This window comes from Acanthochromis polyacanthus, chromosome 16 (assembly GCF_021347895.1).
Source record: "Acanthochromis polyacanthus isolate Apoly-LR-REF ecotype Palm Island chromosome 16, KAUST_Apoly_ChrSc, whole genome shotgun sequence".
In the NCBI taxonomy this organism is placed as follows: Eukaryota; Metazoa; Chordata; class Actinopteri; family Pomacentridae; genus Acanthochromis; species Acanthochromis polyacanthus.
Window position 1 is genome coordinate 322,092 of NC_067128.1, and position 533,468 is coordinate 855,559.

Sequence of the window (533,468 nt, forward strand, 5' to 3'; positions counted from 1 at the left end):
CATAGCTAGCTCACCGAGTGTCTCATGTTCAAACACATATAAGAGAACACATAAAAACATAAAACATATGCAACCACTCTCCACTCGACATCCGGATGGTCATATTTAACACATACTCAAGAAATAAACAAAATAATAACACGAAAGAAACAATTTATGATCCCGTGCTTTGCTCTCTGACCCACCTCATTGATGTCTCTCTGGAACTGACGGCGTGCCCCCAACACCAGCTGCACACCACTGCTCCAGAGAGGGCGCCACTGAGCCAAAAACAATAAACAGAAGCAGATTCCAGCAGTGGAATTATATATCACATGTACACTGTTACATTTGGTCTGGAGACAGTGTCCCTGGGGAAAAGACAGGAGGCAGAGCTGGAGGTAGCAGAACTGAAGATGCTGAGGTTCTCTTTGGGAGTGACCAGGATGGATAGGATCAGGAATGAGTCCATCAGAGGGACAGCACATGTTAGAGGCTTTGGAGATAAAGTCAGAGAGGCCAGACTGAGATGGTTCAGACATGTCCAGAGGAGAGAGAGTGAATATATTGGTAGAAGGATGCTGAGTTTCCCACTGCCAGGCAGGAGGCCTAGAGGAAGACCAAAGAGGAGGTTTATGGATGTGGTTAAAGAGGACATGAAGGTAGTTGGTGTGAGAGAAGAGGATGCAGCAGACAGGGTTAGATGGAGGCAATTGATTCACTGTGGTGACCCCTGAAGGGAAAAGCCGAAAGGAAAAGAGAAGAAGAAGAAGGCCGTGAAAAACACTATAGAGCAGTTTTTGTTGAAAAAAAATTATCATGAATTGTGTCCAAAACAAAAAACGTCATAGTATACTATGTCGAAAACACAGCTGCTACAAAGAGACACACAGCTGCTACAAAGACACACACATAGCTGCTACAAAGACACACACAGCTGCTACAAAGACACACACAGCTGCTACAAAGACACACACATAGCTGCTATTAAGACACACGTAGCTGCTACAAAGAGACACACAACTGCTACGAAGACACACATAGCTGCTACAAAGACACACATAGCTGCTACAAAGAGACACACATAGCTGCTACAAAGACACACACATAGCTGCTACAAAGACACACATAGCTGCTACAAAGACACACACTTAGCTACTACAAAGACACACACATAGCTGCTACAAAGACACACACTTAGCTACTACAAAGACACACACTTAGCTGCTACAAAGACACACACTTAGCTACTACAAAGACACACACATAGCTGCTACAAAGACACACACTTAGCTACTACAAAGACACACACTTAGCTACTACAAAGACACACACTTAGCTACTACAAAGACACACACTTAGCTGCTACAAAGACACACATAGCTGCTACAAAGACACACACTTAGCTACTACAAAGACACACACATAGCTGCTACAAAGACACACACTTAGCTACTACAAAGACACACACTTAGCTACTACAAAGACACACACTTAGCTGCTACAAAGACACACATAGCTGCTACAAAGACACACATAGTTGCTACAAAGACACACAAGATGATCAGAAAGACATTCAGATAGTTCAAGCCATGAAGAACAACAGAGAAACTGAAAAGAGCTGAAACACATGCAAAAAAAGTTTTAAAAAGCAACAGAACACCTCCGAAGAGACACAAAACAAGTAAAGACACAAAAATACATGAAAAATAGTCACAAAGGGACTCAAAACAACATGAAATATGAAACGGACCAATAAAAATGCTGTTTTTTTACAACCCATTGTTCTGTTTTATTGTTGGAAGATCTTTGTTGGTCACCAGAGAAACTAAAGGAACAAATGTTCAGCTTCAGTTCGCTGTTCATCGCCCTCTAGAGGATATGATGGGAGAACATGAGAACAGGTGAACAAGAGAGCATCTAACATGTATCTGTTCAGCAGAACCACAGGACTTAACATGGATGGATGGAAAGATCAGTAGATCTCTGAACCTCTTTATGGGATGTCCAAGTGATCACGACTGTTCCACGAGTTTAACTGCTGGTAACAACAAAGGTTCTCTAAGAGAAACAACGACTTGTTTTAATTAAAGCCAGGATCTCTTTCTGAACCGTTTCAGGATGTTTTTGGGTTGTAGTTGGACGTCAAACCACCTTCATGTCTGAGCAGCTGAAGTCTGAGTATTTATAGTTTACATCATTCACTCAACCTTTTCTCTTTAAGGTTTCTTTTTATTCCATTTCAGAGACATCTTTAATAATGTGTAGGAGTTTATCCACACCAGTAGAAGTTCACTTTAAACCTTCCAGAGGAACTTCTTGAAAAACGTCATCCTCCTGCAGATAAACATGATCACATGATCTGAGCTCATCGTCGGCTTTAAACCTCATCAGCTGATTAGTGCCGCTCCACCGATCGCCACGTACGCTGCTGCTTCTGAAATTTCCCATTTCAATGGAAAAACCGAGTCAGAAAGCTGTTTTTCTTCTTCTCTCTGACCAGGAGACAATACAACTAAATTATTCACCCTCTTACACAACATCTAGAGGTATTGCAGTGAGGGTAAAACGTGCCCTCAGTGCAGTCTGTCAGGATAGATCCCATGTTTGGTCTCATTTCTACGTCTTTCATACTCAGTGCTGAAGTTTTCCCTTGTGGAGCAGATTGTTGTGGAGGTTCAGGCTTCACTTTAAACGATAAAAAACAAGCAGCAGGTGATAAATTAACATGTTTAAATTGAAGGGCAGTGGTGGTGCAACGGTTAAGTCTCTGGACTACTAATCAGAAGGTCAGTGGTTCAAACCCCAATGCGGCCAGTGTTGGGCCCCTGAGCAAGGCCCTTAACCCTTCCTACTGCGGCTGACCCTGTGGTCTGACCCCCCCCACACACACAAATGGGGGATATGTGAAAATCAGAATTTCACCTTGTGGGATTAATAAAGGAAAATAAAAAAACAGCTCCCTCTGCAGCTTAAACCCATCATAGCAGCCAGTCTTTAAGTTCTTTCTTGCATTTTTCACCCAAACATCTGGTTGATATACCACATATGAAAGATCCATCCATCCATTCTCTATACACCGCTTTATCCTCATTAGGGTCGCGGGACATATGAAAGAAAACAGGATTATTTTTACTTCTATGTGCATATATTCTACCTCAGACTGTAGAATAAGCTCATTTAAAACTACAATCCTGAAGTTTATCCCAATAAAAGCCTTCTTTGTCGTGCCATTGGCTTTCTCTGGAGGCTTTCTCTGGTGTTCTGTGTGTGAACCAACGTTCCAACAGGATTTATGGTTCGAAGCATTTTCCAGACAGAAAAGCACAAAACCTCGAGACTTCTACTGTTTGTGTTCCTGTTTTACCACAACTGTTTCATGATGAAATGTTTCTCCAGGACTTCAAAACTGAAAAAAAAACTAATTGTGAAAATGTTCTGGATACTCTGATCCAACATTCAGTATTCCTCTGGATATCCATGACAGTGATGAAATGCTGTTTGTAGCTCGTCGTAATTCATCCAAAAGTTGTTTAAAGAGAGAAGAAAAATGGAAAACAGATCTGCCAGGACTGTCCCAGGATGTTCTGAGAATCAGTGGAGGATTCTGATGTAGAAACTCACAGAGAGGAGTTTCTCTGCTTTAACCTCCCTGTGATCACATCAGGAATTCACAAGAAACAGTAAATTAAACACTGAATCTGTTTCATTTAACCTCATCATACCTTCATGTGATGACGGATAAAAATCCTGACAAACTTCATGGTGGAACCTCTACCTCTTCAAGGTAGTGTCTTCCTTCCTTTCATCTAGCCTCAGCGGCTTGCCATGGCATGATGATGTCATGTTGATACTTTTTGGGTGTGGATGTGTGTGGGTGTGTGAGTCTGTGTATGTGTGGGTGTGTGCATGTGAATGGCTGTCTATATGTAGGGAGGGTGGAGAGTTGGATTTTTATTTTTATTTCTATTTTTAATTGTATTTATTTATTGTCTTCTTTGTTTTTAATTGCTTGTGAAGCACTTTGTGTTGTTCTGCATGAAAAGTGCTATACACATAAATAAAGTTTGAGTTAAGAAGACCAAATGTAGACAAATCAGACTGTTCAATTCAATTCAAATTCAAAATAACTTTATTTTTCCGATAGGAACTTCATTTGTGCCAGAGCATCTGTGTGTAAGTTGTACATACAAAAATAATATACATAATAAACACAAGCAGCATACTATAGATACAAGACGTCCAACATACCAGAGATAGTAGATAAGAAGACTGATAAAAATATAAGATAATAAAAAAACTTACATGTTATCCTTACAAAACATTAAATACTAAATATATATATATAAACATTTAAAAGGTGATAACAAAATAGATAAAGCTATGCAGCTATTTTATAAGCTGTGCAGCTATTTTATGTGTTATCATTACCAAGGAATCAGTTTGTGGTATTATTATTTTAAAGCAAAGTGAACTGAGTGTTTGGAATGTTAAAGCTGCCACTTCTAGAGATGAACCCACCTCTTTAAAACATCTAGTAGAAACGAACCCGCCTCTTTAAAACATCTAGTAGAAACGAACCCGCCTCTTTAAAACATCTAGTAGAAACGAACCCACCTCTTTAAAACATCTAGTAGAGACGAAACCAACCTTTAAACATCTAACAGAGATGAACCCGCCTTCATGTTTTCATAAAATATACACAGAGATGAGTTTTTAGTGGTTTGATCTAAAACCAGGAGTGAGATTAATTTCAAAACTTCAAACAAACATTATTAAACAACTCTTTGTGTTCATGATGCAGAAAGAAATGGATCCAAATGCAGGGAACAGATTTAAAGGTTTACTGCAAAGCTAAGATCCTTGGGAATGAATAAAGAGCAGGAGGTAGAGAGAAGCAGGAGAACAATGATCGAATAAGAACTGAGCAGAGAGAAGAGCTTTGAATGGAGTTAGTGGGCAGATGGTTGGTAGTGGAGGACTTGGTGGGAAACATGGATGAAGATGGGAGTAGATGGCCTGCAGATGGTTGGTGCACCAGAAATCACCAGAACAAAACAAACTAGAAGGTTTTATGGTAATGATGACCAGGTTTGCCAGCAGCATGAACACAGGAATAGATTAGGAACCAGATTTGAAAAGAAAGAGTTAAAACACTGAGATCAACCATGATACCTTCAGTGTAAATTTGGAAAAAATGTCCTTTTCTGCCACTAATTTGCACGTTTTGCTCTTAAAGAGAGTCTTTTCACTCCTTACTTTGCTCAGATTTTAGGTTCAACTTTAGAAGGAACTGAAGTGTTTGTGGTTGTTGAACAATAAACAGATGTTTGTTCCATTTAAGAGGATTTCTTCAAACTTAAAACTGCATGAAAAACTCCTGGAGACACATCAGGAGTTGACTTAACAACCAGGGAAATAAAAAAATGACCAGTCACACAGCTGGAACATGTTCCTGACCCGTCCCACTGAAACATTTCATTGTAGAAACTATGAAGACATCCTTAGCGTGATGGACTTCATCATAAAACAGATGAGCTCATCCAGAGCAGCTCAGCCTGCAGGAAAAAACAAACTGGTTCAGCTCAGACAGAAACTCTGACATAATCACTGAATTCTGGAATTTCTTCTCTAACAGGAACCAAATACAAGAATATTACTGGTTTAAAAGTCTGAATAGTGTGTCTTATAACCAGCAGAATGAATCCTGATCAGCAGCTGGAGGCCAGTGTGGTCTGTTTGGTGGGTTTACTGGAGTCCAGTGTGGTCTGTTTGATGGGTTTACTGGAGGCCAGTGTGGTCTGTTTGGTGGGTTTACTGGAGTCCAGTGTGGTCTGTTTGATGGGTTTACTGGAGGCCAGTGTGGTCTGTTTGATGGGTTTACTGGAGTCCAGTGTGGTCTGTTTGGTGGGTTTACTGGAGTCCAGTGTGGTCTGTTTGGTGGGTTTACTGGAGTCCAGTGTGGTCTGTTTGATGGGTTTACTGGAGGCCAGTGTGGTCTGTTTGGTGGGTTTACTGGAGTCCAGTGTGGTCTGTTTGGTGGGTTTACTGGAGTCCAGTGTGGTCTGTTTGGTGGGTTTATTGTGGACATTTTTTTTTCTCCACCTGATAACAGTCTGACAGTCCTCCACCACCAGCTGCTATATTCAGATCAGTTTTCCTACAGTCTGGATCAGATGATTTACTCCCTACCGATCTGCTGCAGCTTTCAGGAGCTAACTGTTTAATTAGCACCAAGGCTGGTCTCTTATTTTCTGATGAGGTGAATGTAGTTTAATGAGACCAGATGTCCTCCTAATGACTGAACATGTTGCAAACTTCCAAACTCCACTTCTGCTTTATTATAGGTACACTCAACAAAAATCTAAAGGCAACACTTTTGTTTTTGCTCCTATTTTTTATGAGATGAACTCAAAGATCTAAAACTTTTTCCACATACACAATATCACCATTTCTCTCAAATATTGTTCACAAATCTGTCTAAATGTGTGATAGTGAGCACTTCTCCTTTGCTGAGATAATCCATCCCAGCTCACAGGTGTTCCATATCAAGATGCTGATTAGACACCATGATTAGTGCACAGGTGTGCCTTAGACTGCCCACAATAAAAGGACACTCTGAAAGGTGCAGTTTAATCACAGCACAATGCCACAGATGTGGTAAGATTTGAGGGAGCGTGCAATTGGCATGCTGACAGCAGGAATGTCAACCAGAGCTGTTGCTGGTGTGTGGAATGTTCATTTCTCTACCATAAGCCGTCTCCAAAGGCGTTCCAGAGAACTTGGCAGTACATCCAACCAGCCTCACAACCACAGACCACGTGTAACCACACCAGCCCAGGACCTCCATATCCAGCATGTTCACCTCCAAGATGGTCTGAGACCAGCCACTGGGACAGCTGCTGAAACAATCGGTTTGCAGAACCAAAGAGTTTCTGCACAAACTGTCAGAAAGCGTCTCAGAGAAGCTCATCTGCTGCTCGTCGTCCTCATCAGGGTCTCCACCTGACTCCAGTTCGTCGTCGTAACTGACCTGAGTGGGCAAATGCTCACATTGGATGACGTCTGGAACGTTGGAGAGGTGTTCTCTTCATGGATGAATCCCGGTTTGCACTGTTCAGGGCAGATGGCAGACAGCGTGTGTGGCGTCGTGTGGGTGAGCGGTTTTCTGATGTCAGTGTTGTGGATGGAGTGGCCCATGGTGGGGGTGGGGTTATGGTATGGGCAGGCGTCTGTTATGGACCAAGAACACAGGTGCATTTTATTGATGGCATTTTGAATGCACAGAGATACCGTGACCAGATCCTGAGGCCCGTTGTTGTGCCATACATCCAAGAACATCACCTCATGTTGCAGCAGGATAATGCACAGCTCCATGCTGCAAGGATCTGTACACAATTGTTGGAAGCTGAAAACGTCCCAGGCATGAATATTTTTAACATTTGGTGAACTGAGGTGGAATAACCCAACTGTGAATTTACAACAGAATATGATTTAAAAAGTGTTTTTTCCAACTAGTTATACAATGCATACATAAGGCTTCACAACATGCTTGGCTCAGTGCAGCAACAGGATTAACTGGGTGGTTTCTACTTCATTTTATAACTCAATAGATTTCTATTCAGTGGTAAGTCTCTCAACCTGCACTAGCAAAGGTCTGCTGGAGGAGTCTGGCCAATCAACAGAAGCTAAAAGGCGGCATAAAGAGCCAGTAACAGAAAAACAAGGAGTTGAACTGTAAATCATATAAAGATATACCAGTAGATCCCTAAAAAAAAAGCATACACACCCACAGTGTTGCCAGGACATCTCTAGCTTCTGCTGCTTCAGGTCGGAATATTGTGAAGAGGTGTATTTACGTCTAGATAAACCCATATCAGCCACCAAACTGGGTGGATAAACAGGAACATGACAGCAGAAAAACTGAACAAAAATTAAAAAGAAGATCAGTAAAGGAGATTTTTTAAAGAAGTTTCAACCACAGAGCTAACAGCTCCAGAGCTGGCCTCCAGTTGTCCTTGTTCCAGGGTCGTGACATGGAGATGGTGAGAGGTAAGTGAAAGCAGATGAGAGTGTTAGTCATGTTAAAAACGCCCTCGTCTGACACCTCGGCCTGTTCTCCATGCCAGGAAATGAGAGAACGTGTGTTTATGTGTGTGTTCTGGTTAGTAGATTAGATGTTTCCACCTCTGTGTCCATGCAGTGATCAGTGGAGGAAAGGAGGAAACTTCTCTCTTATCAAAGACAGAAATGTGAGATGGAAATATTTTTTCTCCTGGTAAGTCTCTCAGATACTGATGTCTTTTTATTCAAATAATCTTAAAAACAAGACTTTCTTTGCAGACTTTTTGTTTAAAATAACCCAGAAGACCTCACAGAGCCTCCTCCAGAGAGTTCTCTGATGCCTCACTAACTGAAAACAACTGTGGTATTTGGGGTTATTTCCAAGTCAAATAATATGTTATTGAACCTGAGGATTCCTGCCACCAGGGCCAAGAATATTCTGCAGAGATCACTGCTGAATCCGTGCAGGACGAGATCAGTTTAGAACTCAGAGATGTTTATTTATCTTCCAACATCTCTGTTTTCTCCTCAGGCCTCCCTCTGAATTCCTCTGTTCTTCTGTTGATCCCCAGTCTGCATGATGTAAGCATCTCTGATCTGTCCTGTGGGAGAGTTTAATAAGCAAATTATGCTTTGATTTTAGAGCAGTACACATGTAGAGAGTGTTCAGTTGTAGTTTTATAGCATTCAGAGTGTGTAACCGCTTTTTAATCTGAAAAAGAAGGTCTGTTTAAACCACTGTGCAGGACTGCACAGCTTTTTCTTATCTCCTGTCCTGCATCCCACATTTTCAGAAACTTTTTGTAGTTTTCAAAAGTCAACACTACAGGACAGACTTTAATGCAAAAGCAGAAGAAATTGTTATCATGGAGCTCATAACATGTAGGAGGTCACCAGAATCAGCAGGATTCCTCCCTAAGTGGTATTTAGCGATAATTCATCCTATTGTTGAGATATTTCCAACAAAACTGGGGCTGACCAGCCGACTAATCGTCCATACAGTGAGCCAGCACGGCTAAACACCTCATGTACTGTAGATTAAATGCACCTTGTGGCTCCTTAGACTTTTCTTTGGACCCCTTAGGTGCTGTGTTCTAATGCTACATTGTGTTAGCTAATGGTGCTGAAAGGCTCATTGATGATTAGAAAACCCTTGTGCAGTTATGTTAGCACATGGATAAAAGTGGGAGTTTTCATGGTAACGAGATTTTCTGGATGACTCCAAACTGTTGAACAGTAGTGTATAGTAATACTAAATGTAGTAATAAGTGTTTGGTCAGTAATAAATACTGAAAATTGCAGCAAATATATTTTTAGCAAACAATAATCAATGAAATCGGATTTTTTTTAGCAGTATTTAAGTCTAAAATCTATTAAACGGCCCATAAATGAAATGTGGGAGCTATTACAAAAATGTAATTTTAACCTTTTTGCAGACCAAAATAATTAATATTAATTGTGTCTGCTTGAGTTTCAGTCAGTGTCCTGCTATTTTCTTGTAATATTCCTCTTATTACCTCCGCCAGGAGGTTATGTAATCATCGGAGTTTGTCTGTCTGTCTGTTTGTCTGTTAACAGCATAACTCAAAAAGTCATGGACGGATTTTCACCAAATTTTTACAGGATGTCCAGAAGAGCAAAAGTAACAATCAATTAGATTTTGGAGGTGATCTGGATCACCGTCTGGATCCAGGATTTTTTTGAAGGTCTCTGTACAATTGAGAGATGGCCGCTGATTAAAAAACTATTGATTGTATTATTAATCCACTAGTCTATATATGTAACCGGTCCCTGATGGCAGGAAAATTTCCCAAATCAATGAAAATATCTAAAGTCATCCCAATTTTTAAATCTAGTGACAAGCATGTGTTTTCCAATTACAGCCCTATTTCTCTGTTACCCCAGTTTTCTAAAATCCTAGAAAAGATATTTATTAAAAGGTTAAACGGTTTCTTGTCCAAGCACAATACACTCAGCGAGCATCAGTATGGTTTCAGGAAAAGCCGAACTACCTCACTCGCATTGATTGATTTCGTAGAACAGATTGCAAATGCTACAGAGAGAAATGAATATACAGTAGGAATGTTTTTGGATTTGCAAAAAGATTTTGACACCATTGACCACAAATTGTTGTTGTCAAAGTTGGATAGGTATGGTGTCAGAGGACTGGCCCATGACTGGCTAACAAGTTATTTAGAGGAACGGCAACAGTATGTTCATTTCAGTGGTGCAGATTCAAAGATTATGTGTGGGGTGCCACAGGCATCAGTGCTTGGACCTTTGCTTTTTGTTTTGTATATTAATGACTTATGTTTGGTCACAAAATCTTTGAGGTGTGTTCTATTTGCTGACGACACAACTTTATTTTGTAGTGGAGAGTACTTAAAACAACTCCTGGATACAGTGGAGAATGAACTAAAAACAGTTAAAAAATGGTTTGATGCTAAGAAATTATCTCTGCATACTGGAAAAACTAAATGTATCATATTTGGAAACCGGGCATCAAACGAGCACAGAAATATCAAAATTAATGAGGTTGAGATCGACACTGTGACTGAAAATAATTTTTTAGGTGTAATAATTGACAATAAATTATCTTGGAAATCTCACATAAATCACATTAAAACAAAAATGTCAATCTATTGCCATTTTGTACAAGGCACAATATTTCATAAATCAGAATTCATTGAAAACACTAAATTATTCACTCGTAGTCCCATGCATAACGTATTGTGTGGAGGTTTGGGGAAACACACATAAAACAAACACAAATGCTATTTTTTTATTGCAAAAGAAAGCCATCCGAATTATCAGTAAAAAACCTTACTGAGAACCAACTAATCCACGTTTCATTCAGTTAAACATACTAAAATTTAAAGACATAGTAAATCTTAACACACTGCAAATCATGTACAAGGCAAAAAATGGTGAGTTACCACCAAGTATCCAGACATTGTTTAAAGTCAGAGACAGAAGATATAATCTCAGAGGACCCCTTCTGTTTGAAAAGCCAAAAAAACACTGTGTCAGTCAGAGGTGTTAATCTGTGGAATGATTGCTGTGATAATATCAAAACTTGTAATACATTAAGAATGATGAAAAAACTATGTAAGAATGGTATGATAATGAGATATAATATGGAAAGCTAATTACAGACCTGTCCGCTGTGGTAATGAAGCTGATGTGTGCTGAATGTCAGACTGATGGACTGCATGTGGCTGTTTTCTTGCAACAACGGGACTTGGGCTGATGCTTATGGTTTTTTCGCTGCTTATAATCCCATGTAAATCCTGTCGGATGATTTTGTGTGTCAACTGCAGTTTTGTGCTTTGCCGTTAGAATGACCCTGGTAGATGGTCACCCTCTGAGCCCGGCCTGCCTTAGGTTTTTTCCTACAATTTAAAAATGAGGTAGGGAGTTTTTCCTTACCACTGTCGCCGTTGTGCTTGCTCAGAGGGTATGTGCAATGTGAAACCTTAGCATTGTGAAGAGCCCTCAGGCAACTCTTGTGATTTACGCCATATAAACGTATGGAACTAATGTGATAATATTGATTTATGTTATTTGTTTAGTAGGGTAAGAGGGGTAGGGGTAGAAATAAAAAGCTTTTGCTTCTGCCTACACCTTTTCGGTTGTTTATAGTTTTAATGTATGGTTTTGTTTTTTTGTTCTCGATTACTTAAAGAACCAAATAAATTTCTTTCATTCATTTCTTTCATTCATTCATTTAGTAGTTTGGATTCTCGTTTATTAAAAACCCCTTTCCTGATCACACCAGTTTGCCTGTTTGTGTCTGCGCCTGGGTTCTCCAGCTCCCCCCGTAACAATCATGTGTTTTCAAGTAATTCTTATCGATTGTGGAGCAGCAAAAATGTAAAAGTTTCTGCAGAAATTTCTCTATTAGCATCTGCTGCTAAAATAGAATGGCATTCCTTTGTAATTGCACAATGAAATTAAGCAGCAGATCTGTCAGTTTATTGAAAAATCAGATATTGTTCGAAGTACAGTAAAAAATATGCAAATATAAAAATGATGACCAAGTAATAACAGCTCAGTTAGCTTAAGAACTGTAGAAACAGTGGTGTAGCTGATGTTGAACACTGCTAAAGGTTTGGAGGTGAAACATCGTCTGAACAAACACCAAGACTATATGCTGCTGATGGGGGCCTCCGTCCGGGCCTGGTGCTTTCCTGGGGTGTGGTGGGGTGGGTGGGGTCTCGGGGGCGCTGCGGGGTGGGCGCCCTGCGTCCTTGGTGTACTGGCTCCTGGGTGGGCGTGGCGGCTTGCGGCCCTCACTTCCTTGTGGCGCGGCCTGGTCCCCCCTTCGGGGTGGGGTGCCGCATGCAGCTGACCTGTGTTGGGGCTATGGTGTCTGCCGGGGCGCTGCTCTGATCTGCAGCTCCTGGGGAGTTCTTGTGCCGGCTAAGCCAGTTGGTTCGTGTGGGCCCTCCCTGGTCCCTTGCCTCTTGGCTCTGGGGGCCCTTGGTACCGGTGGTCTTGCTACCTGCCTCCCCCACTGCTTTGTCCTCTTGGGCCGGATCCACACCAGACTGCCTCTGATTGTGCACTTCACATTTTTCACACCTCACTGTAAATAGCAACCTTTAGGCACATATAGGGACACAACATTTAGGGCCCCGAGGGCAGGTGGGGGTGGGAACAATGGGCACTGTGGTGGGGCGGGTGGCAGGGCTATACGGCCCTGCCTCCCCCTCATCACCCTCTTGCCTGCCTCCCCTGCTCTCTAATCTTTTTTTTTAATGCACCACACACACTCACCTTGGGGGTAGGTCTGGGTTGGCTGACGCCCCCCCAGCCTCCCCACTTTTAATGCACCACATGACACTCAGAGTTACACTATCACGGTGCTGGGATAATGTTTCCTGTTAGGGATCGGGAGACATATTAATAGGAGAGTAATGGGTGGGTTTCACAGTTATGGCCTCTCTGGTGGGATCTGGCCCCCCGTACGGCTATGGGGCGGCGGGGTGCACCATCATCCGTGTCACTGTGGCTGGGGGTCCCCGGGGCCAGGGGGCCGTGGCCTGTGGGGGTTCTCCTGCGTGTCCGACTGGTCCCAGCTGGTACGGTGGCTCTTGCTGGGCTGCGCGATCTGGATTGGCTGTCCCGGTGGGTGCTGTGGCTGTGGCGCGGGCTGGTTGTGTGTGGTGGCTCTGTCCTGGTGGGGGGGTTGGTTCACGTCGCGGGATGTGGGGGCCTTGGGTGTGCTGTGCTCGCCCGGGGGCTGGTGCGGGTGGGTATGTGGGGTGCCCCCCCATTGGCGTTGCCGGGCCCCACCGCTCTGTCCATTTTTGCCCTCTGGACTAGCATTGGGTCCTGGCTCCGGTTCCCTCTGGCCGGCCTCCGGTGGCGGCCTGCCCAGTGATGGGCTGGTTGCCGTCCCTTCGGTGGGGCGCTCTGCCCCTGTGTCTGGCTTCCTGGCTGCTTGGGGCCGTCGGCCCGCCCTGGGGGTGGGGTGGTGGAGTGCGGGGGTTTGGTGGGGGTTGGGGCGGGCGGGGTTGAGGTTTGGGTGGCGGGTGGGTCCTCTTGCCCCGGGCTGCCTGGGTCGGTTCTGGCGTGCTGGGGGTGTCGGTAGCTGCACCCTCTTGTCTTCGGGGTCCGTGTGGTACGCGGTGGCCCCGGTTGCTCTCTGGGGGCGCTGCCCCGTGGCTCCTGTGGCCTGGGGGGGTGCCCTGTCGGCTTGGCACTGCATTGCTGTGATAGCTGTTCTGGGCTTCGGGGTCTTTCACACTTGCATGTGCATGTTTGCTCAGGTCCCACCAGCTCCTGTTGAGTTCCGCTGTTGAGCAGTGATGGGACCCGCCGGAATGTGCTGAGACTCTCTCCAGAGTCTAATCTCACACTAAACCCTCTCTCCTTTTCTCTAGTATCTTCCTCTAGTATCTTCTGGCCTATTCCACTCTATACTAACATGACACCCACAACTATGGTTTTCAGTACTGTCTGGCTAATTATTCATTTATTTATTTATTGTTTGTTTGGTTTTCTGTTCTCTTGTGTATGTGTTTGCTTGTTTGTCTTATTGATGGGTAATTATTAGTTGGGAATAACACAACACCTGATATTCTTCAGCTGTAATAGCACCGCTTGCTAGTCTCTGTCCCTGTCCGTCCCCTCTCGTCCTGTCCACCCCTTTGTTTCCCCTCACATCACCACTGAGGTGTAGCACTGCCCTCCCTGGCTCTTAAACAGGGAAATGTAATAAAGAGTGTCAGCTTAGCTTTCAGGGAGGACTGGTGATGGTCACATGCATGCACTAAATAATAAGATATTTGGCTGCAAGACTAAAATATGCATTAATCTCATAAAGTGTTGACACCCCTTCCATGGAGTTAAACAATGAGAATAAATGCAGACAAAAAAACAAAACAAAACAAAACACCAAGACTATATAAATAAGTTATAGACTCTCTGTTCCCACCAGAGCAGTTTGATTCCATCAAATCAACTTTAATCCAACTTCAGCCAAATTCAGGAGGCATGTTCTGGATCTTAATGAGGCTTAACGAAGTTTATCCGGGTCCAGAACAGAATCCAGAAAAGAGCCGCTTGAGCTTTTATCATCGTATGTGAATCAGGGCAGTTTAAGTTTTCCACGGCCATCGCTCATTCCTGTCATCAGCAGCAGATGGAGCTTCAGGGTTTTTAAGTTTGTGTTTGTTGGCAGAGCCGAAGGGCACGGCTACGAGATAGGACACCATGGACAGAAGCTGCACATCTGGTTTCAGGACTTTTGGATCACATCGAGAAGGATTTGGGCCCGATGTCAAAACAGTTTATACTGATTCCCAAATGCTTCAGCTATGAGTGGACTGGAGGCTGAGATGTTGGAACCCGGAGCTGAAGAACGCTGGAAAACAAACGGAGTGAGATTGATAGCAGTGGAGGAGAAACATGGAAGCTTCTGGAAGAGGTGGTTGGAGTTCATGAACCATGAAGCTCAACGCTGGTGGAATCAGACTGAGTTGTTTGTGTTCAGTCACAGTAACCATAGAGTCCACTATCCACTAATCTGTCTCTGATTTATAACATCATTAGTCTGATTTATGTGATTCTGGTCACCAGTCCTCTGCCTATTAAAACTTACTAATTAATAAAATCTGGAAACGGCCCCAAGAGAAAGGCAGAGAAAACCCGATGCACATCCTGACAGATTTTAAACAAACCCAAAGCTCAGTCAAGACTTCTGGAGATGCTTCTCCACTCTAAACATTCTGATATGTCTGTAAAGTACAGTCCTCTCTGTGTTTAGTGAATTCTACCTCCATGTTTGGTCATTTATGATGCATTGACTTTAGATTCAGGTTCAGTTCTATGGAGATACACATGCATGTATATTATATAAGTGTGAGTTAGGGTTGGAGCTGTGCTGAGTGTGCAGACGGTAAAACAAAAGCTAGAACTTGGCAGGTGTGTTGTCAGCTTCAGTTTACTGGTTTTCTCCTCATCCAGAGGATATCTGAACATGGCTGGAGAAGTTTTTTTTTAGTCAACCACTGGCTGAAACTCAACCTCCACAGCTGCAAACACTGATCCAGATGCTGGAGACAACAGCTGTAGAGACTCAGAGTTATCTGTGTCCAGTTTAGTGCCTTCTGTCATCGGTTCACTCCAACACCTCAGCCCACAGATTTAGCCAGAGGATTGCAGTAAAAACAGACGATTCATTAAACGGCAGCTCGTTTAGATGGTCGGGAAAGTTATGAGTTCTGTAGCTCATGGTGTAAAAATAACGTCTGGAATGCTGCATTTTATAGAAACTGTCACTGTCGTTTACAGCTTTCACCAGCTGTGTTCATTAGCACTGCTTTTCATCATATTATTTTATTAATAATCCATCCAGAATCACATTAATTACAGTCTGGTCATATTCTGGTGCCTTAAAAAAGGAGATCACATTATTCTGTATATTACACAAGAATCACCAAGCGCTCATTGACTTTGATTGTTTGGTAACAAGAAATGTTCTCACAAAGTCCAGACTTGACTTGGATAGACGTAAAGTTCTGACTTTGTTTCAGATAAAAGCAGCTGCAGACAGATGGAAATTCTATTTTAGGTGCACGTACCGGAATACCCCGACAAATGAAACTTTATTCTGAAACTAAACCTGTCCTCTGAAGAAAAACAACTGTTATTTCAGCTCATGTATTAAATATTCATAAAGCAGCACCCTCTAGTGGTCAGATGAATTATGACGCCGTCATTAAGGAAGCTGGGGTCGATGGAAGGGTCAGAAAACTCTGGGGGCAGTTTGTTGTTGCTGTCGTCTAACTTTATAGTGTCTAATATTGACCAGAGTGGATCCAGGTGAGTTCAGGTGATGGAGTTCTGGTCTGGAGAAGCATGAGAGTGAATCATGGCTACAAGCAAATAAATCAATGACAAAGCCCCCAAAACAGCGACAAACCCGTTTTTTTCCAGCAAAAACACCTGCAGCTCCTGTTAAAAAAAAAAAGAAGTTTTTGTGTGACCTTCATTTCACAGATGGATGTTTTCTGGAGGAGGATCTTCCCTCAGTCTGAGCAGACGGTCAGAAGATTCCTGAGGAAATACCAGAAACACAACAACACAGCAGGGGGTTGGGATGGGATGATATTAAAATGTAGAGCTCAAACGAGACCTGAGCTTTCTCCTTCCTTACTGCAGTTTTATAACTACTCGATTAGTTGTGGAAGAAAGTATGTGAAAAATTGCATTCTGTGTTTCACAAAGCTCAAAATTCTGTCCTTAAATGTCTTATTTTATCCACAACTCAGATATATTGAGTTTATTGCCTCAAAGGAGGAAAAAAAAATAGAAAATATTCAAATTTAGAAAGCTGGAATTGCAGAATTTTATCCTTTTTGCGTTAAAAAATACCTAAATTTATAATTCCATCATCAAAATATTTAACAATCGATTTTTTAGTTTATAGTAAATGGATTAATTGTTAGAGTTGAACTTTTGTCTAATTAATAGCCTCTAATTAGTTCATGTGTTGCTCTACACATTCACTGGTTCACCTGTGAAGTTTAAAACAACCCAATAAAACAGCTCTGCCTGTTTTTACTCTTACAGAGCTTCTGTAGGTTCAGATGTTGTCTTAGAGGTCACAGTTCTGCTTTCTGTCTCTAACTGGAGGTAAACTGGACCATTAGCCGTGTTCCTAATATTTAGTCCATCCGTGAAAAGGTAAAAACACTGAAACAAATGTGATGCAGTTTAAAAAAAGGCAGAATCAAACATGATCATCGCTTAGAAAAAATAAGGTTAGAGGTTGAATTTATGGACAGAACAACTGAACTGTAATGCATTAATTATAACAATAAATGTGATAAATTCATTATTACACTATTGAATTTCCCTTTGGGGATAAAGCTAAGAGTATTATTGCACACCCTGACCATGCACTGAAACACAGGTTTGCGTTGATGCCCTCTGGGAGGCGCTATCTCGCTCCCAGTAGGAAAACGAACCGATACGCCAACTCTTTTATTCCTTCCGCCATCAGGCTTTTAAATGACAGTGACAGTGTTGTTTTCTAGTTTTTAGTATGGATATTGTGCACTTTGTCACTGTCACACTTTATTGCTGGACCCTTCACCTGACCTTTGACAGATCCAAGTCAAATGTATGTAGAATGTGTGTTTAATGTCCTGTCCTGCTGCGACCCATGTCTGCAAACTGAATTGCTCCTAGGGGATAAAGTTATCTGAATCCTGAAAGTCCATCCATTCTCTATACACCGCTTTATCCACACTAAGGCCATGGGGGGTGCTGGAGTCTATCCCAGCTGACTCAGGTGAAGGCAGGGGACACCCTTGACAGGTCGAATAAAGTTATTATATTAAATTGAACTGAACTAGATTCCATAGGTTCTCTAATAAATCCAACCAGTGAGCAAAGTTTAAACCAGCTAAGGACTAATTTATCATGAATTCTTTGGACATCACGTTTTTGTCATTATTTCTCCTTAATGAAATAAAACACACTTGTGAACCTCTCGGCTCCGTTTACTCCAGATAACATTTAACAGCCAAAAACACATTTTACGGTAAAACCCCAAAGACGCCTGGAGGATGACTGCCAGGCAGAGCAGCAGAGTTCTGATTCCATATAAGTTCATCCCAGCTGGATCTGAACTCTCTGAGGGCTGAATGACCTCCAGAGGGGAGGAATGCTGATTCCAGGCTTCTGTTGAGATTAATTATCACTCCATGAATAATTCTGGTGAATTCTGCTCCATTTCTTCATGACTAAGGGGATTAGTTTCTGTTCTAGCAGCTGTCCTGGTCAGTGTACAGACGGTCTGAATCTATCAGGTTGTTTAAAACACTTAAACATGAAAAATAATCAGAAACCTGCCGCTTTTAGACCCTAAAGCTGGTACTAAGCTGTCTGTTCTCCTGCAGCACATTCATGAGTCCAGCTATAAACCGTGAGCTGCTGTTATTTTACAGGCTGCTTTAATAGAAGTCTTTACAATGTGAAAGCTACTGACAGCAGAAAGTTTAAACTGTTCTCTGCTTGTTGCAGAACTGTAGGTCAGTGAAGGTTTTGGTATTTTAACTGCAGGTTGTGTGTTGTTGAGCTGTTCCTCTGGTTATTTCCATTGGCAGGACCTCTTATTGTTCAACATGCCCTAAAATGTGAAATTAGACCTGAAAGCTCCACATGTTTGGAATCAGGTTTAGTCACAGAGCTTCACTTTTATCAAGTCTGACAAGTTTCACATGGAGGTCAGGAGAGGAGGTCCTGCTGAAGATGTTTCTTCAGGGTGTTTACAGCAGAATGAATCTCCTGTTTGCTTTTCTTCTCTTTGTCTTCTCCTTTTCTTCTCTTTTTCTTCCCTTTTTCTTCCCTTTCCTCTCCAGAACTAAACCCACAGCTTCTGCTGTCGTCACACTGGATGTTCTGGAAAAAAACATCCAATCAATCACTGGAAACAAATATGGGAAAAGAGCAACAGGAGGAAAAATTAAAAACAATTTTATGGAGAAATAATGAAAAGCAGCTATTTTAAACCTGCTACCATGAAGCTGACATTCACATGGAGGCAGAGACCTGAAGCTGGACGGCTTTCAGTCAGATCGACCAGGGTTTAGATGTTTACATGAAGCTTTAGAAGGTTCAGGTCTACCAGGGTTTAGATCAGGGGTGCCAAGATCCGTTCCTGGAGGGCCACTATCCTGCATGTTTGAGATGTTTCCCTCTTCCAACACACCTGATTCAAATGATCAGGCTCGTTATCAGGCTTCTGTTGAGCTTGATGATAAGCTGATCATTTGAATCAGGTGTGTCATGAAGAGGTGTTGAAGTCGGTGAGGATGGAGTGACTTTTTACAGCGAGTAGAAGGAAGACGACTAGAAGAGCAGGTCTTTATCCAGCATCCCTAAAATCCATGGAGTCGCTCCATTTCTCTGGAGCGACTCCTATATCTCTCCCCTTAGATCCCTGCTGCTTAATGGGAGAACTGAGCTGCTGGTTGTCCTGTCAGTATTTTGAATCGTGGTCTGAATGGTGTCAGAGTCGTTCTCAAACACATTTGGAGCTCACTGGTCAGTCTGATACGATATTTAGTTTGGATTATATTCATAGTTGGGGTTCGGAGTGTGCAGACCTCTACTAAGGACTTTCTATGACACCGTGGTAGCCTCTGCTTTCCTCTACGCTGTCGTCTGCTGGGCCCCGGGCAGCACAGAGCGGGACATGAAGAGACTGAACAAGCTGACCAAGAGGGCCAGCTCTGTCCTGGGCTGCCCACTGGACTCTGATGGATGTGGGTGAGAGGAGGATGTTGACCAAGCTCTCATCCATCATGGACAACAGCTCCCACCCACTGCACCGGACTGTAGTGGAGCTGAGCAGCTCCTTTAGCACGAGACTCAGACACCCTCAGTGGAAGAAGGAGCGCTACCGCAGGTCCTTCATCCCCACTGCCATCAGACTGTAGAACACTACTGTGTAGTTGTTATTATGTGCAATATTTATTATCTTGTTCTTGCACTTTCGTGACTTTTGCACTCCTCTGTTTTTTGTTTCTAAGAGTCCTGTAACGTTAAATTTCTCCTTTGTGAGATCAATAAAGTCTATCTTATCTTATCTTATTATCTTATCTTATAGTTGAGAAAACTGCCTCATAACTGTCTGTTTAGCCGAACATGATCAGCGTGTGCAGGGCTACTTTCTTCTCGGTGTCGCGTTATTTATCTTTCTATCTACTCTGTCCTCTTGTCTGTCCTTTGCCTCTAAACTGTTTCCTGAACGCTGAGCTTGCTTAGCGGCTACAGTGCAGAGGTTTCATTGGCTGAGTAGCGTCACGTGGGATGCCAGAATTCATATGTAATTATTCTGTGTGTTTCCTGAGCTGATAACCAACGACGTAAACACTGGAATAATAGAAGCGACCCGTGATATTTAAAATGTCATTCCACTTTACTGATTACAGGTCCGGGGGAACCTGTTGACCACCGGCCCACTGGGACAGAGCCCGGTATGACAGATGGCCAGTCCACCCCTGCTAACGTCTGTAAATAATCTGATAATAGGCATTGGTTTATTATCACATCAACATTCTCATATTATCTGTGCAGCAGCATGAAGTTTTTTTTATTCATTGGCTGCAGAAAGCAGACTGTTCAAACTAAAATCACTTCCTTTAAGATGACTCCAGATGAGTCTATCTATGTGTAATTATGAGCCGCTGATGTGAAGGTTTTACTTTTTCAGAACAAGTTGTTCCTGTTCATCTTTAAACAAAGCCTGAGTCATGCCACTGACATTAAGCTTTCAGCAGATTTCTAATTCCCTAAATGTTCCTCTGACTGGGCTCTTTGTTGGTCGATGGTTTCAGCGGGAATCCGTTCAGCTTTGACTCGGTCCTGAGACCACAGAGACTCTTTTCCAAAGCCGCGGTGTTCCAGGAAGTTTTATTAGAAGTCTCACCGAGCCAAACAACCAAAACCTGCTCTGAACCAGCTCCACTCTGAGATTATTCCACTCAGAAACCTCACAGAGACTCATTTTCTCCTGATGACTCTTTCTGTGGTCTACCTTGATGATAATCATCCATTATGGAAGGGTTGTTGATGTTGATGAAGGTTTGGTAAAAGGCTTCTGGCTGGAGGAAGGATTAAATCACGTTGTTCCAGCAGCAGAACCAGAATAAAACTGGCACAGCAGCAAGTTACTGTCCTGTTAGATTTATGAGAGAGGGTCATTATAAAATCACCCAATCACACGACCTCCAGCGACACAAACAACTCGGCTGCCAGGGGGTAAATGTGGACAAAGACGTTTTCCTCTCACATCAGCAGCTAATAAAATCAGGTCCAGGACTGTGAGAATCAGGTTCTTCATCAGGGGAACAGTTTCCAGCAGTCCTTGGATATGTTGACTAACGAGCACTGAAAACTTCTCGACACTTTTTGTTTAACGAGCTGGAAGTCACATTCAGCTGAAGGATCAAGGACGCTCAGAGAGGCAGGGTGGAGTCTTAGCGGTTAAAAATACCCACAGTCCTTATGTTCCTGGTTTCTATGGTTTATCTAACATTCAAACAAACACAAAGAACACTGAGAGTGACGACATGTTTATAACAGAGCTCATGAAATGAATAGTTGACTGGAATTAACAGGGGATGGGATTGTTTCAGCTCTGATTAGGATCACAATACCTGAATTTATGAAATTATACTCTATTATATTTGGTTTAATGATGTTTTATTATAGAACTTAATAACAACATACAGTTCCAGAATATTTGGATTTTATCCCTATTTTAAGGAAAATGTTGTAAGAACATCATTATTTAACAAGAAAGATTCTATTTAGGAATCAGAATCACTTCTGACAGGATTATTGTCAGCAGCTCATCAGTTAATATTAGTTTGAGGAGTCTAAGGATGCAGAACGACTTCTTGCTGCTCTTCTGTTCACAGATTTGGTTTTTATATTCACCAGTTTTCTGTCGGGATCTGGGAACAGCAGCAGAAGAAGTCTGACATGGAGAGAGACTAACGAGTCAGATATGCAAGTTTTAAACAAACTCTGAAGTTTGTCAGACTAAATGAGCCATCATTATATATTATATATATATTATAAATCCATTATCTGGACCATCTGAGAGGTTCAGCTCCAAGATAAATACCACAGAGAGACCAAGTAGAAGGCTTTGGTAGTACAGATGTTGTCAGCAGTCGTACTTACTGCTGCTGTAAAGCTGACTGGCTCTAAGAAGGTGTCAGTGGAAACCTCTTACATGTAAAAATATCATGACAGATTCATGCTTTCCATGTGACCACTGCTGACAGAGCAAACACATGTGGTTCTATTAAAGCCACGCTAGGTCAGTCTGCTGAACACAGATATATATTTTAATATTTCTCTTCAAATTCCAGCAAACTGCCAGTGAAAGACTCTGAGAACAATCCAGTAATAAGGAAACTAATAGTGAAGTAATGTTGTTGAAGTAAAATGTCTTCTTATCATACTACAGTTTTCATTAGAACTCACAGAATAACATCGTTAGCTACAGAATGAGGGATGTTCCCCATAGAACAGCAACATTAGTTTTCACAGCCAACAGTGATCATGCTAGCGGTTAGCTTAGCATTGTAGCAGGACCTGTTTAAACTTTACATACTTACATGCACAACTTTTAAGTGCAATTATAGGTTATTACCAACATTAGAGCTGCACTCATTACAAGATTGACCAATAAACAGGCAAAGTAGTTCAGATTATCCGTTTTATCTTCCGTCTGACCTAAAGTCACCGTGTTCCCACATCTCAGAACTTTAGTTCAAATGCCTTGAAAACTGAATAACTAATTCCAGTTTAATGTTTGATAGTCCTGTTTAGACATGTAGATGCATCATAATTATTCATTAATAATTAATAAAGTTTATCTAAGTTTCAGATCAGTCCAGGTCTGTAGTCGCTGTTGGTGGATTGTAGCGTCGGCTCAGTTTTGGACCGGTGGACTGGTTTGGGTCTTCATGAGGCTAAAGCACTTTTTTTGGATTCTCCAAAGTCTTGTCTAATGTTTTACCCTGCAAACACTAAACACTAATTGCAAGATTTTCACGTTTCTTCTTTATATTAAGTTTATCTCTGTTTTTATTTCATTCTTTACATCTTTCTGTAGTATTCTGCTTTGTCTGATTTAAATAGTTAAATCCAGAGATGCTTATCTTCCTAAATTTTTCCGACAGATGCTCTTTCTGATGAGAATCTACCGAAATAAGCTGAACTTAGTTTGACTTAATGACACTAGATTGAACCATCTCAGCAGACTCCTTTCCCACAAACATCTTCCAAAAAGGGACGCTGCTCCATCTGTGATATTTCAGATTTCTTCATTTTAAGGTCAATAGATTCCCTCGTGACAAAATGTGCATTTTATCTTCATTTTATCTGAAGTGGAAAATTAATGAATAACTGACAATCGAGCTGCAGTACTTGAGAAAAACGTCTCTGTGGGAGTTTAATTCCTGTGAGTAGAGAGTCCCTTAGAATCACAACGTCAAAGTCTTCTCTGGAAACAGAAGCTCACAGATGAAGGCTGAAGGCCTGCTGGTAAAACTTCCACTCTGGGGACTTTCTCCACTCACATATTGTGTCACTTCTACCGTTTTTTATTGCTTACATAAAGACGAGGCCAACTCAAACACTCACTGTCCAGGTCACAGTTAGATAAACATAATGGAAACTTTTCAGATTTCAAGTGAAGTGTGTCATTTCTAATCAGAGTTAAACCCAGACTAATGACGATGGATTACAGGGCGTCCACTCACCGTATATGTGTGTTTAAAGCAGTATCAGATGAGTATATGTTGTTTCATTCTGTAGATCCGGTTGGATTCATTAGATTCTGACGTCAACAGCAGAAGGAGATTCCACACTGATATCATGACGGATATTTCCAGAACAACGCTGAGCTGTGTGGTTATGACTCTCAGACTTTATGACGTTAGTTAATAAAGTCTGAAGAAACCACAGATGTGACCATGATGTTACTCAGAAGATTCACCAGGAGCTTCCTGAAATCACAAGAACACATCAGATTAGGCCTCTTCCATATTCACTTCTATTAAAACAGAAAGAAACTTGATGTGAACCTGGAAAATTATAGTCATCAAATCTAATTTAAAACCAGTGGAATACAGCGGTGCAAAAAGTTCTTGGACACTCCATCCATCTGTGAAATACTGCATTAACAATCACTCTGAGGTCCTACAGTGTAATTTATTTTAGTCCAGTCACAGACAGAATACTAAATAGATCCTAAAAAAGTCATTAAAAACCTAAAACTGACTGGCTCCATAAAAATAAGACATTCTGAGTATTGGGTCATTTTAATAGAATTTACTTTTGTTGTTTTTTCTTGTAAACAATAAATAACAACAAACATTGTATGCATTAGTTTGTGTCTGTCTGATGCACCTTTAGAAACACAAACAAGATTTTTACAAGAATATTTCCTGATATTATTTGAGACTGTGGAAAATTTTAAGGGTGTCTGAAAGCTTTTTTCCATCACTGTACAAAGTTAAGTTATACTACTTAAATCTGATCCAGGGCCATTTTAGATTCATTAAAGAATAATTAATTAATCCTGCTGTAAAACCATTAATTTAACCTGATATTAATTAGGACTATTTATTACATAAATCTGAATCTATAACTGTCAGTTTTTAAGAAGGTTTTGTTTGTTTTAAATCTTTTATTCTTTTTAAAAATTTTCTTCTTTTTGTCACTTTTGTCTTGTTCCTTCTACGTGGACAATAAAACCTAATCAAACCTTCAGATCAAACCTTCTAATCATATTTAATTCCCTATATTTAGTTAAAGAGATCAACCATTTATTAATCACAGTCATAATTCACTTCTGGTTCCTGTTTCAACAGTTTATCTATTTCTATTTCCAGCTGTTGGTACCTTTCTCCTGTTGTACAGTACATTGTTTTTATGTCATTATTGGACCGTAAATAGCTGAAAGTTGACATGATGTAAAGGAACCTGAATTCCCAGTCTCCTCCTCTCTGATTCCTCTGTAGGCTTCCCTTCTCCAGCTCAGTCATAAAGGACAGTTTTAGTTCCCTCATCCAGAGAGGATCTGGAGCTGCATCAAAAATCTGCTCTTTGCTTCGTCTGACTTCATTCCAGAGGTCTGCTAGTGACAGAGCAGCTCGTCAATAAAGTCCAGAAGCTAACAGGAAACTTCTGACTGACTGGTGGATTTACCATCAGCTGAGGTCCTCAAACAGATGAAATAAAGTAAAATATGTATGAAGCTGCTGCAGTACCGCCTGCCTCGTATCTGGATAAGCCTGGAAATAAACCGGAGCATTCAGCTGAAGACTAAGAAATCCTGCAAATCCATTTAATTACTACACATGAAGCAAACCTAAAGATTCTGTTTCTTCTCAGGAAAATAAGAAAATAAAGCCAGAAACCAGGAAGAATTATTTTTTAGAACGCTGACAGAAACTGTGCACAGAAATTCATCAGAACGATCCCAAACCAAGCCTCACCCAGAATGTGAGCTTAAAAAATGCCTCAATGAACAAAAGCTGAAAAGGTTTCCTTACAGATAAATGGAGAAAAAAACTAAACTTACAGTAACTTTAGACACTTTAGGAGTTTATTTATACGAGTGGAAAAAGCAGTACCTTCATCAGGATATCATGCCTGAAATAAAAGTCTATTATTTTGGTCTAAACAGGAGAAAAATGTCTGTTAAATTAAGATGCTGCACCAGTAAATGATAATAATGATAATCACTAGATGAAAGAACAGAATCTAATAAAAACAGACCAGTTCATTTAATATTGTTAGAATTTAGATCCCTTCAGTTTAAATTCACTCTGATAAGAATCCTATCTGCAGTTTTCCATCAGGACTCTGATTATTCTGAGTTTTTTTCATGCTGAGCCATTTTAAGATGAAGACAGTGAGTCTGGTAAAAGAGATTTTTCAGGAACTAAATCTTAGTTTCTGCTTCCTTTTGTGTTTTCAGTTTTACTGGGTCTAAATGACCTCCAGACTGGAAATGTTTCAGCACTTTCAGTTCAAAATGACAACTGAAGTTACATTAAAAAGTCTCCATCATTTAATAGATATCTGTTATTTCCAGTCAGACACTTCAACACCTTTTAATGTAAACTGATCTGAACTGTATGCTGCAGTTTGCTGCTAAGCACTGAAGATAAACGTGATAAAGGTCAGCTCATTGTTCTACACACGTGGACAAAATTGTTGGTACCCCTCAGTTAAAGAAGGAAAAACCCACAATTCTCACTGAAATCACTTGAAACTCACAAAAGTAACAATAAATAAAAATTTATTGAAAATTAAATAATCAAAATCAGCCATCACTTTTGAATTGTTGATTAACATAATTATTTAAAAAACAAACTAATGAAATAGGGCTGGACAAAAATGATGGTACCCATAACTTAATATTTTGTTGCACAACCTTTTGAGGCAATCACTGCAATTAAACGATTTCTGTATTTGTCAATGAGCGTTCTGCAGCTGTCAACAGGTATTTTGGCCCACTCCTCATGAGCAAACAGCTCCAGTTGTCTCAGGTTTGATGGGTGTCTTCTCCAAATGGCATGTTTCAGCTCCTTCCACATATGTTCAATGGGATTCAGATCTGGGCTCATAGAAGGCCACTTTAGAATAGTCCAACGCTTTTCTCTCAGCCATTCTTGGGTGTTTTTGGCTGTGTGTTTTGGATCGTTGTCCTGTTGGAAGACCCATGACCTGCGACTGAGACCAAGCTTTCTGACACTAGGCAGCACATTTCTCTCCAGAATGCCTTGATAGTCTTCAGATTTCATCGTACCTTGCACACTTTCAAGACACCCTGTGCCAGATGCAGCAAAGCAGCCCCAAAACATTACTGAGCCTCCTCCATGTTTCACCGTAGGGACAGTGTTCTTTTCTTCGTATGCTTGGTTTTTGAGTCTATGAACATAGAGTTGATGTGCCTTACCAAAAAGCTCCAGTTTGGTCTCATCTGTCCAAAGGACATTCTCCCAGAAGCTTTGTGGCTTGTCAACATGTATTTTTGCAAATTCCAGTCTCGCTTTTTTATGAGTTTTTTTCAGCAGTGGTGTCCTCCTTGGTCGTCTCCCATGAAGTCCACTTTGGCTCAAACAACGACGAATGGTGCGATCTGACACTGATGTACCTTGGCCTTGGAGTTCACCTTTAATTTCTTTGGAGGTTGCTCTGGGCTCTTTGGATACAATTCCAACGATCCGTCTCTTCAATTTGTCATCAATTTTCCTCTTGCGGCCACGTCCAGGGAGGTTGGCTACTGTCCCGTGGGTCTTGAACTTCTGAATAATATGAGCCACTGTTGTCACAGGAACTTCAAGCTGTTTAGAGATGGTCTTATAGCCTTTACCTTTAAGATGTTTGTCTATCATTTTTTTTCGGATGTCCTGGGACAATTCTCTCCTTCGCTTTCTGTTGTCCATGTTCAGTGTGGTACACACCTTTTCACCAAACAGCAGGGTGACTACTTGTCTCCCTTTAAATAGGCAGACTGACTGATTATGAGTTTGGAAACACCTGTGATGTCAATTAAATGACACACCTGAGTTAATCATGTCACTCTGGTCAAATAGTTTTCAATCTTTTATAGAGGTACCATCATTTTTGTCCAGGCCTGTTTCATTAGTTTGTTTTTTTAAATAATTATGTTAATCAACAATTCAAAAGTAATGACTGTTTTTGATTATTTAATTTTCAATAAATTTTTATTTATTGTTACTTTTGTGAGTTTCAAGTGATTTCAGTGAGAATTGTGGGTTTTTCCTTCTTTAACTGAGGGGTACCAACAATTTTGTCCACGTGTGTACATCTCACTGACACTCAGAGAGAAATTCAACAGAAAACCTCAGATCTTCCAGCTGGAAGCAGAACAGTTTCCAGACAACGTCCTTCTCTGCAGGTTTCCTCTCTGCAGGTTTCCTCTCTGCTGGATCTTTTTGGAAACTCTTTCAATAATAATAAAATAAATTATAAAACCAGACTGACTCAGAGGAGCTCCCATGGAGGTCTGAAAGCACCTTGTGTTCAGTCTGAGCATTTAGGGGAAGCTTTGTGGGAAAACCAGGTCAGACTAAGACTTTATTATGAGAAGCTCGTCTCCTGTCTATCTAAACCCCAGCAGCAGCTTCCATCTGACGCTGATCAGACGCTCAGAGGGAGGCTTTCCAAGGAACTGGATTCCAAACAGCTGATTGGTCTCCAGCTGACCTGTGAGATGATTCCACCCAGCGGGATCACTGACAACATATAGATCTATAAATGCACACAGGATGTGGGAATTCTGGCCCGGATCAGGACCTGTTGCATAAAACTGAACTCTAAATGCTCTGAAGTCATGGAAAATAACATGAATTAGAATTATTAGACCTTCACAGCATCTCCACACACAAACCTCCAGAATCCAAGTTTCCACTGGAGTTTTGTTGTACAGAAAAGCAGAGTTTGTTTGTGCAGATGGACCTGTTTCCTTTCAGTCTCATGTCCTTTCACACATGCACACGCCTCAGCGTGGACCGTGCACAGTCAGGCGTTACACCAACAGCTGTAGAGCTTATTTATGTTAAATATGGAGGGAGGCCACAGCTCGTCCTTGTTTGGATGTTTCAGAAATGTGTTTTTCTATTTTCAATCATCTTAATAAACTGCTGAAGGGTGATAATATCCGACACATGAACCTCATTGTTAGGATCTGAGTTCACTGGACCCTGGAGAAAATATAAGTAAAATATTTATGGTAACAATAGTGAACAATAGTTTATATACACTTAAAGACCATGAATATGATGGAAGCCTGGAGTTTCCAGTGACTCTAAAGGTTCTATGATGGACTCACTGACTCACAATCATGCATTTTAGTTTATTCATAGATTTATTCTGGATCTGACAATCTGCTGGTCAGAAATACTTAGAGTGACTTGGTGCTGCAGAAAGTTATGTTAGTCGATCTTTCTTAACTTCCTGTGAATGATTAGAATTGACTACAGCTGGTGACTCCTCTGAGCCAGTTTAATGAATTAATTACGACTAAGAGGCTCAGCAAAGATTAAAAAAAAAGAAGCAAATCATTGACTTGATCCAGTCAGAAAGTCATTTGGAGCTGTTTTAAAGCAGCTTCAGATCCAGAATCATCCTCAAGGTTCAGGTGTGTTACTGCCACCATCAAGAAGAAAACACAAACTACCACCTCCTGCTGAGAGACCATTGGTCACGATGGTCAAAGTCAACCAGGAACCATCAGAAAGCAGGTCTGGATGGATGAGAAGCTGCTGGAACACAACTGTCAGTGTCCACAGGGTTCTAGAGGATCCATGAAGAAGGAAGTTCTTCCTCTAGAAGCAGAACCTTGAAGCTCCACTGATCACATGGACAAAGAAAAGGTTCTGGAGGAAAGTTCTGTTGTCAGATGGAACAAGAACTGAAGGTGAGGCCTTTAGCACCAAGAACACCAAAGCAACCATCAGACCTGGAGGTGGCAGCATCATGCTCTGTGGAACTTTTGCTTCACACAAAGTAAATGAAATAATAAAGAAGGAGGATTTCCTCCATGTTCTTCAGGAAAACCTAAAACCATCGGCAGAAGGTTTTGTTTTGGACACATGGATGTTCCAACAAGACAAAGAGCCCAAACAGGCATTAAAATGATAACATTTTGGATAAATCAGGCATTAATCAGGAATTAAGGTTCTAGATGGAATTCTGACGTAAACACCATCAGAATCTGAAGAATCAAGTCTGCGTTAGAAAAAAACAACAAATCTAGTTTAACTGAACAATTTCTGTCCAGATGAGCAGCCAGAGATACAACCAGAAGCTTTGAATTTGTCATATTTCCAAAAGATAAATCTGAGAAAGAACCAAACTCTATAATAGTTTTTGGAATAAAGACACGTGTATTTCAGTGATGCAACTGTAAGCTCCAGACTACCGGGATATAAATGGTCTAGTTTCCATAGTGGAGAAACACGTGACAGGAGCTACCAACAGAAACCATTATAGGGTTAAGTCACTAATCTTCCACTCTGATGTTTGCCCAGCAGGCTCCATGAAAACAATCTGCTGTTTAAATGTTATCAAAGGTCTCTGTTGACTTTTTTGTTCCTGAGTTTGGAACAAAAGGTGAACAAGAGCCAGAAGTTTCGTGTTTGTGTTCACGAGCGCACATAGAAGAAGGAAAGTTCTAGGAGCCAAACTGGTGTGAAACGAAGACTTAATGAATGTGTGAGTGCTGGAGGAAGCTGGTACGATCCGACATCCAGGGAGTTTCTTCTTGTTTTTGGGGTCACAGGAAGTTCACAATATTTCTGTCAGTCTGCCAAGAAGGCCTCATCGAGGGGCAGCTTATTTACCAGGAGGAGAGGGAACAGAGAGGGGTGTTCCTGCCCATTCCTCCATACGTCCTTCATACTGGTGGGACTGGGAACAGCCCATAGGAAAGCTGGAAGGAAGCGCTGGTGTTACTGGGCTTCATAAAGACACACTGGGGAGGCTGAGGTTGTGGCACTCAAACACAATAAGACTTTCCTCATAGTCAATCTGTCAAGATCAGCGTTTTTGGGAATCAATACGAAAAAAACAACACGAGCTACTGTTGTGTCTTTTATGGTTTTCAGTCTAAAAGTTTCTCTCAGCAAGTTTCTGTGGAAAATTTATTAGAAAATTCTTATTTACACAAAACACAACGAGAATAATTGGTCACCAAAAGGCAAAAACCGCAACATTAAACTTTACTAAGAACACGAAAAAAGGTCTGATATTTAAACTAATAAACGAGATCAGCTAAGGTCCAGCATGATTGGAGTGGATTCAGGATCAAAGCACTGACTGACTGTGGAACATGGAGGTGAAGTTAGTGCTCTGTTTTTATTCTATTTCTATATAAAACCATGAATGAAAGGATGACTCTAATCCTCACAGCAGTTTGTGAAATGGTCACAAAACATGATCTGTTTTTATTTTCTTTTTGAAACTCTAAACTTCATAATGAATGTTTTTCAGTTGGAAGCGTCTTCTGAGCTGGCTCCATGTGTTTTTTTTTCCATCAGCATGGTGTGATGAAATGATCTTTGTTTGTTTTCATCCATTCAACTGGAGGCAGTTCTTGTTAGAGTGCTTTTTTAATCAAGAATAAATTAAAACTGGTAAATTACTGTTCCACTAAGAACCAGAACCCTAATGTTAAAGCTGCAGTAGGCAGAAATATATATATATATATATAAATATATATATATATATAAACTCCTGCAGATGTTTAATCTCTGATAAACACTTCAGACGTTCAAAGACAAACTAAAAGTTACCTTTTATTTGTGGTTTCACCAGAATTCAGATCTCATTCTCCAGGTAGAAGTCTTTCCTCAAACCCATTCACCGCCTCATCCTGCTCTAAATCTGGACTTTGGTGAAGTTTATGATCATTAAATAGCCCTGAGATTTCCTATGGGCGTTTTCTAGAGACTGAAAAATGAGCCAGCAGCTGCAGAGAAAACCAGGAACCCACAGTGACCTGAAGCCGCCACACTACTACTACTAGTATTACTACTACTATTACTGCTGCTGCTGCTGCTGCTGCTATTACTACTATTACTGCAACAATTACTACTAAGACATGCTGTCGTTGCAGCTGGATGGTGTGGGGTTGTACAGAACGTCTTATTTTAGTGCATGTTGTGTCAGCCAGTATAGCCTTCCTTAACCCTTTCCTTAGGTTAATTCAGGACCAGGTGGAGAAAAAGGCTAAGCTCGCAGAACGTACCGTACGTAAGAGGACTGGTCTTCATAAGGAATCTTCCTTTTCCTGTTTGATGAGGTCTTTGGTTGGTTTTTCCTCCGGACTCTTCTTCAGCCTGGTTTTGTTGAGGTTTCTGACTTCAGAGATGTCAGGTTTGAAGCTCAGGGTTCCTCAGAGATGCAGAACTTCCCCTTTGGACCACTGGAATTAAAATATGCTCAGAGGTTAGTAGGACTTCTTTCTCCAGTGATGCACTTTAACCCTTAAGGTGAACTATTTACGCTCAATGCAGAATCACTGCCTTACCTATTGCTCACGTCTTTGGAGGAGGCCAAACTCCCTGTTTAAACCCATAGTTAGCAGCGTTGCTAACCACTGAACCATCAGTGTTGAATACCAACATCATGCTGTGGATCTGGATCATTCATCTTCCTGCCATCAATGGAAGAAAAAAGCGTGAGAGCATTTTATACAAGACCCCAGGTTTGATTGATGTTCCGTCTGTCTTTCAGCAGTTTTCCATGCAGGAACTATCAGCCCCAACACTTGTTCATGTTGGTATCTCAAGAACCAACCCTGTACAACCTCTTTCAGGGCTGTTTCTGGGGGAGAATAAAGTTCCTACTTTGGGGTAGTTGCATCTAAAACTCAACAGTGATTTGTTATACTCAGGAAAGGCAGTAAGGTTGGACTCTGTTCTAATTCCTTTCTGCTTATAGAGCGATCGTTATGTCCACTGTTTGTTTTGGTGCATTCAGGGCTGGTGTCGCAGCTAAAGCTGTCAGATTCTGCATCGCAATGGAAACAAAAAGCCTTGAAGCTCTAATTAGGGAGTTGTTTTGTGAAAGTTTTGGCCATCTCGTTCCTGCTGTCATACAGAGCTGGCTGCTGCCACCATGCAGGACGAGGGCGTGGTGGATGCTGGGATGGGAGGTAGTCATGATGAAGGTCAGCGACCCTGAGTGGAGGTGAAGTTTCCATGTGGGTGGTGCATCCTTTTATTGGCTGTGTGACACAGGAGAGCCACTCAGGAGACCAGAGGAAACAACAGAGAAACCATGGTGGTATCAAAGTGGGCAGTTGTAGGGTATTATCGTCTGGTGGGGATTCACAGCAGTTCTCCATGAAAACTCACACTTTTATCCATGTGCTAACATAACTGAACAAGGGTTTTCTAACCATCAATGAGCCTTTCAGCACCATTAGCTAACACAATGTAGCATTAGAGCACAGGAGTGATGGTTGCTGGAAATGTTCCTCTGTACCCCTATGGAGATAGTTTAAACATGCAAATACAAACAACCAAGTAAGACACAGGAATGAGGCAGAGCAGTTAATTAAAAAAAATAGAAAAAATGATAAGTTAAATGAATAATTAGCTAGATTAGCAGTAATATCAAACAAAGACACTAGGCAGTAGAACAAGACTGAAGATTAAAAGTTAGAAATTAAAAATCAATAAATTAGAAAATTAAAAAATAAAGATATCACACCAAAGAACCAGGCTGCTAAAAGTAAAAAACAAAACAGAGAGAACATCTAAAATAAACAGGACATAATACAGAATAAAACATTGAAACTAAACAAAGCTAAAAGTAAACCTCACATAAAAGCAAATCTAAAAAAATAGGTTTCAGAAGTGACTGACTCCAGGCTTCTTAAATCCAGATATGATGCTGATATACACAAAAATTTAATTCTTCAAAAACACGATCATTAAGTCCATTTAAACCCTGCCTTTGTTGCATAAAAAGTGTAAGACAGTTTAATCACCTCCTGATTTTACTGCTTTCTGACATGAAACCCAAAAGCAGGAAACTGAGTTCTCAGTGACATGAGCCCATAAATCTACATGATGTCTGAATGCAACTTTCCAGGCCATAAATGAAAACAGACCATAAAACTCAATTTCTCGCTGTGATTTCCTGCTGGAAGGAGTCGATGACAGGACCAGGAGCTTTAGTGAAAACACATTCTTCTATCTGGCTCATCTTCTTCTTCCCTCAGAAACACAGACTGTCCTTATGAGAGACGAGGTTGGATCGGTTCATTAGATTCCAGCAATTAACTGCAGGAATCCACAGAAACAGAGATGAAGTTCTGAGTCATGAACGTCCACCACAGCCGTCTATCAGCCAACAAACATAAGGCAACAAAACATGCACTAATGCTTTTAACTGAAGCAACAGAACATGCACTAAGTCTTCAAGCAGCAGCCATGATTATCCGAGTACAACGTGGTGGAAAACCATTTAAAGATTCCAAAAGCCTCGGCAACAGCAGAGCAGCAGAATATCCTCATTACAGTCATGGTCACAATTGTTTGCAGCCATTACATTTAAATAATAATGTAGAATATCTCCTGAAAAAGTGAATCTAGTGAAAGAGCTTTGGTCTGCAGACAACTCATGTTTGATTCTGAACAGCAAATGATAAAACTACAATTTTAAAAAAGCAATAGGAGGGGAAAAAAGAGAAACTGAACGATCAGCACTGGTACTAGCAGCCTTTAAAACAGTGTGGGAAACCCCCATTTTGACTCAGCTGTGATTAATCAGAAATTAGAATCACCTGGAGATAAACTGTCCGTGCCCACATGACATGGATTAGCCAATAAATGAGGACTTTAATGTTTTAAAAAGCCGCATGTTGTTCCCTGTTCCTTCTAAAGGCCATAAGGCCATCTCCAAGGACCTTAGCATCCCTGTTCCATCAGTGTGTAATGTTATGAAGAAGTCTGCTGAGCATGGAACTGTCAAGAACCTGGCTGGATGTGGAGGGAAGAGGAAAAGTGATGAGAGAAGTCTTTGAAGGTTGGTCTGAACTGTGGAAAAAACATCCAAAGACCTGAAGGCTGACCTGGAAGCATCACGTAGCGCACGCCAAACACTAAAGCAAGCAGGACTTCATGGTGAAGGCAGAGGAAGGAACCACTGAAGAAGAAGGAACCACTGATGAAGAAGGAACCGCTGATGAAGAAGGAACCACTGATGAAGAAGGAACCGCTGATGAAGAAGGAACCGCTGATGAAGAAGGAACCACTGATGAAGAAGGAACCACTGATGAAGAAGGAACCACTGATAAAGAAGGAACCACTGAAGAAGAAGGAACCGCTGAAGAAGAAGGAACCGCTGATGAAGAAGGAACCACTGAAGAAGAAGGAACCGCTGATGAAGAAGGAACCACTGAAGAAGAAGGAACCGCTGAAGAAGAAGGAACCGCTGATGAAGAAGGAACCACTGAAGAAGAAGGAACCGCTGATGAAGAAGGAACCACTGAAGAAGGAACCACTGAAGAAGAAGGAACCGCTGATGAAGAAGGAACCACTGAAGAAGAAGGAATCACTGAAGAAGAAGGAACCGCTGAAGAAGAAGGAACCGCTGATGAAGAAGGAACCACTGAAGAAGAAGGAACCGCTGATGAAGAAGGAACCACTGAAGAAGGAACCACTGAAGAAGAAGGAACCGCTGATGAAGAAGGAACCACTGAAGAAGGAACCACTGAAGAAGAAGGAACCACTGATGAAGAAGGAACCACTGAAGAAGAAGGAACCACTGAAGAAGAAGGAACCACTGATGAAGAAGGAACCGCTGAAGAAGAAGGAACCACTGAAGAAGAAGGAACCGCTGAAGAAGAAGGAACCGCTGATGAAGAAGGAACCACTGAAGAAGAAGGAACCGCTGATGAAGAAGGAACCACTGAAGAAGGAACCACTGAAGAAGAAGGAACCGCTGATGAAGAAGGAACCACTGAAGAAGGAACCACTGAAGAAGAAGGAACCACTGATGAAGAAGGAACCACTGAAGAAGGAACCACTGAAGAAGAAGGAACCGCTGATGAAGAAGGAACCACTGAAGAAGGAACCACTGATGAAGAAGGAACCACTGAAGAAGAAGGAACCACTGAAGAAGAAGGAACCACTGAAGAAGGAACCACTGAAGAAGGAACCACTGAAGAAGAAGGAACCGCTGATGAAGAAGAACCACTGAAGAAGGAACCACTGAAGAAGAAGGAACCGCTGATGAAGAAGGAACCACTGAAGAAGGAACCACTGAAGAAGAAGGAACCACTGATGAAGAAGGAACCACTGAAGAAGGAACCACTGAAGAAGAAGGAACCGCTGATGAAGAAGGAACCACTGAAGAAGGAACCACTGATGAAGAAGGAACCACTGAAGAAGAAGGAACCACTGAAGAAGAAGGAACCCCTGAAGAAGAAGGAACCACTGATGAAGAAGGAACCACTGAAGAAGGAACCACTGAAGAAGAAGGAACCCCTGATGAAGAAGGAACCACTGAAGAAGGAACCACTGAAGAAGAAGGAACCCCTGATGAAGAAGGAACCACTGAAGAAGAAGGAACCACTGAAGAAGAAGGAACCACTGAAGAAGAAGGAACCCCTGAAGAAGAAGGAACCACTGATGAAGAAGGAACCCCTGAAGAAGAAGGAACCACTGAAGAAGAAGGAACCACTGAAGAAGAAGGAACCCCTGAAGAAGAAGGAACCACTGAAGAAGAAGGAACCACTGAAGAAGAAGGAACCCCTGAAGAAGAAGGAACCACTGATGAAGAAGGAACCACTGAAGAAGGAACCACTGAAGAAGAAGGAACCCCTGATGAAGAAGGAACCACTGAAGAAGGAACCACTGAAGAAGGAACCACTGAAGAAGAAGGAACCGCTGATGAAGAAGGAACCACTGAAGAAGGAACCACTGAAGAAGAAGGAACCGCTGATGAAGAAGGAACCACTGAAGAAGAAGGAACCACTGAAGAAGGAACCACTGAAGAAGGAACCACTGAAGAAGAAGGAACCGCTGATGAAGAAGGAACCGCTGAAGAAGGAACCACTGAAGAAGAAGGAACCGCTGATGAAGAAGGAACCACTGAAGAAGAAGGAACCGCTGATGAAGAAGGAACCGCTGAAGAAGGAACCACTGAAGAAGAAGGAACCACTGAAGAAGAAGGAACCACTGAAGAAGAAGGAACCACTGATGAAGAAGGAACCACTGAAGAAGGAACCACTGAAGAAGAAGGAACCGCTGATGAAGAAGGAACCACTGAAGAAGGAACCACTGAAGAAGAAGGAACTGCTGATGAAGAAGGAACCACTGAAGAAGGAACCACTGAAGAAGAAGGAACCGCTGATGAAGAAGGAACCGCTGAAGAAGGAACCACTGATGAAGAAGGAACCACTGAAGAAGAAGGAACCACTGAAGAAGAAGGAACCACTGAAGAAGAAGGAACCCCTGAAGAAGAAGGAACCACTGAAGAAGAAGGAACCACTGAAGAAGAAGGAACCCCTGAAGAAGAAGCGAACCACTGATGAAGAAGGAACCCTGAAGAAGAAGAACCACTGAAGAAGAAGGAACCACTGATGAAGAAGGAACCACTGAAGAAGGAACCACTGAAGAGAAGGAACCGCTGATGAAGAAGAACCGCTGAAGAAGGAACCACTGATGAAGAAGGAACCACTGAAGAAGAAGGAACCCCTGAAGAAGAAGGAACCACTGAAGAAGAAGGAACCCCTGAAGAAGAAGGAACCACTGATGAAGAAGGAACCCCTTGAAGAAGAAGGAACCACTGAAGAAGAAGGAACCACTGAAGAAGAAGGAACCACTGAAGAAGAAGGACCCCTGAAGAGAAGGAACGCTGAAGAAGGAACCACTGAAGAAGAAGGAACCACTGAAGAAGAAGGAACCCCTGAAGAAGAAGGAACCACTGAAGAAGAAGGAACCACTGAAGAAGAAGGAACCGCTGAAGAAGAAGGAACCGCTGATGAAGAAGGAACCACTGAAGAAGGAACCACTGATGAAGAAGGAACCACTGAAGAAGAAGGAACCACTGAAGAAGAAGGAACCGCTGATGAAGAAGAACCACTGAAGAAGGAACCACTGATGAAGAAGGAACCACTGAAGAAGGAACCAACTGAAGAAGAAGGAACCCCTGATGAAGAAGGAACCACTGAAGAAGGAACTACTGAAGAAGGAACCACTGAAGAAGAAGGAACCGCTGATGAAGAAGGAACCACTGAAGAAGGAACCACTGAAGAAGAAGGAACCACTGAGAAGAAGGAACCACTGAAGAAGGAACCACTGAAGAAGAAGGAACCGCTGAAGAAGATAGGAACCACTGAAGAAGAAGGAACCACTGAAGAAGAAGGAACCGCTGAAGAAGAAGGAACCACTGAAGAAGAAGGAACCGCTGATGAAGAAGGAACCACTGAAGAAGGAACCACTGAAGAAGAAGGAACCACTGAAGAAGAAGGAACCACTGAAGAAGAAGGAACCACTGATGAAGAAGGAAACCACTGAAGAGGAAGGAACCGCTGATGAAGAAGGAACCACTGATGAAGAAGGAAACCGCTGATGAAGAAGGAACCACTGATCTTTTTGGACCAACCACGATCCTTCTGGAAAATGTTTTGTGGACAGACGAAACAAAAGTGGAGTTTACAAAATATAAGATGAAAATAATCTGTTTTGTTGCATTACTTTGGACATCCATTAAAAGATTCTGATCAAATGAATTTGGTTCATTTCCATTTATTTCTGAAGATATTTTACCGGTTATGCAAAAAACTGAAAGGATGCTAGTAGTGGTGAGCAGGACTGTTTTTAATGGAAGCTAGAAGGTGTCTCAGAGGTGATTCTTACCTCTCCATAGCTGTTAAATCTTTATGAGCAGCGCATCGTTTCCACCATGAGTGTCCAGCAAACAGAATGCCTTGAAGATTCTCTGGTGTTTTTAGAGACATCATTCTGCAAATATTAAGAGGTTATAGTTAATTAAATGCCTGGGTGTAATAAACCCACAGTGAACTGTCAGTTTCTTTATTCTGTTTTAACTAATTGTTGGTGTCACTCATTGAACCTTCATTAAAAACACAATTTAACTTCTTTATAAGTTCTAAGACATCTATTTAAACTTATTGTTGTCCTTTTGTTACAAAGCTGAGGTCTGGTCAAGTAAAGACAGCTACTTCCAGTAAAATTAAAAATATATATAAAATACATGGACAGAAAAACATAAGCAGACCCAGGCTGAACATGGGAACACCAGCTTTATTAGTAGTATGTCAGTTTTGGTTTATAGTTTCTGAAGGTACGTGACCACTAGATGGATTTTTCCTGCATGCAAACAAGTCACATCTGAAAATCCCCTGCATGGTGGGCGTATACCTGAAGGTTTTTGTGATTTTTCTCAGGTTTTCCATCACTGACTCCATCGTATTTCTATCTGCTGTAGCTAAATCCATCCTTGTTTGTTTCTTCTTTAGCTCACAAACCAAAAATTATAGTTCAGGGATCAACCTGAATCAACCTGAAAGGTTAATCAACCTTCAGTCAGCTTCATAATAGCTGACATTTATTTACATCTTTATTAGATCTTTATTAGACATGTCTATTGGAGTGTTATCTCTGTTTCCATTCAAACAAACTCACTTCTGGCCTCCTATCCTGTCATTTATTACAAACTATTAAAGCGAATTACAGAAACCTTCAGCTTGATTTGTACAGGAAATGGGAGGCCAGATATTTTCATGCACCAGTTTCCTGTTTTCAGTTGGAGACGTCCTTCATAAGCGTTCAGAGCTACACTTCCAAAGAAAATCCATCACTGCCAGGCTTCTGTCCTCACAGCTCGATCTGTTCTAACTATCTGAGTTTGAAATGTGCTGCCAAACGTTAAATGGGATGAGTTTATGATCTGGTTCCTCCTTCTCCTCGTGCTTCATTGTTTCAGACAACAGAAGCTGATCAGGAATGAAAACAAAGACTCTGAACATGGAGGAGCTGGAATATATTTTGCTTGTTTAACCTGGAGGCTTGTGAAATCCCGAGGGGCATTTCCTGCCATTGAGGCGGTGGATCTACCTTTTCCCTCCTCTAAACCTCCACACAGGACATGATTTATGCTGTGGATATTTATCTGAGAGCCTCACATGGTGAAACATAATATCCTCACAGTGAGTTCCTCACAGGTCAGAGAGGGTCGGCGAAGGAAAGCAAGATAAAAAACCACCACCAGCTGAGACGGACCGGTCTGACTAGAGTGTTTCTGACTTTACTAACATCACTGCTCCGTTGCTTCATGTGCTTGAAGATTTCAATAGTTACCTCAGAACATGCTGTGATTTGAAGGGTGGCTGGGGCATTTTCTCTTAAAGCAACCCTTCCTGTTCCTACCTAGTCCTCTATCGTTTCTATTTTTACATGCAGAGCATTTCTGAAACATCTTTATGAGTCTTTCTTAAAGCAGCAAGTAAAAAATGACAAAAGTCTCTGATGTCACAATAATCATAAACCACAGATTGTGACACACAGATGGCAGGAATGAGTTTCTCTCAGTTTGAATGAAATAATTTCCTGTGCGGTAAAACAGATTTCCTATATTTTATTAACAGATTTTACTTTTTAAAGTTTGGCCTCAATGAGTATCGGCAGACAGCAAATTAAAGGAGGAGTCTGTAGAAAGGCTGTTGATGTTTAGGTAGTTAGCATATGTAGCTAGTTAGCATATTTAGCTAGTTAGCATATTTAGCTAGTTAGCATTGGGTACATTCCAATACTCACGTTCTGAACATATTGGAGCTTCTGCAGGATCTTCCTGAGATCCTGATGAGAAGTGTGCTGCAGCAGTCCATCCTGGAGGAGACAAAGGCCGGACAAGTTCCTCTGCATCAGAAAGGGTGAGGGTGGGGCAGAGTTTGGTGATGTTTTAGAGGTGGAAAAACAAAGACAGATGTTTGATGTGGTTGTTAAATGTCAGGATGGTAACTGCTGATGAGAGGAGAATGTGTGGTCTGGAGAAGGTGGTGGTTCTGGAGGAGGACTGGACCAGATGAGGGACAAGAATGGATTCAGTTTTGGAGAAAGTTTGGACTCATCCAGACCTTAGTCTCCTCAAAGCAGGTGATCAGGATGGACAGCGCTGATGAAGTTGGTGATGATGAAGACGGCGGGGGAGCAGATGGGATTAAGGTGTCCTGAGATAAAGCAGTGTGTCATCAATGGAAAGAGATTCCATGCCAGCTGAAGACACGGCTGAGGGGAGAACAACAGGACGAACTCTTGGGTCACCAGGAAGTGTCTGGGACTTAGCTCCTCCCAGAATGACGTACTCGGTCTTCCAGAGAGGTAGGACATAAACCAGTCCAAGGTAGCATCACAAAGTCCTGTGATCAAAGACCAACTGCTCCCTGGCAGGAATTTTAAAGGTCATCTGGTTGTCATCTGGAGGTCTTTGGGTGCCTCCCAAAGTCCGTTCCTCTGGGTGGCCCAGAATAAACTTTGAGTCTATCTGAATAAACTCTACGTAGGATCGCTGGTTCCTGGAGGCGTGTCATGACTGTCGTCTGTTCCTGAAGATACCATCACGTGAGTGTTGAGGTCATGTCTGAATGAACCTCAGCTCTCCTTTCTTTCATACTCATCCAGTGGAGAAAAAAAACTCCTGTTTCCTCTGAGAGCTGGTGGAGACGTGAAGCTTCACGTCAGGCTGGAGGTTAAGAAAACATGTTAGAAAGATCAGCTATGGAGGAGGAGGTGGAGTTTGGAATGTTTTTAACTTTGAACTTTCATTGATGCCATCATAGAAGCTCAAAGTTCTCCAGTTTTGGCGTTTGAGGTTCACTTTTCAGTCAGGATTATTCTGTGAAAGGAAAATGAGGGACAGAAAATGAAGGTCTTTTCATTCTGCATTCATTTGGCATTTCCTACATTACTTTACCTGTTAACTTAATAAATGGCTTTCCTCTGAGACTTCATTAAATTGAGAGTAGCGTCCATGTTGGACACGGTTAGTAAGGTTTAGGGTTAGGGTTTAGGGGAAGGGTTTATGGTTAGGGTTAAGGTCTAGGGTCTAGGGCTTAGGTTAGGTGTTGGGGTTAGGTTTAAGTTCAGGGTTAGGACGTGGTAGAGATGTTTTCATGACTCCGCTGATGTTCAGACCTGAAAGTGAAGCAGTTTCATTTTGTAATCGCTTGAATTCCACTTAAAGGCAGCAGGAAATTCAAAAACTTCAGACTGCAGTGGCTAAAATGTTGTCCATTAAAGACTTAATTCTCCCAGATTTTTCTTTCTATATTGATGTAAATTTTCTCCAACTAAATCTGAGGCTGGACACCAGGATTTTATTTGAAACTTCAAAAAATCACATCTGTTTGTGTCTGTTGCTATTTCCAGGTCAAAGTTAAATAAACTATAAATCTACGGCTTCATTGTAGTGAATTAGAATCACAGTGAGGTTTAGACATTTAAAGGCTCGTTAAACCGTCAGTTCAATGTTTTCTGCACAGAAAATGAGTCAAACCCAGCAGAACTGGAGCCAAGTGAGGCCAAAGAACACATGAACTCATCTCAGCTTTAACGCACAAAACATGAAATGTGAATGAAGTCATCCGAGTTCTTGGACCACTCCCTGAAGTTTCTGTCCTTTACTGAAACCAGAACATTTAAACTATGAGCTCAACTCTACTGCTCCTTTAAGCACATTATCAGCTCTGAAAACGCAGTAGACTGCTGAATCTGATGGCATATTTAGAAGGATCATTTGTAGGTTCTTCTGACTGCAAAACACTTATAGATTCCTTTTTTATCTCCCAGCTGAAGGGTTGACAGTAAATCCTTCTGTTTCAGTAAATCCAATGAGGACTCAGACATTTGAGCACAATCTGCTGGTTAAACAGTAATTATGTTTTCATGAGTTAAAGAAATGATGCAAAAGTATAGAACAGAGTTTAAATGTCTCCGCCTGGACAAAAACACCAGGATCTAATGGGATTTTAGACTCCTTTCCTGTATAATGTGTAGTTTTATCACCTTCTGTCTGTTCTGTCTTTTCCTGAAAACCAGCTGCAGGATGAAGAAGTTGACCTGAACGTTCAGCTGGACGACTAAACGTTTCGCTGGTAGCAGGAAGCTGACGAGACCTTCAGGGTCGATTAGGGCCGAAGGTTGAAAGCAGCGCCGGAGGATCTAATCAGGTTTTTATTAAAGGAAAAGAAGCATAACACAGTGTGTAAATGTGCTGCTACAAGCTCTGCTTTTAAATATTCACTGAACGGACAGCAAGGAAGTTTTAGCAGCAAAATATATTCAGAGATTCAAAGCTAAAAGTTCCATTTTAGAATTCTACACAGCATGCTAATGATGCATTCAGAGCAGGAACAGTTCATCACTGACAGGACGTCCATCTGCAGCTATTTTGGTAATCAAATACTTTTTCAAGTCACTTTCCAGCAATAATTTCAAAAACATGTTTCTCAGAAGTGGTGATGACGTAATTTAACCCTCTGAACCTCAAACCCACCTGTAAGACATGTCAAAAATCACCCCATGTATCAGAGGCAAAAACCGTGAAAACAGAAAAACTGAGTGGACTTGAAACGTGTGTGACATAAATCAGTTTGTCCTCTTGGTCAGCAGTAACAGCTAGCTAAATATCTAGCTTCTACTGCTGAGAAAAAGATCACATTAGCATGGATTAGAGGAGGGTTAGCAACAACACAGAAACATGGAATAAAAATGCTACCATTGATGTGGAAAATTCTGTATCAGTTGCCCAAGTTGAAGAAATAAACCTATTGACAATCACAAGTTGTTTTTGTGTTTTATTTAAAGCTTCAAAGGTACAAAATCCCACAGAGAGCAGAGCAGTCTATGGGATATACAGTGAATTATATCTGCTAATTATAGACTCATTCTTCAGCAGGTCTGCTCAGTGTACATCCACGTCTGCACATGGGAAAAAACCCAACAGTCAAAGTAAAGGCTTCTTCCAAAAGCGGATTTATATATAAACTGTTTCCCAGAAATGCTACGCTGGTTTTAACACCTCAGACAGCAGTCCGTTTAAGACATATGGTCAGACAGGTTCAATCAAAGGTAACACGTCTGTCTTGAACAAACCGTACTTTCCTTTCCTACATTCTCTACCTTATGAGGTTTCTCAAGAGGTCATCAGAGACCCAGAGCAGCTTAACAAGGTCATTAAAAGGCTATAAATATCAAAGGTTTTTGATCACAGGTACTAAGCAACACATGTTCTAATGTTGCACATAATCTGTAGTGCTTTCACATAATTAGTAAGCAATAATGCTTGTAGATCATAAACTTTCCATGTGGAAGTTGAGCCAATCAGTGCCTATTACTGATCAATATGGAGCTGAAAACTGGAATAGAGAAGCTTGATTTTTAACATTCAGAAGCCCAGATGTCCTCCAGTTCTGGAAAATGATCCTAAAGTCTTTAGCTTTAAGTATTTAGTGATTGTTTCTAGATGAGGCGGTTCATTTAAAGCTCTTTAATTTTAAGCTCTAAATGAATTGGTGTGCATCACTTTAATGCTGCTAAACATGGAGCTTTTTGGGTAAAACACTGGCTTCCAGAGAGTAGTGGAGCAGAAATATTCTGATAAGTAGCATCAAATGGAAACACTAAAGTACAAGTGTCTCGACTGGTTAATAAGCTCCGTCACTGACTGGTCTGCAGGGAGGATGCTGCTGACTCCAATCAGGTTTCTGTTCAAATTAAAGTCCAGCCTGGAAAGATCGGATCAGGCACTGATTTAAGAGGGAAATCTTTACGACTCTCCTGGAGCCGACATTAGAGAGGGACGTCACAGAAAACATTTGCTAATTCCTGGTTTGTTGTGTTGGAAGTCCAGAGAAGTGTTTGTTGGATTAAATCCACGCTGGCAGAGAAGCTACCAACGCTGGGCTGATAACTGTGTTTTTACAGCGTGAACACAGAATTCCTGTCCCTCTGTCACATCCCCTCCACCCATTCATCCACCAACCACACCCTCTCATGACGGAAACCAGGAGCCACAGCGTCGATGTTTCACTTTGATGGTTTCTCTGTGTGTCACCGACTGACAGCAGCTTCAGGTTCTAAACTCATCTACAGATTAAACCCTGTGATTGGATCTCTGAGTCACCGAGTGTCAGTGGAATTAATCAATCACACTTTTAGATCAGAACTCCACCTGGAAACGGAGAGTTTCTGGAATGAAATCACGTTTTGTTTCTGCTTCCTGTTGCTATGAGGGAAGTCTGTTCAGCCCTCGTCTTCCTCCTTCAACCTCTGAGGGAAGCCCTGATCCCAGCTCCCGTATTTATTCATTTAACATGATCGCTGATAAATCACACATTGTGTCTGGACCCTCGGACCTGTGGGACCTTCGTCTACCTTCCCGGTTCTTGAGTCATCGTCTCTCCTGGAAGAACTTCTTTTCTTAGACTTCATCGTGTTTCTATTATTAGTAGAAATTAAATTCAACCACAAGATGGAAAAAAGTTAAAGTTCTAAACTCTATCTAAAGCTGAATGATTTCCAGAGACGAGCAGAACAAGCAAAAACCAAAAACACTGATGTTAGAGAATTAAAACTGATGTTATTAATTATTAATGTGCTGCATTATGCAAACAATCAAACACTAATTTAACAAACCAGTAAAAAATTGTAATAATAACAATAAAAAGGTGAGAATCTGGCAGTAAGGGTACCAGGAAAATTATATTAAATGGTTTCATGTTGTAAAGTTCAGAAACTGTAAAAATAATTAAAAATAACTGAAAGCACAGGAAGAAATCCTGCAGGAAAACGGGAAAAGGAAAAAAAATATTTGTAAAAAATATAGATTTTTAATAAGTTTTGGTACATTTATTTATTTATTATATTTTTTGTTAATTTTCTGAAAATGACTTTTACAGCAGATTTTCCTTCATTTTTCTGTGAAAAATAAGAAAAAAGTTTTTAAAACATTTTCTGGCACTTAATCCTGAAAACAGAAAACTGTTGATACGCTTAAATACCTTCTTCTTTTAAAATCAAAATAGAAATAAAACTCTTTCTGTGTTTTACTGGATAATATCTGTAATTTAATAAACGTGTAAATCTGTAAAACAACTGATGATTTTCCAGTTTCTGTATCCTTACTATATTTTTTCTTTTAAATATTAAAATATGTGTCAGATATTATCTCTATTCATTTAAATAAAGTTGCGTCATTTAAGGTGTATAAGAATAAATGAGTATTTATATAAATACACATGTGGGCATCATTTATTATTCTTATTATTTGTAATCTACTTAAAAAGGGAAAATTTGTAAAATACCACTTTAAAAAAAACCTTCAGAACTTTTAAATCTTTAGTGTTTCTCTCAAATAACTGGAGCTTTTTGTGGAATAATCACATATTTTATTGTTTTAAATACAGGAGAAAAAAGTGCAATGTTACTTTTAAATGTTGTGAAATAATAAATGAAGATTTATCGTTTTTATGATTATATTATTTACAGTATTTACCTGTTTCAATAAAATCTAAATTAATCCATTATTCTGTTAATTTTACTGATTATTATCAGTAATTAATTTTTTTAGTCCTAAATATTGTTTTCTTTCAAATGATGGCAGACATGTGCAATATTTAAATTTATATTCACAGTTTTAGATTTTTACAGTTAAAATGTAGATTTATATTTTTCTGTGATTTTAATAGATCATATCAGCATTTTAAATGTTTTAATTGTTAAAAACAAACATCTTAACGGTGTTTATAGATTTTATAAATGAATCAGAACTTTTCTTTTTGGTAAAAGTGGAAACCTGAAGCAGCTCAAAGTGTTTTAAATAAATCCTGTTGTGTTATTTTGTGCCAGATGTCCTCCTCTATATTTTCCTTCCTTCATATTTAGACTTTAATTGACTTTAAGTTTAGACCTAAACCTGAACTCTAATCCTACATTTCTGCTCTCAGTCAATCTAAATTGTCTCCATTTCCTTTTTTCCTGCAGTTATTTTACAATCAGCTGAAAATATTATGGGATGAGAAAAAGTGCTTCACCTGCAGGTTTATTATTTTTACATAATAAACACTAAATGGTTCCATTATGGACGTTTCTGGGAATCCTATTTTTAAAAATACTAAATATTTCAGCCTGCATTTGTCATTTTTATCCTCCTGACATTTACAGTTTATCTGGTGAATCGGGACAGAGGGGTCCTTCACTCCTGGGAGAGGGTTATTATGGAATGTCCTTCATCCTCCTCTTATTAAAAGTTGGTGCGTCCAGTGCGCGTGTCCGTGCGTGTTTGTGATGGGCTCGTTTGAGATAAGCTCTTGGACAGGCTGGGGGTTGAGCAATCAGACCGGGGCTTAAAGCTGAGGCCGGAACTTCCTTCCTCCTCTGGTCCAAAAAAAGAAAAGAAAAAAGGAAAGCTCCAGTTTGAGCTTTTATAAATGGGATCCGTTCTTCTGTTCAGCAGCCAGTCGGCTTCTGCTCGTTAAACTCGCAGCTTTTCACCATCACAGGTTCTAATCTGAAGCCTGTCCAGATGCCTCCAGCAGCTGCAGCTCCTCTCCTCAGCCTACTTCTCCTCTGCGGGCTGAGAGGAGTCCTCCTGTCCCGGATCGGTCGCTGCTCCGGAGGTCTGTGCGTCTTCAGGTCTGTCCTGGACTTTAACGGAGCGGAGACAGAATGCAGGAACTCCCAGGGACAGTTACTGAGCTTCAGCTCTGAGGAACAGCTTCTGGACAGATTTAAGAGCCTCTCCGGGTTCAGCGGGACATTCTGGCTCCGCAGATCCGACAGGAAGAGCGAGGAAGCGGCGGAAGGTTTCCAAACCTGCCCCTCCGTGTCCGTGGGACTGAACGTGTCCGTGGAGTGGAAGTCCTGCACAGACGAGCTGAGCGGGTTTCTGTGTGAGTTTGGAGACGTTTGCAGCCGAACTCAGAGCTCCGGAGGCGGACCGGTGACCTACACCACGTTCGCCGGCTTCCTGGTGACCGAGTCTGAGTCGTTTCCACCGGGAACCACGGCGGAGGAGCGGGAAGGAGGCGGCGGACCTCCGGCCTCCAAACATCTCTGTTTCTCCTCCAGCTGGATAAAAGCTCCGTGGAACTGCGAAGTCCTGGATGGAGGCTGTGAGTTTGGCTGCGACTCTGAAACCAACACCTGCACCTGTCCCGAAGGGCGCATGCTCCAACCCAACCAGGTGAGCTGCACCGAGGACCCGTGCTCGGCTGTGAGGTGGGCTGCCACCAGGTGGGGGGCAGGTATGAGTGTCTGTGCAGGGAGGGCTTCAGGCTGGGGCAGGACGGGAGGAGCTGCGTGGACATCGATGAGTGTAAGGAGAAGGATCCGTGCACGGCTGAAGGACAGGAGTGTGAGAACCTCCAGGGAGGGTCCCAGTGTGTCTGCAGGGAGGACTTTGAATGGGAGGACGGAGGGTGTGTGAACGTGTCCATCTGCAGCCGGTGTGAGCACATGAACTGTCAGAAGATCAGCGGGGTGTACATGTGTGTCTGCAGGAAGGGCTTCAGGGTGTCACCTGAAGATCCCACCAAGTGTGAACCTCACTGCTCAGAGAGAGACTGTCCAGCCAGGTGTGAGAAGAACCCAGAGCAGGAGAAGAAGGAGCAGCAGCAGTGCTTCTGTCCTGAGGGCTACATAGTGGACATCAGGGACGGAACATCCACGTGCACGGACATAAATGAATGTGAATCCCAAGACCTGTGTGAGCATCAGTGTGAGAACCTGTTTGGGAGCTACAGGTGTTTGTGTAACGAAGGCTTCCAGCTGCAGGACGAGTCCAGGTGTGTTCCTCTGGAGGAGCCAGGTGAGGTGGTGGAGGGAGGATCTGGTTCTACTGAGTCCGTCCTCCCAGAACCCAGCAGGCCGGCCGACAGACACACTCTGCCCTCCTACATCAGGACCGGCAGCATCCTGGGCATCACCGTGTTCCTGCTGCTGTGTCTGGGACTGCTCTGCTTCCTGATCCAATACGCTGTCAGAAGATGTGGAAAGTTTGAGCTTTCCCCCCTCAAACGGCCAGACATCAACATCTTCTACCTGCAGCAGGTAACCACGGAGACGTACAAGAGGCTGTCCTTAGACAAGCAGCTCAAAAACGAACAAAGAATTTAATCGGTGTGTCTGATCGCCTTCCAGTCCAAACACTGTTCAGAGGATTCAGACACACAGAGAGGAACTAATTAAAGCTGTAATCAGTCACAAAGCTGCTGTAAAGTCACAGTATTAACGGGGGAAAACTTTCCTTTAATACTATCCTACATAGAACTATTATTAACCTTTCTGTTGTAGAAATGGAAAAAAAACTCAACCAGGCCAATTTTTAAAGTAATATTTAAAAAAAAAGAAGTTCAGCAGTGAAGGTACTAGAAGGTTAATGTGGTCAGTTTCTCCTAAAATACAAACCATCAGATCATTTCAGATGGAACATGCTGGTTTTCATGAATCCTGTTTGTGTATTCGTCCTGCAGCGTGAAGAAAAGGAGTAAAACCTGTTCTCTTTAGTAAACGCTGATTATTTTCTGGATTCCAGTGACTCACTGACGGATGTTTGCTCCTGAAATATTCAGATTTAGGATTTATGATATGAGAGGGAATATTTTCTCATTTTCAAGCTTTTATCTGTCAGGTTTAGCTGCATCATAAAACTCCAAAATTAAAGCCTGATGTCAGAACAAACTGCTCTAAAATCATCTAATAGAAATAAATGTAAATAAATATATATGATAGATAAATGCTTCAGCTGATTACACACTGGTTGTCTTTAAATCCTGTTGGAGTCGTTCACTGGACTCTAAACTGAGACTCTTTAAAGTCTTGGTGGTAAATTTGTGCTATAAACCCACTGAATGGAAGATGAATGACTGTAAACCCACCAGAAGTCATTTAAATACAGACTCCAGGTTAGTTTGTCTTCATGCTTCAGAACATCAGAACGTGTTACTGTGTTCAATAACTGCTGTTAGACATCACTGATCCTGTTTAGTGACTGATGGCTTCACCCTGAATGTAAAACTGCTGCTACTCCACCGTTCTACACCAGGACCTGCTGTGGAGACGCTTTAGACGATGTTCAGCTGCTGTCAATGCAGTGCCTCATTTTATGTTCTAGTGTCATCATTAAATGGTTCATATTCTGATTTTATGTTTTAAAGTCATCATTAAATGGTTCATATTCTGATTTTATGTTTTAAAGTCATCATTAAATGGTTCATATTCTGATTTTGTTTCTGTATTTTTTGTAATTTTGTCACAAATGGAGAGATGTTTGTAAAAAATTATGTTTCTGTGCAGAGTTCAGTGAGAGAATTCATTGTAAAACTGTGTTTAAATGACTTTTTAGTTCCAGTTCTGTTAAGTTTGCACTGAAACTGCAGAGGTCCCCAGAAATATCATTAAACTTGCAATTCTGTTCCTTCTAAGTCATTTAGCTGACTTTATTCACATCTGAGGCTCAGATTTGCAGCAGAATCCATCAGTTTCCTTCATTTTCTGATATTGTTTCATATCTTGTACATCCATCCATCCATCCATTCTCTATACACCGCTTTATCCTCACTAGGGTCATGGGGGGTGCTGGAGTCTATCCCAGCTGACTCGGGTGAAGGCAGGGGACACCCTGGACAGGTCACCAGTCTGTCACAGGGCTACATATACAGACACACAATCACACTCACATTCACACCTACGGACAATTTAGAGTAACCAATTAACCTCAGCATGTTTTTGGACTGTGGGAGGAAGCCGGAGTACCCGGAGAAAACCCACGCATGCACAGGGAGAACATGCAAACTCCATGCAGAAAGATCCCAGGCCGGGATTTGAACCGGGATCTTCTTGCTGCAAGGCGACAGTGCTAACCACTACCCCACTGTGCAGCATATCTCGTACAGTAAAGCTCAATATTTATCTTCATAAATGGTGAAAAACAAGAACACTTTTCTGTAATTCTGCATTTTGTTTTTGTCTCACATTATTTTGTGGGTTTAAAAGCAGAAAATATCTTTAAAAAAAAAAAAGTTAAACTTTTAAACTCTCATGAAGGACTGAGAGGTTTCTGTTGGCTGGATCTGGATCTGGATCTGGGAGGGGCTTCTGCTGAGGAAAAGCCCGCCTGCGTGCGCGCAGCTTTGGTGCGTAGGCGCGTAAAAGCCGTGCGTAATTTGGGGATGTGGTCCTCCGAGCTGAAGAGCGGAGTGGAGGACAGACAGCAGCAGAGAGACTTCCTTCCTCCGGGCTCTAACATGGAGTCAGAGGTTATAAATACGCGCACAAACACGCACGACTGAGAACCCAGACGGACACAGCATGACTCCGTGGCTGCTGCTGGCTCTGGGGGTCTTCCTGGCGGGGGCAGCCGGAGGGCTGAGTCCGGACAGCGGCTACTGCATCGGGAACCAGTGCTTCACGGTGTTCCGGGATCCCAGCAGCTTCAGAACCGCGCGGCAGGAATGCGGAGACCGCAGAGGTCACCTGATGACAGTGCGCTCCTCCGTGTCCCATGATATTCTGGCCCTCCTTCTAGGAAACTTCACCGGGAGGTTCTGGATCGGTTTACACCGACCCACCGGCTGCCCAGAAGAAGCGGCGGCGCTGAGAGGCTTCCAGTGGATCACCGACGACACCGAGAGCGACTTCTCCAACTGGCTGCCCGGTTCCGACAGCAGCTGCTCCTCCGCTCGCTGCGTGTCGGTTTCTCAGGAGAACGACCTGAAATGGATCCAGGATCCGTGCGGGGAGCGCGCGGCCGGGTTCCTGTGTGAGAAGAGCTTTAATGACATGTGCGGAACTCTGGCAGCAGAACCGGGACAGTCCGTGACCTACCGGACCCCGCTGGGGTTCGGAGGAGAGGATCTGCTGTCTCTGCCTCCTGGAAGCACCGCGGTCCGGTTCCCCTCTGAGCAGAAGTTCTTGTGCTTCTCTGAGCGCTGGCTGGAGGCTCCGTGGAACTGTGAGATCATGGAGGGCGGCTGTGAGTTCCGGTGCGCCGAAGACCCGAACCAGGACCCGTCCTGCTACTGCCCGGAGGGTCGGACCCTCAACCCGCACAACAGACTCACCTGTGAGGAGCACGTCGCCGACGACCCGTGCACGGCCCTGCGCTGCCAGCACGTCTGCTACCGGGAGGAAGGCTCGTACGCGTGCACGTGTGACCAGGGCTTCCAGCTGGCCGCGGACGGAAGGTCGTGCGTGGACTTCAACGACTGCAGCGACCAGCGGCAGTGTCCCGGGGACAACTTCATGTGCGTGAACACGCCGGGCGGGTTCCAGTGCGTGTGCGCGGTTGGATACAAGAAGAGCGGCTCGCTGTGCGTGGACGAGGACGAGTGCGTGTCGGCGCCGTGTGAGCACATGTGCACGAACACTCCTGGAAGCTACAGGTGTTCCTGCTATGACGGATACCGGCAGAACCCGCACGAACCCAGCACGTGCACGCGCTACTGCGGACAGGAGGAGTGCGCGGCGGAGTGCGACCCCAACGACCGCTACCAGTGCTTCTGTCCGGAGGGCTACATCTCCGAGGAGAGGGGCACAGACGTGTTCTGCATCGACATGGATGAGTGCTCCTTCTCCTACTGCGACCAGCTCTGCTCCAACACCTTCGGCAGCTACGTGTGCGCGTGCTCCCCCGGATACTCCCTCGTGGATGAGTTCCGGTGCGTAAAGACCGACGATGAGGACTCTGACGGAGGACCGGAGGGTTCCGGGATGACCGCAGCTCCAGACGGACCCACCGACCTCCCGCTGCCGTTCCCGGGTCCCACCAGGCGGCCGTCCGGGGTGTCGGGGGGCGGCCTAGTGGCCATCATAGTCTGCACCGCCGCCTCCACCCTGCTGCTGGTCCTCCTGGGTCACTACTTCTGCAGCCGCAGGGAGAAGATGGAGAACTCTGGAGACCTGAAGGCCTCAGAGGAGGAAGCTCACGGCCTCCATCAGGTGGACAGTAGAGCTTATTAGAGGAGGAAAGTGTAAAAGACACAAAGTTTAAGGACGACACGTGAATGTAGAGACAGAAAAACTCTAGAGATGAAGCCTCTAGACCTCTATAACCCACCAGAAAACAGAAATATTCTACAGAAACCATCTTTAGTTTTTCTCTCTGGAAGCTTTTAAACAACAGATTAAATGAAAAGAACTTTCTTAAAGTGTGCTGGGATCTGAATAAATTATCTAAATGAAATGAAGATGTCTGTTTTCCTGTTTTCTGCTTTAGAGGCCCTCCAGGCCTCCCTCTGCTACACAGACAGTCTGACTGCGCCACCATGTGGACAGAACAACGAACTGCAGGAGGACAGACCGGAACCAGATCCAACGTGAGCTTCAAAACATGATTAATCTCAATAATGAAGCTTCAGAAGGCCATGATCAGGACAATACAGGAATCAATAATTTACCAAACAGAACCACAAATAAAACGTGTCATTCAATACATTAATGCCACAACAACCTGAAACTTCATATTTCTAATGTTAGTGAAACAAATCCAACAAATACACCAAAGTTTACTGAATAAATGAAAGAAAACCACTTGTTGTGCTTCTAACTGTCCCTGTGACTGATTTATTATTACAGAGGAGATTATTATTTATGCCGCATGGATAGAAAACCTGCAGCTTTATGAAAATAAAGCTGCAGGTTGAGATGTTTCATCCGGTCGCTGACTCCTCCTTCAAAGGATCAATCTGAGGAAAAACAGAAATAATTTGGTAGAAAGAAGAACACACACCAATTCATATAATTATTTGAACTGATTTCATATTTTGAAAAATATTGAAGCATTTCGGATATTCTACATTGGAATATATTTATTTCAAACCTTTTTTATATCAGGCTTGGAAAACAGTCGGTGCTAAATGAGGTCAAAGACGAGCTGCGAAGCAACAGACTGAAAGAAATCGTGCAATCAGTGCTTTAAATGAGGAAACGGGAAAAGAGGCAGATTTGTGTTCATGAGGGAAATTGTGACATTAGTGCGTGTTGTCAGACTGGTAGAAAATCAATAAGAGGCCGTCTGACAGCAGGAAGCTTCAACCTTTAGCACAGCAGACCCTGAGGACGTTTCCAGCTGCAGGTAAGATCTCTCCTCTGTCCTCAAACTGTGCATTTAAAGAGCAACTCACTTCATTTTTCGGTTTCTTTAACCCTCGGATGGCCAACATGGACCAGAATTGATCTAAATCCAATAAAACATGAGTTCTGCTTACTCACACTGTTAGAACTGGGTCACTTCAGCTGTAAAGAAAACAAAACAAAAAAAACAACCAAAACAGCTTCATGGTGGAAGAAGTTCTAGAAACTCCTTCCCTACAGCTGATCTATGGTCCTTCCTTTAAAGATCCAGGAGAGATGTGGCAGTGCAACAGTGAATAATAGAGTAGAATCAGATTTAAACCTTTTTAATACACTCTGTTTATTCTAACAGTATTTACATATTACACACACACGTCAGCTGCATTATGAGTTACTGCAGTACTAACTTAAACACTGTGTTTGCTGTTACTTAAAATAAAATGAGCAGATTTATTTCAGACAACATATCCCCCAGTAAGAGTTCAGTGCAACTAAAATCAACTTGTTTGTGCTCTCAGTATTCATCAGGCTTCATTTCATGTCCTTCAAAGGTTTAATGTTGCAGCTTTACGCTGTAGAGCAGGTCAAGGTGTTTGATGCTGTTGATGTTACTGGATGTCCTTCACCCTCTCTGAGCCGTCACTGATAACCAATGAGGCAATCCTCAACCGCTTTAGCTGGACTGAAAGTAGCTGGCATCTTTTTAGAAGGACGACCACTGCAGCTCTGATCAGTGCTACTATGACTCCTTCTAGACCTCCTGATTACTGGTACTATGACTCCTTCTAGACCTCCTGATCAGTGGAACTATGACTCCTTCTAGACCTCCTGATCAGTGGAACTATGACTCCTTCTAGACCTCCTGATCAGTGGTACTATGACTCCTTCTAGACCTCCTGATCAGTGCTACTATGACTCCTTCTAGACCTCCTGATCAGTGGAACTATGACTCCTTCTAGACCTCCTGATCAGTGGAACTATGACTCCTTCTAGACCTCCTGATTAGTGCTACTATGACTCCTTCTAGACCTCCTGATCAGTGGAACTATGACTCCTTCTAGACCTCCTGATTACTGGTACTATGACTCCTTCTAGACCTCCTGATCAGTGGAACTATGACTCCTTCTAGACCTCCTGATTAGTGCTACTATGACTCCTTCTAGACCTCCTGATTAGTGGAACTATGACTCCTTCTAGACCTCCTGATTAGTGGAACTATGACTCCTTCTAGACCTCCTGATTAGTGGAACTATGACTCCTTCTAGACCTCCTGATCAGTGGAACTATGACTCCTTCTAGACCTCCTGATTACTGGTACTATGACTCCTTCTAGACCTCCTGATTAGTGGAACTATGACTCCTTCTAGACCTCCTGATTAGTCGTACTATGACTCCTTCTAGACCTCCTGATCAGTGGTACTATGACTCCTTCTAGACCTCCTGATTAGTGGAACTATGACTCCTTCTAGACCTCCTGATTAGTGGAACTATGACTCCTTCTAGACCTCCTGATTAGTGGAACTATGACTCCTTCTAGACCTCCTGATCAGTGGAACTATGACTCCTTCTAGACCTCCTGATTAGTGGTACTATGACTCCTTCTAGACCTCCTGATCAGTGGAACTATGACTCCTTCTAGACCTCCTGGTTACTTCTGGTTTTTAGCTGCTCACTGATCTTCCTGCCTTTAATGCATCATGTTTAGGTCTCAGTCAGATGTTTCTCTTCCTCTCTTCACTTCTTTTCCATTTGGACCATGATGCAGACAGATTGACCCAGCAGCTGGTTTTAGAACCACAGTGATGGAAGTTTGTTGCACTGAGTTTCTTCTTTGCAGTTGTATTTTTTTAAATAGTCTTTCTAACGTATCTGTTTTTGAATGTCCATAAAACGCAAAATATTTTACTCATCAGCTTAGAAATCCTGCAGTTATTGAGAGGTAGTATAATATTAAATCCTTGGACATTTAAGTCGTCCTACAGGTGAATTCACTTCTATTATACGCTGCACCTCCTTTAAGTTTGTAGACAAACCAACATATTGGCATTTTTTAACAGAAATATGATTCATGACTTTAGAGGGAATGGTCATTTTTGATCGATTTTACATTGAAAAAAACAGAAGAACAGTGTGATGTTTACTGTGGTTTCTTTCAAACCTTACATCTAAAACTATATTTCCTTATATCAGGAGAAGATCATTTCTAGAAGCTCTAATGGTTTGTTGTGGCACGTTATTAAAAAAGAAATGCAGCTCCTGGAACTTGGACCGTGAACTTCTTCACAACTCTACTGTGATTTCAGTAACATTTCAGTAAATAATTCAGCCCTAAAAAGATTTAATATATTAAGGTATAGCTGATGCAACAGATTTAATATTCAGCTTTTACTCCCATTAATCACCTCATCTGACATTTATTTCCTCCAACTTGACTTCTACCTGTGGTCATTTTTTCCATATTTTTAAACTGAGTAATTCAAAGGCCCAGAAGACGTTAACGTGGGTTTTTAGAGACCGAACTAATCAAAATGTCCTCCCATGATTCATCAGCTGTAATCTATGGACCGTCCCTCATCGTTTAACTGTAAAGAAGCCAAACTTAGTCTTGTGCTGTTTACAGGTAATAATAAATGCATCCAGTGTGGCAGCAGCAATGATCTCTGCTATAAGGAACAATTCCAGTTATAAGCTCACAGCAAACAAGTCTGCTTCATAAACGGACCTTTATGATCTGAGCTCATACTGAATGACTGTAACGAACAAACTAACGAACACTGAACCAAAGCAAACAGACGGACAGCTTCATCTTTTTCCACTGAGTGCTCACATCCCTGATATTACTGCTGAGGAACCAGTGGAACAATATTACATCTTCTTGGCTTTTAAAACGTTCTCTTTGTCCTTTTCAGAGGAGGCAGGATGTGGCTGCTGGTCCTACAGCTGCTTGGTGCTGGTTTCTACCTGCAGGTACGTTTATTCTATAAAATCCTCCTTAGAACCAGTTAGTTATACTTTGTTTTACTCGACCCTGACAGATAGAACCTCAGAGGTTAGAAGTAAAGCTTTGGTATTTTGGGAGTTCTTCAGTTTTCAAATGTGTTTATTCAGTTTCTTACTGTGAATCAGACGAGAATATTGGTCCCACTCTCATGTCTGCAGGTAAATATTAATCCGTCATTTTATGCAGCTCTGTCTTTCCCTCTCCACCGTTCTTATCATTAAAGGTAAAACTAAAGAAAAAAATACCAGAAAGCAAATATTTAAGAATGTAAAGATGTTGCCTGATTTGGTTAGCTGAACTAAAGACTAAAAACTAGGAGAAAAACCCAGCAGTAGGGACCAGTAGTGACACTTAGGGTCAAACTTCCTGTAACTTATAATCAAAGGAAATGGATTCACGCTGGGCTTTTTTGTTCTTTATGAAGTAAATGTGCATAAATGTCACTTGGCTATTGTTCAGCTAAAGTGAAAATAAATAGTTTCAAAGAAAAATGACTTCAGGGACCAGTCGTATTCAGATAATTAAGTGAACTATACTAGGGCAGAAACAACAGCTCATCGTTGCTCGAAGACATGAAGGTCAGTCTGGTAAAGTTCAAGAACTTTGAGAGTTTCTTTAAGTTTAAAGGACATAAAATGCTGATGCTAGCTTCCATGGCTTCCACTCCAAGGAAGGAAGACCACGTGTTCAGTAGATTAGAATTCACATCAGTGATTCTCACAGCTCAACCAGCAGATAAAGAAGAACAACAAGGAAATTACATTAGATTTTGGTGAGTTCAAATGTGAGATGTTTGGCTCCTGCTGTGGTATCTGCATGAGGCCTGGTACTGGATGGGATGGACATGTGTGGTTTCCACCATGAAGCACGGAAGAGATCAGATAGTTTTATGGGAGTTTTACTGGAGACACTGGAGGAGATTTAATTGGAATTTAAAGCAACACTCAACCATCATGGCTGCCACACCGTCCCGTCTTTGAGCTAGATTGTGATTTAACAGGACAATGAATCAATAATCTCCAGGGTTGTTTGACTGAGATGCAGAATGACAACGTTCGGCACAAGTCAAAGAACCTAAACTCAACGGAGATGGTTTGGATGAGTTGAAATGCAGAGAGAAGGAAAAATAGCCAATGAGAGCTCAGTATGTTCATTTATATGCCTTCAAGACATTTGATGTTGAACTTAGAAAGCTGGTGGAGTGAATGAAGGGAATCTGCCATCAAAGTAGAAGGTGATTACTGTGAAAAATGTAAAATGTGAAATATGCCTCACATTTAATTACAATTACATAATGCAGTTTCATTCTACACTGTAAAAAACAGTAGAAATAAAAAAGAAAACCCCTGAATGAGAAGCTGTTCCCACTGGACTCCTCAGCAGGAAAACTGATGAACTCTTTGGTGTTTTTTTTTTTTTTTAATTTACAGAATAAATGTAATCTTCTGCCTGCAGGTGGCGACATGCTACCGATCATGCATCCTGAATGGACAGAAGGCTCTCTGCAGTGGACAGTGGTTCTACCGGGTTCCTGCTCTGCCCTCGGACATCACCCACCTCTTTCTGGACCAGAACTACATCAGAGAGCTCAGCAGCGCCTCCCTCAGGGACTTTGCTGAACTGCAACACTTGGATCTGGGCAATCAGAAAGTAAAGCTCATCATAAGGAACGACGCTTTCCTCCAGCAGAGAAACCTGACATACTTGGTCCTAGGGAGTAATACCGGCCTTCAGCTGGACCCAAGAGCATTTGCAGGACTGAACAATTTACAGTCTCTGTTTCTGGATTATTGCGGGTTGACAGATGCCATCCTGGCCGACAGCTTCCTGCAGCCACTTCAGTCCTTAGAAATGCTGGATCTGTTTGGGAATCATATCGTGAGACTCCAGCCGGGTTTGTTCTTTTCAAACCTCACACGGTTCACGAGGCTAAACCTCAAACTGAATCAGATTGAGAAGTTGTGTGAGGGCGATCTCGTTGGTTTTAAGGGGAAATATTTTACATATCTAAATTTAACATCCAACAAATTATTCAAAACACCCAGTGAAGACTGGCTCAGGTGTGGAAACCCTTTTAAAGGGATTGCCTTTAATATCCTGGACTTATCCGACAATGGGATGAACAAACAGCAAATAACACAGTTTTTCAAAGCAATTCGGGGGACTCCGATTGCTCATCTTAAATACTCTGGACACATCGGTCGAGGGTTTTCCCATAACAACATCCCTGATCCAGATAAAAGCACATTTGAAGGCCTCAACAGCAGCACTATTCACACTTTAGATCTGTCTAAAAACTTTATATTTAGTCTACAGAATGCTGTTTTTAGTCCTCTGAAAAATGCAACAATTATTGACATTTCCCAAAACAAAATAAATCAGATTAACCCAAATGCCTTTGATGGGCTTCAGGATCATTTACGAATGCTCAACCTGTCCTTCAACCTCCTGGGAAAAATCTATTCTCATACATTCATAAATCTGACAGAGCTCAGGGTGTTGGATTTGTCTTATAATCACATCGGTGTGTTGGGATACGACGCTTTCAGCAAACTTCCCAGATTACGAGGTTTATTTCTGACAGGAAACTCACTGCGAGACCTGGGTTTTCCTGCGACGCTGCCAAACGTAGAATATCTTACTTTGGGTGATAACAAGTTGAGTTCAGTCTATAATATCGCTAAACTGGGCGGTAGCAGTACCTATGTGGACGTCACAGACAACAGACTAACAGACTTGGAGGATGTTTACATCATTTTAACTCATTTCAAAGGTCTCAAGACATTACTCTTCGGTGGCAACTTCATCAAGTGGTGCACTCTGTCTAAAAACATTACGATGCTTCATAGTAATAGTTTGGAAGTGTTGGATCTTCATGACAGTTCCCTGCAGATCATTTGGGCACAGGGGATGTGCCTCCATCTGTTTGATCATCTAGAGAACCTCCTTGGTCTAAATATCAGCTTTAATTCACTGGTAGCTCTCCCACCAGGGGTTTTCAGTGGCCTCAGCTCCATCATAGACATGGACCTTTCATATAATGCCTTGACCTATCTGCAGACAGATGTTTTTCCAGTCAGCCTGAAACAACTGGACCTCTCCAACAACTTCCTAGTGTCACCAGATCCTATGACTTTCAGGTCTCTCACCTTCCTCAGGCTTTCAGAAAATCGTTTCCACTGTGACTGCAACCTGTACGGCTTCCTGACGTGGCTGAACGTGACGAATGTTACCTTCATAAGCCCTACTGAAGACTTCAGATGTGAGTTTCCAGCTGATGTCCACAACAGTCCTCTTCACAATTATTCACGGATTGTCGAACCGTGTGAACAAGATGACGAAAATGCCGTCAAAGATCTGAAGTTTGCTCTGTTCATCTTTTCTGTCCTCCTCATCACAAGTGTCCTCCTCAGCGGGATCGCTTATGCCCGACTCAGAGGCCACATTTTTATCATCTACAAAAAGATTGTCGGGAAGGTCATCGAGGGCCCAAAACCAACGCCTCCAGAGAATGAGATGCAGTACGACGCCTTCCTCTGCTTCACCAACAGCGACTACAGCTGGGTGGAGGAGGCTTTGCTGAAGAAGCTGGACAACCAGTTTTCAGAGGAGAACATCTTCCGCTGTTGTTTCGAGGCCAGAGACTTCCTGCCAGGTGAAGATCATCTCTCAAACATCAGAGACGCCATCTGGGACAGCAGGAAGACGGTGTGCATCGTCTCCAGGCAGTTCATCAAAGGTACAGTTGGTCTCATTTCCTTTTCTAGTAACGGATGGAGGTGGATGAGATTTTATTTCTTTCAAAAAAAAAGGTTTTTACATTGTAGGAAAAATGCCACTTAGAGTGCGATAAGAAGATCAAAACCATTTCAGCACCAAATGATCTCTGGGTACCTAAACACCTTCCTGTTGGTTTTGATGTTACTCAGTGGTCTGGTTTAACTGATCACCTTACAGTGATTTATCCTAGGACCATCTGACATCGTATTTATAAGTTCTAACAACTTTTCGATTGATTTGATTTTTATCAACTTTTTGAAAAACGATTATTTGGTTCATGTCACTTTTTAAAAGAAAAGACAAAAGTTCAGTTCCTTTGATTCCAGGTCTTTCCCACATTTCTTTCCTCCTACATTAAAAGAAACTCTTTGTACAGTGTGAGCAACAACAACGAATTATACTTCATGCACGGACCATAACTTTTGGGTTGTAGACATCTGAGGAGGTCATCTTGGGCTTTGGAAAGCACTGGTCAACATTTATCCCCATTTTCTGACATTTTACAGACAAACAACTCACAGATTAATTGAAAAAAATAATAAGCAGATTATGTCCGTTTAGATTTTCAGTCATTCACATCATGGTGATTCTAAGAGCTTCAGTAGATAAAACTGGACTTCATGTGCCCACTCATCCTACAGGCTTCTTATGTTCACAGAAATAAAGCATCTTCAAGTCTTTAAGATCCTACAAGACAAGTCCAGTTGGCTTCTACTGAAGTAGATGAATCAAAAATGAAAACAATAGTTGCAGCTCTAGTGGTTAGAAACCACACCAAAACACCAATTTAACACCTAGCCACTGGTTAGCTTAGCTTAACTACAGACTGGAAACAGTAATAAAACAGCTACTTACCATATATAAAGATGGACAAACCCTTCAGTGTCACTCAGAGGGGTCCTGGAGAAAGGTTTTGAAGCCCAGGGTGGTGATGGTTGCATCTGTCTTGAGCTAATCCAAAAATAACCAAAGAGGTGGAGCTGAGAAGGACCATGGACCATCCGAGACGCCAACCTTCTGAGTGGGCACACAATCAATTATAGGAAACTTTAAGCTTTAATACAGTTTTAATGATGAGTTTAAAAACAACTGTCTGTAAAGCTGTTATGAATGGGAAACGTAACTATAGATACTAAAAACCTTATTTACCAGTCTACGAGCATGTCTGCTGTTCAGTTTAACATGGGGGTCTATGAGGGTTGACTCACTTTTGTAACCTGCTCCAAGTGGCCACTCCAGGAACTGCAGTTCTTGGATCTTCTGTGTTGGCTTCATTTTCCATTCTCATTAGCTCGCCTGTCTCTGTCTGGAAACTAGAAAAAAGATTCTTCTCATCTGTTTAACCTTTACTAAACACTATCCCAGAATATTTCTTTCTACCTATCATTTCTCTGATATTGGTTTGCCTTTGGACAGAGCGTTTTTCCTTAATGCTAAGCTAATTCTCTGCTAGCAACATATTCACAGTAAACAAACAACAAACAGGAAACTCATGTCGTCTCCTTACAGGCTTTCTGATCACATTTGAAGCAGATGGAGGGTTGGATTGGACGTTTTGTGGTCCTCCTTTAGAGGAATATTCTTCACAGTATGCTAATGTAGCTCACACCGTGGCCATAATGACCCTCTGATTGTAAAACGAATGAAGTCTTCTCAGAACAATGTGACTCTTTCAGATGGCTGGTGTTTGGAGGCGTTCAGTCTGGCTCAGGGCCGGATGCTGGAGGAGCTGAAGAACATCCTGATCATGGTGGTGGTTGGGAAGGTGTGTAGAAGATTTACTCACTTTACAATCAACAAAAAACAAGCAACAAAGCAGTTATTATTATTATGATATTAATATTATTCCACCTGTAAATCAGTCTATCTAGCAGTCGATCAGCATGTAAGTCCAGTTTTCACTCTGGTTTTAGTTCTAATTTTGGTCTCTTCCAACTCATGAGGGAAGCAAATGGTTCTTTACTCATAAATACTGATTTTTCTGCCTAATGCTAAGAGTAATTTACAGGTTAGAACACCAGAAAAATGAGCCAAAAGATGTTAGAAAGCCTCTAATAGCTGACAAGTGACTTCATTTACATGAGCAGTTCTGTAACTCCTGGTTATTATAAAAATATTCTTTATAGCTGCTTTAAAAAGGAACCAACGTCATAATTTGAAGTCTATGAACTACATGTGAAAACAGAATCGTTGTAGCACCAAAGATCAGCAGATGTTGGGCAGTTCTGGACCTGCTTCTCACCAGTAGGTGTCAGGCTTCATACACATTTAAATGAACTTTCTAACTCAGGGCAGAACAATGGTGCTGTCAGCTTTTACTGAACCAAACATGTTCATGTCTTTACCTTCCATTCTGCGTCATACGTGAGCAGGTCACCCACTACCAGCTGATGAAGGTCAACGCCATCAGAGCGTTTGTGAAGAGGAGGGAGTACCTGGTCTGGCCGGAGGACCCTCAGGACCTGGACTGGTTTTATGAGCGACTCGTCTCACAGATACTCAAAGACATCAAGGTGAAAGAGTTTGTGGAGGACAAGCCTGAGCCTGCAGAGCCGGAGATAGAACTAGGTGTTGAAGACGGGATCGAGCTGGAAGACATGGCAGCGGTCGCCATGTAGACGCTTCCTGTGTTTAAACAACCTGAAATCAGGAGTAAAAGGAAGAGGTTGACTCGTTTAGCAGATGTGAAGATAGTTTTTGAAACAGTGCAGACAAATAACGGTGAAATGGTGAAGAAATGGCATGAAGGGACATTTTATAATCCTTTTTAAATTTAGACAGAATAGCAGCAGTTATTATAATTAGAAAGTGTTGGTCCAGATGATTTGACATTAATTAGAACCTCCTGAGGAACAACAGGTGGAACCTCTTTCATTCAAACATCTAAAACTTCTAAAGCTCTGTGGTGTCATGATGCCAACATCTGCAGAGATCTCTAAGGCCTTCAGAGAAGAAATGTCAGATGCTCGAGTCAAGAAAGTTTTTTAAAATAACTCTTTGAAATAAAATCATCCACAATTTTGTCTTGGACTGACCACCTGAAAGCAGTTTGAGATGCAAAAAGAAATCTCCAAGAAGCCCAGAGCTTTACACAGGGTCTGCAGGTAACCTTCAAACAGTGGAGTTTTTACAATCAGTAGTGATGTGATCTGGGTGGGAGGAGGTCTGGAAAAAGCTTCTGCCGTCAAAAATGAACATTAGAGTCAAACTAGTTCACCAGTGAAACTTCAGGCAAAGAGCCGACCTTCAGGAATAATGCCCTCCAGACACAGATAACTCAAAGATACGTAGATGTTTGGACTCAGGAACAGCAAACGTGTTCCATGCAGAGTTTCAGGAGGAGAATCTTGTATTAACCGTGAAGCATGAAGGTGGAGTTGGTCTGAAGTAGCAGGTCTGATTTAATGAACTGTGCAGCTTGGAGGAAACATGAGGCCACCTGAAGCTGAAGTTCATCCTAAACACACCAGAGGATCCACCAAAAACAAGAAATGTAAAGTTATGGACTGAACATGCCCCATTAAATGCTGGAGGAGGGTTTGAAACAGGAGGAAGTATGCAAGAAAACCCTGAAACATCTAGAACTAAAAAGAATTTCACAAAGACTGTTGGAAATGATGCAAAAGCCCTCCAAGAAGTTATTTCTGCTTCAGCTTCTGATTGTTCTTACTTTCACAGTAGAAAATCACATCTATGGATGTTTTTATTCAGTGAATGATGGCTAAAGTTCATTTTCCTCATGGTTTGAGTATCTCTGCTTCGTCTGTCTGCACAGTTCCACAGATGATCAAATGTTTGCTTTTTTAAACACGCCTAAAAACTCAACACACTTTTCCACCATTCGTAAACAGTTCTTCAGCAGGAGGAAGTTCTCCCAACATGCTGTTTAGGTTCATCTTTTTTGTTAATAAAGGAAAAGGTCTGAACCCCAAAACAAACCCGGCAGGTTTAAACGGTTCTCTTCAAAATAAAAATCACCAGAATGACATTTATCAGAGCCACAAAGTGTAAAAACAGGAGAAAAGATCAGATTTTCAGCTTTGTGGCCTGGTGGTGATGAGACAATCTGTCTGGAAAATGAACCAAGTCTCAGCTTCATAGAAATCCATTTATTTAGCATGTTTCTTTTTAAATGAGCCGTTTGCACCAGATTCTGAAAAGGATTCTAAATCTGTGCTCTCAGATGTAAACTGTGAATCCATTAGTGGCTCAGTCTGGTGGAATAAACTCGGTTGGACTACAGGGATGAACTGCAGGCAGTGTTCACAGGCAGACGGCAGGAGATATGGAACCAAATTCAAATGTAAGCAAACATCTGCGGTACGAAGAGCTTTGTTTCCATTATTAGGAACATCTGTGGGAAGCTGAGGGAAAATTTTGTACATGTCGATTCCATTTTTAAAATGTTTTCTCGTTATTTTTTTGTTGAAATTTAAATGTAGTTTTTCCTTTTCTTATGATAGGCTGTGTTATAATTGTGGATATTTCTGAGTTCTCTCTACTCGCTCTGATAGTTCTGCTTCATTAGAGGTTCAGGATTTTATTTTCCATTTATGTTTGAGATCAAACTGCTGTAATTCTGTTTTGCTGTGTTTGCTTACAGACGTAATCAGATGGAAACGTAACATCCAATGTGAATGTTCAGTCTAAAAGTCACGTTAGATTAAAAAATATAGACCTGTAAAGCACAAGTTTAAAGAGCATGAAGGTTTGCTTCTCATTCTGACCACTTGATGGCGCCCGTTCTGCAGAGATCAGTGAGAACCTACAGAGTAAATCAGGTAGAATCCAGAGATCAGTGAGAACCTACAGAGTAAATCAGGTAGAATCCAGTGATGTCCATATCAGGCTGATGGTTTCTCTTCAGGGCTCTGGTCCTGCTGAATCAGGAATATCATCATGAAGAGATGCTTCCCAGAGATTCCAGCTCCTAAATCAAGACGACACCTGAAACCATGTAGTCGTTTTGTTGATCTGCCCCTTAGGAATAAAAATAGCTAAATGTTTTTTGTTTGTTTTGTTTGTTTGTTTTTGGAAAAAGGACTCAAGAAAAAAGTTGCTTGAAAGAAGTCCAGCTAAATGAAGAACTGATAGTGGGTAGTCTATTAAAGGAAGCAACTTTTACTTCTGCCAAAGATGATTCTTGTTTTCTTTCTCAATTCTTAGTTGTTTTTATTTTTATAAAACAGAATAATAAAGTGAAAGGGAGAGACAAAAACTTAGCACCAGTTTTTAATTTTCTTCTTCATAAAACCCAACATAAATGAGACTTCTTTATCTAATTTTCATTTTGTTTTCATTTCATTAAACTTACACTTTTTTAACTTCTAATTATTCTCCATGTTTTGTTTTTTTTTTGGTTGTTTTGTTTGATTTCTAACTAAAACTGAGCGATTCTTCCCTCTGAGCGGCTGCAGGACGTCAGATCAGACTGAAGGTCGACCGCTTTCCTTTCATTTGAAAACAGGAAGCTCCTGGACAGGAAGTCTTTCTGAGCAGCTGTTGTGAGCATTAGAGCCTCCTGCTGCTGATTCACTGCGGACAGTCCATTAATCTGAGCTCAGCGTTCACATCTGTCACATCTGTCCAGACCGCTTTATTACACTCTGCTCTACAGTTTGTGGGATTTCTTTTCTGTTAACCTCTAAAGTCTTTACCAGCAGGTCGAGAGTTAACGAAAGAGGATTTTTCCAGCTTATATTTTACTGAGCGACTGTTGCTCAGTTTAGAAATCATAAAGTTTATTATGAAGAGCATTTAATGGAGGAATTAAAAAGTTAACCTTTAAATGATCTAAAATCTTCTTCTAAAATATCTGCTCTGGCTTCCAGAATAGATTTTATTTAGAAATCCCAGAATCCATCTGTGATCTGTTCAGAGAATCTAAACCCAGCAGGGCTCTTAGATCCAGGATCAGGTCTAGTCCAGGATCAGGTCTAGTCCAGACTAGAGTCCGGACTGAACATGGAGAAGCAGCATTTAGCTGTTTGGAACAAACTGCCAGTGGAGATTAAACTTTCACTACTTTTAAATCCAGGTTAAAATATTTCTTTTCTCTTTCTGTGCATGAAATCTGTATGATATCTTTTAACTACCTGCTCCTCACTGTAATACTCTGAATGTTTTATGGAAAGCATCTTGGGCATGAAGGTTTTATACACATAAACTGTCCCTGCCTGAATTCAGAATGGATTCTACATCATGGTTTCACAGCTAAATACTTCAATGCTCTAAATTCAGGGGCAGTGAGAGGCCAACATGGAGTACACGTCTTCACCACTGAATTCATGTGTTTCATTTGGATCCATTGTATAAAATCAGAAGTACAGTCAGACATTTCTGAGCTTCCAACTTTCTGTAAACAGTCTGAGGAAGATGATTTTCTGTTTGACTGAGCCTCAGCGTTCAAAGCCAGGTTTTAAATCTCAGTGTTGAACCAAAGAGTCGTGTCGTTCTGACACTTTAAATCCTTCCATGCGTTTTCCAGTAGGATTTCTGAATGGAGCTTAAGGGATCCCACTGAGAAGAGAAATGAAGTTGGGGGGGGAAACTTCAATTCTGTAGCACTGAAACCTCTAGATGCAGTTTTCCACTCTGCTCTTAGGTTTATTACTGGAGATCCCTCCAACACCCACCACTGCATCCTTTACAGTAAGGTTGGATGGTCGTCGCTTTCAGAGAGGCGTGACCTCCACACATATATGTTTATTTACAAAGCTCTTCTTGGGATGCTTCCTCCTTACATCTCCTCAATGTTAGTCTGGTCCTCTGGAGCTCATAACACCTGCTCCAGTGACTGGCTCACTCTCCAAGCTCCAAAAGCCCATTCTGAACTCGGCAGATCTGCCTTCAGTGTCTTTGCACCATCTGCTTGGAATAAACTGCAAAACACCTTAAAAATCAAAGATCTGCTTAGCATCAGACATTTTAAACAACTGTTGCTGGATTTTTTGTGTTCTGAATGTACTTACTTTTCTTGAATTTGATGTACATTTGTAATTTATGTATTTTGATCTTCCTGATGTACTTGTTATCTTTTGAATTGCTCGACATCATCGCAAATGAGGGTTCGCCCTCAATGATTCCCGAGTCTAAATAAAAATAAAATAAAAAAGAAGGCAAAGAAGGAAAACCTGTTTCACTCCCATAAATCTGGAGCAGTCGAGCAGCTCCACCAAAATCTAATTTGAAAAGTGGAAGCAAATGCTTACCTTGTAAACAGCTCTCAACTCCCAGTTATTTCAGGCCTGCAGATTATTCTTAGAACAGACTCCTGCTTCAGAGATTCTCCCGCACAGGGAAACGTAATAAAGCCGGCCCCATGGCCAGAGCTAATATTTGACCTCTGTTTAAGCAAATATAATTACAGGGATGGATCCTCAGAGGAACTCATCTTTAAGAGCAGAAGAAAGACGTCCAGGAGGAACAAGCTGAGCACTGAGCCTGAATAAGAGCTTTCCTTCAACACATCCAGCGGCCCAGTGAGGCGGTTTACTCTGTAATGAGTTTTATGGGGCTTGTTTGTTTGTTTGTTTGGGGGTTGACGGGCGTGGTGGGATGACTTACTGAGCATCCTGGTACTTTTCCTGCCTTTAAGAGGGAATGTTTTCCAGCTAGAGGAGCGTCTGATCTTCACCCGTCCATCTAGCTGCTGTTTTATGAGCAAAGCCTGTGGTGGAAACGAGGATGTCACTTTGAAACGGACAACTTCCAACCACGAGGTGAAATCTGTCTGAGATACAAAATAAAGCTCTTTCTGCTGGGAGGTTATGGATCATCCACGTGTGTTTTGAAGACTTGGAGGAGGTCTGTGAATTTTAGGGACTCTGTTGGGTATCAGGACCGTCATGTGGTCCTCGTACGGTGAGAGCCGTGTTCATATTCTTTGTACACCGTTAGCAGTTGTTGGGACTTCATCGGGTTGTCTTCTGATCGTGATATTCATGGAGGATCTAGAAGTGCGGTGAGGAGTCCAGGATGGAAACCTCTGATGTGGTTCTGTTGGCTTCAGGAAGCTCCTCCTACATCAGGCCAGTTTCAATCGAGTGAATCGACCACGATGAGGATCAACACCTTCGAGCTGAAGGCCACGGTTCTCTGCCTGGAACATGGGCTGCTCTGGGTGGGGTGGAGGTTCTACCTTAGGTTCCGTGGGGTGGAGGCGCTGCTTTAGGTTTCTTGGGGTGGAGGTGTTAACTTTGATTTCTTGAGCTCTTGTTCACAAGTGACAGAAAATCAGAGCATCAGGTGAACAAACAGATTGGTACGACGTCAGCAGTGTTTTTTTGGAGGTGAACTGGGTTGAACTAGATGGAAAAGCTCTTGATTAGAACCCTCACCTCTGTTCATGAGCTCTGGGCAGTGACTGGAAGCATTAGACTGGAAATAAATATTAGATTGGAGATAAATAATCAGTGAAGATGAGTCTGGTCTGTAGGTGGACGGGTTCAGAGGGAGGATGAGGAGCTGGAAGTGGAGTCATTCCTTGGCTTTGATAGGATAACAAACCTAACCCTAGGAGCTAGTTGAGGTGGTTGGGGATCTGATTAGGATGTCTTCTGGGTGTTTTAGAGGTTTACGGACGACTAGGAGGAAACCAGGAAAGGCCTTAGCATCCCCCAGAAGGAGCTGGAAAACGTTCCTGATAGAGCAGCGTCTGGTACGTCCTGCTTAGAGCGCTGCTACTCAAAGATGGACGTAAAGCAGCTCTATGTGTATTAAACATTCCACCAAAGGCTTAAAGACTATTAAACAGCCACCTGTAGACACCTCAGTTCACCTTCATCTCCCAGTGAGAACTCAACTCCAATATGATCCAGAACTTACCGGACTTCTGATTCTGGAGGAAAGAAAAGCAGCAGGAAGACGACTGGAGAATCCTTCTTTTCCCAGATGGCCTCTGGACAAACAGGTGACGGAAAGACGAGAGGCTGGGATGAAGAAGGAAAGATATTATGTCTGAGAAGGCTGTCAGCTGTTAGCAGGCAGCTCAGGGAGGCTCAGTTTGGACTTCCAGCTCTGAAATATTCAGCATCTGTTAGAAACCCACCAACATGCTCTCCAGCTACAGCAGCAGATCCAAACTAAACCTGGAACAACAGAAACATCATGTTTGAAATTTAGATGCTGAAATTCTGAACATTAAGTTATATTTCTCTTCCTGGTTTCCAGTTATTTTAAGATTCATTTTTAGATTTTCTGACTGATCCAGACTCTAACCTTATAACAAACGGGGACATCACATTTCAACAGTTTCTGCCTGATTTGCTGTAATGTTTTGCAGCATAAAACAAGGATATTTATAAAAGTAGAACCATTTTAAAACTATTTTTGATCTACTTGTCTGATATTGACAAGAGGAGAATTAAGTGTGAGCATTTCAGGCTGTTCTGATAATCTCAAAGATACTGCCATTCAAACATCAGATTTCAAAGTCTGACACACTTTCTGCAGGTTTTTTCAAAGTTTTTAAACGTTATTATCTTAGTATTTGATGCATCAATCTGCAATTCCCCAGATACCATTTTTAACATCCGTAGTTTAGGACAAAAAAGTTTAAAGCCGATCTGAGATGATCTGAGATGATTGACCCAGAGGACCTCTGGATCTCAGCCCGCAGCGACTTTTAAAAACTTTACTGGAAACTTCTTTTTACCAAAGGCCTTCTAATTAGTTTACTGTGCTTGTTTTAGTTTTTATAAATTCTACTGTCAGTCATTTTGTTTTTATATTGTCTTCATTAGTTTTTCTGTTTTAGTGTCTCATTTATAGAACACCTGGTTCTAGAAGGTGCTCCATGAAAGAGTCACTTTAACAATATTATTTATTAAGATCAGGTTTTGGCATCCATTACCTCCAGAGGTACAGAAGAAGGCCTCTTTCATTTTCTCACAGCAAACAGATCTGATTTCAAAGAGAAAACACGGAGAACAGTCAGCAGATCTGGTTCCAGCGTTTCTCTGGACTCGGTACAAAAGAGGATCTCATTCTAAATCTGAATTTAACTCGCTGCTGATGGTTGTTTTCTGAGGTCGTTGTGCCTGAATGTCGTCTCCTGTAATTAAAGCCGTCTGCCTCAGCACGCCTGGAATAGAATGAAGTAATATAAAGAACAATTTTGAATCCATCTATTAAATGATTTTATGATTTTTATCTCTGTGAGCGACTCTCAAACTCTGATTCCTGAGCAGAAATGCTGTGGATGGACTTTAGATCCATCCCATAATGTGTAGTAAAATCTGCTGCTTATTCTGGTTTAACCTCAGGCTGTAGCAGACAGTACCACAGGACAAACAGGAGAGGATTTAAGACTGAATGTAAACAACAGCAGGACAAAGCTGTAAAAAAAGGCGTTTTAATCAGATTACATCTTTTATCTGACCTGAACACACAGAGGAGTTAAGCACAAATACAAAAGTGATGCAACAACTCTTTCTGTTCTTCTCAGCTTTAAAATGTGGCATGTTGTTGTTCAGGCTGATGTGATCTGAAGCACACACAGACAAAAACACACCACATGACCACACAGATGTCGGTGCAAACACTTCAGGTAGCAGAAAGTTCATGGAGGCGTTAAAAAAACTCAAATAAAAACATGAGTTTCCCACAATGATGAGCTTTCAGTGTGTTCCAGAAATCAATCTGGTGAAGAACAGAAACTGTAAACAGAGCAGAGTTAGTGGGTCTGAAACATGGAGGCACTTATCATCAAACATCTACCACCTGGTATGGTCTCACAGACTGGATGAGTCTTCAGCTTTCTGTTTTTTTGGACTTCTGTTTGTTCTGGTTCATCAGGTTCTGGTCAGCATAAGCTCTCAGAGGACAGGTTGGAGTTTATTGCGATCGGAGGCACACCGGCTTCACTTTTGGCACATTAAAGTCTGAAGCTGAATTGCACTTGACTTTGAGCGTCCTGTTAAAGCAGTAGAGTTTCTCTGGGGAGGCGGAGGACGACCGCTCTCTGTTCCAGTCCTGTTTGCACTTTTTGACACTTTCCTCCCGTGTGACGGGAAAACTCTGGAGCTTCTCCTGGTTGCCAGGGACTTTGCAGCAAGCATCCGTGGAGGCGAGATTCTCCCCACAGCAGGGCTCGCCGTTCTTCCCTCTCTGAGTTTCTGGACGCTCTGAAGGCTCAGTGTGAGGCTGGGTCGGGCTGCTGAGGTTCTGGCTGTCGTCAGGACCGGAGGAACTCGTTTCATGTGAAAGAACTTCTTCTCCCACAGTTTCATGTCCTGAAGACCCGGTGTCCTGGTTGGAAGCAGGACTAGTGGATCTCTGTTCTCTGATTGGTCCAGGCGGGTTAGCGGCGTGAACACAGTACTTTCTGAGGTGGCAGCTGTGGGCCGGGCCTGGTCGGACTCGGCCCTGAGAGCAGTGGTGGAAGTGAGTGAGGGGACAGTGGACGTAGTGCAGATGACACTCCATGTGGGCGTAAACCGGGTCCAGGTTCTGTTTACTGGGGGTTCCTGAGAGGAGCTGAGGGGTGGGGGGGCAGGACAGGGAGTCCTGGGGGGTCCACTGCTGCAGCAGGTGAGCAGCAGGAGGGTCTCCACAGGTACAGGTAGAGTTCTGGGAGTACTGACACCTGGACGGGGAGCTCAGCGTGGATACCAGGCCGTTCTCCGGGCCGCTTCTGCTCGTCTCGGTGCTTCTATAGTGGATGTGAGGAAACGAGGCGTTGTGGTGAGGAGGGACTCCGTTATACAGCTGAGGACCTTCAGCCTCTCCTCCAGGTTTATCTTCAGCTTTCTGACTGGAGGCCAAAGGCTCCAGCTCGTAGTGCTCCACCTCCCCGCCCCGGCCGTCCAGCTGGTACTTGGCCAGACCGGAGCTCTTGCCCTGGGGCAGGGGGCCGGTGGCGGTGGCCTCGGTGAAGGCCTGGCACTGCAGCTTCCTGGGCAGCGGGATCTGCCCACAGGTGCCCTGCGGCCCCAAGCAGCGGCACATGCACTGGAAGAAGAAGGTGGCGAAGGCCCAGCTGATGCACATGATGAGCATCATGAAGGTGCCCAGCTGGGTGTAGGCCAGCACGGTGGAGGGCATCATCATCGCCCCGGCAACGAAGGTGGTCAGCGCCGCCATGGCGATAGCAGAGCCCATCCGGCTGAGGGAGAAGATCACCTTCCCCTCGCGGTCGGGCTCCGGGGCCAGGCGGTAGGCCACGCCGTAGTGGACGGCGAAGTCCACCGACAGTCCGACCGCCACCGAGATGGTGACGGACTCCAAGACGTTGAGCTCCCAGCCCAGCAGCACCAGAGACCCCACCGTCACAAAGATGGTCCCGGCGATGGACAGGATGGCGTACAGGCTGATGATGACGTTCCAGGTGGTCAGCAGCATGACGGTGAAGGCAACGGCCACCGATAGCGCCATGGCAACCAGGGTGCCGTCTGATAGGCTGTCCTGGAGGTCGTAGAACTCCAGATTACTGATGAACCAGCCGTGGCTGAGGCCTGCTGGGGCGTAGCGGAGCTCCTCTGTGATCCAGGCATCCACCTGGAACAGAAACATCGTCAGGAACAGAAATGATCTGAACCCTCTGAACCCCAGCACGAACCGGTCAGTTTAAAAAACATTTATCACAACTACAAACCAGAGAAACTGATTATTTTGTTCAATTTACTTTTGGACAACAACCATATCTGAGCTTAAAATGGTGATATTTCATCAGAACCACTTTATTCTACTTCTATGTCTGGTTTGAAAAAAATAATCAGTTTGCATCAGTTTCTGTAAAAACTAAACATTCTGTGACCAACAGTCAAAAATTCAGGGATTTTTTGTCTGAACACAGAGTAGATATGAAACAAGTGTAGAAACTAATATAAAATGTAAACAGTAAAATATCTGCAGTACGGAGAGCCACAGATTTCCTTCAGGGTTGTTGACATGTGGACATTTTAAAATGTTGTACTTGTTGATTCCATTCTTATTTCTAAATAACAGCAAGTAATCAAAGAAACAGAACATTAGTCTTTTACTTCTTATGATTTATGCCATTATAACTGTGTATTATATAATATATATTATAACTTTGTATTATATATATACATTATAACTGCCATGCTGCACTAAAGACATTTCTGACTTATTTCTGCTTGTACACACGTGGACAAAATTGTTGGTACCCCTCAGTTAAAGAAGGAAAAACCCACAATTCTCACTGAAATCACTTGAAACTCACAAAAGTAACAATAAATAAAAATTTATTGAAAATTAAATAATCAAAAACAGTCATTACTTTTGAATTGTTGATTAACATAATTATTTAAAAAAACAAACTAATGAAACAGGCCTGGACAAAAATGATGGTACCTCTATAAAAGATTGAAAACTATTTGACCAGAGTGACATGATTAACTCAGGTGTGTCATTTAATTGACATCACAGGTGTTTCCAAACTCATAATCAGTCAGTCTGCCTATTTAAAGGGAGACAAGTAGTCACCCTGCTGTTTGGTGAAAAGGTGTGTACCACACTGAACATGGACAACAGAAAGCGAAGGAGAGAATTGTCCCAGGACATCCGAAAAAAAATGATAGACAAACATCTTAAAGGTAAAGGCTATAAGACCATCTCTAAACAGCTTGAAGTTCCTGTGACAACAGTGGCTCATATTATTCAGAAGTTCAAGACCCACGGGACAGTAGCCAACCTCCCTGGACGTGGCCGCAAGAGGAAAATTGATGACAAATTGAAGAGACGGATCGTTGGAATTGTATCCAAAGAGCCCAGAGCAACCTCCAAAGAAATTAAAGGTGAACTCCAAGGCCAAGGTACATCAGTGTCAGATCGCACCATTCGTCGTTGTTTGAGCCAAAGTGGACTTCATGGGAGACGACCAAGGAGGACACCACTGCTGAAAAAAACTCATAAAAAAGCCAGACTGGAATTTGCAAAAATGCATGTTGACAAGCCACAAAGCTTCTGGGAGAATGTCCTTTGGACAGATGAGACCAAACTGGAGCTTTTTGGTAAGGCACATCAACTCTATGTTCATAGACTCAAAAACCAAGCATACGAAGAAAAGAACACTGTCCCTACGGTGAAACATGGAGGAGGCTCAGTAATGTTTTGGGGCTGCTTTGCTGCATCTGGAACAGGGTGTCTTGAAAGTGTGCAAGGTACGATGAAATCTGAAGACTATCAAGGCATTCTGGAGAGAAATGTGCTGCCTAGTGTCAGAAAGCTTGGTCTCAGTCGCAGGTCATGGGTCTTCCAACAGGACAACGATCCAAAACACACAGCCAAAAACACCCAAGAATGGCTGAGAGAAAAGCGTTGGACTATTCTAAAGTGGCCTTCTATGAGCCCAGATCTGAATCCCATTGAACATATGTGGAAGGAGCTGAAACATGCCATTTGGAGAAGACACCCATCAAACCTGAGACAACTGGAGCTGTTTGCTCATGAGGAGTGGGCCAAAATACCTGTTGACAGCTGCAGAACGCTCATTGACAAATACAGAAATCGTTTAATTGCAGTGATTGCCTCAAAAGGTTGTGCAACAAAATATTAAGTTATGGGTACCATCATTTTTGTCCAGCCCTATTTCATTAGTTTGTTTTTTTAAATAATTATGTTAATCAACAATTCAAAAGTGATGGCTGATTTTGATTATTTAATTTTCAATAAATTTTTATTTATTGTTACTTTTGTGAGTTTCAAGTGATTTCAGTGAGAATTGTGGGTTTTTCCTTCTTTAACTGAGGGGTACCAACAATTTTGTCCACGTGTGTAGCTGTGGTTCTCTTGTTTCCATGGAGATCTTCATAAAGCTGTAAAAAATGAATCCACACTGAGTAGAAATGTAAGAACTGCTTGGAGTTTAGAGGGTTAAAGCAGCACCATAGAATCCTTAGTTCAGATCAACTGTCTGATCCTGAAGTAGAACATCTAATCTAAGATGAAATATTACCTCTCGGTAGAACTGGAACATCTTCTCATAGGCCAGGGTGAAGAGGTAGGTACTCTGGAACTCTAAGACTATGGCTCTGATGGTGTCGTTGATGTCAAACCGAGGTCCGGGCGTCTTGCTGTCCAGATGGTAGTTGGTACTCCGGTCCAGCTCCATGATGGCTCTCTTGATGCACAACTCAAACACATCCTGTTTGTAGGGGAAGGTGGACTGGCTGCAGCAGGGGTAGACGGACGCCTCCTCACAGTCCTGGTTCTCCATCCACTGTTGAAACCAGAGACATTAAAGCTGATTCTGTCTACAGACGCTAAAGGTTAAGGTTTGTTCTGTTCTGTAAACACATGAAGGACTGACCTGCTTGAACGTCTCAATGAAGCAGCTGGTGAAGTCCTGCTCCTCCGACTGGAAGACGAAGCTCTGGTTTCTCAGCTTCTGGCAGAAGTTCAGAATCCACAGCTGAGATGCTGGACTGGCGATGTTGAAGCTGCTGTCTAGCATCAGCTTCCCCTTGTTTTTGGGGTTCAGGGGGTCTCCGTTATCCACAGGGGTCACCCCCCAGATGATGGTGATGGGCATATGGAGGTCCTCACCGTGATGAACCCTCTCAAACATGAAGAGTTTTTTGTACTCTGCATCGTAACGTTCAAAGGGGTGAGAGGATCGAAACACCTGGAACTCTGCCAGTTCCAGGGAAGGAAGCTTCATCTTTGGGTTCACACAAACCACGTATGCCCCACCGACGGTGATGGCCAGGAACCAGAAGAGCCAGAGGTAGCGCAGCTTGATGACGATGCAGGGCAGCACCTTCTCGAAGAAGATCCTGGACGCCTCAGAGACCGTAAACAGGCATTTGTTGGCCTTCTGGCAAAGACCAGCCCAGAACATCTGGGTGCAGTAGCCTGTCTGCTGGTGTGGAGGTTTGGAGCAGGGGAACATGTTGGGAAGGTAACGTTCATGTAGAACCACCACAGCAGGGAGCCACGTCACCATCAGAATGTAGTTGACCAGAATAGCAGTCCCGGCGTAGACTCCGAAGCAGCGGATGGCGGTGATGTTGCTGACGTAGTTGGCATAAAAAGCTGCTGCGGTGGTGAAGCTGGTAACGAACATGGAGAGGGCGGCGTGTTGTAGAGTCACTCCGACCGTCTCTGATAGCTCAGCATGCGGTTTATCAAACTTAGTGTAGTTCCAAACATCACAGAGAACAAAGGCGTCGTCTGCACCAATGCCCACCAGGATGATGAGGGCCGTCAGGTTCATGAAGGGGAAGAATTCAAAGTTGAAAACCATTCTGTACAGAAAGTAGGACACAATGAGCGAGCTGATGATGGCTATTATGGTCATGAGCGTGATGAAGACGGACCGCGTGTAAACACACATGACCAGCAGGACGATCACGATGGCTATGGCCGGGTACACTGTGTCCGTCAGGAGGTAGTCCTGGAAGAGGTCGTGCTTGATGCCAAACTCGATTCCAGCGACTGTGGTGACTCCATCTGAGGAGTTCCAGTTCTCAAAATTGTCCAAGTAAATGTTCATCATGGACTCTCCTTTCTCCGTGGGGGAGAACAGCATACTGTACTTCAGGACAGGTGGAGGAACCTCCAAGCTCTTGGGACTCAGGAAGTCTTTGTCCACCAGGAAGTGGAGGATCTGGTAGACGGCGTTGTACTTGGTGCACTTGCGGGGCACGGTGGCACATTTCAGTTGGTCCTTCCTCCGCAGGGCCATGTCCCAGCAGTCGGGCCCCAGGGTGCCGTTGTGGTAGTACTTAGCACAGGAGCGCAGGATCTTCAGAGTGTGGGACACGTCGCGTTCTGTGATCTTCTGGCAGGACGACCTGTTGGTGAGGACGGCGATGTAGTTACCGAGGGTCCAGCTGGGGCAGCAGGAGGCGTCATTGGTGCGCTGACAAAGACTCCAGTAGTCCCGATGGGAACGGACCTAGAGACAGATCGAGACACTAAATACAGTAAAAGACAGAAGAAACAAAACATTTCTAAGGTGTCAACCCTCTGAACCCACCAGTGGGTCTGAAACGCCTGCTATCTTTAGGAAAAATGAGAGCGTTTTTCAAAACTAGAAATCGTGAAAACAGACAGCTTTGTTGGAATTTCTTTTTTTTAACAGATTTTCACAACACCAGAGTGGAAAAATTTATCAAATCTAATCATAAAAAAATTGATATTTAATCAAAATCCCTTGATCTACTTTATTACTACTATTCTACTTTATTCTTGTCAGAAATAAACAGCTCTGAATTCTGTAAGAACCCAAAAATTCTGCAGATCTTGATGCACCAAAGAAGACGTTAGTGACTCGGCTCACGTAAACCTGTGGACTTTCTGACTGAACTGGGCTGAACTGCAGGCTGTGTAGATAAACAGCGTTAAAACAAATTAAAACAGAAGCAGTAAAACATCTAAAGTACACAGAGCCACCCTTTATTTCCAGGACTGGGAACACCTGTGGCTACCTGGAATAACACTGTACATGTGGATCTCTTTTTCCCCTGAAGATAAACGACCAAAGAGATTCTGACTTCATGACTTTGCTGTTTTGCAGAAGTAAAGACCTTCTCTGTACTTCTAGGCATGGCTGTGCTGTTCTCATAGAGCTCCAGGACTTTATATTACAGTGAAAATGAGTAAAATGTGACAGAAGCAGAAAGTCCTGGTGGTTCAGAAGGTTTACAAACTAACAGCATCTCCGTCAGTCGTGTCAGTGAGCGTTATCTTCTAAACGTACTCTGGTGTTGTCCAGATTGCACATGGACTTGATGGCCTGGATGCTCCACAGGTTCTTCCCTTCAGCTGACATGAACACCAGGCGAGAGTAGCTGTCACCTGCAGGACAGAAAGAGTTTCACTACTTGAGTAGAAAACCATCCTTCCTGGATGAATAAAAGTTAGGAAATAGAAGAACGGTTCTACCATCTGACTGACATCCTGGTTTTAGTCTCAGTTCCATTAAAGCAGAGTTATCATTGATGCTGGGATGCAGATTTTCCACTGAATTCTATTTGTTTGAATTATTAGGAGGTTTGGTGGAGGATTAATTTAACTTCTATCCACCATCTGGTCTGAGTTGGACTAGTGTAGATTCCAGGGTTCTGACTGGTCGGTCGATTGGTTGATCAAAGTTCTTATTGGTCAGACAGTCACCAGTATTCTTTCACACTGAGAAATGCACAACATCAGCAGCCTTTAGGATTAATTTACTCATTTTGGTGGCAGAGGGAAGAGATCTAACCTTTATTCAGTTTACTAGATGTTTTCATAGAGTTGGTTCCAAACTAAACCAACATGTTGAAGAGGTTTTCCATAACTAATCTACAGTTTGAATAGTTGGTACACTTTCAGTCCATCAAGGCATGAACTGCTTTTTCTTTTTACTTTAAATACATACTACAGCTGCCTTCACAAAGTACATCCTGTCTGATACAGTACTAGTACCATTGGGACCCACTACCTCATCATAATACTGCCTTAAGCTTCGACCATCGCAGTCTGTGGTGCTTGTTTAGGATGTGACACTGAGGCAAAACTGTGCACAAGATTGTAAATCAGAAAAGCTGACTTACACTCTATTATAAGACCAGATGTATTTGGACACTGGTGTAGTTTTGGCCCACTATGTCCTGGGACATATTAAACCTTTTATAGCATGAAGGGGTGGATGTACTGTGGTTGACTACAGTCCTGATATTCTCTCTGGTCTGCATTCAGGATCTTACCTGGAACATCACAGAAGAACTCTTTACTGAAGTCCCACTCGGCCTGTCGTTTGTCTCTGTCGTAGTGGTCTTCAGGCCATCTGGGCTCCTGGTGACTGGAAGACAATAAAGATGAACTCTGTGTGAAGGACTTAGTACAGGACTCAGCATAGGAGCGTTCCAAAGCCTGATGTCTACGCGGGTTGTTCAGAGTGATGGGAAGCTGGAGTCTGATTTACTGTTGGTTTATAGCAGCTATAATATGGAACAGTTCAGTCACATATTCATGAATCCTCAGTGACGCTCAGTGAACAGATTTATGCTGCCAAGTGTAACACCAGCAGTAGTACCAATAACACATAGAGAGAAGGTAAAAAAGTGAACTTTCTGGGATTCAGGCTGCTTAAATTTGAACATTTTCCAGTTTCTTTTCTCCTCTGATAATAAATTAGTTATCTTTGAGGATGTCATCAATAAATGACAGTTTTTCAGCTTTAATCCAGAAACTAAACAACAAATTAGTCTAAATATTTATTAGTTGCAGCCCAGTGAGAAACTTTGTTTTCTAAATCTAACAGTTACTGTTGTTGCCATTTAATCATCTCAGTCATGAAAAAGATTGCATTTGATGATTAAATGTCCTTATTCATGGTAATACCATATAAGTGTGGTGTGAAGCTGTTCAGTGATCTTCCATGAAGCTCTGTAGAGGAACCAAGGCCTAACCATCACTGACCTACAAATAAAACATACTCAGACGTGTACCTGATGCTGATGTTTCTGTAGAAAAGCTACGATATTTTCCACCTTTGTCCAGACTGAGTTCTGTTCATGTTGATCCTTCTTGACTTGAGAGACTCTGAGTGTTAATTTGGAGGAATCAGGACTCTACTGAAGAACGTTCCTGATGATCCCAGATGACAAACCGGGTAAACGTATTAAGAGCAGCTCTTCCAGCGTCTGCAGTGACGTTTCTCCCTAAAAAACCAGAATGGGTCTGACTACAGACAGTAAATATAATATGTGTCATTAAATACGCTGATGTTTGAAAGAGTTATTTTTTAGGTTTTCCTGTTTTCATCCAGTAACTGACTGAGGAGCTGAAAGGCTGCTTCTGCATTCAGTTTTACTTTATCAGCTCTGAATATAAAAGCAATCAGCAGTGAAATGCTGCTTCAGTACCGCATTTATTTAGTGTGTTCAGGTTTACAGCACTTTGCCAGATCGTTTGTACAAGTTTCAGACAAATCATTAACATCATTGGTGAAATATTTAACGACCCCTTGAGAAGAAAGTCGAACGTCTGCGTTTTCATCGATCCAGAGAGACAGAATGAAGAAAGGATTCATAAACAGAGGGTTAGGGTTAGAGATGCTGAGTCTGACGCAGCAGGACACAAAACCAAGGAAGCAGATTTAAAGCTGGATAATGAAATAAGCAGCAGTAATAGCTGCTGTTCTCCTAAATCAGATGAACGAGTAGCGGCTGTCATTATTCCAATAGTCATAATAGCAGCTCTGACTGAGGGGGAGGGAGTGTGTTTGTGTTGTATAGTAGGAGTAAATCTAAAGTGGAGGATGGTGTATCAGACGATCCTTGTTTCTCTGTTTTTTTAGATCTAGAAACAGGAAGGAGGAGTAATCAGGCGGCTGTCAGAGTGGCTGACAGACGGACGGGATGAAGCTGGAAGCTGCTGACAGAAGAGGAGGCCTCAGACAACAAACCACAGAAGAACACAGTTACATCTGGGCGGCATGGCTCAGTGGGTAGAGTGGCCGTCTTGTAAGGTTGCCGGTTCGATCCTCGGCCCGTCGTGCTCATGTCGAGGTGTCCCTGAGCAAGACCCCGAACCCCTAATTACTCCTGGTGGGTCGTGGTTAGCACCTTGCATGGCAGCTTCCACCATCAGTGTGTGAATGTGACGTATCATGTAAAGCGCTTTGGATAAAAGCGTTATATAAATACTACCTTTTACCATTTACATCTGAAGACAGACGCATAGAGACAGGAGAAGAAACAAAGACTTCTACAGATCCATTATCTGATCAGGAGAGACGAGACGCAGCGTTTAGAAGATGAAGATTAACGTCATTAAAGAATCCTGAACCAACGGCTCAAAGAAGACAAATATTCTGTCAGGATTCAGGTTTCAGGTCAGAAACCAGCAGGAGTTCAGAAGAAGAAGAAACAGAGCTCTGCTGCTGATCAGTGGACAGGAGGACAGAGAGGAGGACAGACAGGAGGACAGACAGGAGGACGACCCTGAGGACAGACAGGAGGACGACTCTGAGGACAGACAGGAGGACAGACAGGAGGACGACCCTGAGGACAGACAGGAGGACGACCCTGAGGACAGACAGGAGGACAGACACGAGGACAGACAGGAGGACAGACAGGAGGACAGACAGGAGGACGACCCTGAGGACAGACAGGAGGACGACCCTGAGGACAGACAGGAGGACAGACAGGAGGACAGACAGGAGGACGACCCTGAGGACAGACAGGAGGACGACCCTGAGGACAGACAGGAGGACGACCCTGAGGACAGACAGGAGGACGACTCTGAGGACAGACAGGAGGACAGACAGGAGGACAGACAGGAGGACGACCCTGAGGACAAACAGGAGGACAGACAGGAGGACAGACAGGAGGACGACCCTGAGGACAGACAGGAGGACGACCCTGAGGACAGACAGGAGGACAGACAGGAGGACGACCCTGAGGACAGACAGGAGGACAGACAGGAGGACGACCCTGAGGACAGACAGGAGGACAGACAGGAGGACGACTCTGAGGACAGACAGGAGGACGACCCTGAGGACAGACGGGAGGACGACCCTGAGGACAGACAGGAGGACAGACAGGAGGACGACCCTGAGGACAGACAGGAGGACAGACAGGAGGACAGACAGGAGGACGACTCTGAGGACAGACAGGAGGACAGACAGGAGGACGACTCTGAGGACAGACAGGAGGACAGACAGGAGGACAGACAGGAGGACGACCCTGAGGACAGACAGGAGGACGACCCTGAGGACAGACAGGAGGACAGACAGGAGGACAGACAGGAGGACGACCCTGAGGACAGACAGGAGGACGACTCTGAGGACAGACAGGAGGACGACCCTGAGGACAGACAGGAGGACGACCCTGAGGACAGACAGGAGGACGACTCTGAGGACAGACAGGAGGACGACTCTGAGGACAGACAGGAGGACGACTCTGAGGACAGACAGGAGGACGACCCTGAGGACAGACAGGAGGACGACTCTGAGGACAGACAGGAGGACAGACAGGAGGACAGACAGGAGGACGACCCTGAGGACAGACAGGAGGACGACCCTGAGGACAGACAGGAGGACAGACAGGAGGACGACTCTGAGGACAGACAGGAGGACAGACAGGAGGACGACCCTGAGGACAGACAGGAGGACGACCCTGAGGACAGACAGGAGGACAGACAGGAGGACAGACAGGAGGACGACCCTGAGGACAGACAGGAGGACGACTCTGAGGACAGACAGGAGGACGACCCTGAGGACAGACAGGAGGACAGACAGGAGGACGACCCTGAGGACAGACAGGAGGACGACCCTGAGGACAGACAGGAGGACAGACAGGAGGACAGACAGGAGGACGACCCTGAGGACAGACAGGAGGACAGACAGGAGGACGACTCTGAGGACAGACAGGAGGACAGACAGGAGGACGACCCTGAGGACAGACAGGAGGACAGACAGGAGGACAGACAGGAGGACGACCCTGAGGACAGACAGGAGGACGACCCTGAGGACAGACAGGAGGACAGACAGGAGGACAGACAGGAGGACAGACAGGAGGACGACCCTGAGGACAGACAGGAGGACAGACAGGAGGACGACTCTGAGGACAGACAGGAGGACAGACAGGAGGACGACTCTGAGGACAGACAGGAGGACAGACAGGAGGACGACCCTGAGGACAGACAGGAGGACAGACAGGAGGACAGACAGGAGGACGACTCTGAGGACAGACAGGAGGACAGACAGGAGGACGACTCTGAGGACAGACAGGAGGACAGACAGGAGGACAGACAGGAGGACGACCCTGAGGACAGACAGGAGGACGACCCTGAGGACAGACAGGAGGACAGACAGGAGGACAGACAGGAGGACGACCCTGAGGACAGACAGGAGGACGACTCTGAGGACAGACAGGAGGACGACCCTGAGGACAGACAGGAGGACGACCCTGAGGACAGACAGGAGGACGACTCTGAGGACAGACAGGAGGACGACTCTGAGGACAGACAGGAGGACGACTCTGAGGACAGACAGGAGGACGACCCTGAGGACAGACAGGAGGACGACTCTGAGGACAGACAGGAGGACAGACAGGAGGACAGACAGGAGGACGACCCTGAGGACAGACAGGAGGACGACCCTGAGGACAGACAGGAGGACAGACAGGAGGACGACTCTGAGGACAGACAGGAGGACAGACAGGAGGACGACCCTGAGGACAGACAGGAGGACGACCCTGAGGACAGACAGGAGGACAGACAGGAGGACAGACAGGAGGACGACCCTGAGGACAGACAGGAGGACGACTCTGAGGACAGACAGGAGGACGACCCTGAGGACAGACAGGAGGACAGACAGGAGGACGACCCTGAGGACAGACAGGAGGACGACCCTGAGGACAGACAGGAGGACAGACAGGAGGACAGACAGGAGGACGACCCTGAGGACAGACAGGAGGACAGACAGGAGGACGACTCTGAGGACAGACAGGAGGACAGACAGGAGGACGACCCTGAGGACAGACAGACAGGAGGACTGTGAAATGATGGATCTAAATCTTTATTTTAAAGTTTGAACCCCAGAAACTGTCTTTCTGTTCAGACAGCTGACGTGTTTCTGCTCACTGTGACTCGTTCCACAGGTCTTATTTCATATTACGACATTACCACAGGTCTTTCTGGACTACATGTTGGAGACGAACCCCAGAAACATCTACAGGACTCCTACAACCCTTCACTGTCCTCTCTGTGAGATACTGGACACATTTTTTTTGTCTGTAGAGAGATTCTTTGGCCACTCCGAGTCCTCTAGTCAACCACACGATAATCACCACTCTGATATTCTTTATGTTTTCCTTCATTTTGTTCATTTTGTACATAACCTGGATTCTAATTTGTCTTATAAACTCATGGCGCTTTATGTGTGTGAAGTTTTGCTGAGTTTAATCTGTAGTGTGGTTTGTGTTGTTCTGTGACTGCGGATAGTTTAATTATGGCCTGTCAGGAGAGGAAAACTGACCTGGAGCTACCTCTGGTACACTAAAGGTAACATTAATGTTTATTATATGACAATGGAATAAAGCAGATGCTGCTTATTCTGCTTTCAGTCCACTCACATATCATTCAGAAGACTTAAACGGTGCTGAAATATATATATATAGATTAATAATTTTATATATTTTGGGTGATTTGCAGTAGACAAAATGTCTGAAAACCTTCAGTTTTACATTTTAAAATCTGTTTTAACAGCATTTAATGATTCCAACATGTAGTGAATCCCTGCCCTGCCTACCTGCTGAATACCAGCTGGTTTTAAGGTTCTTTAATTAGTTTTTAAAGCTGTTCTCATCTCAGGCCTGTTAGATCCTCACCATGAGTTCTGTTTAATGCTGAGGCTGCTGGGGAAAACACAATCTGACTTTAACTCTTTAATCAAATGTATCTCCTCCATTAACACCTTAATCTGTTTAGATATGTTAAAATGGTCATTTAACCTGACTAGTTGTTCTTCTGTCTTAGTGGAATCCACTTCTTCATTTGATTTCAATGTTTAAAACAAGTCATGACCCCATAAAAGCTGATAAAGAAAAACTCACTTTTAAACCAAAAGTCTTTTTAGCTGCACAGATTAATCCTCACCTTGAATCATTCTCATCTTTTCTGAGGATCTGAGAAGATGTTCATGTAGGAGAACAGATTATTCAGATGAACGTCCACAATTCACTCAGACGTGACGACAGTAAAGTCTGCTGATGGAGAAGTTCTAAACTTAATGTTCAAACAGGTTTTAGTCTGAGCTGAGGATGAATCCAGAGCGGTGTGATATGTGAATGTGAGGACACAGAGAATAATAACTACTGACATGCTTCCTCAGATATCCCCGTGTGTGGTTAGAGTTGGGTTACAGTGTAGAGGTGTGTGTTTTTACTTCTTGGCTTGTTCATCGGCGTATTTGAAGGGGTAGTTGGCCAGGGTGGCTTTGTATCCGGTGTTCTTCACCATGTTGTTCCAGGTGACCAGTCGCTGGCCGATGGCCGTTCCTCTGGGCTCAAAACCCTGAAACAAAAACACAATAAGGAAAACTGATTTCCAAACAGAAGCCCATTTAGGGTGGAATTTCTTTTCTCTGCTCAGGTTGCTGGTTCCACCCAGAATGAATGAAGAAGAAAACCAGGAAATGAGTGAAACATATCAGGATCTCTGTCACCATGAGCTGTTAAGATGATTTCTAATAAAGAAACAGAAGCAAACCTTCAGACCAAACAGAGCTAATGCTGTTCTTTAACCTCCTCTAAGTAAAGAACACAGCCCAAGATAGAAGCTAAACAACAGTCTGAGTGACATTTATAAAACCAGAAACCATTAAAAAAATGGAAAAAAGAAAGAACAGAAGACAAATTTCTTAGATTTTTTATTTTTCAGAAATTTAAACAACCTGAATCGAGATTTTTTAAGACGCCTCAGATGTTACTGATGTCAGAATAAACAGTGATTCTAAACGAGATATTTTAATTTACTTCCACTCTGTACGGTTCCAGTGAATGAACCCTCAGAGTTTGTGTTTAATGTATTTAATCACAGCTAAGTCCCTTATGGCTTCTCATTTCTACAGAATTTGTTTTTGTGTGAGTTTTTAAATAAAACAAGCAGAATAAAGTAATTTGGAGATTTGAATGTTTTTCCTGGCTGTCATGTTGGATTAGTTCAAAGCTAAAAGTGTGATGATTCTTTGTGTTTGTACAGTTTCTGATAAATGCTGCAGTTTGTTTTTTAAAGAGAACCTGCTTTTTAAACCTGCTGGAGGTTTAAAGCTTCAGAACAGCCTCATATATGAATCCTGGTTCCTTTAACAGAGAAAATATCTGCCTCAGAAGTAGAACGCTGATATTTCTGCACATCTTCTGGGTTGAATCCATTCATTCATCTGGTTCCAGACCATCGTCAGTATTCAGTTTGTTTCTCCATCATGGTTCTGAACTCACCAGCAGAGGGTCTGAGAAGTCCGGCAGGTCAGGAACCAGGATGCCAACCAGAGCACAGACCACGATGAGCACCGTGCACACGCCCAGAACCACCACGGGCCAGTCGGCTATCAGCTCAGCATAACTGGAATCACAGAGGCTCTAAGTTAGTAAAAACCCTCAGGAAGAAACTAAAATGGACATTAATATCTGAGGAGGAAGATCACTGATGCCTGATGTCTGCAGTCTATAGAACAGTTTACAGTCTACAGAACAGTCTACAGACTACAGAACAGTCTACAGACAACAGAACAGTTTACAGTCTACAGAACAGTTTACAGTCTACAGAACAGTCTACAGACTACAGAACAGTCTACAGAATACAGAACAGTCTACAGACTACAGAACAGTCTACAGACAACAGAACAGTTTACAGTCTACAGAACAGTTTACAGTCTACAGAACAGTCTACAGACTACAGAACAGTCTACAGAATACAGAACAGTTTACAGTCTACAGACTACAGAACAGTCTACAGACTACAGAACAGTCTACAGAACAGTCTACAGACTACAGAACAGCCTACAGAACAGTCTACAGACTACAGAACAGTCTACAGAATACAGAACAGTTTACAGTCTACAGACTACAGAACAGTCTACAGACTACAGAACAGTCTACAGAACAGTCTACAGACTACAGAACAGCCTACAGAACAGTCTACAGAATACAGAACAGTCTACAGAACAGTCTACATTCTACAGTCTACATTCTACAGAACAGTCTACAGACTACAGAACAGCCTACAGAACAGTCTACAGTCTACAGAACAGTAACGGATTCCTCTGTACGACGGTCTACAGTACAGCAGTTATAATAAACCTTTAAAACACAACAAATAAAAGTTGAATTTATTTGATTACATATTTTACAAAAACTGAAAAAACATCAATACTAGGGGGAATGTTTGATTTGGTTTTGTTTCCTGTCACATCACAGATGATTATTTTGACAGATTTGACTAAATAATTGTGTATTTTTAGTGATTAATTAAAGACAACGTGTCCTTCAAAGCAGCCAGCAGAGTTTAGAGGGTTAATGAAACCTTTAGATAATAATTAATGAAATCTTTAGAAGACTGAAAACCCTCTTTCCTCTGACAAACAGAGTCCTGGATCAGACCGCAGTCAGTGGACAGAAGGAAACTCCATCAATAACTCATGACTCACTGCTGAGGAATGATGGAGCAGAGATGGATGACAGGAATGAAGGAAGGAGGAGAAAGAGGAGGAGGAGGAGGCTGTAATCCAGAACATCAGTGTTTGTTTCAGGTCTTACCTTTTGGGGAACCTGAAGGGCCTCGCTGGGCTGCAGAACAGAAAGAGAGAAATCAGGTTTAGATCTGGAGTCAGAGCAGGAGCCGATCAGAAGCAGGTTTACCGAGACTTTCTGAACAAAGAGGACATATTTCCTCTGTCATCTTTCTCCAGGCCTCACTGAAACATTGAAGCTGTCATGAAGGCTGTCTCAAACGCTTCCAGTGAACGTCTACTAACTCTCTGCTGCTTCTACTGATCCCTCTCTGTGATAGACGGGTCTCAGGTTTATGTTTCTGATAAATCTGAACCTCACAGACAGACAGACGTAAAAACATTCAGAGATCGACTCCTAAAGTCCTGCTGGGCTCAACCTGATCCTGAAGGATTTGGGTCTGAACCTGATCCAGATCTGAAGGATTTCAGACTGAACCCGAATAAAGCTGCAATAAGAGTTCAACAACATTAGAAGATGTTGCCCGGAGGAGGAGGAAGAACAGGAGGAAGAACAGGAGGAAGAACAGGAGGAAGAACAGGAGGAAGAACAGGAGGAAGAACAGGAGGAAGAGGAGGAGTCATGTTGGTCAGAAATCATACTGTAAAAACTGTTTAAAAATTACTAAAATTGATCCAAAATGACTTTAAAATGTCTTCAAACTGTAAAAAATGTCTTTAAAAAGTCTTAATTATTCACAGTTTCAGTTATATAACCTTTGGTGGTCCTCAGTGGTGGATTTGTAGCAGGATCACAATCAGCTGATGTAGTGTTCACTGGTTGTCATGGTTTCAGTGACGCCGTGCTGCTATCTGGCAACGATACAGAAATCTTTAACCAAGCCGTGGATCCAGACTATAAGCTGCATCATTGCCAGAATCTGATCACTTGGTCCTTGTGTCGTTTCTGACCTTCCCTGGAAATTTCATCCAAATCTGTTGGTCTGTTTTTGAGTGATGTTGCAGACAGACAGACAGACAGATAAATACCGATCATCACATAACTAATACCCAGAGTCCTCCTCAGAGGTTAGAAAGGACTTGACTGGATATTCTCAGACAGATTTCTTCCAGAACAGACCTTCATGAAGCTGAATGATCTCTAAGAGCTCCTGACTCAGAGCTAAAACGATCTGAAACCCACATTTTATTCATCATAGATCATTTAAATTTACTCCTCTAGTGGCTGGAAGGATGAGGAAGTGAGTTCTGAGGTCACCATCTCCTGCAGCCAATCAGGTCAGCAGCGGTTTTAGAACGTGGTCAGAGGGTGGAGAGGCCGTCACTGTGTTTCTGCTGTCAAATTGAAACCTGCAGAATGCTCTAATTAGCGGTAATGGGAAGCATCAATGAACTGGAGCTATCAGAGAGGAATTCTGCTCAGCGGGGGTCGACTGTAAGACAGCAGTAAATCCTTTAAAGTTTCACTGGGAGCATTAATATGACAGCCAGATGTCAGCGGAACCAGTTTAGACTACCTACAGGAGTTAGTTCATCAGTTCTACTGCTCTGGAGTTACAGGATTTATGGAAACGTTACTCAACCAAAGGACTTCAAACTATCGTGCACTGCTGTGTATTTGTGCATGTGTTGATCTTTGCATTTCTTTTCTTTATGCAGTTCTTCAGCACATTCAGGCTCAGATGAAAGATCTGAGAAAGATGGCGGCACTCACAGTAGCTACGGCTAACTGCTCTCCCAGCCAGTGCCTGATAGACAGCCTTAGAACCTACAGCCATCACAAACTCCTCCGGATAGGACAGGAGTTTATACAGCGCGTTAGTGCTGAGTTTATCGACTCACACAACATCCCGACAGATATAGCAAGAACTCCCGGGTCTTCGTGGATCACCATGCCCGCGGAGAGGCGGCGTCAAGAGAGAACACAGAAGCGGGGCAGCAGGGCCGGAGTGCTAACGCAGCTACGGAAACAACCACACAAACCACCGCTTCCGAGCATTTTTCTCTCGAATGCACGATCCCTTCTCAACAAAATGGATGAATTGAGACTCCAGGTCGCAGTCAACAACATTGTTAAGGACAGCTGTATCATTTTGATTACAGAATCCTGGCTTAACGCATCAGTACCGGACTCGGCTATTGAGCTAGCCGGCTACATAGCCCATCTGCAGGAGAGGACGGAGGACTCCGGAAAGAGCAGAGGAGGGGGTGTGTGCATGTACATTAACAACAGCTGGTGTACTGACACTGTGGACAGTCACTGCTCCACGGAGCTGGAATATGCGACTGCAGGCTCATGTACCTTCCCTGGGAGCTAACAGCGGTGTTTGTGACTGTTGTTTACATCCCACCCGATGCTAATGCTAGCGCGGCTAATGGACTACTCCACAGCAGCATTAGCAAGCAGCAGAGCAGATACCCCAAAGCAGCACACATCATAGCAGGGGACTTCAATCATGTGGACCTTAAAACAGTGCTCCCCAAGCTTCATCAGCACGTTAAGTGTGCCACCAGAGGAGCTAATACACTGGACAAGGTGTACTCCAACATCAAGCTGGGCTACAAGGCTAAACAGCTAGCACACCTAGGCCAGTCTGACCACATGTCCCTGCTTATGATCCCTGCATACACCTTCCTCCGGAAAACTGCCCCCAGCACCAGAAGGACAATCACAACTTGGCCTGATGGTGCCTCTGAGCAGCTGCAGGACTGCTTTGAAAGGACTAACTGGGACATTTTCGATCACCCTGACCTGGAGGTGTTCACAGACAGTGTTCTGTGCTACATCAAAAACTGCACAGACAATGTCACAGTGGACAAGACCATCCTGGGGTACCCCAACAGGAAGCCCTGGATGACCCAGACGGTCCAGCAGCTGTTTAAAAACAGAAACACCGCCTTCAGGTCTGGTGACAACGATCTGTACAGTGCAGCCAGAGCCAACCTGAAGAAAGGCATCAGAGAGGCCAAGAGGGACTACAGGAGGAGGATTGAGGACCACCTGGAGAGCAACAACAGCAGACAGGTGTGGCAAGGGGTCCAGCACCTCACAAACTACAGGGCCAACATCGGAGCTACTGAGGGAGGAGCCTCACTGGCAGAGGAGCTGAACAGCTTCTTTGCCAGCTTTGAGACAGGATCCCCGGAGGCAGCTACACCACACCCTGCGGTCCAGAGCAGCACCAGCCTCACACTGGAGGAGCACGACATGAGGCACACGCTGCGGATTTACAGCTTCCTGTCGGACCGCAGGCAGAGGGTGAGGGTGGGAGACCACACATCTGGACCATCAGCCTCAGCATCGGCTCCCCCCAGGGCTGCCTGCTGAGCCCTCTGCTCTACACATCGGACTGTACCTCTACGCACCCCAGTAACACCATCATCAAGTTCGCCGACGACACCACAGTTGTGGGGCTCATGTCTGGGGGGGATGAGTCCGCATACAGGGCTGAGGTGGAGCAGCTGACTGGGTGGTGCAGAGACAACAACCTGATCCTCAACACAGTCAAGACCAAGGAGCTCATCATCGACTTTCGGAGGACTAAAACAGAGATTCCACCTCTGATCATCAACGGGGACTGTGTGGAGAGGGTAGAAGACTTCCGCTTTCTCGGAGTCCACTTGGAGAAGGACCTGACCTGGACTGTGAACACCTCCGAGCTACTGAAGAAGGCCCAGCAGAGACTGCACTTCCTGAGGGTGCTCAGGAAGAACAACATCTCCCAGAGACTGCTGGTGTCTTTCTACAGGTTCCCCATGGAGAGCATCCTGGTGTTCTGTCTGTGCGTGTGGTACACCAGCTGTACGGTGGATCAGAGGGCCTCACTGCACAGGATCATCCACACGGCCCAAAACATCACAGACTGCCCTCTCCTCACACTTGAAGAGCTGCACCGCTCCCGTTGCCTCCAAAAGGAAAAATAACCCAGGACCCCTCTCACCCAGGACACCACATGTTTAATCTGTTACCGTCAGGCAGGCGGTACAGGTCAGTCACTGCAAGGACAAACCGGTTCAGAGACAGTTTCTACCCAACAGCAGTAAGGGTCCTGAACAAAGGCTAATAGCCCTACCTCTGTTATATTATAACTACCTCATGTCATTCAATGCACCTAATATGGCAGCTATTGGCAGCTATTTTGCACCTTTTATCGTATTTCTTCACACTGTTTTGCACTGACTGAAGGGCTTTTGCAATTTTGTTGTACTTGTTGCAATGACAAATAAAGTTCTATTCTATTCTATTCTAGTATGGATGAACAGATCACATCTTTTCTGCACCAGAATTACTGCACAAGCATCTTTAACACAGGTCTTTCTATTGCTGTTCATGTTTGTTCTTCAGTGGATGTCAGTGATCAGTATGGGAATTTGGACACGTGGAAACAGCAGATTAAGAATTTTACTGCACTGATAACTTGTCCCTGCCTTCGCCCGAGTCAGCTGGGATAGACTCCAGCACCCCCTGCGACCCTAGAGAGGATAAAGCGGTGTATAGAGAATGGAGGGATGGACGATAACTTGTTTACTGGATAACTTTAGCAACTTTACAAACTTTGTTGGAAAAAAAGAATTGCTAATCGAATCTAAGAAAACCACAGAATGAACATGAATCAATCAACTTGTTTACTGCTACATAAGAGATTAAAGCTTTAGAATCCTTTGAATTGATAAATTAAATATAGATTACAGATTGTTTTTGTTGGTTTTCTACCTTTGGGAAACCTGTGCATGTCTTTAAATATTCCATTATTCCCCTCTGTAATTATTTTGTCCCCTCTCCTTGCAGAGTGACCTCCAGCCTGGTTTAAACTAATGGAAACCACGTTTCCCTGCCGTTCTTAGAACCAGGAACCGAGGGAATATTCAGTATTGTAATGTAATTCTTTTCTCTGAGCGCTGTCTCCATGTATGGCCTGGAAGACTTCAGGATGGAGATATGGCCCAAAATGGAGGAGGCGAGTTATTGGAAATACTTGGAACAGATTCATGAAGCGCTGTCAGGCATATCTATCTGTCTGCTGAAGGTCTGCTTTGAGTTTGGGTCTGCTGCACTCCAATCTGAACTCATTTCAGCCAACTGGATGGATGTGCAGCATACCTGAGGACTTTATGGACGGGACAGTTCAAGAATCCATCAAGCTGACGGCAATAATTCATCCTGATCTCATAAAAGTCAAGCTGGGCTGGCAGCAGGAGATCCATCTCTGTCCCTTTAATCTGCCTGCAGCCCATAAACGAAGCCAAAAGAACCAAAGACACACCACAGTTCTTCACACCTACTGCACAGGAAAATAAAGAAGGGGGTAAAGAAAGCGACAGAGTAGGTGTTGAGGTGTTTGGAGGTTGACTGATGATCTCAGAGGCTCTAAATCCTGCAGGTTGTTAACCACCGTGTCGGGTTTCCTCCACAGCTCTCTGATCAGCTCTACTCCTGAAAACAAACTGAAATCACAGACTTTCTCTCTCCGTCCAGCTTCCTTTCTCCCCATCTCCTCCCTCCTTTATTTTCTTACTAAGCTTTCAGTGTTATTCTATGTACCAGAGGGAGAGTTTCTGGATCACTGGGCTAATTAAAAAGATAAACACAGACGGCCGGCCAATCACTCAGCACCGAGCTGACAGAGGAGGAAACAGAGCAGCAGCAGGAGGCCCAGTTAGCTTAGAGTTAGCTTAGAGTTAGCAGCGAGTTAACAGAGAGTTAGCAGAGAGCTAGCTGAAAGTTAGCAGAGAAATAGCAGAAACTTAGCAGAGAGCTAGCTTAGAGTTAGCAGAGAATTAGCTTAGAGTTGGTTTTACAGCCGACACTCGGAGAAACTTCAGCCCACATGGACATTAGCGATCAGGTGAAGAGCATCAGTGAAACATTTGGACGTCGATCCAAAGCGGTGGTTGTAGAAAACACTGTGAGAAACTCGCAGTATTTCCACTGAATGTTCTAACTTTATGCTAACTTTGCACCTCTTGTTGTGGAGATTCTGGGAGATAACAACGTTCAGCAGTGCTCCTGTTAGCTTTCCAAAGAAAAACAGATTTTTACACGAGTCTGACTAAAGTTAGATATAGAATTTTACTAACTGCAATGACGATCTCCATTCAGGCATACCGGCTGATCTAATGAGCAACATGTTCATCTGGACATTGACTGAAGTTTTTAATCAGATGTTGGAGGCAGAAACCCAACCACATGACCTGGAGGACAACCTAATGGTGGAGGTCCTGAACTCTTTGCTGCTGACTGAGGACTGTGGAAAGGTGGTGGTGCTGAAATGGTGTGGATGGTCTGAAAGAAACACTCAGCTTTTATTGGTCAGTTAGCTGTTCAAATGCAGCTACACTCTGTATTCCCATCAGTCAGTCTCAAAAGCAAAGGTTTAAAATAATTTATGTCCAACCAGTTTTCTTTGAAAGACTACAGTGAACTATAAAGTACCCAATAATAAATCAGTTGTTTGCTAACCTTGAAGAAGAAAAAACTAAACTTTGGCCACCTACGATAGAAAACCCCAGAGAGAAATCTTCAGGAATAATTTTCAATCAGGAAAATTGTAATTATTCCTTCATGTCGGTTGGTATCTGGCTGGTTTCACACAGAGTTAAATGTTGGTTACATTAAAATGTATTCAGAAGAAGTGTTTGAATCTCCCATGAAGTCTAAACCCATCTAAAGCACAAACTTCTTTCTGAGAAATCCAGTGGATTTCTGAAAACCACTGGAACCATTAGAGGCTGGAACTTTTAGAACTGGACCTGGCAGTGAAACGGGTCCAGACTAGCAGACGCTCCATCCAAACCAAACCAGGAGACCAGTTAGGCAGAAAGCAGCACCCTGGGCTGATGAGCAGCTCTGAGAGCATTTATATAAAGACTAGCAGAGAGAGAATAACCACCGATGATGTGACGACTGTAAATATCTTTAAAGGTCCAGTAAATAGCATAAATAACACGCTAATGAATGTCTAAATCACATTTATAGTGTCTTCATGACCTTTATAGTGAGACTTCTGATGGATTTAATGTATTTATTATTATTGAATTTTTTTTAAACAAATTTGATTTATTTCCCTATTTATTCACTTATCCATATATTTCAGTCTATTTACTGTATCTTCTAATTTGAATTATTTTATTACTATTACAAAAATATTTTATTCTCTTCTGTGATTTTAATATCATTTTCTTAATTTTAAAAATAATTTTCTTTTTTGTCTATGAATTTTATCGCTATCACTGAGCTTCATTTAAAACCTGTTACATATAAATAAAGTCTGATTGAATGACTGATTGATTGATTGATTGATTGATAAGTAACTATATGGGGTAAGAACAGTTCAATAAAGCATTATAATGTCTGAATATCAACTGTAATATCTAAACAGAACCTCTCAGAAAGCTGCTGATGTGAGTTTTGTACTAAAGTCTGAAAATGAATCAGAGTGATACAGAGTTCAGCTATAACTCAGAACGTCAGAGAAATATCTAACAATTATTAATAAATATTCCAACACATGTTTAGCTTCAAAAATGTGGTTAGAAAATACGTACGAAAAAACTCAGAGAAAATGCTCTGAGTCACAGAGCAGGGATCCATTGATGCTAACCCTGGATCTGAGGTCCGTTAGCTTCAGCGCTAAACAGTGATTCAAAGGGCTTCAGGTTTCCAACAGGCCTCGAATAAACACTGAACAGGACTCTGCTGTTTAAACACAGTTTAATGGAGGTCAGCTGGGGACTCTGCTCTCATTATCACATGGAGGAAACAAGCCGAGACATGATGAAGGAAAACTAATGATCACAGCAAAGAAAGACAAACGATCACAGGAAAGAAAAGATAATGATCACAGCAAAGAAAAGCTAATCATCACAGGAAAGAAAAGCTAACAATTACAGCAAAGAAAAGCTAACGATCACAGCAAAGAAAAGCTAACGATCACAGCAAAGAAAAGCTAATCATCACAGGAAAGAAAAGCTAACAATTACAGCAAAGAAAAGCTAACGATCACAGCAAAGAAAAGCTAATGATCACAGCAAAGAAAGACCAAAAATCACAGCAAAGAAAAGCTAACGATCACAGCAAAGAAAAGCTAACGATCACAGCAAAGAAAAGCTAATCATCACAGGAAAGAAAAGCTAACAATTACAGCAAAGAAAAGCTAACGATCACAGCAAAGAAAAGCTAACGATCACAGCAAAGAAAAGCTAACGATCACAGCAAAGAAAAGCTAATCATCACAGGAAAGAAAAGCTAACAATTACAGCAAAGAAAAGCTAACGATCACAGCAAAGAAAAGCTAATGATCACAGCAAAGAAAAGCTAACGATCACAGCAAAGAAAAGCTAATCATCACAGGAAAGAAAAGCTAACAATTACAGCAAAGAAAAGCTAATGATCACAGCAAAGAAAGACCAAAAATCACAGCAAAGAAAAGCTAACGATCACAGCAAAGAAAAGCCAACGCTCACAGCAAAAAGCTAGCCATTAGCTGTGCACCTGTATGGAGTTATTTTAAATGTGACTTCCTGGTGTCGTTTTTCCATGAAAACAGAAGCAGATCAGTTTTCTGTTTTAACTGTGCCTCCACTAATGACCTCTCTGCTCCTGAGGAGTCGCAGCACACGCGTGTTCCTGTCTACATGTGTGTTTATGGGATGTTTTGGAGGACTGCAGCCTCTGGAGAGCATGGCCTTTTCTGGCTGCACCTGTCATTCCTCTGGATTCTGGAGGTGAAATACGGCAGATTCCAGACATAGAGGCAGATTTCAGCAGCGTAGCCGACAGTTACCAGCTGTCAGTCAGCCTGACGTCTTCATTAGCTGATCCTCACCTCGTCTTCTCACTTCAACACCCAGAGCTGCACACAGGAAGGCTGGTCTCTACGTAGAGCTGGATTATGTTCATCACGCTTTTCTAAATGGTTTATACGGAGTCTCACAGGATCAAGAAGAGCTAACCATCCACTGGCTGAAAGCTGGTTTCACCTTGCTGACATGTTCATATGGGTGTTTTTATATGCCAGAAGACATATCATGAGCAAAAGAAGCATTCATGGCTTTATGGCTGAGCCTTTCCACTTTCTAACTTAATTCTAAAATACATCTAAATATGTAACTCTGACACACAGATGAGCTTTTAGGGACTTCAACAGCATGAAAAGTAAAACCAGTGGATCTAAAGGCAGCGACAGCAGGAATCTCTGTTCAACATGAATGGATGTATGAGTCCAGAAATCCCTGCTATCCTGACCTTGCAACTGAAAACAAGCCAAGTCCAGGAGAACATGTGTGGTCAGGTTCTCCTAGAAGACCTCCAGAGGTGGAACCAATGGTTTCCACCTGCTGCTGTTTAGTACTAAAAACAAACCAGAAACCAGAGCAACAAACCCACAGTGAAACCATCATCTATCAGGGATCTAAATCAGGCCAAAGGACTACATAAACCACAGCAGACATGTTATCCTCTCCCTAAACAAAGCCTGATCATTTAACACAATGACGACGCTCCTTTTACAAGCCAGATGAGTCATTTAGGTTTGATTTAACTACAGGTTTGTTAAACCAAAAACCTGAACATGAAATAAAAGACGAGGTGCAGGTCCAGGCAGAGGCATTTCTCATTTGAAAGGCTGTTAGCAGATCTCCTTTATACGTTGACATGCAGACAGCAGAGGCATCATTTTATTAAAAATGAATTAAAACATACATAGAGACTGTTGACCAGTTTATACGCTGAAGACCAGAAACAAAAGCTATCATCTATTAAATCTCAACATCACAGTTTCTTTATAAATCTACAACATTACAAACAGAACCATACCTTTCCTCTACCTGGTTCCTCCATCATCTCCTGATCTGATCTAGTTCTGACTCTAAAAACCTCCTGCAGCTCCACTCTGATCATCTCTGATCATCTCATCATTCATCAGCAGACGACGTAGAGAAAGAAAAAGGCAGGATGTCAAGATCTCTTGTTTTTTTTCTGTAAAAGGTTCATTTTTCACTCTACACCTCTTCTCTGCCTCCATTATTAGCTCATTGCACCATCCATCATCCATCCATCATCCATCATCATCCATTATCCATCCATCCATCATCCAGCCATCCTCCATCCATCCATGCATCCTCCATTATCCATCCATCATCCATCCATCCATCCATCCATCCATCCATCATCTATCCATCCATCCTCCATTATCCATCCATCCCCTCCATCCATCCATCATCCATTATCCATCCATCCATCATCATCCATCCATCCACCCATTATCCATCCATCCATCATCCATCCATCCTCATCCATCCATCATCCATCCATCCATCTTCCATCCATCCTCCACCCATCATCCATCCATCCATCCATCATCATCTATCATCCATCCATCCATCATCCATCCATCAATCAATCCATCCATCATCCATCCATCCTCCACCCATCATCCATCCATCCATCCATCATCATCTATCATCCATCCATCCATCATCCATCCATCCATCTTCCATCCATCCTCCACCCATCATCCATCCATCCATCCATCATCATCTATCATCCATCCATCCATCATCCATCCATCAATCAATCCATCCATCAGTCCTCTTATTTACCGGCCTCTACCTGCTGGATGTTTCTGTCCCTTCAGCACTGATTCTGGATCAGATATCTGTAATATCTCAGGTCTGATGGTGATATAAAAACACCGTGTGTCTCATTCCAGCCTCATTAATCAGCTGTAATTTACACAACGAGGCCGTATCTAACAAACAGGTGAAGGGTTTAGTTCAGGCAACTGGACTTATTCTTGTGATCTTGACGACGTTTCGCCTCTCATCCGAGCGGCTTCTTCGTTCTAAAAAACTAGTTTATTTTTAGAACTGAATCTGATCACAAGAATAAGTCCAGTTTCCTGAACTAAACCCTTCACCTTAAGATGACCTAGATGACTGAAAACCTTCACAAATCTAATAAGCAGAACAAAGATGTTATTTCTGCTGAGATGACTTTAGGAAACCTGGAAACACTGAGGCCCCCCGGGGCCAAAGATGATGTCTGAGCCAGAATCCGTCCAAACTCCTCCAGAAACAGACACTGTGTGTGCACGTGCACGTGTGTGTTAGGGATGGGGAGTGTAGGTGAGGGGGGGCTGGAAAATTCCAAGGAAAAGTTCACAAAGTGCAGGAGAGGAAAAAACGGTGGTTGATCAGAAAGCTGGTGTTTATCTGAGGAGGCGTCGCCTGTTAGCTTCAAACAAACATTAATATGAAAGAAGCTGCGTCTGGAATTTATCACAGGATGGAACATACATGGAAGGAACAGCACTGATAGTCCAAATAAAAGCACAACAGCCACGTAAAATATTAATCTGGTAGGAATAAAAAGAAGCATTAGATGGAATGGTAATGAGAAGCAGAGAAAATCTGTGATCGTAATTAGATCAGTAACAGTGTATTTTCCATTAAGAGTGATAATAATCAGCTGCTAACCAGTTAGTTCCCATTCATGATCTAATTACCTCCGCCAAGGAGGTTATGTGACACCCGGCGGTTGTGTGTCTGTCTGTCAAAAACGCCTGGGGAGATTCAGAGGAAATTTTGAGGGGATGTAAAATATGGTAAGAGGAAGAGCTGATTTAATTTTGGTGGAAATCTGGAAAGGATCCTGGATTCTGGTTCACTTTGAATTTTTTAGTATGTTTCAGTATGTGGTCCAAAATATAACAAAAACATCATAGGTTAGTATGTCGTCCAACAAATTGGAACAAAGTGTCCAGATAGCTCAACTGGTTAAGAAGGTGATTCGTAAACAGAACTGTGTCAGAGATGCAGGTTCAATTCCAGCTCATGATCCTTTACTGCATGAGTTTCCTGTTTTCCTCTCTGTGGGAATGTCAATATCCTTGGCGGAGGTCTGCGCTCTCTGAGTGCTTTTCTAGTTGATTAATAAAATACAGGAAGTCCTCCACTTACATCAAAGTTCTGTTCCTACGGTGTGATGTAAGTCAATTATCGCCGTTAATCGGAATTCTGGTGAAAATGTAAACAAATCTGTTCCGTGCATCACGATATCGATCAGTTTACATGTTTATACAACTACAGCAATGACAAACAGTCATTAGCTCCCACTGAAACATAACTAGGTAGGAAAATACCGAAGAAAATGTAAACTGTAAGGCTGACTGATGCTGTGAGCTAAAATGAAATTAGTGAATGTAGAATAATCCAATATGGAGACAAATGTAAACAAGACCGTCTGATAGCGCTGCGTGATGACTGTACATACAATATTCATCCGCTCTGCTCGTCAACTAGTTCCACTGAACAAGTTCCGATGTAGCAATGAAACGCCGTAAGTCGAGGACGTTGTAAACCGAGGACCTCCTGTATAGCGGTCAGTAAGGCAGAAGCAACATAAAAATGTCTTGCAGCTTAGATGTAGTTCCTGGTTGAGCCACCAGGTGGATCTTCTTACTGTTAAATGAAATGGAGTTACAGATGTTCCCTCAGAATTAATAAAGTATCTATCTATCTATCTGTCTATCTAGCTATCATCTAGCCCAGCAGGCCCACCACCTACAGGGCAGGAAGTCAGGGTCGGGTGCTATGTCAACCGGGGAGTAGGCAGGAGTGGGCGCCTCGGCGTGCTGCCCCCTGGTGGCGTAGACTGGTTCTGGGGACGTGGAATGTCACCTCACTGGCAGGGAAGGAACCTGAGCTGGTGCGGGAGGTGGAGTGATACCAGCTAGATATAGTTGGGCTCAGCTCCACGCACAGCAAGGGCTCTGGAACCAGAATCCTGGAGAGGGGTTGGACTCTCTCCTACTCCGGAGTTGCCCAAAGTGACAGGCGCCGGGCGGGTGTGGGGATATTCACAAGCCCCCGGCTGAGCGCCGCTTTGTTGGAGTTCTCCCCGGAGAACGAGAGGGTCGCCTCTCTGCGACTTTGTGTTTGCGGAGGGGAAAACTAACTGTTGTCTGTGTTTATGCACCGAACAGCAGTTCAGAGTATTCGGCCTTCTTGGAGTCTCTGGGTGTTGTCCTGGAAGGGGTACCGCCCAGGGATTCCATAGTTCTCCTGGGAGACTTCAACGCTCATGTGGGCAACGATGGAGAAACCTGGAGGGGGGTGATTGGGAGGAACGGCCTGCCCGATCTGAACCCGAGTGGTGTTTTGTTATTGGACTTCTGTGCTAGTCATGGTTTGGCCATAACAAACACCATGTTCGAGAATAAGGTTGCTCATAAGTGTACTTGGTACCAGAGCACCTTAGGCCAAAGGTCGATGATCGACCTTATAGTCGTATCGTCAGACCTGCAGCCGTATGTTTTGGACACTCGGGTGAAGAGAGGTGCAGAGCTGTCAACTGATCACCACCTGGTGGTGAGTTGGATCCGATGGCGGGGAAGACTGCCGGACAGACCTGGTAAACCCAAACCTGTAGTGCGGGTGAACTGGGAACGTCTGCCGGAGGACCCTGTCCGTAGGGTTTTTTACTGCCACCTCTGGAAGAGTTTCTCCTGCATCCCGGGGGAGGTTGGGGACATGGAGTCTGAGTGGTCCATGTTTAAAGCCTCCATTGCAGAAGCAGCTGCTAGGAGCTGTGGTCTGAAGGTCACTGGTACCTGTCGTGGCGGCAATCCAAGGACCCGCTGGTGGACACCAGTGGTGAGGGAGGCCGTCAGGCTGAAAAAGGAGGCTTTTCGGGCCTGTTTGGCTCGGGGGTCTCCCGAAGCAGCTGACGGGTACCAGCTGGCCAAAAGGGCGGTAGCTGTGGCAGTTGTGGAAGCTAAAACTCGGGTGTGGGAGGAGTTTGGGGAGGCCATGGAGAAGGACTTTCGGACAGCCTCGGGGAAGTTCTGGCAAACCGTTTGACGCCTCAGGAAGGGGAGGCAGGTCTTTGCTCAGGCTGTGTACAGTCGGAGTGGAGAACTGTTGACCCGTACTGGGGATATCGTCGAGCGGTGGAAAGAGCACTTCGAGGAACTCCTGAACCCGGTAAACATGTCCTCTATGGAGGAGGCAGAGCCTGAAGACTCGAGGGGATCTTCGTCCATATCCGTGGCAGAGGTCGCAGAGGTAGTTAAGAAGCTCCTCGGTGGCAAGGCGCCAGGTGTGGACGAGATTCGCCGTGAGATGCTGAAGGCTCTGGACATTGTTGGACTGTCCTGGTTGACACGTCTATACAATGTTGCGTGGGCATCGGGTACAGTGCTTGTGGAGTGGCAAACCAGGGTGGTGGTCCCCATTTTCAAAAAGGGGGACCGGAGAGTGTCTGCCAACTACCGTGGTATTACACTTCTCAGCCTCCCCGGGAAAGTTTACTCTAGGGTGCTGGAAGGGAGGATCCGACCGATAGTCGAACCTCGGATTCAAGAGGAGCAATGCGGATTCCGTCCCGGTCGTGAAATAGCTTACCAGCTCTTTACCCTTGCAGAGCTGCTGAGGGGGTCATGGGAGTATGACCTGCCAGTCCACATGTGTTTTGTGGATCTGGAGAAGGCCTATGACCGTGTCCCTCGAGGGGCTTTGTGGAGGGCACTGCGGGAGTATGGGGTCCCGGGCTCATTGCTACGAGCAGTTCGGTCCCTGTACGACCAAAGTGAGAGCTGTGTCTGCATACTCGGCACTAAGTCAGACACGTTTCCGGTGGGTGTTGGACTCCGCCAGGGCTGCCCCTTGTCTCCAATCCTGTTTGTGGTTTTCATGGACAGGATTTCAGGGCGCAGTCGTGGTGGGGAGGGTTTTCGGTTTGGGAGCCTCAGGATCGCGTCTCTGCTTTTTGCGGATGATGTGGTTTTATTGGCGTCCTCAGACCGTGACCTTCAGCATGCACTGGAGCGGTTTGCAGCCGAGTGTGAAGCGGCAGGGATGTGGATCAGCACCTCCAAGTCCGAGGCCATGGTTCTCTGTTGGAAACCAGTGGATTGCTCCCTCCGGGTTGGGGGGGAGTTGCTTCCCCGAGCAAAGGAGCTTAAGTATCTCGGGATCTTGTTCACGAGTGATGGGAAAATGGAGCGAGAGATGGACAGGCGGATTGGTGCGGCGTCAGCAGTAATGTGGGCGTTGTACCGGTCCGTCGAGGTGAAGAGGGAGCTGAACTGTAAGGCGAAGCTCTCGATTTACCAGTCCATCTACGTTCCAACCCTCACCTATGGTCATGAGCTTTGGGTAGTGACCGAAAGAACAAGATCACGGATACAAGCGTCTGAAATGAGCTTCCTCTGTAGGGTGGCTGGACTCAGCCTTAAAGATAGGGTGAGGAGCTCAGACATCCGGAGGGAGCTCGGAGTAGAGCCGCTGATCCTTCGCATCAAAAGGAGCCAGTTGAGGTGGTTTGGCCATCTAATTCGGATGCCTCCAGGGAGACTTCCTTTGGAGGTTTTCCGAGCACGTCCGCCTGAGAGGAGACCCCGGGGTAGACCCAGAACTCGCTGGAGAGATTATATATCCCGTCTGGCCTGGGAACGCCTCGGGATCCCCCAGGAAGAGCTGGAAAGTGTCGCTGGGGGGAGGGATGTCTGGAACGACCTGCTTCGCCTGCTGCCTCCGCGACCCGGCCCCGTATAAGTGGAAGAAAATGGATGGATGGATGGATCTATCTATCTATCTATCTATTCATCCATCCATCCATGTGTGTCTGCTGCCTGCCTGAAAGAGTTGCATAAAACAAGCGCACCTCCTCACTGTCTAACTGCTAACTAGTGATGAACTCTGTAGCACGAAGTCGGAAAAAGCTGTTCTTTTAGATAATTGTTAGCTGAGGCTAATGCTAACCCAAAGCTAGGCTTTAAAATGCTAACGCAGGTCACAGAGGAACTGTAGCTGCTAATGCTGCTAATTTTCAGGAGCAGAAAGGAATAAACGTCTAAAATCTGTATCAGATACCAAGAATAAATCTGCATTCTGATTTGATTTATTGTCTAGAGTCTGCATCTTTTCCAATCAGTACAGATTAAACTGGATAAACCTGCATTCATAGCTGCAAAACAGTAAAATAAACAGAATGATCATATCTTCTGATAAACTCTGAGTTTAATGAAGATCTAGAACCTCCACCAAGTAGGGCTGAACGATTTATCTAATTTGCGATTTTATCACGATATTACGTCACGCGATTTTGAAATCGCGTGGCTACTCGATTTTGAGCCTTTGTTTGGTTGTTTCGCACCCATTCATTTTAATCATGCCTGTGCATTCATATCCAAGGCCGCTAGGGGCGATAGTGCGCCCGCCCCTGGTATAGCAGGCGGAGTTAGGGAAAGAAGAAGCACACCTTGACGAGAGGCAAGCGGAGGCAAGCAGCAGCTAGCAGCTAACTTATAGCAAACAAACTTTCCCCACAATGCGTGAGGATCAGGAAAGTGAAGACAGCGATGGAAACACTGCACAGACTGTTTCTTTGCAGTCTAAGAGAAAAGGATCGTCCATTATCTGGCAGTATTTTGGATTTAAAAAAGAAGACGACGCACAGTCGGAGGTAATTTACAGAACATGTGGGGCGAAAGTCTTAACATCAAAAGGAAACACTACAAATCTTTTCCAACATCTAAAAAACCACCACAAAACCGTATATGATGGCTGCATGGCAAAAATACCAACAAGACCAAAAGCACCTCAACAAGCTTCACTTAAAGTGATGTTTGAAAATGTTACCCCGTACGAGCGAACATCAAAAAGACACAGAGAAATCACACAGGCAATAGCGGAGTACCTGGCTAAAGACATGCTGCCTTTTAACAGTGTCAGCGGATCTGGATTCATGAAGATGGTCAATGTTTTGGACAAGCGATACAGCATCCCCGCACGTACTTACTTCAGCCAGGTTGCCATCCCTGAACTATATAAAAAGTGCAAGCACGAAGTCATGATGGAGATTCAAGCAGCTGGGTTTTTCGCTGGTACAACAGACTTGTGGACAAGTCGTGCATCTGAGCCGTACCAAAGTCTCACGGTCCATTTCATCACTGAAGATTTTGACATAAAAGCTCGCTGCCTTCAAACTGCCTACTTCCCAGACGACCATACAGGCGAAAATATTGCAGCAAGTCTGAGGGAGGGACTTTCGTGTTGGAATCTACCTGAAGAAAAACTTGTGTGCATCACCACAGACAACGCGTCAAATATGGTGAAGGCTGCGGAGCTGAATGAGTGGACCAGGCTTCAATGCTTCGGACACAGACTCCACCTCGCCATTGGTAAGTTTGTATTTTGTTCACGTGTGGTGGAAAAACAGACAAAAACATCTGACAAACATATTGATAATTCTACATAAATGAATGGGGTCATTTGTTATAACATAAATAACTCGTAAGAAGGGTTTCTTCAGTCGTCATCTGTACTTACAAGTACAGATGACGACTGAAGAAACCCTTTTTACGATGGGTCCTTCCTGTACGACTGAGACCCTTCACAAGCAACATAAACAACTAGTTTCTCATTTACATGGTGGCTTTAAATGTGAAACTATAATCAGAGGTGGGTAGTATTAAGTCACAATTACTCAATTAGATGAACATTTTGAAGTTTGTTCTTATACTTTTTAACTTCTAATTGGATAATGCTAGTATCTGTCCTCGACCTTTTGGAGGATTTCATTGAAAATATTATGATTTTTACTGTATGTTTTTGTTTGCCATATCTAAAATATTATTCAGAATTTTTACCCTCAAAATCAAAGTGACTCATTACTACTATACTTTTTTTTTTTTTTTTAAACACTTTTACTTGAGCTTCTTCTAACATTACTCTACCCACTTCTAAATTTAATGGTGTAAATTAACTGCTGCTTGGCTTAAGCTGTAAAAGATGTGATGGTGACTATCAACTAATTATTTTTTGGCTTTGTTTTTCAGAAAACGCTCTTAAAGAAGTAGATGACAAGGTGTCAAGAGCCACAGGACTGTGTAGGAAGCTTGTAGGGCATTTCTCACACAGCTCTAAAAAGAAAATAGCCTTGGCTGAAGCACAGAGGCAGCTTAACTTACCTGAGCACTGTCTCATTGTGGAATGTCAAACACGATGGGGATCCAAAGAGAAGATGATCCAAAGAGTCCTCGAACAGGCCAAGGCCATATCAAAGGTCTTATCAGGAACACCAGCACGCACTCTCATCCCAACGTGGCAAGACATGGATGTGCTTGAATCTATTCACAAAGCACTACATCCACTATTAGAGTTCACAGATGCTCTATCCGGAGAAGAGTACGTCAGCATCTCCTACCTCAAGCCTGTTCTCCATCACTTGGCCACATCTGTGCTTGCTGACGATGCAGAGGATACTGAGTTAACAAAGTCAATTAAATCCAAAGTCCAGACATACCTTGAAAACAAATACAGCTGCCCTATCACTCAAGAACTTTTGGATGTGGCGTCATTTTTAGACCCTCGTTTCAAAACAAAGTACACCAACACAGACAAGATTCCCATCATTAAAAGCAGACTGAAGACAGAAATGCTGGATATACTAAGACAAGTAAGTCAAAATTGTATGGTTGAATATGATATTATGTTGAAACATGTATAAACTGAAATATTTTGTTATTTTTATCCTTCACTTGATAGGAGAAGAGATCTCGCACCGAAAGTGCCCACGGTCCACAAAGTGCACATTCCAGTGGGGCAAAAGGAAAGAAGTCAATTGGCAGCCTCTTCAAGTCCAGCGCTTCAGCCTCCGATGTGTCCAGTGTCAGTGTTCAGCCCGAAGATGTTGTGGAGGCCGAGTTTTGCAGCTACCTCCTTGCCCCCTTGATTGATGGAGAAGACGATCCACTTAAGTGGTGGAAAGAGTACAAATTTAACTTTCCCCACCTGTCGAAAATGGCCCGCAAGTACTTGTGTATACCTGCCACTAGTGCTGCTTCGGAGCGCCTTTTTAGCACAGGGGGCAACATTGTCACTTGCACACGAGCATCACTTAAACCAGCAAACGTGGACATGTTGGTCTTCTTAGCTAAGAACCTGTGAACAGTAAAACCTGGCGGAGGGTGTTTCGTTCAGTTGCACTTAAGTTTGTTTAGTAGTGTTTCGTACTCAAGTATTTTAATTTAAAGAAATGTTAAAAGGTATTTAATATTTACCTTTAGCAAGCATTTGATTTTGATGCACCTGATATCTTTTCTTTGAATACTTTTATTTATTATTTTTATTTTATCTCTAACTTACAAGCTGAAAAGTTTACTTGAGTTTTGAGAGTTTGTTGCACTATGCACTCTCTGCACTTTGTTTTGTTGACAAAGTCAAATGTTCACAAAGCTTCACATTCAGTGAATTTAATAAAAATGGCTTTGTATAAACAAGATAGTTTTGTTATTATTATGTAGCTTTATATACAACAAAAGGTATTTTTGGTGCAGTTAAAAAAAAAGAAAAATCGAAGAAAAATCGATATCGCAATATTGGTAGCTAAAAATCGCAATTTTGAATTTGGTCAAAATCGTTCAGCCCTACCACCAAGTCTGGAAACATCCTGACTCCAGCAGTTCACTGACTAACTGATTTAAACGTGGTAAAGCTGGTGAGGTTATTTCAGGTTATTTTAAGTTATTTCAGGTCATCTCTGGTTCATGTTTTCCTTCAGCTCATTTAGAGGAACACTAAAGTCTTGTTCCACCACCGCTCATTTTATCTCCAAACCTCCTGAAGCCACGACGACAAACAGCTCCTGTTTATGAAAATGCTGTAAGACTTGGTTCTCTTTGAAGCACAGCATGAACACAGGACGGTTTATTACTATTCAACTCAATATCTTTGATTGTGTAGATGATAAACTGGGACTCATTTATCACACAGCATGTTGTATGTTATAATCTGTAAATGTATAATAAATGTATTATAAATCATCCAAATCTTACTGATAACGACCACTAATTACAGTGCTAATCTAATAGCTGTCAGTTATTTAATTAATTTCAAACTGTTTTGGTTCAGATAAAAAGATTTCTTCAGATTACTAATGTTGAGTGTCGACTAAGCAGGGAAAAGCTGAAATAACACAAGAGCCTTTGTTCATTTCTGTTTTACGTGTGTTTAATGAACATTTAACCTTCACTGCAGATACGGGATTATTTATGATCAGACTCAGATTAAATTAATTTAGCTGTGAATCGGTTTATAAAACAATAACAACACCTCAAAGAACAGTCAGTGTCAGGTCTGATCATTCTGACCTCTGATGTATTTATTTATTCATTATGTCATTTATCAGTCAGTAGCTTCTACAGAATAAAGGACATCTCAGCTGTTAAATACATCAGCTCACTCTTTATACAGTAAGAACACCTAGAAAGCAGGAAAAAGCAGCTGGAGATGGATTTACATTAATATTATTTCTTCAGACTGTGAGCTGATTTTAGTCAGAAACAGGAAACACAGAAGGAAACGATAAAACTCAGACTGTGTACAGACCAAAACTGAATTATGGAGGCAGAGAAATGATGGACGGCATTAAAGTAATAAAAAGGACTAAAATCACTCAGTCGTCCTCAGAGAACTAAAGTGGACTTTATATCTGAAACAATAAAGTTCTTTTTAACAAAACTCACACGTGCACATCTTGGTTTTTGTAGTGAAAATATCCTGGACTAACCCAGCAGCTCACAGAGGGATCAGACATGCAGGATGTCAGGAAATCTGCTCATTAATCACAGTTTCACACTAAAGACAGAGACACAGACATGCAAACCTCTCATCATGGAAGTCAGGCTGATACGGGAATATTCTGTGACTAAAAAACACAAAAATACTTTAAACAGACTAAGACTTTTTAAAAATAACTCTGCAGGTTACTCTGAAGACTTGTGCTGAATCCTGCATCTAGAAAGGATTTTCACTGGATTTAAAACAGCGTAACTGTGGAAATGTTCTTCAGAATAGACCGGCCTCATGTGGACGAGACAACCAACAAAGCTCTACGACATCTCCACCCCAAAGACCTCACAAGCTGTTGATATTCCTGATAATGGACAAACCCTGGTCAGACTGACACCCTCAAACACAGAAAAACAGATCAGTTTGAAACCAACCAGTGGAGGTTTGCAGCGTCTGGCAGAGAGTAAAAAGACAGAGGAGTCCAACAGACAGCAGGAATATCAGAGGTAGGATAAAAAGCTGGACATATCTGTGAAGAACTGCTGATAAATAAAACATCTGGATGCTGTGCAGGCTGCAGATGACAGATAACTGATAAAGAAGTTGCAAAATAACAGGAGATGGAGCGCCGTGCACGGAGAAGATGTCATGTTTTATACAGTTTTTTCCACGTGTCGTAGCAACCAGAGCACCTGCTTCTCTGTAAAACCCAAACCTGCTCCAGAAAATAAACGCTGACCTTTAGGAAGAACAGGGAGTGAGAGGCAGGAATGTTCTCTATCTGACAAGGCATGAATCTGAACCTGACTCTGGCTGCCATAAACAGCAGGAGCTCCAGAGAAAGGAGGTTAAACAGTCGACGTGACCCTGGATGTTTGAGCCTCTGAGCTGTTGCTGTCTATCCAGCTCAGTGCTGCAGGTAGAAGCAGGTCGGATGAACCCGGGCTGCCCTGAAGCTACAGGATGAGTTTTATTCTCTCCTTCCACCGTAAGTGTACATTTAAACATCCCCAGTAAAACCGTGAAGCTGTAGCTGGTCTGAGTGTGGATTTAACTCCAGACAAACACTCAGATTTCAAGCTTCAGGCTCAACAGCAAGTTAATGATTGATTTCCAGAAACAAACTGATTCTGACTAGCTAACATTCAGAGGACCAGCATTATGAACATTTACAGGGTTAGAATCAGGGATGTCTGATAATATCAGCCCAATATTGGCATAAAATCTAATATCAGTCAATACAGTTATCGGCTCATGAAAACCGATAAATAATACCTGGATTTAGTCGACATTTACCAACTCAAAGAGGGAGGGAGAGTATGAACTGTTGTTTGAGACAATTAGAAATAAATATATGGCATAAATATTTTTCCATAACTTAAGCTGAACTAGTTTTCTTATTTTACAGACCATGTTTAAGAATGTTAAGAATGTTAAGAATTCATCAAATGGAGCATCACAATAAAATGAGGCACGATGTGTTAATTCTACCACAGGAGATATGTGGTGTTACCTAGAATCAGTCAAACAGTCCACAGATATCGGTATCTGTTGATATCGGAATCAGAGATTGAGAGGTGGATGATATCGGCATATCAGTTATCGGCAAAATAACCAATATCAGACATCCATAATTAAAATGATACTTTAGAAGGTCTACAAGAAGATGTTTACTTGGTTTGATTTTTAAAAAGCACTAAATGTCTGCTAAATAAACATTTGTAGTCAGACCTAAACACCTCCTATTGCTTCATTCAACGAGGAGCAAGGAGCTATCTGACACATAGTCTGTTTGCTGGGAGTTTGGGATTGAGCTCCAACACAAACATTTTCCATAATTTCTGGACATTGATTGAGAAAATGATCAAAAGATGAATGAACAATGAAAATAATCATTTGTTGCAGAAAGAAGCTAAAACATACTAAAGGGAGAAGCTTTCTTTAACGACAAACTGCTGAAACAAACATTTTAGCGGATAATAAACTCCAAGCAGAGGTCCAACCGTTCAGCCTGAAGCCTTAAAGTTGACAAACATCCCAAAGACGCTCTGTTTCCAATCAGCCTTAAATCACACACAGCATGTGATGTCTGCTAAAAAACATTACAGAGAACATGTTCCTCATGTTCTAACAGACCCAGAGAGAAGAAATAATAACACAACGGATGGATGGATCGGGACTTTTATAAAAACTGCTGAGTTGTGCTTTGACCTTTCCAGAGGCTTCGTACGAGGACAAAGACGTCGGTGGCTTTTGATGGTTCTTAAAATAGAACCGTTAGGAAACGGAGCGGCAGCTAATCTCAGTAAATGGATTAATGTTTGTGAAGCCGAGAACAGGGCAGAAAAATCCCCTGTTGTGAAACGCACATAAAAAGGTCTAGAAGAGCTAAAGTTACGACTTATCAGCGTGATCACAGATGTAATCCTTCAGCTAATCTGGCAGATCACAGCCCAGAGGCAGATCAAACTGATATCTGACACCATCCAGTCTGACTCCATCCTCCAGTTATCCAGGGCTTTAGGGCTGAGCGCTATGCTGGGTTATATGGATGTTTAACTCCAGTAAAACTGGAGACGAGGTCTGAGGGTTTCTGTTGGGGCAAAGCTACACCATCCAGACAGGTATATGATTTCCTCCATTTAATCTCTCCATCTGACACACAAACCCTCAGGAAGGAGGGAGTTTCTGGAAGGAACCCAAACCTGTCATTGGTGAACAACAGGGACCCGTTTGGTAAATAAGAGGCTGAACCTTAGAGACATCTGCTCTCCATTCTGCTGAGGAACCAGAGACGACGGAGGCAGAGAATAGAGTGAGAGAAAAACTGAGAAAGAAGAAAAGTCCAGAAACACAATCTATCCAGCTCTGCTCTGCCCGCCCAGGGTTAATGTGAGTTCTGGTGGCTGTACCCTAACCCAAACCTCATCCACAACGCCTCTGTCTAATGAGAGCAGCCAAACTTCAGTCAGGAAAATTCCATGTCTGAGAAGCAACAAGAAATAAAGTCTCCTGTAAATCAGATTCACCCACAGCGACCTGCCGGCATAAAGAGCAGCTGACAGGAGCAAATAATTACTTCTGCTACAAAATAAAAATAACACATCATCTCCTGCCCTGCGCTGCAGAGACAGTAAATGTAGGATTATGTAAATGAGTCTGTGAGGTACTAAACAGTTCCAGTCTGAATGTGGTGGAAAGCCTGAGGTCTGGACAACCACCGCACTAAATATGGATCAGCGGAGGAAAGACCTGCCAATAAACAAGCTGAAGACCAGCCTCAGCGGGAGGAGGAATGGGCAACACATGTGCAGAAACGCTACATGTGTGCAGAAACGCTACATGTGTGCAGAAACGCTACATGTGTGCAGAAACGCTACATGTGTGCAGAAATGCTACACGTGTGCAGAAACGCTACATGTGTGCAGAAACGCTACATGTGTGCAGAAACGCTACATGTGTGCAGAAATGCTACATGTGTGCAGAAACGCTACATGTGTGCAGAAATGCTACACGTGTGCAGAAATGCTACACGTGTGCAGAAACGCTACATGTGTGCAGAAAAGCTACATGTGTGCAGAAATGCTACACGTGTGCAGAAACGCTACATGTGTGCAGAAATGCTACATGTGTGCAGAAACGCTACACGTGTGCAGAAAAGCTACACGTGTGCAGAAACGCTACATGTGTGCAGAAACGCTACACGTGTGCAGAAACGCTACACGTGTGCAGAAAAGCTACACGTGTGCAGAAATGCTACATGTGTGCAGAAACGCTACACGTGTGCAGAAAAGCTACACGTGTGCAGAAATGCTACACGTGTGCAGAAACGCTACATGTGTGCAGAAACGCTACATGTGTGCAGAAATGCTACATGTGTGCAGAAACGCTCCATGTTCTCCAGAGAACCAGCAGACCGCTAGCCTAGCCGTGCTAGACAACCCACGGCAACGAATTTAATTCTCTGCCAGGGTGGGTCTAGTTACCCTCCATAAGCCTCGAGGCTGGATTCTCCTAAAACTGGCCGGACCAATCACCATGAAGTGTAGAGTCAGAAGGCGGGCGTAACGAAGTGACGACAGAGGCGCGACGATTCTGACAGAAACAACCGGCGCACAATAAACAGTTATCTTTCGACTCGGCTTTGGCCACAGCCCTTAAAGATTTGAAGCGAAAATTCAACTTGAAAGATAAACAAAGGACGGCACTGAAGTGTTTCATTGAGAAGAAAGACGTATTTGGACTTATGCCGACGGGATATGGCAAATCCTTAATATACCAGTTGGCTCCGCTGGTTGGGAAGCTAATGGGACTTAGCCACAATCCGGTAACCTTGCCAGCAAGTTGATTTCTCGCGATATTTGTGAGTTCACAAATCTCTCAAGAAACCATCTTGCCCCGCTCCCGCATTCACTGTTCGTACAGAGCCAAGTTGGCACGGGCCAATCACGCAGCAGTATTCGTGTGTGGGGCGGGATATCCGGGTGTGAAGACGACACCAAGCGCCAGTAGATCAAAACAAACACGGCAACGGAGGACAACGATCGTGTAGATGCTGCTATTAAGTCAGTTTTAGCTGAATCTCCTATCGCTTCTTTGAAGGAAGAACAACGAGAGGCTCTTTGCGCATTTCTGGATGGTAAAGATGTTTGTGCTTTTTTACCTACGGGTTTTGGTCAGAGTTTAATCTACCAATTGGCTCCGCTCGTTGTGAAGATCCCGCGATTGGCTAAAAACAAACCTGTCAGAGGCGGGACATACTGTTGCATTGTCCAATCCGTGCCTCTTTCCTCCGAACGGATTTACATGGAGCGGTCCCAGATTGATATTGTGGAGTACTATCAAGTACTACACAATTATTAATCTGGCTATTGCCAGGTTAACAATCCGGCGCTCTAGGAACTACGTCAGCCTATTCGTTGCGCTGATTGGTTGTATACCTACCCAATTGCTGCAGAGTGATTTGATAGACAACCTTTTAGCCCGCCTCCCTCCCTGTCGAGCGTTCCTAGACCCTTGTGTCTTAAGAGCTGGGTCTAGCCCGGCTAGGCTAGCAGACCGCTACATGTTCTCCATGCTGGGTCCATTTCATTCAGAAGATCTCATCTTCACTTTGGCAGCTTGGATCCCAAGAGTTTGGAGGTAAAGTAAACTGATGAAAAACTGTTCAGAATGAGACTAAAGACGCTCAGATAAGCTCAGCAGTCACCACCAGAACCAACCTCTAAACGCAGGCATCAACCACGGACCAGAAGCTGAGCTGCTGAGGAGTCAGATTCTTAAGAACGGCGACAAAAAGGACTGAAAGGAACATTTCAGTCCTAGTCCTAATAATTTTGTTTAGTTTGTAGGGAAAGTCAATTAAAACATCGAAGCAAAAGTTGTAGAATTGTGATCATTTTAATGGACATGGTAGCTCACTAAATGGACAAACTCTAGTTACTGGTTCTGTTGGTTCCAGGCTCAGACTTGAACCTTTTGACTACAGACTGAAATGCAAACATTACTGACTTTCCTAAATGCTGAAACTAATTTTTAGTCAGATTCTTGGTTTTATTCTAACAGTGAAAGTTAAACTCTATATTACTGTACGACTGTTAAACATTAATCCACAGTTTACATGCGTGTTGCTCAGTAAGTACCATCTGCTACGACTTATTGTAGTTTTTTTGCCTGAACACATCTCCACTCTGTATTACCTGTTCTCATTGTTATTGCTGCTGCTTCACACATAAAACTAATGATCAGAGTGAAATACTTGAGGTGAGACATAACGGGTTCGTTACCTCAGAGGTAGGAGACAGAAATAACAGCAAACTCTGACTTCCCATCCTTAGTTCTACACAACATGTTCTGTCGTGGGCTTCTATTTAGTTAAATGAACTCCATCACTGGTCCCTAACAGCTGGAAACTACTGCATCCCAGACACCTCCATACCTGACAGAGGAACACCTCCATACCTGACATTAGAGGAACATCTCCATACCTGACATTAGAGGAACACCTCCATACCTGACAGAGGAACACCTCCACAGCTGACAGAGGAACACCTCCACAGCTGACAGAGGAACACCTCCATACCTGACATTAGAGGAACACCTCCATACCTGACAGAGGAACACCTCCATACCTGACAGAGGAACACCTCCATACCTGACAGAGGAACACCTCCATACCTGACAGAGGAACACCTCCACAGCTGACAGAGGAACACCTCCATACCTGACATTAGAGGAACACCTCCATACCTGACAGAGGAACACCTCCATACCTGACAGAGGAACACCTCCATACCTGACAGAGGAACACCTCCATACCTGACATTAGAGGAACACCTCCATACCTGACAGAGGAACACCTCCATACCTGACAGAGGAACACCTCCATACCTGACAGAGGAACACCTCCATACCTGACATTAGAGGAACACCTCCATACCTGACATTAGAGGAACACCTCCATACCTGACAGAGGAACACCTCCATACCTGACATTAGAGGAACACCTCCATACCTGACAGAGGAACACCTCCATACCTGACAGAGGAACACCTCCATACCTGACAGAGGAACACCTCCATACCTGACAGAGGAACACCTCCATACCTGACATTAGAGGAACACCTCCATACCTGACAGAGGAACACCTCCACAGCTGACAGAGGAACACCTCCATACCTGACAGAGGAACACCTCCATACCTGACAGAGGAACACCTCCATACCTGACATTAGAGGAACACCTCCATACCTGACATTAGAGGAACACCTCCATACCTGACATTAGAGGAACACCTCCATACCTGACAGAGGAACACCTCCATACCTGACATTAGAGGAACACCTCCATACCTGACAGAGGAACACCTCCATACCTGACAGAGGAACACCTCCATACCTGACAGAGGAACACCTCCATACCTGACAGAGGAACACCTCCATACCTGACATTAGAGGAACACCTCCATACCTGACAGAGGAACACCTCCACAGCTGACAGAGGAACACCTCCATACCTGACAGAGGAACACCTCCATACCTGACATTAGAGGAACACCTCCATACCTGACATTAGAGGAACACCTCCATACCTGACATTAGAGGAACACCTCCATACCTGACAGAGGAACACCTCCATACCTGACATTAGAGGAACACCTCCATACCTGACAGAGGAACACCTCCATACCTGACAGAGGAACACCTCCATACCTGACAGAGGAACACCTCCATACCTGACAGAGGAACACCTCCATACCTGACAGAGGAACACCTCCATACCTGACAGAGGAACACCTCCATACCTGACATTAGAGGAACACCTCCATACCTGACATTAGAGGAACACCTCCATACCTGACATTAGAGGAACACCTCCATACCTGACAGAGGAACACCTCCATACCTGACAGAGGAACACCTCCATACCTGACAGAGGAACACCTCCATACCTGACATTAGAGGAACACCTCCATACCTGACATTAGAGGAACACCTCCATACCTGACATTAGAGGAACACCTCCACAGCTGACAGAGGAACACCTCCATACCTGACAGAGGAACACCTCCACAGCTGACAGAGGAACACCTCCACAGCTGACAGAGGAACACCTCCACAGCTGACAGAGGAACACCTCCATACCTGACATTAGAGGAACACCTCCATACCTGACATTAGAGGAACACCTCCATACCTGACAGAGGAACACCTCCATACCTGACATTAGAGGAACACCTCCATACCTGACAGAGGAACACCTCCATACCTGACAGAGGAACACCTCCATACCTGACAGAGGAACACCTCCATACCTGACATTAGAGGAACATCTCCCTACCTGATGGTGGCTCCATGCGTTTGATTCTGGAGGTCCTGCCAGCGCTGCTGATGGAGGGGGGAGGATGGGTGAGGAGGATGGGGGTAGGAGCAGGCAGAGAGGCAGCAGGGGCAGGATGGAGCTGCCTCCGGGTGGCTGCCTGGTCCTGGTCCTGGTCCTGGTCCTGGTCCTGGGTACAGGGGGCAGTCCGGCTGTCCACAGGGGCAGCAGAGGGGGGAGTGGAAGAGGCAGCGCTGGCAGCAGAGGGGAGGAGAGCAGGAGGAGGGGAGGTGGTGTCTGGTCTTCCTCTGACAGTCTGAGGAGGAGGAGGAGGAGGAAGGCTGGAGGTTCCTCAGGGAGCCGTTCTGTTGGACCACACCACCGTTCTGACTGGGTCTGCTGGTTCTCTGGAGAACATGAGGTCTCTGCTGGGTTTCTGGAGCTCCGTTCTTCTCTGCAGCATCTTCTTCTCCTGCTGTCAGAAGGTCCTGGTCCCCACTGACCGGTCTACTGGTACTAGAAGGTCTGTTTCCATTCAGAGGATGGGGGGATCCTTTACTGAGGGCCAGAGGGTCGGTGCTGGCATCGCTCAGGGCCATGGTCCTCCTCCTCTGCTGGACCTGGACCTGGAGCTGTCACTCCTCTAGAAGGAGAGAGAAGAAGTTCAGGCTTTGTCCCACCAGCAGCTTTCAGAAGAATGTCTGAACAGTCACCAGAATGGCAGCATTTATCAGAAACAGTAAAAACAGAGAATCAGCAGGAAATTAATCTAAAGCTACTTTCATTCTACCATCTCATAAACAAACCGTGTGTCCTACTGAGATTCTGAGGCAGAGAAATAATTCTCCTCTTTTCACCATGAAGCCACCAGAGATGAGCTGAGATCAACCGTCATGTGAATAAACTCAGGAACTGGGTTGAACTGCAGGTTGTGTTTCCACAGAGCAGACTGGACACCAACTCAAACCGTCAGATGTAATACCAATAAAACAGAACATCTGGGGTCTGCACAGTCACCAGTTTTTATTAGATTACTAACACCTGTTCGTTTCTAGGTTCTTACACGTTTGTAAAACGAATAATCTGAAAAGTTCTATTTATTTTTTTTATGATTAATGCCCATAACGTAATTATTCTGCTCTATCCTTCTAGTCATGGTCGTGCTGTTTCCAAAGAGGTGCTGTTAGACCTCAATGATAAATGAACCTACACGGAGTAAAAAATGCGCTGTTTTGGATCATTTTCATCTGTAGATTAATACAGATCTGGTGTATCAGTGAGTATTTACAGTATCTGGGACTAACTAAGAATAAACTACCCATGTTCAGGATAATGAAGAAGCACCAAGTCTTCCATAGAGCTGCAGGACTTTAAGTAAAATGAACCAACAGAGAGTAAAAAAGAATTTCTCGATTATATTTTCTCTCATCTCAGTGTTTCTGGTTTCATATGAAAGGTTCAAATAAAGGAAAATAACATCTTCTATCAATCTATTAAGACCAAACCAGAAGAGACAGACTGAAGGAGAAAAGCCGATATCTAAAAGTAAAATAATCCTTTTTGTTGATTTAACCCATTTAAAACCAAAGTTTAAACCAGTTACAGCAACTTCTGCATCGTCACGGCGACCAGCGGCTCTAAATCCTCATTTATTATTATAAACGGTCGGTAGAATAAAACACACAGTCATTGTGGCTCTGGTGTTTGTGCAGATTACAGAAATGAGAATGAACACATGAACTAAAGAGCTCTGGGAGAAACTAAAGGAAGCATTAACTCCCTCCAACAAACCAGATTACACGTTAATCTTTTAACCAGCACTAGAAAATATGAGCACATTACACCCGTTTTAGCCTCCCCCCACTGGCTCCCCGTGCGTTTTAGGCTTGATTTTAAGGTTCCTTTACTTGTTTTTAAAGCTTTAAATGGTCTGGCCCCTCCCTACCTCTCTGAGCTGCTCCATCCTCTTGTCCCCTCATGAACCCTCAGATCAGCTGATCAGCTGCTTCTGGAGGTTCCACGGTCTAGGTGGAAGCTCAGAGGAGACAGAATCTTCTCTGTTGCTGCTCCCAGATCATGGAATAATCTCCCTTTGCACATCAGAGAGGCTCCCTCACTTTTGTTTTTTAAAACTAAACTTAAGACCTGTTTTTACTCACTGGCTTTTAACACAGCTGCTCTTGTTTTATTGTGCTGCTGTTTTAATGTGTATGTTTTATTTATTGTTTTTAATGTTTTAATTTATTATTTATTGCTTATTGTACAGCACTTTGTTTCAGTGGCTGCTGTTCTAAAAGCGCTTTATAAAGTTGAGTTGAGTTGAGAATGAATCTGGAGCAAATAAGATCTTTAGCTTCCTGTCTGCTGCTGGGAAAGAAGAAAACTGCTGATTTAGAACAAATGAGGATTGATTAGGAGGCTGCTGGGTCCAGATTATTCAGATTCAGTTATATCTGACATAAAGGAGTGATAGAAACATGGTGTTGGAAGTGTTTTACTGTAGATGAGACATCTAAACCTGGTTCATAAACACACGTTCTTTAGTTCCACCCACTGAATGGGGTTTGGTGCAGAAGCTGCAATTCATCAAAAATCTGATCATTTTAAATCATGAATCATTTTACCTTTGTTAAAGGTAAAAATGTAAAATGAATGTTAAAACGCATCACTAGCGTCTGTCGTTTGCCACTTGTTTATGTCATTACTAGGAATAACTCGTTGGTCCCGTAAAAATGAATAAAACTTTGGAATGAGCATGAATAATTTTGGGCTTAAGGTCAAAGAAAATAATGGGAGGAAACTCTTCTAGTTAGCAGAGATGGAAGAAAACATGGGATTTATGTCAGCTTTTAATTTTGCTCAGCTGACTTTATTTCCTCACAGACAGACGACGTTTTTAGGTTAGATGCTGAGCACACGAATGAAAAAAAACAACTCAGATTCATCCAGATACAACAGCCTGGTCTGCTTTTCTGTAGACCGGACAATCTCTTAAACCTCCAAAGTACCGTTCCTCAGAAACTGGGCAGCAGATCTTTTTCCATCCAGAATGAGGCACCGAGTAGGAAAGAGAATAAATCTGGAACGAAATAAGCAGGAAGCTCTCTAAAGATGTTACACATGCAGAAACATTCAACAGAAAGCAGCTTCTGAACGTCTCAGAAGAGGATTTTTGATTCATCAACACATAAAGAAGATCAGTACTCAGATCCACTAAGGCTCTGAATGAATGAAAACTCAATGGAAGCTGGTTTCAAGAGGACAGAATGTGATTTTATGATCTAAACTCTGCAGAAAAGCATCAGCAAGGTTTAAACGTTTTCTACCACGTGGAGAAAACTGATTTTCAGCCGTGGCTGGGAGGAGATAAATCATTCAGTTTGGTAAGAGGCCGAGGAAATGATTCTAGAAATGTAAAGGTTGTCATGAAAACCAGAAGAAAACATCTTCAGACACCTGAACATGAAGCTAAAACACACCAGCATTGGTGGTGATGACTGGCTGTTGAATGATTGGCTGTTGAATGATTGGCTGTTGAATGATTGGCTGTTGATTGATTGGCTGTTGAATGATTGGCTGTTGAATGATTGGCTGGATCCCTGTTGTTCAGCCACATCAAACCGCCTCACATTGATGTGAATTATTGGCAGCGTTCACACGCATCACAAGGCATGAGGCACTCTTTACTAGGAGGCAAAAGAAAAGGTTTCAGCAGGAGAAGAAAAACTCAGACGGTTATGTTCTAAGAAGGTTCCCGTTATGTTCTAAGAAGGTTCCCGTTATGTTCCAAGAAGGTTCCCGTTATGTTCTAAGAAGGTTCCCGTTATGTTCTAAGAAGGTTCCCGCTATGTTCTACAGAAGGTTCCCGTTATGTTCTACAGAAGGTTCCCGTTATGTTCTACAGAAGGTTCCCGTTATGTTCTACAGAAGGTTCCCGTTATGTTCTACAGAAGGTTCCCGTTATGTTCTAAGAAGGTTCCCGTTATGTTCTAAGAAGGTTCCCGCTATGTTCTACAGAAGGTTCCCGTTATGTTCTACAGAAGGTTCCCGTTATGTTCTACAGAAGGTTCCCGCTATGTTCTACAGAAGGTTCTCGTTATGTTCTACAGAAGGTTCCCGTTATGTTCTACAGAAGGTTCCCGTTATGTTCTACAGAAGGTTCCCGTTATGTTCTACAGAAGGTTCCCGCTATGTTCTACAGAAGGTTCCCGTTATGTTCTACAGAAGGTTCCCGTTATGTTCTACAGAAGGTTCCCGTTATGTTCTACAGAAGGTTCCCGTTATGTTCTACAGAAGGTTCCCGTTATGTTCTACAGAAGGTTCCCGTTATGTTCTAAGAAGGTTCCCGTTATGTTCTAAGAAGGTTCCCGCTATGTTCTACAGAAGGTTCCCGTTATGTTCTACAGAAGGTTCCCGTTATGTTCTACAGAAGGTTCCCGCTATGTTCTACAGAAGGTTCTCGTTATGTTCTACAGAAGGTTCCCGTTATGTTCTAAGAAGGTTCTCGTTATGTTCTACAGTTCAGCCGCTGAGCTTCAGCTTAAATTACAAAAACACTCCCAGGAAACCACAACATGAAAATGTGATTCTGTGTTGGTTTTAGCGTAGCGGGGGAGGAAAAATAAAAGATGTGTGCAGTTTAGTGGCATGATATGACTTAATAAGAGTCATGTTTCACAGGTAGAACCGTGGTGCTGGATCTGAACCCAAACCAGAAACCCCATGGAGGAGGAAACCTGACCAGAGCTGGAATAACTAGAAACCCCAGGGTGGAAGAAACCAGAGCTGGAATAACTGGACTACCAGGATTTAGAGACAAACAGGAGGAGAGGGAAACCCAAAGATGCAGAGAAGAAAAACAAGACATAAAACGAGACTTAGTGACAAAATCAGACTTTTCACAGAATGTAAATGATCGGGGTTGGAGTCAATAATCAGAATTATCTGAAAAAAATCTGCCTTCAGCTTCTGAGATGTTCATATTTTGTAGTTTCTATGATGATATCCTGAACATTTTGGGGTTTTGGTGGCTTTCTGGTACTGTTTACAAAGTAAACGATGAAGGAATGATTGTAAAACTGAGCTGCTGATATATTTCACTGGTTCCTACAGCAGATAACAGATCATCTAGAGGTGGAGCTGGTTGATGCTGAGCGGTTCAACATGTTGATGGAGCATCCCAATACAATCCATAAACACTAACTACAAAACTTAGGCTTTCATTTCTGCTCCTTCTTTGTTTGTTGTCATGTTCTTGTCCCTATCAATAAAATAATCTTTTCCAGAAAAGTCTAATGAAGCTTTAAAGTGAACCTAGAGTTTATTGTTTATTAGGATCCCCATTGGCTCCCACAAGTGGTTGCTAGTCTTCCTGGGGTCCACACACAAAAATCAAAATTTTCCAAACATTAAAACATGCATAATAATAATATAAGTATAAGTAGCGTATCTGTCTTCAAATGCTTCTGTCTGACCAACAGTCCAAACCTTTAAGGTGATTTAAACAGAAGCAAACAGCAGACTGTCTTATCTAAAGGTGGAACAGTTCAATCTGTCATTTTAGCCCCAATAAGTGAATAAAACAATCAAGTTTAAATGTTTTATGGAGAACCGGTTCTGAATAACTGATTAATTGTTGAAACAAATAAAATAACTTTGCTGAAGATGCAGCAGCTTTTATTTACTATTTAAACATGACATTAACTGATCTTCGTTAGGAACAGAGTTGCAGGATTCATTAATAAACCACCAGTCATTAACTTATAGAACAGCTGATCCCTGATTAACCAGTCTGAGGAAACGAGTCAAACTTCTGCTTCCAGATTCTGAAAAGTGAACATTTTCTGCTTTCTTTAGTCCTCTACGACTCTGAAGCTGAATATCTGTGGATTGTGGACAAAACAAGACACCTGAAGACATCATCTTTAGCTTCTGGAGGTACTGATGGACATTTTTCACCGTTTAGTTCACCTTCTTACGGTATCATTCCTCTGATTAACCTCCCAAAGGCTGGCCTGCCCTCCATGAGGACTACAGAGTGATAAAGAGTGTCTTAAACATGGAACAGTGTATTTTCACTTCTACACTCAGTGTAGAACTTCTAAACACCACACACTTGAGTTTGCTTCAGTGTAGATTGTGAATAGGTTCCTGTTGATGCATGAAGAATCTGCTATCAGTGATTCCATCTTTAGATAAACCTTGAAGTGAAGGTTGATGACCAGAATGTCTCAGACCTGAACTGATTAGTTTGGTGCTTCAGTAAAAAAATCTCTGTACAGTCAGGGTTAGTACACTCAGCGTCACTGGAGCCGATTATAAACCACTCTGAAGTCTCACAGTCCTCTGAAGAATCTGTTCTGTTAAAGAAGATTTGCATGAAATGGTCTAAAATCCTGATGGAGGAACCTTGAAAAACTTCCTTAACATCACACAGGTTTCTGTTTCACTCCAACTCTGAACTCCGAGAAATATTTCACAGTAAAATGGATGAACCTGCATTTGAAGCGACGCTTTTCCCTCAGACGTTGAGAAGCAGACATGTAGCGCATGCAGCGAATGCAGTGAATGCAGCGAATGCAGCGCATGCAGTGAATGCAGCGAATGCAGCACATGCAGTGAATGCAGCGAATGCAGTCTATGCGCTCTGTGACACCTCAACATGACTGACAGCAGAAACTTGAGGCCGGCAGCCCCTCCAGGTCACTGTGAGGAGAGGAAGAATGAGTGGAGCTCAGAATAGCAGAGTGCTGAGGGAAACCCAGATGAAGCCATCAGTCTGGATCCACAGCTGTCAGGAGCCTGGAAGGCTGAAAGAGGCTGGAAGCAGGAGGCTAACGGAGACTGGATCAGGAAAAAGGAAGACATACTGTTGGACAGTTTTCCTGTCTCTGGGTGACTGTGTTCTTCACCGTAGAGACAGAGTCCAGAATCTTTGATATTAAAGAGGAACCAGAGTGATCTTTTATCACCTCAGAAACATCAGAAAGCTCAGACCCATTTTGAGGTTTCAGGATGCTGAGGTCCTGATTCATGCTTTTATTTTGTCATATTCAGATCACTGTAATGTCCTATTATCACCAAAGAAGAACTTTGGTGTTCTGCAGATGGTTCAGAATCAGCAGCTCCAGTAGATATGATCCTGTCTGCTACCTGTTCAGGTTAGAGCAGACTGTAAGGAGCTGCTGCTAACAGATAAAACTGGAAATGGAGTCTTCCCATCGTGTCCAGTCTGGTGAACCTGGATGTCCCCACTGGTGTCTCTGAGAGTCCCAAAGGTCCGTAGAAGGACGGTTGAGAAGCAAAGCTGCAGACCCTCTGATTTACTGCTACAGATGAGTCTGAAACTGTTTTACTGATGACCTTTTATTGGTTCAGGATGTCTGGATATGTTTGTGGATTTCTGATGTTTTTATTGATTTTATCTCTACGTACAGCACTCAGACTGAAAGCACTTTAGAAATACATTTATCTACCTACGTATCCATCCATCCATCCATCCATCCATCCATCCATCCATCCATCCATCCATGGTTCAGTGCTACATCAGGCTAAAATTCCACCCGGCACCATCTGCTGAAGGAATTTAGCTCCACAACTGACATCCAGGTGAGACATCCAGACCAGACTGAGTTTCTTCAAAATAAAAGCTGACAGCTGGAACAACTGGAGGTAAAGGCTTCAGAAACGTGTCCATCTATTCTCTATCAGCTGGAACGAAGACATGCCAGAAAACCCAAATTCAGCTAAATTAGCATCGAGACAAGTGGAGCCGGTAGCATAAAAAAGAAGGAAGAGAGTTATAGAAGAGCAGCGTACTGAATATAGTGACCTTGGATCCTCACTCCTCCTGTCTAGACAGCAAATGTGATGAAGTTCTTCTTATTATCACTATAAAACCTGCAGCTTTAAGGAATATTTGTGCCAAAGGGGATAAATCTGCACTCAGGTCTGTGGTCAGGACAATCATTTAGCACATTTAACCTTCAAAAAACCACAAAAACTAAAAGAAGACAAACCAAATGTGTGAACAGAGCTGCAGAATTAATCAACTACTGCATTAATCACCAACTATCCTGACAGTCGACTGATCGGTTTGAATGTTTTTATTCTGTAAAGTCTCCAGTTTTTTAAAGTATATTTTCCTCTTTTCTTTCCTCTTCTATGACAGTAAACTGAACATCTTCAGCTTGTGGACTTTTAAGGAAACAGGTTTGATGTTTTTCTCGCCCATTGTCAGGTTTACAACAGAAAAGACGACACTAATAAACTAACCAGCGTACCGAGGAGAGGAAATAAAAGTCCTGGAGGATGAAATAAAGCAACCTTGAATCTGTCTAGACTCTGCAGAAGTGATGAAGTGTCATTTCCACCTCGCCTTCATGGTAAAACCTGCAGCTTTAAGGATTACTGGATCCACGGGGGATAAAGATAGAGTCCAACCCTCAGCTCTAAGGTCAGGAGAATCATTTAACACGTTTAACCTCCAAATATCCAGAAGCAGGAAGATAAAGCAGAGAGAGATGCTTCCTGGTTGATAAGGCAGGTGATGACGAAGCTGCCGTCTTTCATGTGAGTGTATTATTATGGGGTGTGAGAGACGGAGCCCTGAGGCGACAGCAGCATCCTTTAATTAAAGCTAATAGGCAGTAATTACCAGGAATCAGTCAAGAGACCTTAATAACAACACGCTGCTGCTGATCAGAAGAACATCAGCATCTCTTCAGGACACGTTTTCCTCCACATGTTCCTGGTTGTCAGCAGACATTTTGGACAGATTTGACCCCTCCAGGGCACCGTACTCACAGCTGCTGAACACAGCGGCTGGACGGTGGCTGGCGGCTACAGAGGTAAATCAGGTGAACATGACGAGTCGTTTTTATCATTCCATCTGTGCAAAGAGTCAGAACGATCTCTGGGATGACAGCTGAGTGGAGAAAACTAGGAGCTAACGGTAAATAAGGAGAGAAATCCAGCTGTTATTGGAGTAGAAAGGTAAAAATCACAAATGTTTGAGTCTGCATCAGGGAAAGTTACTGAAATGTAACACCAGGATCATCCAGACAGAAATAAAACTATGAAAAGAGCAGAAAGCAGAAGATGGATTTATTTATGTGACCTTTAGTTTAGTTGAGCTGCTTTCTGAGGGTCCATAAATCCTGCTGATAGAAGATGAACATCACCCTAACCCTGTTACACTGAGCTGACATTAGAGCTGAAGGATCAGGACAAACTCACTCCTGATTCCACAATAATAATCAATTAATATCCAATTAATAACAGCCACATCAATAATCAGCTTATAATAATAAATGAATAGCCACTGCATTAATAATCAATCATACTCATTAATAACCATCTTATTAAAACCTCTGGAGGGTAAAAACAAACTAATTCTTCATCTCCTAGTGGATGATTGGAGCTGATCCAGATCAGATCTTTGATTAAAAACAACAGTTTAGATGTTTCTTCCAGAAACCCTGAAGAGAACCAGCTTCCAGATGACCCTCCTGGACCCAGAACCCGAAGGGAACCAGGTCTGGTTCCAGATAACCCTCCTGGACCCAGAACCAGAACAAGCTTCCTCTCCTGATCACACCGAGACTGAGTTTTACGGATTTCCTCTCCAGAGAATCTCCAAATCCCGGACAAAAGCCCCAAACAACCAGAGCTCATAGGATCTACCGTGTTTCTGAGTCTCCTACCGTCTTTCTGAGTCTCCCGTTGCTTCAGGATTACGCTTCGTTCCGTTACCGACAGGGGGATCTAACGGAGGAAAAGTCGCTCCCGGTAAAATAAAGATCCGTTAACGAACAATCCGATCCGAAAAGCAGCAACAAGTCCGGGGCAGAGCGGCTGTTCTCAGGGGAGGGAGTCCTGCCAGAATGACGAACAGCCCGGAGGAGGCAGGAGGAGGTGGGCTGGGACTGAGCCGGGACCCGCTGATAGGACCGGGGAGAGAACCACCAGTTAACCCGCTCACTGCTGGACGGAAACCCCACAAAACCCGGGATTTAACCCGCTCACTGCTGGATGGAGCTGCTGCTGTTAGTTTAGAAGATTTACACAGAAAACGGACGAAAACAAGTGAAAAACACCAGACTGACGGCAATTAAGCACCACTATTTAGGGAGATAGGGAGGATTAGTATATAATTTAAGGCCTTCTGAAGTCCATGGATATATCTGCATACATTTTTATTAAAAGTAAAAAAAAAAAACTAATGTTTTTGTGTTCATTATGATCATGTCTTTACAAGTTCCATCATATTTAGTATGGAAACAATCACTTATTAATAAAAAAAATTACTGGACATCACTAAAATATCAACTAAATTACCGTCTGAATTTAATACCAACCACCTTCTAATGAGCTAAACAATAATAAAATGAGCTGATTCACAAATAGTTTGTTCTTTTATTAAGTTGAGATCATCATAACAGATATTTCTTTTTGGCAATATATCACATTCTATATGGAAAATATTAAATTAAATCCCTTCCCACTAAGTTCCCCGTTCCAGAAACTCCTCTCCAGGAAGTGTGTTAATAGCTTGTTTTCAGTCACGTGATTCTGACACCGCGCGAGATTCAGACGGAGGGCAAGACGTAAACTACAGCAATGGAAGAGATAGAGGAAAGTGTCTACTGCAGCTGTTTAAATGGAATTGCAAAAGAAAGGTACCTGCAAAAAGTCACAAGATATGTTGGATGTGATCCCTACCTTCTCAAGAAGATGGATTTTTTGACAGATTTAAGATATTTGCCTGCTGTTGAGGCAGTTGACATCGCAAATTACTTAGTGTTCCAAACGTCCAAACACAAAACAGCAGATGAAAGTGAATAAAAGTATGGAGTCTTACAACTATTTTGTTAGTGGATGGGTGCACGACCTGGGCTCAAAACTAGTGAACAACGACCTTCGTTTGGTTTTTTACCAGGGTGAGTGTCTATTTTATTATTTATGACTACTTCATGTTTAGCATATGTAAGCATCAGCAGTTAGCAACAGCTATTAAACGCAGTGTGTCTGACGTAACTTAAACAAAACAAAGAAAAAACAAACGTTAGTGCTACATAGGAAAGTACATGATAACTATAAGCGAATAAACACGTTACCTTGGACAAAATGGTCACTGCACACACGGGCATTATCTGACTCTGGTCCTCCAGATCGCAGGCGAAGATTTAATAGCCATTTTTTCCGGCGTTTTTCGGTGAGCTTCTTACAACTTTCCCCTTTATGAATGACTACCTTGGTTACTCGGTAAAAACTCTTGCTTCTTTCCCGGTTGGAACGATTTGAGCAGCCGTAAACGACGCAAAACATCGGTATCTTGGTTACAGACTTGCTTAATACTTCACTTGCTGCTCTCCGTTTGAATTTCGCACCCGCTGCCCAGCACGGAAGTGACGTCAAGTGAAAACAACCTATTCCAGATCACATGACCTGCTCCACATGATGTCATTTCCTCCTGAAGAAAACACTGCCCAGACTCCAAGGCTTTCTGACTTATTTCATATAAAGTAGTCAACAGGTTTACTACAATATCTTTATAAATAACTTTACATTTTACTCTGTTGTATGTATAATATTTAGAAGAATCTTTCTCTAAAATGCCATGTGGTGTTTGGTTACAGGCGGCCATGTTGGTTTTAGGCCTGAAAACAGAAAAAATGTGACTATGATACATGCTGATGACACCAAATGCTATTTACATGAGTACCCACAAAAAATCACCTAAAATTATAAATTTAATTCTACATATATGGAAAGATGGACGTGGCATCAGGAAGTGAAAAGTGACACCAGACCTGCATTCTCTCTAACGGCCTACAGGGGGCAACTCCTCTGGTTCAGATTGTACAAACATCTATGAGAAAAAAGCAGATTTTATCTTTTGATCTGTTCCTTCAGTAAACATTTTGCTGATCAGTTTATGATCTCAGTCGCTAGTTTCAAGTCTTTTGTCACGATGTTCATCCTTTATGTAGAATAGTTAGTTAGGAGCAAAATTATATATTTCCAGACAGTTAAAAAATAATTAGGATTAATCTAATTACAAACAATAAGTACATATAATCAGCCCAGATTATTTAGTTTAAAAATGTGTATTTAGAATATAGCTGCACTGTTTCTGCTGATGTAAAATGATGTAAGTTCCCAGTTAGCCAGCTTTGTTAATGACTTGATGATTTATGCATACAGTAGTTTTTATTTCTTATTATTTACAATGAAAATGGAAGACAAGCATTTTGTCCTCTGTCTGGCTTTTTCTAAAAAAAACAAACAAAACAGCAGCAACAAAAACTTACAGAAATAAGCAGCATGTTGTAGATGCCATGCATTAGTACGGGTTTATTTAATAAAGTAAATTTAACGACCTGCTTTAACTGGAACTTTAAAAAACTAAGATTTTATAGATTCTAAATGCTGTGACTGCATCTGTTAGTATGAGGTGGAAGATTTCCATGTTTGATTCTGAAGCATTCAGAGTACATTACTAGTAAGAAACACTAGAATACACAAATAAACTATAGTTTTATCAGCTTTCATCAGCTTCACTCAGACAGAGAACAGCCTCTAATTATCTGAAATCCCACCACATAATTCCTTAATAAGGTCACACCCACCGTGAACGCATCAGTTTACTTAAATTATAGATTACTGTTGGCTGCTCCTCTGGTTTAATAGCTGCTCTAAAATGTTCTCCTTCCTCTGATTTCACACCAAGGCTGCTAAAGCTGTGAGAATCTGTGGTGGGACTGGAAGACCGTCCAGATCAGTACATCCATCCATCTCTCCATCCATCTCTGATTCAGGTTGAACACCGCTTTAAAGACTCATTCTAAAGGAATCGGTTTAATCTGCTTTCAAAATGCAGAAAAAAAATAAAGGCCTTAATCAGAAAGCAGTTTCTGTGTTCACTGGGTCGACTATTTTTGCAGAAAATGTTCATTAAATGTTAGATTTATCCTCTATACAGTGGAGATCAGTGTGATTTCATTTCCATTGCTCTGGTTGGTGTTTGATATAAGTAGAATAAAAGATGATTTACGTAGAAAGAAAACATGGAGTCATGTGCTTAAAAAGCCACAAACATGCTCAATAAAACGCCTGATATTATTTAAAACAAAACTTAAAGAGATTTTCAGGTTTTGCTCGGCACCATGTAGGAAATCAGATCAGAAATAATGTGTGAATGTCAGAGTTAGGATAATCTGTGGTTCTCTGATTTATGTAGAAGACGCCTCGTCTCTACAAACCCTTCTAGAAACAAACCAGTGATTCTCCTCAGCAGGGGAGGAGGTCCATCAGAGGGAACAGAGGGTCGGACCTGGCTTTAATTTCAGCTGTCCACCAGGATTAGGACACAGTTCATGTAGCAGAGCTGTAATCATCTGCAGTAGGGAGGTTCTGGTTGGCCCTGGGGCCTTTCAGAGCTTCAGACATCCAGCTAGAAATAATAATAACCTGCTGCTAATAAGCTCTGCTCTTTAGACTGTGCTGCTGGAAAGAAAGTGAGCTGGAGTTAGTGTTGCATTAATCTAAAACTATCCTGTTAAAGAGTAGACAGCAGACCAAAGCAGCCTCAGAAACATCTCTGTTGGGTTGTTTTCAGGTTCAGAACCCATTTTAAACCTTTAAACCTGCTGCTGAGGCTCAGATCTGCTCTATGAATCACTAAACAACCCCATGTCCATCCATCCCACCACCGGTCACCTCAGGACAACATCTCCAAAGTAAAAGGCCTTTCAGCGCTGCCTTCTCCAGGTCTTCACCTCCACCAACATCAACATGTAGCTGATATGTGGAGTTAAAAGCATGATGGAAAGCGGTGGCTGGGTTCAGACAGCCCTCATGGAGCTAAAGAAGGAACGACTTCAAAGGCTGCAGTGTACCAGGAAGGACGGAGGCCCCGGAGAAGCAGAACGGCCCCTAGAAGATCGCACACAACTCATCAAAGTGACAGCTTCAGAGAAAAAAGAGCTGCAGAGGGGCTAAGTGGAGGAGAAAACAGAAAGGAGGTTTCTCAACCGTTTAATGCTTCTGGTTTACATGTCAAAAATAATTTTAATATGTCTGAAGAGTTACTTTAAAATCATTTTCCAGGAACTGAGTCAAATGTGGGGTTAGAATAACGACCGTTTCACTGTGGCTCAGAAAAACAGCAAACTGTTGTTTTCCCTCTTTAAGAGAAAGGCTGGAAACCTCAAACAGCTGCACAGAGGAAGAAAACAGGGAAGGGCATTAAGAAAGGCCTTTGTCCTGTTGGTTTAAACATGATCCAGCTCGTCGTGTGATTCTGAGGCACATTAAGGCTGATCTAACCGAGCCTTCAGTCCTAATGTTCAGGAAGGCAGCAGGTAATCCTAGAAGCTCTGCAGCACCTCCACATGTGACAACATCTGGAATACAGGGAGGAGAGAGATGATGAAAGGAAAAATAAGAAGCTAACAGAGTGAAGAAAACAGAATGAAGGTGTGAGTGTAACTGGATGGAAGTATAGGAAACATGCAGCCTCTCAGTGTGAAACCTGAACCTCCATCGCATTCACTGAGGACGGACGCCTCACCTGATTAGCACACTGTAAAAAGCCCAGGACTGAGAATCTCATTCATCTCTCTGCATTTATGATGGCAGTTTACTTCAGTGGATTTCCTTTTAACTTCAGATCTCACTCTGTATCTTTAAACCATGTTTTAGTGCAAACATCAGGTTTAGCGCTGCTTCAGCTTCATGCTTCTGACATCCAGGAAACTTCACATTTTTTTTACTGCATCTCAAGTGCTGTTTTTCTGAAGCACCTTTACAAAAATCTGACAAACATCAGTGGTTTTCTACTTACAAAAGACTTGTAAAGCATAGATCAAATCTGTGCAGTATCAGTTTTTCTTATGTTAGTACAGCAGGTCCTCAGTTTACGGCGTCCTCGACTTACAGCGTTTCATTGTTACATCAGAACTGGTTACATGGAACTAGTTGAGGAGCAGAGCGGATGAATACGTCGTCACACGGCGCTATCAGACGTCTTTGTCTCCATTCTCTGGTTGTACTCCACCTTGGATTGTGCTACATTCTCTAACTTTTTACCTTCATTATGACTCCCAGCATAAGTCAGACTCTTCTGATGCTTTAAGAAAAGGAAAGCGTCTCTATGGAAGTGAAATTAGACAGAATAAAACACTGGGAACAGAAACACCGACCAACATTCGTCATTGTAAAAACAGGTCAACATGTTGTAGCGACCCTCTGATGAATGAGTGAGACTTTATCTGGTTCTCTGCTGGTTTATTAAACCTTCACACAGACTACTGTGGGCCGTAGCCAGAAGAACTAGAAAAACCCATAACTTAGCTCTAGAATAACTAGAAAAACCCATAACTTAGCTCCAGAATAACTAGAAAAACCCCATAACTTAGCTCCAGAAGAACTAGAAAAACCCCATAACTTAGCTCTAGAATAACTAGAAAAACCCATAACTTAGCTCCAGAATAACTAGAAAAACCCCATAACTTAGCTCCAGAAGAACTAGAAAAACCCATAACTTAGCTCCAGAAGAACTAGAAAAACCCCATAACTTAGCTCTAGAATAACTAGAAAAACCCCATAACTTAGCTCTAGAATAACTAGAAAAACCCCATAACTTAGCTCCAGAAGAACTAGAAAAACCCATAACTTAGCTCCAGAATAACTAGAAAAACCCCATAACTTAGCTCCAGAAGAACTAGAAAAACCCCATAACTTAGCTCTAGAATAACTAGAAAAACCCCATAACTTAGCTCTAGAATAACTAGAAAAACCCCATAACTTAGCTCTAGAATAACTAGAAAAACCCCATAACTTAGCTCCAGAATTAGTCGCCGTTCCCAGCTCTCTCTACTGCTGACTCTCAGCCAATCAGAGGTGAGCTAACTAAACATGACACGTTCACTGACATCAGGTAAATCTGGAACTGAACAATAAACGTTAAACCTCCTCAACAACAACATCAGTCTGTTACACCATTCTGTTATCTTCTAGTAAAATGATTCATACATGCATTAAAGTCGTTGGTATTCATGACTTTATGAAGAACTGATGGATATCGTGATGCATGTGACGGCTTTGGTTACATTTTCATGGAGTTCTGACTTATGGAGAAAATCAACTTACATCAATCTGTAGGAACAGAACTCTGATGTAAGTTGAGGATTTTCTGTATTTTTACTGATGGAAGAATCTCTGCTTCACCATTGATTTGTGTCATATTGTTATTTTTCGTATCCTGAGAAATTTCTTTTGCACAATACCTGAATATCCACACATGTAAAGATCAGTACTTGTGTATATTTTTGGTGTATTTATATCTCCTACTGAAGATATTTTGCTGCAGGAACACCGCACCTTTCCCCCTCTGTAGGTTTAACTTCTCTGACTACAGGGTAAACTAGACGAGTCCTCAGTAGAGGGCAGAACCACGCCCTCTGCTGGCGAAAACCCTGTCCTCCCTATACAAATGATGCAATATGTATCAATTTTGATCATCGTACGTATCTCCCTCCCTACTTGATCTGCTGACCTGTAACTCCACAACTGAGCAGGGGACCTTAGACTGATTTTCAGTGCCAAGTTTGATTATCCTGACTTCAGCACTTGCAGAGATATCGGACCGGACATAGCCACATACATACATACATACTTACCCAGCCAGATACCGCACCGAATGCAGTAACCCCGCTGACGTTCGTCAGGCGTGGTTAATAGAAGGAAAGATGCTAAGTACGCTGACAAAATCATGTTTTATGTTTGTGTAAAGTTGGAAAAACTAGAAACTAAAAGATAGCTTTCCTTAAAATCAAGTTATAGAAATGCAAAGAGGACTCAAATGATTTAGCGTATCTACCTGAAACATCACATTAATTGTACCTGTTAACTTAGAATGGATAATTCACCAATTAAAAGACGTTGATCCAACAGCTATCTGGTTTCAGGCACTGATCTACTCATGTTTGTCCAGAAAAATATCCAAAAAGCTGACTAAACCCAAATGAAGCTAACAGCTGATTTACAGCATCCTGCTCTTGTTAAACCCACACATGCTAATTTAGGGCTTTAAGTATGATTTCATTTCTGCCTCTCTGCTATAAACTGTAAAGCTGAATAATTTATTACACATGAAATGCACGAGGAAAGCTGGAGCTAGCGCTCATGAACAACCATATGTCCCACACATGCTTGTTGTCAGGAAAAGCTCTTTGGCAAACTACTGTTCGTTTCTCTGTGATGCTTCCAAGCAGAGAAGCTGCTGTGGCTTTATATATTTATACATATTTAGATAAATATGTGGGTGCACAGCGTCTAACGGATGGTGTTTTCAGATGAAGATGTACGCTGCAGCTTATCTTTCAGCTTCCAGACGTGCATGAAGCCTGAGAAACTACCTGAAAGACTAGTTTATCATACTTCTGTCTGTTTTAGTAGTTTTTGGTCACTGCTGAAAGTCTTTATGTTCAGAGCTTAATCTCGGAGTAGGCAGCAGTTTTCTGGTGTCATCAGGGAAACCTTTCATATTATAATGTAGCTGGTCTGATGAGAGGTCAGCTATAGGAGGATGGATGGAGCTATAGGAGGATGGATGGATCTACAGGAGGATGGATGGATCTACAGGAGGATGGATGGAGCTACAGGAGGATGGATGGAGCTACAGGAGGATGGATGGATCTACAGGAGGATGGATGGATCTACAGGAGGATGGATGGAGCTACAGGAGGATGGATGGAGCTACAGGAGGATGGATGGAGCTATAGGAGGATGGATGGATCTACAGGAGGATGGATGGAGCTATAGGAGGATGGATGGATCTACAGGAGGATGGATGGATCTACAGGAGGATGGATGGAGCTACAGGAGGATGGATGGAGCTACAGGAGGATGGATGAATCTACAGGAGGATGGATGGAGCTACAGGAGGATGGATGGAGCTACAGGAGGATGGATGGAGCTATAGGAGGATGGATGGATCTACAGGAGGATGGATGGAGCTATAGGAGGATGGATGGATCTACAGGAGGATGGATGGAGCTACAGGAGGATGGATGGAGCTACAGGAGGATGGATGGAGCTACAGGAGGATGGATGGATCTACAGGAGGATGGATGGAGCTACAGGAGGATGGATGGAGCTACAGGAGGATGGATGGAGCTACAGGAGGATGGATGGAGCTATAGGAGGATGGATGGAGCTACAGGAGGATGGATGGAGCTACAGGAGGATGGATGGATCTACAGGAGGATGGATGGAGCTACAGGAGGATGGATGGAGCTACAGGAGGATGGATGGAGCTATAGGAGGATGGATGGATCTACAGGAGGATGGATGGAGCTATAGGAGGATGGATGGATCTACAGGAGGATGGATGGATCTACAGGAGGATGGATGGAGCTACAGGAGGATGGATGGAGCTATAGGAGGATGGATGGATCTACAGGAGGATGGATGGAGCTACAGGAAAATGGATGGAGCTACAGGAGGATGGATGGAGCTACAGGAGGATGGATGGATCTACAGGAGGATGGATGGATCTACAGGAGGATGGATGGAGCTACAGGAGGATGGATGGAGCTACAGGAGGATGGATGGAGCTACAGGAGGATGGATGGATCTACAGGAGGATGGATGGAGCTACAGGAGGATGGATGGAGCTACAGGAGGATGGATGGAGCTACAGGAGGATGGATGGATCTACAGGAGGATGGATGGAGCTACAGGAGGATGGATGGAGCTACAGGAGGATGGATGGAGCTACAGGAGGATGGATGGATCTACAGGAGGATGGATGGAGCTACAGGAGGATGGATGGATCTACAGGAGGATGGATGGAGCTACAGGAGGATGGATGGAGCTACAGGAGGATGGATGGATCTACAGGAGGATGGATGGAGCTACAGGAGGATGGATGGAGCTATAGGAGGATGGATGGAGCTATCAGAGGTTGGCAGACCGTCTGAGCTGCACTTCTGGTTCACGTTCTTCCTGGAGGTGTCAACCAGCAGCTCTGAGGTGTGAAGGACGTCACATGTTTGACTTACAAAACCCAAAGGCAGGAAAATTGGATGATCTGTGAGAGTTCAAATGATTTTAATATGCTCTGATTTCAGAAGAGTTGAGGAATATTGTGTTGTCTCTGTTTTATCAGCTTCCAGTCCACACCGAGCTGCTTTGTTGCTTTAGACTTGTAGCAGCTCAACAGAAAGAAATATTCTGATTAGAAGTAAAACCATAAATCCACAATGACTTTATAAATATCTGTGTATGTTAGCTCTGAATGTAAAATCAGGTATAAAAACCGGTCCATGAAGTTTCTGTCGATGATTTCCTTCACAGGAACAGAAGATGAATAGTTTATGTGGTTCAGTTCTGAGTATGTTCTATTCTGGTTCTGTGCATTTAATAGCTGAGGATATTGGACTGTGATTAGCTAAACCTCCCGCTAGCATCACATTTCTGAGCTGGAGAATCAATGCTAAGAACAAGACCATGTTTAGGAATGAGGAACAGAGGCTTGTTGTTCCTTTAAAGCATTAAAATATGCAACTTCTGGCACTAAACTCAGATCTCTAACTCCATCTGTTTTTCCTTCTCATGGTGTCAGGGTTGGGAGAAGTCTTTGTCCTGCTTTTACTCACATTAACCCTTCTTTCTCAGATCCTCTTCACTTCTTTCAAGAGCCTGAGCTGCTTCCCAGTCTAGGAAAAGACACAGCTCAATCAGAAGTCCTGTTTCTGTCGTCCTTCAGAGGGACAGCAGTGGAGAGGACAGAGGTGAGAGTGGTGGGATGCAAACACAACGTTCTTCTGAAGAAGGAAGAAGGAAGAGGCCAAAAGATGAGGAGAAGAGAGACCTCAACTCATCTGAAAAGCCTGGTTTGATGTCGGACACAAAAGAGGACAGAAGGACAGAAAGAAGGAAAGTCTGATGATAAAAGGACAGACTAGAATCCAGTCAAAGGGCTGAGGAGGAGGAATTTAGTGGACAGATGTTTGTGTGCCAGAATTAATGGAGGAGAGTTTCTCTTTGAGGGACCAGACTTAGCGTTTGCTCATCAGGAGGACAGACAGATTTACTCTCAGCTCCCCTACAAACACTAAATATAAGGAAGAGTCTTCCAGCCTCCCAGACAGCAGCAGCAGACACAATGAATGCAAACTACTGCAGGACATCCACTGGAATGAAGAGCAGAAATCAGAGACGCATCCAAGATTTCTGACAAGTCCATGATTATGGAGGCTTTCTGTACGTCTTCATGCTCAGAAAGTTCTACTGGTTTCACAAACGGTGGAAGAAAACAACTGAACTCTATGAACACTGAGATTTTTACTCACGGTGGACTCATTTGGACGGACGGACAGGCAGCACAATAAAAGAGGAATCAAACGTGCTTTGGGAAGTTTAACAAGCTTATAATGCCATAAACAATAAAAAACAAAAACTTAGGAAAGTTGAATTTTACAAAAACTGAAGGAATCTGCAACCAACAAATGAACATGTTCTACATCTTTTATTCTAATGACGATTCTAGAAAAAATGGTCGATACTTTTATTTACTAAATCCTTTATTTATATTTTTCATTTGCTTCCATACTTTGCTCTACACAGCCTGCAGTTCAACCCAGTTCAATTAATTTCATACAAATATTGGTGGTAATTGATTAATCATGGCTTCATGTTGCACTGAGGGGGTTTTATTTAAGTTTTTACATCTACTTGAAGCCAATATTCCATTTTAGACTAATGTTTAAATAGGATTTGTAGAATGAGGTGATTTTGATGAAATGTCACTTTTAAGGTTAAATTTGGTTTATTTAATGACACAGAGTTAACTTATTAGTAATAATTAGTTGTAAAAATGAGCAGGAAACCAAATATCATTTTTCAATTCCTCCAATAATCTCTTTGCTTATTGTTGACATTTAACTGCTAAAAGTGGATTTTGTCCAGTTCTGTAAATGTTTTAATTATTTTTGCATTATTTCCTTAAATAATCACTGGATTGAAAATCAATGATCAGCTTTAATTATAACATGCTATTTGCCATATAAATAATGATAAATAAATAATAATAAATATAAATACACAGCAAGGAGGAACATCATTTAGTTTAGTTCATTTACTTCTGTCCTCTTCACACACGAAGGATTGAAAAGGTCTAAAAAGTACTAAAATATCAAATGAAGACATGGTTTAAGGTCTAAACACTGAAGCACAAAACGTCCGACGGTAAGAATCTGTAGAAGAAACGTCTGACATGGACGTGAAGGAAAGCTGTGATGAAACCTGAAATATCGCATCCGTCTGCCACATTTCTCTGAGGGCCTCATGGGGGAAAAGACAGAAAAATCAGAACATTTTTCTGTGTGGTTGAAAACGTTGGAGGAGGTGTGAGATCACATCCTGCTGCCATGAAGCTCCTGGCTGTCAGAAACCATGAGATAGTGGTGAAGAAGAGGGAGAGTCTGGAGCAAAAGCAGGAGGAACAAAACTTTTTCTGCTTGTACCAGACTGAAGGAGAGTCTAAAGAAGTAGAAGAAAACTCTTTCTGGAGCAGACTGAAGCGTCTCCAGTCAGCTGGATCCAGACCAGGCTGGTGGAGAAACTTCTCCTGGACGTTGAAGCCACTTCAAAGCACCTTCTCCATCACCAGCTCTGAGGTTCTGCGGGTCGTGGAGCTTATCTTTGAAGGCTACGTACGAGCTGATTTCTGCTGTTTAAAACGCGACTGTTTCCCGTGTAGAGTTCAGATCTGATCCAGTTTTCCAGAGAGTTTAGCTCTTATTGGTGTCTGACCACAAGAACAGGATCCAGCCACCACAGAGCATACTTCTGATACTAACGGTCTGCCGGGTTGTTGTTGTTCGTGTCTTATTCAGGACAGACTCAACCACCACAGACACCAGGGGATGAGGATCACAGCTATTATTTCACTTCTGTCACTGAGAGAACCTCCTCTGGTGGACGAGTCCCTCTCAGAAGGTCAAATAAATAATAAAATGTCTGATTCAGGTTGTTGTCCTGCTGTCAGAGCCTCAGAGTCTGTTCCAGGTTTTTAAAACTAAATTTAATGGAAGGATTAGGGTTATCTCAGACATTCAAACTCATCCTGATAGAATTATTTAAACACTGCTAGGAATAAAATATCTGTATTTAAAAGAAACACTATGCACAGTAAAGGTGTGAAAGCTGGTCAGTAATTTACTCTGACTTACTCCTAAAAATATAAAAGTAGAATTATTTAATTGTATTATTTAATTTACATGTTAATTGTAAAAAGTAATAATAACAATAATACGGTTTTACAGATTACTGCTTTAGTAATTCATGAATAAAAGAGATTTTTGATCGTTTAATGGATTTATTTTGTCTTTTTAACAAAGATATTTAGCCAGGAACAGACAGAAAAACCGAGGAAACGTTGATGTCTGAATAAAGACAGAAGTCCTCTTTAGTAACGAGTATCTTAATTCAGAAACAGGTTTCCATACCAGATTTAACCACTTTATATTATACAGCCTCTATAATATATCTAGCGTTTAAAAATATCTTTATATTATGCAGTTAATAGTTTACTTTATGTGTTCCCAATTAGTAGCTTATATCACACACTGATGATTGTTTTTTTATGATTTATTTTTTATATCCGCTTGTTCTACTGACTTCTCTCTACTTCTAGTCCTGGTTGTGCTTCCATAGAGATACAGGACTTTAAATTACAGTAAAAATGAGCCCACAGTGATTAGAAATGTGACGATAAAACTGTTTGAGGTAGAGAGAGTTCAGCTGAACGTCTTTACTGCACAGCCTGCTCTTGATTTTCTGTATTCCTGTTATTAACTAAAAAGATTCAATAGCAGATGTACTGAAACTGGATGAAAAACCAATAAATCATCCGACTGTTCAGTGACACCTGGCCAGTAAAAAGCAGTAATATGTGAGTAACAAACACAGAAATAAAGTTTCTGCCACCGAGTTTGGCTCAGTCTGTCCTGCAATTAGCTGAACGTCACACTTTAGTTTTTATGGCCTCGTCCCTCACAGAGCACAGCGTTCTGCTGGGAGAACATCGACCTGGCACTTCTCCATGGAGGCTGAAACTAAGAGGACAGAGCCAAAGCAAACAGAATGACTTCATCCTGGGTCATCTCTGGAGGACAACAGGACTTCTGGAGGCCTTCAGAGACGCCATCCGATTAAAACCAACCCAGAGGAGCAGCAGGAGGTCTGAGCGGTGATGGATGGAGCTCAGCTGCAGCATGAAGCTCCACAGCATGGACATGAAATAAAACACCAAACACTGGATGTATTTATGCATGACAGCGTGACTGTCTGTCTGTTCTCCCCTATATTCTCTGTTTTACCCCTATCAGCTGACTGATGGGATGTTTAGGTCATAAATCAGCAGCTGGTCTGATTATTAATATGTAGTTTCAGTCAGTGGTAAACAGCCGTAGATGGACTGGTACCAGACCAAACTCCTCTAATCATGGTGCCAGGTGGACCTTCAAGGCTCTTCCATGCCAGCGTTCAGCAGCAGATCACAGGAGATAGGTAGGTAGATACTTTATTAATCCTGAGGGAAATTCAAGGGACTTCAATTTTATGCACAAAAGTTACTTTTTTAATGAGAATCCAATCTTTTTAATTTTTATGGTTGTTGTAAGAGGAAAGCAGGGTTGGACTGTCAACCTCAGGAAGGTGTGTGTGTGTGTGTGTGTGTGTGTGTGTGTGTGTGTGTGTGTGTGTGTGTGTGTGTATGTGTGTACTTGTTTCTGCTATTCCGGTGGGGACTTTGACCTGACTATTTGCTATAAAGGTGGGGACTTGTCTTACAGTGGGGACCTAAAATGAGGTCCCCACGGGTGGCAACACCGTTTTCTTGGCCATATTGTTGTTAATAAAAAATGTAAAAGTGCAAAAACGTTTGTTTAGGGTTAGGCATTAATTTGGTGATGGTTAAGGTTAGGGTTAGGGTAAGGGTTAGGAGTTAGATATGAATGGGAGTCAATGGTAAGTCCCCACCGGTATAGAAAAACAAACATGTGTGTGTGTGTGTGTGTGTGTGTGTGTGTGTTCTTGTACTTGCTACATGGTGAGTACCATTTTCTGCATTTAACTATCAAAGTGAGGACATTTTTACAAAGTGAGGACATTTTGGCCGGTCCTCACTTTGAAACAGCCATGTTTGAGGGTGAAGACTTGTTTTTAGAGAACAGGTATGAATTGAGGTTTGGTTAGGGTTAGGGTAAGGATTAAGTTTAGGCAATCAGTTGTGATGGTTAAGGTTAGGGTAAGGCTCTAGGAAATGCATTACGCCTATGGATGTCCTCACTAAGATAGAAGTACAAACATGTGTGTGTGTGTGTGTGTGTGTGTGTGTGTGTGTGTGTGTGTGTGTGTGTGTGTGTGTGTGTGTGTGTGTGTGTGTGTGTGTGTGTGTGTGTGAGTACCAGCAGAGGTAATAGAGCTGTGGTGGAACCAGCAGCTCTGACACCACTGGTCTCCATGATAAATGTGTGCAGTGACTAATGGACCCTGAAATAATCCCATACATGCACTGCAGCTTCTTTCACGTGCACACACACAGAATGCAGCAGACTGTAAGTGTATGAGCAGCAGGTTTCCTTCTTCCCCAAAATAAACTGTAATCCAGAGCCCTGATTCCACCTTTAAAGATAAAACACCAACAGCTCCTCTTCCTCCAGAACCAAACATCAAAGGGAAGCTGATACAGTACCAGAAGATAAACCGCCTACAGGTGTGTTTGTGTGTACAGGTGTGTGTGACAGGGTGCAGATGTGGGTCTGTACAGGTGTGTGTGACGTCCCTCAGTAACATGAGGGTGTGTTTATCTGCTGCCTGTAGATGCAGACTGACGGCTGTTTGCAGTTTTTCCTTCATCATGTGAGAAAACAGCGTGTTCTTCTTCTGACTAACGGAGCAGCGTTCTGGCAGCGAGAAGCAGAGGAACAGTAATGCCCAAAAAATGAAAATAAGTGGAAAGTTGTCCAGTCTGCTTTCACCAACGTGGACTTTATGAGCTGTCTGTATATGTCCATAAATATTTATAAACAGCTAAAATTGCTATAAAAGCATGAGGGGAAAAAAAACTCCACACCCTGAAAATGACGGGGCCCAGGTCCTGGTCTGGCATTAATCTGAGGGTTATTAAAAATGGGGGAAATTATTAGTGACAGGCTGATGGAATTACATCATGCTCTGGGTCAACGGGCCCCCAGCGGGCCCCCAGTGGGCCGCCACCAGCACAATAACAAGAATAATAATCATATGTGGAGCTGGTCCAGCTCTGGGGAGGCTCAGGTTGGGTGTAGAGTCAAAGTGGAACTGAAATCAGGGGTTTCCAGAGGTTTGAGAGGAAAACAACAGGTCCTGGTTTGGGCTGTAGCTGCCACAGGGCTGTTGGGTAAATCATGGGATGTTTTTATCGGTACTGTAAACCTCCAGAGGATTCTATAGAATTATTCCCTCATTATTGCAGAGACAGATATTTCCAGGAGACTCAGATAAATACATCCTCCAAGTGTCTGTTCCTGGTGATGTTTCCCACATTTAGTTGTATTATTCTGAGACATATGGAAGCTACACTCAGGCAATAATGATGATAACTTCCTTCACCTCTACCTGTAGCTCTTCAACCAAATGGTTTAACGATGGTTTTCATCTGTTTTCGGTCTGATTGATCATTGGTATACCTCTTATCTAAAAACAAGAATCATCAACTATTTTCATATTTGACTAATTTAGAGAAAAACTCTGAGAAAAACATGTATTTTTTTCAATTTCCAGCTCCTTAAATGTGAGAATTATCTAGTTTCTTTATTTTTCTAACTGAATAGCGTTGAGTTTTTGGGCCAATCAAGAGATCTGAAGATGCCATCCTGGACTTTGGGAAACAGATTGCCAGACAAAGATTTTTTTTAATGAGTCACTTCCTCTCCTAACATCTGCTTAGGAATTCAACGTTAAGCAGTTTTCAAAATAAGATTTGTTTTAAAACTAATTCCAGATAAAATAATGTTCTTTAATCCAGCTGTCTCTCTGTAGTTATACTTAACTATCAGTAATAACAGTCAATCTGCAATGAAGAATAAATGTTGAAACGTTCTATGAAAACTTATGATTGGACTTATTCTAAACTTTGGCACCCAGATTTGCATTTTTAGGGCAAATGTACAACACACTGCTTCTAAATATCAGTACTTAGTGACCCTGATCAATAATAATAATATTAATAAAATACAGGAGGTCACTGACTTACGTCAGAGCTCTGTTCCTACAGATCGATGTAAGTTGATCATCAGTTCATAAAGTCATGAATACCAACGACTTTCATGCATGTATGAATCATTTTACTAGAAGATAACAGAACATATTGACCTGTTTTTACAACTTGATCTAATAATGCTGATGATCATCGGTGTTTCTGTTCTGATCATTTTATTAAATCTAATTTCACTTCCATGATATGTTGCCCCTAAGGCAGAATTATCGATGTATTTCTATTTTGAAAAAGCCTTTATTTTGAAGTTGTCTGTGGACAGCTGTCACTTCCTGTCCGCTATTTTGATGTTTAGCTTTACGTACGTGCTTCTCTGACTCTGTAAACTCCAGAGAGGCAGTGTCGTAAATAATTAACTTCATTTTTGTCTGTCCGTCTCATATCGCCATGTGACGACGTATTCATCCGCCCTGATCGTCAACTAGTTCCACATAACCAGTTCTGATGTAACAATGAAACGCCATAAGTCGAGGAAGTCGTAAACCGAGGACTTCCTGTATCTATACTGGCTGACCCCTACTCACATGATCTGCCTTAAAGTTCCCATAAGTCCACTGAGGCTTCATTAAACTTCAAAAACCAAATAAATATGTTTATAATTTGCCCAAACATTTGCATTAAACTGTACACTCCAGAATTAGCGGCCAGTTTAAAAGTAGAACACACCTCAACTGTTAGTGTAAATCTGCAATCAGTGCATTCAGTCCTCAGTCCATAACTGTAAGACTTTACATGTGCTGTAAAAACTCCACACACAAACATAAAACATAAAAACACTGAGTCACACGCTTCCACCAAAGAAAGCCGTAAAACCACTCACTTTAAATCAGGCATCTCATAAAGCCGTCGTTTTCTGGCAGGCTGCAGCTTCATCCCTGCCAACCTTCACCTCCACCAATTCACACCAGATCTGACATATTATTGTTTAGCTGAGGCTCTAAGCCAAAACTAACTTTACTGGGTCAATTAACGGAGAGAAACAGCACGCTAGCTGATCATGATTTGCCTTTGCAGAATGTGCTGATTCCCAGGATGTGGACTGAAGCTAGCTGAGAAACAGGAGTATGTTTGGGGATGGAAGGGCTGATAGACAGCATGTAACACAAAGGAAACACCTGATCCTGATTCTGTCCTGCAGCTTCACATCAGCTTTAAACGTCATTCTGCATCAGTTTACTCTGATCACAGAAGAACCTACAGGCATCCACCTGCCTGAGCTGAAGACAGCATCTCTATGTTCCTGAATGTTCTCATGGATTCACTGAGACACAAACACTTTTTTCTTTCAGCAACATCAGAATTTTATTCTTCTTTGAGCTCCACTGGCCAAAATATTTCAATAGCAGACCATAAGGAATGTTTAACGGCCTAATTATGCTCAGACTGAACATGTGTGGAAGCACCTGCTAATAATCCGTCGGTTAGTCATTCCAGCAGGTGTTTCCTCCATTATAGACTGCAGGAGATGTCCAGCTTCATCTCTGTAAAGCTGCATATTACTGGCCTGGAAACACGTGTAAAGTTAGACAAACTGAAACTACATATCACAGTTTTATGTCATATTTTGGTGCTCTTCTGTTAGTCTGCCTGCATACTCCACTAAACAACAGCGCTACGGTCCATTTATCTTCCATTCAGGCCACTAATGTCACGGCAGAGTGGAGGTGTGATGCAGCGAGCAAAGACTCAGAACCAGAGCTTCTCCTCAACATGTCTGACTGAACAGAGAGGAGGAAAGGTGAGGAGGTTACAGAATGTCATGAATAAGGAGTGAAAAGAGGCACCATGTTTTACACGCGTTTCCATCCACATAGTTAGAAAAATTTGGAGGTGCTCAGCGTGGAAATTTTTCGCTTGAGAAGGACTGTGTGGGGGGCGTGGCTAAAATGATGGGATTCATCCACACGGACACGTCAAGCTACAAACCAGCTTAAAGACCTCTACACACCGTCCCAGACCAGAGATACCAACGCTGAGAGAATGGTGGCGATATCTTCGGTCTTGTCTCTAAATCGGTGGTCCTACGTCTCACTGTGGGACAGGTTCAAGGACGGCCGTTGTCATGATGACCAAAGACAAGCTGCCATAAAATCCTGACTGTCATAAATTCTGACCGTGATCTTCTCACAGTGTGATGCTGCTGGACCTACGACGACTAACCAATAGAAATGCAGGATTAAAGGAAGTACTGATCAATAAACCCAGATAGATGATTTATGACAACAAAACACATCAAAACAAGTCTGTGGGATTTAAACAAAGAAGACAGCCTGGTAGAGCTGTGGCAGCAGAAGCTTTTTAGATGTGTCCTCCAGCTCGGACCACAACCAGACAGAAAAGAACAAAGCATGGAAGGATACAGCTCCCAGGTTAGTGAGCTAACAATAGCATTTAGGATTTCTCTCCAAACACATAAATGTCAGCAGGGCGAGGTTCATGTTTGGCTAATTTCCCTGTGATTGCAGGGCTCATGTTTGGCTAGTTTCCCTGTGATTGCAGGGCTCATGTTTGGCTAGTTTCCCTGTGATTGTAGGGCTCATGTTTGGCTCGTTTCCCTGTGATTGTAGGGCTCATGTTTGGCTAGTTTCCCTGTGATTGCAGGGCTCATGTTTGGCTAGTTTCCCTGTGATTGTAGGGCTCATGTTTGGCTCGTCTCCCTGTGATTGTAGGGCTCATGTTTGGCTAGTTTCCCTGTGATTGTAGGGCTCATGTTTGGCTAGTTTCCCTGTGATTGTAGGGCTCATGTTTGGCTAGTTTCCCTGTGATTGCAGAGCTCATGTTTGGCTCGTCTCCCTGTGATTGTAGGGCTCATGTTTGGCTAGTTTCCCTGTGATTGTAGGGCTCATGTTTGGCTAGTTTCCCTGTGATTGTAGGGTTCATGTTTGGCTAGTTTCCCTGTGATTGCAGAGCTCATGTTTGGCTCGTCTCCCTGTGATTGTAGGGCTCATGTTTGGCTAGTTTCCCTGTGATTGTAGGGTTCATGTTTGGCTAGTTTCCCTGTGATTGCAGAGCTCATGTTTGGCTAGTTTCCCTGTGACTGTAGGGCTCATGTTTGGCTAGTTTCCCTGTGATTGTAGGGCTCATGTTTGGCTAGTTTCCCTGTGATTGTAGGGTTCATGTTTGGCTAGTTTCCCTGTGATTGCAGAGCTCATGTTTGGCTCGTCTCCCTGTGATTGTAGGGCTCATGTTTGGCTCGTTTCCCTGTGATTGTAGGGTTCATGTTTGGCTAGTTTCCCTGTGATTGCAGGGCTCATGTTTGGCTAGTTTCCCTGTGATTGTAGGGCTCATGTTTGGCTCATCTCCCTGTGATTGTAGGGCTCATGTTTGGCTAGTTTCCCTGTGATTGTAGGGTTCATGTTTGCCTAGTTTCCCTGTGATTGTAGGGCTCATGTTTGGCTAGTTTCCCTGTGATTGCAGAGCTCATGTTTGGCTCGTCTCCCTGTGACTGTAGGGCTCATGTTTGGCTAGTTTCCCTGTGATTGTAGGGTTCATGTTTGGCTACTTTCTCTGTGATTGTAGGGTTCATGTGTGGCTAGTTTCCCTGTAATTGTAGGGTTCACGTTTGGTTAGTTTCCATGTGATTGTAGGGCTCATGTTTGGCTAGTTTCCCTGTAATTGTAGGAGCTCCATTTATGCTTCAGTTGTTTACTTTTCATGGATGGACGGTGCACGCTAATGATGTTTTATTCTTCGTTCCTGTTGACTCATGTACATCGTAGGCTGAGATTTAGCTGCATTTTCATCTTTAATCTGCACAGATCAAACTTCACGTCATGCCCAAAGATTATTAGATTCATGTCGTACAGCACAGCAAGCTGGGAACTTAGAGGATTTTTAAAATCACACAATGTGGAGGTTTTAAGACCCACTGGATTTGGTTTTTAAAAATAGAAGTTCCACTGACACTTGATTTAAATAGAAATTTGCTTTTTCTTTGTAAATAAGCTTGTCTTATGCCAACTCATCCTTCCATTTAAAGTGCCAGAACAGAGGACAGCTCCGGCGTCCAGCCACTGATGGAATGTAGTTTTCTGATAATATTCGGAGCCTCCGTCTTAATCCTTCTTCAGCTCCAGCTGACATTGGCCTGCAGGAGCTCCGGTCTGAGTCTTTCTCCTCCCAGCCAGCCATTGTTGTGGAGGCTGATAAATATTTACTCTTCCCAGCTTGGCAGGGAATGAGTGGGAGGGCAGAGGGAGCTTTGTGATGGAGGGGTCGGAGCCAGCAGGGTCCTTCCTTCCCCACCGCCACCTAAAACCCCAATACACGACTAGATCCATCGCCTGAACCTCTGGAGCTGGATGTCTGTGATGTCTGAGTGGGCGTGTGATGGAGAAAAGAGACGCAGACAGTACAGAAGATGACCACAGAGTGGAGAAGGTTCCCCTTTGAGAGCTGTTTACATGAGAGACCACCAGCGGAACTAAAGGACAATAGAGCAAAGAGGATCCACAGCATCAGACAATGAGCACTGAAGAAAAGCAGCTCTGGTGTTATGAATAAACGTCTCTCCACACTTCTTCTCCCACTCACCCACTCCTCCACAAAGAAACCCAAGAGTCATTTTTCAAAGCAGAACAAAACAGGGCTTTCCAGGGGAGCCACATTTAAATGGTCTCTGTCAAAGCAGCAATATTTGTTTAGTTACAGTTCTTTAGAGAGTAGCTGGTGGAAGTCTGTGGGAAATCCAGAGAGAAGAACCAGAGTAAGTCCTCAGCAGTCTGAGCCTCCAGGTCAGAGCTGCAGACACTTCCCTCCATGTGTTTGGATATCTCTTACAGAATAAATAATCCTTCATGTCCACACATACAGAGCATGTAGCGGGTCAGCCGGGCGTCAAAGCAGACGTTCAGGTCAGCTTCCTAAGAGAACGATCAAAGCAGAAGAAACCTCAGAGTGTAGAACAACAAACAGAGCTCAGATTTACATCCATCTGAGGCGCTGCGTCGCTGCCTGTCCTTCATTCATCATTTCCTCACCCGCTGCCTGGTTAGAAGATCTGCTTCCTGTCCTGAAAGATGGATTTAATAAAGTCCTCAGACTGAGGGCTGAATTAAACATGAGATGTAGAACTCCATACATGGATCTACAGCTGAAACAACATCCCCATGATTGATTGATTGATTGATTGATTTCTTTATTTTTGTGTCATGCACAAAAGTGTGCCCAACCTTCATGGGTTTACAAGACACCAATATACCAGCATTGCAGCAGAATACATCCAAAACAACACAGTATTCTGTCACTCAATCCTTGAACAAAATATGTGTGAGGGTATATGGACCACGGACAGAAGACTAAGAGCCCCGTATTTATTATTTATTTACTGAAAAGTTTGCACCTTTCCGTTATCAGTTGAAAGTAAAGAATACTCCCCATAATTTACCAAAGTCAGAATATTGTTTAGTCCCAGCCCCGAGGAGTCATTCCTGGACTTAATTCCATAATTATCTATTATTTACTCAATGCACAATTACAAAATTTTAATAGAAACGGATGAATTTGACAAACTTCTCTCCGTTGTCCTCTTGTATATCCCCAATGATTAGTTTGTTCCATCTTCTTCTCTAAGGTTTAGTTTTGTTTCAGGTTTTACAATAATAGTTTATACCAACACCTTCTGACAAAACTAGCTTATTATCCCCAAAGCAGTCAATGGAAACGAGCCTATTTCACATTTTCTGTTTTCTATTTTGTGCCACAGTTCAAATTTACTGACAGTCCATGGAAACAGCTAGTGAGGCTTTCGTGGATTCTCTGGAGCTAAATGCTAACATACGCATAAGAAATGGACATGTTGATGCTAACATGCTAAAATCACCAGCCGGTTTAATCCTCTGAACAAGAAAATGCATCCAATATTTTACACAAACCACAGAGGCAGTATGACCAGAGGTTAGCTAGTCTCTGAATAAAAACAAACTCATAAATCTTAGAGAACTGTACATGAAGTTGACACCGTATGTAGGAGCCAAATGCCCATATATATATATGTGACCAATAGGTGTCACTGTTGGTTCACAAATCAAGGTGGGAACTCAATATAGGGGGGAACCTTTGTTTGAAGGTTAGTTTGCTAGACGGACGAGCACACGTTTGTTGACCGCTATTGACGGCCTGCTTAATGCAGCTTGATACAAGAGTTTTTATTGTTGACGTGAAGATAAACTGCTGTTTTTTTTGTTTAGCATTTTTGTGAGAAATAAAGGATGATTTTTTATATAACGCCAAGCCTGCCTCCTTCGGTGACCTTTTAACAGTTTTAAGATAAGCAGTGCCAAAGCGCGTCAGCTAACATGTTCCGTCGGCAAAGAAGCAGATCAGGTTGGTAAACGCTGATACAAAAGTCAACAAACCCTGCTCTGGATTACGATTTGATCCGCCTTGAATTGTGGTTAATAGCTCGGAGGCAGTGCTTTGGGAAAAGAGACCGCTGTGTGGAGGGATCGCTCGCTGTACCCCGAACAGGCCTCACGCTATTTAGCCTGTGAGGAGGGAGGCCCAGTTGAGGAGGACGCCGAGGAGCAGGAGGATCTTCTGGAGCAGCTGTTGGAGCCAGTTCACCCCTTCATCTGGATTCATCTGGACTGCTTGGATATATGTGTTTCCTTAAACCTGCAGGCATTTCAATGGCGCCCAACGAAGTAGGCCTACTGTAGCGCTACATGTTTATATGGCCATTCATTTGTGTGCACACGCTTAAAGTCCAATGCATTGGTGGTGACTTTGCAAAAATTCAACGTGTTTAAGGGAAATATCAGCTTTAAAATGGAAACGTACAACGAGGATGTATTCGACGGGGCTGCATCAAACATCGCAGTTAACGTGGATGCAGCGAGCGAACCGGTCGTTAAAACAAAGCGCGTTGTGAAACTAACTCAAAAGGCCCTTTCTGAGAAACTTGAAAGATTACACAATGAGAGAAAATGTAAGCTAAATAAGGCAGCTAAGCTGAGAGAAAATATTCAGGAGCTTTTAAGTAACAAAGGTAATGTGTCTATTGTTCAAATAAGTTTCGATGAATTTAATAATGTGTGTGATGATGCAAAAGGTATTCATTGTGCATTGATTGATATGTTGCCCGATCATGAACGAGAAAAACATGAGGTGTGGTTTAAAGCAAAAATGATATTTAATGATGAATTTATTTCAGAGGTAAATGGGTGGTTACACAATTCTAAAACCTTATCTCCTGTTGATTTTGACGAAGTAAATGATAATAATGTCCGCCCTGAGGACAGTATATCCAACGCCTCTAGCAAGCAAAGCAAAGGTAGCTCATTTAGCTCAATATCTGCAAGAATCAAAGCTGAAGCAGATAGAGCAGCTTTGCTGGCAGAAGTACGAGTGTTAAAGGAAAGACATGCATTGGAGGAGCAAGAACAAAAAATAAAGCAAAAAAAAGAACAACTGGAATTGGAAGCCAAGCTGGCAGCTTCAGAAGCTAAACTTGCTGTTTTTCAAGCCTCAGAAAATCCGTCAAATACAAGAGTTTCAAAGTCAATTGTGGAGATGGAAAATCAAAAAATAACACTTAATCCTACAGCACAGGACTACAAGCCACTAAAGAATACAATGACTCCAGCCCCCTGCTGGCAACCAGAGCCTGAAGCTACAGTTTACAACATTGACTCAATAAAAGGTACAAAGCAAATAGAAATGGGTCAAAAATGTGGTGAGATTAAATTAAATTCAAGATCTAATAAACAACAAGTGGATCAAGGACAAGGAGATATTTTCTCTATTTTGGCCAGACAAAACGAAATAACGGCAGCCCTTGTGCAGCAACAGCGTTTAATGTCTCTGCCTCCCAGAGATATTCCAACTTTCAATGGAGACCCTTTACAATACATGTCATTTAGGAGAGCCTTTGAACAAGGAGTGGAGACCAGGGCATGTAAAAGCGATTGTTTATATTATTTGGAACAGTTTACAGCTGGTCAGCCCAGAGACTTGGTACGTAGCTGTCACCACATGGAACCGGAACGTGGTTATTACAAAGCAATGCAGCTCCTGCAAGAGCATTTTGGAAATGAATATAGAATTGTTACTGCATACATGGAGAAAGCTTTAGCATGGAACCCAATCAAATCTGAAGATGTAAAGGCACTGCAAGCATATACTCTTTTTCTTCGAAGTTGTTGCAACGTATTAGAAGAGTTGAATTATATGACGGAGATGAATATGCCAAGCAACATCAAAGTTATACTTGCAAAAATACCATACAAGCTTCGTGAACGCTGGAGGTCACTTGCTTTTGATATATTTGAAACAACAAACCAAAGAGCCTCCTTTAGTGATTTTGTGGAATTTCTGGAGCGACATGTAAAAATGCTGTCTGACCCACTATTTGGAGATATCCAAGAGACACAATCTATGACATTAACAACAAGGGGCAGCAATACCCGGCTTAGATTACAAACTGGGAATACGGTGCGAAACAATACTTTCGCTACAGCTGTAGCACAGCTACAAAATCCGGATGGTTTGGCTCAAGAAGTTTCAACTGATATGGCATGTGTGATCTGTTCTCAACGTCATCCTGTAGAGGATTGTCCAACAGTTCAAGGAAAGAGTTACAAAGAAAAGATTGAAATTGTACAAGAAAAACGTCTCTGTTTTGGCTGCCTTAAAGCTGGTCATGTAAGGAGAAATTGTGACAGTCGCTTAAGCTGCAAGATATGTGGGTTCCTGCACCACACCCTGTTTCATGTTGAAAGAAGAGGTACACAAAATTTACATCAACAGGAGGGGCTGTCCAACATACAAACCTGTGGTCATACAGGAGCGGGAAAAGATCACTGTTATCTTTCTATACTGCCTGTTCAAATAAAGGCCGAAAGGGGCTCAGAAATAATAAACACTTATGCGCTTCTTGATCCAGGAAGTACTGCAAGCTTTTGCTCCGAAGACCTTATGCGGAGACTTAAAGTCACTGGAAGAAAAACGCAGTTCCTTTTACAAACTATGGGACAAGAGAGAGTGGTACCAGCTTATTCTGTAAAGGGTTTGGAAGTGTCCGGGCTTGATGAAAGCTGTTTCTATCCACTGCCAGAGGTTTTGACACAGAAGCGGATGCCCGTTAACAAAGACTGCATTGTGTCAAACAGAGAATTAGCAAGATGGACATATCTAGCAGCTGTCAATATTCCAAGCATAAAGGCAAATGTGGACTTGCTGATCGGAAGTAATGCACCTAAGGTTTTGGAACCATGGGAGGTGATTAACAGTCAAGGCAATGGTCCTTACGCCATAAGAACGGCTTTAGGTTGGGTAATTAATGGCCCTTTCCAAGGTGATGATTGGGAAGATCAAAGGATCCCTCTAGTCACAGTCAACCGAATCTCTGCCTGTAAGCTGGAACAACTGCTACAGAAGCAATATGAACATGATTTCAACGAACAGACTACAGAAGAGAAGGGGCCATCACGAGAAGATTTAAGATTTATGAGCATCTTGGAGCAATCTGCATTAATTGACAATGGTCATTATAGCTTTAAGTTGCCTTTCAAGAGGGAATCAATCCATCTACCAAATAACTTGTCTGTTGTAAAACAAAGAGCGAAAGGTCTTAAAAGAAAGTTCATCAGGAACAAGCAGTTTTTCATTGAATATTCAGCTAAAATGAATGAGATGATAAATGAAGGCTATGCGGAGCAGATAATAGCTCAGGATGATGAAGTAGACACCGGCCAGATATGGTACATTCCTCATCATGGTGTATATCACCCCAGGAAGAAGTCTTTGAGGATTGTCTTTGATTGTGGAGCAACCTTCAAAGGAACATCTCTAAATCAAAATCTTTTGCAAGGACCAAATCTTACAAGTACCTTATGTGGAGTTCTGTTAAGATTCAGGAAGGAAACTGTAGCCTTCATGGGCGATGTTAAATCCATGTTTCATCAAGTCAAGGTTGAAAAATGCCACAGGGATTTTCTCCGTTTTCTCTGGTGGCCTGGAGGTGACCTTTCAAAGGAAGCATTAGTTTTTCGAATGACGGTCCATCTGTTCGGCGCTGTATCATCTCCGAGTTGTGCTAGTTTTGCACTCAGAAAAACCGCTGATGATAATCAAGACAATTTCCCGGCAGAAGTCATTCAAGTGATGAAGGAGAATTTCTACGTGGATGATTGTTTAATCAGCTTGGCAAATGAAGAGGTTGCTCTTGAAATGGTGAAGCAATTATCCGCATTGTGCCAGCGTGGAGGCTTTTCTTTGACAAAATGGGTCAGTAATAGCGAGTACATGACAAGAATGCTTTCTGAAACAACAGACATGGAAGTTTTGAAAGAGATGGATTTGGATCAGGAAGCGCCTCTTATGAAAAGGGCCTTAGGATTGCAGTGGTGTGTGAAAACGGATACGTTTACCTTTAAAATGGAGATTCCGCAAGGATTGTGTACAAGACGCGGAATGTTGTCAATTTCAAGTTCTGTGTATGATCCTATGGGCTTTCTTGCGCCTGCTGTCCTCCCTTCAAAAATTATGCTTCAAGAATTATGCAGGAGAAACATCGGATGGGATGATTTTGTTCCACAAGATATAAGGCACCAATGGGAATGATGGGTGGAGGGACTGAACTTGCTCTCTGCATTTAAAGTGGACAGATGTGTCAAGCCCAAAGAATTTGGAATTCCTCAACATGCCCAGTTGCACCATTTTTCGGATGCCAGTGAAGTGGGATATGGCACAGTTACTTATCTCCGCCTACAAAGTGCTCGAGGGGATGTGCATGTGAGCTTCCTGATGGGAAAAGCAAGAGTTACTCCAATAAAGGCAGTTACTATTCCTCGATTGGAGTTAACTGCAGCTGTCCTTGCAGTGCGCATGGATTTGATGATTAAGTCTGAAATGAGAATGCAGCTTCAGGAGTCTGTTTTTTGGACCGACAGCACGTCCGTTCTTCGTTATATTAATAACGAAGACAAGCGCTTCCATACGTTTGTGGCTAACAGAGTTTCAGTTATCAGGGATGCTACAGCTTGCTCACAGTGGAGATATGTTGGATCTAGGGAGAATCCAGCTGATGCTGCATCCCGGGGGATGAAAATCACTGAGTTTATTCAGGAGAGAAGATGGATACATGGTCCAGAATTTCTGTTACGGGCTCAAGAAGAATGGCCTGCCAATGTGTTGGATATTGAAGAGATATATGATCCAGAGATTAAAGAGGAAGTTGCTGTACATGCAGTGAACACTGTTAATGGCCTGAATGGTACCAGTCGTCTTTTGACATACTTTTCGGACTGGAGGAGGTTAAAGGTGGCAGTGGCATGGATGTTGAGGCTGAAGCATTTGCTGCTAAATAGAGCTACTGGTGGAAATCAAGGCAGAACTGTGCAGCCACTGTCCGGGGAAGAATTGTGCCAAGCTGAACATGCTATAATTCAGTTCATGCAGCATCAAGAGTTTGCTGAAGAGATTGCCACACTGTTGGCGGGCAAGGCTGTAAAAAAACAGAGCCCAATTTATAAACTGTCTCCATGGTTTGAAGATGGCCTTGTAAGAGTTGGAGGTCGGTTGACAAGAGGATGTCTGCCCGATGAGACTAAATACCCCCTCATTCTCTCCAAACGGCACCATGTGACTTCTCTCATTATTAAGAATATACATCTCCAGCTTGGCCACAGCGGCCGTAACCATACGTTGTCTACTCTACGAAGAAAGTATTGGGTTATTAGTGCAACATCGGCTGTCAGACAAATTATTAAAGACTGTTGCTTCTGTCGTAAATACAATGCCAGGACGAAAGAACAGAGAATGGCAGATTTACCAATGGAAAGAATCCTTCCTGATCATCCTCCATTCACCAACGTGGGAGTGGATTATTTTGGACCCATGGAGATAAAAAGGGGCAGAATAGTGGTCAAACGATATGGAGTAATTTTCACTTGCCTGGCCTGTAGAGCGGTACATCTGGAAGTGGCAAGCTCCTTGGATACGGATTCATGTATAAATACTCTACGACGATTTCTATGCCGGAGAGGCCAAGTTTCTTCTATATTGTCTGATAATGGCACCAATTTTGTTGGCGCCGAAAAGGAGTTGAAGGAAGCCATTTCATCCCTAAATCATTCAAAGATTCAGAAAGCTCTGCAGGAAAGAGGAATAAAGTGGAATTTTAATCCTCCGGCGGCACCTCATCATGGTGGCGTTTGGGAGAGACTTATCCGGATGATAAAGAAGATCCTCAGATCAGTTCTGCAGCAACAAATGTTGGACGAAGACGGTTTAAATACAGTTATGTGTGAAGCCGAGGCTATACTTAACGATCGTCCAATTACTAAGCTTTCTGATGACCCAAACGATCTTGAGGCCTTAACACCGAATCATCTTCTTCTCATGAAAGCAAAGACACCTATGCCTCCAGGGATGTTTGACAAAGGAGATTTATATGTAAAAAGAAGATGGCGCCAAGTACAATATTTGGCTGATCTTTTTTGGAAACGTTGGGTCCGGGAGTACTTGCCATTACTTCAAGAGAGGCAACAGTGGAATGAAAAGAAGAAGAATCTAAAGCCTGGGGATGTCGTTATAATAATGGACCCGTCTGCCCCTCGGTGCTCCTGGCCATTAGGACGAGTATTGAAGGTCTTTGCTGATAAAAATGGACTGGTTCGATCTGTACAAATACAGACAAAAACAAGTATAATTGAGAGGCCAATAACGAAGCTTTGCTTGCTTATTGAAACTCCTTAGTGTTGCTCAGTTTAAATAGAATTGTTCTTTAAAGGTACGAACAATTATGGGGAGGGGATGTAGGAGCCAAATGCCCATATATATATATGTGACCAATAGGTGTCACTGTTGGTTCACAAATCAAGGTGGGAACTCAATATAGGGGGGAACCTTTGTTTGAAGGTTAGTTTGCTAGACGGACGAGCACACGTTTGTTGACCGCTATTGACGGCCTGCTTAATGCAGCTTGATACAAGAGTTTTTATTGTTGACGTGAAGATAAACTGCTGTTTTTTTTGTTTAGCATTTTTGTGAGAAATAAAGGATGATTTTTTATATAACGCCAAGCCTGCCTCCTTCGGTGACCTTTTAACAGTTTTAAGATAAGCAGTGCCAAAGCGCGTCAGCTAACATGTTCCGTCGGCAAAGAAGCAGATCAGGTTGGTAAACGCTGATACACCGTACGTACATTTAGAGCTCATCCACCGTCTGTAGAGCTTAAAGATGGACCTTCTTATCCACACTAATATGAACACTTTGTTAAACAAAGAACTTCTTTTATGTTTAGCTCTTTCCCACTCACATTTAGGTCGCTCAAACAGAGATTTTATTTTTTTAATGGCATCTAAAGTGCAGATTTGGAAAAATTACAGTTTATGTGAAAATGTAAAAAATAAAGTTTGGGAAGTGATTATATCTCACATCTAACTGTTGCTTTGTGTAATAAAATAACACCACCAGTAGACATACAACCAGGTTTGATCACGTGTGGTTAGCATGACCACTAACACTTTACCTAGTTAGCTTCACCAGCCTCCATCCACAGTTTAAACACGACATGACAGAATGCTTTTCTCTGATATTTGACATATTACTACTGTTGTTTTAGTGCTCATGTCTACAAAGATATGTCTGTCCAGAAAAAGATCCATATTAGAATCAACAAGGCCTAAAGACGTGGTCAATCCCAGCCGTCCGTGCACGGTGAACCCTCTGGGAACAACAAACATTGACGTCTGCATCTAAACGTGCATTATATAACTACGATTATACATAACATCTCCGTGCAACAACTTGGCTGGTAGACAACATCTGGTATGAATCCATCTGTACCAGAGACCCTATGACTCCCTTTGCTTCATTAAACTCCAATTCAATAATACTGTATATTTTTCCTGTAATAACCCCAAGAGAGTCCAGTCAGATGGATTATGTGTCACATTTTTCATTTTATTACTTAATGCAGGAAATGCTGAGATATGCTCGTAATACGGATAATTAGAGTCTATCCACTGCTGGTGCCCAAAACCTGCTTTTAGAAGTGAATCTGTGTGTTAGATTTGATGTCTAGAACATTAATAAGGTAGAAATGTTAACACTTTGTAGACTTACACCAGTTTCCAAACTGTGAACTCGTGTTCGTCTAAACATAACAGCAACAGTTTGTTCCAAACATTTGGAAAACCAAGACTGAGATTTTTAAGCATCTGTTATTGATCACCAACAAAGATTTCATTCAGATAGGCCAAAATGTTTCGACATTACCGATATTTCACCGCATTTACCGTCCGTTCATATTACTATGAGGTTTCATTACACAGAGAAAGGCTAATCATAAACCACAGCATGGACGGATTTCAACAAAATCATATTCTGGCCTGAGAGACGCCTCCATCTGAGCTAAAACACTGATGTCATTAGACGACACCTGCGTCTTGTTATCGCGAGGAGTGGTGTTTCCTAATGCCTCTTTAACAATCACATCAAGAAACACAACAGATTATTAAAATCAACAAATCATAAACTTTAATGAAGACATCATCCCGCAGCTCAAGCTTCTAATGAAGTCTGCCAGCGTGAGATTATTGGACACGAGTGCCAGAGGCGTCTTCAGACAGACGTACTGTAGACAAACATCCCAACCCTTCATTAGGCTAATAAAAGATGAGGATAACCTGAGGCCTTGGATGATGGAGCAGCAGTCATTTACAGCTCTACACGATCAAAGTTAGGAAAGGCTGTGTTTTGTGCTGGCGAGGGAGGCACAATGAGTCGGCTGCCAGGCCCAAACGTACAGTCAGCCCAGTAATCAAGGGTTCCCATGCATAGACCGTCAACACAGCTGCTGGTGGAGAGCAGGAGGGTGGACCAGTCTGGTTACTGGCAGACTGCTGGAGTGAGCAAGCTCAGAAACATTAGTAGAAATCACGAAACTCTGCACAAACGCTTCCAACTTCACATCAACCCACCTTCCTCTGGGTCTATGGGGCAATTACATGAATCCATCTGAGACCGGTTTGACGAAAGACTGGTTCTAGAGGGAAGCTGGGATTTATTTTAGTGTGATTCAAGTTACCATGATCCTTTGGAAAGGTCCGAGGTTTCGTGCTGCATTTTATAGAGGAGGAGGTCCGTCACCTGAAATTAGAATGACCACACTCACACGAGAAGAAATGATGGAAAACAGCATGAAACCGTTCAGACCAAGTTAAAGAAGTTCAATCTGATGTTTAACCAACAGCTGGGCACCCAGTGGGCAGGAGAAAAACAGCTAAGCTGAAGTTACAGCCTGAGCTAACAGATGTGGAAGGTCGATACCGAGGTTAAGGTTTTGTTTTTCACTTCACAAGACAAACTGACACTGAATAAACAGGTCACTAAATTCCTCTCTGATCACAAATTAAAAACTCGTCTCTGTGAATCAGATACAGCAGGTCCTCAGTTTACGGCGTCCTCGACTTACAGCGTTTCATCGTTACATCAGAACTGGTTACATGAACTAGTTGATGAGCAGAGCGGATGAATACGTCGTCACACGGCGCTATCAGGCATCTTTGTTTCCATTCTCTGGTTGTACTCCACCTTGGATTGTGCTACATTCTCTAACTTTTTACCTTCATTATGGCTCCCAGCGTAAGACAGACTCTTCTGATGCTGGAAGAAAAGGAAAGCGTCTCCATGGAAGTGAAATTAGACAGAATAAAACGCTGGGAACAGAAACACCGACCAACATGGGTCATTGTAAAAACAGGTCAACATGTTCTGTTATCTTCTAGTAAAATGATTCATACATGCATGAAAGTCGCTGGTATTCATGACTTTATGAAGAACTGATGGATATCGTGATGCATGGAACGGTATGGTTACATTTTCATGGAATTCAAACTTATGGTGAAGATCGATTTACGCAGATCAGTAGGAACAGAAACTCTGACGTAAGTCGAGGACTTTCTGTTTTCACAATTATTTTCATAAAAACAGTCTTTCAGCCTTGCATTGATGCCTGTGTAGAATCTCCCTGCAGCATTAGTTATTTGTATGCTGGAGTGCATTAACCTCCTAAAATCTGACTGAAATAAACCGTTTTACAGGAATGAGTCCAGATATTTACAAAGAAGACCTGAGATTGACTTGGTAGGCTTGATGTGCCTGAAGCTGATGATTATTAGAAATAAATCAATGATGAAAATCAGGGAATAAAGTTGGAAACCTATTGTTGAGTCCTGCCTTAAACCAGAACGTTATCTGGTTATATTCTCACAGGGATTACTTTTACATTGGTTTACCCTGTATCTGAAAACCTGCTCACATTAAACTGTGAACAAAATACACCAGAACATTATATATATGGTATAAAACCTAACAAAGTGGCCGGTGAGTGTCCACCTCAATACCAAAAAAAACACCAATGAGACATGAAATACAATCCAGGAAGTCCAGTTCCATTTACAGATGTCTGGGTTTAAGGTTACCAGACGCCTAAAATCTTCATAGAAATCTACAAGAAACAGCAGGAACCATCTGTGTTCGTGGCTTTACAGGATCACAGCAGCTTCAATCTGCTTCTGCCAAAAACTACCAGAAACTGGTTGAACTAGATATAAAAAAATACATATATTTTTTGAACCAAAGTGGAGTCGAAGCAGTTGTGACTGGGACATAAGCTTAACTACTAATGTCAGTGAAATCTGTTGACTTGTTTACCAACCACCTCCAGTTAGTTCCCTGAGCAGTCGCTGTGTTATTCAGGGTAATTTTGGTTGACTTGATAATGACCACTATTTCCTGAGTAGGAAACGATGACACTGGGCTGGGAGGACTCATGCAGGGCGATGGGAGACGATTCCAGTTTATTTAAAAACTACAGAGTTAAAAGCATGAGCCACGAGCCGCTCAGCACCACATCTCACCAAGAACACAAAGAAACAAACAATTAACGATTATGAATCGCAGATTTCCACTTTAAAGACCAGGCCGCTGTTTACTTCCTCCAGGGCTTTTAGAAAAGCTGTTTTCAAAAGGCTGTGAAGTCAATTAAAGGGAGAATCCAAGCAGCTGGATGGCCAGCGTCCAACGTCCAGCCCAACCAACAACAGGCCTTCCATGTTCCAGAGGATCCACAGCTGCTGCTTTTAGCTGCTCTCCAGATTAAACCACCGTTACACAGTTAGAAATGAAGCCAGGCATCCTGCACAGAGCAGCCTCCAAACATGAGTGGAAGCTGATCAAACAACAAGAAAAGCATCCGTCTGATGCACAGGAGCACAAACAAGCAAACAAGACGCTCTGTGATGGTATATCCATCTATCTATCCATCCAACAACTCGACTGTAAAATGTGACAGCTTCATTAACTATCCACAGTTAGTTTGGACGTTTCAACCGCTAATATGTCAGAGGACCGAGCCACAAGTCCATCTTTTTCCAACTTCAGAGAAAAGAGAAAGTTTGATTCTTTCCAGACCTCTGATTGGTCAGATTCCACGATGTAGTGTGATGTAACGTAGACAGACATTCTCTGATTGGCTGGGTGGAAACCACATGCTTCTAGACCTCACTGAGACACAGAGCAACACCGTATTTAATGTGTAGAAATGACCAGATATGACCGCTGGCCTGGTGAAGAGTTAAGATGATGAGGAGGAAGAGCAGAGTCCAACTAGAACCTGCTGAACAGAGACGCTGAAAACCTCCCAGCAGGTCAGGACAGACCGAGTGTAAGAGTGTGTAAGAGTGTGTGTGTGTGTGTGTGTGTGTGTGTGTGTGGTGATCAGTTGTGCGTGAAGCTGCCTGAGCTCATATTTATGTGTGAACATGAAGTCATTTTGGACACTGGGCTCTCTGAACTGTTGATGCTGTTTTTCTTGGAGGATAATCTGTGAATCACACGCTGCTGGAACCGCAGATCATCTGATCTGTTTGGAGAAGGAAATTACCCTCAATTTACACGTCTGTGTGGTCGGAATTTAATTCAAAAATATCAGACAAGCCTACGTAGAGGGATTTTTCCCCCAGTAGAGGCTGTAAATGTAGCTTAACCCTCCTGTTGTCTTCATTTACAGGCACCAAAAAATATAGTTTCCTTATCTGAAAAGAATTCAAAAATTCAGTAAAAAAAAATCCCCAAATTTCTGAAAATTTGCAAAACCTTCAAGAAGAAAATTCCAATAATTCCTTAAAAGTTTTCTACAAAAGTTTTACTTTAAAAAATCTCCCAAATTTGGCAAGAAAATTCTTGTAAATATTTTTTAAAAATGAGTAAAAATCTTCAAGAAATCTATAAAATATCTAAAGTGATTGTGGTTGATTTTTATGTGAATGTTCTTAAATAACTTTTTTTAATATTTCTTTTTTGTCCGTGGAAAAATGTTCAAAAATTTCTCAAAAATGTTGAAAATGTGGACATAAAAATATATTTTTTCCACATTTTCTTCTTTATCTGTGAGGAGCTGTAGATGAACTCCTTTACCTGTGAGGAGCTGTAGATGAACTCCTTTACCTGTGAGGAGCTGTAGATGAACTCCTTTACCTGTGAGGAGCTGTAGATGAACTCCTTTACCTGTGAGGAGCTGCAGATGAACTCCTTTACCTGTGAGGAGCTGTAGATGAACTCCTTTACCTGTGAGGAGCTGCAGATGAACTCCTTTACCTGTGAGGAGCTGTAGATGAACTCCTTTACCTGTGAGGAGCTGTAGATGAACTCCTTTACCTGTGAGGAGCTGTAGATGAACTCCTTTACCTGTGAGGAGCTGTAGATGAACTCCTTTACCTGTGAGGAGCTGTAGATAAACTCCTTTACCTGTGAGGAGCTGCAGATAAACTCCTTTACCTGTGAGGAGCTGTAGATAAACTCCTTTACCTGTGAGGAGCTGTAGATGAACTCCTTTACCTGTGAGGAGCTGTAGATGAACTCCTTTACCTGTGAGGAGCTGTAGATAAACTCCTTTACCTGTGAGGAGCTGTAGATGAACTCCTTTACCTGTGAGGAGCTGTAGATGAACTCCTTTACCTGTGAGGAGCTGTAGATGAACTCCTTTACCTGTGAGGAGCTGTAGATGAACTCCTTTACCTGTGAGGAGCTGTAGATGAACTCCTTTACCTGGCTCACTGACCCAGCTGGAGGACAAACATCCTCACCTTTTACCAGAGGCTTGTCTGGACTCGTCAGACGGAGGTTTGGGGGAATGGCTGCTCTCCAGATCCGTCCTTCAGTCCCTGCATGTTTTCTTCATTAGCTGCTGTGATTAAGGGACGCTGATGAAAGGCAGCAGAGTTTCCACCAGTCATACCGATGCTTAGCTGTCTGCAGCACTAAACCAGAGGACGAATTTTATGGTGCCATCACCATGAATGCTCTCCAAAGGTTGTTTACGGGATGACGTCAGACGGCAATGTCAAATAAAAGAGCCTGAGAGTTTCTGAGAAACACATGTACTGGGATTGAATGGATGAAATGTGACTCTTTGGGTTCACTTTGACCTACAGCTTTCTACTGCAGGAACTCGAGGAACAAACAACTCTATAACTGGACTTTTCAGGGTTTCTGTTGCCATTGCAATGAATGAGCTTCACCCTCAACATCAGCTCCAAGTGTGTCAAACTTCAGACACCAAAAACCAAACATCTGAACCCAGGTTTACTCGTCCTACCTGTGGGATGACCGTGGACCATGTTCTGCATCTGCTCATGCATTCAGACTCTGGAAGTCCTCAGAAAACAGTAAATCTGTGGAGACACACAAAAACAAGATTCATCAGCTGGGTCAATATATACTTGTAATAGTCGGACGTTTTGTATCATAGTTGACATTTTTGCTGTTTTCAGGCCTAAAACCAACATGGCCGCCCATAACCAAACACCACATGGTATTTTAGAGAAAGATTCTTCTAAATATTATACATACAACAGAGTAAAATTTAAAGTTATTTCTAAAGATACTGTAGTAAACCTGTTGACTGCTTTACATTAAATAAGTCAGAAAGCCTTGGAGTCTTCCAGTGTTTTCTTCAGGAGGAAATGACATCATGTGGAGCAGGTCATGTGATCTGGAATTAACACACTTCCTGGAGAGGAGTTTTTGGAACGGAGAACTTAGTGGAAAGGGATTTAATTTGTTATTTTCCAAATAAAATTCGATATATTGTCAAAAAAGAAATATCTGTCATGATGATCTCAACTTACTAAAAGAACACAATCCAAACTGTTTCTGAATCAGCTCATTTTATTATTGTTTAGCTCATTAGAAGGTGGTTGGTGTTAAATTCAGATGTTATTTAGTTGATATTTTAGTGATATCAGTCTTTTTTTATTAATGATTGTTTCAATAATAAATAATTATTTTTTTTGTAAAGACACGATCATAATGAACATAAAAACATTATTTTTTTTTACTTTTAATAAAAATGTATGCAGATATATCCCATGGATTTCAATATTCCCTCAGTTTTACTTTGACCCATGTGTTTTATTTCAGCATTTACTGGAATCAGAACTATGCCAGACTGAGAGGATTTTATTGGCAGGAGACGGTACATGACAGAGATCACTCCACAGAAAGTAAAGACAATGAGTCTGTTATGTGGTCTATGCATTTCCTTATTTCTGACCATTTCATAAGCAAACGTAGAATAAATTAAACCCAAATTAACAAAACAGGTAGAAAAATAGAAAAGCTCTTTTAGTTCTTCTAATCCTCCTGTTGAGCTGGATGAAACCTATCTGAATAAAACTTCTCCATCTGTGCAGGAGAAACTCTGCAATCATCAGTTCCAGTGGAGTAAAACATCACACAGAAAGGTTGCGTCTGTACCTTAGAACAATCAGTGCTTATTTTCCTTGAAAACCACTGAGAAACCAGCAGGTCAAAGCTTTCCAGCTACAGAACATAACGCCATGGAAGAAAAAGTGTTGAACTGGCAGCGAAGACAGGAGAAAGAGCTTCAGAAACAACAGCAGCAAACATGTTCACTGAATCTGAGAGGTCACTGCTGGGTCCCTTCAGTCCATTAAGAAGGTCTGATGGAGAAGATCACTGACAGATCAACACCACCAACCACAGGTGATGGTCTGATAGGCTGGATCTCCCTGCTAGTCCAGGAGGGGACAGGTAGAGTAAGAACCAGGACTGGAGAACAGAAGTCCATTCAAACCAACATATGGTCCACATCACCATTACTGAGGTGTGTGTCGATGGGCACAGGATGGAGAGTGGTAGCCACAGTTTAAACCTGGACAGATGAGGAGAGGAGCAACGAGCCGGCGTCAGACGGACCTATTTAACCCGGTATAACGACTGAAAGTACAGACATCTGAATTATGCAGACCAGAAACCTAAAAGAAAAAAACATTAACACCCAGACAACATCCTACAGAGGAGAAACCGGCCAAAGCTCTGCCTCTCAGCAAACAGAGAACCCAAAGGTACTGCAAGCTGAAATGGCTTTTTAATGAAAAACATGCTTCCTGCTTTGAGATACAGCTTCATGTTTCCTACAGATCGAGTGTTTACCACACGTCTGTATGTAGGCCTGCAACAACCACAGAAAACTAGCTCTACATTATTTACACACAGACACACATTAATGTTATATTTGACAGGAAACATGAACCCTCGTGTCGTCCTGCAGGTCACACTGACCCGTTTAAAGTTTGAAAATGTGGGGAAAAGTATTTCCACAGTAAACCTTCTGATGTTCACATTTTCAACATTTTTGGGAAATTTGTGAACATTTTTTGGTGGAAGAAAAGAAATGTTACAAAGGTTTGTTTAGAACATTCACAAAAAAAAAAATCAACCAAAATCCAGCGAACTTCTCTGGATTTTGGTTGATTTTTTTGTGAATGTTCTTAAAAAATATATCCGAAGTTTTACTGATATATATGGAATCACTTTCGATGTTTGTAGGATTTTTACTCATTTTTTGAAAATATTTACAAGAATTTTCTTGCCAAATTTGGGGAATTTTTTTTAAAATAAAACTTTTAAGGAATTATTGGAATTTTCTTCCTGAAGGTTTTGTAAATTTTCAGAAATTTGGGGATTTTTTTTTTTTTTTTTGCTGATTTGTTGGATTTTTTTCAGACAAAGAAACAACATTTTTTGTTGCCCTTAAATGAAGGCAACAGGAGGGTTAAAGTGCTTTTTATTCACCAAACCGACTATCCAGACATTCTGTCTGATCAATATCTAGAGAAACAAACCAGTCAGATGTTTTGCATGTTTCATTTCTAAAGTAACTGAATAAAAAGGAAAGAAAGCATCAGCATGTTGGGTAAAAATAGAAAGTGGAAGAGAAAAAACAGCAGGAACGGTTGAGAGTTAAAGACTAGAAGGAGGTCTAGAAGGAGGTCAGAATTATAAGAACACCAGACAGAACACGAGACAAATAATGAAAACCATCTTCAGCAAGGTGTTCAGTAAAATACAACATGCACAAGATTAAATACTTAGGTCAAGTCAAGACAAGTCAAGAGAGTGGTTTTGTTTGGAAAGATACCAGCCTCTAGAGCCTTCCAGTAAAAAGGATTAAGACCGAAAAAGTTTTACAATTAGAAAAGGAACCTAACAAGACCAAACATGTCTGTGTAGTTTATTTATGTGAGATGAAACTCTGCATTAATTACAGAAAATACTGCTTTACTGGACTATAAACCATCATAGAGCCCCAACAGGGTTGACAATAACTGATGGACAAATGTAATAGATGTGATAGGAGAAATATTCTGAAAATATGCTGTAAGAATTATCAGAAGAACACTGAAATCAGGAGCAAAGAAGTTCACACAGGTTCAGTATGAAGTGCTTTGATAGATTTGCTTCTTCACTACAAGTATGGTGTACTGGAGTGGAAAAAGCTCTGGCTTCCATGCTGGGTTGGTCCCAGTTTGACCCTAATTAATTCAACCATCCTGAAGATAATTCCTATCTGCCCAGTTCCCTGTAGGCCTCAGCCTGCATCACACCCCAATTAATCCAATGGCTCGAGTCTCAGTCGCCTCTCATTTCCAAACAAGTCACTCACATTCTGGGGATCCAAGTCCAGGAATCTGCCTCCTGATGCCTTTAAACCCTCTAAACCAGGGGTGTCCAACATGAGGCCCGTGGGCCAAAAGTGGTCCTCCAGAGGGTCCAATCCGGCCCTCAAGGTGTAAAAATTCCAAAGAAGACATTAACTGCAGACTGTAAATTACACTCAACATAAATATAAACGCAACACTTTTGTTTTTGCTCCCATTTTTTGTGAGATGAACTCACATCGTGTGTGGTGTCGTGTGGGTGAGCGGTTTTCTGATGTCAGTGTTGTGGATGGAGTGGTCCATGGTGGGGGTGGGGTTACGGTATGGGCAGGCGTCTGTTATGGACCAAGAACACAGGTGCATTTTATTGATGGCATTCTGAATGCACAGAGATACCGTGACCAGATCCTGAGGTCCATTGTTGTGCTGTACATCCAAGAACATCACCTCCTGTTGCAGCAGGATAATGCACGGCCCCATGCTGCAAGGATCTGTACACAATTGTTGGAAGCTGAAAACGTCCCAGTTCTTGCATGGCCAGCATACTCACCGGACATGTCACCCATTGAGCATGCTTGGGATGCTCTGGATCGGCGAGTACGACAGCGTGGACCAGTTCCCGCCAATATCCAGCAAGTTCGTAGAGACTGAAGAGGAGTGGACCCCCTCCCCCCCCCCAGTAAAACCAAACTGCACCTTTCAGAGTGTCCTTTTATTGTGGGCAGTCTAAGGCACACCTGTGCACTAATCATGGTGTCTAATCAGCATCTTGATATGGCACACCTGTGAGGTGGGATGGATTATCTCAGCAAAGGAGAAGTGCTCACTATCACACATTTAGACAGATTTGTGAACAATATTTGAGAGAAATGGTGATATTGTGTATGTGGAAAAAGTTTTAGATCTTTGAGTTCATCTCATAAAAAATAGGAGCAAAAACAAAAGTGTTGCCTTTAGATTTTTGTTGAGTGTAATAAAACCATAAATTTAAAATCATTTCTCGACCATGACAAGTGGTTTTGGTCAGAAAGTAAAATACTAGATTGTTTATTGTTCTTCTGTCATTTTGCATCTCATTTTTGAAAGATTTTGTCTGCTTTTGTTATTTTTTGACTTGTTGTTTCTGTTTTTTGTCGTGTTGTTTCCTTTTTGTCTTGCTGTATTTTTTATCTTGTCATGTTTTGCTTTATTCATTGTTTGATGCAGGGTTTTTGGCGTTTTGTGTTGTTAGTCTACTTTTTTGTTGTTTTGTTTCTTGATTTATCGTTAATGATCTTGTTTGTGTAATTTTTTTGTCTTGTCTTTGTCATTTATCCATTTTTTGTTTCGTGTCATTTGTCTCATTTTGTGTCTAATTGTTGTCGTTTTGCATCTGACTTTTGTAATATTTTGTCTTGTTTTTGTCATTTTGTTCATAAAGTAAATCCTCCATGGTTCAGTTCCAGGTGACTAAATGTTGTGTTCCTTTGTAGACACTCTGTGATCTGGAAGTTGTAATGTGGAAATGATAAACTGAGGATGAATGTTGATGAAACTGAACTTATTTTTCGTAACTTCAGGTTGTTCGTGATGTTTTGTAAAAAGATAATTCCTTAAATGTGAACATTTCTGCACTAAAACAAAGGAACCATGAGGAGTTGTGGTTATTTACAGGTTATCATGCTGTGGTTTTACTGGAGATCAGACTGGGCTGAATGTGGAACCTGGACTAAGATGAGTTTGACTCTCCTGCTTTTAATGTGCAGGCAGAGATGCTTCTTGCTCCAGTGAAGGAACAGAAACTCTCGGATCTACTCCCCAAATTCCTACCTTTCCACAATTCTGAAAACGTCCCTTTGAGCCGGTGAAGACACAAACAATCTGTTGATTCAGTGGCAGGATCCTTCCCCCTAAGCCGTTATTTGCTTTAGCGGCGATGACACAAGGGGAGGAATTTGAGCAATGCCTGAGTAGCGTAGACTCATTTCCTCTGAGCCAGAGCCATCTCCAGACAGACCAGACTGAGATCTGCTTTATTCCTGCTGTGGTTCCGGCTCGTCCTGCAGACAAACATTCACAGATACCAGCCACTTCCTAACGTTTATTCCCAACAGGCAGAGGACATGTAACGGCAAGAAGCACTCAGACACGGAAACACCTTCAATCAAGCATGAAACCATACTTTCCAGTGAGCTCATCAGACGTAGAAAACAGATGAATGCCCGTCACTCGTCGCTTGTTTTGCCTGAATAATGAGCGCCACCGATCGCTGGCTAACGAGACAAACTCAGCTGAACTTGCTGTGGAGGAAGACACCACCTATCTATGAGCACTCCCTAATCCCTGCTATTTTATGGTTTCAAACATGATTTTGTGTTGAACTTGGCAGTCTGCAGGATTCCAGAGGGCTTACTGTCACATTCTATACAGATGGAAGTCTCTCCCATTGAAAGGGATCAAAGTCGCCTCTTAGCTGCTTTCAAGTAGAAAATGAAAAGTGTGAAAAGCCAGAGCATGCTTTCCTCCTGCGATGGGATCAGTCAGCCTTCAGAATGTTCAATCACAGATCAATGCCAAGAACGATCGAGGATCTCTGCCATTTTATCTCGCTCTGTTCTTCCTTCCTCCTCCTGATGATTTCCACTGGAAGAGTCAAAGATTGGTCATGAATTTACACGTTAGTAAAACGCTATGTGAGTTTAAAGGATGCCTTTTCTTCTAAAGTGCTCCAGAGTCGTGCTGTGAAAGCAGATTATCCATCTCTGCAGTTCATGGATGTCGGCCAACAAGCATCTAGCCGCTGCTGCTGTGTCTTTTTTCAGCTGTTATATGCCGTGGCAGATATGTAAATACCTTCTGAAGTCACACAGGACTTTAGAAAGCAAGAAAAACCATGAAGCCTGTATCAAATGTCATACGGAGATCAACAGGAGAGGATTCAGAGTGAGGAAGATGAAAAGAGGCCGTGGTGACTAAACAAATTAAACGATCACAGGACGGAGGGGGAGGCTGGTTTAAAAGGATGAACAAACTGTAGAATCAAGTCACAACTCGGTTTTAATCCCATTACAATCTGTAAAAGCCTCCAGACTGAACCCACCTAGAAAGACTTGGACCAAAGAGCTGAAGGTAAAAACACAGATGAATAGATGAATATCCACATGCACAGACAAGAACACTTCCAGCCACACCTGTCACCTCAGCCGAACATCTCACCCAGATCTACACAAAGCTGGTCCAGGAGCTTCATAGATCACAAAAAAATCGTTGGAAACTGGACGGTCAACAAGGAAACTGGCTTCATTCATGAATTAATTATTAACTCGCAAATTATTTTCAAAGTTTACTGAACCTAAATCCTTTGTCAGACACCAAATATCACACAGAGGCTCAGAGCAAAGTTCCATCTACTTTGTCCTGACAGAATGACTTTCCTACACAGCCAAACTGTAACCTGCTTTACACTTAGAGGGTCGTACTCGATAAACACATTCAGAATCCACGTATTCTTACCATTTATTTTAATATTTCATTGTCTCAATCATGAATCAGACCAGATGGGAACCCAGGAAATACAGGAGAAGCTTCAGAGTAGGGATATTAAAGATTAATTAATCATCAATCGTTAATAATTTCACCAATTAAGAACATATTAACTGATGAGAAAGCAGACATACACGTTCCTGGTTTCTGCCACCAACCACCTGCAGTGTGTCCTAACTCAGACTGTGATGCTGTTTCCCACCACGTCACACATTTAAACCATTCCAAAAAGAATGCAGGTTCTCTTCAAACAGTCATATGAGAACGTAACGAGGTTGTTCACCTGAAGAGCGCCACAAAGGGAGATGTGTGTCTAGTTTATATTTCTGTTTTCCAGTGAAATGACTGATGGGTAGACGGCAGGAGAAGACCAAACGTTGGCCGTCCAGCTGTTCCTGTGTGCCTTCATCACTGTTTGTGTTCCCAGGAGAGGAGGACAAACCGCTGAGCAGCCTTCTCATTACCAGAGGTCATCCTGATGGAGAACACTGACCTCTGAAGGCAGAGGTTACTGATAAAAGAGGAGATTAGAAAGGAAAGAGGAGAGGAGGTGAGACAGAACAACCCTGCCTCACCTTCATCATCCGTTAGCTCTTCCTGGATTTGTGTCAGAACTTCTCTGACTTCCTCTGGGAACTTCTTAAGGAGTAAAAATAGAAAATAATCAAATTTGAATTAGCCAAATAAGCCCTCCTTTTCATGGCTTTAATGGGAAAGTTTTTGTGGAAGTGTTTGGCAGTAGCCGGGGTGAATCGCTCTCAGATCCCAGCAGCTCATTAGCTCCGACCCGCTGTTGGTTTCACTCAAACCAGACCAAAGACAGGACCGGCTGGGTGGGGGAGGGAGCAGATAGGTTTCCTGGGATCAGCCAGAATCCCAGAAAGACTTCCTGTGTTTTGCGTGGAAAACAAAACAAATTGTTCCGCAGACGATGGTGTGAACACCAGAGTGTTAAAAACAGCAATCCATCAGGAAGGTTCTGTCCAGCAGACATGAGGAGGTGTATGCAGGACGGACTACAACATCTGGATCTTGTAGAACATGCCTCTGGACTTTGTGACAGTCCCAGTCCCTCCTTCCTTTCCCTCCATCCTCTATTCTTTCCTCTCCTTCAGGTTCATGTGAAAACTCCCAATTACCAGAAACCTGAGACGAGCTAACAGCTCGACATGAACTTGGAATATGCAAAACACAGCAGCCCGCAGAGGCCACGCTGAAACGTGATTGAATGCGTCAGCAGGTCGTAAAAGGCCCCTCTAGATCAATGCAATTATGAAAGCTTTAGGTGGAGGACTGGGGAGTGACCGGTGACAGGAGGAGGAGGTGCTGCCAGCATTATGTTCCACCAACACAACCCCCTTTTAAAGCAGCAAGTGGAGAACAAGCGAGGTCTTCCAGCTGCCTTCCATCAGCAGCTCTAATGGAGGAGGGAAAAGAAAGAAAAGAGGTTTGTAACACCTGCAGCAGGGTGCCAGCAGACATCTCCTGGTCCTGGTTCCTCTGGTGATGCCTCCATAAATCCTGTGATTAGCTACAGTAGCAGCCTCAGTGCCACTTAAACCAAACCAGAGGGGAAGTTCTTCTGACCCTGAAGCTTTGGAAAAGTGATTTAGACACAAGAGATGATTAGAACAACAAAGCTAGCTCTGTTTCCTTCACAGGAGGATGAAGGTGTGATCCTGACAGCAGGTTAGCAGGAAGACGCCGTTATTCCAAGGAGTCATGGAGGAATAACTCCCAGTTATTAAGCTATTTAGAGGCCTTCTGCTAACAGTAACTCCATTATGCTTTGGCATTCTGGGAAAACTACACACCAGAACAAGACACAGATGTGAATATAGGAGCTGAGCCAATAGTTTTTTTAATGTGAAAACTGTAGAGTTGGTGGAGTCTGCCTTTACTCTGAAACCAACATCAGCACCTCCACATTTATCAAAGGATCTCCCTCTGGGAATAACGACAGCAGAAGATGGAAAACTGAGTCCCTGTTGTTGTAAATGAGACTCAGAGCGGCAGAGAAGTCCAGGGATGTCGGGGTAAAGACGACGTTAACCTGAGACATAAATGACCCCAAAGACATTAAGTCTACAAATCACAATCAGAGGTCCTAAATAAACCTAAAAGTGCATGCTCATTTATCTAACATTACCTAAGGTTAGATTACACGTGTTTCAGAGGATAAGCCATGTTCATAATGTCCTGTTGTAGGTATTGTTCATGTGAAGATATTAAGATTTTTAGATGTAATGGTCAGAAAGTTCAGCAGCTACAACAAAACCGCAGCTAGAAACGACCTCATCCTCACTAAATTTAATTTATTATGCCAGCAAGTGTATGTACAACAAAAACATCTCTATTTTAAGTTTTAATGGACAACACAGTCCCAAGAGATGTTACAAGATGGAATTTTAAATATATATATATATATAAAGTTTAAAACGTGTTTTATTTAAATCAGTAGAACTTTTAATTGTTTTTTGGATTTAGTGTCTGGAACTACTAACAATCAAACACCTGCTGTTAATCTGCTTGTTTTATTTCCTGTCTATAAATAAATCTACCTAAATAATGGCTCGACTGGAACACAGAAGATAAACTGAATTAACTTCAAACTCCAAATAGTTTTTTTTCCTGTTTCATCAGACATCTTTAGGTTTAGAATCTGAAGGCATCACTTATAAAAAACTTAATGTACAACTTTTTGACATTTCATTAAATCAACAAAAATCTTTATATTTTTACATTCAGAATGAAAACATGATCAGTTTCAATCCTAATACAAACTGAGTCAGTAATAAAGTGCCAGCTTTATTGTGGATTTAACTCTGTTTTAACACATGACCACCACTGTAATCTGGTTTCATCCTGAATGTCAGATACAAAACTTTCACATCTCCTGTGTGATCTTAGATGTGATCTTTCTTGATCTTCCTACAGACTGGAGGTCCATAAACACTCAAAGAACCAGAACACGTTGAGGTAACCTGAAGTCATTCCAAAGAACAAAAACAGGACTGACGTCATTAAAACCTCGACCCTGAACCTCAAATAAACCAAAACACACAACCAAAGAACAGAAAGTGTGTAAAAACTAGAAGGGATTCCAGCACAGCGACTGAACCGTGTGTTTATTACAACAGTGATGATGCAGTGAAGCTTGGAGCTGACCCTGACAGCTGAGGACGTCCCTGGAGAAGGTTCACGTCTAAACTTGGCAGCCAGAGACGATCTGGAGTCCTGAAGGGTGACGCAACACTTGGACATCCTCACCACGACGGTGCGTGTTCATCTGCACATGTATGGACTCTCTGAGCTATCTGGCTTCAGGATCATGCCAACACATTCAGATCAGCCTGATTTATGGAGTGGATCCCAACATGGACCGTCTCTGGACTTTCATATGGTAAGTCAAGAGAAAACAAAGTCACAGAGAGAAAACCAACAATTTCCCACCGAGTTATTCAGTTCAGAAAACTTTACTTGTCCCCTGGGGTTATTTAAAGCTGGTACAAAAAGTTCTGTCCATGTGATGTAAGGAATATACAAGGAGAAAGCACAGGGAACACTGGGGAAGGATGAAGGCTTTGGTTTTTTTCCAGTCCTAAAGTTAAGAAACATGAAGAGTTGTATTTAATGGAAAAGCAAAGATGAACAAAACGTACACAGTGGAGGTTTTATCAGTAGAAATTATAATCTACTGTATTCCATTTATTTCATTTATCAGATTATTTATGTTCCTGTCGACTTTGTAAAGCACTACGTAGGTATTATTATTATTAAAACTGGATGTTCTCTAACCCTACGTGTTTGGCCACGTTACTCACCTCATAAATGGGAGAAATTAATGGGACTTCTGGAACCAGCATATGATCTATTTATCTCTAAGTAGCTTCTCTAGGAGCTGCCAAAACCAGTTTAGAACAATAATTAATTTTAAAATAAAATCTATGGTAAGTCTTCTTCTCATTTGTCATAACAAAATTGCCCGGCTGCTTTTTTGGCTGACATTAGATGTACATGCAGAGATAAACAGCTCATGACTAAAAAAGGATAAATATCTGTGGAGTGTTTGTTGGTTACAAGTCAGAAATCTATAACTAAGAAACAGTTACCACAGGATATTATAACTGCAGCTCGTACATCTTCCTCTACTCAACACATCCATGGACCTCAGAGACCCTGTAGAGGAGGACCAGGACCAGGACCAGGACCAGGACCAGGACCATCAGTAAACATCCCAGAACACAGAAACCAGACCTCTAATCGCAATCTCTACTAGGAGAATTGGCAATTCTACTGAACTGTCATCTCTACTGTGACGTATAAATCCACCTCCATCCTACATGTATGTAAACATGTAATGGTCTGCATGCAGGTGTGTCCTTATAACTACCAAACTGACATGCAGCACAGAGGACATGCTTTCATCAGGTTAAATCCACACGGAATACAAGAAAAATACCTTCAGTAGCAAAGAATAAAACAAGCAGATGTAAAAACAAGATTAAATCATCATTTAATCAACAAAATTATGCAAAAACAGCGGCTGTCGACCTCTAAATCAGCAGAGGAGGAAAAGACAATGTGACAGAAGAAGGAACACACAGGACTGTCTAATCTTATCTGGAGTGTTGGTCAGAATACAGATTTATACATCACTATAGAGGGGATGCAGAAGGACACATAAATGTATCTATCCCTACAGAAGGACACAGAGGAGAGCAGAATATTAAAGTGCTGGTGTTGGCAGCCTTTTAGTCCAATTTATGGATGGATTGAAGCTACGCTAAGGTCTTTGTGAAGCAAAACAAAAGGAAAAGACGGTGCTATCCTCCATCCCTCGGTGCTAAGGTACAACAGGCCCTCCCAGGTCAGAGTCTTGGGTCTGGGCCAGTATTTCTGTCTTTCTCCGTCCCTCAGAGAACCTCCTGGTTAGTGTCGGTCTAATGAACCGTCTCTGAGCTGCTCTAAGGAAAGCAGATGGAACTCTGGGACAATTTACAGCAAACATGGAGAGAAAACGAGGGAAGAGGGCATTTAAGTTGCAAAGGGGAGTATGAAAAGCGCTCTAGAAATGTTCTCCTGGCCGACAAGCCCCAGATTTGCCTTACATTTGCACATTTTTCCAATTTATCTCTTATTGAATTAAGGCTTCAGACTCCTGGACGCCTTTCAGGAGAATACAGCAGAAAGACAGAGAGGGAGACGTGGAAGGAAGGACTGAATCTGAGCCAGGATGATAGGGAATATATAATGTGAGCCGTTTCTCTGCGTAGTGAGGATGATAGGAAATATATAACAGAGATGGTGTTGGAGCTCCACCCGCTCTGAAGCTGCAATCAGTGAAACACTATTAAATCTTCATGTTAGAAAACTGAACTGAAGCCAACAGGAAATGTTTTACTCGGATTGTACATCAGATGCATTCTGTTTCCATGATGTAAACCTTCATTAATGGTTAAATCAGTATTAATACGTTTCTGTCTTTTCTCTCTTTTTTATCCCCCGTTATCAGCTTTCTTGTATCTGTAGGTCTGCTGGGTGTGATTGAGGACGCTGATAGCTGCAATTATTCTTAAACTGGTAAACGTAGCGACACAGATGCAGCTACTGAAGGAAAGACTGGGCAGAAAACCTGTTGAATGTCCCACAGTTCTGGCAGCGATGGACAAAGGCAGAGGAGGAAACAGGTTTGTTCTCCATGTGTGATCATTAAGGTCCAGTTTTCCATCCTTACCGCCTCAGGGCTCATTCTCAGGTATTACTAGTCTCTACGGTGTCCCTTAGAAGCCAAATTTAACTCAGCAAAAGGTTCAGTCATATAATGTGGATATTGTGTGAGAAACTGAGTAATGACAAAACTCTCATAAAGAGCGTCAGCAGGGAGCCGAAAGTTTAACAGTTTAAAGACTAAAACCATCAGAATGTGAGTTCAGTTTTCAGAAACACGACGTCTTATAAGGACACAGGACTCTCTCTGGAACTCAAACATTTCTTTCTTTGAGTATTCGCCAACACGGATGACTTACAGATTAGTCACAAACTCATTTTTTCCTTCACCTGCGCTGGTTTAACATCCTGGTGATGTTCCAGGAGGTGAACTGCTTCTACTGAGGAGAGCTTTAACTGTCAGTAATGACTAAGCCTCATGGTGTAAAGTTTTAGCAGGATCTGGACTGGTTCTGTCTGCAGAAAGTCAACAGAGCAGTGTTCAACTTAAACTACAGGAAGTTATCCTGGTTTATGGGATGGCATGTAAGATAGGATCAAACGCTCTTTTTGAAGGTGCAAAAACCTTGTTATGCTTTAAGTCACATTTCATAAACTGTATTTCATGCTGGTCACAAACCAACGGAGGAACTTTGAAATCTCTAGAATCTTCATAAGAACAGGTCATTAAAACCCTGGAAAAGAAGCGGCATCACCACTGTCTCCTACTGGATAAGCATGGTTGTTAAATTCTGAAAACCTGATCGTGTATGCTGATGCACATTTTCAAGGCTGCTCGTGGTCACGTGCCCTCACCGCTCAAGTTGTTTTTTCGTTGCACCTCTGGAAATACTACCAGGACAACAAGGGCTTCATCTGGACCAGGGGTCAGCAACCTTTAACACTCAAAGAGCCATTTCCACCCGTTTCCCACAGAAAACACCGGGAGCCGCAAAATCCTTTTGGCATTTAAAATGAAGACAACACTGCATATATGGCTTTTTTACCTCTATGCCCTTGTTAATCAGTTGTGATTAATTAATTACAAAGCCTCTAATTAGATAGATTCATTTTTTAATTGTGTCCTTCCACTAATATTTATCTTACTTGGTTAATGTCATTTTTGCTCCTGGACCTCATATGTTACGTAATGTTAGCTGGAAATCAATATTTTGCGAATGTCTATTTAACTTGTAAAATCTATTTATCTTAAGCTAATAACTTTTCTCTGGTAAGTCGCTGCCCTGTTTTCCAAGACGACACTCCTCTGACTCTCTGACCTGCTGCCTGGATGCTGGACGTGAAATCGAGCCGTGTTCTTGTGAGTAACCTTAGTACTCATGAGTACTTTTGACTCAAAGACGTGTCTTTCTTGGAGTGGAGCTTTAATATACAGGCTTGACATTCTTGAGTACAAAACGATGTGAAACTACAGGCGTTTCTTCTCCAGGAGTAAAACAAAAAAGGCATGAAACGTGTGGGAATCTGAAGCTCCGTGTTGTCTCTCTGCATCAACTTTGCGCTCTCATGTCCCAGGGGAAAACCCCTGCAGCACATCTGGTAGAGTTACACGTCAAAATAAGAGCGGTAATTTCACAATAAAACTCTCTACAACCAAGAACAAGAACAATTTATTTTACAAAGTTACAGGGAGCCACAACAGAGGACTGAAAGAGCCGCGGGTTGCTGACCCCTGGTCTAGAAGAAGCCATCTAGCTTCTTCTAGATGGCAGTCACATTCCTCTACCAGAAACTGTCTTTGGACAATCACCCTTCTCCTACAAAACAATAATGGACTGGGATAAGCTCCCCTCTGAACTAAAGACATCAACTGATTTTAAAGACTTGTCTAAAGAAACTAAAACATGGATCCAGAGAAACCAAAACCTGTCAGCAATGATATCCTTGAAATGACTTTTTTTTTTTCACCGTGTAAACGTGAGATTCTCTTTAAAACGTCATGTTTCTATCTTTCCTTGATTCTCTTGCCTGCTCCAGATGGAAACTAGAGTTTAATCTGGTCCAGAGCATCTCTGCATGCTGTTTAATGTTCTTCTGTGCCTGGTCCCTGTCAAATAAACTAATTAAAATAATAATAACACAAATAAGATGGGATAAGAGAACAGGTAAATGCAAGCATTAGCAAAAATAAAAACAAGACAAGGAATGCAAAAGTAGAACAGAGATAAATAATAATAACGACTATGTAGACCTTTTACCTTTACAGATGGATACCTGTACTATCAGGTCAGAACACTTACTGCACTAGGAAAGTTATAAAGAGACTATATTCATGCATTTCTCAAACGTATGGATGAGTAATATTTCACATTTGCAGCTCTTCTGGTCCTCTGTGCCTCCTGTCGGTCATAATGGAACCAGCAGAGACGTCCTCTGTAGATGTCAGGACTGGCTGCTGGTCCATTAATCATCCTTTTTTTTTTTTTTTCCCATTAATCATCCTGATGCCAGCTTTACTACCTGATGCTACTGGACGAGGACCAGCTGTCACCTCCAGGGCACACTGCTACAGGAACATGCTTGGTCTTCTTTGACCAACTGGTGCCACATTTCCAGGGTTTTTCTGAGGTTTCTAGTTAAACATTTCATCAGACGCTCTCTTAGAGGTTATCATTTATGACAGCTGAGTTTTTCTCCCTGAATCCAGGTCCTTTATGGCGTTATAGGAGCGCTCTTCATGTTGATTAAACTAGACAGAATGACGATTTCAGTGACTCAAAAACTGATGACAAATGGACTGAAAACACCAGAACAGCAGCATTAAAGCTAAAAATTAACCTGCAAACACTTTCTGGACACACATTTGTCTAGTCCTCCACTTTTATTCAGCCCAGTATCTTTTCTCTCAGTGACTCTACAGAACTTTTCTGTTCAGTTCAGGTTCTGCTTTAAGTTATTTCTAGTTATATATTGTAGTGTCACTTGTCCACAAACAACTTCAGAATCAGACAAAGATGCAGAAACCAGAATCAGCCTTTAGTCTTAAAATAGATTAAAAAATATTCATTTATGTAAAAAGACAACTCTATTCAATAAGGAAGGAAACGAGGCAATAATAACAGGCAGCCACTGCCAGCTGTTCCACATGTATGCTGCATGATTATGGTCACAGAATGTTTAAACATCTATGACGATGGAAGCCTCTAAGTCAACGTTAAGGAAGTCTGACCTCTCACGGTAAACGAACTCAGCACCGTTCTGGAAACTCCACAATAAAGGAATCCAAGAAACAACAGAGCTCTTCTGAAGCTGTAGAAAATAAAAACACGTCTTCTGTTTGCTGATAGTCGAAAAACAAAGTTAATTTCTACAAACTTTTTGTCCATACAGAAGCGGACTATTAAATGCTTTGACACGGTGTGGAGTGGGACGTCTGTTGATGGATAAATTCAGACACGTGGACATTCATGATCAGAAACCTGCTGAGCCGACGACATTCTCAGTGTAATAATAATAATACTAATAATTAGAGAAGATTAGCACACCAAAACACTAAGACTGTCAACATAAACCTGTTTATTACCTGCATGTAGTTATTAGATAAGCAGACTTAAACATTTAGCCAAAAGCAGCACATAAAAACACCAGACACTGCTCTGGAATCAGCTGGAGGATGATTGTTAAAAAATTAATCATTAATCAAGATTACCTCAGTCTGACTGAGAATATTGATCCAGATTTATATCCCAAAGTCATCTAAACTCTCCGTGCAGCAGTAAAACGTGTCGTTTCTGGAGTTCAGAGAAGCAGAAGTGAACCCTGTCACCCTTGGATTCCTCATGGTATCATCTGAACTGATCCAGCTGGAGAAGAATCCAAGATTACTGAACCTAAAATCAATAACATACTGAATCAGAAAAGTTGTGTTTAACTCGGTTCTTATCAGAGGACAAAAGGATCTAGTCTGTCAAATGATAAAAACTAATTCTTCTGGAGAGCTTAGTGGTGGAATCCATCTTCCATGTGTCCAGCATCAGTCTGCATTTAGAGCAGATCTGATGGAGACGAGGACTTCCAGTCATTCACCACCTTTACCATATCCTCTACGCAGAAACAGGAAGGTTTTAGAAACAGAACGGAGCTATGAGATGGACAACCAGCCTTCTGTTTACTGTGAAAAACCCTCATCTCTAAAGAACTGCAGCTCATTGTTCCTGTCTTATCACTGGTGGTTATCCTCTGTGACAGTACTTTATGTCACTCCTCCTTCTGGTCTTCATCCAAGGTGACATTACGTCGTCTCACTATTCATCCACCAGATCCGGCCCTTTTAATCAGAATCCTACATGACAACATGAAGGACATTACATGAAGCCCAGAAGGTCAACAGAAGACGAGATGAACAGAATACTGCCCTCTAAAGCAGACTGGGTGGTTTATCTGAGTAATGGAGCTGACTTTATCGGGGCTTCAGCATGAAACCAGAAATGTGTCAGCTCTGATCAGACCTTTCATTGGTTGAACTTCTGACATTTAGCAGGTCTGTGTTTCTGGACCATCCATCCTGGAAGATAAAACCAGGGCTTCATTTAAGTAAACATGACTTTCAGACACTTTATTTCACTCTTTTCTATTCTGTCTGCAGTAACTGAGTACAGACTAGAAGCTTCTCTGTGTACAGCCTCCTGGAAGCTTCTACCAAAGTATCTGAGACATTTAGATCATCTACCAACAGTCTGGAAGCAAGGCATTCAGAAACAACCTGCGATATCCTCTCCCCATCTGAACTGCAGAGATCTCTGCATTCATATTAGTCCAGCCACAAGTAAACTGCTGTAAATAGCTTTTAAAACGACGACATTCCAGATGATAACGTTAGAGAGCAGCAAACTGGAGCAGAGAGGTTCAGAAATGATGAGAACATCTAATAACGCTCATAATACAGCCAACAGAGACCTACTTCTACTACTTTAACTCATCCAAACTGCATCAGACAGCAGATTTATTTTTTATTTTTCTGGCAGTTTGACTTCCAATATTATTTTTTTATTGATAAAACAGATTTATTAAATGAGATGGATCACATGGCATCCCATCAAAAGCATGACTGAATGTGTAAAACCTCTGCCTCAGACGTTGAACAGCACAGCGCTGAAAATACAACCTCCATAAACTTTATCTGCTTTAAATTGGGACCATATATGGCTTTTTTTGCAGCTGATTGTGACTAGAACTATAAATGATTATGAATCATAAAGCAAGATGTATGAAGTTTAGATCCTGAGGAGGAGGATTTAGCTGATAAATCAACTGCAGGAGTTTAAAAAATGTGAAATTCTTTGTTTCTTCAAATATATAGAAGATAAATCTGAAGCTTGTTTGGACTCTAACTCTGTTCTCATGTGTCAGAAACCCTCCCTCCCTAAAACAGTGTGATTACTAACTCCTACCTCTGATGTTTAGATGTTCTGTCTGCTTTCAGCCTCACACTCCACCTCCATCCACTAAATGAACAACCTCAGAGGACTTCTACACACCTCATGACTCATCATCTGCCCTCAGCGTTTCCTCAACACGCAAAAAACACATACAAGACGAAGGAAACACAAAACGACAAAAACATGAGACAAGCGACAGACAAGACAAAAAATTACAAAAATGAGACAAGAGAACAATCTAGTATTTTATTTTCTGATCAAACAACTTGTCATGGTCTAGAAATGATTTTAAATTTATAGTTTTACTAATTTACAATCTGCAGTTAATGTCTTCTCTGTAGTTTTTACACTCTGAGGGCCGGATTGGACCCTCTGGAGGACCACTTTTGGACCACGGGCCTCATGTTGGACACCCCTGGTTTAATCAGATCAGACTGTGGAATAAAATCCATCTCAGAGAAAACCCTGAACATAAACGTCAGAATCAAACATGGAGAAGCTTCCATCTGTGGCTGATCTTCCTCCAGACTCAGTCCAGGACGTTCAAAGACATTCCCATGGTCCTGACGTGTCTTCAGGGTCCGTCCACCTGAACCACATCAATTCATCCTCTCTGAGCCCCTTCCTGGTCCTCAGGAAAGCTGTGAAGGTCCTGCTTTGTAGCAAAGCTCCGTCTAAAGACAGATCGTCGTATATTACCGTGATACTCTGACGTCTCTATTCCACCTTTCTGCCTCCAGAATCAAGCAGTGGCACTAATACACAACACCTGTTCCTTCCTGGCATCCGTCAGCAGATCAGATGAACAAACAGTGACAGCTGGAGCAGCGATCTGGAGGAGCTCTAAGATCTGGGCCGTTTCCTGGAGGACTTCTTCCCCTCAGAGCCTCTCCAGGTCACACAGCTGTAATATTTCACATATGCTTTCTGAGGAGCACCAGGCGCTATCGATTTCTCTAATCTGCAGCCCAGGAACTAAAAGGAAAACGGCCTATCAGGCGGCCTGCTTTCAATTAGCAGCTCCAAAAAGAGGCCGAGACAGAACCGATGTGATGGATGGTCTGGAGATGCCCTGATAGGAACCAGGACTCCGTCTGCTGAAGATAAACCGGGTCTGACAGGACTTCAGTCCAGGAACAATCAGGAAGAGGAGGTAAAAAAAAGAGGAGGTGAGGAAGAGGAGGTGAGGAAGAGGAGGTTAAAAAAAAGAGGTGAGGAAGAGGAGGTGAAGAAGAGGAGGTGAAGAGGAGGAGGTGAGGAAGAGGAGGTAAAAAAAAGAGGAGGTGAGGAAGAGGAGGTGAGGAAGAGGAGGTTAAAAAAAGAGGTGAGGAAGAGGAGGTGAAGAAGAGGAGGTGAAGAAGAGGAGGTGAGGAAGAGGAGGTGAGGAAGAGGAGGTAAAAAAAGAGGAGGTGAGGAAGAGGAGGTGAGGAAGAGGAGGTGAAGAGGAGGAGGTGAGGAAGAGGAGGTGAGGAAGAGGAGGTAAAAAAAGAGGAGGTGAGGAAGAGGAGGTTAAAAAAAAGAGGTGAGGAAGAGGAGGTGAAGAAGAGGAGGTGAAGAGGAGGAGGTGAGGAAGAGGAGGTGAGGAAGAGGAGGTAAAAAAAAGAGGAGGTGAGGAAGAGGAGGTTAAAAAAAGAGGTGAGGAAGAGGAGGTGAAGAAGAGGAGGTGAAGAGGAGGAGGTGAGGAAGAGGAGGTAAAAAAAAAGAGGAGGTGAGGAAGAGGAGGTGAAGAAGAGGAGGTGAAGAAGAGGAGGTGAGGAAGAGGAGGTGAAGAAGAGGAGGTGAAGAAGAGGAGGTGAGGAAGAGGAGGTGAGGAAGAGGAGGTAAAAAAAAGAGGAGGTGAGGAAGAGGAGGTGAAGAAGAGGAGGTGAAGAGGAGGAGGTGAGGAAGAGGAGGTGAGGAAGAGGAGGTGAGGAAGAGGAGGTGAAGAGGAGGAGGTGAGGAAGAGGAGGTAAAAAAAAAGAGGAGGTGAGGAAGAGGAGGTGAAGAAGAGGAGGTGAGGAGAGGAGGTGAGGAAGAGGAGGTGAGGAAGAGGAGGTAAAAAAAAGAGGAGGTGAGGAAGAGGAGGTGAGGAAGAGGAGGTGAAGAGGAGGAGGTGAGGAAGAGGAGGTAAAAAAGAGGAGTTGAGGAAGAGGAGGTGAGGAAGAGGAGGTGAAGAAGAGGAGGTGAGGAAGAGGAGGTGAGGAAGAGGAGGTGAAGAAGAGGAGGTGAGGAAGAGGAGGTGAGGAAGAGGAGGTGAAGAAGAGGAGGTGAAGAAGAGGAGGTGAGGAAGAGGAGGTGAGGAAGAGGAGGTGAGGAAGAAGAGGTGAAGAAGAGGAGGTGAGGAAGAGGAGGTGAAGAAGAGGAAGTGAGGAAGAGGAAGTGAGGAAGAGGAAGTGAGGAAGAGGAGGTGAGGAAGAAGAGGTGAAGAAGAGGAGGTGAGGAAGAGGAGGTGAGGAAGAGGAGGTGAAGAAGAGGAGGTGAAGAAGAGGACGTGAGGAAGAGGAGGTGAAGAAGAGGAGGTGAAGAAGAGGAGGTGAGGAAGAGGAGGTAAAAAAGAGGAGGTGAAGAAGAGGAGGTGAGGAAGAGGAGGTAAAAAAGAGGAGGTGAGGAAGAGGAGGTGAGGAAGAGGAGGTGAAGAAGAGGAGGTGAGGAAGAGGAGGTGAAGAAGAGGAGGTGAAGAAGAGGAGGTGAAGAAGAGGAAGTGAGGAAGAGGAGGTGAGGAAGAGGAGGTGAGGAAGAGGAAGTGAGGAAGAGGAGGTGAAGAAGAGGAGGTGAGGAAGAGGAGGTGAAGAAGAGGAGGTGAGGAAGAGGAGGTGAGGAAGAGGAGGTGAAGAAGAGGAGGTGAAAAAGAGGAGGTGAGGAAGAGGAGGTGAGGAAGAGGAGGTGAGGAAGAGGAAGTGAGGAAGAGGAGGTGAGGAAGAGGAGGTGAAGAAGAGGAGGTGAAGAAGAGGAAGTGAGGAAGAGGAAGTGAGGAAGAGGAGGTGAGGAAGAAGAGGTGAAGAAGAGGAGGTGAGGAAGAGGAGGTGAGGAAGAGGAGGTGAAGAAGAGGACGTGAGGAAGAGGAGGTGAGGAAGAGGAGGTGAAGAAGAGGAGGTGAGGAAGAGGAGGTAAAAAAGAGGAGGTGAAGAAGAGGAGGTGAGGAAGAGGAGGTGAGGAAGAGGAGGTAAAAAGAGGAGGTGAAGAAGAGGAGTGAGGAAGAGGAGGTGAGGAAGAGGAGGTGAAGAAGAGGAGGTGAGGAAGAGGAGGTGAAGAAGAGGAGGTGAAGAAGAGGAGGTGAGGAAGAGGAGGTGAAGAAGAGGAGGTGAAGAAGAGGAGGTGAAGAAGAGGAAGTGAGGAAGAGGAGGTGAGGAAGAGGAGGTGAGGAAGAGGAAGTGAGGAAGAGGAGGTGAAGAAGAGGAGGTGAGGAAGAGGAGGTGAAGAAGAGGAGGTGAGGAAGAGGAGGTGAGGAAGAGGAGGTGAGGAAGAGGAGGTGAAAAAGAGGAGGTGAGGAAGAGGAGGTGAGGAAGAGAAGGTGAAGAAGAGGAGGTGAGGAAGAGGAGGTGAGGAAGAGGAGGTGAGGAAGAGGAGGTGAAGAAGAGGAGGTGAGGAAGAGGAGGTGAAGAAGAGGAGGTGGAAGAAGAGGAGGTGAGGAAGAGGAGGTGAGGAAGACGAGGTGAGGAAGAGGAGGTAAAAAAGAGGAGGTGAAGAAGAGGAGGTGAGGAAGAGGAGGTGAGGAAGAGGAGGTAAAGAAGAGGAGGTGAGAAGAGGAGGTGAAGAAGAGGAGGTGAGGAAGAGGAGGTGAGGAAGAGGAGGTGAGGAAGAGGAGGTAAAAAAGAGGAGGTGAGGAAGAGGAGGTGAGGAAGAGGAGGTGAGGAAGAGGAGGTAAAAAGAGGAGGTGAAGAAGAGGAGGTGAAGAAGAGGAGGTGAGGAAGAGGAGGTGAGGAAGAGGAGGTGAGGAAGAGGAGGTGAAGAAGAGGAGGTGAGGAAGAGGAGGTAAAAAGAGGAGGTGAAGAAGAGGAGGTGAAGAAGAGGAGGTGAAGAAGAGGAGGTGAGGAAGAGGAGGTGAAGAAGAGGAGGTGAGGAAGAGGAGGTGAAGAAGAGGAGGTGAGGAAGAGGAGGTGAGGAAGAGGAGGTGAGGAAGAGGAGGTGAGGAAGAGGAGGTAAAAAGAGGAGGTGAGGAAGAGGAGGTGAAGAAGAGGAGGTGAGGAAGAGGAGGTGAGGAAGAGGAGGTGAAGAAGAGGAGGTGAGGAAGAGGAGGTGAGGAAGAGGAGGTGAGGAAGAGGAGGTGAGGAAGAGGAGGTAAAAAGAGGAGGTGAAGAAGAGGAGGTGAAGAAGAGGAGGTGAGGAAGAGGAGGTGAAGAAGAGGAGGTGAGGAAGAGGAGGTGAGGAAGAGGAGGTGAGGAAGAGGAGGTAAAAAAGAGGAGGTGAGGAAGAGGAGGTGAAGAAGAGGAGGTGAGGAAGAGGAGGTGAGGAAGAGGAGGTAAAAAAGAGGAGGTGAGGAAGAGGAGGTGAGGAAAGGAGGTGAGGAAGAGGAGTAAGGAAGAGGAGGTGAGGAAGAGGAGGTGAGAAGGGAGTGAGAAGAGGAGGTGAGGAGAGGAGTGAAGAAGAGGGAGGTGAGGAAGAGGAGGTAAGGAAAGAGAGGTGAGGAAGAGGAGGTGAAGAAGAGGAGGTGAAGAAGAGGAGGTGAGGAAGAGGAGGTGAAGAAGAGGAGGTGAAGAAGAGGAGGTGAGGAAGAGGAGGTGAGGAAGAGGAGGTGAGGAAGAGGAGGTAAAAAAGAGGAGGTGGAGGAAGAGGAGGTGAGGAAGAGGAGGTGAGGAAGAGGAGGTGAAGAAGAGGAGGTGAAGAAGAGGAGGTGAAGAAGAGGAAGTGAGGAAGAGGAGGTGAGGAAGAGGAGGTGAAGAAGAGGAGGTGAAGAAGAGGAGGTGAGGAAGAGGAGGTGAAGAAGAGGAGGTGAGGAAGAGGAGGTTAAAAAGAGGAGGTGAAGAAGAGGAGGTGAGAAGAGGAGGTGAGGAAGAGGAGGTGAGGAAGAGGAGGTGAGGAAGAGGAGGTAAAAAGAGGAGGTGAAGAAGAGGAGGTGAGGAAGAGGAGGTGAAGAAGAGGAGGTGAGGAAGAGGAGGTGAAGAAGAGGAGGTGAGGAAGAGGAGGTGAGGAAAGAGGAGGTGAGGAAGAGGAGGTGAAGAAGAGGAGGTGAGGAAGAGGAGGTAAAAAAGAGGAGGTGAGGAAGAGGAGGTAAAAAGAGGAGGTGAGGAAGAGGAGGTAAAAAAGAGGAGGTGAGGAAGAGGAGGTAAAAAGAGGAGGTGAAGAAGAGGAGGTGAGGAAGAGGAGGTGAGGAAGAGGAGGTGAGGAAGAGGAGGTAAAAAAGAGGAGGTGAGGAAGAGGAGGTGAGGAAGAGGAGGTGAAGAAGAGGAGGTGAGGAAGAGGAGGTGAGGAAGAGGAGGTGATCAAGAGGAGGTGAAGAAGAGGAGGTAAAAAAGAGGAGGTGAGGAAGAGGAGGTGAGGAAGAGGAGGTGAAGAAGAGGAGGTGAGGAAGGAGGTAAAAAGAGGTAAAAAGAGGAGGTGAGGAAGAGGAGGTGAGGAAGAGGAGGTGAAGAAGAGGAGGTGAGGAAGAGGAGGTGAGGAAGAGGAGGTAGAGTCCGTTGGTCCAACAAGTCTTCAGTCCCTCCTTTATGGGTTAATTGTTGGTTTTACCTCGTTAAGGACCTTTGTGTCCAGGCAGCGTTTTTCCAACCAGAAGTGCACAAACCAGTTTTTAATCGCCGAACACTGAACAGCAACGTGTAGATTTTATGAATTTATGAACTTTGGAGGTTTTCTGGGCAAAAAATAAAGACACTGTTTGCATTGCAGGGAAATGAGCTGGATTTTCATTCATCTGTTAAACGTATCAGTGAAGTTTTTATGTTTCCTGGTCGGATCCTCTCGGTGGGTTAACCCTCCTGACGGTCACACTGACCCGTTTAAAGTCTGAAAATGTGGAGGAAAAAAATTCACAGTGAACTTCTGATGTTCACTTTTTCAACATTTTTGGGAAATCTCTGAACATTTTTGGAGAAAAAAGGAAATGTTAAAAATGTTTCTTTAGAACATTAACATAAAAATCAACCTAAATTCAGTGAATTTTACTCTATTTTGGTTATTTTATGTGAATGTTCTTTAAAAAATATTAGAAGTTTTACTGATATCTATGGAATCATTTTAGATATTTTTAGGATTTTTTTTAAAAAGATTTTTACTCATTTTTTTAAAATTATATACAAGAATTTTCTTGCCAAATGTGGAGATTTTTGAAACTAAAACTTTTAAGGGAAACTTTTAAGGAACTATTGGAATTTTCTGTCTGAAGGTTTTGCCAATTTTCAGAAATTTGAGGAATTTTTTGCTTAATTTTTTTATTTGTTTCATACAAGGAAACAATATTTTTTGTTGCCCGTAAATGAGGACAACAGGAGGGTTACACTGCTGAGCCTCTTTAACACCCAGTGTTAATAACATAAAGTATAAATGGTCCTACCAGTCAGTGTGTATTCACAGCTTGGAAGCCAAAAACCAGAATAAATTAATTACTGGGGTTTTATTACAGTCTATCTGCTGTTCCCACAGTGAGAAACTTTGAAATCTGAATCCTGGGTTGGATTTCATCCGTAGAGAAAGCAAAACATTTATCTGACATAAATCCAAACCCACGTCCCTGACAGGCCGATAGCAGAAGGCTTCGTCTCATCAGGACTACGACAACATCTCAGAGATCTCCAGTCAACAGCCGGCCTGTCAGCACCAAGAAGACACAAATCCTCACCGAGTAGCAGCTTGAAGTCTCTACAGACAGACAGATTATTCATGCTGGAGCCTCAGGGGTCCAGAACCTCCAGATCTCCATCCTTCAGCCAACATCAAACACACCAGAGGACAGTTTGAATTATAGACACCAAGTGTGCCGTCCTGCCTCCGGTGGCAGCAGCTCCCAGCCCATTAACGCTGCTCCGAGCCGGCTGGATGAATTACCAGAACAACAACTGCTCATCGGAGGAGGACAGGAGGTCACTGATGTGTTCAGGGAATGTGACGGCTCAATCCTCCAAGAGAACGTTACAGTCGGTTCCACCCAGAACCATCTGAGACTGAAGAGGACCTAAAGCCACCTGTTAGTGCAACAGACTAATAAAACATCCCTAAAGAAGACAGTCTTATTGATCTGATCAGGGTTTGTTTATTCATCTACAGCAGGGGTGTCCACCATGAGGCCCGTGGTCCAAAAGTGGTCCTCCAGAGGGTCCAATCCGGCCCTCAAAGTGGAAAAACTACAGAGAAGACATTAACTGCAGATTGTAAATTAGTAAAACTATAAATTTAAAATCATTTCTAGAGCATGACAAGTTGTTTTAGTCAGAAAGTAAAATACTGGATTGTTCTTTGTTCTTTTGTCATTTTGTGTCTCGTTTTTGTGATATTTTGCTGTTTTTGTCTGACTTGTCTCATGTCTTTATCATTTAGTATTTCCTGTCTTGTTTGAGTTTGTTGTCTTATTTTGTCATTTTATGTTTTGCTTTACTCAATTTTGTCGTTTTGTGTAATTTTTTGTCTCATTTCTGTCACTTTGTAACTTTTTGATCTAATTTTTTGTCTCTTTTTTGTTTTGTTTCATGCCATTTGCCTCATTTTTGTCATATTTTGTCTTGTTTTTTCATTTTTTTGTCCGATTTTTATAGTTTTCCTCATAAATTAAAGTCCTCTGTGGTTCAGCTCCAGGTGACTAAATGTTGTGTTCCTTTGTAGACTCTGATCTGGAAGTTGATAAACTGAGGATGAATGTCAGAATAAATTTCTGTTTGTTCATGATGTTTAGTAAAAGGAAAATTGATTAAATGTGAACATTTTTGCACTAAAACAAAGGAACTATTAGGAGCTATCATTATTTATAGGTTAGTATTCTGTGGTTTTACTGGTCACTGGAGATCAGACTGGGCTGAATGTAGAACCTGGATCAGTTTGACTCTCCTGATCTAGAAGGAATCGATATCAGTTTCTGATGTCTTGAGAGATAAATCTACCGTTTCTTGCCTCTCTCTGAGCTGTTAGCTCACTGTCCTCTACAGCTCATGGAATATCTCCTTCAGCTAAACGCCGGCGCTTACAGTCGGTAAAGATTACGGCATCTTATCACCAGATGGACAAAGAGGATTCATCCAGCTGCTGTGGCTCAGATGACTCATTCTCACCATGAATGCTGGTGTTGTTGGGAGAAGGTGACGGCGGTAAACAAAGAAACCTCTGATAAACATGCAGAAAACAGCAGCTCTGCTGGACTATTCTCTGTTAGTTATCAGCGGTTTGTTTCTGGCAGGAGACACAGGATGGCAAAGAGGAAGACAAACCGAGGCTACGGTGTAACGGACGCTATCAGAAATACTCCCTGATAGCTCAAACGTCACTCTGGATTCAGACACAAAGGCAGCACAACAAAGGCTGATGTAGAAACAGAGAGATCGGCTTACAGAAAGGACAACGCTGTGGAGAAAACCTGCCCAGATGCAGATGGAGGAAAAAACAAGACGACCAGCAGCTGCTGCAGACAGCTGTCCAGACCAGTTGTTCACAGCGATGGGAGTCCAGGACAGAGGATTCAGAGACGCTCAGGACAGAGGAGGGAGGAAAAAGGAAAAACCTCAGAGAGAAAGGAGGTTTCAGAGTGTTGGCTCTCTCTGAGATTACAACTTCTATTTAGACAGATGAGTGCTCTGAAGGTCTTTACTGGTGTGTAGAGAAAGCTACGAATCACAACATTTGGTTTAACAGCATCTGAACAACGTAAACAGAACATGAAACAAACCATCCATCTGAACAACACGATCATTTAAAGACTGAACACAGTCATCATGTGAGGCTTCAGACACAAAAACCGAGTCTCAGTAGCTTCATTTAACACCAAACAAACTTCTAGATCCCAACAAGTGGTTTATAAAGAACACATCATAGAAACCGCTGCAGATAAAACACCTGCAGCACAAAGCAGAGCGTTGGTAAGAACTAGTGTGGGATGCTCAAGATCATCCATCCATCATCCATCAATCCATCATCCATCCATCATCCAATCCATCATCTATCAATCCATCCATCCATCCATCATCCATCCATCCATCATTCATCCATCCATCATCCATCACCATCCATCCATCCATCATCATCCATCATTCATTCATCATCCATCCATCATCCATCATCCATCACTCTTTTATCCATCCATCCATCATTCATCCATCCATCCATCCATCCATCATCCATCATCATCCATCCATCATCCATTCATCATCCATCCATCATCCATCAATCCATCCATCCATCCATCATCCATCATCCATCCATCCATCATTCATCCATCCATCATTCATTCATCATCCATCCATCATCCATTAATCCATCATCCATCCATCCATCATGCATCCATCCATCCTTCATCCATCCATCATCCATCCATCCATCACTCATCCATCCATCCATCATCCATCCATCACTCATTCATCCATCCATCATCCATCAATCCATCCATACATCCATCCATCAATCCATCATCCATCACCCATCCATCCATCCATCATCCATCCATCCTCCATCCATCGTTTAATCCCCATCAGGGTCATGGGTGCTGGAGTCTATCCCAGCTAACTGAAGGTGAAGACAGGGGATACCTGGACAGGTAACAGTCTATAACAGGGCTACACAGAGAGACAAACAATCACACTCACATTCACACCTACAGACAGTTTAGAATCACCAGTTAACCTCAGCATGTTTGGACTGTGGGAGGAGCTGGAGAACCTGGAGAAAAGCCACACATGTACAGGAGAACATGGAGACTCCATGCAGGAAGATCCCTCATGACAACACGCATGTCATAACAATAAAGTGATCAGCGTTTCAGTGTGAGTTTTATGGTGCAAAAAAAGCCTCTCAGACATTAAACATACTGTGACTAAATGTAATATTCATGCATTCAGTTAACATGTATGACTAACATGTTATTTAGAAACTAAACATGGTAAATGGTCTGTATTTATATAGTGCTTTACTATACCTGCAAGGTACCCAAAGCGCTTTACAAGATACGTCACATTTACTCATTCACACACATTCACACACTGATGGTGGAAGCTTCCATGCAAGGCGCTAACCAAGGACCCACCAGGAGCAGTTAGAGGTTAGGGTCATGCTCAGGGACACCTCGACATGAGCACGACAGGGCGGGGATGAACCGGCAACCCTCCGGTTACAAGACGGGCCACTCTACCCACTGAGCCATGCCATGCACATTTTATCTGTTGTTTCACTATTTTGTTGACATTTGGTCTTAATGAAGTCGCTCATCAACCAGCGCCAGTGGTGGAAAAAAGCTCTGGGACACTCACGTATTTATGAAATATCGCACTAAGAATCCTCTGAGGTCTTTGGTGTAATTTATTTTAGTCCAATCACAGCCAGAATACTAACACATTCTAAAAAAGCCAAACTTTTAAACTGATTGGTTCCATAGAAATGAGACATTTTTAGTCTTGGGTCCATTTTGCGAGAACTTAGTTTTGTTAGTTTTTCCTGTAAACAATAAATAATTTAATAAATATAATAATGGCAGCCACGCCTTTAGAAACACAAACAAGATTGTCCACAAATATTTCATGATAATATCTGAGATTGTGTAAATTTTTAGGGTTTCTGAAAACCGTTTTTCCACCGCTGTACATGCTGAAGAAGCTTTCTCCTCCTTAAACATTAAATGACTCTGGACATCCCAGAAACCCTCAGTACATGAAGCACTGATTTACTAACCAGCATCAGACTGACCCTAGTGGCCGATTCTGAGGGAAGCAAGCAACTACATAAGAGCTGAGTATGAAGAAAGAGGAGCAGAAAGTATAGCTTCAGGACATGGAAAGGTTTAATCTGTGAAAACCATCAGTCGAACACAGAGAACACTGACTGCTCTACATTCAAACATAGACGAGTTCTTCCTGCTGACAGACGTGTGTGAGCGTCCTCTGGGGCAGGAGGTGTGTGTTGGCGTGCACTGCATGTTCAGTGGGTGTGTGTGTGTGTGTGGTGATTAGAGGGTTTGTGTGTTTCATATACTTACAGAGATGAGCTGTGGGTTTGTGTTTTCCTGTTTTTGCCAGAGATCAAGCTGGACGCCTCTACGGACTCTGAGAACAGAAAAATCATTCAGAAATCACTTCTTTTCACATCATTAAAACTGACTTTTCACATCCGTTTTCATGTTGGGTCAGCGTTAGGGACAAACAGCAAGAAACCTTTCAAAATAAACAGAATCTAACCCCACAGCAGCCAGAACAACCAGTAAGGCCAGTTTATATCACATTTATGCTTCTTTCTGACTTGGTTCATTCCTCAGTTATTAGCTCCAAAAAACCTGAGCAGAGCGACTGGTAACCCCTCCACTGTCCACTGCTGTTTCTAAGCAATTGGCTGCAGAGCTCCTGGTCACGTTCGTATGTTTCTGAGAAGCTATAAGAAGAAGATTAGTTCACTAAAGAGAACACTTCCACACAAACTAATGACACAGAGCTCAGTAACCAGCCCATATAAACACTGTTTAAACATCTTCCTGCTGCCGCAAACATCTTCCTGCTGCCGCGAACATCTTCTGCTGCCGCGAACATCTTCCTGCTGCCGCGAACATCTTCCTGCTGCCGCGAACATCTTCCTGCTGCCGCGAACATCTTCCTGCTGCCGCGAACATCTTCCTGCTGCCCGCGAACATCTTCCTGCTGCCGCGAACATCTTCCGGCTGCCGCGAACATCTTCCTGCTGCCGCGAACATCTTCCTGCTGCCGCGAACATCTTCCTGCTGCCGCGAACATCTTCCGGCTGCCGCGAACATCTTCCTGCTGCCGCGAACATCTTTCAACATGGGCGGCATGGCTCAGTGGGGTAGAGTGGCTGTCTCGCAACCGAAGGGTTGCCGGTTCGATCCTCGGCCCGTCATGATCATGTCAAGGTGTCCCTGAGCAGACACCTAACCCCTAATTGCTCCTGGTGGGTCGTGGTTAAGCGCCTTGCATGGCAGCTTCCACCATCAGTGTGTGAATGTGACGTATCATGTAAAGCGCTTTGGATAAAGCTCTATATAAATACAACCATTTATCAACGTTCAACCTCTTTCAACTAAAAACATCAGAATCAATTCTCAGTTAAATGTTTATTTTTGCCTAATAAAGCTCATGTTTTTAATGGTTAAATATCATAAATAACATCTTCCATATTACTAAGTGTTTTAACCTTCATGTTCTTCTTTAAAGCGTGGAGAAAAATATTTTCACAGTGAAAATTTCCACATCTTCAGGGAAACTTTGACCATTTTTTGGGGGAAAAAATAAATGTTCCAAAAAAGTTTTAGAACATTCACCCCCCAAAAAAAATCAACAAAATCCAGTGAAATTTTGCTGGAAATTTGGTTGATTTTTTATGTGAATGTTCTTAAAGAAATATTAGAAGTTACAGATATATATGAAATCACTTCAGACATTTTTAGGATTTTTTTTGGAAGATTTTTACTCATTTTTTAAAAATATTTAAAAGAATTTTGTTGCCAAATTTGGGGAATTTTTAAAAATCAAACTTTTTAAGGAAACTTTTAAGGAATTATTGGAATTTTCTTCCTAAAGGTTTTGCAAATTTCTGAAATTTGGGATTTTGCTGAATTTTTGGATTTTTTCAAACAAGGAAACAATTATTTTTTGGAGGGTTACAAGTTACAGGTCAGATCTGCATGAGGGTCAGCCGTGTATGAAGACAGGTACGGTAACTTTTCAGATGCATTTCAAAGTTTCTGGAGCCAGATGTTGATGAGAGAACATCCAGGTGAGAAGGTGTCGTAGTTACAGGTGAGGTTGTTCACACAGAACCAACAGTTTCTCTGCCAGAAGCTTTAAACTAAGCGATGAACGGAATATTTGGCACCAGAAAGTGGATTCAGGAGTTTTCAGTCTGTTAACACATTTCAACAGGAAATAGGCAGTGTCCCATGTAGTTTTCCTAGAACCAGACATGTTTAATCCTCCCGCTGTTTTCGTTTATGAATACCAAAAATATTGTTTCCTTGATTGAAAAAAAAAAATCGGGCAAAAAAATCCCAAATTTATGAAAATTTGGTGAAAGTTTTTAAAGAAACATTTTGAACATTTCTTTTTTCCACCAAAAAATGTTCAAAAATTTCCCAAAAATGTTGAAAATGTGGACATCAGAAGTTTCCCTGTGAACATATTTTTTTTCCCCACATTTTCAAACGGAGAAGGACACCAGGATTATCGAACATGAAGTTCTACCAGAACCAGACCTGTTTAACTAACATGAAGTTCTACCAGAAACCAGACCTGTTTAACTGACATTAAGTTCTACCAGAACCAGACCTGACAGCTTCTAGCTGTGATTACTGAACCAGTAAACACAGAAAACAGCTCCAACTAACCCCCAGCTCTCCTGCTTGTTAAATCCAGAGGGTTGTTGCTGAGTTTGTGCTGTTAGTTTGAGGCTGTTGTGTGTTTTCGTGTCGATCACAGATATCCTGGTGCTTCGGCCTTAAGTCAAACCACAGCTGACCCCATCGAGATAGCTCTTCTGGAGGAAAACCTGAAGATCAGACATCCAAGACCAGCTCCTTCCTCATCCAGAGAGCTCCAAACTCTATAATATGAGCCTGTTTTACCCAAAGAAACACCGCAGAGCTGAGGCTTTAGCCCCTCACCGAGCTAGCTAAGTTCAGCTAGGCTAGCTAACCTAGCTGACCAAACAGCTGGATAAACAACAGCGGCTAGTCTGGTGATTTCTGTCCCGACCAGGATCACTCTCACAGGGGCACTCACCCGGTCTGAAGGGCCGAACACACGGAGAGAACAGGCCGGAGAAGAGAGAAGTATTCCCGGTGTTCCACTTTAGTTTCTGCCGGATGCTGCTATATCCACTATCCGAGCATCAGACCATGTTGGCCGGGCAGCTGCGCACTAAGGTCCCGTTTAGGAGGCTCCTGGAAGAACGGAGGGGACTTGGAAGGGCACTAGGAAGGGCAGTCTCCTTAGCCACTTATATCCTGGTAGTCTTAGTTTTTGTAGTATTTTAATTTCTGCACAGTTTAGTTATCATTCTGCAGTTATATATTGAGACAAAGTTATTTTTATTGTACATTTAAAAAAATATTTGTACAGCCAAAGTGTTATAATATAGAAAATAAAGACTTAAAAAAATTAAACATTAAAACCAATACCTGAAGGTCAAAACCTTCTAAAATTCCTGTATAAAAATCAAAGCTAAGCCCACCTTTAAGAAAAATGTCTATTTTCTTGTAAAATAGTTTTTTTTCCCTGAAATATCAGTAAAATATATAAACAAGAAGTATGCTTAAGTGACACATATAAAGGGCAATTCAATCATAACAGACCAGAATTTTGTTATTATATGACTAAATGTGAAAATGTGAAGTCACCCAGCAAAACAAACTCAAACAAAAGGCAAACTAAATCTAAAATTTTGATATGGCTCAAACATAAAAAAATAATATATTCATATATTTTTAAACAGATTATTGCCAATTACTTTACAGTTTGCAAAAACATTTTATTAAATTAGCATTGATTTTTAAATTCATGATATGAAAATCACTCAACAGGAATGTTTAGTCGACATTAGCAAAGAATTCAAGCTGGCTAGTGCTACAGTTAGCTAATATAGCATAACATTATTAGCTTGATATAAAGTGAGTTAGTTTTTACTGCTGGTTAGCTATGATGTTAATATATTAGATAATGGTTTTATTATTGATAATTCATTTACAACTTATAAATTTATTTTATTGTCACTGATATTAAAATAACTCAGCAGGAATGTTTGGCCACACTGGAAAACCATTCAAGCTAGTGCTACAGCTAGCTATATAGCATAACGTTATTAGCTTGATATAATGTCAGCTAGTTAGCCGTTTATCAGATACTAACATTGCTTTTACAGCTGGTTAGTTAATATGTTACTGTATTAGCTGGTGGCTTGATTATTGCCAATTAATTGCAGTTGAGGGATCAGGGACAGAAGTTACAACTTTATTATCACTGATATTTAAGTTGATGACATAAGGGATGTTTAGCTCAGATTAGCAAAGAATTCAAGCTAGCTCACTAGTGCTACAACACCCTGGAAAAACACAACATTATGAGCTTTTAAAGTCAACTAGTATACTAAACTAGGTAGTAATACATTTTTACTGAATTATCTGTATTGTTACAAAGTTTTTTCCATTTTTCTTCAAATTAATCGATAACCTTTCATATGACATGATTGCTAACAATACAAAACTCTTTGTATATTCTGCTGAAATCACTTAAACTGTCTAATTACTCAGCCAACAGTCTGGATAACTCGTAGTAATACTCCCTCCAGTCAGATTATGGTGATTTTGTATCAAATTTATTGACAGAAAGTTTCAGGAACTCTGAAGCTTGTCTCTAACCTGGTCTATTCCTCAGTCATATCCTGTATTACATTCTACTGCTGCCAAGAATAGGAGTGATTCAAACCACTGTTCTCTCAGAGAGTACAAGCAGTTTAAATGTCTGCAGCTTCCCTCTGCTGTTCAGAAGAGTTTTACATGGCAGTACATCAGGGTCAAGACATAAATACCTCTCAGTTTTCTCGCCGGCTTGATGCTTCGGCTTAAATGCAATTAAATTTGGTCCAGCAGCTGATGTCGTGTTCAGATTGTGTTTCACAGCTGCAGCGGACTGCTAACAATGCCATGCGGGGTCAGATCATCAGCTGGGACACTGGAAGTTTAATAGAAACGATGAGGGGGAACAACAACGAACACAGATGATAAAAACAACTGGAACTAGTAGTGATTCTACTACTACATAAAGCACTATGACCTACAAACAGCAGAGCCAGGAGGAGTTCAGCTTCTCTTAATAAGACACGAGATGATCTGTGAAATTTAGGGGGGCGTCTCTAAACTATTGATAAAATGATACTTGTGCCATGCGTTTGTATTTTCATCTTCATGGATGATGTGTAGAATTAGGCTGTTATTGATGTATGATTCATGCATGAGTCCCATGCATCACTGATTCACTTTAATGAAGATGCTGTTCTCGCCTTCACTACTAAACTATGGGGAGAAACATCACAAACTTCATTCTTTTAAGTGAAAAAGCAGGAAAAAAACAAACTTTATTGATGCCATCTGCTATAAAACTAAAGTGAAGAACAAAGCTGAGCCTTCGAAGGGCTGAAAGCAGGCAGAGGCAATTTTTTATTTGTTTTCGTCTAATTATTCATACATAGATGAATCATCTGAGGTAAAATTCACATGTAGCATGTATAAGCTCACATACACACATTTTCATGAATGTAAGGAGGCATATTCAGGAAATAAATAGACCTTAATAGGAATAGGCAGCATTTTTGACTTGTCAAAGCAGAATAGTAAGGTATAATTAATGCTGTTTAATGATGTCAGTAAATCAGGTCATGAAAGTAAAAATGTTGGCTAAAAAGCGTAGTTTAGTGCCCATAAACATGTCCTTTTCTAGTGAAAGACACTCCGGACTCTTGTGGCTGAACTCAGTCCACAAACACTTCAAATAAAACTAATTACAACAATAATGTTTGGAAGAAATTCTGACTGAACTTTGAAGCTTTCATATGTGACATTTTCTTCTGCTTTTCCAAACAAATGGCCAGACTTTCAAGTTTTTGTTGGGAGCAGCCTCGTTTTGTTCTGGAGCGTCTGGTGCTAAGAGCCGGACCCTGACATTTATACAGGAGTTATTTGTTTTCCTACAGAAAAATTACTTGATTTCCAAATTTGGAAGAGAAGAAACAAGGAATTGTCCAGTTAGAGAAAGGTTTGATGTTCCACCAGGTATTTAAAGTACAAAGTGATCACAAACGCTCGGATTGTCTACAGCCGATGCACAAAATGAGTTTGTTTTATGAATTAAAAGCTTTGTTGAACCAGTCTGTTCAGGACCTGAAATCTGTAGACTGAAACCTTCCTCTGCAGCCGCTTTGGACCAACTTTGGTTTATTTTATTCTTTATTTATTGTTTTTGAGTTGTAAACTTTAATTCTCTTTTATCTGTATTTCTGTCTTGTCTTTTTACCTGTTTGATCTATTTTTAGGTGTATTTTTAAAATAATTTTATTTGAAACCTTTAATATTTTTAAATCATGTTTTGTTTCATTCTCTACCTGTTCTGTCTCATTATCTGCTGATTAGTCGTCTACTAGACTCTTTGAACTGAACCAAACTGGATGCTAAGTGCTGTGAAATTAAAGTTTGATTGATACTTTACATAAAAGGCATGAAAAAAACACAAACTATTTAAATGCTTGTGCCAGCCATTTAAATCCTGAAACCCTCCCTTTGTTTCTGCCTGACATCTGCACTGATTTAGCTGAAAGTCCTTCCAGAGAACTTTAATGTATTCTGGTAGAAAACAGCACAGAATGGCAGGTGCAAAGTGACTTGTTTATTGTGTTATTTTTGGACTGAAGCTGTCACATGGGGGCAGTATGACATCCAGGCTGGAGGTAAACTGTACAGAAAGCAGCTTTCACACCTCATTTACAGGAATGTGTGCTTCTGAACACTGCAGTGCATCACGTATAGCTCCATGTAAATATGGCTCCATAAGCACCTTATATGAGCAGCATGAGTTACTGATGCATTATTCATGTTGTTAAGTCACAGACAGCTGCTTTAACAGCATTAATATTCATCATAGTCTATTGGTGCTTCAAATTGCATCAGACTGCTTAACACCTCCACTGTGGCAGATTAGCTTTAACTGTCTCGTTCAAAAGCACTTTGTTAAAGGAGAGCAGAGCTCTTGTCACTGGCTTTGACTGCGCATTAGAAGATTATCATCTGTGGAATTTTACCTGACACAAACTGACAGTTTGTTTCAAATTAAGCATTTATTTGAAATCTGATCAAAACTCCGAAACATTGACATTCATTATCATAATCTTAGAATGTCAGATTTAGGGGACGACAGCATGAGGAGTGGAGCTACAGAAGCTGCAGGTTGGAATGAAGCATAAACATATTAATGGTAAACTTAAATGGGCTGTGTTTTTTAGTAGAAATGTCTAATTGATGCGCATGCTAAGTTAGCCACCTGGATCCATTTCCCCTCCAGAATTAAGCCCTTTTAATTTCTCCTTATTGTTGACCTTCTTCCTCCTGAAGCAGCTGAGCAAACAGCTCGGTCCTCTGCACAGCTCAGACACTGAAATGATGGAAACAGGCCTGTATGCTCACGGTTTTGTTATTACAATAGCCCTGTATTTCACTGTTTATGAGTTTAGATTAAACCTGTGTGGGGTTATTTGTGCATGACTGATCAGTTTTTGGTAATAGGCAAAGTGCAAATGAGACAAGCTAAAGATGTAATAGTGCAGACATCACCTAAAGTTTCATGTCCTTTCAGTTTCTTCTGTGTTTTTGGGGGTGCAGACAGTTTTCCATGTGATCAAACAGCCTTAAACACCACAGAGTTAACAGGAAGTGAACTTCAGAACGGTTCCTCACAGTGGATTCCTGTATTTTGAATCCAGCGTTATTAATATCCTGGAAATTAACTTTAAAAGCCTTAAAACCTGATTGCACCATTTATATTATTATGATTACTGAGTCCTGGGAAGTCTGTATTAAAACCAAACCTGTTTAAGAGGAAACTTTTCAAATCCCTCTCTATTGGTGGACTACAGCCACCAACTCTATCTACAGCTGTAGGTTTTAGTGCGACCTATAGAATAACTGCTATGGGCTTATTTCCTGTAAAACTACATTCTGTCTTGGTTGTTAAGAGTTGCACGAAAAAAATCGAGTAATTAGCATAATTAGCTGCTATAAGGTGAAATAACAATGGGATCACCTGCTGTGGCATCTGTCGTCTTTAAAGATCTCCAGCAGATATCTGTAAGTGTGGACATGGATCACTGTGAAGAATTACTGTAAAAATACAGACAAAAAGTCACTGTTTTTCCAAAGTATGGTTAAAACTGTTAAATCTGCTGCTGTTTTGCAGCCAAAAACAAAAAACTGAGGGTTGTGAATTGAATAAAACTGTTAAAACAAGCCTTGTTCAAAGTATTAATGTGATTTAAGCAGCTACAAATATTATTGTTAGCGAGATAAAAACGTTTTACACATGAAATTCAAGGATTTTTTTCTCATTGTTTAAAAAATAAATAGACTACAATGTGTGGTGCATTATTATTTATTATTGCTGCGCCTTCATCTTTCATTGTTTTATGTGTTTTATATGTCTTTTTAAATGTTAAACAGTTGGTAGATCTCAATTCTGGATCATAAAAATTAAAGACATTTTATTATTTAAGATTGTTATTAATGGTATCTGCAAATGAAATTATTGGTTATGGTTAACCTAAACCTAACCCTAACCCTCTGCATATTTTGTAATTTTTTTCTTTCTATATTTTCCATGTTCTTATTTTATTTTATTTTGTTTTTATTGTATTTTATGTTACTTTCTCTTTATACCTGACCCTTTTTTTTAATTTTATTTTCTCTTTATACCTGAACCTAATATTCTGTGTATTTTTTTAAGTTTTTCTTTCTATATTTTCCGTATTCTTATTTTATTTTATTTTGTTTTATTGTATTGTATTTTATGTTACCTTTTATTTATACCTAACCCTAATATTTTTTATTATTATTTTATTTTCTCTTTATACCTGAACCTAATATTCTGTGTATTGTGTTGATTTTGTCTTTCTATTTTTTCCATATTCTTAATTTATTTTATTCTGTGTTACTTTCTCTTTATACCTGACCCTAATATTTTTTATTATTTTATTTTCACTTTGTACCTGACCCTAATATTCTGTGTTGTCTTGTTGAATATCCAGCTGCAGTAACAAAAGAATTTCCTTCTGTGGATTAATAAAGTCAGTCTAAGTCTACTATCAGATTAAAGCCAGATCCTGCTGGACCGGGCTGAGCCCCCAGGTGGGCCCGGACCCTCGGACCGCCTCTGGCCGGGACCCCTTGCCCTCATCCCGGCAGCAGCAGCAGCAGAGAGCCGCTGTGGTCACATTAGAAGCGCCTTTCTGTGACATCTGTAGATCAGAGCCGTCAGCCCCCTCTGCTCCTCATCCAGGGATTTGTAGTTCTTAGAGGAGAAGACGCCGCCTTGTGTCGGAGGCCCGGCTGTCAGAAGGACTACAGTTCCCTCGGAGCTGCTCGGAAGTGTTAGTTGTCAATATGGCTGTTGTCAGACAGACAAAGCGGAGAGGCAAATAATTCTCCTCTGATTAGAAATCCTTGGAAAAGGGTCGGACGGGGCACCGCGGTGTTAAACGGCTCCGTCGCTCGGCTGCACACAGCGACACGGCGGCTCTTCGCTTCGGTTGTAAAGTTAAATGTGTCAGTGGCCGTTTTGAACCGAGGTAAGTCGTGTTTTTAATCTCCCTAAAACACTCAAAGTGATGTTATTAATATCAAACGTTAGCGGCTAACGGCGGCTAGTGTTGGCACCGCTAGCATGGTAGGCTAATCATTCCAACGGTAAGTTGCTAACCGGCCTCTGTGGGGTGGTGTCGGGGTAAAATCAGCAGCTGGAGGGCAGAAGAATGGTTTGAAATGCTGTTTAGTGTGTGTGTATGTGTGTTGAAGCAGGCTGCATGCTGGCTTCATTTATCCTGCCACATAAACATCTGCTAACGTTAGCTTTTGGGCAAAGGGCGTGAAGGCTGGCATCACCGGAGCTTCACCCGCAGCGTCCAACACAGGCGGATTATTTTGGTTTTCTTCTGATTTCCACTGCAGCAAAACACGAACACATGGAGCTAGAGTAGACACCCAGGACTGGGGTCAGTTTAGGGACTATTTAGAAAACTACACCGAGATGGAGAGTTTGTTTTGGAGCATCTGATGCATGCAGAAACCTGCAGACTGAAGCTGTGATTTATTCCTGAACTTTCCTCTTATCAGCTCATTTCTAACCCACTAAAGGAAGTTTGCATTCCTGCAGTGAAAGTCCCGTTTAAGCTGCTTCAAGGCGGTGGAGAGCTGCTTTGTTTTCACCAGTTAAACCAGCTCCTGGAGTGAATATTTAACTTGATGCTTAATCTGGACAGGCAATGATTCCTCAGGTTTGTTCCAGCATCAGTCAGACTGCAGGAAGACCTAAATGCGTTCAGTCAGACAGTTTTAATTCAGTCCAGCTCTGTGGATGTGACAGATCCTGCAGTCTAATTGTGCGTAGTGATGATTTACAGCCTTAGCAGTTTGCCTTCTGCATTTATAATGACATCTTCAGTGGGACTAGTAATGTCACCCAGTAATGCATTTCTGGTCCTGACCCAACATGACTTTTCTTTCCTCTTGCTTGTGCTGGAAATCCCTTTTAAAGCTCTCTAACAGGTGTACACGCACCACACGCCTTTAGTTTTCCCTTCATAATAACTTCTAAACACTCGGGATCATTAGTTTTTCTGTCCTCTGCCACACCAACACAGATGCAGAAGAAATGCCAGTGGGACCCCTTTTAAACCATTTATTTATCAGCATAGGTCAGGCTGGCACAGAAGATGGAAAATCTGCCGCTAGTCTGATTCCAGTTGCATTGATTTTGAGCACAGCAAATTGCTTATGAAAAGCGTGGAGCGTGGGGCGGCGCAGTGCAGAGCGGGATGTTGGGCAGCCTCTAAAGAACGACAGTCAGAATGTAAGATAGCATTCAGCGTCAAGTGACTCTGGCTCGCTGCGTGTTGCTGCTGCTTCCCAAAAATAGCTGATTTTTATGCCTGCCCCTCCCTCCCGCTCCTTCACACCTCTATCTCTCGCTTGTCTTCTTTTCTTATCTGCTGCCTCTATTTTCTACTCAGTTTTTTTTCCTTTCTCTTTCCACTTTCTCCCTCTGACTCTCCCTCACGCCCTTTTTCTCTCCTCCTTCCCCGTCATTCTCATTTTTCTCCCCATCTGCAACTGCGTTCCTTTTCACTCTTTTGCCTACTTAATCCTCTCATTTCCTCTTGTGCTGCCGCCCGTCCCTTCATCTGTCTCATTTATGCCTGACTTTCCTCCTCGCTCCTCCTTTTCTCCTCCAGATCTTTACCATCCAGTCACTTTCCTAAGATCCTTCCTACTTTCCTTAACTTCCTGCGTTTCCTGCCACCTTTCCTGTTTCTCATCCCGTCTGTTTTGTCTTCGTCCAGCAGCAGGATGTCTGAGTTCAGCGAGGGAGCTCGCTTCACCATCGAGCAGATAGATCTGCTGCAGCGGCTGCGTCGCTCTGGGATGACCAAGCAGGAGATCCTGGCACGCACTAGAACTCTGGACCGGCTGGACCGGGAGCACTGGGACAAGTTCGGCCGCCGGACCCTCTTCCTCCTCCTCCTCCTCGTCCTCCTACGGAGTAGGCGGGGTGAACAGCTGCAACCAACAACTCTGCCCTCTACCGCTACTCCCCCATCCTTCACCAATAACACCACTGCCTCGGCCGCCACCACCTCCTCCGTGTCCTGCAACGCAGCAGCGGCGCTATTACCAGCGCCGAGGGCAGCGCCGCCGACCACCTCGGCCGCCGCCTCTCCACGACCTCTAAGATCTCCACATCCAGCAGACGCAGTCAACAGCGGCGTGGGCTCTCGCCGTCGCCTAGCAACAGCTACGACACCTCCCGCCTCGGGGCCGCCGCCACCCTCCGCCATCCTGCCGTCTCCGGTGGCGCTGGTGGCGCTGTCGCAGATACGGCCGTGACAGTCTGGCCGCTACGCCCAACGGGGAAGCTGTCTCCTCCTCGGTATCCGGTCAACAGCGCAGCGCGGCGGCACGAGCGTTTGGGTTTCGAAGCCACGGAAGAAGACCTGGACCATCGACGAACAAGGTGGAGGAGCTGATGAGGTCAGTAGAAACAGAAGTTTGGGAACTTTCTACCAGCTGTAGGCTGGAGCTTTTAGGATCAGACAGGAACCATCTCAGGCTGTGGTTGTCTCATCTACAGGCTTCATTCACTGGGTTTAAGTCTAATAGACCAGTCTGACAGGAGCAGGGAATGAATGAGGTTTAGGTTTGTTTTATCTTTGACTCATCTGTGAGGTCCATATGACTCTGAATGAATTACATCATTTTAGCCACGCCCCCTCACACCGCCCTCATCAAGCCGAATAAGAGGTGAATTTCCGAGTCGATCGCCTTCAAATTTTTTCTAACAACATGAACAGAGACGTGTGGAAAACTGGCAGAAGACCAGGAGCTCCTAGCAGCAGAAGTTCATAAATCCAGACATTTATAGATTCATCTCTCACAGAGATCACCGTGGTAACCGGGTTATCAACGATTCAGGTGTGAAACTAAAACTAACTGCTGAAATGCAGCTATTCAGTTAAAATGCCGTGGCGTAAGCAATGGACAACTTCTACTCTAGTTTAGTGGGTGTGGTAGACATGAGTTTAAGATACACTGCCCCCTGCAGGCTGGAGCAGACGGAGGATAAAGTCACAAACGTTCTGTTGAGCGGATTTCTAAGCGTCTCATTTCAGCGCATCACATTCATGCAGGAAAGCAGAACCCGGCCTTTACTCAGACTTCCACTTTATACTTTCTCTGGGTATTTTCCTGCTGAGTTTTTCGGTGTGAGCTAACGATGTTTGTTGTTTCTGTAGTTGAACAAAGCCACAGTAGTTAATGATCTTCTATAAAAACACCACTTATCGGTGCTAAAAAGCAGCTTATAAAGGCTGTCTGCTGTGGTCTCTCACTTTTCTAGCTTAATTTTCATTTTTGAGTTAGCCTGACTGCTGAGCTGTTCTTCAGGCTGAATCGGGTGTCTGTCTTTATTGTTGTTCATAAAATAAAGTAGGAAAGCTGTGTTCATGTTGTTTCTAATTAGATAGAACCAAATGGAAACTCAACCGGAGCTCCTTGACCGAGCAGAAGAACACATACATTTTTTAACGCGCTGAGAGTTCATACGTGACCTTGGAAGCAGAAGTTTAGAGAACAGAGTCTGTTTGGCATCACATGATCTTCATCAGCAGGCTCTGCCTCTACCGTTTTATTCCACTTTTAATTCTGAAGCTTTCATGTTTCTGAGCTTGCCGTTATGCTCCACGTGGCCTGAAATCTGAGCTGTAAGGAGCATTTTATTGACCTTGAGAAAACATTCCTCTGTCTGTCTGTAAATCAGATGCTCTTCTGTATTATAAAGATATTTTTTAGGTGGATCAGGAGGCAAGCTTATTTAGTCTGGGCTAAAATAACAGCTTATATTAAACTTTATTACTTTATAATGTGCACCAGACGGCTTTCAAATGGATTTATAATTTCTGTTTGTTCCTTTCATTATTAATATTCTGATGTGAGCTGGAGTGAAACGTTCCAAAGTGTTGTTAGTGTCAGCTGCTTCTGACTGGAGGTGACATTCCAGGTAAAGTTCTGCTGCTTTAATGTTGTTCTGTGAAGCTCTGGGGTTGGTTAATTCCTTTTTTTATAGCTTTTCCAGGGTTTAACATGAACAGGATCGGAGTGATCAGCAGCAGGTGTAATGCTGAGATCTTACAGACATGTGGTCTGTTCTTGCTGGTGTTTGACTTTAGTTATCACAGTTCATCTCATTTACTTTGTTGTTTATCAGGTGTCTGAGGCTGTGATCAGATATAATACATATAAACATCATTAGTCGCTTTCCAGTATGAAAAACTGAGCAACAATCTGAACAGTTTAGTTGGTGACGATTGTTTCTGTGGTTTGTGTTTAGACCAGATTTCTGTTTGTTCTTTAGGTTTCCAAGCATCAGTGAATTTATTGACCAGGTTAGGTTCACTGTCATGTGTTTGTTTAGTTTATTAACCCAAGTGTTCTCTGACTGATCCACAAGACAAGCTTTCATGTGTTTGGAAGTGTTTTTAGCAGCCTTTGTGTCCAGTAGCGTGTAGGTCCCAGGATGGCAGAGGATTCATTCGTTGTGTTTCAGTCAGTGAGGAGAAAGCAGCTTCATCTCTGAGTCCAGGTTCATGTCTGTCAGCTGTGATGAACATTTAGGTTCTTAAAGATGGTCCAGGATCTGCTGTTCAGGTTCAAGACCCGTGCAGATTTCAGGTGTGGTGGTTAAACTTTAGATAAAACGTCTAATCTGTGTTCATTTAACCGTCGTGTCGTCCTGTGGGTTCAACTGACCCGTTTAAAGTTTAAAAAATGTGGAGGAAAAAAAAAGTATTTTCACAGTGAAACTTCTGATGTCCACATTTTCAACATTTTGGGAAATATTTGAACATTTTGTGGTGGAAAAAAAGAAATGTTAAAAATGTTTCTGAAAGAACATTCACATAAAAATCAACCCAAAATGCAGCAAATGTCACTTTTCACTTTTAAGGAATTATTGGAATTTTCTTCCTGAAGGTTTTCAAATTTTCAGAAATTTGTGGATTTTTTGCTGAATTTTTGGATTTTTTTCAGACAGAGAAACCATACTTAATGGTGCCTGTCAGTGAGGACAACAGGAGGGTTCAACGTAATGAGTTGCATTCAGAAGGTTTCTCCTGGTTCATGACGTCACAGTCCTCAGCTGTTGAAGTTAACCTGCAGCTTGTTGTCATCTTTCAGCCTCTGGGGAACAAAAACAGTCCCCAGCAGGTCAGTTCTGGTTCCTTTAAACCTCCCACAGGATCATGGGAGTCCTGACATGGAGTTATAGTTTGACCAGGAAGCAGTTCCTGCTGAAGTGTTGTGGAGCCTCTGGACAACCAGGAGGTTCTGAAGAGTTAGAAACCTGCAAAGGATGCATGAAGGACATGGATGTGTGGCTGTTAAATCATGATTATGATGGAAGTGGAGGAGATTTGAACTGTGAGGGGGTGTTTTCCAGCCTCATAATTTAACCCTCTCTGAAAGCAGGTTACACATAATAAACTTCAAACACAGCATTTATCAGAAGCAGAGACTGTAGGAAATGAAAGGAATGATCAGATTTGTTCGCTGAGCTCATCATCTGGAATGGAAAACCTAAAAACTGAACCAAATCCAAGCTCTTCCACACGTCACACATCAGAAGTGGTTTCCTCTGACCAGATTCTGTAAAAACACGTAACATCTGTGCATTTTGGTGAAACCATGAAGCCAAAAGTCACACGATGAAGATTCAGCGGCTGGACGGAGTAGAGGAGGGTAAGGATGGAAACAAGCTAAGGATTTTAATATTTATGATGTAACTTTGTAATAGTTCACAGAAGACTTCTTTAGTTCTGTCTGCTTTGAGCTGTGGTCTCTTTGGAACCAAACAGGACTTTATGTTCCAGCAAAACATGAGCAAACGGTGAATAAAAATGTGAAAAACCTGCAGAATGTGCTTAGAGTTCAACTCAGATCCACACCGCATGCATTTCCCTCCATGTCAGTGGAGTGTGATGTCACAGCTCTCATCAGATGTTTTAGTCTAATAATATTGAACAAAAAGTTTATTCACATCACAGGCAAACCCACCGTTAGATGTTTTCCTCAAAAGCTTTCAGCCCAAACAGACGTAAAATACCTTTACACTCCTGAACCATCAGTGAACTCATGTTTAGGCTTCAGGACACATCAGCTGGAATAGTTCTTAGAGACTAGTCAGAGTCAAACACCTGAATAAGAGGCAGGACACTGATTCCAGGAGCAGCATGGGCTTTTATTTAGCAGCAGAACACATGACAGCGGCGATTAGAACGTTTGTCTCCAGCATAAAGACGTTCTTCCAGTGACAGAGTATCAGACGAACAGGACGGCGTTCTGCACAAAAAAGAGGAAGTGTTCAGTGGGAGGCATCGGAAAAGCCTTCAGGGGTTCAGCATGACATTTTACAAGAGGGAAGGAAATAAATAAAAACAGTTTTTCCATGGAGCACCTCTGGAAACATTACATTAAGCAGCATCCAGTGACATAGATTAGAGATCACATGACAGGTCCAGAGTTCATCTGTCACCGTCCACATGTTGGACACCTCCATCCTTCTTCTGAGCCAGAAGAGTCAGACTCATCTTAGTCCAGGTTCCACATTCAGTCCAGTCTGATCTGCAGAGAACCGGACCAGTAAAACCAGTAAAAACCAGTAAAACCACAGCATGATAACCTATAAAACTCTAAATGTTTTCTGCAAAAGGTATGTTCTTCAAATGTTCCCATTTAATGAACAAAACATCAGGAACAACCTGAAGTCTCTTCAGAAAAAATGAGTTCAGTTTCACCAACATTTAGTTTATCAATTACAACTTCCAGAGTGTCTACAAAGGAACACAACATTTAGTCATGATCAAAAACAACAACAGTCGGACAAGAAAAGAGAAAAAAAGACAGACACAAAATATTACAAAATGAGACACAAAATGACAACAACGACAAAATGACAAAAAAATGAAACAAAACGACACGAACAAAACAGAAAAGAGACAAAAAAATTTGACAAAAGGGCCAAAAAACTGGAACAAACAACAAAAAACAAGACAAAATTACATTAACGACACAAAAGATTGAATACAGCGAACACAAAATGAGAAAAATAAGAAAAACACAAGCGAGACAAAAATGAGACAACAAACGACAAAAGAACAATCCAGTATTTACTTTCTGATCCAAACAACTTGTCATGATCTAGAAATGATTTTAAATTTATACTTTTTACTAAATTTACAATCTGCAGTTAATGTCTTCTCTGTAATTTTTCCACTCTGAGGGCCGGATTGGACCCTCTGGAGGACCACTTTTGGACCACGGGCCTCATGTTGGACACCCTGGTCTAAAACCTTCATACATTAGCAGTGTGCTCCAGCTGCTTCCAGCTGTTTGACTGTCAGGAAGACATTCAGGGCTCAGCTGTGCTCCCGTTGCTCGTTCACGCTGCCTCTGCATTAAACCAGCCGTCCTCTTTAGACAGCTCAGGAGTTAAGTAGCGCTCAGAAGTCGTCCTCTCACCTCTAGGACTCTCCAGCGTGGCGTCGGCGAGGCTGTGTGGGCGACGCCAGGCTTCAGCTTGTCAACAATCCCACCATGCCCTTCGAATTTTCAACACTTTGAAGTGCACATTTCCCTCTCTGCAGGGGTTCGGCCTTTACAGTTGGCATCCAGCCAATCTCTCTCCTCTTCTCCTTCCTCCTCCTCCTTCCTCCTTCCTCCCTCCTTCCTTCCTCCCTCCTCTCTCTCTTTCTTCTCTTTCCTCCTCTTTCCTCCTCTCTCCTCCCTTCCTCCTCACCCCATCCTCTCTCCTTCCTCCTTCCTCTCTCCTCCCTCCTCCTTCATCCTCCTTCCTTCTTCCTCCTCTCTCTTTCCTCCTTTTCCTCCTCCTCTCTTCCTCCTCCTCCCTCTCTCCTTCTCCTCTGTCCCTTCCTCCTCTCTCCTTCCTCTTCCTTCCTCCCTCCTCCTTCCTCCCTTCCTCCTCCTTCCTCCTCTCTCCTCTCCTCCCTCCTTCTCTCTCCTTCCTCCTCCTCTTCCTTCCTCTCCTCTCCTCCTTCCTTCCTCCTCTTCATCTCTCTTCCTTCCTCCTCTGTCCTTCCTCTCTCCCTTCCTCCTTCCTTCCTCCTCCTCCTCCTTCCTCCTCCTCTCTCCTCCTCCCTCCTCTTCCCTCCTCCCTTCCTCCTTCCTCCTCTCCTCCTCCTCCTCCCTCCTCCCCCTCCTCCCTCTCCTCCTCCTCCTCTCTCCTCCTTCCTCCTCCTTCCTCTTCTCCTCCTTCCTCCTCCTTCATTCTCTCCTTCTCCTCCTCTCTTCCTTCCTCCTCTTCCTCCTCTCTCCTTCCTCCTCTGTCCTTCCTTCCTCTCTCCTTCCTCCTTCCTTCCTCCCCCTCCTCCTTCCCCTCCTCCTTCCTCCTCCTTCCTCCTCTCTCCTCCTTCCTCCTCCTTCTTCCTCTCTCCTCCTTCCTCCTCCTTCATTCTCCTCCTTCTCCTCCTCTCTCCTCTCTCCTCCTTCCTCCTCCCTCCTCCTCCTCCTCTCTCCTTCCTCTTCCTTCTCCTTCTTCCTCCTCCCTCCTCCTTCCTCCTCTCTCCTTCTCCTCTCTCCTCCTTCCTCCTCCTTCATTCTCTCCCTTCCCTCCTCTGTCCTTCCTCCTCTCTCCTTCCTCCTTCTTTCCTCCTCCCTCCTCCTTCCTCCTCCTCTCTCCTCTCTCCTCCTTCCTCCTCCCTCCTCCTTCCTCCTCTCTCCTTCCTCCTTCCTTCCTCCTTCCTTCCTCCCTCCTCCCTCCTCCTCCCTCCTCCTCCTTCCTCCTCCCTCCTCCTTCTTCCTCTCGCCTCCTTCCTCCTCCTTCATTCTCTCCTTCCTCTCTCTGTCCTCCCTCCTCCTCCCTCCTCCTCCTTCCTCCTTCTCCTTCCTCCTTCCTCCTCCCTCCCTCTCCCTCCTCCTCCCTCCTCCTCCCTCCTCCTTCCTTCCTCTCGCCTCCTTCCTCCGTCCTTCATTCTCTCCTTCCTCCTCTGTCCTCCCTCCTCCTCCCTCCTCCTCCTTCCTCCTCCCTCCTCCTTCCTCCTCCTTCTTCTCTCTCCTCCTTCTCCTTCCTCCTCCTCCTCCCCTCCTCTCCTTCCTCCTCCCTCCTCCTTCCTCCTCCTTCTTCCTCTCTCCTCCCTCCTCCTTCCTCCTCCTTCTTCCTCTCTCCTCCTTCTCCTTCCTCCTTCCTTCCTCCTTCCTTCCTCTCCCTCCTCCTCCCTCCTCCTCCCTCCTCCTCCTCCTCCTTCTTCCTCTCGCCTCCTTCCTCCTCCTTCATCTTCTCCTTCCTCCTCCTGTCCTCCCTCCTTCCTCCTCCTCCTCCTTCCCTCCTCCCTCCTCCTTCCTCCTCCTTCTTCCTCTCTCCTCCTTCCTCCTTCCTTCCTTCCTTCCTCCTCCCTCCTCCTTCCTCCTCTCTCCTTCCTCCTTCCTTCCTGCCTTCTTCCTCCTCCTCTCCTTCCTCCTTTCTCCTTCCTCCTCTCTCCCTCCTTCCTCCTCCTTCATTCTCTCCTCTCCTCTTTGTCCTTCCTCCTCTCTCCTTCCTCCTTCTTCCTCCTCCCTCCTCCTTCCTCCTCCTCTCTCCTCTCTCCTCCTTCCTCCTCCCTCCTCCTTCCTCCTCTCTCCTCCCTCCTCCTTCTCCTCCTTCTTCCTCTCTCCTCCTTCCTCCTTCCTCCTTCCTTCCTCCTTCCTTCCTCCTCCCTCCCCTTCCTCCTCCTTCCTCCTCCTCTCTCCCTCTCCTCCTTTCCTCCTCCCTCCTCCTTCCTCCTCTCTCCTTCCTCCCTCTCCTCCTTCCTCCTCCTTCATTCTCTCCTTCCTCCTCTGTCCTTCCTCCTCTCTCCTTCCTCCTTCTTTCCTCCTCCTCCTCCTCTCTCCTCTCTCCTCCTTCCTCCTCCCTCCTCCTTCCTCCTCTCTCCTTCCTCCTTCCTTCCTCCTTCCTTCCTCCTTCCTTCCTCCTTCCTTCCTCCTCCCTCCTCCTCCCTCCTCCTCCTTCCTCCTTCCTCCTCCTTCTCCTCTCTCCTCCTTCCTCCTTCCTTCCTCCTCCCTCCTCCTCCTCCTCCTCCCTTCCTCCTCCTCCTCCTCCTCCCTTCTTCCTCTCGCCTCCTCCTCCTCCTTCATTCTCTCCTTCCTCTCTCTCTCCTCCATCCTCCTCCTCCCTCCTCACCCCATCCTCCTCCTCGGTCTTGTACAGCAGCTTGCTCTACATTGATTCGCTGGTGTCGATACAAGCAGCGTTTTTTGAGCTCTAATTTTAGCTGCGCCGTGAGAGGCTGGTGTGGAGGATATTGATGCTGGATGTCAAGAGTCGTGACGCATTTTCATTTCAGAAATATGCCAACGGAGCGCTCAGGACTTTGTTCTCCATTCTGACTGCGATGGTTCAGAGGGTTTGGGTTCTGAGCTCTGGAGCTGAAAAAGTTAGAACCAAAAAAAGCCCACTGTATGGATAAAAGCACGAGCAGTTTACACATGTGACACGTGTTCACAGCCCGTATCTGAGGAGGAATCAGGCCCAGGCAGCGTGTGTGTTACTGTGTGTGTGTATTTATATACGTGTGTTACTGTGTGTATATATTTCTGTGTGTGTGTTACTGTGTGTGTATTTATATACGTGTGTTACTGTGTGTATATATTTCTGTGTGTGTGTATGCATTTATATACATGTGTTACTATGTGTATGTATTTATATATGTGTGTGTGTGTTACTGTGTGTGTATGTATTTATATACATGTGTTACTATGTGTATGTATTTATATATGTGTGTGTGTGTTACTGTGTGTGTATGTATTTATATGTGTGTGTTACTGTGTGTATGTATTTATATACATGTGTTACTATGTGTATATATTTCTGTGTGTGTGTTACTGTGTGTATGTATTTATATACATGTGTTACTATGTGTATATATTTCTGTGTGTGTGTTACTGTGTGTATGTATTTATATACATGTGTTACTATGTGTATGTATATATGTGTGTGTGTGTTACTGTGTGTGTATGTATTTATATACATGTGTTACTGTGTGTGTATATTTATGTGTGTGTTACTGTGTATGTATTTATATACATGTGTTACTATGTGTATGTATTTATATATGTGTGTGTGTGTTACTGTGTGTGTATGTATTTATATACATGTGTTACTGTGTGTGTATATTTATGTGTGTGTTACTGTGTATGTATTTATATGTGTGTGTGTGTATATTTATATATATAAGGAGGGACTGGGCTCGGCGCCAGGAAGCTGGGTGGAACACTGTGTGACTGTACATCCTCCGTTCCTGCGAGTCTCTGCATGTTTTCTGCCTTTTATTTGTTCCCTGCTGTGCACTCAGATTGTGGAAACATTTGGTTAAACGCATTTTGGAAAAATATGGATTTTGTGGATCATATCTGGGTTCGTGCAGCCGCCGCCTTTGTGTCGGTCTGAAACGCGGCGCTGATTACGTGGGAGGGAAACAGAAAGAACAATACGTCGATGATGCCGTCAAAATGCACCCAGATTATAAAAGGAGCGGCGGTTTGTAGTTTTCCCACGAATAGATGAAACACAGATCCGCTCCTCTGACATGAAAAGAGGAATCAGTTGTTGAGTGTACAGAGGGAGCGGTCTGACGGCACAGCGTCGGGATAAAGGCATGAAACATGTATGTTGGCTGTCCATAAAGATGCAGCAGCTGAACACGTGTAAATCCATGTGAACAGCATCAGAATAAAAGCTGCAGTTCTTCCCAGCAGCTTTCCAACGACGCGTCAAACGTCTTAATGCAGAAAAATGATGCATCCTGGAATAAAGTGCTGCAGTTTGATGCAGGTTTGATTTCCTCCTGACTGTTTTAATGCTGTTCTTTTTAGTGGAGGGACGCCTTTAGCCCTCCTGCTGTCTTCATTTACAGGCACCAAAAATATCGTTTCCTGGTCTGAAAAAAATCCAAAAATTCAGCAAAAAAATTCCCCAAATTTCTGAAAAATTACAAAACCTTCAGTAAGAAAGTTCCAATAATTCCTTAAAAGTTTAATTTGAAAAACATCCCACAAATCCGACAAAAAAATTCTTGTAAATATTTTCAAAAAATGAGTAAAAATCTTCCAAAAAATCCTAAAAATATCTAAAGTGATTCCATATTTATCAGTAAAACTTCTGATATTTACTTGAGAAACATTCACATAAAAATCAACCAAAATCCAGAGAAATTCACTGGATTTTGGTTGATTTTTATGTGAATGTTCTTAAAGAAATAATTTTTAACATTTTTTTCCACCAAAAAGTGTTGAAAATGTGGACATCAGAAGTTTCACTGGGAACATATTTTTTTCTCCACATTCCTAAAAATTAAAACGGGTCGATTTTGACCTACAGGACGACACCAGGGTTAAAAAATAATCTAATTAATTAGAGACTTTGTAATTAATTAATCACATTTTTATCAAACAGCAATATTTGACACAATAAGTATAGTTTTTCCATTCTGATAAATTCTGATTGAGAGATTTATTTTATTTAACCTTTATTTTGCCAGGAAGTCTACTGAGAGTAAAAATCTCTTTTTTTGAGGCAGACCTGACAAAGACAGCACACCGTTTCAGAGAATATAAAACGTTCACAGGACATGAAAACAGTTATGGCTCCTCCAGAGTGTTTGTGTTCAGTCTTAATGCTGAGTTCTGTGTGTATTTAATGTCGTTTCTGTGTGTATTTAATGTCGTTTCTGTGTGTGTTTAATGTCGTTTCTGTGTGTATTTAATGTCGTTTCTGTGTTGCAGGAGGGACAGCAGTCTGGTGAAGGAGGAGATCAAAGCTTTTCTGGGGAACCGGAGGATTTCTCAGGCGGTGGTGGCCCAGGTTACCGGTTAGTATCAGACAGACCCACTCACTGCTGTCGTTGATTCTCTATCCTAAACATTTATTGATTGTTTTATGTTTTAAAAGGTGTGTTTCTGCATGTCAGACATCAGGATTTAGCCTGTCTCTGATGGTCTGATGTTCAGTTTCTCAGTCAAATGCCTTTCACCAGATAGCAGGATGTCTGCCCGTCCAGTCACAACCTCCTGAACTCTAGAAATCCTGAGGAAGGTGATGGAACAGATCCCGATGCTCTCAGCTTTAGTGGGGACTCTGTTGTCAGCAGTCCGTCTGTAGAGATGCTCTGGGATGTAAACTAATCTTTATAGCTGATCAGAACGTTTGCTTTTTATTAGTCAGACTGTAGAACTTCAGTATTTATCATCTCAGATTACAAAGACCTTAACCCTTTGAAGCCCCAGTTTTAGCTCAGTGTGGTCTAGGGCTGCAACTAACGACGTGTCGACGAATCGTCTGAGCACGATGCGTCATCAAAAGCAGAAGTGAGCTGCAGCGCTGACGTCTGCGATCTATCATAAGCGTGGATGTCAGCGTTTACAGCTGTATCTAAACGCGGACATCTGCGCTGCATCGTGCATACATAATACATGCACGATGCAGCACGATGTCCGTCCGTGTTCCGCGCTCCGGTCGGACGCTGATTTCTGTTGCATTGCGCGCTCACTTCCTCTTTTGATGACGTATCGTGCTCAGACGATTCGTCGACGCGTCGTTAGTTGCAGCCCTAGTGTGGTCTCATTTTTAGTTTCTATGTGAAGTCCTGCACTGATAGACTATAGATGGACAGATGATGGACAGATGATTGATTAATCTGTGGAAACAGACCAACCATGGCTAGACGGAGAGAGAGCTCAGAAAACAAAAACTAAAGTTGAATTTAATCTTTATATATTTTGCAAAAATGGAAAAAAACTGCGGTCAACATGTACAGCATTTTATTATCAATACAGAGAAAATGATAGCTCTGTATTTTACAGATACAGGAGGTCCTCGACTTACATCATTACGTCAGAACTGGTTCAGTGGAACTAGTTTGTGAGCAGAGTGGATGAATACTGTATGGTCAGTTGTCATGTGGCGCTATCAGATGGTTTTGTTTCCATTTGCCTCCACATTGGATTATTCTACATTCACTAACTTCATCATGGCTCCCAGCATCAGTCAGACTCACAGTTTACATTTTCTTTGGTATTTTCCTACAGAGTTGTCTCAGTGTGAGCTAATGACTGTTTGTGTTACTGTAGTTGTATAAACATGTAAACTGATCGATATCGTGATGCAGGAACGGCTTTGTTTACATTTTCACCAGAGTTCTGACTGACATCACACCGTAGGAACAGAACTCTGATGTAAGACGAGGACCTGCTGTGTTTTACTGATTATTCCCTGTATTTTATTACCTGTGTTTTAAATATGATTCTTCTCTGAATTGTTAAAACATGTTGAAGATCTGCCGAGTCTTTCTGCTTTGTGGCTGATGAATGATTTAATTTAGATCATTTTTAGATTCTGACATTAAAATGAACAAATAAACATCAAACTTCAGAGTGTTACTGATAGAGGAGAATCACTGACTTCTACTTGGTATAACTGTTTAAATTAGTTTAGTTTTTACCCAGTCTGCAGTTCAGACCAGAAGCTTTGTCCCATGCCTGTTGGTAGAGTATAACGGCTCCGTATAGTTTAAATCATGGTCCTCCTGTTTAAATACGTTTAATTTGTTCACACACTTGTCTGAGTAGTTCAAGATCTGCTGAAAAGTTGGAAATCTGCTGACTCTCTGATTTTACAGGTTCTGGTTATTGCAGTAAGTGAGATGTTTCTCAAAGACGGCATGCTTGCTGGTGTGTTTTTGGGGTTCAGAGGATTAAAATGTCAAATAAAACTTGTGTTACTGGACTTCATAATGTTTGGACTCGCATTTTATTTTCCTCATCAAAACTAAATCAGGTGGTTCCAGTTTTTTAAACCCCATTAGTGAACTTATAACCAGTCCCTCCAGGATTTCGTAGCTTCTTTCCAGATTGTTTCTCCCTAAAATGCCTGAATTCACTGCAGCTTTTCTAACAAATTGTGATGTAAGTTGCAATGCTTTAAGCATATCTGTGGCTGTGAAATTGCACTAGACGGAGACAATTGCTAAAAAGTTTAATTTCTTTCAGTTGTTAGAACATGTTTCAACATTTTAATTGTCAGTATTTCTTCCTAAACTAATTCTGTAACGCTCCAACCCATTTCCACAAACTGGAACACCACAGTGGGAAACCAGCAGCAGCCAGATCCTGGTTTAACCTGCAGTGGTTGGTAGATTTAAGGCACTAAATGATCATTTACTGTTGAATGGATCATATTTGGACACATCTGTCACGTCATTCATGGATCTAACTTCCCTTTTTCTGTCAGAGCTCCAACAGATCTGGATCAACAGCTTCCCTCTCAGTGATCTGTCTGCTCTGTTTCTGCTCCTTCCAGATGTTCTCCTCGTATGTTTTGGTAGAAAAGTGTTTGTCAGTCGATGGTTTTCGTTTGTTTTCCACCACAATACTTAACGGGTGTAAAACAGTTTAGCTCTGCTTTGGTGAAGAACATCAGGGAATAGTTTTTTCAGCAGTAATTTTTGTTGGTAAATGAGAGACTTTAGAATGGGACATGTCTGCATCTTCACACCAGAAACAGGAAGTGAATTCAGTGATGTACGTGCGTTAGTTTGGGACCGCTGTGATTGGTGGAACTCATGGGAGGCGGGACAAAATTAAGGAAAAGTTGCAGTGATTGGACAAAACTGGAAGGTGGCGCAGAATTCATGGAGATTGGTTGAATTTGTGTTAATTGTTGTGAATTCCTGGAGGGACTGGATAACGTCAGAATAACAGGAAACCACCAGGAACAAGAGTCCTGCTGTGTTTCTGCAGGAGAGAGAAAACACTTTCACCTTCTTTTCTCCTGCTAGCCTTCCTCTCAGGCTGTATCTACGTTGGTTTAAGGCTCGATGCTGAACGTTCTGTAGTAATTCAGCGTCTGGCTTGTTTCCAGGCATCAGCCAGAGCAGGATCTCCCATTGGCTGCTGCAGCACGGCTCTGACCTGAGCGAGCAGAAGAAGAGGGCCTTCTACCGCTGGTATACGCTGGAGAAAACCACACCAGGTACCACACTCTGCTCGCTTCTCCTTTCATATTTGTCTGGCGTTGTGCCCTTATTTGACAGTTGGCAGCCCAGAGAGAGAACGGGAAGAAGGCCCCTCGCTTTGTTTGAAGGGCTGTGGTTAAAAATGGTGGCACCGTTTGGAAGCCAATCAGAGTTTTCCTGCTCAGTGCCAAGATTGGACGGAGAAATGAAATGTTTAGGATGAAACATCAGGATGTCTGTTTCTGTCCTCACAGTCAGGACTATTTAGCTGCTTTATCTAATCTAATTTAATGTAAAGATGCTGCATTCTTGCACACATGGTTTTCATTTTGATTGTTTTCTTCTTTATGTGCTTTTGTATGGATGTTTTCTGTAAATATGGAGATTATCTTCCTCCTGACTAGATCCTCTCAGATCTTCGTTGCTGTGGATAAAAGCTAAATGAAGCTGTAGAATTACAGAATGAACCTTATTATCAGCTTAGAATCATTTCATCCTGTCGCTGGCGTAAACTTCTCCTTGACCAAAAGCAGAAAAGTTGAAGCTGGGATGTACAGACAGCGGTACGGTTTCTAATTGCAGCGTGGAAGCAGAGCTAGCACAGCTGGATAACACTCTGTTCCCCGCAGTTTGCTGTTACGCCGTTAATGAGATAAGTGGGGAGCGTTTTGTGGTATATGTGCTGCTGGAATCCGATCCATACGAAGCCTCCGTTCTGTGAGACATCCTAAATGTCAGCAGAAACATCCAGCATGAATACATGATGAAACGGTAACAGCAGCTGTTTGTCTGAGCTGCTGTGGTCCAACAAATACCATTAATGTGCAGCTCCAACAGGAGGAACACTGCAGCTCTCTGGGAGATCAGCCGTCTACAAGTCTGAACAATGATGGAAATAACGATGAAAATGTAGTAGAAGTATGGACCAGTGTACAGATTACAGCTGCTGTGGGTTTGAACTGGTAATGTCCAGACAAAATGGAACAAAATGGTTTGGTAGAAACTGCAGCAGAAATCCCATCATGTTTTACTTTCTGATTTAAAAATCAGATCAAAGTCAAATATCTGTCAAAATGTTACTTTTCAGCCCTGGTTTGTGAAATAAAATATGAGTTAGTTTTAGTTTTAACTAGTATTATCAGTGTTTAGTCAACATATTTCAGTAACTAAATATAAATCTGTTTTTAAAAAGTCAAGAAATAAATGTGTAAACATAAAAGAGGAAGAAATAAAAGAATAAATACATATGGAAATATGAAGGTAAGTTTTTGTCTTTGTGTTTTTTCAGTTTGCTTTTCCGTTTTGTCATTATTTTCCTCAGTCCATCCAGTAAATGCAAAGGCTTTGCCCTCTATTTATTCTTTTATTTATTCCTCTTTATTTTTACATATTTATTTCTTTAGTTTTCAACAGATTTATTTTATTTATTCTTTTATTTATTCCTCTTTATTTTTACATATTTATTTCTTTAGTTTTCAACAGATTTATTTATTATTCTTTATTTATTCATCTTTATTTTTTACATATTTATTTCTTTAGTTTTCAACAGATTTGTTATTTATTCTTTTATTTATTCCTCTTTATTTTTACATATTTATTTCTTATTTTCATCAGATTTATTTATTTACTCTTTATATTTTACACATTTATTTTTCAGGTTTTTTAAAAACAGGTTTATATTTTGTTGTGGCACTCCTGTGACTCCATAGCTTATCGGGTTTATCTTTTATAATCAGCAGTACAAAAATAGAATTTGTTATTTTACAGTCTTAAACAGAGACAGAGAAAACATTACAGCCTGGTAATGAATTTATAATAATTATCCTGTATAACATAGTAAACTATTATTATTGTTATTTATTATTAAAGCTATTATAATAATCCTTAGCTATTATTAACTACCAAATGAAATAATGGAATTTAATTGGACATTTATAGATGTAGTATTATAATAATATATTTTTTCTGTCTTTCTCTCTCTCTGTATATATATATTGTTCTCGTGTACAGCGTTCTTCTGGGTTTTTTCTTTGAGTCTTTCATTCCAGCTCTGTCCCGGTAACCACACAGCTGTCTGCTGCTTCCTTGTGCTGTAATTCTAAAGCCAAACAGTTTTCAGGAATGAACGTTCTGTACTGAACATGAAGCATCTGAAAATGACCCAGACAGACGTCTTTATGCTAATAGAGTAGCTCGTCTCATCAGGACTTCCTGTGTGACTGGAAGTGATGACCATCTGCAGGTTCTGCCACAAAAACACAGTCCTTTAATTAGGGTTGTGTGTATGTAGTGGACAGCCTGGTGTATCTGTCAGCGTCCAATGGGACGGTTCAGGACAGCAAACGCAGCACAAATCACCGGCCAAGCAAAGTACTCCACATTTAAAACCCAGATGTTGTAGGTTTTAAATCATGAAAGAATGGATGCACAGTTCAGAATTAGAACAAAAAGTATTTGAACACTTTAGTAACGGTTTGAAAAAAGACCTTAATGATCTCCTATTAGCTCTTTTTTTTATTCTACCAGTTTCTATAACGGTGGTGAAAGTTTCTGATGTTTTAGCCAAACAAAGCTTTAATTTCATGCATCCTATGTTTAAGTTAACCCTCCTGTTGTCTTCACCAAAAATATGGTTTTCTTAGCAATAAAATCCAACAAATTTTGTAAAAAACTTCAGGAAGAAAATTCCAATAATTCCTTAAGTTTCTCTTAAAAAGTTTTATTTAAAAAAACAAACAAAACAAAAACAAATTTGGCCAGAAAATTCTTGTAAATATTTTCAGAAAATGAGTAAAAATCTTCCAATCAACCAAATCCTAAAAATATCTGAAGTGATTCCATATTTATCAGTAAAACTTCTGATATTTTCTTTTAGAACATTCACATAAAAATCAACCAAAATCCAGAGAAATTTGTTGGGTTTTGGTTGATTTTATGTGAATGTTCTTACTACAGAAACCTTTTTAACATTTCTTTTTTCCATGAAAATGTGGACATCAGAATTTCACTGTGGAAATATATTCCCCCCCCCCCCCCCCCCCCCCCCCCCCCCCCCCCCCCCCCCCCCCCCCCCCCCCCCCCCCCCCCCCCCCCCCCCCCCCCCCCCCCCCCCCCCCCCCCCCCCCCCCCCCCCCCCCCCCCCCCCCCCCCCCCCCCCCACACACACACACACACACACACACACACACACATTTTCAACCTTCCAACGGGTCAGTGTGACCTGCAGGATGAAACAGGGTTGAACATTTGTGGGGTTTGTTCTGGAGACCATGACCGTCCTCAGACTTCAGGTGTTCTCCTGGAAGCAGGGATGCTTTGGATCACTGCCATTCTGAAAGATTCTGAATCTTCTGTGAAGCCGGTTGAATCTAATTTTGTCAGGTTAAGTCGCATCCAATAAATCAATAAAAAATTCACCTGCACCAACAAAAGGATCAACCAAATGTTCCAACCTGGAACTCTACATTTTTATATTTAAGCCTCTTCTGGGATGAATTTCTGACCGTATTAACAGAAGAACTGTGGGTTGTAGTAGCAGCAGATAGTCCTCTGCTCAGAGCATCATGTGGAATAAAGTCTTAAACATCAGCTATGGTATCACTCACACACAAACCTTTATTGACTTTCATCTTTTTTCACATGGCCTTTTGCTCATTTAATCTCAGCTGTCCTGTCCTTTTTATCCGCCGTTTCTGTCTCCCTCAGTGTCGTTTCAGATGGTCTGTGAACTTCTGTTTAGAGATTCTGGCTGATCTCTGAAGCCATGCTCGTTTCTCTTTCCTCCTTTTTTTCTTTATTTTATTCTCAATTAGTGTTTTCTACAGATCAATTCCCAGTTAACATTTGATGAAATCACGTCTCAAACCTCGTAGAAGTTTGCTGATAGTTTGACATCTAAAGTGTCAAACCACCCAGTCACCTTCTCATTTCATGGTTTTATTCTGTATTTTCATGACTATTTACATCGTAGATTCTCTCTGAAGGCATCAAAGCTATGAATGAACACATCTGGAATTATGTAGTAAACAAAAAGAATGAAATGAGTCAAAACATCTTTCTATTTTAGATTCTTCAAATGATTCAATTTGAATTAAAAATTGACATTAATGACTCAAAATCTGTCCAAAATAACTGTTCACAAATTGAAATTAGTCCAAAATTACTTAAACCTGTTCAAAGCTACTCAGAATGACCCAAAATGTGATGAAAATCGTAAAAAAATACTCAAAAGATCCTAAATTAGTTACATCTTGTTGTAAATGATCCAAAAGAAGTCCCCAGAAACTGTTTGTTCAAAATAATTCAGTTTGAATTAAAAAATTGCCAAAAAAGACTCCAAATCTCAGACGGTGAGTTAATCAAGCAGAGAATCTAAAATATAAACCATGTTTAGAGTCTGTCACACATTTCTGTTTCCTGCTTAATGCCAGATGTGTTCCTTCACAGTTTGATGCCTTCAGTGAGAATCTACAAAAGAAATGGTCATGAAGATAAAGAAAACCATTAAATGAGAAGCTGTGTCCAAACTAAAGCCTGCTAGTTTATGTGAGCTGAAGGAACTGCAGAACACAAATGTTTAAAAGCCTTATTTCCATTATGCAGTTTGCCTCCAGAGAATACTGACAAGATGATTGCTTTCAGCTGTAGTTCTGCTTATTATGCATCTTGATTACTAATCTTTAAAAACCAAACAAATGGCTCTCTGTCAGACTCACTGCACGCCCTGCTGCCCTCAGAGAAAACCATCCAGTTGTTCTTTTTGCTGTTGAAGAATGGTGTAAACTAGCGAGCCGTGACTGGATAATTAGCAGACCACCAGAGGATCTAATGCCAGCAGACTGCTCACCGTCAGACACACAGACGTCTGACTAGCATGATGTTCCACCTGCTGTCCTCCTGAGGGTCAGACTGACCCCTTTAAAGTTTGAAAATGTGGAAAAAAATACACATTTTCACAGTGAAACATTTTTAACATTTTTTGGTAAAAAAAAGAACTGTAAAAAAAAATGTTTTTTTAAGAACATTCGCATAAAAAATCAGCCAAAATCCAGAGAATTTCACTGGATTCTGGTTGACTTTGATGTGAATGTTCTTAAATAGTTTTACTGATATATGTGGAATCATTTCAGATCATTTTAGGATTTTTTTCGAAGATTTTTACTCTTTTTTTTTTTTTTGAAATATTTACAAGAATTTTCTTGCCAAATTTTTTTTAAAATAAATTTTTAGGAAGCTTTTAAAGAATTGTTGGAATTTTCTTCATGAAGGTTTTGCAAATTTTCAGAAATTTGGGAATTTTTTGATGGATTTTTTCTGATAAGGAAATAATATTTTTGGGGCCCAAAAACTAAGACAGGAGGGTTAAACCTGGATTCAGCAAAATAATCAGTTTTATGATGAAATTCAGGATTCACCTCCATAAGTTTTATTTAAAATAAAAGTTATTTCTCATTTGTTGACCGTAATTATTGAAAATGCTCCGTCTGCCTGTTGCCGTCTTCTTTCTTTTTTTGTTTTTTCGTTGTTTTCATTATTTGACCCATTCAGAACCGGAGACTTGCATGTGTTGACTTCATGATGTCTTTTGGGCATTCAGAGTAGTGAGGTCTCATTTTTGTGACGTAATCACTGGAATATCTTTAAGTTTTTCCATAAAGTTGTTGTGAGATGTTGGCTCAGAAATGTCAGAGACGGAGATTTGTGCAAACTGTAGAGCTTTGTGTTTCCCAAAGTGCAGCTGTGTTGTTTTTAAAACAGAACAAGCACTAAATCCACTTAAATAAATACAAAAACAGCTCTGTTTGTCTTCATGGACTGGGTTTTCTTGGTATTTTGCTGCTGTAAAGAGACACAGGAAAAGGTTGAAAACAGCAGGACTGACGCTGTCTCTGGATCCAGACTGTGCACGTGTACGTGCACTACTGTATGCACTGGATCCCCCTATAGCTGGCCAGCAGACATCCCACACCTCGTCCTCTGCACCATGTTCCTCCATGGAGCGCTGCCAACTCCGTCAGCACTGCAAGCTGCTCTGTGCTATTTCTGACCGAGTCCAACCCGGCCCAGCTCGGTTCAGCCCGGTTCAGCCCGACTCGGCCCGGTCCAGTCCAGCCCTCCGTCACTGCTGCAGAGAACCGATGCTCATCCATGCCGTTGTGATAGCCTGGGCTGGTGCAGGCTGACCCGGTTAAAACGTCCCGTCAGGTTCTGCTGTGAGCCTCCATAATGTCCCGGCTTTAGGCTGTAATGCGGCTCGAGCTTTATGAGAGCGAATCAAACCTTTGTGTGGTTTTCTTTTCTGCTGTGGTCATGACTTCGTCAGCACTATTCAGGTCGGTTTATAAACAGAATATATTGTGAGATTAGCAGAAGGCGCTGTACGTCCTCACATACATTTTCATGAGGCAGGAAAGGGCTCAGATCAGCCACTAGCACATCGTTACTCCGGTGTTTTCAGACTCTTACTGGTACATTTGGTGCTTCCAGACCACAGGAACACCTGCAGACTGAGGCTCCACTCTGCCTGAAGCCATTTTCAGTTGGAGCTCACTGGTGGAGTCTGTGATTCTGGAAATAGATTTTTAGCGTGTTAGCATGTTTATTTACTGCCCCTCTCACGCCCTCTGCCCTTTTTTCCTCTTCGTATGCCCTCTTTTCTTTAACAGCGTGGCTTCAGCTGATCTGTTGGGTTCAGACCTAAATGGTGTTTGTTTCTCATTTTTACACCAAATCTGTGGACAAACGTTTTTTTTTCCAGCATGCAAACAGACAGCAGGTGGACTCATTGGATTAGATGGAACACCAGGTGCAACACCAGGACATTTCCACCTGTACCATGTGAATATGTAGTGTGTTCAGAAAGTCAGTGTATAAAATACAGCTGTGAACAGAGGTTTACATACAGTAGTAACCACGTATGTCACGACTGAAACACACAAAGAATAAAAGCATTTTGGTTCTTTCATAGATTTGCTACATACCTTCTGGAAAAATGACTAAATGTTTTGGGTCAACAGCAGACATGCAGCATGATACCGCCACCTCCATGCTTGATGGTAGATTTGCTGTTGTTGGGATAACCCCCCCCCCCTTCTGTCCTCCAGACGTATTTCTGGTATCTGTGGTCAAAGAGCTTCATTTCTGTTTCATCTGATCACAAAGCTTTCCTTCAGAGGGCCTTATCTTTGTCCATGTGTTTTAAAAAGGTGTTTCTAGTGGAAGATTGAGGTGCTTGGTCTTTACACATGTATGTGACCTTGTGCTCCTAACTGTGCCATAATGTAAAGTATCAGGCAGTATTTATGTTCTTATAGAAGAATCCTGTGCAGTTTTGTGACTCAGTGGAACGTCTGCATATGGAGGAATCTCTATGATATTTTCAGTACTTCTGTATGTTTCTTGTTTATTTTTCTGCTGCTCCTTTGCTGCTGCAGACCTCTCCATTGTGACGTTAATAAGGCGTATCTTAACGTGGTTTCTGCTGCTCCAGGTGCGACCCTGAACATGCGACCGGCTCCACTGCCTCTGGAGGAGATGGAGTGGAGACAAACCCCGCCTCCCCTCACCACGGCCCGGGAACCTTCAGGCTGCGCCGAGGAAGTCGCTTCACCTGGAGGAAAGAGTGTCTGGCTGTGATGGAGAGGTGAGGACGGAGAAAATAAGGACCTTAGTAGAACTCATAACTTGTTATTTCCTCCAGGAGCAGCAGGACCACCACCAGGAAATAAAGCCGCATACATTTCTAACAGCAGTAACTCACCATTGTTGACATCGTCCTTGTGTAGTGAAATTAATTTAATCAGCGTGACTCTATTTATAGCTACTTCAATGACAACCAGTATCCAGACGAGGCCAAAAGGGAGGAGATAGCAAACGCCTGCAACGCTGTGATTCAGAAACCAGGTAAAAACCAGCAAGGACGCCGTGTGTGAGAATAGTCCTGGTAATGTTAGCGTTTGTTTAAGATTCATTTACTGGTGACAGGAAGCCGTCTGTGTAAGGTTTTATCCTTTCAAAGTGTTATGAGGCCAAAACAACTGCTTCATGCTTATTTTATCATAAATAGCTTGAATAAAAAGTCAAACACTGTAAAATAAAATGATTGAAGCAGCCTAGAGTCGGTAATTAGTCGTTTTCTGTTTGTTTCCAGGGAAGAAGCTGTCTGATCTGGAGAGGGTCACCTCCCTGAAAGTTTACAACTGGTTCGCCAACCGTCGCAAAGAGATCAAGAGAAGGGCCAACATTGGTAATGTGTCTGCACATTTAATTCCTTTGTGCTAACGGGGATTTTTCATATTTAACCCTTTAAGCTTCAGTGTACCGCCGGCGGTACACCTACTAATTTGCATAGGAATTTCAGGAATGTCCGAAGGCTGCAAACGCGATTATACAAACACTATACGCCGATGGAAAGCTTAGATTCTCATGAATCCGCCGGTATAAACCACTTTCAGATGTGATTACCACAGCGGGTGAGAAAAACACGTTTGTCCGACAAAAACGAATATCCATCCATCCGTTCTCTATACACGGCTTCAACGCACACAGCGCGACTCACATTTCCGGGTTTATTATTACACACAAAAAAAAGATTCCACAAAAAACGGCCATAATCCAACCTTTTACATCCAGACGAAACAAGCCAGTAAAATATTTTGTCCAAAACATGTCCTGAAGTCGTATAAAATCCCTGAATCGGTCGTTTTCAAGGAAATGCACCTCGCGATGCGCGTCCAATATTCCCCGTATTTTTCATAATTTTTTTTATTTAAAAATAGAATATTAGCGATTTTTTTGTACTGAAAACGGCTGGAATTGACTGAAGCTTAAAGGGTTAATAACAACCATCATTTCTTGTGCTTCCCTGATGGCTCTCTGTTATTTCCTCCATTCTGTAATTAGACTGATGGCTGTTAGGACCTCTGGCAAACTATCTTCATAACTGCTGTGGAATGAAACAAACCACACACCTCCATGACAATTAGATTTTTAAAATAAAACCTCCGTTATTGAGAAGCCAAAGGGCTCATTAGAGAAGACGAGGTACTGTACTGATGTGTGGTCGTTGAGCTCCTCCATGACGGATCTCCAACCTGTTTAACGCCTCGATGACGACGTTCCGTCTGACCAAGCATGAAGGGATTAGAATCTGGTAATTAAAAGTCAGAGGTCTGCACAAAACAGGTTTCTGTCCAAAGATTCGGATTCTAATTATGACTGAATAGGATGAGATGTTAAAGTGAAGACATTTTAGTTCCTAAAGTTAAACTTCACTGTGAAAACCTGTCGTACGTCAGAAACAGTCAGTGATAAGTAACGCTGCCATCAGTCCACTGCTTTTAGATAAATAATGAACCATTACTGCCCATTAACTGTTTTAGGTATGTGTGCTTTAGCTTTATGATTGAACCCTGTATTTATCCCTTTGAGTTGTTTACACCATTTAGGATAAATATTTCATTTATCCATCACTTTAACCAACCCTTTTAGCCATTGTTTTAGCTATTTCTACCACTAGCTTTAGCAAACCATCCATCATTTCCCTGTTGGAACCATTTATCAACAACTCTCAGAGAAATACTGAACCATTTATCCATTCCTTGTAGCTATTTCATTGGTTTATACCCTGACCTTATCTCATACTTTTAGCTATCAGACTGCTAACTGCTTGAACTACCACCTCTCTATTTCTGCCATTTATTCAGTGCCTTTAGCTCTTAACCAGGTAACAGTTCAGTTGTGGTATTTGTCAGGTGTTTCCACTGATTCTCTATTATAGTCTATGTCTTTTAGCCGCCTCTCCACAAACCTCTGGCTTGGAATCACTGTTCTAGAGAATGTATTGATTGATCATAAATCTAATGGTTCGTCCTCTTCCTCCAAGAAGCCACAATCCTGGAGAGTCATGGGATAGATGTCCAGAGTCCAGGGGGACACTCCAACAGCGACGACATCGATGGCAACGACTTCTCAGAGCAGGTAGAAAGGATCCCTGAAGCCTCAAATCAGATTTATCCTCCACGCTGAGCTAAAGGCAGGAGAAATGGTCGTTACCTCTTATATCACAGCTTCATGTTTTTATTTTACTGTGCTCTGTCAGGTTTTAATTTGTCTTGGAGCTATGGTGTCTCCATGCTTTTATGGATCAGACTTTCACCATCTTTCATCTCCACACTGTGCATGGATAAAAGCTCCATAAGAGACAGTAGTTTAGTCTTCTGTTCATTTGGCGCCATGCCAGCGGCAGCCTGTTACAGCAGCTCCTCTTAACTCCAGGTGTTTTTAGATATTTCTCGTAGTTTTTCTCTTTCCTTTTATTCTGTTCTTCAAGTGGGTGCACCGCATTTGTACAGGGCAGCAATGGATGTACAAATGGTGCTTCCCCTACTTTTTCTACTCTGTATTTCAGAACTTTTAAGTTTCTCAGCAGGCGAGCCGTTCAAACACGGCTCCATTGTTTACAGTCAAGATCAGCTGTTAGCGCTGAGCCAGGCCAGGCAGCCACAGCTGACGTGGAAGAGACTTCACGACATCCCAGCAGAGCTCTGGACGTGAAGGAGGGGATGCAGGGCTGGGGCGAAGCGACGGAAGGAGGGGAGACCCTACAAGCCGCCCGTCCCATCTGTGATCATGGGAAATGTTAGATCTCTCCTGAATAAGATGGATGAGCTGGCGGCGCTGACCGGACAGAAGGGGGAGTACAGAGAAAGCAGCATCCTGATGTTTACCGAGTCATGGCTAAACAAACAGACCCCGGACTCATTATTAATTCTGGATGGATTCCACCTAGTCAGAGCGGATCGAGACGTAAAGAAGAGCGGTTAGAGGAAGGGAGGAGGTCTGGTGATGTATGTGAACCAGAGATGGTGTAATTCTGGACACATCAGCGTAAAACAGCGGCTGTGCACTAAGGATGTAGAATTACTGGCAGTCAGTCTGCGTCCGTTCTATCTGCCCCGGGAGTTTTCACATGTAATAGCTGTTACTGTGTACATCCCCCCCCCCCCCTCAGCTGATGCGGCTGCAGCCTGTGAACTCATCCACAGTGAAGTGTCCCAGCTGCAAACATCTCACCCTCAGTCTCTTATCATCATCTCAGGAGACTTTAACCATGCATCGCTCTCTGCCACTCTCCCCACCTTCACACAGTTCGTGACGTGCCAGACCAGAGACAGTAAAACCCTGGACCTACTGTATGCAAACATCAAAGATGCATACAGCTCCTCCCCCTCCCCCACTGGGCTGCTCAGATCACAACCTGGTGAGACTGCAGCCCATTTACATACCAAGGGTGAAGACACAACCCCCCACCATAAAGTATGTGAAGAAGTGGTCTGACGAGGCTTCTGAGGTGCTGCAGGACTGCTTTGAGACCACAGACTGGGATGTGCTGTGTGGTCCACATGGGGAGGACATCGACACACTGACAGACACTATCACTGAATACATTAACTTCTGTGCAGAGAACATCGTACCGACCAGGAAAGTACGGTGTTTCTCTGACAGCAAACCCTGGGTGACCTCAGAACCGAAGACCCTGCTGAAGGAGAAGAAAAGGGTTTTTGGATCTGAGTACAAAGAGCAGGCATGTTATTTGGTCGCGGATACGTATCGAGGTATCAATTTTGAGACCCAACGTGAATCGCCCAAATTCGATGAGAAAAAAAAATATGGGGTGTAAGGGGTATAGGGTTGGATCGCACGTAGTTGTCAACAGTGCGCTGGCAAAAGCACGAGTTGGAAACAACGATTGGAGAGCATTATCCAAAGTCAGATGTAGCTGGGAAAGCGAGGTGCATGGTGTGCGACGATGAGACAAAATACAGCGACAGAGGATGCCAAGCGCTGATAGACCGCATGAAAACGAAAAATCATGCCAGGAAATTGTACAAAAAGCGCTCTAACCACCAAATGCCCAGCAATTTTTTCACCCGGCAGAGGGAAGAGACGCGACAACAGGACCAAACATACGGGATCAGTAGTGTGTACGTGCAACAACCCAGTGGCATTGCCCCACAAGTTCCTCAACAGAAGAGGCTCACTCCCATGGTCAATCAGAAAGCACACACAGTGATGACTTCATGTGGCTCATTCAAATTTGAATCCAGTATAAATATTTGGTTTCATCACATTAACATGACTTTGTGCTGTTTTTGGGGGGTGCCTAGAAGGTCCCATACAGACATTTTTTTAAGCCTTCATGTTTAAAGAATTCTAGGTGTCAGAGTTCACCAGAATGCACCATTTCAGCCTTTACATTTCAAAGGTTTCTTGCATGGGCCCTGCTCTCTCCCTTTCTCTTCTTCCTGTACACATCGGACTTCCACTACAACTCTGGGAGCTGTCACCTCCAGAAATTCTCTGATGATACAGCCATTGTTGGGTGTGTGTCTGATGGAGACGAGCTGGAGAACAGGACAGTCATCTCTGACTTTGTCGACTGGTGTGAGTTAAACCATCTGCAGCTCAACGCCAATAAGACGAAAGAGATGACCATCGACTTCTGCAGGAGGAGGACACCTCAGACTGCACCGGTGAACATCCAGGGTTTGGACATTGAGATAGTGGACTCATACAAATACCTGGGTGTTCACCTCAACAACAAACTGGACTGGTCACACAACACAGAGGTCCTGTACAAGAAGGGCCAAAGTCGTCTCCACCTGCTGAGGAGACTGAGGTCCTTTGGAGTGAGCAGGACTCTGCTCCGGACATTCTATGACTCTGTGGTAGCGTCTGCTGTTTTCTATGCAGTGGTCTGCTGGGGAGCATGGAGCACTGAAAGGGACAGAAAGAGACCGAACAGACTGGTGAGGAGGACCGGTTCTGTGCTGGACTGTTCCCTGGACTCCATAGAGGAGGATGTTGGCAAAGCTCACATCCATCATGGACAACCCCTCTTACCCACTGCATGACACTGTGGAGTCTCTAAGTAGCTTTTTCAGCAGCAGACTGAGACACTTAACCTACAAGACGGAACGCTATCACAAGTCATTCATTCCATCTGCTATTAGACTTTATAACACCAGCATCACTGGATGATGTTTACACAAAAATGGACTGCTTCACACAATCCCTTACCACATAATCTGCACAGTTCTCTCGTACTTTACATCATTCCATAAGCCACCTTTCCCTTCCTACACTCCTGGACATATTGTGATTGTTATTATGATTATCATTCTATTGTTGTTGTTTATTGTTGCTATTGTTGCTTTACTGTATGATGTGTGCTGCTGTAACATGGGAAATTTCCCCGGACACGGGGAGTAATAAAGGATTATCTTATCTTATTTTACATGTTTATTTCACCTAAACAGTGCTCTGCTGGCCTTCACTGCTTCTGTATTTAGGGGCTCGGGCATGGGGCATGCCAGAGCCACTACTGTTCTCCCGCGGGGTTTCTTAAAGTTAATATTATCCTTCTTCCGCCTAAAACTTTGGCTCGCTACTCCTCCTAGGGCTTTGAGAAATCACACACAAATTATATATCAGCTCGTGCGGTTTTATCGGGAATCGATGTCTATGACTTTTCTAAGACATTCATTCATATTTGGCAGAGTTATGAGCAAAAAACTGCATTGATTTTCACATACACAATGAATGGGGCGACTGAATCACTCAGACTTAAAAGTCACCTGTTTTCACAACGCCACTGCTTCGCCATACTTTCGCCTAGACACTTCATTTTAGTCTTAAAAAAACCCAAGTCTCTTCTTTTCAGGCATGTATATATTGTGACGGTCGGATTTATGGTTTTCCATGGAGAAGCCTCCAAAAACCCCTTGGTTGAACAAAAAATCCCCTCTCAGAGCATCTGCTGCCCTGCTCCTACAGTGTGCAGAGAGAAGAAATCTGTCGTGTGTTTTTGGGGTTAAATCTCCATCCTGGCCAAACGGTACATGCTACACGGACAATCCTTTCACAGACTGTAGTGAACACTCTCTGTATTCATGAGTCCGACATTATTCACCTGGCACATTGTTACGTGACGTGCCTGCTCTTAATTGACGTGGGAATCGCCATCGCGCTCCATAAGGCTCAATGCAAATGTAAGCCTCCTGCTGCTTCACACACAGCAATTTTAAAACTGCCGTTTCTCGGTCATTTTTCACTCTACAGAAACATTAAACGTACCGACCTGTTCAGTGACTCATCCTGCCACTTCACAGCCGGTTACTTTTGAGCTAGCATTCACGGTTAGCCCGTAATTAGCGCCAGAACGCGACGTTGGGCGCTGGAGCTGAGAAGCAGTGCTGCAGAGGCGTCTCTAGGTTTTAAGGACGGGGGGGCCGTAGCCCCCAGGACATGCACAGGATGTGAGCGAACATTTAATTTTACAGCTAACAAAAACCTCTCTGCTTCACACAGCCTTTAGAGTAACTCCAATCCAAATTTTGACCAGGTGAGATCTTCCTGTCTCTGCATTTCAAAATAAAAGCACAGCACAATTTCAAAATAAAAGCCTGCGACGGACCGAAAAACGCCGAAATACACCTCTCCGGAAGGGGGTTGCGCGAGGGCCCGACGGGCGCCCGGCCAGAGCCCCTCCTGCGATTTCCGCCAGCGGAAATTGTCTAGTTTATTCTGCATGTGTTGAAAGCTGTTAATAATTGAAATGAGCGGTGAACCTTGTGGCCTCGATGGCACTTCACTGTTCACACAGAAAGACAAAGATGAATATATCCTTCACTGAATGCACAAAGAAGACAGAAAGTTCTCTATTTCAGGAGCAGTTGCAGCTTAATTACCAAATTATCACTCTCCTTTTCTGTAACCAATGGAAACTAACCTGAAGTACAGTTGATGTGTATTATTAGTGTTATTGTAGAGTATTTTTTTCATTTAAGCTGTCTTGCTGTGCTCCTGATTGCAGACCTGGAGTGATGAACACCGTTTTTCAGCTCTTCTGTCAGACAGTAGAAGTAATTGTGCATATTGTGAAGCCTTTCTTGAGTTGCATGATCTGAGTAATCGTGTCTTCTGAAACCCCTCCAGGCGTGTGACCTCCCGTATTTTGACAAGAGACCTCTGAGCCGACCGTTTGGCCTTTATCGCCTGGAGCCCACCTCACCCACACAGGTACCCACACCCACATTCATGCCCTAAATCAGTGGTTTAGATGAGCAGAGTCACGTCTGCTCAGCTTCTCAGTCATGCTGTTATTATTCTATGTATATTTCTGACAGCTGAACAGACGGAGGTTTAAAGAGGTCGTTCCTCCTCCACCTCAATAATGCTCTGATTGCGTTTCTTTAAAAGCTGCATACAGTAATCAAACGGCACGTCACTCAGGAGGTGATTAGATGCTTGGTGTCACTGCTCGCTGATTTTCTGGCTCCTGTCACTTAAATATGTTCTCTGTGTCCAATACAAGTTCTTTAGACAGATTTGTACCTATGAAACATTCACTGCAGTACAGTTTAAGATCTGTTATGAGCAGCAGAGCCGTAAATTTGAACCTAAAATATCTCACATGTTGTACAGAGCTCTGGGCCTTAGACAGTGTTTCAGGAGTATTTGTGCTGTAGGAGTGCAGGAGTCCCCGTTAATCAGCACCAGTAGATGTGAATAAAGAGCCAGTTTTAGAAGGTTGGACCTCACAGTGTTTTTGTATCACTTTTATCACCGCATAACTCTGAATTAAATATGGAACGTACAGGCCTTTTCTCTTGTATTCTGTCTGTCCTAAACTTCTCCACAACCTCATAACCTTGTTCAGGTGCTCCATGTGCACATGTAAGCTTAATTAAATAACACGAACATACGTGTATAACTAAATGAACCACAGCTGCAGCGTTCAGGAGCATTGCAGGCAAATCTACCTACACAACCTAAAAAACTACAACACTGAAGCTGACGGATGGATAGCTAGACGATAAACTGTAAATAGATAGATATATAGATGATGGATGGATGATAGGTAGATAGACGATAGACTGTAGATGGATGGATATTTTATTCATTCTAAGGGAAATTCAAGTATTCAGCAGCTTACGTAAACAAACAGACAAACAGGCAGGTTAGTACCATTAAAGGTTAGTTTAAACTATAAGATCAAAAAAGCTGAAATAATTGTAAAAACACTTAAACTCTGCAACTAGCGTCAGCGCTGGAAGTTCACTAGTATTTCTCACTGAGATTCATTCACTCTGTCTCTGAGGTCTATCAGACTTCTCACTTCATTCACACTGGAAGGTGCAGCGTTCTGCTTTTCGGTTTCTAGAAGTACATATTCTGTTGCATAGTTTCATAAAGTTAACTTTCTGTAGTGCCAGCAGGCGGTTGCAGTGTCTAATATTTACTGTCCATGATTCCCAGATGGCTAATCTAGAAAGAATAAAAGATCCTGACTGATGGAATCCAGAGCAGGGTTAGGGTTAATGGGTTAGGGTTTGAGTTCAGCAGCTGATCCTGGAACCAGAGTCCGCAGAACAAACACAGGAATACTGTTTTAAACACAGTTCTGCTGCAGAACTCCTCCAAAGTCTCGTCTACACAGAAGGTGTGAGCATATGGTCGTTGAGTAAAACACAAACTGTTGGTTTGATTAAAATAGGAGCAGGTCTGCTCCATCAGATGGATGACTGAAGAACCTCCTGTAGAATCCATAACCCTCCACAGGACCCTTTAACTCTCTGAACACCAAGCACTTCCTGTGTGTTTTAATTTTACTCACTGTGGACTCTTTCTTGCTGCAATATAAAATCATGCAGCTCTGTAGAAAGGGAGGGGATGGAGACAACTCAAACATGCTCATTGTTCCATATGACAAAGTTTCAAAAAAAAAATCCCTTCAGAAGGGCACTGGACTGATGAAAGTCTGTCAATTGTTAAGTTTATTTTTTTACTTTTTGGTTCTGATAAACAGTGTAAATTTAACAAAAAACAAGCCAATGATGCCTTTCAGATCCAGCTCAGATATAAGCTTCACAGGGTTAAAGAAGAACTTAACACCACTTACACTTAGCATCCATGTGACAATCCAAGTCTCCAAAACAACCCAGCATAAGTCTTGTAGTATTTTTTGGATACGATGTGCTAAAAGTAAAATATGATACAATTATGGCAAATGGTAGTAGACTGAAGACCAGAGCTAAAACATCTGTATAAAATACATAATTATGAATATTCTAGTAATGACTGCTGTTTGATGATGTGTATCTGTGGAGGACGCATACACAGCTGGAAGATCATAAAGTACAACATGTACTGTTGGTGTGAACTGTGGTATGGTGGATAATTCAAAACATAACAGTGTGAACTTAAAGCTATATAACTTTTATAGAGGTGTAAAGGAAACTCAACAATACATAAAGGTATAAGATGCATTTGAACATGCCTGGACATGTTATCTAAAACATGACCTAATGATATTCTAATGTCCTCTGTAGGGAGAGATCTCGAGGTGAAATATGACAACCTGATGCCATGATCTGACCAATAGATTTAGAAAAGTAGAATGGTGTCAAAACTGTCCCTCTTATCATACGCTCTATAGGACTGGAAAAATGACCGACTCATCCATCCACTTTCTTCTCTTATCTGGGGGTGGGTCGTGGCGGTAGAAGATGAAGCAGATCATTCCAGACGTTCCTCCTCCCAGCAGCACTTTCCAGCTCTTCCCGAGGCGTTCCCAGGCCAGATGAGATACATAATCCCTCCAGTGGGTTCCGTGTCTACCCCAGGGTCTCCTCCCAGGCGGACATGTTCAGAAAACCTCTAAAGGAGCCAGTTGAAGTGGTTTTGGTATGACTCCACTGGATCCTTTAGAGGTGAAGGATCAGCAGCTCTACTCTGAGCTCCATCCAGATGTCTGAACTTCTCATCCTATCTCTAAGGCTGAGCCCAGACATCCTACAGAGGAAGCTCATTTCAAATGCTTCTATCCTCGATCTCATTCTTTGGGTCACTACCCAGAGCTCATGACCATAGGTGAGGGTTGGAACGTAGATGGATGGTAAACTGAGATCTTCTCCTTGAGGCTCAGCTCCTTCTTTACCACAATGGTTTGATACAATGCCTTCATTACTGCTGCTGCACCAATCCTCCTGTCCATCTCTTGCTCCATTTTCACATTACTTATGAACAAAATCCTGAGATACTTGAACTCCTTCACTTGGGGAAGCAACTCCTCCCAACCCAGAGAGATCAATCCACTGATTTCCACCAGAGAATCATGACCTCAGACTTAGAGGTTCTGATCCACATCTCCACTGCTTCATACTCTGCTGCAAACCGCTCCAGTGCTGCTGAAGGTCTGATGAAGCCAACAGAACCACATCAGCAAAAAGCAGAGATGTGATCCTGAGGTCCCCAAACCGGACACCTTCCTCACTCCTGCTGATCCTTGAGATCCATGAAGACCACAAACAGGATCAGAGACCAGGGACAGCCCTGGAGAAGTCCAACATCCGCTGGAAACGAGTCTGGCTTTGTGCTGAGTATGTGGACACAGCTCTCACTGTGGTTGTACAGGGACCGAACGACTCGTGTCAATGAGCCTGGTGCCCCATACTCCCGCGGTACCCTCCACAGAGCCCCTCGGGGGACACGGTTGTAGACCTTTTGGCCGACTGGTACCTGTCAGCTGCTTCAGGAGACCCCTAAGCTAGCCAGGTCTGAAAAGCCTCCTCCTTCAGCCTGATGGCTTCCTTCACCTCTGGTGTCCACCAGTGGGTTCTTGGGTTGCCGCCACGAGAGACACCAGCAACCTTCTGGCCACAGCTCCTAACAGCTGCTTCAGCAATGGAGGCTTTGAACATGGACCACTCAGACTCCATGTCCCCAACCTCCCCCAGGATGCAGGAGAAACTCTTCCAGAGGTGGGAGTTGAAAACCTCAGAAACAGGGTCCTCCACCAGTTCCCAGTTCACCCTCACTACACGTTTGGGTTTACCATGTCTGTCTGGCAGTCTTCCATTAGATTCAACTCACCACCAGGTGGTGATCAGTTGACAGCTCTGCACCTCTCTTCACCCGAGTGTCCAAAACATACGGCCGCAGGTCTGATGATACAACTATAAAGTCAATCATCGACCTTTGGCCTAAGGTGTTCTGGTACCATGTACACTTACGAGCAACCTTATGCTCGAGTATGGCATTCGTTCTGGACAATCTGTGAATAACACAGAAGTCCAAAAACAAAACACCACTCAGGTTCAGATCAGGCTGTTCCTCCCCATCACCTCCTCCAGGTTTCTCCATCGTTGTCCACATGAGTGTTGAAGTCCCCCAGGAGAACTATGGAGTCCTCAGGTGGTACCTCTTCCAGGAACCATCCAGAGACTCCAAGAAGGCCGAATACTCTGAACTTTGGTGCTTAAGAACAAACAACAGTCAGAGTTTAACCCTCTGCAACACAAAGTTGCAGAGAGGTGACCCTCTCGTTCTCCAGGGGGAACTCCAACAAATTGGTTCTCAGCCAGGGGCTCTGAGTTTCCCCACACCCACCCATAGCCTCTCACTCTGGGCACTCCGGAAAAGGAGAGAATCCAACCCCTCTCCAGGATTCTGGTTCCAGAACCCTTGCCGTGCGTAGAGGTGAGCCCAACTATATCTAGCCGGTATTGCTCCACCTCCCGCACCAGCTCTGGTTCCTTCCCCGCCAGTGAGGTGACGTTCCATGTCATCAGAGCTAGTCTACGCCACCAGGGGGTGGTGTGCCCAGATGCCCACTCCTGCGTACTGCCTGGTTGGCATAGCACCCAACCCTGACTTCCTGCCCTGCAGGTGGTGGGCCTACTTGGTGGTGGCCCTGTGTTCCTTCTTAGGGCTGTGCCCGACCGAGCCCCACGAGACCCCAAAGCTCGGCCACCAGACACACACTGACAAGCTCTCCCTCTGGCCTGGCTCCAGGGGAAGGCTCCGGTATCCCTGAATCACTCTTAGTCTGGTCTCTCCTCCAGGACCAATATGCCTTGGGAGACCCTACCAGGGGCTAATTCCCCGGACAGCATAGCTCCCAGGATCACAGAGACACCGAAACCCTTCTACCACGATAAGGTGGCATTTTGACAGGGGACAAAAAACAAAATGACCAACTCTCACAGCTTAAAGATGAAGCACAGCTCAGTATCTCTGGTTTTTCTTGGGGTTTTAATCACTGCTAAGAAGTACTCCTGGGTTTCTGTCGACAATAAATCCTGCTGCTTCTGAAAGCTGACTTCTCTTGGTGATTTTTGAAGACCTTTAGCATTTAAACACAGTCAAGTCTTAGACTCTGACCCATATCTGTCTCCATTTCAGTACACACCAAAGCTATAGTGTTCACTAGTCTTTTGTTGTTGTTTTTTTTTAGTTTAGTTTTTTGCCGTGATGGCATACAATTAAAAGTAATTACACCGGAGTTAGCTAGCAGCAGAAAACTAGAACAACCACAGAGCAGTAAACACACAAACTCCGTGTTTTGTGTTTCCTGTCTGGTTTTAGGACGACAGCGCCGCCCACAGCGAGCACCAGGACCCCATCTCTCTGGCCGTGGAGATGGCTGCCGTCAACCACACCATCCTGGCCCTGTCCAGAACCGGAGGGGTCCCCAACGACATCAAGACCGAGTCCCTGGAGGACGAATGAACCACCGGAGCTGGAATACCAGAGGAGGAAGAACCGGGGGGACGAAGACAACCGAAGGGAAAACAAAGGCGTTAAAGAGATGGAGGCGGAGGGGCTTTAAAAAAATAATGCTTCTTAGTAAACCAGCCCCCTGCCAGTCTCTCTCTCTCTCTGCCTCCCCCTCCTCCTCCCCTCCTCCCTGTGGTCCATGTAAACAGTAATTACCCCCCACCCTTCCACCACCCCTATGGACTCAGCTGGAGGACACGGGTCACTATAGGACCTCCTCTGTGGACAGAAGAAACAAAGGGGGACCCAGACCTCTCTAACCTCCCCTACAACGCTGTCTGGGACTCTCTCTCCTCACAGGATACCTCTTCTCTCCCCTCTGCCTCCCCCTTTAGCTCTCCCTCTTCCAGCCTGGTTGTCTGAGCCGATTCCTCAGTCTATCTCACCTCAACGTCAACCTCAGAAAATAACGTGTACTGTATATATGATATATATATATATGGTTCTATGGTTCTCAGTCTCACTCACCTCATGGTGGCTACCTATCTACCGACCAACCTACCTACCTACCGACCGACTGACCAACCTACCTACCCTCTGACCTTCCTACCTACCTACTCTCTAACCTACCTTCCTACCTACCTACCTACCTACTGACCTACCTACCGACCTGCCTAGCGATCTGTCCACCGACCTACCTACCTACCTTTTGACTTACCTACCTACCTACTTACCTACCTACTGACCTACTTTCCGACCTACTTTCTAACCTACTGACCTACTTTCTGACCTACCGACCTACCTACTGACCTACTCTCTAACCTACCGACCTACCTACTGACCTACTTTCTGACCTACCTACCAACCTACCTGCTATGTCACCCTCCAGTCCGCCTCTTCATCGTGCAGTTCATGAAGAACCTCCAGCCGTCGTCTCGGGGAACAGATGGATGAAGGGAGCTTCCTCCGTCTCAGCAGGAATCTTATCGCAGATGGAACTGTCTGTTCGCTGTTCTAGCCGCTAGATCTATCATTTCTCTGGTTCCCTGGAGTAGAGCTGCTAATCTGGATAAAGACAATTTTAAAAAAATCCAAAATGGTCTGTTGAAAAAGAGAAGTCGCCTTAATTCCACTCAGAAGAAACAAGGATCTGATAAATTACTCCGTGCACAAGAAAACGCTTTCAGCACACGTAAAAAAAACCGAATTGACGTCCAGGTTTCTATCCAGCAGCAGCAGATCTGGTTTAGTTTCTATCTGGTGTCTGGATCAACACATCTGCTTTAGTTTCTATCCTGGATAAACAGATCTGATTTACTTTCTTCTCTCAGCTCTCCGTGACGCTGTTATTCAGGCTGAAAGGATCAATTTAGGATCAGTGTGATAATCAAAGTTTCTAAGCTATCTAATAAGGGGAAATGTGCTTTTTGTTTTTTTTTTTGTTTTTTTTTTAATGTCATCCATGCCAAAGGAAAAGATGCTAAATGCTAAGCTAAGACTGATCTGAAGGTGTTGATCCAAAGCGACTCCTTTGGCAGGTTTCTGAAGCCTGGACGCTGCAGCAGGCCTGTCGGTACAGATGTTACCAGAAATACCCCGAGATATTTACTACGTCTGAACGCTGCCTCTTTATATTAGCCTAAATAATGAGCTTTTTTAAATATCTAATTAGACTAAATCCACTGGAAACGGTTAAGAAGATCAGAAGTTTTTAAAATCAGTATCTATAGAGCCTCAAAGGTCAAATCATCACCGTGAAGGGAATCCCAATCAAAGACATGTAAAGTGGTGATATTAGACTTTATTTTCACTGTTTGTTGGTGTTTTGTTTTTTTTTTACCCTGAGTGGAACTTTTCCAAAATCATCTCTGGCTGAAAGTCATGATGTTTTACTCTGAAGTCACAGATTCATGTTTTATTGGAGACTAATGTCCATAAATCTGGATTTAGGGCGAAGAAATCACAATAATGGGAAATGATTCACCTCTAGAGTTCCATGAGAAGATGGATGCCGTCTGTGCACGTTAAAGGAGAATCTCCTCTTAAAGAATTCTTCTGTTTAGAATCCTTAATGCCAAAGATAGTGGTTCTATGAAGCACGTTCAGTTAAATCAATGATCTGCTCTGTAGCAGGTGAACCGTGTCCGTAGGGAAAATAAACGCTTTTTAAGTGTTTTTATCAGATTTATCTCATTGACCACTGAAATTACAGTCATGACTCCTGATTTGTTTCTACCGGAGCCTCGTCTTTTAGCCCTAAATCATTTTTAAGCTGGTTTACCGATAAGAACTTTAGCTACCAGACTGGAAGCTGGAGAACATCCATCCAGTCTCCCAGCATCTCATTCATTCATTCACCTTCTGAACTTGAAGCAGTTTCTGGGTTTTTTCTCACTGTGGGTTCATTTTTCACTAATATTTAATCCTACAGCTCTATGGAAGCAGCAGAACCAGAACCAGGAGCAGAACCCCTCACAAATCTGTTTTTAAACACCTTCTCCTTCATTCTGTGGTTTTTATTTAAGTATTTTAAACATTTTAGATGAATACTGAAGACATCAAAACTATGAATGAACACATATGACTTCGATATTAAACAATAAAATGTTCATCTTCAGTATTAATCTACCATGTAGAAAATAATAGAAATAAATAAAAAGCATTAAATGAAAAGATCCAGACTTTGGTGGTTCTGTCACGAATACTACGTAGTGCAGATGTTACGGCTTCCATCTAGTTTGTTTCCGTACTTTTATCTTCTTTCGTCTGCTTAAACATCCTGCAGTTCAGCTGAATATCTAAAATGACTGTTAGCTACATGCGAGTCTAACTACAGACTGTTATGGTTTGTTTTGCCTGTTGAGCTTCAGAGGGCCTAAATGTGACGTTTAAATCGGTGAAAGTATTTTTTGGTCACAGTGACCTCGTTATGTTTCACCTGAGGAGCTTTAAGGAGTTTTATGCTAAGCTAAAACTAGCATTAAATAGTTTCTCCGGTTCCTATAACGTAAAAAGCAGTGAGCTGGTGGTTCTGAAGTGGATTCATTTTACTTTAACCTGCCTTCCTGTAGGCGTGTTGGAGGCGTTGATCTTCTCATTGAACTCTTCTCCCTGAAACATCAGACGTTCCTTCTGAAGGAATCTCTGCCTGACTGATGGTTTTGGAGACCTGGGACAGTATTCTACCCAGCAGGTTAAACCCAACCACAAACCTCATGAAACGGTCCGATGTGGACGCCGGTATCTCAGCCTGTTACACACTCATGTTTTAAAGCTGTTATCTCCTGGTTCCTGCTGGTCCGATACCTCCCAGTCAGCTAAAGCTCTATTTAAACCCACAGCTGGGACCTAAACTATGTATTTATACTCATTTTTTATGGTAATGTACAAAAAAGAATGACATGTTTTGAAATGAAACATGCTTTATTGTTGTTTTCATTTCTGTTTTGTTTTATTCTTGTCATCCCTTATTTGACTGAACAACAGTCCCCCTGTACCCGAGGTAGGAAGAGATGTTATGAACGATGTGATGCACCTTATGAAAATTAAGTATCGCTGTTGACTGAGCTTGAAATGTAACCGTCTCTGTCCCCCACCACGACGTCTGACGTACAATAACGGGGCTGGTGTGAACAAAAAAAGCATTTCAACAGAGCTGCTTCACACTACAACACAGCCCCAGTAAAACGACACCAAACTCCAGTGAAATCTGGATTTTCATTGGACAAAAAATATCTCAGAAAGCTCTGTTAGGTGTGTCTGAAAATAGAAAGGCCCAGCTTGTCCTATTGCTTTTAGAAACACGTGGTTTTGGAAAACTCGCTGTTTTCTGCCTGCTGACATCCAAAATTCTGCAGAAACGATTAAATAATGAGCTGAACTGCTCCTTTAGGGCTCAGAAACATCTAAAAATAGGAGCACATCGCAGCTTTACAAAGTATATTTAACCCTCCTGTTGTCCTCATTTACGGCAACCAAAAGTATTGTTTCCTTGTCTGAAAAAAATCCAAAAATTCTGCAAAAAAATTCCCCAAATTTCAGAAAATTTGCAAAACCTTCATGAAGAAAATTCCAATAATTCCTTAAAGTTTCCTTTAAACGTTTTATTTTGAAAAGAAGCCCCCAAATTTGGCAAGAAAATTCTTGTAAATATTTTCAAAAAATGAGTAAAAATCTTTTAAAAAATCCTAAAAATATCTAAAGTGATTCCATATATATCAGTGAAACTTCTAATATTTTAAGAACATTCAGAAAAAAATCAACCAAAATCCAGTGAAATTCTCTGGATTTTTAACATTTTCAACATTTTTTCCACCAAAAAATGTTCAAAGATTTACCAAAAATGTGCTAATATTTTTTTTCCACATTTCCAAACTTTAAAACGGGTCATTTTGACCTGCAGGACGACACGAGGGTTCAGATAAAACACGACTGGATGTTAACAGTTGAACTGTTTTTCTATTTTTGGGGTTTTTCTCTGGAGTTTGATGAAGTTCCCGTACTGAGAATGTGTACGCTCAGAAAATCAGTCGTGTGGGGGAAATAAAGAGTACAAAGAGTGCATTTAGAGATTATTCTCTCACTATAAGACACTTTTAAATGAACTGCCTTTGATGCCCAATTAGCGAGTTTTAATCCAGAAGTATTGATGTGAGCTGGACGGGGAATAAGAGAAACCGTCAGAAGAACCTGGAAGCGACTGAAGGAGGTTTTGTCTGCCTGATGTCGTCTGGGTGTTCGTTTCTGAAGGTTTCCTCTGCTGGTGTCAGGGTCTACATGTCCACATGTCCTTGGTGTTTCCCCCAAAGTGAAGCGCCATCCGCCTCATCCCATTTAGCTCAGAAAAGAGGACTGAACGCTGTTGTATCAATCTCCAATCTATTATGTTCACAGTTACTGTATTGCCCATTTCAGAATTTAGTGCCTTTTTTGGACAGTAGACTGTTCTGTAATTAAGATGTAGTATATATACATTTTTTGTACAGTTTCTTTGTTCATTTTTTAACTTGTGTTTATTTTAGTATGATATATATAATGTACAAGAGAATAAAGCTATATCAATGACACCAGCTTTATTTTTCCATCTCTCAATCTGAACACAGACTTTGACCCGACATGAAGTTTATTGAACATCATCAATATAAAAACTTTTCATCCTGTCTTCATCTTTAATAAATAAGCATCCAAGAGGTCAGAATGATCGACTTAAATGCAGATATGTAGAGAAGTCCTTAAACATCAGCGCTACATGCATCACGACAAATAAAATCCCTCGTATCCTCAAATCAACCGGCTCCAAAGCAGACAGAGAAATCAGACAAATCACTGGAGAAAACAAAACAAAAGCCGCTTTGAGTCCGTATTTCCACTCATTCAGTAGGAAAAGACACAAAGCTGATTTAAAAATGCTGCAAAATTTCAGTAGAATTTTCAAAAAAAGAGTGCAAGTTGTTAAAACAGTAGAAACACATTAAAGAGGCAGAATATTCCACCTTAACAGCCGGAGAGCAGCTTTCTACCTTCCAACAACTCAGTATTCGGTGTAGGTGTGTAAGGCACGCTGGCTGGGAAGCAGTGACGGTGTTTAAAGGCACAGGAATAAAATACAGCATCTGATCCAGCAAACAGCTGATTAAACATCCACACCTTCACAGTTTCATCCAGTGAACTTCAGCTGCTCTTAATATTCAACTGTTTATGCAGATCTGCTGACGTTGTGCTGATTCTGAGGCAGAGCTTTGATTGTGGTTTAATGTCACCGGAATAAATACATTTAAAAATGACATTAACTACAGGAAAACAGTTATTAGCATTTACAAACCTAAAGACATTCACATTTTCTGATGAAACATTCAATATTTGTGAGGAGTTTTAAATTGCTGAGTACATCAGGGAGGAATGAAGGTTAGAGGTGATGAAGTTGAAGTGATCATCTGACTTTAAATGTGACCAGATTAAACCAAATTACTGATGATCCACCAACCAGCTGCTGGTAGGATGCTGGGGGAGTTGGTGTCCAGCGGGTTCCTCTAGTTGTTCCATGACTTCCGGTTCTCTCCTCGGCTTCGGCCGCCGGATGCTCCACCAGCGTCTCCTTTGGCCAGAGCTGTGAGAGCTGCCAGGTTTGGGCTGGATCCAGACAGGTTAGCGCTGCGACGCTTCTGCTGCTGCTGCTGCTGGCGACGCCGTTTAACTCCACCTCGGGTCACTCTGTCGGGCCTCACCAGAACCCCGTAGCCGGGGTTGCAGTGGAAGTAGTGCTTCCCACCCACCGACCCGTCGTTCTTTCCTGGAGAAAGACCGAGTAAGGTTCATTTATTTTAACCTGCAGCGTACGCCTGGTGATAGTGATGGCATTAAAAGAATGTTTGATGGTTTCACTTCAATGAATGAGATGCAAACTGCCATGAAAGCAGTGAAAATGTAAAATAATCCCAACCATTCCTCTTCACTGCCTCTGAAGATCAGGATAAGGCTGATTGTAAATACAGGAGGTCCTCCACTTACATCAGAGTTTAGTTCCAACCTGTAAGAGGCTCCACCTGGTGGAACAACCAGGAACTACAGCTGATCTACTTCAGGTGTATCATCTAGGAAGAGCCTCAGGCTGTGGTCCTACCCACCAGGAGGAACCCTAACCTCAGCTTTACTCTAGTCATTCAAGTTTTTGGAGATCATCCCTTTACCTTTACTTTTATTTATGAGGTTAATTTATACATTTGTGCTTGTTACTGTGTCCGTGCTAAAATGATCATCTGTGTGCGTTGCTAACAGAATGAAGTGGTTCATTTTGAACCTGTCTGCTCCTGTTCTCTAGTAAAAAATAATTATTATTTACACTGACTAAAATAAAACATTTTATTGTGATTTCCAGCTGTATCATTCCAAGGCAAAATGTAAAGCATCAGTAAAAAACTACGACTGACCTGCTGGGACCTCCAGCTCCACTCCCACCCAGGTACCTTCTGCAAACTCGGTGGGTCCCACGTATCTCACCGTGCCGCTCTTATTGGCCCCCACCGTTACAAACTCCCCTTCTTTCAACCAATCAGGAAGCACAGCTGAGGCTGTGGCGTCTCCTTCTTCTGTATCAGAGATGATCTCCAGACTTTCCATCGGCACTGAGAGGTTGAGTCCCGTCCCGAGGCTGCTGGTCCGACCCAGACTGCCCTCCTCCTCACCCAGGATCTGCTGGAAGGACTTCAGGTCTGAGGACTTCACCTTCTGGATCTTGAAGGGGTTTGCTGCTGAAGAGACGGGTTTGGAAGCCTGAGCAGTAACTGGAGGACTTGCAGCAGCTCTTGCAGAAGCTTCAGAAGGTGCTACCCGTTGGATGTCATCCGTGGCTGAAGATGAAGGCTGGATGGAGGCAGCGTTTGGATCAGAGGCTTCAGAAGCTGATTGTTCCTCAGATGAACCTTGAAGAGCAGCATCATCAGATGGTTCTGGAGCAGTAGGTAAAGGTTCCAGCAGGCCTGAAGCTGGATCTTCAGTAGAGTCAGAAGATGTCTGGTCTTGTTGCTGCTGCAGTGGGATCACTGGTTCCATCTGACCTTCACCTTCTTGGGCAGATGATGGAATTTCATTGTGGAGAAAAAGATCACTTTGTGTCTCATTGGTAGAAACCACCTCAAGACCTTCAGACAGAGTCCCTGGTTTAGAGGGGTGTATCTGCAGTGATTTAGTTTCACTTTCTTCTACCTCCACTGAACCTGGAAGCTTCTCAGAGTTGTCTATTTGTTCTGATTGGTCAGTTGTGGCGTGTTTTTGTACGGTCTGGTCTTGAGATTCTATTTCTGTAAGTGGATCAGGTTCTTCTACCTCCTTCAGCTGGACTGATGGAGACACATCTGGTTCTTGCCGGTTCTTCTTGTTGGATGGAGGCTGGTCGGTCGTCTCTGCAGCTACCTGCTCATTCAAACCCAGCAGTGACTCTGGAGGCTCTGATTGGTCGGCATGAAGAGGTTCAGGACCAGCATCAGACTGTGAGGAGACATAGAGAGGTGAGGACCTCTGTGTGTCTTTAGTGTCCTCTTCCTCTTCATCTGGCACTGCCTCAAATCCATCTGCTCTGCTGCTAGATGAAGGAGGAAGGTCCCAGCTCAGAGTGTATATCTCAGACAGCGTGGCGGTGGAGATGCTGGTGGACATGTATCCACTGGAAGCTTCACTCACTGGGCTGGGCGTGGAGTCTTCTGTCTCTGGGATGATCGGAGGTGGAAGGGGGACAGACTTTGGGATCTCAGGTTCGATTGTGGAAGGAAGGACTTCCTCAGTAGGAATCTGGGAGGAAACCATGGCAACAGTGGTGTAAGTGACCAATAATAATGGTAATGGTTTAAGTCCTATCTGAAATGCTGTTAGAGTTACACCTCAATAAAATCTAGTTTATCATTTAACGTTTTACTTTGAAGTAAGATGGAGTTACAACTTTGAATTTCCTGTTAAAATGTGCCTGCATTAAGTGAACTTTCAACAGCTTGTTAAGATAAAAATGAACTAACTATGATGTATCTCCTAGCCATAGACTGTAGATAAAGATGGACGCATCGACCATGAAGACCCCCTTTGATTGTTGGACTGTTTTGAAGAGAATCTTGCTAATAAGCGAGTTGTGGCTCAGTCTGGGGAACTCAAGAACACAATGAACTAGAAAAGCATTGAGAGAGTGCCGTACTCCAGAAGGCTGCTCAGTTCACTAAAAGTGAACTAATTTGTTTTATGGACCCAGTGGTTGGATTTATTCAGGAGGTAGTAGAGAAGGAGACAGGAAAGCAGGAAAGACCTGCAGTAAAGGGCCATGAGCTGGAATCAAATCTGCCTCTCTAACGCAGTCCTGTTTATGAGTCACCCTCTCAACCAGTTGAGATACCTGAGCACCTTTTTCCTACTAAACTATGACATTTTTTCCATATTTTGGACGACATACTGAACTATGACTTTTTTTCCATATTTTGGACGACAAAATATGGTGCTTCCAGCCCAGCACGGCTCGATATCTCTAGCCAGACTGTTTTCCTCTGTTGTTCCCAAATGGTGGAACAAACTACCAAACTCTGTGCGTTCTGCTGAGTCCCTTTCTACTTTTAAGAGACAATTGAAGATTCAGTTGTTCAGAGAACACCTCGGCACTTAATCTGACTCCACCTTAAGGGTAGAATAAGTCAGGTGGTCCAAAACCCAGCACTTATTTAGCGCTGACAAAGATAAAAAAAAAAGGGGGGGGGGGGGGGGGGGTTGGCAATTCTTCTGCAACGTGATGGCAACACCTTTGACCAATTGCACTTGAAGCACTTTTTGCACTTCCTACAGCTTTTTCCTTATGTCTGAATTCTTGCTTGTGTTGTACGTCGCTTTGGACAAAAGCATCTGCTAAATGAAATTGTAGAATTGTAGACATACTAAACTATAACGTTTTTTCCATATTTTGGACGACATACTAAACTATGACGTTTTTTCCATATTTTGGACGACATACGAAACTATGACGTTTTTTCCCATATTTTGGACGACATACGAAACTGACGTTTTTTCCCATATTTTGGACAACATACTAAACTATGACTTTTTTCCCAGATTTTGGACGACATACTAAACTAAGACTTTTTTCCATATTTTGGACGACATACTAAACTATGACGTTTTTTCCCATATTTTGGACGACATACTAAACTATGACGTTTTTCCATATTTTGGACGACATACTACACTATGACGTTTTTTCCCATATTTTGGACGACATACGAAACTATGACGTTTTTTCCATATTTTGGACGACATACGAAACTATGACGTTTTTTCCCATATTTTGGACGACATACGAAACTATGACGTTTTTTCCCATATTTTGGACGACATACTAAACTATGACGTTTTTCCATATTTTGGACGACATACGAAACTATGACGTTTTTTCCCATATTTTGGACGACATACGAAACTATGACGTTTTTCCATATTTTGGACGACATACGAAACTATGACGTTTTTTCCCATATTTTGGACGACATACGAAACTATGACGTTTTTTCCCATATTTTGGACGACATACGAAACTATGACGTTTTTTCCATATTTTGGACGACATACGAAACTATGACGTTTTTTCCCATATTTTGGACGACATACGAAACTATGACGTTTTTTCCCATATTTTGGACGACATACGAAACTATGACGTTTTTTCCCATATTTTGGACGACATACGAAACTATGACGTTTTTTCCATATTTTGGACGACATACTAAACTATGACGTTTTTTCCCATATTTTGGACAACATACTAAACTATGACTTTTTTCCCAGATTTTGGACGACATACTAAACTAAGACTTTTTTCCATATTTTGGACGACATACTAAACTATGACGTTTTTCCATATTTTGGACGACATACTACACTATGACGTTTTTCCATATTTTGGACGACATACTAAACTATGACGTTTTTTCCCATATTTTGGACGACATACTAAACTAAGACTTTTTTCCATATTTTGGACGACATACTGAACTATGACTTTTTTTTCCATATTTTGGACGACAAAATATGGTGCTTCCAGCCCAGCACGGCTCGATATCTCTAGCCAGACTGTTTTCCTCTGTTGTTCCCAAATGGTGGAACAAACTACCAAACTCGGTGCATTCTGCTGAGTTCCTTTCTACTTTTAAAAGACAATTGAAGATTCAGTTGTTCAGAGAACACCTCGGCACTTAATCTGACTCCACCTTAAGGGTAGAATAAGTCAGGTGGTCCAAAACCCAGCACATATTTAGCGCTGACAAAGATAAAAAAAATTAAATAAAAACAAAGGGGGGGGGGGGGGGGTTGGCAATTCTTCTGCAACGTGATGGCAACACCTTTGACCAATTGCACTTGAAGCACTTTTTGCACTTCCTACAGCTTTTTCCTTATGTCTGAATTCTTGCTTGTGTTGTACGTCGCTTTGGACAAAAGCATCTGCTAAATGAAATTGTAGAATTGTAGACATACTAAACTATAACGTTTTTTCCATATTTTGGACGACATACTAAACTAAGACTTTTTTCCATATTTTGGACGACATACGAAACTATGACGTTTTTTCCCATATTTTGGACGACATACGAAACTATGACATTTTTTCCATATTTTGGACAACATACTAAACTATAACGTTTTTTCCATATTTTGGACGACATACTAAACTAAGACTTTTTTCCATATTTTGGACGACATACGAAACTATGACGTTTTTTCCCATATTTTGGACGACATACGAAACTATGACATTTTTTCCATATTTTGGACAACATACTAAACTATAACGTTTTTTCCATATTTTGGACGACATACGAAACTATGACTTTTTTCCCAGATTTTGGACGACATACTAAACTATGACTTTTTTCCCATATTTTGGACGACATACTAAACTATGACTTTTTTTCCCATATTTTGGACGACATACTAAACTATGACATTTTTCCCATATTTTGGACGACATACTAAACTATGACTTTTTTCCCAGATTTTGGACGACATACTAAACTATGACTTTTTTCTCAGATTTTGGACGACATACTAAACTATGACGTTTTTCCATATTTTGGACGACATACTAAACTATGACTTTTTTCCATATTTTGGACGACATACTAAACTATGATGTTTTTTCCCATATTTTGGACGACATACTAAACTATGACTTTTTTTCCATATTTTGGACGACATACTAAACTATGACTTTTTTCCATATTTTGGACGACATAATAAACAAGAAAAGCACTCAGAGAGTGCTGTACTTTGCCGAAGCTGCTCAGTTGATGTATGACTTCCGACAGATGTAATCTTTCATAAAAAATTCCCTTGCGCTGAACAGACGCAAGTGTCATGCATGTGCATGTTACATATTTATACCGTGTAAATTCCTCTTATAAAGGTCTGTTGATCAGTTCATCACTTTTGGCAAGCCTTTGTTTTGCTGATGTTAAAATAACCGTTCCCTCCATACTTTAATTTCGAAGATGTATTTTTCATGTTATGGGCTTTTATTTTGTCATCATTCCAGCGGCACAGGAAGTGTTCATCTAAGAAGGGCTGCCGAAAAGTCTGAAAATTCCCATGAAGAAGAAAAACAACGGTTCCATCTGTTTCTGTCTCTAAAGGATGTGTCTGAAATTAGAAGCAGCTGGAATGGAGACCAGCTCTGACGGCTCTGAAGAAAGGAGTTAAGGACAGAAAGGTGAATTTGTGTTCAAAATAAGGCTGAACATAAAAAAAGGCTTTGTGAAACATCAGGAGCTTTACCATTTTCTGGCTGGGGTTTGCTACATACATGACCTAAATATGTAGCGGGACTCAGAAACCCCCCACAGTTTAATCATTCGTTCCTTGGATGATTTCCAACTGATAAATCAGTGTCAGCAGGTAACTGACACAGTGTTCACATCATGGTTACAGCGACGCCATGCCAGCAGCTATATCTGACAATGGGAAATCCTTAACAAAGCCGTGGATCCAGACTATAAGCCACATCACTGCCAAAATCTAATCACTTGGTCCTTGTGTCATTTCTGACCTTCCCTGAAAATTTTATCCAAATATGTTGGTCTATTTTAGAGTGATGTTTCACACAGACAGACAGACAGATTCACAGACAAACGTGCGCCAATCGTCACATAACTCCACCATTCCTTGGGGGAGTAATAATGATCCATAGATCTGCTCTCAAACACACCCTGCTTTCTCATCTCTTCCACTCTAAAGGCAGCAATAATCTGCTAAATGAACACGAAGCTGCATTAAAAAAAAAAAGGTGAAACCAGTGACTGAGATCGTAAACTGATCAGCAAAATGTTTCCTGAGGAACCAAATCAGGTGAGAAATATGCTCATTTTCTCATAGACTTCTATAGAATTGGATTTCTTTTTGCAGCCCAGAGGAGTTGCCCCCTGCTGGCTGTTAGAAAGAATGCAGCTTTAAGGCACTTCTGCATTGGTTTCGCTCTCTAGATCAGTAGACGACATCCTGCTATCACATGCAGTCAGTGGTCATGTGTGCATTTAATACGTTAGTTCCACTGACCTAAAAATGGTCGGGCTGTTAGCACACTGTTCTGTTTCTGTCCACATCTAGTAGACACACAACTACACCAGCCTTTATCCAGATGCTCATTAGCTCCTTATCTTGTTACCATCATTGTGCATTTACTCATTTATCTGCTGTCTGATGCTGATGAGAGCCGTGAGAGTGAATGAAAACAGTAAAATCATAACTAAGAAAAAACAACTAAAAGATGCTAGAATGTAAGTAGAGCTGAGTGTTTGGAGATCATTATTCAGAGGTTCATTAGTATGAATGACTTCTACAGGCTCTGTAAAATAACATAATAAGTGTGCTTTAATTAAAGTCAGCTACTGGTTGCTCTGTTTAGAGATGCTGTTCTTCTTATTTATTCCATGAGTGTAACAGAAAAGCCATAACCTTCACTGCTTTCAGACTAGCATTTAAACCCTCCTCCTGGTAGATGAAGCCCTAATGGCTCCACGTTTCAGACGAGCTCTCAGAGAACAATCCCAGCGGATCTCTCAGGTCAGAAGGTGCCGATATTCTCCATATTCAGAGCTTGTTCAGAATGCAGGGGGACAGCGTCTAGCATTTATGCAGCTGAAGAGTGGATGGTAGACCTCGTGACACCATATTCTCACAAAAGATCTTTTTAATTCAGTCAAGAATTCTCCTTCAGCCATTATCTGGGCTGTAGGTTGCTGTAAGTTCACTGATCAGCTACAGCATTAAACCTGCTGCTTGGTAAAGTGTAGAAGACTGAAACCAGGCATTCATCTGGACTTTACTTTGACATGTAGCGCCCTAAACACAGCTGCACACCAACCAGACCTCCATCATGGTGAAAGAATGACAGCAGCTTCCTCCAGCTGGTTAAAACTATTCAGGAATGGCTCGAGGAACACGACCAAAAGCTCAAAGTGTGGACCCAACCTGTTAATTCTCCAAATTCCAGTCCCATTAAACAGCCATGGAAAGTACTGAAATAAGACCAAACCATGGAAGCCCCACTAAGGGACACCACAGGACACCACCAGAGGTCTTGAATCAACAGCATCAAGGATTAGAGATGTTTTAGAGGCAGGTTGTTGGACCTACAGACTGTTAAGCTGGTGGTTTGGTTACTGATTGGCATTTACAATGTGAATCCAAGCATGTGTGAGTACATTCATATATGTATTTTTCCCAAAATTAATGTGAAATCTCTTTCCACAAATGAAGATCTAGTATCTAATTCATAGTTAAGGAATTAATAAATCACAATACAAGAAAAATACAATAATAAAGGCTTATCTGAGACAATAACGTCTGTTTTTTATGGAGAATAAATAACATTAGAATGGTCTCACTGTGGTAGATCCAAACATATGGTCAGACAAGAGTACAGCAGGAATCCAACATGACAAATCAGTGTTGGCTGATTATTTAAGGAGCAGGTAAGAAGAATCTAGAGATGGTTTACAGATACCTGTAATGATGGAGAACCTACTGGCTGCTGATGTTTGCTCATGCCTTCTTCAACGCTGGCCGACTGCACCACGATGCGTGGCAAACCCTGTGAAGGAGTTTAAAAACATTAAAGTGATTTCAGATACAACATCTAAAGCATCTCCAAGCTGGTTATCAGCACGGACAGGTTTCCAGAAGAAATCATGTTTGGCGTCATTTCAGTCAAACCTGGAGATCGAACATGAATATCAGATATCCAACACAAGTGGTGATTATCATCCATCTGTCCATCCATCCATCCATCCATCCATCCATTATCATCCATCTGTCCATCCATCCATCCATCCATCCATTATCATCCATCTGTCCATCCATCCATCCATCCATCCATTATCATCCATCCGTCCATCCATCCAATCTCAATCGTCTGTCCATCCATCATCATCCATCCGTCCATCCATCATCCATCCATCCATCCATCCATCATCCGTCCATCCATCCATCCATCCATTATCCGTCCATCCATCCATCCATTATCATCCACCCATCCGTCCGTCCATCCATCCATCCATTATCATCCATCCGTCCATCCATCATCCATCCATCCATCCATTATCCGTCCATCCATCCAATCTCAATCGTCCGTCCATCCATCCATTATCATCCATCCGTCCATCCATCATCCATCCATCCATCCATCCATCCATTATCCGTCCATCCATCCATCCATCCATCCAGTGATTAGCTGCTGTAGGGATCATAAAGTTCATTCTTCAGTGTCACATGGAGGGAATCTGATTCTATTGAGCAAACAGATCTACAGGATGAACTTCATCCTGCTTCTTTGCTTTAAAACAGTCACTAATGAGTCCAGCTGACTATCTGTTTCAGTGTTTTATAGCAGCACAGACATGTTTTATTATTGTGTATAATCAGTTTACTACAACAATGTATTACAAAGGAATCAAATGTTCCATTTATTCTCATAATCAGTAGTCTAGATGTTGACATGAGGTGAAGAAGGTGCAATAAAAATATTTGTTTGTCACATGGAGCAGACAGATAATCATGATAAACTGGTAAAACAATCAGGATAATTACACCTTAATTATAATTACACCCATAATCATTTATCCCTATTCAGTATTCAGATACCTCTTTAACACTCAATATGATCCATCAGCTGATGAAAGACGCACTGATTTGCTTCTTCTCCTCACGTTCTTTAGATTTTAAGGACAGAACAGATATTTATGAGATAAATGAATGAATAAGCAGACCCGATCCTGGGATCCAATCAGGAGGATTGTTTGACTTTCATGCATCTTTGATATGGTATTCTGAGCAAAGCAGTTTGATTCAGGTCATGTTGTGCCATCGGCAGAACGACAACCTACGTGATGAACCGGTCTACCGTCAGAGAACAGGTCAAACACATGAATCCTGCTGCGTTCCGGCTCTGGACAGTAAACCTGGAAGGAACACAACGAGTCACAAGAAGACCTGCTGCTTCTCTAAAAACCTGAATATATGGACAGAAACATGTTGAGGCTGCATCACAGGTCATTACAGGAGGACTGCTGGCTGTTCAAGTCCTGAAAGCTGGACACTGAAGTCAAAGGTTACCCTGGAATTCTTCATTTTTATAAAATCCTATTGATAGCCATTGGCTGGTAGAGGTTAGTTGTCTGTCCATAGAGCTCCATTATGATCCACAAAAAGACACCTACCACAACAGTACTTCTGTTTGAGTCCAGACAGCTGAATAGTGTGGTTTTAGTACATTAGCTGCCTTCAGAAGCATCAGCTTCAGCCCAAACCATGCTCCATTTCTCATACATGACTGGATAAAGACCATACACAACGTGGCACAAAATTTAAAGTTATGGGCAAATAGGAGCTTAATCTACCATCCTTATTCAGCCTTGTTCTGAACACCAGCAAGACCAATGAGGTCATGGAGGACTACAGGAGGTCCAGGAGGACAGAGAGCTCCTCTCCTCATCCAAGACCAAATCAAGTTTCTGACCTGACCTGGTCCCTGAACACAGCCCACCTTGTGAAGAAGAATCAGCAAAGACTCTTCTTCCTCAGGAAGCTGAACCCTTCTGGTCTCTCCCCTCAGCTAAAAAGATGAACTTCTACAGAACCTCAATAAAAACCATCCGCTGTCCAGCAGCTGCACAGCTCAGGACAGAAAACTTATCCCGGGTGGTGAAAACAGCCCAGGGGATTGTTGGAAGTCCTCTTTCAGATCTGGACTAGACCAGGTCCAGAGGAAGACCCAACGTATCTCTGCCGACCCCACCCACCCAGGAAATGGACTGTTTGTTCCTCTTCCCTCTGGTAAACGGTACAGGAGCATAAAAACTCTGACCTCCAGACTGAAAAACCTTTAAAGAGACTTCTGGGAGTAAAACCTGCAGTCCAAAGGTCCAGTAATTAGTTTATGAGTGTTTCTGGTTCACAGCAGTCAAGTTCTAGTCAAGCATCATTTTAGTGACTGAGGTCTGAGTCTACACCTCAGATTAAATCTACATCCATGAGGGTTCTACATGACAAACAGTAACATCCAGCCTGAACAGCAGCTCAGGTTCAAACTGCAGTCTTCGTCAGTGGATTTGTTTAGCGATAGCGGCTCCAATCAGTGGTCAGATTCCACCTGAGCAGCCTGCTAATATCTACAACCCTCCAGCTACTGTTGGTGCTGACCTTTGCAAACATCTGTGGCAGGTGGGCTGGAAGGACTCTAATGAGGGCAACGGCCTCAAACAACGCTCCAACGAGGCCTGACGGGTTCCATTCCCACCCATTCCCCCTGATTAGCTTCCCCTCCACAGCCCCACGTCTAATCAGTCAAATGAGACGCTGTGGAGCTGGAACGAGCTGCAGACTCCAGGCCTCCACGGCTGATGATTGGAGATCAGAGGATGAGGAGGTGATGGAGGAGCGAGGCGGCGGCTCCTCATTAACCCTGTTCTGAAGGCTGCTGCTCAGTGGGGGCTGTTGTAGAGGCGCCGCTGTGATCTAAATATTATGCAGCCGTCAATCATCAGGAGGCTCCTGCTACGCCTCAACCGGAGGAGATCAGGATTCATTCTGAGCTCAACTAGCCCGGTTCTGATTCAACAAACTTAATGTTGTCAGTCAAGTTTCTTCTTAATACAAAGACCGGAGCGCTTCAGTTTCTAGTTGAAGCATTTAAACAGATCAGACAGTCTGAAAACAGAGTGGATCTGTTGCTATTAATAATAATAATAATGTCTCCTTTTTATTAGCAGGAAAACTTCTCAGCCAACCAACGCGGCTTCCTGTAGTGGAGATGATGCAGACGGAAATAAGTGACTTATTTACTTCAATGTTTTACTTCAATGCTGAGCTGTGGGTGTTTCAAAAGGAATACTCCATTCATTTGGTGCTAAACCTCCATAAAACAGGAGAAAAAAAAAGAAACACATTTAAGAAGATCAGTAAAATCTGCTGCAACGTCCTGACTTTGGGCTCCTAATAAATCACATTATATGTTTCTAAATAATGTCATTTGTGTTTTGTCAGGAAGCTTTCATCATTTTCTGGCTTTAAATATTGTTTATGTGAGGATCATTAGCCAAAAGAAGCCCGTCTTTATATCGTCATGTGCAGTTAAATGAGCATGCTCAGCGTGTCCATGCCACTCTACTCATCCGTACAGGAACATCTGGATATCAGGAACCACAGTTATCCAGATGTTAGACTCAGTAGCCATGAGCTGTTTGAGTTGAACCCTCATCCATACACCTTTTAGTCCTCTGAGATCAAATGACCCCGCCTGGTTTGACTGTTATTTAGAGCATATAGTTTAAATTGTCAATCAGTTCTGCATTACATCTTTAGTCTTACTTCAGTCCAACCCATCACCACAAATGTTTGATGTTCCACCAGCTGGTCCAGTCTCCATCATGTCCACTGTGGGATGCTGCTGCTGACCTTCCTCCAGCCCTCTGCTTCCAACTCCCTTTTTCCACCAGTCAACTCTGCATCGCATTCACTATACTGTTATGCTAACTTACATACTGTTTGAATTTTACTGCTAGCTATATATGGAGTATGTTTAATGTCAGAGCCGTACATCATCAGAGTAAACTATGAGTCAGTTTTCAATGTTAGCTTATACTTTGTCTGTGTCACATATCCTGTCATACATGTATCCAAATGTGTGTTGTGTTTTCCTTGCTTTCCCACCCCTCCCTCTTCTCCCATCCCTCCCCCTTGCCCTCCTCTGTCCCTCTCAACCCCCCGGCCAGCAGGCAGATGGGTCCCCCCTATATAGAGCCGGGTTCTGCTCGAGGTTTCTTCCCTGTTAAAAGGGTGTTTTCCTGCCACTGTCGCCTTTGGGCTTGCTCTGGGGGTCAGGCATTTGGGTTCTGTAAAGCGTCTTGAGACGATTTGACTGTAATTGACGCTATATAAATAAAATTGAATTGAATTGAATTGAAATGTTTCCCTTCATTTTGTAATTTAGGGCCAAATAGACCTTATTACACAAAAACATGACAGCAAAAGATTCTACCTTATGTCAGAATGACTCGAGGACAACACGAGAGCTAAATGCTAAACTCAACCAACAGCCTCCATTTTCTATATAATTAGTACAAAATGTAACTGTAGTTGTAGAAAACCTATCATAAAATGATAAACCTGTAAAATAATGAAACTAAACCACAGGAAGCTGCAGCAGAAGAGAAAATCCGTGACCCTAACAAGTGGTGCAGATTCAAGAAATAAGACGTGTTTTCTATGTTGTAAAGGTCGATGATGACGCTTTCTGATGATGAATTCCATTTTGCTGCCTTGGTGTTTGGATCTGATCTAACCATGACTCTGAAAGCTCTTTAATATTTAACTTTGTGGCTAAAAATGCTAAAATGTTTGAAAAGACCAAAACACCTCATACCAACTACAGTCTATAACAAACCAAAATGTAAAGGTGGAATGTTCTAGATTTTGAACATAAAGCAGCATTAATATCTGTAAAGACAGAGTGGAAAGAGTCTGACCTGCGTTTAGAAACAGACCAGAGTGATCTCTGACAGTGTAAAAGTGATTCAGGAGGTACTACAAAACCAAACAAGGGAAACAACAGTATTTTGAGAACTTATTTCATTTCTGCTCAGTCTGAGAGCCTCTAATTCTGTCCTCTGCTTCGTTTCTCTGTATGGAAACAGAAACAAAGGAATCAGAGCCGATCACAGGGAAGGAGACGAGTCCAGTAAACATAACGTTACTGGAGCTGAGCGATGTTTCACCGCTACTGAATGTATTTTACAATCCTAGAGCAGTCTGATGGTTATGACCGGATTCTGATTAGTTCATGTGCACAACCTCTGTGGTGGTAAACAAACACCAAAATGTTGGTGCCCTCATGGTTCTGAATGTCATATACAGCAGATGCAGACAGATGTAGTGCTGTCCAGTCAGAGCACATCACCTCCTCACCGTTACACCAGTCTTTAACAGCATCGAGGTCATAAATCATAAAAACTGTCATCTTTCTCATCTCTACCAACATCTGACTTTCTCTTCTACTAAATCCCATCTAAACAGCTTCTCTTCACTAAATTCTTCTGTCTAAATGATGTTTGGTGAACACAGCTCGGTTTACTGAAAAGAATTCAGTCTCTAAACATTAAAACCACAGATCTGAGGTCGACACAAAGCTGCTCTTATTTTTCCCTCCTTGTTTGTTTATTTGTGAAAAAACACTCATCCTGAGCACTGAGGCATTTATGTTCTTTATCTATTTATTATTTGTGTTTCCATCTCCATAAGCTCTGTTTCCATGGTAACGGATGAAATGGGACTGAGTGGTGATAAGTTAGAGACGTTTAGATTCAGGCTGCAGCGATGCACGTAAACTTTAAATCCCTGATAAGACAGAGCAGAAGACGAGCTTCCAGCTGAAGGACGGACCTGCTGATGGACAGACGTCTAAAAGCTGAAGGACTGACCTGCTGATGGACAGACGTCTAAAAGCTGAAGGACTGACCTGCTGATGGACAGACGTCTAAAAGCTGAAGGACTGACCTGCTGACGGACAGACGTCTTCCAGCTGAAGGACTGACCTGCTGACGGACAGACGTCTAAAAGCTGAAGGACTGACCTGCTGACGGACAGACGTCTAAAAGCTGAAGGACTGACCTGCTGACGGACAGACGTCTAAAAGCTGAAGGACTGACCTACTGAAGGACAGACGTCTAAAAGCTGAAGGACTGACCTGCTGACGGACAGACGTCTAAAAGCTGAAGGACTGACCTGCTGACGGACAGACGTCTAAAAGCTGAAGGACTGACCTGCTGACGGACAGACGTCTAAAAGCTGAAGGACTGACCTGCTGATGGACAGACGTCTAAAAGCTGAAGGACTGACCTGCTGACGGACAGACGTCTAAAAGCTGAAGGACTGACCTGCTGATGGACAGATGTCTAAAAGCTGAAGGACTGACCTGCTGATGGACAGACGTCTAAAAGCTGAAGGACTGACCTGCTGACGGACAGACGTCTAAAAGCTGAAGGACTGACCTACTGATGGACAGACGTCTAAAAGCTGAAGGACTGACCTGCTGATGGACAGACGTCTAAAAGCTGAAGGACTGACCTACTGACGGACAGACGTCTAAAAGCTGAAGGACTGACCTGCTGACGGACAGACGTCTAAAAGCTGAAGGACTGACCTACTGAAGGACAGACGTCTAAAAGCTGAAGGACTGACCTGCTGACGGACAGACGTCTAAAAGCTGAAGGACTGACCTACTGAAGGACAGACGTCTAAAAGCTGAAGGACTGACCTGCTGACGGACAGACGTCTAAAAGCTGAAGGACTGACCTACTGACGGACAGACGTCTAAAAGCTGAAGGACTGACCTGCTGACGGACAGACGTCTAAAAGCTGAAGGACTGACCTGCTGACGGACAGACGTCTAAAAGCTGAAGGACTGACCTGCTGACGGACAGACGTCTAAAAGCTGAAGGACTGACCTGCTGACGGACAGACGTCTAAAAGCTGAAGGACTGACCTGCTGACGGACAGACGTCTAAAAGCTGAAGGACTGACCTGCTGACGGACAGACGTCTAAAAGCTGAAGGACTGACCTGCTGATGGACAGACCTCTAAAAGCTGAAGGACTGACCTGCTGATGGACAGACGTCTTACAGCTGAAGGACTGACCTACTGATGGACAGACGTCTAAAAGCTGAAGGACTGACCTGCTGATGGAAAGACGTCTTCCAGCTGAAGGACTGACCTGCTGATGGAAAGACGTCTAAAAGCTGAAGGACTGACCTGCTGATGGACAGACGTCTAAAAGCTGAAGGACTGACCTGCTGATGGACAGACGTCTTACAGCTGAAGGACTGACCTGCTGATGGAAAGACGTCTTACAGCTGAAGGACTGACCTGCTGATGGACAGACGTCTTCCAGCTGAAGGACTGACCTGCTGATGGACAGACGTCTAAAAGCTGAAGGACTGACCTGCTGATGGACAGACGTCTAAAAGCTGAAGGACTGACCTGCTGATGGACAGACGTCTTACAGCTGAAGGACTGACCTGCTGATGGAAAGACGTCTTCCAGCTGAAGGACTGACCTGCTGATGGACAGACGTCTAAAAGCTGAAGGACTGACCTACTGATGGACAGACGTCTTACAGCTGAAGGACTGACCTGCTGATGGACAGACGTCTTCCAGCTGAAGGACTGACCTGCTGATGGACAGACGTCTAAAAGCTGAAGGACTGACCTGCTGATGGACAGACGTCTAAAAGCTGAAGGACTGACCTGCTGATGGACAGACGTCTTACAGCTGAAGGACTGACCTGCTGATGGAAAGACGTCTTCCAGCTGAAGGACTGACCTGCTGATGGACAGACGTCTAAAAGCTGAAGGACTGACCTACTGATGGACAGACGTCTAAAAGCTGAAGGACTGACCTGCTGATGGACAGACGTCTTACAGCTGAAGGACTGACCTGCTGATGGAAAGACGTCTTCCAGCTGAAGGACTGACCTACTGATGGACAGACGTCTAAAAGCTGAAGGACTGACCTGCTGATGGACAGACGTCTAAAAGCTGAAGGACTGACCTGCTGATGGACAGACGTCTTACAGCTGAAGGACTGACCTGCTGATGGAAAGACGTCTAAAAGCTGAAGGACTGACCTACTGATGGACAGACGTCTAAAAGCTGAAGGACTGACCTACTGATGGACAGACGTCTAAAAGCTGAAGGACTGACCTGCTGATGGAAAGACGTCTTACAGCTGAAGGACTGACCTGCTGATGGACAGACGTCTAAAAGCTGAAGGACTGACCTACTGATGGACAGACGTCTAAAAGCTGAAGGACTGACCTACTGATGGACAGACGTCTAAAAGCTGAAGGACTGACCTACTGATGGACAGACGTCTAAAAGCTGAAGGACTGACCTGCTGACGGACAGACGTCTAAAAGCTGAAGGACTGACCTGCTGACGGACAGACGTCTAAAAGTTGAAGGACTGACCTGCTGATGGACAGACGTCTTACAGCTGAAGGACTGACCTGCTGATGGACAGACGTCTAAAAGCTGAAGGACTGACCTGCTGATGGACAGACGTCTAAAAGCTGAAGGACTGACCTGCTGATGGAAAGACGTCTTCCAGCTGAAGGACTGACCTACTGATGGACAGACGTCTAAAAGCTGAAGGACTGACCTGCTGATGGACAGACGTCTAAAAGCTGAAGGACTGACCTACTGATGGACAGACGTCTAAAAGCTGAAGGACTTACCTGCTGATGGACAGACGTCTGCTCACCACCATCCTCCCTCCCACCAGGAAGCAGCGACTTCAGCAGCCTGGGGACGGCCTTCACTGGAGGGAGATAAGATGCAGCAAAGCCTGAATGCACTGATGGAGAAGAAGAAGAAGAAGAAGAAGAAGAAGAAGAAAAAGTAGTTTCAGGAGCAGAGATGGAGAAAAACCAGAGCAGCAGAGAAAAACAGAGAACGAACTGATAAGGTTTAGGAAACAGGAATGGAAAGAAGAAAACAAGCAGCAGATTGAGGTTCACAGCTGAAGGACAGATATAGACTGCTGGGAGCTAAAGCTTCAAAAACTGAGCTGATGACATTAAAGGCAGCAAAGCAGGCAAAGATTCTCCAAACCAAAGGAAGAACCATTAGAAGATAAAGGTTTAATCGGTTTACCGGTCTCTGGGTTCAGGTTCTGGGATATGGAGCTGGGTAGCGTTCGTCTGGACGGAGGAGGAACCACAGAGAGGTCCTGATGGCTCTCCCAGCCCTGCAGGAGGAAACATAATGAGTGACCTTTAGCGCCATCTACTGGTGACCTGAGGGAACTACAACAACACAGCACAGGGTTAGCTCCTCATCATCTGGGTCAATCTACAGATGAGGGACTTTGAAGTCCATGGCATATATCTGCATATATTTTTATTAAAAATAAAACAAACTAATGGGTTTTTTTTGTAATTTTTTGCAGAAGTTCTTTTGTGTGGAGCTGAAGTCTGACGTTTCTTTGACTGTTTTTAGAGGTCTGGAAAGATCAAAGTGATCAGTTTTAAACAATAAAAGCCTGAATCTGAGGAAAATACAGTCATTTATCTCATTCAACCTTTAGCATAAGAATATTTTATTTCCATTTATCTAATATCTACATTTTGGTATTCTTTTGTGAAATGTTTGATCACTTCATTTGACTTTAAATTTGTATGTTATTGTTTAATTTCATTTTTTTTCTAATTTTCACATTCATCAGTCTGTTTGTATTCATACAGTCTTTTTGTCACTCACCTTGATAATAATAATAATAATAATAATAATGCATAAAACTTTGAATAAAGATGCTGTACAAACACCATTTGTCTGGAATACTGACTGACAGATTTAGGGGTTCTGACATCCACATTGTTTTTTTACAGAAAAAATGTAATTTGCTGAAATGTTATTTTTGTTGCTGAGGATTATTATAAAGTCAGAACCCCAAAAGCATCAAATAACCAGCATCGTCATCTTTCTGAGTGTTTCACTCCTTCAGGTCATTTTCCAAAAATTATGGATCAAGACATGCTAATTAGTAAAAAGAAAACGCATAAACAAACAATCCATACGAAAAAAATCAGAGTGTTTAGGAGGTTATTAGATTAGATTAAGTTATTAGAGATAAAAGCTGGATCTCACCTTAAAGTCACTGAGTCTGTGAGTGGAGGAGTAGAGGTCCACACAGCTGGCTGACAGCTGGTTAGTTAGACAGTTAACAGGTTAGAAGTTAGTTAGAAGCTAGTTATAACAAAGAACAATACCTAAATAAAATACATACAAGTCAGTGATACCCTCAGCGGCCACTTTATTAGGTACACTTGTTCAACTGCTCAGAGCATTTATTCACATTGAATTCATCATGAATGTCAATCAAGACTGACTGGACTCTTCTGGAATTCTGGAAAGACAAAGTTCATGAACCTCAACCCAACATCTGAGGAGACATTCAGCACTAGATGGGTCTGAAATGGAAAAAGTTGATGATCTAGATCTTGGAGGCGCCACCAACACTGAACATGAAGTAGAAACAGAAACTGGTAAAGCTTGAAGAGCATGAAGCTCTCTGTCAAAAATATGGGAATCTACAATTAAAACGGCACCAAAATCTGACTATGGATCTGACTCCTGGTCACTAATGAAGACAAAAGAGTTGATGGGACTTCTACCAGAATGTTATGGATGGTAGGAAACATCTGCTGGAGATCACACCTCACCAACAAGTCTCTACACGGCTCACATCCACACTGATCAACCACCATTGGACAACGCAGACCAGCCCCGGATGGACATGAGGAGACACAACGAAGCAGCTGGTCGTTGCTATGGAAACCTGATACCATCAGAAGCACTGGAAGGTTCTAGAAGAAGACACTGGTCTAGGAGGACTGCAAAGCTGGACAGAAGGAGCGGGAGGAAGAACTTGATTCATGAACCGAATCCGTTGGATGTAAAACTGACTGATTGGTCCAGAAAACTTCCTGAAGTTCAAACTGAGCATCAGAACAGAGAAGAAAACTGATTTCAGTGACTTTGTAATCTAAATCTCTCGTCTCTCCACATCGCAGAGTTCTCTAACAACCTTTTAACAGCACGGTGTTCCTAATAAAGAGGCCACTGAGTGCATGTTGTTGTTAGAAGCAGTGAAAAGACCCACAGCTACAGCAGTGATCTTTAGTTAGACCAAACCTGGAGGACAGCAGTCTGCCTTCATGTTCAAACGTCTACAGATGATCAGAAGCAGCCTGGAGGTTTCTTACCCGGTTGATGTCTGGAGAGCTCAGGCAGCGTCGGGCAGCTTTCCCTCTGACGGCCAGCTGTTCTCTCACAGCCACCTCCTACACAAACACACAGCAGCGCCAATGTGGGATTTGTAGAAACACTGTGACTCGCTGTCTCCGTTTGGAGGCTTTGTGTTACCGGATTAATGACTAATTAGCTCTATCTGGTTCTTCTTTTGGCAGAGGAAACGTGTTCCCATTCCAGCTCTGGACGAGATTCCAAAACCACAAAGAGGATTTACTTCCTGCTTCAGAGGAACATCGATCAGAAGAGGAGGAATGTTCAGACATCAGAGTTTCTGGAGGAGCCAAATGATGAAGAACACCAGAAAGATTCATGATGGGTTTAACCCTCACAAACTGACCCGTTTTAAAGTCTGATGATGTGGGAAAAAATATATATTTTCACTGTTAAACTTCTGATGTCCACATTTTCAACATGTTTGGAAAATTTTTGACATTTTTAGAGGAAAAAAGAAATGTTAAAAATGTTTCTTAAGAACATTCACAGAAAAATCAACCAAAATCCAGTGAAATTCCCTGGATTTTGTTGATTTTTATGTGAATGTTCTTAAAGAAAATATTATAAATTTTACTGATATATGTGAAATCATTTTAGATATTTTTAGGATTTATTTGGAAGATTTTTACTCAATTTTTTAAAAATATTTAGAAGAATTTTCTGGCCACATTTGGGGGATTTTTTAAAATAAAACTTTTAAGGAAAAATTTAAAGGAATTATTGGAATTTTCTTCCTGAAGGTTTTGCAAATGTTCAGAAATTTGGGGAATTTTTTTGCTGATTTTTTGGATTTTTTTCAGAGAAGTAAAGAATATTTTTTGGTGCCTGCACATGAGGACAACAGGAGGGTTAAAGAAGACACTCATAAACCAGCTGACCTGTCTCAGTCTGTCCAGAGTCAGGACGTTCTCCACCGCCAGGACGCTGCGCAGATATTTCTCGATGGCCGCCTCGCTGTCGGCTGATTGGTCGTCCTCGGCGCTGGCAGCCAGCCGGGCCAACATCTCCCTGTCCTCTGGACCATGGATGTCCTGCAGAAGGTAGAGAAGGACCTTCAGCCACCATCCGGTCTATCAGATTACTACCTACTAATGTGTAGCAGCCCTCATCTCATGTTCATTAAAAAGGTTTATCATCTAAAGTCTTCAAGCTTCTACCTGCAGATAGAATCTCTGAAAAACACTTACAGCTAAACAAACAACAGATAAACTGATACCGAGACTCTGACCAGAAAACTTCTCTGATCTGTTATAAAACACAAACAATAGGACTCTGTCTGTTTATATCCTCCAAACAACTCAATGAAATCTTCTTTATTTCCTCGGATTCTCACCCCTGGGATGTTGGAAACGATTTCAAAGGTGACTCCACAGCCGGGGATGGTGCTGCGCTGAGACATCCTCCTCAGAATGCTCTGGGCGAAACCCTGAAGAACAAACACAACGTTTGTTTCCTCCTACTCTCCCAGCTAGCGGACCTGGAGAAAGCCAACATGTTTTCAGCTCCATAAAACCCACCTGTCTCCCAGTGACGTTCACACAGATGCGTTTCCTGAGGACCAGCTGCATGTGGGCCGGGTGGCTCAGCTGGATCACAGAACGGACCGTCAGGTAAACCCTCTGGTCAGCAGACGTCACCCGACTCAGCTGGGGACACTCATGGACCGTGGAGTCCCAGGACGCCTCCACCTTCACCTGGACCAAATTAAAAGGTAGGGAGAATCAAAATCAGAACAATTCCCTCAACTTTGCACCATGCTTCACATCATGATGCTGCCTCCACCGTGCTTCACATCATGATGCTGCCACCACCATGCTTCACATCATGATGCTGCCTCCACCGTGCTTCACATCATGATGCTGCCACCACCGTGCTTCTCATCATGATGCTGCCACCACCGTGCTTCTCATCATGATGCTGCCACCACCGTGCTTCTCATCATGATGCTGCCACCACCGTGCTTCTCATCATGATGCTGCCACCACCGTGCTTCTCATCATGATGCTGCCTCCACTGTGCTTCACATCATGATGCTGCCACCACCGTGCTTCTCATCATGATGCTGCCTCCACTGTGCTTCACATCATGATGCTGCCTCCACCGTGCTTCACATCATGATGCTGCCACCACCGTGCTTCTCATCATGATGCTGCCTCCACTGTGCTTCACATCATGATGCTGCCACCACCGTGCTTCACATCATGATGCTGCCACCACCGTGCTTCACATCATGATGCTGCCACCACCGTGCTTCACATCATGATGCTGCCACCACCGTGCTTCTCATCATGATGCTGCCTCCACCGTGCTTCTCATCATGATGCTGCCTCCACCGTGCTTCACATCATGATGCTGCCACCACCGTGCTTCACATCATGATGCTGCCACCACCGTGCTTCACATCATGATGCTGCCTCCACCGTGCTTCACATCATGATGCTGCCTCCACCGTGCTTCTCATCATGATGCTGCCACCACCGTGCTTCACATCATGATGCTGCCTCCACCGTGCTTCACATCATGATGCTGCCTCCACCGTGCTTCACATCATGATGCTGCCTCCACCGTGCTTCTCATCATGATGCTGCCACCACCGTGCTTCTCATCATGATGCTGCCACCACCGTGCTTCATCATGATGCTGCCTCCACCGTGCTTCACATCATGATGCTGCCACCACCGTGCTTCTCATCATGATGCTGCCTCCACCATGCTTCACATCATGATGCTGCCACCACCGTGCTTCTCATCATGATGCTGCCTCCACCGTGCTTCTCATCATGATGCTGCCACCACCGTGCTTCACATCATGATGCTGCCACCACCGTGCTTCTCATCATGATGCTGCCTCCACCGTGCTTCTCATCATGATGCTGCCTCCACCGTGCTTCACATCATGATGCTGCCTCCACCGTGCTTCACATCATGATGCTGCCTCCACCGTGCTTCACATCATGATGCTGCCTCCACCGTGCTTCACATCATGATGCTGCCACCACCGTGCTTCTCATCATGATGCTGCCTCCACCGTGCTTCACATCATGATGCTGCCTCCACTGTGCTTCACATCATGATGCTGCCTCCACCGTGCTTCTCATCATGATGCTGCCACCACCGTGCTTCTCATCATGATGCTGCCACCACCGTGCTTCACATCATGATGCTGCCACCACCGTGCTTCTCATCATGATGCTGCCTCCACTGTGCTTCACATCATGATGCTGCCACCACCGTGCTTCTCATCATGATGCTGCCTCCACTGTGCTTCACATCATGATGCTGCCTCCACCGTGCTTCACAGTGGGGATGGTGTGACTGCCAAACAGTATCTAGTCTGATGGTCTCTCTTTTGTAAATTTTTATCAAATAAGCCAAATTAAATGGACCATGATGATGTTGGATAACAATAAAAAGGGAAAAGTTTTTCTCGGCGCTGCAGCAGATCAGCTATTTGAGTTCCATTTCCTGGCAGTTGTTTAGACATTTATCAGATTGTCTCCAACCTGAAATAAACAAACTGCAGGGAGCAAATTTGTGACTTGTAGATTAAACGGGCAAACAGTCTCCTACGGCTCCCTCACCTCTGGATCGCAGTGTTTAACGATATGAAGGTCAAAGAAGTCGTCGTCGTCCTCCCCGCTGAGCACAGCATCGAGGCCTCCGGCCAGCGGGGCAGAAAGACTGGACTGGAAATCATCAGCTGGAGGGAAAACAAACACAGAAAGCCATTAGGATCTCTGGCTATTAAAAGAACAGAGGATTTTTGCCAAACAGAGAAGAACACACCACTGAGATCCAGGAACAGGACAGGAATGTGTGTTTCCATTCCAGGTACAGGAACCCTGCAGAGAAACGCTGATTAAACACCCAGTTCATGATCCAGAGGGACTGATAGCTCCTAAACCATCCTCAGCTCAATTAGATTCAGTTAGAAAGCAGCTATTTTCCAGCAATAACACACAATTAAAGCCCAACTCAACAGATCTGACAAGAGAAGATCATTTCAGATTAAATGTTCGATTCAGTTTAACATTTCTGACTAAAGACGAACAAAACAGGAGAGCAGGATTTAATCAGATCAGGGTTCCACCTCAGTTCTACAATAACTGTTTATCAGACTCTTCTTGAATTAGAGAGATCCAGCTTCATTCAGCTGTCAGATGTTTGGTGGAGGTAAGGATGGATATTAGGTACTGGTCTAAGGAAAGTTTAACAATAAATACTAACAATTAAGCAGCATAAATGATGAACTATAAACAGATTATGAAGAGGTTCGTTATAAATACGTTTCTGCATAAACGTACTACCAGTAAAATCTAAAAAGTGTTGTAATGATGCTGAATGATTCCTCTGCACTCAAACTGTGACTGGATCGATGCAGAACTAATAATTCATGCAGCATTTATTTTTACCTTCATACTGAATTTGGGGAGTTTAATTTCTAACCATGAATCACATCCTATAAGTGTCCACATGTTGTAAACCTGCTATCAGCTGTCAGATAAACGTGTTCATATCTTCTTCTCTAGTGTAGTGAGGACGTCCAAACCCACCACGGTTGAATCTCCAACAGCAGGTTTTAACAGAGGAGCTACACAGTGATCTCAATGTAAAGTAAAAAACTGAATTAGAGAAAGACAGAGAGGAAATGTGGTCAGAGTGTGCAGCCCTCCACCGAGGGCAACGCTCCATCTCAAAGCTTTGAAGAAAGTGACAGGAACCCAGAGAACATCTGCTGCTCCACCTCTGCATGAAGCTTCAAGAAAGCCGGGCTGCTAGTTTAACACACTGATCTGAATCCACAGCAGAACGTCAACCTCTGAAGCCTCAAACTCACAGAAAGGTTTGAAACACGTGTTCTGAAGAATTTCATTTAAAAAACACACATTTCATAAGAGCTGAAACTGGAGAAATCCTCACATTTCCACTTTAAACATATCAAACGGCAAAAATAAAGAATTTACACCAGATTCTGCAAAAAAACTAAATAATCTGAAGTCCTTAATGCATTGGCAAAGCCATGAAGGACTAAGGCTAATTTAACTAAATCATCCATCCATCCATCCATCCATCCATCCATCATCCATCCATCCATCCATCCATCCATCCATCCATCCATCCATCCATCCATCCATCCATCCATCCAGGAGATGACAGGAGAACTTCAGGTTAAAATAAAACAAATCTGAAAGAAACTGTGCTTTCTTTATTTTTATGATGTCTGGGATTATAACGGTGTCATACTTTCTCACCAACATGTAGTGAGTCTGCTCATTCTCCTCCTCTCCACCAGGTTTCATCACATCCTGCTCTTGTAGTTTTTAAATATTCCAGCTTTCTAACACTTTAAACGCACCTTTCTACCGGAGCTCCAGGGATGCCGCTGCCGGCCGACGGCACCAGAACAGCATTTCTTTCCTCTGTGAGGGTCAGACGACACTCCAGCAGCTGGGATTCTCTCTCTACATCATCCTCTGACTTATCTACAGGAAAGAAGCACAGAAACCTCAGAAAACAGAAGAATCCCACTGATCTGGTCTCAGAAATGGAGCAGCTCCAGCTTATGACGGCTGTCATCCAACTCTCATCAGTCATTTAGAATGTAACGCTCCAGACTGACTCAAACTGTTCATCACTGTCAGTTAGAGACAGATGAGAGAAGAAAGAAGCTCTGGTGCTGCACAAATGTTCTGATGGTAAATACATTTTAATTAAGGGGAGAAAATAAAGCGGTAGTGGAGCTTTCAGAGCAGAATCACACTGCTGCTGCTGCTGCTACTCATCTTTGTTTCCATATCAGATTAGTTTGTAGGGTTTTCCAGCTCTACCTGGTTTGGAAACGATCTTCTGCAGCTGCTGATCCAAATACTCCTGTCTCTGAGTCAGTGTGAGCAACCACTGCTCCCTCATCCTCTCCAGGTCCACCTCCTGCAACACAAACAGCACAAACACACATTCAGGTCCACCTCCTGCAGCACAAACAACAACACAAACAACAACACAAACACACTTTTCACCTCGGCAGACGGGTACAGAGGTTCCTCACCATGTCACGGTGATATTTATATTATCTATTATTGTGGTGAGCTGCGTTGAAGAACAAGTGGAGAAAGGATATCTGCCCTTTATGCACTCTGCAGCTGGTGGATGCTTTTATTTTGACACTCAGATCAGGAAGTGATCAAACCTGACATCATAACACTGAACCAAACTAACCAGGCTGACTAAACCACTAAACACAATAAAACACAAACACTACTAACACTGGAACACCAACATAAACCACAATAATGACATTTAAACTCCCATGATGCATTGCAGCACAAGCGTTCAGTCACAGACCAGCTCTGCCATCGATGCATTATTTTAATTATGTTAGCGGTAAAGTAAGCATTTTCTAGCCTAAAAAATGGAAAACGATATAAAAAATAACAATTAAAACATATTAAAAGAATATTTAATGTCCAGCGCTGGGCTCCGATTGGCTCAGAGACCAGCGCTGGGCTCCGATTGGCTCAGAGACCAGCGCTGGGCTCCGATTGGCTCAGAGACCAGCGCTGGGCTCCGATTGGCTCAGAGACCAGCGCTGGGCTCCGATTGGCTCAGAGACCAGCGCTGGGCTCCGATTGGCTCAGAGACCAGCGCTGGGCTCCGATTGGCCCAGAGACCAGCGCTGGGCTCCGATTGGCCCAGAGACCAGCGCTGGGCTCCGATTGGCTCAGAGACCAGCGCTGGGCTCTGATTGGCTCAGAGAGCGTAGCATCATTTCCTCTGTCTCCTGTTTAGCAGCATTCAGCATCTGGCCTCCATTTCACAGACGTCTGATGGCTGCATTATGCTGCTCTGTGGTGTGTGAGGAGGTTTATAAAGCCTTAAAATATACAGAAATAATAAAATAGAGATGGTTGCTGCTTTACTGATTCTCGTCTGGAGCGTAACCCCCTGATAGACCAGGGACCGCCCGTTATCTTCTTGCTACAGCATTCTGCTGTTTCTACTGGTGATTCACTGACCTGGTAGCTGTCCATTTCTTCATCTCCACCCTAAAAATGAAACAGAGGCAAACAATCAAAGACAGACATGTGGAAACAGACAAACCTTTGCTAAAACAGTGCAGGAGGAGGGCTCACCCATTGGGGATCATTTCTGGAGGGACGTATCTGTTGGACTTTGACGTCTCCGATAGAAACTGAGAGGATGGAGGCAGCGATGAGCGGCATCGTACCGGAGTCTGACACCGAGCGGACCTCCACCTGGACCCGCCGGGACTGACCCTGCAGGTACACACAAAAACATAATTCACTTCTAGATTTATTCCATACAGCAGAGCAGGAAAAGCTTCTTATTATGGGATGTTAAAGCTGCAAAGCCCCAGAATGAATGGTGATTTTATACTCAGAAAGTGACCTTCTAACAGCAGGAACCAGGTTCTCTGACCGTTCTGAAGCAAAATGAAACTGAAACTGGGGTTCAGCTTGAGGGGGACAAAGCTCAGTTTAAAGCTGTTTATTGTTCCTTCATCACAGTTAAAGTCACCCTCCTGTTGTCCTCATTTACAGCCACCAAGAATATGGTTTCCTTGTCTGAAAAAGTACCAAAAATCAGCAAAAAAATTACCCAAGTTTCTAAAAATTTGAAAAACCTTCATGAAGAAAATTCCAATAATTCCTTAAAAGTTTTCCTTAAAAGTTCACTCCTTAAAAGATACTTCGAGCCAAACTGTTGGCTCAGGAGGCCGGCTTCATCGCCGAGGAGCTCAGCAAGAGGACGGAGTACCTGGTGACGCTGCCTATCACAAGTATTCACCCCCTTTGATGGCAAATTTTGAAAAGCAATGAAAGCAATTTTCTTTCATTAACATTACTTTATAGAAATCTGTTTTCACTTTGACATTAAAGAGTTTTTTCCAATAAATGTTTTTGTTAAAAAAGCTAAATTTTATTGACCATGATTGATTTATGAAAGCAATAAAAGAGTAAAACATCAAAGGGGTGAATGGCACTGTAGCTGCTGCCAACCTGGACGCCAACAGGAAGGTAGGGAGTCTGTCTGAGGATAAACGGTGGGACCTATCAGCAGCAGGAGACGATAGAAGGCTGATTTTTATAGGAAATAACAAACCTCAGCAGCATCACAGACACCCACAGAAATATAGTCACAGTAGAAAGGCTGAAGATTGGCAGATGTGATTTTTATTCTCTTAACCCTCCTGCTGTCTTCATTTAAAGGCACCAAAAATATTGTTTACTTGTCTGAAAAAAATCCAAAAATTCAGCCAAAAAATTCAACAAATTTCTGAAGATTTGCAAAACCTTCAGGAAGAAAATTCCAATAATTCCTTAAAAGTTTCCCTTAAAAAATGTATTTAAAAAAAATCCCCCAAATTTGGCCAAAAATTTTTTCAAAAAATGAGTGAAAGTCTTCCAAAAAAATCCTAAAAATATCTACAGTGATTCCATATTTATCAGTAAAACTTCTAATATTTTCTTTAAGAACATTCACATAAAAATCAACCAAATCCAGAGAAATTCTCTGGATTTGGTTGAAAGTATCCAGTAAAGTACATGAACACCACTCACACCTATGTTCAGAGCTCCATGGTACCTGTCTGAGCTGGAAGGTTCCTCCTGTGCGGACGTCTTTAGCAGGTTGAACTTCTACAGGTGTGAACTCTCCCGCCTCGTTCAGCTCCATCAGCTGAACCCACAGCTCCAGCCGACGGGTCACCTCACTCCACCTGTGGAGACACCATCAGGACCATCAGGGCCATCAGGACCATCAGGGCCATCAGGACCATCCATCAGGACCATCAGGGCCATCCATCAGGACCATCAGGGCCATCAGGGCCATCAGGACCATCAGGGCCATCAGGGCCATCAGGGCCATCCATCAGGACCATCAGGGCCATCCATCAGGACCATCAGGGCCATCAGGGCCATCAGGGCCATCCATCAGGACCATCAGGGCCATCCATCAGGGCCATCAGGGCCATCCATCAGGACCATCAGGGCCATCCATCAGGACCATCAGGGCCATCCATCAGGACCATCAGGGCCATCCATCAGGACCATCAGGACCATCCATCAGGACCATCAGGACCATCAGGGCCATCAGGACCATCAGGACCATCAGGGCCATCAGGACCATCAGGACCATCAGGGCCATCAGGGCCATCCATCAGGACCATCAGGACCATCAGGACCATCCATCAGGACCATCAGGGCCATCAGGACCATCAGGACCATCAGGGCCATCAGGACCATCAGGACCATCAGGGCCATCAGGACCATCAGGGCCATCAGGACCATCAGGACCATCAGGACCATCAGGGCCATCAGGACCATCAGGGCCATCAGGGCCATCCATCAGGACCATCAGGACCATCAGGGCCATCAGGGCCATCAGGACCATCAGGGCCATCCATCAGGACCATCAGGGCCATCCATCAGGACCATCAGGGCCATCCATCAGGACCATCAGGACCATCCATCAGGACCATCAGGACCATCAGGGCCATCAGGACCATCAGGACCATCAGGGCCATCAGGACCATCAGGACCATCAGGGCCATCCATCAGGACCATCAGGACCATCAGGGCCATCAGGACCATCAGGACCATCAGGGCCATCAGGACCATCAGGGCCATCAGGGCCATCAGGACCATCAGGGCCATCAGGACCATCAGGACCATCAGGGCCATCAGGACCATCAGGGCCATCAGGGCCATCCATCAGGGCCATCAGGGCCATCAGGGCCATCCATCAGGACCATCAGGGCCATCCATCAGGACCATCAGGGCCATCCATCAGGACCATCAGGGCCATCAGGGCCATCAGGACCATCAGGGCCATCAGGGCCATCAGGGCCATCAGGGCCATCAGGACCATCAGGGCCATCAGGGCCATCAGGACCATCAGGGCCATCAGGGCCATCAGGGCCATCAGGGCCATCCATCAGGACCATCAGGGCCATCAGGGCCATCAGGAGAACCACCGCCATACATTATAACAACAAAAACACCGGCGTACAGTCTGGTTACGGGTACAGAGTCCTCCTCCATCTACTCTCACTGGTATTTTCAGTGTAATTTTTTGGCCAGAAAAATGGACAAAACAATAAACAAAGTGAGAGTTTTTCCACATTTTCTATAAATATTACATGCTCTAATATTACTGTCCTGAATTATTTTGAGCACATTAATTGCATCTTTTCTGTGCCTGGTATACTTATGTTAAAGCGCTGCAGGAGCACCAGGAGCAGAGCACCTATCGCTGATAAAGGAGACTACATCCTGTATTGTTTTTTATTTTTACAGGCAGACTCTCTGCATCTTTTAATTGCACCTTGTGTATTTCTGAACTAGTTTTAACTGGTAAACATTTACCATCTGCTGTGCAGCTGCTGCTCTACTGCTTCCTAAAGCATTCTACACTAATTCCATCCATTTCCTGAGCGTTAGCACATTACCAATGGATAGAAATGAACCTACATCTACAGTTAGCTGAGTGCTGAAATAATTCAAGCTATGGTTGTGGAATGTAATGAGATAAACGCTTCATTTTCTGCATCTACAGTGGAAGAATTCAAAGGGAAACAGTGAGTGGGATTCTTGTTTTTCAGCTCAAAAACAGGAGCTAATCAATAGGAATAGATGCAAAGCTCACGTAAAGTTTTCAGACTGAAACTGACAGTTGTGGAAATAAATGCAGCTCAGACAGCATCTGTTAGAACAAAATGAACAAAATGTGGCTGCCTGGCTGAACTGTAGACAGGTAAACACTTCAAAGACAGTCTCACAGAATAAAGCTAACTCTCTCCTGTATGGATGCAGCAGAATACTTCTCAATCGTTTCATAACTCCTGTTTTCAAACATACTAAGGGTTTCTGAATATGAGCACACTGCATGTTTAATGTTGTGTTAAAGTCGACATCACACAGATCCACCATCTGCTCTGCCTCTGATGTCCTCTATCTCCTGTTCCTACTATACAGCCCCTGTGTGAGTGCTGCTTTCAGGTGTTTGTGTCTCTGGACCTCTCTCTGAGGGATCTGGTCTTGGCTTGGATCACTCCCAGGTCCCACAGAGCCAGGTTCCTGCGATGGTTGGCCTGTTTGTGTCCGTACACTTCGATGGCCACCGCCCCCTCTGCCAGGAACTCCACAAAGTCCTCAGATACCGCCACCGACAGCTCCTGGACACAGGGTTTAAAGTCGCCTTATCTGTGAGTGGAAGCCGTCTCTAACTGGTGCTTCTATCCTCACTCAGTCTTTACCTTGGCGCTGTCGAACACCACCGTGCACTGAGGGTCTCTGGAGGCCGACAAAGAGCTCGACGGCGCCACCTCTGGAGCCGTGAACACCGGCTCCTCCTGGCCCCAGAAGTGATACTGACAGAAGACGAAGTTGGACAGGTGGCGAGGAAGACCGGTGGCCTGGAGGACTTTCACCTGGAGGACAGAGGAGGAGGAAAAGACTTTAAATCTGCAGGAACAAGCAAACTTCACGGCAGACTTTAACTCCGGATCAGACACCACTGAACAGAACTACAAGCCTCTGAACCTGGTTGGACACCAGACTCACCACACAGTCCAGCTTCCTCTCCTGTGGATCTCCGTCTGTCAGCTGAGAGTCGCTTTGAGCTGCAGGTTCCTCCTCTGAGCTCTCAGTGCCTCGAAACACCTCCACATGCAGCCGACCCGCAACCTGACAACGCACACACAATTAAACACAATCACACACACACAGAGAAAGAGAGACACACAATCTCACACACACAGAGTAACACAGTAACACACAGAGACACACCCCTTCCTGGTACCAGTCCCTCTATCAGGAAACCAGCTCGTCTTTCTTCGTATTTAGTTCACTTTTATCAACAACAAATTTATTTTACTTCTCAAATTCAGTGTTTCTCGGTCAAAGAAGTTTCATGACGGGGCGGTTGTGACTCAGGTGGTAGAGCGGTCGTCGAAGGGTCGGTGGTTTGATTCCCGCTCTGTCCTAGTCATGTGCTGTTGTGTCCTTGGGCACTTTACCCGCCTTCCCTCCAGTGCTGCTCTCACACTGATGTATGAATGTGTGAATGTTGGAGGTGGTCAGAGGGGCCGTAGGGGCAGATTAACAGCCACGCTTCCATCAGTCTGCCCCAGGACAGCTGCAGCTACAAATGTAGTTTACCACCACCAGAGTGAGAATGTGTGAGTGAATGAATAATGGATTCATTGTGAAGCGCTTTGAGGGCCTAGAAAAAGCACTATATGAATCTAATCCATTATTATTATTATGAATGAATTTTCTGCTCTCATGAGTTAATCTGATGAGTATTCAGAAAAATCTGAAGCATTTAGATCCGTTATTGGAGTTAAAAACATTCTGCTGAATTAAAACTCAGACTGTGTGTTAAAGTGAAAGCAGTGTTTATTACTCCTTCATGCATTATTCCTGCTTTATATTTGGACTGCAGATGGATCTGAAGGTTAATCCATCATTAATGGGAGAACTCTTATTTCCAGTTTCCTTATTTTTTGATGTTAAAACATTTGGATCACATGGGACGAGTTTAGCAGGAAAAAGCCTTAAACTCCCCAACATCTGGAATATGACGGCGACTAAACACTGCTTTGGAAGATGCTGGACGTCAAACAGAATGGAAACAGCTGGATTCATCTTTAGCGATGTCTGGGATTGTCCATAACTACAAAGAGCCAGAAGCTGAAGAAGATGAACCTCCCAGCAGGTCATCCATGCTCTCTGATCCATGTTTATATCTACAGACATGCAGACTGACAGAACCAGAACGGTGCAGATGAATGGATTTAGTGCATTTAGTAAATAAAGAGAAGCTGCTCTCGTCCTACCTCCCCCTTCTGGTTGATGATGGGTACTGCGTACTGCAGCTTGACGTCGTAAAACAAACAGGCCAGGAAGACGTTGGCCACGCCGATCAGACTGTGGTTCTCCTGCTCATCGAAGAACGGGTCGGCACGCTTGAAGTAGGACCTCATCATCTGGAAAACAACACAAACAACACAAAGAAACGCCGTGAGAGACATGAATGACTGCAGGCTGATACTAACCCCTGATGTACAGGAAGGTCGTGTTAGTTTCAGTTTAAATACTCTGATCCCCGCCATGGAGAAAAAACATCTTGTCTGTTTTCTTGATGAATGTGGGGTCTGTCTTCTGTCCACTCACAGGATTGTCTTCATCGAAGTCCTTCCACTCCTGGTAGAGCTCCCTCATGTCCACCAGCCGGTTCTCCATCTTCTCCAGAGCCCAGATCTGCTTCCCTTTACCTTTACGGCGCACCTGGATGGCCGGTTCGCTCAGCACCACATCACGCTGCAGAAACACCCAAACACACCGCTGCTGCTTATTTACTGATTAATACAAAATATACTGCAGAGCCCTGAACAAAAACGAGAGTAGAGAAGGTTTACTTTGCTGACAGACAGCATCTGTTTGCTTTCATTTAAACCTGGTGTCGTCCTGAGGGTCAAACTGATCCGTGTAAAGTTTGAAAATGTGGAGAAAATAGAGATTTTCACAGTAAAACTTCTGATGTGCACATTTTCAACATTTTTGGGAAATTTTTGAACATTTTTTGGGGAAAAAAGAAATGTTAAAACTGTTTAAGGACATTCACATAAAAATCAACCAAAATGCAGAGAAATTCTCTGGATTTTGGTTTATTTTATGTGAATGTTCTTAAAGAAAGTATCAGAAGTTTTACTGATGAATATGGAATCACTTTAGATATTTTTAGCATTTTTTGGAAGATTTTTACTCATTTTTTGAAAATATTTACAAGAATTGTTTTGCCAAATATGGGGAATTTTTTTAAATACAATTTTTAAGGGAAACTTTTAAGGAATTATTGGAATTTTCTTCCTGAAGGTTTTGCAAATTTTCAGAAATTTGTTGAATTTTTTGGCTGAATTTTTTTCAGACACGGAAACAATATTTTTGGTGCCTTTAAATGAAGACAGCAGGAGGGTTAAGAGAATAAAAATCACATCTGCCAATCTTCAGCCTTTCTACTGTGACTATATATTTCTGTGAGTGTCTGTGATGCTGCTGAGGTTTGTTATTTCCTATAAAAATCAGCCTTCTATCGTCTCCTGCTGCTGATAGGTCCCACCGTTTATCCTCAGACAGACTCCCTACCTTCCTGTTGGCGTCCAGGTTGGCAGCAGGTATCTGCAGCGTCACCAGGTACTCCGTCCTCTTGTTGAGCTCCTCGGCGATGAAGCCTGCCTCCTGAGCCAACAGTTTGGCTCGAAGTATCTGCTCCCGAAGACGCCGAAGGCTGCGAGTCATCATGGCTTCTCTGCAAAACAAAACAACACAGTTCTACAGAGAGTTCTGATGTGATCCGACCACCAGGAAACATGGTGCAGCCGTGCATCACCTGTCCTCGCTCCAGCGCCGCACACGTTTCTGGGAGGAGGGAGACGGTACGGCAGCAGCTCCCACCGGGAGGCCTGAAGCCTCCAGGAGGTGGGACGGTTTCTCAGGACTGAGTCTCTGACGGAGCTGCTGCAGCTCCTGTTCATACATCAGCCTCTGACGCTCCAGAGCACAGCGCTTCTCCTCCTCATGCTGCCTCTCCAGGGTCTGCAACACCGACTGTAGGGGGTCTGAGGAGGAGAGAACGGAGGGACAGGAAGGAAGAGGAAAAGAGGCGTTTAATTCCAGCAGGGCCGTACAGAACATATTAACCCTGTTCCTGTCACGTTTCTACTCACTGTGGGCTCATTTTACTGCTAAATAAAGTTCTACACCATGATGCAAATAGCCCAGGGCATTGTGGGAAATCCTCTACCAGACCTGGACTTAATAACTGCAGAGGAAGACCCGACGTACCCACCCAGGAAACGGACTGTTTGTTCCGCTTCCCTCTGGTAGACGGTACAGGAGCATAAAAACACAAACACACTGTGTGATAACCTCCCATCCTACTGCTCACTGATTCACCAGTTTTCACTTCTTTAGTTCAGATATCAGACTTCATGTCTGAACAGAAGGACTTAAACCTCCTGCATTAGAAAGAAGACATGATAAAAGTCTGTGAGCTGTTTACATATTTCTATCTTTTGATACGTTGTATTTTATGTGTCTACAGTGTGCTTTTTTATCTACAGCTGGGATTCACAAATAGAACTTTTTCTGTGCAGAAACACAAAAGACAACAAAGATTGTGGATTCTAGATCAGAGGCAGACAGAACTGTGCAGTCTGACAGATAAAATACCACAAAGTTTCATTATTTTTAATCATTTAAGTTCAAAAACTGAAAACAGCTGTAATTAACGGGTTAACAGTCCAGGTGTTACCGATACTAGAAAAACTACAGATTGCTGCTCTGTGATCTGTTCAGACACTTTTCTGTGGAAACACTGCAGCAGTTCAGCCCAAAGCTCCCTGAAGTTCTGTCCCGTAAACGGTTTGACTTTCACTTACTGGTTTTAAAGAATTTAGTTTGTACAAATCCCTTATTTTTGGTGAATTTTTAAATGATTTGGTGATAATTCTTCACTACTACATCTTCTAATCTGTAAACACTGCCTGCAGTTCAGTCCAAAGCTCTGTGAGGAAACTTCAGCTTTCAGTGGCTGAACCGAGAATATGCTGGTTTTACAGAATCTATTTATTTTCTATTTTTAAAAGCAGATTAAACTGATTTTGATGAAGAAAACATGATTTGAAGTTCTCTAAAAACTGCACACATTCTGTGTTTACAGTTTCTGACTGATAATTATTAAAAATAAACTGTCTCTAAGTGGGTTCTGGTGTCCACACAGTGAGTGTAGAGGAGCTGGTTAGCTGTAGAAGAACTTCATCATTTATTCGTCCTAAACAAGCTGAAGAGCTGCAGTCCAGTATTTAGCTCATTATCTCCACTCTGGCAGGATAACAAAGGGCTGTTTCTGACAGAAAGCAGAACATAGAGGAGAAAACAGGACTTTAGGCTGTAAATACTAAACTGGAACCGTTCTGGATCTAAACATTTGGACTAGAAGCTGTTTGGAGGAAGCTGGTGGAGAACCTGAGCTTCTGTCCTGATTAACAGATAGAGCTGTTCTCTGTTCTCCCTGATGTCTAATGTGTGCTTTTAAAGATCAAATCCAGCAAATGAAAGACTTCTAGCAGTTAATAACGCCCGAGGGAAGAGCCGGGTGAGTTCACAACAAATTAGTTTGGAGCTCAGAGCTTTCTGACAGCAGTGCTTTAAAAAACTAAAATAAAAATGCTGGCAGAGCTAAAGGAGGTTTTTATTTTTTGCTGTTCTGATTTAGAGAGGTGAGGAAGACAGAAAACAGAAAGTTAATGTTCTCTGCTCCAGTATTTTTAGATCATGCAAACTAAAATCCAGCATAGATGAAGAACGCAGAGCTTTTATTTTGGAAAAAGAACCAAAGAACGTAAAAGTTAAAGTCCTGCATAAAAAGTCAAGTAAAGATATATATGATTGTATATGGATCATAATCATACACATCATCATAGATTACTGGTAGTGAAGCGTCTGTTACTGCTGCAGCTCAGAAATACTTTATCTGCAGAAACAGGAAAAACAAGTTGTGATACCAAAATATGAGCTGTTTTTCCTTAACTCCTGATTTTTAGCCAAATGTTGGACATTTACTGAAATAAAGTCCTGTGTGGTGTTCAGATAACGGACGACAATCTGCGTTCAAAAAGAAACCAATAAAGTTGGAACCACTGGTTTAATCTAGAACTCTAAACCTTAAAACCCACAGACGTGTTTTAATGGATGTTTTTTCTTCAAAGAAATCCTCAGAATTACAGCCGTGGCCACAGCTAGACGAGTTACTGCATTTTAAACTGTTTTAAGTTTTCTACCGTGTTTGATGGTTTTCATCTAGAAAATTAACCAGATCCAAGCTTAAAACCACCGCATTTCATAAAAACACTTTACAAGCCTCATTTAAACATTCACCAAAGATTAACCGCTTTCTGTGAAAAACTAAACGTTCTGCAGGAATGAATCAGCTGCAACCAGCCGTCACAGAGCAGAAATTCAGGGACTTTTGTTCTGAACTGCAACAAAAATGAGTTTCCTGCTTAAACTTCAGAGCGTTAAAATCCTCCTCTATCCTCCAAAGTGTAAAATGTTTATCTGAAAAAGAACCAAAGCTCTCAGATAAATGTGGTGGATCAGAAAGTCCAATAATTCCCTTTGAAATGCAGGGAAGCAGAACTAGAAAGTACGTTTAAAGGGACATTAACAAACACGTACCCCCCCCGTCAAAAGTTTTAGGACACTTTCTCATTCAAATAAAGTAGAGCCTGTCCTATAACTTTTGACAGGGGGGGTATCTACCAAGTTTGGTACACATATGCAGCACATCAGGCTGAACAAAAAAGTCAGTGACAGCCACATTCCAAACCCAACAGGAAGTGAGCTATTCTGCGCTGAATGTCAGATTTTGCCCATTTTTCATGTTTTTCTAGAGTGAACTCCTCCTAGGGGGAAACTCCAGTTCACCTCAAATTGGGCCAGTACATACAGGAGGCCTTAATGATCCAAAGTTATTAAAATCTTTTTCCAAAGTCAAAGGGCGTGTCCGTGTTTGTAGTTTTTAGGATGTGTCTAACCCTGAGTTTCTGTCTTCATGACTCGACTGTAAAACGCTGAATAATGCTCCATCCCTGCTCTCACCACATCATGAGCTCATCTACATACGGACGCTTTCATCTGGTTTCCTGCTGCAGAGCTCCGTTTCCTCTGACTCACCGTTGTGGCCCATGCCTTTCATCATCACCTCGGCCTGAGCGAACTCGTAGCCGAAGCTCAGCTCGCTGGAGACGTCGCTGGCTCCGTCCACGTCCACCTCCAGCCGGTCGGAGCTCAGACACGTCTTCATCACGGCTCCACCCTCCTCCTCCTCATCGGGGTGGACCATATGTCTGGGTAGGCTGATCCTGAGACGGACAGGTGTGTGAGGGTGGAGGTGAGGGAGAGCGAGTGAGAGAAAGAGGAAGTGTTGTTGAGAGAAAAACAGGAAGAGAAACCAGGAGGTGTAAACAAACAGCAGGGAGGCGTGTTGGTGTGAGAATAAAACAGACTCATGGAGGTGGAACGGACCTGAAGAAGTGGTTGTTTCCCCACAGGATCCGGTCTCCATGATGAAGCTGCACCGGACTGGACACTGCAGAACCGTTCACACAAGTTCTGACAAAAGATTCAAACGACAAGAGAGGCAGAGCGGTGAAACCCAAAGAATGACGGCATAAAGGCAGCACGGCGGGAAAATAACTGAAAATAAGTTCAAACAGGTCCAGTTATCTCCTCACAAACATGACTAATGTGTAAATGCTCTGGGTTTTCTTTACATGTTACAGAGAACAGCAACGCCAGGTGGATGGACAGCAGGTCCTCGCTTTACGACGTCCTCGACTTACGGCGTTTGATCAGAACTGGTTACATGGAACTAGTTGATGAGCGGATGAATACGTCGTCACACGGCGCTATCAGACGGCTTTGTTTCCATTTCGCCTGTATTTTCCTACAGAGTTGTGTTTCAGTGTGAGCTGATGACTGTTTGTGTTGCTGTATTTGTACTAACATGTAAACTGATGGATATGAAGCAGGAACGGCTTTGAACTGCTTTTAGTTCGTTTTACTCACTTATTTTATGATGTTCCTCTATTTTAATGTTTGCTGGTTTCATATGTAAAGTGTCTGAGTGTTCTGAAACAACAAATAAAATGTATTATTATTATCTTTACATTTTCACCGGGGTTCCACCTTCTGTCACACCGTAGGACCAGAACTCTGCTGTAAGACGAGGACCTGCTGTATTACTGTTAGAACTGTACGACTGCAGCAGACTGAAGCTGAACTCTGCTCTCATTTACAGTTTTCTGCTTTGGACTGAACTGTAGCAGCAACAGTCAAATATGAAAAGCGTTATTTTTAGGCCGTTTTAGTTGCTTCTTAACCCCAAAATGCACCACCTGGTTTGAAAGGCTCGTTATCTTAAGACACAAATTATCACAGAAAGTGAAAATCTGAACGTCTGGACGGTCCTTGAACTGCTCATCTCTGACCTGGTGTTCTGTGACACGGTGTTCCCACAAAACAAACCGTCTGCTGTAACCAGATTCTGTCAGAATCAACAACTTTTGGGCGTCCTGTAACTGCACAGGCTGAGACCCATAAACAGGGTGATGGACACAGAGTCCGACCCGTTTACTGCAGGTCTTTCTCCTGTCTGTCTCTCCTCTGTGCACTATAATAAAAGGCCAAATAAATTAATGTTTTGCTCCATCAGTGTCTTTTTAACCAAACTGAGAGGCTGTATTTCTACATTACGGAGACAGAATGGAAGCAAATTAAAACCTAATGAGTGAATAAAAGCATGTAGAGTCTTTATTTATCCAGTATTGATGACTGGGTGTGGACTGAAAAACATTCTAAACACTGTCTTCAGGTTTCCTCTATTTTTGCAAAGTAATTAATTAAACAAATCATTTTTTTTTCTTTTTCAAAAATAACTTATGGTGTGAGTTCTGTTTCCATAAAGGTTCAGGACTTTAAACTGCAGAGGAAGTTGAGTGATTCAGAAAGAGAAACGGAGCTCTGAGGATGAAAACTTTTAATGAGAACTCCATTAGTTTCTTCAGATTATCCGGCCGGGCTGTTGCTAAACACTGAATCATTTTTGTTCAGCGTGGAAAGAAAAACTATTTCTCTGCTCTACTTTTAATCGGCGTCGCTCTGAGCTGCTCTCTGAAGCAGCAGGACCTCAGCTCTTACCGAGCGTTGCGGTGAGGACTGAGCATCACGCCGTTGTTCTCCAGGACGTCGATGACGCAGTGCTCGGCCTGGATGGCCATCCCACACAGCTGGATGTCCTGAGAGTCGGCTGAGCCCACACGGGTGTGATCCTGGAGGACGGCCAGAGTTTACCATGACGGGAATAAAAATAAAACCAGGATGTGTGCTTTCTGCTGATCAGGGCTCAGTACCTTCAGGTAGTAGACCAGCAGCTCGTTGAGGGCCGGATCAGCGTTCAGGTTGACCAGGAAACACTTATCATCCACCACCCTGATGCCAGAAGACTGCAGAGAGATGCCCAGACTCTCCAGCTGCTTCTGACGCTCCTACAGGAAGAACAGAGTTCACATTTAATGGATAAACCCATTGGTAGATTATTTATTCTTCAGCTGCTTGATGAAGGAAAGACACACTATGAAGGTAAAGCTGAATGAACACGTTTAGCTGCTCAGATCAATTAATATGTGCTGCATTTGTGCAAAAAGTCTACAGATAAAGTGAATGAATGTATGTGTTTGTCTGCTGTATTTCTATTTATCCAATAAAGTTCTTATTCTGTGTTACCTGTGCGATGGCCTCAGTCTTCCTGAGTTTGTCCTCCCAGGTCACCGTCATTTCCTGGATCAGTTTTTCAGATTCTTCTAGTCGCTCCTTCAGCTCCGGCGCCTTCATGGACTGAAAGAACAGCAGCTGATTAGACTCCAGATGTTAGTGAGTTACCACGGTGTTCTCCAGGTGGAATCAGTAAAGACGTGAACCTCGGCCTCGGTCAGCTGCTCCCTCAGCTTCTCCACTTCCTCTCTGAGCTCTCGGATGATCCTGGCGTTGGGGTCTTCATTGACCACGGCGTGGTTCACGATGCTCTTGGCTCTGTCGGCGTAGCGCAGCGTGGACAGCGTCTCGTCGTAGTTATCGGCGGCGGGGCTGATGGTGGCGACCATGGCGGTGCGGCTGTTTCCTCCCAGGCTGTCCTACAGAGACAAACACAACTTCTACCTCAGAGACAAACACAACTTTTACCTCAGAGACAAACACAACTTCTACCTCAGAGACAAACACAACTTCTACCTCAGAGACAAACACAACTTCTACCTCAGAGACAAACACAACTTTTACCTCAGAGACAAACACAACTTCTACCTCAGAGACAAACACAACTTCTACCTCAGAGACAAACACAACTTCTACCTCAGAGACAAACACAACTTCTACCTCAGAGACAAACACAACTTTTACCTCAGAGACAAACACAGAACTCCATCTGTTTTGTTTAACTCTGAACTCCAGGTAGTTTCCATTTTTACTGACTGTGTTAGAGCACAACCAGGACTAGAAGTAGAGATCTCAGAAATGTCATCTGTATAACAAAGTTAGACTACCATTAAAGAAAACTATATTTTATTTGAATATTCATATTACAAACTGAAAAACTGAATCATCAAGTAAAACATTGATGTATATATAGATATTTATATGGAATGTTTACAAAATGCACATAAAAATAAGAAATAAAATGCAAATGTACTGACAGGTTTTTAGAATAAATATGTGAAAGGAGTATTATTTATGAATTTAGGAGCGATGGTTTCGCTCCTTTACTGCTGGTAAAATTCTATCTGGAGCCAAATTTAATTAAAAAAGTTTAAGAAATCGCAGACTTAAAGCTGGCAAAAAGAGAATTCTCCAACTAAGCAGAACAAATGAAAATAACCAGCAGAGCCTTGAAAATGAACAAAACAACAAAAAGCACAGCAGAAAATTAAATAATCAGAGGCTTCCATAGACTCAATAAATGCATGTTGTGCAGCTAGTCCTGCTTTCTGCTGTGGAGTCTGCATTAACCAGGTGTGTTATTCCTACCTTGAGCAGCCAGGTGAGAACAGAGTCCCTGTAGGGAACAAACTTGCTCCTGTTCTTTCCAGCTCCCTGGTCGGCCAACGCTGAGATAACCAAACCCAGAGTGCTGAGAGACCTGGAGGAGAACCGGGGGAAAGAGAGAGGAAGAAAAATGAAAGTTAGCAAATCATTGAGACTGAAAATACAAACTCCTTAGTTTCCATCATCTTCAGTCATTAAAGGCAGAACATCCAAGCAGCAGCTCAACCTGATGGAGACGACTGGAGGATCAGAACCAAGAACCCAGGAAATACTGAGGGAAAGACTAGATAGGAGTCAGTACCGATGACTGTAATGATCCTGAGGATGAATATGAGGAAGAACCTTCGATGGAGTCTGAAGATAAAGACTGGAAGGAGACCAAAATAAACAGTAATGTGGGACGTAATGCTGAGAAAAAAAACTCTTTAGCTACTCTGATAATCTCTCAACAAGAAAAAAGTAGATCATCAGGTGAGAGTTTTACAGGAGAGAAACCATTAGGGTGCAGTTTGTGTGGGAAAATATCTAGAAATTATTGTTGCCTTAAAAACCCATGATAGTAAAGTCTGAAGAGAAACCGTCCGGATGTGACGTCTGCGGGAAAATATTTACTCTAAGCTGTTTTGAGGTCATGGTTCTCTGATAGAAACCGGTGGATTGTTCCGTCTGGGTTGGAGGGGAGGCTCTTCTCCACGTGAAGGAGGTCAAGTATCTCAGGATTGTGTTCATCAGTGATGAGAAAATGGAAAATGAGATGGACAGGAGGATTGGTGCAGCATCAGTAATGGAGGCATTGTACCGAACCGTCATGGTGAAGAGGGAGCTGAACCTCAAGGAGAAGATCTCAGTTTACCATCCATCTACGTTCCAACCCTCACCTATGGTCATGAGCTCTGGGTAGAGACCCAAAGAATGAGATCATGGATACAAGCATCTGAAATGAGCTTCCTCTGTAGGGTGTCTGGGCTCAGCCTTAGAGATAGGAGGAGAAGATCAGACATGTGGAGGGAGCTCAGAGTAGAGCTGCTGATCCTTCACCTCTGAAGGAACCAGTGGAGGTGGTTTGGACATCTGATCCAGATCCTCCAGAGAGAGATTCTTTGGAGGTTTTCTGAACACATCCTCCTGGGAGGAGACCCCGGGGTAGAACCAGAACATGGAGAGATTATATATCTCATCTGGCCTGGGAACACCACATGATCCTCCAGGAAGAGCTGGTAAGTGTTGCTTCGAGGAGGAACATCTGGAATGACCTGCTTCATCTGCTGCCTCCACGACCCGACCCAGGATAAGAGGAAGAAGATGGATGGATGGATGGATGGACGGACGGATGGATATTGGATGTTTTGAATACAGAAAGATGTTTGAAAGAGGACAAACAGATCCAGTAATCCTGCTGGGTCACATGTTTCAGAGCATGTAGGATATAAACTGGACTACTGAGATATCTAGACTAACTTTCTGTCTCCTCACTTGTTGATGTTGCTTCCTTCTTTCAGTCGTTCTCCTGCTGCTCCGGTCTTTGCTGCTCGTTCGCTTCCGGCAAGATCCACCAGACTCAGTTTGCTCACCTTCTCTCCACTCGTCTGGACACGACAAAAACAAAAAAACACATTTCTGACATTAAACTCCCTCTGTCTTTTACAGCCACTGATTAAATAAGGCCAAGATATCTACAGTACATCAACATCATAAAATAACCTAAAACTAAATCATTGCCAACTGGGCAGAGAAAAAGTCAGATGACAATAAAGCTGATAAATCGGATCAGTTAATTCATGAAGAACCACCAGGTCTATGATGATGATGGGTTTATTACTAAAGAACCAGGTCTTACTCCAGACTGCAGGTCCATGAGGGTGTGCGTCAGGATGATGTTGAACACAGCATGGGATCTGCTGCTCTCTTCGTTCATGTTGGTCGCTGCCACGGTACGAGATTTATTTCCCTCTGACATCAGAGACTCTATGTCCTGTTGAAAACAAACATCTAGTCTGTGTCCATCCTGCTGATATATTGCTCTTCTCCCCTGGTAAAACCATGCAATAAAAACATAAAAACAGCTGATATATGTGAGGTCGTGGTACCTTGTAGCTGGCCACGGCCAGGCGGGACAAACCGTCAACATACGGACCCAGAACTTTATGTTCTCTGACTCTCAGAGCCTGTCGACTTCTACAGAGAGAAGAACACCGTTACATTCTGCAGCTTTATTCAGTGAAATAAACACAACACAAACCTAACACCTAAACTTTTCATAAATCTGTGACAGTGGTGATTAGATGGATGGAGGTGGTCTAAATAGTCTCAGGGGCAGCTCAGTGAGCGGAAGTTCAAAAGCATTAATTTGGTTGGCAAAAAGAGATCACATATACAGGAGGTCCTCGGTTTACGGCGTCCTCGACTTACAGCGTTTCATCGTTACATCAGAACTGGTTACATGAACTAGCTGATGAGCAGAGCGGATGAATACGTCGTAACGCGGCACTATCAGACGGCTTTGTTTACATTTTCACTGGAGTTCTGACTTACGGTGAAAATGGACTTACGTAGATCTATGATGTACGTCGAGGACCTCCTGTAATAAGATAGATACAGCAGTTCTGGGAAATTTAACTTTCTCCACGGTAAGAAATGCTTTGGAACAGACCCTTTCATGTGTATTTTGTGGTTTCAAGTTCAATGTAATAGTAATATTAGCTTTCTGGGCTCGGTTGTTCAGTATTTAAGGGCCCAAATGGTATAACCAGGATCCAAGAACTGAGCAAAAGGAAGTGAGTAAACTGAGTTCTGTGCACAAAGTCTGAGACTTTATCCACCTGAGCACAGCCAACCATGGATGAAGATGCTGGTATGGAAGTCTAACATCCTTCTGAGAACTTATTCTGAAGAAGAATGAAGCCTGAATGATGAATGACATCCTGCTTTAATCAGAACAGAGTCTTGAAGAGATGAACCACAGTTTGTTTCTCTGCCTCAGACTGAACAGTTCCTCACCCTTTGGGGTCCAGCAGGTCTCGAACCTTCTCGTTGTAGATCTCCATGTAGGAGACCTCCACGGTGAAGCTCTCTCCTTCTCTGGCCTCCTGGACCGTCCGGCTGAACAGGGAGCTGCTGAGTCGAGGGATCAGACCGGGCTGCTCCGCTGAGCCCATCATGGTGTACGACTTCCCTGAACCTGGAGACACACGTCTTTTATCAGACAGGAGAACATCATGGTGTACGACTTCCCTGAACCTGGAGACACACGTCTTTTATCAGACAGGAGAACATCATGGTGTACGACTTCCCTGAACCTTCATTGATCAGACAGGAGAACACTCCAGGACGGGGAAGAACAACCTGACGTGACGTTACGCATGACGGGTTAAAATCTTACTTTGTGCCTTTAGAAAACTTGTCAAGTTCAATAAAAAAAATTAAAAAATCTTCAGACGCTGCTGATGCTGGTGTTCAATAGAGCCGCAAAATCTCAAATGTTAAATAAATATGTTAAAAATCAACAGGTTTCTGTGATTTGGATCAGTGGAAGCACTTTTTAAATAAGGAAACTACTTAGTTAATGAACCCTGGTGTTGTCTTTGGGCCACCATGTTTAACAGCAGATAAATCCCATAAATGACCTTTTTTAACTTGAAATTCAATGACTTTTCCTAAAGTGAAACTCATATTATTGCTGTAGGTTCTGCTCCATGTGGGTGAGAGCAATGATCCAAAAGATGACAGATGGTTTTAGATAGTATTCTGTAGTTGAGTTTTGTAGTTTTCCACTCCATTGTACAGTACACAGCACACTGTTTTTCCCTTCAAAAATGCATTTAAAACTAATTTCTGCACATTTCTGGTACTTGGAAGTAAACAAATAACGTTTACACCTCTGAAGCCCCTTTAGCAGCAATAATAGTGATAATAAACCTCTACTTTAGTAAAGAATAACATGTAAGATGTGATATAAACAAGTGGTGTCCACTGATTAAATGCAGACTTTCTGTCCTCTGAAGAACAAAAACCACATATTTATTCAGTGTGTGATGCAGGACAGGTTGGTTCTTCGTGTAAAATAGATTTTGGTTGAAAATTCAATGAAGCTGCTTTATTTTAGAGGCTCAGTGGAGGTGGGTCATTTTTCAGGACATTAAGACAACAGGAGGGTTCATCTGTCGTCCTTCTGTTTGTTCTCGTGTTTACAGGTGGGTTTGGTTGCTTTATGATTGCTGTGTTTGCTTATTAGTGCTCTGAATCGTTAATAAAAGCACCGTGTCCCATAATTCTACCTTCAGAGGTTTAAAAGTCACCTGTCTGTCCGTAAGCGAAGATGCAGGCGTTGTATCCCATGAAGGCGTTGTCCAGCAGACTCTCTCCAAGGCACTGGAACAAAACCTCCTGACCTGCAAACACCCAGAAACCAGCTGGAATCAGGAACCAGTACAGCGATGCCTGGTCTATGGAGGGTACGATCCAGACGAGGATCAGTAAAGCAGTGACCATCTCTATTTTATTATTTCTGTGTATTTTAAGGCTTTATAAACCTCCTCACACCACACAGCAGCACGATGCAGCCATCAGACGTCTAAAGTGGAGGCCAGATGCTGAAAGTTTTTACCATGTTTTAATTATTATTGTTTATATATTTGTAAAATGGTTTTGAATTTCTAGGCTAGAAAATGCTTATTTGACCACTAAAATAATGAAAATAATGCAGCGATGGCAGAGCCGGTCTGTGACTGAACTGTTGTGCTGCAATGCATCATGGGAGTTTAAATGTCATTATTGTGGTTTATGTTGGTGCTCCAGTGTTAGTAATGTTTGTGTTTTGTGGTTTATTCAGCCTGGTTAGTTTGGTTCAGTGTTATGTTGTCAGGACTCTTAGTGTGAAGTGTGTTTGATCACTTCCTGCCCTCTGAATGTCAAAGTAAAAGCATCTGCCAGCTGCAGAGTGCATAAAAGTGAGATATCCTTTCTCCAGTTGTTCATCAATGCAGCTCACCACAATAATAACTGCATAAAAACACCCATATACCAAAAAATCCAGCCATACAGTGAGACCACAAAGTGAACCGTGACATGGAGACGGACCTCTGTATTCCAAAATAACTTCAGTAACAAAGCTGCAGGGAGGAGATGCAAGGCAGGAAAGAGAAAGACAAAACCCTTCTCTGTGGTGTTTTCACTGATAAGCTCCTGACTTTCTGTTCCGTTTCCTTACAAGACCAGACCGGCAGCCCAGAATAGAGCTGGAGTCGTTCATATTCTGACTGAACCCTCACCATGGCAGATCTGTGGGTGCAGCTCTGATCTGCTATAACAGAACACATCTAGAGGCAAACAGAGTGTAACTGAGCATCCAGACCCCTTCTTCAACTCCACAAATAGTTCAGAATATCAGGAAACGTTCTGTCAGGAGATAAGTTCAGCAATGACTCACCAGCCGGCCAAGCTAAAAGCAGAACGACTGACGGAGGGAAAGTACAAACCTGCAAACTTATCTTTATGGGATTCATCCATAGACCAGAAACAGTAGTCATAGGCAAAGACCTGAGGGAAACACACAAGATAAACACACATATATCCACAAATAGCACCAGAATGAGCTGTAAACTGACCAAACAGTGGAAGTTTAACTTAAATCTCACCTTTGGCTGGGTCCTGGAGGAAAAAGAGAAAAGACAAAATCACAGTTAATATTTGGTATTTAAATGAATCCCAGCTACAGTCATGAATTAAACCCAGAACATCTTATATTTCACAGGTTTTGTTCCAGTAAAGTAATACCTTCATGCTTTAAAGCGGTCTAGATGTAACTACACGACTTCACGATGGAGAATTAGCAGATTTATAAAATCCCTGCAGCTCAGCACACCAGCTCACGTACAGCTCAAACATCGTAAAACTACTCTAAGTCAGTCATTCAGAGGAAGTTAGAACTGGAAACCGACTGTGAAGAAAACTGAGATGCAACAAGCTCCAATCCTCCAGAAGACAGAGGAGGTTGTTTAGATTTGTCCAGAAAGACACCTGGAAGTCTGAATCTTTGAGACTTTCATCACTGTAGTTTCAGGGTAGAAATCCTCAATTTAACTCATGAAATAACTTCTATCAAACAAAAAGCACCATATGCACATGATTTTAAAGTCTTCCTGTGACTCTACCACAGCACTGGGACTATGGAGATGTGTTGGATATGAAGACGTCTGCTGATTGTCTGAGCATGTTGGACAGTGTTTACCATGAGGAGCTGAGATTCATCACCAGAGGTGGTCCTCTTACTCACCACTGTGTTCTGTTCTCAAGTTACGTGGACGTCTTTAAGTCATTGGTGTTTATCTACAGAACCGTTCTGGGTTCTGTTCCTTCGTATTCGTCTTTTAACAAGGAAAGTCATACTCTCCCATCTATGGATAAATCTGGACTTTGTCGTCCCCAAATCTGAACTGGGGAAGAAAGTATTCAGGTTTTCTGCACCTGATGCTCGGAATAAATTACAATCTGAACTTTAACTTCAAGCCTTTTTTACACTGAATGACTTTAAAGTTGTGGTGAAATCCTTACAGTCTACCTGGTCTGTGTTTAGGTGTTCTATGTGAGCAAGTTTCAGTCTCAGTGAGACTAACCTGGTTAAATAAATCCTCAATAAAAAATGTAAACACACCAAAAGAAAACAAGCAAATTGTCCTTTCCAATCCAAGAAGAAACTATGAAGCTCTTAGTGACATGGCAGCACCAATAATATTTTTCCATCTGACATTTTGGTTCAGCTTTTCTAGATTCATAAAGAAATGTTTGGTTGAACAGCAGACAGGAGGTCACCCTGAAGCTTTTTAATATTCAGAAACACCTGAAAGGTTTGAGCTGCTGGAGACAGGGACAGTTTATTTCTTCATCTCTGACTTTCTACACCAAACCTCCATCCACACGTAACATTTATCATTTATAAGATTCTTTCTTTATGCTTCTGTTCCAGACATTTATTCTGTTTTTAGGTAATCGGTGCTGTTCTAAAGTCTGCTCTGATTAAACTCGTCTGCACTTTTATTCCCTTCATTTTAATTAATTTCTTTTCTACACTTTATCTCGAACACGCTTTGATTCTTCTCATCTCTGTTTTAGTCCATCAGTTTTAATTATTCCACAAATCCTCTTTATTCAACTCGTCTTTGCTGTTTTTGATTTATTTAATGGAATGTCACTTTTAGTAGACATTTTATTTTTGTTAAACCTCTGTGGATGATAAAGTTTAACATAAATACTCGCCTGCTTCTCTTTGTTTGGAAATCTAAACATATTTTTTACCGTCAGATATCCTTTTATAATTAATTAAATGAAGCAAGCAAAAAATGTCATCGGATTAATCTCAGGGTTGCTGTGGATTCATTTTGATTAATCGCGATTAAATGTCATTCATTCATAATTCATTTCTATATCAATTATGTTTCATTTTGCATGAGCAAACAGACTCAAGAAAGAAGAGAATATATATATATATATATATATATATATATATATATATATCATGGTAGAGACTGCGATTTGGTAGAATTGGAGTCTCTACCAGTAGAGATTTGTCAGGGCTAAGGTTAGACTTTTAAGGTTAGGGTCAGGGGTCAGGGCAGGGTTAGATTTAAAGTTCCATCTCTACTGGTAGAGATTACAATCGCAATCTCTACTGGTAGAAACTCCAATTCTACCAAATCGCAGTCTCTACCCTGACATATATATATATATGTATCATTCACATTTCCCAGTGAGACGCCAACGTGCTGTTTAGCGTCTTCCATTTCCAGTTTCTTGGTTCTGCTGCTACCACATCAGCTGCACATTTGCATGACAGTACGTCTACTTAAATGTATCATTATTATTATTATTATTATTATTACTGGGACAAACTGCCTGAAATGCGTTGCCAGAGACGTTTCAGGGATTTTGAGTCATTCTGTGGTTAACTGCATTAAAATTTTAAATCGATTAATCCGCTTTAATGTGTTAATTTTGACAGCCCTAATTTATATTAAATATGATGAATATGAACATGAATTATAACTTAAAGATGCTTATTTCTGAGGTGAGCACAAAAACATTGAGCAAGAATCAATGACCCCCAAGTAAAACCAAAAAAGGACTCAGGAACGGAAACACCGAAAGGAATCCAAAAGCAGATTAATGGAAAACACAGCAGCTAACAGGGTTGGAGTTTAAACACGTTATGTGACATTTCTTTCTGGAATGTCAAACAGATTAGACTGTAATGACCTGAGACATTTATTATTCTGATTACACATGGCTCAGAGTTACTTTAGGCGGCTGTTTGGCACATGTATGAACCCGCTGGCGTGTCGCTACCCAGACATCAGTCATCCCATAATCCATCCATGATCAGCTAGAAGACGAGCCGTCAGAACAGGAATGAGGCGCTCATAAAGCACACGTCTCTGGATGATCACTGAGTCAGTAGATGTCTACTTAAAGATCAGCTTTTGTTCTGCGGCAGTTCAGAAAAGTACAAGAAAACCAGCAGAGTCTGAGAGGAGTCCAGGTCCGAGTCGGTGGAGGAGAAAATGATCTATCAAGGTGACTAATCCTCTCTGGATCCTGTCAATCAGGTGGAGAATGTGACCTTGAGAGCCTCCTCCAGCCTAAACCTCTGCATTCTTACCTCTAAAACAGCCGCTGTGTTCACCACATCACCACATTCCAGCAAGTAAACATCTGATTTAATTACCAGACGTGTTTCTGCTGCAGCAGCATCGTTCTGCTGCCCATCAGCTGAGCAGCAGTTTAGCTAGAGGCAAATTCAACAAGAAGACTGGATCTGATGCAGAGTGTTTGTGAGGCAGCTATAATCAGTATCTCTACATAAAGACGTGAATCAACTGTACGTGAAAAGGCCGCCTGAATTCACAGCTTATTTCAGAGGTTTCTTCAGGTTTTACTGTTTTTGTTCACTGCTGCTCTCACAGCAGGAAGCTGTTTTAACAGAAAAATACAAGAAAAGCACTCAGAGAGCTCAGTACTCCTCTAAGGCTGCCAACGGATGAAATCTTTAATAAAACGACCTGCTCTGAGTACAGGCGTGTGTTCTGCATGTGTACGCTACGTACAGATACCGGATCACGTGACCTAAATATGCAGTGGGTGGCAGGAACTGATGGGACTCAGAGTAAAAATCTGAAATTAAGAGGAAAGAAAACTGGAGGTTGTGCAGAGAAACAACAGGATTGTTCAACTGGACGTTCAGGAAGACGTTCCATCCAAGATCAGAGGTGGAACGTCTTCAAGAACCTAGCACCTAGCTAGCATCAAGAGAAGAAACAACTGTTTTCACAAGTCTGCACAACTACATAAGATGAGCAGTGAACCAGGAGGGTTGTTGGTTTCTGACACCTAAAGGCTGAACTTTAACTCAGCGGTGCTCCAGCTGCACCACCGTGGGTTTTATGACGACAGAATCACTGCTCTGAAGTCCACCCTAATCTCCAAATTTAGCTCTCTGCAGCTTCTTCCTCTTTCCAAGAAATTCATTTCAAGTTGAAGAGTCACCGTTGCTGTAGGAGGCTCAGCGTCTATCGCAGATGATGCCGGTTCGTGCTACATAACGGGACTTCCTGTGTGACTGGACCGCTGGCAGGAAGTAGACTGCCTTTAAGTTTAAATCATTTTTATGTTTTTATAGACACAGTCTGAGGATGCTCTGATTGCATTTTCTTCTGTTTTCTGCTGTATTCTCCACAGATCTGGTGTAATTGATTGTTTTTCTCAAAGCTGAAGGCTCCATCTTGATGCTAACCTCCAACAGCCTTCAGCTCCCCTCTGAGGCAGAACAAACTAACCCAGAGCAAACAAACGCCGCAGAACAAAAGCAAACTGACTTTGATGCAAACATACACCTGATCCAAACTGCTGCAGTCCATATCAGCAGCAGCCAGCTCACACATCTGGCAGCATTTCAAAATAAAACACTGTTTGGCACCAAAAAAAAAAGAAGTGTGAGAAACTGTGTGGTTTGGACATGTCAGGATGAAATAAATCAGCGTCGTCTCCGGGGAAGCCTCGTTTAAAATGCAGCAGCTAAAACACAGCCTTCAGTCAGGCACAAACATCAGTTTAGGGTTAAAAAGGCTGCAGGGGGAGGTGGAGGAGCTGGAAGGAAACAAGGCCTCCTTATGTGAGCCTCACTGCTCCATGAAAGAGAAACAGTAAGTCCTGTCCACTCCTGGACCGGCAGGGACATTCCTGAGATAAGTGGAAAAGTCAAGCAGCTCCAAGGAGGAGGAGGAGGAGGAGGAGGAGGAGGAGGAGGAGGAGGAGGAGGAAGAGGAGGAGGAAGAGGAGGAGGAAGAGAAGGAGGAAGAGGAAGAGGAAGAGGAGGAGGAAGAGGAGGAGGAAGAGGAAGAGGAGGAGGAGGAAGAGGAAGAGGGGAGGAGGAAGAGGAGAAGGAGGAAGAGGAAGAAGAGGAAGAGAAGGAGGAGAAAGAGGAGGAGCAAGGGGGAACAGCAAGTCCACAACCAGCAACATGCACAACCTGATCCAGATTTTAGTGGTTTATATTAATAAAAACAACTGAAATAGAAACAGCAGCTCTTCAAATCACGCTTTATGTAAAAGTTGTTGAGACAAAACAAGAATCATGAAAGTGTAGTTTTAGTCACCATTAATGTCCTACTAAGTTATGAAAGCAGCAACAGGACTTCAGTCATCTCCTGCTGTAGTTTATTTATTCCATTAAACCTGTCAGGCTGACCAAGAACAACCTCTAAACCAGGAGAGAAGCAGCTCTACTCGCTGCTGTTTGACCTTTGAGGTGTTCAGAGACGTGGAAGTGTGAGCCTGAAAAACCCGTTCACCTCCAGCCCCGGAGGGAAACATGTCGGGGCAGAGGAACACTCAGGCAGGAACAAATCTGCAGAATAACTATGAAACATCAGAAGGCTTCATGCTGGGGATTGCTGTGAGGAATATTTACCCAGAAATGTAACCTGAGCACCGGCCAACACCTGGAGGGGATCTACCTGCTCTGACTCATTACCTGGATGGAGAAGGCCTGGACTGCTCTGTCAGCAGTAGAACACACATCTGGAGGTTGCTTCAGCTCAGTCAGTGCTCACTGTTCACCCACAACATCTGCACTTCTACAGCTCCCCCACACTGACTGAAAGAAGCGCTGTGGTCTCAGTTCTACACCATAAACCTGAATCTTGATGCTTCTTTGTTCTTATTCCTTTAACCTGAGCAGGGCTGAGCTGGAACAGACACGCCTTTGTAAAGTAAGCAGAGCAGAAGGAGGAGGAAGAAAATGGAAGAAATACCAGGAGGACGGGTGGAGTTTCATCTGAGGTCTTCTAGGCTGCTGGGTGGTAACCAGACCAGAGGGTTAGATCTGAACAAACTCATGTGATCCTCAGGGAATAGAACTATGACTGTAAATACTGCATGTGTACATAGAGAAGCCAGGAAAACCAGTGGATTCACTTCAGGCAGTGCAGGACAACGTATTTATGTCTGCTGTTTGTTCTATCAGCTCCTTTTGTAAATGTATTTACTTTGCATCACAAGACTTGTCTTTTGGTTTTGTTGTACATCGTGTGTGTATAACGACAAGAAGAAGCATTCTATCTAATTAATTCTGATCGGTCAGTAGAAATACAGATAAGGAGGTCCTCCACCTACGTCAGTTCTGTTCCTACAGATCTATGTCAGTCCATTTTCACCGTAAGTCTGAACTCCAGAGAAAATGTAGCCAAAGCCGTACCGTGCATCGCGATATCGATCAGTTCTTCATAAAGTCATGAATACCAACGACTTTCATGCATGTATGAATCATTTTACTAGAAGATAACAGAATATGTTGCTGTTTTTACATCTTGATGTAATAATGCTGATGGTCATCAGTGTTTCTATTCCCAGAGTTTTACTAAATCTGATTTCACCTCCATGGTGTGCTGCCCTTAAGGCAGAATTATCGATGTACTTTTATTTTGAAGTTGTCTGCTGACAGTACTTTTCTGAGTGCACGGCTCTACTTTGTAAACTCCACAGAGTCATATTTAACTTCATCTTTAGACTTCCTGGTTCAGTAAAAAGGATTTATTTACACGTATTTATGTTGTTTTATTCTGTCTTTGTTGTAGTTTTCATACTGTAATGTGGATCAAGAGAAAAGAAGTCAAGTTTGCTACGACTCACGATTCATTTTGCAAACACGAGTTTAACTAGTTTCACGGCTGCAGATTTACACTGCAGTAAGACAGGACACATGGAGACGCTTTCCTTTTCTTCCAAGCATCAGAAGAGCCTGACTTACGCTGGGAGCCATAATGAAGGTAAAAAGTTAGTGAATGTAGCACAATCCAAGGTGGAGTACAACCAGAGAATGGAAACAAAGACGTCTGATAGCACCGCGTGACGACGTATTCATCCGCTCTGCTCATCAACTAGCTCCATGTAACCAGTTCTGACGTAATGATGAAACGCCGTAAGTCGAGGACGCTGTAAACTGAGGACCTGCTGTATAAGGAAAAATGCCAAATATTGGCCCAGATAATCTGTGTGTCCCTGGTACAGATGGTAGTCCAGGTGGACTCATGGACTGGATAATCAGTAGAATGACAGAAACTATAATCCATGGTGTCCACAAGGGAGAATAATTCTGTTCAACAAGTATTAAGTCCAGACTGACAACTCCCTGAAACAGTGAAAGTCCTAAATCTTGTTTTGTGTCACTAACTAGTCACTAACTAGTCACTGCTCACTAGGATTAAGTTTCTACTTCTGAAGTCTAAAGTCATTCATGACTCTCCACCTCATGTGACTCAATAATCACCTCAACAATGTTCCATGATTAAACCCAGATAACGAGTCCATCCATGATGACCGATTCACTGCCGACTACGAAACGACGCTCAGTCAGACTCCAGTGGATAGAAATGCAGTCTAGAGGCACAAACTGTGACCTGAGCACATGAAGGAGGATGATCGAGGCTTAATGAATCCCAGATCAAGTGTAGATCATGGATGGAGTGTCTGAAAGTAAAACATCTAAAGTCATCAGAGTTACTGACCACCCTACTGGGACCCTTCTACTAGAACCACCTAAAACACAGTCCATGATGAAGAGACAAACCCAAACAGATTCTGTGACTAATATAACGATCTGGCTAATTATTTCAGGACCCATTCTAAATGAATGCAGAGTCATAACTGTAGTTTTAATCTGTAAATGAAATGGTCATCTGGACAGAAAAACTGAATCTGCAGTCAAATCTGATACCAAGTCCTTCAAATCTGTTTCCCCAAAATATTGATTAAGGAGTTTTTTTTTAATATTTCTACTGCATACATGCACATTTTCATGCACTTCAACAGCCGGATGTTTTCCCAGTCGTTGCAGAGCAGAGGACTGTGTTTTGGGGTGGAGGTGTTTGGTTGTTTTCCCTGATAACTCCTCTGACGGGTGTATGAGTAGCACAAGTACAGTTTAATGTGACTAAAGGTCTGAAGGTTTGGCCTCATCCTGGTCAACTTCTGTGTGATGAACTCTGCATCTTACCGGGGGTCTCCTTTGCTGGCGCTGGTTACAGCTGAATGCAGAACCGTCTGGTTTCCTTCCATCTCCACCACACATTTAGTCTTTAGGTCTTTTTCTGCATCAAAGACAAGAAGGGACATATTAATACTAAAGATTTTTAGCATTTAAAAATGGAATATGCACCAGGACCGACTGATTAGAGTCTTTTTGAAAATCTCTAAGTTTTAAATTGTAGAACGTGACCCAGACTGTGAACATTAGTGTCTGACTGTCTGTGACCGTTATAGGTTTAAAATGCTGTCAGAGACGACATATTTTACATCTGAGAAAGGATCTCTGGTTTTTATTTTGGTTCATATGAGTCCTGACTTCATGGCAAAGAAAATAATGGAGCAGAGAAAATGTGATTTAAAGGTAAAGAGCATCAGAGGGCTGCAGAAATAATGTTTTACAGGAACTTCACCTGGACTATAACCTACCTGTAATCTGCAGCAACTAAAGCACCAGACCAGATGTACTTGTATCTACAGACTGACTCTTTTTAAGGTTCTATAATTTCCCAGAGGTTGAATGCTTTGTTGCATGTTTTTGAAAATTCCTCTCTGTTTTAAAGTTAAACAGAAACTAAAGGACAAAGTATTAAACGAGTGAAACGTTCTGCCTGTGATTCAGATCTTTGTTGTTGGAAGATTTAGTTTTCAAAGCCTCAAAGAATCGCTACGGTCGGCCCTCATATTCCCATTAAACCCTCTGACCACCTTAATGAGCTGCTGTAACTGTAAAAGGCAGAGATATATTTACTGATGGTCACAACTTTCCTTAGTGGTCTCTGACAGCTTTCACTGCACAATGACAGGTGGCTCACTGTGTGTGTGTGTGTGTGTGTGTGTGTGTGTGTGTGTGTGTGTGTGTGTGTGTGTGTGTGTGTGTGTGTGTGTGTGTGTGTGTGTGTGTGTGTGTGTGTGTGTGTGTCTGTGTTCTTGTACTTGCTACATGGTGAGGACCATTTTCTGCATTTAACTATCAAAGTGAGGACATTTTTACAAAGTGAGGACACTTTGGCTGGTCCTCATTCATACCTGTTCTCCCCAGAGAACAGGTATGAATTGAGGTTTGGTTAGGGTTAGGGTAAGGATTAAGTTTAGGCAATCAGTTGTGATGGTTAAGGTTAGGGTAAGGCTCTAGGAAATGCATTACGCCTATGGATGTCCTCACTAAGATAGAAGTACAAACATGTGTGTGTGTGTGTGTGTGTGTGTGTGTGTGTGTGTGTGTGTGTGTGTGTTTCCTCGTGATCATAAGGCAAACAGTCCAACATGGAGAGCAGGAAATGAGTTTATTGGTGATGATTCATCAGGAGCTGCCTGTTCAAACACTGAGCAGGCAGAAAGAAAGCAGGTCACACCTTCTCTTCCTCATTCCAGCACTGACAGCGAAAGCTGAAAGCACGGAAACATCCAGGACAGAGTACGGCATGGGGTTTCAGCGTTTGTAGCTGAATATGTAAATGTGCAATGTTCAATAGTAATCTATCAGACATAAAGATGGAGGACGTCTGTCAGCCCTTCAGTCCTGCTCAGCTGCTCTCAGAGTTATTCAGGCCGATGACAGAGCGCTAAACATGCAGCTCTACATGTATGACAGTCCATTCTCTGCCAGGATGTGACCTCACTGTTCCCTCCATAAGTTTCCATGTTCACAGACTGCTATTAAAGCTTTTCCAGAAAGAGCTAAAATCGACCTTTTCAGAGGCTGCAGGGAAAACTACGTCTGTAAAACACAGGAATGAAACTGTTCTTCAAAAACTACTGACTAGGCTCACAAATAAGCAAAATTTAGTTCTAACTTTTAAAGTGCTGCCTAAAGCAGTGAATTTGTGCGGGTTTTATTTAAATTAGGCTTCAGAGTGTCATCAGAAGGTGGTGGTACAAAGTTTTAATAAACAGAGTTAAAAAGCCACCAACAAAACCAGAAAAAGAAAGAAATGAACAAAACATTCAACATCTACAGGAGAATAATGGAGACGGATGTAATTATTATGGTTTTTATATCAGCTGGTTTCATGTGGAGCAAAAACACAAAAACAAACACAAAAGTGTGCAGTCCTGTGAAATAAAGACTCATAATAAATAGTGTCAGAGCTCATCTGAAAAGATGTTTCAAATAGAGTGCAGGCCAAGTGTTTTCTTCTTCTGATGCATTAGTTTAAATTATGGAAGCATAATTTATGACACTGATACAGAGAGTGATAAATGGGTCTGCAGCTGGACAAAGTGTTTAAGCTGATAGCAGACCATGTGGACTGGATCAGCTCTGATTGGTCTGCAGTCACTAGAATAAAATACAGAATATTCTCCATGTCGTTTCCTTGTTTCTTGATTTCCAATTGTTTTTCTGAAAACCAGCTTAGAGAAGGGATCACCCTGTTATGATCTGAGCCAATCTGTGCATCAAGTCTTTTTTTAGATCATCATTTAGTGCCAAACCAACTGTAAAATGCTCTCCTTTGTGTCTGATGCATCCGTTTTCTGTCCCTGCTCAGTAACCATGAGCAAACAGCAGCATGACCGTGTTAACCTGTTCTGTGACTTTTACTCACCTCTCCTGTTCATGGGTCGGACACGAACAGCGACCTTCACGTTGGAGCCGGTGAGGCTGTTTTCATCCATGATGCCTCCTGAGCTGCTGAACGAACAAACAGGTTAGCATTCACTAGTTAAACAGGTTTTCCTCCACCTGACCAACGGTTACACAGGTAAATATATAACTACAGGACTTTTTGTATCATAGTTGACATTTCTGCTGTTTCCAGGTCTAAAATCAATTAACTAATTAACAAACACACTTCCTGGAGAGGTGTTTTTGTAATGAGAACTAAGTGGAAAGTGATTTAATTTGTTATTTTTCATATAAAATGTGATATGTTGCCAAAAAATAAATCTCTGTCATGATGATCTCACCTTAATAAAAGAACACAGTCCAAACTATTTGTGAATCAGCTCATTTTATTATTGTTTAGCTCATTAGAAGGTGGCTGGTGTTAAATTTAGACGTTATTTAGTTGATATTTTACTGATATCCAGTCATTTTTATCAATAAGTGACTGTTAGGATTCTGGATTTTGTAGGATTCTAGAATGTTGTCGTGGGACTCTAGAATGTCGCAGGATCCTAGAATGTTGTAGGATTTTAGAATCCTGCGTGATTCTAGAACGTTTTAACAGCATTCTAGAATGTTTTAATAGTAATCTAGAATGCTGACGTGAGACTCTAGGATTTCAGAATACTGTCCTGGTATTCTAGAATGTTGTAGGATTTTAGAATCCTGCGTGATTCTGGAATGTTTTAACAGCATTCTAGAATGTTGTCATGAGACTCTAGAATGTGGTAGGATTTCAGAATGCTGTCCTGGTATTCTAGAATGTTGGTAGATTATAGAATGTTGAAAGGTTATATTCTATTATAAAAATTAAAATATTCTATAAGATTAGTATTCTAGAATGTTGTAGGATGGAATCAGTAAAGGCATTTAAAAAACATGAGTTATTTTACTTTAATGAAAATGAGCGCCAGATATTTCCCACGGACTTCAGAAGTCCTTCAGGTATGGACTGACCCACATACACCTGAACACACCTTCCAGTTTTGCCTCTTGCTCCTCCGTTCACCTTCACAGAACTCTCTCTAAATAACTTGTGAAAAACTCCCAGGAAGATTCAACAAACCATGAAACCCGGTAAACCGTAAACTGACCGTGTGAACGGCTGAGTGCGTGTTCGGCTCCTGGAGGCTGTCTGCGGCTAGCCGGGACGCTAACGGACGCTGACCACAAACACACGGAGAGCCGCGGGGGTCAAATGTGTTCACGGTGACCGCTCAGAGCCGCTCTGCCCCGGTAACGGCTGGGTGAGGAGCCCCGGCGGAGAGCCTGGTGTCCGTCTGGAGGAGCAGAAAGTCTCCCGGTGTCCCGCTTCGTCCCTCCGGCTCCTCCACCTGTTGCATTTCCTGAAAGTTCCCTCAGAGATCAGCCCGACATGTCCACAGGCAGCTGAAGGGATTTACTCGGAGATTTACGAAGACTGTAGAGCAGGGCGGAGGAGGACAGCGCCGCCCCGTGGACCTCTCTGGAACTACGGGACCCTGCTGTTCATACATGGACTGTTTAACGACACATAATAAAGAATAATGGTCATTATACAGCCTGTGGTTCATACACGGCGAACATAGGTCATTTTACGGAATATTCCTTTTTTTATTTGACGTAATTTCTTTATTTTACAACTTTTTTTTGAAACACGACAATTTCAATAAAACTACATACTATTATTATTAGTAGCAATAATATCCCTAACCCTAACCTTAAAAATACATTTTATGTTTATTCAAAGTCATAGGAATGTTTATTATTATTATTAGTAGTAGTATTTTGTATGATTATTACTATTGTTACCATTATCATTGTTGTTGCTTTATATTGTTGTTATTACTACTACTGCACTGTTCATGCATGCGGAAAAAGTTGAAAGAATAATTATTATTACTATTAATAATCATAATAGTAATCCTGTAAGTTTGAATAACCACAAAATGTATTCATTCTCACTAAAAAGGCAGAAATTTCTTGGAGTTGTCCTTTTTTACATTTCAACAAAAGCACAAAAAAAGAGTAAATAATAATAATAAATACCCATAATGTTTTTTTAGGAAAACGTTTTTTTTTTCTTTTTTTGCATTGTTGTTATTTTGATTATTTTACTAAATGAATCTAAAATTTTATTTAAGTTTAACACTGTCAGCATATTACAGTACTGTGCTGCTCATACACGGAATTTTTCTTGTCAGATTTCAATAATAATAATAATAATAATACGATTTTGAATAACTATAAAATAAATTTTAAAATATTAATTAACATCAAAAGGCTCATTAAAGATAGATTTACTGTAATGCTATCTATCTAGCTGCATTGTTTTACACAGCTAAGTATCCTACATTTAATTTGGACAGGTCATACAAATAACACATGAACTTGAAATTTCTGTATTTTAAGTCATATTTATTTTAGGTTATTTTGACTTTTTAATTTTTTTTATTATTGTTATTTTTTACTGTTTTTTTAAGGTACCAGGAAGTTTGTTAAAAATATTGAGGTGCTTTAACTAAAATATGCTATTTATTAATTTTAAATACAGGAATGGGAGACTTTATTTTGGCACTATTTACTATAGACTGTATAATGAAGATTTTTATTAGAGTTTATAATTTATTTATTCTGTGGTATTTACATGTTTTGGGAGTAAAATGAATATAAGATGTGACACTGGGGTCTGAACAAATTACAGTCATCCTACTGTCACAAATCTGCTGCTTGCAGGGCCGGAGTGGGACTCATTTTCAGCTCTGGACTTTCATGCCTCAGACCGACGCACTTTAGATCACGACCTATTACTATTAAAATCATGTAATTCTAGCCTTGTCTTGTAAGTGAGTGCGTTTTTCTAAAATATTTCCAATTCAGTGCTAGTAAGGGTTGCTTCACAATGAGGATTTATTCCAACATGAGTGCACAGAGCCATGACTGAACACTGGACCTCACGGCCCAAACATGACCTGGCTGCTTGTGAGACTAAAAACATCTGTCCATGGTCTAATGAGAGAAAATCTGACTACAGCATTACTACAATAAAACTACAAAACGTATGTTAAAGACACTTGCGACATTTTACGACACTTTCTGTTGCCGTACGGGAGAAGCCGCGTGTTGTTTACTTTTCCTCTCTGCACTCTGGAGTTTAGGGACAGATGTAGACCTTTTTCACAGACATCCAGTCGTTTGAAATTGGACTGCTTGCCTTAAAGAAGAAATGGGAAAGCCAAAGAAAAAGAGTGAGTGTCTGACAGAGAGTTTAAAAAGTCTGAAACGGGTTTTAAAGCGGTCAAGCGGCTAATGCTAACTAGCATCGGTATAACTGAGGAAGAGATCTGTGGTTTTATCAATGTAACAACTAGTTGGTCCTGTTTGGAAGAGAATACACGCTAATTATTTCATTAACCTTTGATTGTGTGAGCTGGACTTTTGTCTAATGTGTTGTCTAGCTGGTATTTCGTGTTCCTGAAGCTGTAATAGCCTCACTGTACCTGTACCTGTGCCGGTGTTATGTCTAAACTGATGCCATCACGATGCCTCTACATCATTTAATCTGCTCATTATAACCACTGGAGCTGTTTATAACAGGTTGAAACACCTTTGAAGGACCAATTCAACCCATATATTGTAGGTTTCCTTCTGCCAGAATGACATTGCAGCTCCTATATTGTGACTAAAATCTGAATGATGCATCAAAATGATCAGATTTTAGTCACGAGGTTTATATTTTGAATATTAAAGCACACAGGATGATCTAAAAACAGCTAATTTTCTTAATTCTCTATATAAAACCCATGTGGAAGTCATGCTATGTATGTTAGAAACAAGGATATTAGACATACCAAAGACATAATATCATCCTATGTCCTTTCACAAAAATACACTTTTATTATTAACTCAGGCACAGTGTTCTGTGTATGTGCACATTATGAGAATTTGGTCCAGATAAAAGCAGCTGTAGGTGTTTAGCAGAACAGCTTTATGGCACCATGTGCTGTAGATGTACGAGTTTTTACATCAGTGACCAGAGAGACTAGTGGATCTGAAACAAGCTTTTTCAAACAGTCATCTCACTGTATTGATCTCTGCTCCTGGCCAGGTGACCTCAGCCGAGCCGAGCTGATGATGATGACCATCGCTGATGTCATCAAGCAGCTGGTTGAAGCCCATGAAGAAGGAAAGGACATCAACCTGAACAAGTGAGTCTTCCTCAGTGTAGCGACACATACGGCCGGATATCTGACCTATAACAGGTAGATTGAATATGTTTTACAGATGTTTGAGTTCTTTCTCATCAAAAATAACATTTCAGATCCATATCATTACACTTTCTAGGACTAATTATGTCACTTTTACTATTTATGTTCATGGGGATGGACATTGTGTATTTCTGTTGTAATTTGTTAAAGTCATGACTCTAGTTCAAGTTGTCTTTAGTTCTGCTCAGTCCAGCAGATCTACACTTTCCCTTTTAGATGTCTTAGACTGAGTTTGAATTAGTCAAAGCACAAGAAAATCACTCAGAGTGAAAATATGAATTCTGGAGCAAAGAAAACTGGAGGTTGTGTAGAGAAACAGCAGGATTGTTCAACTGGACGTCTCTGTAGGTTCTAGAAGATGTTCTACCTTTAATGAGAGGTGGAACATCTTCTAGAACCTACAGAGAGGTCCAGCTGATTTCTACTGAAGCTTCTACGATCATCATGACCTGGACGACTGAGAATCTCCACAGACAACAGGATTGTTGTGATGAGGATGAACTGATGGGACTCAGAAACACCCCCACAGTTTAATCAGCTGTTCCTTGGATCATTTCTGATGGATAAGTCCTGATAAGTCCTCAGAGGTGGATTTGTGGCAGGATCACAATCAGCTGATGTAGTGTTCACTGGTTGTCATGGTTACAGTGATGCCGTGCTGCTATCTGGTAATGATACAGAAATCTGTAACAGATCTCCACAATTGTCCAAAATAATTAGAAGTTTGTTGAGAACTTGATCAAACAATCTTTTCCTGTTCACAATCTGTCCTTAAACATCTAAAACAGCTTGGAAGGGTTCCAAAAATGACTAAAAACTATAAAAAATACGTCCAAAATGACTCCAGTTTAAAATAAGCATGTTCTTTAAATGTTGTCAAAATTTGTCAAAAATGACCCAAAATATGTGCAAAATGACTAGAAACTATTCAAACTAGTCCAGAACTGGCTAAAGAAATCCTCCTTCACTGTTCAAAATGAGTTCATAGTCCAGGATGGCTGAGAAGGGTTAAAAAATAAAAAAATGACTTTAAAATGTCTACGCATATGTTTGTAGTTTTATCAGAAACTACAGCCAGCAGGAGGCAGCTGAAGTTTAAATGTTCTCTGCTGCTGTAACCGCGTATGAAAAGCTGTTTTACTGCCGTTCGGTTGAGGAAATAACGGACAGTCAAAGTACCTGCAGCCTCCTTTTTTACTATACAGGCCTAAATGCATGAGTGGAAGCTGTTATTCTAAGAAATGTTTCCATACTGGTTTCATGAAGCTATAACTCTGTGATCACCGTTCCCTCTACAGCCACATATGGAACAACATCACCTAATAAATGACAATATTTTAACAAGTCACGCTGTATTTTAATCCACTTTTATAACTAAGATGTTCTCCTCTCAGATATGACTGTAGCGTGTTTAATGTTTATTTCTTGTTTCATTCTTTTCCTAACCAGAGTGAAGACTAAGACCTCGGCTAAATATGGACTGGAAGCTCAGCCCAGACTGGTGGACATTATCGCTGCTGTTCCTCCTCAGTACCGCAGAGCTCTGGTGCCCAAGCTGAAGGCCAAACCGATCCGTACTGCCAGTGGGGTTAGTAGCTCTGCTTGTGTTCTCTGTGCTCCTTCCTGTTTCATGTTCTGTCAGACTGGAACCAAACGGTTAAAACGAGGGATTTATCTTCAAGGTCTGAGGTGACGTCAGACTGAGAAACGCCGCCGTGTGTCAGGAGATGAAGAAATGGTCGTGCAACACGTGTAATGATAATGTAATGTAGCCGGCTCATCTGCATGGTGGTAAACTTCACAGAATCTCCTCAGACTTTCTCAGGATTTCCTCACAGTTTCAGAGAGGAGCCGGGATTTTATCCGTGTTATTTTCTGGATGAACAAACATCCGGTATGACAGAAACAGAATGGAAAAGGTTGAACGCTTTAGCTTTTGTTTTGCGTTAATTAAAAAAGAAAAGTGATTTAGTATGAAAGTTGGAAGAGAAGACGTGTAGTTAAACGTGTGATGCTTGTGTTGCAGATTGCAGTGGTGGCTGTGATGTGTAAACCTCATAGATGTCCTCACATCAGCTTCACAGGAAACATCTGTGTGTAAGTAGCACCTGGCTTTAGTTTTTCTGCTTTGTTGTGTTTTTAGAAAATGTACACACATATAAAAAGCAAAGAATGATTTTAAGCTTAGATTAGAGCAAAGTCAAGAATAAAACATGGAGAAAGTCAAAAACCAAGAACAAAGGTGGAGGAAAATGTAGAGGAAGCCCTCTGATGCAGATACATGTTCAGAAGTGACTTTAAAGAAGATCCTGATGCAGCAGGACGGAGTTCATCAGGATAAAACTGAAGGGGTTTAAATGTGAAATCCTGAACTCAATCCTGAATGGACACACTCTTTAGAACTGTTAAACTCACTTCTCTTAGTTTTACTTCAGAGTTTGTATTTATTGTCGTTTCATTTATTTATTTAGTTGACAGGGTCAGTGTACATTAATGAACATTTCTGTCAATGCACCAGAATTAGCCAAAAGGCTGTTTTTCATCCGTAGTCCCTGGACAGATGTAAAATAGTCATCCTAAAAACAAACAAACATGTCAAATGATAAAACATACAGTTCAAAGTTTACAGTAACACAATACATTAAAAGCATATAGTAAAACTGTGAGTACATTTCATAAGGCCAGAATAATCTATAGAAAAATTAAGGTAATTAATACACATTTAGAAGATGGTACACAATAAAGACAACATAACAAAATGTCATAAATGGCACAGGCAGGTAAGACAGATCCTTAATGGTTACAAGTCTGTTGTGTTAATAACCAGTTCTTAAGATATTTTTTAAACAAAATGTATGTTGAAGGTTGTCCAAGGTTATCCAGCTGTGATGATGGATTAAATGTTGTCAAAGTAAGTATTGATCACATCCAGCCAGTGTTAGTGAGAATGCTGTCAGTGTGTTTCTGAAAAGTGAGATAGACTGTTAGTTTCTCTGTCATTCCATGCTCACATGTGTTCTTTATTGTGTTTGTTCTTTCTCTAACAGCTACTGTCCTGGTGGACCAGACTCTGACTTTGAGTACTCCACACAGTCCTACACAGGATACGAGGTAAACCAGTTTTATTCCATCAACAGATTAACTCCTCTGTTCATAGTCACACATTCTGGACGTTTTCTGTTGATAAATCCAGTTTCTCACCACATTCACTGATATGATGTCAAAGTTCTGATGATGTTTTAAACGCTGTGGATGTTTGTCATTTCACAGAATGTTCCTGTAGGGTTGAAAGTGACCTAAGATGTCGTGTTTTAACCCCGTAAACCCCAAATATAGAAAGAAAAATAAGATATATTTATGTATAAATAATGAAAACTGATAGTTCAGAAATAATGTAAATATATAAAATGTAAAACCCAAATGTAGAAAAATGAGCAAAAATTATATGTTCACTTAGCTGTAAATAATAAATAAAATAAATTATATTCTACATATATATAATAACATAAAATAGAAAGAAAATGGCCAAATAATATCTATTTATTTCTATATGAATAATAAAATAAAGCTGTGTTGTACTTTTGCAGCCGTGGCTTTTCCAGGTTAACTGCAGCTTTCAGAGGATGTTTATTAGACGCTGTCACATTATGTTTGTGTAAACAAAGGAAGGAGGACGTTTTCAGGAGGTCACTGAGTTTCCTGAACAAAGGTGTTTTACCTGAAATACTGTGAAGAAGTTGAGGTAAAACAGTAAAGAATGTTCCTGATGTTGTGTTAAAGCACTGAGCAAATGTTTTAGGAACGTTAGAGCAGAATGTATGTAATTTTCCTGTTTTTACAGAAGAAAATGTCTGTTTTACTTTATTTTTCAGAGGTCAGTTTTAAGGTAAACTGAGCTTTAAGATCTTTGTTCTTGTGATTTTATTTTTCTTTCTGACAGCCGACTTCCATGAGAGCCATCCGAGCTCGCTACGACCCGTACCTTCAGACCCGGCATCGAGTGGAGCAGGTCGGTAGCTGGCTTTATAACCGTGTTAGATCATTGTTATCATGTTAGGGCTCCTCAGTGTTTAGATGGAACTGCCCTACAGCAAACTACAGCAGCATGTGTTCAGGAGACGTTTCCACAGTCAGCCTCTGTGCAGTGACAGCTGTTCCTCTCATTCCTCACCAGCACTGATATTATATTTAGTAATGAGTGTCGTAGAATTCAGCTGCTGCTAGACCTGACCCTAATTATGCCATATTTAAATGTATGCCCTCATTAGTTTCAGTCAGCAGAGCAAAGTCGTTTTATAAACCAGTTAATGGAGATGCTCTGTTCATCTGATCTTCCCACAGTTTTCATCCGTTTAACCCTCCTGTTGTCCTCATTTACAGGCACCAAAAATGTTGTTTCTTTGCCTGAAAAAAATCCAAAAAAATCAGCAAAACAATTCCCCAAATATCTGAAAATTTACAAAACCTTCAGGAAGAAAATTCCAATAATTCCTTAAAAGCTTCCCTTAAAGGTTTTATTTAAAACAAACATTCCCCCAAATTTAGAAAGAAAATTCTTGTAAATATTTTCAAAAAATGAATAAAAATCTTCCAAAAAAAATCCTAAAATATCTAAAGTGATTCCATATTTATCAGAAAAACCTCTAGTAATAATAATAAAGAAATAAAGAAAGTTCTTTAAGAACATTCACATAAAAATCAACCAAAATCCAGTGAAATTCTCTGGATTCTGGTTGATTTTTATGTGAATGTTCTTAAGAAACACTTTTAACATTTCTCTTTTTCCACCAAAAAATGTTCAGAAATTCCCCAAAATGTTGAAACTGTGGACATCAGAAGATTCACTGTGAAAATGTTTTTTTTTTCCACGTTTTCAAACTTTAAATCAGGTCAGTTTGACCCACAGGACGACACGAGATAATGAGCTTTTTCCTGTTAGAAGCCAGTTGTATATTCACTGGTAGCTTAAATCATAAATCTACTTTATCTCAGAACACAGCGGCTGCTGTTTAGGAGAACACCAACATGCTGCTGCATTTTAAACTCTCAGTGTTCCCAGAGTGTGATAAACCTGCCTGTGGTCTGCAGCTGAAGCAGTTGGGTCACAGCGTGGACAAAGTGGAGTTCATCGTGATGGGGGGGACCTTCATGGCTCTGGCTGAGGACTACAGAGATTATTTCATCAGGAACCTCCATGACGCCCTGTCAGGACACACCTCCAACAACGTGGCCGAGGCCGTCAGGTACGCAGCGAGTCACATTATTCAGCCAGGTGATGGAGTGCAGTCTAAGTAGTCAAAGTCACTAATCATCAGTCTGAGGTTCGACCATGTTCCCTGACCTGCAGTTCTTCTGAAAAGTCCCTGAGTTTCTCTCACATGGCTGCTGTTACTCATCACTCCTAGAGTTTAGTTATTTTTACAGAATCTTCTTTGTGCCTTTGGTTTATTTTTGGCTCTTTCTTTCCCCTCCTGTCGTCCTACGAGTCAAACCGACGCGTTTTAAACTTTGAAAATGTGGGAAAATACATTTTCACAGTGGAACTTCTGATGTCCACATTTTCAACACTTTTGGGAGATCTTTGAACATTTTTTGGTGGAAAAAAGAAAAATTGAAACGTTTTTAAAGAACATTCACATAAAAATCAACCGAAAGAAATTCACTGGATTTTGGTTGATTTTATGTGAATGTTGTTAAAGAAAATATCAGAAGTTTTACTGATGAATATGGAATCACTTTGGATATTTTAGGATTTTTTTGGGAAGAGTTTTACTCATTTTAAAAAAAAAAAAATATTTGCAAGAATTTTCTTTCCAAATTTGGGTTTTGTTTTTTTTTTTAATCAAACTTTGAAGGGAAGCTTTTAAGGAATTATTGGAAATTCTTTCCTGAAGGTTTTGCACTTTTTCAGAATTTTGGGGATTTTTTGCTGAATTTTTGGAGTTTTTTTAAGGCAAGGAAACAATATTTTTGGTGTCCGTAAATGAGGACAACAGGAGGGTTGAATAAGACATGAAGAATGCAGGAATTCTACTTAAATATCACAGTTCTGAGCTCAGATTTGGTGAATTTTTACAATAAAACTCTACACTGCTGTCAGAAAGTTAAAAATCTGACCATTCCTTCTGTTTTGAGGAATAGTTTGGAGAGTTTAACTTCTTGTTCTGCTGACAGAATTTAGCAGCCAGACCAGCGTGTTGCCTTCAATGTCCATTTGTCTGAGCACCACCTACACCTGGCCTAAACCCTCTGATTTAATGATAAGATAAAATGAACTTTATTGGTCCCACAGTGGGGAAAGTTCACCGTTACAGCAGCTCCAAAAGAAAAAGTATAAAGGCAGTACAAGAATAAATAAGCAAAACACACAGCACAAAACTGCAGAGAAACATTATAGACAGAGGATGATTTTTTATTTTTAAAGAAGACTAAATACAGGCGGATGAGGTTAAATCAGTTACTGAATGTAAAAAGTGCAGCGGTAAACTGGTAGACCTTTCATTCGGTGTTTCTGCTCATGTTTTCTCTTCTGTAGCACCTCTCAGGACTACACTGTGGTTGTGGAGCAACAATTCAGTCATTCTCACATTATTTTATGTTTTTGTGGTAATTTTCTGTGCAGCTATGTTTCTCCACCAGAGGGCGCTAGTCCACCATTAGCAGTACTTCCCCTCATTCATTCAGAGTTCTTACTCCTGATTATGCTGCTGGACATCACTATAGTAAGGACTTTAAACAAAAAGACACAAACAGTCAACATACCAAATAAGGTCCAGTGTTTCCCCTACCATTATATTAGGGGGGCATCCCGCCCCCCCAACGGCACCCCCCGCCCCCCAGAAGGTCAAGTTAAATTAAAATAATTGTTACTTTTTTACACGCAAACTTCAGTTTTCCTGCATAAAGGCCGCTCCACATGCTGTCCTTACAGCACTCACTGCAGCACTCCACTGTCTACTCCCCCCTCCCTCCGTCTTGTAAACAGTCACACTGCCCCCCACCCCACAGTCACCACACACACAAAACACTAGTTTGCAGTGGCGTGTCTCGTGTTTTACTTTCTACAACAAACTACGGCCAAAATATAGAGTTATTTCAGCCATAAAATAAAGAAGCAGAAGAAAAAACACCTCTGATGACAGTGACGCGCGATATGAGGTAATTATGACCGTATAGCGGGGCCATGTGTTGTTGTTCTCAATCGTGTAGGAGTGTTAAAAATGAAAAAAATGGGACCCGCGATGAAACTTCATAGAGATAAAAAAAAAAATGAAGACGCTCTTTTTAACAGCATGACTTCTTATGATGCAAAATTGGTCCTTTGAGACGACGTCTGTCGTAATATTGGGCCTAAAATAAATAAAGTATTATTATTATTATTATAAAATAATTAGATGAAGCCTTTCAACACCGTAACGTAAAAATGGGCTAAAAATGATTCACACGCTCAATAAGTGGTACAAAATGGTGAAAATTATATATTTTAATATCGGCGTGCGCGCACACGTGTACACACACACAAGCGTGAGCGCACATGTGAGCAGACTCCCGCCAGCGACTGTTGGAAAATGGCACATGAAAAACAAAGCAAAATCTCAGCGTTTTTTAAACGCTCACAGTCACAGGGTGATAATGGCAACACCAGCCGCCCCTCTGGCTCTTCAAGCAGTAGCACCCAGAGCAGCTCTGCCTCTCCCGGGCCAAGTGACAGCAGCCAAAGTTCTGCACGGCAAGCCCCCCCACCTGCCCCGCAGAAAAGTCATCATCTCACCACCGCATGTCGGGCTTTGACCATAGACTGTATATAAAGTGGACGTAGCATCTGGCTCCAGAATTGAAGCCAACCCGGAAGTGTCAAAAACTTGCAATATCCCGTCGTCCGCTAGGGTTGGCTCCAAAAAGCTTTTTCTCCATAGACCCCAATTCATTTTTGGAGATCAGGTGGCCGATCTTAAAATAAATCAATACTGAATTTTAAATAAATCGTTAAAGTTGGCGGAGCCAGGGGGCGTGGCTATACTTGATAAAACATATTATGACTCAAATTCCTTATTTCAACTTTTTGTACGACGGCGACAACAACCGACGCGAAAACCCCCCCCAAGGCACCAATCCTAGGGGAAACACTGAGGTCCACGGTGACTTATTATCCCTGGTGTTCAACGCAGGCTTTCTAAATGTTCACATTACAGTTATTTTAACCTCAGCATCGTTAGAAGTACTCAGAGTCATCGATGGACTTTAAATGTTGTTTTGTTTCCCCAGATATTAAATCTGTAGTGACATAAAACAGCAGAAAAGCAAGAAGTCCATAAATTAAAATAAAAAACAACAGCCAGAACTGGAGCATGTTTGGGTTTTCTTTGACTCCATCTTACATCATAAACTGTTTTTATTTTACAGAGTTATTGCAGAAACAGAACATTGATTATAATGAAGAATTACCAAATCCATCCTTTTATTAATCCTCCCAAACATCCTCAGTGCACACACTGTTCTGTGTCTGTTATGCAACATGGGAAGTATACAGTGTTTTTATGAGTGCTTGGATTTCCATGATGCTCCCGTTGTTTCCATGAAACCCAGACATCCTTAAAGCACAGACTGAGCTGCTGAATGGACTCATTGAGGATTCAGGAGGTAAACGAGTGAGGCCACTAAGTCCCTTCAGTTCCTCCCATCCATTCCTCTCTCACTGCGTTAGTCCAGAATGAATGAAAGCGGCTCGGTTTGGATGAGCAGCAACTTTTCAGACGACTCGGAGAAGATTCAAAGTCAGAGCAGGAAGACGTCATTCAGATGATTGGACCAAATAATGGCTTTTTTACCTGGACTGAAACAGCCCCGCTGATTTGTTTGTCAGCAGGAGCTGTTTGCTTTGCTAAAGTCTGATAAGACCCAAGAGGCCGGTTTGTGTGATTGCTCCTCTCTCCTGGTATTCAGGGACTATAAAAGTTTACCTCTGATGTTTTCCTCTTTTATTGCTTTTCTACATTCAATCCTGGTCAATTTAAATTGGCTTTTTGTGAGGAATGTACATAAAAACACTCTTTCATGTCAAACTGGAAACTGATTTCTACCAAGTAATGTGGATTAGATGAAAATATAAAACAAGTGGCTGCAGAAATATTTAAAGCCTTCAGTCAGTGTTTAGTGGATTCATGTTTACGGCATTGAGTCTAAATCAGCCTCACACATCAGGACGCTTTTATTCTTTACAATACCTCCTGGTCTCTGTCAGGTTGCTCAGGGATCATCAGGAAATGACCTTTTTCTAAGTCCAGCAGCTAATCCTCGGATGAATTCACGTCTGACTCGGTCATCTTGTAGCTTTGTCCATGTGCTTCAGGTCATCGTCTGGCTGGAACGCAAACCTTCTCCCCAGTTCTCTTGCAGACTGCATCAGAATGTCCTTCAGGATTTGCTCATGATGCTGCCGCCGCCGTGCTTCACTGTGGGAATGGTGTGTTTGTGATGATGTATGCCAAACATAACGTCTAATCTCAGGGCAGCCAAAGATCTTAATGTTGTTCTCCTCAGACCAGAGAACCTTCTTCTAGGTGACTTCAGTCTCCACATGTCTTCTGGTGAAGTCTGGTGGAGATTTAATGTGAGCTTCTTTCAACAGCGGCTTCCTGTTTGTCAGAAATCTATGAAGAGCACAAAACAGTGACTGAATGTTCAGTCTCTGCCCTCTCTAGTAACTCCTTCAGAGGAGTCATAGAGTCTTGGTGGCCTCCCTCTCTAGTCTCTTTCTCCTTCAGAGGAGTCATAGAGTCTTGGTGGCCTCCATCACTAGTCTCTTTCTCCTTCAGAGGAGTCATAGAGTCTTGGTGGCCTCCCTCTCTGGTCTCTTTCTCCTTCAGAGGAGTCATAGAGTCTTGGTGGCCTCCATCACTAGTCTCCTTCTCCTTCAGAGGAGTCATAGAGTCTTGGTGGCCTCCATCACTAGTCTCTTTCTCCTTCAGAGGAGTCATAGAGTCTTGGTGGCCTCCCTCTCTAGTCTCCTTCTCCTTCAGAGGAGTCATAGAGTCTTGGTGGCCTCCATCACTAGTCTCCTTCTCCTTCAGAGGAGTCATAGAGTCTTGGTGGCCTCCATCACTAGTCTCCTTCTCCTTCAGAGGAGTCATAGAGTCTTGGTGGCCTCCATCACTAGTCTCTTTCTCCTTTAGAGGAGTCATAGAAGTCTTGGTGGCCTCCCTCTCTGGTCTCTTTCTCCTTCAGAGGAGTCATAGAGTCTTGGTGGCCTCCATCACTAGTCTCCTTCTCCTTCAGAGGAGTCATAGAGTCTTGGTGGCCTCCATCACTAGTCTCCTTCTCCTTCAGAGGAGTCATAGAGTCTTGGTGGCCTCCATCACTAGTCTCTTTCTCCTTCAGAGGAGTCATAGAAGTCTTGGTGGCCTCCCTCTCTAGTCTCCTTCTCCTTCAGAGGAGTCATAGAGTCTTGGTGGTCTCCCTCTCTGGTCTCTTTCTCCTTCAGAGGAGTCATAGAGTCTTGGTGGCCTCCCTCTCTAGTCTCTTTCTCCTTCAGAGGAGTCATAGAGTCTTGGTGGCCTCCATCACTAGTCTCTTTCTCCTTCAGAGGAGTCATAGGAGTCTTGGTGGCCTCCCTCTCTAGTCTCCTTCTCCTTCAGAGGAGTCATAGAGTCTTGGTGGCCTCCATCACTAGTCTCCTTCTCCTTCAGAGGAGTCATAGAGTCTTGGTGGCCTCCATCACTAGTCTCCTTCTCCTTCAGAGGAGTCATAGAGTCTTGGTGGCCTCCATCACTAGTCTCTTTCTCCTTCAGAGGAGTCATAGAAGTCTTGGTGGCCTCCCTCTCTAGTCTCCTTCTCCTTCAGAGGAGTCATAGTCTTGGTGGCCTCCATCACTAGCTTGTGCTATTCTTTCCTTTTCTTAATGATGGATTTAAATGTACTTCTAGTGATAATGAGTCACATGAAAATAAATCCTACATCAAATTCCCTGACTTTTTATGGTTTGTGAAGCAGGAAGCGGCTGTTTTGGCTATAGAAGGCCTTTATCCTAGCCTCAGTTTGTGATTTCTGTGATGAGTGTTTGTGTATCTCAGCTTCTCACCATGTGCTCCTGATCTGATCTGATCACAGCAGCGAGACACCTCCAGATAATCGCCTGCGATAATAGACTTTTTATTGATTCATCTCGCTCAATCTGATCATCCTCTCTGGAGCATAAACTCTTGTAATTGGTGTAAATCAGCGAGCAGACTGTAAAAGATGAGCATTTATTGCCAGCAGATACAGAATCAGAGGGAATATGAGGCGGCATGAGGAGAGCTAATGGTCATTGGAGCAGCTGGAGTGGAGAGAACGGCAGCTGGAGAGTGTTCTGAGACGACGTGTGTTCTTCGGTCACTGCTATTGTTTTGTGTAAGTTTGGAAGTAGCTCCAGAGTCAGGCTCGATATAAGCGGTGTCTGTCTGGAGATTACATTTAGAGAAGATGAGGGGACATACAGTCACATCCTACACCTGAATGCTCCTTCAGATGCTCTGTTGGTTTTTATATCAGCGCTGGTTTCATGAGCCTGAGTCATATGATACGCAGTAAACCAGTAAGAACTTTAGGTTAGTGGTCTGGGGTTAATAATCGAACTGTAAAACGCACATTTTTAAATATTTCACTCAAACGAGGGAGGAATTTTATATATAGATAGACCGATCAGCCATTAAAACCACTGACAGCTGAAGTGAATATCATCAATTATCTCCTGTCAGTTAACGGGAAATATTAGGCAGGAGGTGACAGCCAGCTGAAGTTCACGTATGGAAGCAGGAGAACTGATCAGAGTGAGGATTTAATGAGGAGCAGACTGTGATGGTGAGATGTCTGGGTCAGGACATCTTCTAGAGCAGCAGGTTCTGTAGGAGGCTGTTCCAACTAAAGTGGTCCAAGGAAGGACAAGTGGTTATCTGGTGACAGGGTCAAGGGCTTCTACTGATGTGTGATCTCACAGAAGATCTGCTGAGAACCTTAATGCTGCTATTCCAGAGAGATGTCAGACATTTAGCTGCTCATGGAGGCTGGTCAGTGTCCATCCTGACCCTGTCCTCCACTCACAGACCTGCAGTGGACACTTCAGGGTCACAATTGAATCCTGTTTTGATGAATGTTTTTCATCGTTACCTGGGGAGGAGATGGCAGTGAAGAAGCTCTGAGAATGTTCTGCTGACAGGCTTTGGGTCCTGGCATTCGTGTGGATGTTAGTTTGAGGCCTAAACACACATTACTATTCATCAGGAATAGTGTCACCGTCCAAAAGACTTCCTGTTTCCAGTTGGTGGTTGTTTTTTGTCTTCATAAATGTGTGACTTTATCTGATCATTAAAACTATTTAGAAACACCATAAATATGATGTCCAGAAAGGTAAAAGTACACCTTTAAAAGCTGATGTGTGGCTTAGAGCCTAACACTGTTTTACAACATTCATTTGGTGTAATATGGAACAAGTGAAGGTTTAATTAGTGTGGGATTGTGGGTAATGCAGTACGGCTGCAGAAGAAAAGACGTCCTAAAAAACCAAACTGTTCTGCACAGTCTGAGAGGCGACACGTTACTGTGACTTACAGGTTTAATCTAGTTTCATATTTGTTGTCATTATTTGTTGGAGTGTGTTGTACGGGTGGTTTAATCCAGCGTTAGCTAGCTAGCATGTGGGACCCGTCTAATGACAGAAACTAGAGTCTTGGAATCCGTCTAATTAGAGACACGTTTGTGAAACTTTGTGTGCTTCTGAAATGTTTGTATTATAATAATAATAATAGCTTTATTTGTACAGCACCATTTAGAAGAACGTTCACAAAGTGCTCTGACAGGTAGAACACAGTAATGAAAGAGAAGTTCACAGGAAGGCCAGTCTCTGAGAGTGGGTGGTCTTTATTTTCATAATTTTCATGATGTCGGCTGACCAAAGAACAGATAACGTTAAAATCCGTCTGTATGACGCGTGGCCTTCGTTAAATCAGACCAGAGTAGCTGCAGATAGTCTGAGGAACGCGACAAACAGTTCCAAGTGTTCACATGGCTTTCAGACTTCCCAGATCTCTCATTTAATGTTCTTAAGAAAACAGTTATTTTTTCCACCAAAAAATGTTCCAGAATTTCACAAAAATGTTGAAAATGTGGATGTGGGAAGTTTCCCTGTGAAAGCATATTTTTTCCCACATGTTCAAACTTTACAGCGGTTCAAACCCGCAGGACGACACGGGGGTTAAAATGCTTTAAACGGATGCTGAGGGAAGCTGCAGTCTGATCACTTATTTATGTTTCAGCCCTATAGGAAACACCTTTCACTGTAAACGCTGCAAAAAATCAGCTCCAGGTATTATGAGATGACGCAAACAACGCATCTTAATGTCTCATTTAACATCTTATGCATTGCAAGCGTTTTTTCCCCTTCATCTTTTTTCTCCGTTGCATTAGTGTGTCCTTATTTGTGAGGTTGGTGTTAAATGTGTGGATAACGAGCCGTGGAAACTCACAGCTCGTGAACTGATGCTGCTAAATGATCCCAGTAATACGTTACATTCACACACAGCCTTCTAACATTCAGTCTCAGGGAGTTAACAGTAGAATTAAGAAGGCATTATTATATCAGAGCAAAAAACAGACTTCATTACACCATAAAAATGTGTCATGAGCAGAAGTGCGTGTTGTCCCTGCAGGTATTCGGAGCGCAGTAACACCAAATGTGTGGGGATCACCATAGAGACGCGACCCGACTACTGCCTGAAGAGACACCTCAGCGACATGCTGGGCTACGGCTGCACCCGGCTGGAGATTGGAGTCCAGAGTGTTTATGAAGATGTGGCCCGGGACACCAACAGGTCAGCAGGTCCAGCTAGATGACAAATTAAAGGAAAAACCTGTCTGGGGCTCTGTTTCTCTGTGGAGGTCAGCCCTCTCCATCACCGCCATCAGACATCTAGTTAGAATATCTTTTAGAAAAGCGTGGTAGAGCTCCAGAGACGCAGAGAATCAGCTGCGTTATGTGGGAGTTTCCATTATATTATACATTAGAAAAAGCCTTTACAACATGATGGTGTGTGAATGAAGAGCTTTCTAGTTTTATGATCTGTGTTTTTGTACATGTATGTTCTGTCCAGAGGCCACACGGTTCGAGCCGTGTGTGAATCTTTCCACCTGGCGAAGGACGCTGGATTCAAAGTGGTCGCCCACATGATGCCAGACCTGCCCAACGTGGGCATGGAGAGGGACGTGGAGCAGTTCATCGTAAGCAGTTTTATGGCTTATAGCCCATTCTGCCCTCAGATTTAAAATAAAAATTAATTACATGTTAGGAAGACTTGTTGTTGGTGTTAACACTGAGTATAACAAAGGGTCAGCGTTCAGAGGTACAAGGGCTGATCAGAAAGTTCCAGCACCGTTTGTGGTCCCTGTGAGCAGAATGCATGACGGTCACACAAGTACAACATGTCAGACGTGTTCCTGTGGTCGGTGCACATTTCCTTCATCGTTCTCAAACTGTAGCAGAGAAGAAAGCTTTCAGTGTCAGTCAGCAGCTGGAACCATCCAACCTGCATGTTTGTTTTTTTAATTCTTTATTAACCAGTTCTAACCATTTTTAGTGATGCTACAGTTCACATGTGCCAGTCCAGTTTTCCCATTAAAAACTAAATAAAATGAAATAATGAACATCTTTAGGAACATCAGGGAGTGACCGTTATATTCTCCATAAAACTCAAAATTAAATCGTGCTTTTTAATTTTTATATACGGAATCCATGTTTCTGGTTCATAAACGCTGTCATCTGTTCCATTTTATAGATATCCAGTGTTATAACATCCTGCGATAAGCATTTCTGAGTTGTAGATTTCTCACTTGCAACCAACAAAACACTTAATAAATATCCATCCTTCTTTCTCCATTCCTGTGGTAAACATCCAGTTTTTATTGCAAAAGGAATTAGAGACACAGCAGTTCAGATGTTGTCGAAGTCTGGACGAGGTGCATCAGGTCTTCAACATCACATGTTTGTGCAGCAGGAACTCTTCCTCAGGCTTCAATGTCAAGGCAGAGTTCTACTGTAATGTCCTGTTGAATATTAGCTGTTAATGACCTGAACTGTTGCATGATGGGATGTAGGCTCGAAGCACACCCATCCTCTCCATCCAGGACACTCAGACTCTTTGCGACTCTTTCCTTCCTTTGCCTCAAAATGACTTTCAGATGGAATTGTCCCCATTTTGACCCAGTTTAGGAGATTCAGTGCTCGTCATGTTTACATAAATGGACTTCCAGGGAACGTTACGAGGAGCAGGAGCACTAGAAGCAGAGTGTTGCTGCCCAAGGTGGCCTAATTTAAATCAAGTTTTTAATTTTTACGTCTCTGAACTTTTTGATCACCGCTGTTTTCTGGATTGTGACGTCTTGGTTTGATTTTGGAGAAAGCAGAGGAGATGACAGAGGTTTGTGGCAAACAGATCAGACTGCATCCTCAATAATTCCTCTTGTTCACAGACATGTTAGGTTTTGAGCTGATCAGAGGGTCGCTTGGTGGGACCAGCTGTCAGTCACTTCTTTCTGCTGCAGGCTGCTATGGAAATGTGGCTTTGTTGTAGCATATAAAGGAAACACTGCAGAGATGTGCTGTAGCTTTTCCCCACTTTCAATGACATAAATAACATCTTCTATATTATTTCTAATATAGTTCTGACTTTTCGAAAATAGAAAATGCATTTACTGATACGTAAGGAACATAATGTGTTACAAAAGCCGACTAAAGACGACAGTAAGGTTATGCGTCAAGTCGATCGTTAGGTTTATTGTTTGTGACAGTAGTAATAATACCTTCTTAATGCGTCACCACTACTTTCCTCCCAGTGGTAGAGTAACTCGTAGTTGGTACACGTCCTAAAATAGCACCGGAAAAGCTGAGGCGGTTGTTCACAGCGATGTGACTGGGTGAAGATGTCAGATGTCTGTCTCTGATTGGAAGCACAGCTATGATATGAACCAGCTCCTTCCCAACACGCCTGACTGTAGGATGTAAATGAAGATTCCGTTTGAAGCTGTGTGAAATTTCAGCTCGTTATTTTATTTTCACAATCAGAAAACAGAAATCAGATGATTAGAAACACAAAGTGGAGGAGAACAGATAATAATAAACATTGTGTTGCAGGTGAGAGTTCACAGAAACAACAGTCATACTGATAGCTGAGCAAACTGTTTGTGCTTCTTTAACTTTGGTATCTGATTACTGGGAGGACAGTGACTTGCAGGGTTTACCAGAAGTTTTCAGTCCTGTAGAGGTGAAAAGGTTTAGAACCTCATTATTCCCTGTAATGAGCAACGATTTGAACAAAAGACAGCAGAAACAGTTCAGTTCAGCATTCAGATGTGATGGAGAAACAGCTTTATTTCTACTTGGAAGTTAAAGATTAAACAGTTTCTGGAAACGTTTTTCATCTCTGACTTCTTGTTAATAATGTGGACAGGTGAACATCTAGATGTCTTGAATCAGCCAGTCTATACTTCTCTCAGTAAACTATAACAACAACTGAACATGTTTTCAGAGGTGTTTGCAAATCTATTAAAATATGCAAATTGGAATCTCTCTTTTACATACATTTAAGTCTTCAGACTCTTAGTTTAGTACCTGCTACACGTTCATTTGGGCGGGCTCCATTGGGTTGGACAGGAAGTGTTGTTGAACCACCATCTTCTTCATCTGGGCTTTGGCTGAAGCACTAAGGACAGTTAGAGACTCGTTATAAAGTCCCTCCAGTGTTCTCTTTGTTGTTGCCTCATGCCATTGTGGTGCTGAAAAGTGTTAGTCGCTCCAGTCTCGAAGTCTAAACATAGCCTGCTTCAATATACCCTGGCCAGCTAGCCGAGGGTAGTGAGGATCCCTCACAGTGCTCAAACAACTTCAAAAAAGGTTTCAACCTTGGCACATAAAATGATGAAGCCTACTGGACACCACCAAGGCAGACAAACCAGAAAGATGAGCTGCACTGGTGGCAAAGGAAGTGTTGTAAGAATGTCTGACAGCCAACTGCCAGAACGGCGGCTGGACTGTGAACTGTCCCAGGGCAAATGGACAGTCAGGGGACTGAAGAAGGGATTCAAGGATTGCCTCAAAGTGTCCCTCAAAGACCTGGACATCAACCCCGATACATGGGAAACGCTTGATGGGACCGTCCAACTTGGCAAAGCTGATGGACTGCAGAGACTCAGAGAAACCTCTACCTCCACAGCAGCACCACATGTCCTACATGTGGACCAGCCTTCAGGGCACGGATTGACTTCCCCAACCATCTTCAGATCCATAATCACCGATCTTCATACAGACGTTGAAGTCATGGCCTTCTTCAATATCGAAGGGCGAACATCATCGACCAAAGAAACCAAAATGCACCTGACTGTGATTTGGAGTGGATACTTTAATCATTTTAATGAATGCGTAACATCTCTAAAGAACAAATCATCTAGGTCCGATGGTCTCTGGAGGATGGAGTCCAGGTGTTAGTAGGTGTAGCCCCTTCGTCCCATTTCATGGAACTGCTAACCCACGTCCTGATCTCTATATCCTCCTTAATCCATCGTTTGTATTTGTTAGCCTCAGATGTGATGACCCTCGTAGGGTAACTGGTGATCGGCCTGACAGATTCTGACAGATTCTGACAGATTCTTACAGATTCTGACAGATTCTTACAGATTCTTACAGATCTGTCAGGCCGATCACCTGATAAAAACAACACGTCATCACACTTCAGATGATGCTCTGAGGAAGACCGTAGACGTGGTTGAAACATGTCAGGAGGGTAGAAACCATCTTTTTCTTATCTAGTTGTCAGTCAGAAAGTAATGCTATTCTAAAGAGTGTGAAGATGGCTGAATAGATTCTGAGTGAGATGATGTAGTGATAAAGGCATGTAGGACACTTTCAGCCTTCTGAGCTTCAGAAAGTCTTTGTGATTTAAGTTGTGGAGAAGCGTTTGTGTCTTCCCACAGGTCTGTTGTATTACCTGGGTGTGTGTGTGTTTTCTGTGACGGTGTGTCTGACGGTAATATGGAGGGCAGCAGCAGGTCGGCACTATGACGGGAAGCAGATTAAATGTGTATTTGGCCCTCACCGTTGCTCCCTTTTCTTTTCCTGTAGCGTTTCCTCTGTCACTTGTCCTCTCTGCAGACTTAATTTCTTTGGTTCTGCTGTCTTCTTTCTCACAGTCTACAATCTCAATATTGTCTCTCTGCTGTCTCCTCCTTCGCCTTTGTTCCCTCATACTTTTCTCCCCTCTCTATTATCTCTCACTTCATCCTTTTCTTCTCGCTGGTCGTAACTTTTCACTTGATGCTCCTCGCTGTCATCTCCCTCCCAGCTCTGTCCTCTTCTAATCACACCGCCTCCCTCCATCTCCTCTCTTATCACACTGACACTTAGATTATACTACTTGTGTGTGACTCCCCTTTGCTCCTCGTCATCATATCTAATCTTCCATGACACACTTCCTGCTGGTGGGTGGAGGGGAAATATGCAGGTTCTTAAACATTTTCACCCCAGGAACCAAACGAAGCGTCTCATGATTTCTTCCTGGAATCCATAAAAGTCATCCCTTATACAGGAAACATCGAGAAATATTCAGTTTGAAAGGCAGGTGGTGTGAGAAGTGGAAAATATCAGGAAAAGGATAAAGGAGATAGAGAAGACATGAGGGCAGAGGCTGACATTTGGGCATCAAAATGTTGTGACAGAGTTATATTCTTGTTGAAAAGTGTGCCCGCCTCATTTAGAAGTACCTGCAGAATACTACTGTGGAGCATTTTATAGGAAATATAAATAATGCAATTAGCGAAGCCTTTCAGTGCCATGTCGGTCTCTGTTTTAAAATGTATATTGATGAAGTGGAGTCCAGTTCACTCATCATGGGCCAGAGTCTTAAAACTTGACCATGTTCAAATGTTAAAGATCTTCAAAAATCACCAGGAGAAGTTAGCATTCAGAAGCAGCAACAAAAAACCCAGGAGTAGTTCCTAACGCCCCAAGAAAAACCAGAGGCACTGAGCTGTGCTTCGTCTTTATGCTGTGAGAGTTGGTCATTGTTCCACGCCTACAGGGTTTGTGATAGGAGGGGCAGTTTTAACACCATCATACTTTTCTAAATCTACTGGTCAGATCTTGTCACTAAGATATCTGATTTCATTGACTACGTTTATATGCAGTCAATAACCCTTTCTTAACCGGAATATTAGCAATAACCCGGTTGCGTACGGCCATGTGAACACCCACAAAAACCCGAATATGCTCATATTCCAGTTTTTATAAACCCGAATAAGACCCCTGGGTTACTCCTTTTCTACCCCGAGTATCTCGTCATATAAACACTCATTGGAATGTCCCCATAGAAAGAAACATTAATTTGTGTTCTGCGCATGTTTGGAAAGGAATCTTGGTCTTTTGAGTACGGTTGAGTACTGTTGTTGTTTCTGTCTTTGGGTACAGGAAGAAGAAATGGAAATGATGCAATGTGCGTCATGACGTTGTCTGTGCATCCCGGTTTGGATGGGAATATCCCAAATGATTACGCTGATCATGTAAACAGGAGTAACTGTCTGTTTAGGCACGTAAACGGATTATTCCAGATGTTTCAGAAAAGGGAATATTGACCTTAATCCGAATATTGATGGCGTATAAACGTAGTCAGTGTTAGGTTACACTTTACAGAGGACGTCAGGTTATCATTAGGTCATGATTCACAGAGAACATGCCCAGACATGTTCAGACTCTGCTTCCCATCTTACCCTCATTATTTTGTAGTATGTGTGGTCATGATTCCAATATATGTTGAAAGTTAGAATATCTTAAGTATACACCATTATGTAGTGAGCACTCCACATCTCATCTACTAGAAAGCATCAAAGCTACAGATTATACCTCCTGATCTCTCATCAGCCATCCTTACAGTTTCTAGACTTTCTTTTCCTTCACATACGTTCAGTACAGTAAAGCATCAGTGGCTATCAGAATATCCAACATTAAGTACTTCACACACATCTACTGCTCATCAGTTCAAACAGCATTGGCCAGGATTACACTTTCAGCACATCTTACTCAAAGAACGTTACACTACAATGTGAGTTTTAAAGTTCTAGAATGTGGCGCTGTTCCCCTGCTGGCACGTTGGTAGCAAAACTTTTTACCAGCAATGACTGCTCTGTGGAGGAAAAACCCAGCAAGCTTCCAAAATAAGTTTCTGCTGCTCCGGATAAAACGGACGCTCTGTGTTCAGAGGAAGGATTACAGTCTAAAAAATAAAGCGATTGACAAAAGAGAAGTCCAAAACAATGGCTGTACAGATGCATTTTAACCAAGGAAATGCATTCAACGTGGTGCACAGGGTTTACGAAAGAACTTTAGTTTGTTTCCGAGAAACTTTAGCAAACCTTCAACAAAGGACATTAAGCTAAAACGGCCTAACTCGCATTCTGTGTGCACCAAGTCACAAGTCTTGGAGAGATCTGCTCGTGTCCACGTCCCTAAATAAAGGAGGTCCTCGTCTTACATCAGAGTTCTGTTCCTACGGTGTGATGTCAGTCAGAACTCTGGTGAAAATGTAAACAAAGCCGTTCCTGCATCACGATATTGATCAGTTTACATGTTTATACAACTACAGCAACACAAACAGTCATTAGCTCACACTGAAACAACTCGGTAGGAAAATACCAAAGAAAATGTAAACCGTGAGTCTGACTGATGCTGGGAGCCATGATGAAGTTAGTGAATATAGAATAATCCAATGTGGAGGCAAATGGAAACAAAACCATCTAATAGCTCCATGTGACGATCGTACTTACAGTATTCATCCACTCTGCTCGTGAACTAGTTCCACTGAACCAGATCCAACGTAACGATGAAACGGCGTATGTTAAACCAAGGACCGGCCTCTAATCAGTTCTGATGAAACAGTGAAACGATTTAAGTCGAGGACATCGTAAACCGAGGACCTGCTGTGTGTGCTTCTTTGGTAATAAACCAACAATAGTCATAATAAGACGCAACAGCACTTCTTTGCAGCTGATATTTTGACTCGTTACAGTCTGGAAAGGTCATTTATGTTGGTGATGGCTGCATTCCACTCACAGGAAGTCCAGTTATTGTGTACACAGGTCTGTTATCAAGGCTTACTGGGACTCTAATGAGCTTATTAATCCCCGCTGTACCAAGTCAAACCGTCTGTTGATAGAATTCCTTAAACTGACTACACGGTGCACATCTAGTATCGGTTGCCAAAGTTTGGTAAAATCTGCTTACTGTCTTTTGGTTTCCTGTCTATGAGAGCTAGGTGACCTAAAAGACTATACCTGACTGATAGACTGTCCAGGTTGTTGAGCTGCAGTGGGTAATCAATCAATCAATCAATCGATCAACAGAAAATCAGCTTAATAATCAATGCTTCATTTTCCAAGAAAATCAGTCTAAAATCTGCTGCTTCCAGCTTCTCTGATGTGATCTCAAAGACACCAGATGAAGAGAATTATCCCTGGTTTCTGCTGCTTTCTTAGCATCTTTCAGTGCGTCAGTTCAGTTTTATGACTGCAGCTTCATGCTTTGGTTCCATCATCATTCTCATCTGTGCAGTTTCACGTACAGCTGTGAAAAACCCATTCAGAACCAAACCACTCAGTTAGCAGCTAGCTGTCAAGCTGTGGAGCACTTAGCAGCAGATATTTCCCCCAGGAGTCCAATCCGATGTCTGGTAGATGTTTGCTGAATTGCTAACACTTCATTTAATGGAAGGTTGAGGAGGTTTCATTAGTTGTAATCAAAAGTCATTTATTGTCAGAGTCAAAATGTTTAACGGCCCGATGTAAAGGTTTTATTGTAGTGTTATTGTCAGAAATGTAAGTCGGTAAAGGGCAGTAAAATGGAAGCAGCATGTATGTAAACTGCATCTGTTATCATCTCATATTATCGAGTAATTCCAGAAATAATCCTTCAGATGCATACACGACCTGTCATTCGGTGGTTTTTATTTTATAATTTTCTACATTGTAGACATCAAAACTATAAAGGAACACGTGGAATTATGTTGTACACAAAAAAGTGTTAATGTTCAGTATTAGAACATCCTTTGTTCGTCCCACAAGGGGAAGTTTCATCGTGACAGTCAGAAAAATCAGAACACATCTGTAAGTTAAAGACGTAGATATAAAAGCTATATGTGCAGTTCATCTACAATAATACAAATAAATACAAAGACCTGGATGAGAATGTGTGTAAATCCACATATAGTAGTTTTAGTGGAAATAAAATAGCAGTTGAATGTTTTTTATCAATATCCAGCAAAATATCTGATGTTAATTTTAGCCTGAATTGCTCAGCCGGTCTTTGTGACCCTTAAATGGATTAGGCAGGGTAAAGATAATGGATATGTGTCCGATTTGATGGAAAATGAGAAGTAAACGCTGCTGATATGATGCAAACAGCAGCTGAGGTTGCAGAAGAGGGATGTTGAATGTGAATTAGCTGTTTGCTGCTGTTTGCCAGCTTCAGGAAGCACGGAGCTCTTTATGAATGAGCCTGTTTTCAGCTGTTATCTCACATATCCTGTATTCTGCTGCGATCCCACTCAGTCCTGATCGGAGGCCGGTTCAGGACCTGCAGAGGAACTGAGCGTCCTCCTAGAGCCCGTCCCGGTTGCCCTGATAATGAAATTCGATTACAACTTGCTGCTAGCCTGAGCTCCTCTCTGACTTATCTGCTGTTCCCAGGGAGGCGACTTTAACAGGTTCCTCTCCAGCAGCCAACAGCAGCTGTGATATCCACACCGGTAGCAGAGTCCCCAAACGCTCCCTGGACTCCTGTGTGTTCTGTGTGTGGTTGTGGAAGGCTTGCTGTTCGTCACGTCGGCTCCTCTCCTCCCTCCTTCGGTTTGCTGCAGGGCCGTGTGGGACGAGTCCTGCTGCGATTATGAGCTGTGACCAGAATGAGATTATGAGATACTGATAGTGCAGCCTATTTTGGAGAATGTTCCAGATCTTCACGGTCCTGATCATGATAGTGGGTGCAGGGGGGAGGAGGATGACTGGAAATTGCACTGATTCCCCTCACTGCACAGCCGCAGACAGCAGCATTTGTTTCCTTCAGCTGAATAACGGAGCTCTGTTCTGCTGTCCTCTGTCTGCTTCTGGGTTCAGGAGGCTTTCACTGAACACTGCAGAGAAGCCAAATGAATAAAAATGAACTCTGTCCATTCCTGTATCTGTAACACAAACATGACTCGGGGTAGAAGAGCTCAAACCAGAAAAGGTTCATTTAGAAATGCTTAAGTGGGTTAAATGGCTTTCAGAGGCCTAATGAGAAACTAACTGTACTTTAAACACTCTTTAATGTGTGACGTGTGTTTGCAGGAGTTCTTTGAGAATCCGGCGTTCAGGCCCGATGGTCTGAAGCTGTACCCGACGCTGGTGATCCGAGGGACCGGCCTGTACGAGCTGTGGAAGACGGGTCGGTACAAGAGCTACTCCCCGAGCGCCCTGGTGGACCTGGTGGCCCGGATTCTGGCGCTGGTGCCGCCCTGGACACGAGTGTACCGGGTGCAGAGGTGAGAGAATTAACAGTGACTGTAGGTTAAAGTCACTGAAAGTCGTTTGTATTCGTGACTTTATGAAGAACCGATCGATATCGTGATGAACGGACTCTGACGTACGACAGTAATGGCCTTACGTAGATCTGTAGGTGGAGGAGCTGCTGTACATCAGATAACTGCAGATATTAGGACACTTCTGTATTTCTGATGCAGTAAAGTGTAATTCCATGTGGTTTCCTCTGTCATACCTCCGTCTGAAGCTACTTAAACCTGTCAGTCCATCATTCCGTGTCTCCTGGTCTCATCAGGGACATCCCCATGCCGCTGGTGAGCTCTGGAGTGGAACATGGAAACCTGCGAGAGCTGGCGCTGGCCAGGATGAAGGACATGGGCACTGAGGTGAGACTCAGAGGCCTTTCATATTAACCTAGAAGACTCTGTGTCAGCTCATTCTGAGTCAGGAAGCTAATAGACTTTTCCAGCTGGGATCTGATCCAGCAGAAGGAGGCGTAGAGCTCAGGCTGCCAGCACACTGCTGACTGTCAGAATCATTCCTATAGTGCTATCACAGGGTAAGAGCACAGATTAGAAACCCTCTCAGGTGTAGTTGAGGACTGCTGGAGCACAGAATGGAGCTCCGTCCCGCCCACGTCCCTGCACATTTATTGAATTTATGTTTCAAAGCAGAAAATGGATTACAAGTTTAGCAGAAGTCCAGCCAGCCTGAAAACACGAAACAGAATGTGAAGACCCCTTACTGAGGTCCATCAGAGGAGACGTGTGGGGTAGAGATCCCCCAGAAGCTTCCATCAGAGCGCTGTTTGTCTACGGATAGACTGGAATACTGACAGGTTTTCTACTGACTTATGAAGCGTTTTCTTTTTTCCTCACTATGGGCTCATTTTTTTACTACAGTATGAAGTCCTGTACCTCCATGGAAACAACACAGCCATGACCAGAAGAGAGAGAACGTAGTGCAGTGTAAGACAGTTAAAGGGGGGGCATGGCTCACTGGGTAGAGTGGCCGTCTTGTAACTGGAAGGTTGTCGGTTTGATCCTCGGCCCGTCGTGCTCATGTCTAGGTGTCCCTGAGTAAGACACCAAACCCCTAACTGCTCCTGGTGGGTCATGGTTAGCGCCTTGCATGGCAGCTTCCACCATCAGTGGGTGAATGTGACGCATCATGTAAAGCGCTTTGGGTACCTTGCAGGTATAATAAAGCGCTGTATAAATACAGACCATTTACCAGTTAAAGGGTTAGAAATCATTTAAAAACTGTTGAATTTGTTTGATTTTTTTTATAATTGAAAATATCTGGGATCATCGTTTTTCCACACAGCCGTTACCAATGTTGGAGAAAAACGGTGAAATGTTACTGCTTTTTACTGCACTTCTAATTATTTTTCCTGCTTGTCTCCTGTCTGCAGTTCAGCTGAATAGTGTCTGCATGTCTGTCTGTTGTTCCAGCGGAGTCATTTTTACCGTCATAGTTGTGCCAGAGGTGTTAAAACATTAAAGATTTTCCACGTTTTTCAAAGCCAGCAGCAGATGTTGGGGTTCAGCAGGTTGAAAACTTTTCCAGCTGCTTCATAACTTTACGCAGCTTTTAGTCTTTTTTATGTTAGAAATGAATCAGATTTTGTCTGAGAGTTCTCTTCTTCCGTTACTTTGCTCATCCTTGAAACAGAAAGCGTTTAGAGTCGTCAGACCAGCTTCATTTGGACGATCACTGGTTACCATGGTAACGCCAGGTGTCCTTTAATACTGCAGCAGAAGCTCTTTAAACTTTTTTTGTGTCTTTTCAGTGTCGAGACGTGAGAACCAGAGAGGTGGGCATTCAGGAGATCCATCACAAAGTCAGACCTTACCAGGTAACATGAGCGTTTAGATCAATGAATGAAGGGTTGTCCCCTGTGATGAGCTGCTCTCAGATCCCCGTCCTCTAACCCTGGTGTGTGCAGGTGGAGCTGGTGAGGAGGGACTACGTGGCGAACGGCGGCTGGGAGACCTTCCTGTCCTACGAGGACCCGGAGCAGGACATCCTGATCGGCCTGCTCCGGCTGCGGCGCTGCTCTCCTCAGTCTTTCCGTCCGGAGCTCAAAGGAGGCGTCTCCATCGTCAGAGAGCTTCACGTCTACGGCAGCGTGGTCCCCGTCAGCAGCAGAGACCCCAGCAAGTTCCAGCATCAGGTAGCCACAGAAAACCCTCCAGCCGGGGGGACATTGCTTTTCTCCTGCGCTGTCAGAAATCTCTCCTGGAATGTGTTTCCTCTGGCAGACTGATGCACTGATTGTGTTTGTCTGCAGGGCTTTGGGATGATGCTGATGGAGGAGGCCGAGAGGATCTCCAGAGAGGAGCACGGATCAGACAAACTGGCCGTTATCTCAGGTGAGAAACCACTCCAGGATGTCATTTCTCCACGTCTCAGACATCTGGATGCAGCGTGTTGTTTTCTAAAAGAACGTGTCAGCACCAGAATATTCTAATCTGTGTCTCTATCTGTACATCTGCAAACACAATCATTCCGTTCCAGTCCCGGTCCACTTCAGTCACTAATAATATCTCTGTCTGTGTACAGAACACTCGTTTTGTTAATAATCCTAAAGAACCACGTCACTGGATGCGTCACTGTTTGTCTAATTCCTCCTTAAAGTGGAAAGACGTTCAGCGCTGCAGGCAGAAGATTACGTTTCACATGTGTTAGTCCATCTGCTGTACAGAGGACTGGAGGTGTGTTTTTACAAATCTATTATAAACTAGTTTTAATGCAAAATGGTTCCTGATTATTTAAGCCAGTGGCTGAACAGCGGTCCCTCGTCTACGGGGGGTTACGCTCCAGAGCGACAGACGGAAATCCACAAAGTAGCGACCATGTTTATGTTCTTATTCTATATATGAAAAGGCTTTATAAACCCCCCCTCACACCACAGAGCAGCACTATGCAGCCATCAGACGTCTTATGAAAGTGATTTAAAAGAAGATAGAGACTCTGCAGGTGGTTCCAAAGTGGAGGTTCTGATGGAGAACGCTTGGTCTGATTTAGAGTTAAAGTTTGGAACGAGCAGAAGGATCCACCTGAAGCTCTGAGGCTGCAGCAGGATCATAATGTATGTGACCAGGATGCTCATTAAAGCATGAAGATAGCATGCTGTAAGCTTCATGAAGAGGAGTTTAACAGACACATGGGTTCTACATGGCCTCCTGAAGAACACAGAGGAAAGTAAAACTTGATCAATACAATCAAAGCATTTTGGCTCCAAAACAGTAAACAGAGGAGAAAGATGCGTTCAGCATGGTGACACGTCTCTGGATCAGTCTGTAGAGGCTGTAAACATGGAAATATCTACAGAATGTGGAGCCTCTGCAGCAGGTCCTCGGTTTACGGCGTTTCATCAGAACTGGTTACATGGAACTAGTTGATGAGCAGAGCGGATGAATACGTCGTCACGCGGTGCTATCAGACGGCTTTGTTTCCATTCTCCAAAGTTCCAACTTACGGCAAAAATCGACTTAAATCGATCTGTAGGAACAGAATTCCAACATAAATCCATTTGTCCATTGGTCGGTGTTTCTGTTCCCAGTGTTTTATTCTGTCTAGTTTCACTTCCATGGAGACGCTTTCCTTTTCTTAAAGCATCAGAAGAGTCTGACTTACGCTGGGAGCCATAATGAAGGTAAAAAGTTAGTGAATGTAGCACAATCCAAGGTGGAGAACAACCAGAGAATGGAAACAAAGACGTCTGATAGGACCGTGTCACTACGTATTCATCCACTCTGCTCATCAAGTAGGTCCATGAAAGCAGTTCTGATGTAACGATGAAACGCCGTAAGTCGAGGACGCCGTAAACCGAGGACCTGCTGTAGTTGTTTTGAAGTGTTGGTAGCACCTGTTGATTCCTGTGTTTGAAGTCTTTGTTGTGCTGTTTTTCTGATCTGTGTCGTTCTGACTGCAGGTGTAGGAACCAGGAACTACTACAGGAAGATGGGCTATGAGCTGGAGGGACCCTACATGGTGAAGGACCTGTATGCTCCAGACATGGACTGAACCTCAGCATGGCTTCTTCTATTGATCAGAACAATGTTCCAGCTGTGTTGTAGTGAAGTGGAGATGATGGCTTCTGCTTTCTTCTAGTGCAGCTCCGTTCACCTAGAACTCACCTGGCTGCTGGCTTCCTTCCATAAGGAGACATCCAGAGGACGTACGGAACAACGTAGAGACCAAAATGCAGACATTCTTCGTCTCTGCAGAGACCTTTAAAGTTCTACACAAACGATCTAAAAAGTGCCTTCATGATGATCTTCTGTCTGAAAGCTGTTTGAATCCACCCAGATGTTCTGTGTCTGAAGAACCTGAAGGTGTCCCTCAGATCGTCGTCCTGCTCAGCATCAGGGTTTGAGTTCATCCTGTTTGTGTTCAGTTCAATAGGAACCATTAAGTGCAGCGTTCGTTCGTTAAAGCCTGGCGGTGGATGGATGAGCAGAGAACACGTCCTCGCTGGGCAGCCGTTCTATAATTCAGATTTATGGGGCAGGAAACAGAATATTAGTGTTACATAAACTGCTTTTTAAAGGCCTAACTTAATCCTGTTTCTTGTTTTTCTGTCATGCATTCTTGTGTTTGTGGTGAAATCCAGAGGTTTGATGGTTTTATTTTATATTTCTGTGCTGTGGGAGACGTTGTTCATGTTAATAAAAGCAGGAGGTCCTCCTGGAATGAATCCCTGAAGCTAAAGGTGTCTGTGTTCAGGGAAGCCCCATGGTTCCCTGGAGGACGTTCTGCTGCCTCATTAGATGGATTATCAGCGACCTGTTACTGGAAGAGCAGGTTTGTCATGTGAAAAATAGCAGCAATAAAGCAGAGCAGCTGATGGAGCTCTGGAGCAGCGCCGCCTCATTTCCTGGATGTCCTGATGATGCTGCTGCTGTCTGACACGTTAGGATTCCTCTGCACGCCTGCTGGCCTCTATCAGCTGTGGGATCTCCTCCTCTGATCTGCTCTGTGGAGGAGTTTGGGTTTAATCTTCGCTGCAACACGAGCAGAAGTGGAACGAGTTCTCTGAAACTGCTCTACTGAAGGCTACGGGTTTATTAAAGAAACACAGAAGAGAACAGAGATGTGTGTTGATGGTGCACTTATTTGACCGTTTAATCCCATTTCACACCCATTAAAGTGTAGAATAATGAAGAGAGAGTGTTTATAGGTTGTTTGTAATCTCAGTTTGATTCTTTAACCCTGCAAGACCCAAATATAGAAAAAAAGACCAAAAAAAAAATTATGTATATCTTATAAGAAAACAAGAAAAACCAACAAAACTAAACAGTTTCAATCTGTCAGTTCTAAATGTTGTATCAAAGTGAACAAATAACAGAACGTGTTCAAAACTGAACAATAAACAAAGCATCCCATCATCAGCAGCAGTGGAGCTCTGATCCTGGATGGATTCAAACTATTCTGCAGAGAAGAGCCAGAAATCCACCGTGGAGATGTAGGAGGTGATCACAAAGCGTTTAACCAGTTACTGCTGCCAAAGGACCGACCAGTTATCAGGTTTAGGAGGTAAATACTTTTAGCATTTAAAAACTGCATTTTAACACAAATACACAAAAAATAGAAGATGTCTGTAGGGGGCAAATACTTTTTCACACCACTGGAATAGTTTTTTCCCTGTTCTATATGATGTTTTAGGATTCTCTTAGAGCCGGGTTCTGCTCCAGGTTTCTTCCCTGTTAAAAGGGTGTTTTCCTGCCACTGTCTCCTTTGGGCTGCTCTGGGGGTCAGGCATATGGGTTCTGTAAAGCGTCTTGAGACAATTTGACTGTAATTGACGCTATATAAATAAAATTGAATTCTTGTTTATGGTTGGTTTATTTTAACTGCTTTATTTCCTGCTGCGTGGCTTATTTCCAGACTAATCCGTCATTTTCTGCATCGCCTGGAACCAGAAGTCTCCATGAGCTCAGAAAACACTTCCTGCTCTCAGGTTTGTGACGATGCATTCCAAACTAAACTAAGAGTTAAATCTGGTTCAAAACCACCAAATCTGAAGAAAGTCCCGTTTTCTCAGGACAAGAAGAGTCTGAAGATGTGTTATCTGAAGCTGTAGAAGAGAAAAAAGTAGAATATTTATCTCTGAGATGTGGTGGAGTTGAAGTCAAATAAAATGGAAATACTGAAGTAAAGTGGCTTTAATTTGAACTTTAGTAAAAGCAGATTAGAGTAAATAATAGTTATTATTTCTAATATTTGAAATCTTTCAGTTTAAGTTCTGTTTTAGGAGAAAACTGTAATAAATGTTCAGAACTTCAGTCTTAATAATCTGACCTTCATCCCAGAAGCTCTTAACTTCTGAGGTTTTTGCTGAAAGATAAACTTTCATCGGACCAAAGTGCTCCAGATAATTTCACTCTGATGGACTTCTGCTGCTCCGATGAGTCAAAGGGTTGAAAGAAGGGCTCTGCCAGAGGTCGGTGGGTTTAAACCTCCTCGTCTTTATCCCAGAACAAGCTGAACAAACAAACAGCTGCTTCCATTCAGTTCTACTGAAGAGCCTTTTAGTGGTTATCGTGATTTAAACAGTCACTGAGTAGAGACGGTTCAGCTTCATCTTTATTTAGGTTACAGTTGATTAAAAAATACGGCTTCTGGACACAATTCATGTTTTATTACAAAACAAAACACTGAAGGAGTCCCTGACTAAGAGTGATGAGCAGCAATAAGTGCTGTGGATTTAATTTCCTGTCCAGGTATTAGTGATCGTTATTCACTGAATTCACTGAAACGCTCACAGGAACAGAGTTTTAGGGAACTTTTAAAGCTCTGCATCGCTTCAGACTGGATGGACTCCAAGAACAACCATGAAATCATGAGGAAACATTTAAAAAACACCAAAACCTGAACAAAAATCAGTGAGGATGTGAGTCTCCTCCTCGTGGTTGGATGTCAGGGTGTTATTAACGCCATCAGACTTCTTAAACTTCACCGGGTGATGCAGGAATCAACAGTTTTTCACTTTTTATCTTCGTTTAGTCACAAAGATCGTTGGTAATGTGTGAATTGTTGCAGCTTGTGAGCCGTAGAAGGTTTTAATGTTTGGGGCCGAGTGTCAGAAAACATTTAGAAACCAACATCAACAAAACAACAAAGATCTGAACATCATTAAAGGGAAATGCAACTTCTGCATGACAATGTCTAATTAAAGGACATTTATTTCCAACATAAATGTGTGATCTTCATCCTCTGGAGCTTCTCTTCACATCGTCTTCCACCTGGACTGGTTTGGTCGGAGCATGAGCAACAAACATGAAAAACTGCACTTTAACATCAATGAATGACACTGAAGTTTAATCTGTACATAAATGAGACTGAGTCTGGATGTGCTGCTCTGTCATTAACTCCTAAGTTTAGGGAAAGTTCAAACTAAAGAGGACAGTTCAGATCAGACTGGAGAATGAGCTGATTCTGAACAAACATCTCAGACTTTCTGAGCTTCAGCACCTCTAGAAGATATTTGAACAAGCAGCTCCAGAGATCCAGAAGTTGGAGAGAAGGACTGAATTACTGAACTGAACACTGATAAAACAAGACAACGGGCAGTAAAACTGTGTGGAAAATGTGCTGCTCCACCCATAAATACCAACAAACTAAAACAAACTGGAAGTGTTGCTTTTAGTGATTTTTAATAAATAGCAAATATGAGGCTTTTTTTTTTCTGGAAGTAAAAGGAAACGTTGCTTATCTGTAGCTTCACTAACTTAACTTTAGCTGCACTTTCACCATGTTCTAACTGATAGATCATTTTTACCTCCGCCAAGGAGGTTATGTGACACCCGGCGTCTGTCTGTCTGTTAGCAACATAACTCACAAACGCCTGGGCAGATTCACATGAAATTTTGAGGGGATGTAGACTATGGTAAGAGGAAGATCTGATTTAATTTTGGTGGCAATCCGGAAAGGATCCTGGATTCTGGATCACTTTGAATTTTTTAGTATGTTTTAGTATGTGGTCCAAAATATGACAAAAACATCATAGGTTAGTATGTCGTCCAACAAATTGGAGCAAGGTGTCCAGATAGCTCAACTGGTTAAGAAGGTGATTCATAAACAGAACTGTGTCAGAGACGCAGGTTTGATTCCAGCTCCTGATCCTTTACTGCATGGGTTTCCTGTTTTCCTCTCTATCCTCTGAACTCTGAGTGCTTTTCTAGTTTAGTATGTTTGGTCGTTTCTTCTGTTGCTGCGGTTTCATTTCAATTATATTTTAATAATATCACTTTAAATACAGATAATTGAAAAGAAAAAAAACTGTCTCTGAAATACTCCATGAACAGACGCGTCTAGTGTTAAACTGAATCAGAATTCTTAATGATATAAAATGGAACTGAGCTGCATCCATTTAATCCAGATATTTCAAATTGAAAGAAACAACATTGACTGAAAGATTTCAGTTAATTAAACCTTGAATATCATTTATCAGCTGCATCCGTAGTTTTACCTCCATGTCTCTAATAAATGATAATAAAACCATCGAATAAATAAAGCTCCTTTCCTTTACTGATGAACTCCTTCAGCCTCCTTTAGTTCTACTTGTTCAACATCCAGGAAGAAACGTCATCATGAACAACAATCTGAATATTACCGATGACTTCTGAGACGTTTTGAACTTTTCTCTGGATTCGTTAAAGTGAACAACGGACACCTCTGTGGCTCTGACTTGTTGAAATCCTGACTAGTCCCAATGAAGTTATTGATATCAGTAATTTAAATTCTGGATGGATAAAATCAGATATTAAACGTTACAACAGCTGGACACCCCCCCGTAAATACAAGTTTTACAGGTGGAGAAGATCAATCAGAAGAAGACAAAGATGAAAACAAAGACAAAGAGGGAGAAGAAACGAAGAAGAAGCGGAAGAAGAAGAAGAAAAGGAAGAAGATAAAGACGAAAACAAAGAAGAAGAAGAAGAAGATAAAGAAGAAGAAGGTATGTTAGTTTCCGTCTGTTGTACATTTTGAGGTGCTAACTGTTATTTTAAACTGAATCAAGCCCACCTTATAGGTATACAGAGATCTATATTTATTCTACCTGGAACAAAAACATTAAAAAAACAAAAATACATCAACAGTTCAGATAAATTAATAACAGTAAAATGCAAATAAAGCAGGAGATTTGTGGATCTTTTCAGAGAATTATCAGATCCGTGCTACATCGACGTGTTGTGGAATTATTCAGGTAAACATCAGAAACCCAAACATCTGCTACATTTATCAGAATTAAACCCAGAACAAAGACAGAACCATTAAAGCCGTTGTCCTGTTTGAGAAGCAGCAGCGTTTCCTCATAAATGGACTGAAATGGATTTCTGTGTCAGCATCAGTGCTCCAGGAAACAGCCAGTCCCTCCAGACCTCCATCCAGACCTCCATCTGAGGACCATCCAGTGTTCATCTGAGGGGGTCTGAGGTCAATGGACCGGATCCTCCAGAGGATCTCCAGGCCGGACTGGAAATCGTCTCTTTCTGCTGCTTTTCTCCAAACCCAGCGGCTGCTTTCATGACTAAAGCAGCACCTTCCATCCCATAATCCTCAGGATTTCTCCCCCAGGCAGCAGAGCGGCTGCTGCTTCCATCCAGCAGGTCCTTGTAGAGGTCCATTACTCTGGCCTGTCAGTGGGCGTCCTCTCTGACGGCGGAGCGTAGCCGGGCTTCCAGCTGCTGGGCGGGGGGCCGGGCGTCCGGGTCGGAGGCCAGCATGTCTGACAGCAGCGAACACACGGCCCGACCAGGAGGGGGCGGCAGCGGGGGCGCCCTCTTAAACCTGACCGGGATGATCAGCTGGAGGCCGGCGTTCTCCCACAGAGCCTCCCCCAGAGGCATCAACCAGCGACCTCTGCTCACATACGCACCTGGAGGGAGGCAGGTAGGGCCTTTAATAATGATAATAATGATAATAATAATAACGGATTAGGGTCTGATCTATGAAGGTTAGCTCCAACTTTAAAGTGAAAACAAGAACTAAAGACGATGGAGAAGCTGCTCAGAAAGGAGGGAAGCTCATCTAATCTACCACTTCTCCATCATAATACCATTTATAAACAATTAGAACATGATTTAGAAGAAATATACACCAATATGTACACCTGCATTTATAACAACTAATAACACACAAATCTTCCCCCACCCTGCACACAAACACCTGAAGGGAGGAGACTAGAACTGTAAGACTAAGAAACAGCTTCTTCCCTGAAGCTGTCAGGCTGCTGAACAGGTCTCTGTAGACTGTTTGTGTCACCACCTCTCCCCACAAACACACATACATCCCCACACACACACTGCACTAGGCTCTTTATTAAATATTGCACTAACTGATGGTTCACTGCACATATATTCATGCTGTAGGTTTGTATATATATTAGTGTGTCTCTTTATACTTATATCATCTTTATGAGAGTGTTTTTTATTGTCTTATGGCTGAAACCGGGACCAGGGTCCAATTTCGTTTTGTTTCATGTGCAAGTGTGGAATGATACGACAATAAAGAACCTTAGAAATCATGAAACACATGAAGAATTATGAACAGGACGGTGTGCACATCCACTGACTGGTGGAAACATGATCTTTAAATCTAGTTGTAAACTCTGAACATTTTATTTATGATCAACAGACTGACAGAATGGAGCTCGTTTCTCTGATGTTTTTGGTGCATATTGAACATTTTCTGTTGGTCTAATGAAGCTCATTCCACCGACACGTTTCTGAGTCCATCAGTTATTTAATGGAACATTTAAAAATGAAAACCATGGAAACCGTCAGGACCCAAACGTTTTTTTTTACAACTGTATCTGCATGATAATATCTCAGGAACTAATAAAGATAAAAGCAGCTCCATGACATCTAAATCCACTTTTAACATCCAGAATTATTGTATTATGGAATAATCAAAGTCTGAACTTAGTTCTGGACTCTTTGTTAAAAAATAAAATCAGTGTTAAAACCCATAAATTTACTGCGTTTCACTAAATCACACTGATCCGCTGATTTTTAGCAGACATTTAGAAAGATATATGTGAAAGTTCAGTTTGTCAGAAAGCATCCTTTCTGAGATAAAAAGGGTTTAAAACTGGCCCAGTGAACCATTTTCAGATTATTTTTTAATTTGAGGCTCTGTTTGAACGACATCAACACTGCAAAAAGAAAAGAAGTGAAACCATCATGAAATTCCATCTATGAGCACAAATTAAAGACAGATCATGTGGAAGTGAACAGCTGAGATGTTCTGGACCGTTTGGAGCTGCACGGCCCAATAATACAAAAAGGAACGCTTTTTATTCCCACATCCTTCAGGCTGCAGCACAAAAACAGAAAGATTTCTGGACAGTCTGATCCAGGGACAGTGCTGCAGTGTTTAGATCCTTCTCCAAATATAACTAAGAAAACAGGTGTTCATCTTGGAGAGTTTCAGTGAGAATAAAACGATGTTTAACAGCATGTGACGGCTCATACACAGCAGGTCTGGATGAATTATGGATCTAAATGTTCTTATGAAGCAGCAATAAGTGGAATAAAGTTGAGCAAAGTTTCATTTGAACTTCTCTGACACCAGAATAAAAACAGACTTAGCTGCTAATCTGAATAATCAGAAAATCTACAGGTAAAACTTTAGGACTTAATAACCTGAACTGACTCGATAATTTGTCATAATTTGGCATTTTCTGGGCATAATGATGAATTGAAAGAATTTTGTAGACGATTAAAGAGAGAAAAATCATTAGCTGCTCCTCTATGATGTAAAGCAAAGTGATTAAAGAGGCATCAATTAGCATCTAAGCTTCTGGTGGCTCTGCTCAGGTAAAGTAGGAAACATCTGTCATTCAGACTACTGGGGGCTTGAAAATATGAAAAAACACAAACCATTCAAACCAGGTTAGTTTAGTGTCTCCATAAAGTTCCCATATATGTCAGAGTTTATCTATGGATGGAGCCATATTTCTACTGAAATACAGACTCTGGTCCATGTTTCACCAACTTTTTTTGTCTCTAACATCAGAATCTGATGTGTTAAAGTCTGACCACACGAGGTTCCAGTTTTTAAACGTTCTGACTTAAAATCTGTTTAAAATGACTCTAAATTTACATGAATTTGTCGAAAATGAAAAGTCTGGGGCCACTTAGAAATGTCCTCATTTTAGAAAGAAAAGCAGTTTTTTTGTAATGCAGATAGCATTAAATAAATGATAAATCCAGTGTAGACATAGTTAATGTGGTAAATGACTGTTCTAACTGTAAATGTTTAATGGAATATCTCCATAGGGGTACAGAGGAACATTTCCAGCAACCATCACTCCTGTGTTCTAATGCTACATTGTGTTAGCTAATGGTGCTGAAAGGCTCATTGATGGTTAGAAAACCCTTGTTCTGTTATGTTAGCACATGGATAAAAGTGGGAGTTTTCATGGAGAACATGGACTTCTCTGGATGACCCCAAACTTTAAACAGTAGTGTATATATCTGATGCTGCTGGAGGATAAACCCTGAGCATTTCTCCACCTGCCTGAGCAGCTCTGGTTTCCAGACGTAGAGGACAAACTCTTTATCCTCTCTGCTCCCCTGCCAAGTTAAATAAGTGTGTGGGTGTGAGCATCTTCAGGGGATAAAGTAAAATAATGGAGCATTTATCTGGCCGTGAAAAGCCTTGAGCTGCCTCTCCATTTTCTCCCTGACAAAGAGGATTGGGATCAAGGCGGCCAAACTTCATTTTTTTTAAAATTTAAATCCACTGAAAGCTTTTCTCCCTCCGATTGTAGCCGTTCTCATTCAGCCTAATGAGGTATCAATGACTCTGGGAGGTTCTGGGGCACTAAACTCCAGGATAATGGTTCATATCCCCCCCGCCACCCGACCGGCTCAGGCCATAGGGTTTTTCTTTTTAGTGAATTAAAGGAGACATCGGTATTACAGCCGTTTCATTAGTGTGACGGCACAGAACAGAGCAGAACTGGACCCAGTGCCGTCATACATCATCATCTGACGGCCACCAAAACAGCACATTAAAGGAAAAAAGGAGCTAGAGTCTGAGTGCTGCTCTACAGAGAAGGTCACCTCACTTCACGGTTCCACAGAACAAGGAGAGCTGCAGATGAAGGAGTCATCAGGTTCTAATAATTAACAGATAAAATGCTGATGTTTGTAAGAACATTGGTGAAATTATACTTTCTTTTTTAAAGAAAAATCTCCAAAAGAAACAAACTTTGTATTTTTTTCATAACTCACTATTTTCTTTACACCTAAAAGGACCAAAAAAATCTTCAACATAAACACTGCTCAGAGTTTCAGAGGATTCATTAACAAAAAAGACATAAAATTCCACCAAGATCAGTTTATCTATCGGTCTAATACTCATTAATGTGGGACAATGTAGTAAAAATCACAAGATCAGGACCTGAACACGGCGTAAAAGGCGAGAAAATAAATGTTTTTATAACTATTATCTGAGACACAAACTTTTCTTACATTAATGTCATGAGGCCAAAGTCTCATTCAGACTCAGTGTTTAATCCACAAATGTACATTTAAAAGCACAATACTTTGGTGCTAAACCTTCATCATGTAGGAAAACGTTTCAGTGCAAAGATCTTAAATAGGGACTGGATCAGGCTCTACTATTAATAGGAGGGAAGTAAGCACTATTTACAGCATAGGATGGGTAAAACCCTAGGAAATAAATGTCTCAAAAAAACCCTGGATCTAGAAAAAAGAGCTACCCCACAAAGAGTGAAGACCCTCCTCAGTACAAGTAGAAAACCACTGAAATAGTTTTTTTACAGGTTAGACGGTGTGTTGGAGTCTTCTGGTTATGCTCGTCCCTCTACCACCTCCTGAGTAAAGAATAAATAAAACACTGGAATCTTTCACATACCTGCTCTAGCATACGCTGCTAACGCCGGGACTCGTACCCTGGAGGGTTGGATTACACACCATCAGCTTCTATTCTAAGAAAACGAGGCTCTGTAACACATAGTGGCCTGCAGACTGCATGAATCATCCATTCAGTTCCATGATGCCCCCCCCATAGCTGATGAATGTATGATGTATAGCATGTGACAGTTTTAATATGTGCCGGGTAATGAAGTCAAACTGGATTGGGTGGATGCGTCATCAACCTGCTGACACACTCGACCTTTCAGCGAGTCACGTGGAAGCATCAGGTCACCCCCCCCCCCTACATCATTCCACCATCCGGCTCCACTTTAAAGGCTCTTTCCTTCAGTTTCTGCCGTTCACTCACCCAGCTGCTCCTGAGAACTTCCTTCCTCCAGAAAGGTGATTTTCTCCAGAACGGCCCAGAACATGACGCCCAGGGAGAAGATGTCAGCCTGGGCCGTGTAGGGCAGCCCCCCCCACACCTCTGGAGCCATGTAGAAGTCAGAGCCACAGGTGGAGGAGAAGTGCTGCCTGCTCGGCCCGCCGTCCATCACGTCTTTACTCATCTTACTCAGACCGAAATCTGCCACCTGGAGGTTCATTCACAGAGAAATCCTCTTTAATCTGAGCTACAGCGGCTTCACAGGGCAGCAGAATAAAACAGAAGCTCATCAAATGATCTGAATTTAAAAGAGATAAAAACACATTATTAGAAGAAACAAAATACAGAAACCAGGAAAGGCTCTCTGACAAACAGCTAAATGCAGCTTGCTTAAATGTGCTTTCCTTTAGCCCTGTATTTGAGATAAAAACCATGTCTTTGGCACCTGATGGTTGTTTTTCTGTAGAAAACAGGATAAGAAGAGCCGATGTGAGGGCTAGAAGGACGTGTCAGGGTGTTTCTGCAGAGACATCTTCAGTGTCCTCCAACTTTATTTTAGTCAGCACCAACATAAAAACAACCAGCACTGAATGGATAGGACGTGATTTTATTTAAATATGTTAATTTGTCACTACCTGTGTTCAGATGAGGTGGAACTAACCCTGCAGTGTAGGATCAGAAGCTGCAAACATGTAAGAAAGACCAGAGAACAAAATAAGGAGGAGTGCTGATCCTTCAGTACGTGGATGTTCAGATATCACACATTTCTCTTCATGTGGAACATAAATATATTGCATGGACCAGCTGTAGGACAGAGAGGAACACAGCAGTAAATATGCTAGCAGCTAACCCCAAACTGAACACTGAAGTCAGACGTTTACTAGACCCTCCAGAAAAACGCGAGCTAAAATCCTTGATTATGTGAATAAATATGCGGGGTTTTTATGCGGGGAAATTGCAGAAAGTTGCAAAGTATGCGAATAGTTGTGAAATATGCAAAAATATGCGCGATTCACCTGCCGTCTGGCCGCGGAGGGATATTTCCTCTAATCAGACACTGGGACTGCTGTGGGGTTACTGGACTGACAGCCTGTGCTCTGGGAGGGGGAGAAGCTCACAGCAGCACCTGCTGCTGGTTGAGGACAGTAACTGCAGAATGATCCCAGTTTTCCTGTCAGAGTCTCCAAAACGGCAGAAAAAGTCGCTAGATTTGTGGCTAGTCGCTTTTGACAAAAAAAAGTCGCTAGGACGCTTTGGAAAGTCGCTAGATTTAGTGAGAAAATCGCTAAGTTGGCAACACTGGCGCCGCGCTCCACATCAGCTCGTGCTTCTCGTGTGTGTGTGAATGAACTGATGACGTCAGGCCGGGCGTCACATAAAAACTCAACTCCATTTATATCGGTTATAGTTTTCTCATTTTATGCGGAAATTGTGAAATCAAGCGGGACCCGCATATTTCTCTTTTTTTCGTGGAAATGTGAGCTTCTTGCGGGGATTATGCGGCCTTTTGGGAAATAATTGACCCCCGCATAATCAGCGGCATTTTGGTGATTAATGCAGGAATTCATGCGATCGCATAATCATGTTTTTCTGGAGGGTCTAGTTTACCCTGAACTTCCCCTTGGTGACCTCCAGCAGACACCAGGACGTCTCCTACCTCCACCAGAACCTGATCAGAGCCACTAGTGTCAGAAGATAACCACATTTCTGGACCAGAGACAGTAGAAATACTGATACTGCACAGGTTCCTGTACATGTAGGAAGTTTGATATAGTACAGAGTTCTTAAATGTCCATAATGCACAGGTCTGAGTGTGTTGATGTTCCACCAGAATGAAGCGTTAATCAGTGTGCGGTCGACTGGGAGAATGAGAGGCATTTCTGTTCAGCAAATACTGAGAAATCCATAAGTTTCTGTTTAATAAGGCAATACAGGCTCCAGCAAAAACCACAAGATCAACATGTGGAAAACAGAGTAAACCTGAATGTGAATAAAATATCTACCTAGCAGCAAACTAATCAGAGAGTTGGTGGATTTTCTGTGTTGTTAACCGAATGTTTACCAAACTGAACACACAGATAGGAGACAAACTAAAGAAATGAGTGGAGAAACACAACAAATGTGGACGTGGCTAACAGTAAAACACTGACAGGCCCAGATAACCCTGAGGAACAGACCGAAGAGTGTCCTAAAAGAGGACATGCTGGCTGGCTGGAGCTTCTGCAGGAAAAGTGGCGTTTAGATCTAGAAGAAACACACGAGTAGATGGGCTCAGAAAATTGCAGCTCAGACACACATTCTGTGATTGTGACGAATCAATAAGAAAAACACAAACAGCAAATTATTCTCAGGTGAAAGAGAATGTCAGCAGAAGATGTGATGAGGCGTTTCACACAGAGGAATACTACAGGAGGGCAGCAGCACAAGCCATCATTCGTCAACAGAGGAAAACACGTATGAATCTGTTTTAAAAACAATGCTAATCATACAGAGCACATTATGTCAATAAAAACGGCTGTCCAACATAAAATGTTTATTTTCCATGTATGGAAACTAATGGCCCACCCTGTATTCTGATTATCTGTTATTGGTTTAATAATAATTTGTGGTCATGTGTCTCTAATCAGTAGTTCACCTGCAGAGTGTGTGTGTTCATTGTGATGTTCCATGTAAGTGTGTTTATCTGCATATCAGCACATTTCATCTGCTTACATCATCAGGTCCACAAATATTTGGACATTAACACGATTTTCAGCATTTCTTCTCTGTACAGCAGTGTTTGAAATTAAACAATCCAGATGTTGTGAGGGTTTTTTTTTCTGTCATCCTCCTCATGTTTTCTGTGGTCTTCTGGGTCTTTTGGTGTTGCTGAGCTCAACAGGTCCTTCTTTCTTTTTCAGAAGGTACCAAACAGTAGATTTGTTCACGCCTAATGTTTCTGCTCTCTCTGACAGGTTTGTTTGGATTTTGTTTCATGATAGTGATGCTCTTTGAATTTCATACTGAGAGTTGACCACACCTGAAGTGAGCTCTAGACCTTTGATCTGCTTCTTGTAAATGAAATAACGGGGGAATAACGTACACCCGGACATAGATCAGAGGAGAAGCCAACTGTCCAGTTACTTTTGGTCCCTTAAAAAGGTGGAGGGCTCATATAAAATGTGCTGTAATTCCCCCATCGTTCATCTGATTTGGATGTAAAGCCACTGAGGTGTACAGAGACAAAATGCTGAAAATTCCATCAGTGTCCAAATATTCATGGATGTGACTGCACTGTCATGCTAGCATCTAGCCAACAGAACCAGAAGGAAGGACACCGAGCAGTCCTCGTTAGTTTCCTGGACAGTATCTCTGCTGGGGTTCGATTCCCCGATGGGGGGGTGTTGTCTTTTCTACCAGCTGTTGTGTTTGTTTGCCAAGAAAGTTGAAACCAAAATGCCCCCAGCGACAGTGTTCCTGCTGTCCTCCTCGTGTTCGTTTAATTCTTTCCATTCACTCATGGATCGACTGTCAGAGGATGCTCTTATTCAGCCCCTTAACCAGAAGCTTTACACCAACAACAGCATGCATGAGGCCTTTCTACTTCCTGATAACAGCGCTGTGACAGATATGTCCCTGTAGCTCCTCTGTGCTTTGAGTATTCAGAGCAGTTATTTAATCGTTCAGATGCACAGGGATAAACACAGCTTTCCTGTTTTAAATTACTTTTTCATGTTTCACTCTATCATAATGTTTGTTGTGTCTCAGACTCACTGCTGCTGTGAGAGAATAAAATAACTTCAGAATTTTCCATCAAGCCTGGTGTGATGTGAAGTAATGACATCCCATAATAAGCTGCCTACCTTGACGACGGGGCCCTTTGGCGTCACACAGACCAGCACGTTGTCGGGCTTCAGGTCTCGGTGGGTGATGCCGAGGCTGTGCAGGAAGGACACGGCGCTGCAGAGCTGTCTCACCACGCTGAGGTTACGCTGGACGTCTGGAGGTCTGGACAGCAGATACTGATTTAGATCTCCTCCATCACAGTACTCCATCACCAGCCACAGGGCCAGGCATCGCAGAGGGCCCGGCTGCTCCTCTCTGCTCTCAGACGGTCTCTTCCTGGATCTGTTGGAGGGTCTTTGTGGGGTCGTAGAGTCGGATGAGTTTGACTTCGGCCTCTCCTGGAGCTTAGCTCTGGCCTGGACGGTGTTGGTTTTGTCTTGAAGTCTGGAGACAGAGTTAGTCCTCCTCTGGATGTTAGTCTGGACATCATTTCTGTCCTCGCTTTGTGCTCCGACCACGCTGCCCTTCAGCACGGTCTCAACCAAACGTAGAGGCAGTTTTCCAGGTTTCAGAGGCTTCAGGCTGCGAGGTCCCGTCTGCAGGAGGCAGCTGTGGAGGGCGATGACGTTGACGTGGTTCTTGGCCGTGGCTCTCATGGCCCACAGCTCCTGCAGGTAGAGTTCAATGCACTCCGGGTTGCTGCAGGGGAGGCGCTTGATGGCCACCTTCTGTCCCGTTTTGGCCATATGGCCCTCAAAGACCACGCCATAGCTGCCTCGGCCCACCTCCCTCTCCAAGGTGTAGAGCTCCTCCATCTCATAGGAGCTGGGCCGAACGTGGCTGGACACAAAACAGCTTCAGTTAGCGTGATAGAAAGACATGGAATACAGTAATACAGTTTACAGGACAGGGGGCAAAATCACTTGTATGTCAAACTATTCAAAACTCTGTCACTTTAGTCATTTGATCACTTCAGAAATTAACAGGAAAGTATCTGACCTTGTGTAAAATTAAAAACCAACAATTTAGACTCACTATATTAAAAATTTTATCTCTAATTTTATCAAACTTCCGATGTCCAGCTGTATTTCTATAGAGGAAACCAGGGTAGCATTCTTCAGAGACTATTTTCCAGCTGCAGTTTGCTGGATGGGTCGTGTTTCTCCGTCTTTCTCTCTAAATTGGACTAAAGCTTCATTGGATTTGACTCCTAATTTTCACTTTTTTCTTCTTTAGAAAGTCATCTGTGATTTTGGCAGTTTGCAAACATAATAATGTTTGTTTGTTTTGTTGTTGTTTTGAATATTTTGATTTGTTTTTTGTGGCTTTTTTCCTCACATGTCTGAAATAAAACATTCATCCATTCATTAAACTGCTGTAACGTGAGAGTTTGTTCATGAAGGATCAATAAGGTTTATCTGATCTCAGCTCTTATTTCAGTGTTGTGTCACATACAGGAAGTGAGCTGAGCGTGTACCAACAACACTGCGAGAAAGGTGACAAATGTAGGGCAGTTTCACCTGATATTCCCAGGGATTTTCAGCTATGATGGAAGATTAAGCTTAAATGCTTAATTAAACTCAGCTGGGATTGTTAGCTCTAATGTTACACACAGAACATAACACTGAAGGTGCTACAACTAGCTTTTACACAACAAAACAACCCGATAACGGTTTCTTTCAAGTTGAACTCAACATTCACATAAGTTGCGCACAACCAATTAAAGAAAATAGCACAAATAAAGACTTAGACGTTCAAAGTAAGTCTCGACACCAAGTGAACTCTGGTAACCTGCGGGACTCAAACATGGCGCTGCCTGTAGTTTAAAGAGGAAACGAAACACAAAGACGAATTCTTTTAAGCTCCAACTTACCTACACGTCTTCAGCTTATATAATCACCCACCGATCGATTTGAATCTACTTATCGGACAAATGTCGTCGCACCATATCCAACGAATCCGGATTTTTGAACAAATGCAGATCCACAACTGAAGGAAAGTGGGAACATATGCAGCGGACTTCCGTGTCTACTTTCGGAGCGTCCCGCTTTGGGTTTACATTTAACGTGATTGGCTGCGAAAGTTCAGCCGCGCGGTGTGATTGGTCGAGAGCAGAGCCGCAGTAATGTGTAGTGTGATTCGAATTGTCCAAGGTAATCAGCTAGCATCTTTGCACACCTTTCCTGAGGAGAGTTAAGTGTTAAAACGAGGTGCAGAAACTGAGCAGTAGTTTGAGGATAATGAAACAGTCGATGAAGTATTCATTTTAAGGTACAACAATGTGTGTCATCACAGAAAAGTCACATTAATGATAAAATGAAACGCTAAATGACGCAGTTATCAAGCAGGAAGTTTCACAATAAGCAGAGACGATGCTGTTTGTAAAACATTAGATGCCTAATCCAGCAGTTTAACCTGGTATTTACTTCACTGTCATGTTAGTTTTTGAATAAAATGAATATAAAATGTAAAATACAACACAGCTGAAAGGAAAATGGAAACTATGCAGCAGACTTCCGTGTCTACATTTGGAGCATCCCGCTTTGCGTTAACGTGTAACGTGATTGGCTGCGAAAGTTAAGCCGCGCGATGTGATTGGTCGAGAGCAGAGCCGCAGTAATGTGTAGTGTGATTCGAATTGTCCGAGCTAATCACAGTTAGCACCTTAGCACAACGAGCCGACTGAGGAGGAAGCTGTCTCAAACAGGTCAAAAGTGTTAAAACAAGGTACAGAAACGAAGCAGCAATTTCAAGGGGAATGAAAACAGTCGACGAAGTATTCATTTTAAGGTACAACAACGTGTGTCATCACAGAAAAGTCATATTAATGATAAAACACGACACGCTAAGTGACGCAGTTATCAAACATTAAGTTTCATAATAAGCAGACGTGACGGTAGGTTTGTGAAATATTAGGGGCCTAGTCCAGCAGCATAGTCCTTATAATATAATAATAATATATACACAGTCTGTGAACTACATCCATCTTTATTATAAAGTCTATGGTTTAACCTGATATTTACTTCATTGTCATGTTAGTTTAGAATGAAATGAATATAAAATTTGAATTACTGTGCTCTTTAGATAAAGTAAGTTCATTTAATTTTTGGCCAATGCTTAACCCACATTAGCATCACAGTGAGTGGAAGCTCGCTAGTGCACTAGTTCTCAAACTCAGCATTGGTCCTTATCATGTTTTCCACAGCTATAATCATTTAAGAAGGGCTGCCTTGGAAACGCATGTTTTCATGCATATTATGTAATAGTAATTTGGGTGGTAGGCCTTTTAAAAATAGTCCAGGAGAGAAGATGTCATCCATAAAGTCCCATAAAATGATACCCTGAATGAATAACCAACAGAAAGATACACAAAAGTTATTCTGTTGGATTGAACAGTGCTGGACCAAATTATTATTCTTTAAAACGTAAAACTGAACATCTCACGTCATGTAAAACCATAACTTCATTCTCAAACTAAAGTCCATTGAATATTTTTGCTTGAAAAATGATCTAAACACCAGATTACCTGAATGACAGATCAGACTAAACCTTCTGCCTGTGCTGCATGTTTACACAAATATTCTGTCCGTAGTGAAACGATGGCTGCAGGAACACTCAGTAAATCCATAAAGCGTGATTTTATTGCTGCTCCACCACCTGTTGTCAGATGCTTTTGGTTGCTTTACTAATTGAAGGGTTAATGTTACATATGTAGTTCCAGGAAAGCACCTGCCACAATATCATTCTGCAAACATCCTGCCCTGAGACTGGAACTGAAAAGTCTCTGTGGTAAAACATGTGACACGGCAGACTTTAGTAAACAAACCAGACTTTATGAAGAGCAAAATAATACCCCAGTGTTTGGATCAACTGTACTAACAACACCTCTGATAACAACCATGGAAACCCAAGGTAAATATGTAAAATGTATGATATTTGGATTTAAAAGGTATATCGTAACCACAAGTTTTACATTTTTGCATTTTTGGAAAACTACCAGTCACATTTGTCCCTGAAATATTCAGGTTTAAATTGTTGTTAGAGAGGAAGAGAAGCAGTTCTGTTAAAAACATAACAGAAGGGGTTTTCATAGTAGTCATTAAAACACTATTTTTTGGGCCTGTAGTTACAAACAGATGAAGATTCTCTAGTATTTAAGCTTACAGTTCATTTTACAGAACAAATATGCCATATTTTGAGAATTACCACTCACATCTTTCAATGAAATGTTAATATTGAGGTAAAATATGTTCTGAGAGAGAAAGAACCTTTTATGTCCTTTGTTTTTAAGGATTTTTGTTTAAAAAAACAGAACACAAGTGCTGAGAACATGTTCCTAAACACATAAACCCTTTTATTGGGCTAATATTTAATATTTTTGATTAAATCCTAGCAGAAAAAGTTCATAATAACCAAGAAAACACAGAATTTTATTTGCCCTGCAGTTGCAAATAGCTAAGTTGGTTTGTAAAGTTTCTTGTGTTTCTATAAAAGTAGAGCTCAGAGACTGAAACTTTATAATTCTGACATATTTTGAATATCTATCAGGCACCTTTGGGCCCTTTGTTGAGAGAGAAAGAAAACCCGACCGGATGTGGTTTGTCTTCTTTGGTGGTCAGCAAACATTTAGTGAAAAACAAGCTTCAAGCGCTCAGAATGCATTCCTATTTTTGATTCAAAGACAAAAATGAGACATTGTAATGTATCCTCAATAGTTCCACCACTTTTTGTGTGAATCTGAATAAATATTCCATCACCACTGGGACACTTCTATAAGAGCTATTTGATAGGACAAAAAAGCACCAAAAGTACAAAAAAACAACACCACCAAACGTCCCCTTTTTGCTGCAGTTCCATTTAATCACAAAGACCTTGTGAACAAAACACACACCTGAGCTCAGTGAGTGGGCTGCTCGTATCGACTGGTTTCTGTGGAGGAACGGCAGCGCTGATGACAGATAACAGCATCGCCGTGTTTGTTCTTCTGAGGGAATAAAACAGGAAACACGGTGATTCACTGGAACACAGAGAGAAGAAAAGAGCTGCTTTCTAATGCGTGCTTATGTGATCCATCGCTGCTGCTTTTTTATCAGCCATGCCAATCAGGAGCACTCTTCATTACCTGAAGGAAGATGGAGTCAGTCACACTTCACTTGTTTTTATCTTGGTGCCCTTTATTCTATTATCATATCTCACTTCCTGTGACAGATCTGTGGATGCAGACATCGGGTTTGTGGTTGAAGAATTTATCAGGAGGTGTTTGGATGGATAGAACCTGAACGGAGCCAAAAAGATGTTGATGAGTCCTGTAAGAATTATAGTTCCAATCACCTCTGTGTTCATTCTAATGGTGCTGCTAATTAAGGAGTCCACCAGCAGCAGGGGCAAGAGTAATTATTTTCCTGATTGAGGTCAGAACCCTTGCATTTAATCCTGAGGTCTATCCTGAGCTTCCCCACACAGAGTAAACATCTCCACTCAATTTCACAGCAGTCACTCTCACAAATGATAGTATAGCCGCCTTTTCATTGGAGACACGCCGCCGTCCTCATGTCTCTGTTGTGTTTTTACGTATAAAGACAGGCCGGCTCTTCATAGCGTCCATCCTGTACAGCAGGGGTGTCCAACATGAGGCCCGTGGTCCAAAAGTGGTCCTCCAGAGGGTCCAATCCGGCCCTCAAAGTGTAAAAATTACAGAGAAGACATTAACTGCAGATTGTAAATTAGTAAAACTATAAATTTAAAATCATTTCTAGACCATGACAAGTTGTTTTAGTCAGAAAATGCTAGTTTGTTGTTTTGTCATTTTGTGTCTCGTAATATTTTGTCTGTTTTTGTTGTTTTTTTAGTCAGACTTTTGTCATTTGTCTCTTGTTTTTGTCGTTTTCTCATTTCGATATTTTTGTGTTTTCTTTTGTCTCAGTTGTGTTTTTTGTTGTTTTTTTTTGCCATGTTGTGTTTTGGCTTTATTTGTTGTTTTGTGTTTTTTCTCGTGTAGTTTGACTTTTTTGTCATTTTGTTTCTTTGTCTTTTTTTATCTCGTTTGTGTCATTTGTGTAATTTTTTCTTGTCGTGTTTTTGTCACTTTGTAGGTTTTTAATGAAACTTTTTGTCTCTTTTTTGTTTTGTGTCATTTGTCTCTTTTCTTTGTCATTTTATTTCTCTCATTTTGTGCCTTATTTTGGAATATTTAGTATTTTTTGTTGTTTTTTTGTCTTTTTTTAGTTGTTTGTGTCATCTGTGTGATTTTTTTAGTCTTTTTTGTTTTGTTTCGTGTCGTTTTTCTCATTTTTTGTCCTTTTGTTTCTCTGTCATGCTGTTTTGCTGCTCCGGCTCACTTGACATCAAATTGGGCTGAATGTGGCCTCTGACTGACGATGAGTTTGACTCCCTGCTGTGGAGTTTTTATGAGAATCAAAGCCCTCTCTGGTTTCTAAACTCGCTTTAGTGACGCTGAACAGAAACTATGTGCAGGGACTTGTGTAATAAGATCGATATCCAGACGTGTGAGTTACTGCTGCGTGTCTGGCTGAATGCTTACGCCCCAAAATAAAAGTTTTCCACCGTGTTTGGTGCTTGACGCTGCAGATTTTTCCGAGGCGTAATTTTTCTTGTTCCGGGCAAAATTAAGGTGGTTTTCGGGATGGAAATGTAATTCTTTTCCAGGCAAAAATTCATCTCCAGCCGCAGCGTTAATAACAATCAGTTGTGTCCTGACAGGTGGAAGCAGCGAGCCGCCATAAAGCACCGCCGAGTGCCCCTCTGTTCCACATCGTTGGGTTTGATTGTGCGGGAGGACGGTAAAACACCTCGGATGGAGGAGATGGAGAGCTCGGCGTGGAATAAGCAGCCAGCCAGACACCGGTCAGTCTTCTGGTCGCAGGTATCTGAGATAAGACGAACTCTTCTGGCAGGAAGTCTGTGAGACATCAGTCAGCAGATTTTTCATCCCTAAAAACCGCTTTGGGCTTTAAAATCACACCATTAGTGCAGGAAGTCAGAGTAGAAGTTGGTGTCCCAGCCACTCAGTCGGAAAACCAAGCGCTTTATATGCAGATTTTAGTATTTAGGTGTTCAAATAATTGGGGGAAATATGTCCAAGTGATGATGTCTGGATATTAGAAAGCAGAGTTCATTCTAAGGGGCTCCTCTGAGACACATAATGCATTCATAAGATCTGCTTTCATCGGCTGCCATGCCTCCAATACCTCATAAAAGGTGTTGTTTGTTTGTTTCTTGTTGAAGCCCTTATTCATCATTCTCTGTTTCATGGTCAAGAAGTGAACACCAGCGACGGTTTATCGTGTCTTCAGTTCTCATCAGGATAAATGAACCCTCTGCAGCTTTACCACTGGAATACGGCTGTTTTCCAAACCAATTATACATTTCTATAGAGGGTTATTTATGTTTCTAATCCCTGTGGAGTGTTATTGGAGGATGAAAGCAGCGTTTCTTCTGGCCTGGAGCCAATACTGGAATACTGTATTTTTCCAAAGAAATAATGACATCGTGTGTAAAACATCCTACTGGAACATATTTGGTAGATCATACAGTAATAAAAATAATTATCAAGCCCATTTCAAAATGTGAGCTTCAGAGTGTTTAGCAAAATAAACCAGACCAGAGACGGCCGTTATTTTTATAACTACTGTCCAAATGACACCATTTATCAGAACCAGAAACTACAAAAACAATCAACAGATTTTCAGCTTTCTGTTGAACTGTGCCAGGCCTTCCATCAGATAACAGAACCAGGTTTATTCTACATGTGGAATTTAAAGAATAAACCAAAGATAAATCATTTTCAATACTTTTGTTAAACAAACGAAGTAAAAATTAGGACAAACATCAGAGACGTGCATCGAAACAAATTCAAAATGTGACTAATAAAATATCTGTAGGATGAAAAATGTTCTAATTCCAATTTAGTTTTTATGATTTATGGCGTTGCAACTTCTTTATACTGCACTAAAGTCATTTCTGAGTTTTCTCTACTTCTATTTTACAAGTTTTACTGATATATGGAATCACTTTAGATATTTTTAGGATTTTTTTGGGAAGATTTTTATTCATTTTTTGAAAATATTTACAAGAATTTTCTTGCCAAATCTGGGGAATTTTTTTGCAGATTTTTTTGATTCTTTTCAGAGAAAGAAACTGCCTGTAAATGAGGACAACAGGAGGGTTAAAGGATCATGAGTGATAAATAGTGTTAAAGGGACATGTACAGGCTATTTATTAAATAATAATTAAAAAACAAAATCCAGTGAAATTCTCTGGACTTTGGTTCATTTTTATGTGAATGTTCTTAAGAAACATTTTTTAACGTTTCTTTTTTTCCACCAAAATTGTTCAGAGATTTTCCAAAAATGCTGAAAATGTGGACATCAGAAGATTCACTTTAAAAATCTATATTTTATTCCACATTTCCAAACTTTAAAACGGGTTACAGGAGGGTTAACACTATCACATGTTTGTGTTGCACAAAGCCCACGTCTACACATTTAAATTACTCAGAATCCTCCAGAACCAGCCACATCTGTTATTTAATTTGAAGAAATTTTAAAACTCTGTGTGTATAAACAGGATTTTCACTCGCTCTTATTGACTTTAAAATTGAAAAACAGAGCTTTAGTGCATTGTGGTGACCCTTCCTGTCATGGAGCTAATCGCTGCCTCTCGGCCACCAGAGGAGGCATTTATGTACCGGACAGGAGGTGGAGAGCAGCGATATCGATGACAGACGGGCCTCACCACGGCTGCTTGTTCTTCTGGGCTCCTTATCTCAGCCCCACCGAGGGCTCCGTCTGTGGACCCAATTCATCCATCACTATCAGGCCCCACACAGGTCACTGAGGAGGAGGAGGAGGAGGAGAGTGTTCAGCTTTAAGACTGAAAACAGCAGGTTTCTGCTACGATCACAGACACAAACATCGGGCTAACCGTCGGTTGAACATCAGTGGATGAAGGACCTGAAATATCTCAGCAGTTAGAGGATGGAGGCCTGAACATTTTTTCTCCTTTTCTGCTGAAGATGAATCCTGCTGACTTTGGTTGACCATAAAGCAATTAAAGGGAGATATTCCTAAAGCTTAATTATGTGTATGGGTGCAGGATCAAACTTCTAAGTTTCTTTTTAAGCTGCAATCATTTTTTGATGAGCTGCGTTTACAGAACGGTGCTGGTAGCTTCATCATCTTAATGTTGTGTCATTTAAACTCACACTGAAGTCATGTTGAGGTAACTTCATGAAATTGACTTGATAACTTCTTCAATTCTATGTAATCAACACTGGACTAACTTCATGTTTTAAGCCAGAAAATATGTTCCCTTTGAATAACGACCTCATTTTCAGCGTAAGAACTTGTGACTGTGCTACCAATCATTAATTAGGAATAATTAAAAATATTAGTTCTTAGTGTTTGTTATGGATGAAACCTTACAATCTGTGTTTTTATGACAGGTTCAAGCTGGAAATGCTCTGCTGTGATGTTTGCTGCTTATTTCCTCCATGATAAGTCTTCTAGCGTATAAAAAGCAAACGTGTATTTTCACCAGAGGAGGTGTTTCCATCAGAGATCATCCAGAGCAGCAGCCCCCTGTGTTCTTTCTAATGCAGGACCATTTCTGCTCTGAATCCCTCCTAAGTGTTCATATTCTCATATAAACATCTCCTGCCTCTTATCTTTTTCATTTTCCATATGTTTCTGTCTTCATCATCCTTTAATCGAACCCTCTGCAGGTGTTTTAGATCGTCTCCTTTAAACCCGGTAGCTCAGGACAGGTCTGACATCCTAAACCTGCTGCATGACTCATCCTAACCTTCTGCAGCTCCGTCCGTTCACTGCATCACTTTACATCCTTTAACCCTCCTGTTGTCCTCATTTACAGGAACCAAAAATACTGTTTCCCTGTCTGACAAAAATCCAAAAATTCAGCCACGAAATTCCCCAAATTTATAAAAATTTGCAAAACCTTCAGGAAGAAAATTCCAATAATTCCTTAAAAGTTTTATTTAAAAAAAAACCAAATGTGCCGAGAAAATCTTTGTAAATATTTTCAAAAATGAGCAAAAATCTCCAAAAAATCCCTAAAAACATCCAAAGTGATTCCATATTTATCAGTAAAACTTCTAATATTTTCTTTCAAAATTTGCTGGATTTTGGTTGATTTTTATGTTGTTGTTCTTAAAGAAACATTTTTTTAATATTTCTTTTATTCTACCAAAAATTTTTCAAAGATTTCCCAAAAATGTTGAAAATGTGAAGAAATGAGAAGTTTCCCTGTGGATATATGGTTTCTTTGTCTGAAAAAAATCCAAAAATTCAGCAAAAAAGTCCCCAAATTTCTGAAAATTTGCAAAACCTTCAGGAGAAAAATTCCAATAATTCCTTAAAAAAAATTCCCTTGTAAATATTTTCAAAAAAATTAGTAAAAGTTTTCAAAAAAATCCTAAAAATATCTAAAGTGATTACATATATATCAGTAAAACGTCTGTTTTATTTAAGAACATTTTAAACGTTTCTTTTTTCCAACAAAAATTTTTCAAAGATTTCCCAAAAATGTTGAAAATGTGAAGAAATGAGAAGTTTCACTGTGAACATATATTTTTTCCCACATTTCCAAACTTTAAAACGGGTCAATGTGACCCCCCAGGATGACACGAGGGTTAATAAAGTCCTCTAATCAGGTGTTCCTCACCAACAACAACAAAGGTTTGATTTTTTTACCCTTTTCTGGAACCAAACAACCTCATCGACCCCTGATCGTCTCCGTGGCGCTGCTTTGTCTCACTCGTACCCAGGTTGCATTACTTTAGCAAACATCTGAGTGGTGTTGTCTTCCTGACGTTGGTGGCGGGTCGAGGTTGCGGTTCGGACACCTCAGACACGGGGCTCTCTGAATCAATCTCACGCTGGATGACGCGTATTTTTAGAGCCCCATTAGTTGGCTCAACGAAGACGAAATCGGTGGCGTAGGCAAAGCCTCCTACGTCAGCGGGCCGGAGGTTTGTGGGGAATCCAGCCCTCTCTCTGCTCTATGCTGATGTGAACGGTGATGTACAGAGGAGGAGGGGGAGATCTGGAGGGCTGAGCCAGGAGGGAAGGGGTGTGCCGTTATAAGAAGCCTCAGAGGACTGCATGTGTTCAGTTGTTGCAACCCTGAGCCTTAGGATAAGAGCCGAGACTCCAAACCCCTCTGAAGGAAGGACTCTGATTTCTGTACGTCACCTCACAGGTAAGGAAGTTTATCATGTGGGTTTACCTGTGCTGTTTGGATGGATTAATAACACAAAAAAGGTCGTCATTTAGAGATGAGGAAGGAGCGACTTGTTGTCTCTACTGCCTCATAGATCCAGAGGGAATATTGTTGTTTAACTGTCAGGATTCTCAGGTTTTTATTCCATCTTTTTATCCGTTATTCTGTCTGTTTGAGGCTGTGTGTGGTTTTGGATTTTGACCCCAGAGGTAGTTCTAATAACCTTCTTCACCTGGAGTGATCTCTTTTTTCCACCGCTCTGTTTGTGTCCCTGTGGCTCTGAAGGCACCACAGCACCTGATTACTACTTAATTAACAAGACAGAAAGCTCCAGATCCTGCTGAGGAAGCAGTTAGTCACTGAGACGTACCTGACTTTAACTAACAGCTGAAACACACATGGAATACAGTACTATTAGAATTCATTCACACTGATGATGAATGCATGCATAAACTTTCATTTCAGAGTCATTTCTCTGGTCTGGTTAGTTTTTTTCTATTCTTTAAAAACAAATTGGACAGAATAGCGCCTGCAGAAGTCAATGCATGTCAATGAGCTGAGCAGTGTGCCCTCTGAAAGCAGCTTATTTATGGTTGATCACCGAGTTTCGTCCGTCAGCTTGAATGCATCTCACAAAAGCTTCAAAGACACTTTGACAAAAGCTGTTTTACTCTTTCTGGCTGGGCTCCAGAGTCAACCTGTAGTAGGAAGGAAAAAGCCCGAGAAGTGCATCAGCTGAAAGCCGTTATTATGCTAAGCGCATGATAATGATGATTTTAATTATAATGGTAATGAATGTGCATAATCTTTTCCCATTATCAGTAAAGACGATACTCGGGGAGAAAATGGGTGCTTAATGTGCCATTCCCAGATAAATGACTGCACACCAGGGAGATGTTTTATGAACAGTGGATGTTTACAGGACGACGTGTAGACGGGGCTTTTAGAGGTTTTAGAGGAATGCAGGAGAGGTTAGTGGGACTGATGTGTTCAGGTGAGAGGATTAGACCAGGTGACTGTTTCTGTCATTTTTTGATTTAATTTGGTATAAAATACCATCTTTTGCTGGTGAAAATGACTCCCAGAATCCATATTTCCCTTAAAACATTTGCTTGTAAGAATTAAGAGTCCATGAGAAGTAATCTGATTTGTAAATCTGCTTCTGTTTCCTCTAAACCTCAGACAGGTCTAATCTACCTCATGTTGCTGCCAAAGCATGTCACACTTTCATTTGCCATTTATTTATTCTGTCTCCAAAAGAAGAAAACAAGTTTCTTTGCCAGAGCATCACAAGCATTGAGTGTGTAATGAGCAGAAAAAAGCTTTTAGGATTTGTGCTGCTGATTGAGCTGATTACAGGGTTTTCTGTAAATATTCATCAGGACTTATTGCAGTGGGTTACATATACAAATCTGTTTCTTTTTGATCCTGTGGAGTACCAGACATCCCTTCATGTGTCGCCTACACTTCCCCTGTCCTCAGCTACTTTTTTCCGGCATCGCTGTCGTCACCTCGATAAAAGTCAGAGCTCGTCTGGCTGCGCTAGATTGCTTTCCCCCGTCTCCATGTCCAATGGATTGGTGCAGGTGTCATCGCAGCTTAACAGCAACCAGATCAATGATAACACCATGTCAGCTGCCTAACACGCTGCAGAGCTTCAGCATCATCAGGGCCGTAATGTCCCTGCCCAGTGAAAACCTTTTGTTTTCTGTTGGGATAATTCACCTTTATGACGATTAACTTTGCAGACGGCGTTCCTGATGCGGGTTTTGTACGTGTCCCTCCTTTATCTGGTCACATAGAAGCATCAGAGCTAATGAAATATCCTTAAAGTCCTCCACAACTTTGAGGAATGACACCGGAACAGAGTGTCCAAAGGCATTTAATCCTGCATCGGTCTGCCGGTTTATCAGCCAGACGGACGGCCGACGTGTCTGCACTGCACCCTGGGATCGTATTATTTTGTGGCTGTTAAAGCAGCTTCAGGGGGGCTGAATGAGATGATCTCTGGATGATGCAGGACGTATCAGATGCTGGGAATGATTGCAGAGGAAGATGTGTGCCCTCAGGTGCTAATATGTTCCCAATTAACAGAAACCCTGCAGCGAGTGCAGCTGATGGGAAACAGTCGTAATGACATGCTCAGTTGATCTGATACTGAAAGAAGCCAAATATGAACATAAAAAGTGTCAAAACTCCACTTAATTTTAGTGATAAACGTGTGTGTGAGGGTGTTATGAGAAGAATGAGCTGCAGTGGAGCTTTTCATGCTCAATTTGTGTGCTCTGCAGTCTGCATGAGATCAGATTTCCTGAAGAATAGAAGCACGCCCAGATAAAGTCGTGCTGTTCTCCAGCAGCAGGAGTAGGAGGTATAAGACAAAAGGAATGGGAAAGATGAAGGGATTGTGTGTAATAACATGTCATCACCTTCTCAGCGTGCAGCAGAGCGTCATCACCACTCAGACGCCCTTTCTACTCTTGACCTCTTTCCCTTTGTATTCCTCATAACCTGTCAGCTCTGTGTGACGATAACGAGGCCTGAACGGAGGCCAGGTAATGGGAGGCAATCATGAAATCTGCTGCAGCTGTGACAGAAACGCTAAATCGGATTAAGCGCATTCTCTCAGATTAGTCATTTCAGGATGGGTCCTGTGAGGAAGGGCAGCACCTTCTCCTAGCCCGGTCGTCTGAACTCCCCCGCCGAGCCTCTGGCTGGTTATCTGAGGCTGCACAGGCTGGATTTACGCTGCAGACGATCCGTGGTCGTGTGTAAATCCACCACAAACTGAAGGTTTTTGGAAGAGTAACTTGTTATCAGCGTTTTGACAGCAGCTGTGGTGTATTTGGTGTGGATATCAGGGGTGTTGTATGATTCATGGGGGCGGTTTTTGGGGGGATTATGAGTTTGGAGTTGGACCAGTGCAGTGGAATGAGAAAATAATTCAATGGAGCAGAAATTTTTATGAATATTTAATCATCAGAGTAATTTATTGAGTAAATATTTGCCAGTTTCTGGACATTTTTCTTCTTCATATCACTGTAAATTGTGTGTCTTTGGCTTTGGGCTGCAGCTGAATGTCTTCAAGCTCCAGAAAGTCATTCTGTGATTTATTGACTAAATGAATAGAAAATTAGCAAAACAGTGTGTTTTTAATCCCTATTAAGGCGCAGAAACTGAACCTTAGGCCATGCACTGTTTCATTTAGAGTAGTGATTAAAGAATCAGAGAGGATTTAAGATCAATAATTATCTTCCGGTAAGGGATGCAGGCAGCTAAAGCCAATCCCAGCATGCATCAGGTGAGAGCAGGAAGGGTCCTAACTGGGTGGACTCCACCAGAAGATGATAATAGTGTGGTCTCACTGATTTAAAAGACCTTTAGGTATTGATATAATGCGATAAAAGTTGGCTGAATTCCCTAAAAGCAAAGGAAATATGCTTCCGTTCTTATCTCCATTGAACTCAGAGATTCATCCTTTACAGAGGGAAGCAGATAAAGCTGAAGCAGTCCTCAGCAGACCCACACCAACAACGTTCAGCCTCATATCACACATCTACATGGAAGTGAAGTCAGATTCTCTCTCTCCGTCTTTTTTCACATGAATTCTCTCTGATACCTTTCCTTTTAACATCATATCTTTCCAGCGAAACCAAGGAAGAGTGTTTATAATAAAGCAGAGGATGTAATTATTTAACCCCAGCAGAGATGTGCAGCCGTGAGTCGAACTGGAAACTCAATATTACAACTTCACTGTACATCTGATACCATAGATTGCTTATAAAAGGCTCTCTGGGACTGAAAACTGAGGTCAGTGTAGGCGACTATAACCAGCATTCTGTCCAGTGACCAGCAGGGGGCGACTCCTCTGGCTGCAAAAAGAACCTTGCTTGTATAGAAGTCTATGAGAAAACGACCAGACTTCTCACTTGATCTGTTGCCTCAGTAAATGTCTTTCCGGTGAGTTTAGAGACTCTGATAGTAGTTTGAAGACTTTCTGAATGCAGCATGGTGTTCATTTAGTAAATGATGGTCTGATTTAGAGGAAGACAGACCATAAATTAGGGATATTATAGGACAGTCTGCTAGCTCATCGCTGGGTGTAGTATCTCTGAGTTCTCAGTCAGATCCAACCCCAACGTGTTCTGTTTGGTTTCAAAAAATCCCTAACTGTAGGCTTCCAAACTGTATTCCACAAACCAGTGGTGGAGGCCACCTCTGATGTACAGTCTGGGGTTGAAGCCAGAGATTAAAGGGATCAGGAATAGCTGGAATCATTGTATGACTGCAGCCAAAAGAAGACTTAATTCTTGCTCTAAATGGCCATAGATATATTTTTGGTTTTATTTATCCATTTTTTTAACAACCCCTTCTCCTTGAAATGACTCCTTTATGCTTGTAATTCATTTTTCCAATTACAGGAAGTTCTCGAGTTACGCCCTGTTCCCGCAGTGAGATGTAAGTCAGTTTTCATCGCAAGTCGTAACTCCGGTGAAAATATAATCAAGACTGGTACGTGCATCACGATATCAATCAGTTTATGTATTAGTACAACTACAGTAACACAAACAGTCATTAGCTCACACTGAAACACAACTCAGTAGGAAAATACCAAAGAAAATGTAAACCCGTGAGTCTGACTGATGCTGGGAGCCATGATGAAGTTAGTGAATATAGAATAATCCAATGTGGTGGTAAATGTAAACAAAACCATCTAATAGCGCCGCGTGACGACTGTACAAACAGTATTCATCCACTCCGCTCAACAACTAGTTCCACTGAACCTGTTCTGACGTAATGACGAAACGCCGTACATTAAACCGAGGACCGGCCCGTAATCAGTTCTGACAAAATGACTGAGGACCTCCTTTACATTCAAAGGCATCATTTTTTCAAGCAAGAAGAACAAAAACCTGAATTATGTGGAGGTGGTCAGGACTGATGATGGGCGTACAAAGCAAAAGATTCTGACTCTAGATTTTACATTTGTGTCTTTGAAATCACTACGGAAATGACCCGTTTTAACCAAAGACCAACATCATTCCATGGTTTAACCAAATGTTATAAGAGCCATTTAAACCATTAAAAGTGGCTTCAAGCAGACAAATAGAACACATAAAAATGAACATTTTGCAGCTTGGCCAATGCATTTGTTTCTGTTTCTTCAGGTGACGTTTTATGTCAGTCTGCGTTTATTGGCTTTAGCTAAAAAGTATTTGATTTATTACTTTCTAGGAGACGGTTTTGTGCTGCATTCACTTTGCCCAAATTACAAAAGAAAAACACATTTTCCTCAGTATCTCTAGCGGCGTCTCAGCATGCAGATAGTGTGGAGGTTCTGAGATATTTATCTGTAAAGACTCCACCCCGATACAAAGGAGGTGAATGGAAAACGTTCTGGTGTTGTCACAGCAAAGACACTTAAAAAATAAAATCCAGCCAGCATTTTGTTCCAGAAGAATGCCTCTGTAAAAATGGATCATCCACAAAACCTGAACTACTTTCTGTCAAAGAAACAGATTGAGGATAATCACGAGTGAGTGAGACGCAGCTTCAGAACAAAGATGTTTCTGTTGAATTAGTTTCAGTTGTATTTGACTAAGGGCAAAAACTCAGCTTTCTGAACACCAGAACGATGTAGTTTGGATGGAAAAACCCCAGAGATGAAGTGTAAATGTGCTCTTTTTGTTATTTGAGCAAAGCAACCCTTTAAGAATAGATTTTCTCTCTTGATCTGTTGAAGAGTTTAACTGGAGGAACTGTGAGTTTTGCAGCAGTGTAACCAGGTCTGTCTTTGTCTTTCTCTGCTCTCCGTTCACTCACCAAACTGCTCTTTAGTGGCCCATTATCTCAGATCAACGCATTTTCCACAAGCGATTACAGAGCGTGAGGTGATAAAACACTCATGAATCTCAGGATATTAATGGAGTGCCATTAATGGTCCATGAGGTGTAATAGGTAGAACAGGATTTTAATCATCTTCCTCTTCCAGAGTGACCACAGCGACACGCCGTCCGTCTGCGGTGGCTTCTGGGTTCTACTTTGGCCTTAATGAAGGGAAGTTCAGATCCACAAACCAATGGGACAGACTGGTAGTGTGTCACTACAGATAAAAGGATGTGGAAGTGGAGAACACTGGGGGGGGGGGCAGAAGAAAGGTAGTGTCAAAGCGAGCGACAGGAATAGGAAGGGAGACGCAAAAGAGGGACCAAGAAGGAACCCAACGAGACCTCTAGGTTATCTATGCATTAGCAGACTGCTTTGTGCTTTTCAAACATCTAATGGATGAGACAGAGTGAGTCAGAGACCAGCTTTTCTTCTCCCCCCTCACCCGGTGACACCTCGGCCCCTTCCAGCCTTCATTAATGCTGCTGATGCTAATTCATCCCATCGTTAGCTTTATTAATTCACCTCCCCCCTTAGCGTTGTGCGCTACGTACAGCTGCTTCATCCATTCACCTGTTGGCTGGAAACACAAAAAGGCCTCATTTAAAGGACTGCACTCAAAGTACCAGAGCTAAGAGGAATCTAAAATGACATTTTTATTAAAAGGCAGAACTTTTCTGGTTATTTCTAGACACAGAAAAACAACATTTCCCTCGTACAATAAACTGGATAAGGAAAGAATTAAATAAGGAAACAAATGTGCGATCAGAAAAAGTATTAATGAGAGTAATCTTAAATTACCTTTTATTAAAAAGCAAGTTTTCCTTGTTTGTACCTTCTGCTTAGAGGGGAAAAACTAGAATTCATTGGTTCTAATATGTCAAAGCAATCTATGTAAGAATAATAATAAAAAAGATGCAGTAAAAAATAAGACCACTTAGCCTCTTTTTAAAATAGAATAAATAAAAGATGTTAACTCTTTTAAGGTTATAAAAGAGTTCAAATGAAGCTCTGACACAGAGTGAATTTCTTTTCTTTGCATGTGACCAAACACGTACAATTTAATAAAGGAAGAATAAAAATATTTGAAACAGCAGCACCTTCACTTATAATTTATGTTTTGTATGAAAAATCCTAGTGTGCTTACCTATAAATTTTATAAGGAAAGAATAAAATAATGAAAGTCAGGGATGAGAAAAAGTTTAAAGCTTCTTTTGTGAAACATGTAGGTCACTTTCCTTGAACAAAAAAAAGATCAAATTCTCCGTCCTCTGCCTCTGATAACTTCCTTTCATCCTCTATCGACGGCAAACAGGTGGAACATTATTCCAGAAGAAACGTACGCAGAGAACAAAACCAAATGCATGAAAGAAGTGGTTCTTTTATCCGTGTTCTGATTGCTTCTTTGCTGATTCATAGCAGAAAAACATTTCTCCTGAGCACATGGAGCATTCTCAGGGTCTTAGTTAACTCTAATGGAAGACAAGACGAGAGATTTGTTTTGGAAAGAAGCCGGTAAAAGCATTCATTCCATCTGGAGGCAGAGGGACGTCAGGACTTTTGTTATTGTCCACTTTCTTTTCACTTTCATGCTGCCGTTCATTAGGCGGGGCAAGGTTGAGTATACTTTCATATGATGGAGGTTTATTTTCCAGTGCAGCTCTTCTGGATGGATCCTGCTGCCCCTGGGGTAACAGCCTGGGGCAGTTATCCTTGTACACCACTTTATCCTTGTACAGTACGTCATGTATCAGCCAGCGGCCTGCCCTGCCACATAGATTATGCAGATGATATGAAATGATCACGTTAACCGGAATAGTCTGCAGATTTACAGGTGAGGGTGGCTAAAATGGACCAGACCAGAACTGATCATTGCAGGAACAGAGCAGGGAGGAGTGTGAAGGTTCACGGCTCAGTGTCACACATGTCCAAATGGAAAGGTTGTGGCTCCTGTGGCCTTTGGTTGCCAGGAGCGTTACGACTGCTCCATCTGATGCATCAGGGACAGAGTGATAACAAAATGAGATAAAATCAGCCTTCACAGATTAATGATTACCTGCATCATTCAGTAGAATTATTAGTCCAACAGGGTAAATTTAATAAACCAAACCAGTCTTAGTAAGTTCACTGAGCTTTGCCACCAGTTGGGTTTTACTGGCTTTGAACCAGGAGCCTCATGGTGTGAAGTCCTGCTTCAACCCAGTAAGTTCTAGTGCATCAGGAAAGAATGACAACGGAATCATTTCAGTAAGATCAACCGTTACAGGTTAGCGATTAGCTAAGTTAGAAGCTTTACTGTCGTCGTACTGCAGTACACCCTGTGAAGCTGAGCTCAGTGCTGTTTTCTACATTCTAACAAACATACAGCACAACTGGAATCACTTTTTCAGGTGTTTGGGTAAACTGAGCAACAGGAACATCTGTAAATGTCATGGCATCCAACCAACAGTTGAACGAACAGCATTTCACTCAAACACACAAATGTGAAGCCTCTGTGCTGGAAAAAAGTGAGAGAATAATCCATCATAGAAGTTCCCGTCAGTTCACCAACAGATGGACTCTGATAGTGCTGATAAAAATCAGAACAAGCATTAATGTCAGTCCCCAACCCAAAGATGAAAACCTCTCACTGTGATGACCAAGTGCTCTTCATTTGTAGTTTCCAAAACCCAAACTCTGATCAGCACTTGACTCAGACATTCATCATCAGCTAAAGCGGTTTCCTCACTGCTCTTCAATGAGCACAGTTCACTTAATTATGGGAGATAATTATGTATTAAATCTACATTACACATGCTGTGGTTCCTCCATCATCTGAACGGACAGTTGGATGGCGACGTTCTGCCATAAAACACGAGCATAGTAAGTAACATTTGGTCTCTAACATGTTCATTTATTCTGTGTGGAAGAAAAGAAGGCCGTTTCCCCTCACAGATAATCCATTGTTTGGTTCTGTTGTGTGCGTTTCTACTCGGCTGCACCGGCTCAGATATGATCCCTGTCCTGTTCTCTTTATTGTACCGCGATGTCAGCTCAGAAATAACCAATCAGAGAGTGGCTATTCTCCAGGAATCAGGACTGTTGATGATTAATTCAATCAGACATCAGGCACACTTTAGTCGATGGCGGCTCCTGACCTGGGCTCCAGTGACTCAATAAAACAAATATTCCTTCTACATACACACTTATTTCTATTTCTACACTGTAATTCTTACACATTTAAATACTCTTTATATTATATGTACATCACCAGTCAACAGTCTGAACACACCTTCACATTCAGTGCTTTTTATTTGTATTATTTTTTACATTAATACTGAAGATTAACACTTTTATGTTTATGTCATAATTCCAGATGTTCTTTTACAGTTTTGATGTTTTTAATATTAATCTGCATGTAGAAAATAAAAACCATTGTATGAGGAGGTGTTTGTCTGGTAGAATACAGACAAGTGTCCATCCATCCATCCATCCTCTATCCACCGCTTTATCCTCACTAGGGTCATGGGGGGGGCTGGAGTCTATTCCAGCTGACTCGGGTGAAGGCAGGGGACACCCTGGACAGGTCACCAGTCTGTCACAGGGCTACATATACAGACACACAATCACACTCACATTCACACCTACGGACAATTTAGAGTAACCAATTAACCTCAGCATGTTTTTGGACTGTGGGAGGAAGCCGGAGTACCCGGAGAAAACCCACGCATGCACAGGGAGAACATGCAAACTCCATGCAGAAAGATCCCAGGCCGGGATTTGAACCGGGGATCTTCTTACTGCAAGGCGAAAGCACTAACCACTACTCCACGTGCATGCTGGAATCAGAGAAGCTTTATTTTTTCTTGACAAAACACTCAAATCAGATGGCAATTACCTTGATAGTCGACACCTGACTGATCATAGCTGCGTCTCTAGTGGGGGTAATCCTACACTTACTATTAACAGAAACTCTGTCCAAAGCTGTGAACTCCATGTGAAACATGTTCTGAGTAACAAATCAGCGCCGGCCGCTCTGTTAATGACATGGATTACTGAGCAGTTAGAAGTAAAGTGTGCCAATAACAGGTGTGCAAACAGATGTGTTGGCCGATACAAATCATCACAAGCTGCTCCCAATTACACCCACCATAAACATCTCCAGGCTGAAGCCGTTAGATCTTAATGTCCATGTCAATTGTTTCCCAATAACAATAATGGCTTCCTTTCAGAGTGGCAGCAGGCGGCGTCTTGGAAGCTCGTTCCCTTTGGAGTCTTTAGAAAAGATCAGAATCATTCTGCAGCAGCTTCATGCAACAAAACAGCAGATTAACACGTTTAATTCACTGGTAAAATCTGCTTATAGCCCTCAAAGCTCAGTGTTTCTGTCCAACAATCAAAGTTTGGATTGATGAGAACAGAAATCTCTCTTGTGAAATATTTTTTTCTATTTTGGCAGATAATGTGTCCACAAGTGAAAAGCTTCCAGAGAAACTGCATTTTCACAGCTTTTTGAATCAGCTTTAAATGAAATGAAACACAGCTTCATAAAAAGGTTCACACTCCGACTCTTTTAAAGGTTTATCTCGCATAAAACATCATGAAAACACTGAAGTTCCAGAGCTTTATGGAGATGTAGGAGGCGTCTGCTGCTGCTCCTGTATTGTTCAGCTAGAAGCCTAAATATTTTTTAAATGAACCTCTGAATGTACAGCAGCAAACAAAAGGACGGCAGCGGTCTAATGACTAAAACATGACCGTTGTTCATTAATAATGGTGTCAGAAACGGCTGACCGCGGCTTCAAATGGCAGCTCATGTTAATACACTCTGGTGGAATATTATTAATGTGTGAAAGCAGCGTCTTTGTCTTACTGAGGCTCATCCAGCGCTGCTGCTGTCACCAGGACGGTTTAATCATTTGTTCAACTTATTTATATAAAACTGTATATCACCTCTGCTGCTATTATTGTCCATATTGTTGCTGCTAAATTATTACTGACTTTGCACTACCACTGCACCATAGCAAACTGGTCAGCTGGGACTCAGCACCTTACTTGCGCAACAAACCTACATCAGCACCTCTTAGTACACTACTAATCTTTATCTTATCTTGTCTCTTATAAGAACTACAGTGCCTTCATTAGCATTTTTTCATTTAACTCCTTTGTCTAATTTGTGTGTTCTGTTGTGACTGTGCAATTTATTGTTTGTCCTGTCTTTACACTTGTCCGTATGGGACAGCGGGGAACGCAATTTCGATTCCTTTGTATGTTTAATGCATGTGAAGTAATTAACAAATAAAACTGACTTGACTTGACTTTATAAAGGACCACTTAAGGGAGAACATCACAGTGTCAGATGGGCTGAGTCAGCAGGATGGCAAACGATCATTTCAGCGACCAAACAAACAAACAGGTTCCTAATGATTTCCCATAGAGCCATTTATACGGCTGTAAACGGGCCACGGTCACACATGACCTGCTCCATGTGTTAGAAATGGTCCGAGTGTGCTGCTTCTTTATCCATTTATTTATTTATTTTAGCCTCACGACGCCCCCGGGCTGTTCCCTGTCAAAGATTTTCCTTCACTGCAGTCAATACGACGTCCTCAGAGTGGGACTACTGGTCTGTCAGAGTCTGTGTCGCAGCTGCTCATCTTCTTGGAGTGGATCTGGAATGATGTAGGCCTGGTGTAGGCTTGATGTAGACTTGATGTAGCCCTGATGTAGGCCTGATGTAGGCTTGATGTAGACCTAATGTAGACCTGATGTAGGCTTGATGTAGACCTGATGTAGGCTTGATGTAGGCCTGATGTAGACTTGATGTAGCCCTGATGTAGGCTTGATGTAGACCTGATGTAGGCTTGATGTAGACCTGATGTAGGCTTGATGTAGGCCTGATGTAGGCTTGATGTAGCCCTGATGTAGGCTTGATGTAGGCTTGATGTAGGCTTGATGTAGGCCTGATGTAGACTTGATGTAGCCCTGATGTAGGCTTGATGTAGACCTGATGTAGGCCTGATGTAGGCTTGATGTAGACCTGATGTAGGCTTGATGTAGGCCTGATGTAGGCTTGATGTAGACCTGATGTAGACCTGATGTAGGCCTGATGTAGACCTGATGTAGGCCTGATGTAAGCGTGATATAGACCTGATGTAGGCCTGATGTTGCCCTGATGTAGGCTTGATGTAGGCCTGATGTAGACCTGATGTTGGCCTGATGTAGGCCTGATGTAACCTGTCAACCAGACACTACAGCATCCAAACAGCCTTCTGTTAGCCTGGACTCCATTTATTTACTGCTTATTTTAAGGTATTATCCAACTTTCATTTATCCTTAGCCTACTCATTCTTCAGCTTTTTTTATGGCATTTACAGGAACAGTCAATATCATAGAACCCCCTTAAAATACAAGATATTCTGGTGATCTGAATGGAATTTAATGAAAACATAGCAGGGTCAGTCTATAACTGAGGGACTTCTGAAGTCTATGGGATATATCTACATACATTTTTATTAAAAGTTTTATTAAATGTTCATTATGATCATGTCTTCACAAATTCCATAATTATGTATCTTGGAAACAATCATTTATTAATAAAATGACTGGATATCACTAAAATGTTCAACTAAATAACCATCTGAATTGAACACCAACCACCTTCTAATGAGCTAAACAATAATAAAATGAGTTTATTCAGAAATAGTTTGAATTGTGTTCTTTTTATTAGGTTGAGATAAGGAGAGTGAAGGAACGTGAATGTCTGTCAGGTAGACTAAAACACAGCTCCATTAATGATTGAATGTTTCTTTGTGTCTTTGTGTTGCTCCAAAGTGGCCACAGATTTCTGTTTTAAGTAACTGAACAGGCTAAGGATAAATCAGAAACTGTTTCCCAAACTCTTTTAATTCAGTCCAGACAGCATCAAGAGTTTTAGAGCAGTATGTCAGCTCATAATCCTGCAGATATCAGATGTTTCTGTTCTGGCCTTCAGCTCTGAGAAGAACCAATCTCGTGTATTCTGAGTCAGTTCTTCCTGTGTTATCTCTTCATTATTGTGTGATATAGCGCTGAATGACAGGACAGCTGGAGGTCAGGGAGTGTAGGTCAAGTAGCAAACGCTGAGCACCTGATTCACAGAATATCTGCTCAAAGCTTGAGGATCCTCTGGAGTTTTTTCATCCCTCCAGTCGTCCTGCAGCGGTTCTTCAAGTTTATTATCTAATTGGAATTGCTGTGTTTTATTCCAGCATTGACACTAATGCCCTGTATTTTTGTCCTCCTCCCTCCTTCCATCTCCTATCAGGCTGGGTAAAATTGTCATGTGTGGATTCTTGCTGCCACAGGATATGACCCTCGCTGTGGTTTAAAGCTAATCTCCACAGCCACATATCAGCTCTTACAAATCTCCAACCTCTGTGGTATCGTTTCAATCCAGCCCTCCAGCCTGCAGAGGATGATTCCTGCACACTGGAAAATACCCATTTTCTTGTTTATTGCCTCGGGTTGTGCTCTCTCTCCATCCCACCTACACTGTCCATCTCCTGGTGGTGGCTGAACGCTCCGCCAACGCTCTAAACGGCCACCCAAATCCAGCTAATTGTGCGTATAAATTGGGATTGATGCAATGTTCCCTCTGCTGTGTGTTTTCTTTCTCTGTAGGCTGGAGCCACGTCCCACAGGTTTCACCTCCACATTCTCCAGCTGCTGAGTCCTCATTCTAAACTGCTGTTCATCCCTGAGCGTCCTGGTGTGCTGAGCGATGAAGATCCCTCTGTGGTTCCTGGTGGTGCTGCTGGCTTGTCTCGTCACCTCTGGACACAGCGACTGTCAGGGGGAATGTGTGGCCTGCGGTGTTCTCCTGCAGCAGCAGCAGATGCAGCAAGCCTTCAACACCATGGTGAGTCCGTGTTAGTGTTGGTCTGCGTGAGCGTGTGGTCGTCGGTCTACGTGTGGTTGTCGGTCTACGTGTGGTTGTCGGGTCTACGTGTGGTTGTCGGTCTACGTGTGGTTGTCGGTCTACGTGTGGTTGTCGGTCTACATGTGGTTGTCGGGTCTACGTGTGGTTGTCGGTCTACGTGTAGTTGTCAGTCTACGTGTTGTTGTTGGTCTATATGAGCATGTGGTTGTCGGTCTACGTGTGGTTGTCGGTCTACGTGTGGTTGTCGGGTCTACGTGTGGTTGTCGGTCTGCGTGTGGTTGTCGGTCTACGTGTGGTTGTCGGGTCTACGTGTGGTTGTCGGTCTACGTGTGGTTGTCGGGTCTACGTGTGGTTGTCGGTCTACGTGTGGTTGTCGGTCTACGTGTGGTTGTCGGTCTACGTGTGGTTGTCGGATCTACGTGTGGTTGTCGGTCTACGTGTAGTTGTCAGTCTACGTGTTGTTGTTGGTCTATATGAGCATGTGGTTGTCGGTCTACGTGTGGTTGTCGGTCTACGTGTGGTTGTCGGGTCTACGTGTGGTTGTCGGTCTGCGTGTGGTTGTCGGTCTACGTGTGGTTGTCGGGTCTGCGTGTGGTTGTCGGTCTACGTGTGGTTGTCGGGTCTGCGTGTGGTTGTCGGTCTACGTGTGGTTGTCGTCTACGTGTGGTTGTCGGGTCTACGTGTGGTTGTCGGTCTACGTGTAGTTGTCAGTCTACGTGTGGTTGTTGGTCTACGTGTGGTTGTCGGTCTACGTGTGGTTGTCGTCTACGTGTGGTTGTCGGGTCTACGTGTGGTTGTCGGTCTGCGTGTGGTTGTCGGTCTACGTGTGGTTGTCGGGTCTGCGTGTGGTTGTCGGTCTACGTGTGGTTGTCGTCTACGTGTGGTTGTCGGGTCTACGTGTGGTTGTCGGTCTGCGTGTGGTTGTCGGTCTACGTGTGGTTGTCGGGTCTGCGTGTGGTTGTCGGTCTACGTGTGGTTGTCGTCTACGTGTGGTTGTCGGGTCTACGTGTGGTTGTCGGTCTACGTGTAGTTGTCAGTCTACGTGTGGTTGTTGGTCTATATGAGCATGTGGTTGTCGGTCTACGTGTGGTTGTCGGGTCTACGTGTGGTTGTTGGGTCTACGTGTGGTTGTCGGTCTACGTGTGGTTGCCGGTCTACGTGTGGTTGTCGGTCTACGTGTGGTTGTCGGGTCTACGTGTGGTTGTCGGGTCTACGTGTGGTTGTCGGTCTACGTGTGGTTGTCGGTCTACGTGTGGTTGTTGGTCTATATGAGCGTGTGGTTGTCGGTCTACGTGTGGTTGTCGGTCTACGTGTGGTTGTCAGTCTACGTGTGGTTGTCGGGTCTACGTGTGGTTGTCGGTCTACGTGTGGTTGTCGGTCTACGTGTGGTTGTTGGTCTATATGAGTGTGTGGTTGTCGGTCTACGTGTGGTTGTCAGTCTACGTGTGGTTGTCGGGTCTACGTGTGGTTGTCAGTCTACGTGTGGTTGTCGGTCTACGTGTGCTTGTCGGTCTACGTGTGGTTGTCGGTCTACGTGTGCCTGTGGTTGTCGGTCTACGTGTGGTTGTCGGTCTACGTGTGCCTGTGGTTGTCGGTCTACGTGTGCTTGTCGGTCTACGTGTGCCTGTGGTTGTCGGTCTACGTGTGGTTGTCGGTCTACGTGTGGTTGTCGGTCTACGTGTGGTTGTCAGTCTACGTGTGCCTGTGGTTGTCGGTCTACGTGTGGTTGTCGGTCTACGTGTGGTTGTCGGTCTACGTGTGGTTGTCAGTCTACGTGTGCCTGTGGTTGTCGGTCTATGTGTGCTTGTCGGTCTACGTGTGGTTGTCTACATGAGTCACCCTTGATCAGGACGTCCACATCATGCTCTGTAAATGCTGTGAGTGTCTGTGTGGATACAGCGGCTCTCTGGTAGAGCTTTGTTAGTTCTTGTCAGTCTTGATAAAAGGTAATTTGTACGGTTTGAAAATTCTGCCTGCACTCTGTTTACTGGGGTATAATTACTTTAATTATGTGTTTGAGTCATCACGGTGGTCCAGGAGCTAATGTGCATACCAATTAACTTTCCCTGTGTGCCTCAAAGAGCTGTTGAGCTACAGAACAAATAAAGTAGAAGTAGAAAAGTACAAGGAAGAGAAGGAACAGGAAAGTCATGCAAAGGTTTGCGAACATTTCTAACGTTGGTGCCCCCTAGTGGCAGCATTAAAATGTAACACAAAATATAAACTCAGCATGCAAATGGTTTTCTGTTCCAGACTTATAGAAAAAGTTAAAACTCTAATTTTCTATCTTTGTTCTAACTTCCACTGAAATTAAAGGGTTTTCTATCATTTAATTATCCCACTGTGTTATGTGTTGCATTTATTTTTATTATCTCATTCTTTTTACTTATGTTGAACGATTGTTTGGAAAGCTGGTATGCTGCAAATGAATTGCCCCTAAGGGGATAAATAAAGTGTTTTTAATCTTGAATCTTGAATCTTAAACTAAATGTCTGTGTTGTGTTGGCCCTAGAGATCCATTAGTATAAAGACTGACCAGCAGATCAGCAGTAGATTACCATACAGCCAGCAGAGCTAAAAAGCATCACAGCTCAGTGACGATTTCTAATCCTGAAGTGGATATTTTGGGGCTGTAACTACACACAGTAACAGGTTGTTGGTTCGGTTTTCTGTCGTAACTTGACTTGAGGAATCAGTAATGATTCCAGTTTGATCCTTCTTCTGTTGAATAGTGGTTATAAAATATATAATATAAAGAGAATATTAGAAAACATAATGGCTGAAGGGAGTCAAGCACAAGCAGCATTAGGTAGAGTAGGTACAGAGCAGAACGTTGGTAATCCGTAGTGCTGGTGTTATTTCTGTCGTATCAGAGGAGGATTTTTGCTCTTCTGTCTGCTGTTCTTGTGCAACGCTTCGTGACCGACGTGAAGCAGCAGCCTCTGCACCGGGAGGATCTCTGGACTTTAAAAACTTCAGCACGCCTCACAATCTCATTTCCAAACAGTTCGATCCACGTCAGCGGGTAAAAATAGTCGGTGGGCGTCGGTGAACAGCAGCGGGACGGCTAATTTAGCTGATAATGATGCAGAGAAGGACAGCTGGGACCTTTTTGGAAGTTGTAATGGAACTCTGTAATTGACTGCTGCTCGGTGTGGTGAGGCCCGGCTTATATCAGTGACTGACACATTTTATCAGCTCCTCATTGTGTTAGCCGCCTTCCTTTGAGCCGCAGATGGAATCCACTGAATAATTCCATTGTTTCCTGAAGGAGTGTGTGTGAGGCCGCCGCTGTGTGTCAGAATGTCAGGACCCATTGATTTATTCCTGCAGACATCATTCAGGGACAGACTTACAGTCACACCGTTCTATGAGTGCAGTCATTAATTAACGGTATCCTCTGAGTTAAAGGCCAGTTTTTATTTACATCTGTGCAGATTATCAGTGGTGAGGATTCCTGCAGGGTCAAACCATCTCTAATCAGAACAGTTAGAGAACAGTTTCTGCTTCGAAAAGACTGATCCATGTAGTGTTTGGAGTTTCAAAAATGGTTCTCAATATATAACTAAGAAAAGTAATTTTTTAAATATTGGCACCTAATTGTCACTTCTGTTAGTCTTTAAGTGTGGATGTTAAGAAGAATTATAACCCCTTAGAGATTCTTTTTCCACTTTACTACCGTATTATGTTGTGGCAAAGAGTGGATGATTATGAGACCAGATCCGGCACAGACATGTGAAAACGCATTACTACATGAGAATAATACATCCCAATCACTACAGATATTCTGAATGTGTTTTTTCATCTCTTTGTCCTCACTTTGCTCATTCTATCTCCTCGTAGTTGGTGTGAATCTCTTTGGAATCATCTTAGATCTTTGCAGCTGTTTTATCTGTTTGCGTGCCCATTTTGTGGCTCTCTGTAGTCGTTTGCTTCTCTTTGTGTTTGCTTTGCATCTCTTTGTGGCCTTTTGATTGACGATGTAACAAGAAATTCCAAAGAGAGACTCAAACGTTGCTCCCTCGGGCTTCACGCTCCATCAGAGCAGCCTGTCAGGAGGCTGAATAGTGCTGGAGTTCCCTCCTTCTACACTCTGGTGTCAGAATGGAGGTCTGTCTGATCGTTTTCATGTCCTGACAGTTGCTGCACACAATGATTGGTGAGGGAGCCAGAGTTTCTTTTGTATGTCATTCTAATACAACTGTTTCCTCACTGCCAGTGTCCTCCTGGACAAACAACTAAATCCATATTTAAATTACCATCACAGCTTTTCACTCAACCTTCCAACATAGCAACAGGTAGAAACACAACGGGTCCACCCATTATCAAATGCAAAATTTAGCATTTTTCTAATTACGGGGGTTCGGTTTACGACGTCCTCGACCTACAGCGTTTCATTGTTACATCAGAGCTGGTTACGTGGAACTAGTTGACGAACAGAGTGGATGAATACATCGTCACACGGCGCTATCAAACAGCTTTGTTTACATTTTCACCGGAGTTCAAACTTGTGGTGAAAATCAACTTAAATCACACCGTTTGAACAGAACTCTGATGTAAGTCATATGTGCTGCAGTCAGAGCTGAACATGCTGTAAATACTGGAGGCAGAGCTACTTACGTGTTAATTTGTCTTAATTTATGTTATACAGCATTTTCAGCTTTAATTTCTGTGGGAAAAATGATCTACATCTGTGACTGGCCGATATCGGCTCATGATATCGGTCCACTGATATATCGTTCAGACTCTGTTTTCTACACTAAAACCAAACATGAACGTCTAAACCTTACGTTGTGTTCAAGGGCCAACCCTGGCCTCTAAAATAAATCCTGTGATGCAAACTCATCTCTGAGAATCCTCACGACCGTTTCATCCTCTCATCCTCTGGGTCTATAAAAGCCGGACGCCGTGCACGCTCGCTCACACATCTCCTCATAAACTGCTTCAGATTGGCTCATTGATCTGACGGAGAATCCCCCGGTGTGCTCATTTCATTTACGATGGATAATTAATTTCCGTTGATAGATTCGCAGCGGAACTCCCTCTTCTCTCCTTCCTTTGATGTGAGCAGGTTTTCTGATAACAATGCAATTTATCTCATTTGAGCCAGATTTGACGAGTAAATTGGATTTGCTTCTTAGCTCAAACTGAAATTTAACTCGGAGGGCACGAGAGTTTAAGAGAAAGGAGGGATGTGGACGCATAAATCTCAGCAGTGCGGCGGCTGTAGCCTATTCTCAGATGCATTTACTGTGTCCAAAGAAATAATAATGCGCTGCGATTTTCCACATTTAAGGTTATAGAAGAGAAACTGAGTCTTATTTTGATTTAGAAGATGAAATATTCGAAGAACATTCACTAATACAGAAAAAATAGTGACAAATGTCACTCTCACTGCTTAAAATAATGGCTCTATTAGTGTTAAAAATGTACTTCAGATGCTCTTCACGTGTCCTTGGCTGAATACTGCAGAAGTTGTGAATGTCAGAAGTGTGGAGGCGTGAAGCCAGGCTGTCAGATGTGATGATAATAAGACGGAAAGTCATTAAAACGGCACCAGTCAGTGATTCAGCGCTAACAAAAGTTCAATTTCAAACCATGATGTCATCATTTTAGGAGCATTTTAAGAGCAAAACATGATCACAAGTTGAAGAGCCAATCAGAAATAAATAGTTGTCATAAAAGGAAATCATTCAGCGGCCGTCCTTCAGGCTGGTTTTAATTTCTCCTGTCAGTCACTCTGCTACAGTCGATGTCACATTTACCAAATGATGGACGTCTCATACTGGCGTTAACGTTCCCTAAATGCTGAACACAGCAGGAACGTGGTCCATTAAGTCTCATGACCCAGAGGGGATCCGGGTTCGATGGTTACAGCAGAGTAGGAAGAGGGATGACGGTATGATGTACATTTATGGCATGTGGAGGATTTCTAGATAAAAGTTTTATGTTTTATTGCATCTTTTCTGTGTAACCTCATCTATTTTTAGTGGTTTGCAGATCATTGGTAGAAAAACACACACAGGTAGAGGTGGTTTGTTTCATTAAAGCTGCACTGGTTCATGTTTTTATACGAGAAATAACTTAAATGAGGACGTGTAATATAAAAGGTGTCATTTATCTGCTAATAAATATGGCCTGACTGCTGTTTCCTCAGCACTGTGGAGCTTTTTAGCTCGTTGTTTTGGTGTTGTGTGCAGTCTCACCACTCATAAATCTCATTTACAGCCACAGGAGGGAGGTGTTTTAGTGAAAAAAAGGCTTCATGAATCCATTTATTAAGCTCCAAAAAGCACATAGGCAAAGTTAGCAGCTAGCCAGTAGAGCTAGCGGAGCATCTGTGAGGCTGAAGGCCAAAAACAGAAGTAAAAATAACTGGGATTTATTTATGTGGACAGAAACAAAGCTCCTTTAGAATGTTTTTCAGCCTCTGCTGGATGTACTAACGTTGTGCTAACACATTAGCTATATCAGCTTCACAGGGCTCAACAACTCATTGATTTTTTAAATCCCAAAGGCTGCAGTTTATATGAGGTGAGCTGTTCTAGTAGGAAGAGTAATACTGCAATGATGTTTTTATTCAAATCAGGCAGATTGAAATGTTCAGGGCTTTTGTTTTTTTGATCAGTAAATTCTCTGAAATCCAGTGAAATTCGCTGGATTTTGGTCGATTTTTTCTGAATGTTCTTAAAGAAAATATTAGAAGTTTTACTGATAAATATGGAATCACTTCAGATATTTTCAGCATTTTCTTGGAAGATTTTTACTCATTTTTTGAAAATATTTACAAGAATTTTCTTGCCACATTTGGGGGATTTTTAAAAATAAAACTTTTAAGGGAAACTTTTAAGGAATTACTAGAATTTTCTTCCTGAAGGTTCGGAAATTTGGGAAATTTTTCTGCAGAATTTTTGGAATTTTTAAGACAAAGAAACAATATTTTTTGGTGCCCGTAAATGGGGACAACAGAAGGGTTAAAAAGTTCACGCTCTTCTTAATGTTTTGCAAAAACAATAATTCATTAAATGTGAACTGAGGGAAGGAACTTTTTACACTAAAACAAAAGAACCATGAGGAGTCGTGGATATTTACAGGTTATCATGCTGTGGTTTTACTGGTTTTACTGGAGATCAGACTGGACTGAATGTGGAACCTGGACTAAGATGAGCTGGACTCCTCTGGTCTAAAGCTTCCTGTGTTTGTCCTTCTACAGGTGTGTCTGCTGGAGTGTGAAGGTCACGTCTCGTCCTCGCTCACCTGGGAGGTCTGTAAACGGGCGGTGAAGCTGTCGCAGCATCCTGCTCTTCCTGAAGGCGGCGCTGTGTTCAAGAGGACGGGAGAGGAGCTGCAGCTGACCTCTCTGGACCTGGACTCTGAGCTGCTGCAGTCTGCGGAGCGTTTCCAGGACGAGGACCAGACCCTGGATCAGCGCAGCGTCCAGTACGAGTCCTCCCAGGAGGGGGAGGACGAGGGGAGGCAGCCCAGGGAGGAGCTGGAAGAGGACGACGGCTCCGAGGGCCTCTCCTTATCCAAACGCTTCGGAGGCTTCCAGAGGGGGCGCCACGGGTACAGGAAGCTGATCGGCTCCCCCGTCAGGCCCCTACAGAAGCGCTACGGCGGCTTCATAGGCGTCCGGAAATCCGCCCGCAAATGGAACAGTCAGAAACGAGTGAACCAGCTGCTGAGGCAGTACCTGGGCATGAGGAGCAGCCGCAGCGGCAGGTTCAACAACAGCCCCGTCACTCGGGTCTGGAGGCAAAACAAACTGTAACCTGCCCCTGCTGCCCCCTCACTCACCCATCCTGCCCCAGTTACCTCAACGCCATTTGTTTGTTTATCCCAGCAGCTCGCTCCAGTTTGAAGTGGGACGTGTCCATCATGAACAGATCCGCCTGCCGCTCTCTGAATGTTTGGTGTCCTCTGATTCAGCATCTTTACATCCATCCTGTGAAATAAAACCGTTAGAGAAGTGCAATTGAATATATTTTTGTGTGTCGGTATAATAAAAGGGGCCAAATGAGATTGGAAAACTGGTTTACTGGAGGTTCTTCTGACCTTTAAATGGTGATGAATGCACTTTGATGGTGGATGGACTAAAAACAAGCTTCTGTAGGTTGTATATGTGGAACTTTAAAGGGATTAAACACATCATAAAAGCTATTTGTCTTCACCTGGACCACGTCAGAGCAGACTGAAGCTGCAGAATTAGACTAGAAGTGGACGGCACTGTGTAAATATATTTGGACTGTGGGTTTGCTGAAGCACAAACTGTTAATTACTGCTATAAGAATCCAATTTTCTGCTTAAGAAACTCAATTAATTAAACACAACAGAGGTAAAATTGGTTCCCCGAAGTTTTTAAATTCAACAAAACTCGTCGTTTCTCAAAAAAGCCTCTCTGCGGCTGCTTCATTACCACTTACTCTTCTGCTGCCTTCTGATTTTGCCCGTTGCGTTGAGGTTTTTTAATGCAGATCTTTAGTTTTTGTGGAGGACAGACAGACTGGTTTCCTCCTTCTAGGCTCCTCTCAGTGGAACGATACTGTCCTCTAGTGTTGGAAGAGCAGAAATGCTGCTCCTGGTCAGTTTTATCACATCCTTAAGGAACATTTTAAGTAATTCTTTGCATTCACACCCAGAATGACGAATCAGACATAATCCTAAAAAACACTGTCCAGTGTTCTGACTTCTCACAGTATTAATATTTTCTGTATGACAGATGATAATTCATCATTTTCCCTCCATTTTTGAGGACTTCTTCCTTTCCCAAATCAAAAGTCTAAAGACAAAGGGCGTCTCTGCTGGATTTCTGGATTTGTGATGTTGATATTTATAAATAAAATTTACATCATATTTGGAAACATCTGATGAGGATGAGAAGAGACTGAACCAGCGTCTCCAAAAAAATCTGTTTTTAAATCTAAAAAACTTCAGCTAAACAGGTCCAATTAATTGATTTATTAATGGCTAATATAAAGAATAGTATTTAAACAATCTTTTTGGGTTCAGAGTGTCCTAATGTTCTGTAATGTGTCAAATTAAAACAGTGATTAGAAGTATTTCTTCTTTTTCCTTAGAATTATGAATTAATAGCAGCAATACTGAATGTAAGCTGCTCCAGTTTGACAAAAGCAAGTCTAAAAAGAGTTATTCTTGAATCTGAATGAGCTCTGAGGGTGTAAATCAATTGAAGGTCCAGAATATTTATGCCCCACGCTAAAATCTGGTCCAATTCCAAGCTAAGGTGGTATTTTCAAAAAACGTTCAGTAAAGTAGTCAAATCATTTTCCTACAGTCTCTGACCAACTCACAGTTCTGAAGATGAGAGAGCAATAATTTAAAGTGTTTCTATGGCAGATCTCAGGAGGAAAAGGAAACTGATCCCAGTTTGTCCTGAGACGTCGCTCGGCCGGCAGAGGTCTATCTGTGCATGTCTGCTCATTATCACACGGAAAAAGACGTTTTCTGCTCAGGTGAAGACAAAAATAAATGCTCATTTCTTTGTCCGTTCAGACATTTTGCTCCTCTTGCAGCTCATGTCCATTATTTGGCATCTTGATAGTGTTTCAGTGTTTCCTGGTGTTGATTCAGAGATGTGATCTTTTCTGCATACGAGTGGCTGCAGAGCGTGTAAATGTGCACATGCATGTGTGTGTTTCTGTCAAACTCAACACAGAAAATGGAATTTGTGAATACGGTGTAATTTTCAGAGCACATTTCTACCATCATGCTGTTGTTTTGAGTCCCAGGTGTGTATAGAGAAAAGTCCAATAAAATAGTTTGCTATTTGTCCCGTGGACTGTCATGCAGAAGAGAAAACAGCAGCAGACAGCCTCTCAAATTCTCAGTGCTTTTTTTTAATGTTTTTGACAATATATTTCCTCTTTTTATTGCTATTACAAACTCTTTCCCCCTGACGCCATGACTCCACAGCTTCACGGATTAAAACCATTAACACTGGTGTGTGCCGACACATGGGCAGGAAGGAAACCCATTTCACGGAAGGAACTTGGTTGAGTCGAACCAAATGTAGCTTATTCTTGTGAGTTTATATTCCAACAAAGTGCCAAAGAACATGAAAATAAAAAATAAAACGGTCTGCCCGATACGAGGGCCCAACGAGACAATAAAAAAAGGTATAAAATACTCGTACGTAACTCAAAGCACACAATATAATGTACATCATAACCACTGTGACCACCGGAGGAGAAGATGGGAATAAAGAAAACAGCCAAGTAGCGGTCTAATACAGTGGAGCTACAGGGGCAGTAATAAGAGCTTTGGATAGAAGGAGGAGAGTACTGGAGGCTTAGCACGTCACATGTCAAAGTCAGTCAACAGCTAGCACCATCGCAGACTTTAGATTTCAGGATCAGGTTACAAAGATACAGAAAAGTCCATTTGCATTCCTTTAGGAAAGAAAGAAAACAGGTTGAAAGTTAAAAAAAAACACATGTAAAAGAACTGGTTCTTCTCCACGGCTCTGGGCCCATTTATATTCTCTGTCTGATAAAAGTCTCTGTTTCCACTCATCCATCGTCTCTCTCTCTTTCTAGTCGGGGAAACGCTGGCAGGCTTTTTTCCAGCGGCAGGCGGTGCACCACTGATCCTTACGCTCCACGCCGTAAACCTTACGGCACTTCTTGGCCTCCCCGCGACCCTTCCTGCACAGAACGATGCAAATCACAAAGGATGAGAAGTGAGGCGCTTAATGTGGTCAGGCTTGGTACAAACGCAGAGATGAGTCAGTAAATGTCATGGAAATACAGTCTGACATCAGCAAGGGGGCTCAGAAAAGCAAGAAGACAGACACAGGAATGAAGAAAGAAATGTGACTGTTTTCACTGTAGATTATTTTATCCATTAATCAATTACTTATTAAGCGTTTAAATAGTCACAACATGGTGATAAATGCTGATCAGTGTTTCCCAAAGCCCGAGATGACATCCATAATACATAAATATCCAGTTTAGGAAACCAGCTAACATTCAAAAAGCTGGACTCAGAGAATGGAGACTTACTTTCAGAGGTATAATTCAGGTTTTTGTTTCCCAGAGTCCACCATGACGTCTTTAAAGGTCTCCTTTTTTCACAACCCAAAGATATTCAGTTTATTATCATACAGGGTTACAGAAACCTGAAAATAGTCACTTTTAAGCAGTTTGAATTAGAGAATTTTGCCTTTTTGTTCTTAAAATGTACGTTTTTGTTTCCCAGAGTTATCGTCCTCAAAGATCTTGTGTTCACAGCCCCAGAGTTTAAAGTCTAACGTCAAAAAGGAGGAAAGAAAGCAGGAAATATTTACATTTAAGGAGCTGGAATCAGAGAATTTAAACCCTATTTTTCTCAAAAAACTGAGTAATAGTTGCCGATTGATATAATCCTGGACAGCTACTAGATTTATCATTGCAGCTCTGATAGAAAACCTGATTTTACATTCTGACTAACAGCTGATCTGTGTATTACCTGATGACAAAAAAGATGAAGATAATTGATTATTCATTGATCGATTTAAGTTCTATTGTGGGCGAGGGCCAAATCAATCCAGATTTAGTCGAAAAGTTTCGTTTACAACCCGTTTAAAGATCAAAAAGGAAGGCGCCTTAACACACAGGAAACGGTCTATCTGTTCAGTTATCATCTCAAAGCTCAATAATTCTGACTGCCTCAGATTCAGGGAGGTTTGGGATGGTCCCATTAGCCTCACTTATACCTTAAGTTTAAACATGCTAAGCTAACACGCCGTCATGTTTAATGCTAGCAGCAGGTCTTCTCACCTGAAGGAGCAGTGGTTGCGTGAAGGCGACGCGCTCATCGGCTGCAGCCTGTTCTGTTGCAGCCACTGTTCTCCAACGCTGACGGACCGGCAGCGAGGCTTCACCATCTGAGGACGAGAAACCACACGTTTATTTATTTATTTACGTTTAGAACAGCAGCAGACCAAAACGTGGTGAGAGCACGTCAGTGGTAGAGCTAACCTCACCTTTCTATTACTGTCTTATTTTGCTCTTCTGAAGTTTGTAATTCATTCATGAAATTAATGAGACATATTTATGATTGTTTCCTGCAGCTCCTCGTCCCTCTTTTACTGTCATTATTTATAATATCATCATATGTTGCTTTCTTAGGTGCACCTTAATCAAAGCATAGTGTTGTAAAAGTGCTATACAAATCAAGTCTGATTGATTCTTTAATGATTGAGTCTTTAGGGGGCGGTATACTCCATCAGAAGTGTCTGGTCCTGGACAGACTCAATATGTTTAAATGATGTTTCTGACAACCAGGTTTTCACTGCATGTTTGCCCAAACCACTTCATTTCAAGTACAAATCGCCCTTATTTCAGCACACAAAGACACATTAAGGTGGAAGGAAGACCCACCGGAGGGTTACTGTGTCCAGAGACGGAGCTGGAGGGGGTCCAGCCCTGGCTGCCGGGGCTTCTGGGGGCCACGGATACCTGGACAGGACTACAGGCCTGGAGGAGGAAGGAAAGAGGAGATGTTATTTATCACATCTGCAAGATAACAACCTTTTTCATATAAAAAAATAAATGAAATGACAGGTTTGTTTGGGCACATGAGGGCTGCAGGGAAGAGTTGGAAAAACACGAACATACAATAACACATGGAGGTAATTAGTGCTAATCTGAAGTCATGTTTCTGACTACCTAGTAAATGTTAGTCTAATATTTAGCTCGTTAGCTACCAAAGACTTCACTGTGTTTACAAGATAACTTTAGAATCAAAACAGTGTTGATGCATAGTGAAAAACCAACAACGGACTAAATATGCTAAAACACTCCATAGAGGTAAGGGTTCATCAGCACTTATCACATCACAACAGCTGAAACTGTGAGCTAAAAGTTCAGTTAATATCTCAGAAACGTTCATTGTGTCTTCCTATTAGTACATTGATTTGGAGTTCTTTTGTTCAGACATAGAATAATTAGGTAGATGCTGATTACCTCGCTTGCTTGACAGTTTCGGTGAACACTCTCGCCTTCCTCAGAAGCGTCTCACTGACAGCGTGTGACGTGTCAGCCTGTGACGTGTCAGCCGGCAGATTTTGACCATATATCTATGATTTTGACAGCCGGCATTTGCGTAGCGCCGCCAGATCCGCCGGGCCAGCCACGCCCACACGTTACGGCTGACTCTACTGTGCGTGCTGCAAATGCAAGTGTTCGCTGAAACTGTCCAGCAAGCAAGGTAATTACCATCTACCTAATTATTTTCTATGTCTGAACAAAAGAACTCAAAACCAGAGTACAGTTAACAGTTGAACGTTTTAGCAAAGAGCAAAGTTTATGGTTGAAACTGTTGGCTAACATAACAGCTAACAGTTGAAAATATCCAGGATTAGAACAGCTAACAGTTGAAACGTTAGCTAAAAGTCTGGCTAATAGCTAAAAGTTCAGTCGGCAGTTGAAAGTTTTAGCAAAAAGTACAGCTAACAGTTGAAACTGTTAGCTAATATGATAGCTAAAAGTTGAAATTGTAAGCTAACAGTACACGAAAGCCTGAAACTGCGAGCTAATGAAATAGCTATCAGTGTAAATATGTGGCTAATAATTTAGCTAAAATTGCGAGCTAATATCATAGCTTATGGTTAAAACTGTGAATTAGCTAACAGCTTGTTAGCTAATAGTATGATTAGTATGGATTAATAACTATTAGTGGATAAACAGCTAAAATAGCAAACTAAGCTGTGGATAACCAGTGGAAATTGTTCGCTAAACGTGTGGATTAACAGATGAAGCAATTAAAAGCTGAGAGTAATAGATAGATGTAAATACTATTTACCTTAAACTAATGCATAAATAGCTCTGAACAAACTGACCTAAACGATAGCAGGTCCACTGGATGAGGAAATATTTTAATAATGTCCACTTTATTATAATGAAGACATGTGGACAGAGAGGTGGTGTTGATGAAGGGATTCCTGAGTCCATCTGAAAGGCCAGTGGGGGTTCATCAGATGAAAGCTGTTCTTCAGCCCTGACGCCCCACTCTCAGATTCCTATATTTGCAATAAGATTTTTATTCTCCTTGTACCAGATAAACTGCCAAGTTGTTCCACAAACATATCAATCTGAGCCTTTTTATCCCAATGCTGCAACAAAACAGCTAAAGCCCACACTTTAAATGTTCTCTGTGAAGCTGCTCCACTCCCTCTGCCCTGGTTCTACTCCCTAAACTGTCTGAACAAAGCGGCTGCATTCCTAACATCCCATCCCACAGTGTGGACACAATGAGACGGAGAGGACAGAAAATATCTCCACACCTAAATATGACGCATTAACTGTAACATCAGGCAAAACCTCGTCTGTGTGGCTTTAACACAGCAGACATCCAGAAACATCACCAGGAGCTCTGACCCTCAGTTCAACCCACTACAAACGCAGTTTGAAAGCGACATTTTTGCAAAAACTTTAAATTTAAATTGCACATGCAGGGTGAATTAATACAAAGCGTGATGCAGGATGTGTGTACATCCAGTCCTAACTGCTGCAGAACAACGCTGTGAGAATCCACGCAGCGATTTTCTGCCTTCTGCAGCCTGCTGAGAGTCTCGTCGGCCTGGGAGAGCGAGCAAGCCCACAGCTTCCTCTCTCACTGTCACAAAGCATCCATTTACAGCCTCGGCGTTGCAGGGTAAATGCAGGTCACCAGTGAAATGTGCTGCTTTGTGATGCATAAACAAAGTTGTAGCTCATTGGCTCTGTGGAGGGGGATCTGCTGGGGGGGCGCCGGCTGAGGAGGACCTCTGAAACAACACTGAGTAACGTGACACTCCAGTAAAATCAAGCTAATGTCCTAGCCGTGGTATTTCTCAGAAAGGGAGAACCTTTCTGTTTTCATGCACGGCCTACTTTCACTGAAAACAAAACTTACTGCATTTCAGCCCTGCATGAGAAAGAGGAAAACGTGATGTTTGGAGATTAGATTCCTGTCCTCACACACTAAAATCTATGACTAACATTTAATAATTCATGCTAACAAGGACCGTGCTGTCTGCTTTCATTGCCCTCAGTCAATTTCATTCCCCAAAACACCGCCGTCCTGCAGAGAACTCCGGTTCTGGGAAGTAAACAAGCATTTATCAAACAATGAATAACTAAAAACTCCACATGTGCCAAAGCTCCACATGATCTCCAACATTCGCCGAAGTTACAGAAATTCTCAGAGCAATTTTCTAGTCAGGCTTGAACAGCCGGCAAACAGACAGTCACAAAGCATAAAAAACATTCAAATTAGGACTAATTTAATTATTAGAGGTGGGCGAGTGTCATTTGAGGTTTTACAGCTGGATGAGCAGAAACCTCACTAATTATCCTCTGGTCAAAGTAAAGACACAGAACATACCAGAGACTGGAGGAACCAGATTAGCTTTTAAGAGATTAGAATATTTGTAATTTAGTGTAAATAAGCCCCATAATGATCAATACTATAAACAATAAATGGAACTATTTCTATTAATAATTTTCTCCAAATTCCATCAAGACTTTTTGGAAACACGTTGATTTAGTTTCTTGCTGAAAGTTTGATGAGAAGATCAACATCATTCAGGTTTTATGCTAAGCTAAGCTAACGTTTAGATTTCCTCATCTGTCCAGAACGCCACAAAATCTGCTTCCAAAATATCAATGCAGCCTATACAGATTTATTTTTTGTCAAAGGACGTTCCATTTGTATAGAAAACTATTTTTTAAAACATGATTTGTAAATAACTCGAGTTAGGGTGGTCCTGCTGACTGTCCTTAAAAGATCTTGCCTTTCTTTTTGTTTTACTCATTAAATGGAAAAAAAAGATATATTTTGGTATTAGTGTAACCTCCTGAGTGATCACAGAACACCAGGATTAATTCCTTCCAGAGGCTGTTTCAGGATTAATTATAAACATGTGAGAACTTTTATCAACTCTTCTTTCTGGTATTTGATTCAAATGGAGCTAGACAGCCTTACTTTATTGTTTTTCATTCTTATTATTTTCCTACCGTTTATATTGTGCTCTTTTATTCACATTTGTCTTAGAATCGTTACGTTTTGTTGTATTTTATATCATGGCATTGTGTTGCTGTTTTAAAATAGTCTTTATAAATCATTCCCAAAACTAGACTCAGGTCAGTCGAGAGGATTTAGCAGAACCAAACCCTTCTAGACGTTACTACAGTTTTATATTTTCTCCATCTCACAGACCACCTTCCTGCCAGTTTAACCTGAGCAGCGCCGCCTCGCCCACCTGGTAGTGATGCTCCGAGTGGATCTGCCAGAAGCTGCTGGGGGCCGACTGGCTGAGCGGACTGGGCCTGCTGGGGCCCGGCCCGGAGCTGGAGTTGGACCTGGGCCTGTGAGCCGGAGGGATGTGGAGCTCAGAGCCTGGAGGAGAACCACAGGAGGCCCAGCTGAGATGAGGGGACGGAGCCGGGCCCAGAGCCTGCTGGGGAGGAGCCGGACCGGAGCCGGCGTCCACCGTCTCACAGGAGATCCTGGTGTAGTAGAAGTCCTCCTCCCTCTGGGACTGGTCCGACCCACTGCTGCGTTCAGGTACACAGGGAGGTTTTTAGTGTCAGTGAACGCAGCACTCACTGCAGCCCAGACAGACGCTCTCCCTCTAACCAGTCAGTGCTCTTCCACAACCTGAAAGTTTTATTCCCTCCTGTTTTTTTAATGTTGTTTTTCAGCTGAGAAATGTTCTAAAACACTAAACTGTCTGGTTCCAGCTCAGACCAACCCGTGCACACACAATCCTCAAACACTGGAATACCCACAAACCTGAAGCCACCAATGATATAATCCACTAAAGCAGGCCTTATTTCACCACTTCACCTCTTTATTTTTAGTGCTTCATTAAAACTGCATGACGGGAAAAATACTACGTGAGAATCCTGCAGAAAACTGAGTTAATGTTTAGAACTGAACCTCATTTATGTCTGTTTTCTATCAGCGTAAATAAAAAGCCTGTAGATTCATTCTTTATAGCTCCAGATTAGACTTATTTTACTCTTCCTGCTTGTGAATCCACATTTAATATTTGGAAATTTCTGCTTTTCTTTGTGGAAAATGATTCTCAAAATAGGGGGGGGCGTTCTGTCAGTTCTGGGCAGACAGGAAACTGTACTCTGAACCTAAAACCTGCCGCCAGGTTTAAAGACATGCTTTCTTTTTTAACCAGTAAAATGACACTATCAGAGCCAAAAACACAAAGAGTCATCACATTTGAAATGTTCAGACTGAATGTTTTGAGGGAAAACTTAAACAAATTGAACTTTAATACTGACATATTATTCTGCATGTCTCACTGAAAAACTCCCCAAACAAAGACTGTTTGTTCCAGATTCTGTCACAATCTAAACCTGATGTGTGACAAAAGTTTGGGACATTTCAGCCTTAACTGGGTTGAACTGCAGGCAGTGTTCCCACAGAGCTAATAGGACACAACAATGGGAATAAATACAGATTTAAGTCGTCAAACATCCATGTTATGTAGAATCAGCTTTGGGAAGTTGAAAAATGAAAAAAGATTTTTACATTTTTGTAAAAGTAATAATCATAGAAATTCAATTTTTGTCTTTTTGTTTATGATTTCTGGCATTGCAGCTTTGTTTTCCTGCACATTATTTCTAGTCCTGGTTGTTCTGTTCCCATAGAGGTGCAGGAGTTCATACTGCAGTGAAAACGAGCCCACAGTGAGGAACAATGTGCAGAAACCGGCTCAGTGAAATGGACTTTTAAATTCGCCAGCACCAGATTTATAAAAAAAATGACTTTAACATGTCCTCACCGTGTTCCTCACCCATAATAAGAACTGATCATACATGCAGATTAAAACGTGAGACGGCAGCTCACCCCAGATGCAGCACTCGAATGTGTCTCTTTATTCCCACTGAAGATGTGAGAACTTTTCCACAGCTGGGCCACAGACATCTGTACACACCTCTGAACGAGCTCTGGAGGGAAATAAAAAGACAACGGGTCAGGTAGAGGAGAGGAGAGAGCAAAGAGGAAGGAAAACACAGTCTCTGCTTTCATCACACACTGGAGGAGTCCACTCTACAGAGCAACAGCTTTATATTTATTTATGATAATCGATATGCCGATAATGTGCAACTGAGGTATATACACAGATATATACCTGTAGATGTTCCTGTTTATACCTGTAGATGTTCCTGTTTATACCTGTAGATGTTCCTGTTTATACCTGTAGATGTTCCTGTTTATACCTGTGTTTGTACCTGTCTTTATAGCTGTGTTTGTACCTGTCTTTATACCTGTGTTTGTACCTGTCTTTATACCTGTGTTTGTACCTGTCTTTATACCTGTGTTTGTACCTGTCTTTATACCTGTGTTTGTACCTGTCTTTATACCTGTGTTTGTACCTGTCTTTATACCTGTGTTTGTACCTGTCTTTATACCTGTGTTTGTACCTGTCTTTATACCTGTGTTTGTACCTGTCTTTATACCTGTGTTTGTACCTGTCTTTATAGCTGTGTTTGTACCTGTCTTTATACCTGTGTTTGTACCTGTCTTTATAGCTGTGTTTGTACCTGTCTTTATACCTGTGTTTGTACCTGTCTTTATACCTGTGTTTGTACCTGTCTTTATACCTGTGTTTGTACCTGTCTTTATACCTGTGTTTGTACCTGTCTTTATAGCTGTGTTTGTACCTGTCTTTATACCTGTGTTTGTACCTGTCTTTATAGCTGTGTTTGTACCTGTCTTTATACCTGTGTTTGTACCTGTCTTTATACCTGTGTTTGTACCTGTCTTTATACCTGTGTTTGTACCTGTCTTTATACCTGTGTTTGTACCTGTCTTTATAGCTGTTTGTACCTGTCTTTATACCTGTGTTTGTACCTGTCTTTATACCTGTGTTTGTACCTGTCTTTATACCTGTGTTTGTACCTGTCTTTATACCTGTGTTTGTACCTGTCTTTATAGCTGTGTTTGTACCTGTCTTTATACCTGTGTTTGTACCTGTCTTTATACCTGTGTTTGTACCTGTCTTTATAGCTGTGTTTGTACCTGTCTTTATAGCTGTGTTTGTACCTGTCTTTATAGCTGTGTTTGTACCTGTCTTTATAGCTGTGTTTGTACCTGTCTTTATACCTGTGTTTGTACCTGTCTTTATAGCTGTGTTTGTACCTGTCTTTATACCTGTGTTTGTACCTGTCTTTATAGCTGTGTTTGTACCTGTCTTTATAGCTGTGTTTGTACCTGTCTTTATACCTGTCTTTATACCTGTGTTTGTACCTGTCTTTATACCTGTGTTTGTACCTGTCTTTATACCTGTGTTTGTACCTGTCTTTATAGCTGTGTTTGTACCTGTCTTTATACCTGTGTTTGTACCTGTCTTTATAGCTGTTTGTACCTGTCTTTATACCTGTCTTTATACCTGTGTTTGTACCTGTCTTTATACCTGTGTTTGTACCTGTCTTTATAGCTGTGTTTGTACCTGTCTTTATACCTGTGTTTGTACCTGTCTTTATAGCTGTGTTTGTACCTGTCTTTATAGCTGTGTTTGTACCTGTCTTTATACCTGTGTTTGTACCTGTCTTTATAGCTGTGTTTGTACCTGTCTTTATAGCTGTGTTTGTACCTGTCTTTATACCTGTGTTTGTACCTGTCTTTATAGCTGTCTTTATACCTGTCTTTATACCTGTGTTTGTACCTGTCTTTATAGCTGTGTTTGTACCTGTCTTTATACCTGTCTTTATACCTGTGTTTGTACCTGTCTTTATACCTGTGTTTGTACCTGTCTTTATAGCTGTGTTTGTACCTGTCTTTATACCTGTGTTTGTACCTGTCTTTATAGCTGTGTTTGTACCTGTCTTTATAGCTGTGTTTGTACCTGTCTTTATACCTGTCTTTATACCTGTGTTTGTACCTGTCTTTATACCTGTGTTTGTACCTGTCTTTATACCTGTGTTTGTACCTGTCTTTATAGCTGTGTTTGTACCTGTCTTTATACCTGTGTTTGTACCTGTCTTTATAGCTGTTTGTACCTGTCTTTATACCTGTCTTTATACCTGTGTTTGTACCTGTCTTTATACCTGTGTTTGTACCTGTCTTTATAGCTGTGTTTGTACCTGTCTTTATACCTGTGTTTGTACCTGTCTTTATAGCTGTGTTTGTACCTGTCTTTATAGCTGTGTTTGTACCTGTCTTTATAGCTGTGTTTGTACCTGTCTTTATAGCTGTGTTTGTACCTGTCTTTATACCTGTGTTTGTACCTGTCTTTATAGCTGTGTTTGTACCTGTCTTTATAGCTGTGTTTGTACCTGTCTTTATACCTGTGTTTGTACCTGTCTTTATACCTGTGTTTGTACCTGTCTTTATACCTGTGTTTGTACCTGTCTTTATAGCTGTGTTTGTACCTGTCTTTATACCTGTGTTTGTACCTGTCTTTATAGCTGTTTGTACCTGTCTTTATACCTGTGTTTGTACCTGTCTTTATAGCTGTGTTTGTACCTGTCTTTATAGCTGTGTTTGTACCTGTCTTTATACCTGTGTTTGTACCTGTCTTTATACCTGTGTTTGTACCTGTCTTTATAGCTGTGTTTGTACCTGTCTTTATACCTGTGTTTGTACCTGTCTTTATAGCTGTGTTTGTACCTGTCTTTATAGCTGTGTTTGTACCTGTCTTTATAGCTGTGTTTGTACCTGTCTTTATACCTGTGTTTGTACCTGTCTTTATAGCTGTGTTTGTACCTGTCTTTATACCTGTGTTTGTACCTGTCTTTATACCTGTGTTTGTACCTGTCTTTATACCTGTGTTTGTACCTGTCTTTATAGCTGTGTTTGTACCTGTCTTTATACCTGTGTTTGTACCTGTCTTTATAGCTGTTTGTACCTGTCTTTATACCTGTGTTTGTACCTGTCTTTATAGCTGTGTTTGTACCTGTCTTTATAGCTGTGTTTGTACCTGTCTTTATACCTGTGTTTGTACCTGTCTTTATACCTGTGTTTGTACCTGTCTTTATACCTGTGTTTGTACCTGTCTTTATAGCTGTGTTTGTACCTGTCTTTATACCTGTGTTTGTACCTGTCTTTATAGCTGTGTTTGTACCTGTCTTTATAGCTGTGTTTGTACCTGTCTTTATACCTGTGTTTGTACCTGTCTTTATAGCTGTGTTTGTACCTGTCTTTATACCTGTGTTTGTACCTGTCTTTATAGCTGTGTTTGTACCTGTCTTTATAGCTGTGTTTGTACCTGTCTTTATACCTGTGTTTGTACCTGTCTTTATACCTGTGTTTGTACCTGTCTTTATACCTGTGTTTGTACCTGTCTTTATAGCTGTGTTGTACCTGTCTTATACCTGTTGTACCTGTCTTATACCTGTGTTTGTACCTGTCTTTATACCTGTGTTTGTACCTGTCTTTATACCTGTGTTTGTACCTGTCTTTATACCTGTGTTTGTACCTGTCTTTATACCTGTGTTTGTACCTGTCTTTATACCTGTGTTTGTACCTGTCTTTATAGCTGTGTTTGTACCTGTCTTTATACCTGTGTTTGTACCTGTCTTTATAGCTGTGTTTGTACCTGTCTTTATACCTGTGTTTGTACCTGTCTTTATAGCTGTGTTTGTACCTGTCTTTATACCTGTGTTTGTACCTGTCTTTATACCTGTGTTTGTACCTGTCTTTATACCTGTGTTTGTACCTGTCTTTATACCTGTGTTTGTACCTGTCTTTATAGCTGTGTTTGTACCTGTCTTTATACCTGTGTTTGTACCTGTCTTTATAGCTGTGTATGTTCCTGTGGATGTACCTTTGTATTTAACTGTGTAAATGACTGTGTTCATACCTGTGGCTGTACCTTTGGCTTTTTGGCAGTAAGCTCCTCCCCCTGCTCCAGCTCCATGTGCAGGCCTTCGTCAGGGCTGCTGTCCATCTCTGTGACGGACGGTGAGGGGGCGGGGCTTACGTTGCCGTGGTCCCAGCTCCAGTAGCCGCTGCTGCCGCTGTCGGAGAGCTCACCGCCGCCACACTCCATGTCGGTGGAGGACGAGGAGGCGACTGGAGGAGGAGAAGGTTCAGTCATAGAGGTGAGACTCCATCATATACAGTCCATAAAATATATACCTGATAGTTTGGATTCCAGATGTTCTGGGAGGACAGCAGCAACCGCTGTGTTTGTCCTCCAGAGAACGACCATTAAATGATCAGCATCTACTCTCTGTCCTGTTTTCACATATTTTCTTTATCCAAAAAAATCCAAAGTACCAAGAATTCTATTTTCTGCATGTCTCCTGTCGTCACGGTTAGTAATTACTGGAAAACAAACTCCTATTAAATCAAAGAGCAGCTCTCACTGAGAGAAAGTCAAGATTTAACATAAAAACAGATCTGATGATACAGCAGCTGCTCCAGTAAATATTGCAGTTCTGTCAGATTTTTACATTCATGTAGTTTAATAGACTAAGAACTAGCAGCTGGTTGTGGCTCATTGCAGCTCCTGAACACAAACTTTTCTTACATATTTCTGTGTACTTGATAAACACAGACTGATCTGATGAATTTTATGTAAAAAATGCAAAAAGGTGACATTAAGGAGTAGAACAGCAGAGAGAAGAATCTAAAAGTTCTATTTGAAGCTCAGGGCCGTCCCCTCCATGTTTATTATGGGATGATGCTGTGGAAATGTTTATAGGAAGTAAATAATGCTGTCCTCCTAAAGCATATTTAATTCAGTCACATAGAGCAGCTCCAGACAGACTTGTGCTGTTTGTGTGTAATAATAAATATTCACATTATTATAAAGAACTTTATATTCATATTCTTTAAATGTCAGCATTCTGATCAGCAGTGATAGAAACAGACTGTCTAATCTGTGTGACGCTCATTTAGCAGAAATAATTATACTATATATATTCTAATCATTTCTTCTGTTGAACAGCAGCTGTACAAATCCTACAATCATCCTACAGTCCAAAAATCTACAATATTATCCATAAAAACTGAATAACCCAGCTAGCTAAAGCGTTAAGATTAGAAACCTACGATGCTATATTCTCTAAGAAATGAGCTGGTTCATTTAAAATATCACACAGATTGAACTGGTGGAGACAGAAAACAGAAACTCCCATCAGGGGGATTTTTCAGAACCTGGCAACCCGACGTTCACCTTTAATAAACGGTACCTGATGGATCTACAGAGCATCATTAGCTTCACCAGTAAAGCCATCAGTTATGCAGAATCAGAGGCTGATCAGAGACAGACCTGGTCCTGGATCCGTCTGTGGAGGACTCTGGACCACCGGACTGCAGGACAGGCTGGTGAGGACCATCGCTGCCATGATCTCGTCCATCTCCACCGACTCCGGGCTGCGGAAACTGGAGGACCGATGAAGAGAATCTGATTAGATGTGGTTTGATGACATCACTGGGCTGCTACCTGGAGCTCTCCTCACCTGTACGGAGCCTCTCCACACCTGCTGCCCAGGTGCATTGTGGGTCCCATGCTCTGCAGCGGAGCGGCCAGGTTGGTCCAGCCGGACGTCTTGGTCTTCTCAGCGTGGAGGCAGGGCTGAGCGAACACCTTCAGAGGGAGGGAACATGATGAGCTGCTGGCTGAGCTTAGCGTGTCGCTCTGCTCCAACATGAAGCTCCAGCGACTCCCTCCAGACCTGATCTGGGTTAAGCTGTTTACTCTTTGATACGCTGCAGCCGAGCCGCTGCCGCCAACAGAGCAGCTAAGAGAATATTTCCTGTCCATCTGTGGCGTCATGCCTGCAGACGGAGAGATCTGCCAGAGAAACGTACGAAAAGCTGCCAGGATCTGACCGGCAGAACAATGACGATCCCGTCTGTGTGTTTTTATCGGTCAGGGTTTGAACTTTGTGGGCGTGGCCTTTTTCATTTTACTGCAGGGGTGTCCAACATGAGGCCCGTGGTCCAAAAGTGGTCCTCCAGAGGGTCCAATCCGGCCCTCAAAGTGTAAAAACTCCAGAGAAGACATTAACTGCAGATTGTAAATCAGTAAAACTATAAATTTAAAATCATTTACAGACCATGACAAGTTGTTTGGATCAGAAAGTAAAATACTAGATTGTTCTTTGTTCTTTTGTCATTTTGTAATACTTTGCCTGTTTTTGTTGTTTTTTTGTCTTATTTGTGTCGTTTGTCTCACATTTGTCATTTTTTGTGTTGTCAATTGTGTAATGTTTTTGTCTCATTTTTGTCATTTGTCCATTTTTTTGTTGTTTCTAACTTTTTTATAAATTTTTATCTCTTTTTTGTGTGTTTTGGGTTGTTTGCCTCATTTTTTGTCATTTTTTTCTCATTGTTGTCATTTTGTTTTGCTTTATTCATTGTTTTTGCATCACTTTTGTTGCTTTGTAACATTTTTGTTTATTTTTTGCCTCTGTTTTGTTTTGTGTTGTCATATTTTGTTTTGTTTTTGTTGTTTTTTGTCAGACTTTTGTCGTTTGTCTCATGTCTTTATCGTTTTGTTTCCTATTTCTTTCGCTTGTGTTTTTTGTCTATAATTTTGTCATTTTTTTCCTTTTTTGTCGCTCTGTAACTTTTTTGTCTAATTTTTTGACTGTTTCATGTGGTTTGTCTCATTTTTGTCCTTCTGTGTCTCGTTGTTGTGCTGATCATAAAGTAAACCCCTCTATGGTTCAGTTCCAGATGACTGAGAGCTGGTAGATAACGGAGAGAATCTAGAAAATAATTCCAGAAATACGAGGTTCGGTCGTCTCAGTGAGGCTGGACGGAGCGTCGTCCCTCACCACGGTCTGCTGCCCGTCGGTCCTGGAGGTCTGTTGTTCTGGGGGACAGCCTGCCGTCCCGTCTGGACCGACTCCAGCTCTGTCCTCGGGTCCCATAGCTGCCATGGTGCTGCTGCAACCAGTGAAGGGACTCAGCACAGCGTCACGCTCCCTGCAGACAAACAGCATGAAAACATTTCACTACAGCGTTCCACAGGATCCTCAGACCTGTTCAAGGATTCAGTGGCGTGCCCCTTTAACCTGTCAGACTATTTCACCTTAATACTGTCCTCCATGAGTGACTTCTGCTGTAAAATCTGTAGTTTCCTTCTGAAAACCCTCAGAGATGAAGGCTCGCTGTTGTCTCCCCTCAGGAGGATGGGTTCCTAATGAGCCGTGCCGTCAGATAATAAATATTGTGCTTCTCTGGTGAATAAATATGTTGATCTGAACAGACGGCAGCTTGTTGGCAAACAGTCGTTCCATCTTGCATCTCGGAGTGTGACGGAGCAGAGCAGCAGCTCCACAGGAGATCTGAACATTACTGCAGGAATTCACAGGAAACAGGAGCGATTTACGGAGACGGGAATATGACCGAAGTTGTGTTCTCTGGTCAAGTACGTGACCGAGAACGCGTTCCACAGACATAATCTGACATTAGGGTACATTCACTGTGGCCTGTCGCCCACAGAGGTAAAATGGGGGCGATGCTGTGTTCAGGGTGCGTAGGAATAATCCAGACGGGATGTTTGGACGGCTGGGCAGCGTCCACGAGCCGTGATTTGTTGTGTTTCTCAGGTAGTCTGGTATTTTTAGGCCCTCAAACTCAACGAGAACCACAGGGAAAAGGCAAAGAAAAATAAATGCCCAAAGCATAAAACAGATCAGAAGCAGTTATTGATTAACCGATCAACGGAAAGTTCCTCCTCAGATTCTGACAGATTAATAACGTTTAGCAAAAATATACATTTATTTGAGGATCTTTTGTATTTATGCTGTTTACAGGACAAAATAAGCAGCTGTAAGGTGTCTGGAATAGTGTGAAGGACACTGTTCATATTTGGAGAAAATATTACACAGATAAAAAACAAAAGTAAGTAAATGCACCACAGATCACAAACAATTAACTGATTAATCAATTAATCGACAGCCAAAGAATTACCTTTTAAATTTTGTCAATAGATGAATTATTTAACAAAAAATTAGCTGCTTTAGATTCTGAAATGATCTTTTACAGGTTTTACAGTTTACCAAAAAAATAAAATGCATCACAGAAAAGATCAACTGATTAATCCGTTCCATTAATAATTTACAGATAATTACTGGCTGATCATAAAAATATGAGCTTTAGTAAACATGTTTGTCAGGTTTTTTCAAAATAAGCAACATTTCTCATTTTTTTAAATCGAATCAATTAAAAAGTATTAAACTGACCAAAAATGATCACTTTAGGTACTAAAAAGTAATATTAATATCTGTACTATTTACTCTGTTTTTATTTATTTATGTTCATTAAAATGATTAAAAATTCATCTAGATCAACAAACAGCTGTCTGATAAATCAGTACCTGAACGCAGCTACGCTTTAAATCGTATTTATATTCTTAATGTTGCATATATTGTGTAATAAACTGCTGTGTTAAAAAGAAAGCAGTGGTTCACTTTAGTAGATAAGAGAATTTTGCTAATTATTGTTGCTTTATATATACATGTGGAGCCTGTTTACTCCTTGGAAACCTCCTCCTGATGGGGTTTTAGGCTAGAAAACTCAGTTCTCCCATTTATTCCAGCGCACCTGAACGCAGCGCAAAGCTTGCTTTTCCCTCCTCTCGTCCAATCAGCGCCGGGCTTCAGTAGTAAACAAGCGGCACCGTGTGGGCGGGACGAGGCCGCTGATTGGCTGCGGCCTGCTTCCTCCGGTACACACCCCCGTTTTGACAACGTGTTCGGACACGAGTTTGTCCGGGAGGGACTGAGCTGGACGAGGATCCGGCTGGAAATAACCCGGGTTAACGCAAAGTAGCGTAAAGGCGCAAAGAAAACGCAAAATTACGCACAAGACGCGGAGAGGAGAGAAGATTTAAACATGAAACCGCAGGTTGTGTCCGACAGGGCTGTTAAATTCAACAACAGCAACAGAAAAATGTCATAAAAATACAAATTAAATGCAGTTTAGCTCCTCTTTTAGATGCGTAAAAACGCACGTTTTATTAGAAGGCGCTAAAATCCCGGAGTCGCTGGACGCGCTGCTGCAGTTTGACGCACACGATGGTTAGAGCTGGAAATGAAGCCATGAGCAGTTATTAAATATAATTATAAAGCTGAATTGTTTTGATAACGCTGCTGTTTATGGCTGCCCCTCATCCCTCCGCTTCATCTCTGATCTCCACCCGGCGACGCAGACTGAGATCCGGTGAAACACCCCGGTCCCTCCCCCCTCACACCGCTCACAGAAAAACAACACTCTCCGCCGTGTTTTCTGCGCAAAAACCGCGGCTCCGGATGGCGCAAACAGCGCATTAATACTCACTCCGTCTGCTGGAAAGCAGAAGCTCCGTCCCGGTCCGAGCTGCAGCCGCGGCTCCGTCGCTTCGCCCTGGCTCCGTCCCGCCGCTCGCCGGCTCCTGATCGGTCTGCTTGCCGGAGGAAAAAGGGGGTTGGTCGGTCGGATACGCGCCTACGTGCGTCTGCTCAGCGGACCAATGCCGGGGATGACAGCTGGGCAGAGCGCACAGATATAAGCCCGCAGCGCGCCGTGCACAAAAGGATGATCTAGGTGAGAGGTTACCAGAGCAGCAGCAGCATCCACTGTCTGTCTGTCTGTCTGTCTGAAGCTCTCACTGATCTCTGTGTTTGTGCATGTGATGTGCATCCATCACATGAATCCTGCCCTCATAAAACACAAACAACACATGCAAATCAGATATTTTTTTGCATAAATATACACTTTTGTCTCAGCATCTTCCTGCATCACAAATAAATGTGCAATTGTCATTTTGCACTACTGTGTTTATATGTTCCTTTCTACCTTGTAAATATCTGTATATATTGTCTTATATTTATTTTTATTACTTCTATTTTCCCCCTGTTCTTTCTATAGTTTTTTATTATTACTATTTTCTTTCCATATTCCAGGGTGACACCAACAGCTCAAAAGAGCTGATTCTGATTCTGATAACACTGCAAATAAAATGCAGTTTCCAACAGTGAAATATTATTAAAATTGACAGGATTCTCAGTCAGACATCACGATCCACTCGTCTACGTCTTCACTGGACATTTTAATATCAGAGTTTCTGCCATTAATCCAATTCAGACCAAGAACGTCCTCCTTGAAGCTCCATCAACAAATGAAAACGGCTCAGCAACTCCTGGAATCAAACTGCTGACACCATTACATGCAGCATATCAACCCCCAACATCACATGAGGAATAGCCTGCATGGAGATCAAGCAGTGTTTTCAGTGTGTGTGTGTGTTTGAGAGGCCGGATTAGTGTCGGCTGTCTGCACCCTCTCCACCAGACATCCAGTCAGCAGGGATTTTAGGGTTGAGAGTAGCTGAGGCCTGGAGTCCCAGCCTGATCCTGAACCATACACGACTCCTTCCTTTCTTATTTCACCCGTTAACGCCACCGGGTAGCTTTCACAGGCCGCTGGCGACCGGCTGGACCGGCTGGACCGACCACCTAGCAAACATTTACAACGACTGGGGGGCAGTTGGTTTTACAGGACAGCAACAGAGAGGAATGATTTTAGGAGCAGCAGTCAGGTTAGATAGGAACTGATCTAATGCTAACAACGTGCTAGGAGACGACATTCTGATGTTCAGCTTTAGCATGGTGCTAATCTCTGCAGCATACATGTAATATCTCCAGCAAGTACACATGTAGTGGGTATAGATGCATGTAAACATGTATTTGCACATGTTAAACTGTGTTAAAATGGAATTTATATTAGCAATAATTCATCACTGTGCACTCCACACATACATGGATATTTATCTGTCTGGATGAACACAGAAAGTACGACAATAAAACTGCTGACAAAACTGCACATATGCATGCATTTACATACATCTGTGATGTGCATGCAGAAATGTATGAATGTGTGACTGCATGGTTGTATGCGTATGTATGTACATGCCTGGCATTATGCATGTACAAGTAAAGTGTTGATTACCTTCTGCAGTGGACACACACACATGGACACACACATGGCCACACACACACACACACACACACATAGCTGTTGCTGCTAAACTACTTTTCTAGTCCACTAAGATGTTTCTGATGTCCTCATGAACTTCAGGAGATGACGTTGTTTACATTACCCTGCATATTAGTGGATGCAGAAAGTATGCATCCAGCCTTATAATAACATTAACAATAATAATAATACATATTATTTGTAATGCACTTTTCATTTAACCCTCCTGTTGTCCTCATTTACAGGCACCAAAAAATATTGTTTCCTTGTCTGAAAAAAATCCAAAAATTCAGCCCAAGAATTCCCCAAATTTCTGAAAATTTGCAAAACCTTCAGGAAGAAAATTCCAATAATTCCTTAAAAGTTTTATTTAAATATAATCCCCCAAATTTGGCAAGAGAATTCTTGTAAATATCTTGAAAAAATGAGTAAAAATCTTACAAAAAATCCTAAAAATATCTAAAGTGATTCCATAAATATCAGTAAAACTTCAAATATTTTCTTTAAGAACATTCACATAAAAATCAACCAAAATCCAGGGAATTTCAATGGATTAACATTTCTTTTTTTCCCACCAAAATATGCTTTAAAATGTCCCTGGAAATGTTGAAAATGAAAACTTTAAAACGGGTCAATTTGACCTGCAGGATGACACCAGGGTTAAGCAAAATCTGAACATTAAAGATAGAAAAGGATAGAAACAAAACAAGCAGGTAAAATAAAAATAACATTTTCAGGGTTTGATTAAAAGCTTTGTTAAACAGAAAGGTCTTCAGGCCTTTTTAAAACATTCACTGTCTTTGGAGCTCTCAGGAAGGAGTTCTGAAGGTTCTGTCTCTGGTCCAGAGTTTGGTTCTGGACCGGAGGAGGAGGTGACAGTTATTAGTGGAGGATTCTATTGGATGATTGGAGGCAGAGAACATCTTTGAGGTAGTCTGATAATGTGCTGATGGTGAGGAGAGAGATTCTGGATTCTGGAGGAGACGGGGAACCAGCTGTTCTGAACATAGTGGAGCTTCTGCAGGATCTTCCTGGGATCCTGATGAGAAGTGTGCTGCAGCAGTCCATCCTGGAGGAGACAAAGGCCGGACAAGTTCCTCTGCATCAGAAAGGGTGAGGGTGGGGCAGAGTTTGGTGATGTTTTAGAGGTGGAAAAACAAAGATGTTTGATGTGGTTGTTAAATGTCAGGATGGTAACTGCTGATGAGAGGAGAATGTGTGGTCTGGAGAAGGTGGTGGTTCTGGAGGAGGACTGGACCAGATGAGGGACAAGAATGGATTCAGTTTTGGAGGAAGTTTGGACTCATCCAGACCTTAGTCTCCTCCAGGCGGGTGGTCAGGGTGGACAGAGCTGAAGAAGATGATGATGGCCTTATACTACTTTTCTACTTGGCAGTGGTCGGCTTACTGGACTCTTTTCCTCAAATATGTTTGGTGAAAAATCAGAGAATCACCGTTGTTGTTATGTTCAACCTAAATGAATGTGTGGTCTTCATTCCATGGTAGATCATCCAGTAACTGTTGGGATATTTTACCAAAACTACAAATGTCAGTCTTATGGTGGATTGTCTGAATTATTTGGATGCATCATCTGGGAACCATGAATATCCGTGACATCTTTTGCCAACATCTTTCTGATTATGGGTGAATTTAAATCTGAAAAAAAATCGAAGCTGTCACAAAAAGTCACATCTTAGAGCTCGCATTTACAACAGCTGATAATGCAGGAGTCAGCTGGTGATGTTTTCTGAACCGTATGCAGCTAAACGTCTCAGTAACATGAAATAAACCATTTAGAACCATTTATAATATGACATACTAGTTCACACCAATGAAGAAAAACATTGTTGAACTTACATGGTGGTGTCAGAAGCTGGTTTGAAATAAATAATCAATCAATCAATACATAGCTCACTAAGCAGGTACGACAAACTGTACCACAAAAATAAAAGTATAGCTAGTTTTAAGGTGGTTCTATTAATATAACCATGAAAAACAATAATATGGACATATTTTTCATTTTCTCGCCCTTAATTTTGGACGCCAAGTGAGTAGTATAAAGATCCAGTGTTGTCATGGACGGGGTCATTATACAGACTACAGCCTTTTTTTCCACCAGGCTGTAAAATGATTTATGTGTGCAGTGAAGTTGGACACTTTCACGTCTGCGTTTATGGGGTGCGACTCATTTTCAGAGCCAGCCCCGTGTGGTCATTTGAGGAAGTGCAGGTTAGGGTTTTTTGGCTGTATTTTGCAGTTTGCTGCTGGTTTCATCAGATTCCACCAAAACATGTGACATCACTTCTCCCTGCTGATCCTCGCCCACTTTATACCAGCGAGAATCCAGCAGAAACACAAATACAGAACAAACTCATGTGAAGTAAACTGTTTAAACTCAAGCTGGAGATGTTGTTTTTGCTTGTCAAAAGAAGGTGACACAAAAGGTTTCACAGGTTTTTAGTGAACGGTAGCAAAAAAAAGCAGTATGACTGACATCATTGTTTTCTCTCTTGGGTGTGTTTTATTTAAGCAGTTCAGTAGAGAATATGGCAACGGATGGCATGACAACAGGCATTACAAGAATGACGACTCCGCCCTGCTTTGAGGCCTTCAGACCTTTAGTTCCCTTTCAGAGCTGCCACTCCCGTCTTATCACCATCGCTCAGTTTGTTTAGAATAAAGGTAACAGTATAGCACAGACTTTGTTCACACTGACCAGAACAAAAAGAGAGAGACTGATATCCCTTCATTGGAAATAAAAGGTCAGAAAAATCCCAATGTCAACAAAAACAGCACAAAACCAAAAGTATCCTCCTTTATCTTCTGTGACTTTTACCCAAAACTCCACTGCATGCATTTCAACATGAAAAGGCACCAGTTTGACATTTTTGCAAAGCAAGAATACAGTTTTCTTGCTAAGAGTTAGATGGAAATACTCATACCATGTCTGTTAAACAAACAAAACAAACAAAAAAGCAGCTACAATCAACAGCTGGTTAGCTTAGCTTAGCATGAAGACTGGAAACAAGCAGTAATGGTTAGCCCAGGTCTCTACAAGAGTTAAAACAATTAAACATCTAAAAAGACTTCAAATGCTCACCATGATATGTCTTCTTTGTTAAATCCCAGGAGTAAATGCAGAAGTTGAGTTTACAAGGAGTTTTGTGTGTTTGGTCCAGTTCAATGACTTCTGCATCAACAATGTTGTTACGATGAGACTCCAGGAAGTTACTGCAGGCCAATAAATGGTCACAACACTGTAATCAGGTAAATATTTTGGTATTGTGATGAAGAGGAACCTCTGGATTTGCCAGTCTGTCCACATTCCAACCCGCACCAGTGGTCATGAGCTTTGGGTGCTGAATGGGATGGAAAATACAAAACAGCCAAATGGGTGTTTGTATGCATCAGGTGGTTGGACTCAGATATTCAGAGGGAGTTTCAGTAATTGGTGTCAAAATGCACCAGCTGAGTCCTTCCTGTGGAGGTTTTCTAGGCAAATCCCACTGGGAGATGTTTCAGAGTAGACCCATATCTCATCTGACCTATGAAGTCTCAGGATCCACCAGGATGAACAGGGAGACATCTCCATGGAGAAGGATACCTATGCCTTACTTAGCCGGTTGCAACCCAAGCTTGGATAAGTGAAAAGAAACGGATGGATGTCTGTAACCTGTTAACTTGTGCTGCTACCTGTCTTGTTTTTTTTAAAGACACTTCTAATCTAAAGGAAACTTTTTGTGGTTCAATTAAAAACCAAGTCTTTATGTTCAGCTACCATGTCCTGCTTTCTGGGTTGGGATGAGAATCTTTAAGTTCTGTCAACAAGAAAGTATAGTTTCCAGAATGTGGAAGTAAAAACTAAAAGAGTGACTGTTTTGGTCCTTAAATTTCCGTCTTATATTGTATTATACTCAGTGAAAAGCTACATGACAGAAATCTGATCTTGTCCGTGTACCAGGTTTGTTTCTCAGTGGAAAGCAGTCATTTCTTAACTGGGTCTTAATTCATCTGCATCCTGAAGAGAGCAGGGCGTCCTATTATGCTAGTCACATACTACAAATGTAAAAATCACCATGAATGAGCATCAGTCAGGGTCAGGAACTTAAATTAGCTGAAAAACTAGGCAAGTAAGTAACAACCCCTTTTAATAGCTCAAGTCCAAGTTTTGCGTTTGTGATTGCAAATTATCAGACTCTCACAGTGAGATCAATCCAGATGCTTGTACATGTTTGAAAGTGATCAATGGACTTAAACTATGGAGGGAATGAAAGAAAAGTCCTTGTCAGATAAATTCAGAATAAAAGTTATAAGTTAGAGAGAACTTCAAAAGAAAAAGGTTCCACCTCTATTCAGATAAGTGAAGGCCCGTCGTGATGAGGAGAAGGTGTGGATGGTAGCTCCAGTTGGCAGACGACAAGGCCAACTTTCCCTCCTACCCTTTTCCATCCATCTGTCCATTTGGGACAAAGTCAAGTGTTTCTGTTCGATGGGATGTTGAGCATGTTTTGTCCTCCTTCATGCTTGTATTGTCTGTTTTGTGTGGTGCGTTTGTCATGTGGTTGTGCGGTTAGTGTTCAGGGCTATGGTTGGTTGGTTGGTTGGTTGGTTGGTTGGTTGGATGGATGGTTAGTGGGTTGCTGCATGGGTCCTCTCCAGAGTGTTGGGCGGCATGGCTCTGTGGTCCCTCCATGTTGTAGTCCCCGGGTCTGTAAATTAACAAAAATGTCAGTTATAAGGTAGAGGTTTAATTGAAATTTCAGTTCCGTTTACGGAGAACTCACCAACAGCTGCTCCTGACTTTGTTGCAGCGGTTCCATTGACTCCTCCTGCTCCTCCATCAGTCTGCTATGGAAAAAGACAAAACGTGTTAAAAGCACGACAACATGTTTAAATGCTTAATAACTGAGTCTGATTTTACAACAATGTCATTTTGACCAGACGTTTTATAAAAGATATCTGTAATGTCATTCTGATTAGTTAAAATGACAGAACTATCTTTAATTCAGATATGATTTGTTAAATAAAAAATGTCATTACTGTTCCCCAGATTGTTGCTACCCGTTGGATATTGGTCCAGAAAAGCATTTGAACCGTGTTAGCAGGACTAAATGCTGTGATGGTTAAGATAGTTTAAAAAATGCTGTGTAATAGAAAGAGCTCATCAGCAAAGAGTTGGTAAAAAACAACGGCTTCGTGCATTTGGGACTTCTGGTTGAAAAGAACTAGAAGCTTCTGGCATAACATCTAAACCATCTACAGCTATCTGGAACAGCTCAGCCCCAAGACAAAACTTTACTTCAGTGTCTGCAGTTACACTTGGACTGGGCAGAATTCTAGTTTGACATTTCGGACTCATCATGATTCTAGTTAAAGAGATCTGCAGTGTAATCCTGATGAGTTCAAAGGACCATCTAGATATCTTGAGTTGAAGGTACTTCAAGATATCTTAAACTAGAACTAAGATTTGTAAGAAATGAATGTAGATATCTGAAACTGTAATAATAGTCATAATTTATATGCAGATATTCATGAGTTATGTACCACTGAATTATACACATGAATGGCAAACATTACATCTGTTGTTATGGAAGAGGAAGTGAAATACAGATAAATGTCCGTATTCAGTTAAGATATTGTATGTTAAAACAGCTTAGCATATATGTCACACATACAGAATACGTAAGGACAAGGAGGAGCTGTCTGTACTGTAGGCTATGTCTGTAAATGCTCAATAATAAGCTAAAGCTAGCAACTTTTTAGTTTTTTGTTTTTTTTATGCTCACAACTCAGAAAGGTCAAAGGTTTTTGTAATGCTCATGCTAAGCTAGCAGCTAGCTCTGCAGTTGTCAGGTTTAAATGACAGGCAGCAGGTGAGGCTGAACTTTAAAGCCCGCATTTTCATTGTGAACAGTTTGTAAAAGTTCTAAATTTAGACTTTCAGGATGCCGAGGTCAGCACAGCAGATGCTAATGTAAATGTTTGTTCATGGATTCTCACCTTCATACATGATTAGATTTAACTCCACAATCATATATTACATTATAGACCGCTGATCAAATATAGTAATGTCAGGCAGTCGAATATCTTAATTAATGTGGATGTAATTTCCAATGCAAAATGTTCAAGCTTACTGAAGCTGACTTATCTTCATCAGTTGAAAATTAAAGGGTTCTGACCTGCACAGTTATGTGTGATTGTATTATTGTAGAAGCAAAACTGTGATAGTTTTTTTATACTATATTATAAATACTTTTGCCTGAAACTTTTTACACTTCAGTTGTCTAGAAGCATACTAAGACCTTTGTATTCGCTGCTAAAGGCAGAAAATATTATTTTACAGATGTACAGTGGTGACTGAAGCTTATGAAGAATTCTTGCCACATTTTGAAACCTGCTTTTTGCCTGGTATGCAGCAACACCCATCAGACTCTCAAAGAAAGATTATCGTCCACAGCGCAGGAAGGTAACAGCATCCAGAGTAGAACAAACCACACTGTTATTTTTCTGTTACAGACTGACCAACAGTTCACTCCAGTCATGCCATGGTTGTGTCCTACTGTAGGTGTCTAAAACCTTTCAAGGTAAATGGTGAAAGATAGAATTGCAGGTGTTATTTTGGGTGGAGGATGCTTTTCTTCTTGCATCAAGATGACTTGATACAGTTTGTACATTTAGTTTTCTGATACTGATTACTGATTTGGTGATTTTTGCCTTTTGTGTCTCATTGCTTATGATTTTCTTTGCACTCTTGCTGTCAGTTGGATCAGTCCACATTGCATAGTATAAAACTATTGTCTAAGTTAATCAGGGCATATTTTTCTGCATTGCCACCAGACATTTGTAGGTATCATGCCTGAGCAGCACTTCTCAAAGTAGCCAATAATCTCTTCCTGATGATGCGTAAATCAGTCTTAATCCTGTAATCCATTACTGAAAACAGCATACAGTTACATTTGAGTTACTTCAGCACAGCCACTTTTATAGACATGTTAATGTGGGTATTAGGTTCTGTTATCTCTATAGCTTAACTCAAATCAGTTCTGTTTTTATTTTATTCAGATTACAGCGTAACTGCTTCTACATATCTCTTCTAAACATCTCTTTTCATCGCCAGCCTGTGTTTGATGCATTTCTTTCACTCGATCAGTTTTGATGCTTCATTTTATTTGATTTTTAAGATTTTGCTGTGAAGTCTGTAAAGGAAGCTAAGATTTTACTTTTGATAGTTTAAGTCCCAGAAATTTGTGATGAGGAAACACTTAATTTGCCAGGTTCATTTAGTAGTTCAATAATTTTACATAGCTTCATAAAAAAGCCGTTAAAAGTCAAAGCAAAGCGCTATGGATTGTTAGTTTAACTGCATTAAATATAATCATTATCTATTATTATTATTAATATTATTATTATGGATTTTTGTATGATGTATTACAAATACAACATTATATTGTTGCTGTCATGTTCAGAGAAATAATGTTTGTGATGCATTCATAATATCCTTACAAATTATTTCTAATACTGTTTGGCCAAAGCTCAGTGTAATATGTTCACTGAGGTTTAATCCATTTTCATTTGCCTCATTGGTTTGCATGGTTTTGATCTAATGAAGCTTCTCCACCACCTTTCTTATAATCAGTCCCTTATTGCTCCTAATTAGAAGCTAATGAACTGCAGTAGATGCTACATGCTACATTTAGCCTCTGGGCTGTGGTCTGTAACAGAAGATGGACAGAGAGAGAGGAAAATAAAAAGCAGTGAGGCAGTTCTTACCGTCGTTCCGCTCACGTCGTAGGCGTTGCTGCTGCCCCTGTGGATGACAAGAAAGTAACTGAAGTGTTCTGATAGTCTGTCATTTCCATGTGCAGTCTGTTAGTATGGATTCAAAGGTGCAGACAGTGTTATTTACATATATAATGTTGATTTATGGCTCAAAACTCTGTCCTGTTCTTTTTCTAAATGTTTCCGCCCTGTTAAACTAAGCTTTATGGTCCTAGTTCATGAAGGAACACCAGGCTCTATGGTCACAGTTGTTCATAGAAGTTGTTTTCCTGCCCTCAGAGTGTTCCTGTGCTGCTTCGCGACTCCATCCAATAATCCACAACACTCCTGTTTATGCCCAGACGTAGCTGTGCTGAATTACACCTGACTGGTTCAGCTGACCAGGTGGATGTCTCCTTCAGCTGCTTAAGTTCAAGAAGGACTCTGTTTGGCCAAACTTCCATTAAATAATGTCAGGTTTATCTGACATCTATGCAACTTGCCTGAAAGTTGATTCACTTTTGAGGATTTGAAATTCAACTGAGAAGACTTAATTTGGAATTTTCTTTACAGACTCTTAATGATTGTCTACTTGCTTTGACATGGCCTGAGACTGGACTTGGAACATGCTTTGACATGAGCTGTTTAATAAATGAAACTGACTTTGACAACTGATTTGTTTTTTCTGTGATATTGTGACAACTTGGACTTTCTCAATTTGACAAGATATCTGAATTGCGCAGAACTTGAGTTGTCAAGTTTTTACTCTGGACTTCAATTTGGTTTCTACAAGACGTGACTTAAAGAACTTGAGACTTGACCAAGATTTGTCTCAACTGGGCTTGAGTTCCGCCTCCTCAAAGACCAGCATTGGTACAAAACCAAACAATACACCGAGTTAATCATTAGACGTATATGTTTGTTGTATTAATAAACATAGTTTTAGTACTTGACAGGCCACAAATCAAAGTCTTTCGTCTACCGTTTTTGAAGCATTCTTTGATACAACTCTGCACCACATCTGTCCAAACCACTGACTGTATATAAAAGATGGATGGAGCCACCATGACCTTAGTGGACTCCAGCGTCTGTAGGACACGACACACCTGGCAGCCACACCCTGAAACACACCCTGCTCAATTCTCTGTTTTACTTTAAAGTAGGTCAATACTTACAGAACAAACATCCTGCTGTGTTGAATGAGTCATTAAATCAGAAACTGAGATCATAAACTCAATGAGATCATGATTTCTGAGGTACTAAAATAAATGAGATGTAGAGTCCGTGTCTAAATTAACGGACTCCTTTTTTAACAACCAGAAGAGTCGCCTCCTGCTGCCAGTCCCAGGTGTCCAGATCTTTCCTGTCATCCTCCTACCCTCTTCCTTCTATATCCTTCGTATAGTCTCTGTCTGTGCTGAGCTTGGCTGAAGCACTGAGGTACTTTAGCAATTAGCGGTTAGCATTAGCATGTAACACTAACAAGTTAAGTGAGCGGGCTTGTATAGTTTCTTTGTCAGCGGTAAGTTTGCTTTGGACATGGTAGTAGTCTTGCAGCTAGCAGTAGCATTTATAGTTAGCATTAGCAGATTTGGAGAGTCTTTAAATATAGTTTATTTGTCACTTTGTAGCAGTTCGCACTAGATATTCAGCATCTTGCACTAGCTAACTGGTAGCATCTGGTCCCTACCTGGAGCATCTCCTAAACGGGCCTGGGTCAGCTGAAGGTGGCGGTGCTGGTTGGATTGTGTAGCAGCAGAGGGAACTGGCACTAAGGGGGGTGAATCTGGGATGCCAGAGTTCATCCTAGCCTCCTGGAGGTGTTGTGAGACTAAATAGGAGAAACGCCGTTGAAGGGAGGTTTCCCCTGATGATCCCCAGAGATGTGTTGGAATCTCTGGTGGGTCTAGTGATGGGTCAGGGGTCCTCGGGCCTTCATGGAGCGTATTAAACTAACTACTTCCTGTCTTCTCTTCACCATCTTTCTCAATAAAGACACAGAGATGCACCCACTCTGCCCCTCGCCAACAAACAAACAAACACACATTTCACTGGTGTGTAAATATACAGACAGTCCTCTGAGTCATGAGTTATTTTTCCATCTACCATGCCGTGTTATTCCAGTTTCATTCCTCTGAATGAACAACAATCTGTGGAATGTGAGGCGATAAGATCGTTGTTCCTCTTCGTCACTGTCACTGGTATGTTTGGTGTGACAACTGCAGGAATGGCCGTACAAACATGAACTTGCACACTCTGATGTCTATTAAAACGCCCTCGAGTGTGCACGCTCACACACACACACACACACACACACACACACACACACACACACACACACACACACACACTCACACACACACACAAAGCTGTCACTGGGACCATCAGTTCAGATTATAGAAGCAGAACCATCCAGGCCCAGCCCATCTGGCTCGACTACCTCCATTTAAATGTCATATTTGTCTGCTGCTTCTACAGACAACACCCTCCATCAGAAACCACCCATCGGGTCTGACGAGTCTCTGCTCTTTGCTTTTGGAGAGAGATGAATAGCAATTAAAGCCTTGGGACAGAAAAATGAATCAGTCGACGTGCTGAGCCGCTCCAAACAGGAGAGGACTTGTTTTGTACTGGGTGGCAGTGCAGGTCACCATTACTCATACACTGGGTCACAATGGTCCTGAATTCCCTGAATTGTCTTTGAGTGAATCGCAGTCAGAAGAGCATTTTTAACCGCTTTATATTTTATAGCCTGCTAAAGGAAAAGAGACGCAGACATTCACATTTTAGTGATGCTTTTCTCTCACCTTTTACACCTGGCACAGAGGGCGAGGAGGGTGATGCTGAGGACGAGGAAGACGATGAGGGAGATGATACCCACCTCTGGGGAGGAAAACCACCCCAACGTGCCAGCCATCCCTAACGGAGCCATTGTCCTGGTGCTCTGAAGAAGAAAAGGAAAGTCAAAGTGAAATCCATCAGCAAACACAGCGTATTCTGGTAATGTTTCCTATTAAAGACAATCCTGATCTTGTCAACACACAGCACCTTTCACACCGATAAAGATGAGTAGTTCTGCTCACAGTAATAGATAGAATGACTTACACTCTGTGCTGCTCTGCTCTGCTGTCGCTCTTCCTCAGACTGCTGTCAGTCATTCAGCTGCCTCTGCTTTATGTGGCATTCAGACCAGTTAGGGAGGGACTCTTTGCTTTGGTATCCTGTCTGTCATGAAGGAGGTGCTGACAGCAGCCCATAAACAGCCCTTTGTGTTGTTTATCATCTCCCAACTACGTCTGCACCTGAGTTCCTCAGACCTGACGTGCCTGTGGCGTCCAGGAATGTTGGAATGCGTCTTTTCGTCCAGCATAGTGGCACAATGACCTGAAAAGATGCTTCATCAGCAGAAAAAAACTAGAAATAAAGGAAATGACTTATAATCCACATATGAGGCCGGTGAACCTGCCGCTGATGTTAATTCATGTGCAGACTGTTGGTTTCTGTGGGGGAGAAGCTAATTAAATACGCATTTAAACAATAGCTCCCCCTAGCAGCCGTTTACGTGACTGCAGAAAACTGGCTGCTCTGCCAGGCCAAACCAATTTCACACTCTTTTCTTTATATGTTTTATTTATGCAGGCTTATGTGAATCGTAGTATTGCTGCTAATAATGAGGCTGTTTACCCAGTCTTATGTACTAATTGAGATATTTAAACTCCAGATAATCTGTAAATATCCATAAAAGATGCCCTAAAATGCTGCTGGATTAGCTTCTCTGACTTGTTCTCTGGACTGACAGCTGATCGGCTGTGGCCACTGAAACTATTCTCACAAGAGGTATTAAAGTGAAAAAGGATGTTTGTTCTAATGCGGGGACCAGCCTAATTAGATTACTGAACTTTCACTTCTGCACAGGGGAGTGAGAACATTTGGGCTGATCTCTGTGAACAGAGTATGATCATAAAGCTGAGATAATGTAGATAAAGTACCAAGATAGAGGAGTCAGGATGAAGGGAGTAAAATCCAAGCATGTTTCCAGTGTATACTCTGTGTGTGGGTGTAGGCGGCGTACCAAAGCCTGGTGTAGAATGACATGTTAGTGGAGCACCAATGATAATACTGTCAGCCAGAAAGACCTTTAAAATATTTCCTCCAGTTGGTCAGTGGGATTTTCCCATTCACTGCAGGTGAAAACTAAATGACCAGCACTGCATTCATGCTTTATCTAAATAAGTATGCGTGGTTTTATATACATATATGCTGCTGTTTGGCTCAGTAAACCTGCTATTTGTCAAGCTTGCACTGAAATTAAGAGAGAAAAACGTTAACAAGACTCCATGATTACAGCTAAACGCCCAGAGCAGCTAAAGTTCACGTATGAATGTGTTTCTCTTTGCTTCCAGTCATGCTAAGCTAACAGTCTCTTTCCTTATTTTCAACCTGTAAACATGAAATAATATCAGTCATGTGGATCTGTAACTGTGTCTTTACTAGATATTTTATGTAAAACAAACTATTAAAGATGCAGAGACACAGTTTTTTAGGACTTTTCTCCTGGTTATGCTAAGCTAACGGTCCTGTCATAAAAATAATAGTCTACCGGCTCCAGACAGATTCAAGAATTAATCTAATGATGGTGTTCTGTAAAAATGTGAATAAGCGTACCTGCTGAGTGGTAATAATAGTTTCAGTTTGTCTGTTTCTTCTCCCTAACTGACTTCCATCCCAGATGAACCTGGTTCTTCCTCTTAGATTTAATTTATTTTCTTCCCACTGTCACCAAAATGCTTCCTATAAGAGACTTATTTGGATTTGTTGGTCTTCTCCCTATAAAACACTAATATGTGATGTGGTCTGAGGTAACGTATGTTGTGAATTTATAAGTAAAATGGACTGAATAGATGCAGACACACATAGAAAAGTTAAAGCATCGATACAGCAGAACACACACATCCAGCCCTGACTCTGTCCAAACATCTCTTTGTTGGGAATGACACTGAGCAGCGCCCACGCCTATTACTAGTTTAACAGCCCCATTATGTCGTAATCATCTCCTGAAGCCCTGCACAACAATCCATACCTCCCCACAATTTTCATTTGCTCTCTTTGCTGAGATCCGTGTGAGATTTTCTGAGAGGCTCAAAGCAGAATCGATAGTCGCCGTTCCTCAGCGGGGGACAGGAAGCCTGCCTTCAGATATCTGTAACAGAATCCTGAAAGCACAATTTACTCAAACAGGAATGAATCCGGCTAACAGATAAAAGATGTTTGAGGGGAAAATGAAAATAAAAACCTTCCAGATGCTGCTTTAGTTAACCCTCATGTCGTCCTGCAGGTCAAACTGACCTGTTTTAAAGAAAAAAATATATTATCACAGGGAAACTTCTGATGTCCACAGTTTCAACATTTTTGGGAATTTTTTTAACATTTTTTGGTAGAAAAAAAGAAATGTGAAAAATGTTTCTTAAGAACATTCAGAAAAAAATCAACCAAAATTCAGTGAATTTTACTCTATTTGGTTTATTTTTATGTGAATGTTCTTAAAAAATATCAGAAGTTTTACTGACATATATATGGAATCATTTTAGATATTTTTAGGATTTTTTTGAAGATTTTTACTCATTTTTTAAAAATTATTTACAAGAATTTTCTTGCCAAATTTGGGGATTTTTTTAAATGTAACTTTTAAAGGAAACTTTGAAGGAATTATTGGAATTTTCTTCCTGAAGGTTTTTCAGAAATTTGGGTTGTTTTTTTTTTTTTGCTGAATTTTGGGATTTTTTACAGACAAGGAAACAATATTTTTTGGGACACTGCTGCCTTTATTCATTCACATTATATATTTTAAAAAATCATCTTCAGTTAAGGTTTATGAGATCGTTAAACTGTCTTGCACAGAGTGAGACAATGCCAGTGGTTTTAAAAGCTCAGAATGGGCCGTTGGGGAGTGACCAACAGTAATCATCGAATTTGATGTAAATCAATGCATTGTCTGCTATTTCTGAAGAGGTTGAGTAAATGAAGCCTCAAAAACAGAAGTGATCACAATAACAGACATTTTTCTTTATTCTTATTTTCTTGTGACACTGGCTAAAACATCTTTAGGTGGTGCCAGTGATTTCTCAATGCAGAAAAACCCTGAATAGGTCTGATAACACTCATGTGTCTGGTAGATTAAAAACTACAGCCAGTAGGTTTGACTTCACACAAAGATTGAAAACACTAGGAAATAACCAAAGGTTGGATAAATCAGCTTACTAGTGCCTCTAAAGGTCTTTTCACAGGACTGTATGGCTTTTGGAAGTGGCACCGTTGCATTTACAGACTGGCTAAAAGCAGTCATACAGGAAGTGTTAAGGTGATGAATTAATACTCCTTCAAAACCAGAAGCATCATTTATGAGATCAGTGCAGAGCTGAACAGGCAGACAGCTTACTGGTGATACAGTCAGTACATTAGCAGGACAAATGATCTTACATTCGGATTAATGTAAATAATGCTAAGATTGGCTTTGCTGTTGATGTGAATGCAGTTCAGATCTTAATAACTGTGGTTGTTTGACTGCATCCTGTAAGGAATATTCCAGCATATAGCCCCGTCTAAACCCAACCTGTGCACGGATTCTTGTGTCAGCTGTACTTTCAGGATGACACAGCTGCTTTTACACAAGTAAAGGATGTGAATACTTCCAGTAAAACACCGGTCTCCCTCTACTTCCATAAGCTAACAGCCAGATATACGAGTTGTTTCACCTGACTCTGTGTTTCTCCCTAAACTGCTCCTTTAAAAGGAGCTCTGACTCATGCACTGATACCGGGCCTTTCCTTGAAACCTGTCCTGAGGGAATTTACTTTACATCTCAGTACAGAAGGTGTGGCTCCTGCTTCAAAATGGTTAAAATACACGGACAGAGAACAGGTAGAACCACAGAGACAATAGCTCAGAGCCCACAAACAGGGTCAACGAGATGGGTTTGTGTCGAACAGGAGAGTCCAAACAGGCATGAGTCACTTCACAGCCTCTTCTGAATACACAGGATTTACCAAGTGTTGGTTGTAGATTCTGTTTATGTAGTGTCATGCTTGTCATGTGATGGTGTAAATCTACTGAATATCATTATGGAAACCTTTTTGATCTCTTTAAATAAATATTAAGAGGACTGAGGAGACATTCACCACATCCTGAGTGTCTGCAGCAAAAAGCAGCTAAAAGCTAAAAGTGCAGTTGTTGTTTTTTGCCCCTGCAGGGCAGTGTTGTCCTCGGCCATCTTTTCCAGCCCACACACTTCACTGTGGATCTGCTGAGGGATTTCTCCCACTTGGGAAAACGCTCTGACTCCACGCAGTCCTAAAAACTGGCCTCTTTGTTGCTATTCAGTGGACGACACAGTCCAGATTTCATGCCTGTTTTTGGACGCTGCTCGCTCCAGACAGCAGAGAGTCTTTGTGGGAAACAGAAATGTCAAATATTTAAAGCTCGAGAAGCAGGTTTGGAGTCTCCACAGCTGGACAATAAACCAATTGGAAACGTGTAATTGCTTGTTTTCTTTCAGTGGATCTTCTTACAACACGTCTGTTTATTATTCCTGTTAAACCCCTGTAGCGGAAACACTAGATCAGGTTTATTTTTTATATTATATATATAGGCTATTTTCTTCTATATTCTCATTCATATTTTCAACAGTATGGACCAGAAATGCACTTGGACACTGTTTTACTCCAACATCCTTCAGTTTTCTACTCAGAACAGTTCAACAGGAGGATGATTCACGGTGGAAAGCTTTACTGAGCCACAGACAGTAAACTGCAGCTCCAACTGTTCCTTTCTTGAATCAGAAGTTCAGATCTGTTAATTTCACCAAGACCAGAAAGTGTTTCACATTATTTTATTGTTCAGGTACTTTAATCACATTTTTCTCATACAGACGGATAAACTGTTCCTCAAAAACACAGACGGACGGCTTCTTTTCATTACTAATATTGTTTGGTACAACTCAAACCCCTTTCACTTCTTCATAAACACTTTCCCCTCTCCTGTTTCCTCTGCAGATCCTTGTTGACGTTCCTCATGGTGATCAGAGCCGTCAGGAGGCAGCAGAAGAACAGGATGGGGAAGGAGACACAAGCCCACCACAGCTGCCTCTCTCCAAACACGTCCACCACCGTGTCCCTCCGCCGGGCATAGTCCTGGAACAGCGCCTCCAGCTGGAAGATGGTGCACAGGGACAGGAACAGGTGGAAGATCTGGTGGCCCTGGCCCACGAAGTCACAGCGGCCTGGGAAGAAGCGCTCTGGGATGGGACAGGAGAAGAAGATGGCAGACAGCAGGAAGGAGGAGATCTGCAGGGCGTGGAAGGGCTGCGAGGGCTCCAGGGTCCAGGAGACGGTGGTCAGTCGGTGGGCGACGGGGCTGATGTCCAGCAGGTAGGCCATGCTGGTGGGGATCAGCTGGCAGACTTTACGCCTCAGAGGATACGGCCGTCTGTACCTGGCCTTGGCAAAGCAGCAGCCGGCGCAGGAGAGCCACCCGAAGAAGGCAGCTCCGGGTAGAAACAGCAGCCCGACGCTTTCCCTCCACGCCGCCTCCGACGTGTAGAAATAATGACCCAGAGAGCAGCCGTACTGGTACACAGCTACTCCAACGTAGTCCAGGAAGAAGAAGAAGTAGTGGGCACGCTCAGAGTGGGACTGCAGGAGGTGAGCCGCCACACTGAGGCTCAGGTAGGTGAGAGCCGACAGCAGAAAGAGGCTCAGAGGTAGAGAGGCTGCATCCAAGGAGAACCCCAGGGCGCTAATGTTGGCCCACCAGCAGAGCAGCAGCACCGGACCCGCCAGCAGGTGAGTCCACACATTCAGGGACTCGTTGTGCCGCTGGAAGATGCTAAGGAGGTAGCAGCGCCAGTCCTGCCGGAGGGGACGGTATCCCGACAGGATGTAGGGCTCTCGGAAAAGGCTGGGAACCTGGGAGACGGAGACGGTGGGGCTGGGCGACGGCAAGGAGGCCGGGATGAGGTGGGAGAGGCGAGGGAGGCGGCCCAGGTGTTTGACGCTCAGGGTCAAGGTGCTGAGACGCTGCAGAACGTCGGCCGACATGACTGGAGATGGAGAGGACGCCCTGAGAAGACAGAAGAGTAACATGGAGAGATTATCTGGAAAGTGCACGTTAATTATGAGGGTACAGCTTCACCTGAAAACAAAGGGCCTAAAGACTGGGTTCTGCTTTCTACACAAACATGACATGCGGAAATAAGACGCGTGGAAATCCGCTGAAGAGAGCACGTGGCTTTTATCCTCCGTCTGCTCCCAACCTGCAGGGGGCAGTGTATCTTAAAATCATGTGTACCACGTCACTAGAGTAGAAGTTGTCCATTGCTTACACCACGGCATTTTACTGAATAGCTGCATTTCAGCAGTTAGTTTTAGTTTCACACCATGAATCGTTGATAACCCGGTTACCACGGTGATCTCTGTGAGATGAATCTATAAATGTCTGGATTTATGAACTTCTGCTGCTAGGAGCTCCTGTTCTTCCACCAGTTTTCTGCATGTGTCAGTCCGCTCGTTAGAAAAATTTGGAGGTGCTCGGTGTGATGGTGGCGAGATGCACGGACACGTTAAGCATACAACAAGCTTAACTCCCATTTTGTGGCACTACTGTACACTAGAAAGCCTTATATCTCAAAAACTGAAATGTTTGTTGTCATTTCCTTGCAGGGAGAGCTTCACGGGGAACCATTATTGAAAGTTCAAAAAGATTTTGACCTCACCTGGAAACAGAAGAGGATCCCCCAGTCTGTAGCATAAATGGATAATATAAAGTCTTAAACCACTGCCCACAAAAACCCAAATATATATATCATTTCTTTGTAAGGAGAGCTTCAAGGATAACTATTATGGGTACTTTAAAAAATTCTTGGTCTCACCTGGAAACGAATGGCAGAACTCCCATTCTGGGGCCAAACTCTCCATAAAAACACAAATATTAGTCATTTCTTTGCCAGGAAAGAAAAGCGTTTAGGGGAACCATTCTGGGTATTTCTGAAAGTTCTCTGCCTCACCTGGAAAGAAGTGCTGGAACTAACATTTTATTCTGTAAATCAGTCTATCACCATCCGCAAAAACTCAAACGTTTGAAGAAATCAAAGTAAAAAGACGAGTTGTGCTGTTGCTCCAGGACAATGCATCCATCTGACTTCTACAAATGTCAGGTCGGGTCAGTTAACTGCATTTGGTCAGGTTCAGTCCACATTTGGCTGCTTTTACTACCAGTGCTGTATGGATGGATGATGGATGGATGGATGGATGGATGGATGGATGGATGGATGGATGGATGGATGGATGGATGGATGGATGATGGATATAGGATGATGGATGGATGTAAGATGGATGGATGGATGAATGATGGATGGATGGATGAATGATGGATGGATGGATGCATGATGGATGGAAGGTTTGGAGATGGATGGATGATGGAAGGATGGATGGATGGATGGATGGATGAATGATGGATGGATGGTTGGAGATGGATGGATGGATGGATGAAGGATGGATGAATTGCTCCAGTGAAACACTTCATCTCCAAACTTTCCTCTCCTGTTTGCTTTGATTGCATCAAACACTTGCTTCTGTGCACACTGATATCAGGCTTTATAGTTTACAGTTACACCCTAAAATAGGAGTTGTGCTCATAGTTTGTTTCCAGGTGAGGCTGAGAACCTTCTGAAATGTTACCCTCAATGTTCCTGTACACAGTGATTTAAAGCTTAACAGTACAGAGTTCAGAATCAGAATCACTTTATTCATCCCCGAAGGGAAATTCAGATTGGGAACACACCTCTTGTTTCCAGGTTTTTGAATGATCAAATGAGCTCCTGTAATGTTTTGTAACCTAATAAGAACCCAGGATGTGTTCATGAGTCATTTTGGAGTGATCAGTCTGCTCTGTGAGGTATGAAGGTGGAGATGGGATGAAAGGGAACCAGGAAAGAGTGAAGTCTGAGCTTAAGGAGGATTAAAACTGGAGCAGAAAGTTAATAAAAGCTGCACTCAAACCTGCGAGAAACACACCGAGGAATTCCTGTACGCAGATTAACTCACCACGGCAGGTTTAGCAAGAACTGAACTCCTACAGCAGCATTCTGAGCTTTACATTCATCTATGAACAGAATGTTAGATCGGGTTAAACACTAACTGCAATTAAACAAATCAGATAGCAGCCATATCAGTCACACATTCTGTTCCTTTATGAGTCAGCAGGCAGTCCAACCTGTAAAATATCCACCTCTGCTGTACACCTGTGCAGACAGGAATGTAAACCTGTGCTGTCACCAGTAAATGAGCAGCTGTGAAGCAGACCAACACCCCCCCTAACATCTGAACAGCTTCAGGCTCAGCTCGTCCTGACCAATCCTGGATTCTCCAAAAAAAAAACCTTTGACCCACAATTCCTGCAGCTATGTAAATCCTCTACGATCCACTCGGAGTTAGAAACGGAGCTGATGCTCACAAACACTCTGAACTCTTTGGATACGTGAAAAACAAAAGTGCTCCATGCGCATTTTTTAAACACGAAATCATAAAATAACAGATCAGAACCGACATTTCCCCTAAGTTATTTCGATTTTTTGCAACGAAGAATCAGTCCTGTGCAGAAAAGCACACATTCCAGGTTCATTATCCAACATGAAACAGCAGAAAAAGACGCAGCAGCTCACCTGTTCACCGACTGAACACCTGTTGCCCCTCAGAAACCGCGAGTTGCCGAGAAAAAAAAAACAGAAGCTCCTACATGGACCGGAGTCTCTCACAGGAAATACTCAGATCTGTTTAATCTAAGGCATGTTTGGGTGATGAGGTGCTTCAGAGGAACACAGAGGAGAAGGGCTGAAACAGCTGACCAGACAGGCCGGAGAGGAGTGAGGAGGGCGGGGTTAGAGTGACCAGAACCGCCCGGTTAGATCCGCATGTGATTTCATTTATTAGGGTCAGCACACTTTAACTGGTTCTCACTCTGATTCCTGCCCGGAATAAAAAACAATGCACATGTAAAGTTATTTTAAAAAACTTTATGGAAATGAATAGTGTATTATTGTTGCTTATTAGGATCAAAATTCTTCTTAATTTTTGCTGCTCAAACTACTCAAATTTAAACTAAATATAAGAGAATACATGAGACAGAAACTGTGTATGTTTAACCCTGTAAAACCTAACGTGTGTGTGTGTGTGTGTGTGTGTGTGTGTGTGTGTGTGTGTGTGTGTGTGTGTGTGTGTGTGTGTGTGTGTGTGTGTGTGTAAAATTCCCAATTTTTTTCTATATCTGTTTTTATATTTTAGTTTAATTTTATTTTTGTTATTTTTTCTATATCTGGGTTTACATATATATTTTTGTTGTTATTTATTTATTTGCTTTTTCCCTGCTATGTTTGAGTCCTACAGGGTTAAGTCTGCTTGTGTCTCCATCTGCTGTCTCATCCAGAACACTGCATCCAGGTGAAAGTTAGTCCCTTACATCCTCTCCTTACATCAGGATGCTGAATGCTGGACCCGCCTGTTCCCTTGCAGGAAAAAAACGCTTCAAATTACGTTTACGTTCCGAGGATGCAACAATTCAGAAATCAGCATCAGTCCTCTGTCCACCAACAGATACTCATGAGCTGTTTTTTTAGATCTCAGCTTTAAAGTACTGTTGAAAAAAATGATTCAGTCCACCTTTATTCACATAAGAACCATTTCTAGATTCATTTCTTCTGATTCCATCATGAAAAAGTAATAATAATAATGACAATAACTTTATTTCTATAGCAGTTCACAATAAAGAGTTTTACAGTTAAAGCATGAAACAATCAGACAAGATAAAGGAGACCAGTCAGAGCAGTCAGTTACAATAAATAGTAAAAATGACAGTAAGTTAAACGAATAATTATCGAGATTAGCACACAACTCAAACAAGGGAGCTAGGTAGTTTAAAAATTGAAGAACAAGATTGGGTGTTAAAATTAAAAGTATAAAAACTAGAGAATTAAAGAATTAGAGAGACGACATCACAGCAAAGAAGCAGGCAGTTAAAAATCAAATAGAACCAGAGAGAACATCTAAAGAATAAAACACTGAAACCAAGAAAAGCTGAAAGTAAACTTTACATAAAAGCAGGTCTGTAAAAGTGGATTTAAGAAGACAGAGACTCTGCAGGTGGTTCCAAGGTGGAGGTCCTGATGGAGAATGCTCAGTCTGATTTAGAGTTAAACCTCGACTTTTGTTTTTTTAAATAATTATGTTAATCAACAATTCAAAAGTAATGGCTGTTTTTGATTATTTAATTTTCAATAAATTTTTATTTATTGTTACTTTTGTGAGTTTCAAGTGATTTCAGTGAGAATTGTGGGTTTTTCCTTCTTTAACTGAGGGGTACCAACAATTTTGTCCACGTGTGTAGCTGCAGTGTGTAGGGGAAATAAAAGGTGGAGGAGATCATGATTTACGCAGTGTCAGACTGAGGAAGTTAAGTGCTGTAACTGTGGGGGGAACCATACAGCCTCCTTCAGAGGATGTGAGCATCATGTAAGGGCTTTGGAGGTGGAAAAAATTAGAGTAGAAGGGAAAATGTCGTATGCAGACGCCTTGAAGAAAGTGAGGGGAGTAAGGGCTGCTTCCTCTCCCCCGGAGGCTCCAAGGCAGTTCATAGGGACACAGTCGCTCCTTGCGTTCATGGCAGATGTACTATGGGCAGCAAAAAACCAAACCAAAAGGTCTGATATCATTAAAGAAGTAGTTGATGCTGCAGAAAGATTTCTTGAGGAGGCGTTCTTGGGTCCAGAGGAGCTGCACATGTACATGAAGCAGAAGCTTGTAGTGTATGAAAAGAGGAGGAAAGAAAGGTGGTGTACTGACAGAAGTGAGGATTATGCTGAAGAAGGAAACATGGAAATGAATGAAGATGATTGATAAACTGCTGATGTTTTACATCCTGCAATGAAACGCAAGGAGCTTGATAGCAAATGGGCAGGAATTTAAGAGGTTTGTCAATGAATTTAAGGTGTTACCAGAATTGTTATGCATTCAGGAAACATGGCTCAAGCCGTGCTTGGACTTTGTGGTCCCAGGATACCAAAGTGTCAGACAAGATAGAGGGGCAAAACAGGAGGAGGCTGTGCAACATTTATAAGATCAGATGTACAGTACCAGAGGGTGGAAATTAAGAGTGTGTTAGAGTGTGTTGTTGTCAGGGTATGGACAAAGAACTGCTGGATAAATGTGGTAAATTTTTACAATCCCTGTTTGCAAATCAATATCAGTGAATTAGAAGGAGTTATGGAGCAAATAGGGGCCCCAGTTATCTGGGTGGGGGATTTCAATGCACACAACCCCCTATGGGGCAGCAGAGCTAAAGACAATAATGGGAGCACATAGAGGAATTTATGGATAGATGTAGGTTAATATGTTTGAATGATGGTAGACCACCAAGGTTTGATGTTAGAGCAGGCGCTGCTTCATGTATAGATTTAGAAGCATCCTGTGAGCTGGCAAGAGTGGGAGAATGGGACTGTATGGACAGGTATACAATAGGCAGTGATCACTGTCCAATTCTCCTGAGATTTGGAAAATCATTAGTCACAGAAGTGCAGGAAAGGATAAAATACTTTGACTATGGTAAGGCAGACTGGGAACAATTTTTAGTTAGATGTAATGAAGCTACTGAGGGAGTTAAAGGAGAAGGGACAATAGATGAGTGGAATAACAGCTTATGTGAAGCTCTTATGAGCAGTGCTCGTAAATGTATCCCTGTGAAGAAAAACACTAAGTGTGCCATGGTGGAACAAAGATTGTGGTAAAGCAATATGAGAGAGGAATCAAACCTATAGGGCTTTGAGGAAAAATCCAACAGAGAACAGAGAAATAGAGTACAAGAGGCTGAGAGTGAAGGCTAGGAGGGTGGTTAAAAGTGCAAAAAGGGAGTGCTGGAGAAGATACTGTGGTAAATTAGGAACAGAAACAACAGTGGGTGAGATGTGGCAGGCAGTACGCCGTATGTCAGGAATTTAAGGAAAAGTAACATGCCAGTGTTAGAGGAACAGGGTAAGGTTTGTGTAAGTAACTTGGAAAAAGCAAAACTGTGTGAAGCTAAATTTAAGTCCATCCATAGTGGGGCTAACCTTGGTGAAGAAGGAGTAAGGAAAAGAAATGAGACACCTAAACAAAACTTGCACAAAAGTGAGGTAAATGATGATAATAGCGATAGTTGTAATCTCTATTTTTCATTGGAAGAATTGCGTAGAGCAATAAAAAAAGGGAGGAGAACAGCCCCTGGTAATCTCTCCTTAAGAGAGCAAATGATATAATGTTAGAAGAAATATTGTCGCTTGTAAATAATATTTGGAAGGAGGGAACTCTTCCTAATTCCTGGAAGCAGGCAGTAGTGGTCCCATTTTTGAAGCCAAAGGCAGAGTCATATAGACCCATTGCTCTGACAGCAGTATTATGTAAAGTTATGGAAAGGATGGTCACTGATAGACTAGTGTATAGGTTGGAGAAGAAGGGTTGGTTCACCTCAAGGCAAAGTGGGTTTCACAGAGGGAGGAGCACCATGGACTCAGTGATCTCCTTAGAATCAGACATTAAGAAAGCCATGGCTAATAAAGAGGGACTTGTTGCTGTATTTCTTGATATTGAGAAGGCTTATGCATGCTATGGAAGGAAGGGCTTATTATAAAGCTATATGAGGCTGGAATACAGGGGCATATGCTTAACTGGATTCAGGAGTTCTTGCAGAACAGAATGATTCAAGATAGGGTTGGAAATGCTTCTTCAAACGGCACAGCAATTGATAACGGAACACCTCAAGGGAGTGTTATCAGCCCAGTGTTATTTAATGTGATGATTAACGACATCTTTCAAGACCTTGGATCTGGATTTGGACTATCCCTGTTTGCAGATGACAGGGCGGTTTGGAAAAGAGGGAGAAATATTAAACACATGACAGAGCGAATGCAGGATGCCCTAAACGAGATTGGTTCATGGGGTGGAAAATGGGGATTTAAAGTCTCAGTGGAAAAAACTAAGTATGTGATTTTTGGCAACAAAAAAACTAAACCTCAAGGGTTATATATGTACGGACAAGCAATTCAGAGGGTAAGAGAATTCAAATTTTGGGTGTTTATTTTGATGAAAAGTTGACATGAAAAAAACATATTGATAATGTTGTGAGCAAATGTGAGAAAGTGGTGAATGTAATGCGTTCTCTGTCAGGAAGCTCTTGGGGTGCTGTAAGGGGCACTCAATGATTTAAAGGGCGATGATAAGGTCAAGACTAGACTATGGTTGTTTGTGCTTTGGATCAGCAGCAGAATCAAATCTAAAACAGTTGGATGTAATTCAGGCAAAGGCACTCAGAATATGCTGTGGGGCCCTCCGAACTACACCAATCCCAGCTTTACTTGTTGAAATGGGTGAAACTCCTCTGGCTAAACTGGCAAAGCAGTATATTGTTCAGCTGCAGACACATCAAGGAGAGCACCCAGCAAAGTCTGTACTTGATGATGCCTGAGAGTGGGGAGTGGGAGGAAAGTCGAAAAAAGTTTCATCTTTAACATGTGTAAACGAGTGGAGAAGCTGAGGGTGGGGGTGGGGGTGGCCCCTCAGGTTCTCTGGCCAGCTGTGCCTCCATGGCTCCTACCAACACCAGAAATAGACTTTAGCATTCTGGAAACCATAAAAGAACAGGGAAGTGCTGTAGGCCCAGACAGTGTAATGGAAAGACTAAAAAGTAACTGGGAGCACCATCTACAGGTCTATACAGATGGGGCCCAAGATCCCAAAACAAGAAAATCAGGGTTTTCCTATTTCATCCCGGACTTTAAAATTGTTAAGCTCAAGCGACTGGCTGAGGGGGTGTCGGTGTTTACAACAGAGTTGACTGCCATAATATGGGCTCTACAGTGGGTGGAGGAGGTCAAGCTGAGGAGGGTAGTCATATGCTCAGACTCAGCTTCAGTCCTAATGACTTTGAGGGATAACAACCCAGGGGCCCGACCAGAGTTGGTGGTGGAGCTCCTCACTGTTATAATGGTAATGAGATGGCAGATATGGCGGCTAAAAGGGCAGGGAGCTGGAACTGGCTGTGGGCATCGGGATACCTGAATGTCGCTCCATCATCAGGGAGGATATTACAGCTCAGTGGCAGAAGCAGTGGGGCAGCATTACTTCTCAATACAAAACAGTGTAAAGGCAGACCAGTGCTATCTTGGACATGAGCAAAAAGACTCTGTGTTAATGACAAGACTAAGACTTGGACACTGTGGACTGGCATGGGATTTAGCTAAAATCGGCAAACACAAGGACGGATTATGTGGAGCCTGCAGGAAACAGCAAACTGTGAAACATCTGCTTATGGAGTGCAGCCTGTTTGAGGAGCAAAGAACACAGCTATATGCCAAGCTGTCACATGAGGGGAAGGAATCATATGAGGAGTCTCCTTATTCCCAGAGAGAACCAGGCGAGGACGGTGAACGCAGTCCTTCATTTTGTTAACTCCACAGGATTACATCTTTGGAAGTAGGAATGGTCTGAATTCTGCATTCTCACCCTGACCTGTGAGAGGCAGCAATGCAGCAAGGCATCCAGCCTGCCGGAAAATTTACAAGAAGTAGAAGAAGAAGACCAATCACGTCTCATGCTGGGCTTGTAGCCCATAGATATATATCTATGTTGTAGCCCTTGTAGCCATAGATACATAGCCGAGCCGCGCTAGACAACCCACAGCAACGAATTTAATTCTCTGCCAGGGTGGGTCTAGTTACCCTCCATAAGGCTCGAGGCTGGATTCCCCTAAAACTGGCCGGACCAATCACCATGAAGTGTAGAGTCAGAAGGCGGGCGTAACGAAGTGACGACAGAGGCGTGACGATTCTGACCAATGACGTATATATAGAGCTAGACCGCTCACTGGCCGCTGACTTCCGGTAGTGGCAAGACGGGGATTTCACATTGGAACGCCAGCACGATATGTGACTTTGTGTTTCGTGATTTACCAAGGTACAGTAAACTTCTGTGTTGGAATCAAGTCACAATGCTTGAAATACGTTGAGAACACCAGACCAGGAGGCCCTAGACCAGCACTGGCTGGGTTTTTCAGTGACTGCAGCTGAGCAGACTCTCCTCAGGAGAGCGCCCAGTTCGCTGTCATGCTCATGGCTCGCCATTCCCCCTGTGCCTGTGGTCTCACTCTGACCTGGTGACGGGTGACAAGGCTATTTTTGTCATCAGAAAATATGTGTCAATGAACTAGAAATCAGTTTGAGAAGGTGAACAGCACGGCATGATCATATCTGACACTGACAGTGCATACGTCGCTGCATAGCACTTACCAGTTAGCACTTATGCTAGCTCCTTCAATGCTACCAGTTTTGTGATTCCTTCTCTGGAATGTGAGTGAAAGGAAACGTGCTGACACTCACCTTGCAATCATCACATCATGAACCTGTTAATTTAAGTGTCTCTGTTGTTGTGGTTTCAGGTGGGTGTGGCTAATATCTGACCATGGTGAAGTCGTGTGCTGCCATCTCCTGCACTAATCCATTTGGAATATTTCCTTTCATAAGTAAGTGGCTCTTTTATGTGGGACATTCTGCCTCCAATTTGCTCTGCTTCTTTGTTTGCAAACAGAAACTCCTTCTGACCTTGGCTTGAGTGCTGCACTCAGCCAGTTTAGCTGAATCACTAACTGTACAGTGTAAGCTGGTGTGACTATTAGTATTCAGTGACAGTCACAGTGCATCATTGTCTATGGATGTATTATAATATGCCACACATTTCAGGTTTCCCAAGCAGTCCAAGGACAGCACACTGAGAGATCAATGGATACAGGCCATCAGTAGAGAAGCGGTGGGGACCAAGAGGAGATGATCATAATTATGTCTGCAGCAACCATTTCAGGGAGGAGGACTTCATCCTCTCAAAACATGCTCAACACAAGCTTCTCAGGCCAGGAGCTGTACCAGCCCTCAGTTTGGGGAAACCAGAGAAAAAGGTTATGTTCTTTAATTGTTAATGGTTGCTCATTATTTCAATTTAGTTCTTTTCTTGTCAGTTTGTGCGGCTATGAAAATGATTCAGGATCGGTTTTTGGCTTTCATAGTGATTTGCAGCTATTCATTGTGATAATGTTTTCTTTCAGGTATTGGTGAAACAGAAACACATCTCTTGGGAATTTGCCATGTTAATTCTTTTTATCAAATGTTTTAGATCGCAGTGAGGACAACCCAAAGCAGCCCGGCAGCAGTGGCATTATACCAGCCCATCGACATGGAGCCTGAACAAGAGCCTGAAGAGGGCAGTGCTGCTGTTAGTGAAGACCATGCATACTGTACGACATCTAATTGTACAGCATGAAAAGCTGAGGCAGGACTTCAACAATGCCAAATGTAGAGAGAAGCGCTGCAGAGTGACGTTGGAGGCCATGTTAGCTAAAACCAAGGAAATACAAGCCCTGTCTGATGATGCTCATTCCATGCTTGATGCATATAAAGGTATTCCTTGTTTAGAAGTACATATGAGTGACATGCAGCATATTTAAATATAATTATGTAACTGCACATTGCTCACCCACACAGTGCACTAGAACTGAGATCAATGTTTGTTAATGCTTCATGAGATGATGACTGGTTCACAGATAACTGTACTTTTGCCTTCCACAACATTATCTAAACAGTTTTGCGGCTGTGATACCCAACATTCATATGGAAACTATCTAAGCTATTAACTATGTTTGATCACACTTAATTTTCAATTACAGGTAAATTGATGTTGATAGACCCTGTTTCTTTACCAGAATAATGTAATTTGTTTGTAACTCCACAACACCTGAAATTGGGACATATATACAACATGCATTTAGGTTGAATATTTATGAAAATTGCAAATTAAACTCAAAGGGTTGACTGAACTTTGATGGTTCATCATGAAGCATGATGTGCTGTATAAATGCTGTCTACATACTGCAATCTGCCTGAAAGTTTATGTGATTGATCACAGTCCTGCAGTGATGACATCCATATGCCAATGTGCACTCAGTCATAGCGTCACCTGCTGTAGAGGAAATTACAAGTTTTTCACTTTAATGTTGTACTATACTTTTAATAAATTTATCTGCACTTTTTTCATTTACTTTAAATTAACTTCTTTTCTATTGGTTGTTGCAATTAGTGTTTGACATGCTTTTATTTTTTCTATTTCTTGTCTTCTTTTGGCTGTTTTACTCAATCAGTTTTAATTATTCTAGAAATGAGTGTCCATTGTATTCAATGAACCTTTTCTGATTAAAGTGACTTCATTTTTTATTACACTACTTTATGTTTTACATTTTACTCTGGAAAAACCTCTGTGTATGTTAAGGTACTACATAAATAATGTTGCTTGATTTCTTGCTCAAAAACTTTTTTGCAAGCTGTTCTTGTTGAGGTGTTTGTGGAACTTTCATGAAAGTTCTTTGCCATTTCAGGTCTGAGTCATCTGCTTCAAATTTAACAGAACAAAAGCAAATTAAGCTTTCCATAGGATCTTAATTCGTTCATTGTTTTGAATTCCACAGCTGACTTACAAATAGAATAGCTGAAGCTTTGTTTTGAGGCAACCAGAACATTTGTGTGTTCTGACTGCAAGAATTGCTCCTCCAGAAACTTCTTATGGCCATTTTTGTGGGAGGAAAAGAGCAACCATTCCAGGGTATGTGGGTCTGAGCAGCTGTGAAAAACCACCGTGCAGGTTCTGAAGCTGATTAGTTTAGCTTGTAGATGACAACGTGCACGAGTTTTCTGCCCTGTTCATATCCTTGTGAATTTTCCATCCCTCTTTACACTAAAACATAATTTGGAATTTTTTTCTACTGCATGTGCTGCTTTTCAAAGTCCAACTGAATAATTTGAATTGGAGAAAAATTGTTTAAAACACTAATTTTCTTATTTGGCATTGGTTCGAATATTTTTTAGAGCCCAGGTAAGTGAAACACTAATGCTGCAGAAAGTATGACACATTTGTTATTGACACAATCACTGCATCAGCATTCAGCAATCATTATTGTGTGGTGGTCTCTGTCTCTGTCTGTGAGGGCTAAACAACGCTGTGATTGCCGTGAAAACGTGCCTAGGACAGATATTTTATTGTCTGCTAACAGTAAAAGCCATAACATAACACATATTGTCCCATCACTGATGACAAGCAGGCCTTGAAGTTGGTGTATTTACACAGGATCAAATAGCGCGCCACAGCTTCTTGCCACTACCGGAAGTCAGCGCCGCTGCTGTTGTCCGCCGAGCAGTGAGCGGTCTAGCTCTATATATACGTCATTGATTCTGACAGAAACAACCGGCGCATAATAAACAGTTATCTTTCAACTCGGCTTTGGCCACAGCCCTTAAAGATTTGAAGCTAAAATTCAACTTGAAAGATAAACAAAGGACGGCACTGAAGTGTTTCATTGAGAAGAAAGACGTATTTGGACTTATGCCGACGGGATATGGCAAATCTTTAATATACCAGTTGGCTCCGCTGGTTGGGAAGCTAATGGGACTTAGCCACAATCCGCCGGTGCTCTCGGAACTACGTCAGCCTATTCGTTGCGTTGATTGGTTGTATACCTACCCAATTGCTGCAGAGTGATTTGATAGACAACCTTTTAGCCCGCCTCCCTCCCTGTCGAGCGTGCCTAGACCCTTGTGCCTTCAGAAACATGGGTGTAGCGTGGCTAGGCTAATAGATACACGGAGTGGCGTGAAACTCCTTCAGTGGAGCGGAGGGACAGCAGCGGACAGAAGCAGCTGAAAGCGGAGCGATTTTCTTCATTTTAGCGGCTTTAAAGCAGAAAAAGTGATCGGAAATAATGGCGACCGACATGGTAGATGACCAGGAGATGAGGGAGGCTCAGAGGGACTACCTGGACTTCCTGGACGACGACGTAAGTCTGATTTTTACCAAGTTTATTGTAGAGACTGAAGCAGAAACCATGCGGCCACTACAAAAGAGCTGAAGCTAAATTGGTTAGTGTCGTTAAATCTCATCAGTGTGCAAGTTTCTGGTGTAAATATAAAGCGTTTGGGTGATAGTTAGTGGGATTAATTTGCCGTGGAGCTAGTTGTGAGTGAGAACAGTTTGGGCTGAAATGCTCCTTTCTCCTGTCCGACCTGCAGCAGGACCAGGGGATCTACCAGAGCAAAGTCCGGGACATGATCAGCGAGAATAAAGCTCGACTCATCATCAACATCAACGACCTGAGGAGGAGGAACGAGGCCCGAGCTGCCAAGTAGGAACCACAGGGCTTTGTTAGAGCTTCATGAGTTCAGTAGATCCACCATCTGACCTCCCATTACAGTAAAACGCTCAGAATAACAGTCTGTACATCTCTATCCCACCCACTGAGATATGATTGATTTGATTTTATTAAAGTGTCATGCACATTTGTGCCCAGCCCACATGGGCTTACAAGACACTAACAAAAATACATAAAAATACATAGTGTGGCTGCAGACCAAAGGGCTAACCGGCTAACATGGTGTGGCCAGAGCCATGTGGCCAGATCATCAGAGGGAGGAGCACACAAGGTGTGGAGCTCTGCAGCTGCAGTGAGGAGGAGAGAATGAGAGTGTTCCCCTGCCCACAGCCTTTTAAAGGGCCGCCGCGCTAATCAATAAAGTAAAAAAAACTACTTAATTACTGAACACAAAAACATCAGAAAAGCAATGTCCAAACAGAAGACAATATTTATTTAAACAAAAACTAGACAAAAAATAAAAGGAAACAAAATCATGTGCTCCAAGCACATAACAGTCTCTTGTAACCAGTTTTATATCAAACCTGATCTTTTTGCTTCTGATGGATGGACTGAGAGTAGAACCAGAGTTTTCCTTCACCTCAGACCCTTTACAGGCTCCAAATCAAACCCTTACTAAACCATGCAAAATATGAATTTGTTTTCTGGAAGTCACAGAGAATATTGTTTCCTTCTGATAAAAATAGACCCTCTTAGCTTGAAGAATTTTAAAATGACAGATTAAGGCTTTTACAAGTTTCTCGGTTAATCAATCAGTCGTTTGTTCTATAAAGTCAGAATCAGAATCGGTTTTATTGCCAAGTAGGTTTTTACACGTACAAGGAATTTTCTCTGGTGCTCTTGGTGCAAGTAAAGATACATAAAATAAAATTGTAATTAAAGAGATTTAAGAAATATGGTTAAAATAGATAAGGTATGTGCAGAAACACCATACACCTCTGGCAGATGTTGGTGCCATCATGGTCAGCATGAGGTGGGGATGCAGGCTGTTGTGGCTCATGTCCCCGTGCAATCAGACACTTCTTAATTAAGAAGGCTTGACACAGGCAATCTCAGATGCTTGAGGCCATCTCTCAGCGTTGGGGGGAGGGGGTATGGGGCCTGTATGAAGAGGTGGGCTGGAGGTGTGAAATGGGGGGGGATGGGGTCGACAGCTGACCATTGTCTTTCAAAGCGACAGTAGAACTCATTCAACTGGTTTGCTTGGCGCAGGTCGTTGGTGGAGTGGGGGGGACAATGGCTTGTAATTGGTTATTTTTTGCAAGCCTTTGCAGTGAACCACGGTTTGTTGTTGTTGTTGTAAATCACCCTGGTGTGTGAAGTTACACAGCTGTCCTCACAGAAGCTGATGTATGACGTCACCGCGTCTCTTCCAGATTGTTGGAATGTGGGAAAGCATCAGTCAGAGTTTTCCAGAGGCCAGAATGATGCCGTCGGACGTCTTGTTTAGCCTGTATATAAAAATCTTCAGCTTCCTGTCATAGAGGAGTGAAGAAATCATAAAATATTCATAATCTAAGAAGCTGGAATCAGTGAGTTTTTACGGATTCATTGATTATCAAACTTGTTGGTGATTAGTTTAATTGTTGACAGCTGAAGTTCTGATTGAGGTTCTGGTCACATGTTGACTCTGTGTGTTCTATGACGACTAAAGATGCTCCATTAAGTCCAGACGTCTTCTGTCTCCATCAGGCTGATGAACAACGCCTTCGTGGAGCTGCTGGCGTTCCAGCGAGCGCTGAAGGACCTGGTGGCCTCGGTGGACGCCACCTACGCCAAACAGTACGAGGAGTTCTTCGTCGGCCTGGAGGGAAGCTTCGGGTCCAAACACGTCTCCCCCAGAACCCTGACCTCCAGACTGCTGGGCAGCATGGTCTGTGTGGAGGGCATCATCACCAAGTGTGAGTGGAGCACCACCATGGAGTCTAGAGCATGGAGTGGTGGCAGGTAGACTCATTCTTCTCTCCACGTCGTCCTGCAGGTTCTCTGGTGCGTCCCAAAGTGGTGCGCAGCGTCCATTACTGTCCGGCCACCAAGAAGACGATGGAGAGGAAGTACACGGACATGACCTCTCTGGACGCCTTCCCCTCCAGCGCCATTTACCCCACCAAGGTAAAGACCAGGACTCTGGAGACAGCAGTCTATTTGCAAAGTCTGAATTAAAAACTTCAGACTTTGCGTAAATTAGCGTTCCTTTTCTCTCCCTCCAGGACGAGGAGAACAACCCTCTGGAGACGGAGTTTGGTCTGTCCATCTACAAGGACCACCAGACCATCACGGTGCAGGAGATGCCAGAGAAAGCTCCAGCCGGGCAGCTACCTCGCTCCGTGGACATCATCCTGGACAACGACCTGGTGGACGTGGTCAAACCAGGAGACCGAGTCCAGGTGGTCGGGACGTACCGCTGCCTGCCAGGAAAGAAGGGAGGATTCACCTCTGGGACCTTCAGGTTGGATGAACGGAGAACAGAACGGCTGGTGTTGCTCCTCTTAGTTTCTAACGTTCTTCTGTTTCTTCTCAGGACCATCATGATCGCCTGTAACGTCAAACAGATGAGCAAAGACGTTTCTCCTCACTTCTCTGCTGATGATGTGGCCAAAATCAGGAACTTCTCTCAGACTCGCTCCATAGTAAGACTCCATCTGTTCACAGCTTCATCCTAAATGTAGACTGGACACCCACGATGGAAACACCTTCAGGATATTATGACAGCAGTCAGGATCTCTGAACAGCTCCACAACAGATAGAAGCCTCATAATAATCCACCGATGGACAGCATCCCAACGTTCCATCAGCACTTCAGTGAACCTCAGAGTTCCATGTTGAGAGGAACATACGTGTGCTTCAAACAGCTTTCTCTTGCTGTGGATGTTTTTCCAGAAATGCTCAGTGAGGTAACCGTATCTTTGTGTGTGTTCTCCTCAGAACGTGTTCGACCAGCTGGCTCGCTCTCTGGCTCCCAGCATCCACGGACACGAGTACATCAAGAAGGCCATCCTGTGCATGCTGCTGGGAGGAGTGGAGAAGGTTCTGGAGAACGGCTCCAGGATCAGAGGAGACATCAACATCCTGCTGATCGGTACGAGAGCCTTCTCCTCCTGACGCGCTGCTTCACTTCAAAGGTCAGGTGTTCACATCAGGTGTGTCCTCTGGTTCCAGGTGACCCGTCCGTGGCCAAATCTCAGCTGCTGCGTTACGTTCTCCACACGGCTCCCAGAGCCATTCCCACCACCGGCCGAGGCTCGTCCGGCGTCGGTCTGACGGCTGCCGTCACCACGGATCAGGAGACGGGTTCGTTTGTTCTTCATTAAAGCTCAGATCCAGAAAGATGCAGCTTCTGTTCACGTCCTTTCTGCTCTGCTAAAAGTCTTTATTACACATCTGACCTTTCTAAACCAATATCTGTGTGATGAAGTGTCCTCAAGAAAAAGTATTGAGGTTTTATTTCCAGCTCTGCATCCATTCCTCAGTAACTCATCACTGCTGTGATGGTTTAATGTTAGATCACAGGAAAAAGCAGAACTGGAGCTTTATTTATGCATCATGAGGACAGATAAGAAACATCTGCAGAGTTCTGTTTTCAGAACAATTTTAATACATTTTTATCCTCAGTATGAAGACTGATATAAAATACGACCTCATTAATGATGTGAGATCTGGATAAAAGCTGAGTATGGAAGAGTTTAGCACCATAATGACAGGACCTTCTATTTTTCTTCTTTAGAGTCTGTTCCTATTATGTCTTTTTGTGTTGCTCAGACATTTCACTGCATGTGAAACTCTGAAATCTATGTTCAAAATAAAGGGAGCAAAATGAGCTCTAAAACAGCTCAGGCTGCTGGTGTTGGACAGTTTAGTGGCTGTAGTTCTGAGTTCTTTTGTTCAGACAGATGCTGATTACTTTGACAGTTTTAGTGAAAGCTCTCGCCTTCTTCAGCAGCATCTCAATGACCTAACGATACTTGTTGGTCCAGGAGACGATTCTGAAGAAGGTGAGAGCTGAAACTGTGAAGGTAATCAACCTCTGTCTGAACAAAAGAATCAGAACTACAGCATCGATAAGAAGACATGATGAACGTTTCTGAGCAGTGTAGCAGCTGTTTCTGATTCTCTTTAAAGCCGTCATGTCTTTCATCCTCCAGGTGAGCGTCGTCTGGAGGCGGGCGCTATGGTTCTGGGCGACCGCGGCGTCGTCTGCATCGACGAGTTCGACAAGATGTCCGACATGGACCGCACGGCCATCCACGAGGTGATGGAGCAGGGCCGCGTCACCATCGCCAAGGCCGGCATCCACGCCCGGCTCAACGCCCGCTGCTCCGTGCTGGCCGCCGCCAACCCCGTCTACGGACGGGTAAGAACCGCTCACACGCTGTAATCTGCTGCTCGGCCCGCTGCGGGTCCAGGTCTGACGGGTCTAATGGGTCTAACGGGTCCCGGTCTAACGGGTCCAGGTCTAACAGGTCTGACGGGTCTAATGGGGTCCAGGTCTAACGGGTCTAACATGGTCCCGGTCTAGCGGGTCTAACGGGGTCCAGGTCTTTACGGGGTCCCGGTGTAACAGGTCTAGCGGGTCTAACGGGGTCCCAGTCTAACAGGTCTAGCAGGTTTAACGGGGTCCAGGTCTTTACGGGGTCCAGGTCTAACAGGTCTTAACGGGTCCAGGTCTTAACGGGTCCAGGTCTTAACGGGTCCAGGTCTTAACGGGTCTAGGTCTAGCAGGTCCAGGTCTAGCGGATCCAGGTCTAATGGATCTAACGGGTCCAGGTCTAGTGGATCCAGGTCTAATGGGTCTTAACGGGTCCAGGTCTTAACGGGTCCAGGTCTTAACGGGTCCAGGTCTTAACGGGTCTAGGTCTAGCAGGTCCAGGGCTAGCGGATCCAGGTCTAATGGATCTAACGGGTCCAGGTCTAGCGGGTCCAGGTCTAGCGGGTCTACCGGGTACAGGTCTAACAGGTCCGGGTCTAACTGTTCCTGTCTCTGCAGTACAACCAGTATAAAACCCCCATGGAGAACATCGGCCTCCAGGACTCTCTGCTGTCGCGTTTCGACCTCCTCTTCATCATGCTGGACCAGATGGACCCCGAGCACGACCGTGAGATCTCGGACCACGTCCTGAGGATGCACCGATACCGCGACCCCCACGAGCAGGAGGGAGCAGGTCTGAACATCTGGAGCTGTTACAGCTGTTCATGTCTGTCAGGATTCTGTAGAGGTCTCTCTAATCTGTATGCTTTTTGTTTCTCCAGCCATGGCTCTAGGTGGAACTGTGGACGTTCTGGCTACGGAAGACCCAGACGCCATAGAGGAGGAGCATGAGGAGCTGCAGATCTACGAGAAACACAACAACCTGCTGCATGGAAGCAGGAGGAAGAAGTAAGACTTGAGGACGTGTGCCTCATTCCATCTCACATTGTTACTTTTAAAAGCAATTTTTTCTCAGACAATAGTTGATATATCAAGCTAAAATGACACAGATACTGTTTCTGAGATAACAGATGGACCCTCATGATTTAAGATGGAAAATTCCACATGAAGAACTTCTTCTTTCCCCGTAGCTTGTATAAAACAGAAGTCATTCTCCGTGACTATGTTCTGTTGTTCAGGGATAAGATTGTGAGTAAGGAGTTCATGAGGAAGTACATCCACATCGCCAAAGCCGTGACGCCCGTTCTGACGGAGGAGGCGGCCAATCACATCGCAGAGGAGTACTCCAGGCTGAGGAGCCAGGACCAGCTGGGAGCCGACCTGGCCAGGGTGAGCGGGAGGTTTCAGACACAGACAGAAGGAAAAGAGATCATTTAAAACACCTTTAAAAACCAAAAGTCAGTGACATCAACAAGGAATGATCAGTGAATCAGTAACCAGTCCCTCCAGGATTTCACTGCATTTCTCCAGATTGTCGCGTTCCTAAAATGTCAGAATTTGTGGCAGCTTTTCTAAAAGAATTACGATATTTTAAGCATATTTGTTGCTGTGAAATTGCAGGAGACAGTGACGGTTACTAAAAAGTTGTTAGAACATGTTTCAACATTTTACTTGACAGTATTTCTTCCTAAACTAATTCTGTAACACTCCAACCCATTTCCACAAACTGGAACACCACAGTGGGAAACCAGCAGCAGCCAGATCCTGGTTTAACCTGCAGTGGTTGGTAGATTTAAGGCACTAAATGATCATTTACTGTTGAATGAATCATATTTGGACACATCTGTCAGTGGATTAAAAAGTTAATTTCACATCCTGGTGTTCACACACGTGTTGACACACACACGGCTCGTCACGTCATTCGTGGATCTAAGAACTGTTGTAGCCACAGTGAGGTGGTTTAAACTCCAGCTGATGCTGTTTAGATTTTATTTCTTCTTTACTAATCCTTCCAGATGAGTTGAGAACTATTTTATTGTGCATCCCAGTGGAGGTTCTTCAGGTCTGAACCAGTTTGTTCCTCCTCCTTCCACAGACCTCTCCGGTGACGGCTCGTACTCTGGAGACTCTGATCCGTCTTTCCACGGCCCACGCTAAGGCCCGCATGAGCAAAGCCGTGGAGCTGCAGGACTCGGAGGTGGCCGTGGAGCTCGTCCAGTTCGCCTACTTCAAAAAGGTCGGTCCTGTTCTTCTGCTGATGCATCGATACAACAACCAGAAACCTGCTGCTGAACTCCTGCTGTCTGTTCAGGTTCTGGAGAAGGAGAAGAAACGCTCGAGGCAGGACCGAGACTCTGGATCAGAGGAGGACGAGGATGAAGACGTGTCCACCCAGCGCTCACAGAGAACTCAGAGGAAGAGGTAGGACTCATTCACCCTGCCTCTGTTTGTCCACAGTAATAAACAGCTGCAGTTTCCTGTGGCTTCATTTACCAAACCTGTTGTTTCCTCCTCTGAATAACATCCAACAAATCAGCAAAAATAAAATCCCCAAATTTCAGAAAATTTGCAAAACCTTCAGGAAGAAAATTCCAATAATTCCTTAAAAGATTCCCTTGAAAGTTTTATTTTTGGTTGATTTTTATGTGAATGTTCTTAAGAAACATTTTTAACATTTCTTTTTTTCCACCACAAATGTAGAAAATGTGAAGTTTCACTGTGAAAACATATTTTTTTCTACATTTTCTAACTTTAAAACGGGTCACTGTGATGTGCAGGATGACACCAGGGTAAAACAGATTTCTGCAGTAATAGCGTGCTGTGTCAGCGCTCGATTTAGACGTTTAGACTAAAAACGTTGCAAATGGCGACCGTCTAAATCGAGCGCTCGATCGAGCTGAACCGCCGATCATCTTTTCTTCATGGAGGCAGCCACTTTGTATGATGTCATCAACCTCCCATGATTCCTGGCGCTCGCGGCGACCTGGCGACTGTCTAAATCGAGCGCTGTGTGTGTCCTGTAGGGGACGTCATGGATCCCAGGGCAGTGAGCCTTACAGTCCGTATGACTTCAGTGAGGACCAGGAGGTGACTGAAAGTAAGAAGCACACTTTGACTTTCTGAATGACTGAACTGGATCCAGTCCAGGATGATGAGTATTTGTGGTTTGAAACCATTTTCAGGACTTTAAATCCTCACTGGTTTCAAAGAATGCAGGTTTCTCATTCTGCTCTTTTTGCTCTGCAGTTCAGGCCAGCACCCCGAAACCGACCAAACCACAGGAGGATGAGGGGCCGATGGAGGGGCCGATGGAGGGGCCGATGGAGGGGCCGATGGAGGGGCCGATGGAGGGGCCGATGGAGGGGCCGATGGAGGGGCCGATGGAGGGGCCGATGGAGGGGCCGATGGAGGCGCCGATGGAGGCGCCGATGGAGGCGCCGATGGAGGCGCCGATGGAGGGGCCGATGGAGGGGCCGATGGAGGCGCCGATGGAGGCGCCGATGGAGGCGCCGATGGAGGCGCCGATGGAGGGGCCGATGGAGGCGCCGATGGAGGCGCCGATGGAGGGCCGATGGAGGGGCCGATGGAGGGGCCGATGGAGGGGCCGATGGAGGGGCCGATGGAGGGGCCGATGGAGGGGCCGATGGAGGGGCCGATGGAGGGGCCGATGGAGGCGCCGATGGAGGCGCCGATGGAGGGGCCGATGGAGGCGCCGATGGAGGCGCCGATGGAGGCGCCGATGGAGGCGCCGATGGAGGCGCCGATGGAGGCGCCGATGGAGGCGCCGATGGAGGCGCCGATGGAGGCGCCGATGGAGGCGCCGATGGAGGCGCCGATGGAGGCCGATCTGTTTGCAGAGAGGTGAGGGTTAGAAGAGTTCAGTGAGTCAGAATAGGTCATGAATATTCATTCTTTGCACTTTGTGTCACTGCACCACTGAGATCAAATGCTGAGGAGGAAGACAGCAAGTAAAATGTTTGGTTATAAACTTAATCTTCAGTGGCCTGCATTCAGGCCGTTTTGAGATGTGCAAAAGTACTTTGCTTAATTGGCCGAAGCTGCAAACTCGATGATACAAACACTATACGCCGATGGAAAGCTTAGATTCTCATGAATCTGCCGGTATAAACCACTTTCAGATGTGATTACCACAGCGGGTGAGAAAAGCACATTTGTCCGACAAACAACAAATAACCTAAACAGCACAACTCACCTTTGAAGGCTCATAACTAGTCACAGATGAAAATATTCCACAAAAACGGCCATAATCCAACCTTGGACATCCAGACAAAACGAGCCAGTAAAATATTTTGTCCAAAACATGTCTTGAAATCGGTAAATAATCCACAAATAGCTAGTTTTCGTGCACCTGCACCTCACTCTGCGCATCCCATATTCCCTGTATTTCTCTTCATATATTTATTTACAAGTAAGATATTAGCGATCTTTTGTTCTGAAAATGGCCGCTGAACTCTAACCTTTTGACTGACACCTCATTTCAACCAATCTCGTAACTTTGGTCGGCCTTCCAGGGCTGAACAGCCAACCGTTGACTACAATGACAAAAGGGGCCACGACCCCTTCCCCCCGGTAGTGACTGAGCAAATCACGTTTGAGGAAACTTTTGATTGACAGGTGTTGTAGCCAATGAGTTGCTGAAAACGATATGCGGCATGATATGGAACGACGCAGGAGTTTTCCAGCAGATCTGTGCGTTAATCCGTGCGTAAGACAGACGCCTGTATCTAGCTACTGCTGCTCTCCGCGTGCGTCCTGTGTTAGCAATAGTGCTTTAGTTTTTCTAGTTGTTTTTTTGAGTTGTTTTTGAGTTTTTGGAGTGAAAATAATGTCCAAACAGACTGAAAAACGAAAATATACTATTGAAGAGTTGGTAGAAGTCTGCACACGCAGACAAAGTGATGAATCCAGAGACGACAAGCTGGAGGAAGACGGTGAAGTGTCGTCGACTGAGAAGCAGAGGATTTTTTGTTAGAGGGGAAAGACATCACACTCGATAAGCAAGTACTCAGAATTGTTTTTTTATAGTATAATATTATATTGTTTCGTATTTATGTACACAATATAATGTTTTTTATTGTTTTATTTTACACCATAGTATAAATTATCATACTACATTATATTACAGTATAGTATCTGTTTGACAGCAGTAAGAGTTATTTCGGAGAAAATCCTGTTTTCTTTGTTTATTCGACCCTCACCTGGGGGGAGGTGTTGTCACCTGGGGGGAGGTGTGTGTCTCTCTGTTTCACAGAGTGAATTACTTACCTGTGAGACTGTAAGATGTAGAAATGCTGAATACTGGAACATTGGTAAAGTTTTATCTAGTTGTAAATCAATGTTATTTGCTTATCTTCATACAACAGCCCATCATCACAGTCTGATGAAGACTGGGAGCCAAGCACAGCAGGGGTCTACGGGCAAGAGGACAGTACCTCTGGAGAAGAGGAGACCATTTCCCTAACTCCAGCCAAAAGTCCGAAGCGGTGGAGTGGCAGAGGAAGGGGAAGGGGAAGGGGAAGGGGAAGGGGGAGGGGAGAAATAATAAGAACAAGCCCAAGCCCCAGTGACCAAGCCAGCACATTAGCTGAGAGATGGAATGATGTGGACGTTCCTGACATAGAGCCACCACGGATAATCTTTTGTCCTAACCGCACCCCAGGACCCCAGCTCATCATGACAGAAAATTACACACCTGTCCAACTTTTCCAGCTCTTTTTCAGCAACGATGTTTTGCTTCCCATTGTGAAAAACACAAATGAACATGGCTCTGCGCATTACTCCACGCCCTCACATCCATGGACAAACATTGACTTACGGGATATGTTTTCCTTCATATCAGTGGCGATTTACATGGGTGTGGTGAAGTGCTCATCCTATACAGATTACTGGCGGGGGGATGATCTGTACAGTTTACCATTTCCGAAAAGAGTCATGGCAGGACGGAAGTTCAGGAAAATGACCTGGGCGCTCCATCTCAATAGTGCGGCAATGGATGCTGAGAATGAGGGGAGAAGAGGCACTGCAGCCTTTGATCGTCTCGGAAAAATAAAGCCCCTATATGATGACATGAGGGAGGCCTGCAAGAGAAACTATCATCCTAACCAGGAGATTGCCATTGATGAGAGGATGGTTGCTTCAAAAGCGAGGATTGGACTGAAACAGTACATGAAGCGCAAGCCTGTGAAATGGGGCTACAAGCTTTTTGTCTTGGCAGACTCCAAGGCTGGATATACCTGGGACTTCTTTGTCTATCAGGGAAAGTCAACAGTTAACACAGGGAAAGGAATCAGTTATGAGTCGGTAATGGAGCTGCTAAAGCCCCAGTTGCTGGGCACAGGCTACAAGCTCTTCGTGGACAACTTCTACACCAGTACCACACTCTTTCAAGACCTGCTAAAGATGAAGGTCTGGGCATGCGGCACCATTCGGACAAATCTGATCGGGTTTCCCAGAACCACAGAGAACAGCCTGGATTCCAAGTCTCCCCGTGGCAGTGTGAGATGGATCAGGAAGGACTCCCTCCTCTATGTTCAGTGGAGAGACACTAGGGATGTCTCCCTCTGCTCAACACTCCACCAAGCACACGCAGGGGAGACTATCAAACGGCGAATCCGGAGTGCAGATGGGCAGTGGGAAGTGAAAGACATCCCGGTTCCGCCAGTGGTCAAAGACTACAACCAGTATGTACTATATTCAACAGTGTTTCATGTCATATGAAATGTAGTAATTTATATGCTTGATATGTATGTCTTAGTGTATTTTTTTCTCACGGTGTTCTTCTTCTGTCCATCCAGGCACATGGGTGGAGTGGACCTGTCGGATGCCCTCATAGGGTTCTACAAGGTCCTCCACAAAACCAGGAAGTGGTACAAAACATTCTTTTTTCATTTTCTGGACATCGCCATCGTGAATGCCTTTCTCCTCCACAAGGAGCTCGCCATTGCTAAAGGACAGGTGCCGATGAACCAGAAGGCATTTAGGGAGACCCTTTCACGGGACCTGGCAAGGATGGGTTCTGCCCCCACAGACAAGCCGGTCCAAGGCCCTGCTCCTGCTCCTGCTCCTGCTCCTGCTCCTCACAGGGTGATCTATATTAGTGGGAACAGCACTGCCGGCCGGCTGAAGTGCAGAAACTGCCACAAGAAGACACCCGTGAAGTGTGTCACCTGTGATGTTCCGCTTTGCTTCCTGGCTGGACGGGATTGCTACAATGACTGGCATGTTGCCAACAGTTTTTGGAAGTAGTTTCATGTTGACATTTGTAAATAGGTTGTGTTTTATTGTAAATACTGTTTTGTTGTAGTTTATTAGCATGTTATTATTATATTTGATGTTTTTACTATTTGTCATTGATAATTGTAAATACTATCTTGTTTGACTTATAAAAACAATTTATAACATCTAGCACTTCTTTTGACTCTTTTCTGTGCAAAAAGTTTGGCAAATGGTGTTATTACATGTTTATACATCAATTTTCATAAACGTGAGTAATTCTAATAGTGAATCTGAATATAGGATATGATACCTCAGAGTGTAAGCTTTCCGTAGAGCCCAAATTTATAACTGTAGGTTGAAGCGTTGAAGAATAGCAGCCTGTTTTATCCAGTGTGCCAAGGCTGTGCCAAATGGGCAACGCCTGGGCGTAGCCCTACAAAAACGTGTGAAACACTCATTTCTTGTAGTCTTGCTATGAAATTTTGACCTGAACTGGGTAAGACCCCAGGCTGTTGTCCTATTGTGTTTTCAAGCTCTCACAGTGCTGCCACACTTGTCTTCAGGTGTTTTATTAGGGAAATAATTTAGGCGGAAAACAAATTCATCCTAATTCAGTGTGTTCCAACATAAAATACTCTGTCCCGGTAGCACTTAGAGCAGGGGTCGGCAACCCGCGGCTCCGGAGCCGCATGCGGCTCTTTCAGCCCTCTGTTGTGGCTCCCTGTAACTTTGGAAAATAAATTGCTCTGCCTTTCAGGCGCGTTTCAATGCATTTTAATATAGAGCGTTTTATTGTGAAATTACCGCTCTTATTTTGACACGTCACTCCACCGGATGTGCTGCTGGGGTTTTCCTCTGGCTGGGACATGACTATGCATGAGAGCGGAAGGTTGATGCAGAGGAGATGGAGAAGCAACACCTGTAGTTTCACATCGTTTTGTACTCAAGAATGGCAAGCCTGTATATTAAAGCTCCACTCCAAGAAAGACACGTCTTGTCTTTGATTCAAAAGTACTCATGATAGGGTAATACACGTTACTCGCAAGAACACGGCAGCAGGTCAGAGAGTCAGAGGAGTGTCGTCTTGGAAAATAGAACAGCGACTTACCGTAGAAAAGTTATTAGCTTAAGATAAATAGATTTTACAAGTTAAATAGACACAAGCAAAATATTGATTTCCAGCTAACAATACGTAACATATGAGGTCCAGGAGCAAAAATGACATTAACCAGGTAAGATAAATATTAGTGGTAGGACACAATTTTAAAAAATGAATCTAATTAGAGGCTTTGTAATTAATTAATTACGACTGATTAACAAGGGCATAGAGGTAAAAAAAAAAAAAAAAAGTGATATATGCAGTGTTGTCTTCATTTTAAATGCCAAAAGGATTTTGTGGCTCCCGGTGTTTTCTTTTCTGTGGGAAACGGGTCGAAATGGCTCTTTGAGTGTTAAAGGTTGCCGACCCCTGACGTAGAGTAATTCTGACTGCACTGGGTGAAAATTCAGGTTGTCAGCTTTCAAATGAGACCAGAACCATGCATGCACTCCAAACGGTTCAAGAACAGCATTCAATTTACTTTGGGTACGTCTTCAGTAGAAATTTCAGGCGGAATTGACTGCAGTATACAAGGTTAAACATACACAGTTTCTGTCTCATGTATTCTCTTATATTTAGTTTAAATTTGAGTAGTTTGAGCAGCAAAAATTTAGAATTTTGATCCTAATAAGCAACAATAATACACTATTCATTTCTATAAAGTTTTTTAAAAATAACTTTACATGTGCATTGTTTTTTATTCCGTGCAGGAATCGGAGTGTGAGAACAGTTAACCCTGTAAAACCTAACATATATATATATATATATATATATATATATGTGTATATATATGTGTGTGTGTGTGTGTGTAAAATTCCCATTTTTTTCTATATCTTTTTTAAATATTTTTTACTTTAATTTTATTTTGTTATCTTTTCTATATTTGGGTTTACATATATATATTTTTGTTGTTTATTTATTTATTTGCTTTTTTCCCGGCTGTGTTTGAGTCTGGGCTGCACAGTGAAGTAGTGGTTAGCACTTTGTCCTTGCAGCAAGAAGATCCCCGGTTCAAATCCCGGCCTGGGATCTTTCTGCATGGAGTTTGCATGTTCTCCCTGTGCATGCGTGGGTTTTCTCCGGGTACTCTGGCTTCCTCCCACAGTCCAAAAACATGCTGAGGTTAATTGGTTCCTCTAAATTGTCCGTAGGTGTGAATGTGAGTGTGATTGTGTGTCTGTATATGTAGCCCTGTGACAGACTGGTGACCTGTCCAGGGTGTCCCCTGCCTTCAGTCTGCTGGGATAGACTCCAGCACCCCCCATGACCCTAGTGAGAATAAAGCGGTGGATGGATGGATGGATGGATGGATGGATGGATGGATGGATGGATGTCTTTGTGTACCAGAATCCACTGAGAAAACCTTGACAGGAAAAATTGGCCATTTTTTCCTAGCTTGGACCTGTCTATTAGGTTTTATTTCCTGCTTGGATTAAGATGTGATGAGATTCTGCTGGAACTGAAGACAGGAGTCAGTGTGCATTAAACTGCATTTTTTTAAAAAACTTCATAGAAATGAATAGTTTGTTATTGTTGCTTATTATGATCAAAATTCTTAATTTTTGCTGCTCAAACTACTCAAATTTAAACTAAATATAAGAGGATACATGAGACAGAAAATATGTATGTTTAACCCTGTAAAACCATCATGAAAAAAAGTGATAACTTTATTTCTATAGCAGCCTTAAGAACAGTGTTCACAATAAAGAGCTTTACAGTAAAAACATGAAACAATCAGACAAGATAAAGGAGACCAGAGCCGTCAGTTACAATAAATAGTAAAAATGATAATAAATTAAATGAATAATGATATAGATTAGCACTCGCAACAACAAGGGAACGAGGAAGTTTGAAAATTAAAGAACAAGATTGAGGATTAAAATGGAGAACAGTTGGTCACCTTCAGAGTTAAACTTTGGAATGACCAGAAGGATCCACCTGAGGATCTGAGGATCATACGGGGTCAACAGATCACAAATGGAGCTCGGGTTAGACTCTGACGAGCTTGAAAAGGCTAACCCTAACCCTAAATCTTAAAATCAATTCTAAATCCAACAGGAAGCCGGTGGAGGGAAGCCAGGACAGGAGGGATGGGATGTCGTCCCTATAATATAATATAATATGACAAAAAATGCTTATATATATATATATATATATATATATATATATATATATATATATATATATATATATATATATATATATATATATATATGTAAAGGTGCAGGTCCTAGATTAGGGTATATCATACAATTCAAATGTTATGGTTAAGATCATATATTTTATAAAATTGCCCATCAAATATGAATATCATATATGACAGTTATGGAAGTGATTAAGATGTTTTGTTTTTTCTTCAGCAACATGTCTGTAGAAGAATCATACCTGTAGTGTTTTTATGACCTGAACTGACCTGGCATTAGGTAATTAAATAAATGGTCTCTTTCAATGTGGCGTTTCTGGGTTGAGATGACGTCATGTTTTTATTCCCGAAGCAGGTTGATAATATAGGGGCTCTATAAAAACTCTGTTTATGGCGCCATCTCCTGGAGAAACAAAGAAAACCCACATTTCTTCAGCTTTTCCTGCTTTTTTCTCAGCGCACCTCTTCCTGTGTGTTTTCGCGGGAGTTCTTATTGTGGGAGGGGCCACGTGGCCACACAAGGATCCTATTGGTACGTTGGTACAGTTTACCCGCGGAATACGTAAAGCTTGCGTGCCGTGTCAACCAATCACGTCTCACGCTGGGCTTGTAGCCGGCACGCAGTGGCGCGAAACTCCTTCAGTGGAGCGGACGGACAGCAGCGGACAGAAGCAGCTGAAAGCGGAGCGATTTTCTTCATTTTAGCGGCTTTAAAGCAGAAAAAGTGATCGGAAATAATGGCGACCGACATGGTAGATGACCAGGAGATGAGGGAGGCTCAGAGGGACTACCTGGACTTCCTGGACGACGACGTAAGTCTGATTTTTACCAAGTTTATTGTAGAGACTGAAGCAGAAACCATGCGGCCACTACAAAAGAGCTGAAGCTAAATTGGTTAGTGTCGTTAAATCTCATCAGTGTGCAAGTTTCTGGTGTAAATATAAAGCGTTTGGGTGATAGTTAGTGGGATTAATTTGCCGTGGAGCTAGTTGTGAGTGAGAACAGTTTGGGCTGAAATGCTCCTTTCTCCTGTCCGACCTGCAGCAGGACCAGGGGATCTACCAGAGCAAAGTCCGGGACATGATCAGCGAGAATAAAGCTCGACTCATCATCAACATCAACGACCTGAGGAGGAGGAACGAGGCCCGAGCTGCCAAGTAGGAACCACAGGGCTTTGTTAGAGCTTCATGAGTTCAGTAGATCCACCATCTGACCTCCCATTACAGTAAAACGCTCAGAATAACAGTCTGTACATCTCTATCCCACCCACTGAGATATAATGTCCTTTACAGCTCTGATTACCGTCATTATTACAGGGCTGTGTGTTATTTCTGACAGATATCAGTATTCATAGTAGGGATGGCCGATAATGGCTTTTCTGGCCAATAACCGATATGTCGATCTTGTCCAGCTCTCTGATTCCAATATCAACCGATACCGATATCTGTGGGCTGTTTAGCTAATTCTAGGTAACCTCTCATATCTCCTGTGGTGGAATTAACACATCATGCCTCATTTTATTGTGATGCCTCATTGGATGCATTGTCCGATGGAAACATGGTCTGTAAAATAGGGAAACTACTTCAACTGTAATTATGGAAAAAATGACATATTTATGCCTTTTTTTTAATTGTCTCAAATAACAGTTCATTCCCTCTGAGTCGGTAAATGCTGGAAATCCAGGCATTATTTTATCAGTTTTCATGACAGACAAAAAAAAAACGGTAATGATATTGACCGATATTACATTTTTATGCCAATAGCTGCCATAGCTCATTCCTAGGAAGTAAAATATCCTCTCAGCTGCTTGGCCTCTTGTAACCAGTTTTATATCAAACCTGATCTTTTTGCTTCTGATGGACTGACTGAGAGTAGAACCAGAGTTTTCCTTCACCTCAGACCCTTTACAGGCTCCAAATCAAACCCTTACTAAACCATGCAAAATATGAATTTGTTTTCTGGAAGTCACAGAGAATATTGTTTCCTTCTGATAAAAATAGACCCTCTTAACTTGAAGAATTTTAAAATGACAGATTAAGGCTTTTGCAACTTTCTCAGTTAATCAATCAGTCGTTTGTTCTATAAAATGTGGGAAAGCATCAGTCAGAGTTTTCCAGAGGCCAGAATGATGCCGTCGGACGTCTTGTTTAGCCTGTAAATAAAAATCTTCAGCTTCCTGTCATAGAGGAGTGAAGAAATCATAAAATATTCATAATCTAAGAAGCTGGAATCAGTGAGTTTTTACGGATTCATTGATTATCAAACTTGTTGGTGATTAGTTTAATTGTTGACAGCTGAAGTTCTGATTGAGGTTCTGGTCACATGTTGACTCTGTGTGTTCTATGACGACTAAAGATGCTCCATTAAGTCCAGACGTCTTCTGTCTCCATCAGGCTGATGAACAACGCCTTCGTGGAGCTGCTGGCGTTCCAGCGAGCGCTGAAGGACCTGGTGGCCTCGGTGGACGCCACCTACGCCAAACAGTACGAGGAGTTCTTCGTCGGCCTGGAGGGAAGCTTCGGGTCCAAACACGTCTCCCCCAGAACCCTGACCTCCAGACTGCTGGGCAGCATGGTCTGTGTGGAGGGCATCATCACCAAGTGTGAGTGGAGCACCACCATGGAGTCTAGAGCATGGAGTGGTGGCAGGTAGACTCATTCTTCTCTCCACGTCGTCCTGCAGGTTCTCTGGTGCGTCCCAAAGTGGTGCGCAGCGTCCATTACTGTCCGGCCACCAAGAAGACGATGGAGAGGAAGTACACGGACATGACCTCTCTGGACGCCTTCCCCTCCAGCGCCATTTACCCCACCAAGGTAAAGACCAGGACTCTGGAGACAGCAGTCTATTTGCAAAGTCTGAATTAAAAACTTCAGACTTTGCGTAAATTAGCGTTCCTTTTCTCTCCCTCCAGGACGAGGAGAACAACCCTCTGGAGACGGAGTTTGGTCTGTCCATCTACAAGGACCACCAGACCATCACGGTGCAGGAGATGCCAGAGAAAGCTCCAGCCGGGCAGCTACCTCGCTCCGTGGACATCATCCTGGACAACGACCTGGTGGACGTGGTCAAACCAGGAGACCGAGTCCAGGTGGTCGGGACGTACCGCTGCCTGCCAGGAAAGAAGGGAGGATTCACCTCTGGGACCTTCAGGTTGGATGAACGGAGAACAGAACGGCTGGTGTTGCTCCTCTTAGTTTCTAACGTTCTTCTGTTTCTTCTCAGGACCATCATGATCGCCTGTAACGTCAAACAGATGAGCAAAGACGTTTCTCCTCACTTCTCTGCTGATGATGTGGCCAAAATCAGGAACTTCTCTCAGACTCGCTCCATAGTAAGACTCCATCTGTTCACAGCTTCATCCTAAATGTAGACTGGACACCCACGATGGAAACACCTTCAGGATATTATGACAGCAGTCAGGATCTCTGAACAGCTCCACAACAGATAGAAGCCTCATAATAATCCACCGATGGACAGCATCCCAACGTTCCATCAGCACTTCAGTGAACCTCAGAGTTCCATGTTGAGAGGAACATACGTGTGCTTCAAACAGCTTTCTCTTGCTGTGGATGTTTTTCCAGAAATGCTCAGTGAGGTAACCGTATCTTTGTGTGTGTTCTCCTCAGAACGTGTTCGACCAGCTGGCTCGCTCTCTGGCTCCCAGCATCCACGGACACGAGTACATCAAGAAGGCCATCCTGTGCATGCTGCTGGGAGGAGTGGAGAAGGTTCTGGAGAACGGCTCCAGGATCAGAGGAGACATCAACATCCTGCTGATCGGTACGAGAGCCTTCTCCTCCTGACGCGCTGCTTCACTTCAAAGGTCAGGTGTTCACATCAGGTGTGTCCTCTGGTTCCAGGTGACCCGTCCGTGGCCAAATCTCAGCTGCTGCGTTACGTTCTCCACACGGCTCCCAGAGCCATTCCCACCACCGGCCGAGGCTCGTCCGGCGTCGGTCTGACGGCTGCCGTCACCACGGATCAGGAGACGGGTTCGTTTGTTCTTCATTAAAGCTCAGATCCAGAAAGATGCAGCTTCTGTTCACGTCCTTTCTGCTCTGCTAAAAGTCTTTATTACACATCTGACCTTTCTAAACCAATATCTGTGTGATGAAGTGTCCTCAAGAAAAAGTATTGAGGTTTTATTTCCAGCTCTGCATCCATTCCTCAGTAACTCATCACTGCTGTGATGGTTTAATGTTAGATCACAGGAAAAAGCAGAACTGGAGCTTTATTTATGCATCATGAGGACAGATAAGAAACATCTGCAGAGTTCTGTTTTCAGAACAATTTTAATACATTTTTATCCTCAGTATGAAGACTGATATAAAATACGACCTCATTAATGATGTGAGATCTGGATAAAAGCTGAGTATGGAAGAGTTTAGCACCATAATGACAGGACCTTCTATTTTTCTTCTTTAGAGTCTGTTCCTATTATGTCTTTTTGTGTTGCTCAGACATTTCACTGCATGTGAAACTCTGAAATCTATGTTCAAAGTAAAGGGAGCAAAATGAGCTCTAAAACAGCTCAGGCTGCTGGTGTTGGACAGTTTAGTGGCTGTAGTTCTGAGTTCTTTTGTTCAGACAGATGCTGATTACTTTGACAGTTTTAGTGAAAGCTCTCGCCTTCTTCAGCAGCATCTCAATGACCTAACGATACTTGTTGGTCCAGGAGACGATTCTGAAGAAGGTGAGAGCTGAAACTGTGAAGGTAATCAACCTCTGTCTGAACAAAAGAATCAGAACTACAGCATCGATAAGAAGACATGATGAACGTTTCTGAGCAGTGTAGCAGCTGTTTCTGATTCTCTTTAAAGCCGTCATGTCTTTCATCCTCCAGGTGAGCGTCGTCTGGAGGCGGGCGCTATGGTTCTGGGCGACCGCGGCGTCGTCTGCATCGACGAGTTCGACAAGATGTCCGACATGGACCGCACGGCCATCCACGAGGTGATGGAGCAGGGCCGCGTCACCATCGCCAAGGCCGGCATCCACGCCCGGCTCAACGCCCGCTGCTCCGTGCTGGCCGCCGCCAACCCCGTCTACGGACGGGTAAGAACTGCTCACACGCTGTAATCTGCTGCTCGGCCCGCTGCGGGTCCAGGTCTGACGGGTCTAACGGGTCCCGGTCTAACGGGTCCAGGTCTAACAGGTCTGACGGGTCTAATGGGTCTAACGGGGTCCCAGTCTAACAGGTCGAGCAGGTTTAACGGGGTCCAGGTCTTTACGGGGTCCAGGTCTAACAGGTCTTAACGGGTCCAGGTCTTAACGGGTCCAGGTCTTAACGGGTCCAGGTCTTAACGGGTCTAGGTCTAGCAGGTCCAGGTCTAGCGGATCCAGGTCTAATGGATCTAACGGGTCCAGGTCTAGTGGATCCAGGTCTAATGGGTCTTAACGGGTCCAGGTCTTAACGGGTCCAGGTCTTAACGGGTCCAGGTCTTAACGGGTCTAGGTCTAGCAGGTCCAGGTCTAGCGGATCCAGGTCTAATGGATCTAACGGGTCCAGGTCTAGCGGGTCCAGGTCTAGCGGGTCTACCGGGTACAGGTCTAACAGGTCCGGGTCTAACTGTTCCTGTCTCTGCAGTACAACCAGTATAAAACCCCCATGGAGAACATCGGCCTCCAGGACTCTCTGCTGTCGCGTTTCGACCTCCTCTTCATCATGCTGGACCAGATGGACCCCGAGCACGACCGTGAGATCTCGGACCACGTCCTGAGGATGCACCGATACCGCGACCCCCACGAGCAGGAGGGAGCAGGTCTGAACATCTGGAGCTGTTACAGCTGTTCATGTCTGTCAGGATTCTGTAGAGGTCTCTCTAATCTGTATGCTTTTTGTTTCTCCAGCCATGGCTCTAGGTGGAACTGTGGACGTTCTGGCTACAGAAGACCCAGACGCCATAGAGGAGGAGCATGAGGAGCTGCAGATCTACGAGAAACACAACAACCTGCTGCATGGAAGCAGGAGGAAGAAGTAAGACTTGAGGACGTGTGCCTCATTCCATCTCACATTGTTACTTTTAAAAGCAATTTTTTCTCAGACAATAGTTGATATATCAAGCTAAAATGACACAGATACTGTTTCTGAGATAACAGATGGACCCTCATGATTTAAGATGGAAAATTCCACATGAAGAACTTCTTCTTTCCCCGTAGCTTGTATAAAACAGAAGTCATTCTCCGTGACTATGTTCTGTTGTTCAGGGATAAGATTGTGAGTAAGGAGTTCATGAGGAAGTACATCCACATCGCCAAAGCCGTGACGCCCGTTCTGACGGAGGAGGCGGCCAATCACATCGCAGAGGAGTACTCCAGGCTGAGGAGCCAGGACCAGCTGGGAGCCGACCTGGCCAGGGTGAGCGGGAGGTTTCAGACACAGACAGAAGGAAAAGAGATCATTTAAAACACCTTTAAAAACCAAAAGTCAGTGACATCAACAAGGAATGATCAGTGAATCAGTAACCAGTCCCTCCAGGATTTCACTGCATTTCTCCAGATTGTCGCGTTCCTAAAATGTCAGAATTTGTGGCAGCTTTTCTAAAAGAATTACGATATTTTAAGCATATTTGTTGCTGTGAAATTGCAGGAGACAGTGACGGTTACTAAAAAGTTGTTAGAACATGTTTCAACATTTTACTTGACAGTATTTCTTCCTAAACTAATTCTGTAACACTCCAACCCATTTCCACAAACTGGAACACCACAGTGGGAAACCAGCAGCAGCCAGATCCTGGTTTAACCTGCAGTGGTTGGTAGATTTAAGGCACTAAATGATCATTTACTGTTGAATGAATCATATTTGGACACATCTGTCAGTGGATTAAAAAGTTAATTTCACATCCTGGTGTTCACACACGTGTTGACACACACACGGCTCGTCACGTCATTCGTGGATCTAAGAACTGTTGTAGCCACAGTGAGGTGGTTTAAACTCCAGCTGATGCTGTTTAGATTTTATTTCTTCTTTACTAATCCTTCCAGATGAGTTGAGAACTATTTTATTGTGCATCCCAGTGGAGGTTCTTCAGGTCTGAACCAGTTTGTTCCTCCTCCTTCCACAGACCTCTCCGGTGACGGCTCGTACTCTGGAGACTCTGATCCGTCTTTCCACGGCCCACGCTAAGGCCCGCATGAGCAAAGCCGTGGAGCTGCAGGACTCGGAGGTGGCCGTGGAGCTCGTCCAGTTCGCCTACTTCAAAAAGGTCGGTCCTGTTCTTCTGCTGATGCATCGATACAACAACCAGAAACCTGCTGCTGAACTCCTGCTGTCTGTTCAGGTTCTGGAGAAGGAGAAGAAACGCTCGAGGCAGGACCGAGACTCTGGATCAGAGGAGGACGAGGATGAAGACGTGTCCACCCAGCGCTCACAGAGAACTCAGAGGAAGAGGTAGGACTCATTCACCCTGCCTCTGTTTGTCCACAGTAATAAACAGCTGCAGTTTCCTGTGGCTTCATTTACCAAACCTGTTGTTTCCTCCTCTGAATAACATCCAACAAATCAGCAAAAATAAAATCCCCAAATTTCAGAAAATTTGCAAAACCTTCAGGAAGAAAATTCCAATAATTCCTTAAAAGATTCCCTTGAAAGTTTTATTTTTGGTTGATTTTTATGTGAATGTTCTTAAGAAACATTTTTAACATTTCTTTTTTTCCACCACAAATGTAGAAAATGTGAAGTTTCACTGTGAAAACATATTTTTTTCTACATTTTCTAACTTTAAAACGGGTCACTGTGACGTGCAGGTAGCCTCGCCGCGCTAGACAACCCACGGCAACGATTTTAATTCTCTGCCAGGGTCGACAACAAAAACGACAACAGTCGTTGAGCTCCATTAGCACCGACTCTGAATAATCTTTCTGTTAACATGTCTGTAATATACTTGAGCTTCACCCATTGACTGTATAAATAAGACTTCACCGAACTACCGTATCCTCTGATTTCCGGCGCTCTAGGAGCCTATTCGTTGCGTTGATTGGTTGTATACCTACCCAGTTGCTGCAGAGGGATTTGATAGACAACCTTTTAGCCCGCCTCCCTCCCTGTCCAGAGTTCGTAGACCCTTGTGTCTTCAGACCTGGGTGTAGCTGGCTCGGCTAACGTGCAGGAGGACACCAGGGTAAAACCAGGCGTGAACTAACCGTGATGTCACCCGATGGTTTCAACGCCGAGAAAGTGAAGCCCGGATTTTGCTACTTCCTGTCGCCATTTTGGATTATTTGGAGCCAGTGACGTAAAAAGCGTCATCAAACAGGCTGGACCGGAGAGCAACTAGGGACAGGACCAGTCTATGGGCGGGCCAGACTGAAGCCAGACTGCTGAAAGCCTCGCCCTAAAGGATCTGTCAATCATTCCAGACTCGACTGTCTATCAAGTATAGCCACGCCCCCTGGCTCCACCAACTTTAACGATTTATTTAAAATTCAGTATTGATTTATTTTAAGATCGACCACCTGATCTCTCATTTTGACCATGAAAACTAACGGGAAAAAAATCCTGAGCTGTAGAACATCAGTCTATCACATTTTATTTTTTCCAAAAATGAATTGGGGTCTATGGAGAAAAAGCTTTTTGGAGCCAACCCTAGTGGACGGCGTGATATTGCAAGTTTTTGACACTTCCTGGTGGGCTTCATTTTTGGAGCCAGATGCTACGTCCATCTTTATATACAGTCTATGGTTAAAACAGATTTCTGCATTGTGCTGTGTGTCCTGTAGGGGGCGTCGTGGATCCCAGGGCAGTGAGCCTTACAGTCCGTATGACTTCAGTGAGGACCAGGAGGTCCCTGAGAGTAAGAAGCACACTTTGACTCTCTGAATGACTGAACTGGATCCAGTCCAGGATGATAAATGTTTGTGGTTTGAAACCGTTTTCATAGAATGCAGGTTTCTCATTCTGCTCTTTTTGCTCTGCAGTTCAGGCCGGCACCCCGAAACCGACCAAACCACAGCATGATGAGGAGCCGATGGAGGCCGGAGACGCCGATCTGTCTGCAGAGAGGTGAGCGTTAGAGAGTTCATGAATATTCGTTCTTTGCACTGTTTTGTGTCACTGCACCACTGAGATCAAATGCTGAGGAGGAAGACAGCAAGTAAAATGTTTGGTTATAAACTGTTTAAGCCCAAACTTCCTTTTTTCTAAAATCAGAACCCAAACCTTTGAACAGAACATTTCTTCACACCACCAGCATGAAATCTGATGGATTCACGTCTCGAAGTTGTTTCTAAAATGATTTCCAGCACCTTTAAACCAGCGACACTCTTCAGACTGTTTCCATGAGGAGCTTCTATCTCAGGGGTGTCCAACATGAGGCCCGTGGTCCAAAAGTGGTCCTCCAGAGGGTCCAATCCGGCCCTCAGAGTGGAAAAATTACAGAGAAGACATTAACTGCAGATTGTAAATTAGTAAAACTGTAAATTTAAAATCATTTCTAGACCATGACAAGTTGTTTGGATCAGAAGGTAAAATACTAGATTGTTCTTTTGTTGTTTTGTCTCATTTTTGTCTGTTTTTGTTGTTTTTTTCCTCTGAGTTTTATCGTTTGTCCCGTATTTTGTCATTTTGTTTCCTTCTTGTCTCGCTACTTTTTTGTCTTTATAATTCTGTGTTTTGCTGTAAGTGTTGTTTTGTGTATCATTTTTATCATTTTGTGGTGTTTTTTTGTCTCGCTAGTGTTCTTCTACCTTTTTGTCATTTTGTTTCTTGTTTTTGTCATTTGTGACTTTATGTCGTTTGTTCATTTGTTTCTGGCTTTTAACCTTTTTTTGTCTCTTTTTCTGTCTGTTTTTTTGTGTCATCTGTTTCATTTTTTTGTCGTTTTGTGTCTCATGTCGCTGTGGTTTTCCTGCTCCGGTCCACTGGAGGTCAGACTGAATGTGGAGCCTGGACTGGGACCACTTGGACTCTCCTGCTGTAGACTGTTGTCCATCTCTGTAACTAAGGTCTGTCCTGTTTCTTTCCCTCCACAGGCTGAAGGAGTTCAAGTCGTCCCTGTTCTCCGTCTTCCAGTCTGCTCACGCTCAGTCGGTGAAGATGACGGCGCTGATGGATGACATCAACAAGCAGCGCCAGGATCGCTTCACGGAGGCCGAAGTCCGCGTCGCTTTGGCTCGTATGCAGGACGACAACCAGGTGATGATGGCAGACGACATCATCTTCCTGATCTGAGGAGCGTCGGATCACACGGACTCTTAAAGAAGCAGCGATTCTCTAAAAACACGTTGATCTTTTATCCACAGCGTCCTGCTTAGCCGGTAATCTGCAGTCCCACCAGCCTGTTCTTCTTGTAAGAGCAGAACAGAAACACCTGCTCTGACTCATCTGTGCACTTGCTGTTCTGGTTTAGTTGTGGTGACGTTCCTTCATGGTGTTCTTATGAGATTTATCAGCGGGCTGCTACAGTACAATGCATGAATCTCTCTCATTATAGAGATAAATGTTCTTCTGTCTGGATTTCTGTATATAGTTGACAAGTTTTGAAATTACCTGTAGCTGTGTGTTAAAAATAAATAAAATGTTTGGGTATATCCCAGATCTGCTCCAGATGTTCAGTGCCCACATCTGGGGGAATCACTGCCTGTCTGATGCCAGGAAGCTGAAACTCTGGCCTGTTTGCTGCTTTAATAAGAGTACAGCTAGCTGGAAAAACGGTCAGCGATGCAGCACAAGTGTGCGATTTCACAGAAAGACGTGTTCTCATGTGAATGAACGCTTCCTGTAAACACACTGGTGCCTAATCAGGAGATTTACCGTTAAACACAGAGCTCACTGAGTGTAGAAGCACCCCACAGTTCATACACCTGTAGACTGGGGGAGAGCACTCAAACTGCATGTAGGTTCAGCTTTCAGGGACATTTTATGCTGCTTTAGACTTCCTATGCATTTCCACTCTGCTACAGTTATCTCACACATTTAATTATGGAAGATGAACATTTTATACAATAGATAATAGAAACAAGCTTTTAAGTGGAGCCCATTGTACAGTTTCCAACTTGTTTGACTTGTAGAGTCCTAGAAAAACAGAATGACTCAGTTTAGATGTACGAGTGAACGGCTCCACCAATAGTTCAAATGTTTAGAGAAAAAGTTCTGAAGCTGACAACAGATTGGTGCCGCATGTTCTTTGTTTCTTTCTTTCTTCTCCCATTTTTATATATATATATATACACATATAAACATATGTATGTTACACACACATACACTGACAGTCATTAAAAACTTTGAGACCATATTTTTCAACATCATTTTCATTTGAATGAAACTGGATTTTCTTCTTATGAATCATTTGTTTAGCATATTGGCATACAGAAACAAAAATCTAAAGTTTCAAGAATGATTTCAAAATAAAGAATTTCACAAAAGAAAACGGCACCTGCCAAACACAAAGTCACAACAGTCAATACCGAGTATGGCCTCCATCTGCTTGGATGCAGGCAGCAATCCGTCGGCGCATGCTTTGGACCAGGCTTCTGATTGTGGGTTGGGAACAGCCCATACGCCTGGATACATCACTGTAGCTCAAAGCGGCCTCCACCATACCCAGTGCCCGGAGACGTTGTTCATGTGATAGACGCGGCATGATGCTGTTCACTGGACTAACAATGGGGGCCTTTTTTGGGCCTTTATATAGGCCTTCAAACCCATTCTCACATTGTGCAGATACTCACTGAGTACTGCTTGGTGTGTATTTGGTTCACTTTTGCAAAGTGACCAACCCATGTGCAATGAATCATGACAAAATGACAACTCATCATTATGTCAGGCACAGCAAGCAACAACACGACTTGTTTACACGCTGCACGACGCAGTCTGATGTGATCATTTGTGTGTGTAAATGCCAGCTAACTCCAGGCATTATCGGTTTCCGTGAAAATATCTGAGATGTCAGCAGCAGATCCTCTAAGTCCTGGAAGTTGTGAGGTTTGGCCTCCATGGATCAAACTAGTTTGTTCAGCAGATCCCACAGATGCTGGATTGGACTGAGATCTGGGGAACTTGGAGGCCAACTCAGACCCTCAAACTGGTTGCTGTTCTCCTCAAACCATTCCTGAACCATTTCTGCTCTGTGACACAGATCATCATCCTGCTGAAAGAGGCCATAGCCATCAGGGAATGCCGTTTCCATGAAAGGGTGTAGATGGTCTGCAGCAATGCTTAGCTAGGAGGTACGTGTCAAAGTAACGTCCACATGGATGGAGGACCCAAGCTTTCCCAGCAGAACGTTGGTCAAAGCGTCACACTGCTTCCACCAGCTGGTCTTCTTCTACCAGGACCAGACCTTTAACATATGCAGTAAATACTTGTGTACTTTTGTTTCAGGGGGTTTTCATGGCAGACTGTTAGTTGTAATGGACTGTTTGTACGTTGCTGTACTCCTACATTTAGGTTCTGAATACTTCTCTGACTGCTGCTCTAGTTAGCGTTCACTCATTTGTTGGTCAGATTAAACTGAGTCAGCAGATGTTTGGTGGCAGCACACAGCAATCACTGCTCATGCTTTCCAGTTTCAGAAGATATCCGACTGTGGTTCTGATCAGGATGAAGATAAGACTAGAAGTCATCACCAACTCTGGGCAAGAAGCGAGCTACTGCTGGCGCCGTCATCCAGGACGTTACCCTGACACCCACTGATGATTCATATCACATCTAGCATCTCCTCAGACCAGCTCACCTTTAGCTCGCCTTTTACAGCTGAGTCATCATGAGAACTTCACTGAAGTTTGTTCTCCTTGTAATGATCCTAAAGCTTAAAGTAAAGCTGCAGATGTTAGCATTTTACATCGTTCAGTCTCTTCATGTTTGAAAGAAATAGTTTGATATACTGAGGGATATTATGGTAATACAGATGGAAAAATCTACACTTCATCATTACATTTGGTTTATATATATATGGCATTATGTAGTTAGCCTAGTTAGCTTAGCTTAGCACAAAGACTGACAGCAGGTGGAATCAGCTGACCTGGATCCGTACAAACACAACCAAGTGTCTTACCACCATCTGCTCTCTAGTTAAACTGAGAATTGTAAATGCAACATGTTGTAGTTTTGCTGCTTTTCCTCGTGCCTGATGCTAAGCTAAGCTAACTCACTGTTGAATGTCTAGGTTCAAGTTTACCAACAAAATATCTCCAGAAAGTTACACCCGCATGTTCTATAAATGTCAAACTATCACTTTCAGACACAAAAAGCTTAAATGGACATTTAACATATCTTTATAATTCATTGTTTTCAGTGAAGAATCTCTAAAAATAAACTACAGACAGCTGAATGTGGGTGGATGTTTAACCAGACCAAAGCTGCACGTTTCCTTCAGGAGGTGGTGGGGATCAAAATGAAGCTAAAACAGGGTTAATATCAGACTTCTATCCATCAGGAGGCCAGAGACATGACGTAGACGTTAATGTTTGTAACTGTTGGGTGTGTTCATTACATTGACTGTATAAACCGTGGCATCACCCACAGGTTCCTTGAAGCCGTCCTATCTGGGTCTGTCATGGCCTCTGGTGGCCGTGTGTTTGGAAATGAACGTTGTACAGCTCCTGTGTCTGGATGGCTTTTGGAGAGTAGATTGATTCCACCTGGATGAAGATGAGCTCCAGATCCCACCTGGAACTCATGAGGAGTGATTATCCTGGAGCTCCAGACCTCCTCCCAGCCCTGGTCCTCCATACCTCCTGACCCGTTGGATTGGTCCACCAGCACCACGACCCCTCCTCCAAGAAGACCCCAGCGATCACCACACATGAGTATATATCTACCACCAAAAGTCTCAGTCAAGTTTGCTGGTTTGATGTGACCGGTTCTCCTGGTGCCTCTTTATATTCCAGTTTGGTCTGTAGGTTCTGCATCCATTGAGGGGTTTCTACGGAAATTTAGAGCTTCTGCTGGCGGCTGATAATTCAATGAGGAGCCTCCAGTCTTAGTGGAGACTGAAGCTCCTGTTAGCAGTCCGCTAACTTCAGGAAGAAGCTCTTCATAATGTCAGTCTTTGTGTATTTTAGTGGCTATGTCCTGTACCTAGCACTGCTGGTTGTTAATGGTGGCTATATGGAAATTCTGATGTGCACTCAACTAGAAATAAACAAACGGATTCCTCATAAGAGTCAAAATTATCCCAGTTCTTTATTATTGCTCTTCACCTGTAACCTAAACTTGGTCATAAACAAAATAATAAACACAAAGAAAGTGGAGCACAGTTAAACTGTGTCCCTCTGCCTGTTTCTATCCACAACACCTGAACCAAATCATACAATCAGCTAAACACCTGAACCTGGATTTCTTTTTTAGACAAGGAAACACTGTTTTTTGGTGCTGGTAAATGAGGACAACAGGACGGTTAAATGTGTGTCCAGAGGCACCAGTTTAGTTTAATTAGTTCTGTGCACTGCTGGTATTAGTTTCTGTTTCTGGTGGTGTGTACTGCTGCTGTGTTTAAGTTTAGCTGGGGAGTTTAGTTTTGTTTGTTTTAGCTAGGTTAGACACTCTGTTAGCCTTCGTTTGGGTTTATTTCATTCTTTGATTTTGCAGCACTAACTCGTCTTTTTTTTCTTTGTTTGACCACTTTTATGTTGCATTTGCTACTGAGCAATAAACTCCTTTTCCTGAACCAATAACACCTGGTTATTTTGTCACATCCAGCTGAGTCCAGAGGTTGGATCATAACAGGGTCTAAGGCAAACATGGCGCCCACCTGCCTTTCAAAGTAGATACGTCCTAATTACGCATAACTTTAAGTCTTGATATAATTTCAAACATTTCTCCTCCTGTACGTTTGTAATGAACGGCAAAATTAGCAAAAGAGACCAAAATAATTTTTTGTTCTAGGCTGCAAACATAAAGTTGGACATTTTAACATCAATGGGGACACTGTAGTCATAACATAACAGCCTGCTTTATCATCAGTTTCTCTCTAAATGGGACCTTAATTTATAAACTGAACTTCGTGCTGTCCTGAAGGAGCTTTTAAACTAGCAGCTGAGATCATAAATTCAAGAGAAAATGTTTAAGGTGATAAACTGAGGAAGAGGAAGGTTATTTTCTCACTGACTCCTGTCCAATCAGGCTGCTGTTTACAACCAGAGGAGTCGCCCCCTGCTGGCTGTTAGAGAGAATCCAGCTTTAAGACAGTGGATATACACAGTTTCTGTTTTGGATCCGGGCTGCACAGTGGGCTAGTGGTTAGCACTGTCGCCTTGCAGCAAGAAGATCCCAAATCCCGGCCTGGGCCTGGGATCTTTCTGCATGGAGTTTGCATGTTCTCCTGTACATGCGTGGGTTTTCTCCGGGTACTCCGGCTTCCTCCCACAGTCCAAAAACATGCTGAGGTTAATTGGTTACTCTAAATTGTCCGTAGGTGTGAATGTGAGTGTGATTGTGTGTCTGTATATGTAGCCCTGTGACAGACTGGTGACCTGTCCAGGGTGTCCCCTGCCTTCACCCGAGTCAGCTGGGATAGACTCCAGCACCCCCCATGACCCTAGTGAGGATAAAGCGGTGTATAGAGAATGGATGGATGGATGGATGGATCCTCAAGTGGCCATTCAAGAAACCGCAGATTTTGGCGTTCACTGATCAGGCCTAGAAGTTTCCCCTTGGAAAGAAAAAAGCATCAGTTTGAGAACAGGTTCACCGTATTACCCTGCTCACATTGAGCTTTCTTTTTTTTTCTTATTTATCCGTTTATGCCACTTTTTTGTATTATTTTCCCCATCACGGTTTACAGATCAGTGTGTAAACCTCAGCAATGATTGATGGATGTTTGATTGATTCACACGTCTCCTCTCAGTGGAAGTTTAGAGGAAGTTTGATGAGTAAATCTTTTTCCAACTCTTTCTTCTTTTGCTTTCTTTGCAGTATGAATGCATGGCATAAGGCTGAAAGAGAACTCAGTGTTTGTCTGTAGCATCATGTGTTCTGTTTTTAGCAGCAGAAAGGCTAATTAGCTTGGATGACATAACAATGGGAGCTCAGACATTCTCTTTAACTCTTCAGGACTAAATCTCTCTGCTGGTTTCTCACCACTGCTGCTCAGACTCTCACAGCAGAATCAATCAGTGTTCATGCGAACAGCGTGGGATTAATAATTTCTGTGGGCATCTCGCTGACCTCATTGTCTTGTTTTGGTTAAAATTATTTTCGGTTTCAGTCATGTACATTCGTCACAGACATGAACGCCTCCACACTGCCCCGTCATTTGTTTTCTCCTCTGCTCTTTTATTTCTTACATAATGAAGTTCATAACTTCTCTGTGTGATTGATAATTAATTAGCTGAGGAGCTGCATGAATAAATGATCCTCAGCTCCACTCTGTCGTCTGCTATCAAGTCACACTTCACTTCTGGGACATAATTCTGTTATGTAACCGACCATAAAGCTGGGTGGGAACTGGTTCACTGCAGAGCGTTTCGATGGGAATAAGTGGGAACAGAAGAAGAGCTGTTTGGCAAAAGAATATGGAAACAGTTCAAAAAGAGAAATGCTTCCTGTAACTTCCTGCTCAGTTCATGTCCTGAAACTGGAATCAGTAAATATGATTCTATGGAACCTGTAGGATGGAGGGGCAGCGCCACAGTCCAAACTGTAACCGGAATATTCACATTTCTTTTTATTCCACCACTCCGATTTTATTTTTTAATCTCCCCGGCTCATGTCCGGTCTTCCTGGATCTTTCTGCATGGAGTCTCCATGTTCTCCTGCACATGTGTGGCTTTTCTCCAGGTTCTCCAGCTTCCTCCCACAGTCCACAAACATGCTGAGGTTAACTGGTGATTCTACACTGTCTGTAGGTGTGAATGTACACACGTGGACAAAATTGTTGGTACCCCTCAGTTAAAGAAGGAAAAACCCACATTTCTCACTGAAATCACTTGAAACTCACAAAAGTAACAATAAATAAAAATTTATTGAAAATTAAATAATCAAAAACAGCCATTACTTTTGAATTGTTGATTAACATAATTATTTAAAAAAACAAACTAATGAAACAGGCCTGGACAAAAATGATGGTACCTCTATAAAAGATTGAAAACTATTTGACCAGAGTGACATGATTAACTCAGGTGTGTCATTTAATTGACATCACAGGTGTTTCCAAACTCATAATCAGTCAGTCTGCCTATTTAAAGGGAGACAAGTAGTCACCCTGCTGTTTGGTGAAAAGGTGTGTACCACACTGAACATGGACAACAGAAAGCGAAGGAGAGAATTGTCCCAGGACATCCGAAAAAAAATTATAGACAAACATCTTAAAGGTAAAGGCTATAAGACCATCTCTAAACAGCTTGAAGTTCCTGTGACAACAGTGGCTCATATTATTCAGAAGTTCAAGACCCACGGGACAGTAGCCAACCTCCCTGGACGTGGCCGCAAGAGGAAAATTGATGACAAATTGAAGAGACGGATCGTTGGAATTGTATCCAAAGAGCCCAGAGCAACCTCCAAAGAAATTAAAGGTGAACTCCAAGGCCAAGGTACATCAGTGTCAGATCGCACCATTCGTCGTTGTTTGAGCCAAAGTGGACTTCATGGGAGACGACCAAGGAGGACACCACTGCTGAAAAAAACTCATAAAAAAGCCAGACTGGAATTTGCAAAAATGCATGTTGACAAGCCACAAAGCTTCTGGGAGAATGTCCTTTGGACAGATGAGACCAAACTGGAGCTTTTTGGTAAGGCACATCAACTCTATGTTCATAGACTCAAAAACCAAGCATACGAAGAAAAGAACACTGTCCCTACGGTGAAACATGGAGGAGGCTCAGTAATGTTTTGGGGCTGCTTTGCTGCATCTGGCACTGGGTGTCTTGAAAGTGTGCAAGGTACGATGAAATCTGAAGACTATCAAGGCATTCTGGAGAGAAATGTGCTGCCTAGTGTCAGAAAGCTTGGTCTCAGTCGCAGGTCATGGGTCTTCCAACAGGACAACGATCCAAAACACACAGCCAAAAACACCCAAGAATGGCTGAGAGAAAAGCGTTGGACTATTCTAAAGTGGCCTTCTATGAGCCCAGATCTGAATCCCATTGAACATATGTGGAAGGAGCTGAAACATGCCATTTGGAGAAGACACCCATCAAACCTGAGACAACTGGAGCTGTTTGCTCATGAGGAGTGGGCCAAAATACCTGTTGACAGCTGCAGAACGCTCATTGACAAATACAGAAATCGTTTAATTGCAGTGATTGCCTCAAAAGGTTGTGCAACAAAATATTAAGTTATGGGTACCATCATTTTTGTCCAGCCCTATTTCATTAGTTTGTTTTTTTAAATAATTATGTTAATCAACAATTCAAAAGTGATGGCTGATTTTGATTATTTAATTTTCAATAAATTTTTATTTATTGTTACTTTTGTGAGTTTCAAGTGATTTCAGTGAGAATTGTGGGTTTTTCCTTCTTTAACTGAGGGGTACCAACAATTTTGTCCACGTGTGTAGGTGTGATTGTTTGTCTCTCTGTGTAGCCCTGTGACAGACTGTTACCTGTCCAGGTGTCCCCTGTCTTCACCCTCAGTTACCTGGATAGACTCCGCCCCCCCATGACCATGATGAGGATTAAACGGTGAATAGGTAGATGGATGGATGAGGCTTGTACGTCTAAAAATTTAAGGCAGTTGTCTTTAAAGGACTAGTTTGACGCTTTCAGAAATACAGTTACTGACTTTCTTGCAGTGAATTATGTGAGAAGAAAAGTTCCAGTCTGCAATAAATGATTATGAGCATCCAGTTAGCTTAGCTTAACCAAAAGACTGGAAATAGCTTCAACTACATTTACTTTTATTTCTATAAAATTCACAGCATATGTCCCCTTAAAGCACGTTGCATAGTACAGCAAATCCTTAAACATTTTTGTTGTATAATTTCAGAGGCATTGCAATCAAAAAACACAACACGTTCATTTTATGTTTAAGTTACTGTATGAACCAAAGCAGATCTGATGTGGTGGTATGAGAACTGAAGAGCATCTGCTGCCGTCCTGTTGGTGTTCAGATTCCAGCAGCAGCATTTTGAAGCAGCTGCAGATGTTTGATGATTTTATTTAGTCCTGGTTAAAGTAGTCATCACATCACATCCACTGGTTCATGGATATGGAGGGAGTGCTCCTGGAAAAATCTGGCATGCTTCTTTATTACACCAAAGATAAAAAATAAAGTTAAACCGACATCAGAAATGTTGGAGAACTTGATGCAGATCACTCACATGTTTTCTGGAAATGTCAGAAAATATCTGTGTTTTGGGAAACTGTATGTGAAGAACTACAACAGATAATGGGCTGTAAGATCCCTTTAAGCTGCAGCATACTTTATCTTTGTAATTTCTCTGAAGAGAGTGGGAAACAACAGATATTTAGTCAAAATACTGCTAGTGGTACGTAAAAAAGCCATACCGAGAATCTGGGGGGAAAACAGGACCACGAAGAAATGACCAGTGGTTGGAAATTACTGAGAAAATCTACATAATGGAAAAAAATAACTCCATGACTGAGACTAAGGAAGCACAGATGGACAAAAATGGACCAAGTGGACAGAATACAGGACTGGAAATGTGATAGTTGGAGGGGAAAAGGGGAAAATGAGGATGAACAGGACTGAAGGATGATGCTTGGACGCAGTATTTCTCAGATTGTTTGTAAGAGGCTAGAAGAAGGATTTAGTTCCAGCTTTGATGTCGATGCTGAAATCTAGATCCTCATCAATGATTGCACTGAGATTCTTGATCAATCAGTGTAGAACTAGAAAGTGATGACAGATTCTGGCTGGTTTCTGTCTTCTAGCAGTAAATGGAGCTCTAACAGACAGAACTGTGACAAAGAAGCAGTCTAAATGAATGCATCTTTAATCTGCACTAATTATCAGCTTTTTCTCTCATAACCATAAAGTTATGTTGTTTATTACCACTTTAACTTTGCTCAGATTATCACCAAACTCCACAGGCTGCAGAACTGAAGTTCCGCCTTAAAAGCCGCACTGTTTACATAGTTGTAGTAGTTCTGGTCAGGACTTTATTTTCATCATCCTCCAGCTTCTAGTTCAGATCTGGTTTTCTTCTAGCGATGTTTTAGTGTTTCGGTGCTGTCACCAGTTTATCAGAGTCATCGTACTCTTGGCCATGAAGCTGCTTCTCTTTCTGTGCTCCAGTGTGTGGGTCTTTACTCATAAGATGCTGGAGGAGATGTTATCTGAGCTCTTCTGCTGAGTTATTACCAGAAAGCTGTCAGCATTTCTCTGACCTACATTGTGCAGACGGAGCTGTGGGTGTGTAGTTAGAGTAAAGACAGAATGATTCCTGTCCTTCTCTTCTGCTTGACCTCATCTGGATTCATTTAGTTTTATTTTCATTCTACTTTGAATGGCTTTCATTAGCAGGATTAGTTTCAGATCGGACTCAGAGCCAGAATCAGCTCTGATTTGGTTTGGATGCTGATCAAACATTCTCCAGCCTGAGCTGCACATTTTCACGTCTTCTTTTCTTTTTGCTGATTTTTTTTAAAGTAAGAAGTCATGCATGTTTTTCACAACCACATCAGAAACTTCTATAGGTGCAGAGAAGTTTCACACCTTTTAACGAGCTCGTGAAGTTTTCCTCAAAATGAGGTCGAATGAGAAGAACTCACCTTTGCTCAGCCTCAGTTTCCCAACATTAAAGACAAACTAAAAGCTTCTGCAGTTCGTTTCAGAGGGGGCTTCTCAAATATTTTGCATGCAGAGTATTATATTACATAAGAGGCAAACTTATCCCAGTGAGAAGATGTGAAATAAGTCAATCCAGGCAGAGATCCTGTAGATGTAAATAGTGACGATGAACGGGTGAAACTTTATCTTGTTTAGAGATCAACATGAGTATCATAAAAATCTGTGACAGTCAGAGCGGAAATCCACACCAACACAGTCTGCCTGCATATAAACACAGCTACGAGTAGACATAACAGAGGAGCTGCTCTCAGTGAAGCTGAAGATAGGCTGGGTACGCTCTGAGCGCGCAGACGGACATGATGCTGGTGAGTTTATCCGTCTTTAACCGTTCACCATCAGAAGATTAGATCAGTGTGAGTCTGATTAGGCTGGATGGTGCTGCATTTCACTCCAAATGTAGTCATAAAACTGAGAAGTGATGATGACTGAATGCTTGTTAGAGTCGTTCATTCACATAATAATTATTAGAGTCATGCTGCTGGTGAGTCTCATTAAGAATCAGAGGAATGAATCACAGGGTTTGATTTCAGTTTGATTGGATGAAACATGCATGAAATGTTAGTGCAGGTTTGGACTCCACATGTCATACTGTAGTCTTACAATTAATAAACGAGAGATCAGTGAGATTTTCTAGTAATTCAGAACAATTAATAAGGGCATGCATTCACTAAATAATTGATCCAGTTCTGCTGCTGGTGAAGCTTCATGGACGCTCTTCTTATCCTCACCTCTCATTAAGAATCAGAAAAATGAGTTTGAACTTAAGTTTGATCGGAGGGGATCATGTTTTATGAGGTATTAATGTGGCCTTTGACTCTGTCTACTACAATCACACATACTGCGAAGGACATGAGGACTATTTTCAGCCTTTTTGGCTGGAACTCCTTTGTCTTTGCAGCAGCTAAAAACAGGAACTCCTCAGAAACCCTCAAACTTTCAGCAGCTTTTGGCAGCCTTCAGGTCTGACAGACTTGGAGCAGTTTGTAGAAGAAGAGTTATGGTTAGTAGTTAGCTGTAGTTAGTGGTCCACAGTTCCATCTGAGAGGAGGAAGAAGCTTGTTGATGGTTCTAGGAAGCAACTGGTTTCAGTTATTTCATCCAAAGGGTGGCAACCCAACATTTAGTTTAGGATGCCGATGAGTTTGAGTTTCATGCAGAATTCTGTAAATTTTGGCTTTTTTCTTCTGCTTTTTTGCACACACACATGTATGCAAATCTAACTGTAACTGCAACAATTTCTGAGAGAAATGGAGCAATTTCATGAAAAAATTCCAGGGGTGCCAATACTTTCATCCACGGCTGTGTATTCACACACTTTCTACTCCTCATGCACATTTTTTTCAGTTTCAATTCCGTTTATTTGAAAGGAGACAATACAGTTTCATAAACACATGACTACACATGGTTAAAAAAGCCAGAATTATCCAGAAGGCCAGTTTTCATCTGTAGTCCCCGGCCATGATGTAAAAAAGCAGTAAAATACATCACTGACATACTTTTCACTCACATGTTCTTTACTTTTGTACTTTCATGTCTCTCAGTTCCTGCTCTTAGTCAGCTCATATTTGCAAATACAAACTGGTTCTCAAATCTTTTTACCTGGAAAGTAAAGGTCAAATAACATAAAACTAACAATATGTGACATTTTTTTGTATTTCAAAACGCACTGAGACAGATTCAGGTCCTGCTGCTGCTTTCCTTATCCTCTTACTGATGAGCAGCAGAGTCAGAGCAGGGATGGAAGCTTCATGCTGTGTCCAGATGTCAGCTGAAGAACGTGACACATATCTGAGATTTTCTTGTCATTCAGTTTTCAGGAATAGATAATAAGGCGGTGCAGTCACTTAATGATGAATTATTTCATGCTGTTTGTGAGCTGGGCTGCTTTACTCATCTTTAAGTCTATTTTTAATCTAAGTTTGATCAGATGGGATCATGTTGAAACATCAGTGGAGGTTCATCCTCTACTCTTATCAATAGAAAAGGAAATGAGAGACATCTGAAATGTTCTGATAATTCAAAATATAGATAATAAGGTCACACATTCACATGATAATTCATAAAGCAGCTAAAGGAGCTCCATGTTCTCCACGTCTCAGAAGCTTCTTGTTCTGTCTGCTGGTTTCTTCTGCAGGTCTTCAGAGCTCTGCTGCTTCTGGGTTTGCTGTCTCTCATCCACTCCACCAGGAGAGGCCATGCGGTGTCGGTGGTGTTGGATCAGGGAGGAGGACTGAGGGGTCAGACTGTCAGACTGCTCCTGGACCCCTCAGTGCTGGGGAGGTCCACCAGCAGCCCTGGATCCTCCGTCGCCAACATGTCGCTGTCCCCGTGGACGTACAGGTGAGGAAAGTCTGATTTACAAACAGAATAAAACACAGTTAACCGTACGGATAGCAGGTGGCCAAGTGCTTAAAAGTACATGGAAAATAAGCAAAGATCTTAAAGCAGTTAGCGTCAGGTTTCAAAGAGCTTCACAACGGCAAAGAAAATGAATAAAAATGATTTAAATGGTAGATTAAAATCATAGAAATAAAATATAATTTAAGCAATAAAATCAGCATGAAATTTTCTGGTAAACAAAGAGATCAAATCACTTTAAAAGTTCCAGAGCATTAAGACGGTTTTTATTCAGCAGTAAAGAAACAAATGAGGCTTTAACCTGACCTGCAGCTTTCTGGAAGTTTCCTCCAGATGTGTGGAGCATAAAAACTGAAAGCTGCTTCTCCATGTTTGGTTCTGGGATCAGACCTGTGGATGGTTCAGACGGTTAAAGGAGGTCACCTAAACCACCCAGAAGGATTCTAAAGTCTGTCCTCTGAGAGACCGGAAGCCAAAGACCGACGAGAAACAAGAAAGGGCTCAAGAAACCCAATCATTCAGTAAATGCCACATTCATAAAGAGCTGGAGATGAAAGAGAAAGTAAAGATGAGACGTTAAAGACGTTGTAGACGTCACCAGTCTGATCTCACTCTGACTTTTCACAGTTTGTGTTCAGAAACCCGTTTACTGCCCTGAGAGAACATCCTGGGACATAAACGGCTAAAAGAACCTGGATGTCATGTGAACATTTAACGCTTTAACAGTAATAAAGAGGATGTTAAAATGAATGCAGAATCTGACAGGTAGCCAGAGCAAACTAACAGAGGAATGGGGTCTGATTTAGATTCATGCAGCAGCTTTCTGGAGTTAGCATGAAGCTAAAGCCGAGTCAGTAAAAAACAGACATCAGTTCAAAGAAAGTAACGAACATGCTGTATTTCTCATCTTCTTATTAGTACTGTTGTTATTGTTTATTTTTCAGAGGATCAGCATCAGACAGGGAATTCTAAACTTTTGTGTTGTTGTTTATGTTTTTTTTTACAGTGTTTACATGTCCATCTGTAAAAACAAGTAATCAGATTACCATTTTAAAATTACAGTTCTTAGATGTGGAAATTATTCACTGTTTTAACAGAGTTTTAAAGGGGTAACATGAATTCATACTTTACTGATTATCATCTCCATTCTAAACATAACAGTAAATCCTTTAAATGTTTGTTTAAAACTTTACATTTTTTACAGTGTAGAAGACGTGCCAAGAGCTAAAAAAGCGTTTCACATCGTGTCTGAGCATTTAAACTTAATCTGAACGCAGTAAATACACGTATAACCTGATGAAACTAATGTCAGACTGATCTGGTTTTAGTGATTTATTTTTGCTGAAAGAAGCTTCACTGAACATTTCAGCTCATTCAGGTTCCAGTTCTTCACCTTTTCAGTCCATTAATCCAGTTTCTTCTTCCCTTTCATCCAGAGACTCCTTCGTGGCGTCTCGTCTACCCAGACGGATCTCCCAGGCTCACTGTCTGACCTCCGGCTGTCTGAACCTTCAGGGTGGAGAAGATGCAGCTCTGGAGGCCAAACCCATCTACTACCAGGCTCTGGTCTTCTACAGGTCAGCGCTTCACTCTGCACCTCCTTCTCCTCATTTAAAAAGTCCAGTTAACTCACTGAGGATGTCAGTAAATTAGAAACCAGTTTTCTCCTTAAAATAGATGTTAGAGTGGAGTTTAATGAGAGCAGAGAGGTTTGATCTGCTCCCACCATCAGACGCACAGATGCACTGATTTAAATCAGAATATACAATTTAACAGCTTTTTTAATAAATTCAGATTTTTTTTAAACATGTTAATGTCAGTATTTGTAAAACACTAATTTAAGTATATTAAACTTAAAATTGTGTTTAGTTTAAAGCCAATTGGTTTTATTTAAACTCTATTTAAGTTGACGTAATTTACTAAAATTATCTAGTTATGTTGTTTTTTTCTTTTTCTGTCTTGAGTTCAGGATTTCAAGTCCTCTCCACAATCTTAATAATAATAACAGCAATAATAATGATTTTTATTTGTAATGCACTTTTCATTTCTCCAAATTCTCAAAGGGCAACATTAAAGATAGAAAAGGATGAAAACAAAACAACCAGACAAAACAAAAGCAAAAAATAAACATTTCAGGGACATGTTGAATTAAAATTCATTCAGATTCAGAAAGCTTGATTTGTCTCCAGGGAGCAATTAAATAAATGAGCATGTGAAAATGGGATTAAAAACAGTCCTCAGTGTAACTCCATTAGAAGTCGTGACAGTGCTACAGTTTTAGCCGGTATAAGTGGATGTCGTCTGTATTTATTGGCTTCATATCACCTGCAGTAAACAGAAAAACGTTGCTTTTAAAGAAGCACCAGTTCTTCTTCGTACACCTGCAGACGGTCTTTAACAAACTTCCTCCATGGATTTGGTCTGAATCTCTTAATGTCTGACTCCATGAGGTTCACATTAAGACTCACTGCTTTCATCACTGAGTTCAGGTCTTTATGCTGCTGGCGCTGCTTCAGGACCAATAAAACATTCGGTTTATGAAGTTATGTGATAAGAATAAACACATCCGGGTGCAGCTGATAACTGGAGTCTGTTTCAACCAACTGCATCTTCACTGGAAGCCATTTCTGTGTCCTTTGTCCTCTGTAGCTGTGGAAAAAAGGCAGAAAATGCCAAAAACCTGTCGTTTAAACATCCTCAAACGCCCCAAGAACACAACATGTGCACAGTGCTGCGTCATTTTAGGGAAACATAAAGTTCATTTCTATGGAAGAAGCAGCATCATGACGTTGTTATCATCAATCTGGGTTGTTGTTTTTATCACTGGGTTGTTGTTTACATGCACACTAACCACAAATATTCCCAGTTTCACTCTGTGGAAAGAGGTTCATGATAGAAAGCATGCAGTACACGAACACTAAAACTTTATTTTCAGAAGTTCTACAGGGTAAACGTAGCTGTTAATGGGTGTGAAAATCCATTTATTGTGGCCTCAGCAGTGGGAATAAAGACAACCAAAGCTAACTGTGCAGTGGTGTTAGAGAGGCTTCATCTGCAGCTGTTAGTCATCTATTAAACCAAACGGAAATCCACAGAACTGAATTAAGCTGATCGAATAACCACAGCTAATTGCTTTTTATTTCATCTCCGTCCATCCCGTCTTCCACTGCAATCAGATTCAATGAGATGTAATAATGCTGGGATCGTTTCTAACCCGATAACTTCATCTCTGCAGAGTCCCGAGGCCGAGTCGCTCCACCAAAGCAGGAAAGAAGGCGAAGAAGAAGAAGTACGACCTGCAGCTGGGGACGGAGATGATCCCGGTGGGCTGCACATGTGTGAGGCCCAGCGTGGTCCCGCAGCAGTAACACGCCAACATGACTCCTACAACACGCTATGAGGGGGGCTTTATCCACATCAGACTTCTACTGAGGGTTTTCTAACTTATCACTGATTTAAATCATCAATATTAATATTAATTTCCTAAAGGTCCTTAAGGTCCTCGTCTTACATCAGAGTTCTGTTCCTACGGTGTGACGTCAGTCAGAACTCTGGTTAAAATGTAAACTAATCTGTTACTGCATCACGATATCAATCAGTTTACATGTTTATACAACTACAGTAACACAAACAGTCGTTAGCTCACAGTGAAACAACTCTGTAGGAAAATACCAAAGAAAATGTAAACCGTGAGTCTGACTGATGCTGGGAGCCATGATGAAGTTAGTGAATATAGAATAATCCAATGTGGAGGCAAATGGAAACAAAGCCGTCTGATTGCACCATGTGACCACGTATTCATCAGCCAGCTGGTTCCAATAAACGAGTTCCAGTCTAACGACGTAAGTTGTGGACGTCGTAAACCAAGGACCTTATCTATCCATCCATCCATCCATCCATCCATCCATCTATCCATCCATCCATCCATCCATCTATCATCCATCCATCTATCCATCCATCCATCTGTTAATCCATCTATCATCCACCTATCCATCCATCCATCCATCCATCCATCCATCTATCATCCATCCATCCATCCATCCATCCATCCATCCATCCATCTATCTAGTCTTTATTTAACTTATCCCTTAGTATCTGAATACCCTGATAGTAGGGAAGACTTTCTTTCTGCCCCCTGGTGGTGAAAATCAGTTTAGTGCAGCTTTAATGTAAATGTAAAATACACAACCTGGATGTTTTCTACAGTAGTTAAACTCATGTGTGCAGCTTTACCAGGTTATCTATATTTTCAGATGATAGTGTACACTTTTTCTGTGGATACATGTGTTTTATATATTATGTCTGATGTTTCATTTCATATTAATCCCATTCTTATTTTATTGTACACATGAATATTATTTTGCAAAATGTACAAACAGGTGGAAAATTAAACGAAAAACCAACATAAGAGCAGTTCTAATGTTTCTTTGCACTGAATCTCCAAGTTTTGGAAACTCTGCTGAAGGGATGCAACAATAATACTACAGATATATATACTGTACATATATACATTATTTTTTTGCTAATGTCTTTCTGTATTTGGGTTTTACAGGACTAATGTGTCCGTATGGTGTTTTTTTATGCTGGAAGACACCATCAGTGTTTTTGACATCACAAACCTAAAGAACCAATCCTGTCAGCCTGCAGGGTTGAGCTGTCAATCAGTATTCTTCTTCAGCATGTGTGGCTAAATCATTCTAATATTAAAATGTGTTGTTGTGTACGTAGTTTTATAGTGTTTAAGCCGAATCAGAGGTGAGCTGGTGTGCTGGAGCTGCAGCGAGTGGGGAGAGATCAGTGGAAAGTAGAAACTTTATAGATCTGCACCTTCTAGAGGAAGCAACAGAGTAGAGTTACATCTAAACCATTTTAAAGCAGGAAGGGATCATTTTCAGGTTTAACCAATGACTGGAGGAGCCTGACAGCTGAGGACAGGAATGAGTCTCTGTTTGAACAAACGGGACCCTCACTGGAAGTCATTTCCTTTCTCCTCTGTTGCTGTGGAAGACATAGCCAAAAACTGGCTGATTAAACATCCTAAAACACCCCAAGAGCAGAACATGTGCACAGCGCTGCATCATTTAGGGAAACACAAAGTTCATTTGTTCACAGCCTGACTCTGAGATCAGATCAATCTGCTGCAGCTGTGTGACTGAGCTCAGCTGTGTGCCGTTACCAATCAGCTGGACGGGATATAAGGAGGGGTCTAACAGCTGTTCTGTTGGTGTGGGTAGGAGACATGGAAGGTTTGACACCATCAGTCAGCCTTCTTTCCACAAACCGAAGCGTCTTTATGAACCCAGCACGTCTTTCTTTTTGTTTTGGGAATGTTTTTTTCTTTTGAGGGGTTTCAGTTTTTGTTTTTTTTTCTCCCACTTTTGGTAGATTTAGTGGGGGGTAGTATTATTTAACCATACCCTGTCCCCTTTTAGACCACACACCCTGTTTTCTGTTTGTTTGTGCAGTTTTTGTTCGTTTCAACCCGTGAATAAATTTAGTTTATTTAGTTTGTGTGAGACCTGGGGGGGGGGGACGTAACACATTTCTATGGAAAAAGCAGCTTCATGAGGCTGTTGGATTTTAAGCACAGGTGATTCACCTGCTTAGCATTTGTTTACATGCATACTAATGACCAAGATTCACTGTTTCACTCTGAGTAAAGAGGGTTTGATTAAAAAGCATGCAGTACAAGAACACTAAAACTTAATTTTCATCGTTTCTAAATGCAAACATAACTGTTACTGGGTGTGAAAATCCATTTTATTGTGGCTTCAGCAGTGGGAATAAAAAGAAAAGTGAACTAAGAGGTGTCAGAAAGGAGAATGTACTGGATGTGTTTGACTGAAGTTAGACCATCAGAAAACTGTGTAAACTATATTAACCAGAACAAAACACGATTTCATTCAAGCGTTTTTTACTGACCATGCCTAGTAGATACAATCAATCCATCCTGGAAGATATACAGCGACACACACTCACAGCAGTACAAAGCCCACGTTACGACTCCCCGTTACAGTGCAAACATTTTAGACGTTCAAGTCGGTGTGACTCAACAACCGCATGTCATCGTTCTGTTTAAATTCCACGGAACAATCAGAGCTCAGAGTCCTCTCCAGAAACCAGACTGTGAACTTCTGCTGTTTCTCTCTGCTCGTGGTGTTATTGTTGGTTTTTCTGTATGTTCCACCGTCCTTTCTCGGATGCGTATGTGCTTTGAGTTGTGCTTAAAGAAAGAAGAGTGCAATCAGTGCTCTAAACCTAAGAGACTCTAAAGCATGTCACTGATCTACGACTACACTACAGATAAAGGTTCACAGAGAGCCCCACGGTGGCAGAACAGCACAACTTCCTCACTTTTTAAGCTTATTTTTTAGTTTGCCTTCAACTCCCCCAGAGCTGAAGAGAAAGAAAGGAAAGAGCGCTTCTTTGTTTCGTATTCATAAAGCCTTCAGTGAGCTCAGCTTAGCGTCCCGACAGACGAATTAGCAAGAGAGCTAAACCAGTTTTTATTCTGAATCCTTGTGTGGTGTTTTCTGTGTATGATACATGAGAATCCTCCTGGGTTTGTGTTTTGAGTTGTGTGAACAGGGCTCTCTGTGTGCGGTTTAATTCAAGCACAGCATACAGTTAGTCAGATTACAGCTCTCTGCTCTTTAGTTTCAGTCTAACTGGAGTGAAACTGTGTCTGACTGAAACACAGCTAAGCTAATGATGCTAAAATACAACGCAGGCAATTCTACTTTCCTCCTGTCCGACCGAAACCGCAGGAACAGAGAGCTCTATTCTGATCTTTGACCTAACAATCACTGCTGTTAAAACCTGCAGATTTTTGTGTTGCTGTCGCCCCAGACCCCCCCACCCTTTAGAAAAAAGACTCATTTCAACATCAAGAGTTTGGAACTTTGTACAGCTTGTTCACAATCATCACAGCAGACATCAAATACGAAAACTCGCCTTTTTTCCTTGTGTTCGGGTTGCTGTTGCTGAGTTCCGTCTTAATCTTTTCTGCACTGTTTTGAATTCTTTTTATTTATTTTTTTCAGACTCAAAAACTCCCCGGTCTCGCTGTTTTTTTTCTCTTTCAGCGTGACTCGTCTACCGGCAGGCCTCCTCCTTCATCTCCTTGTTCTTCCTCACCTCTTCGGCGTGTTTGTCCTGAAAAACCAACATCAGATCATCAGCATCCATGAATGCATCTGCATTAATGACAGAGGGAACGGCTCGGTTCTGTTCATACAGATCTGAGCAGCAAATGGGACTGATCATCTAATATTCATGATTACTGGTGAACAATGTTAAAATAGAATGATTTATGATAAGAAAAATCTGCTTCATTTGCTCTGAAGAACATATTAGGTCTCAATATAACATTGTTGGTTAAATATGCCTGTAAATATGTGACTAAAGCAGGAAAAACAACAATTAAATGTTGGAATATTCCCTGAAGTGTCTCTGCAGGTTACCAAGCAACCGCTCTGAGGAAAGAAGTAGAACACAAGAAACAGCACTTTATGGCACAATAAAGACGCACTGTAAAAAAACTAATGATGGAAAACTTGATTTGTCTCTGCTTGATGACTTTCCTTCATGTCTGCCCTCATAAGTCCAGATAAAGGGTTGCAAAATGACCACAGAGACACACAAAATGGCCACAAAAAGACAGAAAATGGCCATAAAAATGAACAAAATGACCACAGAGACACACAAAATGGCCACAAAAAGACAGAAAATTACCACATAAAGACTGAAAACAGCCATAAAAATGAACAAAATGACCACAAAAAGACTGAAAACAGTCATGAAAATGCATAAAATGACCATTAAAATGTTTTTTAGTTTAAGTGATTGTTTCCATAATACATAACGGTGGAATTTGAAGCACAAACTGGGCGTTATGAAGCACAAACTGGGCATTATGAAGCAGAAACTGGGTGTTACGAAGCAGAAACTGGGCGTTATGAAACAAACTGGGCGTTATGAAACAAACTGGGCGTTACGAAGCAGAAACTGGGCGTTACTAAGCAGAAACTGGGCGTTACTAAGCAGAAACTGGGCGTTACTAAGCAGAAACTGGGCGTTATGAAACAAACTGGGCGTTATGAAACAAACTGGGCGTTACGAAGCAGAAACTGGGCGTTACGAAGCAGAAACTGGGCGTTATGAAACAAACTGGGCGTTACGAAGCAGAAACTGGGCGTTATGAAACAAACTGGGCGTTACGAAGCAGAAACTGGGCGTTACGAAGCAGAAACTGGGTGTTACGAAGCAGAAACTGGGCGTTATGAAACAAACTGGGCGTTATGAAACAAACTGGGCGTTATGAAACAAACTGGGCGTTATGAAACAAACTGGGCGTTATGAAGCAGAAACTGGGTGTTACGAAGCAGAAACTGGGCGTTACGAAGCAGAAACTGGGTGTTACGAAGCAGAAACTGGGCGTTATGAAACAAACTGGGCGTTATGAAGCAGAAACTGGGCGTTATGAAGCAGAAACTGGGCGTTATGAAGCAGAAACTGGGCGTTACGAAGCAGAAACTGGGCGTTATGAAGCAGAAACTGGGCGTTACGAAGCAGAAACTGGGCGTTACGAAGCAGAAACTGGGCGTTACGAAGCAGAAACTGGGCGTTATGAAGCAGAAACTGGGCGTTACGAAGCAGAAACTGGGCATTACGAAGCAGAAACTGGGCGTTATGAAGCAGAAACTGGGCGTTACCTTCTCCTGAAGCCTCTCCAGCATGGCTGCCAGCAGAGCCTCCCTGTTCTCCTTGTTGGCCTCCATCTTCTGCTCCAGCTTCTCCTTGGCGTTCTTGATGAAGTTGTTGTTCTCCTCAAACGCCTTCTGGATCACCTCGCGTTCATGTTCCCTCTTCTCAGCCAGGTGCTTCAGCAGCTCGGCCTCCTGACACTAGAGGGCGATAGAGGACTTTAAAGCTCAGCAGGAGGTTTTTATTTTAATCTTTACCTGCTCTGACCTGCAGACTGAATCTTCTCTAATCCTGACAGGAAACAGAAAACTGTCAGACCACAGAAAATGTGCTGTAAATATCAAAAGATGGTAGAAAAACAGACGGTAAAATGATGAGTCTTCCTCTGCTGTTTTTAGCTGTTTCCATACAGTCGAGTACATTTGAAGAGGATTTTTAGAATGTCACACAGAAAAACTGAAAATGTGAATTAGGCGTGTTTAAAATGGATAACTGAGGCTGCGTTGTGTCGTCAGAAGGTGGCGATAGAGACTTCTTCTACACATGGATGGAATAAAAAGAGCAGAAGAAGATGGAAAATAAACCAACTACTAAAAAATCCAAAAGAAGCAAACTAAACTTTATCTGTCTGGCATTTTTCTGTGTGTATACTGGCAACAAATTCTATTCTAAGATTCTTTATTTATTCATTCCTGTCAGCTCGAAATGGTCTGAATTCCAAAAGAAATAAGGAAAGAAAGAAACCCCCAAACTGAAAAACAGTTTCTGGTGTCACAATCAGAGACCGTCTCAGTTAAACTCAGCTCTGGTTATTATCAGATCATCTGGAATTCATTCACATTTCAGAAACAAAAATGTCTTTTTTTTCTTTGTTTTCTTAAAACCAAAATTTAGATTTTCATGATTTTTTTTCTGGTGTAAGAATCAAAAAACAATCTTTTTTTGCTTTTTTATTTGGAAACAGAAGTCATGTGACTTTATTGTTCTGTGATTTTAAGCTCAAAGCAAAACAAAAACTCCATAAATGAAACAAAGATTCTGTTTCATTTTGACGATAGAACGGTGATAAAGTTTTTCAAATTTGGCTTAAAATTAAAGAACAAAAAGCCAAATGAAAAACAAAAATAAATCAAAATACTTCAGTGGTTTTTAAACGTTGGTTTAAAATGAACACGTCAAACGGTTTCTACACGGTCGGTTTGAAAGTAGGAAGACAAACATTTTGATGTTCAGCAGTCAGGAGTCAAAGAGTCCATCAGTGATGTGAGTTAAACAGAACTTATTTAATAAGTGTTTTCTCTCCAGTGAAGCAGATTAACTCCTGAAAAGTCAAAGTCAGTTGAGAACAGAAACGTTCTAAAAACGGAAGAAGTTTCTTTTCCAATTTTGCTGTTATTTTCTGTTGACTTTTTCTGATACAATATTTTAAATTAGACACACAAACCTGAAGGAAACCTAGTTTGACTTGTCTGTTTTGTCTATTTCATTTGAATGATAATTACTGTACATCACTGAGACACATGTTTGGTTCCTGTTTTGTTTACCACCAGATCTGAGGTCAAACTCTGCTGTACTTCCTCCTCTCTGCTTGATGAATCAGAGTCTTTGTCCTCGTCTGACCGTCCTTCTACTTTCATGTCCCTCTTTTCATCTCCCACCTTTCCTCCCTTCCTTCCCCTCCAACCCTCCCTCCTGCTCCACTTTCATCCGTTTCCACCTTTTTTTCTGTCGGGCTGATAAATCACACATCAGACAAAGAGCGTTTGACAGCATGTGAATGAACTACAAACAGCTGAGGGTTGTTGGGTTACAGCTCTGGGTTTGGGTTTCTGCTGGATGTGAGGATCTTAACCCCCCCCCCCCCCCCCCCCTCACCTTTCGCCTCTCCTCGGCCGCCTCCAGCTTCTTCTGGATCTCCTCCAGGGACGGGTCGCGGCGCTGGGGCATGGAGGTGTTGAGTTCTGGCACGCCGTCAAAGGACGGAGGCTTCAGGATGACCTCGAAGGCCTGGCCTGACGCTCGCTTGTTCAGCTCGATCACCTCCACGTCTTTGATGACGCACCAGCCCAGGTCCACCGCATCTGAGGGTTGGATCCAGTCCTGGTTAGTCATCTGCTCAACCTGTAATCCTCACATTTAGTTTATCTGAGTCCTACAGCACCCAGAATGATTGGGGTCCGTAAATAGTCAGGGCACAAAGTGACCACAGAAAAACACAAAATGACTCAATAAGACAGGTAATTATCCTGTAAAGACATATCATCATATTATAGGATGTCATTCTTGACTATTTTTTGTTAGTCTTTATTTTACCAGGTAAGCTGGTAAAAAAGTTGAGAATAATTTCTCATTTATGATGATGACCTGCTAAAAGGGCCCCAGCAGGAAGAAAGATAACAAATAAACACACACGTGTTAAAACAGAGATTAAAAACACCCTAAATTAATGCTGTTCTGTAATTATGGATCATTTTCAAGTCATTTTGGACAGATTTTTAGACATTTTGGACAGTTTTCTTGTCGTTTTCAACAAGTTTTATGTCAGCTTGGATCTTTTCTTGTCATTTTGGATCAATTTTGGGTCTTTGGGATAATTTTTGTGTCATTTAGGACAAATTTCATGTCATTCTGGACTAATTTTCTGTAATTATGGTTCATTTTCAAGTCATTCTGGACAGGTGAATACTGTGGTACTTTCTGTAACATTGTAGTGATATCCAGTCATTTTTTATTATAAGGGATTGTTTCTATAAGATATAATCATGGAATCTGTGAAGACATGATCATGATGAACAGAAATACATAAGTTTTTTTTACTTTTAATAAAAATGTATATAGATATATCCCATGGACTCCCTCAGTTACATACTGACCATCACCATCCTCTGTATTGTCGTTAATGTTGCTGAGTGTCTCTTACCTTCTGCCTTGTACGTGGGTTTTTCTGCAGTCTGTGGGTTCAGGCAGGAGCAGAACAGAGACACCAGGGGGAGCTCTTTGACCTTCTCTTTATAGGCTGAGGACACAAACATTTAGTTGACTCAAAGTGAACCATGAACATTCAGGGAGCAGTGCTGTAACTCTCCTCCTGCACCACCTTATAATAGCAGTCATTGTAAAGACAGGATGCAGTAAACAGGCAGTAAATGTGGTGCAGCTTGCAGTAACGCAGCGCTGCGAGGTGAGCGTGTTTCTGCTGCGACTGCATTTACCTGCCAGAGTCATCTTCTCACTGCGTCTGCTGCTCTCCAGGGATGCCGAAGATCCGTCTCACTGCCAGAGACACAAAGACGAAGGCTTCAAAGGTCACATAATGAATCAGAGGAGACACTCCATCACCTCTAACCAGGTCCAGCTCCACCAATCAGAGCGCAGCGCTCTGATGCATGCCTCTCAGTGGACCGTCTGCACACGAGCTGCTGCTGAAGCTGCTGCTTTGACCATCACAGTCACCACCAAGGACAGCAGGAACCAATGCGGCAAAATAAATGCAGTTTTGTAAAAGCTGCTGAGTCCTCTGGTGTCAGTGTGTGATGATGTGCAGGGGCTTTTATCACGCCCCAACATTCACCAAACCTCATCAGACCCTCACTTATTCTTTTGTTTTGGTAGAATTTATGACTTAGGCCTCATTTTCTCCTCCTGTTTGGTTAAGTTTAGGCACAAAAACCTGACTAGACTTGATTAAGTTTAAGAGAAGATCATGTTGGGGTTAAAACACCCCCCCATGTTTAAAAGGACGAACCTCCAGCGACGGAGACAACAGGGACGACACCAGATAACAGTCTCATGACGTCTACTTTAGGTTTATGAGTCTGTTAGACTACATTAGACGCTGAAAATGATGCTTAAGGATACAAAGCATGTGAAAATGTGATGACAAGAGGTTCTAACAGAGCAGTAGTGTACGGTGAGGTGGAGTTAGACCAGGCTCCATGTACGGTAGGTTTGTTTTACCGATCTACCCATGTGGGAAAACGACACATATGCACTAAAAATGAGGGTAATTCTGACCAAAACCAATGATTAAAGTATCCATCCAATCAATCCGCTACTCCTGCTGTCCCACAGAGGGTCACCAGGGGGCGGTACATGGTAGAGATAACATAAAGAGATACTGAACTAGAACACTCACAGCCAACCAACAAGGAAAAAACACCACAGCGCCCAACATGAAGGCTTCAGGCCACCAGCAGGTCCAAACCGGAAGCTTCTTGCTGTAAATGTGACCACTGCCTGATCACACACAGACAGCAGCATTTTAACATCAGTGTCTTCTTCAAATATGAGTAAAATTCACTCCTTCAAGGGGACATTTTAACAAATTTAGAGCTTTAAAATTCTGAGAGCGACTCCTTAAGGCCACTACACACTGTGACCAAAGATACCAGCGGGGAGAGAACGGTGGAGATATCTGAGAATGAAGTAGAAAATAATGGTTTTATTAAATTCATACATGGCATGATGAAAATATAAATGGCTTCCACTGGACAATAAGCAAGAAGAAATAAAATATCAACATTAAATAATAAAGTCAAATGTAACTATAGAACAAAACAATATTAAAACTGACAAAGGAGGCCAGATGTATAGAATATAGGAGGTAAATGAGATGGAATAAGAACCAGGAAATAGAATAAATATGTCAGTCGGTTCTGCTTGTTCAGCTGAATGGAAATGAACCTACTGACAGACATGAAGCTACTAAAGTCACCATTAGAGGCGACCAAACCAGAAACCTGCTTCACATCCTGCCTCACACTCCTGAAACACTGAAGACTGAAACAACCGCGAGAAAAACACAGGTTTGGGGGTAAAGGGGATTTTTCTTATTTTGTGCCGCAGTGAATCACAGCCAGGAGCAGCAGCTGTAAACCTCTGATAGAATAAAAAACAGGACAGCTCCTCCACCTGCTGCTCCAAACCTCTGACTGCTGCAGGATGTCCATACGTCTCTGAAGTCAGCTGTTGTTCCTTACAAATGACACTCACTGACAACTTGAAGGAAAGAAAACACAGATCAGCAGTAATTCTGTTGTGTTTTGATCTGAGGGAGATGAAGTGGAGGCAGAGAAACGGCAGAATCCTGCAGCAGACTCCATCACCGTCTGTCTGTCACATGGTCTCAGCAGCGCTGAACTGATGGACATCTGAAGCTCGTTACCAATCTGTCTGAGAGGCTTTCTAGCCTTTGAAACCTTCAAACCAAGCGGACAAACCTGGATAATGAGCAGCAATGATTTCCCTCAATGGCCGAGGCTCACAGCATCGATACCAGATAAATAGATATCCCCCTCCATCATACAAGGATCATTCCAGAACAGGAGCACATAAAAATGAGCCGTCTCTCTTCCAGGTTTCTGCTAAATATTGATCAATAATAGGTACTGATTGTCTCATCTTTATTCCATGTTTCTGTGTTGTTGCTAACCCTACTCTAATCCATGCTAATGTTAGCTTTCTCTCAGCAGTAGAAGCTAGATATTTAGCTAGCTGTTACTGCTGACCACTGATGGAAAACAGTCCAAAGAATGAGTCTGATCCTGATAATATGAGGTAGAGAGAGACATTCAATCAAGGCTGACAATGGATGAAAAGATGGAAAATAGAAGAGAGGACATAGCTTTGATCTACACATTCTGTAGGAACACTGTTGGAGGATGGAAACGATAAAACAAGGCAGAAAACGACAGAAACAAGGCAGAAAACGACAGAAACAAGACGTCATCTACAGGTTGTGCTAACATGTTGTTGGACACGTTCCATGAATAATAATTATTTAAAATATTATGTTGATTAAAAAAATGTTCCCACAGTTAGAGACATGAATGAAAAAATAAAACCAAAAAAATGAGATTTAAATTAAATTCTAACTGTTTTATTAGAGATCCAGTTTGGTCATCAGGGGGTGGACGAGAGAAAAATGGGATTTTAGGGGAACTCCAGAATTATTTTGTATTTTAAAATGTTACAAACATTCTTTTCTCCTTTTTTTTTTTTTAGATTTGGTCTCAGGACAAGAACATTTACACACTACTGCATGTTTTAGGGTTTAATACGTGGATTATTGGGGATTTAGACGTTATCTTCTGCTTGAACTCTGCTTTTTGTTCCCTAATTGTAGAGTTTTTCACCTCATGAGAATCCAGGAGATAAAAGTCCAGCCTGTTGACATTTCCTTGGTCTGCTGCTCACATTAATTAGGTCTGCTTTAATTCTGGAAACCGTTTACATACAGAAGCTCTGACCATGTGGACACGCAGCAGAATCAGGTCCACGGTGGACGATGGAGAAACTCTTCAGCTGCTTAGAGCCGTTTTCCACCACAGTGGTTTCCATAATTGAATCAAACATCTGGAATGGGAGGTTTCTGCTCGAGTCAAAGAAATCCTGATGCAAACTGCTGAACGATTCAAAAACGTATATTTAATGATGCCAAAAATGCAGAGATTGATAAAAACTCTTCATTTGCATCATTTAATAGAGTTGCTCTTAATGTTTCTGCTGTTATTGAGCTCAATGGATGATATTTCAGGAAGATAACTGATAAATGATGCTGCGCTGTAAAACACAAACTAAAACTAATAATTTATGTGTGATCATTAAATGAAACCATTTTACTGTATTTAAATCATCAAAAAAATATACAAATTTTATAGATATGTGACTGATTTTAGGGTTTTATTCCGATCACCGGAACCTTTTCGGAGGTTTTTTTACAGAATAGTTTTTTACAGTGTATTCTAAGAGGCTCAGACTCAGTTTTCGTTTCCTAAATTGCATTTTAAAATGCAGTTTAATGCACACAGACTCCTGTCTTCAGTTCCAGCAGAATCTCATCACGTCTTAATCCAAGCAGGAAATAAAACGTAATCAGATTGAGTGGATGAACCGTGTTCTTCAGTATATCCGCTCTCAGGACTGCGTTTCCTCGTTTAAACACAAGTTATTATATGAAACATTTCACATTAAACCAATCAGTGTCCTGTCATACCAAGATGAGTTTACTGTTAGAACTTTACAAGTTTGTACATCGTAATATTGTGAAAATGTCTTGTTAGAACAATAAACTTAAACTCCATTTTTCTTTCAGCAGCAACACCATGTCGTAGAAAAGCACCGGAGAGAACATTTACCGTTTGTTGCTGAGCTTTACAGGTTCAGCTTCTTACTCCTAGTCCTTATGCTAAGCTAAGTCTGTTCCTTTGCAGTGTAATCCTGCTGCTGTCTGGAACAATAAAAGCTCATAGCTGGAAACGCTGGTAGGCAGACGCCCTGACAGAAAGCTGCTGGAAAATAGAGATTTTTCTGTTTCTACTCGATGAGATTTAGAGGAACTGGAGGTGTCTGAACCGAGCTAACAGCAATTACTGCAGGTTCATGAGAAGAAGGGTTAATAAGGACATCTATCTGTCTGTCTGTCTGTCTATGAGACCTGTTTGTCATTATGCTGCAGAGCTGCAGCTCACCTGACCACCCCGACGTGATCCCTGTGGGATGAACACACACACACACACACACACACACACACACACACACACACACACACACACACACACACACACACACGCTAATCAGGCAGTAAACACACACACACACACACACACACACACACACACACGCACACGCACACGCACACGCACACACACACACACACACTAATCAGGCAGTACACACACACACACACACACGCTAATCAGGCAGTAAACACACACACACACACACACACACACACACACACGCACACATGTTTGTTTTTCTATACCGGTGGGGACTTACCATTGACTCCCATTCATATCTAACTCCTAACCCTAACCCTAACCCTAACCATCACCAAATCAATGCCTAACCCTAAACAAACGTTTTTGCACTTTCACATTTTTTATTAACAACAATATGGCCAAGAAAACGGTGTTGCCACCCGTGGGGACCTCATTTTAGGTCCCCACCGTAAGACAAGTCCCCACCTTTATAGTAAATAGTCAGGTCAAAGTCCCCACCGGTATAGCAGAAACAAGTACACACACACACACACACACACACACACACGCTAATCAGGCAGTAAACACACACACACACACACACACACACACACACACACACACACACACACACACATGCTAATCAGGCAGTAAACACACACACACACACACACACACACACGCTAATCAGGCAGTAAACACACACACACACACACACACACACACGCTAATCAGGCAGTAAACAGACACACACAGACACACACACACAAACACACACACACACACACACATGTTTGTTTTTCTATACCGGTGGGGACTTACCATTGACTCCCATTCATATCTAACTCCTAACCCTAACCCTAACCCTAACCATCACCAAATCAATGCCTAACCCTAAACAAACGTTTTTGCACTTTCACATTTTTTATTAACAACAATATGGCCAAGAAAACGGTGTTGCCACCCGTGGGGACCTCATTTTAGGTCCCCACCGTAAGACAAGTCCCCACCTTTATAGTAAATAGTCAGGTCAAAGTCCCCACCGGTATAGCAGAAACAAGTACACACACACACACACACACACACACACACGCTAATCAGGCAGTAAACACACACACACACACACACACACACACACACACACACACACACACACACACACACACACACACACACACACACACACACACGCTAATCAGGCAGTAAACACACACACACACACACACACACACACGCTAATCAGGCAGTAAACACACACACACACACACACACACACACGCTAATCAGGCAGTAAACACACACACACACACACACACTGGGCTGCTCTCCATCTAATGAAACCACCCAGCAGCAGATCAATGCTTCCTGCAGCACTGAGAGCTGCTCAGGTTCTTGTTGAGTAAAACAAAAAGGCCACAGAGAGAGAACAGCCTGTAAAGGTCTCTGTACACGGCGGGGGGGAACATTTGGAGTTTGTCTTGATGGGAAATTCTGCTGACAGTGAAATCACAGAAACGTTCTTCATTCTACTATTTTATGATCTTCATTCACCGTCCTTCATCTGCTGGAGCTGATTTTACTGTTAGATCAACATTTTCACACCAGGTAAAACGTACTGCAGGAGTCTGCATGATGGCATAATAAAAAGTTTACTAAATGACTACATTAATCAGATTAATCTGCATAACTACCAGCGCTGTGGGGCCATAATAGGCCAAGTTCTGTAATTAATAACACTGCTGGCTCTCAGCTTTATTATGTTAGCTCAGTTGTTCTTTTAATTATGAACACTGCAGGATTTCAGCTTTGATATGGATTATAGCCATTATAGTGTAGATTTGCAGGTTTTTATCCCAAATATGTGAAGTCGTCAGTTAAAATCATCCAATAATCCTGCTGTAGGCTCTTAACCCTGATACTTTCACCATGCTAGTCATAATCATGTGCTTTATAAATACTGCATTAATAAGAAGAAAGTCTTCTGATTTCATTTAGCTACTTTATCTTCTTATACTGTATTCTAAAGATCTTATTTGTTTGAATTTGTTTTCAACGTCTGACCAATTTGACACTGAGGTTTTTTTATTGTAAATGACTTTTTAACTTTGTTGTCCTAAGTCGCTACATAAATAACACTATTATTATTATCATTATTATAATTATTGTTGTAATTTTCTTCCTTCTGTCTATTTGGTCACTTTTTAGATTTCTAATCCTAAATTTTCAGATATATTTGCTCATCTGTTTCCTTGAGATTCATGTCTTCATGCTAAAGATGAAGCCACAGTTAGCTTAGCTTAGCAGAGCAGCAGGAAACAGCGGGAAACTGCCTAGCAACCATCTACTGCTGAATCATTACTGATTAAGTGTAAAAAAATCTGTCTTAGACCTCATTTTGTACAAAATACTTGTATATTTGATGTTTTTAAGCAGTTAGATTTTTGTCACCAGTGGACGGCGCTACGCTAAGCTAGCTGTTTCCAGACTTTGTATTAAGCTAAGCTAACCATGCTTCATATTTAAAACACAGAACTGTGGCCTCGCCCCAGGCCTGAAATCCAGCACGACTTCACCCGACATTCCTCTGAAAGTAGATTCTGTTTCTCATCAAAGTCGAAAACCCAAGAAATGATTCCTTTTTTCAGTTGTGCTGTTGTGTGTGAGCTCACTGAGACAAAAGAAGTTCTAAACATGAATCAGACAAACTGAATGCTGCGTGCAATGATTTAAAATATGGAACATCAAGGTTGAGCTGACTGGATCATGTAAAGGCAGAAGTTCTACACCAGGGGTTCCCAATCTTTTCAGGCCGCGACCCCCAAAATAGGATCATAGGAGACCCGCGACCCCCCCTTTCCCCCACATGTCCAAAAGTAAAAAAGAAACTGTTAAATGTGGATTAGCAGTGTTACGGGTAAACATTTGTCAGTCTAAAACAGCACAGCAGTGCGACGGATTATTCAAAGTTATGAGCAGTGCTGCACAACAATTACTGCGTGTTTGAAGAACTCACCTAATGCGATGGGTGGGCAATATGCACTGAGCAAAGAAGATCCAGTCTCGGTTTGATTTTGGAGACGGCAATTCGGAGATCGTCCTCCACATTAAGTCGAGATCTGTGCTTGTTCTTGATGTAAGTCAGTGCAGAGAAAGTTTTTTCGCATAAGTACGTAGAGCCAAATGGCATCAGTGTGTTCAATGCTGCTGCAGACAGCTGCGGGTACTCCTTCCTCACCGAAATCCAAAACTCATCCAGGCTCTTGGCATCAAAAAGCGCTCTCAGGGTTCGGTCAGATGAAAGTTCAATCAGCGCATCCTCAAAGTCAGATGTCAAATGATTTGTTTTTGCAGTGAACGGGGATCGGATCCAATCATGCCTTTCAGGAGCAGTTTCTTCTGGGAAATACTTTCTAAAATGATCCACAAGAGACTGAAGGTGATCCGCTACAGACGCCCTTACAATGTTCACACTCAAAGCATTTTCTTCAATAAAATCATCCAGCTCAGTAAACATGTCCATATGTCCAGCTTCAGCGCGCTCTCTCCAGCGCTCCAGTTTACGCACAAATGCTTGCACTTTGTCATTGAGGGTCAAAATGCTTGTGTTTTCACCTTGCAGTGACATATTCAACCCATTCAGTTTGCCAAAAACAGATGATAAATACACCAGCCTTGCTACCCAGTCAGGATCAGAGAGGTGTTCTGCGAGAGGTGATCTTTGGTCGGCGAGGAAGATGCGCACCTCTTCCCTCAGCTCACACAAGCGGCTCAGTACATTTCCCCGGGAAAGCCATCTCACCTCTGTGTGCAACAGGAGGCCTTGGTGCTCCGCTCCCATTTCGTTACAGAGGGTTGCAAACAGTCTGGTGTTAAGCGGACGTGATTTTATATAATTCACGATTTTCACTGCTGTGTCAAGGACGTGCTTTAACTCTGCACTCAGTGATTTACATGCAAGGGCTTCTCTGTGTATAATGCAGTGGGTAAAGCAGACGTGAGGGGCAACTTGCTGGACTCGTGCTCTCAACCCCTTCTTTTTCCCCAGCATTGCCCCTGCTCCATCTGTGCACACTGATAAGCACTCACTCCAGGACATACCTTCTTCTTTTAGCTTGCTGTCCAGTTTGTTAAAAATGTCCTCGCCTGTACACGCTCCTTCCAGCGGCGTGCAAAAGAGCATTTCTTCATTAAGCTTCTCTTTAAAAACGTATCTCACAAAAACAAGAAGCTGGGCACAATGCGAAACGTCAGTTGACTCGTCCAGTTGTAAAGTATACTTTCCTTCTTTCACTGCATCAATGAGCTGAGTCTTGATGTCCTGTGCCATCTCACTGATGCGGCGGGATACTGTCCCATCTGACAGCGGGACTTGTGTCAGCTCAGCGGCGGCTTTATCCCCGTGCATGACTCGACTCATCGCCACCGCGGCGGGTTTGATCAAACTTTCTCCAATTGTGTGAGGCTTTTTTGCTTGAGCAATTAAATATGCCACTTCATATGAAGCCCTCTGAGCTTTGGCAGGGATTGTAGTTTGTTTAGTTAGGACCCTCTTTTGCCCTCTTAGTTCTCCCTCCTTTCGGCGAAAAAACTCTGCTGGTTTTGACACAAGTGAAGGATGTTTAGTCGTCAGGTGTCTCAACATTTTCACCGGTTTAAGGCTCTCGTGAGCAAGGACCTCCGAGCACACTACACACTGTGGGTGTTGTATACCATTTACAACGTGACACACGAATCCATACTTAATAAATTCATCCCTGTATTTTCTTGATTTGGATGAAGAAGTGTCCGATTTGTGGGCTTGGCGGGCTCCCACCTTAGCCGCTGCCGGGCGATGCTCTGGCGGTTCTGTGTCGCAGTCCTCCGCAGACTTCTCTGGTGTTCCCACGGTGCTTCCTGCTCTGTCATCAGGCCTTGCCGCTTGCAAATCTGGCTTTTCAACTTCACTCTGTTTTTGAGTTGTGGATATTAGCCACCGTTTCATTTTGATAAAGGTCTTAATCGCAACTTCAGAAAGCTAGCTCTAGCATTAAGATTAAAACGAAGGGCACGTATGCTGCGTCATAGACGTAAACTTCATTTGTAATTGACGTAATGTTAAAATAATAATAACAAAAAAAAAAACTTTTTTTTTCATATAGTTATTTAACTATTTTAAACAGATATTTCAGCAACAAAAAATATATAAAATAAAAATTTAAAGGCCCTCTCGAAAAATTTTTTTCTTTTTTTTTTCTTTTGCTGTTCTGGAAATCATCTCGCGACCCCCACGGAGGGGTACCGCGACCCCCCGGGGGGTCGGGACCCCCACTTTGGGAACCACTGTTCTACACAATGCTGCTGTGAAACTTATTAAAAACGTATTTTACTGGGATTATTTATTTGTGCAGCTAGAATAACTGCATGTGGCTATGATTCATGTGCATGTCAGTGAGCACAAGATTTCCCCGTTAACGAACACCCATAACGAGACGAAGAGCTGGAGGCTTCATATTCCAGACATACATGTTCTTAAAGGACCAGAAAAGTCTCAAAGAACCAGAAATAGAACTTTAATCTGGTGGTGGATTTTAGCTTTTCCTCCGGCACAGAGCTTCATGTCCTGGATGAACCTTCAGTTTACACAAAGTTTATTCTTTCATTCTTATCTCTGCTAGTATTCGGTCCACTGCAGATCTATGCTTTCATGTTTTAAGCATGTGAGGAATATGAACATTTTTATTATGTTTGCATGTGTGTGAGTGTTAGCAATAAAGATTTCTTTCAGGAGAAGCAGCATGGTCCAGCTTAACCCCAAAGTTTCCACATCCAACGTATTAGAACACCAACATTATGAAAATATGAAACAGACTGTAGTGTTTAATGAAACATTAATCTGGGTGGTTTACAGTTTTTTTTCTGCCTCATAGCTGCAGGTAGAAACACATTAATGACTCTCTACCTCCAACAGCTAAACGTGAAATTATTACGAAAACAAAAGAAACTTCTCACCAAGACAAACAAAACTTTTAATCATGATTTTCTGCTCTTCTCGTACCCTGATCTCTGCTAGTATTGGATGCACTGCTGATGGATATTTTCATATTTATGCATGAAAGATAATTTTCCATTACGACTTTATCACACACCCAGTGCACGCTGGTGGGCATCAAGATTAAGGATTTCTTGCAGGAGAAGCAGCATTTTCCAACTTTACCTGAAAGTTTCCACATCTGACATATTATAAAACCAACATTTATGAAAATATTACACGTGAAACACAACTGTGGCATCTTATGAAACATTTCAAATCATTTGCGTGGACGGATTTTACAGAGATTGCTTTTTTCTGCCTCATAGCTGCAGTTAGAAACACATTAATGACCCTGAATGTCAACAGCTAAATGTGAAATTATTACGACACGAAAGAAACCTCTCACCAAGACAAACATGTGAGACAAACTGAACTTTTCACCGTTTTTAATCACAATTTTCTGCCCTGCATCATCCGTTACTCTGCTTCTCCTTTCGTCGTAAATGAACACACCTCTTCAGCACATAAACCCTCTAATCTCCCTCATCTTCACCCTCCTCCTCCTCACATCTCCTCTCTGTCAGGGTAAAACAAAGCTTCATCTGCCCATACGGAGGATCAATAATAGATGGCTGGTTTCCCTCCAGCAGGTTTGTGGGGACACAGAGTCCTCTCTGGCTTCACCAATCAGCAGCAGCCACCGCGTCCTGGCTGCCATCCCCCCCCTACCCTGCTACACCCACCACCACCAGAACCACACAGGTAGGACCCAGACCTGCAGAACACCTGAGAACACAGAGGCCTGGCTGCATGCAGATGTGTGCAGATGTGTGGAGGCTGCTGCAGACTGACTCACCCCCCCGTCTGTCCCGGTGCTCTGAGCTGCTGATGGACCGCCGGTTTCCCCCGTCTGGATGCTGGGATGCAGGCACCGGGCAACAGCATCAGCAACAGCACGGAGGCTGCCTCCATGACATCACCTGGGAGGCGCCCGATTGGTCGGAGGCACTGCCAGCATCCGAGACGACCAGCCAATGGGAGCGCAGAGGGAGGCTGAGGGGGGAGGGATGGGAGCTCTTTGTGTTGGACTGCAGGGTGTGTGGTGGAGGTGGCGCAGTGTGTGTCTGTGTGTTCTTGTACTTGCTACATGGTGAGAACCATTTTCTGCATTTAACTATCAAAGTGAGGACATTTTTACAAAGTGAGGACATTCTGGCCGGTCCTCACTTTGAAACAGCCATGTTTGAGGGTGAAGACTTGTTTTTAGAGAACAGGTATGAATTGAGGTTTGGTTAGGGTTAGGGTAAGGATTAAGTTTAGGCCATCAGTTGTGATGGTTAAGGTTAGGATAAGGCTCTAGGAAATGCATTACGCCTATAGATGTCCTCACTAAGAAGTACAAATGTGTGTGTGTGTGTGTGTGTGTGTTTTAGCTTTTGCTACATTGTGGGGACCAAATGTCCCCACAACTGTAGGAAATCCGAAAACAATGTCACATGTGGGGACCTCATTTCGGTCCCCACAAGTTTAAACAGTGTTTTCTTGGCCATGTTGTTGTTACTGAAAAAAGTAAAAGTGCAAAAACGTTTCTTTAGGGTTAGCCATTGTTTTGGTCTGGGTTAAGGTTAGGGTTAGGGTTAGGGGTTAGATATGAATGGGAGTCAATGGTATGTCCCCACAATGATAGAAAAACATAGTTGTGTGTGTGTGTGTGTGTGCGTGACAGAGTTGGGTGAAGGAGTGTGAGGTATTCTGGTGTTTTTCTGCGTCTGTCTCAGCAGGGGTCCTGGCTAGGAGGCACGCAGGACGTTAAATTATTTAGATCCCAACTGTAAATACAGGAACAAGTAGAAACGCTCACAGAACAGGAACACGGAGTCCTTTAAACACCACATTTATTTCTAAAACTTCTGGTAAAAGTACAAATACTGCACTGCTACAGAAATATTCGTATTGTTTTAGTGTGCTGCCCTGATTTCATCTTTAATTCTTCTTTATTGTCCTGTACTCGTTGTGTTTGTGTCTTATTTGCTGACAGCTCTTTGGTTCTGTTCTATTAAATGTTTAAAAATGTGCTTCTTAAATGTTCTTGACTACTTTATTCCCACAACTTTCACCTGCAGTTTTTACTTTAATCTCTAAGCTTCAGTCTTCTTCCTCCTCTGTCTATTTCTACATAACGCACATTATATTTGATGACTTCACTTATTTTTGATGACTTAATAAAGGATGACATTCATTAAGTCATTAATTGAGTGAATAATCAAAACATTTTCATTATTTTCATTTTAAATGCATGTATTTAAAGAAAAATTGATGATGAAATCAATCATTTGCAGCATTTTTGTGCTTTTTAGTACATTTTTGTCATTTTTGTTGATAATATTGTTTATTTTAGTGAACATACAGTATAAAGTTTATTTAAATACATGTTTCTACTTTAAAAAATCTTTTATTCTGTACATTTCTCAGGTGTTAAACTGCGTTGAGCACACTGTGGTCTTTTTTGTGGATCTTAAATGCTCCCAAGATGCATTTAAGGACCCACTGAGATCAGATCACTGTTTTTTTCGCTCGTTCTTTTTGAAATGTGGACATGATTGTGGCCCAGAGGAGCCTTAAACTCATCTTTTAGTCTCCCATAAACATGATTTGATGGATATCTCTCTCGTAGATCTATTCTATGTGAGTACTTGCATCCTCCTCTGGTTCTTCAGATTAAACTGTAATAAGAGATGACAACAACAGCAACAGGCAGAACAGTCATTTGTTTTCTCTGCTCTCGTCTCAAACAGATTTCAGTTTATTTCTGCCTCTCCAAGGTTTATTGAGTGCAGGCTGAAGTGATGTGAGTGTTTCTCTGCATGTAGAGCAGCAAAGTGAGATGTGATTACAGCAGAGAGGAACATGGAGATGCATTTTAATGTCCGGGATAAACGGACTTCCTCTGAGATCCAATCACAGGAAACACGAGTTCATGTCGGAGCTGATGATTGGACCGTGATGGATGGATTCACTTCATTAGTTCTGTGTGTTGCTCTGACTTTAATGGACATGCTCTTCTGTTTGGAACAGGAAATGACTTTAATATTACAGTTAGAAAGGCTCCTCCTGCACATTGGTTGGTCAGAAATCCACCTCTGAGGACTTATCAGGACTTATCCATCAGAAATGATCCAAGGAACAGCTGATTAAACTGTGGGGGTGTTTCTGAGTCCCATCAATTCCTGCCACCTTCTACATGTTTAGGTCATGTGATCCGGTATCCTTACATAACGCACACATGCAGAACACACGTCTGTGCTCAGCGAAAGGTCATTTAGATTGTGGGTACATCCATATTAAATGGACACATTCTATGTAGGCGTGATTTCTGCCACGACTTTCTTCAAGATTTCAACCATCAGAAATGATCAGTCCCTCCAGGAATTCACAACAATTAACACAAATTCAACCAATCTCCATGAATTCTGCGCCACCTTCCAGTTTTGTCCAATCACTGCAACTTTTCCTCAACTTTGTCCCGCCTCCCATGAGTTCCACCAATCACAGCGGTCCCAAACCTAACGCACGTACATCACTGAATTCACTTCCTGTTTCTGGTGTGAAGATGCAGACATGTCCCATTCTAAAGTCTCTCATTTACCAACAAAAATTACCGCTAAAGACGTGAAAAACTATTCCCTGATGTTCTTCACCAAAGCAGAGCTAAACTGTTTTACACCCGTGAAGTATTGTGGTGGAAAACAAACGAAAACCATCGACTGACAAACACTTTTCTACCAAAACATATGAGGAGAACATCTGGAAGGAGCAGAAACAGAGCAGACAGATCACTGAGAGGGAAGCTGTTGATCCAGATCTGACATTTTGGACAAGTTTTGGGTAATTTTTGTCAAATTCGGGGTCATTTTGGACACATTTAGAGTTATTTTCAATAAGTTTAAAGTCATAATAGACAGGTTTTGAGTCATGTTGGCCAATTTTAGACAAGTTCAAATTATGATTAACACTTTATGGAGACATTTTGGGGTATTTTGGGTCTCAAATAGTTTTAAATAAAGAATGTTCAACCAGAATGTGTGTCTATTAGAATAAAATAAAATACCTCCAACAAAGTCTTAAAATAAAAAGAATTAAACAGGCATGCCAAAACAGTACATCTAAAATCAGCATTTTCACTTTTATTTGTGGCTGTAAACTACCTCTGTTTTACTCTGTTATTAGTTTACAGTCATCTGCTGCTGCTGCTGTTTTTACACTGCTTTATGTCACACGATTACATCAGATTTACGTGTTTTTTCTTGCTGCCAGACTTTAAACAGTTTCTAACTGAATTTTCTTTTTCTTTTACAGTGTTCTGACATCAATAGCATGGAAACATCTACGTTCTACTGACAGCAGAGGAAGAATAAAACCAGTAAATGTGTGATCGCTGCAGGATGGAGGAGAATGCTGAAGATGAGCTGTGATGTCGTCGCTTTGATCCTGGATTCAGATCACACGATGATGTCACCACGATGTCACCACCATGTCCACCAGATGAGGGAGAGGAGGAGGAGGAGGCATCAGGGTGTGTCCTCCTGCCTCCCCTCTCCTCTCCTGCCTCCCCCCTGACGGTAATTAAACATCACACACATCCTGGAAATGACATCATCGAGGGGAGAGACGAGGGAGGAGGAGGGAGAGGAGGAAAAAAGGAGATCAGTGATTCTCAGCAACAAAGATAAGAGGGAGAAGCCTGAGAGGAGAGAAACGAGGAGGGAAGACCGAGGAGCAGGACGGGAAAACCCAGAGGAGGAGAGGGGAGAGAGGGGAGGAAGAATAACAGGTTTTAAAGAACAGGAAAGCAGCTGAAGAGGAGGACAATGAAAAGACATAATAAGTTAATTTATAGCAGCCTAAAGGACAGCGTTCAGAGAAACCTGCAACACAGTCAGTTAAAATAAATAGTAAACATGATAATAAATTAAATGAATGATCAGATAGATTAGCACCCATAACAAGCAAATAAATAGGCAGAAAATTAAAGAATAACACTGAGGGTTAAAGTTACAAATCCAAAAGTCAAAGAATTAGAGAGATGACATCACACCAAAACCAGGGCGTGTTTGGGCAATTTTGAGCACTTTTTGTGAAACTTTGTGTAATTTTTGTTAAGTTGTGGGTCATTTTGGACAAGAGTTATTTTCAGTAAGTGTCAAGTTGTATTGGACAAGTTTTTCAGTTATCGACAGGTTTTGAGTTGTTCTGGGCAAATTTTGAGTCATTTTAGCTGATTTTAGACAAGTTTCAAGTCATAATAGACATGTTTTGAGTCATTATTTGGATGTTTGAAGACTTTTTGGACTGTCTGAGTCATTTTTGTCAAATTTTGAGCATTTCGGTTCAATGTTGAGTAATTTTGAACAAAATTTAAATCATTTTGGACATGTTTTGATTCGTTTTGATCAAGTGTCGAATCCCTTTGAAGAAATCTAAGTAAATTACCATAATTCTAGATGAGTTTCAAGACATTCACAGCAAGCTAATAGTCAAATAAAACCAGAGAGAATGTCTAAAATAAATGAGCAAATCACATCCTTCTGTCCTGAAATAATCCTAATAAAACCCACAGAGCTGAAGAAACATAAAGGCAGAAACAGGCTTTTATAATCAGCTTAAAGAACATCTTGAAGGAGTGTTTTTCAAATGGCACATGCAAACTTAATGAAGAGTGATATTCTGCAGCCCTCATGGACGATAAAAAAACAACAGAGACAGCAGCAGAAGCAGCACATGAATCTAAAGTCTGACATCATCCTCTCAGCCTCCAGGATGAGATCATCGAACATCTCCTCTACTGAGCGTGTGCACAAAGCAGGTCGCCAACAAGTTTTTACTGATATGCGAGCGCACGGACCGGGCGTGTGCACGTGCAGGTGTCGGTTGGAGGACGATTAGATTAGTGGTAAAACACTGAGGAGTGATGTGATTGAAGCTGAAGGGCTTTTACTGGCATCGATTCTGACCAACGGGGGCAGATATGAAGGAGAAAGAACCACCACCTCCACTCAGAGTGAAGTAATCCCTGTTCCTACGGGGCAGATATGAAGAAACAGAGAACGTCCAACCACCTCAACACAAAGTGAAGACTAATCCCTGTTCCTCTGGTCCACAGGAGGTAAACTGTGTCCCTCTCAGCTGGAACTGGGATGAATGTGGGTTTCATTAACGCTGCATCGACAGAAACGCTGGAAGATGCTTTAAATCTGAGGTGACGTCATCAGATTTAATTTACTCCTAATGACCCTGACCTGATTCTGTGAACAGATTTCATGTTTCTGATGCCACGCCTGTAAAAAGACAGCCTGTCTGGAAGTGTCTGTTACCATGGAAACTGAGGACTGACACATACAGTGAGAAAGACGTGAGGCTGCACATATAGACATCCACTGGGTCTGGTTCAGGGCTGTGATGATTCATCGTCGTCAGACACACTATAGACAATTTAATGTTCTCTTTAAAGTAACTCGAAGGTCGTAAGTGTCAGAGCTTCATGTATGTTCTAATAAAAGCAGCTAGTAGCGGTTTAGCTGCTCTCCAGCAGTGATGCTCACCACGGCCTTGTTTTGGATTCATTTTAGACAAATCTGATGTCATAAATGACAGGTTTTCAGTCATTATAGGGAAGTTTAAAGACTTTTTGGACTGTCTGTGTATTTTGGCCCAATGCTGAGTAATTTTGGACAAAAGTTATATAATTTTTGGAGAAGTTTTGAGTCACTTTGAAGAAATCTAAACAATTTGCATCATTCTGGATGAGTTTCAAGACCTTCTGGAAAAGTTTTGGGTAATTTGTAACAGAGTTGGTGCATTTTTTGTTTTTTGAATCATAATTGAAAAATTTTGAGTTTTTTAAAAAAAAAACATCTGGAATCATGCTCAAGTTTCAAGACATTTTGGGCAAGTTTTGAATCATTTTGGAAAAGTTTTAGTAATTCTTGTCAAGTTTTGAGTCTTAATTGACAGGTTTTGAGTTTTTATGGACAAATTTTGAGTCATTTTTGACAAGTTTTGAAAAAATCTGAAGTTTAAATACATGTTTGCTTTTTTGCCTTTGGAAAGATGGACTCAGCATACAGTATGGAAAACTGATCACATGATGACTGTCCGTTCACTATGAAAGCTGTTCTATTTGTGCTTCTCCTTTGAGGATCTGGATGAACCGGGTTATTCTCCATATGGTGAATAACATTAAACCTGCCAACAACCCAGCAAAGGGTTTTGCATTTTTGAAGTTCAGAAATGATTGCAAAGTCCTAATGAGACAGTAGAGGATAGCAGCTGTGACAGATGTGGCAGCTAACAGGAACATCAGGAAGACTGAGAAGTACCAGGAGATGAAGGAACAACTGGAACAGATGTGGAAGTCCTCAGAGGTCCCAGTGGTGATGGGAGCTTTAATGATGGGTTAGAGTTAGTTTGTTAGTTAGTTAGTCGATGGTTACTTTCTTTTCCTCCGCTTAGTAATATGCTTAAATTCAGCGGGTCGTCTCGTCTGATCTGAGATCGTAACCCTGACTCCCAGATTGGTACAACATTCAGTTATCCGTCTCTGTAACGGTTATGTTTACTGCAACCTAAGCGCTTTCTTCATTACCTTCAGTAGCTTCGTTTTTAAAAAATATGAATTTATGAATTGTATTGGCGTGAAAAGGAGGTTCAGAAGGCTAGAAGATCCCCAGTTCATGTCCCGGCCTTCCTGGGATCTTTCTGCTTGAAAAATGGACGACTTCAGTTTAACGGCCTCAGACGTCTGTGTAGGTTCTCATTCATCCAGGTCATGGTTATCCAGAGTTGTTTAAATCAATCCACTGGACTTTAAGAAAGTTCCTTGAAGACGTTTCACCTCTCATCCAAGAGGCTTCTTCAGTTCTGGTGGTGGTTGGTGTTGCTTCAGCTTTTAAACCTCTGTGAGGTGTGTCCAGGGCTATTATCCCAACGACCGATACCAAAACTCATCTGACTACTCAACGATGGTCATGAGTATGGGTGGGGGTCGTTGAAATGCACAGATGTCACTGAGCCCTCGTGTGCTAATGGTGGTCATTAGCATGAGTCTGCTGAGTAGTTCTTTTGGAGAGTTTTGAAAGGACCTGATTGTAAATTGGCGAAAGATGATGTCACAGACCACCAACCCTGTTCAGAGATGGCTTCTCTACTTTGACATGGATGGCTTCTTTCACTCCTCTCTCAAACCATCTGTCCTCCCTGTCCAAAATCTGACTTCATTACAGATGCAATGATGTGAACTTCCTCTCAGCAGGAAAGCATTTATTGATGTATCAGAAATGAGCTGCTGTGATATCATCATTACAGAGCATTTAAACGATTCAGTCTGAATGACTGTTAATGTAACTGTAAACCTGTATAGTCACTGTCCAGTAACAGTCAGTGTTTAAGTTTGTACAGATAGGTAAAATATAATTATTACTATATCATGTCCACACAGTCAGGAGGGATCTGATTGGCTGCTGCAGGTTGTGTGGTTATCCAGAGGCGAGCAGAGGGAAGCAGATTCCCCCTGATCAGGTTTGTCAGCAGCACATCCACTGAGGTGGACTCTCTAACATCAGTCAGGATCTCATTGTTGTGGAAGTCCAGAGGAAGGCGACACTCATCCAGACCGTCAAAGATCAACACAACCTGGAAGTCTTCAAAGCTGCACATTCCTGCTGCTTTGGTTTCATTGAAGAAGTGATGAACAAGTTCCACCAAACTGAACTTTCTCTCTTTCAGCACATTCAGCTCTCTGAAAGTCAATGGAAACATGAAGTGGATGTCCTGGTTGCTTTTGTCTTCAGCCCAGTCCAGAGTCACCTTCTGTGTTAACACTGTTTTCCCGATGCCAGCCACTCCCTGTGTCATCACTGTTCTGATTGGTCCTTCTCTTCCAGGTGAGCCTCTAAAGATGTCTTCTGCTCTGATGCTTCTTTCTGCTCTGTCTGCTTTCCTGGATGCTGCTTCAATCTGTCTGACCTCATGTTCATCATTGACCTCTGCAGTCCCTCCCTCTGTGATGTACAGCTCTGTGTAGATCTCATTCAGGAGGGTCTTCTGTCCTGCTTTAGCGATGCCCTCAAACACTCTCTGGAACTTCTTCTCCAGACCAGTTCACGTCCACAAACTGCAGCAGCAAGTTCTGAATGAAGAAACGACATGAGAGCAATCAATAAATGACAATAAATATTTCAGCAGTTCATCCTCCTAAAGACTTGATTGTGTGAAGATATTCTGAGACTTTAGTAAATGTTCTGTTGATCAGCAGCTTCAGTCTTTACACAAATCCTCTTACTGCTCTGCAGACAGTCAGCCAGCTTCTCCTGCTTCATCCTCCTCAGGAACAACACTGTGATCTGCTCAAATATCTCTCTGCTGCTTCTCTCATCTTCATCACCAGCACCAGCTTTGGGACAACTGCTCACCTCAACACTCCATCTAAAACTGAAAAGCTCTTCAACATCTCACATCTTTCTCTTTGTCCAGGTCCACTATATCCAGTCAGAGGCTGCTCCAATCATCCAAAGTCAATCATGTTACCTTGACGCTGCTGGATCCACGTCAGCTCCAGAGACGTTCTACCTTCATCTGTGGAGGAAACAGCCAGAATGATGTCATATTTATTAGTTTCTGCCTCTTTGGATTGAATCCACGAACAAACTATGAGAAGTCTGATCAGCTGAACTTGTTGGATTCAGTTCAGACACAAACACCAACATTATTCTGGACTGTTTCCTCCTTTAGCTTCATGAATAACGTTACAGACGTCTGAAACCTGAGTTCAGCATGTAGAGAGGCGTTTTGCTGCTTTTATCTCCCGTTCTTCTGTCACGTTGTTCTCTGCGGCCCTGCCTCATTGAAAAGCTTAGCTCACTCTTTGCTCTGGAATATTCACATCTTTAACAAGCTCTCCTCAGAGCTGCTGTTCTGCTGACATCTGCTGGACAAACACAACAACTACACTGGACAGAAAGCGAAACTTCAGATACAGGATTTTAAATGAGTTACTGAGTCAACCCGCTGCACATTCATGACAAAGACGTGGTTGTTACTGGATTTGTTTCACTGTTAAAGACTCTGTCTGGTACCAACAGAACTATATACACCATAGAACTCGTAGGAAGGTGTATATTTGAGTTAAAAACATCGTGTATATGTGACCGGCTGATTAGCGTCATACCATACAGCTGTGGGGCGGAACTAATTGGCGTAGCCGTTGTAGCCAGGGGGGTTAAATTGAGCGACGGACGTAACTCCAGCATACTCCTCTTGGAACACGTATGCGCTGTACAGCATGCAAAATGCTGCATGTGAGTTTTGTATTAATACTGTTTGTTCTTTTAAGAGCAGCGGTTTACAGCTGCGGTCCAGAGTCTGCTGACGGTGTCCCTGCTTAGCGGCGGCGTCATGTTTGTAGGGGCGGACAGCCGAGGTAGCTAAATGTTTGCTTATGTTTATTGTCATTATGTTGCTTTATCATGGTTAATTGTTTCATGTTTCATTACAGTTTTGCCTCTGTTGCCTTGTTTTATTGGGGTTTTGTTTGGGTTGTCTTTTGTTTTCTTTTCCTTTTTCCCCCCTTTAGTTTCTCGTCGTTTTGCCTCAGTTTGTCTGGTTTTAGTTTTTTCTCCCAGTGTGTTTTCTTTTCTTTTAGGTTGCCGTGGCTGTGCTCTTTGACTCAGTTAGACCGGTTTTTCTTTTCCATAGCTTTGCAGGGCTCATGTGACCTCCAGTTTTAATAACTGTTTATATCATTAGCGTGCGTGTCCTTACGTTGCTGTGGCGTGTCTTCTGGCTCAGTAGCCAGGTTTCTTCACTACGTAGCTTCGCAGGGCTTGTGCAATTTCTACTTTTAATGAGTGTTTATATTAATATTTGTGTTGAATATATTTTGTATAAATAAAATTGTATTTATGTTTTTCCATACAGTCTCCTCTGTATTCATTTGTGTGCTTACCTGTGTTTCTAGTAGGGGAACCCTCTGTTTTGAGGCAGTATTAATAACATTAGGGTGAAAGTCCCTAGGTGGTGGTGTTGGTTCAGTGTGTTGAAAGCCAGAAGGCCTTAACCAGTCCTAACGTGGTTACATATATATCATATAAAATCTACTCTTCTGGGTCCACTTAAACCACATGCTGGCAAACACATCTTGGTGATGTTAGACTTGTCAATCTTTCTATTTTGTATATGTCAAAAACCATATCAATCTGCGGCACTCCTGCCGTAAACGATAGAAAAGCCACGCTGGTAAAAACAGAAGCGTCCCATCAAATTTAAGAACCCGGCTTGTATCGAATGAAGTCTGGGTCCCGCGTTCTGTGACCTGGGGTCTAGTATGTAGTTGATTAAACAAAGCCTTGATTCAGAGAATTTTGCATAGATGTGTCAAAATGGCTCCGTAGCGCCACCTGGAAAAATTCAAACAGGCTCTAAGACCAGGACGTGTCACCTACAGCCATGAAATTTGACAGGCATAAATAGCCCTTCACAACGCACAAAAAATGTAACTGACAACCATAACAAAAACACAACAGGAAGTCGGCCATTTTTAATTGTCATATTTTGGACCAATTTTTGCAATTATCCAAAAGCTACAAACTCAAACATGGTAACCCCAACAGAGCTGAAATCTGCCCAGGATGTACGGCAGGAATGGGTGATCAAAAGTTACGAAAATGCTCCTCAAAGTCTGAGGGTGCAGAAATGACGACCAGTGGAACTTCAACGTTTCACCATGAAACAGGAAGTGACGTCTAACTAGCCTGAACATGCTCCGATCTGCCTCAAACTTTGCATGTATGATCAGAGTCCAGCCCTGATGACATCCACAGGCAGATATATATCCACAGCGATAGCGCCACCTGGTGGACAGTTTTGATAGGTTGCCATTAAAAAGGCCATAGAATGAAATACACTGTCAGTCGCAGCGCCACCCGGTGCACATGCTTGGATTTGCCACCCCATCAAAGCTGTCAGCTTTAATTTCCTTTGTGATTTCGAGTCTGTGATTCTTTCTGCACGTTCTCATTTCAAAACACTTCCTGACAGCCGTTCTGCTGTAGAGACACCGTGTGTTGGAACAATAAAGAGAAATGGAGGGAATTAATCAGCTTCACCTGAAACCCGTCCAACCAGTCACACTGCATGCTCTGATAGGGAGGTGATGAAGGTGTGGCAGCGCTCTGAACTCTGATCACAGAGTTCAAAGTGCTGGGAGAGGAGTCCTAACCTGCTGTGGACAGAAGAGAGCCAGTTGGTGGCTGAGAGTTCAGTTAGTGAACATCTGGTTGGTTTTATCAAGTTCTCAGTGAGGTGTTTGGTTTAGCTGCAGTGATAGTGAATGTGATTGTTGGAGGTTGCTGCTTTCAGAAACAGGACGCTCACTGAGTGTTAAACTCTCCACATGGTAGTAATGGAGGATTTTCACTGATTCATTTGTGTGGAAGCAGGATTTCTCTGCTGTACGTGGTGAAGCGGAGCGCAGTGGAGCTACTGTGGAGTTTAGAGCAAACATTCGATCTGTATATATTTCAGTACCTACAGGAATTTGTGATGTTGGGAATTAGTGCGATCTGATCATTAGTAAAGCTGCTGGAGATGATCCTCTGGAGGGTTCCAGGAGGAATTGATGGATGTTCTACCTGAATGACCCTCAGATTGTTCTATGAACATTTGTCTGTTTTAGATTCTGAACCTTCAGAACCATGACGGCTGTTTCTGTCCACAGGCTTTATAATCTTCACCTGAACTTTACAATCCAGACCAGAAAACTCAACTCGTCCAGAGGAACCTTCACAAGATGGCATCAACACCAAGAAGACAGTGGAGCAGAGATTCATCATTAATGAACAAACTTAACAAAGCAGCAACTTCTTTCATCCAACAGTTTAACACCAGAGAACACAGGATGAGACACATCGTGAAAGAGTTACAGAAGATTTCTAAGAAAGCAGAAACCATGCAGGGGACAACAGGCAACTTTAAATTAGCTGCAGCAGTAGGAGCTGGACTTGGACTTGCATTTCTTGCAGCTCCGTTTACTAAAGGACTGAGTGTAGCTGCTGCTGGAGCTTTAGCTCTTGCTGTAGTTGCTGTTAGTGCACCGGCTGTTAGCAGAGCTGCTACTGCTGCTGTTGGAGTTGTTGCTGCTGCTGGTGGAATTGTTGCTGCATTTGGTGGAGGTTTTGCTGTATTTGGTGGAGTTGTTGCTGCAGTTTGTGGAGTTCTTGCTTTATTTGGTGGAATTTGTTCTGCTGCTGCTGTTGATGAACCTGCTGTTGCTGCTGCTGGTGAAACTGTTGCTTCATATGGTGGAATTTTTGCTTTATATGGTGGAATTCGTGCGGCTGTAGCTGTTGATGGACCTGCTGTTGCTGGTGGAACTGTTGGTTCATTTGGTGGAATTTGTTCTGCTGCTGCTGTTGTTGCTGCTGGTGGAACTGTTGCTGCATTTGGTGGAATTGTTGCTGCATTCGGTGGAGTTCTTGCTGCTGCTGGTGGAGCTGTTGCTGCTGGAGTTGGTGGTGGAGTTGTTGCTGTGCTCGGTGCAGGTCTTGCAGCTCTTGGTGGAGGTGTTGTTGTTGGAGCTGTTGCTGCTGCTGATGGAGCTGTTCGTGGAGTTGTTGGTGGAGTTGTTGTTGGTTCAATTATAACCACAATGTGGTCAGAAAGTGCAAAGAAAGTAGAAAAGCTGGGAAAAGAATTTATAGGAATTGCTGAAGCACTGAAGAGAACTCTGGAGGAAATACAGGAGACATGTGAAAAGTTGGAGATAGAAGCAGCTGAAGCTCAGTATGGAAACACTCGGACGACGGAGGAGTTTGAGATGATCCTCAGACAAGTGTCTGGACTAAAGGAGGTCGTGTCTGAGTCACTGCCTAAGGTAACTTCAAATCTGCTGACGTTCACTGTTAGTGTCCTCAAACTCACTGAAACCCCTGAGGAGGACAGGAAGATAAGATACGCCATCATCCAGTCAGCTGATCACAGTCAGAACGTCACAAATGAGTTTAAAAAGACACAAACACATTTGAAGATGCTCAACCTGTACGGCTGGAATTTCACCACTGGATGGTTCTGAATCAGTACCAACTCCTGGTGGATCATGGGACTAAAACAGACAGAAAAGAAAACATGGACTCCTAGAAGCTGTTTCTGGCAGAACAATGCCAGAGCTACTGATGGAAGAACTGAAGGGATTCTGGTTCTTATCAAGAAAACATGGAAAATGTTGGATATCAGCTGAAATTAAATTCTTAGGAGCTATTTTTGTTATCTTTATATTTGTCCAAACACATGGACCTTTAGTACCAGGCATTAAAATGAACAAGAAACTGAAGAAAACAAGGAGGTCTGATCATTTTTTACATGACTGTGGTTATGATGAACTATTAATAGAATCTGTGTTTACTAGCAGAGGATGCTGGAGTAGAAATATCTAGAATATCTTTCAAAACGTTCAAACATATTCAGCTTCTCCGAGTGTTTGTGATTTATCTGAAGAGAAACATAAAACTCCTCAAACGCAAACACGATTTGTTAGAACAAACCAGACTAAGCCGACGAGCTGCACCACATGAAACAGAGGAGAGCTGCTTTCAATTTAAAACCCTCCATGTGGTGTGGAGAAGGCTGACCCACTTATCTTACACTGCAGCATCAGCTAGCCATTACATCCATATGGACGCCAGACGGATCCAGAATCTCCGATGAATCCTCAAATAAATCAGTTATATCGTTCTGTTTTAGGCCGGGGCTATTTATAGAAGCAAGAAATACTCTCTTTGTCTTTATATCTGAAGAGCCCCAAGCCAAAATGAATTTTTAAGTCAGAAAACTACAACTTTCTCATAGAAAATGATCCCTCACTGGCTTCCCACACATCATTAGCAGCAGTGTTTTGAAGCTAAAGATAACACAACTTCAGATCAAACGCAGGTTTTCTGGTGAATAAATGTTGTTCCCTCTATAATTATACAGTTGAGCAAATATGTCAACATTTCTATTATAGTTAGCAGTTAGGATGAGTCAGTATTTACCTCTAGAACATGCAACCAAGACAGTTTATTTATAGAACACCTCATTACACGTGTGTTTTACTGGCAAATACAAAAAAATTTATTAATTTATTGGAGACATTTTTTATTTCACTACTACTTGCCTTAGTGATAAAACTGTTTCTGCTCTGTATGCTAACATTTTAGCAAAAGCTTTTTATCTTTATTATGATGGGGGAAAAAACTACAAATGACTCCAAAGTGTAAAAGCTGTGGGGCAGATTGTGTATCATTAGTACCTCATCGATCACCTCACACTCACATCTGTTTGTTTCATTGAACTTTAAGCACAAATTACAACAACAGAAGGAGGAGTTTCTCAAACACATCAGAGATCAGGGAGGCTCTCATGGGAGTGAACATTCATACCTGAACACAGCTAAGAAGAGGCATTACTCTCGTTTCTCTTTTCACTCAATTTCAGTTGCTGGGTCAGTATATAACTGCAGGACTTTTTACATCATAGTCATGTTTTTGCTGTTTTCAGGCCTAAAACCAACATGGCCGCCTACAACCAAACACCACATGGTATTTTAGAGAAAGATTCTTCTAAATATGATACATACAACTGAGTAAAATGTAAAGTTATTTCTAAAGATACTGTAGTAAATCTGTTGACTGCTTTATATGAAATAAGTCAGAAAGCCTTGGAGTCTTCCAGTCTTTTCTTCAGGAGGAAATGACATCATGTGGAGCAGGTCATGTGATCTGGAATTAACACACTTCCTGGAGAGGAGTTTTTGGAACGGAGAACTTAGTGGAAATGGATTTAATTTATTTTCTGAATAAAATTTGATATATTGCCAAAAAAGAAATATCAGTCCTGATTATCTCAACTTAATAAAAGAACACAATCCAAACTATTTCTGAATAAACTCATTTTATTATTGTTTAGCTCATTAGAAGGTGGTTGGTGTTAAATTCAAACAGTTATTTAGTTGATATTTTAGTGATATTCAGTCATTTTTTTTATTAATAAGTGATTGTTTCCATAATAAATAATTATGGAATTTGTAAAAACATGATCCCAATGAACATAAAAACATTAGTTCTTTTATTTTTAATAAAAATATATGCAGATATATCCCATGTACTTTAAAAGTCCCTCAGTTATAGACTGATCCAGCTATTCTGCTTAGATGACTTTCAGAAAAGCATCACAGTTTGGGTTAAAGGAAACCCTTTTCATGCCCTCTGCTTTGCCTTCTCTCTGTGTTTGTGCACCTGTTCCTCATTGCAGACGACCACCTGACACACCTGAGAACCATCCACCAATCACCTGCTGCAGTATTTAAACCGTCTCTTCACTCCTTGCCAGTTTGTTCTGCTGCTCCTCTGCCAAAACTCTTCTTGTACTTTCTGTTCCCCATCAGACCTTTAACTTCTCTGCTCGTCTCCTCGCCAACTCTTTGCCAACATAAAGCTCCAGGCTGCTTTAAGCTTTACCTGACGCCACATTCTCCTCCTCAGTCCTCCACCCCCCCAGCCTTCAGGAGGTTTCCTTCTCCGTTTATCCTCTCCATCACAAAGACCGCTCTGCAGTAAAGCTTCTGAAACTGTGCAACGGTCTAGCAAAGTTCTCGTTAGCTGAAAAGCAATAACGGAGGAAATCGGCAGGGAACATTAGGTGACAAACTCGGTGTCTATTTCTGACATTCACACATTTTTAATAGTCTCTATGTGACACTAAAGGGTAGCTGAAATACGGCAGTATGTGACAAACTGGGAGTCATTTTAACACAACCTTTAATGCTGAAAACAAGGCTACAATAAAACGTTAAAATTCTAAGTGTAAAACTGAGACAATGAAGCTGAAAGACACTAAAGCGCTTCATGAGGCTGAGAGAAGTCCAGCTGATAAACTGTAATGTCATTCTAACATGTAAACAGTTTGTTCTTTTAATTCCTGCTCTGAACACTGGGGTTTGTTTGTTTTTGGCTGAGTGAGCATACTGGAGGTTCATCAGTTTAGAGGAGAGCAGACGGACCGACAGCTCACCGAGGCGTCAACACAAAGCTCTGATTTTCTACAGAGAGACAATCGACTGGGATGAGTGACCCACAAACCGCAGGGGGGGGCAAGAAAAAAGAAAGAACTACAGACAGACAGACTGAGCAGAAACAGCAGTCATAAAAGTGATATATTTTTAAGTCGACACACTTTTGCACACAGCATCAAACACAACAACCCGACATGTTGACCTGCCCCCCCCCCACCTGTCTAATAAATGGCCTGATCCCCCCCCTGACAGTAACTCAGGCAGACTGAGGCCACAATTAGAAGCAGATCCAGGAGGGACCCGCTGAGCAAACAAAGAGCCGGGCTGCACCGCTCTGACCTCCGACCTCCATGGCAAATAGGCTTAACTTTTTCTCCAGGAGATGTTTTCTTCTAGAGGCCTGCCTGTGTTTTGGGGGCTACTGTCAGGGCTCATTTAACAGAATTTACCCTCCATTTAAAGCTACCGTTTGACTGCATGCTGCCTGTGGATGAGCTGAGAGCCTCATCTGTGAGTCATTTCATGTGGACATCTACAGGAATCTGTGGGAACCAGAACAGAATCCGTCACTACTAACGGCAGAAAATGAGTAATAGTCTGTATATTCTCACCACACAAACAACTCAAAAAACAACCCAAGTTTAAAAATGATTTAGAGAAAAGTGACTGTGGAAAATGGATGCAGTTTGGAACAAATGAACCTGTAATTATCAGTAAAGTGTCATATTGAATACTGAATTTGAAGTTCTTCCACTTAAAGAGAACGCCACACCAATGTGTTTCCATTAATTTAATTACACGATAAATCCCTTGATTTTATCTTTTTTTTTTAAATGATTGGGTCCTCAGGCACAAAACATGGAAGTTGACAAATATTTTAAGAAAACAATAAATAAATTGACAAATAATGGTGGGCAAATATTAATAAACTATCCAGTTACAAACAACATTGGAAAAAAATACATGAAAGAAGTAATTCTGTGATTAAGTGATGCAACAGAAAATATAAGTTATGAACCCATTTAATGACTGGATTTATTGTAGAAAACCTCATTAGATCTATGTATATTCCTTTATGTTTATCCCGTTATAAATCAAGACATCTCAGCATAAATTTCTGTGGAAATGGTGCCAGTGTGCATAAAATTTCTCCAGAATGCAGAATATGAAGTGTTTGTCCCTCTGAATTTCCCAGGGAAGACCCCCCCACAACACACACTTACTGTGTCACCCCAAATATAAAAATAAAATTCATACCCATAATGGCACGTCCACCGTTTGAAACCATACCTACTGCACCTATTGTAGGTTACTGAACAAGCCAAATAAATGAACAAAGCAGCTAACTTTATGTTAAAACACTCAGTCTATTGATAAAGTGAAAATAAGGGAACAAGAATGAAGGGCAACAACAAGTAAATTTAAGCTACACAAGCTGGAAAGAAATCATGAAAAGAAGTAAGTGATGAGTTAAATAAACTTAAAAGCAATTCTAAGCTTCTGTAGAAGTTTTAGATTGTGATGAACATCTGCAACACTGAAGTCCTCAACAAATAGAGCTTATTCATATCAGCAGCATCTAAGCACATGTACTGGATTTGTAAAGCTGTTTTGTGTTGTGAAAGTGACATGCTTCACATGAGCAAGTGATGTTTAATGTGAAGCAGCTGGTTCCCTCGTGTGGTGACGGGGACACACAGTGTATGCGGGTTGGTTGGTTGGTGGTTTGGTTGGTTGGTTGGTTGGTGGTTTGGTTGGTTGGTTGGTTGGTGGTTTGGTTGGTGGGTGGGTTGGTTGGTTGGTTGGTGGTTTGGTTGGTGGGTGGGTTGGTTGGTTGGTTGGTTGGTGGTTTGGTTGGTGGGTGGGTTGGTTGGTTGGTTGGTTGGTGGGTTGGTTGGTTGGTTGGTTGGTGGTTTGGTTGGTGGGTGGGTTGGTTGGTGGTTTGGTTGGTTGGTTGGTTGGTGGTTTGGTTGGTGGGTGGGTTGGTTGGTGGTTTGGTTGGTGGGTGGGTTGGTTGGTTGGTTGGTGGTTTGGTTGGTGGGTGGGTTGGTTGGTTGGTTGGTTGGTTGGTTGGTTGGTTGGTTGGTGGTTTGGTTGGTTGGTGGTTTGGTTGGTTGGTGGGTTGGTTGGTTGGTTGACATCTCAAACACGTTGTCCTGAGCAACTTCCTGACTCTGATGTCTGCAGCAGTGAAGCAACATGAACTTAATCTTCATATGGCTATTGACATTTATAGCACTGCCATGTTTGGCATCAGAGGAGTCTGACTGCACCACAGGAAGGTGTACATATGGCTGTGACTACAGTAATGACTGAAAAGCAGTTTTACATCAAACCATGTTTGTTCTATTGTGGACAATGGTGTTACAAGTCTGATCTGAAACGAAGAACAGGGAGACAACATGGAGTGGTGACTAAAAAACAGGTTTTATTGAAGTACAAACCAAGTCAAAGGCACACTGCAGACCTCCAACCACACCCAGGCTGCTGGAGCTCCAAAATGAAGCAGCTCCTGTCAGAGTCCAATGCTAGAAATGAGGGAGCCTTGATGTAGTTTGAGCCTCTGGATCCCAGGTGTGTCTCAATCAGCTGATGACCCTCAGCACCTGATCAGGCACACCTGCTGTCCAAGTGGAGGCTCATCACAACAGGAACCCTTATTAAAAGACAGCGGTAATATCAAAACATCTGGCCTTTTTCTACATCATGTTTGACTTGTTTCATGTCTTAACAAGAAAAGTACTCAGAGAACACAGTACTCTGCCAAGGCTGCTCAGTCACTGGATGATTTCCAATGGATGTACAGATACTGAAACACGTGACCTAAATATGTACCAGGTGGTGGGAATTGATGGGACTCGGTAACACCCCCACAATTTCATCATTTGTTCCTCGTATAATTTCTGATGGATAAGTCCACAGCGTAGGATTTGTAGTAGGAACCAAGGCCTAACCAGCAGCAAACTAGAGGTAAAACACACCCAGATGTGTAGCTGATGTGCCTGTAGGAAAGCTGTTCCTGGCCTTGGTCCACACTGGGTTCTGTTCATCTTTACTCTTTACTGCAGTAAAACTCTGCTTTGACTTGAGAGACTCTGAGTGTTAAACTGGAGAAATCAGGACTCCACTCAAGAATTTCCCTGACAGGTTTTGGCTTCATCAAAACTACTTCTTAAGAGGAATAGAAGAAAAGCAGAGCAATAAAAGGGAAAACTAAAGAAATCAAACTATTCCCTGGTTGTCTGTTTGTCTCCTCGTTCTTCTTTATTCTGTGCTAAAAATGTTGTTCTCTGAAGTGGTCCAACAGGGAATGCTGGGAATTTGGATCCACAATAAAACACAAGTAGTGCCAATGTTTGGACTCTTTTTTTGAATTTTCTGCTAAATAACTTCACTTCAGGCTCAGAAATTCCCCAACCGTGCCAGTCAGGGGTTTTATTTTAGGGTTATAGTCATATTTCCATCAATTAACCAATCATGTAAGAATCTATATTTCTGTCTGCCAAAATCAACTCCTACTGCTTTTAATGCAAGAACTCGACTATTTACTTTCACTTCAGCCATGTGGTTTGAATTAAATCCTGTTTCTATAGCTAGTGGCAAAATGGAAGAAGGTCAGCTCACCATGTCAGGACACAAAAACACATCAGATATTGTTTCATAAGGTTCAAGTCTGACTGCATCAGCTGCCACTCAACATTAAATCCATTAAACCTGGAACCTGGGTGGAAACATACAGCTAAATGGTTTTAGAGAAGACTAAACAGCGTGAGGAGAAAACATAAAGCCAAGCATAAATGTTTGGCTTCCTTCTTTTGGGACAGTAATGATGTCGCATGAAGGCATCAGTGATAACACAAAGTCTCCTTAACTCATGGTAGCTCGGTGAAGTCTGGATGGAGCGTCTGCATCCGTTCAGCCCATCCCTGGGGACAAACACGTGTGCTTTGCAAAAGTGAATCCCCCCTCAGGTCTGGAGGCCCGTCAGCTGACCATAAAGCAGATCCAGACCTCAGCCACACCTCTGATCACCTCACACCCCGAAGAGGTTTCCCATCTATCAGCACTTTAAAGGGTCCGATGAGCCGCTGCATTCTTCACGGGTTCCTTCATCCTGGTTTCTTAGAACGAACTGGTTTGTCTCAGTCACAAACACAGAAGTTTATTAAAGTGTCAATCTCAAAAACCAGCCCTGTACTTCAACATTTCTCAGCTCAAAGCTGCCGCAGCAATATTTTGATCTTAACATGGATCAAGTTTAAAGTAAAAGGAGCCATTAGAAGGGACAAACCCAAAGAAAATGAAACGCTGAATATAACAGAGGTAAAGATTCTTATGTTTCTCTCAACCACTGAGCAAATAGAGCAAAAACAGAAAGTGAATGTTTAATGTGCCAAGCAGACAGAAACACAACAAACTGTGTGAACGCCTATAAAGCTGCAGTAACTGTGTTCACATACACACCAGCACTGCAGTTATGAGGCTTATCTGGGGTTTAAACACATTCATGGTTTGGTTTTTCTGATTATTCATGGTACTGACTGCTGCCTGATGTTTACAACACAAACAAGCAATTTAAACAGACTAGTGTCACATGCTCAACATAGCAGTTTACAGGTTGTACTTTTAGTCTGACAGGATCCTAGACAAGGCAAGTTTATCTGTAAAGGGCTTTTTCATCAACGGTACAATACAGAGTGTTTCAAAATAAAAGCAATAAAAGGCATTATTGGGACCCATCTACATCTCAAAACTTGTGCCATGCAGTGGTTTGTACAGTATGAAGATGTGACCTACTGTTCATGTAGGGGAAAAGGTTTCCAAGTGGTTTCCTCTAATCTCAACTACAGGAGGTCCTCCACTTACATCACAGTTCTGTTCCTACAGATTGATATAAGTCGATTTTAACCGTAAGGTAAGTCAGAGCTCTGGTGAAAATGTAAACAAATCCGTTCCGTTCATAAAGTCATGAATACTAACAACTTTCATGCATGTATGAATCATTTTACTAGAAGATAACAGAACATTGTAACAGACTGATGTTGTTGTTTATGTTGAGGTTTCAGTGTTTATTGTTCAGTTCCAGATTTACCTAATGTCAGTGAATGTGTCATGTTTAGTTAGCTCACCTCTGATTTGTGTCTCATTTTTGTCATTTCAAATGACAACGCATTGATTTTTTTGTGAATGTTCTTAAAGAAAATATCAGAAGTTTTACTGATATATATGTAATCGCTTTAGATATTTTTAGGATTTTTTGGAAAATTTTTCCCATTTTTTGAAAATATTTACAAGAATTTTCTTGCCAAATTTGGAGGATTTTTAAAAAAAATAAGACTTAAGGAATTATTGGAATTTTCTTTCTGAAGGTTTTCCAAATTTTCAGAAATCTGGGGGATGTTTTGCAGAATTTTTAGACTTTTTTTTAGACAAGGGAACAATACTTTTGATTGCCTGTAAATGAAGACAACAGGAGGGTTAATGATATACTTTTCTGAGCTCCTTCAAGCGACCAAAGAAATATTTACACAAGCTAAAAGTTCAAGATACAGATGATTTCTAAATCATTTTACTTTTTACGACTTAAATATTTTCATCATTTGCAGACGATCACTAAACTAGACGTTTTATTTTGAAATTTGCACGCCTCTCTGACTTTAAGACGTGTGACCCCACCGTGTCTTCTTCTGTCAAACCTCTGGAGTGTTCCTCTAAACAGCTCAGATCTTTCCTCTCCAGGTCAGAGCTGCTGTTTCCCCAGCGGTCCTGTTTAAAGGCAGGAAGGACGGAGGGATTTCTGCCTCCTTCTGCTGCTGCTCTAAATCACAGCAGCTGGACCTGCAGGGGGCAGAGGGAACATAAACTACAGCAGCTCTGACATGCATGAAACACTGTGGCAGGACAGATACAGAAGAATAAATGGATGAAGGATGGATGGACTCGGACACGTGTTTGGGGAAACGTGAGGAACCCCGTTTACTGCTCGTCCTTTTAATGGAGTTTCAGTGGAGCATTTTTAGCCCTGGAAAGCTCTAATAAGGGTTTTATGTGTTTGCAGATTTCATTTAGTATAATCATCAGCCACAATAATGCAGCCTGGCAGCAGTTCCAGAAAGCATTTTAAAAAACTGAGACTGATAATTTACCTGAGAGTCTGAAATGCTCTGATAAGCCTCACATCTGGAGAGAAAAAAACACTCAAAATTCTATTGGCAGAAGTCATTTCACTCAAATCTGGTTTGAATCATCTTCAAAAACCACCAGAGCCACTCCTCTAAAGGCTCCAAGGCTTATCTCGGTGCCTCGCTGCTTTTGTTTTCAAAGCATCATCATTTCATTTCCTCCTGCCACCTCCTTTCAGCAGCCAGTTAAAATGTTTGGACGGGACAGTATGGCTGAGAGTATAATGTAGAACATATACAGCATACTGACAGTTTTATGTGGAATTAGTCCTACAAAGAGGAGAGATAATCTGAACAAGATGAGGAGCAATGGAGTAACAACTAACCTGAACCACTGATGCAGATAATATAAGGAAGCTTTAAAATGCACAGCGGTCAGTGACACCATTAAAACCACCTGCCTGATAGCGTTTGTTGGACTGTGCAGTGGATCCTTGGAGTCCTTTGGGCTGCAGGCTGGGCCTCCGTGGATCAGGTTTGTGTTTCTGGTGGATGCTCGATCGGCTTGTGATCCGGTTTCAGAAGAGCATAAATTCACTTTTTTTCAGAGTGAATCCATCGTCCGCAGCTGGATCGTAAAGTCCGGTCACCTTTCACTGCTCTGCTTTCAAGACTTTGATGCTGGTTTAAAGCACACTTCTGACCATTGTCAGGACTGGTTAATGGTTTCCACATGACTGATGTGAACTCTGAAGGCAGACAGTGAACGTACATGTAGTTCTGTTCGTAGTATCATAGGATATGTGCTGCATTGGCCCTCAGTTCAAACACAGGAAAACACTCGAGGATGTTTCTGAAAGGCTGTGACTTTGCAGCTTTCCAGGATGTAGCAGCTGGTTCCAGGTCGGGCTGCAGGTCTGGATCAAGTGGACCCAGCAGAGTAGGAAAACAGACATGACAATAACTATGAGGGGAACAATTAAAAAGATCATATTCAACTTTAAAAAAGTAAGTTTGTGCAAAAAATTCAGTGTAGAATGCACCTCCTGTTTCAGTGACAGAAGTTTTGCACAAATATTGACCAAGGTGTCAAAAATGAACACTGTTTAAGGAGGTTATCCCCACATTGCGATGTCATCAGCACCACAGAAAACTTAGCCAGGAATTAGTCTGAGACTTTGTGAGCGTTTACACCCCATCTTCATTCCACATCTGGAGCAGAAACAGCACCTAACCTTTAATAATAATAATATATTTTATTTTTAAGTGCCTTTCTTCACATCCAACACCGCTTTACAGGAAAAACAAATACAACAGAACAGATAAAAAAACATACATAAAGATAAAAACCATACATAAAGATAAAAACACACATCTGCAGAGCTTGGGTGGATAATGAAACTCTCTTCTCACCGACTGTTGCAGACTGTTGGAGATGTGTGAATGAGGAAAACAAGAGTTCACTGAGTCCAATAAAAGCTGGACAGAGCAGGTTTATTGGTACAGCTCCTCTCTGCAGAGGAATGACTGTGAGCACAGGGAATAAACGCTGTGCACGTTAATTATTAATGAGATTAATATTAGAGTTTTAGAACTACAGTGCAGTTTTTATGGATCTAAAACAACTGAACCACGTTATGGAGAAGCTGCAGAACATTTATCTGACCATCAGGAAGTCCATCATCAGTAGCATTTATCAGATGGGAACACAGCTGGGCTTCCTTTGCAGAGCATTATTTACAGCCTGAGTCATCATGATAGGATTTTTACGTACAAATAAATGAGGTCTGAAGTCGCTCCATGCCAGGATCCAGGAAGGAGACCTTTTCTCACGTCTGCTTGTCTTCATATTCAGCTGTAACTTTAAAAGGAGAGAGTCACCTGTAGTTAAGATCTTTTGGTGGATTTTTGCCTTCATTTGACCTACATCAGGAGAGGCAGACTCATCTTAGTCCAGGTTCCACATTCAGTCCAGTCTGATCTCCAGTAAAACCAGTTTAAACCAGTAAAACCACAGCAGAATAACCTGTAAACACCCACAACTTTGTTTTAGTGCAAAAATGTACATTCTGAAAATGTTCACATTTATTGATTTATCTTTGAACAAAACATCATGAACAACCTGAAGTTTAAAAAAAATCAGTTTCAATCAGTGAACACATCATTTAATCATCTGGAACTGAACCACAGAGGATTTACTGGAGGATCAATATGATGAAAGTCAGACAAAAAAAGATAAAAGACAACAAAAACAAGACAAAATATAACAAAAATGAGACACAAAATGACAAAAAAATAAGATAAACGACACAAAGCGACCAAAAAATGGACGAAAGACAAAAATGAGACCAAAAATGACAAAAGCGAGAATCAAAACAACAAAAGAGTAAACAAACAACACAAGCGAGACAAAAAACACCAAATGACACAAACAATACACAAAACAATGAATAAAGCCAAACAGAAAATGACAAAAATAAGAAACAAAAAACACAAATGAGACTTAAAGGAAACACAAAACGACAAAAACAAGAAACAGAACAACAGAAGTCAGAGAAAAAGACAAAAAATAAACACAAAATACTACAAATGAGACACAAAGAACAATCTAGTATTTTACTTTCTGATCCAAACAACTTGTCATGGTCTAGAAATGATTTTAAATTTATACTTTTACTAATTTACAATCTGCAGTTAATGTCTTCTCTGTAATTTTTACACTTTGAGGGCCGGATTGGACCCTCTGGAGGACCACTTTTGGACCACGGGCCTCATGTTGGACACCCCTGGTCTCGAGCAATACACCGGTAATGTGAGGGAAGGGGATGGGATATTTAAAGCAGGGACACTGGAGCTATTTTCTGTACACCTGAAGCATCGGGCCACCCAGTCGCTCCACTAAAAAACTGTTTCTTGCTGATTGAAAACACACAAACTCTAATTAAATTTTATGCGACAGGATTGAAGCACGTCTGGCCTCTGGTAACTAAAGACTGCTGTTCTTAGAGCCTGAAAACCTGACTGATTGGAGATTCAAGGTTTGGTCCTGACAGCGACCGTAACTATGGGGCGACCGCTGACCCCAGAGCAGGGATGTGGCTGTTTGTCACCGTGGCAGCTCAGAGGAAGCGTGGAACGACTCTGCTGCTCTACAGGGAGCACACTTTAAGCCCGGTGTTTTACTGGACAGAGGGTTGGGAGGGTGGAGTGTGAAATGGGCTGCTGGCTGTGTGTTTGAAGTGTGTTACAGTGTGTGTCAGGTCTGGGGGAACACTGCTCTGTGATGCTGCTCATGCTCAGTGTGTGTGGGGTAAAGTAACTTCTGTCTACTTGGGTTTAGTCTCAGGGCTAAACATTAGTGACGGCCCCACACTCCAGCTTCTGATCCCAGACCAGCAGCACTCTGAGAATGGCACATTTTAATGGCCTGACTGCAGATAAAGAGGTTCTGCTGCTCTGTCGCTGCGTGTTTTTTAGGTCTAACTTCCATTCTTTCACAGTGTGCTCGTTCCTGAAAATCAAAGCTCCTGTTTGTTCAGAATCATGTAAATATTCCACTTTTTCTTTTTAGATCAGAATAACTTAATACATTTTTCAGCATATATTCACAGAATCACTCACTCTGACAACAGAAAGAGAATAAAATAAGTACAGGAGGTCCTCGGTTTACGACGTCCTCGACTTGCAGCGTTTCGTCGTTACGTTGGAACTGGTTCAGTGGAACTAGTTTGTGAGCAGAGTGGATGAATACTGTATGTATTGCAGTAAACTGTCTGTTTCCATTTGCCTCCACATTGGATTATTCTGCATTCACTAACTTCATCATGGCTCCCAGCATCAGTCAGACTCACGGTTTACATTTTCGCCGGTCTTTTCCTTTGTTCTTTTCCTTCTTTTGCCCATTTTCACCACTAGGGAGCAGAAAGAAACTAACAGTGTATTCAGGTACTCCAGCTATCAAGTTAAAGGTCACATTAGAATTTATTAATATGTCTCTTTGGACTAATTGGTGCAAACCAGGAACATGGAAGCACGAATGAGTGGATGGATGGATAGAGGAGGTCCTCGACTTACATCATTATGTTGGAACAGGTTCAGTGGAACTAGTTGTTGAGCAGAGTGGATGAATACTGTTTGTACAGTCGTCACACGGAGCTATCAGACAGTTTTGTTTCCATTTGCCTCCACATTGGATTATTCTACATTCACTAACTTCATCATGGCTCCCAGCATCAGTCAGACTCACAGTTTACATTTTCTTTGGTATTTTCCTACAGAGTTGTTTCAGTGTGAGCTAATGACTGTTTGTGTTACTGTAGCTGTATAAACATTTAAACTGATCGATATCGTGATGCAGGAACGGCTTTGTTTACATTTTCACCAGAGTTCTGACTGACATCACACCGTAGGAACAGAACTCTGATGTAAGACGAGGACCTGCTGTACTCCATCAGACTTTGGAAGCGTGTTCCCTCCATCCTTCATGAATTTCCAGAGAGTGTGAAGTATTTCAAACAACACCAAATTCACTGCACAATGACAGAAAAATGAACCAGGAATCAGAGCGCATAGCTAAAAGCATCTACAACACTTACAGTGCAGCTCTTCTTCCTGTAAATCCAAAGATCTCTGCACCACATTTCATGCCAGTCAGTCCAGCTGTTGTGATGTTTTCCTATAAAACAATGTCACCCCCATTGTGGGGTAAGGTCAGGGGCTCACCAGACACTGGAGGCTCCATTCTGTCTGAATATCTGTGAGTTTGACAGAAAACCATCAGTACTTGTTAAATTATGAACTCACCAGTCAGCCTTATCATCTGCCCTGCTGCTACTGTGGCTAATGAAAATGAAGAAAAGTTAATTTAATTTCTGTCTATGGGTGAGTTATCTCCAGTTAAATATCTGACGTTTCTTTTCATAAAATCTTCCCTTAATGTCTTTTAATCACGGCCTTCTGAACACAGGCCACTCCACAGTAATTACTGATCTAATCTCAGCCTGTGGAGGTCAGTCCAGCTCCTCCTCAACCTCCTGGCTGTGATCAGGATGGAAGTCAGAGAAACTCGTACAGATGAAAACACAACTGTAATCTGTGACTCAGCTGCTGTCAGACGCAAACACATGTTCAGCATTAGTCAGTTCAGAATGAGTCCTACAGAGTTAGCATGAAGTCTGACTGGTACGATGGGAGATGCAGACATAACAGGGACTCACAGAGGTTTACCGAGGCTTCAGACAAACCACGACGGCTGAGAGTTACTCACCAACGGTCAGAACAAAAATGAAACTGACTTCTACAATTCTACAATTCTACAGTTTCATTTAGCAGACGCTTTTGTCCAAAGCGACGTACAACACAAGCAAGAATTCAGACATCAGGAAAAACCTGTAGTAAGTGCAAAAAGTGCTTCAAGTGCGATTGGTCAAAGGTGTTGCCATCAAGTTCCAGAAGAATTTCCACCCCCCCACCCCCTTTTTTTTTTTACTTTGTCAGCGCTAAATAAGTGCTGGGTTTTGGACCACCTGACTTATTCTACCCCTAAGGTGGAGTCACATTAAGTGATTAGGTGTTCTCTTCCCATTGACCTCATTCTAGAAGTTAAGTCTAAACATCTGAAGAGAAAAACTAACTTTACTTTCAAACTCAGGACATTTTCTGGATATTTTAGCTGCTTCTCACCGTCTCCATCAGCAGGGCTGAGTTGTGTTAGAGCAGCTAAAGACCACGGCTGTGATTCTGTCTCCACACTACAGGAAATGTACGCTGACACAGCATGTGGTTTTTGTTGGAGGAATATGGTTTCTGCCATCAATTTTTAAATTCTTTATTTGAAAAAAAGTCAGGTGTTGGTTTAGCAACAAGCTCAGTCACTTCTGATTCTCTGACTGTATTTGGTCATATTTGATCACCGTCTTGCTGCCACTGCACCTTTCTCCACCTCCACTGTGACCTTTACAAACTGGTGGGCTGGTCCTCCTTTTACACCAGGAGACTCCAACACTGGCTTCTACACATCTACCAAAAACTATCAGGGAACACCTCAGCACCTCCACCCTCCATAACAATGACCACATGAGGTCCAGAGATCATATCTCTCTATCTCCAAGGTTCTCTCTGTCTTTGGCTTTAATTTCTTTCACTTTGCTGCAGCGGTTGAGTGGAATTCCCTCCAAAAATCTCTGAAACCGTCGTCTCTTCTTCTCTTTCCAGGTTTAATCAGGAACTGCAGCAGATCCTAGCTGACTGCTGACTGTTTTCATTGAACTGTGGCATTAATTTAAGCTGTTTTTAATCTCTGTTTAAAGGCTTGTGCGTCCTTCTTTGTTATGTATTATCTATTTGTCGTCTTTCTTCCTGCTGGGGCCTCTTGCCAGCTCATCACTGGAAATGAGACAATTATTCTCAGCTGATCTTCGTTGGTAAAATAAAGACTGAATACCAGAACTGAACCCACACAGAACTGCCAGAATGGAAGCTGAACACTAATGACCTCACCACTTTAAAATGAGTTGTAGAAACACCAGCGGTGGCAGAAAGTTAATAAAGCTCTGCTGCAGGTTCAGTTTCTCTCCAAACAGAATCACTGCAGGTCATGAACAATTAATAGCAGACCAGGGTCACATAAACAAGTTATCTGGATTCCTTCTGCTCTCTTTGGCCTCCTGGTGCTGGTCTGCAGCTACTGGGCCTCTGGAACCAAAACAACGGTCCTGAAACTGATCCGACATTCATGCTTTTATATTTAACTCACACGGAGAGGAAAGAGAGGGTCCACGTTCATCATTTACTGGGATGCTTTTGGGGGATCTGTTGCATCTTTGGGAATAAATTATGAACCAAAAGCTGTTTGGACATGAAGACAAACACCATAAAGCTCCACACACTGACAGTTAACTGCCTCTGTGCTGCTGCTGCTGCTGCCGGTGAAAAGGGAGATTCCCAAAGTGTGAAATTAAAAAATAGAAAGAAATGAGGTCATGTCAGAGGAATGTTTGGCCATAACAGATCCTGTAGAAGGAGCTGCTGACTCAGTGTGGATGTTTCCCGCAATGCAGTGGAGCAGAAACAGAAGTGAAGAGCTTTAAGACGACGTACAGATGAAGGCTCAGAGGAGAAACGAGGCCTCGATGCATTCACAGCGTGTCAGGAAGGAAATTTACAGTGTTTTCGCTATTTTTATTCTTTCTCTTGAACCCCATCAGACATATTTAGTTGAATTGTAACCTCTGTTCAGTGGTTCAGAGGCGGTGAAGTCATGGCGTGGCATGAGAACAGTCCAGAGTAGAAACTCTGCGTCTGCCAGCTCTGAGATAAAAGAAATGTTGGTCACAGATCAGTGAGCTCTGCCTATCTCTGAGGTCAAGGTGGCTGCCTTCCCACACAACACTCCCAGCCAAAGATCCTGGCACTCAAATGAAAGGAAAACTGTGATACCTCTCAGCTCAAGTCTTCAGGTGGAGTCACATCAGCACGTTGGGTTGAAACCAGAGGATCCACTGGAACAGCAGCTCAACGAGAAGCCAGCGAGTGTAAATCTACCAACGGCTGCATGGAGTTACACAGTAGGGCACAGAAAATGATATTTTGTACAATGACAGAGAGATAAAAAGGATCAAGAGGTACAGAGAGAGACAAAGAACTTCAAGTATTTGGCTGGGTGCTGGTCTGACTAGTCGCTGTTCTGCAGATCCTCCAATGTATGAAACTAAAGAGGATCTGATTAAGGAGGCAACAGACCAAAAACACCTTTACAAGCACCATGAGCCTCACAGGTCCCCAAATTTCTAATAAATGAGTTCAAATGCTTCTTTGATTCAAATTAAAGGAACAACAGAAGCAGTTCTTGGCTATATTTTATGTTTGCAGCAAAACCGGCTGCAGTTTTAGTCCTCCTAGGAGTCCTAATGTTCCAAATGATGATTGTTGGATGGACTCAGGGTTTTAAAAGTTTATTCCACCAAAAGTAGTGATGTCTGCACTAGTAATCATAGATGGAAAGGTTTCCACGACCCAAACAGTACTTTCTAATGAGCAAGTAATGCTTTTAAAGCTTTATTCAGCCCAAACAGTGCTTTCTAATGAACCAGTTAAAGTTTTAAAGGTTTATTCATCTAGAATTCTACTGCAGTTAAATGTTCTTTCTCCATCCAAATGGCAGTTTCTAGCTAACAGGTTAGGGTTTTAGGGGTTTAAGCCACCAGAAATATCCATAGTTCCCTTTAGAAAACCCAGATCTTTGGAATAAACAAGTGGCCACCGTGTTCCAAAATAAGTGTTCATGAAAAACAAGGGTCCTGAAAATGAAAAATCCTCTGCTATATCTGATAGATGGATAGATAGCACAGATATAATCAGGTTCTTTCTCCTTATAGAAGAAATATAAATGTTTATAGAAGACTTCTGTGAAATTGCACATAGTGTTTTAGGGTTAGGGTACAACACATACTGTTGTTATTATTCCATTAAAAACATGCATGTTTAGATAAACTTCCAGAACACAAACACTGGATGAAGGCAGCTTGAAGCTCTTCGTCTTGTTTCGTTTTAGAGCCAAAGCCTTTAACAGAGGGAATGTTGGATGTCTCTTTATCTCTCTATAAATCTGAAAAAACGTGTCAGCTGCCAGAAAAAAGCCCATTTTCACCATGTGTTTAGGAGTAAAATGTTCCATAAATCAGGCTGAATGACTGATCTATGAGCTTTCAGACAGTAGATGGGAATGGAAATGGAAAGTTGTGCTGCATCTACGTGCTTCTAAAGCAGAAAGCTACAGAAATGCAGCTGATTATGTTAAAGCCCATGCCATCACACTGGAAACCTCTTTTTACATGAATCAGTGGAAATTACCGTGTATTCATGGACTGGTACATTTCTTGGAGAGTATAGGTTTTTTTCATTTCCACCACGACATTGTAGATCAATGATGCAACGTTTTAGAGTCAGAGTGATCAAACAGGAAGAGAGAGGAGATCATCACCGCTGGTTTGGACTCATTACTGGAAATGATGTGGTTTAGTTGAAGTTTAAAGAGCCGGAGTGGATTCAACGGTTAACAGTGATGCTGCTCTGTTCTGGATCCGAGCTGCTGGACTCCAGATTAAATCATTTACAGTCTGAAGAGATGACTGTCTGAGAGCAGACCGGTCACTTCAGGCTGTTTAAAGCACAAATAACCGTCTCTTTTCCACACTGTTTCCTGCAGCTTGAACAGCCCTCTCTACTGTAGTGGGAGTCGCAGCTTTTGCTTTTCTTGATCATTTAAAGTGTTTGGGTTGGAAACACTGCGGTGTTGTCCTCACACACTGCTCCTTCACAATTCAGTGCTTAAAGTCTGTCGAGGTGTGTTCAGGGGACCATTCATTCAGTCCTCCTCATGCTTTTCCTTTTTCTGTGAAATATCAGCTGAACGTTTTCCCTCCATCGTGTTGGCGGCGGCTCCCTGCATGCTGTCAGAGCCGTGGGCGTCCAGAACGGAGGACCGACGCATGAATACCCGGCTTTGTACGCTGGCATGTGTGGGCTGGGATCACCTCTGGTCTTACCGTTTAGGTGGAGGGAAAAAATACAGTGGGACTATGTCTGATTATGTCTGAATTCTTGCTTGTGTTGTACGTCGCTTTGGACAAAGTGTCTGCTAAATGAAACTGTAGAATTGTAGGGACTACTTCTGGTGCACACAAAGTCTCGTTTTTAACCCTTCTGTCGTCCTGCAGGTCAACACTGACCCGTCTGAAAGTTTGAAAGTGTGCGGAAAAAATATTTTCATAGTGAAACTTCTGATGTCCACATTTTCCACATTTTGGGGAAATTTTTCAACATTTTTGGTGGAAAAATAAGAAACGATTAAAAAATGTTTCTTTAAAAACACTCATCTGACAAGAAAATTCTTGTAAATATTTTTTAAAAATGAGTAAAAATCTTCCAAAAAAATCTAAAAATATCTAAAGTGATTCCATATTTATCAGCAAAACTTCTAATATTTCCTTCAAGAACATTTACAAAAAATCAACCAGTGAAATTTGCTGGATTTTTGTGAATTTTCTTAAAAAAAAAACTTTTTGTGGAATTTTATAAGGAATTCTTGGAATTTTCTTCCTGAAGGTTTTTTCAAATTTAAAGTTTGAAAATGTGGGGAAAAAATGTCACTTTAGATATTTTTGGGATTTTTTTTGGAAGATTTTTATTCATTTTTGAAAATATTTACAAGAATTTTCTTCCAAATTTGGGGAATTTAAAAAAAAAACTTTTTAGGGTAACTTTAAGAAATTGGAATTTTCAAGGAAACAACATTTTTTGGTGCCTGTAAATGAGGACAACAGGAGGGTTAACAGGGAATTCCAGACTGTAATGGATTTATTGAGCTCATTCACATGAAAAGCTGCAGGGAGGAGCTGGGAAATAAAACATAAGTTGTTGCATTTGGAGGCACAAGCAATAGTAGCAGTTTCTCCTACTGAAAACCTCTGGCCTCTTTCTCTGAGGGAAAATTACGCAGGAAGGAAAGTGGAGGAGGAGGTGTGTGGAGCTGGGAGAGGTCCAACCACCGACCATCAGCCTGGTGGGATCTGTTTCAGCTGAACGGGCCTCCTGGGCCGGTTTTAAGTGAAGGAGGACTCCCACGTGCCTCTCCAGATCAAAACACGGCAGCCGGGACAAAGAACACCTTTTAGGAAACAAAAGTTCCACGTAGCGGGAATCCAGAGTGAAACAGAGGCATTGGATGGAGTTTCATGGCTGAACCTGCTGCTGAAGGCTTTACAACATGAAGTCCTGCAAACACGAGCAGAAAGGAGCTTTCAAACATATTTTCTATCCACTTTCTCTCTCTTTCCGTCACTCACAAAGAAGCCTTTCTTCAACGAAGTGTTGTGCTTTTTTTAAACTCTCATTAAAGCTGCTGCAGGTTTTCTGCTCCAGGAGGAACTGAGTGCAGTGAAGCACAGGTTTGCCCCAGAAGACCCCACATCCTCCCGGCTGGACTTTCCCTTGTAGGGAGTTTGGACGTCCAGAGGCCTGGGATCACTGCAGTATTACATTATGACATTTTAAAATGGGATTATGTAGGATTTGTTGACTTTGGTGAAGTCAAAAGATCCTCTCTGTGGAGTTCTGACACACGAATCTTACATATTGTAAGGCTTTATCTCTTTTATTTTCGTTTTTCAGCCACAGTAGCCATAATAACTATCAATACCCTGATGTATTCCTCTAATTATCCCACACAGATGCTGGTGTTGCTTCTGGAAACAGAAAACATATGACTTCCTGAGGGGATTTTTGTCTAAAACAGCGTCAGTGTTTTCATGAAGGGATCATAGATGGGAGTAGAAAGCTGCCAGAATCTAAAAAAAGGATGAATGCACATGGTAAATCAGGAGTTTTTGAAGGGAATTACCTGAAAATCACCACACTAAAGTCTGCATTACTTATCCTGTCATCCTGTCAGTGAAGCTTTTTACACCAAACCATGGAGCCCAAAATAAACTGAATCACTTTTCCTGTTTTTAGACCCTCAGACCAGCTGCTCAGAGGAAACCTCATCAGATTTTTCTCTCAGATTCAATCAATCTTGAAAATGGGGTTGTTAAAGAAACAAATGATTCTGAAATCATGTACAGGAGGTCCTCAGCTTACATCAGAGTTCCATTCCTGCTGATCTATGTACGTTGATTTTCTCCATAAGTCTGAACTCCATGAAAACGTAAACAAATCCATTCCGTGCATCACGACATCCATCAGTTCTTCATAAAGTCATGAATACCAACGACTTTCATTTATGTATGAATCATTTTACTAGAAGATAACAGAATATTCTAACCTCAACATCAACAACAACATCAGTCCGTTAGAATCTAACGGACTGATGTTGTTGTTGATGTTGATGTTGAGGTTTCCGTGTTTATTGTTCAGTTCCATATTTACCTGATGTCAGTGAATGCACCATGTTTAGCTAGCTCACCTCTGATTTGTTTCTTGTTTTTGTCATTTTGTGTCTCGTTTTTGTCCTTTCACGTCTCATTTTTGTCATTTTGTGTCTCGTTTTTATCGTTTTCTGACTTGTTTTTGTCATTTTGTGTCATTTTGGACGATGGGCAGAACATGTTAAAGCAGAGAGCATTGTGGGAGTTTAGCAGCAACGGGCACCATGACAGAGACTAATGAGGAGATTCATGACCTGAAACGTTCCAACCTTAAATCGTAGGAGCTTCAGGAGAAACCAGCTGGACTTCTGTAGAAGATGTTTCTAGAAATGTGAACTGAGGACCTGCTGTGTGTGGGTTAATGTTGATCTGATTTACTTCATTCATTCAACAGTTTGATCTGATTCATTTTTGTTTTAGCGTTTTTTAAATCTTCTTTCATGTGTAGAAAAACCATCCATTCAGTAACAGCAGTCATGACTGGAACATCTTCCTGGATCCTTAAACGTGTGCACCATGTTGGATGTTCTGAGAGGAAACTTCACCTTCTTTTTTCAGTACTTCTAGAACTTTCCACTTGCAGTAAACATGCTCACCTCTCTGACCCGGGCAGCCTCTGGACATGCAGGGCTCACAGAGGAAGTTCATCATCTGGTTCAGGAACAAACGCTGCGTCTTCAGATTGTTCAGACTGGAGACAACAGGTCTTAGTTCTTCCAAACATCTGACCTTCCATCTTCACTTTCAAACACAAATAAGCACTCAGTGAGTAGAGCAGAGTGTAAATGTCAGAAACAAGCTGCTGGAACTGTTCCACCGAGTGTTTTTGCAGGAGCACCGGCCTCACAATGGAAGTTCACATCCACAGAATAATGAGAATGCAGATCATACGGACTACTTAGCTACAGACCGGAGTGAAGCTGAGGGTTGTTTTCCCACAGGAGAGCAACTCGCTGCAGACACATGGCAAACATTAAGCAGCAGCAAGTCAAACAGTCATAAACTGAGAAATTGTGCAAATCTGTTTGGGTTCTTTTTGCGCTTGTGTTTGAGTGTTTTGAGCGTGTGTGCAGCGCGGTGCTGGACGGGGTTCAGGTTTGGGTTTCAGGGTTCTTCCTGGCTGTGATCGGGCCTCTGGTGGGTGAAAACACACGGTGGTCAACACAGTCGGGTACTGTGCAGCAAAGGCAAGCAGTTTGTCACGTTATTTCACAGAAATCTGTACATTTAAAGTTATTTCTGAGCATTTGATAAAGAAAAATGAGTTTTGCACTTAATCCTGAGTAAGTAAGCTGGTTAAAGCTGATAGATTTGCTGCTTGTATTCCCAGTTCTGATGGAACCTGTTTGGTTCTTCAACTAAAATTCCTCCATGCAGGAAAATCCCAGAGTTCAGGGTTAAAGCTTCCAGCCAACTGATGGACTCTTCCTTTTTCCTCTTCTCGTCTGTCTGTCTGTCCATCTGTTCTCCCTGCAGAAAGTGTGAGAAAGTGACTTTTACAGTTGAGCAACAGAACACAGAAAAGAAGCAGAGCTGGTTAGGGTCACTTTACTGAATGTAAAAGCTGCTGTTTGGCTTGGCGGCGGTTTCTACTTTTACTGGACTCTCAGTCCCTCTGCAGAATATACAGAAGAGGCCTGGTGCTGCGTGGTCGCTGTGTGTCTGTGTGTCTATGTACATGTATGTGGGCATGCACACGTGTAGACCTGAGGTGCTTAAAGCCCTGCGGTTCCTAATTCGCTCTACCTCACATCCTCATAAACATCCGGCTGCAGCTCTCTGGTGGTTTGTTTAGGAGCTTAGCCTCTTCAAACGAGGCCCACACAGGAGGAGGTTTCATCTGGTGTGATAAGAAGGACTGACGGAGCAGCAGTGCAGCCGTCCTTCACACAGCGTGTCATCATTGGCAGCTATGAAGCAGCTTCCAGAGTGTCCTGAAATAAAAAGGGAACAAAGACATCAGCAATTACCCAAAGCAGAGAAGTACAACAGAGCAGGAGGCGCTGCTTTGTAGAATCCCCTGATTATTGCTTTTGCAGAAGCACTTTGGAGTAAATTAGTAGCTTATAGCCTGCATCAATTTTTCATTTGCACTGCATGGTTCCCTAATAATCCCCTGGCTGTGTGTGATTTGAGGAGCTGCAGCAGAATGGATGGAGCTGCAGTTAAATGAAGCTCTGAGCCATGATCAGCCTGTGGGATAACACCGTCCTCATCCTCACAGCGCTACAGCAGGCCTCTCAGACAAACATCCTGATGATAAGGCCGGGTTAGTAATGATTATAATGACAGAGAAATAGTTTCCCTGCGCCCCGCCCGGCATCGCTGGGCCTCAGAGAACCAAACGGGATATTTATTTCCTCGTGTGATAGAGATGAGACTTTATCTAGAGAAAATAAACAGAAGCGTGCCTGTGTTAGTGTTGGAAGGAATCAGATTCTACGAGTTTTAACCCTGAAAACCCCACAGCTGCAAAAATACAGCATCAGCTTGATTCTTTAAAAACTTTTTTTTCTTTTTTATGCTCATTTTCTTCTTTATTTTGGTTTATATTATTATTATTATCATTATTTACATTTTAAGTTTTATTTTTTGCATTTTTTTCTATATTTAGGTTTATATGCATTTTTTGTTTATTATTTATTATTTTTTGGTAATTTTCTTCAATATTTGAGTTCATATACTGCTATTATTATTTATATTTCTAGCATTATTTTTGCCATTTTTTCTACTATAATTTTGTGTTCATTTTAGATTTTTTTTGCCTTTTTTTTTTTTTACCATATTTGGGTTAAAATGACAGTAGAATAATGAATATTTATATGTTTTTGTGGATATTTGTATGCTAACATTTTTTAGAAAACATTAAATCAGGTTTATGAGTTTTTTTTTTTCATTTTTCAGATTTTTGTTTGTTTTCTGGTTCAGTCCTGGCCCTCTAACGGGGCTTTTTCCAGACGTGACACACAGATGTTTTCTGCCAAGATAAGCCCTGATAAACCCATTTCATTCCATCTCCACATCATTTTCTATTGAAATAGAAATACGGTTAATGTCTGAGTCAGAGATAAGAGGAATTACAGACTGGAAGGACTCAGGAATGACAGGAGCTTTTATCTGATGGGTAACGGTTTAGATCAACTGATGACGTCAGTTTAAGATTTTCTGACTTTTTTAAATGCAAAAACCTTATTAGACACAGATTACTATGCAAAGCAGAGTATTTCTACATGCAGTGATATTGGAGGAAAGTCTATCAGCCACAATTTCCATCTTTTTAACCCTTTTTTTTAACAACATAATGCTCCATTCATAATTGTAAAACACCGAGGTGGACCAGCGAGCCTCACAGTTTAACGCTCTTACTGAACTAGTGTGAGGGAGGGTCAGTGCTCCACGGATCTACGTTTCCTTTTTAGGAATGAGAACACACCATTGATAATAGTTTCCTATGAAACTGAAGCTTTAGAGTCCTGATAGTAAATCTGGTGATGGAGGCTGAGAAAGCCCCTCAGTCATAACAGTCTGGACACAGCCGCATTTAGTTTTATGTTTTGTTTCTCTTTGACAAGAGCTTTAAAGTGACTTTTAGTTTGGAGGCTTTTAAAAGACGGCAGATAAGTTTCAGAAGCTGCAGCTGGCTGAGCAAAGTCTGGAAACATGAAGGTTCTTTGTGCTCGGAGAACATGAGTTTACTCAGGATTACTGGATATCTGCTGCACACACAGGGGTGTCCAACATGAGGCCCGCGGGCCAAAAGCGGCCCTCCAGAGGATCGATCCGGCCCTGGGACGACTTTGTAAAAAATGACAACAAAGACATTAACTGCAGATTGTAAATGAGTAAAACTATAAATTTAAAATCATTTCTAGACCATGACAAGTTGTTTGGATCAGAAAGTAAAATAACAGATTCCTCATTGTTCTTTTGCTGTTTTGTGTCTCATTTTTGTAATATTTTGTCTTGTTTTTGTTGTTTTTGTCTGATTTTTGTCATTTATCTCATGTTTTTGTCATTTTGTTTCTGTTTTTTGTGTTTCCCTTTTGTCTCGCTGTGTTTTTTGTCTTATTTTTGTCATTTTGTGTTTTGCTTTATTTGTTATTTTGTTTCTTTCTTGCCTCACTTGTGTCATTTTGTTTCTCGCTTTTGCCATTTTTTGTCTTGTTTGTGTGATTTGTGTAATTTTCATCTCATTTTTGTCGTTTGTCCTTATGTTTGTCGCTTTGTAAGTTTTTTGTTTAATTTTTTGCCTCTTTTTTTGCTTTGTCTCATGTCGTCTGTCTCCTATTTTGCCATTTTTTCTAATTTTTGTCGTTTTGTGTCTCATTTTTGAAATATTTTGTCTTGTTGGTGGTGTTTTTTTTGTCTTTTTTTGTCTCCTATTTTGCCATTTTTTTCTCATTTTTGTCGTTTTGTGTCTCATTTTTGAAATAGTTTTTCTTGTTGGTGGTGTTTTCTTGTCTTTTTTTGTCTCCTATTTTGACATTTTTTCTCATTTTTGTCGTTTTGTGTCTCATTTTTGAAATAGCTTTTCTTGTTGGTGGTGTTTTCTTGTCTTTTTTTGTCTCATATTTTGACTTTTTTTTCTCATTTTTGTCGTTTTGTGTCTCATTTTGAAATAGTTTTTCTTGTTGGTGGTGTTTTCTTGTCTTTTTTGTCTCATATTTTGCCATTTTTTCTCATTTTTGTCGTTTTGTGTCTCATTTTTGAAATAGTTTTTCTTGTTGGTGGTGTTTTCTTGTCTTTTTTTGTCTCCTATTTTGACATTTTTTCTCATTTTTGTCGTTTTGTGTCTCATTTTTGAAATAGTTTTTCTTGTTGGTGGTGTTTTCTTGTCTTTTTTTGTCTCATATTTTGACTTTTTTTTCTCATTTTTGTCGTTTTGTGTCTCATTTTGAAATAGTTTTTCTTGTTGGTGGTGTTTTCTTGTCTTTTTTTGTCTCATATTTTGCCATTTTTTCTCATTTTTGTCGTTTTGTGTCTCATTTTTGAAATAGTTTTTCTTGTTGGTGGTGTTTTCTTGTCTTTTATGTCTCATATTTTGACATTTTTTTCTCATTTTGTTGTTTTGTGTCTTGTTTTCGTAACATGTTGTCTTGTTGTTGGTGTTTTTTTTGTATTTTTTTTGTCTGACTTTTGCCGTCATCATGAAGTAAAATATTATATTGTTCCATTCCAGATAGCTGGGATTAAACTTTGGAGTTTTGGTTATTTATAGGTTATTCTGCTGTGATTTAACTGGTCCAGCCCACTAAAATGAGTGTGACATGAATGTAGGCGGTCCTGTTAGTTCATTTGGCGAAAACCTCACACGAATAAAAGCAGTCAGTGAGTCCGGAGCTCGACTGAGGCTTGACAGAAACACTCCAGAGCCTCCTCCTCGGAGTCTTTTCGGAGCAGCAGAGCATACCACAGCAGCAGAGGCATTTTAAAGGTTCCTCCAAAGTGCGAAATAACAACTGGGGGTCTCCCATAATAGTTAAAGCAAACACAACACCCTGACCTGCACAAATGTGAAATGCAGGCCAAGCCTTTAGAATGTCAACATGGCAGCCGCAAAGCATCGGAAGCATGCACCACACACACACAGAGCCCAGATAAAGGCCATGAAGGAAGCAGTGGGAGTAGATAAAGAAGGAATAGACTTCAATGGGAACAATAGGAAAGCAAAGAATTCACATTTCTCAAAGTGCAAACAGTTCAGGCTTGTGTGGTGGATGTTTAGAGGAACGGTGCCCTGGACAACACGTATTGTTTGTTGCTGCAGGAGGAAGGCTTGCTGTTGTGTTGTGTTGTGTATGGACTAATCTGGCCTATTTATAATGGCAGAGATACAGCGGCCGCCCCGCTCCCCGCAGGAATGTTAATCTTCCCAAGAGCTTTGGTCAAGAGTCCAGCGAGGCCCAGAACCAACGCCACCCAGTCGAGAAGGGTCGATCCCAGTACGTCCCAGAGCTAATCTGAAACCGCAGGAAAGGAAAGAAAACGCCGTTCAGTTGCATTTTTCAAAGGCAGCCTCCCAGTGAAACCACACAGACCGATGAAAGCGCCACAGATTCCAGCGAAATGAAGCAAACTGTGAGGAAGGAAAGCAGAAGAGACTCATCAGCAGCTTTCACCCTGCAGCACATCTAGTGGAAAAAAAGTCTGCCACGCTTCTAAACGGTGCAGAGCTCTGTGGATGTGGGCTTCAGCGTGAACGTTGTGACGGTTTGAGGACCAGAGGAGGTCACTGACAGACATGAAACCAGAGTGTAGCTCTGGCATGAAGCTTCGTCTATTTGTGGTCTTATTTTTCTCAGTCGACCAGAATGACTCACGACCATGACGTCTAAAATGATAAATGGATGAACTGCAGTGAAATTTGGTACAACCATTTATGGTGCCCAGAAGACGAATACTAATTATTTCCTCTGACATTTCTTTCTCTGTGAGGCTTGTGGTTTGAATGAAAATCTAAAGGAATGCTGGACTTCTAATTATCAAACTGGATCTACACATTCATGCTCCCCTCATGATGAATGACTCTGGAGGTCCCTAAACTCTGGGAGTTCTGTCTAATTACTCATAAACCCTTAAACATGATTAAGTGATAGCCATGCATCGTGCTTTTTTTCAGAACAATCCAGGCTAACCAGATCTTCCATCAATATTATAATTATTGCAGATTTCATAAACTAGTATTTTCATGCTTTTACCTGTTACTCTCCATTAAATGCTGACAGTACAGATAACTTTCCACCGTTATGGTTCTGTTGCTGCCAAATGGAAATAAATACCATTTTAGGCCGCTTTATTCAAAGTTCACAGATGATAAAACATGTTTTGCTCTGAAGCTGAATGAGCTTCTGTTAGTTTGAAGCGTGCACCTGTTTCCTAATGACAGCAAACACTTTCAGAGTAAACTCCAGCTGGCTCTAACGTCCACATCGGATTGTAGAAATGGTTTGGCCTCAGAGAAGGAAGTCATTTAGGGAGGGAATCTGGCTTGAACTGAGCAGGGTGTGACTGTCTGTGTGTGTGTCCAGATTCATTGCTTTTTCTAGATTTATAACTAACAGAGAGGGGATGTGGGTAATTACTGGAGCGCTCTAACATGATGAGCTCCATCCTTCTCCTTTCAGCTCAGCCTGTTACGCGTCAGATTCTTCTCATATCTGGTTTGTTTCTTGCATCACGTGGTTTCTGAGGCCTCTCGTTTCTTCTCGGTCTTATCACCTACGCTGCAGCCTGGCAAACATCTTCCAGCAGCCAGTCTTCATCTGGAAGGTACAGTAGCCGTGGAGCAATCTGCAGCTAATGAGCCAGACTGGGTCACCGCTTCCCACACTGATTAATACCTTCCAACTTTTGTTTGGCAGCCATTTAATGCATTGTTTTGCATGGATCCAAACAAGCTCTGTGTGCTGCAGAAGAATACCAGACGCCCTCGGCTGAATTTATGAGTCTGGCTCACACTGACTCGTTAAACTGTCAAATAGACGGATCGTTTTGATGAGTGTAAAGACAAACATAACAGCGGTGGAACAAATGTGCCACAATTTCACCTCCTAGAAACGCATTGCAGGATAAATCAAGTTATTATTCTTTTTCCTTGTTAACATATCGACATGGTGTTCTTTATGTGCTGCCTAACA

General features: G+C 42.4%; 19 protein-coding genes and 10 long non-coding RNA genes across 79 annotated transcripts; 14 read left to right on the forward strand and 15 right to left on the reverse strand.

Moving 5' to 3' along the window:
• Positions 1-18,054: 18,054 nt before the first annotated feature.
• Positions 18,055-24,084, reverse strand: LOC127530305 (uncharacterized). Its single transcript, XR_007936858.1, has 2 exons — positions 23,844-24,084; positions 18,055-18,960 (listed from the first exon to the last, which is right to left on the reverse strand). It is a non-coding gene; the product is annotated as an uncharacterized LOC127530305 (long non-coding RNA).
• Positions 24,085-38,151: 14,067 nt separating this feature from the next.
• On the reverse strand, positions 38,152-45,487 carry LOC127530378 (uncharacterized). Its single transcript, XR_007936992.1, has 3 exons — positions 40,419-45,487; positions 38,499-38,603; positions 38,152-38,254 (listed from the first exon to the last, which is right to left on the reverse strand). It is a non-coding gene; the product is annotated as an uncharacterized LOC127530378 (long non-coding RNA).
• Positions 45,488-46,819: 1,332 nt separating this feature from the next.
• LOC127537764 (thrombomodulin-like) lies at positions 46,820-49,883 on the forward strand. Its single transcript, XM_051960952.1, has 2 exons — positions 46,820-47,879; positions 47,924-49,883. The coding sequence occupies exons 1-2, from the start codon at positions 47,185-47,187 to the stop codon at positions 48,774-48,776; spliced, it is 1,548 nt and encodes a 515-aa protein (XP_051816912.1). The 5' UTR covers positions 46,820-47,184; the 3' UTR covers positions 48,777-49,883.
• Positions 49,884-50,721: 838 nt separating this feature from the next.
• On the forward strand, positions 50,722-52,846 carry thbd (thrombomodulin). Its single transcript, XM_051960951.1, has one exon. It carries the CDS (start codon positions 50,970-50,972, stop codon positions 52,617-52,619), a length of 1,650 nt encoding a protein of 549 aa, XP_051816911.1. The 5' UTR covers positions 50,722-50,969; the 3' UTR covers positions 52,620-52,846.
• A 732-nt stretch (positions 52,847-53,578) lies between these two features.
• Positions 53,579-57,134, reverse strand: LOC127530302 (uncharacterized). 16 transcript variants are annotated; one of them, XR_007936849.1, is made up of 6 exons: positions 55,170-55,333; positions 54,898-55,033; positions 54,830-54,863; positions 54,762-54,795; positions 54,660-54,727; positions 53,580-54,557 (listed from the first exon to the last, which is right to left on the reverse strand). It is a non-coding gene; the product is annotated as an uncharacterized LOC127530302 (long non-coding RNA). The 16 variants fall into 16 exon arrangements; XR_007936843.1 differs by having other exon boundaries at positions 53,584-54,591; XR_007936853.1 differs by lacking the exon at positions 54,660-54,727 and having other exon boundaries at positions 53,579-54,591.
• Positions 56,645-60,624, forward strand: LOC110963978 (toll-like receptor 5). Its single transcript, XM_022212519.2, has 2 exons — positions 56,645-56,699; positions 58,189-60,624. The coding sequence occupies exons 1-2, from the start codon at positions 56,652-56,654 to the stop codon at positions 60,574-60,576; spliced, it is 2,436 nt and encodes an 811-aa protein (XP_022068211.2). The 5' UTR covers positions 56,645-56,651; the 3' UTR covers positions 60,577-60,624.
• Positions 60,521-63,063, reverse strand: LOC127530303 (uncharacterized). Its single transcript, XR_007936856.1, has 3 exons — positions 62,949-63,063; positions 61,722-61,826; positions 60,521-61,530 (listed from the first exon to the last, which is right to left on the reverse strand). It is a non-coding gene; the product is annotated as an uncharacterized LOC127530303 (long non-coding RNA).
• LOC127530223 (toll-like receptor 5) lies at positions 61,837-65,331 on the forward strand. Its single transcript, XM_051936736.1, has 2 exons — positions 61,837-62,278; positions 62,886-65,331. The coding sequence occupies exons 1-2, from the start codon at positions 62,156-62,158 to the stop codon at positions 63,129-63,131; spliced, it is 369 nt and encodes a 122-aa protein (XP_051792696.1). The 5' UTR covers positions 61,837-62,155; the 3' UTR covers positions 63,132-65,331.
• Positions 65,332-70,851: 5,520 nt separating this feature from the next.
• Positions 70,852-191,134, reverse strand: disp1 (dispatched homolog 1 (Drosophila)). The gene is made up of 11 exons (XM_051960764.1): positions 191,069-191,134; positions 161,992-162,067; positions 116,075-116,696; positions 87,729-87,758; positions 86,412-86,535; positions 85,358-85,485; positions 79,170-79,264; positions 78,182-78,279; positions 75,788-77,377; positions 75,434-75,697; positions 70,852-73,011 (listed from the first exon to the last, which is right to left on the reverse strand). Exons 3-11 carry the CDS (start codon positions 116,650-116,652, stop codon positions 71,350-71,352), a joined length of 4,569 nt encoding a protein of 1,522 aa, XP_051816724.1. The 5' UTR covers positions 116,653-116,696; positions 161,992-162,067; positions 191,069-191,134; the 3' UTR covers positions 70,852-71,349.
• Positions 103,203-107,171, forward strand: LOC127537712 (E3 SUMO-protein ligase ZBED1-like). Its single transcript, XM_051960767.1, has 3 exons — positions 103,203-104,844; positions 105,502-106,121; positions 106,211-107,171. Exons 1-3 carry the CDS (start codon positions 103,992-103,994, stop codon positions 106,610-106,612), a joined length of 1,875 nt encoding a protein of 624 aa, XP_051816727.1. The 5' UTR covers positions 103,203-103,991; the 3' UTR covers positions 106,613-107,171.
• Positions 115,274-115,816, reverse strand: LOC127537714 (uncharacterized). Its single transcript, XR_007947523.1, has 3 exons — positions 115,655-115,816; positions 115,508-115,608; positions 115,274-115,343 (listed from the first exon to the last, which is right to left on the reverse strand). It is a non-coding gene; the product is annotated as an uncharacterized LOC127537714 (long non-coding RNA).
• Positions 160,672-173,106, reverse strand: LOC127530387 (uncharacterized). The gene is made up of 3 exons (XM_051937023.1): positions 173,033-173,106; positions 161,292-161,568; positions 160,672-161,261 (listed from the first exon to the last, which is right to left on the reverse strand). Exons 1-3 carry the CDS (start codon positions 173,104-173,106, stop codon positions 160,713-160,715), a joined length of 900 nt encoding a protein of 299 aa, XP_051792983.1. The 3' UTR covers positions 160,672-160,712.
• Positions 184,142-186,045, forward strand: LOC127537713 (uncharacterized). Its single transcript, XR_007947522.1, has 3 exons — positions 184,142-184,189; positions 184,827-184,896; positions 185,531-186,045. It is a non-coding gene; the product is annotated as an uncharacterized LOC127537713 (long non-coding RNA).
• An 8,982-nt stretch (positions 191,135-200,116) lies between the features above and the next one.
• On the forward strand, positions 200,117-242,024 carry LOC110967532 (homeobox-containing protein 1). The gene is given in 18 exon segments (XM_051960568.1): positions 200,117-200,415; positions 202,186-202,351; positions 202,353-202,403; positions 202,406-202,556; positions 202,559-202,646; positions 202,648-202,717; positions 202,719-202,751; positions 202,753-202,842; positions 202,845-202,873; positions 213,167-213,252; positions 216,300-216,410; positions 223,883-223,960; positions 223,963-224,035; positions 224,213-224,295; positions 224,543-224,638; positions 226,277-226,371; positions 231,391-231,474; positions 236,824-242,024. Coding segments are annotated over 17 exon segments (1,521 nt in total). The 5' UTR covers positions 200,117-200,415; positions 202,186-202,192; the 3' UTR covers positions 236,968-242,024.
• Positions 206,618-208,268, reverse strand: LOC110967533 (uncharacterized). The gene is made up of 3 exons (XR_007947455.1): positions 207,914-208,268; positions 206,850-207,016; positions 206,618-206,734 (listed from the first exon to the last, which is right to left on the reverse strand). It is a non-coding gene; the product is annotated as an uncharacterized LOC110967533 (long non-coding RNA).
• LOC110960597 (kinesin-like protein KIF13B) lies at positions 242,013-302,122 on the reverse strand. Of its 16 annotated transcripts, none has more exons than XM_051960567.1 (41): positions 301,776-302,115; positions 300,623-300,705; positions 298,045-298,138; positions 290,138-290,150; positions 289,979-290,039; positions 288,800-288,892; positions 287,502-287,682; positions 286,592-286,679; positions 286,342-286,476; positions 285,978-286,090; positions 284,487-284,598; positions 283,385-283,597; positions 283,191-283,301; positions 282,818-282,952; positions 282,606-282,736; positions 280,932-281,018; positions 280,581-280,768; positions 277,234-277,462; positions 276,990-277,152; positions 276,018-276,164; positions 275,681-275,830; positions 274,404-274,526; positions 274,097-274,270; positions 273,858-274,015; positions 271,426-271,558; positions 269,952-270,095; positions 269,835-269,864; positions 268,650-268,749; positions 268,178-268,304; positions 266,608-266,663; positions 266,403-266,521; positions 264,340-264,516; positions 264,156-264,248; positions 263,701-263,853; positions 262,780-262,857; positions 261,662-261,718; positions 260,669-260,762; positions 260,251-260,333; positions 251,492-251,557; positions 243,882-245,238; positions 242,013-243,244 (listed from the first exon to the last, which is right to left on the reverse strand). In XM_051960567.1, the coding sequence occupies exons 2-41, from the start codon at positions 300,690-300,692 to the stop codon at positions 242,985-242,987; spliced, it is 6,096 nt and encodes a 2,031-aa protein (XP_051816527.1). In that variant the 5' UTR covers positions 300,693-300,705; positions 301,776-302,115; the 3' UTR covers positions 242,013-242,984. The 16 variants fall into 16 exon arrangements, 5 of the variants coding, with proteins under 5 accessions (XP_051816527.1, XP_051816523.1, XP_051816524.1 ...); XM_051960563.1 differs by lacking the exons at positions 242,013-243,244; positions 243,882-245,238; positions 251,492-251,557 and adding exons at positions 257,933-258,046; positions 258,997-259,072; positions 259,377-259,490 and having other exon boundaries at positions 260,175-260,369; positions 301,776-302,122; XM_051960564.1 differs by lacking the exons at positions 242,013-243,244; positions 243,882-245,238; positions 251,492-251,557 and adding exons at positions 259,100-259,338; positions 259,377-259,490 and having other exon boundaries at positions 260,175-260,369; positions 301,776-302,122.
• Positions 302,123-303,757: 1,635 nt separating this feature from the next.
• On the forward strand, positions 303,758-333,216 carry elp3 (elongator acetyltransferase complex subunit 3). Its single transcript, XM_022207877.2, has 15 exons — positions 303,758-303,908; positions 304,769-304,868; positions 306,378-306,516; positions 306,955-307,025; positions 307,976-308,039; positions 308,869-308,937; positions 310,017-310,171; positions 318,611-318,772; positions 319,052-319,178; positions 328,320-328,513; positions 328,807-328,897; positions 330,304-330,369; positions 330,460-330,687; positions 330,805-330,886; positions 332,452-333,216. The coding sequence occupies exons 1-15, from the start codon at positions 303,887-303,889 to the stop codon at positions 332,541-332,543; spliced, it is 1,662 nt and encodes a 553-aa protein (XP_022063569.1). The 5' UTR covers positions 303,758-303,886; the 3' UTR covers positions 332,544-333,216.
• Positions 333,217-335,083: 1,867 nt separating this feature from the next.
• On the reverse strand, positions 335,084-348,594 carry si:ch211-63o20.7 (Serine/threonine-protein kinase pdik1l-B-like). Its single transcript, XM_022207879.2, has 4 exons — positions 348,436-348,594; positions 346,640-347,402; positions 342,780-343,005; positions 335,084-338,400 (listed from the first exon to the last, which is right to left on the reverse strand). The coding sequence occupies exons 2-4, from the start codon at positions 347,375-347,377 to the stop codon at positions 338,162-338,164; spliced, it is 1,203 nt and encodes a 400-aa protein (XP_022063571.1). The 5' UTR covers positions 347,378-347,402; positions 348,436-348,594; the 3' UTR covers positions 335,084-338,161.
• A 9,013-nt stretch (positions 348,595-357,607) lies between these two features.
• pnocb (prepronociceptin b) lies at positions 357,608-381,397 on the forward strand. Its single transcript, XM_022207883.2, has 3 exons — positions 357,608-357,800; positions 371,349-371,586; positions 378,821-381,397. The coding sequence occupies exons 2-3, from the start codon at positions 371,449-371,451 to the stop codon at positions 379,376-379,378; spliced, it is 696 nt and encodes a 231-aa protein (XP_022063575.1). The 5' UTR covers positions 357,608-357,800; positions 371,349-371,448; the 3' UTR covers positions 379,379-381,397.
• Positions 381,398-381,443: 46 nt separating this feature from the next.
• znf395b (zinc finger protein 395b) lies at positions 381,444-399,130 on the reverse strand. Of its 5 annotated transcripts, none has more exons than XM_051936602.1 (10): positions 398,854-399,130; positions 396,345-396,495; positions 395,022-395,149; positions 394,832-394,944; positions 393,428-393,627; positions 389,458-389,558; positions 387,851-388,142; positions 383,988-384,083; positions 383,385-383,491; positions 381,444-382,271 (listed from the first exon to the last, which is right to left on the reverse strand). In XM_051936602.1, exons 2-10 carry the CDS (start codon positions 396,447-396,449, stop codon positions 382,160-382,162), a joined length of 1,254 nt encoding a protein of 417 aa, XP_051792562.1. In that variant the 5' UTR covers positions 396,450-396,495; positions 398,854-399,130; the 3' UTR covers positions 381,444-382,159. The 5 variants fall into 5 exon arrangements, with proteins under 5 accessions (XP_051792562.1, XP_022063574.1, XP_022063573.1 ...); XM_022207882.2 differs by having other exon boundaries at positions 387,851-388,145; positions 398,854-399,129; XM_022207881.2 differs by having other exon boundaries at positions 393,416-393,627; positions 398,854-399,129.
• A 3,898-nt stretch (positions 399,131-403,028) lies between these two features.
• Positions 403,029-411,708, reverse strand: LOC127530259 (uncharacterized). Its single transcript, XR_007936715.1, has 5 exons — positions 411,394-411,708; positions 411,096-411,232; positions 408,301-408,337; positions 405,315-405,378; positions 403,029-405,239 (listed from the first exon to the last, which is right to left on the reverse strand). It is a non-coding gene; the product is annotated as an uncharacterized LOC127530259 (long non-coding RNA).
• Positions 411,709-416,166: 4,458 nt separating this feature from the next.
• paqr8 (progestin and adipoQ receptor family member VIII) lies at positions 416,167-420,153 on the reverse strand. Its single transcript, XM_022207886.2, has 2 exons — positions 420,002-420,153; positions 416,167-417,402 (listed from the first exon to the last, which is right to left on the reverse strand). Exon 2 carries the CDS (start codon positions 417,378-417,380, stop codon positions 416,301-416,303), a length of 1,080 nt encoding a protein of 359 aa, XP_022063578.1. The 5' UTR covers positions 417,381-417,402; positions 420,002-420,153; the 3' UTR covers positions 416,167-416,300.
• A 6,094-nt stretch (positions 420,154-426,247) lies between these two features.
• Positions 426,248-428,697, forward strand: LOC127530260 (uncharacterized). 2 transcript variants are annotated; one of them, XR_007936717.1, is made up of 4 exons: positions 426,248-426,314; positions 426,796-426,879; positions 427,097-427,313; positions 427,535-428,697. It is a non-coding gene; the product is annotated as an uncharacterized LOC127530260 (long non-coding RNA). The 2 variants fall into 2 exon arrangements; XR_007936716.1 differs by having other exon boundaries at positions 426,251-426,314; positions 427,097-427,308; positions 427,524-428,697.
• Positions 428,698-429,655: 958 nt separating this feature from the next.
• mcm3 (minichromosome maintenance complex component 3) lies at positions 429,656-455,982 on the forward strand. 15 transcript variants are annotated; one of them, XM_051936579.1, is made up of 17 exons: positions 429,656-430,230; positions 430,463-430,575; positions 432,295-432,503; positions 432,584-432,714; positions 432,813-433,051; positions 433,124-433,232; positions 433,528-433,681; positions 433,762-433,893; positions 434,745-434,953; positions 451,031-451,205; positions 451,294-451,420; positions 451,651-451,801; positions 452,508-452,648; positions 452,724-452,833; positions 454,162-454,235; positions 454,360-454,444; positions 455,413-455,982. In XM_051936579.1, the coding sequence occupies exons 1-17, from the start codon at positions 430,156-430,158 to the stop codon at positions 455,609-455,611; spliced, it is 2,433 nt and encodes an 810-aa protein (XP_051792539.1). In that variant the 5' UTR covers positions 429,656-430,155; the 3' UTR covers positions 455,612-455,982. The 15 variants fall into 15 exon arrangements, with proteins under 15 accessions (XP_051792539.1, XP_051792541.1, XP_051792542.1 ...); XM_051936581.1 differs by lacking the exon at positions 434,745-434,953 and adding an exon at positions 450,290-450,498; XM_051936582.1 differs by lacking the exons at positions 430,463-430,575; positions 432,295-432,503; positions 432,584-432,714; ... (3 more) ...; positions 433,762-433,893; positions 434,745-434,953 and adding exons at positions 446,491-446,603; positions 447,840-448,048; positions 448,129-448,259; ... (3 more) ...; positions 449,307-449,438; positions 450,290-450,498.
• LOC127530256 (piggyBac transposable element-derived protein 4-like) lies at positions 438,583-442,393 on the forward strand. The gene is made up of 3 exons (XM_051936587.1): positions 438,583-438,829; positions 440,353-441,669; positions 441,784-442,393. The coding sequence occupies exons 1-3, from the start codon at positions 438,588-438,590 to the stop codon at positions 442,232-442,234; spliced, it is 2,010 nt and encodes a 669-aa protein (XP_051792547.1). The 5' UTR covers positions 438,583-438,587; the 3' UTR covers positions 442,235-442,393.
• A 10,224-nt stretch (positions 455,983-466,206) lies between the features above and the next one.
• il17a/f3 (interleukin 17a/f3) lies at positions 466,207-472,762 on the forward strand. The gene is made up of 4 exons (XM_022219596.2): positions 466,207-466,437; positions 468,267-468,472; positions 469,927-470,067; positions 471,726-472,762. Exons 1-4 carry the CDS (start codon positions 466,429-466,431, stop codon positions 471,856-471,858), a joined length of 489 nt encoding a protein of 162 aa, XP_022075288.1. The 5' UTR covers positions 466,207-466,428; the 3' UTR covers positions 471,859-472,762.
• Positions 472,763-474,387: 1,625 nt separating this feature from the next.
• stmn4 (stathmin-like 4) lies at positions 474,388-491,685 on the reverse strand. Its single transcript, XM_051936616.1, has 6 exons — positions 491,544-491,685; positions 480,409-480,469; positions 480,117-480,212; positions 479,072-479,277; positions 477,205-477,396; positions 474,388-475,645 (listed from the first exon to the last, which is right to left on the reverse strand). Exons 2-6 carry the CDS (start codon positions 480,419-480,421, stop codon positions 475,586-475,588), a joined length of 567 nt encoding a protein of 188 aa, XP_051792576.1. The 5' UTR covers positions 480,422-480,469; positions 491,544-491,685; the 3' UTR covers positions 474,388-475,585.
• Positions 491,686-494,845: 3,160 nt separating this feature from the next.
• Positions 494,846-498,735, reverse strand: LOC127530272 (uncharacterized). Its single transcript, XR_007936731.1, has 2 exons — positions 498,064-498,735; positions 494,846-495,428 (listed from the first exon to the last, which is right to left on the reverse strand). It is a non-coding gene; the product is annotated as an uncharacterized LOC127530272 (long non-coding RNA).
• A 1,674-nt stretch (positions 498,736-500,409) lies between these two features.
• LOC110969514 (uncharacterized) lies at positions 500,410-505,127 on the forward strand. 2 transcript variants are annotated; one of them, XM_022219594.2, is made up of 2 exons: positions 500,410-501,161; positions 503,457-505,127. In XM_022219594.2, the coding sequence occupies exon 2, from the start codon at positions 503,529-503,531 to the stop codon at positions 504,807-504,809; it is 1,281 nt and encodes a 426-aa protein (XP_022075286.1). In that variant the 5' UTR covers positions 500,410-501,161; positions 503,457-503,528; the 3' UTR covers positions 504,810-505,127. The 2 variants fall into 2 exon arrangements, with proteins under 2 accessions (XP_022075286.1, XP_022075287.1); XM_022219595.2 differs by having other exon boundaries at positions 500,410-501,039.
• The last annotated feature ends 28,341 nt before the right edge of the window (positions 505,128-533,468 follow it).

Excerpts from the sequence above, each read along its gene's own strand:
- LOC127537764 (XM_051960952.1), top strand. The coding sequence starts at position 47,185 with ATGCCTCCAGCAGCTGCAGCTCCTCTCCTCAGCCTACTTCTCCTCTGC. Across the intron at positions 47,880-47,923 it reads GACCCGTGCTCGGCTGTGAG|GGAGGGCTTCAGGCTGGGGC; the intron begins GTGGGCTGCCAC and ends GTGTCTGTGCAG.
- thbd (XM_051960951.1), top strand. The coding sequence starts at position 50,970 with ATGACTCCGTGGCTGCTGCTGGCTCTGGGGGTCTTCCTGGCGGGGGCA.
- LOC110963978 (XM_022212519.2), top strand. The coding sequence starts at position 56,652 with ATGTGGCTGCTGGTCCTACAGCTGCTTGGTGCTGGTTTCTACCTGCAG. Across the intron at positions 56,700-58,188 it reads GTGCTGGTTTCTACCTGCAG|GTGGCGACATGCTACCGATC; the intron begins GTACGTTTATTC and ends TTCTGCCTGCAG.
- LOC127530223 (XM_051936736.1), top strand. The coding sequence starts at position 62,156 with ATGAAGTCTTCTCAGAACAATGTGACTCTTTCAGATGGCTGGTGTTTG. Across the intron at positions 62,279-62,885 it reads TCATGGTGGTGGTTGGGAAG|GTCACCCACTACCAGCTGAT; the intron begins GTGTGTAGAAGA and ends ATACGTGAGCAG.
- LOC127537712 (XM_051960767.1), top strand. The coding sequence starts at position 103,992 with ATGCGTGAGGATCAGGAAAGTGAAGACAGCGATGGAAACACTGCACAG. Across the intron at positions 104,845-105,501 it reads CAGACTCCACCTCGCCATTG|AAAACGCTCTTAAAGAAGTA; the intron begins GTAAGTTTGTAT and ends TTTGTTTTTCAG. Across the intron at positions 106,122-106,210 it reads TGCTGGATATACTAAGACAA|GAGAAGAGATCTCGCACCGA; the intron begins GTAAGTCAAAAT and ends TTCACTTGATAG.
- disp1 (XM_051960764.1), bottom strand. The coding sequence starts at position 116,652 with ATGGCCCTGAGCGATGCCAGCACCGACCCTCTGGCCCTCAGTAAAGGA. Across the intron at positions 87,759-116,074 it reads ACGCATGGAGCCACCATCAG|CCCAGCGAGGCCCTTCAGGT; the intron begins GTAGGGAGATGT and ends TCTGTTCTGCAG. Across the intron at positions 78,280-79,169 it reads GTTCTTCTGTGATGTTCCAG|GTGACAGCTACTCTCGCCTG; the intron begins GTAAGATCCTGA and ends TCTGTCCTGCAG.
- LOC127530387 (XM_051937023.1), bottom strand. The coding sequence starts at position 173,106 with ATGGTCCTGGTCCTGGTCCTGGTCCTGGTCCTGGTCCTCCTCTACAGG. Across the intron at positions 161,569-173,032 it reads GAGGTCCATGGATGTGTTGA|AAAACATGCAGGGACTGAAG; the intron begins GTAGAGGAAGAT and ends CAGCTAATGAAG. Across the intron at positions 161,262-161,291 it reads TCATCTACAGCTCCTCACAG|GTAAAGGAGTTCATCTACAG; the intron begins GTAAAGGAGTTT and ends AGCTCCTCACAG.
- LOC110960597 (XM_051960567.1), bottom strand. The coding sequence starts at position 300,692 with ATGGATGAAAACAGCCTCACCGGCTCCAACGTGAAGGTCGCTGTTCGT. Across the intron at positions 286,091-286,341 it reads TCATGGACCTGCAGTCTGGA|ACGAGTGGAGAGAAGGTGAG; the intron begins GTAAGACCTGGT and ends TGTCGTGTCCAG. Across the intron at positions 276,165-276,989 it reads ACCTGGACGCCAACAGGAAG|CGTGATGTGGTGCTGAGCGA; the intron begins GTAGGGAGTCTG and ends GTGTTTCTGCAG.
- elp3 (XM_022207877.2), top strand. The coding sequence starts at position 303,887 with ATGGGAAAGCCAAAGAAAAAGA. Across the intron at positions 330,688-330,804 it reads CCAGCAAGTTCCAGCATCAG|GGCTTTGGGATGATGCTGAT; the intron begins GTAGCCACAGAA and ends GTTTGTCTGCAG. Across the intron at positions 330,887-332,451 it reads CAAACTGGCCGTTATCTCAG|GTGTAGGAACCAGGAACTAC; the intron begins GTGAGAAACCAC and ends TTCTGACTGCAG.
- si:ch211-63o20.7 (XM_022207879.2), bottom strand. The coding sequence starts at position 347,377 with ATGGAGGAGCTCTACACCTTGGAGAGGGAGGTGGGCCGAGGCAGCTAT. Across the intron at positions 343,006-346,639 it reads CAAAGGGCCCCGTCGTCAAG|GTGGCAGATTTCGGTCTGAG; the intron begins GTAGGCAGCTTA and ends ATGAACCTCCAG. Across the intron at positions 338,401-342,779 it reads AAGTTCTCAGGAGCAGCTGG|GTGCGTATGTGAGCAGAGGT; the intron begins GTGAGTGAACGG and ends GCCTCCCTCCAG.
- pnocb (XM_022207883.2), top strand. The coding sequence starts at position 371,449 with ATGAAGATCCCTCTGTGGTTCCTGGTGGTGCTGCTGGCTTGTCTCGTC. Across the intron at positions 371,587-378,820 it reads AGCAAGCCTTCAACACCATG|GTGTGTCTGCTGGAGTGTGA; the intron begins GTGAGTCCGTGT and ends GTCCTTCTACAG.
- znf395b (XM_022207880.2), bottom strand. The coding sequence starts at position 396,449 with ATGGCAGCTATGGGACCCGAGGACAGAGCTGGAGTCGGTCCAGACGGG. Across the intron at positions 395,150-396,344 it reads CCGACGGGCAGCAGACCGTG|GTGTTCGCTCAGCCCTGCCT; the intron begins GTGAGGGACGAC and ends CTCCCTCTGAAG. Across the intron at positions 384,084-387,850 it reads ACTCGGAGCATCACTACCAG|GCCTGTAGTCCTGTCCAGGT; the intron begins GTGGGCGAGGCG and ends TTCCTCCTCCAG.
- paqr8 (XM_022207886.2), bottom strand. The coding sequence starts at position 417,380 with ATGTCGGCCGACGTTCTGCAGCGTCTCAGCACCTTGACCCTGAGCGTC.
- mcm3 (XM_051936579.1), top strand. The coding sequence starts at position 430,156 with ATGGCGACCGACATGGTAGATGACCAGGAGATGAGGGAGGCTCAGAGG. Across the intron at positions 451,802-452,507 it reads TGGGAGCCGACCTGGCCAGG|ACCTCTCCGGTGACGGCTCG; the intron begins GTGAGCGGGAGG and ends CTCCTTCCACAG. Across the intron at positions 452,834-454,161 it reads CAGAGAACTCAGAGGAAGAG|GGGGCGTCGTGGATCCCAGG; the intron begins GTAGGACTCATT and ends TGTGTCCTGTAG.
- LOC127530256 (XM_051936587.1), top strand. The coding sequence starts at position 438,588 with ATGGAGGGGCCGATGGAGGGGCCGATGGAGGGGCCGATGGAGGGGCCG. Across the intron at positions 438,830-440,352 it reads GCCGATCTGTTTGCAGAGAG|CCCATCATCACAGTCTGATG; the intron begins GTGAGGGTTAGA and ends TTCATACAACAG. Across the intron at positions 441,670-441,783 it reads GTGGTCAAAGACTACAACCA|GCACATGGGTGGAGTGGACC; the intron begins GTATGTACTATA and ends CTGTCCATCCAG.
- il17a/f3 (XM_022219596.2), top strand. Across the intron at positions 468,473-469,926 it reads CTGTCCCCGTGGACGTACAG|AGACTCCTTCGTGGCGTCTC; the intron begins GTGAGGAAAGTC and ends CCTTTCATCCAG. Across the intron at positions 470,068-471,725 it reads CAGGCTCTGGTCTTCTACAG|AGTCCCGAGGCCGAGTCGCT; the intron begins GTCAGCGCTTCA and ends TCATCTCTGCAG.
- stmn4 (XM_051936616.1), bottom strand. Across the intron at positions 477,397-479,071 it reads CGGCCGAGGAGAGGCGAAAG|TGTCAGGAGGCCGAGCTGCT; the intron begins GTGAGGGGGGGG and ends ATCGCCCTCTAG. Across the intron at positions 475,646-477,204 it reads TGGAGAGGCTTCAGGAGAAG|GACAAACACGCCGAAGAGGT; the intron begins GTAACGCCCAGT and ends TTGGTTTTTCAG.
- LOC110969514 (XM_022219594.2), top strand. The coding sequence starts at position 503,529 with ATGGCATCAACACCAAGAAGACAGTGGAGCAGAGATTCATCATTAATG.